The sequence below is a fragment of the Bufo gargarizans genome, chromosome 4 (genome assembly GCF_014858855.1).
Source record: "Bufo gargarizans isolate SCDJY-AF-19 chromosome 4, ASM1485885v1, whole genome shotgun sequence".
In the NCBI taxonomy this organism is placed as follows: Eukaryota; Metazoa; Chordata; class Amphibia; order Anura; family Bufonidae; genus Bufo; species Bufo gargarizans.
In genome coordinates, this window is record NC_058083.1 from 435,842,004 (window position 1) to 436,271,064 (window position 429,061).

At 44.4% G+C, this 429,061-nt stretch overlaps 4 protein-coding genes across 4 annotated transcripts; 3 read left to right on the forward strand and 1 right to left on the reverse strand.

Moving 5' to 3' along the window:
- Positions 1-25,498: 25,498 nt before the first annotated feature.
- Positions 25,499-34,689, forward strand: NAA20 (N-alpha-acetyltransferase 20, NatB catalytic subunit). The gene is made up of 6 exons (XM_044290264.1): positions 25,499-25,632; positions 27,404-27,428; positions 27,551-27,641; positions 29,350-29,485; positions 29,558-29,703; positions 32,148-34,689. Exons 1-6 carry the CDS (start codon positions 25,580-25,582, stop codon positions 32,231-32,233), a joined length of 537 nt encoding a protein of 178 aa, XP_044146199.1. The 5' UTR covers positions 25,499-25,579; the 3' UTR covers positions 32,234-34,689.
- Positions 34,690-58,295: 23,606 nt separating this feature from the next.
- CRNKL1 (crooked neck pre-mRNA splicing factor 1) lies at positions 58,296-99,087 on the reverse strand. Its single transcript, XM_044290135.1, has 14 exons — positions 98,954-99,087; positions 91,493-91,645; positions 89,714-89,805; positions 86,931-87,089; positions 86,688-86,854; positions 84,685-84,863; positions 80,947-81,117; positions 80,653-80,844; positions 78,825-78,884; positions 68,425-68,505; positions 65,022-65,261; positions 63,080-63,181; positions 61,129-61,377; positions 58,296-58,619 (listed from the first exon to the last, which is right to left on the reverse strand). Exons 1-14 carry the CDS (start codon positions 98,999-99,001, stop codon positions 58,434-58,436), a joined length of 2,079 nt encoding a protein of 692 aa, XP_044146070.1. The 5' UTR covers positions 99,002-99,087; the 3' UTR covers positions 58,296-58,433.
- Positions 99,088-99,347: 260 nt separating this feature from the next.
- CFAP61 (cilia and flagella associated protein 61) lies at positions 99,348-390,871 on the forward strand. The gene is made up of 27 exons (XM_044291895.1): positions 99,348-99,415; positions 102,815-102,973; positions 105,661-105,814; positions 108,483-108,559; positions 111,384-111,451; positions 116,439-116,559; positions 123,605-123,737; positions 137,726-137,879; positions 162,127-162,221; positions 162,962-163,045; positions 165,044-165,231; positions 166,208-166,247; positions 174,872-175,011; positions 180,772-180,898; positions 183,165-183,242; positions 187,687-187,893; positions 191,231-191,365; positions 214,659-214,786; positions 258,552-258,644; positions 268,480-268,648; positions 281,977-282,151; positions 302,617-302,909; positions 304,586-304,913; positions 307,358-307,449; positions 312,753-312,958; positions 369,269-369,359; positions 390,627-390,871. The coding sequence occupies exons 2-27, from the start codon at positions 102,831-102,833 to the stop codon at positions 390,825-390,827; spliced, it is 3,720 nt and encodes a 1,239-aa protein (XP_044147830.1). The 5' UTR covers positions 99,348-99,415; positions 102,815-102,830; the 3' UTR covers positions 390,828-390,871.
- Positions 390,872-409,685: 18,814 nt separating this feature from the next.
- INSM1 (INSM transcriptional repressor 1) lies at positions 409,686-412,313 on the forward strand. Its single transcript, XM_044291744.1, has one exon. The coding sequence runs from the start codon at positions 409,736-409,738 to the stop codon at positions 410,990-410,992; it is 1,257 nt and encodes a 418-aa protein (XP_044147679.1). The 5' UTR covers positions 409,686-409,735; the 3' UTR covers positions 410,993-412,313.
- Positions 412,314-429,061: the final 16,748 nt, after the last annotated feature.

Here is a 429,061-nt window from a genome sequence, read left to right on the forward strand (position 1 = left end):
CACCCCTCCAATCTATCCTCAACTCTGCTGTGTGACTAATCCACCTCTCACCCTGTAACTCCTCTGCCCATCCCTTCACTGGCTCCCCATTGCCGAGTGAATTCAGTTCAAAATACTAACAAATACAGTACATACAAGGCTGTCCACAACCAGTCCCCTCTTTACATCTCTGAGCTACTTTCCCGATACATCCCCACACGCAATCTCCGATCCTCAAGACCTCCTTCTCTCCTCTTATTATCTCCTTCCACAATCGCCTCCGATATTTCTCCTGTGAATCCCCCACACTCTGGAACTCGCTACCCCAACATATCAGCCCTACAGTGGAATCCTTCAAAAGAGACCTAAAAACCCACCTCTTCAGACAAGCCTACAACCAGTGACCCGGCTGCCTCTATACCGCTATGACCAGCTTTACCCTCCCCTACTGTGTCCTTCTCCCATACCATGTAGATTGTAAACCCTCACAGTCAGGGCCCTCTCTCCTTCTGTACCAGTTTGTAACTCGTCTTGTTCATGCTTAGTGCAATTGTCTGTATTATGTATGTATACCACTTTTCATATGTACAGCGCTATGGAATGAATGGCGCTTTAATAATAAAAAATAATAATAATGTGTCGTGCGACATTGATGTCGCGCAACAATTTTTCTAATGATAGGCTATGGTGTCGCACATGTGACATTCTGCAACACGACTGTCGCAGAAAAATCCATCTTGGATGGATTTTTTGCAACTGTCGTGTCGCAGTCGCAGCATGTAACATGTCGCAGTGCGACACCATAGCCTATCATTATAAAGATTGTTGAGACAAAATGTTGTGCGACACATGTCGTGTATCCCTAGCAGTAAAGGGGCAGGGCACTGTGGAGGTCACTGTTAAAGAGTCGGGGACTGTGGAGGTCACTGTTAAAGAGGCGTTCACTGTGGATGTTACTGTTAAGGGGGCAGGCTGCTGTGGAGGTCACTGTTAAGGGGGCAGGAGTCACTATTACAGGGGCAACTGCTGTGGAGGTCACTGTTAGGGCAGCGGGATACTGTGGAGGTCACTGTCAAGGGAGTGGGGTGCTGTGAAACTCACTGTTAAAGGGGCAGGCTGCTGTGGATGTCCCATTTTTAAGTGGCAGGGCACTGTGGGGGGGTCAATGTTAAGGGGTGGGGGACTGTGGAGTTCACTGTTCAAGGGGCGGGGTGCTGTAGAGGTCACTGTTATGGGGGATACTATCGATATCTTTTAACGACACAGAAACATTAAATGAAATATACCCGTGCAAAGCCGTGTATAGTGTATATATAAAAAAGTTATATAAAAGGGGTCGCACTGAGTTTTGGGTATAGTGTGGCTGTGCCTGCGACTGTCACCGCTGGCCCTGGGAGAGATCTTAGAAGTTCATATAGACGGAAGACTCAGGAGTCTATCTGACAGATCTCTCTTGTTTTCATTGTTGCTGACAGGTTTCCACCCCTTCGCAGATGCTGCTCATTATCAGTGAGGTGGCTCTTTATATGTTCCGCCTCTCACTTGTTTCCCTGCAGCTGATAGCTCTTCTGTGGAGTGCTCTGCTTGTGTGGTGGTTCTCCTGTTCCAGTTACATTTCAAGCTAAGTCCTTTACCTTTTCTTGGTGTGTCTGTCCTGACTAGGCCTAAGGGAGACACTAGCTCCTTCAGTTTGGAAGGAGCCGGTTGCCTCTTTCCCTGTTCCCTAAGCTGAGGGTTTGGTGCAGTGTTTCAGCAGTCTCAGGTTCCTGTGCATGTGCATTTCTACCATTGAGATTTGCACATGTTGTTAGCAACTTAGGTCAGAGTATCAGGGAATGCTAGGAGGTGACCTCTTTATTCCCTAGGTTTGGGGCCTAGTCTGTTGTTGTTTAGTTGTGGTTCCCTTTGGTTGTCTTTCCTTCCCCGTACTTTCTGTGACAGCGACCAACCAGTGTTCGAGTACCAGTTGGTGGAATCATTGATCAGGCATCTGCAACATACTGCAAAAGAACTTGTCCTAGACACAGGATCTCTCCAGCATACAGCCACACATAGTGGGTCCACTACAGAAAATTCTCAGCGTATGTGGCTAAAATCTGCATTGCCAAAATCCACACCAAGTCTGCACCAGACAAGGTGTGGTGAGTTACGTTCAGATGCTCTTGCAGAAAATGGGTGCAGTGTATGAATTTGTGAAAAATTCTGCTGCCAATTAAATATAGCAAATCTTCCAAAAGCAAATCCACTTCGGAATATCCACAGCGTTTATGCCATGTGTGGCCATACCCTTAAAGGGGTTGTTCCAGACTTAGGCTACTTTTACACTAGCGTTGTTTGAATCCGGCAGGCAGTATGCAAAGTGATATCCCTTTTTTCCGGATTCCTCTCAACCGGTATAATCCGGATTAACAGCTCCGGTAATTACATTTTTTCAAAGATCAAAGGCAAAACCAGCTCCTCCAATATCCCGGAAAAACCGGATCCGGCGATGCAGCAATTTCCGGAACACTTGGTACCAGATCCGGCATTAATACATCTCTATGGAAATTAATGCCGGATCCGGCAAGTGCGGTATTGTTCTGGGACTTTGGCCGGAAAAAAATACTGCAGCATGCTGCGGTATTTTGTCCGGTCAAATACCGTAAAAGGGACGGAACGGAAGACATCCTGATGCATACTGAACAGATTGCTTTCCATTCAGAATGCATTAGGACAAAACTGATGCGTTTTTTTACGGTATTGAGACCCTTTACCGGATTTAAATACCGGAAAAGAATAATGCTAGTGTGAAAGTACCCTTAGAAGATCAGCAGGGGCCTCAGCATGATGTAAACATTTATTTAAGAAAAGACTCACCTGGTCAGAGTGTTCCAGTTCCAGTACCACGACTGTTGTCACCACCACCTCCAGCCCCCGCCACTGAGCAGTCATATGCCGTAACTACACAACTGAAGCCATTGATGAAAGGCACTGGCTATGTACAGTACATATTATACATATGTATGGTCTGATGGGGACAGGGAGTGTGGCAGGAATGGGAGCCACAGTGCTGAAACCAGGACTCAGGAGTCTTTATTTTTACACCATGCCCAGCCCCTGGAAATTTTTGCTCAGTCTCCGACAACCCCTTTAAACGTTGGATTGATAACATCTATATCCATAATGCCATCCAGTGTTTGACTGTGAATCCTCCCTCTACCACCATCAGCTTCATAGATATTTCTACTTCTGAGAGCTTAGTGCAGTATAGAATAAAATCATAGAAAATATTCTTCTTGACTTTTGTTTTGTACCAGACATGGTGGGTTAGGTATATCAGAAACTACTGTATATGAAATAGCATGGGGCAGTGGGCTTGTTCAATTATCTGTGTCATGCTACACTGTATACATGTATCACAGACCCTTTCCATGGCACAAGGAAGAAGGAATGGATGTGCTGGGAGTCTTCTCTCTACTGTCTCCCTCCCACTTCTCTTCTATGGGTACCTCCTGAATCTCACCCAAACCCCCCCCCCCCCCCCATTCCAGGCCTAGGTTCTATCTCATAAATACTCTACTGAAATTCCGCAATTACCCTGATGACAATTTACCTTTAGACCTGGCCACATGCCACCAGTTTTTGGAAGTCCCTATTTTCCAGAAGGTTTAAACAGATCATCAATCTGCTATTGGGCTAATTCTCCTTTCACAACCAACAGCCACCTTACTTTGAGTTTGTCTCAACCAAAACTATATGGAAAAGTGTTTTTTTTCCCCAGAAGCTGGATAGTTTCTATCACTCCTTGTCAACCAAAGCGCAACTTCATAGAAAGTTCCCTTTTTTTTTTTAAACTTTGCATCTCATACTGTCTCTCTAAACTGAAGGTGGAGGCGACTAAGGTCTACACACACATTAATCTTCTATTTCCGGATACAAGCAGGAAAAGAGGTATAAGGTTCTATCTAGATAGTATAAACTCCAGACTTGCTTCATAAAATACATAAAATACTTCTTAACTTTTTGATTTATGTTGTAGGTGTTGCAACTAGGGAGAGACACAGGTTCATATATGTTAGGAACCCCTGGAAATCTAGATCCTATGGAAGAAGGTGTTCTCCTTATACTCATATTTTCTCTAAGATTTCAAGACAATTCTAAAATATCTTAAACATTTAGACATTTTCTAGTGCAGCATCTCATACCATAGCCACTTATACTGGACCTCCTCCTAGGAGCGCCTTTTTTAAAAGTCTCAACCATATGATAAGAATGGAAGAACTAGCTGCAGTCAAGACTGACAAACTCCCACCATCCTTCATTCTTCAAGGAGTCGGATGGGTTCAGGTCCAGGAAAACTGAAATATGAAGTAACTGTGCACACTGGGGGGCTGACATTCCATATGTGCAACCGCACAGTTTCCTGAATAGATAGCCCACATAAAGGAATGTAATGTGCAGGCACCAGAAGTAAAGCACACAGCGCCTGTACCAGATTTGGATCTGCATCGCTTTGACATCAGGAGGGGAAGCCATTGGGAGGTTAGGGGAGAAGCAGAAAATGGGGAAGGGTGATGGATTTGGGCACTTTCAAACAGAAAGCCTGCTCTGCTGGGCACTTGGGAGCCGTTTTCAAAAGGAATAAATGTGATTTTACTGGAGATTGAGTTAACACACAAATGACAGAAAGCAGGGGTTATACACAGATCTCATAGGGCCCCTGTCACAACCAGACAGCTGAGAAGCTCTGACAGAGACCTTTCAGAACCTCCCCCTTGAGTTTCTTTGTTGTGGTATTCAGTTCCTCATCTCGTTAGCCTCTCTCAGCTGTCATGTGTTGGACTAATTGCTTCCCTTTAAATTCCTCCCCAGAATGCTTTTCTGGGCGGCCTATACTTCTTCCTGGAGTGTGTGTGCGCATGCTGATCTTGTTCTCCTGTCTGCTACAAAGTTAAGGTTTGAACATTTATCTGTTATTTTCTGTTTGCTGGATCCCAGGTGACCCTGACTCCCTCCGTATCTTGTGTAGGGAGCCGGTGGTCGTGTCCCCTCACTATTGTAGGGTGCTCAGGGGTTATATAGTCAAGGTACGTGGATATGCAAACTTCCACCATTCGGATCTTTGCATAGGCTGAGCAGCCAGGGAAAGTGCCAGGTCTTCTGCAGGGGTCTCCCTTTGGTTCCTTAGCTCTTGGATCCAGCGAGTCATTTATGCATGTTGCTTTGCCTTGTTTCCTGTACACCGTCCGTGACATTATAGGCCGCCAGAACCGTCTCAAGCATGGATCCGGTTTCACTTTTGGCTGAACGCTTCCAGGGTCTTTCATTGGAGGTAGCTGATCTCCGTAAGACTTTTTCTCAGCTTCAAGTGACCGGTTCAGCTTGCGTTCATGGAGTTTGTTCTGAGCCTAAGATCTCGCTCCCGGATACGTTTTCCGGGGGTAGTGAGAATTTTGTGCGTTTTAGAGAGGCTTGCAAACTCCATTTTCGCCTTCTTCCCCATTTCTCTGGTGATGAGGAACGGAGGGTGGGGATCAGGGCCGGCCTTTGGGGTGTGCGGGCTGTGCGGCCGCACAGGGCGCCATAGCAACAGGGGCGCCGGGCGGCCGACAGCCCGCAATGTAATATGGGCAGGCGAGGCGGCACTTATGTTTTCCCACGGGGCGGGCGGGCGGGCCCCCGCCCCCTCCCCCTCCCCTGTATTCAGCAGGGGGCGCACGTTGCGGTTTTAAAAAAAAAAAACTTCGGGCGGCGGGCGGCGCCCCTCATTCTGCGCCGCCTGAGTGGCTGAGGCTCTGCCTGCGCCTGCTGTGTGCTGTTAGTGTAGCGTGGCCGAGCTCTGTTCGATCCGCGGTACAGGAGCTTTTGTTTCCTGTACCCGGCCGGACTGACAGGAAGTGCTCACTTAGTGTGCACTTCCTGTCAGTCCGGCCGGGTACAGGAAACAAATGCTCCTGTACCGCGGATCAAACAGAGCTCGGCCACGCTACACTAGAGGTGGAAAAGAGAGTGGGAGGGGGGAGGAAATAATGAGAGTGATGGGGGGGGGGGAGAGGAAATAATGAGAGTGATGGGGGGGGGGAGAAAAATAATGAGAGTGATGGGGGGGGGGGGGGAGAAAAATAATGAGAGTGATGGGGGGGGGGGGGAGAAAAATAATGAGAGTGATGGGGGGGGGGAGAAAAATAATGAGAGTGATGGGGGGGGGGAGAAAAATAATGAGAGTGATGGGGGGGGGGGGAGACATAATGAGAGTGATGGGGGGGGGGAGACATAATGAGAGTGATGGGGGGGGGGAGACATAATGAGAGTGATGGGGGGGGGGAGAAATAATGAGAGTGATGGGGGGGGGAGAAATAATGAGAGTGATGGGGGGGGAGAAATAATGAGAGTGATGGGGGGGGGAGAAATAATGAGAGTGATGGGGGGGGGGGAGAAATAATGAGAGTGATGGGGGGGGAGAAATAATGAGAGTGATGGGGGGGAGAAATAATGAGAGTGATGGGGGGGAGAAATAATGAGAGTGATGGGGGGAATAATGAGAGTGATGGCGGGGGGGGGGGAGAAATAATGAGAGTGATGGGGGGGGGGAGAAATAATGAGAGTGATGGGGGGGGGGAAATAATGAGAGTGATGGCGGGGGGGGGGGAAATAATGAGAGTGATGGCGGGGGGGGGGGGAAATAATGAGAGTGATTGGGGGGGGAATAATGAGAGTGATGGCGGGGGGGGGGGGGAATAATGAGAGTGACAATGGAGTCCCCAGAGCCAGACTGCAGCCAGAGTCCAGATCATCTTATTGTCCTGGTGGTAAGTAGACAATGCAATATGTTTATTATTTAATTGTTTAGTTATTAATACTACATTGGAAACTAATTTTCTCAGCTGGACACCGGCCGACATGCGCTGGGGGCCTCACCAGCGGTTAGGGTAGGGAAAAAGCACTGGCCCGTACGTACATTTTTCCCTTCCCTAACCGCTGGTGAGGCTCCCGGTGCATGCGCAGTGTCGGCCGGTGTTCAGCTGAAAACATCCATCCGATCACTGCGAATTGGCCCATAGTTTTTCCCTACCCTAACCGCCGGCGAGGCTCCTGGCGCATGCGCTGCTGTGAAATTTCCCTAACCTGTCGTTGTGCGCCTGCGCGATGCTGCACACCTCCTCACGTCATGTCCGGTGCGACCGGAAGTGACGAGGGTAGGGAAATCTCACGAACTAGGGAAGTATAACATTACACCGGCCTTTGGGGTGTAAGGGCTGGTAACTACTTGGTTGGATAGTCAGCCAGCCTATGCCATGATGCCAGCAACAAGCAGTTTTTTATTTTTTTTTGGGGGGGGGGGGGGGGGGCGCCACAAGGTTAGCTCGCACAGGGCGCCTGAACACCTAAGGCCGGCCCTGGTGGGGATCATTATATCGCTGCTCAGGGGTAACGCTCAGTCCTGGGCCTTTTCGCTGCCGGAGGGGGCACGGCCCCTCCGTTCAGTGGATGAATTCTTTTTAGCCCTGGGTCAGATATATGATGATCCGGATCGTATTGCTCTGGCGGAGTCTAGACTACGTCTATTATGCCAGGGTAAACAATCCGCAGAAATATACTGCTCAGAATTTCGGAGATGGGCAGCTGATACTGGTTGGAATGATGCTGCACTCCGAAGTCAATTTTGCCATGGTCTTTCAGAGGGATTGAAAGATGCATTTGCCTTTCATGAAAGGCCTATTTCTTTGGACTCTGCTATGTCTCAGGCCGTTCGTATTGACAGGCGTCTTAGAGAGAGAGGAGAGATCTCTCCTTCCTGTCATACTCGGTCCCAGGACTGTGCAGCGGTCCCATTCTGTGCGCAGGGGTCTCAGTCGCTGTCAGCCCCTTCTGAGCAGGAGCCCATGCAGCTGGGGTTGATTGCTTCTGACAATAGAAGATTCAGCCCGCATGGGAGGGTTTGTTTTTGTTGTGGAGGTATTAATCATTTGGCAAATATTTGTCCCTCTAGGAGATTCAGGCAGTTCTCTGGGAATAATAAAGAAACAAAGAGGAAAAAATCTTTTAAAAATGTTCCGTCTGTTACTATTGGCAGGGTTGAAGCGGAAATTGAAGGTTTTCCGTTTGCTTGTAGTTCCCGTTTTGTCCTGCCTGCTAGGGTGGCGCTAGAGAGCAAGAGCATTTTTTGTGAGATTTTTGTGGATAGTGGAGCAGCGGTCAATCTCATTGATAGTCAATTCACAATAGCTCATGGTTTCCAGGTGTGCACTTTGGGAAAGGATATTCCGGTTTTTGCGATTGATTCCACTCCACTTTCTCAGAAATCATTAAAGGGCATAGTTCACAATATCCGTTTAATTGTGAGTGATGCTCATGTTGAGGATGTGTCATGTTTCGTCCTTAGCGGTTTGCCTACCCCTCTAGTGTTGGGGCTACCCTGGCTCACTAAACATAACCCCACCATTGATTGGCAAGCGAGGCAAATAAATGGTTGGAGTGACTTTTGCAGAGAGAATTGCCTCATGACATCTGTTTCTGAGGTTGCTACTAAGACTGTACCATCTTTTCTCTCTGAATTTTCGGATGTCTTCTCTGAGAGTGGAGTTCAGGATTTGCCCCCGCACAGGGAGTACGATTGCCCTATTAATCTCATCCCAGACGCCAAGCTGCCTAAATCTCGTTTATACAATCTTTCCCAACCTGAGAGGATCGCTATGCGTGCTTATATCTCTGAGAGTCTGAGAAAAGGACACATACGACCCTCGAAGTCACCTGTTGCCGCTGTTTTTTTCTTTGTTAAGAAAAAAGATGGTTCTTTAAGACCTTGTCTGGATTTCAGGGAGCTGAACAGTATCACAATTCGTGACCCTTATCTGCTTCCTCTGATCCCGGACCTGTTTAACCAGGTTGTTGGGGCTAAAGTCTTTTCCAAATTAGATCTAAGAGGGGCATACAACCTGGTCAGGGTCAGAGAAGGGGACGAATGGAAGACGGCCTTCAATACACCTGAGGGCCATTTTGAAAATTTGGTTATGCCTTTTGGTTTGATGAATGCCCCAGCCGTTTTTCAGCATTTCGTGAACAGAATTTTTTATCATTTGATGGGAAAATTTGTATTGGTGTATTTGGATGACATTTTGATTTTTTCTCCCGATTTCAAAACTCATAAGGAACATTTACGTCAGGTCTTGCTCATCCTGCGGGAGAATAAATTATATGCGAAACTGGAAAAATGTGTGTTTGCGGTTCCAGAAATTCAATTTCTGGGGTTTCTTCTCTCCGCTTCTGGTTTTCGCATGGACCCCGAGAAGGTCCGCGCTGTGCTTGAGTGGGAGCTTCCTGAGAATCAGAAGGCGCTGATGCGCTTTTTGGGCTTTGCCAATTATTACAGGAAGTTCATTTTGAATTATTCTTCTATTGTTAAACCACTCACTGATATGACCAAAAAGGGGGTAGATTTTTCTTCTTGGTCAGTAGAGGCGCGTAAGGCTTTTTCTGATATCAAGGAGAGTTTTGCTTCCGCTCCCATCTTGGTGCAACCTGATGTTTCTTTACCCTTCATAGTTGAGGTTGATGCTTCTGAGGTGGGTGTGGGGGCGGTCTTGTCTCAGGGTTCCTCTCCTGCCAATTGGCGACCGTGTGCCTTTTTCTCAAGAAAACTCTCCTCCGCAGAGAGAAATTACGATGTGGGAGATAGGGAATTGTTGGCCATCAAGTTGGCTTTTGAGGAATGGCGCCATTGGCTAGAGGGAGCCAGACACCCTATTACCGTATTTACTGACCATAAAAATCTGGCCTACTTGGAGTCAGCCAAGCGTCTGAACCCGAGACAGGCCAGATGGTCTTTGTTCTTTTCTAGGTTTAATTTTGTTGTCACGTTCCGCCCTGGAGTTAAGAATGTGAAGGCAGATGCCCTGTCACGTTGTTTTCCGGGAGGCGGGAATTTTGAAGACCCGGGTCCCATTTTGGCTGAAGGTGTGGTGGTCTCTGCTCTTTTTCCTGAATTGGAGGCAGAGGTGCAGGCAGCCCAGTCAGAGGCTCCTGATCTTTGTCCTCCTGGGAGGTTGTTTGTGCCTCTCGCTTTAAGACACAAGATTTTTAAAGAACACCACGATACGGTCCTTGCTGAGCACCCGGGGGTAAGAGCCACACTGGATCTCATCGCTCGGAGATTCTGGTGGCCTGCGCTTCGTAAGTCGGTTGAGGGTTTTGTGGCAGCCTGCGAGACTTGCGCTCGTGCCAAAGTCCCTCATTCACGGCCATCAGGTCCTCTCCTTCCCTTACCCATTCCTTCCCGTCCTTGGACACATCTGTCCATGGACTTCATAACGGACCTGCCTCGTTCCTCGGGGAAGACTGTGATTCTGGTGGTGGTGGACCGTTTTAGCAAAATGGTGCATTTCATCCTTTTCCTGGTTTGCCCAATGCTAAGACGCTGGCGCAGGCATTTATTGATCACATTGTCAAATTGCACGGTATTCCTTCAGACATAGTCTCTGATAGGGGCACGCAGTTTGTTTCCAGATTCTGGAAGGCTTTCTGTTCTCGCTTGGGTTTCGGTTGTCATTCTCTTCTGCTTTCCACCCGCAGTCGAATGGCCAGACAGAGCGCGTCAATCAGAATCTGGAGACATATCTGCGCTGTTTTGTGGCGGAGAATCAAGAGGATTGGTGTTCTTTTTTGTCCCTTGCTGAGTTTGCTTTAAATAACCGTCGTCAGGAGTCCTCTGATAAGTCACCATTTTTTGGTGCATATGGGTTTCATCCGCAGTTTGGGACTTTCTCGGGAGAGGGGTCTTCTGGTTTACCTGATGAGGACAGATTCTCCTCGTCTTTGTCATCTATTTGGCAAAAGATTCAGGATAATCTAAAGAGCATGAGTGAGAGATATAAGCGTGTGGCAGATAAGAGACGTGTGCTTGGTCCGGACCTGAATGTTGGTGATCTGGTGTGGTTGTCTACCAAGAATATCAAATTGAAGGTTCCCTCCTGGAAGTTGGGTCCTAGGTTTATTGGGCCTTACAAAATCCTGTCTGTCATCAATCCTGTTGCATACCGTCTTGATCTTCCTCAGACTTGGAAGATCCATAATGTTTTTCATACGTTCTTATTGAAACCTTATGTTCAACCCATTGTACCCTCGCCTTTGCCTCCTCCTCCGATTATGGTTGATGGGAATCTTGAATTTCAGGTCTCTAGGATTGTGGATTCTCGTCTTGTCCGCGGTTCTCTTCAGTACCTTGTTCATTGGGAGGGGTATGGTCCTGAGGAGAGGATGTGGGTCCCAGTGACGGACATTAAGGCCTCTCGTCTCATCAGGGCTTTCCATAGGTCCCATCCTGAGAAGGTGGGTTCTGAGTGTCCGGAGTCCACTCGTAGAGGGAGGGGTACTGTCACAACCAGACAGCTGAGAAGCTCTGACAGAGGCCTTTCAGAACCTCCCCCTTGAGTTTCTTTGTTGTGGTATTCAGTTCCTCATCTCGTTAGCCTCTCTCAGCTGTCATGTGTTGGACTAATTGCTTCCCTTTAAATTCCTCCCCAGAATGCTTTTCTGGGCGGCCTATACTTCTTCCTGGAGTGTGTGTGCATGCTGATCTTGTTCTCCTGTCTGCTACAAAGTTAAGGTTTGAACATTTATCTGTTATTTTCTGTTTGCTGGATCCCAGGTGACCCTGACTCCCTCCGTATCTTGTGTAGGGAGCCGGTGGTCGTGTCCCCTCACTATTGTAGGGTGCTCAGGGGTTATATAGTCAAGGTACGTGGATATGCAAACTTCCACCATTCGGATCTTTGCATAGGCTGAGCAGCCAGGGAAAGTGCCAGGTCTTCTGCAGGGGTCTCCCTTTGGTTCCTTAGCTCTTGGATCCAGCGAGTCATTTATGCATGTTGCTTTGCCTTGTTTCCTGTACACCGTCCGTGACAGCCCCATTGCAAAACTTAGTATGGGCCCCAACCAGTATCCTATACGAATGCGACAATCACTTTTAGCTAACGCAAAGTGCAATGCCCCTCATGTCTGACTAATTTAGTTTTTTTATTATGTGGGAGAAACTTTACTAAAACAATTGTAATTTAAAAAAAAAGTCTCCCTGCACCTCAACCACTTTATTTGGCTTCTATTTCAGAAAAAGTGGAACAGGTACTTCACAAATATAGCACTTACCATATTTCTCAATGTATTAACACCAGACAACTGCCAAAAATACATGAATAAATCTCCTACTTCCCTTCTATCATACAGTTGTCTACCTGCCACCACTAGGGGGAGCTCAGTGCACAGGAATGTATACAGTTAATGTAAGCTAAAATAATCATCTCTTTGCACTGTGCTCCCCCTAGTGGTGGCTGTATGAAAATGCTGTGATTTTATATTGCGAAGAGAAAGGAGGTCAGCGCCGACCCCCCTCCCCCGGGCCCCATAGCAGTTGCGGTGTCTGCCTCCATTGGAGGTACGCCACTAACATAATGGTATGTTTACAATGCTTACAAAAGGTTCTGACTGTTATTTCCGATAGTTATACTAGTGAAAAAAAAGTGACAGACTCCCTTTGAAGCAGCTCTGTCACCAAGATCAACCCTATTATGTGTCTTTTTTCTGTAGGTGAAGGCGTTCCGGAGAAATGTACACTTTTCTTTTTATGCAAATGAGGCATTGGAGATATTTGGCTTTCGGGTGAAATTTATGGAAAACTTAAAAAGTTCACGCTACGGTGATATTATATCATGAAAGTAGGTCATGTAGAAGCATGCAATGGTGATATCCTCATCTCAAAAAATGTATTGAAACAAAATCCAACAAACAATGGTGGGTATTCCCCCACAAAAAAATGTCAATGTCTCAATAATATGTCATGTGGCCTTGAGCATCAATTACAGCTTGACAACGTTTAATGCTGTTCGCAAGTCGATTTATTGTCTCATGAGGCATGGCATCCCACTCTTCTTGAAGGGCAGCCCTCAGGTCATTGAGGTTCTGGGGTACAGAGTTACAAGTCTCTACAGGGCGACTCAGCTGATCCTATAGGTTTTCAATGAGATTCAGGCCTGGAGAAAGTGCAGGCCACTCCATTTGAGGTACCTCAGTCTCCAGCAGCAGTTCCCTAATGATGTGACCTCGATCAGCTGGTGCATTGTCGTCCATGAAGATGAAATAAGGCCTTTGTTGTTCATGCAGAGGCACAATGACTGGATTAATGATTATATTCAAGTAGTATGGGCTTGTTACTGTACTATTCACAAAGTGTAGGGCAGTTCTGTAATGACTAGACACACCTGCCCACACACTAATGCCACCACCACCAAAGGCTCGTCTGGTAACAACAGTGGCTGATGCATAGTGCTCTCCTTGACATCTCCAACATCGTTGGTGGCCATAAATTCAGTGTGAATCAACTTTTATCAGTGAACAGCACTGAGGCCCACTATCACGGTCCATCATATGACAGAGGTGAGAAGATCTGAGAGACTGGCGGCACGTAAGGTTATCTGACAGTCTCTCTGTTCTCACCTTGCAGTGTTGTTGTTTAGTAATTAACACCTCTCGTCAGGTGCAGCTCGTGGTCATTACTGAGGCTCTATTTAGTTCTTACTCTCACTGCTTACCATATTGATATTTCCTGCTTGGTGTTGGTTGAGCTGGAGTGTTGTTCCATTGGATCTCCTGCTCCTTCATTCTTCATTAAGATAAGTGCATTCTGTTTCGCATTTTGTTGTTCGCTTGTGTGTGTTGTTTTCTAGGCCTCACAGAGACTCTGGTTTCTTCATCTGGGAAGGAATCAGTTGTCTCATTCCCTGGCACCTAGGGCTTCCAGGGTCTCCAGGGCAAGGTTCCGATGTATGAGTATTTCCACCTTCTGGGTCTACTCATACTGGCAGGAGAGGTCTAGGGATTCCTAGGAGGTCACCATCCCTCTTCCTTAGCTTTGAGGCCTAGACTCTGGTCTATTCCCTTCTGTGTGTATTCTAGTGTTTTCCCTCCCCATTACGTGTGACACCCACTGGTCCCTTGTAGACACTCCCTGCCCCATGCAAGACAATGACGCCTGTGCCTAGTGGTGTGGTCAGGTACCCTTGCAGGTCGTCTAGCATGCAGACCACGCTGATTCGGTTTCGAATGGTCTGATGTGACACTTGGGTGCCTCTCACCTTCCTTAAATGTGCCTGGAGTTGTGTGGCATTCATCATCCGGTTCCGCAGGGCATTGTTCACAATGAAGCGGTCATCAGTGTGGGATGTGGCCAAAGGATGTCCACTTCTATGCCTTTCTGTGACTCTTCCAGTCTCTCTGCATCATTGTTGCAACCTGATGATGACACTCTGTGACACTCTAAGCTCAGTTGCCACTACCGTATGAGAAAGTACTGCTTGAAGCCTCGCAATAGCAAGGTACTGTTTATTGGGCGAAATTTATTGGGCGATTCATAAATCAAACACCTGTTGTGAATTTTGCTGTTAAGCACCTTGGTTAGAGAACAGCAAGTTGTGCAAAAAGTACTGAAACAGTTGGACATGTGCATTTATAAGTTTAGAGAAGGTCACATTAAGTTCACCTGTAAACGTTCAGGAAAACTCGCACCATTTCGCAAGCAATTGCAGTCAGTTTTGTCTGCGATTTGTGTTCAGTTATTCATTTTTTATCACGCGGGTGAAATGCGCATTGATGCGTTTTTCACTCGCGTGATAAAAAACGGAAAGTTTACAAACAACATCTCTTAGCAACCATCAGTGAAAACGCATCGCATCTGCACTTGCTTGCGGATGCAATGCGTTTTTCACGCAGCCCTATTCACTTCTATGGGGCCAGCATTGAACATAGAACATGCTGCGTTTTTCACGCAACACACAAGTGATGCAACGACGCGCATGTTGACATGAATGGGTCTGGATTCCATGGGGGCGCAATGCTCGTGTGAAAGGGGCCTTAGACTGCATTTTTGGTTCATCCTAAAATTTCACCTACAAGCCAAATCTCCATAACTTTTTGTGAGTAGTGTAGCAGTGTTTTAGGGCTCATTAACATGACTGTGATCAGTTTGACATCCACTACAAGATGGTCAGTGTTTCATCAGTGAAGACTCCATGTTTGGTCTGTGTGTCCTTTTTTCCCCTCTGTTTGTTGTCTGTATGTCATAGACACTGATAGGAGATGCTCTGGAGACCAGTTTTCAGCCTATACAATACAAGGGGGAAAAAAAGATCAAACACAGATGGCATCCGTGTTATGTCTGTGGTTTAGGCCTCATGCACATGACCGTTGTGTGCATCCGTGGCCGTTGTGCCGTTTTTTTTCACGGACCCATTGACTTTCAATGGGTCCGTGGAAAAATCGGAAAATGCACCGTTTGGCAGCCGCATCCGTGATCCGTGTTTCCTGGCCGTGAAAAAAATATGACTTGTCCAATTTTTTTTTACGCCCAACGGTTCACGGACCCATTCAAGTCAATGGGTCCGTGAAAAATAACAGATGCACACAAGATTGGCATCCGTGTCCATGATCCGTGTCCGTGTCATTTCAATGGCAAACTTGACTTAGATTGACTTAGACAGACAAGGATAGTACTGTTCTATCAGGGGACAGCTGTTCCGTTCCGCAAAATGCGGAATGCATACGGATGTCATCCGTATTTTTTGCGGAATCTTTTTTGTGGACCGCAAAATACATACGGTCCTGTGCATGAGCCCTACGGTTATATGCACTACTTTGGTCCGTGATGCGGACCAAAAACACTCATTAAAGTCTATGGTTCCGTGAAAAATCACTGATACAACACGGATGGTATATTGTTGCGTCAAATGGACACGAAAATGTGAACGAGGCCCCACAATATTTTTTTATGTTATATCTGCATTTGATACCTGGTATGTGGTATATTTTCACTGTAGTGCAGTTAAGTAGTCTACTGCCATTATATTTATGCCATAACTGCACTACAGGGAGTGCAGAATTATTAGGCAAGTTGTATTTTTGAGGATTAATTTTATTATTGAACAACAACCATGTTCTCAATGAACCCAAAAAACTAATTTATATCAAAGCTGAATATTTTTGGAAGTAGTTTTTAGTTTGTTTTTAGTTTTAGCTATTTTAGGGGGATATCTGTGTGTGCAGGTGACTATTACTGTGCATAATTATTAGGCAACTTAACAAAAAACAAATATATACCCATTTCAATTATTTATTTTTACCAGTGAAACCAATATAACATCTCAACATTCACAAATATACATTTCTGACATTCAAAAACAAAACAAAAACAAATCAGTGACCAATATAGCCACCTTTCTTTTCAAGGACACTCAAAAGCCTGCGATCCATGGATTCTGTCAGTGTTTTGATCTGTTCACCATCAACATTGCGTGCAGCAGCAACCACAGCCTCCCAGACACTGTTCAGAGAAGTGTACTGTTTTCCCTCCTTGTAAATCTTACATTTGATGATGGACCACAGGTTCTCAATGGGGTTCAGATCAGGTGAACAAGGAGGCCATGTCATTAGATTTTCTTCTTTTATACCCTTTCTTGCCAGCCACGCTGTGGAGTACTTGGACGCGTGTGATGGAGCATTGTCCTGCATGAAAATCATGTTTTTCTTGAAGGATGCAGACTTCTTCCTGTACCACTGCTTGAAGAAGGTGTCTTCCAGAAACTGGCAGTAGGACTGGGAGTTGAGCTTGACTCCATCCTCAACCCAAAAAGGCCCCAAAAGCTCATCTTTGATGATACCAGCCCAAACCAGTACTCCACCTCCACCTTGCTGGCGTCTGAGTCGGACTGGTGCTCTCTGCCCTTTACCAATCCAGCCACGGGCCCATCCATCTGGCCCATCAAGACTCCCTCTCATTTCATCAGTCCATAAAACCTTAAAAAAATCAGTCTTGAGATATTTCTTGGCCCAGTCTTGACGTTTCAGCTCGTGTGTCTTGTTCAGTGGTGGTCGTCTTTCAGCCTTTCTTACCTTGGCCATGTCTGTGAGTATTGCACACCTTGTGCTTTTGGGCACTCCAGTGATGTTGCAGCTCTGAAATATGGCCAAACTGGTGGCAAGTGGCATCTTGGCAGCTGCACGCTTGACTTTTCTCAGTTCATGGGCAGTTATTTTGCGCCTTGGTTTTTCCACACGCTTCTTGCGACCCTGTTGACTATTTTGAATGAAACGCTTGATTGTTCGATGATCACGCTTCAGAAGCTTTGCAATTTTAAGAGTGCTGCATCCCTCTGCAAGATATCTCACTATTTTTGACTTTTCTGAGCCTGTCAAGTCCTTCTTTTGACCCATTTTGCCAAAGGAAAGGAAGTTGCCTAATAATTATGCACACCTGATATAGGGTGTTGATGTCATTAGACCACACCCCTTCTCATTACAGAGATGCACATCACCTAATATGCTTAATTGGTAGTAGGCTTTCGAGCCTATACAGCTTGGAGTAAGACAACATGCATAAAGAGGATGATGTGGTCAAAATACTCATTTGCCTAATAATTCTGCACTTCCTGTAGTTACCACCTATTGTATGTGTACTCCAGGTTTGTCATTCATTTTTTTAATTTCCAGTTTTTATAATTCTATAGTATACTATAGATATACATTAATAAAGTACATTATTAGTCTTTTAATTCCTTTGGCCAGATGAACTCTATCTCGCTGATGGGTGGTTTGTTTGCACTGAGTCCAACCAGTCACTGGCGTGGTAATATCGGGAAGCATTTATTCATATATCACCACTTTATGTGCCTCCATATCTGTGTATCTGTTAGGCCCCTTTCACAAAGGCGAGAATTCCGTGCGGGTGCGATGCGTGAGGTGAACGCATTGCACACACACTGAATCCAGACCTATTCACTTCAATGGGGCTGTGCACATGAGCGGTGATTTTCACGCATCACTTGTGCGTTGCGTGAAAATCGCATCAAGCTCTATATTGCAACGCAGGCCCCATAGAAGTGAATGGGGCTGCGGGAAAATCGCACGCATCCGCAAGCAAGTGCGGATGCGGTGCGATTTTCACGCACGTTTGCTAGGAGACGATCGGGATGGGGACCCGATCTTTATTATTTTCCCTTATAACATGGTTATAAGGGAAAATAATAGCATTCTTAATACAGAATGCATAGTACAACAGTGATGGAGGGGTTAAAATAAAAAACAATTAATAAACTCACCATAATCCACTTGAACGCTCAGCCTGGCATGTCTTCTTTCTTTTTTGATGAAAAGGACCTGTGGTGACATCACTGCGCTCATCACATGGTCCATCACCATGGTGATGGATCATGTGATGAGCGCAGTGACGTCATCAAAGGTCATTTAGCCAGGTCCTGAAGAAAGTAAAAAGAAGAGGAGATCCGCTACGCGACCAAGTGGATGGGGTGAGTGAATTTGTTTATTATTATTTTTTTTAAATCAGATCATTTTTATTGTAATAAAATACAACGATGTAACATTGTTATAAATATAAGCGTATCATGTCCCATATTTTGACATATAAATTAATACCACTGATGATTATGATACAGCAGGCAACCATACAATGACAGTGTAACCGCAACATACCCTTCTTACCCAACCCCCCCCCACCCCACCCCCCCAACTCCCACTTCAGCACTCAATGGACTTCGCCTATTTTTTTCAGTTCTAGACCTCCAACGCCCCCACAATTTTCAATTTTTTTTACCTCAGAATGATGGTTTAACTCCATCCCAAGGTAACGCGGTTGTCCCGCAGAAAAGAGCCTGTCCACGCCAGGCAGAACATCCTCGTGCGTGGAAGTCGGCCAGGACCCTGCCTGAGCCAGAGTCTGATTCCGAAAGGGAATCCCTTGAGGAGGCATTTGACGAGTCGGCATATGACTCAAACGGAGATTTGGCCGATGTCAGGGTAGTCCAGTCGCCTTTAGGGGCTTTATCGGCTTCAGCTACTCCATTAGAGGAGCAGACTGTTCAGGGGGACCTACTGATGGATAATTTGGGAGAACCTCTCTTTAACCCCGAGGAGCTCCATCATCCCCGTTCCGCTGAATGGCTCCCTGCTACTCACGTGGCACAGTATTTGGAGTCCAAGATACGTGCTCCTTTAACCAAGGAGTCTCGTAATAAATTACGTGCGGAATGCCCGCGACCTTTAATCCCACATAAGGTGTGCGAGACGCCCACAGTGGACCCCAAAATGGTCCAGTTTCTCGCCAAGACAGGGTTTAACCCAAAAAAGGGATTGGATTCTGCCCTTAGGGCCGTCCAAGATAAACTCCAGGACCTTACTGGCCCTCTTACAAGGATCTTTGATATGGCGGAGTCCGCCAAAGCCGAAGGCAGGCAGGTAGATCCAGTGGAGTTAGGTGGCTGGATCCAGAGGGCGATTTGTTTGACGGGAAATGTCAACACTTCCCTGGCCATAGAGAGACGCAAGGCCATATTGATGAAAATAGAGCCTAAGCTTTCCAATCTGGCCCTCTCTGAAGCGGGCAAAGAGGCTCAGGGCCTATTATTCGGAGAATCCTTTATTAAGGAATTAGGGAAGTATGTCGGCGCGTTTACGGCGTTAGACAAAGCCCAAACTTCCATGCGGAAAGTCTTTACCCATCGTTTTTCTGGACGGGCCGGCAGCTCCAGGGGCCGTCTGGCCGGCCGCTCCAATTTCCACTCCCGTGGCGCGGGAAGAGGCTCCTATAATAACCGGTCCTCCATTCAGGATCAGCGGTACCAGCCGTCATTTTTCCCGTCCAGAGGCTTCCCGGGACGATCTAGAGGATTCCGTGGAACTCACAATTCCAGACGACCAGTGGGTAAGTCCCGATCTTCTACCTCTGTTGCCTTCTTTGACAAATGTTGTTGGGGGCAGACTCCGTTTCTTTTTCCAAGCTTGGTTAAAGATCTACCTCAGACCCCTGGGTCCTGGATACCGTCAGGGGCTTTGTGATAGAACTAACAGATGTTCCGTCACGCCTGCCTCCCACCCACCCGTTTCGTCTATCCAGACCGGCCTTTCGTCAGCTCCATACAGAGCTGATGGTATTGTCCCACAAGGGGGCGATAGAGCGCACGCCGGCACTCTCCGGAGGCGTTGTCAGCAACGTCTTCCTGGTGCAAAAGAAAGGGGGTCAGATGCGCCCCGTCATCAATTTGAGACCACTAAACTCTATCGTGAGGTATCGTCACTTCAAGATGGAGGGCATCCATCTGTTACGGGACATGCTGTTGCCCGGCGACTTGATGGTCAAATTAGACCTCAAGGACGCGTACCTGACTGTCCCGATATCTCCGGTTTCCAGGGATCTGCTCCGCTTCAAGTGGGGAGACGAGATGTGGCGATTTACTTGCCTACCTTTCGGCCTCTCCTCCGCCCCGTGGTGTTTCACCAAGGTGATGAGACCGGTGGTGGCCTGGCTCTGCAGCAGAGGAGTCCGCATGATAGTCTATTTAGACGACATTCTCATAATGGCCCAATGTCGCTCTATGCTTCGCAGACACCTCTCCATGGCTGTCACCCTTCTGTCAGATCTAGGATTCATTGTCAATCAGGAGAAGTCCTGCCTGATTCCCTCCACTTCAATGGAGTTCCTGGGGTTCAGTGTAGATTCGGTTGCCCTTACGCTCAGCTTGCCCCTCACCAAAGTGCGCAGCATCCGCAAGGAGCTTCGCCATGCCTTGCTTCGTCCATTTTTGTCCCTTCGCCATCTGGCTCGGTTGATTGGCCTTCTAGCCTCCTCCATTCAAGCGGTGTTCCCGGCCCCCTTACATTATCGGGCCCTTCAACGGCTCAAGATCGCCCACCTTCACTCGGGTGCCTCCTATGCCGACACCATTTCCTTAGACAGGGAAACGAAGGACGAATTGCAGTGGTGGATCCAGAATCTCTCGATCTGGAACGGCAAGGCGATCTTTGGGCCTCAGCCCGACCTGATCATAGAATCAGACGCCAGCCTACACGGTTGGGGGGCACACTGCAATGGAGTGTCCACAGGGGGTCCTTGGTCTCCAGAGGAGTCCCGCCTCCATATCAATGGCCTGGAATTGTTAGCGGGTTCACTAGCAATTCGCAGTTTCGCCAACGGCGTTGTCACTACTTGTATCAGACTGCGGATGGACAACGTCTCCGCGGTTCGATATGTCAACGGTATGGGCGGGACGCGTTCATCAGTATTAACTTACCTGGCGAAGGATTTCTGGGAGTTTTGCCTCTCCAGAGGCATTATGGTGGTGGCGGAGCATCTTCCGGGTCTCCACAACGTGTTGGCGGACTGGAGTTCGCGTTACATTAGGGATTCCAGCGATTGGAAGTTGGATGGAACGGTGTTCCAGGCTTTGTCATCTCGTTGGGGTCTTCCATGTGTAGACCTGTTTGCCTCCAGGTTGAACGCTCAGGTTCCCAAGTTCTTCAGTTGGCGGCCGGACCCTCTCGCAGAGGCAGTGGACGCGTTCCTGCAGTCTTGGGAGGGGGCTCTAATGTATGCCTTCCCTCCGTTTGCCCTCATTCCACGGGTGCTGCTTCAGGTACGGCGTCAGTCTGCGGAGGTGATCCTGGTACTTCCTCTGTGGAGGTCTCAGTCTTGGTTCCCCCTACTGCTGGACCTGTTGATCGATTTTCCTCTTCTCCTTCCAGATGTTCCGTCTCTCCTTCTGGACCCGGCGGGGGACCCTCATCCTCTCTTGCAGTTGGGTACCCTTCGGCTTCTCGCATGCAGGGTCTCAGGGTCTCCGGTGAAATGTCAGAGGTTTCAGGAACAACTGCTTTCCTATTGGAGAGCGCGTGGGCCCCGGGAACCCGACGTGCTTATAGAGCCGCTTGGGACTCTTGGGCGAGTTGGAGCAGAGCACGCAATGTGGATCCCGTTCGAGCGCCTGTGAGCTCAATTCTATCCTTTTTATCCTCGCTCTACGATGCCGGTAAGGCCTATCGTACTATCAACTTGTACAGGTCGGCTATATCTTCTCAACACAAGGGTTTTGAGGGTTGCCCAGCGGGTCAACACCCCCTCGTGTGTCGGTTGTTACGCGGTTCTCGTCTTTCCCGTCCCCCACAGGCCTAGATTCTCGGCTACCTGGGATGTGTGTGTGGTTTTAAATTTTCTTTCCGGGTGGTCGTCTAATTCCCAGTTGTCCCTCCGCCAGCTGTCCGCTAAACTGGCCACATTGTTTTGTTTGATCTCTTGTAAGAGAGTTTCGGACGTGCGAGCTTTAGATGTGGACGCTCGTTTGTTTGCTCCAGAGGGCGTACACTTTAATATCTCTAGACGGATGAAGACTAATATCCGCTCGGTGAGATATCCTTATTTTCCGCACTCGCCTCAGCTTTGCCCTGTGGCCTGCTTGCGGGAATATGAGTCTCGCACTTCTGCGTTACGTTCTCCTGAGTTTCCCCATTTGTTTGTGTCGTTTCGCAGGCCTCATGCCCCGGTCACCAGTGTTACCCTCTCGCGCTGGGTGAAGTGGATTCTGGGTCTGGCTGGGATTGACACGAGTATTTTTACGGCTCATTCGGTTCGCGGTGCATCGGCTACATCTATGACGGTGGCAGGCGCCCGCCTTGAGGATGTCATGAGACTGGCAGACTGGTCTAGAGTCTCCACATTTCGGGAGTTTTATTTCCGCCCTCAGGCGCACGTTTTTGAGACTGTGATTTCTCAACTTTAAACTTGCAATATGAGCCTCCGTGTCTTGTTATAAAATTACATGATTTTCCTATTCTATGACGTAAAGTCATGATTTTATTAAAGACACGGAGGCGAGTATTGCCCTCCCTTTTTTCCCACCCCGGGTTTGAGATGTCTGGATTACTATTGTATTGCATGGTATTGTGTATGACATGTGTAATGTGTTTGGTGACTATGTCTCTTGACTACATTTTTTCTAGCATCTAGTTGCTTTTTATCCCATTTGTTTCCGTTCTTAGGTTGAGACGAGCGTACGCTGGGAGGTGTTCATCCTTGTTCCTGTTCGAGTTGATTGGCGTCACTGGTCGTGGCAGTTTTATCTCGTTGAGAAGGTTTTTCAAGAGTCGTGTCTTCGGTCCGGATCCAGGTCGGAGTTCCAGTTTCAGTGAGCTTCGTGGTGTTGCAGTCGAGCAAAGAAAGAGGAGGATTCCAGAGGGTTGCGCCCTTATATACTGGAATGTGGGGGTGGGACCGGTTGCTATGGTTTTTTCTTCATGATTGTACTGTTCATTCTTTGCTGCTATGGTGGACAGTAAAGAGAGTTAATGCAATACTCGCCTCCGTGTCTTTAATAAAATCATGACTTTACGTCATAGAATAGGAAAATCATGTAATTAGGCACCGCCAGACCCCCTGCCTCTTTTGAATACTGCAAGGTCTCCAATTTAATTCTAGATTGGCCTTTTTTCCATATCAGGTCCCTAAATATAGAATTGATTTTCCGAAATCTATCAAGTGGTATCCATGTCGGGGCATTGTGTAGTATATACAATAATTGGGGCATCATAACCATCTTGATCAGATTAACCCTACCTATCACTGATAAAAACTGTTTGCACCAAGTCTTGGAGCGAATCCTGAACTTTGTCAGCACCGGAGACAGATTTAGCTCCTCAAAGTCCGTCAGTGTGGGTGATATGTTAATCCCTACATATTTAATAGTTTTAACACAGGGGATATTGTTTAATGTAGCTACTGACGAGGATACCTGTCCATCTAAGAACATAAGAGCCGATTTGTGCCAATTTATAGTCAGGCCTGATAACCCTCCAAAGCGACCAAGCAGTGACATAGTCTCGGCCAGGGATGTCGACGTGTCTCCCAGAAACAACAAGGTGTCATCAGCATACATGGCCACCTTATTGTGAACAGGACCATATTTAAATCCCACTATCGCCTGTGAACACCTGAATTTGTTTATTATTTTTAACCCCTCAATAGACATTGTACTATGCATTCTGCATTAAGAATGCTATTATTTTCCCTTGTAAACATGTTGGGGTAAAAATAATAAACAAATTTAACTCACCTCATCCACTTGGTCGTGTAGCGGATCTCCTCTTCTTTCTTCACGACCTGGCAAAAGGACCTGTGATGAGCGCAGTGACGTCATCAAATGATCCATCACATGGTCCATCACCATGGTGATGGATCATGTGATGAGCGCCGTGACGTCATCAAAGGTCCTTTTCCCCCCAGGCCATCAAAGAAGAAGAAAGAAGACGAGCCGGGCTGCGCAGACAAGTGGATGAGGTGAGTTAAATTATATATATATATATATATTATATTTATTTATTTTTTTAACCCCTCCAGCCCTATTGTACTATGCATTCTGTATTAAGAATGCTATTATTTTCCCTTATAACCATGTTATAAGGGAAAATAATAATGATCGGGTCTCCATCCCGATCGTCACCTAGCAACCGTGCGTGAAAATCGCACCGCATCCGCACTTGCTTGCGGATACTTGAGATTTTCACGCTGCCCCATTCACTTCTGTGGGGCCTGCGTTGCATGGAAAACGAACAAAATAGAGCATGCTGCGATTTTCAGGCAACGCACAAGTAATGCGTGAAAATCACCGCTCATGTGCACAGCCCCATAGAAATCAATAGGTCTGGATTCAGTGCGGGTGCTATGCGTTCACTTCACACATTGCACCCGTGCAGAAAACTTGCCCGTGTGAAAGAGGCCTTAGTGTTTCCTGTACATTTACGCTGGGTTCAGACCTGAGCGTACTTGAACGTACACTCTGTATGTGCGATTGTACGGGCGTTTGCAATCGCGCATACAGAGACAAGCGAACGCCCATTGTCACGCGTTCCCGCTGAAGTCTATGTACGGGAACGCGCGACAAGTCGCCCCAAAGAAGCTCCTGTACTTCTTGGGGCGTTGGGCGTTTTACAGCGTGATCGTACGCGCTGTAAAACTCTCAGGTGAGAACCATTCCCATAGGGAATCATTGGTTCTTGCCTGTTGAGCGTTTTACAGCGCGTAGGAACGCGCTGTAAAACGCTCAGGTCTGAACCCAGCCTGAGGGCAAATTTCGGACAGAATCTTAAAAGCAAAAACTCTTAGGGGGAGATTTATCAAACTGGTGTAAAGTAAAACCGGCTTAGCTGCCCATAGCAACCAATCGGATTTCCCCTTTGATTTTTCGCAGCTTCTTTGGAAAATGAAATGTGGAATCTGATTGGTTGCTGTTGCCCATAGCAACCAATCATAGCAAAGATTTCATTTTTCAAAAGCACTACAAGAAATGAAAGCTGTGCTGTGATTGGTCGCTAAGGGCAACAAAGGCAGATTTTCTTTTAGATAGTTCCCTAACTCCTACAGTCAAAAGCCTTCAGGAAGGCGGCAGACATTTGTGGAATGCCACTTGTCACAGCTGTACGACTATCAGCTCCCTCTAGGACATATAGACAGTGACTATAAATGGGAACGTGCTGGCAGCTGCACTGACAAGTGACAACTGCAGGCTGGTGATAAGAATAGTCAGCCAGCTGCTACCGATTGGTCATAACTCATTAAGCCCCGCCCAACTACTGATGCACGCCCCTCACGTCGCCAAGACGACCCATAGTCCACCCAACCAGTATCCTGCATGGCAGCCGAGTGTATTGCCAGTGCTCTGACGTCACTTCCGAGCACGCTTTCGTTCCGCGTTTGCCCGACTTCCGCCAGTGCTGCCCGGCTAGCTGCTGGTCCAGAGGGAGGATGACCTCGCTCAGAGCCTTCACCTGTGATGACCTCTTTCGGTTCAACAACATGTGAGACAAGGGGCGGGAGTGCACCTGATATTTAGGGGTGTCTTTTCTCTGGGCTCCTTATATGACTCTAAGTGCAAGTTTCCATAGGCCTGTAGGACTGGTGTCTGGGAGGGAAAGTCTATTACAAGTCCAGGCTGAGTACATATACAGAAGAGTCTGTAGGGCAGGATTTAAAGGGGTGTCTCACCATGGCCTCTCCATTTTGGATGGCAGCCGGTTTGTCTACCTGAGGTGCACTGACCGCGTGTACACCGCCGTCTCCTGCACACTCTACAGGCAGCTGTTTGGGGTGTGGCCTTTTATTTCACAGGGGACTATTGGTTTATGGAGGTTGATGAGATGTATGGGGCTCAGTGATGACGGGTCAAATGGATCTTGTGTATCAAAGCTGGCTGCTACCCGTAGCAAGCAATCAGAGCTAAGCTTTCATTCCTTAAAGGGTTTGTCCATAATTGCATTTATAAAAAAATATACCACCCCTCTCTGCCAGACTTGTGAAGGGAAGCGTACTTACCTGCTGCCAACTCGGTCCCTGGCTGTCTTTACTGCACTTCGGTCCTGGCATGAATTGGGTAGTCACATGCGCCGGCCCGTTAAAGCCAGTGACTGTTCTCTGCAGTCGTCATGTGCTGCTTGGGGACCTGTCACCGCTGAGGCCAATCATTAACTGCTGCAGCGCACATCACCCCCATCTGTACCGGAAGTTTACATGTGAGGACCTCGGAGGACAGAAGGGGCTGGAACTGAGCAGAGGGCAGCAGGTAAGTATGTTTCACTTCAAAAAGGCAATCCTGGACAACCCCTTTAACTCTGGAAAAAGAAGCTGTGATTGGTTACTAGTGGCAACAAAGACCCTTTCTTTTAGACCCAGTGATAACTCTGTCCCCGTATCGGAGGATGGTTGAGGACATCAGTTGTAGTGAAGAACAAGCGATTTATAGTTCGGCATCCACCGGATGCGTTTTTTGGAGATGACGCTGATGTTCAGCTGTGGTCTTACAAACCAGACACTACAACTGGTTAATTCTTAAAGGGGTATTCCCTTCTCAGAGATAGGGGCAGGTCCCAGAGGTAGAACCCACACCTATCTCCAAAGTGAAGGAGAGCACACAGCGCAAGCGCGGCCACCTCTCCATTCACCACTATGGAACTGCTGAGAATAGCCGAGTGCGCTAAACTATATTCAGAACTCCCATAGCGGTGAAAGGAGAGGTGGCCGCGCTTGCGCTGTTTGTCCTCCTTCACTTTGGAGATAGGTGTGGTTTCTGCCCCCACCCTGTGATATGCCATCAGTCTCTGAGATGGGCCCCATTAGTGTGTTGTGCACAACCTAGTGTAGCTCCCGATTCTTCGCTAACAGATAATATCGGGTGAATTGTATTATTTTTCCACATGATTTATCTTTTTAATTCTTCCAGTAGATAACCGCCATGAATAATGATGGGCTGTCGGCCCTGTGTACACATGACAGTAATGGGAGGATGTCCTGCCGCACGCAGGGCGACTTCTGATCCATATGTTTTATGTGTTGTCGATTGCTGTTCGTTTTGTGCAAAAAAAATTAGACTCCCAACGCTAATATGTTCCGTATCATCAGAAGCTCAGGCTGTGTCTCACCCCTTCCCTGTACTTCAACCAATAATGGCCAAACTGAAAGGCGTAAATAGGGTAAAAACATGTCTGCAAATGAGCTAAATCTGCTCAGATGAGATTGCGGTATTGTGTGCGGCCCTGTCAAGCACTTTATAATATGTGGACTCTTCTTTTCCAGAAATTTGGATCCTCTCACAGAAACTGTATCCTTTTTGAATATTTTTTTCAACCCACCCAAATTCTTCATATGAAGGGACATTGTCCCAGTGATGACAATAATGTCACCTACTCTTATTGGTTCATATCTCCTTAACAGAAGCGGTAGTATGGGATCCCTTTTTACTTACAGTACCTGGCACACTGGCCCGAATACTTCATTGTTGCCGAGGCGCCTGGTGGAGAACTTATGGGTTACAGTAAGTATGTCTCTGGAACTCCCATAGAAATGAATGGAGCGGCCACACACATGTGCGACCGGCCGCTTTGGTGCAGCTCCTCCAGGGTTACCTTAGGTCTCTGTGCTGCCTCTCCTGGGGATCATCAAAGATTTGGATATTTTTTTTTAACCTAACCCTGACTTGTACTTCTCAACAACATTGTCCCTTACTTGTTTGGAGAGTTCCTTGGTCTTCATGGGGTTTTCAAAAAAAGGTGTGTATATGTAATGACAGATCATGTGACACTTAGATTGCACACAGGTGGACATCATTTCACTAATTATGTGACTTCTAAGGCTGGGTTCACACCTGAGCGTTTTACAGCGCGTTCCTACGCGCTGTAAAACGCTCAACAAGGAGAAACCAATGATTCCCTATGGGAATGGTTCACACTTGGGCGTTTTACAGCGCGTACGATCGCGCTGTAAAACGCCCGACGCTCCAAAAAGTACATGAGCGACTTTTGGGGCGTTTGTGGCCATAGGACACTGTAGTGAATCACACAAACGCGCGTCAAACGCACGTTTACTATTACAAAAACGCGCATAAAAATGCGCGTCAAAAACGCGCGTAAAACGCGCGTTTGCGCAACGCTCAAGTGTGAACCCAGCCTAAAGGAAATTGGTTGCACCAGAGCTTTTTATGGGCTTCCTAACAAAGGGGGTGAATATATACGCATATGGCAATTTTCTGTTTTTTATTTCTAAACAATAGTTTTATTTATATATTTTTCCCATTTCACTTTACCAACGTAGACTATTGTGTTCTGATCATCACATAAAATTCTGATTAACAAAACATTGAACTTAAGGCTGTAATGTAACAAAACACGAAAAAAGTCAATACTTTTGCAAGGCACTGTATGTCAGTGTGGTCGGTCCAGGGTAGCCGTTTGGCTTCGACAAGAGCAAATGTCACAATGCAGATCTTCTTAATGTTGCTTCAAGTGGCTGTGTTGCTATAGTGAATACAAACGGGAAGACGGGCATCCCTCTCATGTACTTCTGTGAAGGGGAAATATATCGGAGAGGAGGCCATTAGCCCTGATTTTAGCTCTAGGATAGAATAAAGTAATTTGATTCTTGAAATAAACCCCATTCTCTATTCTGATCAAGATATTAAGGTAGACCAAAGGTTTGGCCTTTCAATACTCCTATGAAACTAATTGGCCGCTTCCTAGGACGTGACAGTTTTGAAATACTGTTTATGTGAGGAGGTTTTAAGAGGCTGTCCAACCTATATGAAAAATTAACACGCAAGAGTGTTGTGCAAAATAAAATAAAAAAACCTCACCTTTTAGAAAGTCCCCCTGTTCCAGCACCACTGCTTCTGTCCCCGCCAGACCAGTGATAACGTCCCGTCTGTGTGACATGAACACGAGACACAAATCGCAGATCCTGGCCGTGTACATGCCACCAATTTTTTTAAGCTACTGTAGAAATGTCCTGTAGGACATGTTCTAAATTGTTTGCATGGCAGCGGAATGGACATACGGATGGGGATAGCATTCCACATCTTTTGCTGCCCCATTGAAATGAATAGGTCGGCACCCGATCCACAAAAAATGTGGATCGGATGTGGACCTAAGATATGGTTGTGTGCATGAGCCCTTAGTCTGTAGTGTGTCCCATGAGCTGTTTGAAGACCACATTATTCTCTGAAAGTAATCATATTCATTTTGCTGCAGTAATGGGGAAAGCTGAAGGATCTGTGGCCAGAGAGGAGTGGCATGGCCACGTCACAGCACTTTCTGTGGCTCCTGAATTCCGGCGTCTTGGTTTAGCTGCTAAACTCATGGAGCTCCTGGAAGAAATATCTGAAAGGTGACGACTCTTCTGTGTACAGCACATACTGGCTTTTATACTATGTACTAATACCTGCTTCCTCGTATTCAGGAAAGGAGGGTTCTTTGTGGATCTTTTCGTCAGAGTGTCCAATCAGGTTGCAGTTAACATGTACAGACAGCTGGGTTACAGTGTGTACAGGACCGTGATCGAGTATTATTCAGCCAGCAATGGGGAGCCGGATGAGGACGCCTATGGTAAGTGTTGAATACAAACTGATGTTCCCTGTAAGCAGCTACTTCAGGTTGGGGGTGTGGACGTCATGTTGCTTACAGTGTACCCCAAGTGTACTCTCCCAACCGATCGGACATTGATCGCGGACAGATGCAGCTGCACTCAGTACAGTTGCTCAGGTAACCATATGATGCCCAGAAAGTATTGGGCAGGGGTTCATATAATTAGAATAGGACCTATGCGTGATACTAACCAGGCATCAAATGGTTGTTTCAGCAGCTGTCCCTCCCCATGCTCAATGTCAGATTGGGTTAGAGAATATTGATGGAGGTACACTTTAAAGGGGTTGTCCAGGTTCATAGCTGAACCCGGACATATCCCCTTCTTCACCCAGGCAGTGAGATGAGCATCGCAGCATACATTCATGCTCCGGTGCCCTCCCTTGCCCTGCGCTGAACCGCCCAGGACAAGGGCTTTTTATGGAGATCCAGTGACGTACCGGACTCTCCATAGGATAAGCTAGGCGGAGGCTTTCGCCTAGCAGTGTTCCCGGTGATGTCACCAGCACTAAGGGGTGGGTTTTAGTTCTGCCCTAGCCTATAAAATGGCTAGAGTCCGCCCATTAGTGCCGGTGACATTCCCAGCAACACTGCTAGGTGGAAGCCTCCGCCTAGCAGTGTAAAAATATCAACAAAAATGGCCTTGCCCTGCGGGATACAGCGCAGTGCAAGGGAGAGCATCGGAGCTAGAGATGAGCGAATTTCCGGTTATGAAATTCGTTTGCGATTCGTTTACTGGATAAAAGGTGAAATGCGTTATGGATTCCGTTACCATGGACCATAACGCAATTCTATAACGGAATGCCTTTAGAGGCATTCCATTATTCATTCTGTCATAATAGAAGTCTATGGGCTGCATAACGGAAACGGGACGGAGCCGTTATGCAGGCCATAGACTTCTATTATGACGGAATGCCTCCAAAGCAGTGATGGCTAACCTTGGCACTCCAGCTGTGGTAATACTACAACTCCCAAGATGCCCCCCTTGCTTGGCTGCTCTCAGAACTCTGTAGAAATAAATGGAGCATGCTGGGAGTCGTAGTTTCACCACAGCTGGAGTGCCAAGGTTAGCCATCACTGCTCTAAAGGCATTCCGTTATGCATTCCGTCATAGAATTGCGTTATCGTCTGTGGTAACGGAATCCATAACACAATTCACCTTTTAACAGTGAACGAAGCGTGAATGAATTTCTTGCTCCAATGCTCATCTCAGAGGGGCTATCTGGGTGAAGAAGGGAATATGTCCGGGTTCAGCTCTGAACCCGGACAACCCCTTTAATGGAATTGCTGATATCTTCAGGTTATCTCCCCTACGGTCACTACTTGATGTAAAACTCCACTTACAATTTGTGGCATTAGACATGTAAGTCATATTTTATAATTCCCACAGACAAACATTAGCCTTCCAGCTGGTTATCCTGAAGAATTTAAAGGGGTTTTCTGTCTGCAGATTTGTACCTATGACAGTGGCTGACCTGTTATATGTGCGCTTGTCAGCTGAGGGCATCTGTGTTGGTCCCAGGTTTATACGTGCCCGCATTGCTCAGAAAATAATGTTTTAATATATGCAAATGAGCCTCTAAGAGCAACGGGGGCGTTTCTGTTACTCCTAGAGGCTCTTCTATCTCTGCAACTGCCGCACCTTCTGCACTTTGACAGATTCAGGCACGTTGGGCCCTGTCAATCAAAGAGGAAAGGCCTTGTGACTGATAGATGTGAAGACACGGGCCAAGGAAGAGGCTGGAGCACTCACCTGCGCACTGCAGCCACTTCCACTCTGCTGTGCAGGGAGCTGCAGCTGGTCCTATCCACTCCAATGGGGACCAATATGCAGGGGGGAAACGAGTGAAGGAGGATGGTGCATCCCCTTCATTCTTAGGATTGCTGTGGATGCCAGAGGTTGTACCCTCACCGATCATGAAGTGACGACATATTCTAGCAATAATGTAAATATATTCCGAATCTTATAGGAACTGTTCTAGCTGTGATGGGAGGATCGTCTCTGCATGGAGATCAGTGCCACCACAAAATACAGGGTTTATCTAGTTCTGCCCTTGAACTTTATATCTTATCATTTATCTTCCATATTCCAGATATACAATTATGTATCTGGACAATAATACATTAGGAACTTATTAGCCACCCCTCAGTGTAGTGTCTGTGATGCAGTAGTAATTTCTGGGCACCCTATAAAAGGTCCATCACTTTCTGCCATATATAAAAATAGACAGCAGCAATAAGACGTTGTACTACTGGCTCCTATCCACTGTCTGGGCACCGGGTGCTTGGGATATAAATGTAAGAAGTCTTCTGGTTGGGCTGGATCATGTGTTAAGTTTACTTTATCTGTAGTGTGTGATTTCGGTCATTCTTGTAGGGTAACATAATACCTTGTGCTTTCTTTGCAGACATGAGAAAGGCACTTTCCAGAGACACAGAGAAGAAGTCAATCATACCGCTGCCGCACCCAGTCAGGCCGGAGGACATTGAATAACCTTAGCTATGGTTCTTGGGCAAAGTAGTCTTGATCAGATTTGCATATTCTGTATATTTAGCACAATACTAAATTTAGTCCTGTAGGATTTAAGCAAACTGCTAGGAATATTTTATGCCATGTTCTCCAAAACCATGTCATTACACTTTTTATGGACATGTGCACGGTAAAGCTGGCCATACACTTTAGATAGATGTAGGCTGAACACTCGTTCGGTCAATAGCTATCTCTTCTGACCCTGACTACCCTATACATGCACGCTTGGCTGAGGCTGCGTGTATTGTGAATGGGGAGAAAGCCGCTGCCAGGCACCCCTTGAAGTCACTTATCTCCCCAGAGAACAAAAAATTTTAGAATGTGGTCATTCATCACGTTCTATCCTACTTTTCCCAGACATCTGCTGTCTGGGGATAAGACGCCTCCATAAACATTAGGGGATGACCCAGTCCCACTGAAATTGGCAGTTCTCTTCTCTTAAAGGGGTTGTCTCATCTTAGATATTGTCAGATAGGTGCAGAACAGGACCCAAGTGAGCGGAGACAAGCCGCCCTCATTTAATTTCAATGGCACTGCCGACTGCTGTCTCTAGCAGTCTTATAGAAGTTCATGGAGCGGTGGCTGCACTTGCTTAATGCACTCTCCATTCACTTCCATGGGATCTGCCAAAATAGCAGAGCTCGCTCACTCAGCCACATTGAGAATTCTATTAGAAACTAATGGAGAGCACGTTGCGCATGCGCGGTGAGGTCTTCTTCACTTCGGGGGCCTGTTCTGGAGATAGTTGCAGATCTCTGAGGTGGGACCTGCACGTAGCTGACTCCTAGTGATATGCCATCAAAGTCTGATATGATACCACCCCTTCCATCTTTATTCTGGTTTTGATCTGTTGTCAGTTATGTCCTACTTGTGATATTTTGGTTTATCACCCGACTAACCACAGATTATTAGTTAAGAACTTTTATACTGTCAGACTTGTCCCCCTAGCTAAGAATCATCATTTTCTCTCCTCTCCCCACCAGTTCTGATAGTAGATTTATCTATAACTCACAGACAGATTTATGACTCTGGAACAGATCCCATTAGAGGAAAGCATGAACTATTCCATTAGCGACATGCTATTCTGCTGCAAGGCCGAACCAAGACCTCACTTAGGTTCTTCTCTGCGGTTTTAAAGTTTGTGATAAAGCTTTTTTCTTTAAATCTGATTTATTGTATGAAAGGTGTTTTTAAAGAGAACCTGTCACTCGGGAACCTTCTGGTGCAATCTAGTTAAATATTAGTATAAGGAATAACTGATCAGTAGGTGTCTGCTGGTTCCCCCTTTGATCCCAAGAACTCTTTCCACCCACCCGGATGGAGCAGCAAGTCAAGCTTGCGCCATTAATTCTGTGGGACTGCCGGAGACAACAGAGTACAGCGCTCTGCTCTTTTCGGTAGTCCCATAGATCAGGGATGCTCAACCTGCGGCCCTCCAGCAAAACTACAACTCTCAGCATGCCTGGACAGCCTACAGCTATTAGGGCATGCTGGGAGTTGTCGTTTAGCAACAGCTGGAGGGCCATAGGTTGAGCATCCCTGCCATAGATAATGAAGGGAGCGAGAGGGTGCATGCCGACCTGACGCTTCAAGATGGGGGATCTGGCCTCCATTCCTAGAATTGGTGGAGGTCACAGCAGTCTGACCCCCTATCCTGTGTATAGGGAATACTTTTAAAACGTAGCATAGCTCCTTTAAAGGGGTTTTCCATTCTTCCAGGGAGCGCTGTTCCAACACACAGGAAGTAGCTCAAAATATTTGCTCAGTCAATCACTGGCCTCAGTGGGGACCCACTTTCCAAATTTTTTGTCTGTGTCTAGCCGGAGTGAAATGGACGGCAGGAGGGGATTGGTGAGGTAACGCTTTTTTTTTTCCTATTTAAAAAAAAAATGTCCCACCTGGAAACACTATTTAAAGGGGATGACCAGGATTAGAAAAAAGTTGCCTCTGGTATTGCAGTCCAGACACAGCCAGTGGTGGAGCAGTGCTGTGTTGGGGAGACGAGAAGATACATTGGTTTTAGTAGCAGCAGGAGTCATGGGATTATTACTGCATCATGTAACTCAGTGACAGATCCTCTTTAATGTAGAGCAAATCATTGCTCCTAAAACCTCCGTATACAAACAGTTTGTACTGTGAATCTGTATAGTTTACCTCGGCCATTATCTAGTTATTACCGACAGCTCCACAGACCTGCTGCACTCATAGGGAGCCTGTCAGTATTAATATAGCCGGGACTTTGCCCAAGAACCTTCTGTGTGTGTGTGTGTGTATGTATATATATATATATATTGCTCCAGTCTGCCAGGCAGCTGTAATAATGTGCTGCGATATGCTCCGCGTCTAGGAGCTAATGATGCTGTAAAAAGCTGATCTGAACAATGGATGGAATAAAATGTGCTGCTGTTCTAGAGACTATAGTGAACGTGTGTGATCATTTCTAGGGGTGACACTAGGAAAATGAAGGATTTCTACAATTTGTTAAAAAAACCTTGGGCAGTTATTACCTTTTATCTTTACGGGGGGGCAGCTTGGATTATTTCTCGGCATTCTGGAAAGTATAACTAGACAAGTGTTTAGAATGAAAGCACTTTTTATCTTGTATTAAGGCAGCTGGTGGATGGATGGTGTCCATGTTCTGGCTTTTCTTTTTTTTTTTTTTTCCCCCCAGACCCAGTGACTTGAGATTGAAAACTAGAACAAAATTGTGCATGCTACCCAGTTGTCTGACCAGATTAATGGTCCATGGAGAAAATTAAACCAGTAAAATGGCCCATTAAAGGGAATCTGTTTCCTGCTTCCACTGTAGTTAACCAATGCAGTGTAGCTCTGTCTACCTTCTTTAAAACGATACTTTTGTCAGGGTTATCCATATTTCGGAAATCATGGGTGGAGTTGAAAGAAGATAGTGACATTGCTGGGGAAGGACAGATTGGAAAGCGCAAGGAGAAGTTCTGGGAACAAATGAAAAGGCGGACTTGGGCACTTAAAGGAGGCAGGCTTGGGCTCCTTGAACAGTTGTTGATCCCCACTGGGCACTTTGAGGCTTGTTAGCATACCAAAGAAAGTTTTGGTTAAATACAGTAGAGGTAGGTGACATTCTGTTTAATAGGTGAGGTTTTCAGTCCATGTACTGTCCATTCTACACTCGGACAGCAAACAGATGTGAGAATCGCTTGTCTCAATGAGCCCAGAGCTGCATTCACATTTCTGCAGTAGTCAGAGCCATGAGCGGATTGGCCTTAGACCCTACAGTGAAAATTCCTGGTGGGCCGATGCCCAGGGGGCCACTTAATCCCTTTTCATGGCCGTCAGCAGGTATATAAAGATCTGATGTTCTCAGCATTAATAAACGTGGAAGCATCAGGTACTTGGACAGAGTTTCAGACAGCACACCACAAGACATTTTCAATGCAATTCGTGTTTTATTCAGCCGGACTTTACATAATTTTGGAAAGCAACGTTTCGGGCTTTACATATTGTGCCCTTCTACATGTAAGTGAAAATGTAAAACATCCATTAGATATGCAATAGAGGTGCTAGTGAGCATACATCTGATAAGCATAAAGAGAAAACATTCAAAAAAGCCAAGTCTAAGAGAGAAAGCAACAGACCAGGCCATAACATGTAGAAAAACATGCATAGTATTAGGGTCCATTCACACGTCCGTTATAACACTCCGTTTCCGTTCCGATTTAAATCGGAACGTTTTTTCGGATCCATGTATTTCATTTGCCTCTGCAAAAATGCAGACACCAATCATAGTGCTGTCCTAATCACAGAATCTGTTCCGTTTTCCTATTTTCGAGTATGAGGATCCTGAAAAAAAAATTAAGCTTGTCCTACTTTCTGTCCGTTTTTCGGGTCCGTTGTCCATTCAAGTCAGTGGATCCGCATAAATGCGTATGACATGCACAAAACCATCCGATTTTGCGGATCCGTTGACAGGAAAATGGATGGAAAAAAAAACTGAATAACGGAAACACGGAACAGATTCGGAAGCACTTTAGTAAAAAAACGGAAGGTTGTACTAAAAAACGGATCTGGAAAAAAAAGGAACATTTATCTGGAAAGTTAAAAATACTGACGTGTGAATGGACCATTAAAAGCATGCATTCTACCAGAAACGGGCTCACATGGGGCGCTTCAATAAGCGATAAAATAAAGAACAGGATGGACTGAATTGGCGTTCAATAATAGTGGAGATTCACCATAACAATATACAGCAATAGTAACGATTCAGTACATAAAGTGAACAGAGGAAGCAAGCCTTCTTACCTATATCTCATAAGCTGTGAGTATGGAGCCGGCATATCCGCCATGATGGCGATCAGTGTATAAATGCTAATGTGAGGTGCGCTATCGGTTTGCGCTAATTAATGGGCAGAGAATACCAAATGGTGTTGGTCTTGCCATTGGTCATTTACGCAGTCACTCACAACAGTTCATTTAGTGGTGCAATTGCGCACTAGAGCGGAGTATTGCGTGAGGACGAGAAGGCGGCGCTGGCAATAGACATAACAGGAGGTGGTCACCAATAGTCCTTGGCGCATGCGCAGATGCAGCTACACATCAAAGTGGCCATATTGGAGAGGGGCACATTGCGGTCAGCACCAACAGTAATGAGCGCGGACGCATGCATACGTCAGGGTGGCCCTATTGGAAAAGGGAAAATGCCCTACCGGTGGGAGCATCAGGTACTTATGTACCTGGCCAACGGCTGCAGGTGCCCTCCTGAATTCAACTGTATCACCGTCCTCAGGACGATCATACAGTTTCATACTATGGGGCGGGCGGCAGTATATTGTGCTGCACTGTGGTATTTGGTTCTGCTGAGGTAGTATGTTGTGCTGCACTGTGGTATTTGGTTCTGCTGAGGTAGTATGTTGTGCTGCACTGTGGTATTTGGTTCTGCTGAGGCAGTATGTTGTGCTGCACTGTGGTATTTGGTTCTGCTGGGGCGGTATATTGTGCTGCACTGTGGTATTTGGTTCCGCTGGGGCGGTATTTTGTCCTGCACTACAGTATTTCTGGCCCCGCCTACTTCTGTTGTCCTGCCTTCTGTCAATTTGGACCTGCCTAATACATGGGGCCACTTTTATTTATTTATTTTATTTAGGGCCACTTTAAGTTCCCAGTCTGCCCCCGGTCAGAGCATAAATTGCCCAGCAATCCACGTTGGCTCAATTTTCTGCCAAAAGCTTTACTCCCCCTTATACATTTGTGGTTTATTTGTAAACTACAGTCAATCAGTAGGGAAATGCCCGACTGCTATGTAGAAGCTCAACTAAACTTGGTAATGTGTCTGTTAAAAATAGATGCCGTGGTTTTACATTAGCTACTTCACTTTTCTTATAGTGTCCAAAAGAGACCATCTCTCACTACCCTTTACCATCCAAGAATACATGTCTACAATATGGCCATCTGGGTGTTCGACCTCACACTTCAGCTGAGGACACACATTTTGGAGAGCCTCGTTGGAAGACTGGGACCTCCCCAAATATTACATAGTCAGCCTTTCATCTGAATCACTGCTGTGAAATATTACATTTGCTTTGTATGGCATCTCATGGCAAAATCGGCTGTTTGCCAGGTTTTGTCGGGAGCCAGACCCAGGACCCAAATTCTCTTTGGTGACGCAGCCACTTTAAAACATACCTCCAGCTACTATAAAAAATGTCACTGTTCCAAATTCCCTAACACTAAAGCTATCATTGTCTGTCATAACAAAGGTACAATGGAAGGCATCTCGGTCGCCAGTCATCTTTACCTACTTACTCATTTGCCACTCCTCTCACACTGCAGACTACTTAAAGTATTACTATGCAGTGAATATGGCTTTTAAAAAAAATGTTATGCATTATACATGAAATAAAAATATTATTAGTTTTTATGTACCTTACATTTTTCTTTATGATAGCTCTTACTCCTATGACAGAAATGACGCTCCACCTTCTCCTGCAGTCTGAGTGGGCCACCTGCTTAATAGCAGACGACCAGGTCTGGTCTGCGAAACGCAGGTCGTGTATCGGCTGCATCTCCTGGACCGACTACGGATCCCTTCACCCGGAGCGCATAGTGATTTATGATGCAGTCTGATCACTGGTCTATTGTGCCGTGCTCACATCATCAGATAGAAACTGACTGTATCTTAAACAACGATTATGCCGTCATTTCGGGCAAGGGAAGCCACAAGATACGGACGAGACATGACCTGTGTTTTCTTGGACCGATCGCAGTCGTGTGAATTAACCCTAATGAAGCTAAAAAAGGGTGAAAATTACACTGGGGAGAGCAGTGTTTTTTTTGCAGTAATGGTGTGCATTAATACAGATTTTAGATTTTTTGGGGGGGATAACCCATTTAATTTAACAGTGCCCATTCTGTCGTGATCACAGAACTTAAACGGTCACTACCATTTCAACAAAATTTGCATGAATCAATAGTACAGGTGAATATAAGAAAGTTTGAAATACATCATATCAGAGTAAGGGTGGGTTCACATCTGCGTTCTGGATTCCGTTATAGAATGGTTATAACGGAATACTTTAGAGGCATTCCGTTTCAATCCATCTTAATAGAAGTCTATGGGGAATCATAACGGATCCGTCTGGGTCCCGTTATGCAAGACGAAAAACAAAGGACTTTTTTCTCCGTTCTGCATAACGGAAACCAGACGGATCCGTTATACTTCCCCATAGACTACTATTAAGACGGAAAGCAAAACGGAATGCCTTCTAAGTACTTCTGTTTTGCATTCCGTCATAATACAAGTCTATGGGCAGCATAACGGTTCCGTCCTTCCGTCTTATGGATTCTGTTATTTTCCGTTATAACCATTTTAAAACGGAAATCCTTAACAGAATCCGGAACGCAGATGTGAACCCACCCTAAAATGCCTTTTTCTCTTTCTAGCAGCTCCCTCCCCTCTCCATATACTTCTATCTGTACAATGTGTGTGTCTCGCCGCACTTCTTCTCTCCTCTTCTGTAGACGGCGTGTATGTGAGCTGACGGCTATCTTGTCTCTCGGTACGGCTTCAGCAGAGAATGTTAGTTTTTTATACTCACCAGTACTCAGTTTGATGAAACAGTGGCCACTTTTTTCTTTATAGATACACAAGCTGCTTATAAGTTGCTGATTGGATAAGCTACATTATCAGTTAGGTTTGGGTCCCCATAATGCAAACATTCTGCAGCTCACTAGTCGCTTCCTAAATTCTGTCCATTATGTACAGTATATCAACCGCATGCCCTCGTCCATTTGAATAAGTAACATTGCCTGTACATCCATATTGCTTCTTTCTTATTCTTCTTTCTGTATTAACAGGGTGTCTAAGGCTCTATCTTGATGTCTGTTCAGGGCTTGAATTGGGAGATGTAGAAATTGATATATGTAGGTGCTGAGGAAGTCATGATTATAAGATCACCCTACTGTTACATTGCATTGAACGACCCCAGGGACACATTTAAGCAAATATGTGAAAGTGAGTGGAAAAATTTAGTTTTTAGACTTCTCTGACATTCTCGCCACTTTTCTGAACCGTAGCCAGGCAGGGGTGGGAGCTCTGTGGCCCGACTCATTTAAAGAGGCTTTGTCAACAAGATCAACCCTGTTAAGCCAGTCACACTGCCTGGTAGGGCTAATCATGCTTAGTAATACTATACCTTTCTTTTGTCTGTATGCTAAACAGCTACAGAGAAATTATTTTAATTAATGTGCAAAAGAGCAGGTTGGAGCACCAGGGAACGGGCTAAATCCTTAATACAATGCTTTTGTAACACCCTCTGTGCCCTGCACACTTCCCCTTGTTTGACAGGGCTAGACATCAGCATGGTGAGGGCAGAGCTATGTTCTAGCACAGGCATCCTCAAACTGCGGCCCTCCAGCTGTTGCAAAACTACAACTCCCAGCATTCCCGAACAGCCTACAGGTATCAGCCTACAGCAGGGCATTGTGGGAGTTGTAGTTTTACAACAGCTGGAGGGCCGCAGTTTGAGGATGCCTGTTCTAGCATGTAGGTAGTGTATATGATATGTACTATAACCTTACCATAATTAGAAGTGAAATTTCTATGTTTAGAAATCTAATATACATATTACTGCTTTATTCGCATGCACAATATATCATTCTTAAGAAACAAGTAATATGTATTCGCTTTCTAGGTATAGATAAACAATTGTTCTCTATGTGGTAAGGCTATAGCTTGGTGTTAAGCGGTCAGGGTTGCATGTAGAGATCCTAACGTCAAGTCTCAGTAGAGATTTATGTTTTTTTCTGTTATTGTTTTCTTTCTGATTTAACCCATAGTAAAATGCTATATCCTTACTTTATTCACAATAGTGTTTTTTATTTTTAGAATCCTAAAACATATTACTGGTGTAATCACAGGCACAATATCTCATATATATATAAAAAATTAGTTTCTGTCCGTCTATTCTTTATGCGCGACCAAACGACTAGACCGATCTTCACCAAATTTGGCATACTTTTTTTTTCCCAGGGAGGTTTGAGTACCGTCCCAAGAATTTAGAAGAAAGGACTGTAATATTCTTGTATGGCTTTGTGCCCAACGGACTGCGGTTATAGAGGACATTAGGTGACCTAACACGGTCATGATGTTCCTGATTGTGGATTTTTTTAGTCTGCAAAATTGAGGGACCAGTTGATCTATGATTTGTTGTTTCTCCTCCGGAAGAAAGCACATCTGAAGACTTTAATCTAGAAGGACCCGTAGAAATATCTTCCTGCGAGAAGGGATGAAGTCTGATTTCTTGTGGTTTATCACCCACCGCAAGAAAAGGAAGGTCTGTTTTACCGGATCTAGGTGAAGCAGAAGTTCGTCTTCTGTTCTGGCTGCTACTAGAAAATTGTCCAAATAGGGAATTATGAGTATTCCCTGCAGATGTAAATATCCTGTTACTTCCGAGATTATTTTGGAGAATAACCATAGGGCCGAGGATAGCCCGAAGGGCAGGGCCTGGAATTGGAAATGATGAAGGTAATTTCTTATGTAGACCGGAATTCTAAGTTTTTTTTTATGCTTCTTGAGTATTGGCACATGGTAATATGCATCCTGTAGATCCATTGTTACCATATAACAATCCTGAGGGAGGATATTTACGGTCTAATTGATGGTCTCCATCTTGAATTTTTTGTATGTCAGGTACCTGTTTAGTTTCTTCAAGTTTATTATGAGTCTGAATGACACGTCTGGTTTCATGATTGAAAACACTGGAGAGTAAAATCCTTCTTTTTCCTGATGTTCTGGAACCGGGATCAAAACCTGTTTCTGGAGAAGTAGTATCTCGGATTCCAAGGACTGTTGCTTTTCCAAGAGAGGTATTGGCTGATTGATTACATAAAGATTTCCCGCATGGGAAATTAACTCTAGGCTGAATCCCTGCTGAAAGGAGTTTAAAATCCACGGGGAGGTGTCTATCCTTTTCCATTCCGAAACCAAATTTTTCAATCTTGCTCAGACGGGGCTTCTGGCATCATTGGGAGGATTTTGTCGGGTTTTCTGGGTTAAAGTGAAACCCTTTTCCTCTACCTTTAGAGGATTGACATTTCTCTGAGTAGTTTTTTTCTTTTGATCTGCCTTTTGCCGGTTTCTTTGATTTCAAAAGGACCGTCTTTGTTGAAAAAAGCGATTCTCTGTTGGGAATCCTTTTTTTTCTGTCAGACACTTTCTCCAGGATGTCGTCCAGAACCGACCCAAAGAGACGATCTCCTTTACAGGGTATAGAACATAGACGATTTTTTGAGGATGTATCTCCTGACCAGGAACGAAGCCAGACGGTCATTCTTGCCGCATTACAAATTACAGCTGATCTGGCAGATAACTTCACTAAATCAGTGGAGCCATCGGCAAGGAAGCTTGTTGCTTGTTTTAATGTTGGTAGGGAAGCTAAGATCTCTTCCCTAGGTGTTCCGGCTGCTAGATGATTTTCCAATTGGTCCAGCCAGGCTGCCAACAATCTAGCCATGCAGGTGGAGGAAATACTGGGCCTTCGCATTGCGGTATTTGTTTCCCACGACTTCTTGAGAATGCTCTCACAATTCTTATCCATGGGGTCGTGTAACAAACCCATATCCTTGAATGGGAGGGAGGTTTTCTTAGAGATGCATGCTACTGGAGCGTCCACTTTGGAAGTTTTATTCCATAGTGCCGCATTAGAGTCCACAAATGGGTATTTTTTCCTAAAGGAGTTTGTAACAGGGTTTCTCCTCTCTGGGTCTTTCCATTCTCTAGAGCAGGCATCCTCAAACTGCAGCCCTCCAGCTGTTGTAAAACTACAACTCCCACAATGCCCTCCTGTAGGCTGTTCGGGCATGCTGGGAGTTGTAGTTTTGCAACAGCTGGAGGGCCGCAGTTTGAGGGTGCCTGCTCTAGAGATTAGATCCCTAATACTGCCGTTTACAGGGAAAACACGTCTCCTTTTCTCTACCAGACCCTGAAACATCTGGTCTTGAACCGACCAGCTTTCTTTAGGGTTTTCTATATCCATTGTTTGTCTTATTGTTTTTAGAAGACTCTGATTCCTCTGGCAGAAATAATGGTTTCCCATATCCATCTTCTGAGGATTCAGAGCTGCCCTAAAATACTTCCCCTTCATCAAAATCAGATTTGCAAAAAGGGGGCTGTGGGTTTTTTGAGAGATGTACGCCTGTGGGGAAGAGGGCGGTAACCTTGACTCCACCGCCGCTTTCACTTTCTCTCTGATGATGCTTTGCATAGATTTAATGAGGGAGGGAGACTCTTCAGATACAATTTTCTGAGTACATTTTCCACATAGAGATTTCTTGGACTTAGAGGTAAATGTCTTTTTGCAAATAGGACATTTTTTCCGTCCAGAATCTCCCGATGTCTTGGTAGTGGAGGTTTCTATGTTCTAAAAAAACTAAAAAAGGAGATTTTTTTTATAACTTACCAGTTAAATCTCTTTCTCGCTCTTCCTTGGGGGACACAGACCTTGGGTATAGCTCAGCTCCCTAGGAGGCGTGACACTAAGTAAAACTGTTAAGCCCCTCCTCCATCAGCTATACCCTCAGCCTGGAGATAGAGGCTACCAGTTGCGTGTCCAAGTAGTGAGAGGATAACAACCAACAACGTAAACAACAGCCAGCAACCCAACGGGGCGCCAGACCATAACCCTAAAACCAAAACACAGAAGGGTGGGTGCTGTGTCCCCCAAGGAAGAGCGAGAAAGAGATTTAACTGGTAAGTTATACAAAAATCTCCTTTTCTCGCCCATTTTCCTTGGGGGACACAGACCTTGGGACGTTCAAGAGCAGTCCAAGAAGGGAGGGACCACAACCCAAGGCGGAACACCACCTGAGCATCAGGAAACCGCAGCCTGCAAGACCAGGCGGCCCAAAGCAGCATCCGCTGATGCATGCGTATGCACTCTATAGAACCTGGTGAAAGTGTGCAGAGAGGACCAAGTGGCTGCTTTGCACAACTGCTCAGCCGAGGCCCGATGCCTCTGCGCCCAGGAAGCTCCGACTGCTCTGGTGGAATGAGCAGTGACGCCGAAAGGCGGAGCCCTGCCCTTGGCCCGATAAGCCTCAGACACCGCCAGTTTAATGAAACGGGCAATGGCCACCTTGGAGACCGCCAAACCCTTGCGCGAACCCTCCGGAACCACAAACAGGGAATCCGTGCGCCGAAAGGATCCGGTGACCTCCAAGTAAATCCTCAACGCCCTGACCACATCCAGACGGTACAGTTCCCGTTCTCTGGGGTGGGAAGGAGAGGGACAGAGCGACGGAAGGACGATGTCCTCATTGATGTGAAAGGCGGAGACCACCTTTGGCAGGAAGGTCGGGACAGGCCGAAGCACAACCTTATCCTGGTGGAAGATCAGGAAAGGTTCGGAGCAAGAAAGAGCCGCTAACTCCGACACCCGTCGGAGAGACGTGATGGCCACAAGAAAGATGACCTTGCAGGACAGAAGGCGAAGGGAGACCTCCCGCAAAGGCTCGAAGGGGGCAGATTGGAGCGCCGAGAGCACCACATTCAGGTCCCAGGAAGGAACCGGAGGGCGGTACGGCGGAACAGAGTGAGCCACCCCTTGCAAAAAGGTCTTAATCGGCCCTAGAGGGGCCAAGGGACGCTGGAGAAGAATAGACAGCGCCGAAATCTGTCCCTTCAGAGAACTGAGGCCCAGCCCCAGGTCCAGACCCGACTGGAGGAAGGACAGGATCGTGGGAAGAGAAAACCGGAGAGGTGGGACGCTCCGGGACTCACAAAACCCCAGATAGGACCTCCAAACCCGATAGTAGATTCTAGAGGACACGGGCTTACGAGCACGGATCATGGTGCGGACTACGTCCGCGGAGAAACCCCGTCGCGTTAAGACGGCGGTCTCAACAGCCACGCCGTCAAACGTAGCGAGCCTAAATGCTCGTGGAAGATCGGACCCTGAGAGAGAAGGTCTTCCCTGGAGGGCAGTGGCCACGGTGCGTCTGCCAACAGCAACATTAGGTCGGCGTACCAGGACCGACGGGGCCAATCCGGGGCGATTAGAATCGCGGGAACGCCCTCTGCCGCGATCCTCCGAAGAACCCGTGGCAGGAGGGGGAGAGGAGGAAAGACGTACAGAAGGGAGGATTCGCGCCACGGAAGGACGAGCGCGTCGGCGCCGTATGCCTGCGGGTCCCGTGCCCTGGCCAGGTATAGGGGAACCTTGTGATTGAATTTGGAAGCCATGAGGTCCACGTCGGGGCGACCCCAGCGAAGACAAAGGGCCTCGAACACCTCTGGGTGCAGAGACCATTCTCCCGGGTCGATGGTGGACCGGCTGAGGAAATCCGCCGCCCAGTTGTCTACCCCCGGGATGTAAATTGCAGACAAGGCTGGCACGTGCGTCTCCGCCCAGAGGAGAATGAGGGACACCTCTTGCATCGCCGCAGCGCTGCGGGTGCCTCCCTGATGGTTTATGTACGCCACAGCCGTGGCATTGTCCGATTGGATCCGAACAGGGTGGCCCCTCAGTAGATGGGTCCAGTGTCTGAGGGACAAAAGAACCGCCCTCAGTTCCAGAATGTTGATTGGAAGTCTGGACTCCGATAGAGACCAAACGCCCTGGACGGATCGGGGAGGGAAAACCCCCCCCCACCCCCGTAAGCTGGCATCGGTGGTAATCACCAGCCAGTTCAGTGGAAGGAAGGACCTCCCCCTCAGAGGGATATGCAACCACCAGCTGAGGGAAGCCCGAGCCAGGGGAGGCAGAAGGAAGGTCCTGTCCAGACTCCTCTGTGATTTGTCCCAGGCCGACAGAATCGCCCTCTGAAAGGTGCGGGATCGGAACTGTGCGAACGGCACCGCTTCGAAACAGGCAACCATCTTTCCCAGCAACCGCATGCTGGATCTGAGGGAAGGACGGTGATGACGGAGAAGACTGCGAACCGACCCGCGAAGGGCCAGACGCTTGTCCGACGGAAGGCGGACCTCCGCCAGTTCCCTATCCAGGAGCATCCCCAGGAAGATCAGCCGTCTGGAGGGGGTAAGGGAAGACTTGGGGTGGTTGATAATCCAACCAAAACGCGTCAGGGTCTCCAGAGTGAGATCCACACTGCCGGATGCCTGAGAAAAGGAGGGTGCCTTGACCAAGATGTCGTCCAAGTATGGAAGAAGAAAAACACTTCTTGAACGTAGAAGAGCCAAGACAGGGGCCAGGACCTTGGTGAACACCCGAGGAGCCGTTGCCAGACCAAAGGGAAGGGCGACGAATTGGAAGTGATCGTCCCCCACCGTGAAGCGCAGGAAGCGGTGATGACATGGAGCAACCGGAACGTGGAGGTATGCATCCTGAACGTCGATTGAGGCCATGAAATCCCCCTTTTCCAGGGAGGCCACTGCGGACCGGAGAGACTCCATCCGGAATCTCTGCAGACGGAGAAACCGGTTCAGGCGCTTTAGGTCCAAGATCGGCCGCACCGAGCCTTCCTTCTTGGGGACCACAAAGAGGTTCGAATAGAACCCCCTGAACCTTTCCGTCGGAGGCACAGGGGCGACGACACCCTTGTCTATTAGCGAGCGAATGGCCGCGAGAAAGGCGGCCGCTCGTACGGGATCCCGCGGAGGACGGGACCGGAAGAAACGGTCTGGCGGAATGGACGCAAATTCGATCTTGTACCCGCAAGATACAATCTTGAGCGCCCATGCGTCTGAGATGTGGGCCCGCCAAACGTTCCTGAACAGGAGAAGGCGGCCCCCCACCCGGGTGGGTGGGGGCGCACCTTCAGGCAGAGGGCTGCTGGCCTGTGGAAGCCCGCGCAGGCTGGGCCTTGCGCCAGGTAGGTTGCGCCCGAAAAAACTGCTTCTTGCGTCTATCCTGGGCTGGGCCAGAGGAAGAAGAACCGGCCGCGGGTCTAGACCCGGTGGGCTTACGAAAGGACCGAAACCGGGACGAACCAGCGCGACCACGGGGGGCGCCCTTTGGCCTGGACTGGGGGAGGGGAGTACTCTTCCCACCCGTGGCCTCTGATATAAGTTCGTCCAGACGGGTCCCGAACAAGCGGGAACCCGCCCAAACCTTCAGCCAGAGTTCCCTCCTGACAGAAACTGCCAGGGCCGAGGAACGGGCAATGAGGGCACCCGCATCAAGGGAGGCCTCACAGATAAATTTTCCGGCCTGGATAATTAGCTGGGCTAAGGAACGGAGGTCCTGAACAGGGACGTCCGACCCTAACTCCTGCTCCAGTTGCAAACCCCATTCAGAGACCGCTTTACCAACCCAGGCGGAGGCAAAGACCGGTCTAAGGGCCGAACCAGAGGCAGTGAATATGGCCTTAGAGAGGGATTCCGTACGACGGTCCTCAGCAGACTGGAGGGAAGATCCGTCCTGTACAGGAATAGCAGTGCTCTTGGACAGGCGAGCCACGGGAGGATCAACCTTGGGCGGGGATGTCCACGTGGTCACAGAATCCGCTGGAAAGGGATAGCAAATGTCCAGCTTTTTAAGTGTAATAAAGCGGACGTTAGGCCGAGTCCAAGCCTTGGATACCACAGAAGAAAAATCGGCATGTATGGGAAAAACCTTGGAGGCCTGTCTGGGCCGGAGAAAGGACACGCCGGCCTGCTCAGAGCTGGGGGGGTCATCGTGTATCTGAAAGGTATCGCGGATGCTAGTGATAAGATGCCCCACCGCGGATGACAATTTTGACGGAAGCTCTGAGTCCATGTCCACGTCCGAATCCGCCAGTTCTCACTCAGAAGGCGTATCCCTTTGAGAGGATAGACTTGACTGAGCTCACACGCATGGCGGAGAGAGCGAAACATCAGGAGAAGATGTGCGCTCAACCCTTGGACGTTTCTGAGTATGCCGGGCCCTGGAAGATTCACTGGGAGGCAGGGAATCAGTGGGGGCGGCAGAAACGGAATTCCCAGCGGGCGCGACAGGGATTTCGGCAGCCTGCGGGAGAGGCGGTCTATCCACGAGACGGCCCACTACGTGCGTAAGGCTCTCCACCGCCTGAGACAGAGACCTAGTTCAGTCAGGGGGTTCAGAGACAACGGGGGGCGCAGCGGGAAGCGGGCCCTGCACCGGGGCCTGACATGCAAGGCAATGCGGCTCAGATTGCCCACGCAGAAAAAGTTCCTTGCAGGCAGTACAGGCATGGTACCAGGGTTTGGGGGCACCCGTGGGATCTGACATGCTGAAAGTGGTCGTACCCTGATACAGAGACCACAAGGGGTTGCAGCAGCTATGACCAGGAGGGTTAGGAGAGGGTTAACTGTCCTACCAGTGCCTCAGAAGAACGTCAGGAGTGAAGTCCAGATCAACAGCTGCAGAAGGCAGCAACAGCAGAGAGCATGCGTCCCAGAAAAGCGATCAATGCACCAGGAGTCTCCCACGTGGCTCAGCTTCCAGACCGGAGTGAGGAAGCGCGGCAAAAACCTCAGCAGAGGCGCGGGAAGAAGCTCCGCCCCCTACACGCTTGAATGTCTCCTGTGAAGGAGAACGTAACTCCGTCCCCAATGACGCACGCGCGAAAAGAGCGCGCCCCCTGCTGCCGAGACTCTCAGGCTTATGCAGGAGCGTGAAGAAACAAACTCCCCCTTTGCCGTAGAATAAGGCCCGCAGGCCCAAGCGCGCGGCGATATGCAGGTGGGTGACCTCACCGAGCCTTCCTCCGTCACCATGTCCCTCGCCCCGCCGAGCCCGAACCGCCGATGTCGGGCCTAAGCCCCGCCCCCCCCCATCACGGCACGGAGCGGCGGGGAGGGAGAGGGATGTCCACGTCAGGAGAGTAATCCGGGCCCTATAGACAGCGTGGGGGGACAATCAGCTATTGGGGAGCGGAAGCAGCCGCAGATGGGGAGATTACAGAGCGCTCAAATGACGACCACGGGTGCCCCCCCAAACCCAGTGCAAATAGGGACAGGATATGGGCTGGAAAAGCCATCTTACCTGTCTTCACCCTCAGTTCCTTCCAGCAGGGTCGCCCCTTCAGCCACTGGCACGCAGTGGCAGGAAGCTGGAAGAGGGGCTTGGCGTGCGGGCGACCCCCTAGCTGGCGGGATGTAGGGGAGCCAGTGCTGCCCAGATCCTCCTATTGCTTCTGTGGGGGAGGCAGCAGTGCAAATAAGTTGGCACTGGCGCAGCTCAACCCCGGGAGAGCAGAGAGGTCCAATGCGTCTCTGGTATCCCTAGGAAAAACAAAAATAAAATATTAGAGAAAAAATTAAAACAACAAGGAGAAAACAGCCCTGCAGTAGCAGGGGTGTCTTGCCTCCTTGGACACTAAGCTAAAACTGGTAGCCTCTATCTCCAGGCTGAGGGTATAGCTGATGGAGGAGGGGCTTAACAGTTTTACTTAGTGTCACGCCTCCTAGGGAGCTGAGCTATACCCAAGGTCTGTGTCCCCCAAGGAAAATGGGCGAGAAATTCAAATTTGGGCTTGTAATCTATTATCTCTTTTACCTCCACCACCAAAACACCCCTATAGTGTCCTACTGAGGATGACATAATTATTCAAGCCATGCACAATATAGCAGGTGAAGAGGCACTTCTTTTTTTTTTTTTTACTTTTCCATTGACATATGAGGGGTTGTTTTTTTTTTTTGCAAGACAAGTTGCACTTTTCAGTGGCACCATCTAGTGTTCCATATCATGTATTGCAAAACTATAACAATTATTTGTTTGGGTTTCATTTTTATGGCATTCATAAAACTTTGTTTCAATACTGTACGGAGAGAATGCTCCATACAGTATTAGGCTACTTTCACATTAGCGTTAATATTTTCCGGTATTGAGATGCGTCATAGGGTTTCAATATCAGAAAAAAATTGCTTCCGTTTTGTCCCCTGTTTCAATACTGTACAGAGCTCCTGCTCCATACAGTATTGAAACAAAGTTTAATGCGAATCGACTTTGTATGTTTCATCCGAAGTGGATACGCTCATCCCTAGTGTTCAGTATGACATGATGACCTCATTCTGTGGCAGCACAAATTAATATTGTATTTATGTTATACTACTTTTCAAAACTTTTTTTTCCCATATCATCACCATGACGGCCACAAGGAGATTGACCCATGACCTCTGTGGGGGCAGGAAACAGAGAAGAGGTTAAATTGCCCCCTCCCACCACCACACCTCAGTGTTCCTGTCCCCACTGTGGCCAGGGTCAGAGAAGAGTCTCCCTGCGGCGGCAGGGAGATGAAGATAGGATTCTGCTTTATTATTTTTTCGTTACCTCCAGGGGCCTCCTGGTTACCTGAGGCTCATCGGAGCTCCCCCAGTCCGCCGGCGGCCGCGTGCTCATGCTGGGCTGGGGGGTATCGGGAGGACTCGCTCTGGCTGGTCTGGAGCCTGCTCCCGGGCCGCAATTCTCCTCCTCCTCCTCCCCCGTGGGTCGGGCTGGTAGCGGCCGGCGTGTGCGCACGCCGACGTCGGTGACGTCACTTCCGGGTTCGCCGCAACCCGGAAGTAAAAGCGCAGGAGCAGAGCAGTTTGAATAAAAGGCGGGAGCTGCCATAAGGACGCTGATCTGAGGTCTGTGAGTATTGCAGCTGCAATTTTACCTTACAGAATGTCAGGTCCTGAGGTACAAACTGTTATGGAGCTGGATGCTCCCCCTCTGCCTCCTGTAAGTATCCCTCTGGGGATCCGCTTGTCTTATGGCACGATATTCTCGCCAAGCCTTATTTTCTGATACCGCTATTTCCATATCTGTTTCAGGCTAAAGAAGCGCAAAAAAAGCTTAAAAAACCTCCTCGCTGCATCTCTTGTGCAAGGAAATTGCCTGACGATTATGGAAAGAAGCTTTGTAAAGCATGTATTTCTGATGTAATCCAGGAGGAACAGTCGTCCCTTATGGAAAATATCAGATCGGTGGTTCAGGAAGAAATTCGGGCCGCTAGAGTTGCTCAGTCTGATCCCCAGGACGAGCCTTCTCGCAAGCGTCCGCGTTCCAGGATTTTTTCTTCAGGATCCGAGGACGCAGGCGATAAAGCTTCTACCTCCACGCAGTGGGAGGATGATCCATCTCTCTCTGAAGGGGAGGTATATGAAAATAATAGGAAATTTTATTTTTCCTCGGAGGAGATGAATGACTTGTTAAAAGCAGTCAGAGCAACAATGGGGATTGAAGAGACCCCTAGGTCCGTTTCTATTCAGGACGAAATGTTTGGGGGACTCAAGGTGAAAAAATCCCGGGTCTTCCCCATAAACGAACACATTAGACAAATGATTCTGGAGGAATGGTCAGAACCTGAGAAACGATTGGGGATTTCCAAAGAGTTTAAAAATCGATTATTATTCGACCCCTCTCAGTCTAAACTGTTCGACGGGACCCCTAAAGTTGACGTGCAGGTGGCTAAGGTTAACAAAAAAACTGCCCTGCCGTTTGAAGATGCTGCCCAATTGAAGGACACCATGGAGCGAAAAGCAGATGCCCTTTTAAGGAAAGCCTGGGAGGCCTCCATGTTTAACATCAAGACCAACATTGCGGCAACATCGGTAGCCAGGTCTATGTACCTGTGGTTAGGGGAACTTGAGAACCACCTAAGCAGGAAGACCTCCAGGGAAGAGATCCTGCAGTCCATACCGCTACTCAAATCAGCTACAGGCTTCCTGGCAGATGCATCTGCTGAGTCTATCAGATTCTGTGCTAGGGAGGCAGGGTTGTCCAATGCGGCTCGTCGGACTTTGTGGATGAAGTCCTGGTCGGGCGACAGAATCTCTAAGCTAAAACTGATATCCATCCCCTTTTCAGGAGAATATGTATTCGGGCCGGTCCTAGACGAGATACTTGAGAAGGCAGCCGACAAGAAAAAGGGATTCCCAGAGGAAAGGTCCTTTAGGAAGAATCAGTCCTTTCGGTCCTACGGCGGACAGAATAAATCTGTTAGAGGGAAAGGCAAGTCAGGCCGCTGGTCTTATCCCAAAGGGGGTAGAGGAAGGGGCTTCCTTCTCAAGCCCCAGTCCAAATCTGAGGACAAACAATGACGCCGTTGTAGGGGGGAGACTGAAGGATTTCCTGGGTCCATGGTCATTAACATCAAGAAATCCCTGGGCCCTGGACATCATTCAGCAAGGTTACAGGATCGAGTTCACCTCTCTCCCTCCTGCAAGATTCGTCATCACGAGGTTGCCTACCAGACTCTCCAACCTGAATATCTTTCAAGGAGTCCAGGACTTGGTGAAGAAGGGTGCTGTAATCCCGGTCCCCGCATCTCAGAGGGGTCAGGGGTACTATTCAACCCTATTCTTAGTAAGGAAAAAGGAAGGAGACTTCCGGACCATCATAAACTTAAAACAACTGAACAAGTTTATTCTTTACAGGAAGTTCAAGATGGAGTCTCTCAGATCCTTAGTGCCGTTGATAAAGCTAGGGGCATTTATGTGCTCGATCGACCTGAAAGATGCCTATCTGCACGTCCCCATTCACCCAGATCACCAGAGGTTTCTGAGGTTTGCTGTCCTAGACCCTTCCAATCGGATTCGTCATTTCCAGTTTATAGCACTGCCCTTTGGGATTTCAGCCGCTCCAAGGCTCTTCACCAAGCTTGTGGTAGAGATGATAGCCCCTCTCAGACAGGAGGGATTAAATATAGTGCCATATCTGGACGATTTCCTAGTCATAGCGGACTCAAAAGATCTCCTGCTGTCGGACCTGGAAGTATTTCTGTCCCGCCTATCTCAACTAGGTTGGATAGTGAACGAACCCAAGTCAATGTTAATTCCATCCCAGAAGGTGAGATTTCTGGGAGTTACCCTGGACTCTGTAACCCAGTCAACCTTTCTTCCACAGAGCAAAATCCAGTCCCTGATAAACAAGGTGAGACACTTCCAACGGGGGAAAAAATGCTCAGTGAGGGAAGCAATGAGCCTAATCGGCCTCCTAACCTCCTGTATACCCTCGGTCGAGTGGGCACAGGCTCACTGCCGTGTGATTCAGACCTGGCTTTTGTCCCACTGGAACAAAAAGGGTTCTCTGGACTCCAAGCTCCCAATCCCAGGATTAGTAAAGAAGTCCCTCTCATGGTGGACGAAGGAGAAGAATCTGTCCCAGGGAGTCCCTTGGATCAGATCACCGTCGATTACCGTCTTCACGGACGCCAGCCAATCCGGTTGGGGAGCAAAAATCGACAGAACCTATTTCCAAGGAACATGGAAGCGTCTAATATCTGCTCAGTCTTCAAATTTCAGGGAGCTGTATGCAGTAAGAGAAGCCCTTCTAGCCGCCAAGCAATTAATACGAAATCAGCACGTGAAGGTCCTATCGGACAACGTGACTGTGGTCTCCTACCTAAAACACCAGGGGGGTACTCGATCAAGGAGACTCCAGAGTATCTCAGAGGAGATCTTCTCCTTTGCAGAAAAGGAACTAAAGTCCATCTCAGCAATGCACCTGAAGGGATCCCTGAATGTAGAAGCAGACTTTTTGAGCAGACAGGTAATAGATCACACAGAGTGGGCACTGAACCCAGAGGTCTTCAATATGCTAACCCGAAGATGGGGGCTTCCTACTATAGACCTGTTTGCATCAAGGAGAAATACGAAGGTGCAAACATTCTGCTCCCTAAATGCTGGGGACCATCCCTGGAGAGTAGACGCCTTCTCCCTAAAATGGTGCTGGGATCTAGGGTACGCATTCCCTCCATTGCCGCTCATCCCGAGGGTCATTCAGAAAATTCAGGAGGGGAGAACCACGGTGATACTGATCGCTCCGTTCTGGCCCAAGAGGAGTTGGTTCACCCCTCTATTAAAGCTAGCAATAGACGAACCAGTGAGACTCCCACTCAGGGGGGACATCCTATACCAGGGTCCTTTGCTACATCCTCATCCGGAGTTCCTGAAGCTCACGGCTTGGATCCTGAGGTCTCCCTCTTAAGGTCTCAGGGCCTGTCAGACCAGGTTATAGCCACCCTGAGATGTTCTAGGAAAAAGGTCACTTCAGCGATATACCTGAAGATCTGGAAGAGATTCTGTTCATGGTCAGGCGAGGAAAATCCAAATTCTGTGGGGCCCAGTATCCAGAAAATTCTGGAATTTCTACAAAGGGGCCTGGACATGGGCCTTTCTCCATCCACTTTAAAGGTTCAAGTTTCGGCTTTGAGCGCCTTCTTTGATTCCGACCTGGCAGACCATAGATGGATCAAACGATTCATTAGAGCTGCACGTAGACTGAGACCCACACTTAGGTCCCGCAGCCCAACCTGGGACTTAAATTTAGTTCTCAACAATCTTATGTGTTCCCCATTTGAGCCGTTGGAGGATTGTTCAATCAAGTTGCTTTCATTCAAGACTGCCTTTCTTATAGCAATTACCTCTGCCAAGAGACTGGGAGAGATTCAGGCTCTCTCCATTAGGGAACCATACCTTACCATCACTGAGGATAAGATTGTGCTTAAACTAGACCCAGGTTTCCTGCCAAAGGTGGCCTCAGACCGCAACAGAGGCCAGGAGATCCTACTCCCATCCTTCTTCAACAATCCCAAGGATCAGGAAGAAGAGCAATTCCATTTCCTTGACGTTAGGCGTGCAGTTATTAGATACTTGGAAGCCACTAGGGACTTCAGGAAGTCTGACAGTCTGCTTGTCCAATTTGCTGGAAGGAATAAGGGATCCAGGGCCTCAAAATCCTCCATTGCAAGATGGATTAAGGACACTATTACCTTATGTTATAAGAACCAGAATCTGGACCCTCCTTCCAATATTAGAGCCCACTCTACCAGAGCGGTATCTACTACCTTCGCTGAAAGAGCAGGGGCCTCCCTGGACGATATATGCAGGGCCGCCTCCTGGTCTAGTATTCACACATTTGTGAAACATTACCGTTTGGACTTGTCTGGAACCTCTGGCCTCTCCTTTGGTCAGAAGGTTCTCCAGGCGGTTGCCCCCACCCATAAAAAATAATTTTATAACTCTCCTTGTGGCCGTCATGGTGATGATATGGGAAAACCGGAATTAGACTTACCGGTAATTCAGTTTCCATGAAATCACCATGACGGCCCATACATTCCCTCCCATTCTTTTGTTGATATTTTGTTTTCACCGGTATTTTTCTGGTATGGTGTAATACTGGGAAATACTAGGACACTTCTGGCACTTGATATCTTTGGAACACTGAGGTGTGGTGGTGGGAGGGGGCAATTTAACCTCTTCTCTGTTTCCTGCCCCCACAGAGGTCATGGGTCAATCTCCTTGTGGCCGTCATGGTGATTTCATGGAAACTGAATTACCGGTAAGTCTAATTCCGTTTTTTTTTTAAACACTTCATTAATTTTTGGGGGAACATGCAACTTGATGTTGAGCTTCAAGAGGTAGTCACCTGAAATGGTCTTCCAACAGTCTTGAAGGAGTTCCCAGAGATGCTTAGCACTTGTTGGCCCTTTTGCATTCACTCTGCGGTCCAGCTCACCCCAAACCATCTTGATTGGGTTCAGGTCTGGTGACTGTGGAGGTCAGGTCATGTGGTGCAGCACCCCATCACTCTCCTTCATGGTCAAATAGCCCTTACACAGCCTGGAGGTATGTTTGGGGTCATTGTCCTAATAATGACCCCAAAATAAACGATGGTCCAACTAAACGCAAACCGGATGGAATAGCATGCCGCTGCAAGATGCTGTGGTAGCCATGCTGGTTCAGTATGCCTTCAATTTTGAATAAATCCCCAACAGTGTCACCAGCAAAGCACCCCCACACCTCCTCCTCCATGCTTCACGGTGGGAACCAGGCATGTAGAGTCTATCCGTCACCTTTTCTGCATCGCACAAAGACACGGTGGTTGGAACCAAAGAGCCCAAATTTGGACTCATCAGACCAAAGCACAGATTTCCACTGGTCTAATGTCCATTCCTTGTGTTCTTTAGCCCAAACAAGTCTCTTCTGCTTGTTGCCTGTCCTTAGCAGTGGTTTCCTAGCAGATATTCTACCATGAAGGCCTGATTCACACCATCTCCTTATAACAGTTGTTCTAGAGATGTGTCTGCTGCTAGAACTCTGTGTGGCATTGACCCGGTCTCTAATCTGAGCTGCTGTTAACCTGCGATTTCTGAGGCTGGTGACTCGGATGAACTTATCCTCCGCAGCAGAGGTGACTCTTGGTCTTCCTTTCCTGGGGCGATCCGCATGTGAGCCAGTTTCTTTGTAGCGCTTGATGGTTTTTGTGACTGCACTTGGCGACACTTTCAAAGTTTTCCCAATTTTTCGGACTGACTAACCTTCATTTCTTAAAGTAATGATAGCCACTCGTTTTTCTTTACTTGGCTGCTTTTTTCTTGCCATAATACAAATTCTAACAGTCTATTCAGTAGGACTATCAGCTGTGTATCCACCTGACTTCTCCACAACGCAACTGATGGCCCCAACCCCATTTATAAGGCAATAAATCCCACTTAAACCTGACAGGGCACACCTGTGAAGTGAAAACCATTTCAGGTGACTACCTCTTGAAGCTCATCAAGAGAATGCCAAGAGTGTGCAAAGCAGTAATCAAAGCAAAAGGGGGCTACTTTGAAGAACCTAGAATATGACATATCTTCAGTTGTTTCACACTTTTTTGTTATGTATATAATTCCACATGTGTCAATTCATAGTTTTGATGCCTTCAGTGTGAATCTACAATTTTCATAGTCATGAAAATAAAGAAAACTCTTTGAATGAGAAGGTGTGTCCAAACTTTTGGTCTGTACTGTATATATATTTTTTTTAACATGTGGTTGCTTGTATGGTGATTTTACCAGCATTGTATTACACCCTGTCAGAACAGTGTTAACATGACAGGCCTGTGGGCCCTTGGAAGCCAGGACTACCACTTAGAACCCCACAATTGCATTACAGAGGCAGAGGACAGAAGGAGCCTCCTCCCTCTGACTAAGGGCTTGTTCACACGAACGTGTTCTGCCCGTTGCTGTACTGCGGACCGCATTTGCGGATCCGCAATACATGGGCACCGTTCCGTGTGCATTCCGCATCACGGATGCGGACCCATTCACTTCAATGGCTCCGCAAATCCGGACATGCGGAACGGAAGCAGGTAACGGAACACTACGGAGTGCTTCCTCGGGTTCCGTTCCGTGCCTCCGCACCGCAAAAAGATAGAACATGCTCTATCTTTTTGCGGAACGGAGGGATCGCAGACACATTCAAGTGAATGGTTCCACGATCCCAATGCGGCTGCCCCATGGAATTTGCGATCCACAGCACGGGCTTCACACGATATTTGAAGGGTTAAACAGTAAGGATAAAAATGTTACAAAAAAATAAAATATATATATAATTTTATTTTTTTATTTAAAAAAAAAAATTGTAACATTTTTACAAAAAATATATTATATATATATATATATATATATATATATATATATATAAAAAATATATATTTTTTCTAGTGTTCAAAGTAGAGCAATACCAATCCCTTTTATTTTTGTGATTATTTTACACTTTTTAAAGGGATATCAGAAAGAGGTAGTTTTTTAATGCATTTTTCACAAAAAAAACTGTTTAAAAAATGTTGGGCCGTTATTCATTTTGGAAGTACTGTAGCAGTCAAAACTAATAACTAACCCCTGTCAGGTTACTGCTGCTGTGAGGAGATGAAGTGTAGAGCGGGATCTAGGTATGATGATGATAGGTGCAGAAGTGGGATAACTGTACCAGATCTCAACTGTTCTCTTGATACGCCTAGATAAAGATGCCCACAGAAGAGAATTGCATCGACTAGTGAAATCTGTGATGTTCTAATTGAGTCACACATCATTGGTCTGATGTGCTAGGAAGCTAAAGAGCTAAGACAGCAAGTGGAATACATGGACTGCCTTCAAAAAACCATTCACCCATTCTTTAAAGAAAATAAATGACATAAAATATTTATACTAGCGTTAAAATCTAGAAAAAAAACTTTGCTTGGCCGGAAATAGGCCAAATTCCATTATAGTCAATGGGCTCCGGCAGGGAAAGCCAGTATCCCGCTATGCCGGACACGATGAGTTTTGGCAGACCGTTCCTGTTCTGGAACAGCCTGCCGGAAGATTTTAATGCTGGTGTGAAACTAGCCTTCTAGGTTAATATGTGATTAATACACTGAGGAAAGTGACCCCCTTCCTCTAACCACTTAGGGTCGCTTCACACGAGCGGATGCCGTGCGTGGCATCCGCTCCGTGAAAGAGTGCCAAGACCCGCTGCAGACTGCAGAGGCACGGAGCAGTAACATGACTGTTAATGCTCCGTGCCTCTCTGTGATCTCTTTACTACGAAATCACAGTGACGTGTGAAGCGACCCTTACATGCAGCTTTTGCTATTGACTGCAGCATCCAAGAGGTTAAACTGTCAGGGTTGGCATCATAATGGACACAGGCCCTTATGCAGGTCTAATGGGCTCCTGCTGATGCTGCGCAGTAGCAGTGCCTTCAAGATCAGAGCACGAACCAGATTTTGCTTATGACATATTTCAGTCATAGCATAGAGAAGGGGTTAATTACTAATGAGAGTTCCTTAAATGAACATTCCTTGAAGTTGCTTCCCAGTGAAGGAACACGTGCAGAGAAATCTCACTTATAAACTCATTATTTTAAATGTTTTATTTTCACATAGGAGGCCTGGACTGCTCAATAACAAATATTCTGGTCTGAGATATGTACAAGGAGATATAAAGGGCAGTAAAAAAAACAAACAAAAGCAGCAATATCCTACACATCCGTGTGTCAGGAAGCGCTCTCATCAATGTCTTTATCAGGATCTTGTCCATCATCATCGTCATTATCATCATCATCTTCGTTTTTCTGCTGCTTCTTCCAGAGTTTGGCCATGGCAAGCAGTTTAAGATTAGGTTGATTAGCTGCATCTTCAGGAAATATGTAGTCATAGTATTCCTCCCATCCAGCGTCAGACTAGAAAAATTAATACATCACAGTCACAAATGTAAGTTGGTAACAGTAGGTTTTATTCATAGGTCTGGGGTCTGTTCACACCATAGTACGAGCTGGACATAATAGGCGAGCGTTGGGCCAGTGCGCCTCCATATACCTTGTTTGGAAACTGTTGTAGACCAGGTTTTGTAATACAAGGTCATTCCGCAAAAATATGTGCACTTTTTAGAACTACAGGAATTAATGACGTGTATATAAAACTATGGAGATTTTCCTGATATTTATATGCACCAAACATGGTGTGAACAGAGCCTTACCCCTTTTAAATGGGCAGATACACAGGATAATAATCAGGAATAACTGCTGCATTCATAAACGATCGATCGCCCTACAAACAAGCGTTTTGGACATTTGTACGGACCAATTATAGGGCGATAAATATTCGCTTTGTTTTATGAATATTCGTTTCCGATAAATATCCAAATAATCTGCCAATGTATATGAGCCTAAAGAGCTATGAATACCTTAGGGGGAATTTTTTTTTATTTTTTTATTTTTAGTACTGCATTCTACTTATTTTAGGCTACAAATCATTTTTTCCAATTGGTCAAAACTTTTCATCCCTTCTCTTTGTACAGATGTCCTGTTCACAGCGAGTCCTGCCAGAGAGAATCCCTGATGGCTCATGTGTGGCCCTCATCACTGAGCTCCTGGCTGCTCATAAGCACACATTTAAAGGGAGTCCGTCACCAAAGTTTCACAGATTACACTATCCACAATGTCCCGTAGAATGTAGACCAAGCATGCTAGCTATACCTTTGTCCTTTCTATCGTCTCTGTAGTGAATGTCCTGGAAAAGCACTTTAAGTTGTATGGAAAATGGCTCTAAAGTGCCCAGGGGAGCAGACTTTCATTTTCAAATTTCCCAAGCCCGACGCTCATCCACGTGCTACGTCACCCCTCCCCCCCATGCTGCAAACGTTTCCCCTCCACCAATGTGACGTAGATGCAGTTCTTCCCTGCTGCTTGCTCCTCTCGTAAGCTGTGCCTGGTATCCTCCTCCATTTCCTCATGCCAGGGAGATTCCTCTGCAAATCTCGTGCAGGCGCCATGCACTGTGCTTTCATCACCTGTGTAGAACATGCCTCAGAGAATTGTACTGCACATGACCCAGAAGCGCAGCACACGCCAACTGCGCGAGACTTGCTGAGGCATCACCCTGACGTCGAGGGTGAGGATGATGGGTGCAGCTTACGGAAGGAGCAAGCAGCAGGGAATCGCTGCATCAGAGTGATGCTTGTGAAGAGGGGAGAAACCTCTGCAGCTTGGGGGAGATACACAGCATGGGGATGGGCAGTGGCCTTGGGCCCTTCAAAAACAAAGTCTGCCCCTGTTACTATGAAAATGCAATGTAAGCTACAGGCAGCACGTTATAGAGCAGGAGGAGCTGAGCAGATTGATATCTAGCTTTATTGGAAAAGATTAGGTATAAATTGTATTTCATTCTTTTAAATTCCTGCTCCTTCTGAGCTTTGAAGTCCAGGAGTTGGTCCTATCAGTGATTGACAGCCTTCCTCTATGGCTGTGTATACAGAGATAGCTGTCAATCACTTTAAAGTCCAGAATGAGTAGGAATTTACATGAGTAAAGTATAACATATACTGAATCTTTCCCATAAAACTATTCATCAATCTGCTCAGCTGATCCTGCTTTATAACAGAAGTTCAGAGATAAGAGTTACACATGAGCGGTCATCTGATGGAAAGTCACAGTCTGCAAGCAGATTGGAATTTAACACTAGCACAAAAATTACTGACTTTTTTTTTTTAAATAAAGACCAATTGAAAAAATGATTTTTTTAGACCAAAATGAGTAAAATGTAAGAAAAGCCCCCCTGTAGGTGTTCATAGTATTTAAAGGGAATCTGTCACCAGCGACCTCCCTATCCAATTGTTTCCATAGACACGTAACTGTGCGTCACGTGATTAAAATTCAGTTTTTCCTTTGTCAATGCTCCGTTACAGAGTTATGATACTTTTTCTAAATATGCAAGTTACGTTTTTGGTGCAATGAGGGCATCACTATTGTTCTTGTTGTACCCAAGCTCCACTCCCTTCTGTGGCCGGCCTCTTCCTGGCTGCTTTAATTGATGGCACCAAGAAGTAGCAAAGCAGCCATGGAGGGGCTGACCACAGAAATGAGTGGAGCTTGGAGCAACAAGAGCAATGGTGATGCCTTCATTGCACCAAAGGCTTAATTTGCATATTATGAAAAGTATCATAACTCAGGAACGGAGCCTCGAATCAGCAAAAGAAAAACTGCGTTTTAATCAGGTGAACCACAGCTATGTGTCTATGCAAATAGCTTGATAGGGAGATTGCTGGTGACAGAATCACTTTAACAAAATGGTCTATCATGTTGTATGGTTATGATGCTAATATAGAAGATCAATGGTGGTATGGTAATGGCCATTAGCAGTAATGATATCACAGAGAATAACAACAGATTTATGAGCGGCTGTAAGTCTTACCCCATCTTCAGCTTGGAGTTTTCTTCTTTTCTTAACTCTCTCGGGCATGAGCTTAGCCACCCTCTGCTGTGTGGATTCACTTCCAACCTCCTGTTCAAAGCTCATCCAGGACTCTAGGAGCATCAGCCTTTCTTCCTTCTCCTCACAATTCCTCAGCGTCTTATTCGCTTCCTCGTAGATCTGTCTACATTTCATTAATGTGTCACTGCCCCCAGTGGTGAGCTCAAACTGAGCAAAGCTTATCCAGACCTGGAAGGCAAAAGTAGGGGTCCGTTTAATGGGGGGATACAGAAGTTCAGAGCTTGAACACATTACCTTCATCTCTCTCTCTCTCTCTCTCTCTCTCTCTCTATACATACACATATATATACACACACACACACACACACACCATCTGGAAAGCATGATTACATTTATCCCCTTTTTGAACGACGTCGTAAGGTTACATGAATCTGCTGCATAATCCACTATAATAATGGTAATTATAAATTACCATTATGTAAAAATATAAAATTCTGTTTTAATGGCCTTAAAATGCGTGCTTAGCTTTGTCTTGTGCAAAGTTTTTTTTTATATTTCTTCAAGTAACTTGCTGCCTTGTGAGCTTACAGGTGTGACAGACAGGGCCTGCAGGACGTAGAGCTCCGCTGCTAAGGTACAGGAATCATGGCCTAATTTAAAGAGAATCTGTCACACAACGAGAGGTTGAGCAGATCGATATATTGTGTCATGGGAATATATTCACTTGTCATTTATTCATTAAAATCTCTGCTCTTTCTCGGCTCAGTAGCCAAGTGGGAGGTCTTATCAGTGACCGACAGCGATCTCTGTACAGACGCTTCTACATCATCATATCAAACACCTCCATTTGGCTACCAAGCTCCGAAAGAGCAGAGATTGTAATGAACAAATGACAAGCTTTACTGAATAACACTATACTATATATCCATCTGCTCAGCTCCTCACTACTACTATTGTGCTTACTGACCCCTGTCAAAACCAGAATTCTCAGATTTGCTTAAAGTTGCTCCAATTGACCTCAATGGGTCTGTGGTCCACATTTTGCAGTCAAGTATAGGACATGTTCTATCTTTTCGTAAAATGGACATGCGGATCATCTACAGGTGAAACTCGAAAAATTTGAATATTGTGCAAAAGTCTATTTATTTAATTAATGCAAATTAAAAGGAATTGCATTAATGCAGCTTAAAATCAGAATTTTATGAAAAGGTTCAATATTCTAGGTTTAAAGTGTCACACTCCAGTCAGCTAATGAATCCATATCCCCTGAGCAAAGGGGACCTGAGATTGTGACTTTGGGGTTTCATAAACTATGAGCCATAATCATCCAAATTATAACAAATAAAGGCTTGAAATATCTCACTTTGCATGTAATGAGTCTCTCATATATTAGTTTCACCTTTTAAGTTGCATTACTCAAATAAATGAACTTTGCACGATATTCTACTTTTTTGAGGTTTACCTGTATGTGCTTTCTGCATCCATATGTCTGTTCCATGAACAGACTGAATATGTCCACAAAATGCAGACCACAGACCCATTTAAGGCAACGGGTCCACCAAAAGAGCAGACAGCACACCAAAAAAGCAGGCCGCACACGACGCATCGTAAAAACGGACATGGTTGTGCGCATGAGACCTTCCTGCAAGATCACTGTGGGGAGAAGTTTAAAGGGAGTGGAGGTGAAGTGCTGCACTCGGCTGTCTCCATCAGTCCCAAAGATGATGAATGGAGCAGCGGCATAGATATTTGACATTCAAAGTTCTCCGCAACTGTGCAGTGAAAAGCAACAAAGGGCTCAGATCCCCGCTTTAGTGATGGTGGATAGCTGTTACATTAGGGGTTTTCATTATACACTAAAACTACAGCGCAGATGTGAACAGAGACAAAGGACTTTTGTCATTATGACTGTACGCATAGCCCTTAATACCTTGACATGCTGTGTTCTCTGCAGAAGTCTCCTATACAGATTTCTTGTCTTCTCAAATTCTTCTTGTTCTATTTCAAAATCAATATAAGATTTCCAGAGAACCTGCACGTGAAATAATCAGGGTTATGGGCAATATGCAAACATGAAACTGACTTCAGATTTAATCTATTCTTACACAGTGATAATCTTCAGCAGGATCAACCAGATTAAACCTGGCATACTGCCTGGTGGAGTTGATCTGCTGATAAAAATTATACCTCTCGTTAAAATCCGTGGCCGTCCAGGAGAATTTATATATTAAAAGGGTTGTCTCACTTCAGCAGATGTCATTTATCATGTAAATAACATGAATATAAGATGCTTACTAATGTATTGTGATTGTCCATATTGCCTCCTTTGCTGGCTTGATTGCGATATCACATTATACATGGCTCACATCCAGGGGTTATGACCCCCCTGCAATCCAGCAGCAGCGGCCGTGCTTGGACATTATAGGAAAAAGCGCTGGCCGGGAACGTGGGAGTGCGTGTAGGCTTCTTCTCCTATAGTGTGCAAGCACGTCCACTGCTGCTGGATCATAGGGTGGCCATAACTAGGGATGAGTGAAGAGTGAATCGACTTCACATGAAACATCCGAAGTCGATCTACATAAAAAAACTTTGTTTGAATACTGTACGGAGCAAGCTCTCCGTACAGTAGTAGAATGTATTGGCTCAGATGAGGCAAAGTTATTACATTGCGAAGTCTCGCGAGACTTCGGGTAATAACTTCAAAAATTAATTTCTACTGTTAAAAACCTTTTCCCGAACTAGGTTCGGTTCCAAGGGGTACATTGGAACCAAACCAGAGTTTCGGGAAAAGGTTTTTAACAGAAAATAATTTATACTACAGCTGAGCTGTGGTGCTCCAAAGCGCAACCCCATGGTGCACTGAAGCATAATGAATAAATATCCTCAACACAATAACACGGATTTTAACAAAAGATATATGGTTTTGGCCAGCAGGATCAACCCCATTAATCCAGTAACCCTGGATTAATAAATTGATCCTGTTAATGGATGCTCTTTAATGAGCTTGTAAACTCTGTAATCTCTTCATTTTGGGTCATTGTGGGTTCTTTATTATGTAACCAATAGTAGATAATAATTTTGTCTCCCCCATGTAAAGGGCCATGTGCCAAGTTTTGAAGTTATCCGCTATCCACAGGATCGAGGACAAATAATTGAGAGGGTGAAATCCACAGCCATTTCCGTGGGGAAATCTGCAGCAGACTTTTCCTCTGTATTGTGTCATGTGTGTCCTATTGAAAGCAATAGAAGAAATCCCTGAGCAATCTGCAAGATAGGGCTACATTCACAAGGCTATGTGTTTTGTGGTCCGCACAGAAGACAAAAAAAAAAAAAAAAAGATGACGTCCGTATGGCATCCGTTTTTTTTTTTTTCATGGATCCATTGTAACAATGCTTGTGTCTGCAAAACAGACTAGAATAGGACATGTTCTATTTTTTTTTTTTTTTGCGGGGCTACGGAATGGACATACGGATGCGGACAGCACACAGCGTGCTATCCGCATCTTTTAAGGACCTATTGAAATGAATAGGTTCTCATCCAATCAAAAAAAAATTTTTTTTTACGGAAACAAAATACGTTAGTGTAAATGTGGCCTAAAAGGTATGACATAGATGTAAAAGTCAGGTCTGCACAAAGAAATGTGCATTTAAAAAAAAACCTTCAACATGTAGATGGGGATGGGACAATCCCAGAGACCTGTATGGTACCGCACTGTGTGAAGCTAGCCTATTAGGGGCTCTTAATATCCAATGATAATGTAAGAAAGTCTGTTTCTCATGGCAACCAATCAGATCACATCTTCAGTATGAGTCAAGTGGCTTCCTCAGAGCTCTTTAGCTCATATGTAAAGCAAATAAGGAAAGGGACTTACTTCAGGCATATCAAGTCGTGGCTGTCCGATAGCCAATTCATACACAGCGCAGGCTCTTTCAATGTCACCCAGAATGGTCTCCAGTTCTGCAAACTTAATCCATGTGGTACAATTTTCTGGAGCAAATTCCAGAAACTTCTCATACAGTTTCCTACATCGGTCAAATTCTCGAAGCTGCAGCTCTAGCTCTATGTAACCCTTAAATAGCTTGTGCTTGGGACATTTTCCAATAGAGGTGCCCTAGATAAAGGAAATTGTAAGTGTGGTCACTGATACGTCGGACACATATTAGATACAGAATGCAAAGTGAGTAACAAGGAACACCACATGCCAACAATCTGGGTCATGCTCCACTTGAACCCTGCACTAATTAGAACATGGCATAAGTTAGGCCTCATGCACACGACAGTATTGCTTTTTCAGTGTTTTGCGGCCCGTTTTTTACGGATCTGTTGTTCCGTTTTTTGTTTCCGTTTCCTTTCCGTTTTTCCGTATGCCATATACAGTATACAGTAATTACATAGTAAAAATTGGGCTGGGCATAACATTTTCAATAGATGGTTCAGAAAAAATGGAACGGATACGGAAGACATACGGATGCATTTCCGTATGTGTTCCGTTTTTTTTGCGGACCCATTGACTTGAATGGAGCCAAGCACCGTGATTTGCGGACAAGAATAGGACATGTTCTATCTTTTCACGGCACGGAAATACTGAAATACTGAAACGGAATGCACACTGAGACACTTCAGTATTTTTTGCTGAACCATTCCATACTGAACTACAAAAACGGCCAGTATACTGAACGCAAAATACTGTCGTGTGCATGAGCCCTTATGCTGATATTCATTTAAAAACTTGATTTTTGTACTTACCGTAAAATCTGTTTCTCTTCTGTTCATTGGGGGCATTGACCATGGGTATAGCTGTTGCCGCTAGGAAGCGACACTAAGCACAAAAAGTATAAGCTCCTCCCCTTCAGCTATACCCTTCCTACAGGGACTAAGCTAAATCAGTTCGTGCAAAAGCAGTAGGAGAAGCAAAACAAACAAAATGGATAAACACTACGGATAAACCCAGAACCACACAGGCCTGAAAAGGCCCCTAAACAAAAAGAATGGGTGAGAGCTGTGTCCCCCAATTAACGGAAGAGAAACTGATTTTACGGTAAGAACAAAAATCTAGTTTTCTCATCCGTATCATCGGGGGACACAGGCTTGACAATGGGACGTTACAGAGCGTGACGTAATAGAGCAGTCCCCAAGGGTTGGCATAACAAGCAACCCTCCCGTCAATCAGAGAACCGCCGTCTGCAAAACTCTACGCCCCAGAGAAGCGCCAGCAGACGCAAAGGCGTGCCATTTGTAAAACTTGGAAGTAGTATGCAAAGACGACCAGGTAGCCGCCTTGCACACCTGAAGGGCCGAAGCCCCGTGGATGCACCACCCAAGAGGCCCCCACTGCCCGAGCCAAATGAGCAGTCACCCGGAAGGTTGGGGCCCGGCCATTTACGCGGTACGCTTCCACAATTAATCCATCTTCGATGCTGCCAGCCCTTGTCTCTGCCCCTCTGGAATCATGAACAGGGAATCCGTCCACCTGAAAAAAGCCGTTTGGGACAGATAGATTCGAACGGCTCGTACCAAATCATCCAGGGTATAGAGCGACCTCTCCCGAGGAGGAGACGGGCCCGGACAAAATGAAGGGAGAATAATCTCCTCATTTAGATGGAATGCAGAAAAGTCAGAACCGTCGAAAGTGAAGCCAAATTCCGCTGAAAAAGAATGGATGGAGCCGACACTTGCCCTTTGAGGGAGCTGAGATCCAGCCCCAAGTTCATGCCCGACTGCAGGAAAGCCAAGAGTCGCGGCAAAGAGAACCGAACGAGAGGCAGCTGATGCCGCTCACACCAACTAAAGTAGGACTTCCAGGTCCGGCGTTAGATTCTGGAAGACAACGGCTTCCTGGCCCGAATCATGGTCTGGACCACCGCATCCGAAAAACCCAGAGCCTTCAGTACAGCAGCTTCAACAGCCTAAATTCGGGTGAAAGATCGGCTCCTGCGACAGAAGGTCCCCCCGAAGAGGAAGACGCCAGAGTTTGTCGGCGAGAAGGGCGACCAGAGACGCGTGCCACACCCGGCGCGGCCAATCTGGGGCCACGAGAATGACGGCAGTCCCTCTGACCTGATCTTCCGGAGGAGACGCGGAATGAGGGGAAGAGGCGGAAACACGTAAGGAAACATGAACCGACTCCACGAAATTACCAGCGCCGCGCACGCCAGAGCCAAAGGGTCCCTGGACCGCTCAACAAAGTCCTTTTACTGACCTGTCCAGCATCTTCTGCTCCCCTGGCTTCAGCCGGATCACCACCTTGGACTCTACACCGGGACAGAGGGGACTTGCGGTGGACGGCTGTGGTGATCCGAACGCTGGCGAGGAAACAGAGGCTTTGTGGGAAACTCTAGTCCTGCTTTGCTTCTGGAGAACGGAAAGGAACAGGGGGCTTGGAGGACCCCCTGGACTCCAGTCTCCTGGATGGGAGTGCGGGCAGTTTTAAGGACTGCCTAAAACTCCAGCTAGAAAAAAAAAAATCCATGGCTGTAGCAGCACACGCAGGGGGGCGTAGAACCGCAAATGGAAGGGTCATATGCTCCTTGGGGGTCACGTCATCCTTATTCATGCCAAAAGTTGACAAGCAGAGACCAGAGAGCCTGCCACACATGGCCCTTCTCTTTACTTTCTCTAGCTGTAGTCATTACATACTTTCTTGTGCCCTCTTATAATAAACAGAGTGCTACTCAATATCTATTTAAGGTGAAGCAAAGAGAGTGTCACGTAAGAGCTGGTCTTATATATCTGGGACTATACATGGGAAATATGCTGCAGCCTAACAAAAAAAATTTAAAAAATCCTTCAGCAGTTGTCTTGTGCCTCCTGGCTATATTAACAAAAGAAACGGAGGAAAGACCTCTTAAAACCACTTGTAAATAACAGGAATGTGATTTCTTCTCTACCTACCTACACATATTTTCTCTTTTTAATAGAAAGACCCAAAAAATATATACAACATATATATATAAAAAAAATATAAACATGTATACCGCTAAGTTTTTCTAAGTTTAGGTCATTCGTATATACATCTCGGAAAACCCCTTTCATTATAGTAGAAATGAAAAATTCTACAACTGCACCCCAGGGACGAGCCCTGCAGAGCTGGAACATGTGGAACTGTGGCAGGTGAGTAAAGCTTTATTTATAAACCCCTCTGGTCTCCTGAAGGTTTGGAAAATTTCCAGACAATCCCATTGAACCCCTTTCAACCATTATATCAGATAATTACGCCTTCAGCAGGAAAAACAAGTGCAATAAGATTTATGACAGTTACCGGTAGTTAAACTTACCAAGGCTTTTCGTGCAAATTGAAGATTCTTCTGTCTGATTTCAAACTTTGCATACATTAGCCAGATTTTTGCAAAAGTGAACTGAAAAAAACAAATTTTTATTTTTGCATTTTTTAAATCAATGAAAAACATTTTATTTTTTTTTCAAATGGAATCCTATGAGTGGCGGGCGGGAGCATATACTACCAAGAGAAGACACAGCGCAGTGTATACAGAGCCTACAGTCGTATACAGCCTGATCTTAGAAGGCGCTGGTTTCTCCTTGTGAAGAACCAGCCGGTGTAGGAAATATGCTATGCAAAGTACTCAAATTAGCTCTGTCCAGAAGGAAGAAAATAAATATTAGACCCACTGTCTGCAAACTTCAAATCAAATACATCATCTAGTCAAGTTTAAAGGCTCTTTAAGAGGACCCCGCAGCTCTCCTGTCGTGTCTAGCATTCCTCATAAAATAACCATTATGGAGCATCGTATAGCTACAGTGGGATGCGAAAGTTTGGGCAACCTTGTTAATCGTCATGATTTTCCTGTATAAATCGTTGGTTGTTACGATAAAAAATGTCAGTTAAATATATCATATAGGAGACACACACAGTGATATTTGAGAAGTGAAAACGAGATTTTTGTATAACTTACCAGTAAAATCTCTTTCTCGCTCTTTCCTTGGGGGACACAGAAGACCTTGGGTATAGCTCATCTCCCTAGGAGGCGTGACACTAAGTAAGAACTGTTAGCCCCTCCTCCACAGCTATACCCTCAGCCTGGAGAGAGAGACTGTCAGTTGCGTGTCCAAGTAGTGAAAACAAGGCAAAGTCCAAAAGTGGAACCAACAAGCCAACTACCCAACGGGTAAAACAAACCCGGAAACCGTGCAGAGAAGAACAAAGAATGGGTGGGTGCTGTGTCCCCCAAGGAAAGAGCGAGAAAGAGATTTTACTGGTAAGTTATACAAAAATCTCGTTTTCTCGCCCAGTTTCCTTGGGGGACACAGAAGACCTTGGGACGTTCAATAGCAGTCCAAGAGGGGAGGGACCACAGCACCAAGGCGAAGCACCCGAAGGCATCAAGAAACCGCCGCCTGCAGACCAGGCGGCCCAAGGCAGCAGACGCTGAAGCCCGAGTACGCACCCTGTAGAACCTGGTAAGGTGTGCAAGGAAGAAGTGACCGCCTTGCACAAATGCATGGCCGAAGCCTAATGCCTCTGACCCAGGAGGAACCGACAGCTCTGGTGAAATGAACGGTGACACCAAAAGCAGAACCCTGCCCTTGGTGCGGCAACCACAGCAATAGCCACTCTGAGAAAGAGGAGGAAAGCCACCCTGGATGCCGTCAACCCTTCGCGCGGACCTCCTGGAACCCAAGAGGCCGAACGTAGACAAGAGTCGGAGATCTCCAAGTAAAAAACTGCAAGGTCCAAACAACGTCCAAACCGGTGAAGTGTCCATTCCCGGGGGTGGGAAGGGGAGGACGACTGCCTCGACGAAATGAAAGACAAACACCACCTTCAGAAGGAAGGAAGAGACGGAATGGAGAACAGCCCTGTCCTGGGGAAAGACAAAAGGCTCGGAACAAGAAGGGCCGCCACTCAGGCACCCGCCAGAGACACGATGGCTACAGAAACACAACCGTACAGGACAGAAGGAGTAGAGAGAACCACTGTAACGGCTCCAAGCGAAAGATTGGAGCGCCAAGAGCCCAGTATGTAGGTCCCAGGGCGGTACCGGAGGGCAGCACAAAGGAACCCAAGAGCCGCTCCACGGAAGAAGGTCCAGACAGGCCCAGAGGGCCGGGGAACGCTGAAAGAAGAAGGGCAGCGCTGACACCTGATACTTCAAGCGACAGAGTCCCAGTCCCAGTTCCAGGCCGGACTGGAGAAAAACAGAACCATGGAGAGAGAAAGGAAGAGCGGGGGAACGCCCAGCTTCCCACAGAACCCCAGGTAAAAACCTAAGTCCTCCAACAGATCCTGGACGAAACACGGCCAGGAGCGAACACTAGCGAGCCCACTAGAGTCGCCTGGGCAAGAGGGTGAAAACCCAATGATCAGGCGCAGACCAGTAACACGGGTAGAACTGGTCCCGCCGGCCCCCGAGCAAGTTGTCCCGGATCCACCCTGAGTGGGGGAGCAGAAGGACAAACGGACAGGAACCGAAGGGTCCGTCCAGCAACCGCCAGATGCCAGGACAAGACAGGCTAAAACCCAAGCCGATGCAGTCACCACAGGAAGACGGACTACAGTCCCGGTGTGGGAGATCTGAAGACAATCTTGGCAAAAGGCAGTCCTCCCAAGCTACCGAGAAGGTAAGTCCATAGCAGAAACATTGCCTAGAATTGAAAACAAAAAAACAAAAACGCAATCTGCACCCAGCGGGAGGACAGAACGCCGTAGACCCGGTAACTAGGTACACAGCTAGTACAACCAGTGTGGACAAGGGGGACTCAAAGGGAACACCAGTACCATCCACATGAACAACCACGCTCTCCCCCGAGGGAAAGGCAGTGAAGGAACAGCCTCTGAAGCGCGGCCGGAACAGAAGCCACATCGGAGTGATCTGTACCGAGTGGGAGCCAAACCGACCGGCGAGAAAAGGCGGTCGAGACAGAGGCCGGCATAGGAGTGGGCAACAGAGAAGCCATAGAACAGCTCAAAAGCAGCACACCGCTACACTGAGACACCCGGTCCACCGCCTTGAATACCCTGAAGAACTCAAGGCGGAGGTCCTCCGGACCTGGGTAGGCGAGCACCCAAGAGAAGTTGGGTGACCTTCCCAAGAAGAGCAGCCCGAACCTGGTAGCAGATCAGACTGAAGCACCGAGGGCGCCAACCGGAAAGAATCATACCACACTGCACCCGAAGAGGAGGAAAAGGTACTAGGCGAGGGGACCGTAGTCCTGCCAGAGCCAACATAAAATGCGAAGGGCGCTGCAGACAGCACTCTCGACCATGTGACCACTAGCGCAGGGAAACAATGCCGCAGAAGGACGAATGGGTACGTATCTAGGAACCACGAACACTCCCCGGGCGGAAGGGCCAACGAAATGAGTGAGTACCACCCAGCTCGGTGCAGTAGCGAGCAGCAGAGCCCGTCTACTTAAATATAAGGTATTCATCTGTTGCTTATTGGACAACACCTTAGGCTCACACAGGTGGACAGAATGATCTCCTTAGAGAATAGTGCAAGGCTTGCTGCAAACACCGTCTCCCAAGAGAAAAAGTATGTCGCAGGGGGAAAGGAGGCATACGTACGAGTAGCCCCGTAAGCAGTGAGAAGGCTAACCCACCTACGGGACGAGAAGGCATACACGGCCCAAACAACGCACAAGAACGTCCGCTCACTGCAAAAATATCACTCAGCGAAGAAGGCCAGCCACAGAGTCCCACAGTATCTACGGAAGTGCAACTGAAAAGGAGTTATGCACAAGACTAGTAAGGTATGCGATAGAACGCAAACTGACCTCCTCGAAAGGGGGGGACATGTACCTGGCAAACTGCAGTCAGCAAGAGTGCAAGGGCCCGCCCCAAAAAGGGGGTGATGCCCAAGGTCGTAACTACGTCAGAGAAGTAGGGCATACCCTACTTCGCCCAGAAGGGCGCCATGCACATGGCCACACAGTATCCAGCAGGAACGCAGGAGGTCCACCTAGTGAAAGGGGGGTCATGCACAGGGCTATCCTAGCATTAAGTGAGTGTGCAACAATTCACCCAACACCGAAATTTTGTGAGAGTGCAACTACTCCACCAATGAAGGGGGAACATGAGCAAGTCCAGCACAGCACATACAAGGACAGCCTTGAATCCCGTGAGCGTGCAAAATTCCGCCCATGGAATGAGGGGTGGTCACGCACAAGGCCAGCACCGCATCCAATGGGAACACAAGCGTTCCACCCATGTTAGAAGGCCATGCTCAAGGCCAGCAATGTATCCGGTGAGAGTGTAGTATGCCGCCCAGAACACGAAGGGTGGGGGGGGGGGCCATGCACATGGCCAGCATCGCATTCAGGGAGAGTGCGAGCAGCCGGTGAAAATGTGCGTATGTCACCTAAAGGAGGCATGCCCATGGCCGGCAGCGAATCCAGTGAGAGTGCGTACACCGCCCACGGAAGAGGGGTCATGCATATGGCCGGCAGTGGATCCAGAGAGAGTGCAAGCACCCCGCCATGCATAGGGTTCATGCACCTGGCCAACAACGTACCGGCGAGAGAACAACCACCGACCGAGGGAGTGTATGTATGCCGCCACCAGGGAAGGAGGCATGCCCAAGGCCGGCAGTGAATCCAATGAGAGTGCATCATACCGCCTATGGAAGGTGGTCATGCACATGGCTGGCAGTGAATCCAGTGAGAGTGCCGAATGCCGTCCACAGAAGGGAGTCATGCCTATGGCAGGCAGCGAATCCAGAGACAGTGCGGCGTTCCGCCTAAGGAAGGGGGTCGTGCACATGGCCAGCACCGAATCCGATGAGAGTGCAATATTCCGCCTAAGAAGGGGGTCATGCACATGATCGGCAACGAATCCAGTGAGAGTGTAGCGTTCCGCCTATGGAAGGGGTCACGCACATGGCCGGCAACGAATTGCCGTGTTCCACCTATGGAAGGTGGTCGTGCACATGGCCAGCACCGTATCCGGAGAAACTGCAGTAGGCCGCCAATGAAAGGGCGATCATGCACAAGGCCAACCCGCAGTTAAGGAGAGTGCAGTATCCCGCCAGGAGGGGGGTCCTGCACATGGCAGGCACCCTACAGAAAAGGCCGCATGCACTGACCAGCGCCGTAGCGCGGAGAGGGCAAAAAAAACCACCTAGAAGGGGAAATGACCCTGGTAGCGCCGCAGCCGGGGAGCGCGACACCATGCCACCTATGGAAGGGGGGCATGTATACAGGCAGCACTCTGAGATGAGGCTGCAGTGTCCTGCGCAGCCCACAAGTCATATTAATAAATAATTTAATTTCTTTTTTTTTTTTTTTTTTTTTTGTTTAATTTATTTATTATAACCCAGCCTCACTGAGGCAGAAAGCCACACAGGCCCATCGGAAGCCGGCCTGTACCCAAGGGGTTAACAGGGATCCGGCCTGGGGGCGGCACTGCGATCCTCTGGGGGCGGGGGAACCTCCAGGCGGGAAGATTCGCGCCCGGAGAAGTTCCAGCCCCCTCCAACAGAGGCCCGAATTATGCGGCCTAGCAGGCCGTGAAGCCGGGGTCTAAATTTTTAGCGGCGCCCGGCTGACCGGGGCCGCACAGTATTTAAAGTACTGGCCGGGCCTACGGAGCGGCACATACCGGCCGCGGGTGCCCACCCCGCGGGCCGGAAGAGCTGGGGACCCGGATAGAGTGGGATCGCTGCCGCGAAGTGTCGCCCAGGAGGGGAACAACATTTTGCGGCGCCCGGCCGACCGGAATGTTCCGACGGTCGGCCGGGGGCTGTTGAGGCATAGCGCTCATTTGTAGGCCGCGGTGCCCACCCGCTGTCGGAAGCGATGACCCGGCAGCCATTTCACCCCTGGAGCGGGCCCTTGGCCTAGAACAGCGCTCCATATGGCCGGCAGCCACAACCACCTTGCCCTTGGACCGGTGCCCGTGATGGGTCAGGGGCAGCAAGGCGCGGGCCCTCTGGCCCTGAAGCAGTGGCCGGTAAGAGGGAGGGGGACCCTGAGACCGGGTCTGTGAGGGTGGGAGGCCTGCATAACCCCTACGTCAGGGGCAGCTAGGTGCGAACCTCTGCAGCTCCCCAGGCATTCTTCTTGTCAGGGAGAAGGGTGCCAATGTCCTATGGAGGGGAGGAGAGGGAGCAGAATGTCGCCCTGTGGCAGCCAGGGGCCAGCCTAGGACTAGCAGGGACAAAAGGGTCCAGAGGCCCTGTCAGTATGGGGGTCAGGCACGCAGGAGACCGGGGTGGGGGGGTGGACGTAGGGCTGGAGAAGCCAATCTCTCACCACAGCCGTCTTCACCCTCGGTCCGTTCCAGCAGGGTCGCCCCTTCAGCTACTGGCACCGTAGTGGCAGGACGCTGGAAGAGGGACTTGGCGTGCGGGCGACCCTTGCGCTGGCGGGATGTAGGGGAGCTGGGCTGCCCTGATCCACCTTGCCTTCTGTGGGGGAGGCAGCAGTGCGGATGACCGGCACTGGCGCAGCTCGACCCCGGGAGAAACAGAGAGGTCTAGTGCGTCTCTGTTGTCCCTGATGTTCTGGAACAAAAAGAAAAGAAAAAAGTAAAAATCTAAAATTAAAACAAGGAGAAAACAGCCCTGCAGAGCAGGGAGTGTCTTGCCTCCTTGGACACTAAGCTAAAAACTGACAGTCTCTCTCTCCAGGCTGAGGGTATAGCTGTGGAGGAGGGGCTAACAGTTCTTACTTAGTGTCACGCCTCCTAGGGAGATGAGCTATACCCAAGGTCTTCTGTGTCCCCCAAGGAAACTGGGCGAGAAATTAAGTTTATTGGATTTACAGAAAGTGTGCTATAATTGTTTAAACAAAATTAGGCAGGTGCATAAATTTGGGCACTGTTGTCATTTTATTGATTCAAAAACCTTTAGAACTAATTATTGGAACTCAAATTGGCTTGGTAAGCTCAGTGACCCCTGACCTACATACACAGGTGAATCCAATTATGAGAAAGAGTATTTAAGGGGGTCAATTGTAAGTTTCCCTCCTCTTTTAAATTTTCTCTGAAGAGTAGCAACATGGGGGCCTCAAAACAACTCTCAAATGATCTGAAGACAAAGATGGTTCACCATCATGGTTTAGGAGAAGGATACAGAAAGCTGTCTCAGAGATTTCAGCTGTCTGTTTCCACAGTTAGGAACATATTGAGGAAATGGAAGACCACAGGCTCAGATCAAGTTAAGGCTCGAAGTGGCAGACCAAGAAAAATCTCGGAAAGACAGAAGCGACGAATGGTGAGAACAGTCAGAGTCAACCCACAGACCAGCACCAAAGACCTACAACATCATCTTGCTGCAGATGGAGTCACTGTGCATCATTCAACCATTCAGCACACTTTACACAAGGAGATGCTGTATGCGAGAGTGATGCAGAGGAAGCCTTTTCTCCACCCACAGCACAAAAAGTGCCGCTTGAGGTGGGCTAAAGCACATTTGCACAAGCCAGCTTCATTTTGGAATAAGGTGCTGTGGACTGATGAAACTAAAATTGAGTTATTTGGCCATAACAAGGGGCGTTATGCATGGAGGAAAAAGAACTCAGCATTCCAAGAAAAACACCTGCTACCTACAGTAAAATATGGTGGTGGTTCCATCATGCTGTGGGGCTGTGTGGCCAGTGCAGGGACTGGGAATCTTGTCAAAGTTGAGGGACGCATGGATTCCACTCAGTATCAGCAGATTCTGGAGACCAATGTCCAGGAATCAGTGACAAAGCTGAAGCTGCGCCGGGGCTGGATCTTTCAACAAGACAACGACCCTAAACACTGCTCAAAATCCACTAAGGCATTTATGCAGAGGAACAAGTACAACGTTCTGGAATGGCCATCTCAGTCCCCAGACCTGAATATAATTGAAAATCTGTGGTGTTACTTAAAGAGAGCTGTCCATGCTCGGAAGCCATCAAACCTGAATGAACTAAAGATGTTTTGTAAAAAGGAATGGTCCAAAATACCTTCGACCAGAATCCAGACTCTCATTGGAACCTACAGGAAGCGTTTAGAGGCTGTAATTTCTGCAAAAGGAGGATCTAGTAAATATTGATTTCATTTATTTTTTGTGGTGCCCAAATTTATGCACCTGCCTAATTTTGTTTAAACAATTATAGCACACTTTCTGTAAATCCAATAAACTTCATTTCACTTCTCAAATATCACTGTGTGTGTCTCCTATATGATATATTTAACTGACATTTTTTATCGTAACAACCAACGATATATACAGGAAAATCATGACAATTAACAAGGTTGCCCAAACTTTCGCATCCCACTGTATGTGTTGTGCTGATCCTCTGTTACTTCTGCTAGAAATAAATTAAAGGCAATGGTTACCTTATAAAGGATTTGAGGTGTAGAAATTTGCTGAGGGAAGGAAGGGCAATGCACGGAGCAGGGAGGGGGCTTGTGGGGATCAATGCATTGTCTGATTTGTACACCTAATTTAAATACAAAAGTAATAATAAAAATGGTCTGACAAAAGAAAAAAGAAATTAAAGGGGTTGTTCACTCTTAGGGGGTCTTTCTGGGAGACCCCCCAGCATGACCAGACCTGCAGAGGGAATCATAGTTACCTCATCCCTACAGCTGGGTTCTGGCTCCTTCGATCCTGCACCACCTAGTCAGATTGCCAGTCTCAGCGCATCAACACCTTGTTTGAAGCAGGTCACCTGGCCACTGCGTAACGTGACCCAGTGACATGATGCATGGGGACACGTCACTGATGCGGGCAGTCATTGGCTGGAGCAGCCATATGAACTGACAAACTGGATGCTGATATGGGGAGACTAGCCATGCTGGGAAGTCCGACAGAAAGGGGGGGGGGGGGGGGGGGGGTACTATTCTCCTTGTCAAAGCAGTGGAGAAATTATAGAGGAACAGCACAATGCAGTCCTAACAAAAGATGGTCCAGAATTATTTTTGATAAAACATATCAGGACATGGAACAGGTCTGTGTTGACCCTGGGTTCAGACCTGAGCGTTTCTGAGACGCGCGTATTTGTCGCGCGTTTTTTGCAATAGTAAACGCGCGTTTGTGTGATTGACTGCAGTGTTGTCCAATGAGTCTATGGGCCAAAACGCGCGACAAACGCCCCAAAAAAAGCTGAAGAACTTGTTTATGCGTCGGGCGTTTTACAGCGCGTTCAAACGAGCTGTAAAACGCTCAAGTGTGAACCAGGGCCATAGGGAAGCATTGGTTTTTACGTGTTGAGCGTTTTACAGCGCGTTTGAACGCGCTGTAAAACGCTCAGGTGTGAACTTAGGGTAAAGGGAGTCTGTCATCTGCAAAATTAGTTTAAAAGTAAACATACCACCACAAACAGAAGGTGTCCTCAAATATCAATATACCCCTCTTGTTAAAACCCAGTTCTCTAATCGTGAGAAATGCTTCTTTTTATATGCAGTTTTCGGTGCACCGTGGGCAGAGCCGCTCAATTCTGTGCACTTGGCTTCCCCCGTGTCATCACCACTGGCTTTGAAATCTCAGGGACTGCCTATCAAACAAGAAGTGGAGGAGCTGGACGGCGTTCTGATGGAGCGAAGGTGCAACAAACCAAAAATCCCCACCCACAGATCTCCGAAAACCTGCTTAATAAAAAAAAAAAAAAAAGGAGACATTTCTCAGGATTCAAAGACCAGATTTTCACAAGAAATGTCTATTTATGTTTCGGGGCACCTACACTACATGGTGGTATGCTTCCCATCAAACTGATTCTGGAGGAGACGGACTCCCATTAAAGGGAACCTGTCACCCAAAAATCGCCTATTAAGCTGTTTACAGTACCTTATAGTGCTGTATAGTCGTTTCCTGATGCACTTTTTGTTAGTTTTGCAGCATGTATGCTCAGTCAGAAATCGATGTTATATTCAGCTGCTGCCCCGTGCTTCAAGTCAGGCTTGAAGTCACGGGGGCAGCGGCCTCGGCGTCTTACATGGCCCTCTCCCCGCCCCCTGCCTCTGTGACTGACAGCCGAAATCCGATTCCGGGACCGCGCTCAACGGCCGCATGCGCAGTAAAGGGCGGCAGGAGCGCGGTCCCGGCTGCCGCGCGTACTACGCGCCGTCTTACTTTCGCCGCACTGCGCATGCGCCCGACATCCTGTATCAAACGCGCCCGCGCCCAGATGCCGGGCGCGGGCGCGTTTGATACAGGATGTCGGGCGCATGCGCAGTGCGGCGAAAGTAAGACGGCGCGTAGTACGCGCGGCAGCCGGGACCGCGCTCCTGCCGCCCTTTACTGCGCATGCGGCCGTTGAGCGCGGTCCCGGAATCGGATTTCGGCTGTCAGTCACAGAGGCAGGGGGCGGGGAGAGGGCCATGTAAGACGCCGAGGCCGCTGCCCCCGTGACTTCAAGCCTGACTTGAAGCACGGGGCAGCAGCTGAATATAACATCGATTTCTGACTGAGCATACATGCTGCAAAACTAACAAAAAGTGCATCAGGAAACGACTATACAGCACTATAAGGTACTGTAAACAGCTTAATAGGCGATTTTTGGGTGACAGGTTCCCTTTAATGGCTCAGAGCAATAACCTACAGGGTGGCTACCTGCAGGGGGCACTAGAGACGCAGTTGTCTTCCTTCTGTAGGAGAGTCCATTTGCATACACTGAATGTAGGAATACCAGTATGTGCAGTATACAGTATATACCCGCATATACACATGGCGACAAATCTCACCTCCAAACTAAACCACTAGTAGTTCACTTTGACTCCACAAGAACAGTAATAATCAACTTCCATTACCTTTTTGTGAGGTACTAGCTCTAAGCAAGCCTGGTATACTTGTCTGGTCCTTTCCGGATCCTGTAAATCAGAAACAAGATGGTTGAACTCATGACAGATATAAAGGGAGATTTACCATGTGGGCAAATTCAAAATCAGGTTGACAGGAGTCTGCATTGCCGTAATTGGCACCAAATGTTGCATGACAGTTGCTAAACTTGGTGCATTTACAAGTCTTGTGCGGGAAGATGCTCTTAAACATAAAATGTGTCGGCAGATAAGAACCATTTGGCCCATCTAGTCTGCCCAATATACTGAATACTATGAATAGCCCCTGGCCCTATCTTATATGAAGGATGGCCTTATGCCTATCCCATGCATGCTTAAACTCCTCCACTGTATTTGCAGCTACCACTTCTGCAGGAAGGCTATTCCATGCATCCACTACTCTCTCAGTAAAGTAATACTTCCTGATATTACTATTAAACCTTTGCCCCTGTAATTTAAAACTATGTCCTCTTGTAGCAGTTTTTCTTCTTTTAAATATTCTCTCCTCTTTTACCTTGTGGATTCCCTTTATGTATTTAGAAGTTTCTATCATATCCCCTCTGTCTCTTCTTTCTTCCAAGCTATACATGTTAAGGTCCTTTAATCTTTCCTGGTAAGTTTTCTCCTGCAATCCATGTACTAGTTTAGTAGCTCTTCTCTGAACTCTCTCCAAAGTATCAATATCCTTCTGGAGATATGGTCTCCAGTACTGAGCACAATACTCCAAATGAGGTCTCACTAGTGCTCTGTAGAGCGGCATGAGCACCTCCCTCTTTCTACTGGTAATGCCTCTCCCTATACACCCAAGCATTCTGCTGGCATTTCCTGCTGCTCTGTGACATTGTCTGCCTACCTTTAAGTCTTCTGAAATAATGACCCCTAAATCCCTTTCCTCAGATACTGAGGTTAGGACTGTATCACTGATCACTGATTTTATATTCTGCTCTTGGGTTTTTACGCCCCAGGTGCATTATCTTGCACTTATCAACATCAAATTTTAGTTGCCAGATTTTTGACCATTCCTCTAGTTTTCCTGAATCCTTTCCCATTTGGTGTATCCCTCCAGGAACATCAACCCTGTTACAAATCGTGTCATCAGCAAAAAGACACACCTTACCATCGAGGCCCTCTGCAAATTCGCTGATAAAGATATTAAACAATAAGGGTCCCAGAACAGATCCCTGAGGTACCCCACTGGTAACAAGACCTTGGTCTGAATATACTCCATTGACTACAGCCACTGGTGCAGTATGTAGAATTGTGGGTGGACAGTAGTACTGTAAGGTATTGTAGCTGATGTGTTGAATATAATTCCACATGTAGTGTTTGTATACTTAATACCTTTTGATAGTTATGTGTACTGTAGTATACTGATACTTTACTGTGGTTATATATTTTATGCAACATACTGTCTTAGATTTGTGTACAGTAAAAGTATTTTCTTTATAACGTTGTGTCGTGGCTTAGCGCAAACAAATAAGGAAAGGTAAGAGTTATACCAATGAAAAAAAAGGAAAACTAGGCAACCCCTAGTGACCCTTAAAGATAAGCGGAATTATTAACATTGGATAAAAATATTTGCACATTATTATTCACTGATTAATATTCAGCATTGGTATTAATAATTAGTAGCTCTTTTACGATGGACTAACCATGCCAACTTTCCCACCCACTTCTCAAATCGGGAGCGAGTGGTGTAAGCATGTCATAAACTCTATGTGCAAATAAGCCTAAAAAGTCAGAAATCTGGAGTGCAGGGCCTCCCCATAGTCTCCCAGGTAACGGGTGGCTTTCTACATACCTTCGCCTCCAGCTCCTCATACAAGGCATAATTTATCCATAAATAGATATATCTCTTCCAGTGCCTCTTCTCTTTAGTGGGTGGAATATTGGCAATGGCCCGTTCATATACTTCTCGGACTGTGTCTGCATCGGCATCGCTTTCCATCAATCGCAAGTAGTCAAACCAGGCATCATAGTTATGGGGATTGGCCTTAAAAGGAAAATAATTGATTTATTAGGCAAGGTAATGGAAACAAGAGGAGTCTCACGACATGAAATATGAGGGCACTGGAAAGAAGATGCGACTACTTACTTTGACTTCTTCCTCATACTGAAACCTCCTCTTATTCACAATGATATCTTCAATTCCTCGCCGGTCACCATACTTCTTCTCAAATACAGTATAGTTTTTGAACAGGTCTTGGGCTTGCTGTTTCGGGATTCTGTCCAGGGCATATTTGTATATGACACGTACCCTTTCTGACTGCATAACACAGTAGGAAGAAAATATACAAATTGAAACAAACAGAAATAGACTAAATGGACTATTACAAGTGCAAACCAGTGTCAACTATCTTTATCACAAAGTGATGGGCTTTTGTGACATTTATTATAATGTTTTTTTAATGTATTTTACTCACTTATATAGCACTGACATATTCTGCAGAGCTTTACAGACATTAGCATCAATTGGTGTCCCCAGTGGAGCGCACTATCAGTATATCCTGGAGTGTGGGAGATGAAACCCACGCAAACACGGGGAGAACATACAAACTCCATGCTGATGTTGTCCTTGGTCGCATTGGAACCTAGTACCCCAGCGCTGCAAGGCACCAGTGCCAACCAGTGAGCCACCGTGCTGCCCCGCATATGCAGTATACATAAGGCTGGCAGTGATCGATGAGTTTACATTATCTACTAGAGAAGTGCAGAAGACTGCGATATAAAACTCTCGCTATCCATTACAAAACGTGTTAAGCCTTATCCAGTGTCTCTGCAATATGCATGATGGCAGTAGCACCAAGGCAGACCCTGCTTTCATCACTGAACACTGTTGCCATTGATGGCCACCAATAGTTCACAGGAGAGCACCCAATGTCATCAGGCATAGTGCAGAAACACTAGGTGTCAAGTTGTGGGGCGTTACCATCTGGGATTTGTGAAGGGACCACTGGCCAGTCTTCGGTATGTCCAGGATATTGTGGACCAGTCCTACTGCCTTTTTTAATGGGGTGCGCCAACAAGAAAACACCTTCCCACACTCTGCCAGCTGTATACAACATATGCTTCATGATATCCAGCAGCTCCCCTGGCACACTCCATCACCAGATCTCTCCCCTATTGAGAATGTCTGGGACTGGATGGGGCGACAGATCTCCCATGCACAGCAGCTGACAACCATCTTGGCTGATGCACGGATCCACCATCTGTATGACCGTTACTATGTGAGAGTGGCAGGCTGCATCACAGCAACGGGAGATGCCACCCAGTATTAATGCGACCCTGCCTCAACATACACCCTGCTGCAGAACCCAACATAAAGGGAGCACCACCTTAGTAGTGTGGTCATTGAGCAAGCACCACTAGCAGTTTACACTTTGTCAGTCTCAGCTCAATAGCATTAGGTTTTCCAGATGTTCTTTTTTCATGTAATAATAACTATAAGGGTCCATTCAGACGTCCGTAGTGCATTGCGGATCTGCAATACACCTGGCCGGCACCCCCACAGAAATGCCTATTCTTTTTCCGGGCTGCTCATCAATTGGTCCAAGTCAGCACTAATGCCACTATGGAACTCTGACTGGCCCGATGTCTGTCATAACCTTAAGATAGTGGACCATTTTAAATATTTGGGGGTTTATATTACTAGAGAGCCGAGGGAGGCCTACACTAAAAATATTGCCCCGTTAGAATCTGTCTTCTCGGGTAAATTCAAAATTTGGAGAACACTTCCTATATCTATCATGGGAAGAATCAATTTGATAAAAATGATCCTTTTACCTAAGGGGCTATACTTGCTGGAGCATGCTTGTACTCCAATACCTCGGAGCTTTTTTGATCGTCTTCACTTATTAATGGGTCAGTTCATTTGGGGCAGGGCTAGACATAAACTCGGCTTAAACACTCTGCAGCGCTCTAAATTACAGGGTGGTGCAGCGCTACCAGACTTCCATTTATACTTTCTTGCAGGCCAGCTGAGATTTTTGGCTAACTGGGTGGATGGGAAGCCCCTACTGAACATGGAATATTACTTGCAACAATATTTGGAACTGTCAAATCTATGGCCAGTGCTGGAAGGAGCCGAGTCTGAACTGCTACAGATCCATAGGTTGGCACATCAGGTCTGGAGGGATGCCAAATTGCGTTAATACCAGGATTGGCCAGATGATATCCCCTTATGGGATAATTCATTATTCCCGCACTTGCAGTCTATAGAAGGCACTCACACTTGGGTGTCTGCAGGTATAACTGTGCTGCAAGACTTGTATAAGGATGGCATTCTCTATTCCTTCTCCCAAATTCAAGAGAAATTTGGGTTGGAGCGTACTCAATTCTTTAGATATCTGCAGATCAGACACGCCTTACAAGAACAATTTAGGGACCGGAACAGGGTCATTTCCTCCTATCCTTTGATCGGAGTCATAAAATCGCAGGGACCAAAGGGCATAATATCAGCTCTGTATACTTACCTGCTGGGTTTACGGATGTCCTCACAGCCCATACTGGCTGAGACTAGATGGAAAGGGAACATTCCCCATCTTACTGCAGAGGAATGGACGGATGCACTGGAGGCTGTGACTCATGTGTCACCCTCGGTTAATAATAGACTCATCCAACTGTTTATGCTGCACCGTAGTTACTTGACTCCTACCAGGCTGCATAAGATGGGGAGGATGTCCCAGCCGGACTGTCTTAGATGTGCTCACAATAATGCCGACTTCTGGCATATGATGTGGGAATGTGGCCATATCAGATCATACTGGCGTGATGTAGTTGCAATTTTATCATCCCTAGGAATGGGCCCTATACCTCTATGTCCCAAGGTTTGTCTGCTGGGTATTTTGGATAATGATGGGTGGACTCACTATAATAAAATACTCCTGAGCGAATCCCTTTTTATGGCCCGCAAAGTGATTGCCATTAAGTGGATGGCAGAGGAATATCCTACAGTTGGCATATGGAAGAAACTAGTAAACCAGATCATACCTTTTGAAAAAGTACTTTATGTGAATAGAAAATGTCCTGAGAAATTTCAAAAAGTGTGGGGTTTGTGGTGTGATTCTAACCTGACTACCTCGCCTGGTTCTGCAGTCTCTGTGGATTCTTGAAATGTTATGCTAGTGAATGTTACGCGCTTCTCCTGAGTCTCATAGCTTGAACTTTTTATCGCGAATGTATGCATGTCTTGTATAGCGAGTTTAGTGCAAATAATTCCGGTATACTGTATTTTATTGTACTTATGTCAGAAATAGTCGATGTACTTGTCGCTGTATACTGCATGCGAAATACTTTGTATGCATATGTCTGTACCATGTAAGTGCCTTGTTACTCTTTTTCAATAAAACGAGTTAAAAAAAAAAAAAAAATGCCTATTCTTGTCCGCATATTGTGGAAAAGAATAGGACATGCTCTATTTTCTTGCGGATCGAAAGTTCGGGGCCGCGCTCCGGAAATGCGCATGTGAAGAGCACATAGTGTGCTCTCTGCATCTCTCCCGGCCCCAGAGAACAAATGGGTCTGCACCCGTTCCGGATAATTGCAGAACGGATGCGGACCTATTCTACAGATGTGTGAATGGAGCCTAACAATGATAACAATTCTTCAGAGTTCATGTGAACTGACACGCTGCCACCTTGTGGACAAAAGTAATATTACATTTACAGTCTCATTAAAACAAAACAAAAAACTGCAGTGCATCGAGGCTGTATGGCTCCATGCTAAAGGTCTGTAACCAGTGTGCACGAGCCTATAGACTGTTTATATACAATTCAAGCGTGAACAGAAAATTGAGAAAATGCAACTGGGAAAAGTATAAAATCAATGAACTCACCTCTTTTTGATTCTCCTCAAATTTAGCAAAAGCTACGTACAGATTCTCATCCATGTGATACTCTCCAAAAAACTCCACTGCACGCTCAAAAACCTTCCTCGCATGAGCTATGTAACCATGCTTTTCCTCAAACCGGGCGTACTTGATCCAGTTCTTTACATCAGGGTGTACAACGACAAGTGCACGTGTGTTAAGGAAAATCATGTTCCAGGGCGCTTGTGCAACAATTCTGCCGCAAGCTGCGTCTTTCTTTTTGACACAAATCAATTTAGACAACATTTATTATTGATTGGCACCAAAAGCGTCTACACAAGGCGACGTGGTTAGGTGTAAATACGTCAGATTTATTTAAAGCATGCCCAAGTTTTTTGGCACCAAAAACGGTGTGAAGTTAGACCAGTCTTCAGCTGATACAAGGGATAGAAAGTGTCTAACTTCATTTAAGATGCGCCAAATCCATCACACAGATGTGCGCAAGACATTTGGTGCATTGTCACTGCCTGTCTATTAGACAGCATTAGTAAATGTGCCCCACAGTCTTCCCTACCTGCAGCAGTCTCAAAACTAAAAAGAAACACCAACACTCAAATTCACGACCCAGCGCATGGTTCAAGAAATGTTGCATTTCCTTAGCTTAAACTGGTAAGGCTTGGTTCACATCGCCGTTTCATTTTCCGTTCAGTAAGAAAAACAGGGGTGGGGGGGGGGGGGAACAAAACAGAAAAAATAAATAAAAATAATAATAATAATAATAATAATAATAATATTCCTGAGCATCTGGAATGCCCATTTTGCATTCGTTTTAGCCATTTCCAGGAGCGGCATGTTTGCTCCAAGTGCCCAGGCTCAACCCCCCCTCCCCCCGGGCCTTACTCATGCCCAACTCCTCCCCTGTATCCTCCGGCCAGCCCTGTATACTTGTAACATCATTCTTTTCCTGCAGCCGAAATTCGGTGCCTTTGTGGGCATGTCCAATAGGTACTAGGTGGGAACCACAAGTATCTCTGGAATGTCCCCCCACCCCCCACCCCACATGGATGCGGCGGGTCAGAGGTAGTCAGAACTACAGAAACAGCTTAGCCATTCTATGATAGGAAAAGACTATAAAAGGGGTATTCCCACCATTTTGCATTTGAAAGGTCTGTGTGAAATAATGCACATTTGTAAGGCTTCGTTCACATCTCCATGTAGAGTTCTGGCAGCCTGCTCTAATCACAGGATCCAGAGTTGCCAGATCTTCTACTTCAACGCCAGATCCTCATTGATCGCAATGATTTCCGGCAGTGACCCAAACAATTTCCGGCATAAATGCTGGGTTTCGGCTGGACAAAAACGATAGCATGCAAAGGTTTTGTGCCCAGCAGACAGATGGCATTTACGCCAGATCAGGCTGCTGATCTCCGAATCTCAGCCTAGGTAGCAATAATTTCAGACATTACCAATGTAACAAGCCAGAAAACCACTTAGGCTGGGTTCACACTTGAGCGTTGCGCAAACGCGCGTTTTAGACGCGCATTTTTATGCGCGTTTTTGTAATAGTAAACGCGCGTTTGACGCGCGTTTGTGTGATTCACTACAGTGTCCTATGGCCACAAACGCCCCAAAAGTCGCTCATGTACTTTTTGGAGCGTCGGGCGTTTTACAGCGCGATCGTACGCGCTGCAAAACGCCCAAGTGTGAACCATTCCCATAGGGAATCATTGGTTTCTCCTTGTTGAGCGTTTTACAGCGCGTAGGAACGCGCTGTAAAACGCTCAGGTGTGAACCCAGCCTTAGGGTTCCCGACCGTAAGTCTAAGACTGCAGGTATATGACAGCCTATTATACAGCTGGAAAGAAAAACATAAGAAAGGGGTATACTTAGATGCCTGCCTTGCAAGTGAGAATACCTGACAACCGGACTATCCTCACAAAGCGCCTCGTCTTTTTCAGTTGGGTATCAGGCATGGTACACACTGGTCGTGTGATCTATACAGTGAGAACTTTTAGCAATGGAAAGGATATAGCTTTCATATATGGCGCGTGCTCTGTCAACCTCCTTGTACCGCAGCTCAAAATTGATGTAGGAATGCCAAGCTTGTTCTTCAGGCTGCCACTCCATCCAGCGTTCAAACACCTGCCTTGTGCCCGCCACATTGCCCAGCATCTCCTCCATGTAGGTGTACTTGTACCTTTAAAATGAACCATGAAATGTAGTATACGGACGAACCATGTCACTAACCTGAGTACCATTAGCTTCTTGCTTACCAGAACTGGTTGACTCTAGGAAGGATGGTGATGGCTCTATCCCAGATGTTACGTGCATGGTTAACCTGGCGATTCTTCATCTCCATCTCTGCGTACTTGAGCCATAATGTAATATTCCTGTGATCCACATCTAAGGCTCGTTCGTATATAGATCGGGCTCTGTAGAAACAAAATAACAGTAATCCTCTACAGACAGAGAAAATACAGAAAAAACACCCTACAAACATCGTAGGAGACATGGCTAAATACTGACCAGCGTTACCACTGCAAATGTGAACGATATACGATCAAGTCACTTACTACACAGGGGGTCGCCCGTTTCTCCCTGCATCCACAATAACTACAGACAGCATAAAGGGAAATGGGTATCTGACAGAGGGGGGACATGGAAAATACAGTAACACAAGCATCCGATATGAATAACCCTACTCACAATGTAGCTACCAGTCAAATACACTGCAGGGACTGCTACAGGAGAAGCGTGGTGGCCATCTACCTGCTTCTCTCCTGAAGGCACACATGGTTTTGGTCCTGGTTACAGATATTGATGATCTCTCCTCAGGATAGGTGGTCAATGTCAGATCGGTGGGGACCTAACACTCCGCCCAATCAACTGTTTCAGGTATATATATATATATATATATATATATATATATATATATATATATATATATATATATATTTATAGTGCCATCTATCTATCCCCACTAGAGGTCGCAGTCGCACTACATTTTTTCCCAAAGAGTTAAAATACTCCTCTTAGCATTTTTGAGGAGTATTTTTTAGCCGAGGAGGAGTACGAAAGTTAAGTAATTAAAATAAATAATACGTAAGCCTACACAATGTTAAGGGCTTGTTAACATCAGTGTTGGAGGCTCCGTTCGTAGCCTCTGTCGCAGAAGCACTTTTTTTTGTCCGGTAAAAAGACAGGATCCCAAACAGAAACTGAATGGACTCCATTACAGTCACCAGAGTCCGTTCAGCTCCGTTCATCTCAGTTATGTGCTGACACTTTTGTCATTTTCTTTACTCTGTTCCTATCAGGCTCCATTCACACATCCGCAATTCCATTCCGCATTTTGCGGAACGGAATTGCGGACCCATTCATTTCTATGGGCCCGCACGACTTGCGGCCCAGATCCGGAATTGCGGACCCATTCATTTCTATGGGGCCGCACGACGTGCGGCCCCGATCCGGAATTGCGGACCCGCACTTCCAGGTCCGCAATTCCGATCCTGAAAAAAATAGAACACGTTCTATTCTTGTCCGCAATAGCGGACAAGAATAGGCATATTCTCTTAGTGCCAGCAATGTGCGGTCCGCAAAATGCGGAACGCACATTGCTGCTGTCCGTGTTTTGCGGATGCACAAAACACACACGGATGTGTGAATGGACCCTAATGGAGCAGAGCAACAGAAATAAACAGAAATGGTATTTATGCAGGGGAACCATTCAGCCCCCTCCAACATACAAACCCATGTAAAATAACATATCAGCCCTCCCGTCAGTGTCTCCAACATACAGTCCCATGTAAATAGTCCGTCTCCCCTTCCGCCAGGCTAAGGTTAATAAGCCCCTGGGAGGGGTTTGGGGTGAATGCAAAGCAGGGAATTATAGCCAAGTGATAAAGTACAGTCTCATGCACAATATAGTGTATGACTTTTCTGTACTTTATCACCTGGCTATCATTGCCTGCGCTAGGCACTGAAGGCACCCTGTCCAATATTCGCTAATGCCCATTGCCCACCAGCAGGCTGCTTAACCCACCACCACTCTGCTAGAAGTATCAGTAAAGATCGCAGTGCCACAGCCCGCACAAACTGACCAATCAACAGCTTCCTTACAAATAAGAAAGCCCCTTACTGTACAGAGCTTTGCTATTGGATATTTCGGGCACCAGCGGTATCGCTGTACTTCCTGTGCCCTTTATAGAGAGTAAAATGGCCTGTATAGGTGGCTATGACGCTGGTACAGGGGTTATTGCGACCCATGAGACATACTATTACTTATGTTATAGTAGAGCTGCCGCAGCAGCCCCGATTGGAAACACCCCTGACAAGTGACAACTATGGCCTGTTTCACACTTGTAATGTTATTTTCCAGTATTGAGATCCGGCGGAGGATCTTAATACCGGAAGAAAAACATTTCAGTTTAGTGCTCATGCATTCTGAATGGAAAGAGATCCGTTCAGGATGCATCAGGATGTCTTCCGTTCGGTCATAAAAACTGAAAAAATAAAAATAAACGGATCTGTCACCCTTTGACTTTCAATGTATTTAATGACGGATTAATTTTTTTCCGTTTTAATTTCACAAGTAGCCTAATCAAAATGGATCAGTTTAATTCTGGTATTGAGCCGGATCGCAATACGGAAATTAACAACGCAAGTGTGAAAGTGGCCTATCATCATGGTCACGTGTTCGTCACCCCAGTGATCACGTGGATTCCAGGACTGATGAAGGGAGGGACAGCACCTACTTCTGCTCTCACCGCAATCACACGCTCATAAAAGCGATTTGTTTACAGCGAACACAAAGGCAAAAACTGTACATTTTTCCACGTTCTCGTGGGTGCCAGATAGGTACCTGACCCACAAATGCTCAATCTCCCTTGTAGATGATATTCTAGATCACCACTCACTGGAATGAGTGCCATTAAAGACTGCTAGCAGTAAAAAGGGATATCGGCCGTCATTAAGGGACAGTTGGGGGACTCCCTTACTCTAAATGGCCGCCTGAGCTCAGGGGACCCTCACCACTGACACAAAGCTGTGCTCTTACCTTTGAACCTCCTTTAGACTTTCCTCCCATTGTGCATACTTTATCCAGTTACTGATAACAGTTCTGTTTTTCCTTATGTTATCTTCAAAGGCCTGAAAATGAATATATTAGAAAAATCTAATCTGCTGCATCAGATCCTGCAAAAAAGAACGACTGCTGCTTTATAGTCGTGGGAATAATCTGCACCATCGGCTTTATGAAATATCAGCAGCGGGGACACCTACAGATCTCTAAAACCACAAATGACTATTGGACGCCTCAGGAGTTTAATGAAACCAGAGGTACACTTAAAGGGGTTATGCCATATCGCTAAGATATGCCCCCATTGTCTGATAGGTGCGGGTCCCATCTCTGGGACCCACACCTACAAGGAGAACAGAGCCGGGGAGAGTTGTGGCTGGAGGACCCCGGATTTCCCATTGAAGTGAGTAGGAGCACACCGCTCATGCGCGGCCACCGCTGCCATTCATTTCTATGGGGCTGACGGAAATAGCCGAGCCAGCGCTCAGCTATTTTCAGTTGCTCCATGGAAATGAATGGAGGGCAGCTGCACATGCGCCGTTGTCAACTTTCTCCGCTCCGTTCTCCTTGTAGGTGCGGGTCCCAGAGGTGGGACCTGCACCTATCAGACAATGGGGGCATATCCTAGCGATATGCCCCCGTTGTCTAAGATGGGATAACCCCTTCAAAGCAGTTGTCTCATCTCCCTCTTACCTCTTTAGCAGTGCCAGATCACCTTGCTTCCTGTCTCCCCTGTGGACGTTAACCTTTTATTTGAGGCACTGTGGTGATGTCATAGTGCTGCTTACCTGTACATGCGCACTTCTGATGCACAACAGTTACATATAGATAACAGTGCCTAAAAGGAAGTGTACCGGAGGCCTGATAAGGTTTTGACGCTGGGCAGCTGCTCTCGCTCTGCACCCCTGGAGTGAACAGCTCCAGGGCTATTGTGTATGCCCTGGAGCTCTCCGACTGAGATTTGTGGCACTGCAAGGCAGTGGCCGAATCGGGAGCTACAGCCCTTGCGCAATTATGAGCACTCCCTTCTTCCCGGCCACTAGATTAGCAACACCCCCGCCGCTCCTGAGGATAGGTCATCAGTATAGCTAAAGCGGGTTTAAATATGCAACTGTATCCTTCTCACACTGCAGCTCTGTTCGGTCTGGCTGGCTGCTGTGTATAGCACAAGCTCACCAGGAAGCCAGTGCAGGCCGAGATGAAACCAAGCCGCGAATGCTTGCAAATCATTTCCACGGATTTCAATGAGAAAACCGCTTGTTAATTTACTCAGCGTTTTTTTTTTTGTTTGTTTTTTTACCGGCTTCCTTTCTTAAAAAAAAAAAAAAAAAAAAAGAATAGAATGGTTAAAAACTAGTCACTGTGCAGGAAAGGAAGGCGAGCAGGTGCTGGTCACACAGAGGCAAAAGGGGATGTGCTCTTTATACATCTGAGCGAGTGTCTGGTATTTACTGACATATGGTGCCACATGGGCAAGGACCTACATAAAGGATCAAGATTTAGGGGGTATTCCATACGCCATCACTCTATGAGTGGTGGGGGCCGAGCGCAGGGATCCACATGGATTCTGAGAATAGAAGGGAAGCAGCACTGATTTAGCACCACATAGTCTTCTGATTTCTCTCTCCTCATCACCTGCCTGTGCAGGAAACTGCATCATGGGCCCATGTATTAGAATGGGGCAGCAATGACCAGCGGAGGCAGGGGTGACACGGTAAAATCCCCCTTATGCCTTTCTAGCTTCCACACAGTACTTACCTTTCTCTTCCTTAACTTGTAGTCCTTGAGTTCCTCTCCATCTGTGATCTTCTGCTTGGGAGGCGGTGGCAGTAACTCGAGTTCTCGCTCCTTGGCTTCTCTCAGCAGCTGCTCAGCTGTTATCTGCACTTCAGCCGGAGCTTTATTTTTTACCTATGAAGAGAACTGAAGTGTCAGCGGCATCATATATACAAAGGGAGCCAACCTCATATCACTAGGTCACCTGGTTGTCTTAGGTCAGATTCAGACCAGCATGAAACATGCTCCGTGTGGGAGCGAGAATTCCCGTAGTCAACTCTGCTCCCTTGACCACATGGCATTACAATGATTTATAATGCTGCGTGTTCCTGCCTGACCTCTGCTCTAAGGATCTGACTCACATAACGCCATCAGTACAAATGATTACAGTTGAGGACTGGCAGGGACACACAGAATTATAACTCATTATAGGGCTCATGCACACCACGGATACCTGCTGTGCGCGTCCCCCATTTTGCAAAACGGATTGCCCAATGCCATATTAGAACAGTCCTATCCTGACAAGAATAGGACACGTTCTATATCTTTGCGGGGCTGCGGAGCAGACATACAGACGCGGGCAGCACACAGAGTTTTGTGGCACCGTTGAAGTGAATAGGAGTGCGTCACCTGCATTAGACCCCGCACAGTGGCACCCAGCAGTTATTACTGCCAGGAGGACTACAAGTAGCAGCTCAGGTTCCAAATGATCATTCTACAAACATCTATGAAAACCGTGTAGTGTAAACATGATGCTGCTATAGACGTCTGTGGGCGCCCCCTGGTGCCCAGTACCAAAATTCTGCAGAAAGTTAACTCCATGACACCTTTCGGAGACGCACAATATCTGTGGGGACAGTAAGGCTACTTTCACACTAGCGTTCATAGGTCCGTTCGTGAGCTCCGTTTGAAGGAGCTCACGAGCGGACCCGAACGCCTCCGTCCAGCCCTGATGCAGTCTGAATGGAGCGGATCCGCTCAGACTGCATCAGTCTGGCGGCGTTCAGCCTCCGCTACGCTCGCCTCCGCACGGACAGGCGGACAGCTGAACGCTGCTTGCAGCGTTCAGCTGTCCGCCTGGCCGTGCGGAGGCGAGCGGATCCGTTCAGACTTACAATGTAAGTCAATGGGAACGGATCCGCTTGAAGATGTCACCATATGGCTCAATCTTCAAGCGGATCCGTCCCCCATTGACTTTACATTGAAAGTCTGAACGGATCCGCTCAGGCTACTTTCACACTTAGAATTTTTTCTAAGTTATTAATGCAGACGGATCCGTACTGAACGCTAGTGTGAAAGTAGCCTAAGACTGTCACATGGATCTTGACATCTTATCGGATTCAGGAGATCAGTAGTCTCTGGGCTCACTTCTGTTGCAATTTGTTGCTCACGACGACAGAATAGCTGCAGCACTATTCTGGGGACGGGGGGCTTCTTCCCACGGTCCCAGACACTAGAATGCATTTTTCCTATATTGTGCAAGCACAGCCTGCGCTGCTGGATTACAGGTGGTTGTAACCCCTCAAAACAAGCAGTGTATAATGTGATGGAAAAATGAATCCAGCCAGCAAAGGAAGCAATATGGACAATCACAATACATTAGTAAGTGCCTTGTGTTAACTTTCTCTACAAGATAAGTACCACTTGCTGAAGTGAGAGAATCTCTAGAGCAGGCATCCTCAAACTGCGGCCCTCCAGCTGTTGTAAAACTACAACTCCCACAATGCCCTGCTGTAGGCTGATACCTGTAGGCTGTTCAGGCATACTGGGAGTTGTAGTTTTGCAACAGCTGGAGGGCTGCAGTTTGAGGATGCCTGCTCTACAGTGTTTGTAGGGCACTTTATCATTTCCTAACGGCCCTCTTGTAACATCTGCATTGAAACCACCCTTAAAGGGGTTGTCCCAAGATGACAACTTATGCCCTATCTACAGGGCAGGGGATGTGTCTGGCCTCTGGGGTCCCCTCTGATAAAGGGATCGGGGGCTCATACTCCTCACCTGAATGGAGCAGCAGACACGCAGACCTATAGAGCTGTAAGGAGGGGCAGCGTACATACGTGACCGCCGCGCCATTCAAACTGGGGAGCACGGGCCCCATTCTCGTGACCGTCAGGAGCCCCAGCTGTCAGGTAACCACCGATTAGACACTTATCAGGTTAGGCTACTTTCACACTTGCAGCAGAGGATTCCGGAAGGCAGTTACGTCGCCGGAACTGCCAGCCGGATCCGGCAACCCGAACGCAAACGGATGCATTTGTCAGACGGATCCATCTGACAAATGCATTGAAATACCGGATCCGTCTCTCCGGTGTAATCCGGAAAAATGGATCCAGTATTTATTTTTCACAGATTTAAAGGTCTGCGCATGCGCAGACAGGAAGACCGGATCCATCAATACGGCACTAATACATTTCAATGGAAATTAATGCCGGATCCGGCATTCAGGCAAGTGTTCAGGATTTTTGGCCGGAGAGAAAACGACAGCCTGCTGCGGTATTTTCTCCGTCCAAAAAGCGTAAAAGGGACTGAACTGATGTATCCTGAACGGATTGCTCTCCATTCAGAATTTATTAGGATAAAACTGATCAGTTCTTTTCCGAAACTGAGCCCCTAGGAAGGAACTCATTGCCGGAAAAGAAAAACTCTAGTGTGAAAGTACCCTAAGGATAAACAGTCTTCATGGGTCAGTCCCTGGAAAATGACAACCTCACTGATCGGCGACCTCCAAATCAGTACCCCCCCCCCCCCCCCAAGCTAAAACATTTAGCATCTCCTGATATGAGGAGAGGTCAGGACCAGTGGCGTCGCCAGGGGGGGGCCAGAGGGGGCCACGGCCCCCCCTACATCAGGCTGTGCCCCCCAATGTGCCCCCCCAACTAAAATGCCCCCCTCCCAAGTGAGCCGCCGCCGCACTGCTGCAGCCGGGCTGTGCACAGGGAGATGAGCGCTTCCATTGCGCTCATCTCCATTGTAATCTGCCTGTGCCAGCGGAGGTGCAGGGGAGGGAGAGGTGTGTCCCTTCCCCTTCCTCTGATAGGCTGCAGGCCTAGTGCCTGCAGCCTATCAGAGGCCGGCACAGGCAGCGCGATGACGTCATCGCGCTGCCTGAGCCATATAGAGCGGGACACAGACCGGAAGAGGCTGCATCGCATCGCTGACATGGAGGTAAGTATACTTTTTTTTTTTTTTGTGTGTGTGGTTTTTTAACAATATTGTTACAGGCACAATATGGGGGGCTCTTGTTACAGGCACAATAAGGGGGGCTCTTGTTACAGGCACGTGATGGGGGGCTCTTGTTACAGGCACGTGATGGGGGGCTCTTGTTACAGGCACGTGATGGGGGGCTCTTGTTACAGGCACGTGATGGGGGGCTCTTGTTACAGGCACGTGATGGGGGGCTCTTGTTACAGGCACGTGATGGGGGGCTCTTGTTACAGGCACGTGATGGGGGGCTCTTGTTACAGGCACGTGATGGGGGGCTCTTGTTACAGGCACGTGATGGGGGGCTCTTGTTACAGGCACGTGATGGGGGGCTCTTGTTACAGGCACGTGATGGGGGGCTCTTGTTACAGGCACGTGATGGGGGGCTCTTGTTACAGGCACGTGATGGGGGGCTCTTGTTACAGGCACGTGATGGGGGGCTCTTGTTACAGGCACGTGATGGGGGGCTCTTGTTACAGGCACGTGATGGGGGGCTCTTGTTACAGGCACGTGATGGGGGGCTCTTGTTACAGGCACGTGATGGGGGGCTCTTGTTACAGGCACGTGATGGGGGGCTCTTGTTACAGGCACGTGATGGGGGGCTCTTGTTACAGGCACGTGATGGGGGGCTCTTGTTACAGGCACGTGATGGGGGGCTCTTGTTACAGGCACGTGATGGGGGGCTCTTGTTACAGGCACGTGATGGGGGGCTCTTGTTACAGGCACGTGATGGGGGGCTCTTGTTACAGGCACGTGATGGGGGGCTCTTGTTACAGGCACGTGATGGGGGGCTCTTGTTACAGGCACGTGATGGGGGGCTCTTGTTACAGGCACGTGATGGGGGGCTCTTGTTACAGGCACGTGATGGGGGGCTCTTGTTACAGGCACGTGATGGGGGGCTCTTGTTACAGGCACGTGATGGGGGGCTCTTGTTACAGGCACGTGATGGGGGGCTCTTGTTACAGGCACGTGATGGGGGGCTCTTGTTACAGGCACGTGATGGGGGGCTCTTGTTACAGGCACGTGATGGGGGGCTCTTGTTACAGGCACGTGATGGGGGGCTCTTGTTACAGGCACGTGATGGGGGGCTCTTGTTACAGGCACGTGATGGGGGGCTCTTGTTACAGGCACGTGATGGGGGGCTCTTGTTACAGGCACGTGATGGGGGGCTCTTGTTACAGGCACGTGATGGGGGGCTCTTGTTACAGGCACGTGATGGGGGGCTCTTGTTACAGGCACGTGATGGGGGGCTCTTGTTACAGGCACGTGATGGGGGGCTCTTGTTACAGGCACGTGATGGGGGGCTCTTGTTACAGGCACGTGATGGGGGGCTCTTGTTACAGGCACGTGATGGGGGGCTCTTGTTACAGGCACGTGATGGGGGGCTCTTGTTACAGGCACGTGATGGGGGGCTCTTGTTACAGGCACGTGATGGGGGGCTCTTGTTACAGGCACGTGATGGGGGGCTCTTGTTACAGGCACGTGATGGGGGGCTCTTGTTACAGGCACGTGATGGGGGGCTCTTGTTACAGGCACGTGATGGGGGGCTCTTGTTACAGGCACGTGATGGGGGGCTCTTGTTACAGGCACGTGATGGGGGGCTCTTGTTACAGGCACGTGATGGGGGGCTCTTGTTACAGGCACGTGATGGGGGGCTCTTGTTACAGGCACGTGATGGGGGGCTCTTGTTACAGGCACGTGATGGGGGGCTCTTGTTACAGGCACGTGATGGGGGGCTCTTGTTACAGGCACGTGATGGGGGGCTCTTGTTACAGGCACGTGATGGGGGGCTCTTGTTACAGGCACGTGATGGGGGGCTCTTGTTACAGGCACGTGATGGGGGGCTCTTGTTACAGGCACGTGATGGGGGGCTCTTGTTACAGGCACGTGATGGGGGGCTCTTGTTACAGGCACGTGATGGGGGGCTCTTGTTACAGGCACATGATGGGGGGCTCTTGTTACTGGCACATGATGGGGGGCTCTTGTTACTGGCACATTGGGGGGGCTCTTGTTACTGGCACGTTATTGGTGGGCACTATAGGGGCATCTACTGAGGCCACAAAGAAGGGGTATTTTATATGGGGGGCTCTGTACAGTACAATTTTATACTGGGACACATGGTGGGTACTATGGGGAAGGGGGAGAGGAGTACTATGGAGTCATCTACGGGGGGGAATAAGAAGGGGAATTTTATACTTGCAAATTATGGGGGCACATTAGCTCAATTGGGGGCATTACAAGGGGGTATTTTTTGCAATGTCACATTATAAGGAGAATTATTTCTACTGGGGGGACATTATGGTGGGCTTTATTACTCCCCCATGGTATGACCCCCTAGTAGCAGCACCAGCCTCTCCCTGCTCCGCGACCCCTCTGCCTCTTCTCCAAATCCTTATTATGAAATCTCTCTCATTAGGATAAAGCACAACATCAGCTCTGCCGAGCCCCCGGCCAAAGTGTGGAAGTGGCGTCCGAGATCCCCAAGGGCCAAACCAAGTAACTGTGAGTGTTCATGTGAAATATGTTTTATATTATACACATATAGCCTACACTGTGCCACACAATATACAGTATACCGTTACACTGTGCCCCACAATATACAGTATACCGCTACACTGTGCCCCACAATATACAGTATACCGCTACACTGTGCCCCACAATATACAGTATACCGCTACACTGTGCTACACAATATACAGTATACCGCTACACTGTGCCCCACAATATACAGTATACCGCTACACTGTGTAGTCTGTTCTATAAGCACCCTTGTTCTGTGGCGGCGGACAGAAAACAATCTGGAAGTGCCCCTCCCGAGACCAGGTTCTGGATCCGCCACAGTTTAGAAATGTCAAATGTACCCTCCTGTGAGAGACGGGGAGGGAGATCTGTGGATGACACTGTTAGGGCTGTTTCACACGAGCGGATGCCGTGCGTGGCATCCGCTCCGTGAAAGAGTGCCAAGACCCGATGCAGACTACAGAGGCACGGAGCATTAACATGACTGATAATGCTCCGTGCCTCTCTGTGACCTCTTTACTACGAAATCACAGTTGTCACTGTGATTTCGTAGTAAAGAGATCACAGAGAGGCACGGAGCATTATCAGTCATGTTAATGCTCCGTGCCTCTGTAGTCTGCATCGGGTCTTGGCACTCTTTCACGGAGCGGATGCCACGCACGGCATCCGCTCGTGTGAAACAGCCCTTATAGAGGGGGAAATGGGGATGACACTGTCATGGGGTGGATCTGTGGATGACACATATAGCATAAGATGGTATATACGGTATGTGGCATCCACAGATTTCCCCCCCCCCCCCCCCATAGCAGTGTCATCCACAGATCCCCCTCCCTATAAAAGTGTCATCCACAGGCAGCTAGGACATGTTGAAATCTGAGTGATTTTTTTTTTTTTAAACCACAGACAGCAGGACTTTTCTTCCCTGTTGCGGTTTTAGGTATTGGGTAAAGTATCGCAGCATTTCTAAGCATACTTGTGTAAATGTATCGTTGTTATAGCTGCCCCCCCTACTTTTGTCCTGGCCCCCAGTGTGCCCCCCCAAAATTTGAAAGCTAGAGACGCCACTGGTCAGGACTAGTGTTGAGCGAACTTGTGTTTTAAGTTCGGCATCTAAAGTTTGGGTTATTGAAGAATCGCGTTATGGACTCCGCTACTACAGACCATAACTTGGTCCGTGGTAGCGGAATCCATAACACGATTCTTCGATAACCCAAACTTTAGATGCCGAACTTAAAAGTTCGCTCAACACCAGTCAGGACATGCTGGGAGTTATAGTCTCACTGCAGGATGGCGGTCAAGCCTCACACATCACGAGGCTGGCACTATTAACACATTCACTGCCAATGAATAAGAGAGATTATTTTGGTCAGGAAGGTCCATGGCCGGCAGCTGCAGAGGCCGATCACTATACAAATCTAGGAGAATAAAGCCCAAACAGATAAGTCTGGTACTCTGTCAGAAGAGACAAGGGGGCAATGGGGAGTCAGTTCAGATTCTCAAATATAACTATGGAAAACCTTTAAACAAATGGTTTTCACTCAACGTCCTAGGTTTAAAAGGTGTTAGTGTGAAGGTGCAGGTCAATGAGGACCCTGCCTAACCTGTGCCTGTTTATGGGCATATTCACACTAGACGATCTGCGTCTGCGTCTTCCCCAGTAGCGGTCTCAGTACTATAACAGTACACTACGCCCCGCTCCTTCCAGCAGCTCCCTGTACAGACCTTGGCCACCTTAGGGATCCGCTGCTTCCCGGCCGCCGTAGAAGCCATGGTGCCCCCCGTTCAAAACACCCCACAGCAGACCGAACCTCCGAGCGCACACGGAAACCTCACGCACGTACGTGCACCCGGACGCGCTGACGTCAGAGCGTACTACAGCGCCTGCCAATCGGAGTCTTCTCGACACTAGAGGCAAAAGAGATTGCTGCAATGATTGTACCTCATGTAAGCTTATGTCTCCGAGAAAATGGCTGCCATTCCTGTGCTGGGGTCTCCCCATAGCGTTACACTGGACTACGGCCATGTTCTTGGAGACCAAATCAGAGACAGGCTAATAGAAGGATTTGAAGCTGCTGACGTTAGGCCCCCTCAGTTTCCATAGCAACCAGACAGCGCGTCCTTCCCAGCATTGATAGGAATTGGATCTGCGAATAACATTGCTTCGGTTTCTTGGCGGCTGAAGAGGTAAATATGAGAACACACTGCCAGGCTATACTTTGTGCCATTCGGCTGTTGAGATGCTGGGATTTGTTGTTCTTTGATGTTATATGACGGAATCATGTGACAGTATGTGACACTGTGGAGTAACAAATGACACAAAATCATACATTTAAAAAAAGGGAAAAGGCAGTGATTTTCAGATTGGGGTGAGACTGCTGGAAATGGAAACATATAGCAGCAAGAAGTACATCCTGGCATTGGTCGGTACCATGCACCATACTGAGCAGGTGTACCGGTGTGACGTCATCAGTGCCTGGATAGCAAGGATAGCAGCAGTGGGGCCCATCTCCATATGAAGGTAAAGCACAACTAGCTGTAGAAGGGCTGTAGAAACCGGAATGGGACATCATTGCAAATCATTGCATCCCCCCTTCTGCTGCTTCCTTGTTTGTGGCATGACTGCATTATCCCCCTATGTGACATCACTGCATTATCCCTGTATGTGACATCATTGCATTATCCCTCTATGTGACATCACTGCATTATCTCTCTATGTGACATCACTGCATTATCCCTTTATGTGACATCACTGCATTATCCCTTTATGTGACATCACTGCATTATCCCTTTATGTGACATCACTGCATTATCCCCCTATGTGACATCACTGCATTATCCCCCTATGTGACATCACTGCATTATCCCTGTATGTGTCATCACTGCATTATCCCTGTATGTGTCATCACTGCATTATCCCCCTATGTGACATCACTGCATTATCCCTGTATGTGACATCATTGCATTATCCCTCTATGTGACATCACTGCATTATCTCTCTATGTGACATCACTGCATTATCCCTTTATGTGACATCACTGCATTATCCCTTTATGTGACATCACTGCATTATCCCTTTATGTGACATCACTGCATTATCCCCCTATGTGACATCACTGCATTATCCCCCTATGTGACATCACTGCATTATCCCTGTATGTGTCATCACTGCATTATCCCTGTATGTGTCATCACTGCATTATCCCCCTATGTGACATCACTGCATTATCCCTGTATGTGACATGATTGCATTATCCCCCTATGTGACATCACTGCATTACCCCTGTATGTGACATCATTGCATTATCCCTCTATGTGACATCACTGCATTATCCCCCTATGTGACATGACTGCATTATCCCTCTATGTGACATCACTGCATTATCCCTTTATGTGACATCATTGCATTATCCCTCTATGTGAAATCACTGCATTATCCCTTTATGTGACATCACTGCATTATCCCTCTATGTGACATCACTGCATTATCCCTTTATGTGACATCATTGCATTATCCCTCTATGTGACATCACTGCATTATCCCTTTATGTGACATCACTGCATTATCCCTTTATGTGACATCATTGCATTATCCCCCTATGTGACATCACTGCATTATCCCCCTATGTGACATCACTGCATTATCCCCCTATGTGACATCACTGCATTATCCCTGTATGTGACATCATTGCATTATCCCTCTATGTGACATCACTGCATTATCCCTCTATGTGACTTCACTGCATTATCCCTGTATGTGACATCACTGCATTATCCCTGTATGTGACATCACTGCATTATCCCTGTATGTGACATCACTGCATTATCCCTCTATGTGACATCACTGCATTATCCCTTTATGTGACATCATTGCATTATCCCTCTATGTGACATCACTGCATTATCCCTTTATGTGACATCACTGCATTATCCCTTTATGTGACATCACTGCATTATCCCTTTATGTGACATCACTGCATTATCCCCCTATGTGACATCACTGCATTATCCCTTTATGTGACATCACTGCATTATCCCCCTATGTGACATCACTGCATTATCCCCGTATGTGTCATCACTGCATTATCCCTGTATGTTACTTCACTACATTATCCCTGTATGTGACTTCACTGCATTATTCCTGTATGTGACATCACTGCATTATCCCTATATGTGACATCATTGCATTAGCCCTCTATGTGACATCACTACATTATCCCTGTATGTGACTTCACTGCATTATTCCTGTATGTGACATCACTGCATTATCCCTGTATGTGACTTCACTGCATTATCCCTGTATGTGACTTCACTGCATTATTCCTGTATGTGACTTCACTGCATTATCCCTGTATGTGACATCATTGCATTATCCCTCTATGTGACATCACTACATTATCCCTGTATGTGACTTCACTGCATTATTCCTGTATGTGACATCACTGCATTATCCCTGTATGTGACTTCACTACATTATCCCTGTATGTGACTTCACTGCATTATTCCTGTATGTGACATCACTGCATTATCCCTGTATGTGACTTCACTGCATTATCCCTGTATGTGACATCACTGCATTATCCCTGTATGTGACATCACTGCATTATCCCTATATGATGTGACATCATTGCATTATCCCTCTATGTGACATCACTACATTATCCCTGTATGTGACTTCACTGCATTATTCCTGTATGTGACATCACTGCATTATCCCTGTATGTGACTTCACTGCATTATCCCTGTATGTGACATCACTGCATTATCCCTGTATGTGACATCATTGCATTATCCCTCTATGTGACATCACTGCATTATCCCTGTATGTGACATCATTGCATTATCCCTCTATGTGACATCACTGCATTATCCCTCTATGTGACATTACTTTATGCATTATCCCTCTATGTGACATCACTGCATTATCCCTCTATGTGACATCACTGCATTATCCCTCTATGTGACATCACTTTATGCATTATCTTTAAAATGTTGCACCACTCTTTGTGTGATTCCTCCGCTGGAACATCATTGTGACATTACCATGTGTATTATCTCTGTGCTCGGATAACATTGTGTGTAGCAAACATATGACATCACTGTACGCTTGAATCCTGTACTATGACATCATTGTGTGAATTAACAAGACCAGGAGAAAAATAAGCAAATACCAAGCTGTCCTCAAAAGGGAGTTCAATTATTATTATTTTAAACATAAAACCATATCGAAGCCTAGTATAATGAGTTTCAAAGTTGGGCCGCCTTCTTCATGAAAGGTGCTCCAACTAAGTCCTGAGTAAAGGGTCTGAATACTTACGTCAATGCAAGATTTTGGTTTTTCCTTTTCAATAAATAAGCAAAGATTTCTAACATAATGTTCTCACTTTCTCATTATGGGCTACTGAGTGCGGAGTTATGGGGAAAAATGTAAACTTTTTTTTTTGCACAAGGCCATAAAATAACTAAATGTGAAAGGGTGTAAGAACTGTCTGAATGCACTGTGTGCTGCCCCTTTAATTCCATCTACAATACTTCACAGTCCTACTTTCATCATGTTCCTCTCATGCTTTTCGTTACATTTTGCAGCATTCACCCCTCCATAATGACTGTTCTGACCTCAGAAAGCGGTACAACAGAAGTAGTGACCGTCCGGAGGACTGAGTCTCTTGATGTCCATGGCATCTCCGAGCTCAAAACTGTCTTCACTCAGCGAGTCTTTGGAAATGTGAACGTTATATACTTACTGTAAGTACAAATATTAGGCTGATTTATATCCTCCTCCTTTTATCGCCTTCTCATCTCTCTTAAGCAGTTCTAGACAATTTTGCTTTGATGTAATTATTTCCATATAATACAACTGGACAACCCCTGTCTATATGCTCTGTTAAAGGGGTTCCCCAGAATCGATGGCCTATCCTCAGGATAGATCATCAATATCTGATTGGTGGGGTCTGCACCTCTGCCGATCAGCTGTTCCGGGAAGTGGAAATACTCAGCTCCGTTCACTGTGCAGTGGATGGAATCGGTTACTGCAGCACTGCTTCATGTGAACCAGCTCCATCCATTATAAAATGGACACAGCTATGTGGTTCCGGGGTCTATTTCCAGTATCGGAGCTCTTCTGGAACAGCTGATTGGCAGGGGTGCTGGGTGTCGGACTCCAGCCGACTAGATATTGATGGCCGATCCTGAGGATACACCATCAATATAATAATCCTTGAAAACTCCTTTAAGGTGCATGTTTGCAGAGGGAGTCTCTAATAGCCAAGGTGTAAAGTTTCACGCTTCGTTTTGGGAAGGAAACACCACACCAAGCATAGGACGGAAGGGGGGAACAGGGAATCAGGCCTGAGAACTAGGGAAGGAAAATGGGCACCTCCTAGTGAAAACCCTAATCAAAATCCTGACTGACTACCAGTATGAACAGACCCCAAAGATAGGTGAGTTCATACGCAGGAATACCTAGAGTCCTATCAAGCCCTATAGGACCCTGGTACTAATGGCAGGGACGAGACTATCTGTTCCTCTAAAAGGAAGGATGAACAGGAGTCTCCTACAGGCCTAATACAAACAATAGGGAAATGCAACACACCAAACCCAAACAAAATACAAAAGGGAAAGGAAAGACTTAACTTCAAAGGAGCAATGGAAGCACCAGGAACTCAGCCGAGATCCAACCACAACTATGCAAAGGTCCAAACAGAACAGAAGCTATAAACCGCACAGCATTGTGGGAGAAGTAACTATAAATAGAGAAGGTTAAATGACCCTACTAGCCACATCTGAGGAAAGAAGGTGTGGCAAGCACCTGAAACAACACAGAAGTCATTTGATCCAAACGGAAAACATGTCAGATCAAACCATGCGTTTCCAGTCTTACTGATCTCCTGCCACCTGTTGCCGGAACGTCCATGACACAAAGCTGCCCATTCACTAAATATGTGGTCATCAACCATTTCCTGCAGTATCGGCAGATCATTGGCTTCCTTTTTAGCAGATAGCTCGCTGCCACCAGACGTCAACTACACAGCCAGCGAGATACGGTATGGTCACTGGTTACCAAGGTGTGAGTTATGCCGTCACTGAGGAGCAGGTAAGGTCAGCTTGGTACAGTGTTCTCAGACTCCTCCTGTCCACAGGGGCACAGAGAGTCAACAAGCTGAGGGAGCCTTTTTTACTGCCCCAGTGAAACAGCGCTGTCTCAGCCCGGGACGACTGCCACCAGCTTCTCGTTTGATATAAGCCCGGTCCGCTAACGGGATTTTATAGGGTGAGAAACCAACCCGCAGTAGCGTATAACTAGGCCGAAACACGGACGTGGGGATTCGTGATCGAGATACCAAAACAGCACAAGATTAAATTATATATTTAATTGCCTTAAGAGCTCACTAGACATCAGACAATATACACAGAAAATATATACAGTGGTCTGAGTGATAAATACAGATGGCGTGGTACAACAGGGTTAAGCAGAAAAAAAGTCAGTTTACCAGATGGATGAGGCCTTTGGGTGGTGATGAATAATGGGTTTCTGTAAGGCCTGGCTGTAGTCACATGGGAGGCAGTGATGTCAGCCGTTTCCAGGTCCCTTCCAAACACGTATGCAGCTTGACCCCCTTCAGAAGAAAAGACCTGCCCGCTTGCTGGCTCAAACCTTTTGACCTGTAGCCGGCCCCTGCCGGCCTCTGGGAGGGGTCTACTCCCCCTCTGCTAGGGCTGGCAGCAAATGAGCCACAAAACCAATTAGGGTTCATGGCTCCAGATTAGAATGTCGCAAGGAGGTGGTTCTGGGACCAATTGGTGTGCCTGGGTTCCGGCTACCAGTAGAGTACAAGCATGGTACCATTATTTGTTTTTTGTGGGGAGATATGTATATCTCCCCTCCCTAGCATCCCACCACCAAACATTTACCGCGGGCCTGTTCATCGTGGCCACAGGGACACAAATATGTATCTGGTTTATGTCTGTGATGGACGGGCGATTCATAATTCCTTATGAATCGCCGGTTCCAGGATCAGTACTATTTGAATGGAGGTGAGAAATTGTAAGCAAAGGTAGCCTGCTAGAAGTTCTCTGCCATTTGGCTGGGCTTTGAAGCAGGGCCCCCCTGTGGAGTTCACTACCTCTGCTATCTGACAGCAGATGGCTGGTGTGGGAACATGGCTGACAGTAAATAATAATCCATATTCCTAACAGGCAAAATGTGGAGAATGTACACTTCTATGTTACATCATTGGAAAGTTTCAGCTTGTAGAAGCATTTACAATAGTAACAGAACCGTGGGGGATGAATAGTTATGCATTTCCATTTGAATATTCATTAAATATGGGGGATTTTACTATAGCATATATTGTAGGTATCATTGTGCATTATTTGTATGTGGTTTTATAAAGATTATTGGATAACATGAAAAAGGGTCTATTTTTCTTCAGTGAAAAGTCCAACCTGGCTGTGACCATCAGTGACGAGAAGAACAGCGTCCTTGCTCATGCGGCTTTTCTGGACTATCCGAGCTGGGATGTCACAGACCAAGTAAATTGGGAAGATTGGGTGTATGGAAACTTTGAAGAGACTGACAAATGCACAGTGAGTATAATCGTAGAACTATCAAAAGGCTTGTCCAAGCCACAGATAACGATGACCTCCACTCAGGATGTCAGACTGCTGGGGGGCTAATATGCGGCACCCACACCGATCCGCTGCTTCAGGCACTGTACAATACAGTGTACAGAGCGGAAGTAGAAGTTTCTGGAGCTGACGTGCTGGAGCTCAGCTGACTTTCACTGGACTAGGAGCTGAGCTCCAGTAGTCCGACACAGCAACTACACAGTGTAGTGTTTGCCTCCAGCTCCATATTCTGTATAGTTTCAGGCTACAGCAGCTGTCTGAAACTTATGATCAGTGGGTGTGCAGGGAGTCGGACCCCCAGCAATATGATGCTGATGACCTATCCTTAGGATAAGTCATGAATATGTAAGTCCTGGAAAACTCCTTTGAAGGCAATGTTCACCTTTGGAGGCAATTTTGTTTAATTATTGCATTTACTCATTTTTGACTAAGAATCATTTTTTTATTGGCCTTTATTAAAATATTGAGCTGTTCTGTCACAAAGGGTTAACTGTTTTTCTAGCTGTGTGACTGGTACTTTCACTTTATGCCTGTCTTCTAATAAACGTTATCTCTAAACTACTGAGAGATCACTTCTCACTTATCAGTAAGAAAAGAACTGAACTATGAGTGTTTATAATGTCAGAGAGCAGAGATAAGGAGTCCGTCTGCTCCTGGTCTGACTGAAAAGACCAAAAATCCAAAGGGTGCTACAGAGCATGTCAGCTTTGTATAGAAAAAAAGACACCATATTTTTAATAAAGACCAATTTAAAAAAAAATGTTTAGCTTAAAATGAGTACAATTTAATAATAAAACAAATTGCCCCCAAAGGTGTACGTAGCCTTTAAATGCTGTGTAACATGCAGGGGGAGATTTATCATGAGGAGAATTTTTTAAGTCAGTCTGCATTGCCGTAGTTTGCACAAAATTTTTCAATTTGTTGTTTGTTTGATAAATTTGGTGCATCTTGGAGTCTAACACTTCTAGCTTGAGATTTTACTAAAGATTGAGACATTTTAAAAAGTTGAAGATAAATTTGGCTTAAAGCGGTTGTCTTACTTCAACAAATGTAATTTACCATGTAGAGAAAGTTAATACAGGGCAATTACTAGTGTATTGTGATTGTCCATATTGTCTACTTTGCTGGCTGGATTCATTTTTCCATAACATTATACACTGCTCATTTCCATGGTTATGACCACCCTGCAATCCAGCAGCAGTGGTCATGCTTGCACACTATAGGAAAAAGCACTAGCCTATGTGCACTCCCGCGGTCTCGGCCACCAGAGAGGCAGGCGCCTTTTACCATAGTATACAAGCACGGCCACCGCTGCTGGACTGCAAGGTCGTAACCATGGATACGAGCAGTGTATATTGTGATGGAAAAATGAATCCAGCCAGCAAAGGAGGCAATATGGACAGTCACAATACATTAGTAAGTGCCTTGTATTAACTTTCTCTACTTGATAAAAAATGCAAACCGAAAATACGTTTGTGTGCATGAATCCTAAGTGTGTGTACATATGTACATAGCTCTCAGTCAATAAATGCTATTTACTAAAGTGAGACACCCCCTTTAACATTAGAGAGATCAGTTACTGTCCCTCACCTGACATTTACAATACATGTGATACTACAAATTAAAGGGAGTCTGCCAGTATGAGCAGACCACCAATAGTCTTAGCTCATCTGAAGAAAACACTGTTTTTCATTTTGAAATCCTTTGTGCTGCAGAAAATGAAGTTTTAGGCTACTTTTACACTAGCGTTCGGGGTTCCGTTTGAAGGCTCTCACAAGCGGCCCCGAACGCATCCGTACGGCCCCAATGCATTCTGAGTGGATGCGGATCCGCTCAGAATGCCTCAGTCTGGCACCGTTTGGCCTTCGCTCAGCAGGCGGACACCCGAACGCTGCTTGCAGCGTTCGGGTGTCCGCCTGGCCGTGCAGAGCCAAACGGATCCGTCCAGACTTACAATGTAAGTCAATGGGGACGGATCCGTTTGAAGTTGACACAGTATGGCTCAAATTTCAAACGGATCCGTCCCCCATTGACTTTCAATGTAAAGTCTGGACGGATCCATCTGACTAACTTTCACACTTAGAATTTTTTCTGAAATATAATGCAGACGGATCCGTTCTGAACGGATCCCATCGTCTGCATTATAGGAGCGGATCCGTTTGTGCAGACACCAGACGGATCCACTCCGAACGCAAGTGTGAAAGTAGCCTTAAACGTTATGTAAATGAATAGTTCTGGGCTTTAAGGGCCTTCCCGCTGCCCTAATTGAATGCAGGATTCACTCCTTCACCTTTCTAGCTACTCCCTATGACCGTTAGTAGACAAGGCCAGACATTAGATAAGTTGTGTTGCCTGAAGGGCTCCATCTTCTCACGCAAGTGCCGTGCAATTGCACATGCGCAGTACAGCCCAGGTAGAGTCTGATGATGTCTGCCTCCACCCGAAATTGACGGGACATCCCTCATGCATTTTGCAAACATACTGCACCTCTTCCCTTTTCTAAACGTGCCTTTCAGTGTTTTTACGTTTTTTTTTTTTTTTTGCTCAAGCAATATCATAAAAGAATCATATACAGCAGCCATGTCTGTCACCCTCTTATTGTGATAATTCCTTTTCTATATTTCAGCCCCTGAACACTTTATTTCTACATCTCTTTGTTTCAAAAGATGAATTTTCAGTACAGAGCGTCAAAGAGATCATGAGGTGAGACAGACTCTTTATTACTTGTCAGGGTTTTCGCTTAAAGTGGGCCTCCGGTTCAAGATAAAGAAAATTCATGGGATCAGAGAGAGCTTCCCCGTAGTGATTGAATTAGAGTATCACACATTACACTGATAATTGCAATCAGTGATGGCCAGCGAACACATGCGGGCTGCCATCTTGACTCACCCGTCCGCCAATGCACAGGTAAGCCCTTACCCGTGCCTGTGCCACGAGCCGGTCTGAAACAAATGCGGTCACCGGGGGCAGGCAGTTCCGAGAACAGCCCGATGAAGGCCCCCGGCGGCTGTGTATGCCACTCCTGATTTCTAGCACAGTGGTACAGGGCATGCTCTTGCCTGCGCCCCTTAGTCTTGTAATGCGTTCTTCATGACTTGTCAGTCTATACAGAAAAAGCACGGGTGAACAGCACTCCTAAGTAAAAATGCTGCGGGTGCTCGTCTCCAAGGGAGGTGGTAAAATAATAACAACTTGTAGATGTCCAAAAAATAAAAAAATGGAGACAGCACGTCCAAATAGGTGAATTTTAATTCCAGATGCAACGTTTCGGCTTGGTGATAGCCTTTGTCAAGCATGACATGCTTGACAAAGGCTATCACCAAGCCGAAACGTTGCATCTGGAATTAAAATTCACCTTTTTGGACGTGCTGTCTCCATTTTTTTATTGTTTTATTTTTTGGACATCTACAAGTTGTCAGTCTATACGTCCTGTAATGGGTGTGAAATGCAGAACAGAAAAGATTCAGCCGTGGAAAGAAGCGTGGCAAAGCAATGGATGCAACATCCTCTTATGTTAAGCAGCATTTTTCAGCCTCTCAATTTCAAGACGTTTTATACTCAGTCACCATTACAAGTGATAACCCTTGTAAGATCTGTCAACAGCAGTACAAGAGCATTGCTCTATTGAGAAGTATTGTCTGTCAACCAGGAAGGATTACACGGGTTGTAGCAGAGATTTCCAGCCTCCTCCTTTTCCGTGCTCTCCATGTGGATGCACTCAGCAGAGTCCGCTGTGCCGCGCCTGCGAGGCCTTGGGGAGAGGAACATCTGTTGTGATGTTTGCTTTTGCGTTGCGTTTAGAGCACTTCTCCCTATTATTTATTAAACTGCCTTTTATTGTTACGTTTAGTCTTCTTGGAAAAAGCAAACATTTGCCAGTATCATTTTTATAGAAATGGCTCCCACTCGTTAACGACACAGGAGCAGCCATTAAAGGGTTTTCTCAGTTCAGCAAATGGCATTTATCATGTAGAGAAAGTTGATACAAGCCACTTACTAATGTATTGTGATTGCCCATATTGCCTTCTTTGCTGGCTGGATTTATTTTTCCATCACATTATACATTGCTTGTTTCCATGGTTACGACCACCCTGCGATCCATCAGCGGTGGCTGTGCTTGCACATTACAGGAAAAAGCACCAGCCTATGTGCGCTACCACAGTCCCGGCCAACACAGAGGCCAGCGCTTTTTCCTATAATATGCAAGCACGGCCACCACAAATGGATTGCAGGATGGTCGTAACCATGGAAACAAGCAGTGTATAATGTGATGGAAAAATGAATCCAGCCAGCAAAGGAAGCAAAATGGACAATGACAATACATTAGTAAGTGCCTTGTATTAATGCCACTTGCTGAAGTGAGACAACCCCTTTAAGGATAACTCCTGCATTCCCGGATTTACTCATGATGCCGTGATTTAAGCTAATGGAACAAATATGGTGCATTACTAGTACTATAATACTACAGTATATTTCTCATGCAGAGTGACATAGGGAAAATGTGCGCCAGCAGCTACCCTGGCCATAATGGGGGTCATTCATCGAACTGGTGTAAAGTAGAACTGGCTTAGTTGCCCATAGCAACCAATCAGATTCCCCCTTTCATTTTTGACAGCTCCTTTGAAAAATGAACGGTGGAGTCTGATTGGCTGCTATGGGCAACTAAGCCAGTTCTACTTTACACCAGTCTGATAAATCTCCGTCAGTATCTGGAGTTTGCTACAGCTGAGCCTATGACATTGAGCTGATTGCCCGGGTTGCTGCATTTATAAAAAGAGGGTTGTACAGATGGCACCTATAGGATACCACCACACCATGCTAGCAAAGTGGGAGATTTTCAGAAATCATATCCACCTGCTGCGGCGAGACCTGCAGTGTAAACCGACCTTTGCTGTGGGGTGTCAGTCTGCAGCTCGTCAGTTTATGGAGAAGGGGGTGAGCCACCAGCTCCTCTCATTTATCATTTTCTACCCCTGTTTTAGGCATAGAAAATGTTCTCAATCTACGCCAGGAAAGAAGGGGTTATTAAGACATGCATTCAAAATGCCGTAAATTACCCCCGATAAGTATGCCTTCTATGAGCAAAACTTTGCGCCAATTCTGGCTTTAGTCTTCCATGCCACTTCTGGACAAAATGATGAATTCTTGAGGTCCAGACCAAAAACTGGCATATACTGATGTATAAATGTAGGCCATAGCCCTATTTCTACGGATTTATACCATAATCCGCAAAGGGAACGCGGCCGTCCACGAGTCATATGTCATTCACACAAACACTCCGACCTTTCTGAAGCCTGAGACCTCATGGAGACTGAATGTGGCACAGGTTTTCTGTATAATATATGACATAATACTCTTTCATACCTATATACAGTTTATATCCCTAGAAGTTTGCATAGGTTTTGTAGTGCGGGGCCACTGGGCACTCCAGGGGCCACCTGCCAGCCTCCTGCACATTCTGTTACTGGCATTGTTTTGGGTTACTTACAAGTTCTAATACTTTGTTACTTTGGTGTTTTTTTCACAGGGCTGTGTTTAATGCGGTTGCAGATCTCCATTTTATATGTCTCGTCACTCCACACAAAGTTGCTTTGAGTAAGTTATATTATTAGTAGATTTAAGTGTTTTTAAAGCGGTTTTCCTATACTTTTATTTTCTACTATCCAACACCCAACAACCCCTCACTTAGCTGTTCAGAGGTAGCTCTGGCTCTGGGAATTGCGCTGGAAGAAAATGGAGCTTGTTACTTCAGTGCTGCTTTCATTGAAGTGAATGGGGGTCATTTACTAAGGGCTCATGCACACGAACGTATTTTCTTAACGCTTCCGTTCTGTTTTTTTTGGGGCTGTAGAAAATACTGAAGTTACTCCGCGTGCATTCAGTTTCCGTTTGTCCGCATGGCCGTTCCGCTAAAAAGTAGTGCATGTCCTATTATTGTCCGCAAATCACAGTCCGAGGCCCCATTCAAGTCAATGGGTCTGCAAAAAATACGGAACGCACACAGAACATATCCGTATTTCATCCGTATTTTGCGAATCCATACTGTAGAAATACTATGCCCAGCCCATATTGCTCATTTGTTTGGTGATTAACTGCCTCCGGACCGCCTAACGCAGGATCGCGTTCCGGAGGCGGCTCACTCAGGCACAGTCACGCATCTACGCGTCATCTCGCGAGACGCGAGATTTCCTGTGAACGCGCGCACACAGGTGCGCGCGTTCACAGGAACTGCAGGTAAGCGAGTGGATCTACAGTCTGCCAGCGGCGATCGTTTCGCTGGCACGCTGTAGATGCGATTTTTTTAACCCCTAACAGGTATATTAGACGCTGTTTTAATAACAGCGTCTAATATACCTGCTACCTGGTCCTCTGGTGGTCCCTTTTGCTTGGATCGACCACCAGAGGACACAGGCAGCTCTGTAATAAGTAGCACCAAGCACCACACTACACTACACCCCCCCGTCACTTATTAACCCCTGATCACCCATATAGACTCCCTGATCACCCCCCTGTCATTGTTCACCCCCCTGTCATTGATCACCCCCCTGTCATTGATCACCCCCCTGTAAGGCTCCATTCAGACGTCCGTATGTGTTTTGCGGATCCACGGATCCATGGATCGGATCCGCAAAACACATATGGACGTCTGAATGGAGCCTTACAGGGGGGGTGATCAATGACAGGGGGGTGATCACCCCATATAGACTCCCTGATCACCCCCCTGTCATTGATCACCCCCCTGTTATTGATCAGCCCCCTGTAAGGCTCCATTCAGACATCCGTATGTGTTTTACGGATCCACGGATCCATGGATCGGATCCGCAAAACACATACGGACCTCTGAATGGAGCCTTACAGGGGGGGTGATCACCCGATATAGACTCCCTGATCACCCCCCTGTCATTGATCACCCCCCTGTAAGGCTCCATTCAGACGTCTGTATGTGTTTGCGGATCCAATCCGTGGATCCGCATAACACATACGGACCTCTGAATGGAGCCTTACAGGGGGGTCATCAATGACAGGGGGGTGATCAGGGGGTCTATATGGGGTGATGACCCCCCCTCATTGATCACCCCCCTGTAAGGCTCCATTCAGACGTCTGTATGTGTTTTGCGGATCCGATACAGACTCCCTGATCACCCCCCTGTCATTGATCACCCCCCTGTAAGGCTCCATTCAGACATTTTTTGGGTACAAGTTAGCGGAAATATTTTTTTTTTGTTTTTTTTGTTTTTCTTACAAAGTCTCATATTCCACTAACTTGTGACAAAAAATAAAATCTCACATGGACGCACCATACCCCTCACGGAATCCAAATGCATAAATTTTTTTAGACATTTATATTCCAGACTTCTTCTCACGCTTTAGGGCCCCTAAACTGCCAGGGCAGTATAAATACCCCACATGTGACCCCATTTGATTGAACTTTGTGTCCCAAGTTAGCGGAAAGGGAGACTTTGTGAGAAAAAAAATTCCGCTAACTTGTGCCAAAAAAAAAAAAAAATCTCGCTATGCCCCTCATTGAATACCTTGGGGTGTCTTCTTTCCAAAATGGGGTCACATGTGGGGTATTTATACTGCCCTGGCATTTTAGGGGCCCGAAAGCGTGAGAAGAAGTCTGGGATCAAAATGTCTAAAAATACCCTCCTAAAAGGAATTTGGGCCCCTTTGCGCATCTAGGCTGCAAAAAAGTGTCACACATGTGGTATCGCCGTACTCAGGAGAAGTTGGGCAATGTGTTTTGGGGTGCTTGCTGGGTGAGATAAATATCTCTCTATAATGACAACTTTGTATAAAAAATTTGGAAAAGTTGACTTTTAGAGAGATATTTCTCTCACCCAGCATGGGTATATGTAAAAATACACCCCAAAACACATTGCCCTACTTCTTCCGAGTACGGAGATACCACACGTGTGACACTTTTTTGCAGCATAGGTGGGCAAAGGGGCCCACATTCTAAAGAGCACCTTTAGGATTTCACAGGGCATTTTTTACGCATTTGGATTTCAAACTACTTACCACACATTAGGGCCCCTAAAATGCCAGGGCAGTATAACTACCCCACAAGTGACCCCATTTTGGAAAGAAGACACCCCAAGGTATTTCATGAGGGGCATGGCGAGTTCCTAGAATTTTTTATTTTTTGTCACAAGTTAGCGGAAAATGATGATTTTTTTTATTAATTTTTTTTCTTACAAAGTCTCATATTCCACTAACTTGTGACAAAAAAATAAAAACTTCCATGAACTCACTATGCCCATCACGAAATACCTTGGGGTGTCTCCTTTCCAAAATGGGGTCACTGTGCATTCCGTTTCCGTATGTCCATATTTCCGTTCCGCAAAAAAATAGAACATGTCCTATTATTGTCTGCATATCGGACAAGGATAGGATTGTTCTATTAAGTGCCAGGTGTTCCGATCCGCCAAATACGGAATGCACATGGATGTCAACCGTATTTTTTGCGGATCCATTTATTGCGGACTGCAAAATACATACGGTCGTGTGCATGAACCCTAAAAGTCAGTTCCACTTGCCTGAACAGGGTAGTTATGGCAGGAAGAACACAGATTTCTGCGAGCCTTATTCTGATGAAAATTATTTAAATAGCTGAAATGACATAATCTGCCGCTTGTGAAGGCGCTGTTAGGATCTGTACTAGATAAGCAATAAAATTGATTTAGGCTGGGTTCACACGTGCATTGCGGGAACATGCGCGATTTTCCCCTGCGAGTGAAAAGCGTTTTGCAGGCGCGTGAGAAAAATCGGCATGTTTGGTACCCAGACCCGAAACAAATGCGGGCAAGAAAATGCATTTTCTATGAGAGTGACGGCGATGTGCGGTCTGCAAAATGCGGAGCGCACATTACCGGTGTCTGTGTTTTGCGGATCCGCAATTTGCGAATCTTCAAAACATATACGGACGTGTGAATGGACCCTAAGGGCACACGAGCGTAAGGGCTAAGTGCCTGTACTGCGGACCGTAAACAGTTGGTCCACAATACACTAGCCGTGTCCACGCGCTTCAAGTGGGCTTTCAAGTCCGTGCCTCCGCATCTCGTAAAGATAGAACATGTTCTATCTTTGGCCGTAACTTGCGGATAGCGGACCCATTCAAATCAATGGGCCGCATCTGCAAATAGAGTGAACACAGCATGGACATGAGCCCTAAATGAAACTGAGCTGCACAAAGGCCATGTGATAAATGGATATGACGTCACTGGCGGAGGAATAGTGAGCGCCATGGCCCCTTCAAACAACTAATCGTCGAAGCTGTGAAATGCCCACCAATCAGATATTTGAGGACCTATTCTGAGGACAAGGCTACTTTCACACTGGCGTTTTGGCTTTCCGTTTGTGAGATCCATTCAGGGCTCTCACAAGCGGTCCAAAACGGATCAGTTTTGCCCTAATGCATTCTGAATGGAAAAGGATCCGTTCTGACTCCATTCCGCTCTGGAGGCTGCTTGCAGTGTTTTAGTGCCTGTCTAATGAAACTGAGCCAAACGGATCCGTCCTGAAACGCAATGTAAGTCAATAGGGACGGATCCGTTTTCTATGACACAATCTGGCACAATAGAAAACGGATCCGTCCTCCATTCACTTTCAATGGTGTTCAAGACGGATCCATATTGGCTATGTTAAAGATAATACAAACGGATCCGCTCTGAACGGATGTAGACGGTTGTGTTATCTGAACGGATCCGTCTGTGCAGATCCACCACAGATCCGCACCAAACGCGAGTGTGAAAGTAGCCTAAGTCATGAATATAGAAAACCCTTTATTACTTGACACATTAAAGGGGACTTGTTATCTCTCCTGATGTCGCTGTTTTAGTAAATAGCCTTTGAAATGACAATGCGAAAATAACCATCATGTGGCATTCCTCTGTTATTCCACCTGATAATGTATTACTAAATTGACAACTGAATGTTACCATTCTCCTTGTCAGTGAGTTGTGTCCTACACACTCTGAGGCCTCGTTCACATTTCTGCGCCCGTTTGAAATCCTTAAAAAAATCTGTCCGTTTTTCATGAGTCCCTGAAGAATCCATGTTTGGCCATGTGTCCGTTTTTTACCCCCTATGTGTCATTCATACTCCACGGATGCTGCACAGCTGAAAATCATTTCCAGAGCATCTCCAGTGAAAAAACTGACGCAACATGGATGACATAGACTTCAATTGGCGTGTTTGGTCTGCAAGGTAGTGCAGGTCTCCGTGATTTTTTCCACTGACCTACGGTCAGTAAACATAATACTTATGTGTGAACAGACACATTGAAATCAATGGGTACGTGGAAAATGCGGACAGCATACATCCGTGAAAAACGGGAAACGCGAACGAGGCCTTACAATCATTGCTGGCATTGCGGGGGGACACCCTATTGACAAGGAGAATGGTAAAGGGCCATTTATCAATTCATACATTTTCAGATGGAATAGGAAAGGGTTGGTACAAGGCAGCGTTCTTAGAAAAATGCTCCAGAATCCTTATATTTTGGGGAAATACAAGTTGCTGAGTGTTTGCTATCACTTACAGTTTATTTTAATCTTCTTTTGTATTTTAATCTTCCCAGCTCCTGCCTTAGCATCTGTATTTGAACCTGTCGGGACCATTCCAGGGTCACAAGCTACTGAGAAATTGTACATTTGTCACAGACACAGGCACTGTCCCCAACTCCATATCCGGACAGCTAGGTATCTTATATATATTTTTTGAGGGGTGGGGGGTAGTTGAGTTCTACCTTTTTGGCAGTTTTAGGTAAAAAGCCCAAACCTTCGAACCATGAGTTCCTCTGGGCTTCTAAATATCTTAAGGGGAATGTGTCATCAGAAAATGACCTACTGTTTAAATCACATTTTCATGTTAAACATACTTTTTAAGAATTTCAGGTGATGTTTTTTTTAATTGTCCATGTGAATATCTATCTATATAAAAAAAAAAAAAAAAATCCTGAAGTTTTCGCACTGGCCCCTAAGCTTAATAACAGGCACCACAGTTATTTGCTTATCATTACAGGCAGAATTACAGTAAGAGATATCACCTATATATACAGATAACACAGGATTCATTTTCTGCTCCCTCCTGAAATCTGCACAGGTCACCGAGCATGTCTAGAAAACTCTCCCATATGTCAGTGAGTCAGCTCCTGCCCACTGTGTTCCTGGCCCATGTGGCTGCTGTAAAGCATATCTCTGCTGTTAACAACGGCTTGGATAAGATGGCAGACCCCATAATCATGTTCAGGAAATAGAATGCAAACATCTGCAATCAGAAAACAAAAGCAGATTAGGAAAAAAAGTTTATTTTTCAGTATCTGGTTTTAACTGGTAGAAACAAATTTCGGTGATAGTTTCCATTTAACCCCTTCAGGACATTTGCTGTCCATGTATGGCGGAAGTCCCTGTCTTTAAGGCTACTTTCACACTAGCGTTCGTCGGTCCGCTCGTGAGCTCCGTTTGAAGGGGCTCACGAGCGGACCCGAACGCAGCCGTCCAGCCCTGATGCAGTCTGAATGGAGCGGATCCGCTCAGACTGCATCAGTCTGGCGGCGTTCAGCCTCCGCTCCGCTCGCCTCCGCACGGACAGGCGGACAGCTGAACGCTGCTTGCAGCGTTCGGGTGTCCGCCTGGCCGTGCGGAGGCGTCCGGATCCGTGCGGATCCGTCCAGACTTACAATGTAAGTCAATGGGGACGGATCCGTTTGAAGATGCCACAATGTGGCTCAATCTTCAAGCGGATCCGTCCCCCATTGACTTTACATTGAAAGTCTGGACGGATCCGTCCGAGGCTATTTTCACACTTAGCTTTTTTTTTGCCATTTTAATGCAGACGGATCCGTTCTGAACGGAGCCTCCGTCTGCATTATTATGAGCGGATCCGTTCAGAACGGATCCGCCCGAACGCTAGTGTGAAAGTAGCCTAAATATGGCGCCTGCTCAAAAAATGCAAAAAGCATCGTAGCAACCAGGTTTCTGCTGTTATACGTAGCTCAGACCCGAGGCTAATGTCTACGATTGGTGATAATGCTGATTGCAGACATTCAACCACTCAGATACAATGGTCAAAAGTGACCATGGCATCTGAGCAGTGAAAATGTGGGAACCACGTGCTCCCGTGCCAGTAACAGCCTCTCTCAGCTGAGATCGGGGAAGTCGTTACATTGCAGTGATAGCTCAGAGCCTGCTTGAGGATCTGATGCCTATCGCTGGTATATTCTAATACAGGCCTAAGTTCAAATCACCCAAAATTAGAATTAAAATAAATAAACAATGAAAAAAATGAAAAAAAATAATCATAGGCATTGCCACGTCTGAAAACATCTGTAGTATTAAATTATAAAAATATTTATCCCAATGATGTAACGGGAAGCAAATGTAAAATAGCCAATTCACCATTTTTTGTCACTTTATTCAAAAATTTAATAAAAATTATGAAAAAGTCCTACCCCAAAATGGTATCACTGAAAAGTACACATTGACCTGCAAAAAACAAGCCCTCACACAGATTAAATATAAAATAGTTATGGGGGTCAGAATATGGTGATAAAAAGAATATGGTGATAAAAAAGAATAGGGTGCTAAAATCTGGCAATAAATAATTTTTTGGGCAAAATATATATATTTTTTCAGTATTAAAACACAATAAAAACTATATTGTGTTGTATTGTTGTAAATGTACTGACCCAGATAATAAAAGGCACAGGTCAGTTTTACTTCATAGGGAATGACATAAAAACTAAACCTGTAAAACTGTGGCAGAATTGTGTTTTTTTTTCCCTTTCCACCCCATTTGGAATATTTTTCCAGCTTCTCACTACATTGTATGCAATATTAAATGATGCTGTTATAAAGTACAACTTGTCCCACACAATACAAGCTCTCATACAGCTCCGTGAACGAAACGGTAAAAAAGTTGTGGCTCTGGGGAAACAGGGAGTAAAAAATGAAAATGCAAAAACTGAAAATTGCCTGGTCCTGAAGAGGTTCACGTGGGGGGAAGGGGGTATTTACTAAGACTGTTTCATATGCCATGGAGGCACAGGCCTCATTAAAATCAGTTGCTTAGTTTGTTTAGCTCTCATGTCCGCCTTCCCTTTCATTGTGGTGTGCTCTGATATTTACTGCACACTGATTGTCTAATTTAATCTGTGCTCAATAAAAATGAGATAAAAACAGGGCTGGCCACTTGGCTGAGCTGTCATTTGGCTGGAGTACTAATTTATGTTGCCCTTTGCTCTAGATTGACATTTATGTGTACATATACCTGTGTATATCCCCTTGAGTACACGTAGTATACTAGTTTGCCTGCCCACATGTAAAGCTATAGGTAAGTCCACATTTTCTGGCCAGATGCAGCAGCCAGTGGAAACATGAGAAGTTGATGGGCACAGCCAGTTTATTTGGCTTATCCTAAGGCCTCATGCACACGAACGTATTTTCATTCCGTGTCCGTTTCCGGATTTTTTTGTGGACCGTATACGGAACCATTCATTTCAATGGGTCCGCAAAACGGACGGTACTCCGTGTACATTCAGTTTCCGTATGTCCGTATTTACGTTCTGCAAAAAAATAGAACATGTACTATTATTGTTTGCATTACGGACAAGGATAGGACTGTTCTATTAGGGGCCAGCTGTTCTTTTCCGCAAAATACGTAATGCACGCGGACGTCATCCGTATTTTTTGCGGATCCTTTTTTGCGGACCGCAAAATACATATGGTCGTGTGCATGAGGCCTAAGGTTTAGGTCAGACAGTCAGGTTTTCTGATGCAGTTTTGGAAGCCAAACCAGGAGTCTCTTTATATGATCTACCCCTGATTTTGTCTTCCAAAACTGCTTCAGAAAACTTGACCGTGTGGCCGTAGCCTAAAACCACAATAGAGATTAAAGCCTTTTATAATAAAGACCTTAGGCCTACTTCACATACAGTATATCAGGCTCAGTTTTCCTCCAGCGTGGTGTAGAAAAAGCTGGAGGTTAACTAAACCTAGAACTGATGTCATCGTTTTCTATGGGATTGTTCATATTCATCTGATGCCTCAGTCATGATGCCGAATGTAAATTAGCTCAGAACCAAAAAATACTGCAGGCTTCTATTTTCTGCCTGTAGACCTGTGCACTAAGGGCACTATACGTACAGTGCCTTCAACTCCTTGAACTTTTCCACAGGTCAGGGATAACGTTGTGGAGAAGTGTAAGGCTGAGTTCACACGAGCGTGACAGATTTGGTCCGGATGCGTTCAGGGTGCGTTCAGTTAAACTCGCACCATTTTGCAAGCAAGTTCAGTCAGTTTTGGCTGCAATTGCGTTTAGTTGTTCAGTTTTTTCCGCGCGGATGCAATGCGTTTTGATGCATTTTTCACACGCGTGATAAAAAACTGAATGTTTACAAACAACATCTCCTAGCAACCATCAGTGAAAAACGCATTGCATCCGCACTTGCTTGCAGATGCAATGCGTTATTAACGCAGCCCCATTCACTTCTATGGAGCCAGGGCTGCGTTAAAAACGCAGAATATAGAACATGCTGCGATTTTAAAGCATTGCAGAAGTGATGCATGAAAAAAAATGCTCATGTGCACAGCCCCATTGAAATGAATGGGTCAGGATTCAGTGCAGGTGCAATGCGTTCACCTACTGCATTGCACCCGCGCGGAAATCTCGCCCGTGTGAACTCAGCCTAAAGAAGGGTTAGGTATAAAAAAAAAAAATCCCAAGCTCTGAACATCTCACAGAGCAATGTTCAATCCATCATCCAAAAATGTAAGGTATATGGCACATCTGTAAACCTACCAAGACATGGCCGTCCACCTAAACTCACAGCCCAGACAAGGAGAGCACTATTAGAGAAGCAGCCAAGAGGCCCATGGTCACTCTGGAGGAGCTGCAGAGGGCAACTTAAATGGGTCTGTGATCCGTCCGCACTGCAAAAAAAATAGAATGGGTTCACTGCAAGTGAATGGGTCCGCATCCGTGATGCGGGGAGCACACGGCCGGTGCCCACATATTGCAGACCCGCTGATTGCAGCGTGTGCATAAGGCCTAAATAGGAAGATGGATGGAGCTAAATTAAGGGTAATTCTGGAGTAAAACTTGTTAGAGGCTGCAAAAGACTTGAGACTGGGGCGGAGGTTCACCTTCCAGCAGGACAACAACCCTAAACAGACAGCCAGAGCTATAATGGAAAGGTTTAGATCAAAGCATATTCATGTGTTAGAATGGCCCAATCGAAGTCCAGACCTAAATCCCATTTACAATTAGTGGCAAGACTTAAAAATTGCTGTTCACAGACACTCTCCATCCAATCTGACTGAGCTTGAACTATTTTGCAAAAAAGAATGGACAAAAATGTCAGTTTCTAGATGTGCAAAGCTGGTAGAGACATACCCCAAAAGACTACAAATGCACGCCACAATTTCCAGATTTTTATTTATAAGGAATATTGAAAACCATGTATCATTATCTTTTCACTTCACATATTCTTGCTACTTTGCGTTGGTCTATCACATAAATTCCCAATAAAATACATTTTAGTTTCTGGGTGTAAGGTGAAAAAATGTGAAAAAGTTCAAGAGGTATGAAACTGAATATAACCAAGCCAGTATCTCATCTGCTGACAGCTGTTTCGAGGTGATTGCCCCTTGTCAGTGCAGAGCAGAGAGAATGGACTTAGGCCTCATGCACACGGCTGCGTTCCGCGGCCGAGAGCGGTCCGTGGTAACACGGCCTGGATTCCTGTTGAGAGCAGGCGCGCACGGCGTCATTGGTTGCTATGACGCTGTGCGCTTCATGCCGCCGCCGCTGCACTACAGTAATACACTCGTATAGTGAGAGGCCTTTGTCAGTATCCTGGGAGTACTATTTCTCCTTGTTCCCAGAGGAGAATTGCAGGGCCTACAAGACTCTTTATGCCTGCTAGACGTCCTCTGCAAGGAGAAGTAGTACCCCCTGAATCAGTAATATGAAGTACCGTAAATTATCTGTGTGAAAAAAAAATGTGCATGGCCTCTCCAGTACAGACTATATACTATTGTATGTTTTATACTTTTATAAGTTACAGAATTTGTTTTGCGAGGTTTTCACCACATGAGGGTGCTGTGGTCCTTTAATAAGTCCTGTCTACACCGCATTCCCTAGAAGAGAAGCAAACCAGTACATTTCTGATAGAAGAATATCATAGATATTACAATTGAGTTTATTAGAGTCGTCATACTAAGTATTAATGACATGTTTATATAGTCAGAACTAAGGGACATCATGTTTCATGTTTTCTAAAATAAAAGTCTTTTAAAAAAAATAAAAAATTTAGCCCTGGGTAAAAACAATGATTTTATTGTATTTATTGATTTTTGTTTTTTGTTTTATTGATTTAGTTCTCTCTTCTTTGGTAATACAATAAAAAAGGAACACCAAAAATTAAAGAGTCAATTCTAGAGTCAATCCACCGCGTGTCCACTGGTTCCGGTATTTGGGAATGCCAGTAGCAGAATTTCTGTTGTCCAGCACAATTCAATGCTGACCCCTGAAACATTTAGCAAAAAAAAAAATCAGGGCTACACATGTCTGGACTTACCAGTATTGTATGCCACTTTGGCATGAAAAAGTTGCAAACTGTGTGTTTTGTCGCTGCCTTCGCCACTTTCCCCAAAAAAGGGGGCATGGCAAGGGAGGGGGCATGGTCAGCGATCCCGCCACATTTATCTTATTTTGCGGCAGTTCAGGCACACGGACTGACGAAGGCTGCACTTATTTTATGATGAGGCGTACACTGCTAGTCTATGATAAATCAGACTCTGTATGTTCTCCTTGTTTAAAGCCTCATGCACACGACCGTTGTTTTGGTCCGCATCTGAGCCACTGTTTTTGCGACTTGGATGCGGACCCATTCACTTCAATGGGGCCACAAAAGATGCGGACAGCACTCCGTGTGCTGTCCGCATCCGTTGCTCCATTCCGTGGTCCGCAAAAAAAATATAACCTGTCCTATTCTTGTCCGCGTTTTGCAGACAAGAATAGGGAGTTATATTAATGGCTGTCTGTGCCATTCCGCTAATTGCGGAACGCACATGGACGCTATCCGTGTTTTGCGGATCCGCAATTTGCAGACCGCAAAACACGCAACGGTCGTGTGCATGAGACCTTATTCTGTTTTTCTCTCACAATCCAGAGACATGCTGGAGGAAACCGGACAACCCTCGGGATCGACCTGCAATAAAACTGGCAGACCCCGCTCGCTGCTGCTCTGGTTCTCCTGGCTAGGGTATGTTTGTCTGGCTGTAACATCACGTCAACAACATGTGCCCGCTGCTGCCAGTCATCGGCCTCAGCGATGCACCTGAGGAGGTCAGTGATTGACCAGTCACCGTGACGTCGCCACTGCAAGTGGGTAAGGAGAACCAAAGCAGTGGTGTGAGATCTGTCAGGTAAGTACTTACCAGTTCTTTATTGAAGGCGGATCTCGAGGGTTGTCCAGTTTCCTCCTGAAACAGGACAACCCCTTTGGAATTTTTAGCCCCAGTGGGGACAAGTATCATGTGAATGATGACAATCTCTCTACAGCGCTGCGGAATATGTTGGTGCTATAGAGAAATGTATAATAATAAATTATGGTTATATAATGCAGATCCCAAATATTTAGTCCCTGCTATGACTAGTTCCTCTAAGTTTTGCAGGCTACACATTATATCCTGCTGTGATCTGTACACGCTGATGATTCACATTACCATTCTGCTTTCTCAGGGTAGAAGATCATGACGACCTTATACCAATTTTTATGCGCCACAATGATACCCTGAAAGCCACTTACGGAGAATACTTCCTGGCAGAACTTATCAAGGCGCAGGATGAGCACAACCATGCCGTTGTCTGTGAGGTTCGTGAGCTTTGTTCTAGGATATTTTATCCATATTGACTGCGGTAGGATGCGCAAATTTCTTACTATTCCAAATCCAGTGATTCAAGGACATGAATTAAAAGACAAATGTGGTTCATGTGCCTCCGTGTGACAGTAAATCGATATTACATGTTGTATACTGGTGGTAAATCAGAACCTTCATTTCAGTCCAATATACATTAATTATTGGTACAAATCATGTCCGCCACTCCATTCAGCTCTGGGACTGCTGGAGATAGCCGAGTACAGGCGCTCACCTGCCTCTGGCAGCCCGATAGAACTGAATAGAGCAGCAGCAGCACGCATGTGTGATCGTCATATCAGTAAAACGGGGGAAAACGATCCCCCGTTCTCATTATCAAGGGGGTCCCAGATTCAGGATCCCCGCCGAAGAGACACTTATCCACTATCCTGTAGACAGGGAATACGTTGGGACCTCTTTAATAAGAGTGGTTCTCCAGTTGCTCCTCTATTAGTTTAAATTGTAGTACTATAAAGAATAACTTGGCACCACTAGGGTAGGGTGGTGTATAGTGAACTAATCAGGTATCCCATACATTATGAAAGAAATTGCCAAACATTGTAAAATATATATATATCATAATCAGTAAAGGGATTGTCCCTCCTCTGTAAATATTATATTTATTATATAGATTATTCAAAATTGACAACATTTTCTATTAGCATGCATTAAAAAATTATCAATTGAATAGTTGTTACATTTACTTATATTAAATGGCGCCACCTGGTGTTTTAAGTGTATATCAATGTGCATGTCCAGCTACTGAGCTGAGTTATTCTCAGCACTTCTTGTCCTCATTCCTATTTTCAGTGTAGTCATCCTCTTTTCACTGAACAGTAGCATATACAAATTGTTTCTATGCTGCTTGTCAGGGAAGGACCAAGTCCTGACACTACAGAATACAGCAAAGGGGAGAAGACTGCGCCTGAGGATTCATTTTTGATCAAGCCAGTACTCTTTCTTTTCACTGCTCCATATTTACAATTAGTGTCTGATTATCTGAAGGGGAACTTAGTAGGGGTTATATTTACAGCTGCCAGAGGTGGAAGGAAACTGACTGGGAAACTTATCGAAGACTAGATTTGCATGTGCCAGAGGGGGGAGAACACTGACTAAGAAACTAATTGAGGACTATTAGGGGGACATTTATTAAACAGAAATACGTGTTAATTAGGCGTATTTCTGGTGTAGATTGCGGCATAAAGCTCCTTTGCGCCGCAATCTGTGATTTCTCCTACCTCATGCCAGGTCTAAAAAATCTGGGTGTAGGTGTAGAAAATAGGAAGCTGTCTTACATTTAGAAGAGGCACCGAATCCGCCAAAGTTATATAAAGGCCGGTGTCTCTTCATAACTACGGCAGATCCACCATCAGATATAGGTAAATGTGCCCCTATATTTTTATATGCCAGAGGTGGGAGGAAACTGACTAAGAAACTTATTGAGGACTATATTTGTATATGCCAGAGTTGGAAGGAAACTGAGTAGGGATTTACTGGGAATACTCTTTATAGCTACCAGAGGGGTGGTGATATAGCTACCAGACTGAATGGTGGTGATATGCATAGAGTTATGAACAAAAGATAACATAGAAATTGTTCATGTGACTGCCAAGCTGTCTGCTCATATTATCAGAAGTACTAAGGGGGACACAGATATGTAAAAAATGCTGAAAATGTATTCTTTAGGGGAGCAAAAGGTGCAGAATAGTTTAAAATAGTGTGTAATACCCTTTTAAGACCTTTTGATATGAACTTAATTTATGGAATAACCCCTGTAACCTGTCGCTATCCAGCTGAAGAGCTGTAGAAGGAATTCTGTATACCTCCATTCGGAACCTGTATGGAGAAATAACACCGCTATTATGAGTCCATACTCTGAGGGGAGTCATTTTTATCCCTATTAATCAGCTTGTAGCCCTTGAGTGGGGAACACAATGCTGAATGTCCTAAACAGTCTGTACTCTACTGAAAGAATGTAACTCCTCCTGGTCTTGTACTTGACCATTGACTTTGAGTAATATACTGGAGGTGCACCCGTCCATATTACAGTTTAGATTGCAGTCCTCCTGCTATGGCCGCCTTTCTTCTCAGAGCTGGCTATGCACTTGTGACTTAGGCCTCATGCACATGGCCGTTGTGCTGCCGTAATATGCGGTACCCAATCCACGGGCAACGTCCGTGCGGCGGCCGGGACGGATTGAGACCCATTCAACTTGAATGGTCCGTGATCTGTCCGCACCGCAAAAAAATAGAACAAGTTCTATTTTTTGGCGGTGCAGAGGCACGGACAGAAACCCCACGGAAGCGTAGTGCTTCCGTGGGGTTCTGTGCCTCCGTTCTGCACCGCAGCTCCGGATTGCGGACCCAAGTGAATCCGTGATGCCTGCATATTGTGGACCCACTGTTTGCGGGCCGCAATACGGCCACGGCCGGGCAGCAGCCGCGTGCATGAGGCTTTAACCATATGTGCTAATTATAACTGACAATGAACCATTAGTGTAATAACCTACTGCAAACAGCAACATAATAAATAATGGATTCGAGTCACCAGCCTCCAGAACTGGAAGAGACAGACATTTCAGGAGGTGGATTCTCACCAGCGCTGCTGTTGTTTGGATAGAGAAGCCCATGTCAGCCAAATATGATGCCAGCTTTCCCTGCCCGGCCTAAGCTGGCAAGTCTTCTTATCACATATGGTAGATGGATTGGTTAATCAACCTCTGCTGAGCATTGGCCCCCGAATTACAGGGCAGCAGCGCCTGAGCTTTTGTTCAGTCCCTGAAATAGGACAAAGCAATTAGTCCGTGTTCAGCAGAGGAGAGGAGGAAAGTTAACGCGCTTGTGTTGGATTTTCTGCTAAAAATCCAGCTGTACACCCATTTATAAAGGACCTCTCCCCTATCCTGACGTGTGTTTTTAGTAACTACGTAAGTTACTAAGTAAAAGGCATAATTTCTTCTCTCTCTCTTTTGTGCCGTTTCTCTATTATTCCTACAGGAAATGTAAGTATAAATTGCCAGCAGTCTGCAGTAAAGGTCCATCTGAGTGTTACCAGTAAGGCTGGGTTCACACCTGAGCGTTTTACAGCGCGTTCCTACGCGCTGTAAAACGCTCAACAAGGAGAAACCAATGATTCCCTATGGGAATGGTTCACACTTGGGCGTTTTACAGCGCGTACGATCGCGCTGTAAAACGCCCGACGCTCCAAAAAGTACATGAGCGACTTTTGGGGCGTTTGTGGCCATAGGACACTGTAGTGAATCACACAAACGCGCGTCAAACGCGCGTTTACTATTACAAAAACGCGCATAAAAATGCGCGTCAAAAACGCGCGTAAAACGCGCGTTTGCGCAACGCTCAAGTGTGAACCCAGCCTTAGGGGTGCGTCCCTGTACAGTCCAATACTATCCAGTCAGTGCTGCCTGTGTCAGACTGTGCAGAGACACATCCCCTAACTAGTTACACACCGTAGGATCTATTGCAGACTGCTGGCAATTTTTTCATAAACTTCTAGTAGGAATAATACAGGAATGGCACAATAACCAAAGATGCTCCAGAAATGTTATTGCGTGGAGAATGCAGGTAGTTACTAAAACAGACACTTCAGATGAGGCGACAGGTCATCTGTATGGGGTTGACTGGTTTCATGAAGAAAATGGAAAACACTTGGAACATTCCTGAAATAAAAAAAAAATAGACCATTAGGCCTCATGCACACAAAATATTGTTTTTTGCGTCCGCAAATTGTGCGTCCGCCCCCCAAAAAACGGATGAGGCATCTGTTTTTTGGGGAGGATCAATTTTTTTCCCACAGACCCCTTGTAATAAATGCCTATCCTTGTCCGCAAATGTGAAAAAAGTAGGACATGCACAATTTTTTTTTGCTGAAGGGAAACACGGACAACGGATGCGGAACGGAAGCGGATGAACTATCAGCATTTTTTTCCTGACCCATTGAAATGAATGGGTCCCCATCCTATCAGCAAAAAAACGGAATGGAGGCCGAGAAAAACAACTGTCGTGTGCATGAGGCCCTACTTAGGCTAGTTGCAGACTAGTGTCAGAGATCCGTCAGTCTAGAAACAGGAAACAGCCTGCCGAATCTCTGCGCATTCCCCTGCATGCAGCAGTTTTCTTCCAGCTGATTCTCAGCATATTTGCCGGAATGCGGCCAGATCTCTGCCGATCCCCATTAAAGTGAATGCCGGAACAGCCTGCCTGACCTCTGACGCTAGTCCGTAACTAGCCTTACCTAAAAGATCCTGGCCAGGTTCTGTTGACCTGGATGCAGCGGTGTACTGTTTGAGGCCAGTGATTGGCTGCAGTGGTCACATGTTGATGCAAGGTCACCACTGCTGCTGCTGAAACTGGACAATCCCTTTTAAAGCTAATGTTACATCTGACTGCTGATGTAAAATACAGCACATTGTAAAATACACAAAAAACGTGTGAACGTATTTCATGATCAGCCTAAAGGCTATGGACACCTTCAGGGCACTTTTTTATTGCACTGATTGCATTTTACTCATTTTAGGCTAAAATATTTTTTTAATTGTGTGTAGCTCTTATTTATTATCCCCTGACCTCATAAACACTTATTATAGCTATATCAAACTGATAAGAATATGGCTTAAATAAGTATTTATGAGGTCAGGAGATCAGAGATAAGGCTTCACTGTGAAGTGATACTCTGCAAACAGACTGATTTTTTTTAACCCTTGTATCTCAAAAACGGCTTTTTTAATAAAAAAAATTTGAAACCATTATTTTAGCCCAATTGTGTAAAGGCTATTGACTACTTTAGGACAGTTTAAAAAAAAAAATTATTGCATTATACTCATTTTGGGATAAAATCATGTTTTTCATTTGGTCTTTTGGACCATGCCTGACATCACACAAAGTGGCTACAGGTTTATATTAGGGTAAAACACTGCAGATTTGCACCATGGGTTTTTGTGCTGCAAAAATATAAACATTTTACAGCAGCAAATGGTGTAAGATTAAAAAAAATGGCATCCACACAAAAAAGGAAAAATCTGCATCTGACCTGCATTATGGATTTTAAATCGAGAGCGTGTCAGTCTATGCTGCAGATTTACACCGTGTTTGTTGTGCACCTCCATGAAGTGCCACCGTCTCTCCCCGAGTAACAATGCACATAATATGCCATAGGGTTGAATCCGTCTGCCATTTACTAATTGTAAAACAATGGTACCATGCGGTACATGTTACTTATTGGATGCCTTTGTATTGTATTGCAAATCTTACTCAATTACACTTTCCGTCACCCGTTAAACAATATATGCCACTCCAACATCAAGCTCTTACGTGGTTGGAATCTACACATATAGGCTCTATTCTGTGGTCAGACCGCGCCCCTATCTATTGTTCTCTACAACTCCCCTTTCTATGCAAAACCGAGTGGACGTGGAAGCTTAATGAGTCTCTCCTACTTGACCCAGTGTGTGCCGCCGATGTGTCTCAAACCATCACTGATTTTCTGGCTGACCACTCAGTAGATGCCACCCCCTTGCCCATGCAATGGGAGGCTCTTAAATGTTTTCTACGGGGCATTCTTGTCAAACATGGGACCCGTATCAAGAGGGAGAAGGCTCATACTCTTTCTATTGCTAGGGTTGCCACCCGTACGGGAATGACCCGGACAGTCCAGGTTTGTAATCCTGTGCCCGGGTACAAGCCTTTCTCAGACCCGGGCACAGCGATCAGCTGGGAGTGATGCGATGCTAGCTGACTTCAGACACGCCCACCCTCCCTCCCTTCTGTTTGGGTTTGGCTTTAAGAAAAGGTGGCAACCCTATCTATCGCCCTACAGAAGGTCCCCTCTCTGGAACTGGCCCACAAGAGAGCACTCACTTAATCTATTCAACAGGATCTTCAAGATGCTCGCTTGAAAGCCAAGCGTTTACTGGAGCTCTCATATCAAAAAATGATTTAGACTTGCCGTAGCAAATTCTATGTGTTTGGCAATAAAAGTGGGCGCTTGCTGGCCAGGGCCCTTAGGAGTCAAATGGCCTCTTCTTATATCCCGGTCATTAAAACCTCACATGGTCCTCCAGTGCATACCACTCCAGATATTGTATCCACCTTCCATTCTTTTTACTCTGCTCTGTATTCTTTGCCGGCCCCATTCGAGCCGAGGGACTTGCCCCTGTCATGTGCCGCACAGTTGACGGCAGAGCAATCTGCTAGCCTCGAGGCTCCCTTCACTGTCAAAGAGCTTCAGGATGTACTTAAATCACTTCCTGGGGGTAAGAGCTTGGGTCCGGATAGGTTTGCGGTAGGGTTTTACAAGGTATTTTCAGAAAACTTAACTCCTTTCCTTCTTCGGGTCTTTAACATGGTGTCGTATGGGCTTCCCTGTCCAGCACAGTCTACTGAAGCTCACATAGCGGTCATCCCCAAACCTGATAAAGATCCCCAAGTATGTGTGAGTTATCGCCCGATTTCTCTTTTAAGTGTTGATCTTAAAATAAAAATTCCAGCAAATGCCAATGTCAAAGGTCCTATAGCTGAGTTATCAAATCCAAAAGCAAATTTCCAGCAAAAAAATATATAAAAATATATATCAATTTAATTGGTTATAATTTTTTTGCTGGAAATTTAATCTTAAAATATATGCAAAACTTTTGGCGAATCGCCTGAAGGTCTTCCTACCATCTCTCATTCACTCAGACCAGGTGTGGTTTGTGCCAGGGAGGGAGGCCAGGGACAACACCCTCAAGACACTGGACATTACCCATTATGCTAAGACTCACAATATATCCCTCATGGTCTCGTCTCTTGATGCAGAGAAGGCCTTTGATCGTATTTTGTGGCCTTCTTTACGCTCTACACTTGCACACATTGGACTAGGACCCTGGTTCACATCCAAAATACTCAGCTTATATCAAACACCGTCGGCGAGAATAAAAATTAATGGAACTCTTTATGCTCTTCTGTGGTGTAATTGACGCTTGTATTATTACTTGAACGATAACTGATAATAATCTGGCTATTAAATGACTACTGTTTAGGCGCTATTACACCCTGTATGTGATATTGTAACTCTACTTTTTCGAGATAATCAATAAAAACTTTGTGATTAAAAATTTTTTATGGAACTCTTTACCCCTCCTTTCCCATCCACAATGGCACCTGCCAAGGCTGCCCATTATCTCCCTTACTATATGTTCTGGTCATGGAACATCTATTGCCTGCGATCCGTGATAATCCTGATATTAAGGGCATCCATATAGCAAATCAGGAGTATAAGTGTGCTGCCTTTGCGGATGACCTATTAGTATATATTACCAATCCCCTTATCTCTCTTCCATGTCTGCAGGCGGAATTGGCTCGTTTTGAGGCATGGTCTAACTTCAAGATCAATATGTCCAAATCTCATGCCCTGAATATCTCCCTAGGACCAGACTTAGTTGCTTCACTTAAAGCCTCCTTCCCTTTTTCCTGGCCTACTAGAGGCATTACTTACTTAGGGATTAAAATACTGTTTTGTCACACCTGTTTAGAGATAATTTTGCCCCACTTCTGGCTCAATTCCAAAAAGATCTAGACTCCTGGCATCGGAAAGACTTTTCATGGTTTGGACGGATTAGTATATAAAAAATGACTCTTTTGCCCAAACTGCTTTACCTCCTGCAGACCATCCCCATCCGGATCCCCCCCTCCTTCTGGACCCAGAATCGCAGATGTTTCCTGAAATTTGTATAATCCCCTGGTAAGCCACGAATACGCTGGGAAGTTTTGACTTGCACCAAGGATGCAGGTGGGGTTGGTCTCCCGGACTGTAGGCTATATTACCACTGTACGGCTTATGCCCGGCTTCTGGACATGTTTTGTCTTACTCCCCAGAAAGCGTGGGTTAATACAGCGAGGGACTTGTCACCCTGCGCGTTGACTGCTCTCCCCTGGCTGTGGAATGTTTTAAGGACTCTACGACCCTCTCTTTCTTTCTCTTACTTCTAATCATACATTTGCAACACTAGGGGCCATTGGCTCAGAATCTTCTCTCATAGACCCTCGGGGACCCTTTACCCCCATTACTGACCATCCCCCTATTCAGGCTTTCCCCACGTGTGCCCCTGAGAAAGGTGGGCCCCAGTCCACCAGCACAGAATCTCAAATAATATATACAATATCAATATAAAAAACTGGGTAGATTATTCAGTTTATTATTATAGACGCATCCGAAGGTTAAGATGGCCTCTAGGAATAAAGGCAGGCCAGACAGTATCCTCTCTTCCTTGGGGCCCATCTTTTGAAGTTGTTGCAGAAACCCCCTGTGTGGGCAGATAATATTTGCATGTTGCTGTACAGTGGGCCCCCAGAATGAATATTACTGGTGGACCTTAAGCATCCCATTCCGACACTGCCCCTATTCCCCCCAGGATCTTCCTCTGCCCCCTTTCTCACAGGCACCACAATCTCGCCTCTTCGTTTCTGCCAGGTTCTCTCGGGGGCTTCCCTGAAACCCCTGGTCTCTATACTAGGTGATACACCCTCCACACATAGGTACATCTTTGAATATCTCCAACTACAACATTTCTATACCTCTATGCGTGTTTCTCATAATCTTACCAGGAATTTGATAGTCTTTGAGCAAGCCTGTCTGGGCCCTTCAGCTGCGTTCCGAGACATTTTCTTTATGTATAAACTACTTCTAAAGCAAAGATCTTCCTCACCCCCTCCGTTCTGTGCAGAATGGGAACGGGATTTAGGTATTCAATTGACCTCTTCTCAGTGGCTTAGATGTTACATCTTTTCACACAAGACACTGTTAGCCACAAGAGCACAGGAAACCTGTTATAAGATCCTGTCCCGGTGGTACAGGGTACCGACATTGCTATATAAATGGTTCCCCTCAGTCACAGGTAGGTGTTGGAGGTGTGGGGTATCAGAAGCTACACTGTTGCGCATCTGGTGCCAATGCCTGGCCCTACGTGAGTTCTGTGACTCTGTCCAAAATAACAGATTTTCCGATGCCGAACATGCCAAAATCTTTTCTCCTATATGTATTCGAGCTCACCATCCCTGCATATAAAAACTCACTTCTCAAATATCTCATTCAAGCGGCGAAGTCAGTGATTCCTCACTTTTTTTTTTTACGTTTTATCAGGTTCCATATTCTTCTTGATTGTAATGTCTTGTTTAGATACAGCTCTGTCCCACTAATATGAAGAGGAGAGGCGCACTTACAGTACTGATTTCTGATTTGTGGTTTCAGATTGTTCTTACCTATGCTTGTAACAATACCTCAGTATGCTCATGCAGAATCTTGTCTCTAATTGAAATGCTCGTTGCGCACAAGTTATAATATCGATTTATGATGTCTTTTTACGACTTCAGCTTTGTTTAAAGGGAACCTGTCACCGTGATTTTGTGTATAGAGCTGAGAACATGGGCTGCTAGATGGCCGCTAGCACATTCACAATACCCAGTCCCCTTGGCTCTGTGTGCTTTTATTGTGTAAAAAAACCTGATTTGATCCATATGCAAATTAACCTGAGAGGAGTCCAGCGTGAAGGAGCCCAGCACTGCCCTGCATCCTCCATATCTCCTCCTTGCTCCCCGACGTCAGAAAGCTAGAGCGCCGTACTCTCGCGATGCACAAGCTAGCGCATGCGCAGTGTCCTCATAGTGTATCTTTCCTGTGCTGGCATCAGCTTCAGGGAAGGAACTGTGCATGAGGTAGCTTGCGCATTGTGAGATTACGGTGCTCTAGCTTTCTGACGTCGGGGAGCAAGGAGGAGATTCGGAGGATGCGGGGCAGTGCTGGGCTCCTTTATGCTGGACTCATCTCAGGGACTGGACTCATCTCAGGTTAATTTACATATGTATCAAATCAGTTTTTTTACACAATAAAAGCACACAGAGCTATGGAGACTGGGTGCTGCGGATGTGCTAGCGGCCATCTAGCAGCCCATGTCTTCAGCTCTATGCACAAAATCCCGGTGACAGGTTCCCTTTAACTACTGTTTTGTATTGCAACTCTAGATGCTTAAGTAAGTTTTGCATCATTTTATTCTCTGTACAATTTGCACTTCCAAAAATTGTATAAAATCCAATAAACGCCTTAATTATAAAAAAAATTAAAAAATATGCTATTGATGAATGCCAAAAGCACACTGCTGTACACTTTTGGCATACTGTATGTCTGATCCATTTTAGGCTGTCACCATACCCTCCGAACATGGAATATGGTATCCCTTACATGGTATCATAGTATTCCTACATTACTCCTCAGCAGCTGATTTATGGTTCCATTTTCCAGGTGTATATTTTCAAAATACTGTAAAGGCCTCTTGAACACAGACATATGTATTTTGCGGTCCGCAAAAATTGCGGATGACATCCATGTGCATTCCGTATTTTGCAGAACGGAACATCTGGCACCTAATAGAACAGTTCTATCCTTGTCCGTAATGCGGACAATAATAGGATATGTTCTATTTTTTGCAGAACGGAGATACGGAAATGGAATGCACACGGAGTACCTTCCGTTTTTTTGCGGACCCATTGAAACGGAAAATACAGTCGTGTGCAAGAGGCCTAAAGGGGTTTTCTAGGACATACTAATTGATGACCTATCCTTAGGATAGTATATCAATATCAAATCGATGGAGGTCCAACTACCAGCACCTCCACTAGTCAGCTGTCCTCACAAGCCCTGGCGCTGGAACCAGGCACTGGAAATACACATTTCTGTCCACTGTGTAATGGCTGTACCTTTCTAGTGCAATGCTGCTACAGCGCCATACACTGTTTAGCAGCCATACCTGATTACTGCAGCATTTCTTCCTTTCACTTGAGGCCTCAGTAACCAGGCACAGCCACTACAGAATAGACAGAGCTGTAGTAGTGCTTCAGTAACCAGGCACTGCCACTACACAATAGACAGAGCTGTAGTAGTGCTTCAGTAACCAGCCACAGCCACTACACATTAGACAGAGCTGTAACAGCGATGAACTAACCAGGCATGGTCACTACACCGTGGAAAGAGCTGTAGCAGCGTGGAAGTAACCTGGTACGGCCACTACACAATAGACAGTGATGTAGCAGTAACCAGGCACTGCCACTACACAATAGACAGTGATGTAGCAGTAACCAGGCACTGCCACTACACAATAGACAGAGCTGTAGTAGTGCTTCAGTAACCAGGCACTGCCACTACACAGCAGAAAGAGCTGTAGCAGCGTGGAAGTAACCTGGTACGGCCACTACACAATAGACAGTGATGTAGCAGTGATACAGTAACCAGGAACGGCCACTACATAGTAGACAGAGCTGTAGCAGTGATGCAGTAACCTGGCACGGCCAGTACATAGTAGACAGAGCTGTAGCAGTACTGTAGTAACCAGGCGCGGCCAGTACATAGTAGACAGAGCTGTAGCAGTGATGCAGTAACCAGGCACGGCCAGTACATAGTAGACAGCTGTAGCAGTGATGCAGTAACCAGGCACGGCCAGTACATAGTAGACAGATGTAGCAGTGATGCAGTAACCAGGCACGGCCAGTACATAGTAGACAGAGCTGTAGCAGTGATGCAGTAACCAGGCACGGCCAGTACATAGTAAACAGATGTAGCAGTGATGCAGTAATCAGGCACGGTCACTACATAGTAGACAGAGCTGTAGCAGTGATGCAGTAACCAGGCACGGCCAGTACATAGTAGACAGAGGTGTAGCAGCGATGCAGTAACCAGGCACGGCCAGTACATAGTAGACAGAGCTGTAGCAGTGATGCAGTAACCAGGCACGGTCACTACATAGTAGACAGAGCTGTAGCAGTGATGCAGTAACCAGGCACGGTCGCTACATAGTAGACAGAGCTGTAGCAGTGATGCAGTAACCAGGCACGGCCATTACATAGTAGACAGATGTAGCAGTGATGCAGTAACCAGGCACGGCCAGTACATAGTAAAACAGAGGTGTAGCAGCGATGCAGTACCCAGGCACGGCCAGTACATAGTAGACAGAGCTGTAGCAGTGATGCAGTAACCAGGCACGGCCAGTACATAGTAGACAGATGTAGCAGTGATGCAGTAACCAGGCACGGTCACTACATAGTAGACAGAGCTGTAGCAGTGATGCAGTAACCAGGCACGGCCAGTACATAGTAGAGAGAGCTGTAGCAGTGATGCAGTAACCAGGCACGGTCACTACATAGTAGACAGAGCTGTTGCAGTGATGCAGTAACCAGGCACGGACATTACATAGTATACAGAGCTGTAGCAGGGATGCAGTAACCAGGCACGGACACTACATAGTAGACAGAGCTGTAGCTGTGATGCAGTAACCAGGCACGGACATTACATAGTATACAGAGCTGTAGCAGTGATGCAGTAACCAGGCACGGTCACTACATAGTGGACAGATGGAGCAGTGATGCAGTAACCAGACACGGCCACTACATAGTAGACAGAGCTGTTGCAGTGATGCAGTAACCAGGCACGGACATTACATAGTATACAGTGATGTAGCAGTGATGCAGTAACCAGGCACGGCCACTACATAGTAGACAGAGCTGTAGCAGGGATGCAGTAACCAGGCACGGCCAGTACATAGTAGACAGAGCTATAGCAGTACTGCAGTAACCAGGCACGGCCAGTACATAGTAGACAGAGCTGTAGCAGGGATGCAGTAACCAGGCACGGCCAGTACATAGTAGACAGAGCTGTTGCAGTGATGCAGTAACCAGGCACGGTCACTACATAGTAGACAGAGCTGTTGCAGTGATGCAGTAACCAGGCACGGACATTACATAGTAGACAGAGCTGTAGCAGTGATGCAGTAACCAGGCACGGTCAGTACATAGTAGACAAAGCTGTAGCAGTGATGCAGTAACCAGGCACGGACACTACATAGTAGACAGAGCTGTAGCAGGGATGCAGTAACCAGGCACGGCCAGTACATAGTAGACAGAGCTGTAGCAGTGATGCAGTAACCAGGCACGGTCACTACATAGTAGACAGAGCTGTGGCAGTGATGCAGTAACCAGGCACGGACATTACATAGTAGACAGAGCTGTAGCAGTGATGCAGTAACCAGGCACGGTAACTACACAGTAGACAGAGCTGTAGCAGGTATGCAGTAACCAGGCACGGCCAGTACATAGTAGACAGAGCTGTTGCAGTGATGCAGTAACCAGGCACGGTCACTACATAGTAGACAGAGCTGTTGCAGTGATGCAGTAACTAGGCACGGACATTACATAGTAGACAGAGCTGTAGCAGTGATGCAGTAACCAGGCACGGTGACTACATAGTAAACAGAGCTGTAGCAGTGATGCAGTAACCAGGCACGGCCAGTACATAGTAAACAGAGCTGTAGCAGTGATGCAGTAACCAGGCACGGCCACTACATAGTAGACAGAGCTGTAGCAGGGATGCAGTAACCAGGCACGGCCAGTACATAGTAGACAGAGCTGTAGCAGTACTGTAGTAACCAGGCACGGCCAGTACATAGTAGACAGAGCTGTAGCAGTGATGCAGTAACCAGGCACGGTCACTACATAGTAGACAGAGCTGTGGCAGTGATGCAGTAACCAGGCACGGACATTACATAGTAGACAGAGCTGTAGCAGTGATGCAGTAACCAGGCACGGTCACTACACAGTAGACAGAGCTGTAGCAGGTATGCAGTAACCAGGCACGGCCAGTACACAGTAGACAGAGCTGTAGCAGTGATGCAGTAACCAGGCACGGCCAGTACATAGTAAACAGAGCTGTGTAGTTTTTTTGCCCTAGCTCAAGCTGATCGGCCTGGGTGCCAGGAGTTGGACCCCTTCCGTGCTGACATTAATGATCTATCCTAAGGATAGATTATTGATATGTAAATCCTGGAAGACCCCTATAAACCCTTCAGCTACGGAAACCCCTCACCCTAATGATGTTCCTGAAGACTGTTTTCCATGTTGTCTCTCTGTATAGGACCGAGGCTGCGCTGTGGGTTTTATGAGTGTATGCTCTGAGGTCAATGTCCAGCTGCTGCAAGATTCTTTTGATCTGGGGCCCTTCCATGGTTTGTGTAAACCTCATCCGGATGATGTTCTGCAGACAACAGAGGAAACAGCTTCTGAAAAAGGTAACAACCCAGAAGTTAGTCTTCACAGACATCAGGGAGGTTTATGTAAAATGCAGCCAATCACAGCACATCTTTCATCTTTCACTATCACAATAATAAATGAAAGCTGTACTGATTGGTTACTATGAGCAACAACATTTTTTTATTTATTTTTACACAGTTTTTATAAGCATCTCCTAGAGTTTTAATTTCACCTAAAATACCACGCTGATTTCTAAATACCTTATATGACATGCCTGATGTTCTAAAATGCCGAGCAGTTATCCTCCTTTGGGCAGTCTTTTCCTGTACGTGTTCTTCCTTTCTGAGCAAGGAGCCGTTCTAGCTGCAGCTGATCCATTGAGTAAATGGATCATGGAAACAAAATACATTTCTGTGCATGAGCCCTTATACTAAGGCCTCATTCACACGACCGTATGGCTTTTTAAGTGTTTTGCGGTCCGTTTTTTTGTTTCCGTTGTGTTTCCATTTCTGTTCAGTTTTTCCGTATAGCATATACAGTAAACGGTAATTACATAGAAAAAATTGTTCTCGGCATAACATTTTCAGTAGATGGTTCTGCAAAAAGGGAATGGATACAGAAGACATACGAAGTACATTCCGTATGTGTTCCGTTTTTTTTGCTGACCCATTGACTTGAATGAAGCCACGGAACGTGATTTGCGGGCAATAATACGACATGTTCTATCTTTCAACGGAACGGAAATACGGAAATACGGAAACGCAATGCATACGGATCTATATTCCGTTTTTTTTTTTGCGGAACCTTTAAAATGAATGGTTCCGTATACGGACTGTATACGGAATGCAAAAAAACTGTCCGTAAACGAAAAAAAAAACGGTCACGTGAAAGAGGCCTAAGGCTAGTTTCTCACTAGCACTAATCTGTTCCGGTAGAGGGACAGACTGCCGGAGTTTATTGCATCCGGCATAGTCGGAGGACAGCCACGCCTCATTGACTATAATGGTACCCGACAGGGATCCAGCCTATTTCCGGCATTAGTGCCGAGATTCAGCCAGACAAATACAGCTGCAAGCGGTATTGAAGGTGCCACGCAACCATTAAGAATTTAGACCCCCTATACAGTGCAGTTTTCGTTAGTTAAATATCAGGCAGTTGTGGCCTAATTGGCCGTGCGGTTCTTGACCAGAGCTGGCTGCGACCCGACCAGATCACGACCACTCCGTGTATTCATACCTTGAGGAGTCATCTCGTTCCTACACTACACGTAGGGATAAATTTATCAAAACTGGTGTAAAGGAAAGCTGGCTTCGGCCTAGTTCACACTTCAGTTATTTGGTCAGTTATTTCCATCAGTTATTGTGAGGCCAAACTAATAGTGGAGCCTACTCAGAAATAAGGTATATTGGAAAAATGTCCTCCTGTCCTGTGTTTTTGACCCGCACCTGGTTTGGGCTCAAAATAATTGATGGAAAAAACTGACCAAATAACTGAGGTGTGACCTAGGCCTTAGTTGCCCAGAGCAACCAGTCAGAGTCCACCTTTCATTCTTCAGAGCTTCTTTTGAAAATGAAAGGTGGAATCTGATTGGTTGCTATGGGCAACTAAGCCAGTCTTCACTACAAAAACTCTCTGTGATATCGCAGTCTATAGGAATGAATTGAGTAGCTTGTAATCTGCACAAATTTCCTCCAGTCAAAAATGTGCTAACATTTTTTCTATTGGCTGCATGCTGAGTTTTACCTGTTTCTCCCTGGAGTAAAATGAAAATCGCTTGCTAATCTCTTGAAAATTGTGTTTAAAGGTTTTGAAAAAAAAAAAGCGTACGTGTGACCCTAGCCTTGGGGTTGGGATTGACACGGTTTTCAATTTGGCAGTGCAATAAACTGCTGGCAGGATTCACACATTGTGCACACACTCTGGCTGTGGTGTCCAGCCATGCAAGTGCAACTGTGCCAACATGCAGTTTAGGTCTCCTGCACACGAACGCACGAACACCCACCGTGGGGCAGCCGCAGAGGATCGCAGACCCATTCACTTTAATGGGTCCGCGATCCGGCCGTTCCGCAAAAAGATAGATCATGTTCTATCTTTTCGCGGAACGGAAGTACGGGACAAAACCCCACGGAATCACTCCGTAGTGCTTCTGTAGGGTTCAGTTCCGTGCTTCCGTGCCGTACCATTCCGCATTTCCGGATTTTCGGACCCATTGAAGTGAATGTGTCCGTATCCGTGATGCGGAATGCACAGCGAATGGTGCCCGTGTATTGCGGATCCGCAAATGCAGTCCGCAATACGGCCACGGAGCGCACCTGTTCGTGTGCAAGAGGCCTTATGCTGTGTCTGCAACATGTGAACCCTGCCGGTAAATTCACACAAAGTGGTTGAGGTGCAGTTATAGGGAACCTGTCACCATGAAAATGCAATGTAAGCTATTGGCAGCATGTGATAGAGCAGGAGGAGCTGAGCAGATATATAGTTTCGTGCAAAAAGATTCAGTACAACTTGCCATTTATACATTTAAAACTCTGCACATTCTGGGCTTTGAAGTCCAGGATTCGGTCCGATCAGTGATTGACAGCGATCTCTGTATACACAGCCATAGAGGAAAGCCTGTCAATCACTGATAGGACCGACTCCTGGACTTCAAAGTCCAGAATGAGTCAAGATTTAATTTTATAAATGGCAAGTTGTACTGAATCTTTTTGCACGAAACTATATATCTGCTCAGCTCCTCCTGCTCTATCACATGCTGCCAATAGCTTACATTGCATTTTCATGGTGACAGGTTATCTTTAAAACTACATCAAAACTACATTAGATCGTTGACATGCTGTCTTGCCGTGGTTTGCAGTTGTGGCTTTTAGAGGGAAAGGACATATTTACCTGTAAAAATCTCGACCATATTGAAAACACAGCAAAAACGCATGTTATGCTTCCATCTTTCTTCAGCACCATCCTCTGTTCTGCTGGTCCAGTCCTCCTGCCGCTGGAGCCATGTATGGCCTGTGGCTGCTGCAGCCAATCACTGTCCTCAGTGGTCTACCCCTTTAACTTGGCTTACTAATTTCTATGAAGATGGGAGGAAGAAGTCAACAAAAATCCAACACAATCTGTTTCCTTCCCTAAGGGCTCTTTCACAGGAGCGGATCCCATGCGTGAAAGAGAGCCAAGCCCCGTTCCGAACAGCAGAGACGCGGAGCAGTAACATGACTGATAATGCTCCGGGCCTCTGTGACCTTTTTACTACAAAATCACAGTAGTAGTAAAAAGATCACAGAGGCCCGGAGCATTATCAGTCATGTTACTGCTCCGCGTCTCTGCTGTCCGGAACGGGGCTTGGCTCTCTTTTACGCAGTGGATTTCACGCATGGGATCCACTCGTGTGAAAGAGCTCTAAGCGCAGACATCCATCTTGTAAAAAGGCAGATAGTGGGTGCATCTGTCACCCATTGACTTTAATGAGTTAAAAAGAAAAAAAAAACTTCATAAAAAGACAGAAAAGGTGAGGATTTACGCAGACTTATACATTTTTGCATCAGTTTGACACCCTTAGAAATGAATAGTATCTGTTTATATGAAGGAGAACAGCAGTGTACACAAGCCTACGACTTCACGTGTGAATTGGGTGAAATAGCTTCTTAGCGTCTACAGAATTGTGAATTGGTCTGGTCTTCTTTGACATTTTGTCATATTTTTTTTACATCAAACCAAGGCAGTGCCGCCTTCCATCAGCCAGAGCGTCTACACCCAGGCCCAGCTGCACACCACTAGTGCTTCAGTATCCATGCCAGTTCTAATCACCCATTTCCACCAGGCACCATCTGCCCAACATCAGTGCTACATAAACTCTGCCAGCCAAGTCCTCCAGCTTTCTCCTTCTCTTTCCAAGCCAGGGACCTTCTAAAATTTCTCACTGGAAATTAGTAGTAACATTGACAGGCTGTCGGAAAACATTGGAACAGGCTAACGCATTTCAGTCACTGCTGAGGGCGTTTCAGCTCTATCATTGGAGCTAGTACACCTGTTTTAGAAATTCAATGGGGGAGATTTATCAAAGACAGCCCTTTTACGCCGGTCTTTGAAATCTCCTGCACTGCCGGAGGATGTGCCTAATGTAAGGTGCAAGCCTTGTCATATATTGGGCGAATCCTTTGGCAGTCCTTGCACTAGAATGAAATCTATCTCCGAGCTGCCATAGATTTCTGTCACCATTTGCACCTGAAAACAGGCGCAAATAAAGATAAATGTTGCGAACCCGCTGGTCCGCCCTTACTACTCCGCCTTTTTTCAGAAAGTGGCGAGGGCAGCTCAGACACTCCACTTGCAACAAAATTTGCTGCAAGTAGCATTCAAAAAGTCTCAAACACAAGGTTTGAAACTTTTTTACACCAAAAAAGCGACACAGGGAAATGATAAATCTCCCCCAATATTCTGTTCTGTCTAGCACCATAGGTAGAATTTACAGTTCTGTTAATCTGTAGGTACAATCTTAGGCATCCTGCACACAAACGTGTGCGCCCCGTGGCCGTGCTGCAACCCGCAAATTGTGGGATGCAATGCACGAACACTGACTGTGGGGCAGCCGCAGCAGATCGCGGACCCATTCACTTTAATAGGTCCGCCATCCGCCCGTTCCGCAAAAAGATAGGACATGTTCTATCTTTTCGCGGAATGGAAGTACGGGACGAAACCCCACGGAAGCACTCCGTAGTGCTTCCGTGGGTTTCCGTTCCGCACCATTCCGCATCTCCGGATTTGCGGACCCATTGAAGTGAATGGGTCTGCATCCGTGATGCGGAATGCCCACCGAACGGCGCCCCGTGTATTGCAGATCCGAAAATGTGCACACCACCAAACGGCGCACACCACTTCTCCTACTTCTCTTTAGGGCTCATGCGCACGACCGTATGTATTTTGAGGTCCGCAAAATACTGATCTGTAAAAAAAATATGGATTACATCTGTGTGACGTCTGTGTTGCATCCAATCTGCAAAGGCTATTTTCGCATCTGCGCTTTCCCTTTCAGCTATTGAGATCCGTAATAGGATCTCAATACCGGAGAAAAACACTTCAGTTTTGTCCCCATTCATTATCAATGGGGAGAAAACTGAACGAAACGGAGTGCGCCAAAGTGCATTTTGTTCCGTTCGGTTGTGTCCCCATTGTGGATAGAATAATGCTGAAAGCAGCGTTTCTCTATCAGCGATGTGGTGCGGAGCAAGATGGATCCGTCCTGACACACAATGTAAGTCAATGGAGACAGGTCCGTTTTCTCTGACACAATAGAAAACTGATCCGCCCACCATTGACTTACAATGGTTTTAGAGACGGATTCGTATTGGCCATTTTAGAGATAATACTTGATCCATTCATAACGGATGCATGCGGTTGTATTATTATGACGGAAGCGTTTTTGCTGATCCGTGACGGATCCAGCAAAAACGCTGGTGTGAAAGTAGCCTAAGTCAATGATCATCTATTCTTTATTGCAGGTATATCCAAAGTATTGTCCAATTCGTTCCTGAAACCAGACAACCCTTTCAGTCTGGCTGCCTGCCACTAGGTCTCTCTATTGCGGAGACCAAAACTATAATGATGTAGGGCGGAATTTACTAAGACTGGCGTTTCTGTGCAAAATGTGTTGGAGTAAGGACTCATGCACACGACCGTATGTATTTTGCGGTCCGCAAAAAACATCCGCAAAAAAAAAAAGGATGACGTCCGTGTGCATTACGTATTTTGCGGAACGGTACAGCTGGCCCCTAATAGAACAGTCCTTTCCTTGTCCGTAATGCGGACAATAATAGGACATGTTCTATTTTTTTGCGGAACAGAAATACGGACATACGAAAACGGAATGTACACTTCCGTTTTTTTTTGAGGACCCATTAAAATGAATGGTTCCGTATATGGTCCACACAAAAAAAAAAAACTGAATGAAAATGGAAAGAAAAAAAGTTTGTGTGCATGAGGCCTAAGATGGGACAAATTAGGAGGCAGAGCTGGATTTCCAGGTTTACTGGTAAAAAAGGGAGGGAGAAATCCCCCCATAATGTTTCTGATATACTAACACTAGTTTATCTAATAGCGAAATTAAAAATAATATATATATATATTACAATCTACTGGCATGAGGAAGAAGTTATGCTTTCGTTAATGACGGGTAAAAAATCACATTGGTAATGTGCCATTCACCGAGGAAGGGGGTTAGGCGCATAATTTGTATTTACAATGTGGGGTGCCAATTATGGAAACTCTTGAGCACAACCCTTTCTCACTCAGTTGTTCCTTAAACCATGAAGCACAATAGGCCAACAGCTGCAAACTAGCTACAGAGAACCTCCTGTGTTAAAGCCCATTTCGGGCTCTTTGTTTCACAGTGCATCTAAAAAGGATAAAACAATCGCACAACAGTATAGTAGTCATTCTGACCGCAAAGGATGGATTCTCCTGCTATCTCACGATACAAATATTTCTCATTAGGCATACATATATTATCAACTCATTGATTGGATTGGGGTGTAGTAAGTGTAATAATGTGGTCATTTGATCAAAATTCATTATTTTTCATGAAACAAAAGGGGACACACAAAGTGCTGCTGGCGGTGAGGATGAAAGTGTAGGCTGTAGTTACCGCTAGTTTTACAAACAAACCCGTAACAAAAATATATCATACGGTGGCATGCAGCATATAGAAATGTCATCACGTGGAGGTATGGAAACATCCATAGGATAACTGAATTGCTATTTTTAAGGATTTTACCTGCAAGGATCTAGTAGAATGTTGTAAGGAGAAGTATCCTGGAGTATATCATTATACTTAAAAGAGTTTTCCAAGATTTTTTTTTACTGATGTATGTGATTGGTGGGAGTCTGAACCCGGGACCCCTGCCGATCAACAGTTTTGAGAAGGCAGCGGCGCTCCTCTGAGTGCCGCTGCCTTCTCGCAGCTTACCAAGCACAGTGCCATATGTTGTATAGGGGCTGTGCTTGGTATTGCAGCTCAGCCCCATTCACTTAAATGGGGCTGAGCTGCTTTTAGGCCACGTGATTGATGAACATGTCATCAATGGCTAAAGAAAAGCAGAGAGAAGGCAACGGTGATCAAAATCTGTTGGGCGGGTGTCCCAGGTGTCTGACCCCCACCGATCAGATGCTGATGACCTATCCAGAGGGGAAAAAAATTAATCTCGGAAAGCCCCTTTAAAAGTGAATGGGCCTGGGGTGCAATACCAAGCGCAGCCACTATGTACGGCACTGTGCATGGTAAGCTGTGAGGAGACTGCAGTGCTGCAGCCTCTTCAGATAGTTGATCGACAGGGTTGCAGGGAGTTGGGTCCCCGCGTATCAGATATTGACGTCTTATCCTTAGGATAGGTTAACTCTTATGATAAGTTGGTTATAGGCAGAGAAGTAAAAAAAAAATTCTAATACTTTTTGGGTCAAAGTCTGTTAAAAATGTGTATTTTTTGGCTAAAATAATTTTTGGAATTGAGTTTTATTGAACATTTTCATCTGGCTTCTATGAATTACAGTACATAGCAAGCTGCAGAATGACATTCACAGTACTATTTACAGTCAAGTTGATCAACTTGGATTTGATCATAATTCAGGTTAAATGGTCACTCAGAACACAAGGGCGGCTGGAGACTGAGCTGCCAGACAAGCTGTTTGCTGGATTTGTTGCTGAATAGCATTCTACAGCTTGCTAGGTACTGTGATAAGTAGAAGCTGCAGAATACAAATGGATGAACATTTTTAATGAAACCAAATCACAAAAGTGTTTTTTTTGCCACAAATACACGCATTTCAGTAAAACCAAAATATGTCCCTAAAGGTGTCCATAGCCAGCAGGACACTTAAAGTCGCTTTAAATGTGATATCATGGCTGAAGTGCTATATTTAGCACTGATATCTTTTATTCACTAGGATTGCACCAGTAGCTACCAACAAAATCCTGGTGGTAGTCACAGATGTCACTATGAGTATCAGATACCACTTCCATCCTAAACATTAGCCTCAGTCTCTGCTTACCAGTGCCATTCTGAAGCGGTAACCCCCATCAGGAGAACCACGGGAGAACTCATCAAATTCAACCCAAGCAAAAATAGTATAGAAAAGTACAAAAAAAGTTTTATTTCATTACATAAACAAGTTAGTAGTGCTACATACTATTTTCTATTTTATTTCAATTTGTAAAGAATAGGTGATTACATTTTTTTGTTTTATTTTTCTGTTGGCACAAAATTGAAGTCAACTTATAGGGGAGAATTTATTATTCCCTGTGCCACTTTTCTTGATTAAAAAAAGTTGCAAGCCCTGAGTTTGTGACCTTTTAATGCCACCCACTTGCGACAAATTTTTGTCACAAGTAGCGTTTCTACACCTCCCTTGCCAGCTTCCCAAAAAGGCGACGTGATGAGGGTGGTGAGGAGGTGTGGCCAGCAGGTCCACCACATTTATTTTCATTTATTCTAGTTTTCTGGCGTAAATCTCCAAGCTGCTAGATTTGTGTTTAGACGTGTGGACTGCCGGAGATGCACCTAATTTATGATGAGAGAAGGTAATAAACTAGTCGCATCTTCCGGCAGCACAGGGGACATTATCGACTGGTGTAAAACGCTGGTCTACAAAAAATCTCCACCATGGACTTTAACACTTTAAATCTTGTTATTTGCTCGCCTGGTAACCCCTGATGCCATTTAGCAAGTGTAATACAAGGATAATATGCTGTTACCAGCTATCATTACGGACTCAGCATTCCCACCTCTGCTCTTTTTGGTCTTCACCTCTTTCTTTCACGTGGGTACTTTGGGTTCTTATCAGAAATATGTAAATGGTCAAAATGGTGGCAATAGTGGAAGAACGAGAACTGTTGTGGTGCACTGCTGGATCGGGTGTTTACTGGACTACTGTTAGATGGCAGCAGCGAGATATAGTCCTAGGTTAACACCACATCAAGTAGTGCTCCGCTGCCGCCTAAAGGGAGGGGTCCTGCAACATACCAGGGCATGTAAAGAAGACCTGTCACCTCTCCTGTCACCTGTAATAACAATTCTGAAGAATCTATTATTATGACTCTATGATCTGTCATTCCTATATTATTCCTGCCAAAAGTTATGAATGAATTGCTAACTGTTTGGAATGAAGAATCACATGGGTGTTACCAGTTGAGGGTGTGTTCCTGCACAGTCGGCAGCACTGATTGTTTAGTGTCAGACTGTGCAGGAACTTCTAAAAGAAATAATAAAGGAATGGCACATCATAGAGTCATAAGAATAGATGCTCCAGAATTGTTATTACATGGGGAAATTCAAGTAGTTAGTAAAACAGACATATCAGGAGAGGAGACAGGTCCTCTTTAAGTCTTTCACTCTGGTCCTTCAAATGCAAGATATCAAAATGGCTGCATGTGACTGGGCTGCAGAGGAAGACATCACATCCTGCTATAGGCTGAAGCTGCACCTAACAGACTTCCTGCTCTGCCCGCCTTCTGCACAGAACACCAGTAAGGCTGGGAGCTCCCTTCTCATGGATGGACACAAGAAGATACAGTGTACCGCTCAGAGAGGTAAGTCTGTTTAGTTATTTTTTATCTGATCGGGTCTGATATTGGGGTAAGATATGGGGATATGATCTGTGGTCTCATATTGGGGTCTGATATTGGGGTCTCATATGGGGGCCGGATATTGAGGTTTGATCTGAGGTCTGATATGGAAGTCTCATCTGAGGTCTGATATGGGAGTCTGATCTGAGGTCTGATAATGGGGGTCTGATGTGAAGTCTTTTATGGGGGGTCTGATCTAAGGACTAATGAAGATTGGGGGTCTAATTTGGGGGTCTGAGGAAAAAACCCTGGTGTGTCTTATAAAGCAAATAATACAGTAATCATTGTTTATTCTTATTATTTGCATGATTCAGTCCATCATCTAAGAGGAACTTGTGGTGAAAATAATTTAAAGGGGTTGTCTCATGAACACAGCGCTATCAGATTTAGGTCCCATGCTCACAACTGTACACAACTTGTCCATGTCCTATTCTTGTCCATTATGCGGACAAGAATAACTATTTTTAACATAGGGCGGAACGGGAAAATGCAGGACACACAAGGATGGTATCCATGTTTTGTGAATCCGCATGAGACCTGTACTGTATTATAATTTATGCCAGTTTTCTGGCACAAATGATGACTGAAATCTACACCAGCTACGAATTGGCATAGATTTCATTCTAGGTGCATGGACTGCCAGTGGATGCGCTTAAAGGCTGTGGATGCCTTTGGGCAATTTTTATTTTTTATTATTGTGTTGTACTCCTTTTGAGCTAAAAATCATTTTTCCAATTGGTCTTTATAAAAAAGTTTCAGCCCCTTTTTCTGTACAGACTTGAGATTCTCTAGTACCGGGCTCTGTGTTTATACTGTTTCCCGTCAGGCTCCTTATCTCTGTTCTCCTGATGTCATAAATACTCATTATAGCTCAATTCCTATGTTACTGATAAGAATATGGCTTAAAGGGAACCGGTCACCAGTTTTATGGTGTCCTAACTAAGGGCAACATAAATAAGTGACTGATTCTCTTGGCAAAATGCTGGGTCACTTTCTTTAATTGACCCAGTCAATCTGCCAACATCTTGTATTGAAAAGCTCCAGCTCATAATGATGAGTCCTGAATATTGGAGTGGCTATATCTCTGAATTAAAAAACGCTGGACTCACTGACATCACGCTGGACTCAAATCAGCTCATTAGCATGCGGCATGTGGCATCTTTGTGTGTATATTATGAGGTAACCATCTGTCACACCAGTAAGTGAATACATCTAAGGCACTTTTTAGTAGTTAATGATTGTATATAATTAGTTTGATTATAATCAAATATCCACATGACAGGTTCCCTTTAAATAGAGTGTTTATCAGCCGTTAGTAGTTCAAAGAGAAGGGGTATACATAGCCGGCAGATAACGGCTCAAAGTGAAAGTGAAAGTAAGATGTTCACAGGTAGTTAACCCTTTATGACAAAAACAGCTGAAATTTTTTATTGATAACAAATTGAAAGAATGATTTTTAGCCGAAAATGAGTAGAATGCAATCATTAAAAAAATTGCCCCCAATGGTATTCTAGCCTTTAATTTATGATGAGGTGTGTGCTTCCTCAAAATTTAAACATGTCTTCTGGCGGTGCAGGTGGATATCAAGACCAGTGTAGAAAGTGCTGGTCTTGATAAATGACCCTAGTGTTTTTGTCAACTTTTCATATGACTACCGGAATTATTTGTGTCAGTTTAGAGACTTTCACACAACTTTGGTAAATTTCATGCCATTTTCAATAAAAAAAACCTTTGGCACAAAAACATTTTTAGTTTTCTTGCAGGCACACTTTTTTCAGTGTTTAAACACTTGTAAGAAACACCATAAAAGCGCCTTTTGGAAGTATTTTTGGTGGCGTTTTTGTCATATTTGTAACATACATTTTTTATGAAGTTAAGAGACAATTGCCACAATTTATAGAATTTACACAGGTTGGGTAAATTTTGTGCCTTTTTCACTGAAAAACGTCTGGCTCAAAGACACTTTTTAGGACTTCTTTACACACAATTTTGTGTTTTCTTCCCCCAGATTTTAAAAAGCACTGTGCTTTTCAAACATATTTTAGGTAGCATTTTTATTGGACCATATTTGTAACATGCATTTTTTATGGAGTTTTTCAATTCCTGTAGAAAAGCCTATGGGGAAAAAAACACCAGAGTTTTAACGGGATAAAATATGTCGTAAAAGCTGAGCCGCATTGTGAGGTTTCATTCAGCGTCACAAAATTTCCCTTCTACAGGGTGTTTTATGCTAATATGGTGTTTCGTTTGTGAGTTCAAGTCTGCAATAATCACTGTATGTATTTTCCCACCCAGTGGCTTCTCTTCCTTAATCTTTGCACTGTCCACAGGTAGTTATTGTTTTCCTCTTACAAATCCATGTTGAACAACAACAAGTAATAATTAGGCAGAAATCAATTGTAAGTATACTTTCGATATGCCATTTATGTCAGGAGATAATTACAGTTATTTGGAGGTTACTCTATGTGGGGTCAGGAATTAGGCGCTCGAGAACTGTGATTTCTAACTACTGAAAAGATTTTTTCTCTAGGTAACACACTGAGCTTTGTGGCCCTGCTGTTTTTTTTTTTCTCTCTCAAATCCTAATGTCTTTTCTGTTTCCCAAACAGCTTTTAAATCTGTGATTATTGAATTTAGAAGTGCACATGTTTTCATCTGAAGTTGCTGATGCATTCTACTTAAGAAAATCTCCGAGCCTAGAGGAGATATATCGGTTAATAATGTTATTAATACAATTCGCATTCCAATCATTTTTCTTAGGATATATATATATATATATATATATATATATATATATATATTATTCAGATTTAAATATGAGATAAATTAAGAAAAAGTGAATGTAAATCGAATTTTGGTCTCATCTCTTAATAGGCTCCTAAACCAGTTCAAAGGTGAAAGTGGTGGGTTTGTCGAAAAGTTTGCTAAGGTGCATGGGGGCCTTTAGATAAACTCATCTTTTCACCAGCTATCCTCCCTTATATAAGCTGCAGTTGCCTTTAGTTCGCTCCACCGTACAGTCCGCCAAAACAGACCTGCAATCCCTTTAAAGGGGTCCCAGCTGCTTCTTAATTAATGTTCCTGCTCAGTGCTCACAAATGTCTGTGGGCTCTAACCATTACATTGATATGGCTGCCAACTTAATGTTGCACTGCAGCATTTGCTACCCCATTAATCCCAGCTTCCAGTGTGTGTGTGTGTGTGTGTGTGTGTGAGTAGCCATTGATCCCCATAGGCTCCTGCTCTCCCTAATCAAGGGCCAGCTTTTCTTGGGAGAACTAGAGACAAATGTGAAGGACATAAGACAAAAGAACATGTTAACTAGGGGTCAAATACTAGCCTTACCGCTGGTAATAACGTGATCCAGTTGACTGCCAACAATTCTTTTTCAGACAATTAGACCATGTACTTACATAACATATTTAAAGTATTATACTGTATATACAGTACTGTGCAAAGGTGGGTATGGGCAGGGATGTAGAGTCGGAGTTGACACTAGTTTTTGGTGGAGTCCAAAAAAATGTTCGTACTCTGGCTTAAAATAAAATATATGTTAATAATGTGTAATTCATTTATTAACTTTCATATACATTTAGAAAAGTTTAAAAATGAAAATCATATATCATAATCAATCTTAGTCCCTTATTTATCAAAAACAGTGATAAGCTGTGTGTTCTAGTGGTGATAGAGAGTCAGTTCTCACTTCATGTGTGTTCTCTCCTGTCACTATTTTATGAATAATGATAAGCTGGGTGTTCTGGTGGTGATAAAAAAAAAACAGTTCTCACCTCTCCTGTGTTCTCCCCCCCCCCCCCCATACTATAATCTGTGGTAAGCAGGGTGTTCTAGCAGTGATAGATAATCAGTCCTCACGTCTCCTGTCGCTTATACTAAAAAGAAAAAGTGATATGCAGGGTGTTCTAGTTGTTTTATTGAAAATTAGTTCTCACCTGTCCTGTGTTCTCTCCTGTTCCTTATACTATAAACAGTGATAAGCAGGATGTTCTAGTGGTGATAGAAAGTTAGTTCTCACCTCTCCTGTGTCGTCGTCGTCCCCCCCCCCCCTTATACTATAATCTGTGGTAAGCAAGGTGTTCTAGCAGTGATAGATAATCAGTTCTCATGTCTCCTGTCGCTTATACTAAAAAGAAAAAGTGATAAGCAGGATGTTCTAGTGGTGATAGAAAATTAGTTCTCACCTCTTCTGTGTTCTCTCCTGTTCCTTATACTATAAACAGTAATAAGCAGGGTGTTCTAGTCAGGGCCGGCCTTTGGGGTGTGCGGGCTGTGCGGCCGCACAGGGCGCCATAGCAACAGGGGCGCCGGGCGGCCGACAGCCCGCAATGTAATATGGGCAGGCGAGGCGGCACTTATGTTTTCCCACGGGGCGGGCGGGCCCCCGCCCCCTCCATCTCCCCCTCCCCTGTATTCAGCAGGGGGCGCACGTTGCGGTTTAAAAAAAAAAAACTTCGGGCGGCGGGCGGCTGGCGGCTGGCGGCGCCCCTCATTCTGCGCCGCCTGAGTGGCTGAGCCTGCCTGCGCCTGCTGTGTGCTGTTAGTGTAGCGTGGCCGAGCTCTGTTCGATCCGCGGTACAGGAGCTTTTGTTTCCTGTACCCGGCCGGACTGACAGGAAGTGCTCACTTAGTGTGCACTTCCTGTCAGTCCGGCCGGGTACAGGAAACAAATGCTCCTGTACCGCGGATCGAACAGAGCTCGGCCACGCTACACTAGAGGTGGAAATGAGAGTGATGGGGGGGGGGGGGGGGAGAAATAATGAGAGTGATGGGGGGGGGGAGAAATAATGAGAGTGATGGGGGGGGAGAAATAATGAGAGTGATGGGGGGGGGGGAGAAACAATGAGAGTTGATGGGGGGGGGGGAGAAATAATGAGAGTGATGGGGGGTGGGAGAAATAATGAGAGTGATGGGGGGGGGGGAGAAATAATGAGAGTGATGGGGGGTGAGAAATAATGAAGTGATGGGGGGGGGAGAAATAATGAGAGTGATGGGGGGGGGGAGAAATAATGAGAGGGATGGGGGGGAGAACATAATGAGAGTGATGGGTGGTGGGAGAATAATGAGAGTGATGGGGGGGAGAGAAAATAAGGAAGGAGGGGGGGGGGAACTATGAGAGTGATGGGGGGGGAGAAATAATGAGAGTGTGGGGGGGGTATGAAATAATGAAGAGTTGATGGGGGGGGGAGAAATAATGAGAGTGATGGGGGGAGAATAATGAGAGTGATGGGGGGGGGGAATAATGAGAGTGAGGGGGGTGGGAGAATAATGAGAGTGAGGGGGGGGGGAGAATAATGAGAGTGATGGGGGGGGAGAATAATGAGAGTGATGGGGGGGGAGAATAATGAGAGTGATGGGGGGGGAGAATAATGAGAGTGATGGGGGGGAAAATAATGAGAGTGATGGGGGGAGAATAATGAGAGTAATGGGGGGGGAATAATGAGAGTGACAATGGAGTCCCCAGAGCCAGACTGCAGCCAGAGTCCAGATCATCTTATTGTCCTGGTGGTAAGTAGACAATGCAATATGTTTATTATTTAATTGTTTAGTTATTAATACTACATTGGAAACTAATTTTCTCAGCTGGACACCGGCCGACATGCGCTGGGAGCCTCACCAGCGGTTAGGGTAGGGAAAAAGCACTGGCCCGTACGTAAATTTTTCCCTTCCCTAACCGCTGGTGAGGCTCCCGGTGCATGCGCAGTGTCGGCCGGTGTTCAGCTGAAAACATCCATCCGATCACTGCGCATTGGCCCATAGTTTTTCCCTACCCTAACCGCCGGCGAGGCTCCGGGCGCATGCGCTGCTGTGAAATTTCCCTAACCTGTCGTTGTGCGCCTGCGCGATGCTGCACACCTCCTCACGTCATGTCCGGTGCGACCGGAAGTGACGAGGGTAGGGAAATCTCACGAACTAGGGAAGTATAACATTACACCGGCCTTTGGGGTGTGAGGGCTGGTAACTACTTGGTTGGATAGTCAGCCAGCCTATGCCATGATGCCAGCAACAAGCATTTTATTTTTTTTTATTTTTGGGGGGGGGGGGGGGGCGCGCCACAAGGTTAGCTCGCACAGGGCGCCTGAACACCTAAGGCCGGCCCTGGTTCTAGTGGTAATAGAAAATACTTCTTGCCTCTCCTATTTTTCTCCTGTTCCTTATACTAGGTATCTTCATGTTGTTCCAATGCCTGAAACTGTGCTGCACATGCTCAGTAGTTAGTTCCTCCACTAAAGACCAGCAAAGGAAGTTCACCACTAGTCATACCTGGGGAAGGACAGCATTAAAGGTTTTGTCTGGGAATAAGTAACCACAGCCTGCCTCTGCTATTGAAGGAATCATACTTACCTACTCCCTGCCGGTCCTTTGTGCCGGCTCCCATATGTCCATCTTCTGGTATGCAGTTTGTTTACTTCATCCCCTGCATGGGCATGATCATCTGCTACGATGCAGCCAATGACTGGCTTTAGGGGTGATGTGTCTCTTGTGGACACCAGTCATTGGCTGCAGTGGAGTAGATGATCATACCGGGAAAAAATAAACAAGTCCTGGGCCGAGAGATAGACACATGGAATCCAGTGCGTATGATCGGAGCTGCAGGGACCAAGTAAGTATAATTCTTACCATAATGGAGACAGGCTACAGGCACCTGTGAAAAGATGTTTATTCCTAGACAACTATCACGGTGGGGGGGAACCGGGGGGCGGAGCTATATACATCCATTATTGTATCCACCCATACACACTATTTAAGGCACACTGGGATATGGTCACTCACTGCTTGATAAAGACCAACTGAGGTCGAAACGTCGCTGTATACTGGCTGCTTGAGTGAATAAATCACCACTATTTTCATTATTTACCGGCGAGTGCTGCGGATTATTGAATTGTCTGGATGAGTTGGGACCCCCAGCCAGGATCCCTATCTGCGCGCACCATTTGGCTTGTAAGCCATTTCCTGGTCAGTACCCAAATGAGTGGGATGAGTAGTGCTGCCAACCCCTGAATTTTCTACACACTATACAGGACACAGTACAAGCAACCACACCCAGGTATCCAGCGCACCAGTTACTGCCTGGACCCCCATGCAAACAGGACGCATGGCGGCCCCAGGAAGAGCAGAAGAACGTGTCAAGGCAAACAACACCGAGACTGTGACAACAACCCTTTCATGGCAGCACTGAATATAGCAGCTACACTTCTTACATGCCGCTTTTACTCCCATTTAGACTTGCACATGATTCTTTGCATTTCCAGGACATGCTTATAGAGCTTTTCTAAGTTTTTCTTGGGACAAATTCATAGATTTCTTATAATTATTAAGTGTTTTCCAGTTATTAAATGCACAGTGCATTGCATAATTACTTAGGAATGTAGAACATTTTAGGAATTTCAGAAATTGTATTCCAGTAAATATGGTTTAAGTTCCATCTAAGTTGCCTGATTACTTACATGAAAGTAAGAAACAGCCTGTTGTTACCTTTTTACTGCCGTAAATTTGTCTATTACTAAATTATTGGTTATTTATGAAGGAGTCGGAGTTAGAGTCTGAGTGTATTAAAATGCAGGAGTTGGAGTCAGAACTTTGACTTACCGACTCCATAGCCCTGGGTGTTCGAAAAACGCTGCAAAGTAAGAGCGCTTTCAAAAATAGGAATGTTAAAAGTTTATTTTTATCAATTAACAAAATGCTAGGTAAATCAAATCAATATTTGGTGTGACCACTCTTTGGGTTTGAAACAACATCAGTTCTCCTAGGTATACTTGCACAGTTTTTAGAGGAACTTGGTAGGGAGGTTGTTCTAAACATTTTGAAGAACTAACCACAGATCTTCTGTGGCTGTAGGCTTGCTCCAATCCTTCTGTCTCTTCATGTAAACCCAGGCAGACTTGATGATGTTGAGATCAGGGCTCTGTGGGAGCCATATCGTCACTTCCAGGAATTCTTGATCTTCTTTATGCTGAAGATAGTTCTTAATGACATTGGCTGTATGTTTGGAGTCGTTGTCCTGCTCCAAAATAAATTTTAACTATTAATACTTCTAATTTTGAAAGCATTCTCACTTTTTTCTACACCTGCCTAAACCTTTTGCACAGTACTGTACATTTAAAGGTATAACTGGAAGCTCCAGTGATACTGTCCTCACCCAGTTCCAACATTGGATTCCAGCTAGTGTGTCTCCAGCCAGCCACCAGATGCCTCTTCCTCTGTTGTTTATTCTACTCCAATGTCTGCTGCAGCCCTGCTGTTCAAGTTGCTCCTCTCCTGCTCTGGTTGCATGGTGGCGTCAAGTTATCAAGACAGCAAGCACTGAAAGATGACTTCAGGTTTTCAGCCTAATTTAGGGAGAAGCTGGCTTGGTGATTAACCACCTCCCGTCCGCACATTGCAGGGCAACCCTTAGAGAAGGCAGGGACAGTTCCCAGGTGTCCCTGCCTTCTAGATCGCTGTGTACACAACGCTCACCGAGCGCTGTGTATACAGAGCAGGAAGCACTATGCGCTTCCTGTTCCGGCTCGGTGGTCATGTGACCGCCGCGGCCGGAAAGTGCAGTAGCTGTCGGGTCTTTCACAGATCTCGAACAGCCCTGCTCTGAGGCTGTACAGCATTGTATTGCGCCGTACAGCCTCTCTGGGGGGGGAGGGGGGGGGGTGTATTTCCCCTGTAACTGTAGCTACTATGTCAGCCCCAGTTACAGGAGAAATCAATAGTGGGAAAAAAAAAAAAAGGGAAGTTAAATGTCCCCCAGAGGTCTTGTATGACCTTATGGGGGACACAAAGTGTAAAAAAAAAAAAAAGTGTTAAAATAAAAAAATGAAAAAAAGCTTTCACATGTAAAAAAAAAAAGTTCCCCAAGTAAGGAATACATTATTTTTTTTAAATAGAAAAAAATAAAAAAAAACATAGTTGGTATTGCCACGTCCGTGACGGTCGGCTCTATAAATATATCGGATGATCCACCCAGTCCGATAAGCACTATAAAAAAAAAAACTGTGTAAAAAAAAAAAAAGCAATTTTTGTCACCTTACATCACAAAAAGTGCAACACGAAGTGATCAAAAAGGCTTATGTCCCACAAAATAGTAGCAATAAAACCATCACCTTATTCTGCAAAAAATGAGCCCCTACATAGGAAAATCGCTCAAAAAAATAAAATAAACTATAGCTCTCAGAACATGGAGACACTAAAACATCATTTTTTTTATTAAAAAAATGCTTTTATTGTGTTAAAGTGAAATAAAAATAAAAAAAGTATACATATTAGGTATCACCGCATCTGTAACAACCAGCTCTATAAAAATATCACATGACCGAACCCCTCGGGTGAACACCGTAAAAATAAAAAAATAAAAACTGTGTAAAAAAAAAAGCTATTTTTGTCACTTTACATCACAAAAAGTACAACACCAAGTGATCAAAAAGGCGTATGTCCCACAAAATGGTACCAATAAACCCGTCACTTCATCCCGCAAAAAATTAGCCCCTACATAAACAAATCATTTAAAGAATAAAAAAAAACTATAGCTCTTAGAACATGGACACATTAAAACATAATTTTATGTTTCAAAAATGCTATTATTGTGTAAAACTTAAATAAGTAAGAAAAAGTATACATATTAGGTATCGCCACGTCCGTAACTATCTGCTCTTTGAAAATGTCACATGACCTAACCCCTCAGGTGAACGCTGTAAAAATAAATAAATAAAAACTGTGCTAAAACAACCAATTTTTTGGTCACCTTGCCCCATAAAGTGTTATAATGAATGATCAAAAAATCATATGTACCCGATAATAGTACCAATAAAACTGGCACCTTATCCCCTAGTTTCCAAAATAGGGTCACTTTTTGGGAGTTACTACTGTAAGGGTGCATCAGGGGGGCTTTAAATGGGACATGGCATCTAAAAACCAGTTCAGCAAATTCTGCCTTTCAAAAACCATGTGGCGCTCCTTTTCTTCTGCGCCCTGCTGTGTGCCCATTCAGCAGTTTACGACCACATGTGGGGTGTTTCTGTAAACCGCAGAATCTGGGTAATAAATATAAAATTTTGTTTGGCTGTTAACCCTCAATGTGACATTTGGCTGTTAACCCTCAATGTGACATTTTAAAATTTGATCTCCATTTTCCTTTAATTCTTGTGGAACGACTAGGGTTAACAAAGTTTGTAAAATCAGTTTTAGGTAACTTGAGGGGTGTAGTTTCTACAATGAGGTATCCACTATGTAAGCCCCACAAAGTGACTTCAGACCTGAACTGGTCCTTAAAAAGTGGGTTTTGGCAATTTCCTTAAAAATATTAAGAATTGCTTCTAAATTTCTAAGCCTTCTAAAGTCCTAAAAAAATAAAATGACATTTCCAAAATGATGCCAACATAAAGTAGACATATGGGGAATGTTAAGTAATAAATATTTTATGAGATATCACTTTCTGTATTAAAAGCAGAGAAATATAAAAAAAATTAAAATTGTGAATTTTGCTAAGTTTTTGATAAATTTGGGATTTTTTCATAAATAAAAGTGAAATATATTGACTCAAATTTATGACTATCATAAGTTACAATGTGTCACGACAAAACAATCTCTGAATGGCTTGGATAAGTAAAAGCGTTCCAAAGTTATTACCACATAAATTGAGATATGTCAGATTTTCAAATTAGGCCTGGTCAGGAAGGGGGCAAATGGCCTGGATGTGAAGTGGTTAAGATATCTAGTTTCATGACTCTTGTTTGTGTGTATTGGTATTGCGTTTGACTTGACCTTGGCCTTGCACCTGACTACGCTCCTTCCTTGCCTTTTGGATTGTCTGTCCGGTACCTGTTTTTCTACTCCTGATTCCAACTTATGGCTATCTCCTGACTACGTTCCTGGTTCATTCTCTGGCTTGTCGAAGTCTAATTGATCTCCAGGTGATGACCCTCGGCTCGTTCCTGACTGTGTCATTTCACTACCGCTGCCAATCCGTTACTATTCTGGGGACCATGACCTGGGAATACCCCTGTAAAAAAGTTCATACCTCCTTGTGGGTGTTAAGGGGTAAACCAGGGGATTCCATAGACTTTGCACTTTACCGAAGCCTGCATAAAATTGATTACGGATTTCTTCAGGCACTAAGTGGGAGCATACTGTTACCACCGCATCCTCTATATCTACACCTCTGAATACATTCCAGCCTTTGTAGTAAAAAAAGGGCTATTTTGAGGCAACCTTTCTAATTAGTGCTATTTTCCACATTGTCATACACTTCCATCCAGCTTAACGCAGGCTGAAACTGATGGATTCTGCTGTGAGTGCCCATACTGCTTTCCGTCATCTCATATGGGTTTACCTTTGTAGAAACACACAGGACAACTGTGTACACAGCAAGCTGGCGAGATAAAGGACACGAGTGACATATTCCTGAAATGTGCGTCCTGCTCTTGTTAAATTGAACAATAGGACAGCTTGCGTGTCACTCAGTCCTTTTATTACTGCCTTCAACATGGACGGGGACTGATAAGCTCATCTGTAGATCCGCATGTGTCTACACTGTGTAATACACGAGGCAGCCTTTATATCCTCCTGTAGTGGAAACTACAGCAGCTGCTCTTTTTTTTGTTCCAAATGACTATATTGAGATTGGTTTACACAGGCAGTAAACCAAATATTGCAACATATATTCAGATCCAACAGAATTTTTTTTTTTTTTTTTACATTCATTTTTATTGAATTGTCCATAACAACATATGAGCAAGTAGATCCGACTGAACACAATGTATCGTGGATCAACATGACATAAAATAGGAACTTCAAATACCCTTTATTTCGAGCACGATGTTTTATGACAGATGCAGCAAGAAAATGCAGCGTCAAGTAAAAATCTTTCTGACGAGTAATGGGAATTTTCAAAGGTCTGCTTTCTACGGGCTTCAGAATGCATGAAAATGTTTCTTTTAATTGGGAACTTCAATAGCTTTGCCCTTACGTCTGTGTCTTTTAGTAATAGATATATTCTTAAGAAGAATCAAAGGAAAAGAGTATCGCTGACTGAAACCCATTTTTTAACTTCTCATTTACATTTTGAAAACGGAGTCTTGCTGTGGGAGCTTATTCCTACTAGATAACTACCAATGGTGCAACATTAACATTTTTTATTTTTTTTTGTAAATGATGATTTTTTCTTAAAGCGATTTTCCCACAAGCAAGTAGTAGACCACTTGTGGTCTACTAAAATCTCCTAGTGATCACGAAAAAAATTGGTCTTGGAATCCCATGGGAGACTGGAGTGGTGGTGCACATGCGTAACCACTGCTCCTTTCAGTTCTCCGGGACTGTAGAGTACAGAGCTCAGCTATATCTGTCCGTTTGATAGAAGTGAATGGAACGGTGGTTACGCATCATAAGGGACACCAGGACATCCGTTTTTGTGATCAGCTGAAGTCCCAGGGGTTGAACCCTCAGTAATCAGACCCTTATCCGCTATCTTATGGATCGGGGATAAGTGTTGTTATAGGAAAACCCCTTTAAGTGTCATTGATCCCTAGTTATCACTCATACTCTCTATACCATATTCCAATCACATATATATGTATACTATTATGTTTTGGTAACTTTTTATCCTATTTTTAATGTTTTGGCCTTCTGTTATTAACCATACAGTGCATTTTTCTTTTTTTTTTTGCAGTAATGCTGTGTATTTATTGCAGCTGAGAAAAATGGGATACATGATAAATGAAAATTTAGGAAGTCAAATCATTTAAGTGACAGGCCTTCATCACTCATGATATTGTTTATTTAGTGCGCTATGACTATACTTCTTTAAGTTGGATCTACAGCATGAAACTTTGATGCCCCATTGGTTGCAGTGGGTGCCATGTAATGCTTCATTTACCTTGCAGTGCAATGAACACTTATAGAGGTTGTCCCATGAATCACTATCAAAAGTTTTAAAGTAATTTGCTGTGTTTCTATGATAAAAAAAATATAAAATGTAAAACGCTGGTCTTAATAAATGACCCCCTTAATCTGCATAGCCTTAAAGAGGTTGTGTTACTTCAGCAAATCGCATTTATTATGTAGAAAAAGTTAATACAAGCCACTTACTAATGTATTGTGATTATCCATATTGCTTCCTTTGCTGGCTGGATTGATTTTTCCATTACATTACACACTGCTCGTTTCCATGGTTACGACCACCCTGCAATCCATTAGCGGTGGTCGTGCTCGCACGCTATAAGAAAAAGCCCCAGTGCAATATGCATAATAAGTTACAGGTTTAAAGAAGGTTCAGGAGGGAAGTGTTCTCAGTAAGAAGCTAAGCACAAGAATAAGCGGACACCATCTAAAGTTAGCAATGTCAGGAAATATTATTGTGTCTTAAGCTTGGTACAGACTCCAAGCAGATGTGGTTGGGAAATGTATAGTAAGTGAATTTACCTGGGATAAACACGTCTGTCCTAAGAAATAATATAAGGGCAGACTAGATGGACCAGGTAGTCTTTTTCTCATGTCAATCTTCTAGAATTCTATTACTCTAAATGTTCTTCTGGCTGTCAGCTCAGTGGGTGTGTCCTTTCTGCTGCAGCTTCCCCCCTATCACAGCTTGGTGGGTGTGTCCTTTCTGCTGCAGCTTCCTCCCTATCATAGCTCAGTGGGTGTGTCCTTTCTGCTGCAGCTTCCTCCCTATCACAGCTCAGTGGGTATGTCATTTCTGCTGCAGCTTCCTCCCTATCACAGCTCAGTGGGTGTGTCTTTTCTGCTGCAGCTTCCTCCCTATCACAGCTCAGTGAGCATGTCCTTTCCGCATCCGTGATCCGTGTTTCCTGGCCGTGAAAAAAATACGACCTGTCCTATTTTTTTTTCACGGCCAACGGTTCATGGACCCATTCAAGTCAATGGGTCCGTGAAAAATCACGGATGCACACAAGATTTTCATCCGCGTCCGTGATCCGTGTCCGTGATCCGTGTCCGTTTTCTCCTATCATTTCAATGGCAAACTTGACTTAGATTTTTTTAACATTTTTCATGTCCGTGGATCCTCCAAAAAAACAAGGAAGACCCACGGACGAAAAAATGGTCACGGATCACGGACCTACGGACCCCGTTTTTGCGGACCTTAAAAAAAACGGTCATGTGCATGAGGCCTAACTGTCACAGCTTCTAACACAATGCTAATAGGTGGAGCGGAACATGTGCGACCACCTCAACGGTGGACAGAGAAATAAGGAAAAAAGCAAACCGTGTGTGGCACTATGCAGATTTTATTGAATAACTTTGTGTCTATACATGCTATTGCAAAAATATTCAGATGCAGGTAACAGTTCGAAAAAACTTAGAATATTTTTCATGAGACAACTCCTTTATAGGCCATCAAAAAATACACAAGTCTATGAATGCACTCTGATCTATATTTACTACAAGAACTGTGGGAGCAGTCTAATAGCTCACAGGCCTAATATCTTTGATAAATGTCATTATCCTTGTTTGTAGTGGCAAGATTGCACTTAGTCTGGGCAATCTGCATCTTTTGATGGCTTCCAGAATCTCAGCTTCTTCTCTTTTCAAACACAACAGCCGCACTAATGAATATCTGAAAGTAATCGTATAATACGTCTTTAATTAATTAGCCTTAAGTCATTACCAGTTGCTTCTAGGCGTTTGATGTAAACATTATGACTGTCTTCCAGGAGATATAATGCTAAGCAGACAAACAAGTCAAAGGTCAGGATCCAAATTATCCCAGCTGTCAGACGTCATAAGTGTTCAGGAGACAGATGAGAAGGTACGGTACATAACACTTTAATTAATAGGTCTCGTTTTGAAATCTGTGTCTGCTGCATTATTGTCATCTTCGTTAGATGTTGCCGAGTGTATGAAATAGGGAGATGAGGAGTATTTACTTATGTTTGTGCTCTTTCATGTGATAATTGTGTAAGCTCTCTTAAAGGCACTCCGTCACCTCAGTCCAGGCCTATTATCTGCAGTAATGCATGAACGCGGAGTTCACATCAGTAAGATTTATCCCCATACTCACTGGGTTCCACCGGCAGAGTGAGGCATAGAGAGGACTCTTGAGCGCGCACTCATAAATGGAGAGGACTCCAGGACTAGTCTTCTCATTGCATGGCACTACTGATTTGCGGGTACACAGTGGGGAAACCGGAGTAAATGTACAGATACAAATTAGTCATCTGAGCTGAGTAGTATGGATACATTATTGTAGGTATTAAGGCTGGTCCAAGAAGATAGGTTCCCTTTAGGGTAGTCATACACTTTCAATATCTGTAGGCTGAAAGAGACAGCTAATCCTAAGGGACTCGCCATACACATGCACGCCTAAATTGTGTGTTTTCAACAGAGAGGAAATAAGCTGGCCATATACAGTAGATAAATGTCACCTAAACCCAATGGCTCATCCGGTTGACCATCTTATGTATATTGGGATCTCCTAACTCTCGTCCAACAGCAGATGGAACTTCAGACCGCCACACATGTCCGTATATTTATTTTTGTCCTTTTCAGGTTGATCTAAACCAGGAGCCTGGAATAACATTGAATTCTGAAACCAATACAACAGAGACTGTCCAAGGACAGAATGAATTCCAGGTATGGGTTACTGGTGGAAATAATGCTTTATTATAGGAAACCCATGGAAATAGTACATGACTTTAGTACAGAAATACCATTCTTTTGTGTGTGATATAAGAGGAATAAATGTGTATACGGTTTGAGTATTAAAGAAGCACTCCAGGATTTATTTTTCTACCTCTAGTGCAAGATAAGCCATTATTAAAGAATAAGATATAGGCTCCTGTGTATGCCTTGTGTATACCTGTTTTATTTGATGTGCAACTTGTGGGTTGGCAGCCATATTAATTCCATCTTCCTCCCCTACATTTGCCATCATGCCTGGCATTGTAGAGTCAGAGGGGACAGAGTGTCATCACAGTGAACTTCTGTATAAGGGAAGCAAATAACAGATCAGTAACACAGTATTTCTGTCCCCCCCGCCCCCACTGCAGGGTCTCCATGTTTTCCTATGTGATGCAGCTTGAGCCTGTCTGCCCTCTTTGCCCTGTTATCTCTGCCCTGTCAGCTCTCACATACAGGAGGCAGACAGACGAGTATGAAGCTAATTCTCATAGAACAACACTGGAGAGTCAGTACACACAGATAGTACAGACAGGCAGTGTGAGTCAGGAGGCAGCTAATCACTGTACACACATACCTACTAAATATCTGCACTCCTGTTCCATTAGATTGGGGAAACATTATATCGCCAACAGAATACAGGGATATACAAAGGGAGAGGAGTGGCCTGAGAGACGTCGGGAGGGATTTGATTGTTGATGATGTCATCCTGTAGCCACATGGTAGAGACTGAGTCCTGTTTACACATTAGATCAGATTTGAGATCACATGACCAGGTTCCCATAATGAAAAGGCTAAAAATGTGTGGATGCAACTAAGTTAGGATGTTACAAAGTAGCCTGCTAGAATACTGATGGTGAGTCAGCAATATACATGTAAAATAAATAACAAAAATGGAGTACTTCTTTAAAACTGTGCATGCCATACTCATGTGCAAGTCCATGTTAGGGGTCTGTTTTTAACAGAGCCACAATAGGATGGCCATAGAGGGGCATAATTCCGACAAAAAAGTGTGCGTAGACTGGCCCACCGGGCAACAGGTGAATCACCCAGACAAAGTTGGGCTCCCAGGAAAGCATCTCAAACAGCCTATATCCATTTAAAAACTGGGCAGATTATTTAGCAAACTACCTAGGTCATTATTATAGAGGCATCAGGTGACTAAGATGACTTCTAGGTACAAAGGCAGGCCAAACAGTATTGTCTCTATTGTCTTTCCCCTGGGCCCAAACTTCTCAATCATCTTGTGCATCTTATTTCTGACTGCCGCTATGTGGACAGGTAGTATTTGCATGTAGCTCTACAGTGGGCCCCAGAATAAATTTTACTGGTTGACCCTAGGCACCCCAGTCCGACGCTCCATTCAGCCCTGCCAATCTCGCTCCTGTGCCACTGCTCCGAGTAGCGTCACAATCACAGAGACTCTACTAGAGCAGCAACTGCGCATGGGCTGCTACACTTTCGGGTTGCGTGAACAGTCCAGTTCCAGGCTCTGCTCCTGCACTGCTACTCGGAGCAGCGGAATAGTCAGGGCCGGGCAAGATGTCAATCAAACGGCAGATCTGCTCTTCTTTCCCTCTGAGGTAAAGAACTCTTGAAGATGACTCAATTTATTTGAATCGATTTACTCATCCCTGTAAGTGACCATTTAACAGTTCTACTAACAGTCAGGTCAAGTCCCATTCCGAGGTAGTGGACAGCTAAATGTTGTGAAATAGAGGTAGTTGTCACTGTAAAAGTAGAATTTCCTAAACCATTTCTTAAACCTTTAGCATTTTACCACATTACTGCATATTGTTTTCCCCAGTATGTGTCTCTTCTCATGCACCCTTAGTTCTATACTGAGTTTATTGGATACCTGGAAAGTACAACCCTAGAACTTGACTGCACAATTGTTGTAGTGGCTGCTGATGCAAGATGTTGTGTGTATTAGCTTTCTCATTCCCTTGCCAGTCATTGCAGCAGAAAGGCACACTGAGCAGAGCTTCTAGTACAGATGATGCCATCAGAGGTGTGAATTGCAAGACCCCAGAGACACCAAGCACAGAAGAAGCGAGGCAGCCCTTCCGCCCTGTGTACAAAGGAGATGTCACTGCCTTCTGCATACAGATGTTTTGCATTGATGAAAAGCATGAAACAAGGCAAGTGTACAAGTTTAAAAGTTAGGACTTAAAGGGGTTTTTCCAGGAGTACAGTATTGGTGACTTCCCCTCAAGATAGGTCATCTATATCTGATTTGTGGGGGTCTGCCTCCCTAAACCACCACAGATAAGGTGTGTGGGGAGACCATGGTTCTCCGGTGATCGCTACAACCTCTTCCTAGACCAGTGACGTCACGTTCATCCTTCACATGGTGCAGCTCAGCCTTATCCGGGCTGCAATAGAAAGCACAGCCACCATGCAATGTACAGTGCTGTGCTTGGTATGCTGCAAGGGGGCCGCAGGTCTCACCGGAGCACCACAACCTCTTCAAACACCTGATCGGTAGTGGGCCAGGAGACCAACCCCCACTGATGACCTCTCCTAAGCATAGGTCATCAATATCTAGAATCTGGACAACCCATTTAATTAAATATATTCAGTAAATGTATCCTGTCCTCAAGTAATCCCAGACTTTTCTAGATAGTCATAAATGTTTTCCAACTTAAAGAGGTTCTCCGGGCTCTCTTATATTGATGACCTATCTTCAGGATAGATCATCAATATCAGATCGGCGGCTTTCCGGCACCCCCTCTGATCAGCTATATGATCAGCTACTGCCTCCTGTCTCTTTTCCTGCTCGCTGCTGTCTATGGCAAAGCAGCGGTGAACAGGAAGAGAGAAGGGAAAGAGAGAGAACGTGCACACTGTGCGCCGTCTCCTCATACAGCTGATCGGCAGGAATGCCGGTTGTCGAACCCCCGCTGATCTGATATTGATGACCTATCCTGAGGTTAGGTCATCAATATAAGAGAGCCGGGAGAACCCCTTTAAGCTATAGAGACTTAGAAGCAGAATTTTCTGTAACTATTTATTTAAATAATTAATGTTTCTACGCTCATACCCAAATGGGTACCAAGTGTTGACTTTTTGTACCCTGTACTAAGCTCTTTTTATTCAGTCTTTTTCTTTTAACAGGTCCATTGATTTTTTGAGTCACGTCTTTGGTCTGTTTCCTGTAAGTATATTTAATCAGTTATTCCAAACTACTAAAATGAACACATCAGTTTATTTTTGATAAAATGTCTGGAAAGCAGAGTTTGCTTTGGAGCCCATGAATTTCAAGGGACACTTCTGGTGACCTGGGTGTAGCTTGTCAGTGAGTTGTAGAACTATTACAAGCTAGATGCAAAGGCCTCCTTTACACGTGATTTTATGGGTATGTGTAAGGTAAGGAAACGAAAAGTCATCACTAAAAAAAACAGGGAAATCTGGGGAGGAATTTATAAAAACTGGCATTTTATACGATTATAAAAAGTGGAGAGTCTCTTGAAAAGGGAATCTGTCATTGGTTTAATGTAGTATCTATCTGAGAGCGCCATTATGTAGTATCTATCTGAGAGCGCCATTATGTAGTATCTATCTGAGAGCGCCATTATGTAGTATCTATCTGAGAGTGTCATTATGTAGTATCTATCTAAGAGCACCATTATGTAGTATCTATCTGAGAGCGCCATTATGTAGTATCTATCTGAGAGCGCCATTATGTAGTATCTATCTGAAAGCGCCATTATGTAGTATCTATCTAAGAGCACCATTATGTAGTATCTATCTGAGAGCGCCATTATGTAGTATCTATCTGAGAGCGCCATTATGTAGTATCTATCTGAGAGCGCCATTATGTAGTATCTATCTGAGAGCGCCATTATGTAGTATATATCTGAGAGCGCCATTATGTAGTATGTATCTGAGAGTGCCATTATGTAGTATCTATCTGTGAGCGCCATTATGTAGTATCTATCTGAGAGCGCCATTATGTAGTATGTATCTGAGAGTGCCATTATGTAGTATCTATCTGTGAGCGCCATTATGTAGTATCTATCTGAGAGCGCCATTATGTAGTATCTATCCGAAAGCGCCATTATGTAGTATCTATCTGAGAGTGTCATTATGTAGTATCTGAGAGTGCCATTATGTAGTATCTGAGAGTGCCATTATGTAGTATCTATCTGAAAGCGCCATTATGTAGTATCTATCTGAGAGTGCCATTATGTAGTATCTGAGAGCGCCATTATGTAGTATCTATCTGAAAGCGCCGTTATGTAGTATCTGAGAGCGCCATCATTACTAAAATGAACACATCAGTTTATTTTTGATAAAATGTCTGGAAAGCAGAGTTTGCTTTGGAGCCCATGAATTTCAAGGGACACTTCTGGTGACCTGGGTGTAGCTTGTCAGTGAGTTGTAGAACTATTACAAGCTAGATGCAAAGGCCTCCTTTACACGTGATTTTATGGGTATGTGTAAGGTAAGGAAACGAAAAGTCATCACTAAAAAAAACAGGGAAATCTGGGGAGGAATTTATAAAAACTGGCATTTTATACGATTATAAAAAGTGGAGAGTCTCTTGAAAAGGGAATCTGTCATTGGTTTAATGTAGTATCTATCTGAGAGCGCCATTATGTAGTATCTATCTGAGAGCGCCATTATGTAGTATCTATCTGAGAGCGCCATTATGTAGTATCTATCTGAGAGAGTCATTATGTAGTATCTATCTAAGAGCACCATTATGTAGTATCTATCTGAGAGCGCCATTATGTAGTATCTATCTGAGAGCGCCATTATGTAGTATCTATCTGAAAGCGCCATTATGTAGTATCTATCTAAGAGCACCATTATGTAGTATCTATCTGAGAGCGCCATTATGTAGTATCTATCTGAGAGCGCCATTATGTAGTATCTATCTGAGAGCGCCATTATGTAGTATCTATCTGAGAGAGCCATTATGTAGTATCTATCTAAGAGCGCCATTATGTAGTATCTATCTAAGAGCGCCATTATGTAGTATCTATCTGAGAGAGCCATTATGAAGTATCTATCTGAGAGCGCCATTATGTAGTATGTATCTGAGAGCGCCATTATGTAGTATCTATCTGTGAGCGCCATTATGTAGTATCTATCTGTGAGCGCCATTATGTAGTATCTATCTGTGAGCGTAATTATGTGGTATCTATCTGAGAGCGCCATTATGTAGTATCTATCTGAGAGCGCCATTATGTAGTATCTATCTGAGAGCGCCATTATGTAGTATCTATTTGAGAGCGCCATTATGTAGTATCTATCTGAGAGCGTCATTATGTAGTATCTATCTGAGAGCGCCATTATGTAGTATCTATCTAAGAGCGCCATTATGTAGTATCTATCTGAGAGCGCCATTATGTAGTATCTATCTGAGAGCGCCATTATGTAGTATCTATCTAAGAGCGCCATTATGTAGTATATATCTGAGAGCGCCATTATGTAGTATGTATCTGAGAGTGCCATTATGTAGTATCTATCTGTGAGCGCCATTATGTAGTATCTATCTGAGAGCGCCATTATGTAGTATGTATCTGAGAGTGCCATTATGTAGTATCTATCTGTGAGCGCCATTATGTAGTATCTATCTGAGAGCGCCATTATGTAGTATCTATCCGAAAGCGCCATTATGTAGTATCTATCTGAGAGTGTCATTATGTAGTATCTGAGAGTGCCATTATGTAGTATCTGAGAGTGCCATTATGTAGTATCTATCTGAAAGCGCCATTATGTAGTATCTATCTGAGAGTGCCATTATGTAGTATCTGAGAGCGCCATTATGTAGTATCTATCTGAAAGCGCCGTTATGTAGTATCTGAGAGCGCCATTATGTAGAATCTATCTGAGAGCGCCATTATGTAGAATCTGAGAGCGCCATTATGTAGTGTCTATCTGAGGGCGCCATAAACTCATGACATGGACCCTGAGCAAAACTCTGGGTCAATTACTTGAATTGAATTATATCAAAATCTGTATTAAGCAGATCAAAACAGTACACGTGCCAAGGCCAGTTTCAGACAGGCGGCAGGGCAATTCAGCAGACTGTATCGGCAGAGGAACAGGTTGCCAGAGTTCTCCAGATCTGCCTAGCCGGATTCTGCCATTCACCGCCGGAGCCCATTGACTAATGCTAAAACTGTGCCATTTTGCCCTGTGTGAATCCTGCATGTTTAGCAGCACATTCAGATGTGCTAGTAGTAGTGCTGCAGGGTGTGCTACTACCATAGTAACCAAACAGAGGCAAAAAAAGTATGTGAGGGTGGGTTCACATCACGTTTTTGTCATATGTTTAACGTACGCAAAAAAAAAAGTTGAGGGTTAACGGATGCCTCTGACTGATGCCATACTGTGGCACCTGTCCCCATAGATTTCGATTGTAAGAAAAAACGTATATGTTAACGTATACAATTTTTTGCTGGACTTTGCAGGATGGAAAAACGTGGTACACTACACTTTACCATCCTGCCCAAAAATGTATACATTAGAGTATGGTGACGGATGCCACAGTATGGCATCAGTCTGAGGCATCCATTAAGGTATACCTTTTTTGTGTAAGTTAAACGTATTACAAAAATGTGATGTTAAGCCACCCTTAGTGAAAATGTTAGCTAATTCCCAAGCGCGATCCTTCAGCTGATAGGAAGGAGGATCATTGATGGAGGAGCTAAAAAAAAAAAAAGTGATTTCCTTAACTTAAAGTATAACCCCCACAAAAATGTTTATTTTCTGACCTCCTAGAAAGGTACATGGTGTAATCTGTAGTGAATGTAATCTTCTTATCTTATGGCTGTATTTGTAAGCTATCTCCTCCCTCCTGATCCTCAGCTGTGTCATGTGACCAACTCTCTGATCTCCAGCTGACACAGGACAGGAAGTCAGTTACTTCTCTAGTCATTCCTATGAAACTGACATTGAGGGTCCCATAGGAATACATAGATAAACAGACTTCCTGTCCACACATAAGATGCACAGCTGAGTATCAGAAGGGAGGTTATAACTCACAAATACAGACATTGGTAAGAAGATTACATTTACATCATGTACTTTTCTAACAGGTCAGAGAATAATTTTTTTTACATGAGGTTCTTCTTTAAGTTCTGATTATGAGCGCTGCTAGATCAAACAAGGGTAAGTCCTCCCACAAAACCAGACAATATATTCTCTTGATCCGCGCTACGACAGGAACAAACACCCTTCACTCTTCTGTGTGAGCAATCATCTGGAGATGTTTCTTCTGACAATCCTCCAATGTTGATTTACACTCAAAGAAAACAAAAAGTCTCCAATAGTGCAATATTGTCTGGAGAATAATGGCTGCAAATGCAGAATTCTGCTTACAAAATCCACGATCAAGCAATGGTATATCAGCAGCCTCCACACCAGACTCCGCTTCTGACGCCTCTTGACTTCATGCTGATCTTGGACTACATCTCCTCCCAGCTTCAGACAGAACTCCTTCCTCTGGAGTATGCTCCTCTCGGCTTGTAGAATGTCAGGCCGCCTATGGTGTAGCACCACAAACCTATAACTGCTTAAAACACATTATTGTGCTTCCAAAATGGTCATAAAAACGCACACTTCAATAAAAAACCTTCACCGCTCGACCCAGGTTTCGCCTTCGCTTCCTCAGAGGCTTCAGCATTCACCCATCATGCCACAATTGTTACAGCACCATGATTGATGAAATTTACTGTAGTGAACAATGATCGCTGACAATTTAAAAAAAAATGTACCCTAGTCAATTAACGCTACAATCTGTAAATAATCCATTTTGTGGAAACTTGCTGTAACTATGCCTCTGGGCAGATGTTCGTGATCTATAGTAATATATACTGTAATATAATAGATTGTAACTGTTTACTTGGACGGATAATGAGCAGGTATAATTATAAGTGCCCAGTGTACTTGTGATAAGAGACATGCAGACTCTCCAAGCAATTGAAATGAAACCATTATAATACTCAATAAATAACCAATATTAATAAATGTGATATTGGCAATCATTCCTTAAAACCAGACTATTATTAGGGATCTCAGATAAGATCCTTTTATTGGTAATAGATTGTCCCCATGGTACCACTACTTCTCTATATGGAAACCTAGAATTAGGACTGACGTTCTGGTAATGAATGTTCTGGAGATTCATCACATGGCTGGGAAAGCAGCTATCTGGGAACTTGGCCTGAGGCTAGCCATTTTATTAGATGTAGACTGTGCTTGGACAGATGGTGTCTGTATCTTTTAATACAAACTCTGTAGATGCACTGCTCTGAAGAACCTCTTTAGGTGATTTTTCTTTTTATTCACTTATTTCCATTACATGTAACAGAGATAGAAACCTTTTGTGAGGATTTCTACTTGGTGCCTGAAGACATCACTTCTGTCCATGTGCTCTGTGGTCTTTGATTTATATGAGGAGTTGGCGACTGCCTGTTTTACTATATGCCTCATTCTGGAGCATCTTTTTGTAGCACTTTGCGTTGTGCCAATTTTCTGTTACCCCTCCTAGAAGTTGAATAAGTTAAAGAAGCACTCCCACAAAAATGTTTATTCACTGGCCCATTAGACAGGTTCTTGATATCCATTCTAGTGAAGGAAATTAACTGTAACTGGTGACTGTAATTGTGAGTTATCTACTGATCTTCACCTGTGTCATGTGACCGACTCTCTAACTGATGCACGTGTCTTACTTGTGGACAGGAAGTCAGTTTTTCTATTTGTTCATATGAGGGAACTGACTTCCTGTCTACACATAAGATGCCGTGTTAGTTGATGAGTGGATAACACAAATACATGCCTTGGTCAAAAAAAAAACTACCTTCATTACAATTTACATCATGTACCTTTCTTACAGGCCAGAGAATGCAAATATTTGTGGGAGTGCTTCTTTAACAACTGGGTGTTACCAGTTGGTGCTGTGTCCCACCAAAGTCTGACTCTATCAGACCAGTGCACCCTGTCGACAAAGAGAATACTTCATTCATAGAAAGCAAAAACAAATGGTGGCTTTTCATATATTCTATCTGCTAATTCTGAGTTAACAGAGGGGGAACCTCATCTCTTGGCCAGAGAGGAGAGCAGTTACAAAGAGAGTCTCTCCCTCTGGAGGACCTGGGTCAGAATACATCGCCAGATTTCACAATACATAGTTCAAACATTAATAAATAGATATTTTAGACCTGGTGTGGCTGGTGTGTTCTTACTTTGAAGATCCATACCAGAATGGCTGTATAATCTTTTTTCCTGATATTAAAATGAGCAGTTAGTGAAAATGTATACATGAGTTAATCTCAATCTCCCGCCATGTACCCTGATCGCCAAGCACCTCTATGTGAACCTCCTCCCCTGCTGCCCAAGTCTCACATTGCTCAGTACAAGCTGTCACTTGTCAATTAGACATGATGGGCGGAGGATGACTTTAAAGGGGTTTTCTCATCTAAACATTGGCGGCCTATTGCTAGGATATGCCAAAAATGTCAGATAGGTGCAGGTCCTACCAGTGGGATCCACTCCTATCTCAAAGACGAGGCCACTAAAGTGAAGGGGGAGCAGACGTGCATGCATGGCCACCCTTTATTCACGGGTAAGTTCTGAAAATTACCAATTGCTGCTTCAGCGATTTCATAGAGGTAAAAGTGAGAGGTGGCCATGCTTGTAAGGCTTACTGTCCATTCTCTGTCAGGAGACCTCAGAAAATAGCTGAGCATGCTTGCTTGGCTGTTTTCAGAAGTCTCGTAGCAGTGAATGGAGAGCACACCGCGCAAGTGTGGACACCTCTCCAACCACCGCTGAGACAGACAGTAATAGCCAAGAAAACACTTGTCAGAACTCCTATAGCAGTGAATGGAGGAAGGCCATGCACACATGGTGCACTCTCTTTCACTTCAGAGACACCGCTTTCGAGACAGGAGCAGGTCCCTCGCTTGTGGCATATCCTAGTGATGCGCCACAAATGTTTAGATGGGAATACCCCTTTAACTCATGAATACATTTGGACTCTCTCAATCTGGACTCATAAAATAATGAAAACTTTCAAAAATGATTTAAAATCCATTCTGACATGGATCTTCAAAGTAGGTATACCGGCCCCATCAGGTCTAAGAGATATATTTAACAATGTATGTAGTGTTTTTTGTGAAACCTAGTGACAGATCCTTTTTAATTTCCTCTGGAAGTGCTACAGTAACACTGAACACTTATTTCCAGGTTTCCCCAAAGACAGCATTGGGAAACTCTGTGATCAGATTCTTGTTAAGGTAGACAAATAGGGACTACTGTAGAGAACCTCTTCTGAGTTAAAGCTTGTGCCCCGTAGCTTATTCTGCAGTTAGTAAGGGGTTGTCTCATCTCAGACAATGAGGGATATCACTAGGACATGCCCCCATTGTCTGATAGGTGTGGGTCCCACCACTGGGACCCGCACCTATATCAAGAACGGAGCCCTGAAAGTGGTGGAGGGTGCACTGCGCATGCGCAGCTGCCCTCCATTCATTGTCTATGGGGCTGTCGAAAATAGCCGAGCTGGCTCGGCTATTTTGTGAGGCCCATAGAAGTGAATCAGAGCAGTGGCTGCACAAGCGCGGTGCGCTCCCATTCACTTCTATGGGGAGAGGGCTTGGTGGTGGCCACACCGGAGTCCTCCAGCCTCCACTTTGCGGGGCTCCATGCCTGATATAGGTGCGGGTCTCAGCGGTGGAACCCACACCTATAAGACAATGGGGGCATATCCTAGCGATATGCCCCTATTGTCTGAGATGAGACAACCTCTTTAAGGTTAAGGCCCCCATGCACATTAGTTTACTGTCTGCAGAACCCACTGAGAACAGCGAGTTTGGCTTAGGCCTCTTTCACACGGGCGTGTGTGCCCCGTGGTTGTGCATGTGGCCTGCAAAATGCGGGCCGCAATGCACGAGCACAGTCCGTGGGGCCGCCGCAGCGAATCGCGGACCCATTCACTTGAATGGGTCCGCGATCCTTCCGTTCCGCAAAAAGATAGGACATGTTCTATCTTTTTGTGGAACGAAAGTATGGGACGAAACCCCACGGAAGCACTCTGTAGTGTTTCCGTAGGGTTCCGTTCCGCACCATTCCACATCTCCGGATTTGCGGACCCATTGAAGTGAATGGGTCTGCATCCATGATGCGGAATGCCCACGGAACGGCACCCATGTATTGCGGTCCGCAATATGGCAACGGGGCTTACACGCCCGTGTGAAAGAGGCCTTACAGTGTATTGTATCGGAGTGCTCCTACCATCATCTGAGAAGGATCGGGAAAGCTGAATATTTTTGCCTGATTCTTTTGTCCTCCTGGGAGCGGCTTTCTCATCTCTCCCAATTGACAACACATAGACTCTCACCCGAAAGTGTGTGTACATAGGGGAATCAGGAAAGATGGGTCGGCCAACGCTCTTGCATGTGTATGGCCAGCTTAAGTGTGACAGTCCTATGTATACTTCTGCGCCAAAACAAATACTTAGAATACATAAAAGTTATGCAGGAATAAATTATTTCCACATGACAAGAGCAGTAAATGAGAAAAACAATCACTAGAATTAGAGATACAGCAGTATTAATGTAGCTAAAATATTGTCGCTCATGTAATGCTATGGTATTGCTTATTTATAAGGTCCCTCTGCCAGCCTGCTCCCTCTCTAGTGCATGAAGTAATTCCAGCCTAATACTGTGATCTCTGATGCGTAAAACATTTTAATTAATTAGTATTTATTCCCAGTTGTATGATATGCATGGATTCCAGTAATGTGTTTGTGTTTTATTGTTCAAGGATAAAGAGTTCTGCATCATCACCGTTCCTCACCTCACCCCTGAATTCCCCCTGCTTCAGAGCTTTGTGAGAGCCGTGCCTCTGAGTACATGCACTTTGCCTCAGGAGCTTTATATTTTCCACCGTGCTGGCTTGATCAAGTAAGTGGAAAATCAACCTCAGCAATCTCTGCTCGTCGTTTTTTTTTTTTTTTTTTTTTTTTACATCTGCGTGAAAATAGGATCACATGCGCATAGCATTAATACAGAAAGGGAAAGCAGCCCTAATTAATAAAATATATCACATCCAATGGTAAGAGAACAATGCCAGTAAGAATTACCAGGTCGCTGGAAAAAATGAGGCTCTATTGTGTAACATTTCAATAGTGCAAGAAAAACGAGCCATGCACATAGGTCAGCGTATACTCATTATCAGGAAAGTGGAAGAATAGTTGTAAGGAGCCAATGTAGTACAAGCCAAGTGAAGGAGAACACAAAGAGAGGACACGTGCACAAGCGGGCAGCGAAGAATAGAAGGAAGGGGATTAAAAAGGTTGAGGAGGGCTAGGTCTGATTCAGAAGCCCTTCTGATTTATGTGTGCAGATAATAGACATCTTTGTGGACATCTTTTTTTTTTTTGCACAAACATGCATTCAAATGAGTCTGGGTCATAGACAAGAATAATGCATGCCATGGTCCATGCTGAAAAGTGGACATGTTGGTTGAACCATTGACTTTGACTTTAACGGGGTCAGTGTGCAGTCCCTTGTGAACACGGATAGCACCTAGATGTAAAATACGTCCGTTTCAGTGTGGCCTAAAAAGGAGTAGATGGGGTTTAAAGAGGTTTTCTGCATCACCATGTCTAACATCTAGCACCTCCACTACTCAGCTGTTACCAAAAATCTCCCCATTCAAGTGAATAGGAGCTAAGCTGTTTTACATTGTGTGGGCACTACACAGATGCGGTACTTCCGGCTTTGTTCTCTGTGTTAGTTCTGACCATTGGCGGTTGCTGTGAACAGCTGATTGGTGGGGGTGCCAGGTGTTAGACCCCATTAATCTGATATTGATGACGGCTCATCAGTATTTATAACACAGAAAATCCATTTAAGGTATTTTCTCTAACAGTGATTCAACAGGATACAAATTCTCCATCCGCATCAGGTTATAATGCCGTTTTCTTTCCACAAGCACTGAGCCCATCACATGGTAGTATTCTAATAGCCCTTATGGATGACCAAAATTTTACACTCCATTTAGTTCTTATTCATATTCGTGTACCAACAATGCCTGTGTCACAATGCTCCTTGCTGTAGTGTGATTTATGGCAGGGCCAATATTAATTGTATTCCCCCACACAATAACTGTGCTTCTTTTTATAATCATAACTGTGGATTTCTCTAAAGTTTATTTCAGTCATATTAGTATTACCTGTTTCACCTGCACAGCTAAACACATTTCTCTCAGAAGCAGTGGGTGTCTCCCCTCTGCCAGTACTGTATGCAGTGACTTCACTTCCCTTACTTCCCACTATGTTTGTTTTCTTCTAGTGAGCTCAGAAAGCTGGATAAGGGGGGATAAATCAAAATGACAGAAAGGCAGGAGGCTCCTGTGATGTTCAGAGTCTGTGTAGAAGCAGTTGTTTTATCAGGCTCAGGAGCTCAGCTAGCTCTGACATGCCCTCATTTCCTGTGAGCCGTCTTCCGAGTCTCTGTTACCAGGGACAGAGCTTGCCTGACAACAGGCAGTGGACTATAAAGTCAGTGGAAGTGAGACTGACTTTATTTTTATTTTTTATTCAGGCATATGTTTTAAATGAAGTGGTTTAGAAATTTGCTAATTACACTATTCTCTATTAAGGGCTCATGCACACACAACGTATTTTTTTGACAATTTTTATTTGTTTGCTGCCCGTATGCAGAACCATTCATTTCAATGGGGCTGCAAAAATAAAACAGAAATGACTGTTTATTCCGCAAAAATATGTCCTATTCTTGTCTGTTTTGCGGACAAGGACAGGACAGGCATTGTTACAATGGATCCGCCTAAAATACGGATGTAACCCAGATGTCACACAGATGTCATCCGTTTTTTGCAGACCGCAAAACATACGGTCGTGTGCATGAGCCCTAAATAAAATGTAATTGTGTGAAAGTACATGACTCTTTAACAACCCTGTAAACTGCCTATGCATAAGCCATCTAAATTCCCCAAATCTTTGAACATGCATGGAACACATTATATAGGACACATTGCACAGCGGGAGGCTGAGAGCGCCATTGTGGAGGCTCAAACTGAGAGGGAACCACTCCTCTTAGACCCCCTACTTATCAGATAGGGATGACCTATCCCAGTGATATGATGGGATTTACTGACTCATTATATAGTATCCAGTAATCTCCAAACAATTATAGATATCCTTTCATTGACAATGTACAAATCACCTTCTGTAAGGAAAGGATAGTAAAATCACTAAATAAATAAATAAATCCTCATTGCAACTGTTCATATAGGGATGATGCAGGCTTATTATAATCCCACACAAAGCTGATAATTAAAGATGATAATTAGTCTCATTAGTGGTTTTCACTCCATGCATAATATGAATGTTGCATTGTAGAAGTGTTTAATTTGATATCAATGCAATTGTATTCTACTTGGATCATACATTACAAATGACCTCAGAAGATTTGTATTTACTTAACCATTTTGTGTATCATTTACTAGCAAACAATTTAATTATGCGTCTATAATAAAACAGCCTGACGATGATATATTTGTACTCTTTTTTTAATTTATATATATATATATATATATATATATATATATATAAAAAACAGTGTGATTGAATACTATATTTGTATGCAGAAAGTGCATGCAAAATAGTAATGAAGTTAATCAAATGGCTAATAGAATCCAGACATCCATCAGAGCCTTGGGACTAAGCTTTAATTAATGAGCATAGATCCTAGAGATAAGAACTCCGAGCTTAATTAATATGATGTCTTCTGATCGTTGCATCTCTGGTGCTGTCTCGGAGAAGATAAAATATACATGTTTAGTCCACAGTAGATGATCACATGCATATGTATAATAGATGATGGGTGTTTGTATTCAACACTTTATGGTAGGTCATTTTTTCATTATTTTATGTAAAAACCAGTCTACTATGATGTATGACATAGTCCTGTATTAAAGTTTTAGGCAGGAGTGGAAAAGCGTAAGAACTGTTAATGGTTTATTTTTATCAATTAGCAAAATGCTAAGTGAGTGAACAAAAGAGAAATCTACATCCAATCAGTATTTGGTGTGACCAACCCTTGCCTTCAAAACAGCATCAGTTCTTCTAGGTACACTTGCACTCCTCTGCAGGGAGGTTGTTCCTAATATCTTGGAAAACTAACCACAGATCTTTTCTGGATGTAGGCTTGCTCAAATCCTTCTGTTACCTTATGTAATTCCAGACAGACTCGATGAGATCAGGGCTCTGTGGGGGCCACATCATCACTTCCAGGACTCCTTGTTCTTCTTTATGCTGATGATAGTTTTTAATGGTTGTATGTTAGGGTCATGTCCTGCTGCAGAGTAAATTTGGAGCTAAGCAGATGCCTCCCTGATGGTATAGCATGATGGATACCACCTCTCTAACTCATATACTCTTTTCTGGAGTGCCAAACAGGGGTCAAGGGACCCATTGCCCTTAGATATGAAGACCCAGAGTTAGCAGTGGATAATTCGTACTTGTCTGTCTCTGCTCCTAAATTATGTGCCTCTTCTCTCTGACGTAGAAGCTACATGTGAGCAGCCACACACACACACACACACACATACAGTTACAAAGCAGATGTAGATCCATTGTCACTTGAACAGATTTGGCTTGGGGTTACTCCTAAGGGTGTTGTCTAAGTGCCCCCCCCCCCCCCTGGTCCTCACCCTTTAAAGGGGTTCTCCAGGTTGTTGATATTGATGACCTATCCTCAGCATGATACCAAGCACAGCCACTATACAATGTATGGCGCTCTGCGTGGTAAGCTGCGAGAAGGCAGCAGCACTCACTGGAGCACCAGTGACTTCTCAAACAGCTGATCCATGGGGGTACCAGGTGTTGGATACTGTCGGTGTCAGATACTGATGAGCTATCCTGGAGATTTCCCCCCTGCATGTATGAGAGAGAGAGAGAGAGAGATACGTATATATCAACAATGGGGCATATACATATATATATACAGTCCTGATCAAAAGTTTAAGACCACTTGAAAAATGGCAAAAAATCATATTCAGCATGGCTGGATCTTAACAAGGTTCCAAGTAGAGCTTCAACATGCAACAAGAAGAAATGGGAGTGAGACAAAACCTTTTTTGAGCATTCAATTTAATGAAAACAACGAATAAACTGAAACAGGCTGTTTTTCAGCTGATCAAAAGTTTAGGACCACACCTCCAAAAAAAAAACAAAAAAAAACCCCAAAACAGAAATCCAACTTCCAAACATGAACTCAGTAATGAGTAGCTCCGCTGTTATTGTTGACCACTTCAAATATTCGTTTCGGTATGCTTGATGCAAGCGTTTCCATGAGGTGAGTGGGAACCTTTCTCCAAGCGGTGGAGACCGCCGCACGAAGGCCATCTACTGTCTGGAACTGTTGTCCATTTTTGTAAACTTCCCTTGCCATCCATCCCCAAAGGTTCTCAATTGGATTTAGATCAGGGGAACACGCAGGATGGGCCAAAAGAGTGATGTTATTCTCCTGGAAGAAGTCCCCTGTCCTGCGGGCATTGTGTACTGTAGCATTGTCCTGTTGAAAAATCCAGTCGTTACCACACAGACGAGGGCCCTCAGTCATGAGGAATGCTCTCTGCAACATCTGGACATAGCCAGCGGCCGTGTGACGCCCCTGCACTTCCAGAAGCTCAATTTTTCCACTGAAGGAAAAAGCACCCCAGACCATTATGGTGCCCCCTCCACTGTGGCACGTAGAAAACATCTCAGGTGGGATCTGGGTTAAATTTTTTCTCATCAGAGAATAAAACTTTCTTCCACCTTTGAATGTCCCATGTTTGGTGCTCACTTGCAAAGTCCAAACGAGCAGTTCTGTGGCGTTCAAGGAGACAAGGTCTTTGAAGACGTTTTTTGTTTTTTAAGCCCTTCAGTCTCAGATGAAGGGGGCACAATGTGGGCATAACTGCTGTGAGGGGGAAAAATGAAGGCATAACCACTGTGAGGGGCACAATGTTTTAAGTCATGGGGGTGGGATATGCCAGAGAAAAGACCCGCCCTGGGTGCCACTGCCAAACACCTTAGGCACGCCACTGCTTTTTACATTCCAATTTGGCAGGTATGTGCCCTGGCCCCCGCCTTATATCAAAGAGTGCCCTCACTGACCTGTTGTTGCAAAGACAAATAGTTATTTTTTTTAAAAGGTTTTAATTTTTGTAAGTGGGGGCCCATAAAAAAATTGCTGTGGGGCCCACTCAGTTCTAGCTACGCCCCTGCAGGAGGATAAAAGTTTAAGCATAGTAATTACTTTACAAAAGCATCTAGTAAAATCCGTGATCTTATTGGAACCCGCTCTTTGTATTCTGATAAGGCATGGAAATGTGGGATTGTTCATTATCCCAGTGCCATGCTATACAGTGTTCCCCTGAGATCTAAACCAGACTGTGTGCATAAGTACTAAAAAGCCAGAGGGATTAATGTGCTAATGGTATTGTAGCTGTATTTCCACCGGCTTCTCTGTGTTACTTCCTGCCTCCGAATAATGGTCCTGAAAGAACAGCTCCTGTGGGTCTTTGCATTGAACATTTTATGTTTACCAGCTCCCGCTTCATAATAGGCTGCATAAGTACATTTAATCTGCTATTAAATTTCATGCCGTCGTAAACGAGTCATTTACATGTGTGTATTACCTTTCTTTCAGCTTATTACAGGTGAGGGCAGCAAAGTCCAGTGATGTGCCGGCGGTAGAAAATCTCATAGAAAGCCTACATCTCCGTAAAAGTATATTAGATGACCTAAAAGTCTACAATGAAGCTCGAAGGGATGCTGTGAGTGAACTCATTCAGAAAGTGTATGAAATTGATTAACCCATCCCAAAACTTGTCTGCCATGTATGACATTGGTAACAATAACGATAGATGGATTGTTTCGATTGTTGCTGTAAACAAGGGGACAATTATTGAAAAGAAACCAAACATTTGAAGGACATATTCATTGTTCCGGCCTGAAGATTTTGAAAGTTTAAGTAGATCATAAACTACAAATTATTCTAAGTTAGCAGTTGGCTTTAGACATTAGATGGAAATATCACAAAACTGCACAATGCTGAGAAAATATTAGCAACTAGCAGAAGGACCCGGCTTCGCACGGGTATATTTAATCTATTTACTTTAAAGGGAGTCTTTCACGCAGATTCACCCTATTAACCTAATAACAGTGCTATGTCCACGGCATCCCCCCTATTAAAACGGTGCTTACCGTTTGTTCCTTGCTAGCATCGTTGTGGAGAAAAACACTTTTAATCCTCATGCAAATGAGTCTGGGAAGGTGCCCAGAGGCGGCGTTACAGCGGCCGGTGCCCAGGCCCCTGGGTCTTTTCATACGAAGCCACTCCCCCTCCGCCGCGTCTGCCCGCCCTTAGTCTCTGTTCTAACCTCCCTCCTCCCGTCCATAATCCCGCGCATGCCTCGATGAACGCGATATCGGCGCATGCGCATTTAATGAGCACTGTCGGGCCGGGGCATCGCAGTTTAGCGTGCGCATGCGCGGCATTACTGACGGGAGGAGAGAGGTTAGAACAGAGACTAAGGGTGGGCAGACGCGGCGGAGGGGGAGTGCCTTCGTATGAAAATGACCCAGGGGCCTGGGCACCGGCCAGTGTAACGCTGCCCCTGGGCACCTTCACAGACTCATTTGCATGCGGATTAAAAGTGTTTTTCTCCACAACGATGCTAGCAAGGAACAAACGGTAAGCACCATTTTAATAGGAGGGATGCCGTGGACATAACACTGTTATTAGGTTAATAGGGTGAATCTGCGTGAAAGACTCCCTTTAATGTTTGTGTGTGTAGTTAAAAGATATCGACAGTGTCCACTATAACAGTGACCTCCTCAGGGGCCTGCCCCTTTAACAGTGACCTCCACAGAGTTCTGCCCCCTTAACAGTAACATCCACCGTGCCCTCCCCTTTAACAGTGGCCGCCCCTTTATTAGTGACCTCCACAGTATCCCGTCTCCTTAAGGTCTCCTACACACAAACGTGTGCGCCCCGTGGCCGTGCTGCGGCCTGCAAAATTGCGGCCTGCAATGCACAAACACTGACCGTGGGACAGCGGCAGCGGATCGCGGCCGTGCCCGTGTATTGTGGATCTGCAAATGCGGTCCGCAATATGGCAACGGGTAGCACACGTGCAGGAGGCCTAACAGTGATTTCCACAACACCCAGTCCCCTTAACAGTGGCCTCTACAGCAATGTGCCCCTTAACACTGACCTCCATAGCAGACCGTCCCCTTAACTGTGCCCTCCCCAGCAGCCTGCTGTGGCCAGAGGACATATTTCATGCTGGACAGTACGGCTTTCAGACTCCCTGTCCCTGACGCAGGGATGTCCTTTTGAACAGCTCACTCTCAGGCAGCAGCACTGTGCTGTCTGAGTGTGAGCTGCAGGGAGCAATTCACCCTCCCTCCCACCCCTGCAGCTGACAGAAGTTGATTTTTAGCATAATTTTTTCCATCCCCGGAGTGGGAGGGGGCATGACCTAATCGGGGGCTTGGCTTAGCAGGACCTGGGGGCGGGGTTTTAAGTCCGTCTTATGTTCCCTTAACTCCGCTCCCTTAACAGTGTCATGCACAGTGCCCTGCCCCATTAAAGCTGACCTACAGCAGTGAAAAAAAATAGCTGGGTTGTTATGGAAACCTGGTGTAAAACTGTGTGTATGTGGAGACTAAGGGCCTGCAAGCTTCTATTGGCTGATAAGGGTCATGTGACCAGGCTTCTATTGGCTAATGCATTTTTTGGGGAATATCTCAGGAACGGTACATGCTAGAGAACTGAGACCCGGTCTAAAACCTTCCCAGACACCTGGAGTACCTGTGTGCCACATTTGGTGATTGTAAATGCAACAGTGCAGATTCCTTTAGAGGACATACATACACACATACACTCAGCTTTATATATTAGATATCGGAAAATCATTGAGACATGTCTACTGCATTCATACCTGCCCAATGTGGAAAGGCTATGGGGTATATATATTATAAAACTGTATTGGTGGATAACATTGTAATTCCTGCTCTCCATGTAACTTATTTCAGGATGGGACACCTGTGCAGGCGTTTGTTGTGGAAGCAGCTGACCAGATCGTGGGCATTGCTATCTTCAGAAATGAAGCGGTACGTTCCTTTATGGTGATCTTATACTTTTCTATGCACTTGACGCTTCTGGTGTTGTGAGGACCCTCAAGCTACAGTGTAACCTCTGCAAAAGACCACGTATTTCAGAAGACCCTTCCTTTATCTAGACCAGGTTTCCTGTTCAGATTTTCCATTCCATCATATACTTTGCATGCTGGGCATCTTCTTTAAGAAAGCCACTCCTCTAGGATGCAATTTTGGGTGGTCTCTTCAAAGAAGTTTCACTGTGTGTATATTTATAGGTATTTATATCATGAATAAAAGTGGGACAGAGCAAAGTTAGTCCGGCCAATTATGATAAATCTGTATGTGAGGACATTCCCCTATTGAATGTCACGGCTGAGGATGGGGGAACCCTCAGCCGTGCGATGTTACATGCATGTGGCAGCTGCTTGGCCAGGACAACAGAATTAGGGAGTAGGTCACCTCCTAATGCGTCCCTAACCTCTGACCCTGACTCCTAGCTGTATGCGTCGACCCAGATGGTAGGAGGGCTCATACTCAAGAACCTCGGATCCCTACTAACCCTCCGCAGATCGCTGAGCTAGGAGCGGAGTAGACAGCCTGTTCCTCCTGGATGCTGAGAAACAGGAGTCTCAACTGGCCAAAGTGCAAGGAAGGGGAAACATTTACAGACATATGGATATGGCAGGTGAACTACTCTAGTTCCAAACCTACCTGCCACAGCCTTGCTGACTGGATCGCGTGCTCACAAGCTGATGTCCACACCAAACATAAATGGACACAGCACACACACATAAACACACAGGAACCCAGATTCATAGCTGCAGAAAGAATAAAGACCAACATAAAGCATAACATCACCACATGTTTTTATGACCGCAAGGGTGGCCCTCACTGGAGAGATGGTATAAGGATACCAGGAGGATGACTCCAGCAACATGCCTGGAGTACCCCTCAGACTTCTGAACCAGAGGAAGTTAAAAAGCCCAAGTGGCCACACCCACACAGACACACACACTGGAACACACTGGAAAGGGAATTAACCCTTCCAGGACCAGACAGGGTAGTGAAGCCACTTAAAGGGAAAGTACACACATACAGAAACCTTGTGCACAACAAACAGGGAAAGTGCACACCATACAAACTAAAGGCACACCTACAAAGAGAGGTTGCCAGGTGCAACCGCATGCACTTCACAGCAAGCTGCCTCGCAACAGCTCAGGCTGCTATACTGCGACTATGATCATGTTGCCAGCGGCAACCACACCTGAGGCAAGAAACTAGCAGCCCTCACCATGTGGTTGACAAGAAAACCAAACCACAGGCAACCGGATGCGGGTCCAGGAGTCACGACCATGACCATGGTCATGACATTGAAGCATTCTCCAGCATTCTTAGTTGGTAGATAATTAGAAGAGGGTTTTTTCCCACAAAAATATTCTACAGTTTTCAAACCAGAACCTGAATATTTTTGTAATGGCAAATAATTAAAATTTAGTATAGCCACAACGTTATTCAATAAAATGTCTCTGTGTAGCACCACCTGCTGGTTTTTTCCCCTTATTTTTCTGTGCACCTTGCAGAGGTGGTCGCACATGCTCAGTTCCATCCTTCTGCCACCAGCATAATATCTTCTGTTAGAAGCTGTTACCAAAAAAAGGTGATGAGCTGTGATAGGGAGAGAGTTGCAGCAAAAAGGACACACTCTCTGAGAAAGGACTCATGCCCTGAGCTGCCAGCTTGAAATAAATCTAGCAGGGTAACTGGAGCAATGGGTAGAGCTCTGGATTCATGTGAGGTACAGGGCTGGTTCTAGAAAGATCAGCCCCATAGAGTTGAATGGACCATTTTTCGTAGATACATGTCTGATACGCCAATCACATGGTGGAGAACAGGCCTCCATTCTAGTGATTGTCGGGGTCCCCTCCTGAACAGACATTTATCCCCTGTGGATCCACACTTGATTTTGGCTTCAAGAACTGCATAAAAAAACTAAAGTCTGTACAGCACCCGAAGTCTAAAAATGGAATTGCCCAATGAGCTCCTCAAAGAGAATCTGTCACCCCAATTTTGGACTATTATCTACAGTAATCCATGCGTAGTCCTACCTGTGCACACATATGCAACATGTATACCTGTCTACAGATATAATAATGTGTACCTGTGCACAGATATAATAATGTGTACCTGTGCACACTGTGACACAATGAGAGGTTTCGTCTGGGAAAACAGGAATTTTCCTCCCAGCATGTGCTGCTGGGCTGATGTACAGCCAGATGAGGTCAAATACCGGACCTAATGCATGTGCACCTGTGCGCACATATAATGCATGTGTACCTGTGCGCACATATAATGCATGTGTACCTGTGCGCAGATATAATGCATGTATACCTGTGCGCACATATAATGCATGTGTACCTGTGCGCACATATAATGCATGTGTACCTGTGCGCAGATATAATGCATGTGCACCTGTGCGCACATATACTGCATGTGTACCTGTGCGCACATATAATGCATGTGTACCTGTGCGCAGATATAATGCATGTGCACCTGTGCGCACATATACTGCATGTGTACCTGTGTGCAGATATAATGCATGTGTACCTGTGCGCAGATATAATGCATGTGCACCTGTGCGCACATATACTGCATGTGTACCTGTGCGCAGATATAATGCATGTGCACCTGTGTGCACATATACTGCATGTGTACCTGTGTGCAGATATAATGCATGTGTACCTGTGCGCAGATATAATGCATGTGCACCTGTGCGCACATATACTGCATGTGTACCTGTGTGCAGATATAATGCATGTGTACCTGTGCGCATATATAAAGCATGTGCACCTGTGCGCACATATACTGCATGTGTACCTGCGCAGATATAATGCATGTGTACCTGTGCGCACATATAATGCATGTGCACCTGTGCGCACATATAATGCATGTGCACCTGTGCGCACACATACTGCATGTGTACCTGTGCGCAGATATAATGCATGTGTACCTGTGCGCACATATACTGCATGTGTACCTGTGTGCAGATATAATGCATGTGTACCTGTGCGCAGATATAATGCATGTATACCTGTGCGCACATATAATGCATGTGTACCTGTGCGCACATATAATGCATGTGTACCTGTGCGCAGATATAATGCATGTGCACCTGTGCGCACATATACTGCATGTGTACCTGTGCGCACATATAATGCATGTGTACCTGTGCGCAGATATAATGCATGTGCACCTGTGCGCACATATACTGCATGTGTACCTGTGTGCAGATATAATGCATGTGTACCTGTGCGCATATATAAAGCATGTGCACCTGTGCGCACATATACTGCATGTGTACCTGCGCAGATATAATGCATGTGTACCTGTGCGCACATATAATGCATGTGCACCTGTGCGCACATATAATGCATGTGCACCTGTGCGCACACATACTGCATGTGTACCTGTGCGCAGATATAATGCATGTGTACCTGTGCGCACATATACTGCATGTGTACCTGTGTGCAGATATAATGCATGTGTACCTGTGCGCAGATATAATGCATGTGTACCTGTGCGCAGATATAATGCATGTGCACCTGTGCGCAGATATAATGCATGTGTACCTGTGCGCAGATATAATGCATGTGTACCTGTGCGCAGATATAATGCATGTGTACCTGTGCGCAGATATAATGCATGTGTACCTGTGCGCAGATATAATGCATGTGCACCTATGCGCACATATACTGCATGTGTACCTGTGTGCAGTTGTAATGCATGTGTACCTGTGCGCAGATATAATGCATGTGTACCTGTGCGCACATATACTGCATGTGTACCTGTGTGCAGATATACTGCATGTGCACCTATGCGCACATATACTGCATGTGTACCTGTGCGCAGATGTAATGCATGTGCACCTATGCGCACATATACTGCATGTGTACCTGTGTGCAGATATAATGCATCTGTACCTGTTTGCATATATAATGCATGTGTACCTGTGTGCAGATATAATGCATGTGCACCTGTGCGCAGATATACTGCATGTGCACCTGTGCGCACATATACTGCATGTGTACCTGTGTGCAGATGTAATGCATGTGTACCTGTGCGCACATATACTGCATGTGTACCTGTGTGCAGATGTAATGCATGTGTACCTGTGCGCAGATGTAATGCATGTGTACCTGTGCGCAGATAAAATGCATGTGTACCACTGTGCAGTCATACTGCTTGTGTGCAAATATACTGCATGTGTACCTGTGCGCACATATAATGCATGTGTACCTGTGCGCATATATAATGCATGTGCACCTGTGCGCACATATACTGCATGTGTACCTGTGTGCAGATATAATGCATGTGTACCTCTGTATGGTTATAATACAAGTCTACCTGTGTGCAGATATACTATCTGTGTTTCATGTTCACTGTTTTTATTGCTTTGCAGGACATTGAGTACATTCGATCCCACTATAACATTGAAGATTTTATCTACTTCAGTCATCATCAGCGGGATGAGCACGGACATCTCCATCATTATGCTCTCAGCCCCATATTTAAGCACTACAGCAGGCATTTCCTGAAAGAGATTCTCCGTTTATCCCACAAGTCCTCTCTATATTATCCTGTATACCCATCATATGACAAAGATCAGGTAACCTGCTGTGTATAATTAGAAAATTCTCTGTAATTGGTTTTAAAATGAATTATTTGAAGTTAAAGGGCTGTCCGACTACCAAAGCAGTTTTACTTATGTCCCCGAAAGTGCTTAGCCTTAAGACAAAAAGCTACTTACCTGTTCGCCAGTTCCAGCTTAAAGGGTCTTGTCCAAAAGCTTCTAGTCACCTATGGACTGAAAATGTAAAGTCTTGTCCATCTTCACTGGTCTCTGCAGTAACATTTTGGACCAGTAAGGCCTCTTTCACACGACCGTTTTTTTTTTCCGTTTTGCGGGCCGTTTTTTGCGGTCCGTATACGGTCCGTATACGGAACCATTCATTTCAATGGTTCCGCAAAAAAAACGGAATGTGTTCCGTATGCATTCCGTTTCCGTATTTCCGTTTTTCCGTTCCGTTGAAAGATAGAACATGTCCTATATTTGGCCGCAAATCACGTTCCGTGACTCCATTAAAGTCTATGGGTCCGCAAAAAAACGGAATGCATACGGAAATGCATCCGTATGTCTTCCGTATCCGTTCCGTTTTTTGCGGAACCATCTATTGAAAATGTTATGCCCAGCCCAATTTTTTATATGAAATTACTGTATACTGTATTTGCCATACGGAAAAACGGAACGGAACAACGGAACGGAAACGGAACCACAACGGAAGCAAAAAACGGAACAACGGATCCGTGAAAAACGGACCGCAAAACACTGAAATGGACATACTGTCGTGTGAAAGAGGCCTAAGTGAGTAGTTATGTGAAAAACTACTGAAAATAATTAAAGGGAACCTCTCCTGACATGTCTGTTTTAGAAACTAGTTTCATTCTCCACGTAATACCAATTCTGGAGCATCTATTCTTATTACTCTATATGTTGTGCCATCCCTGTATTATTCCTTTTAGAAGTTTGCAAATAAATTGCCAGCAGTCTACAGTAAAGGTACTGCTGGGTGTTACCAGCAGCTGGTGTGTCTGACTCCATCCAATCAGTGCTGCTGGGGTCAGACTGTGCAGGGACACACACCCAGCTGTACCTTTACTGCAAGCTGCTGACAATTCATTCATAACTTCTAGCAGGAATAATAAAGGAATGGCACAGCATAGAGCCATAAGAATAGATGCCTCAGAATTGGTATTATGCAAGTAGTTACTAAGACAGACATGTCGGGCGAGGTGAAAGATCCTTTTAAGTACTATGTATAGAGGATTTTTACATAGTAGTCAAGCTTTGTGTACTGGAATACCCCTTCCTGAATGTCCTTGCAGAGTTAGGAGCTGCACTCTAATCACCACTGCAGCTTTTAGCCCCTCCCCCGAAAACCATAAACTGTATATCCCCCCCCCCCCGCCCTCCCTACATCAAAACAAGCATTATGGAAAGGGGATATACAGTAAGTTAAAAAATATTTAGCTGCACTTTGTGCTATTAAAAATAAGAAAATTTAATTTTCTCCCTTTTTTTATTTTACATCTTCTTGGTTAGAAAAAGTAAAAACCAAAAAATAAAAATGACCTAATCACTTGTATCACTTAAAAAAGGTGCAAAAACAATGACATAACCGAATAGAAAAAAATGGCTTTAAAGATGCATGAACTAAAAAAAAATGTGTCTGGTTAGGTAAATGGCCCGGTCTTGAACTGGTTTAAGCATTTTCAGAGTCTATAAACAATGGGAAAACACATTACCTCCACATAAATCGGCTACATGAAGAGCAGCATAGGGTGGACTGTGAATTGCCACGGAGTAGGTTGGCGCTATACAAATAATGATTATTATTAGGATTGAGCTTGTAATGATGGGAGTAAGTTTAGTGTAAGAGCTCAATGCTAAGGGAGGAGATTTATCAAAAACAGTGTAATGGAAGACTGGCTTAGTCGCCCATAGCAATCAATCAGATTCCACTTTTCATTTTTCAGAGCTCCTTTGGAAAATGAAAGGTGGAATCTGAATGATTGCTATGGGCAACTAAGCCAGTTTTCCTTAACATCCTATTCTGATAAATCTCCTCCCAAACAAGTGGCTTGGTTTATGGCATTTTGCTGCACCAGTGTTTTTCCCAGAAGCGCGTTCTCTCACTACCAATCACAAAGGAGCTCCCTCCATTTGTGCTTACAAATCCACTACTAGAAATAAGAAGTAAGACTGTGTGATCTATCCAGTCAGTAACATCCTTTAAAAGAAGGAATCACTGTAGATCTATCATTTTATACATCTCGCCCTTAAAGTTCATCTGTCAGCAGATTTGTACCCATGAAACTGGCTGACCTGTTACATGTGCGCTTGGCAGCTGAGGGCATCTGTGTCGGTCCCATGTTCATATGTGCCCGCATAGCTGAAAAGTATGAAGTTTTAATATATGCAAATGAACCTCTAGGAGCAACGGGGGCGTTACCATTACACCTAGAGGCTCCGCTCTCTCTGCAACTGCAGCGCGCTCTGCACTTTGATTGACAGGACCAGGAAGTGTATACATCATCACACTTGGCCCTGTAGTGGAGTGGAGAGGACGTGGCAGTTGCAGAGAGAGGGGAGCCTCTAGATCAGGGATGCTTAACCTGTGGCCCTCCTGCTGTTGTAAAACTACAACTCCCACGATGCCCTTCTGTGGGATGATAACTGTAGGCTGTCAGGAAATGATGGGAGTTATGCAACAGCTGGAGGGCCGCAGGTTGAGCATGCCTGCTTTTGATGTAATGGCATTCTTAGAGGCTCATTTGCATATAATAAAACTTAATTTTTCTCAGCAATGCGGACACATATGAACATGGGACCAACACAGATGCCCTCAGCTGCCAAGTGCACATGGAACAGGTCAGCCAGTTTCATAGCTACAAATCTGCTGACAGATGCCCTTTTAGGGCGAGATGTATGAAATGATAGATCTGTAGTGATTCCTTTTTTTAAAGGATGTTACTGACTGGATAGATCACACAGTCTTACTTCTTATTTCTAGTAGTGGATTTGTAAGCACAAGATGCTTCGCAATAAGCAGAACAAAAATGGAGGGAGCTCCTTTGTGATTGGTAGTGAGAGAACGCGCTTCTGGGAAAAACACTGGTGCAGCAAAATGCCATAAACCAAGCCACTTGTTTATCTGTCATTCCCACAGAGATGGTAATGTAATTACTCCCATAATTATCTTCATTAGTGGTGGGTATTATGTCAGACTCATTCCACCGCTCTAGCACTATGTTTATTTGCTATTATTTTTCTCTAACCCCCGCTTTCAATTTGCCAAGTCTGTTAAGAATTTTCCGTTTGTTAAACATCTGCGAGGCACGGAGCTGACATTCTCCTCACTGAAATGAAGATGGTTGTCTTTCAGTTTAAGATTCCCTGCGCCCATTCACTGACATCTGCCCTTCATTACATGGTTCCCGTGCGACCAAGACGACAGATTGTCTACCCTCTGGAAAAGCTTGGCATAAACGCTCCATCAAAGCAGGTCTCCAAGGATCAGGTGGGTAACAGAAGCCACAGCAGGCAACAGGCTCCATGCCAGGCTCTACAAGGTTTGGCAGATGGCATGGAATTGCTGTCTTAGTATGAATAGGTTGCGTCTTAATTACACAGATCTGGTGGTTTCATACCCTTACAGGATAGGCCATGTCCCAAGGTTTAAATGTAAGCATCCAGAATATAGATATAAATTACATATCTAACGTAGGTCAGAACCTGAGACAAACAAACTCTACCCTAAATCTAACAAGTAATAATAGTAATAAAAAGGACATATCTTCTTGTTGCTTGGCCTATCAGTGCCCACAATTGGACAATGTGAATTTCCCTTGATGAATTAAAGCTTATGTTTAACTAAAAGTCTATGGACACCAATGGGGACACTTTATTTTATTTTATTGCATTTTAGTCATTTTGGGCTGAAAACAATTATTTTTGATTGGTCGAAAAGAACACAGTTTTCCCCTGTGGTGCATCTTCAATCTAGTTGTCTCCCTGCTTGAAGACAAAACCAAAGAGAATGCAATAAAAAATAAAATTGCCCAAAAGTGTTGAGTTGGTATAAAAATACATTCCATTACGTGTTCTGCACTGAAGCTGACTTACAGCCTATATTATAGTGCATAGATAAATACAATTGTCCCAGTAAATTACCCAAAAAAGCAATAAAAGCGTACCTTCTAATAAATGCTTCTATGTCGTATCCTCAGAAAAGACCAATCCTGTAGCCAGATGCAAATACCAGATAAATTCTTCCAACATGAGGAGAACATCACATAGTTGGATAGATCATGGGATGTAGTGTTCCTGAAAAGATTGGAGTAGACTGTTATTTCGTCTGAATTTATACCACCCTGATATAGCTGGCCATGCCCACATCCATCCTCAGGATAGGTTATCAATATCTGATAAGTGGGGGTCCGACTCCCGCCACCCCTGTGGATGAGTTGTCTAAAAGGTTTCTGAGACAATGCACAATGTAACCTTGAAGAGTAAGTAGCACTAGTTATGAGCGTTGCCTCCTCTTCAAACAGCTGATTGGCAGGGGATCTGGGAGTCGGACCCCCACTTATCAGATATTGATAACATATCCTGAAGATGGGTGATCAATACTACTGGCTCCACAACTCCTTTAAACTGGCCATGCACATTAGATGTCGGCCGAACCTACTGATTTGGGCAGGACTGGACGACCATCTAATGTGTGTAGAGACCTCCCAACTCTCTCCAGATGGCAGATGTTGGGGGAGATAAGGATCTGGCAACTGCCCGATCCTTTTGTTCTCTCGGAGAACTGCATAGCAAGTATGTGGAGATCGAGAGGGATAGCTGGCAGCAGAATGAGCTATCTTATGCGTATGGCCAGCCTTACCTTCACAATGTAAATACTTTGGCGCACCATAAAAATTCAGAAATCAAGAAGGATGTTGTAAAGGTATTGGACTGTGGTGTAACAGTGGGGTGTGTGTATTGTACCATCCTCAAGGAAAAATCTATAGCTTTTCTGGGATTTTTTTTTAAATGTGTCAACCCCAGCAGGACGTCACGTGCACTGCTGCTACCAATGACTGGCCTCAGCGGTGATGTGTCCTCAAATGTTCAGTCACTCCTGGGTCACATGCCGCTATGGAGCACTTCATCACTGGGGCCAGTCATTGGCTGCAGTGATACATGTGTGGATGTTGATAGACAGGGGACAGAAGTGCAGTGCAGACACCCCAAGAACCAAGTTACTGGAACTGAGCAATGGGGAGCATGAAAGTATGTTTCTGTTCACAGGTCCCGCCGGCTGGGGGTGGGATTTAAAAATAAAATCCAGACAACCCTTTTAAAATAAATGTGGAGGAGGATTGCGCTGCAGGAGAAAAATCTTCTTGTAAATATAAGTTCCTTATGGAAATCCTAAACCATTGGGATCACAGACCAACTTTGCAACCTTCACTGGTATGGAAATCTGTGGTATAGAAAACGCACTATGGTGTAGCGAGTTCAGACATCAAACGCACCATGTGAACAGGATATACTCACAAGATTCCAGATGGGTGAGTGCCCGTAGAGATCTAGACGATGTTTCCTATAGGGCTCTGCTAGAAAGAAAACACTATGGTGCAGTAGAAAAGGACACGGTGCACGCCTGCAGGACAAATGTACTTACAGAACTTCTCTGGAAAAATGCAAAAGGGATCCTGACAGAGTCTTCACAAGCGGCCGGGCAGATCGAACGGACAGAGGTCCAGAGACGTCAGCATAGGATTTTTCAATCGACCGATTGAATGCTCCCTTGCCTGGATGGTGACGAACCACAGCCTTCAGAACGCTCTCAATAGAGGAATCGCATGTATAATACACACCAAAGGGTCAGATGAAAAATATTTTTTAATATACTAGATAAAAACAAAAATTACAGCATGAACTGCATATAAAATATCTAAAAAGCCCGACCCGGGTTTTGCAATGCTGCTTCGTCTGGGGCATTGATTGGTAACAGGATACCGCTGAGTTTTAAATTAGCAGAAACACCTCCCCCATCCCACATCATTGGATTAATAGAAGGGACATATAACACACATAAAAACAGATTAAAACTGAACAAATAAAATACAGCAAAAAAACAGAAACTGATAGGATGGCGAAAATAAATAAATGCGAAAAATACACCTTTACAAATACATTTAAAATAAGCATTTAAAATAAGCAAGCATTAACGTCGCACTCAATGTTTAACCCTTGCGGTTGGATGGTGCCCAAAAGGAACATCCATTCCACCTCTTTTTTATTTATCAAGGCAATATAATCCCCTCCCCGAATTGGGTTATGTACCAATTCTAATCCAAAAAACCGCAAACCTTTGGGGTTTTTATTATGATGGATCTTAAAATGCAATGAGACACTATGTGTCTCAAGACCTTTTTTGATATTGCGGATATGCTCCTGCACCCGAGTTTTTAAACTCCTTGTGGTTCTGCCAACGTATTGGAGCCCACAAGGGCATTCCAACAGATAGATTATACCAACATTGTTGCAGGAAAACCGGCCTCTAATTTTCAAAGTCGTATCTTTGGTTCTTTTAATTACAACAGTGTCTACAGATCTCGCTCGGTCTTTTAAATTGCGGTTTTTACATGGCAGACAGAAGCCGCACCATGTGAACCTGCCTTTATTAGTACTAGTAGGATTACTAGTTCACATGGTGCGGCTTCTGTCTGCCATGTAAAAACCGCAATTTAAAAGACCGAGCGAGATCTGTAGACACTGTTGTAATTAAAAGAACCAAAGATACGACTTTGAAAATTAGAGGCCGGTTTTCCTGCAACAATGTTGGTATAATCTATCTGTTGGAATGCCCTTGTGGGCTCCAATACGTTGGCAGAACCACAAGGAGTTTAAAAACTCGGGTGCAGGAGCACATCCGCAATATCAAAAAAGGTCTTGAGACACATAGTGTCTCATTGCATTTTAAGATCCATCATAATAAAGACCCCAAAGGTTTGCGGTTTTTTGGATTAGAATTGGTACATAACCCAATTCGGGGAGGGGATTATATTGCCTTGATAAATAAAAAAGAGGTGGAATGGATGTTCCTTTTGGGCACCATCCAACCGCAAGGGTTAAACATTGAGTGCGACGTTAATGCTTGCTTATTTTAAATGCTTATTTTAAATGTATTTGTAAAGGTGTATTTTTCGCATTTATTTATTTTCGCCATCCTATCAGTTTCTGTTTTTTTGCTGTATTTTATTTGTTCAGTTTTAATCTGTTTTTATGTGTGTTATATGCCCCTTCTATTAATCCAATGATGTGGGATGGGGGAGGTGTTTCTGCTAATTTAAAACTCAGCGGTATCCTGTTACCAATCAATGCCCCAGACGAAGCAGCATTGCGAAACCCGGGTCGGGCTTTTTAGATATTTTATATGCAGTTCATGCTGTAATTTTTGTTTTTATCCAGTATATTAAAAAATATTTTTCATCTGACCCTTTGGTGTGTATTATACATGCGATTCCTCTATTGAGAGCGTTCTGAAGGCTGTGGTTCGTCACCATCCAGGCAAGGGAGCATTCAATCGGTCGATTGAAAAATCCTATGCTGACGTCTCTGGACCTCTGTCCGTTCGATCTGCCCGGCCGCTTGTGAAGACTCTGTCAGGATCCCTTTTGCATTTTTCCAGAGAAGTTCTGTAAGTACATTTGTCCTGCAGGCGTGCACCGTGTCCTTTTCTACTGCACCATAGTGTTTTCTTTCTAGCAGAGCCCTATAGGAAACATCGTCTAGATCTCTACGGGCACTCACCCATCTGGAATCTTGTGAGTATATCCTGTTCACATGGTGCGTTTGATGTCTGAACTCGCTACACCATAGTGCGTTTTCTATACCACAGATTTCCATACCAGTGAAGGTTGCAAAGTTGGTCTGTGATCCCAATGGTTTAGGATTTCCATAAGGAACTTATATTTACAAGAAGATTTTTCTCCTGCAGCGCAATCCTCCTCCACATTTATCTACATAGCGGACTTTTCCCACATCGTCTTTTGGATTTGCAGCGCTAGAGAGAACAAGTATTTCAAACGGAGACTCATATCTTTTTATCTCTTGAACCCTTTTAAAATGTTTATAAACTGATGAGTAACTTTTTGAGTGGCACGACTGTTACTTCTATACTTATGCCTAAAGCTAAAGAACCGGTTTTCTGTTACTTGTGATTAGTGCATTGTGGGAACTCAGATGGCAGTAGAGTCACATGTCTGACAAGCAAGTGTAACTAAACCGCTGTCTGTCTCCAAGGTCAAGTGCAGCTATAGTATATACTGTATATATAATTGGAGTGAAAAACATAAACTCAGTACAAAAACAGCAAAGTATTGGAAAAGTTGCAGAGCTTTTGTATGCCGACAAACAAATATTGTTGAATTATGTTTTAATAATGTAGATTAGTGTCGAAAAAACTGCCAATCACAATTGAACATGATGAGCCTAGAAAATATTCCCTGTGCGGTTGTCTTTAGAAAGATGTTGTTTGCAAATTTACTGGAAGATCAAATGCTCACAGTAGTGTCATTGTATTATGGCATCAGCAAAATTGTGAACTTGGGTGTATTCTGATCTAGTCTTTGCGTTCCCAAACTATATTTGTAGTCATTTATTATAATTTTTTTTGGTGAAGTAATGGAATCCTTGTTTGGAAAGGAAATAATCAATTCTCAGCCTGTTTACGTCTTCACCATCCTCGCCATCTGGTTGTGTGCCGCAATCCATCTGCTCATAGTAATTATGTAATTATTGATACAAGAGAAGAATAGGTGAAATCATTATGTAGAATAACTGACCTGTTTTCACAGCTTATTTTTCTTTCCTCCTGTTTTCTTTTTCACATGGAGACAGCCGGCTGGGAACACAGTCACACATGACTTTTCTAGGTGATGTTTATATTTGCGTTGCAAATGGAAACCATAATGCAGTTCTGGGTCAACCACACGGTGGCCACTGGTGGCCACCAGGAGACTCCACAGACATATAATGAGATTCGTTAGTTTATGCTGCAGAGCTGCATGCTGCATTGTACCACTCTTGTAGGAATCTGACAGTGTGATTTATATACAGCTTCCAAATCATAATTCTATGACAAAGACTTAGGGGGACATTTATCAGGACCGGTGTTCTCTGAGCAGATGGAGGATGTACGAAATTTATGAAGAGGGGCACGCCTCTCATAGATTTGTCGCATCTTCCAGCAGGCCGTGTGACAGACTAAAATCTATGGAAGCCTCCTAGCTGCTGTAGATTTCTGTCTTTATTCGTTCCAGAAAATGTGCTGGCCCTGCTGCGCTGCTCATTCCCCGCCTTACCCCCGCCACTCCCTTTTTCGTCACTTTAGAAAAGTGATGTGAAGGGCCAAAGGGCCTATGTGGAGTAAAAACCTTGATATGCCTGGCTTAGACGTTTCCTCAGTCAAATTTTGTGTTTCTCAGGTCAAGATGTAAACGTTTGAAAACTTTAAATATTAATATTACTGTATGCAAACCTTGGCCTCTATGGCTAATCCCATTCATCACGATTGCTACCAAACCCATCAGGACATATCCCAATGTGAAGTCACTGAAAAGCACCATTCCAAAAACCTAAAATGTAAGTTTTCTCTTAGTACGCGCAATATTTCATCTGTAATGCAGCAGCTTGTGCTCCAGAGCATCTCTCTGGTTTTATGAATTTGTGGAGATCATGGATTAGGGTTGACAACTGTCCAGAAATTCCAGGCAGCCTGTAAAATTAGGGATTTTTTTTCCATTGTATGTAAAAATTAAATAGATGGGACCATCAAGTAGCACTTCCACAAAAAAATGTTATTTTCTGACCTGTTAGAAAGGTACATGATGTATACTGTAGTGAAGGTAATTTTCTTACCGATGTCTGAGTTATAACCTCCCTTCTGATCCTCAGCTGTGTCATGTGACTAGCACTCTGATTTCCAACTGACACAGGACAGGAAGTCAGTTATTTCTCTATTCATTCCTAAGAGACTGACTTTGAGACTACATAGGAATACATAGAGAAACTGACTTCATGTCCACACATAAGATACTGTGTTATTTGGAAATCAGAATGTTGGTCACATGACACAACTGAGGATCAGAAGGGAGGTTATAACTCACAAATACAGACATCGGTAAGAAAATTACCTTCACTACAGTTTACATCATTTACCTTTCTAACAGGTTAGAGAATAAATATTTTTGTGGGAGTGCTACTTTAATGCTGGTGGTACGTGAGCATTTGGAGCTCACAGTAAATATTGGTAATATCAGTATACTGAGCTACAGATGTGTATCACTTATCATCTGTGACATTCATTATGGTTTTCCAATTTGTCTGTAAAACATTTTTGGCCGTTCATGATTTTTAGATATGTTGTCCAGAGATAAGAAAAATTCAGTTTGGCAACACTGATGGAGATTTCTTTAGTCACCAGGTCTGCCAAACTTCAGTATATACAAGTGTACACAAATGTGACCTTGTTGTCTTCTCTACTGGAAGATATGAAGTCTTGCAATGGACTCATATTGGTTGCTGTAGGTGACAGGTCCAGTTAGCACACTTTTGTGTCTTGGGGTGCTGCTATTTTATATGTAGCCGTCAAGTAAGGGTTGAAACAGTTGCCGCCCCCCTTCTCTGGCACCACAAAACATATGTTAAAGCAGATGATTGGTGTATGAGATCAGTCTACTTCACTGACTCTTCCAAAACAGTGTCTCCATCCTCGGCCTTGTCACAATGAAGCACAAAAAAAAAGGCAAAATCTGCCATGTATTTGATGGCTAAAACCCCTCAGGTTTCTGCCATGGGTTTTCAGTTTAAATGTGGTGGATCCATCAGCAGTTTAGCCCCATTCAGTGAAGCTTCCAGCGGCATCTGTCCGGACACTGTGGCAATTCTGGCAATAATCCACAGGTGCATGAAAGGCAGCATAGCTTCCCATTGAAAACAATGGGAGGTGGACTCCAGGTAGCTTTTTGGCATGGGGTCTGCACAAAATGTGCCTGCAAAAGACTGGATGCAGCCTGAGGATCTGTTCACATCAGAGCAATATGGAAGAGGAGTATCTGATGTATGCCACTGTGTAGCCATGCACTGGTATATATTGTCTATTAGCCACAATGTTAAAAAAAAGTATACCTACAGTCATGTGAAAAAATTAGGACACCCTTTGAAAGCATGTGGTTTTTTGTAACATTTTTAATAAAAGGTTATTTCATCTCCGTTTCAACAATACAGAGAGATTAAAGTAATCCAACTAAACAAAGAAAACTGAAGAAAAGTCTTTTCAAGATCTTCTGTAAATGTCATTCTACAAAAATGCCTATTCTAACTGAGGAAAAAGATAGGACACCCTTGCCCCTAATAGCGAGTGTTACCTCCTTTGGCTGAAATAACTGCAGTGAGACGGTTCTTGTAGCCATCTACCAGTCTTCGACATCGGTCTGAGGAAATTTTACCCCACTCCTCAATGCAGAACTTTTTCAGCTGTGAGATGTTTGAGGGGTTTCTTGCACGTACAGCCCTTTTCAAGTCACCCCACAGCATCTCAATGGGATTCAAATCTGGACTTTGACTTGGCCATTCCAGGACTCTCCATTTCTTCTTTTTCAGCCAATCTTTGGTTGATTTACTAGTATGTTTTGGGTCATTGTCATGTTGCATGGTCCAGTTCCGCTTCAGCTTTAATTTTCTAACTGATGGTCTCACATGTTCTTCAAGCACCTTCTGATACACAGTAGAATTCATCGTGGATTCTATGATGGTGAGCTGACCAGGTCCTGCTGCAGCAAAGCAGCCCCAAACCATGACACTTCCACCTCCATGCTTCACAGTTGGTATGAGGTTCTTTTCTTGGAATGCTGTGTTTGGTTTACGCCAAACATGTCCTCTGCTGTTGTGTCCAAATAATTCAATTTTGGACTCATCTGTCCAAAGAACATTATTCCAGAAGTCCTGGTCTTTGTCAACTTTATCTCTGGCAAATGTCAGTCTGGCCTCGATGTTTCTCTTAGAAAGCAAAGGTTTCCTCCTTGCACACCTCCCATGCAAGTTAAACTTGTACAGTCTCTTTCTGATTGTAGAGGCATGTACTTCTACATCAACAGTAGCCAGAGCCTGCTGTAGTTCTCGAGATTACACTTTAGGGTTTTTGGAGACCGCTTTTAGCATCTTGCGGTCTGCTCTTGGGGTGAACTTGCTGGGGCGACCAGTCCTGGGCATGTTGGCAGTTGTTTTGAAAGCCCTCCACTTGTAGACTATCTTCCGGACAGTGGAATGGCTGATTTCAAAATCTTTTGAGATCTTTTTAAATCCCTTCCCAGACTCATAGGCTGCTACAATCTTTTTTCTGAAGTCCTCTGACAGCTCTTTTGCTCTCACCATGGTGCTCACTCTCACTTCAACAGTCAGGAGCACACCAAACTAAATGTCTGAGGTTTAAATAGGGCAAGCCTCATTCAACATGCAGAGTAACGATCTACTAATTATGTGCACCTGGTGTGATATACCTGTGTGAGATCTGAGCCAATTTAAGAGGGAATACATGTGAGGGTGTCCTATCTTTTTCCTCAGTTAGAATAGGCATTTTTGTAGAATGACATTTACAGAAGATCTTGAAAAGACTTTTCTTCAGTTTTCTTTGTTTAGTTGGATTACTTTAATCTCTCTGTATTGTTGAAACGGAGATGAAATAACCTTTTATTAAAAATGTTACAAAAAACCACATGCTTTCAAAGGGTGTCCTAATTTTTTCACATGACTGTATATACAGGTAAGTGTGTTTTTATTTCCTATTGCACACTGTATAGACTGTGCACTTTCCTATACAGTAAAAAAAAAACTGATGGAAGACAATCTCTTGGCCTTTGTCAGTAAATGGAGCCTGTAACTAGGTGCAGTATACAGTATAGAGTGAGAACTGGTGATCTCCATCTTGGCCTTGTGATCCTAAATTATTACTCCAGGCCTCTTCCTGTGCCCTGTAGATAATGCATGGCTAACATCATACATTCATCCATCTATCTTGATGCAGATGTACTGTACAGCAAGTGGGAAGAATTCCAAATTCCCCATACTGAGTATTAGCTAACTCCCAAATTTGGCAGGGAGCAGGAGGCTTTGTAAAATGGAAAAAAAAAAAAAACTCAAAACCATTCCCCTTCACTTCAATGGGAGCAGAGCTGCAGTTACCAGATCCGTCCACTACACAATGGATGTAGCTGTGTAGTTTCGTCGATGACTTTCGATTCTGGAGCTACAAGGTAACACCTTATTTGTGGGGTTGCGGGGTGTTGGACCCTGACCAATCTGATATCTAAATCTTGGTCAACTCCATTAAAAAAATTTTTTCCTGGTAATACAATATTGATGACCTGTCCTCAGAATAGAATATCAGTTTGGGAAGGGGGGGTCCGATTCCCAGGAAGAGGCCGCAGCACTTCAATTAGCATTGTGGCCTCCTCACAGCATTGCAAGCACAGCTCAGTACACTGTATAACATCTATGCTTGATATTGCAGCCCAGGCCCACTTTCTTAAATGTGCCTGTTCTGCTCATAGGCCATGTGAGTGAAGAACATGACGTCACTGGCCTAGGAAGAGGCCGCAGGGCTCACCGGAGCAGTGTAACCTCTTGAAACCAGCTGATTGGGGGGGGGGGGGGGTGCCAGGAGTAAGAACCCTATTGATAAGATATTATAGGGTCATCAATATTGTACTTCCAGAAAAACCCCTTTAACACAACAAAAGTCACTAAAAAGTCAGGTTAAACTTTTCTGGAACTGTATATTTGTATATTTCATGAATTAGAAGTGTCCAGTAAGGCTGCTGGCAAATTCAAAAAAAGAAGAGAAGTTGTGTCTGTCCTGTATACGTTCTCTCCTCTTATGATCCACTGCTGATTTTGGCTTCAAAAATTAGATTTTGATATATTTGGCAGAGTTATCCTTTAGAACGTTCCTTTGATAAAAGACATGGGGCAGGTTCTCTTTAAATCATAGCCATAGACTGGAAAAGCTTTTATAGCGCAGTCCTATGTACTAAGCCTGTGTCACACACAACAGAATACTTCAACTGTCGAGCTGTGGCTTGATGGCCTTTTTAATTGTTCCCCAAGCCGTCTCGCGCTCATCTGCTTATTTAGCAGCTCCATTTTACCCTCATTAAATCTTCTTGCTGTCTTTTATTGATGAAATGCAATTCTTTCTTTTTATGCATTCAGATGGCTACTTGTTAACTAGTCCGAGGCAGCTGAAAAGACTGTCTTGTTCTTTCTGCACAATGATCATTCAGCCTTTCCATAAATGCCATTAACACCTGTATGCTGCTGACATCTTGCTTTTGAGGCAAGGTAGGTCATCTTCCTTTTGATTTTCGCAAATGTGCAGAAGTGACAAACATTGGGGACATTCCTGCTAACAATGCCATCTGCTGCCTGCCATCATTGGGTAATAGTCAAGCTCTCAAATGAGATGTAATGGGAAAAACACAGGAAACCTGCTGACTTTTGCTCTGAGGACATTTACTGTCAGCCAGCACTTTCCATGTAATGTGTTTGCAGTGAAGATCTGTGCCATAAATTCACTGCTTTGACTTGGGAAGTGAAAGCATGATGAACCCCGATCTTATTTCATGCATTCAGCTTGTTAATCAGTAATTCTGTTCTACCATCATTAAGCTCAGAAATGAAGGACCAGACCTGGGACCTTTATAGCCTACCATATGGAGATGCAAGAGGAAATATCAAAGATTCTGCACTAAAATAATCATTTACAGCAGGGATGTCCAACCTGCGGCCCTCCAGATGTTGCAAAACTACAATTCCCAGTATGACAGCCTACAGCATCCCTGATTTAAAGGGAACCTCTCACTATGAAAATGTAAAACAATCCAAAGGCAGCATGTTATAGAGCTGAAGGAGCTGAGCAGATTAACATATAGTTTTATGGGAAAAAATTCAGTAAAACTTCATTTAAATCTCTATTAATTCTAGGCTTTAAAGTCACAGAGGCGGTCCTATCAGTGATTGACAGCTATCTCTGTATACACAGCCAGAGAGGGAAGGCTGTCAATCACTGATAGGACCGCCTCCCTGACTTCAAAGCTGGTGCAAGCACAGATATAAATGTATAAATTATTAGTTTTAATGAATATTTTCCCATAAAACTAGATATCAATCTGCTCAGCTGCTCCTGCTCTATAACATGCTGCCTTCAGCTCAGGCACCATGTTCCGCACTAAGAGTTCCCTTTAATGGTCACCTAAATTTAGATTCAATCGTTCCTTTGTACATACACTAGTGCTTTTTGGCTTTGTAGTGACATCGGACATTGCACAATGTGCTCCCAAGTCCAGTTGATATATTTTAAAATACTTTTATTTAAAGGGGTTGTCTGGGATTTTTATATTGATGGCCTATCCTCAAGTCAAGTGTCATCACCAGAAGAGTAGTCAGGATGCGATAGCCCAGAAGACAAGATGAAACTTTAGTCAGGAGTAGAACAGCCAGTACCAGATGAACTATCCAAAGTGCAAAGAAGGAGCAATTTCCAGCAAAAAGACTGAGTCAAACAGAGTCAGACTGAGTCATGGTCAAATGGGAGTCTAGATCAGATTCACAACACATTGGAACAGGAGGCAGGCAGAGATTATTACTTATAAGGGTTTTCCCATGGCGCCGTTTCATACTTACCTGCTGCCAGCGTGCCATTCACTTCCTGGATTCTGGCTGGGGGCGGGCTTCATCTTGATTGACGTGTTCTCCTGGCCGGGCCGCACGCTGGACTGAATGCGCACGCCGCTGAGCATGCGCCATGGTGACTTATCCCTGGCCAGTATAGTAAAGAGCTGGCGCGCGGCTCTGTACTATTCTGGCCAGGAAGAAGTCACCATGGCGCATGCAGGACAGTGAGCGGCTCGGCCGGGAGAAAAGGCCACAAGGATTCTGGAGAAGAGCGGTGGCCGTAATCAGGGGAGACCGAATGACAACAATGAGGTAAGTGGGGATGAATTTTCTCCTAAAGGGTGGGAATTGGTTAATCAAATATATTTACAAAAATGAGCACTGTCAAATGATTAACAGATAAGGGCTCCTTCACACTTGCGGCAGGACGGATCCGGCAGGCTGGTCTCCCTGTAGGATCCGTCCTTCCGCTGTTTCGCCGAGCCGCTGGACCGCCGCTCCGTCCCCATTGACTATAATGGGGACGGGGGCTGAGCTCCGGCGCAGCACTGCGAAAGCTGCCGGACTAAAAAGTCCTGCATGTCCGACTTTTTAGTCCGGCGGCTTTCGCCGCGCACCGCCGTGCTGCGCCGGAGCTCAGCCCCCGTCCCCATTATAGTCAATGGGGACGGAGCGGCGGTCCGGCGGCTCGGCGAAACAGCGGAAGGACAGATCCGACAGGGAGACCAGCCTGCCGGATCTGTCCTGCCGCAAGTGTGAAGGAGCCCTAACAGTGATCATTATGATGGGAATACCCCTTTAATATGCAGGCAATAAATGGCAGGTTGATTCCCCTTTAAATAGGTCACCAGGCCTGATGACATAAGCGAGCTCCATTTTTCCCAGCAACCTGACACCACTGGCTGGGGTATGCAGGCAACGTGTGGCCAGATCTTGCAAGGCAGTTGCTGAAGCCGCAACCAGAGGAGGAGGCGTCCAATATGCTATCACACGGTTGCGGCCACATCCCTGGAGCTGGACGCCACTAATGTGATGGTTGGTTGATTAGGGTAGTTCTAGAAGAGAAGTAAATAGTTCTTGGTGACTGATACCAGATAGACAACATTTTTATCAAACTTGATGGATGTGGTTAAATTAAGGCTTCCAGTTATTAGTCCAGTTAACAATAACTAAACTGCATTTCCAGTGTAATGGTAGATGATTACTGATTTCCTTCTGTTTGGTCCCCAAAGCTATTTACATTGTACTTGAAGCCCTCAAAGGCATCTGTATCTTCATTCTGTAGTCCATGTGGAACATTTGTTCAAACCTTATGCAATATTGATGAGTTGACATAGCGCTGGGCCTTATGGCTTGGAAAACAAGCCCAGACAGCATCTGATAAATACCTCCACGTTATGGCTTTTTGTTTAATTACCCGACACACCGACCAGCAGATATCTTCATATCATGATTGATAAGTAGTACTCCATATGTTTTCCCACTAATGCATGGTCACGTTGTATAATGTCAGCTTTTACATCAATTTACTTATCAAGAAACCTGTTTCTAGGTCTGATGAAAGAAAGTCTGTTACTATGTGCATGTCGTAGGAGTCATTTATCTTCTTAAACCCTGAGCGTGTTAACGGTTGAGATGCCCAACTGTTACTGAGGTAATTGCTGCAACACATATTGTTCAGCTGGAAACCGTAAGCCTTCCCCATGGATAATATATGCAGAAACCTCTTAGACCTTACCCTGATTTATAGACACCCATGAGATAAACGAGTCTTCATTATAAAGAATGTTGTTTATATGCTTATTAACTCACAGTTATGAGATTTTCTCTCCCAGTATAATTTACATTGTAAAACTGTGAGGCAAAAGCGGATTGTCAGGCTAATGTTTAATTGTAGTTATTGATGCAGCGAATTCTACCCTTCATACAAGTGCTAGGTAAATTAACATCTTCATGTAGGGTAGGTGCCCTGAAACATTACTATACCTTTCTTGTGAATTTCCATTATAAGGCTCATTCAGGTGGACGTAGTGTTTTGTGGTCCGCAAAACACGGATACCGCCCCTATGCGTTCTGCATTTGGTTGACCGCACATGGCTGGCCCTATGATAGAAATGATTATTCTTGTCTTCGATTGCAGACAAGAATAGGACATGTTCTATCTTTCTTGTGGGGCCGCGGAACAGAACTACGGATGCGGACAGCACACGGTGTGCTGTCCGCAACTTTTGTGGCCCCATTGAAATGGTATAAGTGTAGAATTCTGCTCAAGGTTACCCGTACACTGTAAAGTCACCTAAATGTCTGACACTTGTCTGGCAGGTCTGCATGTAACTCTGTAAGGTGCACACGAAATGGGGGAGTTTGTTGTCAGTGACAGCTGGACTCCCCATTGAGAAGGCAGAGATGGTTTGTTACTGCCTGTGCCTTCCTGTTCTCCATATACATGGTGCTCAATGATTCTATACAGATTAGAAAGCAGCCATGCCTCTTCCTCCTTTCCTCCCAGTGACCATGTGATTGCCGGTTGCCAGCTAACTGCAGGAGCTGCTAGGTCTTATCACCCCCAGATTAGCTCTGCAGTTAGTTTCTAAAGGCTGTTCTTGCCTGAATGGGGCTAAAATGTCAACAAAAATAATGGGGCTAAAATAATGTAATATGTTAAAAACGTACCCCCGTGAAATGTCTTCTACGATCTCATGAGGAGCACAATGTGTAAAATAATAAATAGAGACAAAGCCCCTTTTCTGCTTGCCATAAATTATTTATTCACAATATTAAAATTACTTTAAAAGAATGGGGGCACAATTTGAAAAATTATTTTAGTTGCACTTGCATTGTAATAAATTTTTCTTTTTAAGTATCAAATAAAAACATACAATTATTCCACGTTCTCTTTCTTTTTACATTTTCCCAGGTATAAAAACAAAAAAATACTTTAAAAAAAATGACAAAAATAAAGCCTCAACTATCACTGAAAGAATAATGCAACCACTTTTAAATAGCCGCATGAAAAAAAAAATGTTACTTTCAAAGTTGCATGTACTGAAAAAACTAAATAAAAAAATAAATGTGTCTGGCCATGAATAGGGAATATATTCCTAATATAAAAATGACTGTAAAAGATTTCAAAATTTGAATTTTTTTAGTTGCACCACTGTTATCTATTTTAAAAAAATTACAAAAGTATTAAAAAAAATGACTATTTTTTCACTTTTTTTTCTTTTTACACCTTCCTGGGTATAAAAACAAAAAATACTAAATTAAAAATTACATAAAAATTAAAGCCTCATGTGTCCCCGAAAGAAAGATGCAACAACTATATAACCTTACAAAAACAAAATATTGTTTTCAAAGTAACGTGAGGTAAAAAAAAGGTGGTCATGAACAGAGAAAATGACCCAGTCTCAAATTGGTTTAGGACCATCAGTGCCCCAATTTTATTCCAGCCCTTGTTTTCTGTTTCAAGTATACACCCACTTTCATTCAGTTTGAGCAGGGAGTAAATTCTGAAGCCCATTATAATTATTTATGACTTGTCACTTCATCATAAATCACCTTACGTGATGAGCATATGTCAAACTGGCCGATATACTTACCTCTTAGTATATTACGCTTTCCATGTAGCCTAGTTTAAAGAGTTAAAGGTACCTTTTGTGGCCACTGGATGTCAGAATTCTTCTGGACAAAGCTTAGATTAAAACAGGGCATGTGCTTACTGTAGAGGAGAAGAAAATATATTTGGCTGATATTTCAAACAAAAATGTGGACATTATTTCTGTATAAGATAGGAATCAATCTGCTTTATATTCTTTTTTTAGTTCTTTTATTTTGAGGATTTATGCAGAATATTTACTAATTTTTAATGGTGGTCCTAAGAAAAGATTTTAACATTGTGCCCTAGAAATATTTCAGAGTCTTAATACTTAAAATCAACAATGGATTATAATTTTATAAACTGAATGTAATCTGTATCAAGTGGTAGAAGGATAAACGGAAAGCAAACCACTTTCTAAAATGACATGCAGGATTTATGTCTACTCTTTTAAATGAGCCGTAATTCTTTCCTTCTTTGTTTTCGGATTTATCTTTATAAATAAAGTACAGGGCGACTATTTCATTTGATACATTTTGGTATGAAGGATAGTATAGAAAAATGTCTGTGTGAAAGACACTTGTATGTGGTTGTGAAAACTAGGGGGGAATGTATAATTGTAGGTGTGTTTGAGGCTAATTTTTAGACTGGAGCTGCTTTGCACACCTACGCCAGGTTTTTGGAAATTGCACTCGGTTTTATTTAATATTGGCGCAAGTGTGATGTGGTTTTGCCACTGTCAATAAAAGTGCACCATGGGGTTGCCTCATGTGGAGATGTGACTTTATATAAAGTCGCACATCATAAATGAGACATAAAAGTGTTCTTATCTGTAATTCCGACCAACTTTTCAATCCATTTCTGCAAGTCGCAAAATTTTACACAAAATTTTGCATGTGGCATCGCTTACAACATTTTTACGCCACAAAACTGGTGTCCTAGATTTGATAAATTTCCCTGGTAGGGCAACTGTCCATGGCTGCCGCTGCCCTGCTCTCCTCTGTGGACACGGATGCTGCACTACTCACCGTGTTGCTGCCTCCATGCTTCTATCTAGTGCTCCAGCCTCTGTCCCTTCAGGGCAGGCATCCTCAAACTGCGGCCCTCCAGCTGTTGTGAAACTACAACTCCCACAATGCCCTGCTGTAGGCTGATATCTGTACGCTGTTCGGGCATGCTGGGAGTTGTAGTTTTGCAACAGCTGGAGGGCCGCAGTTTGAGGATGCCTGCTTTAGGGGCACATGTGCTGACCTCTAGCCTTTTAAAGGGCCAATGTTATCGGGTATTTAACCACTTCAGCCCCGCTAGCTGAAACCCCCTTCATGACCAGAGCACTTTTTACACTTCGGCACTACACTACTTTCACCGTTTATCGCTCGGTCATGCAACTTACCACCCAAATGAATTTTACCTCCTTTTCTTCTCACTAATAGAGCTTTCATTTGGTGGTATTTTATTGCTGCTGACATTTTAACTTTTTTTGTTATTAATCGAAATGTAACGATTTTTTTGCAAAAAAATGACATTTTTCACTTTCAGCTGTAAAGTTTTGCAAAAAAACGACATCCATATATAAATTTTTCGCAAAATTTATAGTTCTACATGTCTTTGATAAAAAAAAAATGTTTGGGCAAAAAAAAAAAAAATGGTTTGGGTAAAAGTTATAGCGTTTACAAACTATGGTACAAAAATGTGAATTTCTGCTTTTTGAAGCAGCTCTGACTTTCTGAGCACCTGTCATGTTTCCTGAGGTTCTACAATGCACAGACAGTAGAAAAACCCCACAAATGACCCCATTTCGGAAAGTAGACACCCTAAGGTATTCGCTGATGGGCATAGTGAGTTCATAGAACTTTTTATTTTTTGTCACAAGTTAGCGGAAAATGATGATGATTTTTTATTTTTATTTTTTTCTTACAAAGTCTCATATTCCACTAACTTGCGACAAAAAATAAAAAATTCTAGGAACTCGCCATGCCCCTCACGAAATACCTTGGGGTGTCTTCTTTCCAAAATGGGGTCACTTGTGGGGTAGTTATACTGCCCTGGCAATTTAGGGGCCCAAATGTGTGAGAAGAACTCAATCAAAACAGCGGAAGGACTGCAATCAAAATGTGTAAAAAATGACCGGTGAAATCCGAAAGGTGCACTTTGGAATATGTGCCCCTTTGCCCACCTTGGCTGCAAAAAAGTGTCACACATCTGGTATCGCCGTACTCAGGAGAAGTTGGGGAATGTGTTTTGGGGTGTCATTTTACATATACCCATGCTGGGTGAGAGAAATATCTTGGCAAAAGACAACTTTTCCAATTTTTTTATACAAAGTTGGCATTTGACCAAGATATTTTTCTCACCCAGCATGGGTATATGTAAAATGACACCCCAAAACACATTCCCCAACTTCTCCTGAGTACGGCGATACCAGATGTGTGACACTTTTTTGCAGCCAAGGTGGGCAAAGGGGCACATATTCCAAAGTGCACCTTTCGGATTTCGCAGGCCATTTTTTACACATTTTGATTGCAAGGTACTTCTCACACATTTGGGCCCCTAAATTGCCAGGGCAGTATAACTACGCCACAAGTGACCCCATTTTGGAAAGAAGACACCCCAAGGTATTCCGTGAGGGGCACGGCGAGTTCCTAGAATTTTTTATTTTTTGTCGCAAGTTAGTGGAATATGAGACTTTGTAAGGAAAAAAGAAAAATCATCATTTTCCGCTAACTTGTGACAAAAAATAAAAAATTCTAGGAACTCGCCGTGCCCTTCACGGAATACCTTGGGGTGTCTTCTTTCCAAAATGGGGTCACTTGTGGCGTAGTTATACTGCCCTGGCAATTTAGGGGCCCAAATGTGTGAGAAGTACCTTGCAATCAAAATCTGTAAAAAATGGCCTGTGAAATCCGAAAGGTGCTCTTTGGAATATGTGCCCCTTTGCCCACCTTGGCTGCAAAAAAGTGTCACACATCTGGTATCGCCGTACTCAGGAGAAGTTGGGCAATGTGTTTTGGGGTGTCATTTTACATATAACCATGCTGGGTGAGAGAAATATCTTGGCAAAAGATAACTTTTCCCATTTTTTTATACAAAGTTGGCATTTGACCAAGATATTTTTCTCACCCAGCATGGGTATATGTAAAATGACACCCCAAAACACATTCCCCAACTTCTCCTGAGTACGGCGATACCACATGTGTGACACTTTTTTGCAGCCTAGATGCGCAAAGGTGCCCAAATTCCTTTTAGGAGGGCATTTTTAGACATTTGGATCCCAGACTTCTTCTCACACTTTCGGGCCCCTAAAAAGCCAGAGCAGTATAAATACCCCACATGTGACCCCACTTTGGAAAGAAGACACCCCAAGGTATTCAATTAGGGGCCTGGCGAGTTCATAGAATTTTTTATTTTTTTGCATAAGTTAGCGGATATTGATTTTTTTTGTTTTTTTCTCACAAAGTCTCACTTTCCGCTAACTTAGGACAAAAATTTCAATCTTTCATGGACTCGCCATGCCCCACACGGAATACCTTGGGGTATCTTCTTTCCGAAATGGGGTCACATGTGGGGTATTTATACTGCCCTGGCTTTTTAGGGGCCCTAAAGCGTGAGAAGAAGTCTGGAATATAAATGTCTAAAAATGTTTACGCATTTGGATTCCGTGAGGGGTATGGCGAGTTCATGTGAGATTTTATTTTTTGACACAAGTTAGTGGAATATGAGACTTTGTAAGAAAAAACAAAAACAAAAACAAACAAAAAATTTCCGCTAACTTGGGCCAAAAAAATGTCTGAATGGAGCCTTACAGGGGGGGGGGGGGGGGTGATCAATGACAGGGGGGTAATCACCCATATAGACTCCCGGATCACCCCCCTGTCATTGATCACCCCCCTGGTAAGGCTCCATTCAGACGTCCGTATGATTTTTACGGATCCATGGATCGGATCCGCAAAACACATGCGGACGTCTGAATGGAGCCTTACAGGGGGGTGATCAATGACAGGGGGGTGATCACCCATATAGACTCCCTGATCACCCCCCTGTCATTGATCACCCCCCTGTAAGGCTCCATTCAGACGTCCGTATGATTTTTACGGATCCATGGATACATGGATCGGATCCGCAAAACACATGCGGACGTCTGAATGGAGCCTTACAGGGGAGTTATCAATGACAGGGGGTGATCAGGGTGATCACCCCCCTGTCACTGATCACCCCCCCTGTAAGGCTCCATTCAGACGTCCGTATGATTTTTACGGATCCATGGATACATGGATCGGATCCGCAAAACACATGCGGACGTCTGAATGGAGCCTTACAGGGGGGTTATCAATGACAGGCGGGTGATCACCCATATAGACTCCCTGATCACCCCCCTGTCACTGATCACCCCCCCTGTAAGGCTCCATTCAGACGTCCGTATGATTTTTACGGATCCATGGATACATGGATCGGATCCGCAAAACACATGCGGACGTCTGAATGGAGCCTTACAGGGGGGTTATCAATGACAGGGGGTGATCAGGGTGATCACCCCCCTGTCACTGATCACCCCCCCTGTAAGGCTCCATTCAGACGTTCGTATGATTTTTACGGATCCATGGATACATGGATCGGATCCGCAAAACACATGCGGACGTCTGAATGGAGCCTTACAGAGGAGTTATCAATGACAGGGGGTGATCAGGGTGATCACCCCCCTGTCACTGATCACCCCCCCTGTAAGGCTCCATTAAGACGTCCTTATGATTTTTACGGATCCATGGATACATGGATCGGATCCGCAAAACACATGCGGACGTCTGAATGGAGCCTTACAGGGGGGTGATCAATGACAGGCGGGTGATCAATGACAGGGGGTGATCAGGGAGTGTATATGGGTGATCACCCGCCTGTCATTGATCACCCCCCTGTAAGGCTCCATTCAGACGTCCGCATGTGTTTTGCGGATCCGATCCATGTATCCATGGATCCGTAAAAATCATGCGGACGTCTGAATGGAGCCTTACAGGGGGGTGATCAATGACAGGGGGTGATCACCCATATACACTCCCTGATCACCCCCTGTCATTGATCACCCGCCTGTCATTGATCACCCCCCCCTGTAAGGCTCCATTCAGACGTCCGCATGTGTTTTGCGGATCCGATCCATGTATCCGTGGATCCGTAAAAATCACGCCTGACAGGGGGGTGATCAATGACAGGGGGGTGATCAATGACAGGGGGGTGATCAGGGAGTTTATATGGGGTGATCATGGGTGATCAGGGGTTTATAAGGGGTTAATAAGTGACGGGGGTGGGGGGTGTAGTGTAGTGTGGTGTTTGGTGCGACTGTACTGAGCTACCTGAGTCCTCTGGTGGTCGATCCTAACAAAAGGGACCACCAGAGGACCAGGTAGCAGGTATATTAGACGCTGTTATCAAAACAGCGTCTAATATACCTGTTAGGGGTTAAAAAATTCGGATCTCCAGCCTGCCAGCGAGCGATCGCCGCTGGCAGGCTGGAGATCCACTCGCTTACCTTCCGTTCCTGTGAGCGCGCGCGCCTGTGTGCGCGCGTTCACAGGAAATCCCGGCCCTCGCGAGATGACGCGTATATGCGTCGTTGAGCGCAGGGCTGCCGCCTCCGGACCGCACATCTGCGTTAGGCGGTCCGGAGGCGGTTAAAGGGGTTGTCCTGCGAAAAATATTCTACACTTTTCAAACCAGCACCTGGATCTCAATACTTTTGTAATTGCATGTAATTAAAAATTTTGTACAGTCAGTGAGTTATTCAATAAAATGTATCTGTATAGTGCCACTTAATTAGTTATTTCTTTGACCAGCTTATTGAGGTGGCCGCACATGCTCAGTTTCATCATTCAGCTGCCTCCTGAGTTGTGATAGGGAGAGCAGAAACACGCCCCCTTAGCTCCAGCAGAAAAGACACGCCCCTTGAGCTGTCGGCTTGCTATAAATTTAGCAGAGAAATGAATAGGGAGATCTCTGGATCCATGTGAGGTACAGGGCTGGTTCTAACTTTGTTAGAAATAGATTGTGATATACTATGTGATGTCAGATTTTCACTGTTTACAGTATTCATTGGATAACCCGTTTAAGGTGCCCTCTCCAGGAAGAGAGTACCTGAGCGTTATGGTTCCCTGGTGACCAGCACAGGTGTTGAAGTCTAGCGCTTCTATGTTTCTCCTGCGTTTTGCCTGCCTTTATCCTGCATTGGTCCCTTACTGTTCTTCAGCCCTGCACCCGCCCTGCCTGCATGTATCCTGCCTGCAAACCTTAGTGACTGTTCAGACTGCTCCTGCAGTTTTCCTGTGTTTCCTGAGCTTCCGGTGCTTCCCTAGTGGGTCAGCTGCCAAACACACTGAGACTATCCCAGGAGGTAGCATTCTGGTTGCCCCCACATCATAGTCCAAATCCCTGTACAGCAGTTAAAAGGTGAATACCAAGGGAGTGCCAGAATAACGCCCTTAGAGTTAACCCAAATTAAAACCGGTTGGTTATTGCAGTGGGTGCACTCTCACTAATCCGTAACAATCCCCCTATGTATTATCAATGTATTAACCCCAATTTTGTTGCATAAAGATGCATTGAAAGATACTTTGGCCCCCTTTTTTTACAAAAGTGGCAGAAGACTGGCAATCCATGCACACCCTGTTGAGGAATATGGAAATGATGCACTCAAGAAAATACTGAAGTACAGCTCTGATGATGCACCAGTATAGATAACCCTCTTCTTATTTATTTTGTTATAGAAAAATGCTATCAAGACAGGTCCTCCTGTGCTCATAAATATGATGAACAAAAGTCAAATAACCAAATAATATATCAGGCGGTAGATCCGCCAAAGTTATGAAGAGGAGCCGGCCTCTACATGACTTCGGCGCATCCAACGCCAGTCTGAAAGTAAGACGGCTTCCTAGGTGGCTTAAATTTAGACAATTTTCATAGAACATTATGAATGAGATGGGCCTGCCAGCCCGTCCTCTTTCCTGCCCACTTTTTTAAAACTGCCATGAGCAGGGAAAAGTCGCAGATTGCAGTACTACTAACCATTGCGCTGTAATATGCTCATAAAATACGCCTAAGGGTCCATTCACACGTCCGCAAAATGGGTCCGCATCCGTTCCGCGTGCGGACCTATTCATTTTCAATGGGCTGGAATGTGCTGTCCGCATCCGCATTTGCGGATCCGCATCAGAATTTGCAGATCTGCACTTCAGTATTCGTGCTTCCGTTTCCGCAAAAAAAAAAAAATAGAACATGTCCTATTCTTGTCCGCAATTGCGGACAAGATTAGGCATTTTCTATCATAGTGCCGGCGATGTGCGGTCTGCAAATTGCGGAATGCACATTGCTAGTGTCTGTGTTTTGCGGATCCGCAAAACATTACGGACGTGTGAATGGATCCTAATATAATCATATTTCATGATAAAAATGACCCCATGAGTGCTTATACTGTTTATTCAGTCTCCTGTTTTCTTCTCTTCTACAGCCGCCCTATGCATTGTACCACATCAATCGGAAGCTTACCTTGGAGCCAAAAGCAACCATCAATGCCCGTATTGTAGTAGTGGGCGCATCTGATGTCGGAATATCTTTCCTTGAAACGCTTGTGTTTTGGTAAGGTTACCTTTTCCCACATTTTTGCACAAGGAGTAATGTCAGCTCTGAGAAGCATGTTCGCCATGTCAGAGGAGGTATCTCATCCGAGACAACACCATTTAAAATGAGGCCACCGTTAATCCATTAAGTCAGGGGATGCCAAACCACCGATGCATCACCCTGGCGGCAACCACTATATAAGAAATGTGGGACTACTTGGCAACCATTCAGATGAATGGCCATCCAAGTAGTACAATGAGGCCTCAAATTTGGCAGAACCCAGGGAACCTACTGGGGACACAATGAAATACATGCCTGTTCCAACCAAGTACATGGCGACATGTGGGTAGATGCAACACATAGTACTATATCCTAGGTCCCTAGGACTATCTCATGTCATGGTGTATATTGACAACCCATTGGTGTAGATCCCCTTTCCTCTTATAGTACTGCACCAGTATATCTTCTGCTTGTCACATTGTGAATACCATGTATAGTTCAGTTGCAGAATGTGGTGGGATAGTCTGTGTATGAGAGTTTTCTCCCCCACCTTTTTTTTATATGTCCCTTTTCAAGGAGTTTTTGAGAACATTTATTTAGTTGACTTTTGAGTGGATTTGAGGAACAATGTATTATTTCTAGGTTCCTGCATCTATCGAACAGTATCCTAAAATTATTTTGTGCCGTGCAAAAGCCCATATTTTATAGGATCATGATGTGACATAAGTGCACTTCTGTATCCTCAGATTGAGTGACTTTCTCTCAATTTGGACAGTTTTACCATTAAAGGGCTTCTGTCACCCCACTAAACCTTTTTTTTTTGGCTTAGTTATAATCCCTACACTGCGATTTATGCCTACATAATCTAATTAATCATTTTGGTCCTGTAGATTTTGTTTAAAACATGCTTTTAAAATATGCAAATTACCTTGCTACCAGCAAGTAGGGCAGCTACTTGCTGGTAGCGTCCGCATCCTCCGATCCTAAAGGCGCCCCCTCCGCATTGTGATTGACAGGGCCAGCGAACGGGATCGTTCTCTGCTTGCCCTGCCTGTTTGCATTTAAAATCTGGTGCCTGCGCCGTGGCCGTACCTGTCTTCAATCGGCGCAGGCGCGCTGAGAGGCGGCCGATCACTCGGCTGCTCCATCCTCAATGCGCTTGCGCTGATGACGTCAAATCTACACCTGGCGCAGGCGCATTGAGGATGGAGCGGCCAAGCGAGCGGCCGCCTCTCAGTGCGCCTGCGCCGATTGAAGACAGGTACGGCCGCGGCGCAGGCGCCAGATTTTGAATGCAAACAGGCAGGGCCAGCAGAGAACGATTCCGTTCCCTGGCCCTGTCAATCACAATGCGGAGGGGGCGTCTTTAGGATCGGAGGATGCGGCTGCTACCAGCAAGTAGCCGCCCTACTTGCTGGTAGCAAGGTAATTTGCATATTTTAAAAGCATGTTTTAAACAAAATCTACTGGACCAAAATGATTAATTAGATTGCAGTGTAGGGATTATAAGTAAGCAAAAAAAAAAAAAAAAAGTTTAGTGGGGTGACAGAAGCCCTTTAAAGGGATTGTCCGGTGGGATATTTTTTAGTTAAGAAGCAAAATGGTAAAAAAATAATAATAGAAGCTTTACTCGCCTCACTGATGCTGTTCCAATGCTTCCCAGGTCCCTGGCATTCTCCATTGCCTGGTCCTTGCTCGACAAACAGGAAATGGCTGGAGATGCCAGCTCAACCAGTCCCTGACTAGGGCGGATCAGCACTGCGGCCAGTGATTGGCTGAGCGGGCATCTCCTATCTTTTCCTGTGTGTTGAGCATGGACAAGGAAGTGGAGACCAGCAGGGATCGAGTGAGAGTTGGAGCTTTGGAGGTGAGGGATCAGTGTGGAGAATAATTTTTATTTTTTCCCAGAATAAAAAAAATTATATCCCAGTTTAATACTGTAATATCATTTCAACAATCCTTATACTTTTCACCTATGTCATTGATGTACTGCAAAATTAATCATGAAATGAAATACTATGAAAACATTTACAATCAATTGATATAATTTTGCAGGCGCTATTGTTGTAGATTTCAAAGGTTTCTTTCATTGAAAACGCTATGATTGATGCAATTTTGCCTTTAATCCCTTAAAGAGAAAGTAATTTTATAATTTTTTTACATAATTATTTAAAATTGTTTGTATCCATGGATACGCAAGCAAATTGTCTTTTGAGGGCATTTTACATGGAACAGTTTATCACCGTATTTTTTGTATGGCCCATTTATATATTTGTATAGGTTAATCATGTCCCCCCCCCCCCCCCCCCCCCTTAGACGTCTCTTCTCAAGACTAAATAAATTCAATTCTTTTAATCTATCTTCATAACTAAGACCCTCCATGTCCCTTTATCAGTTTAGTCGCTCTCCTCTGTCCTTTTTCCAGCTGCAGTGCGTCCTTTCTATGGACTGGTGCCTAGAACTGAACTGCATATTCCAGATGAGGCTGCACCAACTGATTAAGGCTCCATTCAGATGTCCGTAGTACACTGCGGATCCGCAATACACCCGACCGGCACCCCCATAGAAATGCCTATTCTTGTCCGCAATTGCAGACAAGAATAGGACATGCTCTATTTTCTTGCGGAACAGAAGATCGGGGCCGCACTCTGGAAATGCGGATGCGGAGAGCACAGTGTGCTCTCCGCATCCATTCCGTCCCCATAGAGAATGAATGGGTCCGCACCCGTTCCGCAATTTGCAGAACGGATGCGTTCCTACTATACGGACGTGTGAATGGAGCCTTACTGATTAATTAACTGTAGGGCATGAAAAGCTTTTCAACCAAATTTAAATTCCACATTAAACATGGCGTACTTTATTGATTAGAAATGTGCATAGTAGTAGTTTAATATTGAGTAAGTACCTTATTTTTCGCCTGATAAGACGCATCGGTCCATAAGACGCACCTAGGTTTTAGAGGAGGACAATAAGAAAAAATATATTTTTCATTAGACCTCTGGTCAGACCACCAATCAGACCCCTAATGTTAATCAGACCTCAGCTGACAGTCCCAGTAAGACCACCAATGACCTCAAATCACCCAAAGACCTCAAATATCAGACCCCCAATCAGACCTCAGCTTAGAACCAAATGTGAATGACCCCCAATCAGACTTCAGATAAGAGCCCCATGTATCTCATCAGCCCCCCCATATGCCACTCACCAGCCCACAGCCACGTTATATCAGCCTCATATGGAATAAAATAAAAAAGCACTTACCTTTCCTGCTCCGGACACCGCTGCTCCTCTCCTCCAGTGCGATCCTCTTCATCCTGCCGCCGGCTGTGCTGTGAACTGGCGCGCACAGCGTGAGGTCACAGAGTGCACTCACGCTGTGCGCAGACACTGCACAGCCAACAGTCGAGGACTAGGAAATGGTGAGTACAGAGCCTTCACCGCTTCCTGGTCCTCTGGTACTATGGGGCAAAAAATACGGTAGATCCTTATGCATTCTTAAAGTGGTTATCAGGTCATTTCTTTTAGTCTTTTTGTTATTTGTGTAATTTTTGCATCTTTTTTCTGTGATCCATGGGGATTTATTTTATTTTTGTGTTAGGTCCATTAAAGAAAAATGTCCAAAAAATGTTGATCGCGCTGCCTTCTGAGGGCAAAGTTCCGATCCCAGACCCTTCTTTCCAATGCTTAGGTTATTCCACCTTGTAGCCAAACAACCGGTTACCAGAGGCTAGGCGCACTCACGTCCATCTGCACCCTAGAGGGAAGTATAAGTGCAAATAGTGAATTTACACAAGGTGATATCGCAATCAGCAGGTTTTATTATTCTTACAAAAGGTCTTAAAATCTCAGTCATAAAAACTGATCTTTTTTCATCACAAATCCACCCTTGGATTTGCTACACACATATTGCTCTGTAACTTAAATACTTATCAATTCCTACTAAACTTGGTACACATATCACGTACCCGTATTTTTCGACCTATAAGACGCACCAGCCTATAGGACGCACCTAGTTTTTTTAGGAGGAAAATAAGAAAAAAATTATTTTTAACCAAAAGGTGTGCTTTTGGTGGGTTTTGAATTAATAGTGGTCTGTGCATGACACTATTATGGGGGATCTGTGGATGACGCACTGTCATGTGGGGGATTTGTGGATGGCACTATTATAGGGGACCTGTGGGTGGCACTGTTATGGGGGGATCTGTGGATGTCACTGTTATGGGGGATCTGTGGATGGCAGTGTTATGGGGGATCTGTGGATGGTACTGCTATGGGGTGGGAGGTCTGTGTATGGCATTGTTATGGGGTGGGGATCTGTGGATGGCATTGTTATGGGGTGGGGGATCTGTGGATGGCACTATTATGGGGGGGGGGATCTGTGGATGACACTGCTATATATCATCCACAGATCCCCCTCATAACAGTGTCGCCCAATACACCGGCCCTCTGCTCACCGCAGTATTTATAAATATTAATCCTTATCCTGTTATTAAGTTTAACTAACGCTGCGCTCTCCCCTGTATCCGTACAGCACTTACAAACAAGCTTCCATAGCAGGCAGAGCGGACAGCAGCAGTAACGTCACTCACTAACGTTGCGCGCCTGCTCCGCCTGCTTCATTCATAAAGTGGGAGGAGCAGGCGCTCGACGTCAGTGAGTGACGTTACTGCTGCCGCCCGCTCTGCCTGCTATGGAAGCTTGTTCATAAGTGCTGTACGGATACAGGGGAACAGGGGAGAGCGCAGTGTTAGTTAAACTTAATAACAGGATAAGGATTAATGTTTATGAATACTGCGGTGAGCGGCGGGGCCCGGTGAGTACAGTGACTGCAACGGGCCCCGCCCCTAGTTCCGGACTCCAGCCCCTCCTCTCTCCCGGCTCATACATCGCAGTCTGCGATGCTGCAGCATCGCAGACTGCGATGTAAAATGGAAGCATTCGCCCCATAAGACGCAGGGGCATTTCCCCCCCACTTTTGGGGGGGGGGGGGGAGTGCGTCTTATGGGGTGAAAAATACGGTACTATCTGGGAAAGAATACTGTGGAGGTAACATGCCAGTACACAATGAGTTTCTGTCTGTCCCGATGTCTGTCTGTTCTTTATGCGCGACCAAACGACTGGACCAATCTTAACCAAATTTGGCACACAGGTACATCAGGTGTCCGTGAAGGTTTTAGACCGGGTATCAGCTCTATAGAAAGTTCCGTTCCACAGATATTCCCAAGAAATGACTTGGATCAGCCAATACAAGCCTGCAAGTCTTTTTCTTCAAATCCAAACTGCCAAACACACGGTCACAGTCAACTTCCATTACCTTTTTGTGAGGTATTAGCTCTAAGCAAGCCTGGTATACTTGTCTGGTCCTTTCCGGATCCTGTAAAAAACAAGATGGTTGAACTCATGACAGAGATATAAAGGGAGATTAACCATGTGGGCAATTTCAAAAATCAGTTTTACAGGAGTCTGCATTGCCGTATTTTGTGCCAAGTTTATCAAATGTTGCATGACAGTTGCTAAATTTGGTGCATTTATAAGTTTTACACCTCTGTCTTGAGATGTTGCTCCACTTACACCACCCTTCAACTGGAGTGAGATTGTGATAATTTCTACGACTTTTAAAAAAGTCGCAGTTGATCAATCTGGCTTATCAGCTCGACAGGTGTAAAGGGAAATGTAGTTTATGTGTCAATATAGGCACATGTGTGTATCGGTGTGTATATACAGTACAGACCAAAAGTTTGTACACACCTTCTCATTCAAAGAGTTTTCTTTATTTTCATGACTATGAAAATTGTAGATTCACACTGAAGGCATCAAAACTATGAATTAACACATGTGGAATTATATACATAATAAAAAAAGTGTGAAACAACTGAAAATATGTAATATTCTAGGTTCTTCAAGGGTAGCCACCTTTTGCTTTGATTACTGCTTTGCACACTCTTGGCATTCTCTTGATAAGCTTCAAAAGGTAGTCACCTGAAATGGTCTTCCAACAGTCTTGAAGGAGTTCCCAGAGATTGGCACTTGTTGGCCCTTTTGCCTTCACTCTGCGGTCCAGCTCACCACAAACCATCTCGATTGGGTTCAGGTCCGGTGACTGTGGAGGCCAGGTCATCTGGCGCAGCACCCCATCACTCTCCTTCATGGTCAAATAGCCCTTACACAGCCTGGAGGTGTGTTTGGGGTCAATGTCCTGTTGAAAAATAAATGATGGTCCAACTAAACGCACACCGGATGGAATAGCATGCCGCTGAAAGATGCTGTGGTAGCCATGCTGGTTCAGTATGCCTTCAATTTTGAATAAATCCCCAACAGTGTCACCAGCAAAGCACCCCCACACCATCACACCTCCTCCTCCATGCTTCATGGTGGGAACCAGGCATGTAGAGTCCATCCGTTCACCTTTTCTGCGTCGCACAAAGACACGGTGGTTGGAACCAAAGATCTCAAATTTGGACTCATCAGACCAAAGCACAGTTTTCCACTGGTCTAATGTCCATTCATTGTGTTCTTTAGCCCAAACAAGTCTCTTCTGCTTGTTGCCTGTCCTTAGCAGTGGTTTCCTAGCAGATATTCTACCATGAAGGCCTGATTCACACAGTCTCCTCTTAACAGTTGTTCTAGAGATGTGTCTGCTGCTAGAACTCTGTGTGGCATTGACCCGGTCTCTAATCTGAGCTGCTGTTAACCTGCGATTTCTGAGGCTGGTGACTTGGATGAATTTATCCTCTGCAGCAGAGGTGACACTTGGTCTTACTTTCCTGGGGCGGTCCGCATGTGAGCCAGTTTCTTTGTAGTGCTTGATACACAGCTCAGCAGACAGTATCACACATGATAGGATTAGATACACAGCTCAGAAGACAGTATCACACAGGATAGGATTTGATACACAGCTCAGCAGACAGTATCACACAGGATAGGATTTGATACACAGCTCAGCAGACAGTATCACACAGGATAGGATTTGATACACAGCTCAGCAGACAGTATCACACAGGATCGGATTAGATACACAGCTCAGCACACAGTATCACACAGGATAGGATTAGATACAGAGCTCAGCAGGCAGTAGCACACAGGATAGGATTAGATACACAGCTTAGCAGACAGTGGTACTGTAGAGGTCACTGTTATGGGGGATACTGTCTATCTTTTAACGATACACACAAACATTAAATAAAATAGATTAAATATACCCGTGCAAAGCCGGGTCCTTTTGCTAGTATAAAATAAATTATATGTGTCTTAATATGTATTCTGCGGATTTACATAAATGTTATATGCCCTATGGATCATTTCTGGATCTCAGGATTTCAAGGAAGGGAAGCGTGAAAATGTGAAAATCGCAGCCTGCTCTATATTCTGCGTTTTTAACGCAACGCAGGCCCCATAGAAGTGAATGGGGCCGCGTGAAAATTGCAAGCATCCGCAAGCAAGTGCGGATGTGGTGCGATTTTCACGCATGGTTGCTAGGTGACGATCGTATTATTTTTTCCTTATAACATGGTTATAAGGGAAAATAATAGCATTCTGAATACAGAATGCAAAGTAAAATAGTGATGGAGAGGTTAAGGTTAAAAATTAACTCACTGAGTCCACTTGATCGCGTAGTTGCGGATCTCTGTCTTCTTCTGTAATATTGAGCTGCCGGCTAAGGACCTGTGGTGACGTCACATCACATGATCCAATCACATGGTCCCTCACCATGGTGATGAACCATGTGATTGGACCATGTGATGAACACAGTGACGTCATCAAAGATCCTATTCCTGTGCACAGCAAAGAAGAAGACAGAAAAGATGCCGGCTGCGCAATCAAGTGGATTAAGGTGAGTTAAAAAAAAAAAATATATTTTTTAACCCCTCCAGCCCTATTGTACTAAGCATTCTGTATTAAGAATGCTATTATTTTCCCTTATAACCATGTTATAAGGGAAAATAATACAATCTACAGAATACCTAACTCAAATCCGAACTTCTGTGAAGTTGGGTACCAAACATGCAAAATGCATTACAATGTTTTTCACTCGCACGGAAAAATCGCGCATGTTCCCGCAACGCACTCGCAACTTTTTCCCACAACGCCCGTGTGAAAGGGGCCTTAGTCTTCTCGGCAGGTGGAACGCAGGTGGAACGCATATGTTTTCCACTGGCGGAGTGATCACTCGCAACGACTTCCGGCCTGTGTGTGGAACACATATGCGTCCCATAGCGGCGTTTTTTCATATTATCAGTGGGCTTTGAAGGTAATTAATACAGCATTTATCTGTGCTGCTTCTTTATGTTCAGACAAGATGGAGCAGATACTTTTGATAGAAACCTTATCATATTTAAATATATCTTTTGATTATTAGATTTTTTTCATTATCACAGGAAGTGATGGGGAGGAGTTTAAGGGGACTTTCCGTATTTAAGGCGCCATATCTTGAACTTAGTATAGACACCTTGCATCAAGTAGCCCATATCTGAGCTTTCAGCTTCTTGACCATGTACCCCTCATCATGGGGTGTTAGTTTTTTCTGAGGTGACATTTTAGCTGTCGGTGAAAATCCTCATATCTAGAATTTTTGTCCCTGAGGAACTCGTTTTTTACTAGGGAAACACAGCGTCGGGACTTAATAATCGCTAACTTTGGGACAACATTCGGCTAACAGGGTCTGGACAGATATCAAGAAAGGGTTTAGCCACCGAGAGGTGTGGTCGCCCCTTCCAAGGCTGGTGCTCTGCCTGTAGGCCATGAAAGTCCCAGAAATATTGTAGGGACAGTAATGTTGGTCCCAAAACCCCAAAAACGCAAATACAACTATCAGGATAGGAATATCATCAAACCGTAAGAAGGACGAATCTAGTCCCGCCTCGTGATAATCTGTCCCTACTCTGATGTGATTGCGGTGAACTATCAAGATATTTAATTATTAATGAGTTATGTAATAATAGGGGCTTTTGAATTTTTTTAACGCTGAAATAAAAGTTATATTTTAACTAAAAGTGTAATTACAACATTCATGAAAAAATTTCGACATTTTGCAAACCTGGATCTGGATACTTCTCTAATTGTATTTAATTAAAAATCTAGTATAGCCACTGAATAATTCAGTAAAATGTATAGCGCCACCTGCTGTTTGTTCTTTTCTTTATTTCTCTGTCCACTTCAGTAACTTTTCCAAGGTGGTCGCACATGCTCAGTTCCATTCATCAGCTGGCACCAACCCTTCTGTTAGAAGCTGTAGCAGATACTGGTAGGCAGATTCAGCAGTAAACAGGACATGCCCCCTTAGAGTACTTTCACACTAGCGGCAGGACGGATCTGACAGGCTGTTCACCCTGTTGGATCCGTTCTGCCGCCATTTCGCTGTGCCGCTCTGTCCCCATTGATTATAATGAGGACGGGGGCAGAGCTCCGGCGCAGCACGGCAGTGCACAGCGAAAGGCCGCCGGACTAAAAATACTGTATGTCCAACTTTTTAGTCCGACGGCCTCTCGCCGTGCACTGCCGTGCTGCGCCGGAGCTCCTGCCCCGTCCCTATTATAGTCAATGGGGACGGAGCGGCAGCCCGGCGGCATGGCGACATGACGGATCCGACAGGCTGAAAAGCCTGTTGGATCCGTCCTGCCACTAGGGTGAAAATAACCTAAGGCCTCATGCACACGACCGTGCCGTTTTTGGCGGTCCGCAAACCGCGGAAAAAAAAAAAAACAGAAGCCGTCTGTGTTGCCTTCCGCAATTTGTGGAACGGGTGCCGGCAATATAAACGGAACGGGTGCGGACAAGAATAGGACATGTTATATTTTTTTAGCGGGGCTGCGGAACGGAGCCACGGATGCGGACAGCACACGGAGTGCTGTCTGCTTCTTTTGCCAAAACGGCAGCTCGGATGCGGACCCAAACAACGGTCGTGTGCATGAGGCCTAAGCTACCAGCTTGAAATAAATCTTGCAGAGCAAAGTGAGCAATGAATGGGTGAATCTCTGGATCCATGGGAGGTACAGGGCTGGTTCTAGCTTTGTTAGAAAGAGATTGTCATGTACTGTATGATGCCAGATTATTATTTTTTTTAACATTAATCTTATGTTATCGTTTTATAAAGTTTAGTTTTATATATTTGGCAGTGAAATGTAACTACGGTTCATCCCCCGCACATTACTGCATACCACCACAGAAGAGCCATATCCAAACACGTTCTATTGTATCCTAAGAAAAGCCATATCTGAAATCCATTTTGTAAGTGACATTTCACATGCCACATTTTTAAAATGACCTCAGCTAATTGGAGTGATGTTCTTAACAAGCGCTCAAATCCTTTTGACTCTGCAGCATCTTGTCCGTGCCTCCCTCCAGCAGTGGGTTTTAATCCTTCCCTTTGTATACAGGTGGAAGTAATGTAATTGCTTCTTGATAAGGGTAAATATCCTTTGTAATCCGTGATTGAAAATATCTTTTTAATCCGTCCGGTACTGGAAGTAAGTTTCAAAGAGATGGAGAAATGTAATGTAAATACTACAGAGATAAGGGAAATTACATAAACCCCGAACAGAAATAAAGTGACGTGTCTGTCTATGGATTATGGAATCCGATTTGCCATTCATATGCAGAAGGGATTATTGGCACTGCGGTCTGCTGATATCGTTGAAATGAGGCCATGGCTCTTTGAAAGACGCATTTTAATATTGGTCTTCCTTGCCCATTTGATCATTGTCATTGCTATGTCATTGTGCTTTTACTGTGGCCTTATAATATAATTTTAGATCAGTATTTTTTCCGCTAAGCCACTAAGAAATGTGTAGAAATTAATTAAGAAAACTCTTTTTTTTTCAATTACAGGGCATCTGTCAGCAGATTTGTACCTATGACACTGGCTGACCTGTTACATGTGCACTTGGCGGCTGAGGGCATCTGTGTTGGTCCCATGTTCATATGTGTCCGCATTGCTGATAAAAATGATGTTTTAATGTATGCAAATGAGCCTCTAGGAGCAATGGGGGCGTTGCCATTACACCTAGAGGCTCAGCTCTCTCTGCAATTACCGCACTGTCTGCAATTTCATTGACACCTGCCTGACATTGTCAAAGTGCAGAGGGTGTGGTTGTTGCAGGGAGATCAGAGCCTCTAGGTGTATTGACAACGCCCCCGTTGCTCCTAGATGCTCATTTGCATATATTAAAACAACCATTTTTCTCAGTAATGCGGGCACATATGAACATGGGACCAACACAGATGCCTTCAGCTGCCAAGCGAACGTGTAACAGGTCTCATAGGTACAAATCTGCTGACAGATGTCCTTTAAAGGGGATTTCCACCCAAAAAGCAAAAATTGATACACACTTCAGATTTAAAAGTTATATCATTGATCATGGTTGTCTTTTTTTTTTTTTGCTATATTGCCATTTTTGTGAAAATACCTACAGGTCTGTGCCTTAAGACATATGATGGAAAATCCAGCGGAAAATTCCGCTGCAGTTTTTGTTGCATTTCTGCCGCAAACAAATTAATGAACAAACACAAAAGACCGCATGTGTTACGTTTTTTTGCAGCGGAAAAGCCAGCAGATTTCACCCTCTGCATTGGAAAGGGCGAAATCCGCTGTATAAATTGACATGATGCGGATTTCAGACCCGAAGGTTTTCTGCTGCGTTTTTTTTTTTTCACAGCCTGTAGATCAGAATTCAGAGAACTTCATCCACTTTGCTGGTACTGTACAACTCTGCGGATTTGCCGCACGTAAATCCGCAGCTAATCAGTCACGTGTGACCCCGTCCTCAAATGGGTTTTCTGAAAGTAGAATATTGATGACCTCTCCTCAGGATAGCACCATTGTCCCTTATGATTACCCATCAGGAATGCAGCAGACTATCCCACTGATGGATCCACATTCAGCGCTCAGTAAACTCAAAAAATTCCGTGGACGTCAGCATTTCACTCAATGGTTCCTTATATTCAATCAATCAAAAAATGTACATAAAAATGCAAAGTTTTGACTACAAAAAGACTATGATGTAGCCTAAAAGTTGTGAGTTGTGGGTTGATGTCCATGGAATTTTTTGACTTTCCTCAGAATAGGTAATCAATATCTGATCAGTGGAATCTGACTCCGGAACCCCTGCTGGGGAGCACTGCGGCCCCTTCCTAGGCCAGTAATGTCATGTTCATTGGTCACATGACCTATGTGCAGCTCAATCCCATTTAAGTGAATGGGCCTGGGCTGCAATACCAAGCACAGCTGCTATACAAAGTACGGCGCTGTGCTTGGTATGCTGTGGTCTCTTCAGACAGCTGATTAGTGGTGGTCCTAGGTGTCAGACCCCCACCGACCAGATATTGATGACCTATCCTGAGGATAAGTCATCAATATTCTATTCCCAGAAAACCCCTTTTAAACGAGCTTTTCAGAAACTGATGGTAAAACTGTCACTTTATTAATAATTCATCATCCTGACACAATGACGACGTGTAATCAGTTTCTGAAAAGTTTTTTTCAAATGAGACAACCATATTTTTTGCAAAAATGGCTTCTGCAACAAAACAGAAAAATGCCAATATCTCTGTAAGCCAATAAAATATATGAATCTGTCTTAACTTCCATTTTATTGTTATACAGATAATTGTAAGTAAATTTTAAGTTTTAGGGAAAGTTAGAAGCATGTACCTTTTTAAAAAGCAGTGGGTTGTACAGTTTACCCCTTTTAGGCCTCTTTCACGTGTGCGCCGCGTTGCCGTATTGCGGACCGCATTTGCGGATCCGCAATACATGGGTGCCGTTCTGTGGGCATTCCGCATCACGGATGTGGACCCATTCACTTCAATGGGTCTGCAAATCCGGAGATGCGGAACGGAAGAACGGAACCCTACGGAAGCACTACAGAGTGCTTCCATGGGGTTTCGTCCCGTACTTCCGTTCCTCAAAAAGATAGAACAGAGGCCTTAACCAATAGACAATTATAAGCCAACCTTACCAAAGCTGGATGTGTCATTCTTAAAAGGGTTTTCGAGGCTCCTGATATTAATGAGCTATCCTCAGGCACACCCGCTGGTCAGTTGTTCCCTGCTTTGAGCTGCAGTAACCCGGCACGTCCACTCCACCTTGAACGGAGCTGTGCTTCCTGTTCTATCCTAGTTCCAGCACCAGAGGCTGCAGGGAAAAGCTGATAGTGGGGTGCGAGGTGGTGACCCTTACTGATTGGATATTAATGACCTATCCTCAGTCTAGGTCATCAATATCAGGAGCCTGGAAAACCCCTTTAAGATACATGCTGACTATTTTAGTAACATGGTCAGATAATTGTGGAAGCGTTCTCACAAATGAACTTGAGAGATTTCATACATATTATCCATATAATACTTGGCTGTGAGCTATATATATATATTATTAATTTAGTCAGACTTGGAAGGGTGGACTACGTACAAACATTAGAGGTATTCCAATATCCAATCTGTGGGGTTCTGACATCTGTGATAAAGACAATGGGGGAGGTTTATCAAAACTGGAGTAAAAGAAAACTGGCTTAGTTGCCCAGAGCAACCAGTCATATTCTACCTTTCATTTTTCAAAGGGCCTCTGAAAAATGAAAGGTGGAATCTGATTGGTTGCTTTGGACAACTAAGTTAGTTTTCCTTTACACCGGTTTTGATAAATCTTCCCCAATGAGTGACAATATGTTGTTATAGTTGTTTTATTTTCCATGCGCTAGTTATCAACATTAGACTAGAATGTGGGAGTCTGTCAGCAGTTTTGACAATGCAGAACTGATGACAGCACTAAGTGTGAGAGTGTGTGTGTGGGAAGGGGGGGGGAGCAGTACAAGTATACCCTTTGTAGAGATTTTATTACCAAGAGTAGTGTGAATATGAACGTTTATTGTGCTGAATTCTGCTCCAGCATGTGCCCTAGAGATGGGGCTTCGCTATGAGTGCTGCCAGCTTTCACAGCTTCTCTGAGAACCTCTCCTGTGTGGCAGCTGTATGGTCTCCTGACTGGATGCTAGAGTTGTCACTCAGAGCACAGGCACAACTGTGCTCCGAGTAGTTCACAGTAAGGCCTCATAGACACGGCCGTTGTTTTGGTCCGCATCCGAGCCGCCGTTTTGGTGGCTTAGATGCGGACCCATTCACTTAAATGGGGCCGCAAGAGATGCGGACAGCACTCCATGTGCTGTCAGCATCCATTGCTCCATTCCGCCCAAAAAATATAACATGTCCTATTCTTGTCCGCGCTTTGCGGACAAGAATAGGCAGTTATATGTAAAGGCTGTCCGTGCTGTTCCGCAAGTTGCGAAACGCGCACGGACGCCATCCGTGTTTTGTGTATCCGCGATTTGCGGACCACAAAACACACCACAGTCGTGTGCATGCGGCCTAAAGCCCAGCCCTGGCACTTGCAGGAGCAGAATCTGGCAGAATAAAGAAAAATCACCAAAATATATTGCAGTTTTTGCGCTGACCACTAAGATTCATAATATACTGACACTTCCTGTTCTGTAACGATCACTTTTTGGCAGTCATCTCATTATCATCACAAGCAGAATTACAATAACAAATAACAACTCTGTATGAAAAACACAGGATCCCCCATTCACAATAGGTGGTCACAGCTGATCTACTCCCCCTCCCTGCACAATGAACTATATAAGCAGGTCGTGAACATTCTCTCATAGATGTCAATGGGTCATCTGTCCATTGTGCCCATGGTCCATATGGATGCTGTAAAGGATATCTCTAAATGATCTTAACAGTAGCTCAAGCATGATGGCTGCCCCATAATCATGTACAGAAAATAGAATAAAAATATCCACAATCATTAAATAAAAACAGATTAAGAAAAAATAATATATTCCACTATCGATTTTAATTGGTAATAAGTATAGGTGATACATTCCCTTTAGGCATGTAAGTCTTTTCCTTTGTAAATTCATATACAGTTGAAGTGTCTGATATGAAATGAGCGCTGATTTAGTTTTCTTCACCTGTTCCCTGGAGAGTTCCACTTTTCCTCTGTTCATGTATTTCAGTCTGCCATTGCAATTACAGCTGCCAGGACACCAATAAATAGTATTGATTCCATCATCCTATGATATGTAGTACAACCTCTAACTAACCTCGGGAAGGAGTGAAACTAATAGGCTTTTCAATTACTAACTGTTGGTTTTCTAAATCGATTAGGGGAATGGTCTTTAGTAAATTGAAGCATTTTAAAGAAACATTACACGTATAATGATAACGTATGTCTTAGATCAAAACTATACATGCTGTAGCCTTAACCTTAAAGGATAACTGTCATATTTTCATAAAACAATCAATTTTAGCATATGTTACTGCTGCAGCAGCATTATGCATAAAGCAATCTTCAGTTTCTTCACTTACCACTGTTTTCCTTGAGTTTTCCCCTTAGTTACAGCAGTTTTGAATTATAAGGATCTTTTCAGGATGGCTCCTCTGCCAGTTCTCTGAGGCCAAAACTGCTTTCCCTTAGGTCACATACAAACTTGCTGTAGCCAGCAGCTTCCTGCCAGCCAATCAGATTGGATTACTGAGAGACACGCCTCCTCACTCTGAAGCCTAATGCAGGCATGCAGTGTGAAGGACCGCCCCTCAGTCTTCTGTTTATACTAAAAGGAAGACAGACGAGCCCTAGCAACGGTCTTTTAAGGGAGCAGTGGAAAGGGACAGAGGACATTAATGAAAGCTGTTATTATAAGGTAATTACAGATCTTTTGGCAATCATTGACAGACTAACTCAGGTATACATGCCTAGCTCTAAAAAACTAGCAAATAAATAAAAATATGACAGTTATCCTGTAAAGGGGTTATCTGACTCCTTGTAACTGATTACCTATCCTCTGGATAGTTCAACAACATCTGATTGGTGGGGGTCAGACGTCCTGAACCCTTGCCAATCAGCTGTTTGCGAAGGTCTTGATGCTCCTTACCCTAAGCTAGTGATGTCATGACATACGGTCACGTGGCCTGGGCGCAGCTCTAAAGTAAATGGGGCTAAGCTGTCCCTCCCCACTGTAACGCGACTGCCACTGCCACCAATGAAAAGATTAAGGGGAGGGTGCTGTGAGGCTGCCGCTGGCCACCAGTGAATATAATACTGAGTGTGGCACCTGAGGGGTTAATTTACAGGGTTCGGCAGGATCGCTGTTCTGTCATTGAGGCCTAGTGCCGGCTGTGTGATATAGCCGACACCTGCGGAGTACTTTTGTATTTAGTATTTGGATTTAGGGGTTAATTATATTCATTGGTGGTGCAGAGGCCACAGGGCCCCCCACCGTAAGGGCTCATTCAAACAGCCATATGCTGTCCCTAAAAATGTGGATCGTTTTTTTTGCGGACAGTTCCGTATGTCCGCAAAAAACTAATGGCATTCCTTCCATAGTTTTGTCCTAATGCATTCTGAATGGAAAGCAAGCCGTTCAGTATGCATCAGGATGTTTCTGTTCCCTCCCTTGTACAGTATTTTTTCCGGCCAGAATCCTGCAGTTGCCGGCATTAATTTCCATAGAGATGTATTAATGCCGGATCCGGTACCAAGTGTTGTGGAAATTGCTGCATCGCCAGATCCGGTTTTACGGTCTGCACATGCGCCGGGATATAGGAGGAGCTAGATTCGCTTTTGATCTTTGAATACCAGATCCATGATTCTGGATATGATGGTTCCGGTATATCCCCGGATCCCCCCAAAAAAGCTATCCGTTTGTATACGGCTTGCCAGATCCGGCAGGCAGTTCCGTTGCCGGAACTGCCTGCCTCATTCTAACAACGCTAGTGTGAAAGTACCCTTATGGTATTGAAATCGAATTAAAATTTTGGTATCGTAACAACCCTAATCCAGTGCATAGGTCATCAGTTACAAAGAGATGGATAACCCCTTTTAAACCACTGACACATGAAGTGAATAACATTGATTGTCTTGTTTCAATGGAACCTGTCAAGGGGTGGAATATATTAGGCAAGTGAAGTCAGTTTTGAAGTTTATGTGTTGGAAGTAGGAAAAAAAAGGCAATGTAATGATCTCAGCAAGGGCTAAGTTGCAATAGCTAGACATTTCGGTCAGGGCATCTCCAAAACAGCAGTTTATGTGGGCTGTTCCTGGTGTGCAGTGTACCTTCCAAAAATGGACCAAGGAAGGACAACTGTTGAATTAGTGACGGCCATGCTAGCATATGCAAAGCAAAGCCTAGCCTGTCTGGTCCAAGACACAAGAGAGCTACTGCTGCACAAATTGCTGAAAAAGGTAATGTGGGTTATTATAGAAAAGTGTCAGGATACACATGGTGAGTACAGGGCTGTGGAGCCGCAGACTGCTCACAGTACCCATACTCACACCTCTACACTGCCAAAGGCACCTACAATGGGCATGTGAGTATCAGAGCTGGACTATGGAAGAAGGTGGCCTGGTCTGATCAAATTTTCTTCTGTGTCATGTCGAAGGCCATGTGGGTCACTTAGCTGGGGAAGATATGACCTTGGGAGGTGCAGTGGGACGAAGAAAAGCTGTTGGAGGCCGTGTTCTGCTGGGAAACATTGGGTCCTGGCCATCATGTTGATGTTACTTTGACACTACCGTACCAACACTTTGTACCAACCAAGTAAACCCTTTATTGGCAGAAGTATTCCATAATGGCAGTGGCCTCTTTCAGCAGGATCTTTTTCCATGTCAAGATGCTCAAGTATCTATTAATGTAAGAAAGATGCCAAGTAGTGACAACGACTCATGATAGAGCCACCCACAATTTCCAGGATGCAGGATGGCAGGTTTACAAACAACAGCGCCATTTATATCTAGTGCACTGCCTGGAGCACCTTCAGACGCCAGCATCAGTCATGCGCTGACACTCAGGGTGACTATACTGGAGTGTGTACTGTACTTAAATTGGCCCTGGAAAAAAAGTGGCCCCATGTTATTGGTGGGTTCAGATTCAAACAAGGCTGTACAATCTGAATAGGCAAGGACAACAGAAGTAGGTGGAACCAGCAATGTCCTATTGCTGCACAAAATACTGCCCCAGCAGAACCAAATACCACAGTGCAGCACAAAATACAGCCAATGCAGTTGAATTCCGGAAGGTACTGTGGGGTTACGCTCTGGTAGATAGGGTAAGCGGGTGCAGTACAGAGGCAAAATACAAGTTCTTAACTCAAAACTTCAGTGTTTATTCACACTTGCTGCAATTGCATAAAACAGCATGTAACATTGCAGTATTGGTGTTAATTCACACACAATGGAAAGTTCATATAACACAAGTCACCTTGCTGGCAGTTCTGCCTCCAGTAGTCCACAGCAGGCTTTAGGGGGCCTGTTTCCCCAGTGTACGGCTCTCAGCCCTCCAGCACGGCACAAAGCCTCAGATCCCAAAAACAGAGACATCTCTGCTGAGCCCAGCTGCCTATTTAACCCCTTAAGGGCATAGGACGTACCGGTACGCCCTATTTCCCGAGTCCTTAAGGACCAAGGACGTACCGGTCCGTCCAAACTTTAAAATCGGCATTCCGGCGCCCCAGGGGTTAATCTGAACAGGATGCCGGCTGAAATCATTCAGCCGGCATCCTGTCACAACGCCAGGGGGGGTATCAGCCGGCATCCTGTCACAACGCCCCCCCCCCCCGTGTCGGCGATCGCAGCAAACCACAGGTCAATTCAGACCTGCGGTTTGCTGCGCTTTTTTTGCAGTCAGGGACCGCGGGGATCAGAAACTTCAGAGTGCCTGAAATCAAGATTTCACCTCCCCCCTGCACCCCTGCACGATTTGATGGCGGCGGGTGGTGCAGGGGGGGTGTCGCAGGCAGTGGGGGCGTTGCGGGAGGCGGGCGGTGCGGCAGGCGGGATCGCGATCCCCCGCCCGCCTCCCATTGAATAATCGTTGGTGTACAGTGGGTATACCAGGGTGCCAGCACATTGCTGGCACCCTGGTATAAACGGCTGACATCGTTGATGCGATGTCAGCCGTTTAACCCTTTCCATACAGCGGTCCGTACGGACCGCTGTATGGAAAAGGTTAACAGCGCAGGGAGCTCCCTCCCTCTCCGATCGGGGGGGCTGCTGTGCCTTTGCAGCCCCCCAATGGAGAGGGAGAGAGCCCCCAGGCAGCCCCCCGAAGCCCCGTCCTCACCCTTCCCCGTCTGCGAAGTTGTGGCAGACGGGGAAGGTTCCCATGGCAACAGGACGTCTGCTCAGGCGTCCTGCTGTCCATGGTGCTGAACAGATCTGTGCTGAAAGCATAGATCTGTTCAGTGTAAGTAAAATACAGTACAGAAACCTATATAGGTTCTGTACTGTATTTTACAGACATCAGACCCACTGGATCTTCAAGAACCAAGTGGGTCTGGGTCAAAAAAAATTAAAAATAAGTGAAAAAAGTTAAGATTAAAAAAAAACATTTATCACTGAATAAAAAATAAAAAAATACACTACACATATTAGGTATCGCCGCGTCTGTAACGATCTGATCTATAAAACGGTCATGTTACTTTCCCCGCACGGTGAACGCCATAAAAATAAAAAAATAAAAACTATGAGAAAATTGAAATTTTGCCCACCTTACTTCCCAAAAAAGGTAATAAAAGTGATCAAAAAAGTCGCATGTACGCCAAAATAGTACCAATCAAACCATCATCTCATCCCGCAAAAAATAAGACCCTACTCAAGATAATCGCCCAAAAACTGAAAAAAACTATGGCTCTTAGACTATGGAAACACTAAAACATGATTATTTTTTTTTGTTTCAAAAATAAAATAATTGTGTAAAACTTACATAAATAAAAATAAAGTATACATATTGGGTATCGCCGCGTCCGTATCGACCAGCTCTATAAAAATATCACATGACCTAACCCCTCAGGTGACCACCGTAAAAAAAAAAAAAAAAAAACGTGTAAAAAAAGCAATTTTTTGCCATCTTACGTCACAAAAAGTGTAATAGCAAGCGATCAAAAAGTCATATGCACCCTACTCAAGATAATCGCCCAAAAACTTAAAAAACTATGGCTCTTAGACTATGGAGACACTAAACAATTTTTTGGTTTTAAAAATGAAGTTATTGTATAAAACTTACATAAATAAAAAAATTGTATACATATTAGGTATCGCTGCGTCCGTGACAACCTGCTCTATAAAATTACCACATGATCTAACCTGTAAGATGAATGTTGTAAATAACAAAAAAAAACGTGCCAAAAAAGCTATTTCTTGTTACCTTGCCGCACAAAAAGTGTAATATAGAGCAACCAAAAATCATATGTACCCTAAACTAGTACCAACAATACTGCCACCCTATTCCGTACTTTCTAAAATGGGGTCACTTTTTGGGAGTTTCTACACTAGGGGTGCATCAGGGGGGCTTCAAATGGGACATGGTGTCAAAAAAACTGTCCAGCAAAATCTGCCTTCCAAAAACCGTATGGCATTCCTTTCCTTCTGCGCCCTGCTGTGTGCCCGTACAGCAGTTTACGACCACATATGGGGTGTTTCTGTAAACTACAGAATCAGGGCCATAAATAATGAGTTTTGTTTGGCTGTTAACCCTTGCTTTGTAACTGGAAAAAAAATATTAAAATGGAGAATCTGCCAAAAAAGAGATACAATTTCAAAATTTCACTATTTTCCATTAAATCTTGTGCAACACCTAAAGGGTTAACAAAGTTTGTAAAACCAGTTTTGAATACCTTGAGGGGTGTAGTTTCTTAGATGGGGTCACTTTTATGGAGTTTCTACTCTAGGGGTGCATCAGGGGGGCTTCAAATGGGAAATGGTGTCAAAAAAACTGTCCAGCAAAATCTGGCTTCCAAAAACCATACGGCGCACCTTTCACTCTACGCCCCGCTGTGTGGCCGTACAGTAGTTTACGGCCACATATGGGGTGTTTCTGTAAACAGCAGAGTCAGGACAATAAGATACAGTCTTGTTTGGCTGTTAACCCTTGCTTTGTTAGTGGAAAAAATGGGTTAAAATGGAAAATTAGGCAAAAAAATGAAATTCTCAAATTTCATCCCCATTTGCCAATAACTCTTGTGCAACACCTAAAGGGTTAACGAAGTTTGTAAAATCAGTTTTGAATACCTTGAGGGGTGTAGTTTATAGAATGGGGTCATTTTTGGGCGGTTTCTATTATGTAAGCCTCGCAAAGTGACTTCAGAGCTGTAGTGGTCCCTAAAAATTGGGTTTTTGTAAATTTCTGAAAAATTTCAAGATTTGCTTCTGTAACATCCCCAAAAAAATAAAATATCATTCCCAAAAAAATTCAAACATGAAGTAGACATATGGGGAATGTTAAGTCATCACAATTTTTGGGGGTATTACTATGTATTACAGAAGTAGAGAAACTGAAACTTCGAAATTTGCTAATTTTTCCAAATTAATTTTTTGGACTTTATTTTACCAGTGTCATGAAGTACAATATGTGACGAAAAACAATCTCAGAATGGCCTGGATAAGTCAAAGTGTTTTAAAGTTATCAGCACTTAAAGTGACACTGGTCAGATTTGCAAAAAATGGCCTGGTCCTTAAGGTGAAAATGAGCCCGGTCCTTAAGGGGTTAAGGACAGCCAGGTGCTGCCAAAACCCAGACCAGCACTTTAACTCTGGTCCGGTATTTGACCTCACCTAGCTGGAAACCAGCCCAGCCGCACATGCTGGGAGGAAAATACCTGCCTTGCCAGACACAACCCCTCACTGTGTCACAGTATCTGATGCTCCTACATTAATTAATGCTGATCGTTATGTACCTGTTTGGTGGCCATGAGGAAAGTTTAGGTGGTCCCACCGGGCACTGGCCCACCAGGAAATATCCCTGTATGGTCTATGGCCAGTCCGCCCCTGCCTCGAGTTTATTTCCTATTGGAAAGTAAAAAAAAACAAAAAACCTGCTGCTGGCCAGGCCTAAAAGACAATACAAAGGGTTCTCCTTCGTATTTTCATTTCTGCATTTAATAAGAACCTGTAACCACTCCTGACATGCCTGTTTTAAAGAGGTTCTCTCACTTCAGCAAATGGAATTTATCATGTAGAGAAAGTTAATACAAGCCACACACTAATGTATTGTCTGGTTACCACCCCTTTGTACCCTTACTGCAGACTGCTAGCAATTAATTCATAATTTCTAGTAGAAATAATAAAGGAATGGCACAACATAGAGACATAAGAATAGATGCTGCAGAGTTGTTAGGGTACTTTCACACTACCGTTACTCTTTTACGTTATTGAAATCCGGTAAAGGGTCTCAATACCGGAAAAAAACGCATCAGTTTTGTCCTAATGCATTCTGAATGGAAAGCAATCCGTTCAGTATGCATCAGGATGTCTTCCGTTCCGTCCCTTGTACGGTATTTGACCGAACAAAATACAGCAGCATGCTGCGGTATTTTTTCCGGCCAAAATCATGGAACAATACCGAACTTAATTTCCATAGACATGTATTAATGCCGGATCCGGTACCAAGTGTTTTCCGGAAATTGCCACATCGTCGGATCCGGCTTTCTGGTCTGCTCATGCGCTGGGCTTTTGATCCTTGAAATTTTTTTAATACCGGATCCCTTATTCCAGATGATACCGGATGAGAAGGACCCAGTATATCACCGGATCCATCTAACGGATCCGGAAAAACAGCTATCCGTTTGTACACGGCTTTCCGGATCCGGCAGGCAGTTCCGTTGCCGGAACTGCATGCCGGATTCTAACAACGCTAGTGTGAAAGTACCCTTATTACATGGGGAATGCATAAAGCTATTAAAGGGGTTGTCTCACTTCAGCAAGTTGCATTTATCATGTAGAGAAAGTTATTACAAGGCACTTACTAATGTATTGTGATTGTCCATATTGCTTCCTTTGCTGTCTGGATTCATTTTCCCAGCACATTATACATTGCTCGTTTCCATGGTTATGACCATTCTGCAATCCAGCAATGGTGGCTGTGCTTGTACAATATAGGATAAAGCACTAGCCTATCTGCACTCCCACAGTCCCGGCCACCAGAGAGGCCAGCGCTTTTTCATATACTGTGCAAGCACGACCACTACTAATGATTTTCAGGGTGGTCGTAACCATGGAAACCAGTAGTGTATAATGTGATGGAAAAATGAACCAGACCAGCAAAGGAAGCAATAAGGACAATCACAATACATTAGTAAGTGACTTGTAATAACATTCTCTACATGATAAATGTCACCTACTGAAGTGAGACAACGCCTTTAATGTACCCTTACTGCAGACTGCTAGCAATTCATTCATAACTTCTAGTAGAAATAATAAAGGAATGACACAACATAGAGCCATAAGAATAGATGCCCCAGAATTGTTATTACATGGGGGATGCATGAAGCTATTAATACAGGCATGTCAGGAGAGGTGAAAGGTCCTCTTTAAAAAAAAAAACATAAGGATGGCCCTTCCACTTTGAGAAATGTAAGCAGGGGCGTAACGATGTGGGCCTGGCGGGATGGGGGGGTCCGCAGCCCCGCAGGTGCTTTTAATAGCCAGTCGGGCTCGGGGACTCTCTGTTCAGTTTATTTTAATAATGCCTACAGTGCGGCTGGCCAGCTGCGCTACCTGCGCAGTGCGCACATTAAAGGGGCACTGACAGGCCCAATAAGCATATTTAGGTATATATATCACAGTACAGGTCTTCTAAAGTGTATTAAAATCATCTAAGTATCCCCCCTGTCCACCTTATAAATACAGTAAACCGAAGTTTTATAACCTGGGTGAAGCGTCTTCAATCTGCCCAAGGGGCGGCGTTTCATCTCCACTTGCGCCCAGCCAGCCGCCCCCAACTGCCGTTTTGAAGCGCCGCCCAGCTCATCAATATTCACTTTGCTGGGCGGCTACTACTGTCCCCGACTTCACAAGATCCGGCGCATGCCCCTATCGGAGGCCGATGCCCATAGGATTGTATTGGGCATGCGCCGCTTCTTGTGCAGTCGGGGACAGTAGTAGCCGCTCAACGAAGTGAATATTGATGAGCTGGGCGGCGCTTCAAAACGGCAGTTGGGGGCGGCTGGCTGGGCGCAAGTGGAGATGAAACGCCGCCCCTTGGGTAGATTGAAGACGCTTCACCCAGGTTATAAAACTTCGGTTTACTGTATTTATAAGGTGGGCAGGGGGGATACTTAGATGATTTTAACACACTTTAGAAGACCTGTACTGTGATATATATACCTAAATATGCTTATTGTGCCTGTCAGTGTCCCTTTAAATAACCCATACCAACCTATCCACACCCTCTCTGGCACTGCGCCACCAGCTGTGACAGCGCGCGACCCAGCACTGAGGTCACAGGTCTCGCGGGATGACGGAATAACGGGGCGCCGCATAGGATATGACGGGATTGTGCTGACAGATAGTGATGAAAGAACATTGTCCGGGACGATTCGCAAACGCGCGTCCGTTCGCGATCAAATGTTCGCGAACTGCGCGTTCGCATCGCGCCCATTGACTTTAATAGCAGGCGAACCTGAAAAACCTTCATGTCATATTTGCAGCCACCAAATACAAACTATGAGTGCACAAATAGTCCCACAACATGGACAGTGGGGGGATCATTGGCAAAAATTTCCCCAAAAAATATGTATTTTAATCGGGCCATTTTTATGCGTCTTAAAGAGAAACTCTCAAATATGTGCCCTGCTGGAGCCTAGTTTTTTTATTTCCTATCGGTTTGATGTATACAAATGTGCAGCACTCCACGTTTTTGTATCCTACAGAGTCCATTTAAAAAAATGCATATGTTAAAGTAATTTCTTTTTCTACCAGGGAACTGTATGGTGAACAGACGCCACTGTACAGCATCAGTCTGAGGCATCTGTTAACGCATACATTTTTGGTATGCATTAAATGGATGGCAAAAATGGGATGTGAACCCAGCCCTAGTGTCAGAATAAGCACCAGTACAAAGCCGAGCAGCGGGGCGGAGAGGGGAGGCCGCCATGTACTGACAGAGCGCTACCTGGTCCTGGTGGTCAGTGATGAGGTCTGTGTTTCCCAAGAATAATTTTCTACTGGGAAATACAGGACACAGTATAATACACTAGAATCTATATAATATAAAGATATTAGCCCTACCCCTGAATAATAATACAATTAGGTGGTCATTTATTATATAGAAATACGTCTATGTTAGGCGTATTTCTGACACATATTGTGGTGCAAAGGTCCTTAGCACCGCAATCTGCATATTTTTCCCGCTCATGCCAGGTATAAAAAAGGATGGCGTGGGTAGGGAAAGGGATACAGTTATGGCCATCCAGTTATTGGCCATACATTGACTGGATAACACCTCTGTACAGTGACCGGATAACACCGCCATACTGTGACCGGATAAAAGGGTATAAGAGGGCACAGTACAGGGAATGACTAGGGGCACTGCACAGGGTGTGATAGAAGGGCACAATGCAGGGTATAAGGGGGCACAGTACGGGGTTGGGGGCACAGTCACATGACCCTGTGACACTAGAAGGTCCTTATGGTGAATGCGGTTCATACGCCACCATAATGAGAGGCAGAGGAGTGAGACAGGGGTGTGATTATGTGGCTAGAGATAAAAAGTTTAACTGTCGGCCAGTACAGGCCCCAAAAATTAGCCAATAGGCATTACCTGACAGCAAAAAACTTTGACTTCTGTGACTGGAGGTATATTAAGCGGTCACAGGATAAAAATGTAATTGTCGGCCAGTACAGGCCCCAAAAATTAGCCAATAGGCATTCACCTGACAGCAAAGAACTTTGGATTCTGTGGCTGGAGGTACATTAGGCGGTCACCAGGGGCATTGCTAGGGTCTGAAAACATCCGGGGCACAAGCCCACTGTATTGAAATTGCACATTAAAGGCATGCTTAAAGAGGTGTTCTGGTTTACGTAAATGAAGTGCAGTATTGCAGACTGCAGTCGTTATATAATGCAGCATTCGGTAACTTTCCAATATCTGTTATGTTTAATTTCCTCACCAGTGCAGAAATCATTGCTTGGTCTTTTTAATATTGATGGTAGTCGACCCTAGGGCCACCCCACAGATCATCCCCCTTGTACTTTTTCCGCTGATACGCTACTTGCGGGCTGCGCAGGCATAAGTTCAGTCATTTTGGGTGCGCTATCCCATCCTGTGGCACGTGATCCCACGAGACCCGTGACCTCCCGCGGCAGGAGGCCCCAAAAATTAGGCAATGGGGATTCACCTGACAGCAAAGAAATTTGGATTCCGTGGCTGGAGGTGCATTAGGCGGTCACAGGATAAATATGTAACTGTCGGACAGTACAGGCCCCAGAAATTAGACATTCACCTGACATAAAAGGCCTTTTATGCCGCTGTATATACATAAGTGCAGGACCATTCTTTGTTCTTGTGGTGGCGGATATGTGTGGGCTGGCATGAGGAAATTTAATTGCACGTAGTCATCACAGGTGTTGAATTCCTCCGAGATCCATGCCTCATTCATTTTTAGAAATGTGAGGTAGTCCACACTGTCGTGAGCTAGGCGAGTGCGCTTATCGGTCACGATCCCCCCTGCTGCGCTGAATGTCCTGTCGGACAGGACACTCGACGAGGGGCAAGCCAAGAGTTCCATGGAAAATTGTGCCAGCTCTGGCCACAGGTCCAGCCTGCACACCCAGTAGTCAAGGGGTTTCTTGCTTTTCAGAGCATCCACATCGGTTGTTAGCCTGATGCAGTCGGACACCTGTCGGTCTAGGCGTTCCCTGAGGCTGGATCCGGAGGGTGGCTGTCAATGGGTTGTCTGCAAGAATTGATCTCATATCCGAAGTGACCAACACAACTTCAAACCGCCCTCTTTTTGCAGATGCGGTAGGATTGGTAACCGAATCCCGTTTCGCTGTGGGTGAAAATTCCTCTGCCAATGCCTGCAACAGCAGAATGCAGCATCTCTCACAGCAAGGCCTGGAAATGCTGCATTCTGACAGCCCTCTGTGATACTGGTAACTTGTCCACCATTTTGTGTTTGTACCGAGGGTCTAAGTACGTTGCCACCCAGTACAGGTCCTTGACCTTTATGCTTTTTATACGGGGGTCCCTCTTCAAACACTGGAGCATGAAGGCCCCCATTTGCACTAAATTGGAAGCAGTGGAGCGCCCTGGCTCCTGCTCATAGCACAGGAGAATGTCACTCTCGGTCTTCTCCCTCCAGCCATGGACAACACCAGGGATCCCTGAAAAGTTTAAAGCCTGCTCTTCTTACTCCTCCTCCTCCTCCTCCCCCCAGCCACCATCCTCCTCTGACTCCTCTTCAGACTCCTGCTGACTTGTCTCAGATGGAGTAGCCCCCCTGGGAATTCATTCAGCATTGCGACTTCCTCCTCTTCCAGCTCCTGCTCTTCGACAGCTTGATCAATGACACAACGCATTGCACGCTCCAGAAAGAAGGCGTAAGGTACAATGTCACTGATGGCGCCCTGACTGCGACTGACCAGTTTGGTGATCTCATCAAATGATAACAGAAGTCTGCATGCATCGCGCATGCGCAGCCACTGGCGCAGTGAAAAAAAACAAGCTCCCCAGAACCTGTCCTGCCACATAGTTCGTACAGGTAGTCGTTAATGGCACGTTTCTGCTGGAGCAGCCTATCAAGCATATACAAGGTGGAGTTCCAGCGTGTTGGGCAGTCACAAATCAGACGTCTGACGGGCAAAAGGTGTCGCTGCTGAATGTCAGCAAGGCGAGCCATGGCCGTGTAGGATCTTCTAAAATGGCCAGAGATTTTCCTGGCCTGCCGCAAGACGTCCTGGACCCCGGGATTTTTGGCAATGAATTGCTGAACGACTAAGTTCAGGACGTGTGCCATTTTTCCCTGTTTCAGCTCGCTTAGCAGATTGGCACCGTTTTCGCACACCTGTCAAATTGAGCGGGGTTGTGACCGCAGAGCTGAAAGGAGTGCAGGACCGTTGTGGCTCTTGGCTTCCAGGCACAACAGCCACAGCACAGCAACGTCTGTTGGCACGTCTATTTGACGTGCCAGATCGGGTTCTGTTATAGGGTTGGGGGAGTGTCCATGTGCTGAAACGTATCAATTAGCTGTCCTGTCCCACCTGATGGATGTGTCATGGGTCAAAGTTCAGCGCTATGTAAAAAAATATGGAGTGTGCGAATATCGCCATATGTTTGCACGTTTGGCGAATTGTGAACTAGCAAAGTTCGCCACGAGACGACCGTAGGGTGAACCGCAAGGCCATCTCTACTGACAGACGGCCGGAACAGAGCAGAGTAGGTAAGAATTTTATTTATTTATTTATGTATGCGCGCGCACGTCGCACTTAAATTCAGAAAGGGGAGCCCTCGCCAGCCATGTGAGGGCAGGCCCACTGGCAGCAAATCTTTCATTATCATGAAATATATACAGAGAGGGGCAAAATGATGAAATATATACAGAGGGGGCAAAATGATGAAATATATACAGAGGGGGCAAAATGATGAAATATATACAGAGGGGGCAAAAAATTAAATATATACAGAGAGGGGCAAAATTATGAAATATATACAGAGAGGGGCAAAATTATGAAATATATACAGAGAGGGGCAAAATGATGAAATATATACAGAGGGGGCAAAATGATGAAAGATATACAGAGGGGGCAAAATGATTAAATATATACAGAGGGGGCAAAATGATTAAATATATACAGAGAGGGGCAAAATGATTAAATATATACAGAGAGGGCAAAATGATTAAATATATACAGAGAGGGGCAAAATGATGAAATATATACAGAGAGGGGCAAAATGATGAAATATATACAGAGGGGGCAAAATGATTAAAGATATACAGAGGGGGCAAAATGATGAAATATATACAGAGGGGGCAAAATGATTAAATATATACAGAGAGGGGCAAAATGATTAAATATATACAGAGGGGGCAAAATGATTAAATATATACAGAGAGGGGCAAAATGATGAAATATATACAGAGAGGGGCAAAATGATGAAATATGTACAGAGAGGGGCAAAGAACACCTACCCCTTCTATTTAATATTGTACTACAACGCATTCAAAACTATAGTGGGGGGGGGGGGGCAATTTAATGTTTGCCCTGGGGCCCATAGAACTCTAGTTACACCACTGAATGTAAGCTAATACCAGCATGGAAAATGTCTACAGATCCATTGCAAGCTGAGCCCACATCATGACGCTGTCATAACTTCTGTTATCTGAAGGCGCACGACCCAATATCCTGCACATCTGTCCTTCCTGGCATTCAGCAGCATGACACTTGCTGTTTAATTAGGCATTTTATCTTTACCTTCGGCCTCTTTCACACTACAGTATGTTGAATTCAGTGTTTTGCGTTCCGTTTTTCACGGATCCGTTGTTCCGTTTTTTGCTTCCGTTGTGGTTCCGTTTCCGTTCCGTTGTTCCGTTCCGTTTTTCCGTATGGCAAATACAGTATACAGTAATTTCATATTAAAAATTGGGCTGGGCATAACATTTTCAATAGATGGTTCCGCAAAAAACGGAACGGATACGGAAGACATACGGATGCATTTCCGTATGTGTTCCGTTTTTTTTGCGGACCCATTGACTTGAATGGAGCCACGGACTGTGATTTGCGGCCAAATATAGGACATGTTCTATCTTTTCAACGGAACGGAAAAACGGAAATACGGAAACGGAATGCATACGGAACACATTCCGTTTTTTTGCGGAACCATTGAAATGAATGGTTCCGTATACGGACCGTATACGGAACGCAAAAAACGGACCGTATACGGAACGCAAAAAACTGTAGTGTGAAAGAGGCCTTCGTCTGAGGACATCTGAACCCTTCCAGCTCTGCCTGCCACTAATTAGCGGACTAATTAAATAGTTACTCGCCGATCACAAAGCTTACCTGGAATAAAGGCATTTTGGGGCCCATCCTTGTGGCCTCCGTTGCAGGCTGATAAGGGCGAGCGTGTCCCTATTGTGTGAATTGTATTGTAGAGGAGGCTGGGGGGACGGTGACATTGTTGCAGTTTAGCATTTGTTCTTCGGGCCATTAATCTCTCATCGCTCGTGAATAGCGCGCACATCACTTGTGGAGATTGATTGGAGGAATTCTCTCTATTGTTAATGGTGGTGGAGGCTATCAATGGCAGATAACAGTTTTACATTAGTTAAACCCCTTCTTATTGATCCCGGCATATGTAAACATTCATGCATAAATCTATGTCTCCCTGCTGTTCGGCAAGCGCTTGCCCTATTCTCTTACGTTACTGCTGCTCCTGTGTTTGTATTGTTTGCCGTCTGTATTGATATGTCATTCACAGGCTCCATAAAGCAATTGCATGGCCTCATTTCCGAAGGCAGATCACTAAAAGGTTTTTAAAGAGCACCTGTCAGCAGGATTAACCCTAATACACCAAGCATACTGCTGGTGGGGTCAGTCCTGCTGCTTAAAATGTGAAAATCGTCTATGGCGTTCCTGAGGGAAAAAAATACATTTAGGCTGGGTTCAGACCTGAGCGTTTTACAGCGCGTACGATCTCGCTGTAAAACGCTCAACAGGCAAGAACCAATGCTTCCCTATGGGAATGGTTCTCACCTGAGCGTTTTACAGCGCGTACGATCGCGCTGTAAAACGCCCGACGCCCCAAGAAGTACAGGAGCTTCTTTGGGGCGTCTTGTCGCGCGTTCCCGTACATAGACTTCAGCGGGAACGCGCGACAATGGGCGTTCGCTTGTCTCTGTATGCGCGATTGCAAACGCCCGTACAATCGCGCATACAGAGCGTACGTTCAAGGGGCTTCAACGCACCAAGGGGTCAGCATCTACGCCCCGCCCCTGGGTGCACTGAAGACCTCGTTTGCGTAAAGAACGAAAGCAAGTTTTCTTGGGAACGTCGCAGCTGATTTTCACAAGGCAGGTGTCATTTTAATCTGAATGGTCAACCCTATCCGCAGGGTCAGCGCAACCTTACTATGCCTGCTTTAACAGGGTTGATCCTGCTGACAGGTGCTTTTTAATTATAATTGTATGTTTTTATAGGAGTAAGCATAGTCCTGCATGCCTTAGCATTCTCTATAACCTATTCTTTACTGCCTGATAGGGTGGTTTAGGACTCATGCAGACGACCATATCTTGGGTCCATGTCTAATCCTCACTTTCTGCAGATCGCACATGCAGCCATTCTTTTTTATAGAGCTACAAAAGATAGGCCCAGCATACAGATGTCATCTGCGTGCTGTCCGCCTGTATGCCGCCATTCTGCAAATATAACTTTTTTCATTTTCGGCCTTTTTGTGGACAAGAATAGGCATTTCTATAATAGGGACTGAGGAAACTGCGGGATGCACACAGCCGGTATGTGTATTTTGTGTATCTGCAGACCGCAAAACAACATTGGCCGTGTACATGAGGCCTTAGAAGAACGCCAGTCATCTGTATTGCACTACTACAAGTCTACGATGTTTAACAGAACGTGTGGCAAAATTAGCACAGATTTGTGCTACTGTAATGCAGCAGCATTTGAGAGAAAAGAGACTTTTGGCAATGAAGACTTCAGTGCACTGAGTGGCGAGGCCAGCAATGGAAAGCTGAGGAGCTAAGGTGAACCAAAGCCCTCATTTTCATAAAGAAAAGTATTTTTCTCAAGAATGATGCAACTTTTTTTTTACAAGACGTATCATTTTAATCAGCAGGATCAACTCTACCAAGCAGTACTGGACCACAGAGATGGCAGTTGCCCCTAGGTTATGGTGCCTCTGACAGGTTTTAGATTTTGCTGTGGGGTCGAGGAGCTTCAAGTAAAGCTTCTTTCACATCGATAATATTAGGTCCCATTGACTAGAATGGAGTCAGGTGGAGATCCGGCAAATATGGGCCGGGCGCAAAAAAACACACAGAAAAAAAAGAATGAAACAGATGAAAATTAAAATGATATGGGGTTCATAAAATAATGGATGCTGCTGATTAGAAGAATGGACTTTTGAGCTGGCCCTTTACCTCTCCCAAGGATAGACGTGAGATATCTGAGTAGGTTTACCTTTGAGGCCCATGCACACGAACATATTTTTTTTCCATGTCCTTTCCGTTTTTTTGCGGACTGTATGCAGAACCATTCATTTCAATGGGTCCGCAAAAAAAACGGAAGTTACTCTGTGTGCATTTCATATGTCTGTTCCGCCAAAAAATAGAACATGTCTTATTCTTGTCCGCATTATGGACAAGGATAGGACTGTTCTATTAGAGGCCAGCTGTTCCGTTCCGCAAAATACGGAAAGCACACGGACGTCATCCGTATTTTTTGCAGATCCGTGTTTTTTAGACCTCAAATTACATATGCTTGTGTGCATGAGCCTTTAATCCCCACACATTAATCATGGCCAATGAGTCAGACGACATCATCTCGATGGAGTATTAGCTGTCAGTAATTATTAGGGGTTTTAGGCTACATTCACACGACCGTATGTGTTTTGCGGTCCGCAAATTGCAGATTCGCCCAAAAAAACGGATGACGTCCGTATGGCATCCGTTTTTTTTTTTTGCAGGTCCATTGTAACATTGCCTATCCTTGTCTGCAAAACAGACAAGAATAGGATGTTCTATTTTTTTTTTTTAGGGGCTACGGAACGGACATACGGATGCGGCCAGCACACGGAGTGCTATCCGCATATTTTGCGGACCCATTGAATTGAACGGGTCTGCATCTTAGCCGCAAAAAAATAAATAAACGGAACGGACACGGAAACAAAATACGTTCATGTGGATGTAGCCTTATCGTGTGTCTAGAATCATGATTCCATGTAATATATGTTAGATGACTGTATCCTATCATTTTATGATGTTTGATTATTTGAATAACTATTCTATTATAGTGTGACAATGAAAATGTAAAATATTACAACCGTGTCATTCTAATTTCATCTATTGTGAGTCATTTATTATCTTGCTAACCCCCACAGATTGATATGACTCAACCCTGATGTGTGTGGGCAAGTGGCAAATGACAGATATTAAAAGGTCTTTTTTTTCTTGTATCATTTATAATAATACATGGCGGGTAGAGGTTACTTTTAAGGAGCACCGACTCTACACTATAACGACAGTATTTTGCTTTCCGTATACGGACTGTATTTTGATTCCATATATGGTCCGTATACGGAACCATTCATTTCAATGGGTCCGCAAAAGATGTCCACAAATATGAAAGTATTTTCACACCTTTAAGGTAAACGTGGTAATATAATGATCATGAAGGCAGATACTATACGGTATAATAATCAGTGACTACAGAGGATGGCTGTCTATGTATTTTTCTTAGTGCTGGCTGCTTTTTAGCTTAGCTCCGTTAGGGCAGAGCTGTGGGTGCAGTTTAGCTATGGTGTCTACACGGAGCCTGAAGAAGTCACACCGTCTCTCATCATTGGCACCACTCTCAGCCTCCTGTGTACTGTCACATCCTCACCATGAAGTCTAATAAAGAAAGGTTTAATTAGTATAAAGTACAGGTAACTAAACTGAGAAAAAGTCTGCAATTGTTCATCCCCATAAATAATCACTCTTTCTGGGCAGCAGATCCATGGTTATGCAGCGATCCCTGGAGGAGCACAGAGGATGAGAGTGGTAGTGGCTCTGGCTGTGACTTTGTCATTCATGGCGGCTGCCCTTACAGTGAAAGGAGGGGGCGCCGCTTCTTCCCGCGGGGCACACCCTTTTTCTTGGGCTCCTGGCTGATGGTAGTTGTGTGTCTTTGATGTTTCAATGGGTGCAAGGCATGTAGAGTGCAATGGCCGGCGTATGGTCTAAGAGCCAGACAGAATAAATGTTTCTCCTTGCTATAGTGCAAAATAGGAGTTGTAGTACATCCAATTGTGGCAGACACATCTCCAACTGTACACAGTGCAATTCTTAGATATCGGTGTATGGATTTAGGGTACGTTCACACTTGAGTTGTGAGGATCCGGCAGGCAGTTCCGTCGCCGGAACTTCCTGCCGGATCTGGAAATCCATATGCAAACGGATATCATTTGTAGATGGATCTGGGTGCGGATCCGTCTGACAAATGCATTGAAATACCGGATCCGTCTCTGCGGTGTCATCTGGAAAAACGGATCCGGTATTTATTATTTTCAAAGGTCTGTGCATACGCGGACCTGAAGACCGGATCCGTCAATGCGGCAATTTTAATGCTGGATCCGGCACTAATACATTTCAATGGAAATGAATGCAGGATCCGGCATTCCGGCAAGTGTTCCGGAATTTTGGATGAAAAAAATACTGCAGCATGCTGCGGTATTTTCTCAGGCCAAATACCGTAAGAGGGACTGAACTGGATGCATCCTGAACGGAATGCTCTCCATTCAGAATGCATTAGGGTAAAACTGATCAGTTCTTTTCCAGGATAGAGCCCCTAGGACGGAACTCAATATGGGAAAAGAATGACGCTAGTGTGAAAGAACCCTTAGGTAAGGATGGGAGTTATGGCCCTCTTTCCTCTCTTGCTAACGTCTCTCTCAGTAGAATCTAGGGCTGGCCACAGTACGTAGCATAGTCTGACTGTAGTAGCAGGTTACCGCGCTGACGCCAATACTGGACCGTCCAGATTCTAACTTCTCCTTTTTGTGATTTGTGGCAAATTCGCAAAGTACAATATCGCCCACAGACGCAAATGCATGCAGTGCTGGGCAGGTGGGATACCGTACCACAACTGCCAGCGCACCTTTACAGTAATCTCTCTCCACTTGCTCCTATGGTTACAGTGGCATTGGTTATGATACCAAATCTAATACTGTTCACCCTGTTCACTAATAAACCAGCTAGTATTATTGCACGCATTATTACATTCCACATTTCTCATTAGCTGCGTACTTCATTGCATTGACAGTATCACACGGATTGATTTTCCCTGCCATCATGAGGTCAATAAATGCTTACACTGAAGAGGTACCATTAATTATCCTATAAGAACCTTTTTAATTACTGTATTCTTAGAAATGTATAATGGGCTGTTCATGAAATTAGAACCAGTGAGAATAAAATCAATAACCATGTAAACAATAAGTGTTTTTAACAATTACCCAAGTGAGCATCGCCGGATTTAATTGGTTTTAAAGCAACATCAGCCTGATGGGCCTGTATCTTAGGTTCAGAGCAACCTCATTGACCGAGATTTAGCCTAATATTATGTGTACATTAACTTGTAAGAATCTTTTTATTTCTTCTCTGTTATCTGACCATTACTGGTATTGAAAGTGGCAACATTTAGAACCAAACTTTTAAAGATAACACTGATTATTAGTGTGATTAATGTATTTGGCCATTATTTCATTAAAGGGGTTGTACAGGCGGTATATATTGATGATCCATCTTCAGGATAGGTCATCAATAGCTGATCGGCGGAGGGCCGTCACCCGGCACCCCAGCCGATCAGGTGTTTGAAGAGGAGACGGCGCTCCATGCATATGAGGTTTTTCAGCAATGCCTTAGCATTGAGCTACAGTCCTGATCAAAAGTTTAAGACCACTTGAAGAATGGCAAAAAATAATATTTAGCATGGCTGGATCTTAACAAGGTTCCAAGTAGAGCTTCAACATGCAACAAGAAGAAATGAGAGTGAGACAAAACATTTTTTGAGCATTAAATTTAATGAAAAGAACGAATAAACTAAAACAGGCTGTTTTTCAGCTGATCAAAAGTTTAGGACTACATGCCTTTAAAAGGCCAAATCTGTGCAAAGCTGTGGATTCATTGTCCTTTTCTGTCAGGTGGCAAAGGTAAAAAAACTCTCCCTTTTTGAACATGGTCGGGTTGTTGAACTGCATAAGCAGGGTCTCTCACAGGGCGCCATGGCTGCTGAGGTGGGACGCAGTAAGACAGTCATTTGGAATTTCTTAAATGATCCTGAGGGTTATGGAACAAAAAAGTCAAGTGGAAGACCTAAAAAAAATGTCATCAGCACTGAGCCGGAGGATCCAATTGGCTGTCCGTCAAGACACTGGACGATCCTCGGCCCAAATTAAGGCCCTTACTGGTGCTGACTGCAGCCCCATAACCATCAGACGGCATCTGAGACTGAAGGGCTTGAAAAACAAAAAACGTCTTCAAAGACCTCGTCTCCTTGAACGCCACAGAACTGCTCGTTTGGACTTTGCAAGAGAGCACGAAACATGGGACATTCAAAGATGGAAGAAAGTTTTATTCTCTGATGAGAATTTTTTTTACCTTGATGGTTTCCAACGTTACTGGCATGACAAGCAGATCCCACCTGAGATGTTTTCTACGCGCCACAGTGGAGGGGGCGCCATAATGGTCTGGGGTGCTTTTTCCTTCAGTGGAACAACGGATCTTCAGAAAGTGCAGGGGCGTCAAATGGCCGCTGGCTATGTCCAGATGTTGCAGAGAGCATTCCTCATGATTGAGGGACCTCGTCTGTGTGGTAACGACTGGGTTTTTTAAACAGGACAACGCTAAAGTACACAATGCCCGCAGGACAAGGGCCTTCTTCCAGGAGAACAACATCACTCTTTTGGCCCATCCTACTTGTTCCTCTGATCTAAATCCAATTGAGAACCTTTGGGGATGGATGGCAAGGGAAGTTTACAAAAATGGACAACAGTTCCAGACAGTAGATGGCCTTCGTGCGGCCGTCTTCACCACTTGGAGAAATGTTCCCACTCACCTCATGGAAACGCTTGCATCAAGCATGCCGAAACGAATTTTTGAAGTGATAAACAATAACGGCGGAGCTACTCATTACTGAGTTCATGTTTGGAAGTTGGATTTCTGTTTTGGGGGGGTTTAGTATTTTTTTTGAGGTGTGGTCCTAAACTTTTCATCAGCTGAAAAACAGCTTGTTTCAGTTTATTCGTTGTTTTCATTAGATTGAATGCTCAAAAAATGTTTGGGCTCACTCCCATTTCTTCTTGTTGCATGTTGAAGCTCTACTTGGAACCTTGTTAAGATCCAGCCATGCTAAATATGATTTTTTGCCATTTTTCAAGTGGTCTTAAACTTTTGATCAGGACTGTATATAGCCCAGTGGTTAAGGTTCTTGCCTTTAATGTGGATGGTTGTGAGTTCAAATCCCCACAGAGACATGTCTAAAATAGATTTATATATGCAGGGTATCCCTAAGCATAATGACCATGCCTAGGAATACCCCTTTTTATGTTCAGAACATTGACTCCATATATATCCAGAAAATGGCAGGGCAGCACTCCTCACTTCAAGTGATACAAATGATTCAGGTGCCAGCATTTTCCCCTGGGTCCTGGGGTCCAAACACAATCCAAATAAATGTAACGCTGGGCAATTTCCCAGGGCCCCAATCCTTTAAGCCCCTGCTTCAGTCTGCAGAAGGTTGAACAGTCAGGACTTATTCCCCAGCTTAGGAGTCAAGTTGGCTTGATAATGGCTCTGTGAGAGAGCTGAAACGTTGCCTGTATCAACATGTGTTGAATAAATTTTGTATTTTTTCACTTTTTATCTAAGGAGTGCTGCGTTACATTTATTTGGAATATATATATATATATATATACAGGTCCTTCTCAAAAAATTAGCATATTGTGATAAAGTTCATTATTTTCTGTAATGTACTGATAAACATTAGACTTTCATATATTTTAGATTCATTACACACCAACTGAAGTAGTTCAAGCCTTTTATTGTTTTAATATTGATGATTTTGGCATACAGCTCATGAAAACCCAAAATTCCTATCTCAAAAAATTAGCATATCATGAAAAGGTTCTCTAAACGAGCTATTAACCTAATCATCTGAATCAACTAATTAACTCTAAACACCTGCAAAAGATTCCTGAGGCTTTTAAAAACTCCCAGCCTGGTTCATTACTCAAAACCGCAATCATGGGTAAGACTGCCGACCTGACTGCTGTCCAGAAGGCCATCATTGACACCCTCAAGCAAGAGGGTAAGACACAGAAAGAAATTTCTGAACGAATAGGCTGTTCCCAGAGTGCTGTATCAAGGCACCTCAGTGGGAAGTCTGTGGGAAGGAAAAAGTGTGGCAGAAAACGCTGCACAACGAGAAGAGGTGACCGGACCCTGAGGAAGATTGTGGAGAAGGACCGATTCCAGACCTTGGGGGACTTGCGGAAGCAGTGGACTGAGTCTGGAGTAGAAACATCCAGAGCCACTGTGTACAGGCGTGTGCAGGAAATGGGCTACAGGTCCCGCATTCCCCAGGTCAAGCCACTTTTGAACCAGAAACAGCGGCAGAAGCGCCTGACCTGGGCTACAGAGAAGCAGCACTGGACTGTTGCATGTCATTCGGAAATCAAGGTGCCAGAGTCTGGAGGAAGACTGGGGAGAGGGAAATGCCAAAATGCCTGAAGTCCAGTGTCAAGTACCCACAGTCAGTGATGGTCTGGGGTGCCATGTCAGCTGCTGGTGTTGGTCCACTGTGTTTTATCAAGGGCAGGGTCAATGCAGCTAGCCATCAGGAGATTTTGGAGCACTTCATGCTTCCATCTGCTGAAAAGCTTTATGGAGATGAAGATTTCATTTTTCAGCATGACCTGGCACCTGCTCACAGTGCCAAAACCACTGGTAAATGGTTTACTGACCATGGTATTACTGTGCTCAATTGGCCTGCCAACTCTCCTGACCTGAACCCCATAGAGAATCTGTGGGATATTGGGAAGAGAAAGTTGAGAGACGCAAGACCCAACACTCTGGATGAGCTGAAGGCCGCTATCGAAGCATCCTGGGCCTCCATAACACCTCAGCAGTGCCACAGGCTGATTGCCTCCATGCCACGCCGCTATCGAAGCAGTCATTTCTGCAAAAGGATTCCCGACCAAGTATTGAGTGCATAACTGAACATAATTATTTAAAGGTTGACTTTTTTTGTATTAAAAACACTTTTCTTTTATTGGTCGGATGAAATATGCTAATTTTTTTAGATAGGAAATTTGGGTTTTCATGAGCTGTATGCCAAAATCATCAATATTAAAACAATAAAAGGCTTGAACTACTTCAGTTGGTGTGTAATGAATCTAAAATATATGAAAGTCTAATGTTTATCAGTACATTACAGAAAACAATGAACTTTATCACAATATGCTAATTTTTTGAGAAGGACCTGTATATATATATATAGTCAGAGCAGGGACTCCTAAGCTGGGGAATACGTCCTGACTGTTCAACCTTCTGCAGACTGAAGCAGGGGCTTAAAGGATTGGGGCCCTGGGAAATTGCCCAGTTTTCCCCCCTAACACCAGCCCTGGTTGTAACCTTTGGTCAGCCATCATGAAAGAGCCATAAGGCATCAGTCCTAACCACTGAGCCAATGTGCTAGATAAGGGTACTTTTACACTTGCGGCAAAGGATTCTTCTGCCTGCCGGATCCGTCAAAACGTATGCAAACTGATGGCAGGATCCGTCTGACAAATGCTTTGAAATGCCGGATCCGTCTCTCCAGTGTCATCCGGAAAAACGGATCCGGCATTTATTTTTTTTCCCATTTTTGCGGTCTGAACATGCGCAGACCCCAAAATATGGATCCGTTTTGCCGGAACACTCGGGGCCATATCCAGCATTAATGTATTTCAATGGGAAAAAATGCCGGCAAGTGTTCCGAAATTTTGGACGGAGAGAAAACTGCAGCATGCTGCGGTATTATCTCCGTCCTGAAAAGGCAAAAAGACTCAAGTGAATGGGTCCGCGATCCGCTGCGGCTGCCCCACGGACTGTGTTCGTACATTGAGGCACGCAAAATGCAGCACGACCACGGGGTGTACACGTTCGTGTGCAGGGGGCCTTAGACAGTAGCCTAGAGGGGACATTTTTGCATTCCGAACAAACACATGTATCTGCATGAAGTTTTCTGTTTGACATTAATCTGGTAAGGATGTCATGTGACTTTTAGGGATCACTTATTTTTTCCACTGCCCTATGAATTTTCCGTCGCCATCTGTATTGTCTACTTTATGGCAGTGGATTCATTATCATGGAAAAAGTACAATGGTAATTCAGAGCATGAATTCATAAACTCATTTGCTTGCTTTTATCTAGAATGCTATGTCAAGTAGACATATTGTGTTGCTTTGTATTGATCAACACTACATAAAATAACCCACGACGGATGATTGGCTTCTGATTGCATTGGCTGGCACTAGTCTGATTGCATTAACACAGATGAAAGTCACTTCTCAGGTCTTCATGCGGTGATGTAGTCAACATTGCTTCAGAGACAGAGCATATTGTAGAACTAATCAGCTTTCGATTGTATAGTAATGGCACATTTTTATGTATCGGTAATTTCTGTAAATGAATGAAAATTCATTGAAAAAATACAGATCTTGTTAATGCTCTCATTTACAGCCACTAGATTAAGGAATTGCACTATGAATAATTCAGTGATATAATATAATCGTAATTATGAGCTGGAGCAATTATGATGGTAGGCCTCAACACTTCAGGTGCATAAAAGTTCCTTCCCTGACAAATACAAGTTCTGATTCAGGCAGTCTGTATTTTGTGCATGCAGCATTCCCAAGGACTGCCACTATGGCCATCAGCCTATGGCGCACAGAATACCAACCTGTATAGCTTATGTACAGCTTTGCAACACATTTTCTATTCTCCATTGAGTCTAAAATAAAAAATCAAACAACTTTGCAGATTATAAATATTACCATATTTATGTATACATACTTGATAAAAGATAACGGTTATACTCCTGCCGTGTTAATCCAGAATAAGGCTCCATTCACACGTCTGTACTGTGTTTTGCGGATCCACAGGGGCTCAATACTGGAAAAAAAAACAATCAGTTTTATCCTAATGCATTCTGAATGGAGAGCAATCTGTTCAGGATGCATCAGTTCAGTCCCTCTTAAGTTTTTTGGGACGGAGAAAATACTGCAGCATGCTGCGGTTTTCTCTCCGGCCAACAATACTGATCACTTGCCGGAATGCCGGATCCGGCATTAATTTACATTGAAGTGTATTAGTGCCGGATCCGGCATTAAGTGTTCCGGCAAAATGGATCCGGCTTTCCGGTCTGCACATTCCGGCTTTCCGGTCTGCACATGCGCAGACCTTTAAAAATTAATACCGGATCCGTTTTTCCAGGTGACACCGGAGAGACGGATCCGGTATTTCAATGCATTTGTCAGACGGATCCGTCTGACAAATGCCATCCGTTTGCGTCCGGACTGCCAGATCTGCGACAGAACTGCCTGCCGGAATCCTGTGCCGCAAGTGTGAAAGTACCCTTAGCTAATTATTTTAATTGGGTAATCCAGGCTTTGCGTCTTCTGTATTAGGAAGAGATTTACATTAAACAAAATGTATTTGCTTTAAAATCTAATAAAACACTGATACAGATGTAAAATAAATGAGTCCCAATTAAACACTAGCATTCCCAATAATCAAATATCATATTAACCACCACTCTGCCAACCTACTAAATTACTGCAAATCAGTGAGTATATAAACAGCATTAAGCAATAAAACTGTCATCTTTATTAGTTCATGGGGACTCTTAAAGAGGACGGTTATCCCCTCCTGACATCTGCTTTAGTAACTACTTGCATCTATTCTTATGACTCTATGCTATGCCATTCCTTTATTATTCCTGTTAGAAGTTATGGGCAAATTACTAGCAGTTTGCAATGAAGGTCCAGAAGGGTGTTACCAGTTGGGGAGGGGGTGTCCCTGCACAGTTTAACACTATCCAATCAGTACTGCCAGTGGCAGGCTTGCCCCCCCCCCCCCCCCAACTGGTAACACCCATTTGGACTTTCCTTGCACACTGCTATTAATTCATTCATAACATCTAACATCTACTTTAGCAACTATTTGCATCTATCCTTTTTTTTATTGTTTTTTTGTTTTATTGGGAAAGACATTTCCATTTCAGTACAATCAAAGGAAATAGAAGATAATGCATAGGATTGAAGTGGATATTCATGGCTATCCAACATCCAGTATACTGATGTTACAATCACTTGTCTGTCTCTGGGTTCGCATCACGTTTTATGCCTCTGTTTGACGTATACAAAAACACAACACACCACGTTCTTGTATCCTACAGAGTAAAAAAAATATATTTTTTACAATGTTAAAAAAAAAATTATACTTTTAAAAAATATATAATGGAACTGTATGGTGAACGAATGTCACGGTATGGCATCAGTCTGAGGCATCTGTGTAACATATACTTTTTGGGATATGTTAAACGGATAGTAAAAACGTGATTTGAACCTAGCCATACCCATTTTTTTGCATCTATTCTTATGACTCTATGTTATGACATTCCTTTATATTATTCCTGTTGGATATCAGTTTGCAGTGAAGGTCCAGATAGGTGCTACCAGTTGGGGGTGTGTCTTCGCTATCCGATCATACTGTGCAGGCTCCCCCCTCCCCAACTGGTAACACCCATCTGGACCTTCATTGCACACTGCTATTTATTCATTCATAACTTCTAGCAGGAATAATAAATCAACAGCACAACATAAAGTCATAAGAATGGTTGCTCTAGAATTGTTATTACATGAGGAATGGATGTACTTAGTAAAAGGGAAATGTCAGGTCCTCTTTAATGGGACCCATTCTGGACCTGGAACTGCTTGTATGGACCCTCCGTCTGGAGCACTGTACATGAGAGGACTCCGAATGACTGTTAATTGGGTCGCTCTCTGCCAAGAGAACTGGCTTTGTTAAAGGGTTTTTCTGGGTTCTAGATTTTGATGACCTAGGATAGAGCATCCATATAAAAGTACCGGAAAGGCCCCTTTATCGGGGGCACCCAGGTGGTCATTGTGTGGACATGACCCGTAACTTGAGGTTTGTATTCTGCCACATCCAAACCTGTGCTTAAAAGTTGGCAACCATGCCTAAAGGCTAAATCGGAAAAGAGATATATACAGCAAATAAAACGTTACCATCCCCACGGGCAGCGGCCCCTCTTTATTGGGATATTGTTGTAATTGTACGGTTTTGCCTGTTACTGTGGCTCAGAGCAATCTGACATTTTTGGAGTTAATTTCACAGTTGAGGGGGCGATGATATAATGACTCTATAAATAATCCATGTTTTATGATGGTAAGGAAATCTCACGGGGCAAATAGTAAAACAAAGTGCTGCGCGGTACGGGTTACAATGTATTCATGGCTTACTCAGACGTGTCAGAGTCTCAGAGGCATCAAATGAAACTGCCGGACCCTGATGCGAAATCTGTACCTGGGCCCTCCAGCTATCTTCCTGCTCTTATACTGCTCCTGTATGGCAGAGGAGCCCCTGCGACTGAACCTTGGCACCCCTATAGAGGTGGCTCTGCTGGCTCTGGCTGAAGAGCTCTTCACCTCTGCTACTAGAATACTCTATAAGGCATCACTCACATGTCCGTTTGATGTCTGTAAAAGTCCATGTTTCATCTGTGAAGAATCCGTGTTTGGTCTGTGTCCATTTTTTGCCCAAGTATTAAATTTCGATGGTCAGTGGAAAACGGACCAAACACGGAAGCCATCCTTGTTGTGTCAGTGATTTTTCACAGTCTCGGATCTCTTGCCATGGCTTTTTCAGTATTTTGCATTCCGAAAAAAAAACGGATCTGCAAAAAATACAGTGTGCATTCCATTTTTTGAAAATTGAAAAACTACTGATATGTGAAGAGACACAATAAAATCAATGGGTCCATGTGGAAAAGGCAGACAGCACACATTAGTGAAAAACGGAAATGTGAACGAGGTCTAACTTGTAGATCAGAAGGGGTGTGACCAATAAGACCCCCATAGTCCTTGGGGCTAAGATGCCGCCCCTCCTCCCAAGCCTTAGTTGCGCTGAGGACTAGAGCTGCAGTCCTATAGCGTTACATGACTCTCTCCATTTTTCTTTGCAGCCCACATCTAAAGTTCAACAACATCACCTTGATTTCCACCCACGGCCTTCCAGGAAATACCAGTTGTACAGACCAATCATTTCTTTCCAGCAGGTGAGTGTGATACAAATTCTTAGGCCTCTTTCACACGTGCGTCACGTTTTGGCTTAGGATGCGTCCCGGGTGCATTGCAGCAAACCCACGCGAGAAGGTACGCAATTTCAGTCAGTTTTGACTGCGATTGTGTTCCGTTGTTCAGTTTTTATCGCGTGGATGCAATGTGTTTTGCACGAGCGTGATAAAAAACTGAATGTGATACCCCACCCGAACTTCTTCACTGAAGTTCAGGTTTGGGTTCAAGGGAAAATCATAGCATTCTTGATACAGAATGCATAGTACAATAGTGCTGGAGGGGTTAAAAAAAATAATAATAATAATTTAACTTACCTTAATCCACTTGTTCGGCAGCCCAGTGTTCCACCAGCGGTTAGGGTAGGGAAAAAGCACTGGCCCGTAATTTTTCCCTTCCCTAACCGCTGGTGAGGCTCCCAGCGCATGCGCAGTGTCGGCCAGTGTCCAGCTAACTCTGCTGTGAAATTTCCCTACCCCCTCGTTGTGTGCCTGCGTGGCGCGGCACACCTCCTGACGTCATGTCCGGTGCGGCCGGAAGTGATGAGGGTAGGGAAATCTCACGAGGTAGGGAAATATAACGGAACACCGGCTTCTCTTCTTCTTGGCTGTGCAGGAGGAAAAGGACCTGCGGTGACGTCACGGTGCTCATCACATGGTCCGACACATGATCCATCACTATGGTGCTGGATCATGTGATGGGCCATGTGATGAGCACCGTGACGTCATCAAAGGTCCTTTACCCAGGTCCTGAAAAAAGAAGAAAGAAGAAAAGCCGGGCTGTGCAAACAAGTCGATTAAGGTGAGTTAAATTATTATTATTATTTTTTTTACCCCTTCAGCCCTATTTTACTAAGCATTCTGTATTAAGAATGCTATTATTTTCCCTCATAACCATGTTATAAGGGAAAATAATACAAGCTACACAACACCTAACCCAAACCTGAACTTCAGTGAAGAAGTTCGGGCCCGGGTACCACACTCAGTTTTTTATAACGCGCGTGCACCCACGCAATAAAAACTGAACAATGGAACGCAATCGCAGTCAAAACTGACTGAAATTGCGTACCTACTCGCGCAGGTTTGCCGCAATGCACCTGGGACGCATCCGGAGCCAAAGCGTAACGCCTGTGTGAAAGAGGCCTTAGACTTGTCTTATGTACTTCACTTAATTTTCTGTAATAGTTCTTATTCTTAGATTTTTTTATAAATATGTTTTTAAACTTCCTTGGTGGCCATTATGGAGCTACATTCCTATATAGCTGTGTGGGGTTTATGGCAACTGCAATGAATTGAAGTTAAAGGGGTTGTACAGGTTTAGGGCTCATGCATACAAACGTGTGCCAGCTATGCCCATATTGCGGCCTGTGAATAGCAACGGCCATGTGCGCACCATATCACAGATGAATGGTCTGCCATCCGGACGCTATGGAGTGGAAGGCCACGGATTGTACAATCTTAGAAAAGCATGGCTGCTGTCTTCCACAAACAGCACTACACCTGTCCACAGGTTGTGTGTGGAATTGCAGCTCAGCCTAAGGACTCATGCACACGACCATATGTATTTTGCGGTCTGCGAAACACTGATTTTCAAAAAATACTAATGAAGTCCGTGTGACATCCGCATTGCATCCATTTTTTTCGGGCATCCATTGAGACAATGCCTGTCCTTGTCCACAAAATAGGCCATGCGGACATATGGAAGCAGAATGCACACAGAGTCATTTCCATTTTTTTTTGCAGACCCATTGAAGTAAATGGTTTTGCATACAGGCCACAAAAAAACGGAATGGACATGGGAAGGGGATGGACATAGGAATACAGTCGTGTGCATGAGCCATAATGCGCTTCAATGGATCTGAGCTGCAATACCAGATACAACCGATGGACAGGTGTAGCACTTTAAAAAACAGGCACGGTTTTCTAATCCTGGACAACCCCTTTAACTGTCAGAGCAATTTCTTGAGTAAGGCCTTTTTTTTCGTTTCCGTTATTTTTTTTTTGTACTCCGTATGCCTTCCGTTTCTGTATTTCAGTTCCGTTCAAAGATAGAACATGTCCTATTATTGTCCGCAAATCACATTCCGTGGCTCCATTCAAGTCAATGGTTCCACAAAAAAACGGAATGCATACGGAATCTGTATGTCTTCCGTATCCGTTCCGTAGCCATTCCGTTTTTTGCGGAAACATCGATTGAAAATCTTATGCCCAGCCCAATTTTTTTATGTACTTACTGTTTAAACATTATTGTATGCTTCCGTTTCCGTTACGCAAAAAATGGATCACAAGCGGAAACAAAACGGAAAAATGGAACGGAAGTAGAAACACTACTAAAACAAAAACCGGAAAAACGGATCTGTGAAAAATAGACTGCAAAATACTGAAAAAGCCATACGGTCATGTGTAGGAAGCCTAATATAGACTCCGGTAAGTGTTACGGTCCATTCACACATCTATGTGTGTTTTGTGGAGCCGCAAAACACGGACATCGGCAATGTGCATTCCGCATTTGGCGGTCCGCACATCGCTGGTACTATAATAGAATATGCCTAATCTTGTCCGCAATTGTCCTCCGGACAAGAATAGGGCATGTTCTATTTTTTTCGGGAACGGAAATGCGGACCCGGAAGTGTGGGTCCGCATTTCCAGATCCGGGCAGCACATCATGCGGCCCCATAGAAATGAATGGGTCCGCAATTCCGTTCCGCAAAATGCGGAACAGAATTGCGGACGTGTGGATGGACCCTTAGTGTGCATTCACACGACCGTATAAATGGATCCTCATCTGTTCCGCAAATTTGTGTGCTGTCCCCATCTGTTGTTTCGTTCTGTGGCCCCGCAAAAAACATAGAGCATGTCCTATTCTTGTCCACAATCACGGACAAGCTTAGGCATTCTCTATATAGCGCTAGCCATGTGCGGTCCGCAAAATGCAGAATGCACACGGCCGTTATCCGTGTTACGGTCGTGTGAATGCTGTATAGTCCCTTTCCCCGGAGATCATGGAAATGCATACAGAGTCTTTCCTATAAGAGCAGTTTTCCTGCAGTACCATAAAGCTGGAGCGGATTTACGGACAGACTGAGAGACGCTTCCTGTTAAAGGCTATGGACACATCTGTCTGCAGACCCTCTATCCAGAAGTTAAGCTAAGCTCAAAGCTAAAAAGGAAAAAAAAGAATGAAATAAAAAGAAATAATGGTAAACCAAATGGGATGTGAGGTTAGATTAGTTTCATTAGAGAGCAGAGATGGCCTGCGGAGAGCGCTGTCAGAGAGCTCGGGATGGGGTTCTACAGCTGGCTGTGCAGTGAAATATATGCAAGCTACTGAAGACAAGCTAAATTATAATTCCACCCAATGATAAAAATGTTTTTAGCACAAAATACATGCAATTCAATAAAACAGAATCAATGCAGAGGTGTTCATAGCTTCTAAACATGTCTGCAAGAAATCCCCTGTTAGAGCCGGTACAAGGCCTTGTAGGACAAAATTACCTTTCACTTAGGGCTCATGCACACGAACGCATTTTATTTCCGTGTCCGTTCCGTATTTTTGCGGGCCGTATGCGGAACCATTCACTTTAATTGGTCCGCAAAAAAAAAACGTAATTTATTGAGTGTGAATTCTGTATGTCCATATTTCTGTTCTGCATTACGGACAAGGATAGTACTGTTCTATGAAGGGCCAGCTGTTCCATTCCGCAAAATACGGAATTCACACGGACGTCGTCCATATTTTTTGCGAATCCATATTTTGAGGACTGCAAAATACATACGGTGGTGTGCATGAGCCCTCAGTGATACGTTACTTCATTCTGGAGAAAAATTACTTTTATTTAATATGCAAATGAGCAGTTAAGTGCACTAGGGGTGGGCACGAGCCACTCTGCGCACGCTTCCTCTACTAGCACCTCCCTCTCCTTCTTGATAGGGCTGCATAGTCATCACGCCTGGCATTGTCAATTGTGTCGCAGTGTGGTAGGGCTGCCATAGGAATGAATGCGGCTGTAACATGTTTGCTGCGACCGCGTCACACGAATCGCAAAAGTGTCACAGTCGCAGCTAATGTGCGAGTTTTGCTCTGACCCCATTTATTCCTATGGAAGCCCTGCTACATTGAGATCTTTGGTCGTGCAAAAGCTGTCCGGGCCAAAATCGCCATGGAGCCGAATTTTGTGCCAAAGATCATTTTACATTGTGTTTTTTTTTTCACAGTGTGTGGATGAGATGTTTGGTACGGTATAACATTGAATTCAGAATATATGCGTCCCATGCGGCCATACGCTAAGGATGCGGGGATACGTGGTGTATACACTGCAGGCTTTCCTCTGGAAGATCTGCAGCACTGTACAGATGACAGATTTATAGATTGAAGCACATCTACACGCTGTGTAAAATATCCACAGTGTAAAGGGGCCCTCACACGTGGCGGGAAAATTCTGACAGAAAAGCCGCAGGTGCGGCCGCACAGACCTGTCACTTACCAGTAGGAGAAGCTCCCGGCCGGTCACAGACAGCGCAGCAGCCAGCAGGTAAGTATGATGCTTCTACTATTGCTAAGTAACCATGGCAACCAGGACTTCAGTAGCATCCTGGTTGCCATGGTTACCGACCGGAGCCCCAGCGATTAAACTGGGACCCCGATCGGAACTCCGCTGCCACCAATGATCGGCGGGGGGGCACCAATGTTATTAATACAATAGAGGGAGGGGGGGGCCACACTGGCCACCAATGATATTCAAACTGGGGAGGGAGGGGGGTCTGCCCCCTGCTGCCTGGCAGCCTTGATCTCTTACAGGGGGCTATGATACGCACAATTAACCCCTTCAGGTGCGGCACCTGAGGGGTTAATTGTGCTGATCACAGCTCCCTGTAAGAGATCGGGTGCTGCCAGGCAGCAGGGGGCAGTCATGTACACAGTTTGTAGTATATTCTAACTAGAAGCGTCCCCATCACCACGGGAACGCCTCTGTGTTAGAATATACTGTCGGATATGAGTTTTCACGATGTAACTCAAATCCGATGGTATATTCTAACATAGAGGCGTTCCCATGGTGATGGGGACGCTTCAAGTTAAAATATACTATCGGATTGGAGAAAACTCCGATCCGATGGTATAAAAGGGACTCCTGACTTTACATTGAAAGTCAATGGGGACGGATCCGTTTGCAATTGCACCATATTGTGTCAACTTCAAACGGATCCGTCCCTATTGACTTGCATTGTAATTCAGGATGGATCCATTTGGCTCTGCACGGCCAGACGGACACCAAAACGAAATTTTTTTCATGTCCGTGGATCCTCCAAAAATCAAGGAAGACCCACGGACGAAAAAAAGGTCACGGATCACGGACCAACGGAACCCCGTTTTGCGGACAGTGAAAAAATACTGTCGTGTGCATGAGGCCTTATGGTGCTGATTTTGTAGTGAATTTCCTGTATGAGAATCTCTCTAATCAATTCAATGGGAAACTGGAAAATCTGTGCGAATTTTGTTGCAGATTGTTTTACGCTGATTTCTCTGCAGTGTTTTCCTCTGCAGAATCAATTTCTTATTGAATTGATTGGAGTGACTCTCATACAGGAAATCCGGAACACAACATTAACCCCTTTACGCATTATGACGTACCTGTACGTCAAACTGTGTGAAGGGACGTATGGAGCCTCTGCAGGGGGCATGCTCCATTCACGACGGGTGCTGGCTGTATCATACAGCCGGCACCCGCCCGCACTGACAGGTAGCGCCGATCGTGCTGCCACCGTCATTTAACCCCTCAGTTGCCACAATCAATGCTGATTGCGGCATCTGTGAGTGAAGGCAATTCCCTCTGACTTTCGATTGGAGCCCCCGCAGTAACATCGCGGGGCTCCGATCAGTTGCCATGGCAGCCTGGATGCATTAAGCATAGTTAAGAATGGACAGTGTGAAAATCCTATTCACCCTAATAGAGATCTATTAGGGTCTATTAAAATATATAAAAAAATAATAATTATGTACGGTGACTGCCAACACAGAAAAAACTAAATGAAAAACACAAGATTCGCCTTTTTTTTTTCATCTTGCCCCCCAAAAAAATTTAATAACAGTGATCAAAAAGACGTACATACCAGAAAAATGGTACCAATAAAAAATAAAGTTCGTTACGCAAAAAACAAGCCCTCATACAGCCCCGTAGACCGAAATATAAAAAGGTTATGGCTGTCAGAATATGGCAATGCAAAAAAAAAAAAGTTTTTCAAATGTTTTTTTTTTTTTAAGTAGTAAAAGAAAAAACTTATACAAGTTTGGTATTGCTACATTCATATTGAGCCGCAGAATAAGGATGTCAGGTCATTTTTAGCGCACAGTGAACGTTGTGATGCCAAAATCCCAAAAACCTTGGCAGAATTCTTTCTTTTTTTTTCAATTTTGCCACTCAAATTTTTTTTTTTCCCTTTTTCCAATACAAGATATGGTACATTCAATAGTGGCAATAAAAATGCATCTTGTCCCGCAAAAAAAAATGCCCTCATATAGGTATGTGAAAGGAAAAATAACAAAGTTAGAGCTCATGCACACGACAGTATTTTGCGTTCAGTATACTGGCCGTTTTTTTAGTTCAGTATGCGGTACATATACTCAACCAGTCATTTCAATGGTTCAGAAAAAATAAATAAAGTGTCTCCGTGTGCATTTCGTTTTAGTATTTCTGTACGGTGAAAAGATAGAACATGTCCTATTCTTGTCCGCAAATCACGGTGCTCAAGTCAATGGGTCCGCCAAAAAATAGGGAAATGCATCCGTATGTCTTCCCTATCCGTTCCGTTTTTGCGGAACCATGTATTGAAAATGTTATGCCCAGCCCAATTTTTTCTATGTGATTACTGTATATTGCATACGGAAAAACGAAAAAGGAAACGGAAACACAACAACAGATCAGTAAAAAACGGACCGCAAAACACTGAAAAAGCCATACGGTCGTGTGCATGAGCCCTTATGGTTATTGGAACGTGGGGAGGAAAAATGTAGGCCTCAACCATAAGGGGTTAATTACACTGCGGAATGTAAATTCTGCAAAGGAACACACCGCAGGGATAGATAGTTTTCCGCCCCTTAGGATAACATGGGGGAAGTCTTGATGTTGCGGATTTTCCTCCACGTGTGAGGAGGGCGCCCTGAATTGACTTAGGCCTCATGCACACGACCGTTGTGTGCATCCGTGGCCGTTGTGCCGTTTTCCGTTTTTTTTCACGGACCCATTGACTTTCAATGGGTCCGTGGAAAAATCGGAAAATGCACCGTTTGGCAGCCGCATCCGTGAGCCGTGTTTCCTGGCCGTGAAAAAAATATGACCTGTCCTATTTTTTTCACGGCCAACGGTTCACGGGCCCATTCAAGTCAATGGGTCCGTGAAAGAACACGGATGCACACAAGATTGGCATCCGTGTCCGTGATCCGTGGCCGTAGGTTGCTTTCATACAGACGGATCCGAAGATCCGTCTGCATAAAAGCTTTTTCTGATCTAAGTTTTCACTTCGTGAAAACTCATTTCCGACAGTATATTCTAACACAGAAGCGTTCCCATGGTGATGGGACGCTTCTAGTTAGAATACACTGCAAACTTTGTACAAGACTGCCCCCTGCTGCCTGGCAGCACCCGATCTCTTACAGGGGGATATGATAGTACAATTAACCCCATCATATCCCCCTGTAAGAGATCAGGGCTGCCAGGCAGCAGGGGGCAGACCCCCCCCCCCTCCCCAGTTTGAATATCATTGTGCGGCCCCCCCCCCCCTGTTGTTAACTCGTTGGTGGCCAGTGTGCGCACCCCCCTCCCTCCCTCCCTCTATTGTTTTAATACATTGGGGCCAGTGTGCGCGCCCACCCAACCCCCCCTCCCTCTATTGTTTTAATACATTGGGGCCAGTGTGCGCACCCCCCCCAACCCCCCCCCCCCCCCTCCCTCCCTCTATTGTAATCATCATCGGTGGCAGCGGAGTAGAAGATTTTCATACTTACCTGGCTGCTGGCTGCTGCGATGTCTGCGTCCGGCCGGGAGCTCCTCCTACTGGTAAGTGACAGCAATGCGCCGCACAGACCTGTCACTTACCAGTAGGAGGAGCTCCCGGCCGGACACAGAGATCGCAGCAGCCAGCAGCCAGGTAAAGTATGAAAATCTTCTACTCCGCTGCCACCGATGATGATTACAATAGAGGGAGGGAGGGGGGGGGGGGGTTGGGGGGGTGCGCACACTGGCCCCAATGTATTAAAACAATAGAGGGAGGGAGGGGGGGTTGGGGGGGCCCGCGCACACTGGCCCCAATGTATTAAAACAATAGAGGGAGGGAGGGGGGGTTGGGGGGCGCGCGCACACTGGCCCCAATGTATTAAAACAATAGAGGGAGGGAGGGGGGTGCGCACACTGGCCACCAACGAGTTAACAACAGGGGAGGGGGGGCCCACTGGCCACCAATGAGTTAAAAACAGGGGGGGGGGGGGGGTCTGCCCCCTGCTGCCTGGCAGCACCTGCCAGGCAGCAGGGGACAGTCATGTACACAGTTTTTTTGTATATTCTAACCTGAAGCGTCTCCATCACCATGGGAACGCCTCTGTGTTAGAATATACTGTCGGAAATGAGTTTCACGATGTAGCTCATATCCGACAGTATATTCTAACATAGAGGCGTTCCCATGGTGATGGGGACGCTACAAGTTAAAATATACCATCGGATTGGAGAAAACTCCAATCCGATGGTATAACAGAACTCCAGACTTTACATTGAAAGTCAATGGGGACGGATCCGTTTGAAATGGCACCATATTGTGTCAACATCAAACGGATCCGTCCCCATTGACTTGCATTGTAATTCAGGACGGATCCGTTTGGCTCCGCACGGCCAGGCGGACACCAAAATGACTTTTTTTTCATGTCCGTGGATCCTCCAAAAATCAAGGAAGACCCACGGACGGAAAAACGGTCACGGATCACGGACCAACGGAACCCCGTTTTGCGGACCGTGAAAAAAAACGTCCGTGTGCATGAGGCCTTACAGTGGAGACGGTACGTCATTATGCTGTGGATTTCAGCTTTTGCAAACCAGTCCTGTATGGAGATTTACTGGAAGCCTTCCATGGTGTGGAGCCTTATTGGCAATGCTCTGTGCCAAGAGATTTTCTTGGGAGATACCGCAACACATAGGGTGAAATCCGTGCTAAATCTGCACGTAAGAGCAGGTTCGCGTCACGTTTTTCCCATCCGTTAAACACATGCCTCAGACAGTAACATCCGTTCACCAGGGTTTGATTGTAAAAAAAAAAACTTGTACCTTTTTTTTACTGGAAGCAAAAACGTAGTGTGCTGCATTTTTGTATCCTTTTTTTTTTCTAACGTATACGGAAAACGGAGGCATAAAACGTGATGTGAACCCACACATGCAGATTTTGCTGCAGATTTGTTGCGGATTTTGCTGCGGAAACATGTTAAAATCGGCTGCGGAAATACTGCCCAGTGTGGTCGTGCCCAAATGGGGCTTGGTAGTTATCTTGGCGGATAATGCTTAGTTAATGTCAGCTTTGGGGAAAACCCAAAAGAACCAGAAGGCATCAGAGCCAATGCTGGCTGTCTCCACCGACGAGGTACTGGCCGCTGCCGTTTTCTTGCATGGATGTCAGCTATTCAACAGCGTTCTGAATGATAAATAATCTCTTGCTATAGGCTTTTGGAAAGCTGACAGACAACGGACTTAAACCACTGGAGGCTCTCCACCAACCCGCCAGATGTCTAATTAATGCCTGCTGTCAGCTGCTAAAATGTCACTTACGTTTTTTTTTCTTTTCTCAGCCACTGTTATAATGATAAAGATTATGCACTGATGTCACTTCGATCCTGGGTTAATGTTGTGGTTGGTAAAATGACTGGCGTAGACAGAGCTGCCAAGTTTGTGATTGTTTCCAATGATAGAAAAGTACCATATGACCATCTAATTCTTTGCACTGGGCAGCAGTACCAGGTAAGCCATCGCATTGGATTCTGCTGATGTACGCCGTTAACCCGCAAATGTATTTCACTCTCAAACATTCGTCTGTGCAATAAAACGTCGCCTTTCACATTTTGCATTCTATCTGTCAATGTGAGACTGAAAAGAAGGGCGGCAGTGAGCGGATGCCAGTCCGTTATCTGGTGCCAAGTGTTGTGCTGTATTTAGAGTTGCTGGGCACGTGCTGTTATCCTGATGTCTATTTGTGTGGATTTACATATGTTTGATTTCAGTTTTGCATCGGGAGTGTTACAAATCCTTGAAACATTGTCCTCTTGGAGTGCGCGTTACGCCAGAAAACGTACAAAGTCTGCATTTAAAATCTTAAATATTAGGAGCGTTTTTTCTTTAGGGTACGGCCACGCGGTCAGGTTTCCTGATGCAGTTTTGGAAGTCTTGGGGCAGCACGGTGGCTCAGTGGTTAGAACTGAGTCCTAGGTTTGAATCCGAGCAAGGGCAACATCTGCATGGAGTTTGTATGTTCTTCCCGTGTTTGCGTGGGTTTCCTCCAGGTGCTCCGGTTTCCTCTCACACTCCAGGATATACTGAGAGGGACCTTAGATTGTGAGCCCCAGGGCCCATCTACCGGTCAGGATTTCCTTAGTATTGGGCGGCTGATATAATTAGTGTCCATCCATCAGGATTTACCACAGGTATTCATTCTGTGGGATACGCCTAAATCCTGACCGGCAAGTGGGTCCTGAGGGCTGGAGTTGGGGGAACCCTGCTTTAGGCTACATGCACATTAGGGTGTTTTATTTTTCTACATATGTGATTTTCATATGACTTTGCTTACGCCCTGAGTCTCAGTGATGTAAAAGATATATATGCCAAATTTCAAGAAGATTAGATAATATTTAGGGGTTGCACACATTGATCACTTTTATTACTACTCTCAGTCCTGTACCTCGGAGGTTGGTCTAAAAACGACTTCAGTTTCAGGATCCTATCGGCTCTGCATAAAGCAAGGTGGATGGCAAAGACAATATATGCACTTAAAGTTGTCCTCTTCACTAAACAGTTGAATATCCCTCAACGAGAATTGAAAGGAATGAAACGGGTTGCACATTTTGTCAGCCTCATATATGTTCGCTTTTTGCACGAGCCGATTGTAAGTCGATGGGCTCCAAAGAATGATTTGGATATGTCTACAGCTTCTAAGCATTTACCCAGATGCAGACGTAAAAAAAAGTGCCCTCACCTTTGGTATCTGTCAGAAACAAACGTAGGGTTGGCTTTTTTGGAGGAACGTATTACTCAGGCTGTTAAGGAAAATATAACAAAAAAATTTAGAAACCAAAGCTGCAAAGAAAAAGGAAATGAAACGAGTAGAGTGTAAAAACCTAGTTTTTGAAAGAAAAGACCTGAGCCATTTAGTTACTAATAAAACAAAGACGTTCTTTGAATTGTTTGGGATCCATGACGTGACAGAAGACTGCAGTGATTCTCTAAGGAGCCATGCGAACGCTCTTAGGCCTCTTTCACACGGGCGAGTATTCCGCGCGGGTGCAATGCGTGACGGGAACGCATTGCATCCGCACTGAATCCGGACCCATTCCGTTCTATCGGGCTGTGCACACGAGTGGTGATTTTCACGCATCACTTGTGCGTTGCGTGAAAATCACAGCATGTTCTATATTCTGCGTTTTTCACCATAGAAGTAAATGGGGCTGCGTGAAAATCGCAAGCATGCACAAGCAAGTGCGGATGCGGTGCGATTTTCACGCACGGTTGCTAGGAGACGATCGGGATGTGGACCCGATCATTATTATTTTACCTTATAACATGGTTATAAGGGAAAATAATAGCATTCTGAATACAGAATGCATAGTACAATAGCGCTGAAGGGGTTAAAAAAATAATAATAATATAACTCACCTTAAAGGGACACTGACAGGCCCAATAAGCATATTTAGGTATATATATATATATATATATATGACAGTACAGGTCTTATTAAGTGTATTAAAATAATCTGCTGAAGATGAGACGGAGGCCGATGCCCATAGGATTGTATTGGGCATGCGCCGGATCTTGTGACGTCGGGGACAGTAGTAGCCGCCCAGCGAAGTGAATATTGATGAGCTGGGCGGCGCTTCAAAACGGCAGTTGGGGGCGGCTGGCTGGGCGCAAGTGGAGAGGAAACGCCGCCCCTTGGGCAGATTGAAGATGCTTCAAGCAGGTTTTAAAACTTTAGTTTTCTGTATTTATAAGGTGGGCAGGGGGGATACTTAGATGATTTTAATACACTTTATAAGACCTGTACTGTGATATATATACCCAAATATGCTTATTGGGCCTGTCAGTGTCCCTTTAATCCACTTGTTTGCGCAGCCCGGCTTCTCTTCTGTCTTCTTTGCTGTGCACAGGAAAAGGACCTTTGATGACGTCACTGCGCTCATCACATGGTCCGTCACATGATCCATTACCAGGGTAAAAGATCATGTGATGGACAATGTGATGAGCGCAGTGACGTCATCAAAGGTCCTATTCCTCAAAGAAGAAGACAGAAGAGAAGCCGGGCTGCGCGATCAAGTGAATTAACCATGTTATAAGGGAAAATAATAAAATCGACACAACACCTAACCCAAACCCGAACTTCTGTGAAGAAGTCCGGGTTCGGGTCTGGGTACCAAACATGCCGATTTTTCTCACGTGCGTGCAAAATGCATTACAATGTTTTGCACCCGCGCTGAAAAAACACAAACATGGACCGCAATCGCAGTGAAAACTGACTTGTTTTAGTGTCAAAGTCGCACCATTTTCCCTGAACTCATCCGGCCCCAATCTGCAACGCCCGTGTGAAAGAGGCCTTAAGGTGGTCAATTTACCGCAGAAAGAGGAATTGCTCTGATAAAAAAGTCAGGGACGAACAACAAAAACAATTCTTGTTGAGGGTAGTCGAGCACCACAGAAAAATCGTCACCAAGCTAAGAAAAGAAGGGATTGCATCGTTCAAAGTTGATTAATATAATACATGTTTTGCCTGTCATACTACCTATTAATCCTAGTGTCTAGTTTTAATATTATTTTAAGTTTGGGATTTCTAGTTTTCCCAATAAAAGTAATTAACATTGAAAATTTTTATTTTTTGCCTACTTTTACAAAACTGATCAAAGTGTGTAACCTCTAAATATTATCCAATCTTCTTGAAATTTGGCATATATATCTTTTACATCACTGAGACTAGGGGCGTAAGCAAAGTCTGCAAAAATTTTACATTTTATTTTTTTCCATTACAAAATGAAACACCATAATGCACATAAACGTATTTTCTTTCCGTGTCCGTTCCATTTTTTTCAGATAGGATGTGGACCTCTGGGGGGCAGAGGAGGGCCAGAGGGTCTGGACTGCTGGACCAGACGCAGTAGCAGAGCAGCAGCGGGCATGGAGCCTGACTGTTGGAACCATCACCGATCAACAGAACAGGATGACAAAAGTCTATGGCACTGACAAAAACATCAGTGTAAGGCCTCATGCACACGACCGTTGTTTTGGTCCGCATCCGAGCCGCAGTATTTGTGGCTTGGATGCGGACCTATTCACTTCAATAGGGCCGCAAAAGATGCGGACAGCACTCCGTGTGCTGTCCGCATCCGTTTCTCCGTTCCCTTCAAAAAACATATAACCTGTCCTATTCTTGTTCGTTTTGCGGACAAGAATAGCCAGTTATATCAATGGCTGTCCGTGCTGTTCCCCAATTGCAGAAATCACACAGATGCCATCCATGTTTTGCGGATCCGCAATTTGCAGACCGCGAAACACACAACAGTTGTGTGCATGAGGCCTGAGTGAATTGATGATACTTGCTTCAGGCTGGAGTACTCCTTTAAAAGCCCTTCTGACTGATGAGAAGACAGTTGGAGGACCCTGGTACAGATTTTACATTGTGGCCTAGGAGCTCGAAGTTACGCCTCTGGAGAGGAGAATGTGGCAATTGCTAATCAACAGGTCATCAGTCTCGAAATCCTGGAAGACCCGAATTCAGTACCATCAGCTATTAGTGAGAGAGGAGAGAAGCTGCAGGGAACATCTGGTTCTGGAGGATCAATCATGCATATTGATTTCCTTGGAAATTGTGTAATGCTGGTTTCCTCCTGTGGTGAGGCTGCAGGCGACCTGACCCTGGTACCAGGTTCCTGCACAATCGCAACTGATAGCTGAGGGTCCTATCAGCAGGACACCCTTAGTCTATTGAGCTTTGCACAAAACAAAAAGGAATTTTACAAAGCAGACAACCTATTTAAATGTCCCTTCAGTTCATTACAAATTTAAATGGATTATCCAACTTCTGGGGGAAAAAAAGGTGTAAAAACAGCTGCAGAAAAAAAACGGACGGGGCTTTTTTTCCCCCAGCTTTCCTAAGCTGATGCTCTAGTAGTACGGAACGTGACTGCTGTGGCTGCTTGTTGGCTACGGTGGTTACATGCAGACCGCTTGTAAGCAAAGACCAGAGGGACCACCAGAATGGCAGCACTATCATTAGATTATTTTGTATGTTGGATAATTTCTGCAGCCAATCACTGGCATCAATAGTGTACAGAACTTAACTGCTGAGGCCAGTGATTGGCTGCAGTGGTGACGTGATATTACTGGACTTTACTGCTGCAACCAGGAAAACAAACATCAGCACTGAGGACCACAGCATGACACTGGAAGTAGCGGAGTGTTTTTTTATTTCTTTTTTTACTGCTGCTGCCTAAGTTTTTGTTTAAGTGTACATAGTTTCTTTCTATCTCCCAGTAGCGTAGCTATAGTGGAAGCAAGGGAAGCGGCTGCTACGGCGCCTGAACTCAGAAGAAGATGACTAAAAGATTGTATTGTCAGGGCCCCCTCAACAGTATTATACTATGACATTATATGCCGTGTATACGTGTAGTAAACGGTCGGAGCGGCTGCTGGGCCTGGGCTGAGAGAGCGATCTTGACTAGGCACAGGAGATGGGGGCTGCATGGGAGGAGGGGGTTGTGAAAAAGTGGCCGGGAAGGCGGGGGGTGGGGGCGCTCATTCAAAAATGTTATGTGGGGACCAGTCGGTTCTAGTTACACCCCTGCTGTCTCCTATTTTCTCCGGAGGGCTTTATCACTGCTTCACCTGTCGATTAGCCTTGGTGAAGCTTGATGTTTGGACAGGCAAATGAAATACATCGCTCTGAAAAGAAAAACCCGTATTCTGTAAATGAAAAAAAAAAAAAAGATTGCAGGTCTACCTGGTGCGACAGATTGAATAAACACTGATATGGTTTGCTAGCAACCAAAGTTGCTAAAACAATGTATTTGATAGCACGTATCGCGCTTATTGACCCATTATGTTTGTGTACAGGAGGCTTTTACTGCCTGCAGACATCTGGACTTTTGTGAGGATGGAACGGCAAGCATGTTTTTCACATAATATAACTTAAATAATTGCGTAACAACATGTACGGTCACAGAGTGTATCTCAGGATTGTTGTTTTTGCTTTGGCTTTTGTTATGACTTAATGCATAGCTATGAATGCAAGCCCGGTATCCGCATGCTACACATTAGATGCCCTAACATTCCTTAAATACGCCGTGATGTAGCCACCATGTATTACCAGCACTGTTCACATTCTGTTTTCCAGCTTCCGATGTTTTCTTTACAAGTACTTCATCTATTAGATACATTTTTATGGTTTTTCATTTCCATACTATTTTAGAATTTGTTTTTTACGTTTATTTTGCTACCAAAAATCGCCAAAAACAAGCAGTTATCAGTTTTTCCAGTTTGCATCAACATCCTTTAAAACAGTGATGCCCAACCATTTTTCGTCTGAGGGCCGCACTAGACTTGGTATAAATTTTGTGGGCCGGAACCAGGTAGCTTTGCCAGAAAGAAATGCAAATGCTGTGAGGGGGCACGTGTGAGCATTACTACTGTGAAGAGGGCACATATCAGGGCATAACTACTGTGAAGAGGGCAAATATCTGGTCATAACTACTGTGAGGGGGCACATATCTTGGCATTATTACTGTGAGGGGGCACATATCTGGGCATAACTACTGTAAGGGGGCATGTGTGAGCATTACTACTGTGAAGAGGGCACATATCTTGGCATTATTACTGTGAGGGGGCATGTGATGTATACATGTGTGTAATGTATGTGATGATCACACACTGCACTACATACATTCCACACATGTATACATCACATACTGCGCTGTCACCTTCTTCTGCAGGTCTACCCTGATGTCTGGTCTTTAGGCTTCAGTCAGATCCTCCACCGCCATGCTTGCTCCGTGTGCCCGACACAACCAGGAGCTGGCCCCTCCTCCTTTCATATCCCACCGGCTTCTCCTACAGCAGGGCGCTCTATCGCTCCAGTATTCGCTCAATCTTACTAATCAGGGGCGTAGCTAGAAATGACTGGGCCCCATAGCAAAAAAATGTATGGACCCCCCCTCCCGGATCTCCCACCCCCACATACGTATCGGACCTCCCACCCCTTCCAGAGCTCCCACCCAAACACCCCTCCAGGACCTCCCACCCCAACTACCCCACACCCCTCCCTAGATCCCCCTCAGTGTCATCCACAGATCCCCCCTCTCAGTGTCATCCACAGATCCCCCCCACTCAGTGTCATCCACATCCCCCCCCCCTCAGTGTCATCCACATCCCCCCCCCTCAGGGTCATCCACAGATCCCCCCCCCCTCAGTGTCATCCACAGATCCCCCCCTCAGTGTCATCCACAGATCCCCCCCCCTCAGTGTCATCCACAGATCCCCCCCCTCAGTGTCATCCACAGATCCCCCCCCCCCTCAGTGTCATCCACAGATCCCCCCCCCTCAGTGTCATCCACAGATCCCCCCCAGTGTCATCCACAGATCCCACCCCTCAGTGTCATCCACAGATCCCCTCCCCTTAGTGTCATCCACAGATCCCCTCCCCTTAGTGTCATCCACAGATCCCCTCCCTCAGTGTCATCCACAGATCCCCCCCTCAGTGTCATCCACAGATCCCCCCCCTCAGTGTCATCCACAGATCCCCCCCCTCAGTGTCATCCACAGATCCCCCCCCCTCAGTGTCATCCACAGATCCCCCCCCTCAGTGTCATCCACAGATCCCCCCCCCTCAGTGTCATCCACAGATCCCCCCCCTCAGTGTCATCCACAGATCCCCCCCCTCAGTGTCATCCACAGATCCCCCCCCCTCAGTGTCATCCACAGATATCCCTCTTAGTGTCATCCACAGATCTCCTCCCCCACCCAGAGCGGCTTCCTAGCTAATAAATATGAATTGAAGAGAAGCGCCGTAATCTCGCACAGGCACATTGGCAGAGGCTAGGAAGACGGTGCATGCGCACTTCGAGGCCTCTGTGAGATTACGGCGCTTCTCTTCAATTTCACAGAGGCAAGTGCAGTGAATAAATTAGCTAGGAGGCGGTGCTGGGCGGGGAGATTGCAGGCGCAGGCAGCATCGCTTTGCTGCCTGTGCCGTTCGCAGCGCACCTTGCGCTGATAAAGTCCTGTTACTGCACGGGCCGCATGACACGGCTTTGCGGGCCGTAGGTTGGACATCACTGCTTTAAAACAATCATTTGTGAAAGCAGCTGTAATTTTGTAATGTATTTCTTTTACCTTTACTGCGGCTGTTTTCCGTTCTGGGCTGTGATATTATGTCCGTCAGTATGTCAAAGCTGTAACTAGCTGCGTGGGAGCTATAAACTAGCTGGGTGTTAGGGGAGTGTCTATGTAACTAGCAGGGTGTTAGGGGAGTGTCTATGTAACTAGCAGGGTGTTAGGGGAGTGTCTATGTAACTAGCTGGGTGGAAGGAGTTATAAACTAGCTGGGTGTTAGGGGAGTGTCTATGTAACTAGCAGGGTGTTAGGGGAGTGTCTATGTAACTAGCAGGGTGTTAGGGGAGTGTCTATGTAACTAGCTGGGTGGGAGGAGCTATAAACTAGCTGGCTGTTGGGGGAGTGTCTATGTAACTAGCTGGGTGGGAGGAGCTATAAACTAGCTGGCTGTTGGGGGAGTGTCTATGTAACTAGGTAAATAGTAAACGGTGTAAGCGAGCCACACACTATGGCATCAATTGAATATATTTATTGGTTATAGATAAAATCCAATATCTCATAAAAATTCAATAACACATAAAATAGATTAGCACATAAAATGAATAGCACATAAAATTCCTTGCAATTGGTTGGCCGACCCTGAATGACGGCAAGTATCAAAACCACAGTATGAGTATATAGCAATATCAGCAATAGATGATTGAATGTTTCAATAGCAGCAGACAATTATAATCAAAGTGCCTTCAAATAGTGGTCTGCAAACTGGTTACATAGAATAGTGCAAAAGGTGCAATTAATTGTTAGAAAAGTCCCTTTAAGATTTGTTTCAACAAGTGTCCAACAAAAACTTGTGTACGGTGTATGACCCCTTGGTCATTTAGTTAATATAACACTTCAAAAATATAATACTTCAAAGAATAATACTTCAAAAATAGTGATGGAATTGTGTCAAAATAGAACACCCGATGGTTAGCTGCACGTTGATCCTAAGATGTTTTTATTTCCTTCTGTGTCTATTGGAAATAACCGCTTATAGTAAATCGTCCCAATCAGTGTATCATCCAAATAATGGATCTCACAGTGCATCCAGTGTGATTGAGAATCGAATGTAACACTGGTACGATATGCAAATGGTCTGTGACCTCTTGTTTGGTGGTGCGCTTACATGAGAGGTCTATATCATCCACACAGCACTTTCCTTTATGTATTCCAAGTAGTCTCAAATGATTAGGAGAGATCACTCTTACCTCCTGTCGGTCTTATTCGGAAATACTGTTCGTATAATACTCCAGGTGGTGAACTGGAGACGCCACAACGCCCCCACGCCTCACTCCTCGTGTTCTCCAATGATCGCACAAAGTATCGCAATGTGATGAGTGAGACTTTCGTTCAGTAAGCACATTCGCTTTGGCAGTAAATCGATTCAGTTTTCGAGTGTATCCAATATTCGGATCATACGAACTTTCAAGTTTGCATGGCCATGCATATAGAGTTTATTCCAGCGGAGGTATTTGTCGAAGTGTCCAATATACCAGACGCGTTTCGTGATAATTCGACATCCCTTTCCCAGTGGTCATATCCTGTCTATGTAACTAGCTGGATGGGAGGAACTATAAACTAGCTGGATGTTAGGGGAGTGTCTATGTAACTAGCGGGGGAGGAGCTATAAACTAGCTGGGTGTTAGGGGAGTGTCTATGTAACTAGCTGGGTGGGAGGGGCTATAAACTAGCTGAGTGTTCTTAGGGGCAGTGATAGGGGAGTTTCTATGTAACTAGCAGGGGAGGAGCTATAAACTAGCTGAGTGTTCTTAGGGGCAGTGAAAGGGGAGTTTCTATGTAACTAGCAGGGGAGGAGCTATAAACTAGCTGGGAGTTTTTAGTGGCAGTGATAGGGGAGTGTCTAAAGTAGCTGGGAGTTGTTGGGGGCAGTGATAGGGGAGTGTCTATTTAACTGGGTGGAGGGAGAGGAGCTATAAACTAGCTGGGTGTTCTTAGGGGCAGTAATAGAGGAGCTATAAAGTAGCTGGCAGTTGTTAGGGGCTGTGATAGGTAGTGTCTACGTAACTAGCAGGTGGAGGAGCTATAAACTAGCTGGGCGTTGTTAGGGGCAGTGATAGGTAGTGTCTACGTAACTAGCTGGGTGGGAGGAGCTATAAAGTAGCTGGGCGTTGTAAGGGGCAGTGATAGGGGAGTGTCTACGTAACTAGCGGGTGGAGGAGCTATAAACTAGCTGGGAGTTGTTGGGGTCAGTGCTGGAGCTCTGGCAGAGAAAGGAGAAGTGCATCATGGGTTTTGTTGGATATAGAACAGGAAGTGCTACATACAGGATGTGACCAAACCAGAGGGATTTGTTTACCTGGTGAAAACGGGTCAGGAGAGGCCGAATAAAAAAAAAAAAAAAGGACAGGGAAGATGTACATGAGGTGAGAGACTATGAGCACATATGCTAAAAAACATAGTAATCCCAGAATACCACTTTAAGGAAACTCTCTATGTCCCTCAATATTTCTGCATAATTCCATTGTAATGGTGCAATATGTACTTGATGTCCTGAGGGCTGAGAACTACCTCAGACCAAAGAGGTGACAGAAAGTTGTCAGAAATTGGAAAAACCCCTTTAAAGGGGTTGTCCAAGTTATATTTATTGATGACCTATCCTCAGGATAGGTTATCAATATCAGATCGGTGGGGGTCCGACACCCGGCACCCCCTCCGATCAGCTGTTTGAAGAGAAGGCGTGCGCGGTGTCAGCGCTGCCTCCTCTTCACTGTTTACCTTCTAGCCGTTGCATCTGCAGTGGTGAGCAGGTGTAATTATACCTAAGCCGTCCCATTCATTTCCCACCCAAGCCGTCGCTGGGGCTCCGATCGGTAACCATGGCAACCAGGACGCTACTGCAGTCCTGGTTGCCATGGTTACTTAGTAGTAGTAGAAGCATCATACTTACCTGCTGGCTCCTGCGATGTCTGTGTCCGGCCGGGAGCTCCTCCTACTGGTAAGTGACAGGTCTGTGCGGCGCATTGCTTAATGATCTGTCACTTACCAGTAGGAGGAGCTCCCGGCCGGTCACAGACAGCGCAGCAGCCAGCAGGTAAGTATGATGCTTCTACTATTGCTAAGTAACCATGGCAACCAGGACTGCAGTAGCGTCCTGGTTGCCATGGTTACCGATCGGAGCCCCAGCGATTAAACTGGGACTCCGATCGGAACTCCGCTGCCACCAATGATCGGGGAGGGGGGAGGGGAGGCCGCACACTGTGCCACCAACGTATTAATACAATAGAGGGAGGAAGGGGGGGGGGCTTTGGGGGGCGCACACTGTGCCACCAATGTTATTAATACAATAGAGGGAGGGGGCCGAACTGGCCACCAATGAAATTTAAACTGGGGAGGGAGGGGGGTCTGCCCCCTGCTGCCTGGCAGCCCCGGATCTCTTACAGGGGGCTATGATATGTACAATTAACCCCTTCAGGTGCAGCACCTGAGGGGTTAATTGTGCGGATCACGGCCCCCTGTAAGAGATCGGGTGCTGCCAGGCAGCAGGGGGCAGTCATGTACACAGTTCGTAGAGAAGGGTATGCACCGCAATTGAAAAAAACACAGCTAAAAAAATATACATGTGTGTACTTCATTTCATAATTCTCATAAACTTAGAGGTGATGTTTTCTAAAAAAAAAAAAAAATGCTGCAAAAACAGTAGGCAAAAAACCCCATAAAAATCTATGAAATTCTGCAACTCCAAAAAGATATATTGGTAAGCAGACCATTAACATTATTTGGAAGAGTTGACTACTTTAGGCTGCCTGCACACGGATTACGTGGATTCTTGTGCGGAAAAAACAGTGTAATACAGTACCAGCAAAGTGTATGAGAGTTCAGAAATATCATGCATACTTTGCTTTTTCGTTCCATGCCAATCTGCTGGGCAGATTTTGAAATCCGCAGCATGTCAATTCTCTGTGCAGTTCTTTTGCTTGCATTTCGCCCTTTTCAATACAAGTGTGAGATCTGCGGCAAAAACACATCAAATCCTAAACAACAACCGCAAGTAACACGTGCGGTTTTTGTGCAGATTTAGTGCAGAAATGCACAGAAATCCACATGGAAATTTGTACAGATTTTCTGTTTATAAACTTGCATCTGTGTAAAGCCTTAGGCCTATTTCACACGGGCGTCCTGGATTTGCTCCGGATGCATCGCATGTGCATTGTGGTAAACCCGCGTGAGTGCGTACGCAATTTCAGTCAGTTTTGACTGCGATTGCGTTGTTCAGTTTTTTATCGCGCGAGTGCAATGCTTTTTTCACGCGCGTGATAAGAAACTGGTTGTTGTACCCAAATCCGAACCCGGACTTCTTCACTGAAGTTCGGGTTTGGGTTAGGTGTTCTGTAGATTTTATTATTTTCCATTATAACATGGTTATAAGGGGAAATAATAGCATTCTTCATACAGAATGCTTACTAAAATGTGGATTGAGGGGTTGAAAAATAAAATAAATGAAATCACCTCATCCACTTGATCGAACAGCTGACATAGTCTTCTTTCTTCTTCTTGCAGGACCTGCAAAAGGTCCTGCGCTGACGTCATCGCGCTCACTACGTCATCAATGGTCCTTTTGCAGGTTCTGAAAGAAGACTATTCCGTTCCGTAGTTCTGCAAAAAAATCTCCGTATGGTTTCCGTATACGATACGTTGTTAGCGGATTGCAAATGGAAACATACAATTTTTAATCATTAATGTAATGTACAGTAATGTATTTTAACAGTATACACATGGGCAAAGTGGGCATGGATCTGCAAAAAACGGATGACATACTGATGTGTTCCGTATGCATTCCGTATTTTTTCCGGACCCATTGACTTGAATGAAGCCATGGATTGTTATTTCCGGGCAATAATAGGACAAGTTCTATCTTTCAGCGGAACGGAAATACGGAAACGGAATGCATGCGAAGTACATTCAGGTTTTTTTGCGGAGCCAACGAAATGAATGGTTCTGCATACGGACCGCAAACGGAATCCTCAAAAACGAAACGTGGCTCCAGTTAAGTCAATGGGTCCGCAAAAAATACGGAATGCATACGGAACACATCCGTATGTCATCTGTTTTTTGCGGATCCATGCCCACTTTGCCCATGTATATACTGTTAAAATACATTACTGTACATTACATTAATGATTAAAAATGTTGTTTCTGTTTGCGATCCACAAACAACGGATTGCGTGCGGAAACCATACAGAGATTTTTTTGGGCGGAACTACGGAATGGAAACGGAAACGCAACGGAAACAAAAAACTGAACAACGGATCCGTGAAAAACGGACCGCAAAATACTGAAAAAGCCATACGGTTGTGTGCAAGAGGCCTAAGGGGTCATGCACACGGCCGTTGCCCTGCCATTCCATGCATTGGGGACCACAATTTGCGGTTCCCAATGCACGGCTGCCACAGAAGGATCCTGACCCATTCAACTTGAATGGGTCCGTGATCTGTCTGCACCGCAAAGAAATAGAACAAGTTCTATTTTTTTGCGAGGCATGGAGAGAATCCCGCGGAAGCACTCCGTAGTGGTCCCGTGCCTCCGTTCCGCACTGCACCTTTTGGATTGCAGACCCATTCAAGTGATCTGGTGCAAAAACGGCCGGGGAACGTATATTGCGGACCGGCAATACAGGCACGGTCGGCACATGGTCGTGTGCATGAGCCCCAATGTGTAACCTTCTACATTTCTAGGTCACTTATTCTTTTTTCCATGCATGCACGTAGGTCCCTTGCCCCAGTGGAGTTGATATTGCGGAGCTTTTAACAAACCAAGACGTCCCAGACTGCTCCAAGAAGGTCTATACGGGGAAAATTCCTTCAAATGTATTTACCCTACACGATGGTGAAGACTGCTCAGCAGCGATGACCTGGCTGAAAGACAATGTACTAAACCAAAAAGGTAAGAAAGAACTCGAGTCTATTCTCTTTTTCCGCCGCGCTGCATTTCCAGTGCATACCATTCTTTTTGCATCTTCAGTGTATAATTAGCATCTAATTAATTGAGACAAAATGTTTCATTTGTCAGGCCTTGTTTTTTACTCCATTCAAGGCGCGCGGATATTTTAAAGGGGGGAGTAATCAGCATATGTACTAAAAGGAGAGGAAGGCTTGATGCTGTTTAATTATATATAATTACTGTGCAACAAAAAAATGGAAAGTCCTGAAAGCAATGTATGTCTAAACTCATTAACTAATTAAAAAATAATTTGATTAACAAGTGCGCTTTGCAATTATGTGAAAAAATATGTATCATTATGATCTCTAAAAAGCTCTGTGAGGGGAAAAGATGCCTAATTTGAAAATCATTTCCAAAAACATTTAAAATCATTTTTCTAATGTCTTTTTTGGCTTGGAGTCATTTATACTAATAAGGGACAAACAGTCTTTTCGGATTCATTGTTTACTTGAAATTGTCTTCAAGTTGCTCTTTTTCGTCACCTGCTTAATTAGGATTTTCAGCCTCGTACGCCTTCTAAATGAATAAGTAGTTCTCATTTATGGCAGGAAAGGCGCACAGTGTCTTATATGTAGACCATTCACCGTGTGTAATACAGAACATTCTAAAACAGAAAGTGGCTATTGGTGGGCTGGCCGTGCCCGTGCTGTGGACCGCAAATTGCGGTCCGCAATGCACGGGCACCGACCGTGGGAATGCTGCATGCGGATCACGACCCCGTTCTATTGAATGGGGTCCGCGATCCGTCCGGCACGCAAAAAAGATAGGACAAGCTCTATCTTTTTTGCGGAACGGAAGCACGAAACCCCACGAAAGCACTTCGTAGTGAATGGGTCCACATCCGTGATGCGGAATGCATATGCAGGCCACAATACGACCACAGGGGACACAGGGACATGTCCATAAAGCCTAAAGGGAATGTGTCATCCAAAAATGACCAATTGGTTAAATCATGTTTTTATTTTGAACATATATTTGTTTATATTTTTTCATTTTATTTTCTATTTGTATTTAATAAAATGTATGTATATATCATGGAATTTTCGCACTGGCCACTAGTTCTAATAGGTCATGATTTCCTGTTCTGTACATGTAACTTTTCAGTAGCCATCTCATTATCACAACAGGCAGGATTACAATGACAGGTAACCTAATATATCTGTCTGTCTATCTATCTTTATATCTCATATCTCTCTATATCTATTTATCTATCTATCGATCGACATATTATCTATCTGTCTGTTTGTCTGACTATCTATCTATAATACAAAAAATAAGGAAGCACTCCAAATGTGGTGAATCAATCCACTATTCACAATAGGTGATATCACAGCTTATCTTATCCCTCCTGACCTCTGCTTGGGTCACAGAGCATGTCTAGAAAAATCTTCCATAGAAGTCAATGGGGTCCACTCCAGTCTATTGTGTCTATAGCTTATGTAGCAGCTCTCAAAGGACAGGAAGCATTGACATGTTTTAGTCCTAGTGGCCAGTGGGAAAATTGCAGGAATATATAGAATTTATTTAAATATAAATAGTAACATGGAAAAATACAAAAGAAAATCACCCAAAATTATAAATAAGCATTTTTAACATAAAAATTTGATTTAAACAGTAGATAATTTTTTTCTGATGTCACATTCTCTTAAAAGGTGTATGAGAAAAAAAGCAAAAATGGCCGCTTTCTTCATAATCTTCCTGTCCCTAGGATCTCTAGTATTTCAGCTTGGCTGCCTTTACTTGAACGGGGCTGAGCCGCAGTCAAGGCTGTGCTGTTTTTTAGAAGGAAGCAGCAATGTTTTTCTGATCTTGTGAACCCCTTTAGATAGCACGTGTCAACAGGATCAAGCCTATTAAACCTGCCTGTTGGGTTGATCCTGCTGACTGAAATGATAGCTGCCAAAATCCTCTCGGCTTCCGCTCCGCCCCCACCCCTATAGCTACGCCACTGGTGCAGGCGCAGCTGCAGGACCGGGTCGGGATCCCTGCTTCTCACCGGTCCTGCGAACCGCCTGTAATTTTAACAAACGGTTCGGCAGAACCGGAGAGAACCCCTTTAGATAGCACGTGTCAACAGGATCAAGCCTATTAAACCTGCCTGTTGGGTTGATCCTGCTGACTGAAATGATAGCTGCCAAAATACAGTTGGCTACGCCACTGGTGCAGGCGCAGCTGCAGGACCGGGTCGGGATCCCTGCTTCTCACCGGTCCTGCGAACCGCCTCTAATTTTAACAAACGGTTCGGCAGAACCGGAGTGAACCCCTTTAGATAGCACGTGTCAACAGGATCAAGCCTATTAAACCTGCCTGTTGGGTTGATCCTGCTGACTGAAATGATAGCTGCCAAAATACAGTTGGCAGCTATCCCAGGTAAATAGAGGGTCATTTTATATAGTTACCATTATTTTATGTTAAGGAGCCTTACTTGTATTATGCAGGTGCATTTTTCTTGGTACATTATTCATGTATATGTATGATAGACATGAAGTGGAATCAAAGGGGTTTCCCGGGAGGACAGTATTGATGACCTACCTCAGGATAGGTCATTATTATCTGGTCGGTGGGATTCGAACACCCAGTACCGCCACAGGTCAGCTGATCAGAGCACTGTGGCCAGGGGTGGGATTCAAATTTTTAACAACAGGTTCCCTACTCAGCGGTGGATACGCAGCGCGTCACGAGTCATGACACATATTTACATACACCATATATATGCAACACAGTCACGACATATTTACATACACCATATATACACTACACACAAATACACTATATATACACTACACACATACCACTCAACTTTTAAAAAGCCTTAGGCCCCCTCTTTGTTATTACTGTAATGGCCCCCTCTTTATTATTATTATAATGGCCCACTCTTTTTTATTAATATAATGGCCCCCTCTTTATTATTAATATAATGGCCCCCTCTTTGTTATTACTGTAACGGCCCCCTCTTTGTTATTACTGTAACGGCCCCCTCTTTGTTATTACTGTAACGGCCCCCTCTTTGTTATTACTGTAACGGCCCCCTCTTTATTATTATTATAATGGCCCACTCTTTATTTTTAATGTAATGGCCCCCACTTTATTATTAATATAATGGCCCCCACTTTATTATTAATATAATGGCCCCCTCTTTATTATTAATATAATGGCCCCCACTTTATTATTAATATAATGGCCCCCACTTTATTATTAATATAATGGCCCCCTCTTTATTATTAATATAATGGCCCCCTCTTTATTATTAATATAATGGCCCCCTCTTTATTATTAATATAATGGCCCCCTCTTTATTATTAATATAATGGCCCCCACTTTAATAACAAAGAGGGGGCCATTACATTAATAACAAAGAGGGGGCCATTACATTAATAATAAAGAGGGGGCCATTATATTAATAATAAAGAGGGGGCCATTACATAGTGGAGTACCGCTTAAAAAAGCTGCTCTTACTCTGTGGGCAAAATAGATGTGTTTCCCTGTGTGTGGCCACCTTAAATATTGTCATCAACCCCATCCATAACTCTTGTTTGGCTAAAAGAATCTAAACATTGGGTCAGGATGAGGGGAAGGTGGAGTAGGCACCTGCTTAGGAGAAATAATTAATACTTACCTCTCTCTCCTTCACAGCTTGTGGCATCCTGGTACAGGCGGTCACCAATGCCTCGCTCACTGTGCCTTCCCGCGCCGCGTCATCGCGTCATCTCGCGAGATCCGCCGCAGGAGGTCACAGTGAGGTACGTGACTAAGTCCTGCGTCGCACCTCAACTGAAGCCGCTCCCCCGGCCCCTCCTCACTTCGTCTGCCCAGCTGCCCTGCACAGTGCGCGTCACACAGGGCCTCTCCTCTCGGCTTCCGCTCCGCCCCCACCCCTATAGCTACGCCACTGGTGCAGGCGCAGCTGCAGGACCGGGTCGGGATCCCTGCTTCTCACCGGTCCTGCGAACCGCCTGTAATTTTAACAAACGGTTCGGCAGATCCCATGCCTGACTGTGGCCTTTTCACAGCTTACCAAGCACAGCATCTTGCATTGTATAGCGGCTGCACTTGGTATTGCAGCCTAGGCTCCTTCACTTGAATGAGACTGAGCTGAACCTAGGCCATGTTACTGATGAAGGTCACATCACTGGCCATCAAACAGCAGATTGGCGGGTTGCCAGCATCGGACCCACACCAATCAGATATCAATGACCACCTTTCAGTAACCCCCTTTAAAGGGGTTTTCTGCATTGTTTTTCAACTGCCAGAAGTCTGTTAAAATATTTAAAAAAACATACCTTGCCTTCCCGATCACCACCTTCCAGTGCCGTTGGTCTGTCCCCTCTACCAGGCTACAGCAGTGACTAATTGAATTGGCTGCAGAAGCGATCTCCTGTATACTGCTGCAGCCAATCACTGGCCTCAGCAAAACCACTGAGGACAGCAGCATCTTAAGTAGAGTCTTGGCAGAATAACCACCAGTTATGCACAGGGGCGGACTGGCCATAGACCATACAGGGAAACTTCCTGGTGCGTCGATAACCAGGGGATTGGCCTAGCCCTCCTCATTGGCCCCAGGCAGGTACATAATGTTCTGATTCTCTCAGTATTAATTACTGCTGGGAGCTTCAGGTACTTATGCACCTGGCCAACGGCCACAGGTACCCTCCAAAACTCAACTGTATCACCATCCTCAGGACGTTCATACAGTTGAATACTGTGACTAGTGCAGCAGTATTTTGTGCTGCACTATGGCATTTGGTTTTGCTGAAGGAATATTTTGTGCTGCACTGTGGTATTTGGTTCTGCCGGGGTGGTATTTTGTGCTGCACTATGGTATTGCTGGTCTCACCTACTTCTGTTGTCCCTGCCTATTTGTGTTGCCCTGTCTTCTGTCAATTTGGACCCACCTACAACATGGGTCCACTTTTAGGTTTTTTTTCCAGGGCCACTTTAATTTCCAAGTCCACCCCTGGTTATGCAAGATGAGTTCAAGACTCCACTAGCTACGCCAGACTGGCACAGGTCATCACACCTAGGTTGATCTTATAGAGGAATAACATCAAGAAATACTACATTTGAATAATGTTACATGCCAATAAAATACTGCCATAAACTGGGGCATTTCGTCTTTGGAGAAGATCTGGGGAACCACAGTAGACAGCCAGATACCAGAAGACACACCAAGGACTCTTCACATTTTCAGTTTTAATCCTTTTAACCTTTTTGTTGTTGGTATATTTCTTTACTCCTAGTCAGTTAATCCTCTGGTCATCACCTCCATAAATCTGTACAACATTGTTCATTAAAGAAAGCCTGTTAAGGCTATGGTGGAGTAAGTGACCTATCTCTCTGAGGACCCAACACAAACAGCTACCTTTTTCAAACAGTGCAAGTAAATCTCTTTTTATGAAATTGTATCGATCATTTTCCTTTGGTACAATGACCTATATTTGCTGTGAAGCTTGTGGCTTTCGCTTTTATATATCTAACAGACTTTCTTCTTACTACGTATCCAACTTCTCTCTTGGATCTCTTCCTGCCTCAATATTTGGTCCCCCTTCTCCATCTACACTTTTGACCAGGGTTGTAGCTGTAGGGGACCAGAGGTGAGGTCGTACTGGGCACTGGTGCCTTAGGAACCCAATACCGCATTTATAAGAAGACACTAGGAATAGAAATGGCAAATGGTGGGGGACCCTCTAACAGATTTAGCATTGGGGTCCAGAAGTAAGTTACACATTTGGCTAAGACTTTAGCCAGTTGATCAACTCTTTGGGTTTTTAATATTACCCATGTGCATATGACATCCATATCTCAGTTCACTTCTGTACCTGACTATCTAAGTGCCATTTCCTCCTTGATGACCTCTTGTTCCTAAACATGGAGAAGACTGGGTTTGTCATCTTTCGCCCATGACAATCTAGGCCCACACCTACAAGTTTTTTTTTTTTTTACATTGGCCATTGCATGGAGCAATGATTGGGGATGTATGGTTCATTCCCGATGACTGCCCAAGGATTGAGCTGCAGTAGAGCCGTCTTTATATGCTGCAGTCATGATGTATGGGCAGTGTCAGACTGGGAACCCTAGGGCCCTCCAGTGGAAGTGACTTTGGGGCCCACCCTACAAATATTGCTAGTTCATTGTTAGGCCTTTATGACACAGCAATTTTACACAGAATTCCAGGACACATAACTTTTTAAATAGTAAAACCGCTATCATTACATGGCTTTTTTATTGCATGAACAGTGCAGTATAAATAACATTATTAAAAAGATTTGTATAGATTATTTCATATTTTATTTATTTTGTAACTGTAAAAGCATGTTTTGTGGAGAAAGAGTAATGTTTATGTCTTCGTATTCCAAGAGCCATAACCTTATTTTCCTAGCTGTGTAGCTGAATGAGGGCTTGTTTTTTTTGCAACATGAGTTGCAGTTTTTGTTACCACCATTTTGAGGTACATATAAGTTATTTTTGTAAAGGTAAAGCCGTGCAACATATCCATATGTTATATACACTAAATTATCTATATTATCCTAAGCTGCTGCTTAGATATGCTAACCGAACTAAGCTCAGCAATAAGATACAGTATGCTCAGATATGGTAACAGGAATAAGCTTTAAACAAAGATATGGCGGAAGAGCCAAGTACTTAGACCCAGTAATAGAACCAAGCTCAGGACTAACATACAATATCTGAACCAAGCTGAGCACTAAGAAATGCTACCAGAACCATGCACAGAACTATTATACACTAACAGATGGCATCATAACTAAGCTTTGTACTTGGATAAGTCAACAGAACCAAGCTCTGTGCATAAATACGATAACAGAACTAAGCTCTATGCCTAGATACAGTAACAGAACCAAGCTCTGTGCCTAGAGACGGTAACAGAACCAAGCTCTGTGCCTAGATACAGTAACAGAACCAAGCTCTGTGCCTAGATACAGTAACAGAACCGAGCTCTGTGCCTAGAGACGGTAACAGAACCAAGCTCTGTGCCTAGATACAGTAACAGAACCGAGCTCTGTGCCTAGAGACGGTAACAGAACCGAGCTCTGTGCCTAGAGACGGTAACAGAACCGAGCTCTGTGCCTAGAGACGGTAACAGAACCGAGCTCTGTGCCTAGAGACGGTAACAGAACCGAGCTCTGTGCCTAGATACAATAACAGAACCGAGCACTGTGCCAGATACAATAACAAAACCAAGCTCTGTGCCTAGAGACGGTAACAGAACCAAGCTCTGTGCCTAGATACAGTAACAGAACCGAGCTCTGTGCCTAGATACAATAACAGAACCGAGCTCTGTGCCTAGATACAGTAACAGAACCGAGCTCTGTGCCTAGATACAGTAACAGAACCAAGCTCTGTGCCTAGATACAATAACAGAACCAAGCTCTGTGCCTAGATACAGTAACAGAACCGAGCTCTGTGCCTAGATACAGTAACAGAACCAAGCTCTGTGCCTAGATACAATAACAGAACCAAGCTCTGTGCCTAGATACAGTAACAGAACCGAGCTCTGTGCCTAGATACAATAACAGAACCGAGCTCTGTGCCTAGATACAGTAACAGAACCAAGCTCTGTGCCTAGAGACGGTAACAGAACCGAGCTCTGTGCCTAGACACAATAACAGAACCAAGCTCTGTGCCTAGATACAATAACAGAACCAAGCTCTGTGCCTAGATACAATAACAGAACCAAGCTCTGTGCCTAGATACAGTAACAGAACCAAGCTCTGTGCCTAGATACAGTAACAGAACCAAGCTCTGTGCCTAGATACAGTAACAGAACCAAGCTCTGTGCCTAGATACAATAACAGAACCAAGCTCTGTGCCTAGATACAGTAACAGAACCAAGCTCTGTGCCTAGATACAGTACCAGAACCAAGCTCTGTGCCTAGATACAGTAACAGAACCAAGCTCTGTGCCTAGATACAGTAACAGAACCGAGCTCTGTGCCTAGATACAGTAACAAAACCGAGCTCTGTGCCTAGATACAATAACAGAACCAAGCTCTGTGCCTAGATGCAATAACAGAACCAAGCTCTGTGCCTAGATACAGTAACAGAACCAAGCTCTGTGACTAGATACAATAACCGAACCAAGCTCTGTGCCTAGAGACGGTAACAGAACCAAGCTCTGTGCCTAGATACGATAACAGAACCGAGCTCTGTGCCTAGAGACAGTAACAGAACCGAGCTCTGTGCCTAGATACAGTAACAGAACCGAGCTCTGTGCCTAGATACGATAACAGAACCAAGCTCTGTGCCTAGATACAATAACAGAACCGAGCTCTGTGCCTAGATACAGTAACAGAACAAAGCTCTGTGCCTAGATACGGTAACAGAACCGAGCTCTGTACCTAGATACAGTAACAGAACAAAGCTCTGTGCCTAGATACAATAACAGAACCGAGCTCTGTGCCTAGAGACAGTAACAGAACCAAGCTCTGTGCCTAGATACAGTAACAGAACCGAGCTCTGTGCCTAGATACGGTAACAGAACCGAGCTCTGTGCCTAGATACAGTAACAGAACCGAGCTCTGTGCCTAGATACAGTAACAGAACAAAGCTCTGTGCCTAGATACAGTAACAGAACCGAGCACTGTGCCAGATACAATAACAGAACCGAGCTCTGTGCCTAGATACAGTAACAGAACCGAGCACTGTGCCAGATACAATAACAGAACCGAGCTCTGTGCCTAGAGACGGTAACAGAACCGAGCTCTGTGCCTAGATACAGTAACAGAACAAAGCTCTGTGCCTAGATACAGTAACAGAACCGAGCACTGTGCCAGATACAATAACAGAACCGAGCTCTGTGCCTAGAGACGGTAACAGAACCGAGCTCTGTGCCTAGATACAGTAACAGAACAAAGCTCTGTGCCTAGATACAGTAACAGAACAAAGCTCTGTGCCTAGATACGGTAACAGAACCGAGCTCTGTGCCTAGATACAGTAACAGAACAAAGCTCTGTGCCTAGATACAGTAACAGAACAAAGCTCTGTGCCTAGATACGGTAACAGAACCGAGCTCTGTGCCTAGATACAGTAACAGAACAAAGCTCTGTGCCTAGATACAGTAACAGAACAAAGCTCTGTGCCTAGATACGATAACAGAACCGAGCTCTGTGCCTAGAGACAGTAACAGAACCGAGCTCTGTGCCTAGATACAGTAACAGAACCGAGCTCTGTGCCTAGATACAGTAACAGAACCGAGCTCTGTGCATAGATACAATAACAGAACCAAGCTCTGTGCATAGATACAGTAACAGAACCGAGCTCTGTGCCTAGAGACGGTAACAGAACCAAGCTCTGTGCCTAGAGACAGTAACAGAACCAAGCTCTGTGCCTAGATACAGTAACAGAACCGAGCTCTGTGCCTAGATACGATAACAGAACCAAGCTCTGTGCCTAGATACAGTAACAGAACCAAGCTCTGTGCCTAGATACAGTAACAGAACCAAGCTCTGTGCCTAGATACGATAACAGAACCGAGCTCTGTGCCTAGATACAGTAACAGAACCGAGCTCTGTGCCTAGATACAGTAACAGAACCAAGCTCTGTGCTGAGAGACGGTAACAGAACTGAGCTCTGTGCCTAGAGACGGTAACAGAACCAAGCTGTGTGCCTAGATACAGTAACAGAACCAAGCTCTGTGCCTAGATACGATAACAGAACCAAGCTCTGTGCCTAGAGACAGTAACAGAACCGAGCTCTGTGCCTAGAGACAGTAAGGACCAAGCCTCTGCATACAGTAATGGAACCGAGCTCTATGCCTAGAGACGGTAACAGAACCGAGCTCTGTGCCTAGATACAGTAAGGACCAAGCCTCTGCATACAGTAATGGAACCGAGCTCTGTGCCTAGATACAGTAACAGAACAAAGCTCATTTAGATAAAACAACAGAAGTCAGTCTTAAATCTGTACACAACCAACCAGCACATGTGTTCTATTACACTGCATGCAACTGCCACCGAAATGTCTCATTTTGATGGGAAATTTGTCAGCTGTTCCATGCAACTCTTATGCAGTTTTGTTTCTTATGAAATCAGTAAGTTGCAGCTTCTGTCTATCCCCAAAATACATTCCCTTTTACTTCACATTTGGGAGATTGCTTCTCTCCCCCTCAGTCAGCCACAGGGAGCCATGTCTGCGGCTCTACTGACTGACTGGGGGTGAGAAAAGCCTCAGTCAGTTACTGCAGCTCACGCTCAGATAGCGCAGTGCTGCTGTCTGAGCGTGAGCTACTGAAAGGGTGGACATCCCTGTGTCCGTCCAGGCCATGCGCCGGACGGAGAACAGGGAACCAGAAAACCGGACTGTGAAGACACGAGTCGGGCCCCTCCACGCAGCTCATTGACTGCCACCTGCCTGCAGCTCAAGGAAAAAATTTTAGTGACAGTGAGCTTTCAAGCATGAAGGCTCACTTACAGTGAAGAATTCCCCGCCTCCCCGGTGGGCCAGTCCGAGCCGGTGTATGGGTATGAATAATCGCTACTGCCACAAGTTATGAAGGCATTGCCAACAGTCTGCAGTAAAGGTCTATCTGGGTATTACCAGTTGGGTGGGTGTCCTGGCACCGTCTGACACTGACAGCACTGTTTGGATAATGTCAGACTGGGCAGGGACACACCCCAACTGGTAACACCCAGCTAGACCTTTATTGCTGACTGTTGGCAATTCATTATCTTCAGTCGGAATTATAGATGATTGGCACAACGTGTAGTTATAGTTCTGTGAAGATATCATAGATGCTAAAGTTACTAAAACTGACTTTATCAGGAGAGGTGCAGGTCCACCTTAAAGGGGTTATGCTATGATGGATGTAAAAAAATGAAAATCAGACATAGTATAGTACATGACAATACCTTTTTAACAAGGCTAGAACCAGCCCTGTAACTTACATGGGTCCAGAGATCTCCATATTCATTGCTCCAATTGCTCTGCTAGATTATCTCAGGGGGGGGGGGGTGTCCTTTCTGCTGCATCTCTCTCCCTGTAACTGCCACAGCTTCTAACAGAACATATGGCCGGTGGTAGTTAAAGATTTAAACTGAGCACGCTCGACCAGCTCAGTGAGATGGACAAAAAAATAAGGAAAAGAACAAACAGCAGGTGGCGCTGTACAGATACATTTTATTGAATAGCTCACTGGCTATAATAAATAATTACATGCATTTAAAAAAGTATTCAGATCCAGGTGCTGGTTTGAAAAATGTAGAATATGTTTCATGACACAACCCCTTTAAGTATCATTTTGCTATTCGATAAATGTCTTGCCCACTTTGTAAACTGTATGTCATAAAACATTTTCAAATTTTATTCTCTGATTCAAATTTAGGGAATGGATGTACTTCTAGTAATGATTAAAGAGGACCGGTAACCACTTCTGATAAGTCTGTTTTAGTAAATACTTTTCTTCATGAGCAAAAAATTCGGGAGCATCTTTCACTTAAAATATGTGTTGTTCCAATCCTCTGTCCTCTTAGAAATGTTTGAGTATATTGACAACTGGGTGTTACTATTCCCCTGTCAGATAGGTGTGTTCCTGCAGTCTGCAGTTGGCAGCATTGCTTGGACAGTGACAGACTATGTAGGCACACACCCTTAACTGGTAATACCCAGTTATCAAGCAGGCGAGTCCACGTCATATCACTGCTGTCTGCAGAGACCCATGCTAAAGAAATGGGTGAGTATATTGTGTTTTTAGTTTTGCTTTTCAGCCATTGTGGAGGTTTTAGTAAATCTCGGACAACCCCTGTAATCTTCTAGGACAGTGATGGTGAACCTTTTTAAGACCGAGTGCCCAAACTACAACCCAAAATCCACTTATTTATCGTAAAGTGCCAACACAGCAATTTACCCTGAATACTACAGTCCAATATAGTATATCTTCCATGTACTTTATCATTTAGCTATAATAGCCTGCCTACATTCAATGCGCTGCCAGTGCCGTTCATAGTGTTCTCTGCACTGATGAATGGCAGGAGAAGTCTAAGGCATATTGGTACACCATAGACTTTTTCCAGGGTGTGGGTGCCCACAGAAAGGGCTCTGAGTGCCACCTCAGGCACCCGTGCCATAGGTTCGCCAACACTGTTCTAGGAGGAATAAGAGAGAAATGGCACAGCGTACAGTTGTAGGAAGAGAGGCTCAGGCATTTATATTTCACGGGCAATACAGTTATTAGCTAAAACTCACATCTAGAGAACTGACAGGTCCTCTTTAAAGGAAATGTCATCAGAAAATGACTTATTGTTTAAATCGCTTTTTTATGTTTAACATATTTTTACAGAATTTTTTATGATGTTATTTTAAATTTTCCATGTCAATATCTATATTTAAACAAAAAAACATAAAATCCTACAGCTTTCGCACTGGTCACTAAGCCTAATAATAGGTGCCACTTCTTGGTTCATATAGATCACTGTACTGCAGTTATCTGCTTATCTGTCATTCTAATCTTGCCTGTAATGGTATCACCTCCTGTGTATAGATAAGACCGGATCCATTGTTCACAGTAGGCGATTGTCAGAGCGTATCTATTCTTTCCTTGTACAATGGCCTCTGCACAGGGCACAGAGCATGCCTAGAAAACTCTGCCATAGAAGTTACTGAGAAGGAAATGTGTTGCCAAAAATGTAAATGTTAAAACCGGATAGCAACACAAATCATTTTTTTTCAAATCTCTTTTTTTTTTATGATTGCAATTTTTTTTCCCCATGTGCCGAACATGATTATGGGGGCGGCCATCTTGCCTGAGCTGTCCTTAACAGCATTTAGAAAGCATTAAGAAAATTGCTTTACAGCAGCCCCATGGGCCGTAGACACGATGGTCAGGAGGGGACCTCATTCTATGGCAGAGTTTTCTAGGCATGCTCTGTGCCCTGTGCAGAGGTAATCGTACAATGAAAGAACAGATAAGCTCTGACAATCACCTGCTGTGAATGGTGGATCCTGTCTTATCTATACACAGAGGTGATATCAGTACAGGTAGGATTAGAATGGCAGATAAGCAAGTAACTGTAGTAAAGTAATTTGTACAGACCAAGAAGTGGTGCCTAGACTTAGGCAACTTTCACATCTGAGATTTTGTATTCTGGTGTTGAGATCCAGAGATAAAGGGTTCCATTTTGTCACCATGCATTCTGAATGGAGAAAAATCTATTCAGGATTCTTCAGTATCAGTTGTTTAGTTTTGAACACTGGACACTGGTCTACGAAACGGGACAAACCGGATCCGGCACCAAAACCAATGTAAGTCAATGGTGCCGGAGCAATTTTTTTCAGTTCCGTCACCCATTGACTTACAATGATTTTAATGCCAGATCCGGTTTGTTCCGTCTCGATTTAATACAACCGCATCCTAACTGAACAAATGCATCCTGGTGCATTACATCAAACTGAACCGTTTTGTGCCGGTTTTGAGATCCTCTGCCGGATCTTGAAATCGGAATACAAAACCAAGTAGCCTTAGTGGTCAGTGCAAAAATTGTAGGATTTTATGGTTTTTGTTTAAATATAGATATTGGCATGGGAAATTTAAAACATCAAAAATGTATTAAAAACATGTTAAAATGATAATACAATAAAAACATGATGTAAACAATCTCATTTTCTGATGACACATTCCCTATTGAAGCTGCCGTGTGCTGATTTTTAATGACTCCGACAATTGTCAGTGTGTGAATATGGTGCACATTCCAGAAATGACTGACCCTAATGAATGTATATTCTTTGGATCAGTTCCAGGTATCCTGACACTCTCCATATTGGTTAATCATAATCAAGCCACTTGAACGTTAATTAATGGCTAAATATTTTGCTTGGCTTTGGCATAAAAGCCGTCGAACACATGGTTTGCATATTCTGATCATACACTTTGTCTTGGTGTTACAATGTCATGCGGCTGTTATGTAGCCCTGAGCAGTATTAGGCCATCGGGGTTTATGTGCTTCCTCTCTCTTCACCATTCATTGCTTTCTCTTCTTTGTTCTCAGTTGCTTCATCCGTTTACTTAGGGCTCATGCACACGACCGTATGTATTTTGCGGTCCGCAAAAAATACGGATGACGTCTGTTTGCATTCCGTATTTTGCAGAACAGAACAGCTGGCCCCTAATAGAACAGTCCTATCCTTGTCTGTAATGCGGACAATAATAGGACATGTTCTATTTTTCTGCAGAACGGAAATACAAACCTACAGAAACGGAATGCACATGGAGTAAATTCCGTTTTTTTTTTTTTGTTTGTTTGTTTTTTTTGCGGACCCATTGAAATGAAAAAAAAAAAAAAAAAGAAAAGAAACAGACACGGAAAGAAAATATGTTTGTGTGCATGAGCCCTTAAAGGGGTTCTCCAAGAGTATAAAATGTCCCCTCATGTGCCCGGCACCCCATATGGAATATATTTACCCCGCTCCCGGCACCGCTCCTGGTCCCTGCACCACCGTTGCCAATGGCAAGCGGGGACCAGGGGTGCCCGGCACATGAGGGGACATTTTATACTCTTGGAGAACCCCTTTTAACCCTTTCTCATGTCCAGTCTTTCCCCCTACGGGTCTATTCACACGTCCGCAACTGTTTTGCGGTCTGCAAATTGCGGATCTGCAAAACACAGACACTGGCCATATGCGTTCCGTATTTTGCACTAGGATAGAAATGCCTATTCTTGTCCGTGATTGCAGACAAGAGTAGGACATGTTCTATTTTTTGTGGGGCCGCGGACGGAAGTGCGGATGCGGACACTACACAGTGTGCTGTCCGCATCTTTTGCGCCTCCATTGAAATCAATAGGTCTGGAACCATTCCGCAAAATTGCAGAACAGATGCTGACCCGTTTCTGCGGACGTGTGACTGGACCCTTATCCTCATATTAGGAATGCACCCCACATCTCCACTTTTATATTATCTCAACCTGTTTTCATTCCTTGTTTTATGGAGGATTCTGACCGTGGTTGATTTTCCTCTCCTTCTTCCTTACATTCCCTATAATTCCTTCTCAGCCCTCTATCCACTATTTTCTTTGGCTTCCTAGTTTTAACCATCTCTATTCTTTATTAGTCATTTCCACTGGTTTATTGATTTGTCTCTTGTTATTTGTAGTCTTCTCAGCTTTCCTTAGGCTCTCTTCAAATGATGTCTTCTGCAGGAAGAATTTGGCACAAACTGCGTGCTAAAAGCCAGCTGGCGGCCACGTGGAGTCCGCCTTCTATTGTTTTCTATTGGAGATGGCGGTTTATACCTGCGACTGCGCCAAGAAAGGAGATGTCTTAGCACCATCGTAGCTCTAAACCACAGGGGCATGAATGGAAGCATGACCCCCCATTGAAACCAATGGGAGGCAGATTCTGTTTGGCGCTAGCAACTTTTGGGCACATAATCCGCGCCTAATTCTGCTTTCAAAAACAGCCCCTTAGCCTGGATTCACACATGCAGGTTTTTTGTGCAGCTTTTATTTATTTTTATTTTTTTAGCCCAAGCCAGGAGTGGATACAAAAAACATTTGAAGCATTGATGTTATATGCAAAGATACGCCATGAATGCTTGTTAGATGGGGGAATCCACCTTTGGGACTCCCATCAGTTGCATCATTGTATTGTCTTCAATGCTTGCTGTTTGCTTGGCTCTTTCTATAACTCCCATAGACCGCACCGATGCCACATGCAAGCTATTGGTTTTCACCATAAAAAGTTGGACCTCCCCACCTATCAGGCGTTTATGGCATGTTCTGTGGAAGTTATGCATAACTAATTTGCATGTAGTCTATGCAGCAGCCTATTTGGGCATTTACAATCTTCTTGACTACATGTGTGTAATACACACAGCAGATTTTTTTTGGGAAACATTTCAGCGACTGTCCCATTGATCTAAAAGATGGTTGTAGAAATTGTAGAAATAAAGGCTGATTTTCAGTTGCAGAAATTTCTGCAACAAATCTAATGTGTGTGACTTTCCCCTTAAAGGGGTTGTGCAGTTTTTAGATGTTGATGACCCACCAAGCAACTGTTTGCTGCAACCACTAGTGCCAAACACATAACAGTGGTCAGAGACCGAAGCAGAAAGCCCCATCCACTGTGTGGTGGCAGTGCTGGTGTACTGCTGTTCTGCTCCCATTCAAGTGAATGGGGACTGAGCTGCAGTACGCCAGCACTGCCACTACAGATTGGATGGAGCCGTCTGCCTCCGGAGGATAGGTCATCATTATCTAAAAGCTGGACAGTCTCTTTAATGCTTGGTTATTTCATATCACCAGTGTTTCTAAGATCTACTTTAGTGAAGGGTTCTGGAAAATTTCTGTACATTGCAAACAGCATTAAAGAATCACTGTACTTTCACACAATTTCATTTAATTGAGAATGGTGTAATTAGCGAATTTCTAAATCACTTGATTTAAAAAATCTGCCTGCATCCACCTGAAGAAAAAAGCTGTAAAGTCATGGCCACTAGGGGTCTCACTTCCATCTAAGCAGCAGTCCACTGCCTGTTATCAGGCAAGATACATCCCTGGTCACAGAAACAGAAGATGGCAGAGAGGAAGCGGTGGCATGTCAGGACTAGCTGAGATCCTGAGCCTGATGAAAAAACTGCTTCAACACAGATTCTGAACATCAAAGGAACCTCCTGCTTTTCTCTAAGTGTGATTTTCCCCTCCTTATCTGTGAGCTTTGGAGATTAAAACAAATCTAGGTGGAAGTAAGGGAGACCCCTACTGCTTCTGAGTGAAATGCATCTAGCTGTGCAGCTGAAACAGGAAGTAATATGGCTGAAAAAGACTTTAGTCCCAAAAAGATATATTCCTTCACAAATATGATTGTACAAAGAGACAGCCATTATGCAAACTTCTTTTTTTCTTAAACTCAGGTACGCTTTAAGTTTAACTCATTTGCTTTTGACAATACCAGATACTCGGTAATCTCATGTTTTATCTGAAATAATGTCAGGTGTTTCATTTTACATTGATTGAACAAGTAGCGAAAAAACAGGCTTGTTCTATTAATCTACTGTAAATATTTTATATTCACAGGAAATATTTAATATTTTTTATGATTAAAATTGCAATAATCCAGCTTTAAAAAGGGGAAAGTAGAAAGTTTGACTTTACTGCAATAAATCAGGGTCATTTTTCTAATTAGTAGCTGCCTAGTAATTTTCCACAATTCCACATTGCTTAACTGCTTAGGAAGTAGATTGCTGGATGTAATAAAAAGTATTTTTTTTTATTAATCCATTCTCCGGCATGCTTTGTGACACCTGTAATTTTTATCTAGATCTTGAGATTAAAAATGTTAATAATCTTTTTGTCTTCAGCTGTCAGGAAGCCTGCCAATATTAGAAAGCAAGCGCTTTCCTAACCATGTCCCACTTATTATAATATTAGCTTCTGTTTAGCACTCATTTCACAGCTGCTTAATTATACTGTGTATATAGCATTAATTATAGTATTTATTCATCTGTGTGGTCTCTAATTTGTAATTTCTCCATAAGCACAGTGTACTCAAGAATCCCCCTCAACTTGAGAAAAATAGGAAATTGAATATTATAAATAAAAAATTCTCACTTGTGTACTGATTCTAAGGGACAGATTTATCATTAGCTCAAGTTAGAATAATGGAGTGAAAAAATTGCAAATTTTTGCGCAATCGCTTAAACTGCGCAAAGATTTGCGACTTTTATTGGCTCTGCACTTTGCTCGGCAGTTTTCTGAACGTGGGCGTGTTTTCTTATGTAAATTAATCTCTAGACAGATTTACTATTGCGACAATTTAAAAAGTCTCCAACATGGGCAAAATCACTCCAGCGTGGACCATGATTATCTTATGCCACTTTTTAAAAGAACATGCGACTTTTTTTGTAAAGACGTGCAACTTTTTTTAAGCCGCTTACTGACGGATAAACTGCTATCGTCAAAGCACATTTATCACAGTCTTAAAAGGCCGATCATAAATCTGACTTGGCTAAAACTGACTTTAGCCATATGTGAAAGTGGAGTGAGCTGTCAGAGTCATGATAAATCTGGCCCTAAGTGTTCAGCTATATAAGCTACAACCATGCCTGAGATATTAGACGACAGGGGTGTGTGAGACTGCAGCAGGATCCACATACAGCTCACCTCTAATTGCTGGGCCATATCTGTTTCAAATAGCATGTAGAAGTGCAGCCCTGCAAGTACAGGTGTAGCCTGGCAATTAGCAGTGACCACCTGTGGATCCCACTGCCAGGATCAAATCATGTTAAATCTGCAACATGTCAATTTATGTTGCCGATTTCTACCATGGATTTCACTAACTGCAATGCAGGGAATGTAATCTGCGGCAAATCCACAGTGAACTCTGTAGCACCATTTGGTGTGGATTTCCAGCTGATACACTCTGAATTTTCTGCAGCATGATGATTTGTGCCACATGTGGTCATTGCCAACCACCGATTGACTGTGTACTGTATGTCTAGGCGGTCGGCAAGCATCTCTGCAAAGACGTTTTATTACATCCTTTAAGAAGTCTCCAGCTGAGGGAGTGGGGAGCCCGCTGTCAATGACAGCAAGGCTCCCCGTAGAGAAGGCAGGGCTGTTCTTTTACCATCCCTGCTTCCCAATTGCCGTGTATACAGCTCTCAATGTGATGACACTGTTGTGAGCCAATTGAATGCGCAAGCTGCTGGGTCTTAGCAGACTAAGATCAATTCTTCAGTGAAGATGTACAGTGATGTATAACTCTCTGAGAGCTGTATCCCCCCCCCCCCCCCCACACACACTATGTCAGCCCCAGTTACAAAAGAAATCAACAATAAAAAAAATTAATGTTAAATGTCCCCCAAAAGTCTTGTATGACCTTATGGGGCCACAAAGTGTAAAAAAAAAAAAAAAAGAAACATTTTTTTTATAAGACAAAAACAAATAACGCACATCACGCTGCATCTTCAAGCTTTGCCCCCTGGCAACCATAACCTATACTATTCCGTATATCAAAGTGATCGTCACAGAAAGGGGACATAATAAAAAAAATATTAATTGTTGCACATTGTGCTATTAAAAAGAAAAGGACAAATATTTTTTTTTTCCTTTCTTTACATTTTCATGGCTATAAAAAAGAAAAGCAAAAGAAATACTAAAATAAAAATGACCGAAAAAGATGCAAAAACAGGAAAAATGCAATGTGATAAAAAACTGAAACTGAGTCTGGTCAGGAAGGGGGGTAAATGGCCCCGTCTATAAATGGTTCAAGAGGTTTTCCTGGATTACACTGGTTTTTAACAGATATGCTCATGTAGTTGCTTACCTCATGTACATCTCATGTGCTTTTTCCATCCTGTATGTAGCGCTTCTCTTCCTGTTGCTGTAGCCAACCAAACTCATACTGCACTTCTCCTTGCTCTGCCACACCTCCAGCACCACCCCTAACAAAGCCCTGCTACTTTATAGCTCCTCCCACCCAGCTAGTTACATAGACATTCCCCTATCACTGCCCCTAACAACACCCAGCTACTTTATAGCTCCTCCCACCAGCTAGTTACATAGACACTCCCCTATCACCGCCCCTAACAACGCCCTGCTACTTTATAGCTCCTCCCACCCAGCTAGTTACATAGACACTCCCCTATCACTGACACGCCCATGGCCATATCATCACAGGACATGAGAACGAGCTGCATGGACATGGTCATGTGACCATAGCCCAGAGCGGAAGATAGGAGCAATAAATGTAAAAGAAACATATAAAAAAATGACATCTACCTTCATAAATGTATTATTTTAAAGTATGTTGATGCAAATCGGAAAATCGTTTTAACCATTGTGTATGGAGTCTTTGGAGCAAGATGGCTATATTAATTTTACCAACCATATTTTTGACCAGAAGCTTTGGAAGGAGCGACATGATTACATGGAGCACACAATAACTAATTGGGGGTGACATATTCAACAAAAAGAGAAAAGCATGGATCGCACATCCACTAATTTAAGGTGCATTCACAATGCCCGTGGTAGCATCAAATCTAAATGGCATGCTAGGGCTACTTACCGCTCCTCATTGTAATCGGTATGCACTTGTTTTGTTGTCCTCATATAGAGATGCAAGCAAACCTATTAAAATGATCTTTTCTTCTGCACAATCCATTTAAATCTATGTTCTTTTTAAGCAGGATAGTTCTTATTAGTTTTGAAATTGCCAAATGCTCTTCATCTGAGCTGAGCACACTCTACTTTTGTGGGATGTTTTGTTCGGATTCCTCTGTAGATTTTCTAGTTTGGAGTTGCCAGGCAACGCTGCTTGCCGCAGGCATCAAATATATAATAGGGTCACAGAGAGCAAATCTGTACCATATAAAATCTGCTACACCAATAGGCTCTCTCTTTTCTATGCAGCAATATTTTGTGTTGTTTTTATTTCTACTTTTTTATATATATATTTTTTTTTTAGGCAATGTGATTGTATATGGGAGCACGCTTGATAGTTACACCACAGTTGCTACCCTCATGTCGTTGGGAATTGGAGGCTCTCGAATCCATTTTGTACAGCCTCCACTTACGTCAAATGTCACTTGCTTTAACAATTACGCCATCGAAGAAGCCGTCCAGAAAGGGTTATCGGCAGCTGGTGTGACAACCTACTACAACTGTAAGCTGGCACGGTGGAATGATGGTGAAGATCCAGAACCTATATGTTGTGCATCATTCACTACTGATTCAAAACCACTGAAGCTATTATGCGTAGTGAGTACAAAGAGCATATTCTGTAATGTAATGAGAAATGTATCAAATAGGTTGACCTGTGTATATGTAAAGCTCTTAAAATGGACACCTATAGACCGACGTGGCTTAATGAGTCACTGTATAAAATTTAATTTAATAGATAATGGTGTAATTAGCAAATTTCTCAATCACTTCATTGAAAAATCTGCCTGCATCCACCTGAAAAAAAGCTGTAAAGTCATATCCACTAGGGGTCTCACTTCCAACTAACTTGCAGTCCACTGCCTGTTGTTAGGCTAGATCTGACCCTAGTAACAGAGACATAGAAGATGGATGAGAGGAAGTGGGGGCATGTCAGAGCCAGCTGAGCTCCTTAGCCTGATACAGGAACTGCTTCTACACTGCTTCTGAATTCACAGGAGCCTCTTGCTTTTCTGTAAGTGTGATCTCACCCCTCCTTATCAGCTTTATGAGCACCCTAGAAGAAAATAAACATAAAAAAAGGGAAGTGAAGTCTCTGCCTACAGTACTGGCAGATTCCACAGAAGGGAGACACCCCCTGCTTGTGAGAGAGATGCATCTAGCGGTACAAGTGAAACAGGGAATAATATGGCTGAGGAAGACCCCAAAAGACCTGCTCCTTCACAATTATGATTCTACAAGCCAATATGCAAACTTTTTTTTTTTTTTTTTAACTCGGGTATGCTTTAAGAGAAGACTTGGAAGATCTGAGGGCTTATTTGCATGACCATATTTCTCCTTTCTTTTGTTTTAAAAATGAACAGCACATGGGACCTATACGAGTCAGCTGGGCTGCTCAAACACCCTTTTTTTTTTTTTTTTTTTACAGATTATGTTCCCAAACCGAGAAACTCATTGCTTTTCCTATGACTTCCCCTTTCAAGTTATGTGGGCAAAATAAAAAAACAGAATTCACATCCGTGTGCTATTTTTATGCAGATAGAAAATCTGATGAGGTCATGTTAATAAGGCATTACAAATAAGGATACTGATTGGTTTGGCCAAGTGCAACCATGCTTACTCCATGTAACCAATCTAATCAATAGGTTTGAACTGAGATCTCATGGCTCTCAAACTGTTGTCTGACCAGCTGGTATATCTTCCTCCTCTATTAACTTGCACACTATGTTTATTTCACTGGGGAGAGTAGAATACGCATCTGCCAGACACCTCGGATAGTGACTTATCATCCAGGTGAATATAGGAGTAGGCTTGATAATATCTGTCATGTGTATGTTGTACATTAGGCTAAAGGCTATGTACACCTTCAAAAAATATACATACACAAATCACTGCAAAAAATGCACCAAAATGATAATGTGTATCATTTTGGTGCATTTTTTGCAGTGATTTGTGTATTTATATTTTTTCATCTGCACAATGTATCATTTTGTGTAAGATGTTCTTGTGGTGCATGCGGTCTGCCCCGGCATCCTCCATTGTACGTATTTTTTGCTGGGGATTGCAGTTGTGTGCGGATCGCATGTGGAGGAATTGTTCCCCCGGTTATAGACACGCTACAGTGTCTGGGTTTGGAGCATTTTCACCCGTTTAGGCCACTTTTTTCAGTGAGTTCAAGTATGAAGAATACAGATCACATAGTCTATGAGCATTGAACTAACCAGTAATAACTGTGTGTGTATTCAGTTTGCTCATATATTATTTTTGTCTTGTAGGCATTCTTTAATTTTTTGGGGAAGACAGTGGACTATGATGCATTTAAGGCCATTAACAGTGCATGCCTGGTGTATGATGGAAGGCTGGTTATTGATACTGCCTTTCACACAAATGATTCCTCTATAAGGGCAGCAGGACCACTGACCAAGTACTCCAATAGATATTATGCTAATGAGTGGTCTCACAGCTACTTCAGCTCCAAGGAGATCGGCGTTCAGCTGGCTGCTACCATGCTGACTCTTTTTGACCCGACACTTGAACCTATGAGAGAACCATCTCAGGAGTGTGACAGACTCATCCCAATCTATAAAGGACCTACCATTCAAGGTGAGTGCTTAGCTATTACATTATGTTCTATTACAATGTGTCCGTTGTTGTATCTCTCTTTTGGCTTTAAAAAGTCACAAGATTTTTTTTGCAAAAAGGGTCGTGACGAGAGCGGGACAAATTTATCTTCACTTAAACCAGTTTTCTGGACTACTGGAGGATTCTCCTGCGCCTCGTCATAAATGTGGTGCTTCCTCCAGTGCAGGGGATATCAAGACCGATGCAGAAACTGCCTGTCTTGTTAAATCTGCCTCTTTATGGCCAAAAATATGCGGCCCACCCCTGCTAATTATTGAGTGGAGGTATTTGAGCTCCATGGTTATGGAATGGGATGTCCAACAAGTCACATAGGTGTCATGGTTGAGTCTCTTCCATTAACCCCAAGCAGGAAGATTTTAGCGCAAATTGCTGTACAGCACTTTGATTATGTGGGTTCAGGAGCTGAGCCTGTACCATCAGCAGTGGATGTAAGCTATAACAATGGTGTCATGGCTCGGAATGGAGATAACTCTGATCCCAGCTATTGAACCCCTTAGATGCCATGGTCCATAGCCCATGACAGCATTTAAGGGATTAGAAAGAGGGATCCTCACCCCCCATCCAGCGTTGCTGATGGTATTTTTGTGGCACCCAAGAGACTAATGAAGGCTCTGCCATCTTGGTACACCTATTGGGCACTAGCTGATATAGTTTCTGTCAGTGTTACACTGGCAGACATAATGCAGTACAATACAGACGTATTGCATTATATCATACGATCACTTAAGTGATTGCCTGTTCTGGTCCCCTAGTGGTCCATATATGTAAAATCAAATCACAAGAAAATGTTGAAAAATACTAAAACTGATGCATTGTTTATCCTGCATGCTGGCAAAAAAAGTGCAAAAAGCAATGCCAAGATTTCTAAAAATGGAATGAAAAATAGTCAAAAAGTTGTATATTCCCCAAATCTACAGCTTGAGAAATACAAATGAAGAGCCGTCACACAGCCCCGTTAATGGAAAAACATTTTTTTTCTTAACTTTTTTTTGTTGTGTAAAAGTAGTAAAACATAAAAAACCTGCACAATTTTGGCATCACTGTAAAGTGTGCAGACCCACAGATTAAGGCCTCTTGCACACAACCGTATGTCTTTTTCTGTACTTTGCAGTCCGTTTTTAACGAATCCGTTGTTCCGTTTTTTGTTTCCCTTGTGTTTCCGTTCCGTTTTCCATTCTATAGTTCCGCAAAAAATCTCTGTATGGTTTCTGTATGCGATCCATTTTTTGCGAATCGCAAACGGAAAGATAAAATTTGTAATCATTACTGTGATGTACAGTAATGTTTCTAAACAGTAAACATGTGGGCAAAGTGGGCATGGATCCGCAAAAAAACGGATGACATACGAATGTGTTCCGTATGCATTCCGTATTTTCTGCGGACCCATTGACTTGAATGGAGCCATGGATCGTTATTTGCGGGCAATAATAGGACAAGTTCTATCTTTTAGCGGAACGGATATACGGAAATATGAAAACGAAATGCATACGGAGTACATTCAGGTTTTTTTTGCGGAACCATTGAAATAAATGGTTCTGCATACGGACCGCAAACGGAACCCGCAAAAACGGAAAAAAGAAACGTTCCTGTGCAAGAGGCCTAAGGGTTACATGTTAATTATACTTCATAGTGACTGGTGCAACATGTAGGATGTATAAAAAAAAAGTGACAGAATGGCATAGAACCACATTATTAGTATCAGCTCTACCGCATTAACTATAATCCATCCTTCAACCCCAGTCTTGCAGGCCTGCCCCTAGACATAGGCCTTTTGAGCCTATTGGAAATGGGCCCAGGGAAGGCACGGTGAGTTTGATTCCCTCAGCACACTCTTTCAGCAGGGTCACCAGCACTCTGTAGCCACATAGACTGTCACAGACAATGATGTTTGGTATGGTGGAGAATCAGATCACCACCATGACTGCTCTGTTCTAGCTCAGGATCACTACTGCTTAGTGTATACAGTAGGTAAATACTGATAGTATATTGGGGGCTGAAGATAATGTCCTTCATTAAAGGAGTTTTATTGGAGTAGATTATTGATGACCTATCCTCAGGATAGGTCGTCAATATCTGATCTGTGGTGGTCCAACACACAGCACCCCTACTCATCAGCTTTTTGAAGAGGCTGCATCATGTGTGCTGCAGCCTCCCCAGAGCATACCAAGGACATTGCATAGCAGCTGTGCTTGATATTGCAGCCCCTGCCAATTTACTTGAATGGGACTGAGCTGTGCATAGGCTATGGGACCAAAGAATGGGACACCACTGACCTAGGAAGTGGCTGCCGCTGCCTCATCAAACAGCTGATCGGCAAGGGTGCCGGGAATAGGACTCTCAAAGATCAGACATTGAAGACAATTCACCTATACTTCTAGAATGTGTTTGTTTCTGCCTTATTTTAGGTGGTCTTCTTCCTGGTGGTTATTACTATTTACATGTCGCCAAACCTGCAATCCCATCTCCTTTACAAGCTCAGATGGCACAGCCAAATTATGTAAGTCAAATATTTTTATAGATTTAAAGTAAGAATGCAATAAGTATGTTGTAAGGTTTCAGCTACTGTGTGATTGTGTCTTTTTGGTTTAACCCCTTAGTGACCACCCATACGTGTTTTTACAGCGATAACTAAGGGGCCTTAGGCTGGGCCGCCATGCAACGGGGAGCGGGGACCCGGCTCTCGCATGAGAGCCGCAGCCCTGCTCTAACACCCTGGACCGGCAGGAGTACCAATCCGGGCTGTTTAACACTTTACATGCCTCAGGCAATGGCGCCCACTGCATGTAAAGTGCTGACAGAGGGAGAGGACTCCCTCTGTCTCCCATCAGCACCCCGCAAATGTGATCGCGGGGTGCCGATTTGTGTGAAGGCAACCTGGGGCCTGATGTAGGCCCCAGACCAGCCTTCAGTAATTTCCAGCAGGCTGCGCTATTCAGAGCCTGCTGAAATGGGATAGTGCATTGCATTTTAAAAGCCATCGAAAAGCTGTTTGATATAGTCCCCTTGTGGGACTATTAAGTGGTAAGAAAAGTAAAGAAAATTTCATTTTTTTTTTTTTTAAATCCCATAAGAAAATTACGCTTTTTTTTTTCCATTGAAAATACTCTTTTCAATGAAAAAAATAGCAGAAAAAATTATCTTCCCCATATGTTTGGTATTGCCGCGTCCGTAATGACCCAGACTACATAAATATCATGTAAATTATCCCCTACGGTGAACACCGTAAAAAAAAAAAAAAAAAAATTTATTCTTAGTTGCCACCGAAAAAACGTAATAACAAGCGATCAAAAAGTGCCATTTACTCCAAAAGTATACCAATAAAAAAAAAAAGTCGTCCCGCAAAAATCAAGCACTCACACAACTCCATATAAAGAAAAATAAAGTTATGGGTCTTGGGAAGCGACAATGCAAAAACATTTTTTTTCTTTTAAAAAAAGGGGTTTTATTGCAAAAAAGTTGTAAAATGTAAAAAAATATATGTATTTGGTATCACTGTAATCATACTGACCCAGAGAATAAAGATATTTTACCGAAAATTGAACGCCGTAAAATGTATAACTTAAAAACGCAGTGGAAGTATTGCTGTTTGTCCCATCTCACTCCCAGAAAGAGTTAATGAAAATTAATCAGAAAGTTTTGTGTACCCCAAAATGGCGCCATTAAGCACTACAACCTGTCCCCGCCCTCCTCACAGCTAACGTTATTTCCACTTTAAAAGTCCAGTACTTATGTATCCGGTGTCACGCTCTAGTGTGGGAGGGAAATCCCACACCAAACATAGGAGGGAAAGGGGAAAGGAAATGTAACGGAATGCCTGGCACCCCGACCGGGTACCTCCGTTGATAGATGCTCCTAGTTCTTTCCAAGGACTCCAAGCACTCCACCTGACACCGTACGCACTGCAGTCCCACGAACCGCCGCAGCTTGGTTGGGGTCTCACCATCCTCCACCCACGCTGGACCCAAGACCGGGCTTCAGCTTCCAGTGGGGGAACCTCTCCTACATCCAGAGAGCAGGAACCTTGACCCAGCTCTTACAAGAGCTTATACTCAGGGGAGTATTGTGATATAGCAATCCCCAAGAGTGTAGTTATCGCATTCCCCAAACATGAGCCAAAACTTCATGAAGGTATAAAAGCAGCCCCACTTTATTGAGGGCTACCCGCCCGTATTTATGCAAGTCCCCATCTGGAGACACGCCCCTAGGGGACCAGAAGGAAGACTGTGACACAGGACAGATATGTAGCAATTCAGGATACACAGACACAACACATCCCCACAATGCATCATGGTTTCCTCCTCTCTGCCCTGGAGACACCCGAGGAGCAATTCAATTATCTCTCAGGACAAAGGGAAATCGTCAATACACATGTGGGGACAACAGGACAGAAATCACCATTTAAACACACAATGTCACACCCTTACAGTAAACACAGACATTTAACATATCCCCAGATAGAAGTCTAAGTGCATATTATTAGGTGAATGGCACTCAGACTAAACGAATACAATAAAATTAGCTATCTGGGTACCCTCACATAACAAAATACAATTCCAAAGACAGATTTAAGCTGTGTGGCCGGTCTGTCTTCTCCTTTAAAGTTAGTATGGGCCATAATCCTGAGGCAAGAGGCTGATAAACAGGCCTCTCCAAAACCCAGTGGCGAGGTTGGTTTCGCCACAGGAAATAAGGCCTAAAAAACTAGGAAAGGAAGGTGGACACCTCCTAGTGAAAACCCTAATCAAAGCCCTGACTGACTACCAGTATGAACAGACCCCAGAGGTAGGTGAGTTCATACACAGGAATACCTAAAGTCCTATCTAACCCTAAAGGACCCTGGTACTAATGAGAGGAATGAGACATCCTGTTTTTCCAAAAGGAAGGATGAACGGGAGTCTCCCTGAGGCCTAATACAAAACAACAAGGAAATGCAACACACAGAAAAGCCAAAAGGGAAAGGTAACACTTAACTTCCAAGAAGCTATGGCAGCACCAGGAACTCAGCCGAGATCCAAACACCAGTTATCCACAGGTTCAACTGAAGCTATAAACCGCACAGCAGTGTGCGAAAGTTAAATAGCAACACCTGGAGGTTAAAGGGGTCATCCCATCATAATGATCACTGTTAAATCTGTTAATGATTTGACAGTGATCGTTTTTGTAAATATGTTGAAAAATTGGATTGGCTCACCCTCTAAAAATTATGGAATGGGTGCTCCCCCTAAAAGATATCCCCAATCTTCTAGGTATATAAATTGACTAAATGATTAAGAGGGGCACACCTGCATCTAAAAATAAATCACATGGAGCTGCAGCCAATACGTTTATGTACTATTTATTTGCACCAAATAATAATAATTAAAACAGATGAGGTACCTCAATATTATACAATATATTCACTTAAAACCATAAAAATTGATAACCATCTGTAAGGGCTTGATGTTGAATATAATAAAATGTCACTAGTTGTTAGTTACTATGCAGTAAGGGATCGTGGTTGTTTGATTTTGTATACAGTCTTTGATACAAATTCCAATGCGCAGGATTTGGTTTGGTGCGCAATGTCTCTGCTGATAATAAGTAGGTAAATAGCAACTATGACTGGTATTTTACGAATATGTATACAGTCTCGTTCTTTTGGTTAGTCATCTTCACAGCATATACCGGATAGTGTGCTGTTAAATCTTACTGTGTGTGAACACCCTACTCACTGTTCTGAAGCGATGGGGTGACCGATCACTCGTGCTAAGCGTGGCGTCCCACGTGTTGTAGCATAGGTGATTTTAATTCCGGTCCGCTCCTTTGTATGGTGGAGCAGAGTACCGTAGCAAGGAAGAAAACTGTCCGTTTAGATGCCGGGGTTATCTATTACCTTAGACCCCGGCGTCTAAACGGACAGTTTTCTTCCTTGCTACGGTACTCTGCTCCACCATACAAAGGAGCGGACCGGAATTGAAATCACCTATGCTACAACACGTGGGACGCCACGCTTAGCACGAGTGATTGGTCACCCCATCGCTTCAGAACAGTGAGTAGGGTGTTCACACACAGTAAGATTTAACAGCACACTATCCGGTATATGCTGTCAAGATAACTAACCAAAAGAACGAGACTGTATACATATTCGTAAAATACCAGTCATAGTTGCTATTTACCTACTTATTATCAGCAGAGACATTGCGCACCAAACCAAATCCTGCGCATTGGAATTTGTATCAAAGACTGTATACAAAATCAAACAACCACGATCCCTTACTGCATAGTAACTAACAACTAGTGACATTTTATTATATTCAACATCAAGCCCTTACAGATGGTTATAAATTTTTATGGTTTTAAGTGAATATATTGTATAATATTGAGGTACCTCATCTGTTTTAATTATTATTATTTGGTGCAAATAAATAGTACATAAACGTATTGGCTGCAGCTCCATGTGATTTTTAGATGCAGGTGTGCCCCTCTTAATCATTTAGTCAATTTTTGTAAATATATTTGATTAACCCATTCACACCGTTTAGGAGAAAATTCATCCCCACTTACCTCATTGTTGTCATTCGGTCCTACCTGGTTACGGCCACCGCTCTTCTCCGGAATCCCAGTGGCCGCGCTTGCGCAGAAAACTCCTTTTCTCCCGGCCGGGCCGCTCGCTGTCCTGTGACTTCTTCCTGGCCAGAATAGTACAGAGCCGCGAACGCACACGCCGGCTCTGTATTATACTGGCCAGGAATAAGTCACCATGGCGCATGCGCGGCGGCTTGAGCTTTCAGTCCAGCGCGCAGCCCAGCCGGGAGAAGACTTCAATCAAGATGAAGCCCTTCCCAGCCAGAATCCAGGAAGTAAACGGCGCTCTGGCAGCAGTTAAGTATGAAAATGCAAAGTGGGATAACTCCTTTATGGCTGTGGCCAGTACCAGAAACAACAGACGCCTTTTGATCCACAAGGTAAACATGTCAAATCAAACCACGTGTTGTCAGTCTCAAAGATCTCCTGCCACTCACTGTCCCGGGGACGTCCGTATGTCTCGGTATGTCGGTGACACCCGGGCAGCAACCACAGATGTCCTCAGATGGCTTCCTGCACCATCACAAAGGGGAAGCTTTTAGGGGGGTATTTTGTGCTACACTGTGGTATTTGGTTCTGCTGGGGTGGTATTTTGTACTTCACTGTGGTATTTGGTTCTGCAGGGTGGTATTGTGTGCTGCATTATGGTATTGTTGACCCCACCTAGTTTAGTTGTCCCTGCCTACTTGTGTTGGCCCTGCCTTCTGTCAATTTGGAACCTCCTACAACATGGGGCCACTAATTTTTTCCAGGGCCATTTTAATTTCCCAGTCTGCCCCTGAGGCTGCTATTTTTTTTGATGAAGCCATGATCATTATAAGGGATTATACTAGAAAACAGCTGATTTTGTTGTGGAAATATATGATTCCTGGGCGTCTGTGAATGGAGGTTCATGAAGGCAGAGATCTGTGTCCACCCGGATGAAAGGAGTGGTGGCCAGGCTTGTGCCCTCTATTCATTCTCTATAAAACTGCTGGAGATTGGCTGAGGTATCTCCACCAGTCCTATGGAGATGAATGGAGCGGTAACACACAAGCACAAGACTCCCTATTCTGTGGATAGGGAGAAGGGCAGAACTCCTATAAGCATAATGGCTCAGATTTACTAATCCTATAGTTGAGGTAAGCCTAACCGGCTGTCTAGACCGGCACCAGATTTATCACAGCGCCTCAGGCATTTTATGAGCATCAAACTGTACATGTAACAATCCAATACCTTTCTACAATGACATTTCAGGGACAAGAAATCATAACTGGCAAAGCAATTAATGGAGATTACTTCCGGCTGCACATCAACCAGTACAGTATGGTGGAAGCTATAACCTGTTTATCTCTGAAGCCTTTTCCTGTATCCAATCTCATATGTCTCTACGGACAGCACGAACGGCTTCTGAACAACCTGTGCTCTCGTTTTAAAGAAGGACTCATCCAAGACCTCTACAGGTAAGACACTAAACTATGCTACATTATTCATACCTTTATAATACCATACATGCCGTCATACACCACTTTCCACATGCGTACATGGATGCAAACATTATAGCCAGCTTACAGATGTGGTGCCGAGTCTTGGAGTTACTTCTGCAAGTCCACCTCTCCAGCTCTGATTGATACCATCAAGTTCATCGAAGGTGCCTCTAAAATGTTGTGCATGCACAGTAGCTCCTTGCTTGTGCTGACATGCGCAGTGAGCTGAGGTGTATACACCTTGGCTTCAGAAACTCACTATGCATTTGCCAGAAACAGCGCAGGTGACGGAGACACCGTAGCATCGCAGGCAACAGACCCATCCACCTGTGTAAGTGTAACACAGTCCTTCTGTCAGGATAAGCAAGGGGAATTAGGAGCTACTGCCATGTGCAAGGCATTCAGTGGTGCCGGCGATGACGTGGATGTCAGTCAGACCTGGAGGGTGGACTTGTAGTGGTGACTCCATGATTTGGCAATTACAAGGAGATGCCCCAGTGGGTATAATATTGGATTCTCACATTATGGATTACCATATCCACTGGGACTTCGTATTTTTCCTTCATCGTTAGGTGAAGGGTTATGCATGTTGGAAAAAGGATGTTGCTGACCCGAAACGCGTCACATATATGTATCTGATGTGGCAATAAACCAAGAAGCATCACTACAACTACAGTGAGTGCCGGTCTATTTTCTTCACTATTCCACGGGGCGCTCTCACTAGACGAGAGCACCACACAGCACATCTGAAGTGCCAACTGACAATACACAGTATGCCTGTTGGATACTGTCACTACTCTATATGGTTTATGGTCCAAGTGGATTCCCGAACTTTGCAACTATGCATCCAGCGTATAACCTATTGTTTGCATTAACTCTTCAGTGTGCTGCATGCTTCTTTTTTTTTAGGCAACAACTATATAGATTGCAGTGATATTCCTCATAATAAGGCCGAATGCACACGGCCGTGTTTCACGTCCGTGAGCGGTCCGTGGAACCACGGGCTGGATTCCTGCTGAGAGCAGGAGCGCACGGCGCCATTGGTTGCTATGACGCCGTGCGCTCCCTGCTGCCGCCGCAATACAGTGATACACTGGTATGATCTATACCAGTGTATTACTGTACTGTGGCGGCAGCAGGGAGCGCACGGCATCATAGCAACCAATGATGCCGTGCGCTCCTACTCTCAGCAGGAATCCAGCCCGTCGTTCCACGGACCGCTCACAGCCGTGAAAAACGGCCGTGTGCATTTGTCCTAAGGCTACATGCACACAACTGTTCCGTTTTTTGCGGTCCGCAGATCCGCAAAAAACGGAAGCCGCTCGTGTGGCTTCCGCAATTTGCCCCAGGTGTCTTGAGTTTTATCCTAGTGGCAACCCCCAGTGAAGTGAGTTAACTGGAGTTTTACTCTGGATTGTTTTTAGCCTAACATTTAATAGAGTACGTGTCTTAAGTTCTTTTTACATTATTATTGTGGTTCTAATCTGAACATTTGGCACCTTAAATACTGAGTATTTTTTACTACCACCACTATCACTGTATCTCTTTGTACTTTGTTGGGGATAAACCACTCTACCCGAACTATTGTCAATCCTGTCACCTGGGCTACCACAAATTATTCTCCTATGGTTGCGTAGAGAGTGGCGCTTTCACTTTTGTTTATTTTTGCATTGTTCCATCCTACAAGCTTGGTAGTCCGTAAGCGCCGTTTGTGACGTTTATTTCCTGACTCTCAAGTTTTTCAATTTCAATTATCTTTACCTGATCACCAAGTGTATAGCTGTGCTAACACTATCTCCAGCTGCCTTGTCCACCTTCCCGCAACCCTCCTGCTTTATCTCTTTTACTCTTCTAATTTCCTTCCGCTACCATCACCTTTGGCGCCTATGGTTTAACACTACCCTCGTGATTCTATAGACCCAGGTAGCATTTGTTAACCTCCTCCTCTTTTTTCTTTCTTTTTTTTTTTACGTATCCACTGTACTCCACTAGTGACAGTGACCCAAGCAGAGTGCGTACTGTTAATAACCACCCTCTGTTTTCTATCACTTACTTACCCACATACAGACGTTTTCTCCCAGTCCGAGCATTCTCATTTTGTATACTAACCTTTTATGTGGTACAGTATCAAATGCTTTGGAGAGGTCAAGATATATGACATCCATTGACTCACCATGATCAAGTCTAGAACTTATCTCCTCATTGAAAATTAGTTTGACATGACTGATCCCTCAGTGTTATTCGCTTATTTTCATTGAGATATTCAAGGAGAGCATCTCTTAGAAAACCTTCAAACAATTTACCCACAACAGATGTTAAACCTCCCGACCTATAGCTTTTGGGATTTTTGACCTCTTTTTGAATATTGGAACCACATTTGCTAAATGCTAATCCTGTGGAAAGCTCCTTGTCATTATAGAGCCCTTAAATATCACAAATAAGGGTCTGCCTATGACATTACTTAATTATTTTAGGATGTAAGGGTGTATGCCATCTGGTTCCGGCGATTTGTCTATTTATCTGTTTAATACGCCACTACAATTCTTCCTGGGTCAAATAGGCCACCTTTAATGGGGAGTTTGTTTGATACTGTCACTACTCTTTATGGTTTATGGTCCAAATGGATTCACGGACTTTGCAGCTCTGCATCCAGCTTATAACCTACTGTTTGCATTAACTCTTCAGTGTGCTTTCTCTTTAGGCAACAATTATATATATTGCAATGATATTCCTCATAATAAATACTGGAACTCAGAACCTGACAATCCTCATTATAAGGCCTCATGCACACGACTGTTGTTGTGTTCCGTTCCGCAAAATGGGGTTCTGTTGTTCCGTGATCCGTTTTTGTTTCAGTGTGTCTTCCTTTATTTTTGGAGGATCACCAGACATGAAGCAAAGTAAAAAAAAGTCTAAGTCAAGTTTGCCATGCAAATAATAGGAAAAAAACTGACACGGATGTGTGGACGCGGATGACAATCTTGTGTGCCTCCGCATTTTTTCACGGACCCATTGACTTGAATGGGTCCGCGAACCGTTTTCCGTGAAAAAAATCACGAAAAACGGAACAACGGACACGGAATGAAACAACGGTCGTGTGCATGAGGCCTAAGTCAATGACAACGCTACAACTGCTCCTAAGGTAGTTTTTAGTCTAGGCTCGTGTGGAACATCTATTGTGTGGCCTAAATATGGCTTTCTTGGTGCACAGGAGACAAAGTAGAAAATATTGAACTATTTCCATGAGTATCTATACCGACCATCAGATGAGATACAATAGAAGATGGTGACATTTCCTTTGCTGCTTTGATACCTGCTTCTATGAAAAGGTTTCTTTAGATGCATCGATTTGTTGTTTGAGCTAAAAAAAGAAAGCAGAAATATGAAGTAATTTTACTTTCCATTTTGTCCTGCATACCTCATTGATAAAAGCATCCAGTGCATGGCGGAGAAGAGCCAGAGCATCCCTCTGCATTCATAATCATGTGCATTCCTGGGCACTTCCAAGTATGCATAAAAAAATCTTTCACTGGGTAAATTGGGTTGACTTGACTTTGCTCTGTTTTACCAGGTAGGTTTACACCGCAAATGTTTGCTTGCGTTGCTGTATATGGTGTATCTGGTGAGCCGGAAACAAAAGAGTAATAAGCTCTTGTTGAAGAACTCTATGTGCACCTTTGCAACCACATCTTTATTGCCCCAATGGGCCATTTTTTCCACTGCCTCATTTGCTAAAAGTTGTTTCTTTAGAGGGTAGAGTCCTGACCAAGTCTTCAACAGGGCCCCCTCTTGCCCTGGGCCCCATAGGAGTCGCATAGTCTGCCACTATGGTAGTTACGCCCCATGGTTCAGTGGTTCCTCAAGTTAGGGTACTTTCACACTAGCGGCAGGGTACTCTGGCAGGCTGTTCCGACGAGTGAACAGCCTGTCGGATCCATCTTGCCGCTGGTTCACGTGTGCCCCCGGAGTGCCGCTCTATCCCCATTGACTATAATGGGGCGGGAGCAGAGTCCCGGCGGCAGCACGGCAGCACTCGCTGAGAGGCAGCCAGACTGCAGTACTTTTAGTCCGTCTGCCTCTCGGCGTGCGCTGCCGCCGGAACTCCGCCCCCGTCCCCATTACTGTCAATGGGTACGAAGCGGCAGTCCGGGGGCACACGTGAACTAGCGGCAGGACGGATCCGACAGACTGTTCATCCGCAAGAACAGCCTGCTGGAGTCCCCTGTCGCTAGTGTGAAACTAGCCTTAAAATATTAATTATTAATAAATAAAGATTTAAGACAAATAAGCAGATAACTAAGACAGATAAAAAAAATCCTTAAAAATAACAGTCAGGAATAGCTACTAACTAGCAACAAATATAGGTATTTTACCAGAGAAGTGACCTTGATTGGTTGGATCTGAGTCTAAGGCCCCTTTCACACGGGCGACTATTCCGCGCGGATGCGATGCGTGAGTTGAACGTATTGCACCCGCACTGAATCCAGGACCCATTCATTTCTATGGGGCTGTGCACATGAGCGGTGATTTTCACGCATCACTTGTGCGTTGAGTGAAAATCGCAGCATGCTCTATATTGTCCGATTTTCACGCGACGCAGGCCCCATAGAAGTGAATGGGGTGCATGAAAATCGCATAGCATCCGCAAGCAAGTACTGATGCGGTGCGATTTTCACACACGGGTGCTAGGAGACGAACATGGTTATAAGGGAAAATAATAGCATTCTGAATACAGAATGCATAGTAAACTAGCGCTGGAAGGGTTAAAATTTTTATTTTATTTAACTCACCTTAGTCCACTTGATCGTGGCCCGGCATCTCTCCTTTGTTGAATAGGACCTGTGGTGAGCATTAATGACAGGACCTTTGATGACGTCACTCCGGTCATCACATGGTACGTCACATGATCTTTTACCATGGTGACGTACCATGTGATGACCGGAGTGACGTCATCAAAGGTCCTGTAATTAATGCTCACCACAGGTCCTAGTCAACAAAGGAGAGATGCCGGGCCGCGATCAAGTGGACTAAGGTGAGTTAAATAATTTTTTATTTATTTTTAACCCTTCCAGCGCTAGTTTACTAGCCATCTGTATTCAGAATGCTATTATTTTCCCTTATAACCATGTTATAAGGGAAAAATAATACAATCTACAGAACACTGATCCCAAGCCCGAACTTCTGTGAAGAAGTTCAGGTCTTGGTACCAAACATGCGCGATTTTTCTCACGCGAGTGCAAAACGCATGACAATGTTTTGCACTCGCGCAGAAAAATCGCGCATTTTCCCGCAACGCACATGCCTCTTATCCAGGCCGAAAATATGACGCCCGTGTGAAAGAGGCCTAAGGCATTGTATGTTGAGTCTAGTTGCAACTTACGATGGACCAGAACAGACCATTGTATGTTGAAAATATTGTATCCTGAAGCCATTGTATCTTGAGGGATCACTCTACTGTGCTTTGTTGCCATCATTGACTCTGTATATAGAAACAAAAAGTGGCACAAAAACATATGTGTAGAAAACTTACCTAGGCATAGAGATCTTATATTTTTAGAAAACATGAAGTTTGCATGTTTTCCCTGTCTTTGTATGGATTTCTTCCGGGTACTCCAGTTTCCACCCAAACACCAAAAAGTGATACTGAGAGGCTAGATTGGGAGTTCCCCTGGGGATACTGAGTGACATGAATGTCTGTAAAGATCTGAGAATTTTGTTTACCTCTATATAAGCGAGAGAGAACCTATATACTGGTATTGATCCATTTATATTCATGTTACCACATGCCTAAAGCCTTCTTATGGTGCAGATGAACTGTCGCTTTAAAGCTTCATAGATTCTACACGAGCCATGTTGGGCCGGGAAAGGCTCTATCAACTAAAATGGGGTCTGGACTCTGGAGCTAAGTGGCATAAGGCAGAAGAAAACACTTTGAAATCATTTTATGTTTCTAAGAAATCTTTAACAAAGAGCTAGAAAAAAAGAGAAGACTTTTTTTTTTTTTTTGTCCAAGACTGTCTTTTGTGGTCACCAGTGTCATCATGCCGAACCTCCCTAGGACAAGGATTGTAAGTGCTACTTACAAGTCAATAGCTAGACGTGATAACATGCATTACCCAGCTACTCATGTACTCGTCTCTCTTGGCAGTCAAGCACGCTGACCTTCTGGGAAGCAGTAATGCTTCAAAGCATTTTGAAACAAACACTACCATGAGCGGGAGGAGAAAGATGAAAGGAGCTCCAGAGATATTCATTTGAAATATTAATAAATAGGTGACATTGTACTACTGTCATACTACAGCGTAGTGCTCCGCTATAAGGAGGAATGCTTTGTGATATATGTTTCAGTAGACATTAGCTCTTATAACATTAGAAATAAGTATGAATGGAGAGGGGAGCACTCAAAAGAAAAGAGCTGATACACTATGTATTATATAAAACCAGGTTTTATCCATGAGTGGTGATTGATGAAAATACCTTTCCAGTGTTCATACATGCATTAGGGAAGACAACAATGTAGTAGCATTTTTATAGCAGTGTGTATGTATTGTGGCAGGCGCAGCACTATGAAGTGCCTTTTGCACTGTGGCATTAGAAGAATTTTGGTATCTCTGACTTTTAGTCTAACCAGACTGTCTATTACTCTGTAATTCCTCTAGCGCCGTTCTATGGAAACAGTAGGTTTAAAGAGCACACCAAATGCTTGAAATAACTTCTTTATTAACTTTAACTTTTCTTCATATAGCACTGCCGCCTCCGCAGCAGATAGTCCATGTACATAACACGTGTTGAAAAGATATCACAAAATGGCGGTATGATTAAGATGGTGGTTCAACTGTTCAATCTTGTCATTCAACATACAATGGTGGATATATTTCTCTCTTCAGTATCTGTACTCTCTCTTTAAGTTATTTAAGCACTTTGTGATCTCTTTGAGAGGTATATCTGAGGTCTAACTAATAGTTCTACTTACAGTATACAGTTAGCAGTGACTATTTGCAGATTTGTTGAGTATGATCTGGTATGGTTGTATGCAATTTGGATTGCAATATGGAATCTGAATTCTTGCAATTGTATGCTTGCAGTTTGTAGCTTGCAATTTGCTATTTGTATGGTTGCAATTGGTGGAACTGTAAGTAAACACATATATATCTAGTCCAGTATACAGTTCTAAACACAATACTAACAATATGAACATTATATAACTGTTTTACCTACCTATTTTGGCCTCTTGTTCCCATAAAACTCAGCTCTCAGTGGAGTGAATGTCTCTTCAGCTCCTGTCTCTGGTGAATAATGATTCTAGCAGCAGGAGCTGGGGGAATTCCCGGACAGGCTGTGTGAGAAGCTGGCTGTGATTGGTCTAGACTTCTGCCCAGAAAAAACAGATTAACACTATACTTTCTTTTGTTTCTGCTGTGTCACTGAGCTTAACTTTCATTACAAAATGAATCATAAATGCATATTATCTTTTTCTGCTTCTGTGAACACAAAATATAACAGTTATATGACATCCAAAACATGATGTCACAGTAAATAACGCTGCTTTTGTCTTTAACACATAAACATAGGAACTGTATTAAGGCTATTGGAAGGTCTAGCTGTATACACATATAAGGTATACTAGCAACCTAGGACAAGTCTTAGCTGGCCAGCTACATGTACGTGTGTGTGTGTGTGTGTGTGTGTATATATATATATATATATATATATATATTGTAGGAAGGTGCAAGGGTCCGTCATTGATGGAAGGTATGTGTCACCGAGGTTCCTGGCCTTGGTGAGGTAAGAGCCAGTAGTTTAAGTGTCAGCGGCAGCTACTGCTGATTGACACTGCTGTTTAGTATGGCTGCAAAGCCGATCCGGCACGGCTCTTGCTAAAGTAGCCAAAGTGCTGGGTCGGTGACTTCTCCCCACGCTCCAGGCCAGGTCTGGATTTGGGATATAAAAGCACAGGAAGCACTGTCAGGTGGTGTGGATTATCCTCCATCTGACAGGGAAACTGTGGAGTCTCTGTGTTTTGAGATCTAAGGATGTGTGCCATGCTAAAGGGCTAAGAGCCGCATTGCTGGGAAGCAGGCCCCTAAAGCATGTTGTGGACTGCTGCTGACAAAACAAGGTGAATGTTTTTTTGTTCTGTGGACTTGTCATGGTGTGAATGAACACTAAGACGACGAACTAAGACGATCATTTTGTTTGTGTGAATAAACACTGAACTGTTTAAGTTAAAGACTTTGTTTTTGCCTCTGTACTGCGTCCGCTAATCTGCCTACCAGAGCAAATCCCCACCAATGGTTGGTGGATGCAGGCAAACGGAGTGAGGCAGGCCTGAAAGCCGAAAAGTTTTAGTTTTTCCCGTGCACCAGTGTATGTCCTATATTAAGCCGGCAAGGTTACGACCCGTGTCCCCTGACAAAATGGAGGCGGACGTGAAAGCCCTAGTTTAGGCCAACTTGCAGCAGCGGGAGGCTAACAAGCAGCAGCAGGAAACTAACCAGCTGCTATTACAGCATGTGATGGCGTTGCAAGCGGCAGAAGTGGCCCAGAATGTCCACGATGCCCGTAAAGCTGTCCGTGCGTCGATCACTAAGATGACCCCCTCGGATGACGTCTAGACCTATCTGGCGGTATTCGAAAAGGTGGCCGTGAGAGAAAAGTTACCCCAAGACCAGTAGGCTGAGGTCGTCGCTCAGTTCCTGGCATCTGGACACCAGCAAGTGTTTTTTGATCTACCCGATGATCAAGCGGCCGACTACCCGACCGTAAAAGGTGAGATCCTGGTAAGACTGGGGGTGAATGTATTGTTCCGGGCCCAGCGGGTGCATCAGTGGGAATTTAACCTGGCTGAACCCGCTAGACTGCTGTATTATGACCTGCTACACCGGTTTAAAAAGTGGCTGCAGGCTGACTTACTGACTCCCACTGCTATGCTGAACCGTCTGTTGGCGGATGTGTTCTGGAGGGCTTTGCCGTACCCCCTTCAGCACTGGATTGGCCAGGTGTCTCCTGGTAATGCCTTAGAGATGGTCGACCTGGTGGAGCGCTATGAGGCCACCAGAAATCTACAGGGGGTTCTTTTGGGAGGTGGCCAGTCAAACCCCGGAAATCTCCACCCCAGACCCGGCGGCTGGTGGCAGCAAATTCCGCACGGGACGTACCCCCTGCAGACCCAGCCCCGGGGGTCTACTAGCGGTGTCAGGAGCCTGGACACATAAGGGCCAACCCATGGATACCAACTATGGCTACCATTGTATGCCAAGAAGCTGTGTGCCACAGGTACCTCCGAGACTATAGACCAGGGCTGGCCAACCTGCAGCTCTCCAGCTGTTGCAAAACTACAACTCCCAGCATGCCCAGTCTGCCTACAGCTATCAGCCTGCAGCAGGGAATAGTGGGAGTTGTAGTTTTACAACAGCTGGAGAGCCACAGGTTGGCCATCCCTGTGCCAGGTGGAAGTGAGAGATACCCTGGCAGTGGCACTGCTGGATTCATGGAGCCTGGTGTCCCTGGTAAGAGCTGCCCTGGTGCACTTAAAGGACTATCCCACAGCCCTGGTCTCTCTATCAATGGTGACTGGCAGGTGAACTCACCTGTTGCCACAATATTATAGTATAAACTAATAATTGGGAGAGACTTCCCCGGTTCACTGTGGCCTGAGGCGAGAGTCACCAATACACATGAGACAGGGATAACCCTAGCAGAGTGGCCCGGCTCAGGGGGGACACCAGAACCCTGGGAACCTGAGACCGAAGGGCCAGTGGTAGGGGTGACCGCCACTTTGGTGGAAGAGGGGGAGACAACCCCGCTACGTGTGATGGTGGTAGACGTGGAGGACTTGCCACCGGGTCCGGATTTGGCAGACCTCAACAGCTCTGGAGATAATTTTTGGTACAGCACAGCGCCAGGACCCGACTCTTTCTCGAGCCTGGGAAAATGTTTTAGTAGTTGAGGGTGAGCCACAACAACCGGTGGCCGAGTCTATGTTCCGAACCTTTTGTGGATCAACAGGAGATGCTGTACCGGGTAAATCCAGTATTGCAAGTCTTGCCCAACCTGCCAGATAACCAGCCCAAGCCACATTTCCGCTGACAAGGTGAATGTTTTTTGTTCTGTGGACTTGTCATGGTTTGAATAAACACTGAACTGTTTCATTTAAAGACTTTGTTTTTGCCTCTCTACTGCGTCCGCTAATCTGCCTACCAGAGCAAATCCCCACTATATATATACTGTATATACAGTTGCAAGAAAAAGTATGTGAACCCTTTGGAATTATATGGATTTCTGCACAAATTGGTTATAAAATGTGATCTGATCTTAATCTAAGTCACAACAATAGACAATCACAGTCTGCTTAAACTCATAACAAAGAATTAAATGTTACCATGTTTTTATTGAACACGCCATGTAAACATTAACATTGGAAAAAGTATGTGAACCCCTAGACTAATGACATCTCCAAGAGCTAATTGGAGTGAGGTGTCAGCCAACTGGAGTCCAATCAATGAGATGAGATTGGAGGTGTTGGTTACAGCTGCCCTGCCCTATAAAAAACACACACCAGTTCTGGGTTTGCTTTTCACAAGAAGCATTGCCTGATGTGAATGATGCCTCGCACAAAAGAGCTCTCAGAAGACCTACGATTAAGAATTGTTGACTTGCATAAAGCTGGAAAGGGTTATAAAAGTATCTCTAAAAGCCTTGCTGTTCATCACTCCACGGTAAGACAAATTGTCTATAAATGGAGAAAGTTCAGCACTGCTGCTACTCTCCCTAGGAGTGGCTGTTCTGTAAAGATGACTGCAAGAGCACAGCGCGCACTGTTCAATGAGGTAAAGAAGAATCCTAGAGTGTCAGCTAAAGACTTACAAAAGTCTCTGGCATATGCTAACATCCCTGTTAGTGAATCTACGACACGCAAAACACTAAACAAGAATGGATTTCATGGGAGGATACCACAGAAGAAGCCACTGCTGTCCAAAAAAAACATTGCTGCACGTTTACAGTTTGCACAAGAGCACCTGGATGTTCCTTAGCAGTACTGGCAAAATATTCTGTGGACAGATGAAACCGAAGTTGAGTTGTTTGGAAGAAACACACAACACTATGTGTAGAGAAAAAGAGGCACATCACACCAACATCAAAACCTCATCCCAACTGTGAAGTATGGTGGTGGGGGCATTATGGTTTGGGGCTGCTTTGCTGCGCCAGGGCCTGGACGGATTGCTATCATCGAAGGAAAAATGAATTTCCAAGTTTATCAAGACATTTTGCAGGAGAACTTAAGGCCATCTGTCCACCAGCTGAAGCTCAACAAAAGAAAATACACCTTCTGGAGTGGCCCAGTCAGAGTCCTGACCTCAACCCGATTTAGCTGCTGTGGCATGACCTCAAGAAAGCGATTCACACCAGACATCCCAAGAATATTGCTGAACTGAAACAGTTCTGTAAAGAGGCATGGACAAGAATTACTCCTGACTATTGTGCACGTCTGATCTGCAACTACAAGAAACGTTTGGTTGAAGTTATTGCTGCCAAAGGAAGTTTAACCAGTTATTAAATCCAAGGGCTGAATGTTTACATGGTGTGTTCAATAAAAACATGGTAACATTATTTGTGTGGTATTAGTTCAAGCAGACTGTGATTGTCTATTGTTGTGACTTAGATGAAGATCAGATCACATTTTATGACCAATTTGTGCCGAAATCCATATAATTCCAAAGGGTTCACATTTTTTCTTGTAACTGTGTGTGTGTGTGTGTGTATATATATATACAGTACAGACCAAAAGTTTGGACACACCTTCTCATTCAAAGAGTTTTCTTTATTTTCATGACTATGAAAATTGTAGATTCACACTGAAGGCATCAAAACTATGAATTAACACATGTGGAATTATATACATAACAAAAAAATGTGAAACAACTGAAAATATGTCATATTCTAGGTTCTTCAAAGTAGCCACCTTTTGCTTTGATTGCTGCTTTGCACACTCTTGGCATTCTCTTGATGAGCTTCAAGAGGTAGTCACCTGAAATGGTCTTCCAACAGTCTTGAAGGAGTTCCCAGAGATGCTTAGCACTTGTTGGCCCTTTTGCCTTCACTCTGCGGTCCAACTCACCCCAAACCATCTCAATTGGGTTCAGGTACGTTGCTGTCTAGACATGGGTGAATAAAATACCCCTTTTTTTCACGGATGTCTGTGTGCTGCCTTGGATTTTCTTTACATATATCTAGCTGGATCAAATCCGTGATCCGTTTCAAGGAATTGCACCGCCTTTGAATTTGTGTGCTGCTTATCAATTTTTCTATACATACACATATATATATATATATATATATATATATATATATATTATATTCTTATCTATATCTATGTCCTTTAAACAAATGCTCTATGGTACAGTTATATTAAAGGGAATCTGTCACCATTTTTATGGTGTCCCAACTAAAGGCAACATAAATTAGTGACAGATCTACTTGGCAAAATACTGGGTCACTTTCTTTAGTTAACCAAGCCATTTTGCCAAAATCTTGTATTGCTCCAGCGCATGCCAATGAATCCCCATATTCATGAGCTCATGGCTGCCCCGCTCACCTGCTGCTGATTCATATGGAAATATGTCAATCAGAGGCAGGTGGGCGGGGAGAGCCGCAAGCTCATGAATATGGGGACTCATTGGCATGTGCTGGAGCTGTTAGGAATTAAAAGAGAAGGCAGCTGAAAACTGGTGACTGATTCCCTTTAAAGGGCATCTGTCAGCAGATTTGTACCTATTACACTGGCTGACCTGTTCCATGTGCGCTGGGCAGCTGAAAACATCTATGTTGGTCTCATGTTCATATGTGCCTGCATTACTGAGAAAAATGAAATTTTATATACGCAAATGAGGCTCTACTTTCTCTGAAACTGCTGTGCCTTCTCTACTTTCACGTCTTCGCTACTAGTAAACTGAAAACATGGCGCCCGCTCGCACGTGCAGCACGCTTTATTAAGCCGATTCCTGTCATTAAAGCCTTTAGATGCCATTAAGTGAGATCAAGGCATCTAAAGGGTGAAAAACCCGGAAGCGCAAGCTTCTTACCGGCATAGTCTGCAGCCAGTGAGGATGCCGGTAATTGATTTAAATGATTGTTCTGAATTTTTTTTTTTTTTATTGGATTTTGTAGGCTCAAATGCGAGCTTCAAACTCATTAAAACGTTAAAAAAAAAATTTTAAATTTAAAAATATAAGTTTAAATCTCCACCCTATCCATTAAAAAAAAAAAAAAAAATACATGAATAACAAAAAGTATAAACATCATGTGTATCACCGGGACAGAAAACGCCCATACTATTAAAATATAAAAATGTTTTTCCAATACGGCCAATTTGCCATTTTTTTATCGCTTCTCTTACCTAAAAATTTTTTATAAACTGTGATCAGTCACACACACTCCAAAATGTTATCAATAAAAACTACAGATTTTCCCGAAAAAAAATTGCCCCCACACAGCTCAGTAGATAGAACTATAAAAAAGGTATGAGGGTCAGAATATGGTGATGTAATAAAAAACCTCAAAGTTTATTTTTTATTTTTTTGCACTATTTAGACATTAAAAACCTATACATACTGTTGAAACCAGAAGTTCACATACGCTATATAAAAATACACATACCGCATTTTTCGCCCTATAAGAAGCACCAGCCCATAAGACGCACCTAGGTTTTTGAGGAGGAAAATAAGATAAAAAAATGTTTTAACCAAAAGGTGTGCTTTTGGTGGGTTTTGAATTAATGGTGGTCTGTGCATGACACTATTATGGGGGATCTGTGGATGACGCACTGTTATGGGGGGATCTGTGGATGGCACTGTTATGGGGGATCTGTGGATGGCACTGTTATGGGGGGGTGATCTGTGGATGGCACTGCTATATATGAGTCACCCACAGATCCCCCACCCCATAACAGTGCCATTCACATATCTCCTAACTTAAAATAGTGGCATGCACAGATGCCCTCATATACCATAGCTAAACCTGTGGGAGGGGAAGGAAGGAGGGGCCTGTGTCGTGCAAATGCTGCGGGGCCGGTGCGGTCACTGTACTCCGGCCCCACCGCTCAATCACTTCCTTAATGCCTAAACATTTTATAATAATAGCTTTAATTGACGTTCCGATCCCCTGCCCCATCTGTACTACTGTACTTACTAAATGTCCTGTAGCAGGCAGAGCATGGCGGCCGGCCTGAACTCACTGATGCCACGTGACGTGCCTGCGCCGACTACTTTATGAATGAAGTAGGCGGCGCAGGCACGTGACATCAGTGAGTTCCTGCCTGCTACAGGACATTTAGTAACTTCAACTATTTGTTAATACAGAGGAGGAGATATCTAAGGGCCTTCTTACATGATCCGATAGAGTGGGCAATGCTCGGGAATAGGGATGAGTGAACCCGAACTTTAAAGGTTCGGGTTCGGGGTTTGGGTGGTGTAGGAATTCCATTATGGATTACGTTATAATATTCGTAGACTGAATGTAAAACAGAAGCCTTTAAGAGGCATTCCATTTTGATCTGTCATAATAGAAGTCTATGGGTAAGCATAACGGATCCGCCTGGTTTCCGTTATGCAGGACTTTGTTTTCAGTTAGTTTACAGCAGCAGTGTCTATATTTCCTCCAATGATGCACACTGGAAGTGCAGCATGGGTTAGTGGGTGTAGAGGGGAAGGCCATGTTCACATACTAAGGATTCTGTGAAAGGGGTTGTCTGAGATAATGAAATCTTCCCCATAGCCAGGATTTGTGTCTAACATATTAGAAGCAGCCTTGCAACTGAACACAGAACCAAGGAAGGGTTTAACCATTGCATAGCTGTCAGAATGAGGTGAGGTTCAGTGAAGCAAATCAGAATTCTGTACATTCACCGGTGGAGTGGTCTCCTTTTCAGGATCCTCATCTCTTGGCCAGAGTGGACAGTACTTACAAGGAGCATCTCTTGGTCTGGAGGACCTGCCCTGTCCTTCTTCACACAGATAACCCAGTGATTCCAGTGGACACTGTGTAATGCTTAAATTCTTCTAAGGTGGCACCGCAGGGAAAACTGAAACACTTGGGGTACTTTCACACACTGGAAGGTTTGGTTACAGAAATGTCTGTGACTGCAAATCAGTTCCATACATCTAAATGGGGCTTGGAGAAATTCATGTACTTCCACCATAACAACTCCATTCAAATGAATGAAACTGATTTTCAGTCACAGACATTTCTACAAGATCTGCACAGATGAAGCGTCCTTACTTCCTTAGCTTTCCCTACAAATAATTGTCGATTGCTGGAGCTTCCAGCAGTGGGACATTTTATGATCAGCTTATTGTAAAGGCACCTGTTTACCAAGTACAGATTATCGTATGCAGACTTTACATTTTGTTTAAAATTCATAAACTAAATTCTTAGGAAAGTAGCCATAATACACAAAAGTAAATGTAGTAAATATTGTAATACCGAAAGATCACATCTTTGAGAAGACCAGCCCTAGACCAATTTTTTTTTACTGAGTTTCAGTTCCTATGTATACATTGTCTGTTAGCCACGATGTTTGAGTAGACCATCCTTTGAAGACCATCCTTTGAGTAGGACCATATCTACTGGAGGTTACAGGTTATAGATAAAATGTCAGTTCAAAAAGTTCCGTTTTACTTTTTATGAAGGCAAAGAGAGGATTTATGAAACCCTGCACTCCAAATCTATGGCTTTAAAAAGCTGCAAATTAGGGCTTTGTGACTTTTTGGCATTAAAAATACAGAAGTGTTAGACTGGGTGACATTGGCGGCAACACAGAACGCAAAACTGACTTAAAAAATTCCCCTCTTGGTAAATCTCTAAATTATTTCTAACAAACTATATTACATCAGGCAGCATAATGAAAACAATGGTAGAGTAACTCTGATCCAGAACACCTCAGCGCTGGTGGATTTGGCCACCACACAGTTCATGGAATTGCGTGGGGATCAAGAGATTACGGGGACCCCCTGCTTTCCTCTGTAGCAGCACCACTTTCAACTGTATCCATGTCCTCAGGATGCAGATATAGTTTGATACAGTGGTGGAACAGGGAGCTGACAGCCATTCACCCGGACAGAGCAGAGCAGATTTGCAGTGAGAGATCTGCACCGTTCATCATGGGAACTTGAACTAGGTAAGTATTCATTTTGGAGACACTAAAGTGGCACTATATTATGCTGGGGGTACATAAGGGAGTATTATACTGGGTTTGGGGCATATAAGGAGAATCATATCATCTGAGGGACACATAAGGAGGCACTTTACTATTGAGGGTCCCATAAATGGTCACTATATTAGCGGTGAAAGAGCATAGCAGTGTGACAAGGCTCCTCAGACATAACTTTGCTTGGGGGCCCAGAAATGCCAAATCTGCCCCTGCACAAACAGTGATTAGGTGATGATCCAAGTGCTTAATGCATGCTAAGCTGTTTACAGAGCAGGGGTGTAGGTGGGAGGCTTCCGAAGTGATTGATTTTCCCTGTAAAACCTACTGCTGATGTCATTTGTCATTTAGTTTGAAATGTGTATTCATGTTTCAGGTTGTGATAGAACAAAAGCATTGCTCCCTTTATACTATTCTTCTATTGAATCGTTAGCGCAGTGCAGAACTTTGCACATAAAAGAAAACTGGATCACTTAAATATACAATTGATGAATGTGTGTAATACCTAATTATTTCCATGAATGCTAAAATTCATTTTGGTAAACAGTATGAATGAAGGCGCAAAGAGAAAAGTTTAGTGTTGAAGTCTATCATTTCCACAAAGCGTTGCTGCATAGGGGCGCCTCCCCCTAGGGCCCTTTAAGATGCGACCCAGATGTAGGAAATGGCGAGTGGTATAGTGAGGCCCTTTACATGTGTCACGGTGCTCCTACCTGGATACGTCTGGACACCAGGCTTTGGCTCTGAAGCAATAAAGAGGGGGAATAATTGAGAGATTTGAAGGAAATAATTTAAGTCCAGACCTTGTATGACATTAAATGGCAGCTTTACTTTGCATCAACGTTCTCTAAAATGGTTTACAGGCTTTGTTTTGGTCCCAGCAGGCTTTAGCATTAAACTGGTTGGTAGGTTTCTTCAATAACTCTGCTTGCTTTCTCTCTCTGCTGTACTGATAGGCTTGCTTAATACTCTGCTTCTTCTTTATGCTGCACTTCACTTTGTAGTCCGACTCTTAAGTTATACCAGAGAATTTTCCTCCTGGCTCCTGAGGCTTCAAGCTTTGGCTTCCATGACCAGCAGAGCTGAGGGTGCTCTGGCTGACTTGGGCATGTCCAGGAGAGACATGCCCTGCACACCTTCCCCCAAGCAGGGGATAAGCAGACTGACTCTCACTGCTCCCCACCCTTCCTGCCCACTGCTCCACACAGGGGGGTTAGAATGGAATGGAAAGCTCCATTCTTCCTAACTGTAGCTCTGCCATGTTTGCTGCCACCTGCTGGTGAACCAGGCACATTACATGTTAACATAACAGTAACATTAGAAATAGGAATGCACAGTGTAGTGGACCTAAAATAAATACAAAAGATGACATGAGGTTAGACCAATAAAGACAGTAGCGGAGTGAAGCAGTAGCGGGGTGAACCACTCTGGGGCATTACATTGCCACTGAATAAAAAAATGTATATCTGCAAAGAGCCATAAGACGAGGAACAGGGACTTGGTGGAACGTTCCCCCTTCCCCCTCCAGACTGCTATGGTAGAAAAACTTCAGTGAAAATAGCTACATTTTGGAGAAAGCTACATTTTCAGTGGCAGTATTGCACCATTTTTATCAATGACCTAAAGCAGGGTTTCTGAACTCCGGTCCTCAGGACCCACCTACCAGTCAAGTTTTCAGGATTTTCTTAGTATTGAGAAGGTGATATAATTAGTGTCCATGTATCAGGACTTACCACAGGTATTCTCTGTGGTATATTCTCAAATATTGACCGCTAGGTGGGTTCCAAGGACCGGAGTTGAGAAACCCTGACCCAAAGGATCATGATGTTGCAGTGGTGGTGGTGCATCCAGCCACTATTTAAAGTGAAACTGAAGGCCAGTTTTCATAACTGGTAAAATGGACTTACGTTTAAAATGTCCAGCCATTCCAGACTTCACTGCTGCTGCTCTGGTCCATGCTAAAACTGTCGTGATCAAGTGCCATCAAGTTCATTGTGCATGTGATTACTGCAGACAGTCACTGGCCTTTTGTACATGTGTACATTAATGTATTGTGACCACTGAGACCAGCGATTGGCAGCAACAGTCATGTGAACAATGGATGTATCAATTTTTAACGGCCATTAAAAATGTAATCATTTCATAGGCTTTTTTTTTATCCTAACCCATGCAGTGCACTCAGTATATATTATGTCCCCCCACAGAGCCCTCAGTATATATAATGCCCCTCTGTAGCGCCTCCTAAATATATAATGGCCTCTTTAGTACCCTCAATATCTATAATAGCCTTATAGTGCTCCCAGTGTCCTCATAGTGTCCCCTGTATATACAGAATGTCCTCATAGTGCCCGCTGTATAATTGTCCTCATTGTGCCCCCTGTATATATGTTCTCATAGTGGCCATAATAATGTTTCCCATTAATGTACAATAATGACAGTAATGCCCCCACACGACCACGACCCCCATTAGTGCCAACAAATTAATAAAATAAAAAAACAACCATACTTACCTCATTCACTTGCACACACAGGGACACTCACTCCTCACTGGAGGCACCCGGACCTGACGCTCACAGCCTCATGTGATGTAACCACGCTGTGTGCAGTGGGTCCTTCTGCCTCTAGTAAGGAGCAAGTGTCTCATGCGCGTGCGAGTGGATGAGGCGAGTATATATATTTTAACCCCTGAATGGAGCAGGGTGTACATATTTATTATGTACAAGCCATTAAAAATGTGCCCATTGAATAGCCCCTTAGACACTGACTCTAAAAAAAACTGCTGTCAGACACTGTCGAGTGAATGTGTCCTTAGGGTGTGTAGCAGAAGTTGTCAAAACAGCACCCTCTCTGACATAACTGAAGCTACTGCATTTGGACCATGAAAAGGGGGAATTATCTGGAAGGTCGAAAGGGGTTTGCAGAATAGGATGCACAAAGTTACCATGCCATTGTTTTTTATATAGGCACCCTGTGTCTCTCCTGTACTAAAGGTTATACCAAACTTGACTCTTCACTTTATCTCAAATGGAGGTCTTTCATGGTGGACCCACCTTTGTAACCCCACTAAAGTCATTTTTTTTTGGGGGGGAGGGGCTAGTTAAATTCCTTATACTGCGATATATAAAAATATAATGGTCTTACTTACTTTCCTTCAGCAGTTTCTTCTAAAAACGAACTTTTATAATATGTAAATTAGGTCTCTACCAGTAAGTAGGGTGTCTACTTGCTGGTAGCCGCTGCAAAAAAACACCCCCCTCGTCCTGTTGATTGACAGGGCCAGCCGCGATCCCCTCCTCCGGCCGGCTGTCAGCATTTCAAAAATCGCGCGCCTGTGTTCATTTGGCGTAGGTGCTCTGAGATGAAGAGGCTTGCCTCCTCAGCTCTCCCTCAGTGCACCTGCTCCGATGACATCACCGAAAGAGAAGACGTCATTGGCGCAGGCGCACTGAAGGAGTGCTGAGGAGGCGAGCCTCCTCATCTCAGAGCGCCTGCGCCAAATGAACACAGGCGCGCGATTTTTGAAATGCTGACAGGGCCGGCCGGAGGAGGAGATCGCGGCTGGCCCTGTCAATCAACAGGACGAGGAGGCAGTTTTTTGCGGCGGCTACCAGCAAATAGACGCCCTACTGTCACCGCCAGACATCTGAGAAGCTCTGACAGACGTTCTTCAGAACCTCCTGCTTGAGGTTCTTTTGTTTTGTTTTCATTTTGTCATCTCGTTTTCCTCTCTCAGCTGTCATCTAGTTGCACTGATTGCATCCCTTTAAATCCCCTCCCATACTGCATCACTTTGCGGTTTATACAACTTCCTGGAGTGTGTACATGTTGGATGCTACAACTGATGCTTCTACAGATAAGTCTGTTCATTCATTTGTGTTTTCCTGTTTGCTTGATCCTAGGTGACCCTGACTCCCTCCGTATTAAGTGTAGGGAGCCGGTGGTCGTGTCCCCTCACTATTATAGGGTGTTCAGGTGTCATACAGTCGAGGCACGAGGGCATGCAATTTTCTATCATGGACATCTTTGCATGGGCTGAGAAGACGGAGAGTTTCAGGGCTTAAATAGGGGTCACCCTTTTGTTCTTTAGTTTCGGATCAAGCCAGTCGGATCCTTATTTGTAACTTCTTGTTTTCTGTTACACCATCCGTGACACCTACTTGCTGGTAGAGACGTAATTTACATATTATAAAAGTTTGTTTTTAGAAGAAACTGCTGAAGGAAAGTAAGACCATTATATTTTCATATATCGCAGTATAAGGAATTTAACTAGCCCCCCCCAAAAAAAATACTTTAGTGGGGTGACAGAAGCCCTTTAAATATACCTTACTAGGGCAAATAACGAGGGTTGTTTGTTGAAGACATCCTTTTTTTTTTAGTAAATGCATAGTGTATTTTTCCCCTTCATTCTATTTAGCTTTTTTGATGTCTTGTCTTTTGTTAGCCAGAACTTCATAACATCAGACATGTGATGATATTGCTTGTATGCGAAGTACATCAGGCCATTTAGCTCTTTCACAACCATCATTTTTATACTATGCGATATTCATTAGCTTCCATTTGTAATCCTATAGCAAAATAGATAATTGTAGCAGAAAATAACATTTCAGTTGTATTGAAAAGAACATTGTCTACCGAAAGAATGAAGCTTATATTCAAGGGAAGTAATTGAGGCAGGATTCAGATATGAAATGGGCCTATCTGTACTCTTCAATCCGTGCCACTTGTGCTCACATTAACTGCTCATCCTCTTAGCGCGCCGCTCACCTATGGAGGAATCACTTCATGGCTCGTATTTGCAGGCAAGCCTCGGCACAGCTAATGCTTTAACCCCACCGGCCTTTTCACTTAGACCCAATTTATATGGGCCATTGTTTGCATCAGGCTAAAAGTGATTAAATAATTATTGCAATTTTAATGAGATGCCAAGATGAAATTGCATGTGTAATGAGATAATTATAATAAATGCCAAACCAATAATAGGTAATAGAGACATTAGGGCAGAAGAATGAGTACAGATCTTGTATACTGAGGTTTAGTTTTTTTTTTCCGGAGGACTGGGTAAAAGATATGAATCTGTTTAACAAAAAGATTTTACACAATAATAATTACCAATCAGATTATGCTAAATGTGACATGCATGATGAATATGAAATGAGCGCGGTCTGAAAAGTACACTGCGGGGGGAAAAAACCTTGCTGCTTCTGGAATGTACCAGGGATAAATAGGTTCACATTTACATGAAAGCTGTATCATTTTGTTCTTATTGTTCAAACCCTTCTAATAGTTTTTTTTTTTCCTAAGAGAAGACTGGGGAATGGGAACGGCTACAGTATTGACTGAGTAGTTGAGTGGGACTAATGCAGCTCTGTACAGTGCGCAGTCTAATTAGAGGTAAATAGGCGCGCTTTTTGTGAGGCCAGCAGCAGAATAGCAAAGGAGGAGTATATGAAGGCAAACAAGAGATCTAGCATGTCTCCTTTGTACCGGAATTAAATGGCTACCACACTTCAATCTCCTAATTCCATCTCTTGGAAGTAAAATCAATAAAAATCGCTTGACAACTTAAGACAATTTCAGTAGGTTTTCTGATCATTCCCTCTCGATATTGCAGAAGAGAAAGCAGACTTTATGGCTAATGTTGATAGGCGACAAGCTTGCTAATATAAAAATAAATGAGCAGAATTAAAAGAAAAATAGGGAATTAGGATCTATCATTTAAAGCATATACGGTAATAATAATAGGAAAAATAAAAATGTTTTAAAAGCAATTTACATTAATTTCTTTACTTGCCCCCTTTATTACCTATTTACCCTATGACTGGTTTCCAATTTTTTTGCAAAATATAAGACAGTGGGAACCTGACTGGAAATTGTATTTGGTGAACTTTTTGGCCTGAATGCCCAGAGCAAAATCGTTAATTTCTAACGATAATTTGTTTTCCCTTAGTCCTAACAGCAGCACAGATGGGGTTAACTGCCCCTGTGGACTGGTAGGACCGGCGGAATTTTAATGAGCCCAAGAACCAATAAACGATCTTCAGCTCCCTGAAAGGGAGGAGATCACCCCCCAGCCCACCGTGTCTTTAACAAGTATGATGTAAGTTAGGGAGGGATATTTGTGTGCTGCTGTTAGGACTAAGGGAAAACAAATTATCGTTAGAAATTAACGATTCCCTTACGTCCTACCAGCAGCACAGATGGGGAGATAGCAAGATAAAACCCCTAGGGAGGGTCCTCATGCCTGGCAGAAGTAAGAACTGTCTGCCCGAAAGCCGAAAACTCTGCCATCCTAGCATCTATCCTATAATGGGAGATGAAGGTTGACTCAGAGCTCCAGGAGGCCGCCTTACAGATCAACTCTAAGGGGAGAAGGCTTCTTTCCGCAACCGAGGTGGAGACCGCCCTAGTAGAATGGGCTCTCACAAACTCGGGAGGATCTAAGGTTTGGGAGACAAAAGCTTCCTTAATGGCCTCCTTGATCCAGCGACTAATGGTGGCTTTAGACGCTTTACGGCCTTTAGACTTACCGGCAAACAGGATAAGGAGATTCTCATCTATCCTGAACTCTCTGGATCTATCCACATAGATCTGGAGGCATCTAGAAATATCCAGCGGATCTCTAGCTGGAGTATCAGAGGAGGAGGCTGTAAACAAAACTGGTAAGGAGATTACCTGGTTGATATTTTGAAAATTAGGCACCTTAGGTCTGAAGTATGGTAAAAACTTCAGGAGTACTCTGTCCTGTAAGAAAATAATATATGGATGAATTGCAGAGAAAGCCTGCAATTCAGAGACTCTTTTGGCTGAGGCTATAGCCAGAAGAAAGACCATCTTTAGAGTTAAATATTTGAAATCAACCTCCTCCAAAGGCTCGAAGGGGGGAGATGCTAGACCCCTGAGCACTACTGAAAGATCCCACTGGGGAATGGGTTTCAGTATAGTAGGCTTTAGTCTTTCCGCTCCCTTCAAGAAGCGTCTGATGAGTGGGTCCCGAGAGTATGGCCTGTTGAGACAGGCCGAGATGGCACACATTTGTACCTTCAAGGTATCTGGAGATAGGCCTCTATCTAATCCGTCCTGAAGGAAATGTAGTATCGCAGGAAGGGGCGGATCTGCAGACGCCACCTGTTTGGAATCACACCATGCCACGAAGATTCTCATGATCCTGGAGTAGGCCTTGTTTGTAGACTCTGCTCGGGAATGCGACAAAGTTCTCAGGACCGACTCGGAAAGCCCTTCTATGTTGGGAAGGGGCTGATCAACCTCCAGGCTGTCAGGTTGAACCTGTGCAGATCTGGGCAGAGGTGAGTGTCCCACGACACCAGGGTCTGCTCCGGGGGGAGTCTCCAGTATTGTCCCCGACTCATCTGAATGAGCTGGGTAAACCAGGATCTTTTGGGCCAAAACGGTATGATGCCAGGAGAAAACTGAAAAGAAGAGGGGAGGGGGACACCCCGCTCCCCGCTGTCCCCAGGTATAGCAAATCGCCGCGATCCGCCTGAAAATAAAGGCAAAAAAGAGAGCCATGTAAAAAAACGGGGCGATCCTTTACATTAGAAAGAAAAAAAGGAGCCCCTAACTCTCAGCTCCAAAAAGGAGCGATACGCCAGTCCAACCTGTCCAAAGGACAGAAAAAAACACGGTGGGCTGGGGGGTGATCTCCTCCCTTTCAGGGAGCTGAAGATCGTTTATTGGTTCTTGGGCTCATTAAAATTCCGCCGGTCCTACCAGTCCACAGGGGCAGTTAACCCCATCTGTGCTGCTGGTAGGACGTAAGGGAATCTGGCCTGTTGGAACGACGAAATGTAAAGTTGATTTTTTTATTTTATTATTTTATTTATGATTGATTCATTGTTCTTAATTTTAATTTTGTAATTTGCCCATTTATTTCTTTTTTATATATATACCGAAATATTTTTATTATTTTTTTTAATTTTGTAATCTCATGATTTCTTTCTTTCTTTTTTTTTATATATATTCTGTATTCTGTTTTCACTGTTGTAATTTGTGTATTCACATAGTGAAGCAGAATAATTAATTACATGCAGTTTTCTCATAATGCAGTGTTAGTGTGGCTCCCTGTGTGACCATCCCACACCATGTAAATTCACCCATTGTGCAGCTGGTTTCATTTGATCCTGTCAAGTGCCTTTATAACACATAAAAACTAAATCCCTATTTTAGTTCTAGTGTATCTGTCTGTTCCTTCCTTATCTGGTATGTAGGGTCTTGTGTGCAAAGCAGCCATGAACAAGTTCAAGGGGGTTGTCCAGCCATGAAAGTATATTAAAAAAAAGTTTGTAATGTTCTAAAATTACTAAAGAAGTCATAGTCCTCTTACCATTCCCATGCTGTTGCGATTCAGACTCTTCTCGATCCTTCCTATTCTTACTCCTATGGAATTGTGACCATTGCAGCCAGTCACTGGCTGTAGCTGGCCACCCATGGGGTCAGTAATTGACTGTGTCAAGAGGGCAGGCAGGAAGTAGAGACCAGCAGAGGACCCAGAAAGCATTACAAGTGGAGTAGCAATTAAAAACATTTTTTTGGGATCTCCCTAGACAGCTGGTGCTAGCTTTCTGGATATGGGTTCATTATTGAGTTGAGTGTATAATCTGTAGGCAGTAACCTTCTAATCTCACTCTTGAGGCTGCAGGCAGCCAGAAAGGTATGCGGATGTCTGTATGAGGAAAATGGTGGTCCAGCCGTCATAAACATACATTAATTATCACAAAATTAATTTACAAAATTGTGTTTTAGAAAGGATAGTCACCTGAAGTAAGATGGTTTAGATCAAGGACATGGAATATATAAAAGAGATGTTTTAGGAGAGACATTTATGGCATAGTGCTAGGAAATGCCTTCAGCCTCTGGTTTGCTGCAGTCTGATCACTTTACTGCCAGTGATTTCTATTAAGAAGTGGTGGCAGTGCTGGGAAACAGTGGCCAATACTCTTACACATAGTTGGCCAATGACTATATTTGGGTGACCATGATAGGGCATGTTGTCATATCCAGAGGAGAAAGAAAATTGCACTGTTCTCAGAGCTACAGAGACTAGGATTCATTGACAGCATGCAACCAGAGTGATTTCAATAGTGTTGAATACTTATATTTACTTACATTGGTCAATTTGTAGCCTTCTCTGTTGTCCTAAAAGTATTTTTACCACCTTCAACCTCTTTCCTGTATATCCTGTATCACAGTCAGTCTTATTGTGGTCCAGTAACATATGGCAGTGTAATTCTTGGCTATATGCTCACCGCTAGTGGTCTTTTAAAAGCATTGTCTGAGACTTAACAAGCCGCCAATGTCTTCCTTCAATCCCAAATTAGGTTTTGCAGTGACAATTTTCTAATAATCGTAAAGTCTTTTGTTCATATTTAAAAGCATTCAAAATGTGCTGGAAAAAAAAAGACCTAAACCATAAAGAGGTCAAAATTTCCATAAAAGCTACCAACACATTAGAAAGAAAAAGATACTTCTCTTGTGTGTTTAATGCAGTGTAACCTTGAATAATATCTAAAGAACCATGAATTATCCTCCTCTGATCTATGGTATATAAATTAGAGAGCAAGTATTAATCAGAAGATCAAGGCTTATGATGACACTATTAACCACGAGATTTAAGCAGCATTTGGCTCTGGGATTTGTAAATGGCAATAAAAGTCACATCATTTAATAAGCGGAGTATATTATGGGAGCAATAAAAATAAATGATTTGCTCCAAGAGCGGCCAGGTTCTGTTGTGCTTGATGCATTCAGTGTGGACCAGCGAGCATATGGTGGTGTAGAAAGCCACTATGAAAACTCATCAGTGATTTTCTGTAGACGAACCTTATTGAATATATTAATATCTGTATATCAATTATTAAGCGTTTATCAAGATCTCAGCTTGCTGTTTATGAAAGGAATCATTCTTGTTGTTTTGAAACTCCAAACCTGTCCTGATGATCAGCTGCTCACTTAAAGGGGTTCTCTGAGACCAGGAAAGGGTGCAAGAAAGTATCACCTATCACAGGTGCTCCAGGGTCCAGCACCGAGTTGCCTCTGCTTTTGGTCCCTACTGGACAGGAAATGTTACTGCTGACTGGCCTGCAGCATTGATATGCATGTAGATGGCATGTCACATGTTTGGGCACCACTGATGCCATTGATTGGCCAGCAGCAGTAATGCACATGTGGACTGTACGTCACATGGAGGAGAAGGAAGCTCAGTGCTGGAGAAAGTGACCCCTTTGTATTGGGATGAACTATAGTTATTACTGTAGTTTGTCCCCATGCTGTTTAATTGTTTGTCAGAAGCTGACAAACAATGAATTTATCTGCCGCATAAATGATCAGATCACTTGAGAAATGAGCATTGTTGGAAATGAGCATTCTTAGGAATTATCATTCACAATAAATAGTCTTATAATCTACTACCCATGTAATAAGGCTCTTTTTCACCTCATTATAAATTACTGCCTTAAAGAGGTTGGCCACTTTCTGGTTACTGTTGATCAATGTGTATGTAAGATGTCTATATAGCACTTACTAATATAGTCTTTGGTGAAATTCTGTACCATTTCCACTATTTTATAAGGTATTCTCCCGTGTTTGTCAAGTCTTTTGTGCTGTCCGCACAGAGGTTCTGTCAAATGGCTGCTGATGTAGGGTCATAGCTGTGTTAATGGAAAAGTGAATTAGAAAAGAATACAAAACAATTGTACATAAATAAGATTAAGATGAAAGATGGAAATAATATATGTGTGGGCAACTGCCAACTTGTCCAGACCAGGGCACCCAGCAGGTTTATCCCTAGAGCAGAAAGAAAGATGCTGAGAGAAGTCTCTAAAAACCCTGGAATTACTAGACCTGCAGGTGGATCTCACCAATGTTGATGTCAAAGTGCATGAGTCTACCATCAAGAGAGAGGCTACTGTAAATAATTTAGATCTAAACACGAGGTTTGCTGGGAGGAAATCTTTGCTGTGGAACATCAGGGCTTGTGATGAGCGAAGTATTGGAAAATGTGATTCAGCTGCTTCAGCGAATAAAAAAATAATAATTTGCTTTGTGGCGACTTACGAAGAGCATTTCTTTATAAATAGTGTGTGCATTGACCGGAAATGGAGATTGCGCCACCCCTCCCTTTCCCCCGTGTTGTACCCCTCAGATGGCGCAGTCATCACTGATCGTGGCATCAGACATCAATATTACAGTGTAAAAATGTTTACAAAAATGTATCAAATCATGCTTACCCTCATACATTGGATCGCAAAGAGCCAGCCAACGCCATCTTTATTGTAGATCCAGTACAAAATTTCATGCGGCTCGTGATTACGTGACGTGATATTTTTTTTCTTTTTTTACTGGCATTCAGGGAAAATTGATTCGTTCCCATGAAGCATGAGGAAATTCGGCTTCGCGGCAAATTGAATTGTCCCTGAAATTCGGATCGAAGTCCATTTCGTGGACTTCGATTCGATCAACACTAATCAGGGCAAGACTGGTAAAAACCAAGAACAGGGCTTCCCTAGAAGAACCTGATACCAGCTATAAAGTCCCCACAGTACCAGAGGATGCTTGAGGATAATGTAAGACCATCTACCAAAATATTGAAGCTTATCTGAAATTGGACCCTAAACATGCCAGTAAATCCACCAAGTAGTGACTGGAAAATAAGTGTTTTTGAATGGCCAAGTCCAAACCTGGCTCTAAATCCCATTGAGATGCTGAGGGGTGGATTGAATTGGCATATGTGCTGAACACCCCTCATACATTGTAAAAGTAAATAATTGAGAAGTGGAAAAGAATTTCTTCCTGTCCATGTCAGACACTGGTACGGCTAGTGGAGGTTGTTTCTTCAGATTGGACCATACCGAGCATTAGATTTTGGGACTTCAGTAAATGTTTTATAAATGATTACACAGTGAATTTGTTACCGTTAGTTTTATCATTTTTGAATGAAGACCATATATAGTGCACAGATGGTAAAAAAATAAAAATAAGGGTTGTTTTTACATCTTCACATGACCATATATAAAGGAAGTAGTGTGACGCCCAAAACTTTTTGACATGGAGTTTTTGAGTCAAGTAACATTTTTTTCACAAAGTCAGGTCTTTGAACATGTAGCTCATGAACACAAAGAAAAAGCTGTGACATTATTAATGTTTTGTGAAGTTTCTTTAAAGGTCAAAGACCATAATTTGTACATCACTGCACATTAGTCTATGTGGCTAATGCTATTTTAAAATAAATGCCCTAAACATCTCTAGTGCTAAGATTACAGGAGGCAAAATCTCTTCACTATGGGTTGCACATAAATGATGTCTGATGAAGAGATGTATAATGAAAAAGTGCCCAAAAGCTGCTCCAGAGAGTATTAAGGTCCATCATCCTAAACACCAGAGAAGAACACATAGCACAGCAACTTGGGAGGTAACAAATAGCAGACATTTTCAAGATAACATAATGCAATAAAAATGACTCTAATCCAAGAGTAAGACATTACAAAACCACACTGCAAAAGTAATGTTCTGAATGTTCTTGTATGATGATTACAGCAAGATAAGTGTCAAAAAAGGAATATTTTAGGTAATTTCCGGAATACATCATGCTGCTCCATAGTATATTGTTTTAATTGCTGTGCTCATTTCCAGCTTGGAATTTAACATATTGTATATTTAGTGTAAATGTATTTCAACCTGTACTCAACAGATGAAAAAATATTCTCAAAACTACCGTATATAGGTGTTAATGTAAGGCTGTGCTCGCAGCTGCATTAAAAGCTCTGTTAGGAACCACTGTCGCAGATGCTGTAAAAAAAAATACAAAAAACTGCAAAAAATAGCTGAGCATGCTGTTCTACTTTTTGGGTAAAATACTGGAAACCATGACAGAAACCCAACGAACCCCACTGGGGTCTGTTGGATGTCATTGGTGTCCATCATGTGATGGATCGGGCACTGTCTTTATTTTCATTTTTCTCTTCCTATAACAAAACAAAATAAACTAAAAAATAATAGCGCAAACACAGCTTGAGGCCATTTTCACTCTTCTACAGTACTGTATGCAAAAGTTGTATGCAAGTGTGGAGAATACGGCAAAGTAAGAATTCTTTCAAAAATAGAAGTGTTAATAGTTTATTTTTATCTATTAACAAAATGTAAAGTGAATGAACAAAAGAGAAATCTATATTGAATCAATATTTGATGTGACCTTTACCTTCAAAACAGCATCAATTCTAGGTACACTTGCACACAGTTTTTGGAGCAACTCGGCAGGGAGGTTGGTCCAAACATCTTGGATAACTAACCACAGATCCTCTAAGGATGTAGGCTTGCTCAAGTCCTTCTGTCATTTTAGCTAATCCAGTATAAACTTGATGTTGAGATCAGGGCCCTATGGGGGCCCCTTGTTTTTCTTTACACTGAAGATGGTTCTTAATAATATTGGCTGCAAGTTAAGGATCATTTTCCTGCTGCCAAATACATTTGGAGACAGTCAGACGCCTCCCTGATGGTATTGCATGATGTATCTGCCTGTATTTCTCAGCATTAGGCCTAGTTCACACAAACGTTTTTTTTTACGAGTGTACGGGCCGTTTTTTTGTGTTCCGTATACGGAACCATTCATTTCAATGGTTCCGCAAAATAAAACGGAATGTGCTCCGTATGCATTCCGTTTCCGTATTTCCGTTTTTCCGTTCTGTTGAAAGATAGAACATGTCCTATATTTGGCCGCAAATCACGTTCCGTGGCTCCATTCAAGTCAATGGGTCCGCAAAAAAAAAGAACACATACGGAAATGCATCCGTATGTCTTCTGTATCCGTTCCGTTTTTTCTGAACCATCTATTGAAAATGTTATGCCCAGCCCAATTTTTTCTATGTAATTACTGTATACTGTACATGGCATACGGAAAAACGGAAAGGAAACGGAAACACAACGGAACTCAAAAACGGAACAACGGATCCGTGAAAAACAGACCGCAAAAAACCATAAAAGCCATACGTTCGTGTAAACTAGGCCTTAAGGACACCATTAATCCTGACCAAATCCCCAACTCTATTTGCTGAAAACTTGGTAGAGCAGATATCTACCAATGCCATTAGCTCATAACTGGCAGAAACCAGTGGGGCCTAGGTACACCCATCTACTGTTCGGAGAAAGCTGATCAGAAGTGGTCTTCAAGCAAGAATTGTGCACAAAAAGTCATAGTTTTGGTGTGGAAACCAGGCCAAGCAACTCAGCTGTTCATGAAAACATAGAAACTGGGGTGCAGAAAAAATGCAGCGGGTGCTCTCGACTGATAGCTCAAAATTTGAACTATTTGGCAGTTTGCCAAAGGGCTAGAGAATGGCATAATAATGAGAATGGCATAATAATGGAGGAGGTTCCTTTCAAGTATAGGGTTCCTTTTCAGCCCAATAGAAGTAGTAAAACATGAAATGTGTATAAATGTGGTATTGCTGTAATCATACTGACTACAGAGTAAGGTCATTGTGTCAATTTAGCACACAGTGAACATAAAACCCAAATGGAAGATTTTTATTTTTTTGCCATTTTGCCCTACAGAGACTTTTTCTCACTATTCAGTACATGATATGGTAAATAGAAAACAGAAAAGTAAAAACTTTATGGTCCTTGTACAGTGGAAAGGTAAAAAAAGGCAAAACAAAAAATGGCTGGGTCTTCGAAAAAAGTGTTGTAATAATGTTTTCTACATCTGTATGTCAACTTTAAATATGGCGCCCACTCGCACAGGCACCCAGGGTTATGTATGCGATCAATGATAACGGCAAGCACATACATTTAACCCCTCAGATGCCGTGGTCAAATGTGACTGTGCCGTGCACTAGCTCCCCCTAGTTAGGATTTGGGGAGCTGGATGTAGTGTGCGGCAGCCTCCGACCTCCTGAGTGAAACAAGGCTGCCACACTAAGGCTCCATAAGAACTTAGGGGGTCATTTATTATCCTGAAATACGTCTATATTGGGTGTATGTCAGGTGCAGATTGCTGCACAACGGTCACACCAGATCTAAAAAAAAAGTGAGTGTGGCATGGGCAGAGACGGGCCAGTTTTAGGTGTAGAAAATGGTCTAAATGTAAGCCAGTTAGGAAGCTGCCTTACATTCAAGTTATGTAGAGGCCAGCGTCTCTTAATAACTTCGGCAGATCCACTGCCAGATATAGGGGTTATTAAGACCGTCTAAATTAGTGTAATTCTTATACACTTTAATGCTAATGCATTGGAGTCTATGAGAGAAGCAATCTAATAAAATTTAAATCGTTACCCTTTTCCGCAAAATAAAAATAAAAATACATAACTAATTAAAAAATAAACATCACAGGAAAACAAAAACTCAAAATGGCCAATTCGCAGTTTTTTTTTTATTGTTTTGCTTCCCACAAACAATTTAATAAAAAAAATCACAAAGTCATACACGCTCCAAAATGGTATCAATAAAAAGATTGCCCCGCAAAAAATGAGCCCTCATAAAGCTTTGTACAGATAAAAAAAAAAAAGGTACGGGGGTAAGAATATGGTGATGCGAAGAAAAAAAATAGTTTTTTACAAAGGCGGAATTGTGTGTTTTAATTTTTATTTTTTTATTTGTTTACTATTCCACCCAATAAAAATAAAAAATCCTACTTCCCCACTACATTGTATGCAATCGTAAATGGTGCCATTAGAAAGTACAGCTTGTCCCACAAAAAACAAGCCCTCTTACAGCTATGTGAGATGGAAAACTAAAAATATTTTGGCTCTGGGAAGGCTGGGAGTAAAAAAAACTTGAAAATCGCCTGGTCGTTAAGAGGTTAATGTGACGTCGAAAATAAGAATTAACTGAATTGTTAGGACCATTGGTGGAAATAAAGTAAAAGTGACTGCAGTTTAAAAGGCCAGAACAACAAGTTAGGACCTTTCATTTGAGGTAATTGCAAGGCAGATCGAAAAAAAATGAAACCTGACACCTTGTGCTTTGTGTGAGATGCGAGTTAGTGCGGAAGGACCAAATGAGCTGCTGATAAGGCGAGCACAGTAACCATGACTTCAGCATGGAGCAGGTTTATATAACGTCCAATAAATGGCATTTCTGCAAAATGCTCAAATAAAACGTAATGCCTCCTTGCTAGAAATCAAACAAGAATTCCAAAGGGCAGCCGATAAAATCTAACTTCCATTCGATTAAAGGACGGGGGCTAGAATCACATTAAGTCATTAGAATAAACATGGCAGGGAGAGACAGCTAACAAACGAAATAAAAGGATGCAGAAGGAACAGGTGTCTCTGAGAACAACAACGTGATGTCAGATGACACAGGCGAGATTCGGAGCAAGATAAAAAGGAAGAAATAGCAGCATGCTCGGGAATGGAAATTACCCATAAATACTGTCTTCTAATTTCTTTCTCCAAAGCCAGCAAGAAAATACATTATTTCTTTGAAGCAAAGTTGCTGAATAATACACACGTAATACAGAATCATACATTAGACATAGTTATAGGCGTAAATGCATTTAGCACACACAGAATTGCTATTTTCCTTTCACATTGTATTATGCAATTTTGGTTTCACCCACACAGCAAGCAAAATCCCCAATACTAGCAGTTACTACTTCTTCAACATCTTTGGATAAGGCCTCATGCACACGACAGTATTTTTTCACGGTCCGCAAAAACGGGGTCCGTAGGTCCGTGATCCGTGACCGTTTTTTCGTCAGTGGGTCTTCCTTGATTTTGGTGTCGTTTTGGTGTCCGCCTGGCCGTGCGGAGCCAAACGGATCCGTCCTGAATTACAATGCAAGTCAATGGGGACGGATCCGTTTGACGTTGACACAATATGGTGCAATTTCAAACGGATCCGTCCCCATTGACTTTCAATGTAAAGTCAGGAGTCACTTTTATACCATCGGATCAGAGTTTTCTCCAATCCGATGGTATATTTTAACTTGAAGCATCCCCATCACCATGGGAACGCCTCTATGTTAGAATATACTGTTGGATATGAGTTAGATCGTGAAAACTCATTTCCGACAGTATATTCTAACACAGAGGCGTTCCCATGGTGATGGGGACGCTTCTAGTTAGAATATACTACAAACTGTGTACATGACTGCCCCCTGCTGCCTGGCAGCACCCGATCTCTTACAGGGGGCCGTGATCAGCACAATTAACCCCTCAGGTGCCACACCTGAAGGGGTTAATTGTACGTATCATATCCCCCTGTAAGAGATCAGGGCTGCCAGGCAGCAGGGGGCAGACCCCCCCCCCTCCCCAGTTTGAATATCATTGGTGGCCAGTGCGGCCTCCCCCCCTCCCTCCCTCTATTGTAATAATAGGTTGGTGGCACAGTGTGCGGCCCCCCACCCCCCTTCCTCCCTCTATTGTAATAATTCGTTGGTGGCACATTGTGCGCCCCCCCTTCCTCCCTCTATTGTAATAATTCGTTGGTGGCACAGTGTGCGCCCCCCCCGTCCCCCCTTCCTTCCTCTATTGTAATAATTCGTTGGTGGCACAGTGTGCGCCCCCCATCGGACCCCCTTCCCTCTATAGCATTAACAACATTAGTGGCCAGTGTGCGGCCTCCCATCTCCCCCCCCCCCCCGATCATTGGTGGCAGCGGAGTTCTGATCGGAGTCCCAGTTTAATCGCTGGGGCTCCGATCGGTAACCATGGCAACCAGGACGCTACTGCAGCCCTGGTTTCCATGGTTACTTAGCAATAATACAATAGTGGAAGCATCATACTTACCTGCTGGCTGCTGCGATGTCTGTGTCCGGCCTACTTACCAGTAGGTGGAGCTCCCGGCCGGACACGAACATTGCAGCAGCCAGCAGGTAAGTATGATGCTTCTACTATTGCTAAGTAACCATGGCAACCAGGACTGCAGTAGCGTCCTGGTTGCCATGGTTACCGATCGGAGCCCCAGCAATTAAACTGGGACTCCGATCGGAACTCCGCTGCCACCAATGATCGGGGGGGGGAGAGGGGAGGCCGCACCCTGGCCACCAATGTTGTTAATGCTATAGAGGGATAGAGGGAGGGGGGGGCCAATGGGGGGCGCACACTGTGCCACCAACGAATTATTACAATAGAGGGAGAAAGGGGGGCGGCACTGGCCACCAATGAAATTTAAACTCGGGAGAGAGGGGGTCTGCCCCCTGCTGCCTGGCAGCCCCGGATCTCTTATAGGGGGCTATGATACGCACAATTAACCCCTTCAGGTGCGGCACCTGAGGGGTTAATTGTGCGGATCACAGCCCCCTGTAAGAGATCGGGTGCTGCCAGGCAGCAGGGGGCAGTCTTGTACACAGTTTGTAGTGTATTCTAACTAGAAGCGTCCCCGTCCCCATAACGCCTCTGTGTTAGAATATACTGTCGGATATGAGTTTTCACGAAGTGAAAACTTAGATCTGAAAAAGCTTTTATGCAGACGGATCTTCAGATCCGTCTGTATGAAAGTAACCTACGGCCACGGATCACGGACATGGATGCCAATCTTGTGTGCATCCGTGTTTTTTCACGGACCCATTGACTTGAATGGGTCCGTGAACCGTTGTCCGTCCAAAAAATAGGACAGGTCATATTTTTTTGACGGACAGGATACACGGATCACAGATGCGGCTGCAAAACGGTGCATTTTCCGATTTTTCCACGGACCCATTGAAAGTCAATGAGTCCGCGAAAAAAAAATGGAAAACGGCACAACGACCACGGATGCACACAACGGTCGTGTGCATGAGGCCTAATGTGTATAACAGTATTGGTCTACAAGAATGCAGCCACTGTATAAAGATTAGAATTAAAGGGAAAGTCCACCTAAGCAACCAATTTGTTGTATTTTATTCTTCATTTGAATATTCATCTGTAAAGTTGCTTCATGGTTACACCCCTACCACCTAGGGTAAGAAAATTACAACAGTAGCAATAATAATAGCCAGTTACTTTTGTTTTGTACATGAACCCTATGAATTTGTAAAGCCCTGCGGAATATGGTGGCACTATATAAATACATTATTATTTATTAATAATTAAAGGTATGTATGATAGCACCACATATCAGAAAACCCAAATTATAGCAAAAAGCCACCATCTTGTTATTCCCCATAAAACGTTCTTGCCCATGATTGGGTCCCCCAACCTTTAGGCTCCATATCACGTGCTATTACTGCCATGGCTATTGGTACGGTCGTGCTCCCTTGCGACTATCTTCTGATAGAGTCAATCTCCATTGAAGGAAATTTTAAGATATAGAAACTGCTGATTATATGTGCTGTCTGTTTCCATATCTCCCAGTGACAAAAAAAGGCTATGAACACCTTTGGGGGAATTTTTTTAATGAATGCATTTTACAAATTTTGAGCTTAAAATCATTTTTTCAATTGGTGTTTATTAAAAATGTTTAGCCGTTTCTGACATACAAGGGTTAAAAAGTCTGTTTGCAAACGGTGACTTTGTTTTCTTTGAATCCTGTAATCTGACGGCTCATGTAGAGCTATGATCTCTTGACCTTATACACACTCATTATAGCTCAATTGTTTTCAAACTGATAAGAATATGGTTTAACTAAGGTTATGAGGTGAGAAGATCAGAGATAAGCGCTCTACATGAGCCGTCAGATGACAGGATTCAAAGAAAACAGAAAGTCACAGCTTGCAAATAAACCATTTCTTTAACTCTTGTATCTCAGAAATTACTAAGCATTTTTATTTAAGAACAATTGAAAAAAATATCTTAGCCCAAAATGAGTAAAATACAATCATAAAAAAATTCCCTTGAAGTTGTAAATAGCCTTTAACCAGTTCCAGACTGCCCATAGACTATAATGCAGATAGGAAGCAAAATGTGACCACGGGGGCTGAGAGACTGAAGGAACTGCCAGGTTGTATAGCACTGAACCACCTCTATGTCAGCTCCAGTTACAGGAGAAATCAGCATTTAAAAAAAAAAAGTAATGCATGACCTTATGGGGCACACAAAGTGTAGAATAAATAAAAATAAGTTTTATAAAAAAAAGTTTAGATATAAAAAGCACCCTTTTCCCCTAATCAAGTAATTAAAAAAAAATTGAAAAATAAAAAAAATACTGATATTTGGTATTGCCGCATCCGTAACGACCGGCTCTATGAAAATATCTCATGATCACCTCACCTCCCAAAAACTATATCAAACGATCAAAAAGTGGTATTTACCCCAAAATGGTACCAATGAAAACATCCTCATGACACAAAAATTAGCCCTCACACAAGACCATAGCCAGAAAATGTTTTAAGAAATATGGATCTAAGAAATTGCGACTCAAAAACATGATTTTTTTAAAAATGCTGTTATTGTCTAAAACTGTAAAAGAAAATAGATATATGTGGTAACAAATAAAAATATCACATAATCTATCCCATCAGGTGAACGCTGTAAAAAAATATATACAAATTACTCCGAAACAACTTTTTTGTCACCTCACCGCCCAAAAAACATATCAAGTCATCAAAAATTCTTCTGTGCCCCAGAATGGTATTGATAAAGTACAGTCTGTCCTGTAAATGGCCCTCAGACATCTACACTGACCAAAAATATAAACGCAACACTTTCGGTTTCTCTCCCATTTTGCATGAGCTGAACTCAAAGATCTGAAACATTTTCTACATACACAATAGACCATTACTCTCAAATATTGTTCACAAATCTGTCTAAATCTGTGTTAGTGAGTAGTGATGAGCGTCAGGGGCCAGATTCGTATTTGATATTTCATAATTTTTTTATACCTGTACAGTTGTTTCACTTCGGCATACTCCTCCCTGGGAATGCCTGGGGGTTAGAATATACCATCAGATCTGAGTTTTCACAATCTCACTCAGATCGTGAAAACTCAGATCCGATGGTATATTCTAACCTCCAGGCGTTCCCATGGTGATGGGGACACTTGTCGGGGAGGAGTATGCCGAAGTGAAACAACTTTACAGGTAGAAAAAAATGAATATTCGAAAAAACAAATGTATAGCACTATATCGAATATATATATATTTTTTGAATATTCGTCTTTTTTTTTTATCCTGTACAGTTGTTCTGGCATACTCCTCCCCAACAAGCGTCCCTATCACCATGGGAATGCCTGGTGGTTAGAATTTACCATCGGATCTAAGTTTTTTCACGATCTGAGTGAGAAACTCTGATCCGATGTTATATTCTAACCCCCCAAGCGTTCCCATGGTGATGCTTGTCGGGAAGGCGTATACAAATATAATGAGGCAGTAAGAAGCCCAGAGGGGCGTTATTTTTATTCAAATGGTGCCCAGGATCGCCCTTGAATGCCCAGGTCCGTCCCCCTACAGAGCCCAAGCACGCCTCATGCAGTGCAACACATCTTCGTCACATAGAGTTGATCAGGTTGTTGATTGTGGCCTGTGGAATGTTGGTCCACTCCTCTTCATTAGCTGTGCGAAGTTGCAGAATATTTGCAGGAACTGGAACATGCTGTCGTATACGCCGATCCAGAGCATCCCAAACATGTTAAATGGGTGACATGTTCGGTGAGAATGCTGGCCATGAAAGAACTGGGATGTTTTCACCTTCCAGGAATTGTGTACAGATCCTTGCAATATGGGGCCGTGCATTATCATGCTGCAACATGAGGTCATGGTTGTGGATGAATGGCACAACAATGGGCCTCAGGATCTCTTCACGGTATCTCTGTGCATTCAAAATGCCATCAACAAAATGCACCTGTGTTCGTTGTCCATAACATACTCCTACCTATACCAAAACCCCACCACCACCATGGGCCACTCGATCCACAACGTTGATGTCAGCAAACCGCTCACCCACATGACGCCACACGCGCTGTCTGCCGTCTACCCTGAACAGTGAAAACCATGAATCATCCGTGAACAGAATGCCTCTCCAACGTGCTAGACGCCATCGAATGGGAGCATTTGCCCACTCAAGTCTGTTATGACTAACTGCAGTCAGGTTCAGACCCTGATGAGGATGACGAGCAGGCAGATGAGCTTCCCTGAGACGGTTTCTGACAGTTTGTGCAGAAATTCTTTGGTTATGCAAACCGATTGTTGCTGCAGCTGTCCGAGTGGCTGATCTCCGATGATCATGGAGGTGAACATGCTGGATGTGGAGGTCCTGGGCTGGTGTGGTTGGTGTGGTTACACGTGGTCTGCGTTTGTGAGGTCGGTTGGATGTACAGTCGTGGCCAAAAGTTTTGAGAATGACACAAATATTCGTTTTCACAAAGTTTGCTGCTAAACTGCTTTTAGATATTTGTTTCAGTTGTTTCTGTGATGTAGTGAAATATAATTACACGCACTTTATATGTTTCGACAATTACATGACATTTATGCAAAGAGTCAGTATTTGCAGTGTTGGCCCTTCTTTTTCAGGACCTCTGCAATTCGACTGGGCATGCTCTCAATCAACTTCTGGGCCAATTCCTGACTGATAGCAACCAATTCTTTCATAATCACTTCTTGGAGTTTGTCAGAATTAGTGGGTTTTTGTTTGTCCACCCGCCTCTTGAGGGTTGACCACAAGATCTCAATGAGATTAAGATCTGGGGAGTTTCCAGGCCATGGACCCAAAATGGCAACGTTTTGGTCCCCGAGCCACTTAGTTATCACTTTTGCCCTATGGCACGGTGCTCCATCGTGCTGGAAAATGCATTGGTCTTCACCAAACTGGATTGTTGGAAGAAGTTGCTGTTGGAGGGTGTTTTGGTACCATTCTTTATTCATGGCTGTGTTTTTGGGCAAAATTGTGAGTGAGCCCACTCCCTTGGATGAGAAGCAACCCCACACATGAATGGTCTCAGGATGCTTTACTGTTGGCATGACACAGGACTGATGGTAGCACTCACCTTTTCTTCTCCGGACAAGCCTTTTTCCTGATGCCCCAAACAATCGGAAAGAGGCTTCATCGGAGAATATGACTTTGCCCCAGTCCTCAGCAGTCCATTCACCATATTTTCTGCAGAAGATCAATCATCAATCTGTCCCTGATTGGAGAGAAGTGGCTTCTTTGCTGCCCTTCTTGACTCCAGGCCATCTTCCAAAAGTCTTCGCCTCATTGTGCGTGCAGATGCGTTCACACCTGCCTGCTGCCATTCCTGAGCAAGCTCTGCACTGGTGGCACTCCAATCCCGCAGCTGAATCCTCTTTAGGAGACGATCCTGGCGCTTGCTGGACTTTCTTGGACGCCCTGAAGCCTTCTTAACAAGAATTGAACCTCTTTCCTTGAAGTTCTTGATGATCCTATAAATTGTTGATTGAGGTGCAATCTTAGTAGCCACAATATCCTTGCCTGTGAAGCCATTTTTATGCAACGCAATGATGGCTGCACGCGTTTCTTTGCAGGTCACCATGGTTAACAATGGAAGAACAATGATTTCAAGCATCACCCTCCTTTTAACAGGTCAAGTCTGCCATTTTAACCCAATCAGCCTGACATAATGATCTTCAGCCTTGTGCTCGTCAACATTCTCACCTGAGTTAACAAGACAATTACTGAAATGATCTCAGCAGGTCCTTTAATGACAGCAATGAAATGCAGTGGAAAGTTTTTTTTTTGGGGGGGGGGGGGAATTAAGTTAATTTTCATGGCAAAGAAGGACCACGCAATTCATCTGATCACTCTTCATAACATTCTGGAGTATATGCAAATTGCTATTATAAAAACTTAAGCAGCAACTTTTCCAATTTTCAATATTTATGTTATTCTCAAAACTTTTGGCCACGACTGTACTGCCAAATTCTCTGAAACGCCTTTGGAGACGGTTTATGGGAGAAAAATGAACATTCATTGCACGGACAACAGCTCTGGTAGACATTCCTGCAGCCAGCATGCCAATTGCAACCTCCTTCAAACGTTGCAACATCTGTGGCATTGTGCTGTGTGACCAAACTGCACATTTCAGAGTGTCCTTTTATTGTGGGAAGTCTAAGGCACCCCTGTGCAATATTCATGCTATCTAATAAGCATCTTGATATGCCACACCTGTGAGGTGGGATGGAATATCTCGCCAAAGGAGAAGTGCTCAATAACACAGATTTAGGCAGATTTGTGAACAATATTTGAGAATAATGGGTCTTTTCTGTATGTAGAAAATGTTTCAGATCTTTGAATTCAACTTATGCAAAATGGGAGCAAAACAAAAGTGTTGCCTTTGTATTTTTGGTCAGTGTATGTTGGCAGAAAAATCTAAATGTTTTACTATATAGCTAGTGTTTAGTGAAGCATTCGAAATGGAATTCGGTCCAAAATCTAGGAAAACTTTGCAATGAATCCGAATTTTCTTGCGCTTCGTGGTAATGAATCAGGCTTTCCTAAAAAGGCGGCTGCACATGTTACATAGCTAAACCAAGCGTAGAGGAGACAAGCTCGGGAATGCAAGATCACCCATAATTCTGTGCAGCCAGCCAATTCGCAGCCCTATAAAATCCTCATCCCACGCGATTACCGCCATTGAACTGTGAGCTGGGCATAGGGAGAGACATGACAAGCGCTCATGCACTAGGGACAGTGTCGCTGAAAATGATTAATAGAAGAATATTAGAGAGGGAGACTACAGGGAGATTACAGGGAAAGTGCAGGGAGACTTATGCTGCATCAGTTTGATAATTCAATGCCAATAAAATAGAAGCCTTTATTATTCCACTGCCAGCGTGCCAACAAATACCATCCAGTTTGCACCCCTTAGATAAACATCCTCATCTTTTGCTGGCTTTACTTCTTTCAAATCATCCATAGAAGAGTCACCAAGATGGTAAGTGAGGAGGATCTGGATGTTCCTGATGACATATTAAGATCGATATTAGATAATATATGAAAAATAGAAAGAGCAGATGGCAGAAGAAGGTGCATTAAAGGTGCTGCGTGGCAATTAACAATGAAGAGCAACTATACAGTGGGGTCTTCATTATTAAATGAAAGGCAGCTGCAGGCTAATTGGCTGCGTGGTTCTTAATCGCAGCATGGCCGCAACCTGCTCGCAGCATGGCCACTCTATGTGGCCATACCCTAAGGCAGAGTGGCCTGGGTATACCTTATTTCTAGCAATTCTTGACTAATTAATTCATAACAAATCAAATTTCTCGTCCAACTTTGTCGAAGCTGCCGAATTGAATTTTTCAAAACTTTGCTCATCTATTTATATGGCAATGCCAAATACAACCGATTTTTAATATAAAGTGATTTTTTGCAAATGAAGTAAAACATGAAAAAATTATATACATTTGGTATCATCATAATTGTATAAACCAGTAGAATAAAGTTATCAAATATATACCACATGGTGAACCTCATAAAAAATAAAAAACACTGACAGAATTACAATTCGTGTTTGCCTCACCTCCCCAAAAATTACATAAAAGCGATCAGAAAGCCAAATCTACCCCAAAATGGTGCAAATAAAAACTAGAGCTTGTTCCGCCAAAAAATGTAGCCCCCTAACAAGTCAGTCAACCAAAAAAAGTTATGACTTAAAAATCATTCCAGCAAATTCCATATTAGAAAATCCAGATGCCGCTCCTTCCCTTCTGAGCACTGGCATATCCCCAAACAGCAGATTACAGCCACATATGGAGTGTTGTTGTATTCAGGAGACACTGGGTAATAAATTGTTGTGTGATATTCTCCTTTTATCCCTTGTGAGAAATACAGTTTTGGCCTAAAGTACCATTTTCTTTTAAAAATTATAATCAAATTTTTCATTTTTATAGCCAAGTGTTATAAATAGAGATGAGCGAATTTAAAAAAAAAATTGATTCGGCCGGTTCACCTAATTTTCCCAAAAAAATTTGCTTTGATCCAAATTTATTTGCGGTGATCACGTTAAAAAAACAGCTATTTCCTGGGTGCAGAGAGCCTTTATAGTGGTGTAGAACGCTGTGCCTTGCAGTGACGCGCATAGGGAGTCTGCTGTGGTAGTGAAATAATACTGTCAGTCAGTATGACATGCAGATGACAGGCGTCACTATTAGAATCACTGCACACTTCATTTATTTGGGCATTCACTGGGCCAAAATTGACCAAATAACTCAAGTATGAACTGAGCCTTACAGGTCGATGTTAGCACCAAGAAGAAGCGCACTCCTTTTACACCGTCGTCAGCTGATTCCACATAGATGTCTACAGAACCTGTTCTATTAACCACCTCCCATCCGCACGTTGACTCTAAATGTCCGGGAGGTGGTTCTCTATTTCTGAATGGACGTTCCAGAACGTCCATTCAGAAACTGCAGCTGCACACCAATCGTGCAGCTGCTTATCGAGTTGCCCGCTGTCAGTGACAGCAGGGCAACCCAGAGAGAAGGCATACACAGCGCTCTCCCACAAAATGGGACCAATAAAACCGTCACCTCATCTCACAAAAAATTAGCCCCTACATAAGAAAATCTCTCAAAAAATAAAAAAAAACTATAGCTCTCAGAACATGGACACATTAAAACATAATTTTTTTGGTTTCAAAAATGCTATTATTGTGTTAAAGTAAAATAAATAAATAAAAGTATACATATTAGGTATTGCCGCGTCCATAACAACCAGCTCTATAAAAATGTCACTTGACCGAACCCCTCAGGTGAAAACTGTAAAAATAAATAAATAAAAACTGTGCTAAAACAACCAATTTTTTTGTCACCTTGCCCCATAAAGTGTTATAATGAATGATAAAAAAAATCATATGTACCCAAAAATAGTACCAATAAAACTGGCACCTAATCCCATAGTTTCCAAAATGGGATCACTTCTTGGGAGTTTCTACTGTAAGGGTGCATCAGGGGGGCTTCAAATGGGACATGGCATCTAACAACCATGTGGAGTTCCTTTTCTTTTGTGCCCTGCCGTGTGCCCATACAGCAGTTTATCACCCATCAATTTTCTCCATAAAGGCTGTTTCACAAAAAAAGTCACCAATGAATGGCTAATCTACATAATTCGGTTCACACTGAAGAAGGTCTACAATCACCCATCAATTTTCCCATATTCTTTTTCCTATTAATACACCACAAAAAAATAAATATAACAATCAAAATTCACCGCAGAACGGCTAATAGGCTAAATGGCTGTAGTACAATGGAACTTCATCGGTGAACGGCAAATATATTTTTTGGGCCACTAATACACACCAAAAAGGGCTGTAATTTTCTCACTTCAACACACAACGGCTAATAAGCCCTTTTTTCCCACTAATACATACCAAAAAGGGATTTGGAACATATCCGCAGAACGGCAAATATATATATTTGTTGCCACTAATACATGCCAAAAAGGGCTTTAGAACATATAACTGCACTGCTGAACAGCAAATAGGCCTTTATTTTTTTTTCACTTATACATGCCACAAAAGGTTTTAGAACATATAACTGCACCGCTATACAGCAAATATATTTTTCTTTTGTCACTAATACACGACAAAAAGGGCTTTAGAACATATAACTGCACCGCTGAATGGCAAATAGGCCCTTATTTTTTTCCACTTATACATGGCACAAAAGGCTTTAGAGCATATAACTGCACCGCTGAACTGCAAATATATTTCTCTTTTCCCACTAATACTCGACAAAAAGGGCTTCAAAACATATAACTGCACCGCTGAACGACAAATATATTTTACTTTTGCCACTAATCCACGGCAAAAAGGGCTTTAGAACATATAACTGCACCGCTGAACAGCAAATATATTTGACTTTTGTCACTAATACACGACAAAAAGGGCTTTAGAACATATAACTGCACCGCTGAACGGCAAATATATTTTTCTTTTTCCACTAATACATAACAAAAAGGGCTGTAATTTTAGCACTTCACCACACAACGGCTAATAAGCCCCTTTTTTCCATACTATACAAGCCAAAAAATATATATAACTGCGCCGCACAAGGGCAAATAAGACATAGAAATATTTCCTTGTAATAACCCCTGTTAATGGCTGTATCAAACAGCACTTTCACTCCAATAACAAGAACGGTTTGCTGGAATTACAGAGCTGTATAATGGCAATTTGGATCCGCAGTCAGTGCAACAAGGTGTCATAGGATTGTTCCTGTTACCCAGGCTGTAACCTCTTCTACTGAACCCTGTTCAGCATAAATGCTGTTGAATGATTCTTCCATAACCTTTCCCTACACCTTGAATAATCTTTCCCTGAACTTTTAAATAGTTTTTTTTTAGCATAGTTAAGTTTTTTTCTAGCACTGCCCCTAGTGCCTGCTGACGTCGCTCCCTGCACTAAGTACACTGGAAAATGGCAGAATCCAAGATGGCAGAGGCTATTTATAGGGCTGTGACATTACAGCGCTGACTGGCTGCTGATTGGCTGCATGCATGGCATTATGGGTGATCCCGCCTTCCCAGAGTTCCTTGCTCCATGTCCTCACACGTGCAGCAGCCATTTTAGGAAAAAATGTGATTCGTTACCACGAAGCGTGAGGAAATTCTATGTTATAAATTATATGAAATGCCTGTTGGGTCAAAGTGCTCACTACACCCTTTAAAAATTCCTTGGGTGGTGTGGTTTCCACTTTAGGGTACCTTAGGGTCTCTTAAAATGCAACATAGTGCCCAAAGACCATTCCAGCAAAATCTGCTCTCCAAAAACTATGGCGCAGTTGCCCATACATAATTAAATTGTCCCATCTACTTTTACAGGGGTTTTTACTAACATAGGTGTGTGAAATGCCAGTCTGTGAATGACCTCCATATGTTTTTTTTTTGTTTTAGTACATTTGCACAATAAAAGCATGTCACATTGAATAACTAATTTTTGTGTTTCCATATTTCACGTGGCATTTATTTTCCCATTGACATAGCTGTGTGAGGGCTTGTTCTTGAGGGATAAGTTGCATATTTTATTTGTACCTTTTTGGGGGGTGCATAAAATTGTTTAACCCTTCCAAGGCCAGACACATTTTTGTTTTTACTTCCCACTTCCAAGAGCCATAACTTTTTTACTTTTACATGGTCATATGGGGGCTTATTAGTTGCAGGGCAAGTTGTACTTTCTAATGGATTGTATGCATTGGAATTGGAAAATGTATTGAAAAGTTGGAAAAAATTCTAAATGGAGTGGAATTGGAAAAAAACCCACAAGTTTTGTATCTATGGCATTCATTGGGTGGTAAAATTGACATGCTACTTTTATTCAGCAGGCCAGTACAATTACAGCGATACCACATTTTTACAGTTTTATGTTTTAATGGTTTTAAAAATAAAGAAAGAGTAATTCAAAAAGAATTGTTCAGAATTATAGCTCTAGTATTCATAGCTGAGAGAACAGATTTATCTATACACTACACTACAATGTGAGCTCCACTGGTAAAACGACAGATATCTATGCGGTGGTCCAGTTTTGTTCTGACGCACACCAGCATATCCCTCAATATGGACTCCACTTTTCCAGTGATATGTTGTCTCAGGTCCTTCAGATTTTGTGGCTTGAGTGGCAGATACACTGAGTTCTTGATGTAGCCACACAGAAAGAAGTTGCAGGGTGTTAGATCTGGTTGGGTCATGGAGGCCAGCACAACATTGGTGAATCATTTATTCAGGTGCAGCTCATCCATTGTTTTAGTAGAGTTTCATTCTGCTATCAGCGAACATCCAACTGGAAATAAGGAGGAGCACCATCCTGCTGATACACTAGGTTTGGCAGATGTTCCTCTATCTATGGCATAAGCCATTCCTTTAACATTTCCCGGTAGGACAGGCCAGTGCCAGTATTCTCTGCTAAAAAGGAGCAACTGTAGACATTGTGCCTGCTCATTGCCCGATAAGGGCCCGTAGGTTTTCTGAGCCCAGATTATAACATTCTGGCAATTGACCTTCCTACTGAAGTTAAAGGTTGCCTCATGGCTGAACACTGGCAAGTCAGTGAATTTGTGCTGTTCCAATCAGCCCTGCAAGTTTTCGCAGAAGTCACCACGTTTCTGGCTGTTGTCTGGTGTCGGTTCCTGAAGAATTTGTAACCTGTATGGTTTACAACACAGATGTTTTTTGTAAATTACTCCATACCATGTATGTGACACTTGTAGTTTCACACTAGTCAGCCTAGTCAATTTTCTAGGACTATGTTCATACACGGCTCGAATCCTGTTCATTGTCCAAGTCCAGTACATAAACAGACAACGGTTCTGAATTGCTTCACCAAACGCGAAATGCAGTTCCTATGTGGAGCACATTTACCAAATTTATTCTGAAAATGTTACCGTTCTGTTACAACTGACCATCGTGGGATCTGTATGACTTTTTGATCACTTTTTATTCACTTTTTTGTGAGGCAAAGCAAGAAAAATATTGTGATTAGGGCATTTATTTTATTTTTTCTTTTACGGCGTTCATCTTACGGGATGAAAGCTTACCTTTTGATCAAGCATTTTCGTATGCGGCGATACTAATGATGTTTATATATTTTTATTTATTTTTACTTGTACTATGGAGAAAGGGGATGATATGAATTTCTAATTCTTTAGTTTTTTTTATGTTTTTAAAACCGTTTTCCGCTTTTTAACATTAGTTTTAGCCCTCTTAAGGGACTTAAATATGTGATCATTAGATCGCTTATATCATAGTTATATAGCTTATTTTAAAATCGCTGTGTTTCTACTGAGTCCTGCTAGGCAAGGCTCAATATAAACTTTGCTATGGCAGGCCTGGGAACCTTTACAAGGCTCCTGGCTGCCATAGCAATGCAGCTGTTCAGTCCTTCAGCTTCCATGGTCGCAATTGACCATGGCATCTGATGAATTAAATGTCTGTGATTGCCAGCGGGCTCCATGTTTAAAACTCCATTTCCTGATGTATATATACAGCGGGTCACGCAAAGGAGTTAATTAATGTGCACGGCAAAAGTGTGAAAACAATTTCAAGTTTAAACATGAAAAAACGAAAACAGCCTTTTATCTGACTACTGGATGAAAAATTCAGACACAACAGACTTATTTTCAGTTGCCTAATAAAATAATTTGTTGTTAAATTTTACCCAACGAATGATTGTTTTGGATCAAATGGGCTGTTTTAGTAAACTTCAAAGGTTATGTACACCTTTGGGGGCATTTTTGTATTATTGCATTCTACTCCTTTTGAGATAAAATCATTTTTTCAATAGTTTTCTATTATAAAATGTTGAGCCCTTTTCACTGTACAGCCCTGAGATTCTCTAGTAGCATACTGTTTATTTTCTCTCTGTTTTATCAGGCATCTGAGCTGATGGCTCCTTATCTCTGACTTTCTAAACACTCATTATAGCTCAATTCCTATCTTACTGATAAGAATGAGGCTTAAATAAGTGTTTATAAGTGTTCTTTGAGTAATTTACAGATAAGGGTTATTAGGGCACAAAGTTAAAGTAGGATTCTTACAGCTAGACAGTTAAACCTTTGTGACAGATTGGCTGAATATTTTTAATAAAGACCAATTAGCCTTTAAGTTTTGTATGGGATGCGTACCTCTGCTTATCGTATAGCATAAGATTACACCAGAGATCTTTCTTTTCTATAGCTCTTATGAGCTAACTGATATAAATCTTGACTTACTGGAAATCTACAATTTGTAAATGTGTAGCTTCCATAAAGTCCTGAATAAAAGCTCATTTACATGGGGTGATCCTGATAATTGCCTAGTGTAAGTGTTCGCTGATCGCATTTATCTGATGATCCCATCATTTATGCAGCACAAAAAATAATTTCTTCAGCAGCAGGTCGCCCTGTGTAAGCGGATGTACTGCCGAGATGCAATGAATATGTATGGGGACAAACAGTTGTAACGATCATTTATTCCCTTATAGACAGGCGCGATGATCGCGTCATGTAAATTAGCTAACGACTAATGAGCTAATGACTGGGAATAAACTTCCTAAAAACACTCCTTCCAGATATGCCTAGTAATATCTCCCATCTAAATGGATTTTAAGCATCGCTTATTTGCTCAGAACAATACTCTGCGGTTTCATGATACAGATACAAAGCCATTTTCCATTAAATGAATGTATTTGTTCTTTATGACATAATCGTAACTGAGCTATTAGTGCAGTGAACAGCAGCATAAACATGAAGTTCCTAGAAATGTGGGGCTTGTAATATAGTAATGGATGAAGAGATTAATAGAGAATATACAGAATGGGGTTAATTACATTCTCTCATTTGGCTACATTCAGCAGGGATTGTCTACCAAATGAGATTTTATTTCTAGCTCAGGTACAGACTAATTGACAGCACACCTGTCCCAGCACACCTGTCTGCTGCATGAGCCAACCTGCATACAGTGAGGAACACAAGTATTTGAAAACCCTGCGATTTTGCAAGTTCTCCCACTTAGAAATCATGGAGGGGTTTGAAATACACATTGTAAGTGCATTCCCACTCTGAGAGACAGAATAAAAATAAAAAAAATCAGGAAATCACATTGTATGAATTTTTAAAGAATGCATTTGTCTTGCACTGCTGAACATAAGTATTTGAACACCTGAGAAAATCAGTGTTAATATTTGGTACAGAAGCAATTAGTTGCAATTACAGAGGTCAAACGTTTCCTGTAGTTCTTGACCAGGTTTGCACACAATGCAACAGGGATTTTGGCCCACTCCTCCATACAGATCTCCTCTAGATCTGTCAGGTTTCGGGGCTGTCGCTGAGCAACACAGAGTTTCAGCTCCCTCCAAAGATGTTATATTGGATTTAGGTCTGGAGCCTGGCTAGGCCACTCCAGAACCTTGATATGCTTCTTATGGAGCCACTCCTTGGTTATCCTGGCTGTGTGTCATTGTCATGTTGGAAAACCCAGCCACGACCCGTCTTCAGTGCTCTGACTGAGGGAAGAAGGTTGTTGCTCAAAATCTCACAATAAATGGCCTCATTTATCCTCTCCTTAATACAATGCAGTCGTCCTGTCCCCTTCGCAGAAAAGCACCCCCAAAGCATGATGTTACCACCCCCATGCTTCACAGTAGGGATGGTGTTCTTAGGATGCAACTCATCCTTTTTCTCCAAATACGATGAGTGAAGTTTAGACCAAAAAGTTCTACTTTGGTCTCATCTGACCACATGACTTTCTCCCATGCCTCCTCTGGATCATCCAGATGGCCACTGGCATACTTCAGACGGGCCTTGACATGTGATGACTTGAGCAGGGGAACCTTCCGTGCAATGCATGCTTTGAAACCATGACAGCGTTCTACCGACAGTGGCCTTGGAAACTGTGGTCCCAGCTCTCTTCATGTCATTGACCGGCTTCTCCCTTGTAGTTCTGGGCTGATTCCTCACCTTTCTTATCATCCGTGATACCCCACGAGGTGAGATCTTGCATGGAGCCCCAGTCCAAGGGAGACTGACAGTCATCTTTAGCCTCTTCCATTTTCTAACAATTGCTCAGTTGATCTATTTTCACCAAGCTGCTTGGCAATTTCCCCATAGCTCTTTTCAGCCTTGTGGAGGTCCACAATTTTGTCTGTGGTGTCTTTTGTCAGCTCTTTAGTCTTGCCTATGGTAGTAGTTGGTGTCTGACTGACTGTGGGGTGAACAGGTGTCTTTAAAGAGCTCAGACAGGTGCTACTAAGTTAGATTAATGAGTGGAGTAGAGGTGGACTTTTGAAAGGCACAGTAACAGGTCTTTGAGAGCCAGAATTCTTGCTGTTTCTCAGGTGTTCAAATACTGATGCACAGCAGTGCAAGACAAATAAATTCTTTAAAAATCATAAAATGTGATTTCCAGAATTTTTTATTTTTATTGTGTCTCTCAGAGTGGGAATGCACCTACAATGTGAATTTCAGATCCCTCCATGATTTCTAAGTGGGAGAACTTGCAAAATCACAGGGTGTTCAAATACTTCTGTTTCTCACTGTATGAGGATCCATGGGTTGCTTGCCACCTGTAGTATATAAATTAGAGTGCAAGCAGAAGGAACCTAGATATGAGAAATCTGTATATACAGCAACTCAATAGTAGAGCGAAACAGCAGACAATTAAAATATCCCCTACCCCCATTCCCACACAAACCATCAGCAGAATACAAGACCCCTTTTAGGACAGCTTGTATCCTGTCTAAGGCAGAACAGTCACCGGTTGTTATATAATGGTCTGTTTTATGGTGTCTTCAGTTCCTGCTTGTTCTTGGGGCATTTTCCCTTCAGTTTTGTCTTCAGCAAGTGAAAATCATGCTCAATCGGATTCAGGTCAGGTGATTGACTTGGCCATTGCATAACATTCCACTTCTTTCCCTTAAGAAAATGCTTTGGGTCATTGTCCATCTGAACTGTGAAGTGCCGTCCAATGAGTTCTGAAGCATTTGGCTGAATATAAGCAGATAATATTGCCCGAAACACTTCAGAATTCATCCTGCTGCTTTTGTCAGCAGTCACATCATCAATAAATACAAGAGAACAAGTTCCATTGGCAGCCATACATGCCCACGCCATGACACTACCACCACCATGCTTCACTGACGAGGTGGTGTGCTTAGGATCATGAGCAGTTCCTTTCCTTCTCCATACTCTTCTCTTCCCATCACTCTGGTACAAGTTGATCTTGGTCTCATCTGTCCATAGGATGTTGTTCCAGAACTGTGAAGGCTTTTTTAGATGTCGTTTGGCAAACTCTAATCTGGCCTCCCTGTTTTTGAGGCTCACCAATGGTTTTTATATCTTCTGGTGAACCCTCTGTATTCACTCTGGTGAAGTCTTCTCTTGATTGTTGACTTTGACGCACATACACCTACCTCCTGGAGAGTGTTCTGGATCTGGCCAACTGTTGTGAAGGGTGTTTTCTTCACCAGGCAAAGAATTCTTCGGTCATCCACTACAGTTGTTTTCCGTGGTCTTCCGGGTCTTTTTGTGTTGCTGAGCTCACCAATGCATTCCTTCTTTTTAAGAATGTTCCAAACAGTTGTTTTGGCCATGCCTAATGTTTTTGCTATCTCTCTGATGGGTTTGTTTTTTGTTTTTTCAGCCAAATGATGGCTTGCTTTACTGATAGTAACAACTCTTTGGATCTCATCTTGAGAGTTGACATCAACAGATTCAAAATGCATATAGCACTCTTGAAATGAACTCTGAACCTTTTATCTGCTCATTGTAATTGGGATAATGAGGGAATAACACACACCTGGCCACGGAACAGCTGAGAAGGCAATTGTCCCATTACTTTTGGTCCCTTAACAAGTGGGAGGCACACATGCAAACTGTTGTAATTCCTACACCGTTCACCTGATTTGGATGCAAATACCCTCAAATTAAAGCTGACAGTCTGCAGTTAAAGAGGACCTTTAACCGATCCTGACATTGTGAACTAAGTATACAGACATGTAGAGCAGTGCCTGGGGATAATAGTAAGTGCAGTGAGATCCCCGGGCGCCGCTCTACATGTCTGTATACTTAGTTCACAGTGTAATAATCGGTGAAAGGTCCTCTTTAAAGCAGCATTTTTTCCAATTTAACACCACAACCCCAATCCCCCATCCCCCCCCCCCCCCACACACACACACACACACTTTCCATGTTTAAGTTATGGTAATATAAACAATGCCATTCAAAAAATACAACTTGTCCCACAAAAAAACAAGCTCTTATACCACAGAGATATTGAAAGAAGAAGCAGTATCCAAGCTTGACTTCTTTCATCAGGCGCACAGGATCCCCATTCGCCTGATCAGCGGAGGTCCCAGCGGTCAGACACCAGTCAGACACCTATAACCTATCCTGTGGTAACACAATGCTGTGTTCTACACAGATCTATAGATATAGACATGCATGGGCACATATTATATATTCACCACACATAATAGAGACAGCTGAACAAGCTTAATATGATTTGTTCACTTTAATATATTGTCCAGGATAATCTGTGTCTAGAAACCATATTAAGCCAAGAAGAGTTCGGTTTAATTCTATTTACTTAATTAGGAATAATTTAATCATTTATGGTGCAAAACCAGGGAATCATTTTATTGGGCTGCAGCTTAAAATATTAAGAACAGGTTTTACATACTTCTTTTTAATTAAAGGGCAGAACTATGGAAGATTAAAATGTTATTTATTCAGATGAAGTCATAGTATTTAACAAGCGCATTAACAGCTCTGTCCATACTGTACAAAGTAGTTATAAAAACTTCTTCCATGGTACATTGCAGAAAAGCATGATAAACTCGAAGGATCAAGGTTGGGGTCTAGTGTAGAGGGGGGTTAATAGCTTTGATTAGCTCCTATTAATCCTAGTGTGTCATCTGCTGAACATTAAAACAAACAGAAATGATGCATTTGGTCACCTCATTAAAGGAACCCCCATAAGTATGCATCCTGCTCTGTAGGGTCCCCCCATGCTTGTTCTGCTGGACTATTTTTGTAGGTATTTTTAGTTTTTACGCTTCATGATCATGATATTATACAAATAAATATACACAGATCTACAGCGCCCACACATTACAAGCACACACAGCACTGCTACACATATACACCCACACAGCACTGCTGCACAAATACACCCACACAGCACTGCTGCATACACACACAGCTTTGACACACACACAGGACATCAGCATGGAGTTTGTATGGTCACCCTGTTTTTGTGAGTTTTCTCCCACACACCCATTGGGTACAGCAAGTTATGATAACATCTGCTGAATATTTTGACGGTGTATAAGCGAGTAAAATATATAAAGTATTTTCTTTTGCAGCTGCTGCTTGACTTTGAGTACTGCTACTAAGGGTACTTTCACACTAGCGGCAGGACGGATCCGACAGGCTGTTCACCCTGTTGGATCCGTCCTGACGCTATTTCGGCGTGCCGCCGCTCCGTCCCAATTTACTATAATGGGGACAGGGCCGGAGCTCCGGCGCAGAACGGCAGTCTGCGGTGAGAGGCCGCCGGACTAAAAAGTCGGACATGCAGTACTTTTAGTCCTGCGGCCTTTCGCCTTGCTGCACCGGAGCTCCACCCCCGCGTTCCCATTATAGTCAATGGGGACGGAGCGGCGGTCCGGCAAAATAGCGGCAGGAAGGATCGGACAGGGTGAACAGCCTGTCGGATCCGTCCTGCCGCTAGTGTGAAAGTAGCCTAAGCTAAGTTGTAACCAGGATACCAAAGTCCTTCTCTTGTTCTGTTATCCTCATGTATAACATTTAATATAAATGCAGTAATGCTCGGAATTATTAAAAGTACATTAAAGGAGTTCACCCATAAAGAAAACTGCCCCTCGCCTTCAGCTTTATTATTTATTATTATTTATCGAGCACTTTTCTGGCATAAATGATACAGAAATCTACATCATAGATTTCTGTTTAGGCGCACGGTGTGCTGGAGATGGACCTATTTCATGACAAGACTTGTTCCTCATCATTAATTATTTGCATCTTCCAGCAGCGCAGGTGATATCGTAGACGGCGCAGAACACTGGTCTATAATAAATCTTCCCCTTAGTCTTCTTCTTTTGTTGTGTAGATATATGATTATACTCTATTTTCCCACATTACAGTACTTCCATGATGTTAAATGGGTTTTCTGGGTGTTTAATAATGCTGACCTATCCTCAGGATAGGTCATCAATATCTGATTGGTGGGGGTCCGACACCTGGAACCCCCACTGATCAGCTGTTTAAAGAGACTGCAGAGTTCTGGTGACTGCTGAGGCCTCTCCCAACACCAATGACATATTGAGCCTGGACTGCAATTCCAAGCATAGCCACTATACAATGTATGGCAATGTGCTTGGTATGCTGTGTAGAGTCTGCATAGCTCACTGGGAGTGCAGCCGCCTCTTCAGAAGCTGATTGGCAGGGGTGTCAGGTGCTGGCCCCCGCGGATCAGATATTGAAGGCCTATCCTTAGGATAAGCCATCAATATCACACTTCCAAAAACCTCCTATAAAGGGCTTATGCCATGATTGATGTACAAAATGAAAATCGGGCATCATACAGTACATGACAATACCTTTCTAACAAAGCTAGGACCAGCCCTGCACCTCACATGGATCCACAGATCTCCTTATTCATTGCTCCAATTGCTCTGCTAGATTTATGTCAGGCTGCAACTCAGAGCGAGTGTCCTTTCTGCAGCAGCTCTTTTCCTTTAAAGGGAATTTGTCACCTTGTTTTAGGTTATAGAGCTGCGGACATGCACGGCTAGATCGCCGCTAGCATGTCATCACTATACCTGTCCCATAAAGCGGTGTCCTTTTTATTGTGTTTAAAAAATTATTTTATAGATATGTAAATGAGCCTGGTAAGGTGCCCAAGGGGCTGTACTAACCTTCTTGGTGCCCAGCCACGACCCCCTGTGAATGAGCCCAGCACGGCCTGCGTCCTCCGAATCTCCTCCTAGCTCACAGTTAGATTGCTGTAATCGCGCGATGTGCGAGCTCACGCAGTTCCTTCCCTGAGGCTGATGCCAGCACAGGGAAGGAACACTATACCGTCACTGTGCATGCGTGAGCTCGCGCATCGCGAGATTACGGCAATCTAACTGTGAAGAAAGGAGGAGATTCGGAGGACGCAGGCGGTGCTGGGCTCCTTCACAGGGGGCGTGGCTGGGCACCAAGATTAGTACAGCCCCTTGGGCACCTTACCAGGCTCATTTACATATCTATAAAATAATTTTTTAAACACAATAAAGGGACACCGCTTTATGGGACAGGTATATTGTGGACATGCTAGCGGCGAGCTCTATAGGCTAAAACGAGGTGACAGAATCCCTTTAACCACCAGATTTTTAACAGAAGCCATGGCTGGTGACAGTTGAAGATTTAAACTGAGCACATGCAACCATCTCAGTGAGGTGGACAGGAAATAAGAGAGCGAACAAACAGCAGGTGGCGCTGTACAGATACATTTTATTGAATAACTCAATCGCTATACAAAATTTTTTGTTGTATCCAAATCCAAAAATATTCAGTCCCAGGTGCTGGTTTGAAAAAGGTAGAAAATGTTTTGTGGGACAATCCCATTTCCGCTAGATAACTTACTTCAGTCATCACTGTTACCTCCGTCTCTGTTGTTGGAGTTGTTAGGTTTCTTCAGGTTCTCATATAGATGGGAAAATTCTCCTGAGCCAACCTAAGTAACCTGAAGACTTGATGGAAATGTTATGCTATGTTTTGCATTATGTAACAGAAAAGGCTGAGGATGAGAGGCAGGAGATCTGTGCAGCAGAATTTGCTAATTCATATTCACCCAGCCATCCCCACAGAAGGGGTTATACTTATCCTCTTGCTAATTAGACCTCTTGTATATTTACATGGTCTCTAATAAATTCAGTTGTTTTATCTGTTAATTGAGAGTTTTGCATGTACAGAACTTGAAGGATGTTATTTGCAAGTAAATATCTTATGATTTACCAAATGGTAGTTGGGTTGTTTTTGAGGCGCCTACTGAATACTGATTTATCACTTTGTCATTTACATTGGAAAAAGACAAATAAATCTGCCTCATTATGACCAAAAAGTGGAAAGGATGATCCCTATGTGAGAGTTGTATCTCACACGGTTTTGCTATAACTGTCTGCATGACCATCAGACAGGACCTGTGGTTACAGAACTGGAACCCTCCATGTTTGTACATGAATTATCATACTTATATAATGGTTAGCTGGCACAAAACAAGAAAGTTGGGAATTAGAGAAGCAGTGCGGACGCTGTACGGCAACACTATGGTGGCCTGTTTTTTCTGTCGTGTATTAATCCGCAGACCTTAATGCTGAACAACATTTGTGTCATTGTCTACACAAATTTAATTTGTTTATGCACCAGTTCAGTTAATCCCACAATCTGCTTTTCTCAAATGAGACCGGATAATGGAGACATGGTCCCTCACAGGTCTTCAGGCTTTTAAATTCTGATAAAATCAGGATTCTTCACTGGGTCTTGCTACAGCTCTGAATTAAGCCACTTTAAATGTAATTACCAGAGCTGGCTGTACATCAGGAACATCCATTAAAAAAATTGATTGACCATGCTGTTATAGGGAGGCATTTTATGAACAAATGATCCTGATGGGCCCTGAGCTGTAAATTATGAAAGCAAAAAAAAAGGGGGGAAAAATCAGGTAAATACTTTATTAGCTGTTAATGAGAGGTTCACTGGATAACTCAATTTCTTCTTCTTTTGAAAACAGCTACTTCATGGAAGCGTGGTGCATGGCCATCTATCACGATCGCTTTATTGATTTCCAGCAAGAGGTGCGCGAAATCCTGGCGTCCAAGAAAGTAAGAAAAATCACTAATATCTCCTTTTCTCTAAGAGGCGCAACTTTGTCTTGGTGCTTCACAGCTCGTTAGGACAGGCCACTTTGTTCTGGATTATGTGAGCCTGCAGCAATATGTATTAGCCCGAGACTAATGTAATTATATATGGACTTTGCTGTGAGATGGATAAACTCACAGAGTGGATGTTTTTGATGTATTCCCTATAGCAGGAGATGCTGCAGAAGAGAAAATTCAACTTGCATGCAATTGTATATTGTTAGTCAGTGATTCTTAAAAATGTAATAACCAATGGAGCCCTAAAATAGCTAAAGACCTGTTGAAGAGCCTTCACCTTTAATAGATCCCATCCCTCTCCATAGCTGTTCAAGTAATCGCCTAATAATGATAATGGTGCCAAAGAATGCGCTGCATCGGTGTGTCCGTGACCCCATTCTTTCGCCATTTATCCTTATCACTATTAATTTGGGCCCTGTGTGCCTCCATAAGCCCTCATGGGCATAAATAGCCAATGTGATAATGGGAAATGAAATGGGGAAAATGAGCTCCTGTCTAGGGTAGATTTAGGTAGGGTTGTGTGAGCACCTCTCGGTATTACTAGTATTATGTGAATGTAGAGGATGGGCAAAGCAGGAAGTTCATGAGGTGCAATTTCAGCCAATACCTGCAGAGCAGGAAGTGATGTCAGAAAAGGGGTGTCATTTTGATTACTGTACAGACCAGTCAAATTCAGCCATTTTGTTATTTCCTTTGCTGATGACGGCTTATAATGTATAGAAGCTTGGAAACTTCCATTTAAGAGATTTGAGTGAACAAATGAATAACCCCAGTATGTTAAATTACCCATCTAGTTTCATTTCAGGAAAATTTGACAGGAATATCACATAGCCTGTGTTAAGAGAACAAGGGCATCTACAAGGTGCCCATAAAGTATGTATAACATGTGCACCTACTATACAACACCTAGACTAAGTTTGGGGGCTGCAAACTGTTATGGTGGCAATAAACATGTGGCTGCTGCATCGTGGTTCTTCTAATTGCTGACTAAAGGTGGCCATAGACATGAGATAGAAGTTGTTTGATGGTTGAACAGCAGTTCAACAAACAAACATCTGGTGAACGTTCCTGTCACAGACACGGCCATACACATTTACTCCATATTGGCCTTTATAGTTGTTCAAACTGGCCATACCCGTTCAATGAAACCTGGCGATGGACGAAAGATCTTTCTGGGAATGTTCTTTCAAAGAAAGATCTTTTGTACAAGAATCAATATCTTTCATCCAACTATCAGATGAAAATATTAAACATGGCCCACTTCTTTTCAAATGAAAATAAGTTTGTTTGTTAAATTTTAACCAACGAACATGCGTTTTGGTTGAAATCGTCCATTTAGATCAACTTTACACTAGTTTGTATGGCAACCTTAACAGTGCCAATTCCAAGTGTGGCCCTGCGAGCCACAGCTCATGCCGCACCTGTAATAGGACTCTTATGCTTTTAACCAGCTGAATTTATTTACCTGCTCTTCACATAAAGTTGTGTTGTACCGTGTACTAACCTCATGACGGATAGATTTTATAATATCATGTGATTAAATTATGGGCCATGCTCTTCTATAACATTTATATATGTTCCCAAATTATTTTCAAGCCAGTCTTTTGTTTTTTTTCAGTGGTGATGGACCTTTAAATATTCAGCAAGAACAGAGAATAAAAATCTAGAAAAATGGACCAATTTGGCACCCATTTGTCACAATAAAGCCTAGGGGTCATTAGTATAGAGTTACGTGTGCTTATTCCTAAATGGAAATCATCATTAAGCGGAGAGCTGTACGGCTTTTAGCAGTAATTAAGGTTTCTGAAATGTTTTCCAGTGTGAAAACGAAAATATGTCATCAGAGCCAATTGAAGACATTGCTGGCAGATTTAGGTGAAGTCGCATGATGATTTATTGCCGGAATGAATCCATTGCTACCTGTTGCACAGATGACAAGGTGATGGAGAAGGCTGTGGCCCGGTCCAAGAAGCATTAGCATTTTTAGAAGTTTGCCAGCTTCACATTGGCATGGCACTCTTTCCTGCATGAGAAACATAGCGGGCAGAGAATATCTTTTCTGCTTATAGCTAAACATCATGTCCATAGTGGTAGCAATCTAACTCAAAGGAATCAAAAAGGTGAATATTTTGGCAAAAAATCATACCCCATAAAGATAAAAATGCCATGACTGTCAGGGTGCTTTTTTTTCTTTAAAGAAATAATGTAGATTATATGCATAATTATTCGGATGTCAAAATACTGAAAATGTGCCAGGAATCCGACCATGCCGCCATGGACTGAAAAACATATAGAACAACTGGATTGAGATGGAGTAAAATTTAAAAACTCCCCTCTATTAGGAAGAGCAGGAGGCCTCTACAAAGATTGGCTGTATTACATAGTCACCCATACATTTTGATAGGTGCCATGTGACGTAAAATTTCTCATGCTTAGCTGATGGTTGCTCCCCTGGTGAGAACAGCTGAAACCTGATAAGGTCCTTGTTTAGAAACAGGGTTGTCCAGATGAGACAACCCCTCAACCCCTTTAAGTGGTTAACCCCAGCAAATTTTTGTGTGTGTGGGGAAGGGGGGCTACATTTTCATTTTACCGTCCCCACATTGAGTCATAAACCTGTACACACAGATATATATATAGTTTTATTTATATATATATATATTTTTTTTTGCAAAACTTTATTCATCTGATTTTTACTTTTATTTTAGTCCCTTTAAGAGAACTGAAACTGTGATTGTTCAATTGCTTGTACTATTCCCAGCAATACTTCTGTATGGCTGTGAATCACAATTTTATCGGCATTCTGTTACGCCCTGCCTGAGGGTGTAATAGGAGCCGTGATATGGCAGCATGAAGACCTTTAGAAAGCTCTTGGCTGCAACAGCAACTGATCAACAGCCTGCAAATATGTCACAGGGTTACTAATCGGAGGACAGAGAGAGGGCTATATCTAACTGTTCATATGCCACATTGTGGCATCTGAGGGCTTCAACATCTGGGATCAGTTATTATGAAGGCAGCTATGTAAACCTGCCATGTATGCAGTGGGCTTAGCTCAAGAGGGCTTTAGCAATTAATGACATACATGTACGTTCATTGGTTGCTATGTGGTTAAAGTGGCAATTTTTTTTCATTATGGTGAAAATATTTTAGTACTATTTCTTTACAGCGCTAGGGTTCTGGATTCAACTCGAGGGCAACATTGGCATGGATAAGGAATTTAAGATTGAGGATAGTGGGTGGTGACAATGTCTGTAAAGTGCTGTGGAACATATAACCAATAGAAATAAATGAACAAATAAAATATTTGTATATAGTTTAACTGGAGCGTTGGAGGTGCCACGCAGCTCAACTCAAATGGACCAGCAGACATGGTAGAACATGCCTGTTTGAGGTTATGTTTTTGCTGTTATTCATCAGTTGGGCATTCAATGCAGTATACCTTATGTGTCTGTAATATTTAAAGCACTGAAGTTAGTCATTGAGAATAGGAAATTACATAAATTAACAGAATTGTTCATCTTAACAGAAGCTAAAATTCACGTCTTTAATGTCAACCCGTTGGGAGTCTACAGTCTGTTCTATAATTTTCATTCACTTACAGACTATAGACCCCATTCATGGCTGGCTCTATCTGATAGAAGCTTAGGGCAAGTAGAATTTGACATTTTCCCTGGATCCCCTTCTGTATTTCCAAATCTCCTCTGCTGTAGTTTTCAGTTGGAGGTGTTAAAAGATATATATATATATATATATCATTTTATTTATCCCCAGATTAACCCGCTGAGCACTTGAATGTAAGTCTCAGATGCTGCAAACAGCATTGAAAGTGGCCTCTGAGGGGTGAAATGACCAGGGTGGCGCTATCACCATTCCCTGTCGTTGTGCCCGCTCCATAAAATGAATTAACAAAGTAAATGCCACTATGTTAAAGGGAGTCTGTCTCCATGAAATTCACTGTTAAACCAGACACATTGCCTTGTAGGGCTCGTTTAGCTGAATTTAATGATACAAATACACTCTGGAGAAAAAGTAAGTTTAATCCATATGCAAATGAGCAGTTAAGTGCACCGAGGGCAGGCCCATGCCAGTCTGTGCACCCTTCCTCCTTCTTCTTCCGTTACCCACTTCTTTCTGATTGACAGGGCCAGGCGAGGTTACTATGCAGAAATCTGACCCTGTCCAGCAGAAAGGAGGAGGAAGGGCCAGCAGAAGAAGCAAGGGTGCATAGAGTGGCTTGTGCCCGCAACTGCTCAGTTGCATATGGTACTTGCATAAGTACTCTTTCTCTAGAATGAAGTAATGGATCAATAAGTGAAAGGTATCTTTTCATTCACATGAGCTAGTTATTCAAGGCATTGTGCCTGGTTTAACAGTGACTTTACTGGTGGCAGACTCCCTTTTAAGATGGTGCAGTTCTGCCTCTGTAAAGACACGAGTATCCCCTCAGTCCACCCTCCCTCCTGCAATCAATCATCATCAAACTTATTAGAAAAGTCCCTATTAATGAGAGATAATAATTGGTGTTACTCTATAAAAGTCACCCTGATGGGTCATTGAGCCACAATTATCACGCATTCCATAAAGTCCATAAGAATGATTGTGGGCCCGTTGACTACCCCTCACTCTATCATTGCCATTGTCAACCATGACAACCTTTCTAACATATTATTATTCATGACACATGACTAATAATTTAGGAAAGATTAGGCTTAATTAATGTTGACAAGCCGTAACCAGTATATACATTAGGGTGTTGTTTGGATGGTGCCTGAAAGGTGCGGTCCCTTTGTGCGCAGTATGTGATTATGGGCCAGGAATGTAGTCCTTACTATCGGATAATATGGCAGTGGAGGTGCCCATGTGCACACACAAGAACGTCAGCTAATCCTCTCAGATAGCCACAGCCACCAAACACATTTATCTCCTGCTGTGAAGATGCTGGACCAGCTGCCTCCATGTCTGATGCCAGCTATTACCATCCTCTTGGTAGTACATGCGGATGTTCAGCTTGCTGCCTCCCTTGAGACACAGTCATTTTTACAGAGCAGCCAAGCATCCTTTATTAGAGGGATGGTGATCCCAAATCTCTACATTTGTAATGCAGGACTGAGCATTTGCTATCCGGAGAACAAAGATGAATAACACTTTGTCTCTCTGTCTCAGAAATGACTGCATCATCCCATTTATTTTTCCACGGAAAATGATGTTGTCTACAATAAGCCATCTTACTGTGGATACTTAGGGCACTAATCCAGTCACTTTTAATAGCGTGCAGTTTTCCCCCAGACAAGAGCACTGACTCCACGACATGTTAATGCATTTTTTTTCTCTCTCTCCAGATTTTTATATGATTCATTTACCGCTCTCTGGTGATTTAATCAGATTTAGTCAATTTTTATTGTATAGCAACACGATGATAAAATTCTGAAGCTACTGCAATAAAACATCAGTGAAAATTCCATGAACTGTCTTGATCCCAGCTACTCGGTCCACATCTCAATAAATCATTTCTTTGCTTTAAAAAAATATAAGATCGCACAGTATGAATCACAGCCCTGAGATCCAGCTTGGATCTTTTCTGTACACAGCCTAATGTTACATTAGACATTGAACCCATAGGGCACCTGCTGGAAGGTGAGTAGATGCACCATGCTGCACTAACAGGAGCATTTCCTAGAAAATCTTCATTTCCTTCTGTTTTATGTCAAAACCCATAATGCTTGTAGACAGTAATGCATTTTATGTCGCTGTTTCCTTGTCTTTCCCAAACAGTGCAGATTAAGGTTTCTCCTTTATGTTTTATCACAGATATGTTAAACATAGCCCCGGGCGTGCACACAGCCATCTCTATCCTGCTTCTCCTCTACTTTGACTTTCAATTAGGCGTATTCCGCTTGCTGCTCCCCGTAACCTTACTATTTATTTTGTGTATCTGTTATATGTTTGCTTTTTGAGGTTTGAAGGTTATACTTTCATTTTCATTCAAGTGTTTGTTAGCATTTGTTTTTTTTTGCTATTTTTTTTACAAAACAAATATGGTGTGAGCCTTTATGCAGAGTCAAGCCATTTTTTATTTTCTGAGATCTAGTGAAAATGTCTGCACTTTAAAAACTACCATCATTGATGGCAGGTATCACATTCTGATGAACAACGCATCTAGGGTTTCTACACTTTTTCCAATATGCTCGACAAGGGACGGGGCTTAGTAAAAAAGGGCAGGGCTTTGTGAGAAAGCGTGGGCCTTAGAAGTTCCATTTAGCACCAAAAGTCCACCACGATAGTAAAAATCTGTCTCAAAGTAGTATACAAGAAGAAAAAAATTGTTCCACCACTAGGAGCAAAACAGTAACAATGAGACCAAGATAAATTTATTTGGTTCAGAAGGTGTCAATTGTGTGTGGCGGCAACCAGGTGAGGAGTGCAAAGACAAGTGTGTCTTCCCTACAGTCAAGCATGGTGGTGTCATGGTTTGGGGCTGTATGACTGCTGCCGGCTGTAGGGTGCCCCTTCCTTCGGAAACTGGGCCGCAGGGCAGTATTCCAACATCAGAATCAGCTTTATTCGCCAAACACGACACAATCGATCGTGCTCAGAATTGGGTTTGGCACAGGTACAGGCATAGTGCTGGGGGGGGGGGGGGTTCTGCGATGGACACAGCAGGTGCGAGGGATCATGAGCGGGAGATGGGACGTGGTGAGTTTAGCAGTCTGACGGCCGTTAGGAAGAAAGTGTTCAGCCTCCTCGATGTCCTGGCAGGGATGGCCTGATACCTGCGGCCGGACTTTAGACGTCTGAAGAGATGATGGCCCGGATGGGACTGGTCAATGGATATTTTCAGAGCCCTGGAGCGCAGTCTGTCAGGGAAGATAGAGTCAAGGGGTGGTAGTGGCAGTCGGGTAGTTCTCTCCGCTGAGCTGATGACCCTTTGTAGTTTGCGCTTGTCACTGGCTGATGAGCCGTATTACCAAACCAGAAGAGAGGAGCACAGTACCGACTCGATGGTGCAGGAGTAGAAGGACTTCAGTAGGTCCTGTGCCATTCCGAACTTCTTCAGTTGTCGAAGTAGAGCCGCTGGTGAGCCTTCTTTATGATGGACGAGATGTTGACGACCCCAAAGATACCTCCAAGACGACCACTGCCTTGCTAAAGAAACTGAGGGTAAAGGACTGGCCAATCATGTCTCCAGACCTAAACCCTATTGAGCATCTGTGGGGCATCCTCAAACGGAGGGTGGAGGAGCGCAAGGTCTCTAACATCCACCAGCTCCATGATTTCACCATGGAGGAGTGGAAGAGGATTCCACTGGCAACCTGTGAATCTCCAGTGAACTCCATGCCGAAGAGAGTTAAGGCAGTGCTGGAAAATAATGGTGGCCACACACAATATTGATACTTTGGGCACAATTTGGCCATTTCACTTAGGGGTGTACTGGCTTTTGTTGCCAGCTGTTTAGACATTAATGGTGTTGAGTTATTTTGAGGGCCCACCAAATGTACACTGTTATACAAGCTATACACTGACTAATTTACATTGTATCAAAGTGTCATCTCTTCAGTGTTGTCCCATGAAAAGATATAATAAAATATTTACAAAAATGTGAGATACTGTATGTATCCTAGCTAGGGATGAGCGAACTCGAACTGTATAGTTCGGGTTCGTACCGAATTTTGGGGTGTCCGTGACACGGACCCGAACCCGGACATTTTCGTAAAAGTCCGGGTTCGGGTTCGGTGTTCGTCGCTTTCTTGGCGCTTTTGTGACGCTTTCTTGGCGCTTTTTGAAAGGCTGCAAAGCAGCCAATCAACAAGCGTCATACTACTTGCCCCAAGAGGCCATCACAGCCATGCCTACTATTGGCATGGCTGTGATTGGCCAGAGCACCATGTGACCCAGCCTCTATTTAAGCTGGAGTCACATAGCGCCGCCCGTCACTCTGCTCTGATTAGCGTAGGGAGAGGTTGCGGCTGCGACAGTAGGGCGAGATTAGGCAGATTAACTCCTCCAAAGGACTTGATTAACTGATCGATCTGCAGCTGTGGATCATTGAGCTGCTGATCCTCAATTGCTCACTGTTTTTAGGCTGCCCAGACCGTTTGTCAGTCACATTTTTCTGGGGTGATCGGCGGCCATTTTGTGTCTTGTGGTGCGCCAGCACAAGCTGCGACCAAGTGCATTTAACCCTCAATGGTGTGGTTGTTTTTTGGCTAAAGCCTACATCAGGGTGAAGCTGTCACACCAAGTGCATTTAACCAGCAATAGTCTGTTCATTTTTTGGCCATATACAAAATCAGGGGCAAGCTGCGCCTGTCACCAAGTGCATTTAACCCTCAATGGTGTGGTTGTTTTTTGGCTAAAGCCTACATCAGGGTGAAGCTGTCACACCAAGTGCATTTAACCAGCAATAGTCTGTTCATTTTTTGGCCATATACAAAATCAGGGGCAAGCTGCGCCTGTCACCAAGTGCATTTAACCCTCAATGGTGTGGTTGTTTTTTGGCTAAAGCCTACATCAGGGTGAAGCTGTCACACCAAGTGCATTTAACCAGCAATAGTCTGTTCATTTTTTGGCCATATACAAAATCAGGGGCAAGCTGCGCCTGTCACCAAGTGCATTTAACCCTCAATGGTGTGGTTGTTTTTTGGCTAAAGCCTACATCAGGGTGAAGCTGTCACACCAAGTGCATTTAACCAGCAATAGTCTGTTCATTTTTTGGCCATATACAAAATCAGGGGCAAGCTGCGCCTGTCACCAAGTGCATTTAACCCTCAATGGTGTGGTTGTTTTCTGGCTAAAGCCTACATCAGGGTGAAGCTGTCACACCAAGTGCATTTAACCAGCAATAGTCTGTTTATTTTTTGGCCATATACTACATCAGGGGCAAGCTGCGCCCGTCACCAAGTGCATTTAACCCTCAGTAGTGTGGTTGGTCAAGCTGTGACACCAAGTGCATTTAACCAGCAATAGTCTGTTCATTTTTTGGCCATATACTACATCAGGGGCAAGCTGCGCCCGTCACCAAGTGCATTTAACCAGCAATAGTGTGGTTATTTTTTGGCCATATCCCAGTCTAATTCTGTCACTAAATCCATACCGGTCACCCAGCGCCTAAATACTAGGCCTCAAATTTATATCCCGCTAAATCTCTCGTTACCGCTGTCCTGTTGTAGCTGGGAAAGTTATTTAGTGTCCGTCAAAGCACATTTTTTGTTCTGGGTTGAAGTACAATTCCCAATTTAGCAATTTCATAATTTAGTGGTTTCTGCTATATCAGAGCTATTTGAAATCTATCCCTAAAAGGGTATATAATATTCAAGGTGCACATTGGGTCATTCAGAATAACTTCACACACACCCGCTACTGTGTATTTCCAAGTCTAATTCTGTCACTAAACCCATACCTGTCACCCAGCGCCTAAATACTAGGCCTCAAATTTATATCCTGCTAAATCTCTCGTTACCGCTGTCCTGTTGTAGCTGGGAAAGTTATTTAGTGTCCGTCAAAGCACATTTTTTGTTCTGGGTTGAAGTACAATTCCCAATTTAGCAATTTCATAATTTAGTGGTTTCTGCTATATCAGAGCTATTTGAAATCTATCCCTAAAAGGGTATATAATATTCAAGGTGCACATTGGGTCATTCAGAATAACTTCACACACACCCGCTACTGTGTATTTCCAAGTCTAATTCTGTCACTAAACCCATACCTGTCACCCAGCGCCTAAATACTAGGCCTCAAATTTATATCCTGCTAAATCTCTCGTTACCGCTGTCCTGTTGTAGCTGGGAAAGTTATTTAGTGTCCGTCAAAGCACATTTTTTGTTCTGGGTTGAAATACAATTCCCAATTTAGCAATTTCATAATTTAGTGGTTTCTGCTATATCAGAGCTATTTGAAATCTATCCCTAAAAGGGTATATAATATTCAAGGTGCACATTGGGTCATTCAGAATAACTTCACACACACCCGCTACTGTGTATTTCCAAGTCTAATTCTGTCACTAAACCCATACCTGTCACCCAGCGCCTAAATACTAGGCCTCAAATTTATATCCTGCTAAATCTCTCGTTACCGCTGTCCTGTTGTAGCTGGGAAAGTTATTTAGTGTCCGTCAAAGCACATTTTTTGTTCTGGGTTGAAATACAATTCCCAATTTAGCAATTTCATAATTTAGTGGTTTCTGCTATATCAGAGCTATTTGAAATCTATCCCTAAAAGGGTATATAATATTCAAGGTGCACATTGGGTCATTCAGAATAACTTCACACACACCCGCTACTGTGTATTTCCAAGTCTAATTCTGTCACTAAACCCATACCTGTCACCCAGCGCCTAAATACTAGGCCTCAAATTTATATCCTGCTAAATCTCTCGTTACCGCTGTCCTGTTGTAGCTGGGAAAGTTATTTAGTGTCCGTCAAAGCACATTTTTTGTTCTGGGTTGAAATACAATTCCCAATTTAGCAATTTCATAATTTAGTGGTTTCTGCTATATCAGAGCTATTTGAAATCTATCCCTAAAAGGGTAGATCATATTGAAGGTGCACATAGGGTCATTCAGAATAACTTCACACACACCCGCTACTGTGTATTTCCAAGTCTAATTCTGTCACTAAACCCATACCTGTCACCCAGCGCCTAAATACTAGGCCTCAAATTTATATCCCGCTAAATCTCTCGTTACCGCTGTCCTGTTGTAGCTGGGAAAGTTATTTAGTGTCCGTCAAAGCACATTTTTTGTTCTGGGTTGAAGTACAATTCCCAATTTAGCAATTTCATAATTTAGTGGTTTCTGCTATATCAGAGCTATTTGAAATCTATCCCTAAAAGGGTATATAATATTCAAGGTGCACATTGGGTCATTCAGAATAACTTCACACACACCCGCTACTGTGTATTTCCAAGTCTAATTCTGTCACTAAACCCATACCTGTCACCCAGCGCCTAAATACTAGGCCTCAAATTTATATCCTGCTAAATCTCTCGTTACCGCTGTCCTGTTGTAGCTGGGAAAGTTATTTAGTGTCCGTCAAAGCACATTTTTTGTTCTGGGTTGAAGTACAATTCCCAATTTAGCAATTTCATAATTTAGTGGTTTCTGCTATATCAGAGCTATTTGAAATCTATCCCTAAAAGGGTATATAATATTCAAGGTGCACATTGGGTCATTCAGAATAACTTCACACACACCCGCTACTGTGTATTTCCAAGTCTAATTCTGTCACTAAACCCATACCTGTCACCCAGCGCCTAAATACTAGGCCTCAAATTTATATCCTGCTAAATCTCTCGTTACCGCTGTACTGTTGTTGCTGGGCAAGATATTTAGTGTCCGTCAAAGCACATTTTTTGTTCTGGGTTGAAATACAATTCCCAATTTAGCAATTTCATAATTTAGTGGTTCCTGCTATATCAGAGCTATTTGAAATCTATCCCAAAAAGGGTATATAATATTCAAGGTGCACATAGGGTCATTCAGAATAACTTCACACACACCCTCTACTGTGTATTTCCAAGTCTAATTCTGTCACTAAACCCATACCTGTCACCCAGCGCCTAAATACTAGGCCTCAAATTTATATCCTGCTAAATCTCTCGTTACCGCTGTACTGTTGTTGCTGGGCAAGATATTTAGTGTCCGTCAAAGCACATTTTTTGTTCTGGGTTGAAATACAATTCCCAATTTAGCAATTTCATAATTTAGTGGTTCCTGCTATATCAGAGCTATTTGAAATCTATCCCAAAAAGGGTATATAATATTCAAGGTGCACATAGGGTCATTCAGAATAACTTCACACACACGCTTCTGTGCATTTCCAAGTCTAATTCTGTCACTAAATCCATACCGGTCACCCAGCGCCTAAATACTAGGCCTCAAATTTATATCCCGCTGAATTTGAATACAATACATTGGGCCAAATAATATATTTGTTGTTGTGGTGAACCATAACAATGAGAAAAACATCTAGTAAGGGACGCGGACGTGGACATGGTCGTGGTGGTGTTAGTGGACCCTCTGGTGCTGGGAGAGGACGTGGCCGTTCTGCCACATCCACACGTCCTAGTGTACCAACTACCTCAGGTCCCAGTAGCCGCCAGAATTTACAGCGATATATGGTGGGGCCCAATGCCGTTCTAAGGATGGTAAGGCCTGAGCAGGTACAGGCATTAGTCAATTGGGTGGCCGACAGTGGATCCAGCACGTTCACATTATCTCCCACCCAGTCTTCTGCAGAAAGCGCACAGATGGCGCCTGAAAACCAACCCCATCAGTCTGTCACATCACCCCCATGCATACCAGGGAAACTGTCTCAGCCTCAAGTTATGCAGCAGTCTCTTATGCTGTTTGAAGACTCCGCTGGCAGGGTTTCCCAAGGGCATCCACCTAGCCCTTCCCCAGCGGTGAAAGACATAGAATGCACTGACGCACAACCACTTATGTTTCCTGATGATGAGGACATGGGAATACCACCTCAGCATGTCTCTGATGATGACGAAACACAGGTGCCAACTGCTGCGTCTTTCTGCAGTGTGCAGACTGAACAGGAGGTCAGGGATCAAGACTGGGTGGAAGACGATGCAGGGGACGATGAGGTCCTAGACCCCACATGGAATGAAGGTCGTGCCACTGACTTTCACAGTTCGGAGGAAGAGGCAGTGGTGAGACCGAGCCAACAGCGTAGCAAAAGAGGGAGCAGTGGGCAAAAGCAGAACACCTGCCGCCAAGAGACTCCGCCTGCTACTGACCGCCGCCATCTGGGACCGAGCACCCCAAAGGCAGCTTCAAGGAGTTCCCTGGCATGGCACTTCTTCAAACAATGTGCTGACGACAAGACCCGAGTGGTTTGCACGCTGTGCCATCAGAGCCTGAAGCGAGGCATTAACGTTCTGAACCTGAGCACAACCTGCATGACCAGGCACCTGCATGCAAAGCATGAACTGCAGTGGAGTAAACACCTTAAAACCAAGGAACGTCACTCAGGCTCCCCCTGCTACCTCTTCTGCTGCTGCCGCCTCGGCCTATTCTGCTGCTGCCGCCTCGGCCTCTTCCTCCGCCTCTGGAGGAACGTTGGCACCTGCCGCCCAGCAAACAGGGGATGTACCACCAACACCACCACCACCACCTCCGTCACCAAGCGTCTCAACCATGTCACACGCCAGCGTTCAGCTCTCCATCTCACAAACATTTGATAGAAAGCGTAAATTCCCACCTAGCCACCCTCGATCCCTGGCCCTGAATGCCAGCATTTCTAAACTACTGGCCTATGAAATGCTGTCATTTAGGCTGGTGGACACAGACAGCTTCAAACAGCTCATGTCGCTTGCTGTCCCACAGTATGTTGTTCCCAGCCGGCACTACTTCTCCAAGAGAGCCGTGCCTTCCCTGCACAACCAAGTATCCGATAAAATCAAGTGTGCACTGCGCAACGCCATCTGTAGCAAGGTCCACCTAACCACAGATACGTGGACCAGTAAGCACGGCCAGGGACGCTATATCTCCCTAACTGCACACTGGGTAAATGTAGTGGCAGCTGGGCCCCAGGCGGAGAGCTGTTTGGCGCACGTCCTTCCGCCGCCAAGGATCGCAGGGCAACATTCTTTGCCTCCTGTTGCCACCTCCTCCTTCTCGGCTTCCTCCTCCTCTTCTTCCACCTGCTCATCCAGTCAGCCACACACCTTCACCACCAACTTCAGCACAGCCCGGGGTAAACGTCAGCAGGCCATTCTGAAACTCATATGTTTGGGGGACAGGCCCCACACCGCACAGGAGTTGTGGCGGGGTATTGAACAACAGACCGACGAGTGGTTGCTGCCGGTGAGCCTCAAGCCCGGCCTGGTGGTGTGTGATAATGGGCGAAATCTCGTTGCAGCTCTGGGACTAGCCAATTTGACGCACATCCCTTGCTTGGCGCATGTGCTGAATTTGGTGGTGCAGAAGTTCATTCACAACTACCCCGACATGTCAGAGCTGCTGCATAAAGTGCGGGCCGTCTGTTCGCGCTTCCGGCGTTCACATCCTGCCGCTGCTCGCCTGTCTGCGCTACAGCGTAACTTCGGCCTTCCCGCTCACCGCCTCATATGCGACGTGCCCACCAGGTGGAACTCCACCTTGCACATGCTGGACAGACTGTGCGAGCAGCAGCAGGCCATAGTGGAGTTTCAGCTGCAGCACGCACGGGTCAGTCGCACTACAGAACAGCACCACTTCACCACCAATGACTGGGCCTCCATGCGAGACCTGTGTGCCCTGTTGCGCTGTTTCGAGTACTCCACCAACATGGCCAGTGGCGATGACACCGTTATCAGCGTTACAATACCACTTCTATGTCTCCTTGAGAAAACACTTAGGGCGATGATGGAAGAGGAGGTGGCCCAGGAGGAGGAGGAGGAGGAGGAGGAAGAGGGGTCATTTTTAGCACTTTCAGGCCAGTCTCTTCGAAGTGACTCAGAGGGAGGTTTTTGGCAACAGCAGAGGCCAGGTACAAATGTGGCCAGCCAGGGCCCACTACTGGAGGACGAGGATGAGGAGGAGGTGGAGGAGGATGAGGATGAAGCATGGTCACAGCGGGGTGGCACCCAACGCAGCTCGGGTCCATCACTGGTGCGTGGCTGGGGGGAAAGGCAGGACGATGACGATACGCCTCCCACAGAGGACAGCTTGTCCTTACCCCTGGGCAGCCTGGCACACATGAGCGACTACATGCTGCAGTGCCTGCGCAACGACAGCAGAGTTGCCCACATTTTAACCTGTGCGGACTACTGGGTTGCCACCCTGCTGGATCCACGCTACAAAGACAATGTGCCCACCTTACTTCCTGCACTGGAGCGTGATAGGAAGATGCGCGAGTACAAGCGCACGTTGGTAGACGCGCTACTGAGAGCATTCCCAAATGTCACAGGGGAACAAGTGGAAGCCCAAGGCCAAGGCAGAGGAGGAGCAAGAGGTCGCCAAGGCAGCTGTGTCACGGCCAGCTCCTCTGAGGGCAGGGTTAGCATGGCAGAGATGTGGAAAACTTTTGTCAACACGCCACAGCTAACTGCACCACCACCTGATACGCAACGTGTTAGCAGGAGGCAACATTTCACTAACATGGTGGAACAGTACGTGTGCACACCCCTCCACGTACTGACTGATGGTTCGGCCCCATTCAACTTCTGGGTCTCTAAATTGTCCACGTGGCCAGAGCTAGCCTTTTATGCCTTGGAGGTGCTGGCCTGCCCGGCAGCCAGCGTTTTGTCTGAACGTGTATTCAGCACGGCAGGGGGCGTCATTACAGACAAACGCAGCCGCCTGTCTACAGCCAATGTGGACAAGCTGACGTTCATAAAAATGAACCAGGCATGGATCCCACAGGACCTGTCCGTCCCTTGTCCAGATTAGACATTAACTACCTCCCCATAACCATATATTATTGGACTCCAGGGCACTTCCTCATTCAATCCTATTTTTATTTTCATTTTACCATTATATTGCAAGGCTACCCAAAGTTGAATGAACCTCTCCTCTGCCTGTGTGCTAGGCCTAAATATATGCCAATGGATTGTTGCAGTGGTGGCTGACGTGAAGCCTCATTCTCTGCTATGACATGCAGACTGATTCTCTGGTGACATGAAGCCAGATTGTCTGTTACGGGACCTCTCTCCTCTGCCTGGGTGCTGGGCCTGAATTTATGACAATGGACTGTTGCAGTGGTGGCTGACGTGAAGCCTGATTCTCTGCTATGACATGCAGACTGATTCTCTGCTGACATGAAGCCAGATCCTCTGTTACGGGACCTCTCTCCTCTGCCTGGGTGCTGGGCCTAAATTTATGAAAATGGACTGTTGCAGTGGTGGGTGACGTGAAGCCTCATTCTCTGCTATGACATGCAGACTGATTCTCTGCTGACATGAAGCCAGATTGTCTGTTACGGGACCTCTCTCCTCTGCCTGGGTGCTGGGCCTAAATATCTGACAATGGACTGTTGCATTGGTGGCTGACGTGAAGCCTGATTCTCTGCTATGATATGAAGACTGATTCTCTGCTGACATGAAGCCAGATTGTCTGTTACGGGACCTCTCTCCTCTGCCTGTGTGCTAGGCCTAAATATATGCCAATGGATTGTTGCAGTGGTGGCTGACGTGAAGCCTGATTCTCTGCTATGACATGCAGACTGATTCTCTGGTGACATGAAGCCAGATCCTCTGTTACGGGACCTCTCTCCTCTGCCTGGGTGCTGGGCCTAAATTTATGAAAATGGACTGTTGCAGTGGTGGGTGACGTGAAGCCTGATTCTCTGCTATGACATGCAGACTGATTCTCTGGTGACATGAAGCCAGATCCTCTGTTACGGGACCTCTCTCCTCTGCCTGGGTGCTGGGCCTAAATTTATGAAAATGGACTGTTGCAGTGGTGGGTGACGTGAAGCCTCATTCTCTGCTATGACATGCAGACTGATTCTCTGCTGACATGAAGCCAGATCGTCTGTTACGGGACCTCTCTCCTCTGCCTGGGTGCTGGGCCTAAATTTATGAAAATGGACTCTTACAGTGGTGGGTGACGTGAAGCCTGATTCTCTGCTATGACATGAAGACTGATTCTCTGCTGACATGAAGCCAGATCCTCTGTTACGGGACCTCTCTCCTCTGCCTGGGTGCTGGGCCTAAATATCTGACAATGGACTGTTGCATTGGTGGCTGACGTGAAGCCTGATTCTCTGCTATGATATGAAGACTGATTCTCTGCTGACATGAAGCCAGATTGTCTGTTACGGGACCTCTCTCCTCTGCCTGTGTGCTAGGCCTAAATATATGCCAATGGATTGTTGCAGTGGTGGCTGACGTGAAGCCTGATTCTCTGCTATGACATGCAGACTGATTCTCTGGTGACATGAAGCCAGATCCTCTGTTACGGGACCTCTCTCCTCTGCCTGGGTGCTGGGCCTAAATTTATGAAAATGGACTGTTGCAGTGGTGGGTGACGTGAAGCCTGATTCTCTGCTATGACATGCAGACTGATTCTCTGGTGACATGAAGCCAGATCCTCTGTTACGGGACCTCTCTCCTCTGCCTGGGTGCTGGGCCTAAATTTATGAAAATGGACTGTTGCAGTGGTGGGTGACGTGAAGCCTCATTCTCTGCTATGACATGCAGACTGATTCTCTGCTGACATGAAGCCAGATTGTCTGTTACGGGACCTCTCTCCTCTGCCTGGGTGCTGGGCCTGAATTTATGACAATGGACTGTTGCAGTGGTGGCTGACGTGAAGCCTGATTCTCTGCTATGATATGAAGACTGATTCTCTGCTGACATGAAGCCAGATTGTCTGTTACGGGACCTCTCTCCTCTGCCTGGGTGCCGGGGCCTAAATATCTGAGAATGGACTGTTCCAGTGGTGGGTAACGGGAAGCCAGATTCTCTGCTATGATATGAAGACTGATTCTCTGCTGACATGAAGCCAGATTGTCTGTTACGGGACCTCTCTCCTCTGCCTGGGTGCTGGGCCTAAATTTATGAAAATGGACTCTTACAGTGGTGGGTGACGTGAAGCCTGATTCTCTGCTATGACATGAAGACTGATTCTCTGCTGACATGAAGCCAGATTGTCTGTTACGGGACCTCTCTCCTCTGCCTGGGTGCCGGGGCCTAAATATCTGAGAATGGACTGTTCCAGTGGTGGGTGACGGGAAGCCAGATTCTCTGCTATGGAACCTCTCTCCAATTGATTTTGGTTAATTTTTATTTATTTAATTTTTATTTTAATTAATTTCCCTATCCACATTTGTTTGCAGGGGATTTACCTACATGTTGCTGCCTTTTGCAGCCCTCTAGCCCTTTCCTGGGCTGTTTTACAGCCGTTTTAGTGCCGAAAAGTTCGGGTCCCCATTGACTTCAATGGGGTTCGGGTTCGGGACGAAGTTCGGATCGGGTTCGGATCCCGAACCCGAACATTTCCGGGATGTTCGGCCGAACTTCTCGAACCCGAACATCCAGGTGTTCGCTCAACTCTAATCCTAGCCTCTATTGTCTTCACGGTTCTGCACACAGGGATCTAATGATAGATGGCATCAGAACCCTGTGTGCTGGACCCTGATGAGGGAGGCGGCATCTGAACTATGGGGTCTGATTGCAGCTGTGACTGCTATGACCCCTATAGTTATAAACTGGCAAGGCCTCTTCAAGGATATGTAGATTTGTTTTAAATAACTTATGGCACCAAATATACTATATGACATGGAACTTTAGCAAAGGTAGGGAGACACATTTGTCCTAAGAGTTTTTCAACTACAGTTCCCTCTTGTGGTGACATCTCTGCAAGGAAGTGGCTTGTTCGTCACATTTATTATCAGCAGACAAAGAAAGTTGTATTTTTCAACACATTTTTTGCACAACAGCAGAAGGTTCCCCAAGAGATTATTGATAAATGTGCCCCATTGATTTTAAGCTGTACTTGAGTGAAAACCCACATCAATGTCTATAGATGCGTCAATTTTGACGTAAATTTGTTTTCCCTTAGTCCAGGGATGTCAAACTCGTGGCCCTCCAGCTGTTGCAAAACTACAACTCCCATCATGCCTGGGCATACTACAGCTATCAGGGAATGATGGGAGTTGTAGTTTTGCAACATCTGGAGGGCCATGAGTTTGACATCCATGCCTTAGTCCTAACAGCAGCACAAGTGGGGTATTTGCTCCTGTGAAGCTGGTCAGGACAGGCAGAATTTTTAATGAACAAAATTTTTTTTGCCTAAGTATCCTAATTAGTAATTAACTAATTAAGCCCCTACCCCATATAACCCGGCCCCCAACTGGACGGGGTTGCTTTATAACAAGTAAATGATAAATCACACAAGGGGAGGGAAATTTGTGTGCTGCTGTTAGGACTAAGGGAAAACAAATTTACGTCAAAATTGACGCTTCCCTTTCGTCCTAACCAGCAGCACAAGTCGGGAAGTAGCAAGAAACCTCACCCAAATTGTGAGGGCTCCCTACTCCCCAATTAAAGATTATAATAACCATATTATAACGCTATGGATAACTATGGGAGACTCCAGTAAGGAGTCTAGCCTGTCCTGGAGTCCGAAGGACAATAAAAAAGCAACCCCGTCCAGTTGGGGGCCGGGTTATATGGGGTAGGGGATTAATTAGTTAATTACTAATTAGGATACTTAGGCAGAAATTTTTTTGTTCATTAAAAATTCCGCCTGTCCTGACCAGCTTCCCAGGGGCAAATACCCCACTTGTGCTGCTGGTTAGGACGAAAGGGAACATTAGGTGCTGCACAGTAGTAACCTAGCGCAATCACTCAGCAATTGTATGTAATGAACCTAAGGCCTTAGGCCTCTTTCACACGGGCATTGCGGGAAAAGGTGCGGGTGCGTTGCGGGAACATGCACGATTTTTCCGCGCGAGTGCAAAACATTGTAATGCGTTTTGCACGCACGTGAGAAAAATCGGCATGTTTGGTACCCAAACCCGAACTTCTTCACGGAAGTTCGGGCTTGGGATCGGTGTTCTGTAGATTGTATTATTTTCCCTTATAACATGGTTATAAGGGAAAATAATAGCATTCCAAATACAGAATGCATAGTACAATAGCGCGCTGGAGGGGTTAAAAAATAAATAAAAATTTTTACTCACCTTAATCCACTTGCTCGCGCAGCTCGGCTTCTCTTCTGTGCTGTGTACAGGAAAAGGACCTGTGGTGATGTCACTCTGGTCATCACATGATCCATCACAACTGTGCTGTGTTTTGCGGTCCGCAATTTGTTCACACACAGCGGTTTTCCTCCTGTGCAGAAACCACCTCCCATCCTTTTTATTGCGTGACCATGCTGCCACGTGTTTGCAGTTTACCTTCCACAACAGTGTTAGGCCCCCTGGACACGAACGTGTGCTCACTGTGGTCGTGCTGCGGCCCGCAAAATGTGGGCCGCAATGCACGAACACAGTCCGCGGGGCAGCCGCAGCGGATTGCGGACCCATTCACTTTAATGGGTCCGCGATCCGGCCGTTCCGCAAAAAGATAGGACATGTTCTATCTTTTTGCGGAACGGAAGTACGGGACGAAACCCAACGGAAGCACTCCGTAGTGATTCCGTAGGGTTCCGTTCCGTGCTTCCGTTCCGCATCTCCGGATTTGCAGACCCATTCAAGTGAATGTGTCCGCAACCGTGATGCGGAATGCCCACGGAACGGCACCTGTGTATTGCGGATCCGCAAATGCGGTCCGCAATACGGCAACAGGAAGCACAGGGGGCCTTAAGGAAGGTGTTGGGATCCCCAGCAATCAGCTGTAATGTGTTGGGGAACCGAGCTGCCACCACAGGAGAAATTAAGCATTACAGGTTTATGTTTACCCTGCCCATACAGCTCTGCTTTAGTTTCACTAGGGGAGACAATAATAGTCTCACAATATCTCTCAAGTAAGGGCTTGTTCACACAACTGTGCTGTGTTTTGCGGTCCGCAATTTGCGGAACAGATGGCCCATTATAGAAATGCCTATTCTTGTCCGCAAAATGGACAAGAATAGGACATGATTTATAATTTTTGCAGGACTGCGGAACGGAGCAACTGATGCGGACAGCACACAGAGTGCTATCCGCATCTTTTGCGGCCCCATTGAAGTAAATGAGTCCGCACCTGAGCCGCAAAAAATGCGGCTTGGATGCAGAACCAAACCACGGTTGTGTGAATGAGCCATAAGGGTTCATGCACACAAAAGTATTTTATTTCCGTTTTTTTGTGGACCGTATGCGGAACTATTCATTTCAATGGGTCCGCAAAAAAAAAGTTTAACCGTGTGTATTCTGTTTCCGTATGTTTGTATTTCCATTCTGCAAAAAAATAGAACGCATTACAGACAAGGATAGTACTGTTCTATTAGGGGCCAGCTGTTCCGTTCCCCAAAATACGGCATGCACACGGATGTCATCTGTATTTTTTGCGGACCGCAAAGTACATACGGTCGTGTGCATAGGGCCTAAAGCTGAGATAGGCTAATGGAAGTTAAAGGGTGCAGGATGCAACCTGTGTGTGCTAGCAGTCAGTGAGGGTCTCCACACCCAGACCCCCAGTAATATTATCTACTGACATGTTTAGTTTTTTTACTTTGTCAGAAAATGGTGGCCTGTTATTTTTTCCTAGGATGCTGATACTCTGCTTTATATAAGCTACTCACACTTGTATCACATGTTTGATGATGTGTAATGAAAGTGACACTTGTCTTTCTAGGTGCAGGACCAGCCTTCCATGAAGGAATTAGTTCAGAAGGTCACAGATGATGAACTCAACCTTGCGGAAACCCCCAAAAAATACCTGAGACGCGTACTTGAGCAAAGTGGATACAAAAATGACATGGAGAAGCGAATCCTGAACTACCTTAATTACAACAGCAACCACTTGTCCATGTTTGCAAGGCCTGGGATTGTATAGGTCTTAATTTAATAGCTATGAACATCTGGATTTATTTCTGCTTTACCCAAGTGATTCACTACTACACGATACACAGTGCATTCTGCATCTCAACCTGCAGGGGGAGCTGCTGTCTACTCTCCACTGTCTACTATAACATAAATAAATATACCTTTCAATTGTTTTTTTTTTGTTTTCTTTTGCTTTTTGTTTTTGTCTTCCCATTATATGGTATGTCAAATAAAATCTGAAAACAGAACGCCCCCGGGCATGGTCAGACAAGTGTAATGAATATGATTACTCAAACAGGTGCAGGTCTCATTTGCACAACCCTTCATTCTTGTACCATTTAATAACCATGATGGCCATCCGATGTTTTTTTTTTTTGTTTTTTTTTAAGACATATGCATTAAACATGCAGAGAGGAATTACATTGATAGCAATGAGGAACTGTTTAGATAATCTGCAGTATGCATATATTTATAAGGGCGGCACAACAACTTGCTTAGTCCTTGCTATGTCGTGTTCTTGGAGATTTAAGGCCTCTTTCAAATAACCGTTTTGTTTTCCATTCTCCTGATCTGTCAGAAGAACAGAAAAAAACGGATCCTTTATTTTGAGCATCCCTGGCACTCATTTTGCATCCATTTGTGTCAGTTCCATCAGTGATCCGTTATTTTTGACGGGGGAAAAAGCACCGGATGCAGGACTTTTTCTCCCATCAAAAATTAATAATAAATAAAACGGATCTCTGATGGAACTAATTAAAATTTAGCACAATGGATGCTCAAAATAAAGGATCTATTTTTGTATTTTTTTTCTGCTCTTTTGACGGATCAGGAGAACAGAAAACAAAACTGTGATGTGAACGAAGCCTAAGAAATGAATTGTAGCAGTCACCCAGGTTGTCTGTAGTCTGGCACATCTCCAGCTGCTGCACAAAAACATTCCTACCAATGTCCCAATGCTAATTTGCTCTTCACTTGATGAACCTACCATGGTCTATCAGGTGATTCCCTCCTGTTGGTACATCTGCCGGATTAGCAGGAATTAACATAAAGCTCTCAGACTATTAAAGTACAGTATAGTGATTACTTACCTTCTCAGGATGAGACAAGATCTCTGCTCATCTACATGGTCAGTACCTGCTTGCACCGGCAGGGCTTCTGTCCACAAAGGCGTAATGACCAGGGCAGGAAACAGAGTTATATTTAAACTTTGCAGAAATAAGGATTTACTGGATTACTGGGAGGGAGAAGGTGACAGAGACTGAGCTGTGTAAATGAGCTGGAAGGTTTTTCTCCAGTATATATGTGTCTTCAGATGACCTGACTGCCAGGCTTTCCAAACAGATCTAATTGTCCAAGGAATGATTGTCTCTACACTGGTTTTTACTCAGAAGATAAAAAAAAAACACAATTACACAGAGAGGTGAAGAAAGACATCAGTGTAAACAGACTGGAGACCAGCAAAAATCAATAGACAGCTCTGCCAACTAGGGCAGCATCGTAGCGGTGTCTACAGACTGGCATTCATCTCCTCAGGATTCCAATATGCTACGTGCAATCCTTACAATATACAGTCAACAGATATTAAACATCAAGGAGCTCTGATGTCTACAAATGTAAAACCTTAGGATGCTCAAGGGAGTGCATCATCAGAAAACCGCCTATTGTTTAAATGATGTGTTTGTTTTTGTTTTTTTAGAATGTTTGGAAAGTTTCATGTCACTATCTATATTTTTTTTAAAAAATGTATATAAATCTGCAATGTTCTCTCTGAACATAAGGTCTAATAATAGGTCATGATTTCCTGTTCTGTGCAGGCGACTTCAGTATAACCATTGTCAGTACAGGCAGAATTACAATGACAACACCTCTGTAGAGATCCAGCATTCACAATAGGTGATATCACAGATTCTCAGCTCCCTCCTGACCTCTGCATAGGTCACAGTGCGAAATCTCCCATAGAAGTCAATGGGGTGAGCTCCTGTCCATTATGTCTGTGGCCAATGTAGCTCCTGTCAGACAGGAAGTCTTAACATATTTTAGGCCTAGTGGCCAATGTTAAAACTGCAGGATTTTATATATATATATATATATATATATATAGACAGATGGTGACATGGAAAATTAAAATAAAAAAATTACCAAAAATTCTTAAAAATGTGTTTAACATTAAAATGTGATTTAAACAATTGTTCATTTTCTGATGACACATTCCCTTTAATAATACGTGATAGGTCAGGTTCACACAATGATGTTTGATGCAGGAAACACGCTCAGTGCGATGGCTGCATTTCCCAGACTGAACACAGATCCTCTGATAGGTAACCAATGCTTGATCGATGGAGTTCCAATACCTTCTCCCCCCACTGAGGAGCTCTTTGAGGAGGCGGCTCTCCAGTGAGCACCACAGCTTCCTTGCACCTTACCAAGCACAGCACTATCCATTGTATAGCAGCTGTGCTTGGTATCACATCTCAGCCCCAATCACTTGAATGTGACTGAGCTGCACCTAGGCCATGTGCCCAATGAACATGACGTCACAGGCCTAGGAAGAGGCCGCATTAACACAAACGGAGCAGAGCTGATGCTCAAAATAACCCGTTCAAACAAATGGGGATTAACCCACATCATTTTTCTGTTCCTCTGACGGAACTCAGCCTAACGTCTGCATTCTGAGAAGTGCTTTTCCTAGAACAGATGTGAAGTCCGATGTGACTTTGGAGAAGAGTCTGAACCCTAAAAATTGGGAAATAGCGAGACAGTAAACTAATAAGGCATGCCAGGACAATGAGAAGCATTGAGCATGCAGAACATCAGTGTTTCTCGTTGTCCTGGCATGCCTTATTAGTTTACTGTCTCGCTATTTCCCAATTTTTAGGGTTCAGACTCTTCTCCAGAGTCACATCGGACTTCACATCTGTGGAAATCTGTTCTGTCAGAGGAACAGAAAAAAACAAAGTTCAAGCTGTGACAGAGCCGTCACACAATAGACCCCAACAACTCCAAACAGAACCTATTGACTTATAATGATGCCTACTGGTTTCCACCATGGTATCTCTCATTTCACTGAAAAGAAACAGCACACTTTTATATCCAGCAAATATTACAGAATCTGCGATGGAGGCTCAGACACAGATGTGAACAGGCCGGCTGCTGCTTACAGACCTTAGTATGACCTTCTTACTGTATATGCGGCTTGTGTGCCAGGTCAGCTCGCTTCATGAATACCCTGCACTCTAAACAATGTCTTCAGTGCATTCTTAGGGTATGTTCATAGGACGGATTTTGAAAATCACCTATACCAGGGATGCCCAACCTGCGGCCCTTCAGCTGTTGCAAAACTACAACTCCCGGCATGCCCGGACAGCCTACAGCAGTGAATGATGGGAGTTGTAGTTGTACAACAGTTGGAGAGCCGCAGGTTGAGCATCCCTGGCCTACACAATTCAGCACTGAATCCAAGCGTGTTTTTCTTTCAGCGTGTTTTTGATGCATTTATTTATTTTTTTGCTATTGGATGTTTACTGCAATACAAAACTGCATTTTCAGCTTGTGGTTTTTGGTGGAGATCTATGCCAAAAAAAACACGTAGAAAAGGCACTGACACACATGGAGAGTTTTTTAATGCTTCCTATCCATTTCGTTGGGAGATTCAGTGAGGAGTCTGCCCCTAGATAAGGCATGCAGCTTCTTTTTTGCCTTGTATATAAAACAGAAAGAGCTGCTTCTCATTGATATTAATGGGAGGCTGTGTTCAATTTTTTCAGCAAATTTTGGAGTCGGAAAAGCACCAAAAAACTCAGCATGAGCTGGCCCCTAGTACACAAATGACAGCATTCTTCTTGTAGCATTTACTACTAGTAGTACAGAGCTGCAGTTATAATATTCTTTAACAAGCTGACGTGCATGGTGCAGGTGTCTCCAAATGATTTATAGGTATACACACATCGGATAGGACACTACTTTGATGTAAAATCCACACAAAAATGGTGCAAATGGATTGATAAATGTGAGTTGTTATTTATACCAATCCTTTATCGCCTTGGCTTCAGTTTACTGCCTATCATAAATATCTTCTCTCTCTTGTGGTAGAAAAAAAAAGTGTTAATGAATGTGGGCAGTACTTATCTGTGACAGAGCTCTGTAGATGAATATACATTCTAAGGCCTCCTGCACACGACCGTTTTTAACCCCCGTTTACTGGCCGTTTTTGCGTTCCGTATATGGTCCATATACAGAACCATTCATTTCAATGGTTCCGCAAAAAAAACTGAATGTACTCCGTATGCATTCCGTTTCCGTTCCATTGAAAGATAGAACATGTCCTATTATTGCCCGCAAATCACGTTCCGTGGCTCCATTCAAGTCAATGGGTCTGCAAAAAAAAACGGAACACATACGAAAATGCATCTGTATGTCTTCCGTATCCGTTCAGTTTTTTTGCGGAACCATCTATTGAAAATGTTATGCCCAGCCCAATTTTTCTATGTAATTCCTGTATACTGTATATGCCATACGGAAAAACGGAACAGAAATGGAAACACAACGGAAACAAAAAACGGAACAACAGATCCGTGAAAAACGGACTGCAAAACACTGAAAAAGCCATAACACAGGGGACACTGGTGGTGATGTTCTTCAGATGCTTGACACATTCTCCAAGCAAAAGGGCAGCATCGCTGAGGTCTTCTGTAAAAGCATCTGTATCATGGCAATGGAGGTGGGTGAATGCAAAGAAGTGCATATTGACACCTATGGGTATCAGAGAAGATGGGAACAGATTTAGAACAAGCTGAGCACTTACTGTACTCAGTGCTCCTAGTATCTGCACCGCCTGGAAACCTCTGCTATAGAAAGGTGGCAGCTTTATTACTTTATACTCTGGTTATATTACTCATGCAGTGATGCTTTGTGCACCTGTATCTAATAAAGACATTGAACATAGAATGGACTCATTGGCAGCTTAAATTTACACAAGAAGTGGGAATTATAAAATAAAAACTGGAGAAGACGTCTAAAAATACAATAGAAACAATTTTCTCATCAACTTTTGGAGCCTTTTTGAAAGAAAAAATATTTATTTACTCCTGTTTGTTCAGTGGTTATTATTATTTCTCTTACTACATACTGTAGCAGCATGTCCCTACCAGGGTTCCTTGTTAGCTGACTGGGGTTTCCCAGAAGACTAAGGCCTCTTGCACACGACCGTGTGTCCCCCGTAGCCGTATTGAGGCCTGCATAACCGCAATACACGGGACACTGGCCGTGTGCATTCCACATCACGGATGCGGACCCATTCACTTGAATGGGTCCGCAAAATCCGGAGATGCTGTGCGAAACAGAACAGAAGCACTACGGAGTGCTTTCGTGGGGTTCCGTTCCGTGCTTCCGTTCTGCAAAAAGATAGAACTTTCGGACGATCCGCATGCAGTCAGGGCCCGTGCATTGCGAACCGCAATTTGCCCAAGGCCTCTTTCACATTTCCATTTTTCACTGATGTGTGCTGTCCGCATTTTCCACGGACAGCACACACACCCACTAATTTAAATGTGCCTGTTGACATTTCAGTATTTTTTTTTTACTGACCATGGGCCAGTAAAAAAATCACGGAGACATGCGCTACTTTGTTCTGTGATGCAGACCAAGCACGCCCATAGAAGTCTATGGGTCCGTGAAAATCATATATGGCATCTGTGGTGCGTCCGTGTACATGCAATCTACAATGCCTAAAAAACTAAGGCCGTGAACAAGGTCTATGTTGGACCGAAACATTGGCTAGTGACTATTTATGCGGATAGATTAAAATAATGAACTAAAAATAATGAAATAAATAAGAAATCATTACAAAGTGAATTACGGATGACACGCTGATGGTAAAAAAAGGACACACGGACCAACCACGGACATCTTCACGGATGAAACACGTACTCTTTTTTTCTCGGAGGTGCCACTGACACAGAAATGTGGACGAGGCCTGATGCAGCTGCTACTTTTGGGGTATGTACACATGGAGCAGTTATGCTGTGTATTTTCCATCTGGAGTTTGCAGGTGGATAATCTGCATTGCATTACAGTAGCAAAAAGTGGACAATATTTAACCAAAACGTCACATGCTGAGAAAACAATAAGTATGGAATCCGTGCGGAAATTGACCTGCACTGCATATGGTGAAATCCACTGCAAATCTGCATATAAGGGCTCATGCACACGAACGTATATTCTTTCCATGTGCATTCCGTTTCCGTATGTCCGCTCTGCAAAAATATAGACCGTCCTATTATTGTCATCATACAGGATATGACTGTTCTATTATTGCCAAGCTGTTCCTTTCCACCAACTGCGGAATGCACACGGACGTCATCTGTATTTTTTACAGATCAATGTTTTGCGGACCGCAAAATACATACGGTCGTGTGCATGAGCCCTAACTCAGATTTTGACTGCTCAGTAAACATGCTGTATGGATGTAGTCTTACAGTAGGAGTGCCAAACTGATTTCAGTCTCCTTAATATTTGGCATGTGGACTGACAGTTTTTGGCCTGAGTATAAACCTCTGGAATACTTTAGCTCAGGGGTGCAAACATTTTCTGGGTGGGGGCCACATTGTCAGACTGAACCAACGTCAAGGGCTGAAAATAAAATCTAAAGGGGTATAAACAACTGAAATACTGTATTTATGGCATATCGAACATACAGTATATGCTATTGTGTAGTTACGCTTCCAGGACTCCCATCTAATGGGAGAATACATGAAAAATACAGGTGTACAGCCACAAGACATACAGTCAGGTCCCTAAATATTGGGACATCGACCAAATCTAACATTTTTGGCTCTATACACCACCACAATGGATTTGAAATAAAACAAACAAGATGTGCTTTAACGGCAGACTGTCAGCTTTAATTTGAGGGCATTTACATCCAAATCAGGTGAACGGTGTAGGAATTACAACAGTTTGTGTATGTGCCTCACACTTGTTAGGGGACCAAAAGTAATGGGACAGAATAATAATCATAAATAAAACTTTCACTTTTTAATACTTGGTTGCAAATCCTTTGCAGTCAATTACAGCCTGAAGTCTGGAAAGCTTAGACATCACCAGGCGCTTGGTTTTATCCCTGGTGATGCCTTCTCTTTATTGTTAACTTTGACGCACATACACCTACCTCCTGGAGAGTGTTTTTGATCTGGCCAACTGTTGTGAAGGGTGTTTTCTTCACCAGAGAAAGAATTCTTCCACAGTGGTTTTCCGTGGTCTTCTGGGTCTTTGGGTGTCACTTAGCTCCTGTGCGTTCCTTCTTTTTAAGAATGTTCCAAACAGGTGTTTTGGCCACGCCTAATGTTTTTGCTATCTGTCCAATGGGTTTGTTTTGTTTTTTTGGCCTAATGATCGCTTACTTCACTGATAGTGACAACTCTTTGGATCTCATCTTGAGAGTTGACAGCAACAGATTCCAAATTCAAATAGCACACTTGAAATGAACTCTGGACCTTTTATCTGCTCATTGTAATTGGGATAATGAGGGAATAACACACACCTGGCCATGGAACAGCTGAGAAGCCAACTGTCCCATTACTTTTGGTCCCTTAACAAGTGGGAGGCACATATGCAAACTGTTGTAATTCCTACACAGTTCACCTGATTTGGATGTAAATATCTTTAACAGTCTGCAGTTAAAGCCCATATTGTTTGTTTTCAAATCCATTGTGGTGGTGTATAGAGCCAAAAATGTTAGAATTGTGTCAATGTCCCAATATTTATGGACCTCACTGTAGACATACAAGTTTGTTACTAGATGGTTGGGGGCCGCACAGAATGGTATCAAGGGCCGCATGTGGCCCCTGGGCCCCAGGTTGTGCACACCTGCTTTAGCTGTTCTTACTCAATGCTTCTTTCTGGTAATCTGATGGGGTTCCTCTATGATAATAAGGTTTGGGAATGACTGCTATGGAGCGTTAGAATGAAATCGACATTTTTTTAAATTAGATTTGTTTTCATATCAGTGAAGTCTTTATCAGAAAGTTATATGCTATAGAGAATTACTCTTCTCAAGTAGGACCAAATCATATAAACCTGGTTCCAAGACAGCAAACAGATTGTGACCTACAGCCATCTGCCAGAATGAATACATTGTATTTTTCTCGTTTCCAGTGTTGAAATGTCCAACCACTTTGTCTAAGTATATAGATAGCAGGGAAAAATACACAACTGGATTGTTCCCCGGGATAGTCAGACAATTGCTGCACCTGAGGTGTGCACATAGCTGGGAGTCAGGGGCCGGGGATGTGTAAGGAAGGAGATGTTGATTTTCGCTCTGGTTGCCTGAGAGAAGAATGATGATAAAGCTGGATAAAGTATACATGGCTTAAGGGAGCGTGTATAGTATGAAGGTGGTGGGGGTGGAGAGGGCTAACCTGCAGCTGTATGCTAATCGGGAGAAAAATCCACGGCCTCTAACATTAAACAAGCAGGCACTAGGAGCACACATCACTGAACAAACATAGTGTACTCGGAAGGGGCAAAAATAAAATAATACCAATGTACAAACAGCCAGCAAAACCAGGAAGAATGGAGAAGACAAGGGGACCGAGTCACCAGCCATTGTGTGTCTGCATGTGGCTATTTCCATAGTGACTGAGTAGCGAGTAAAGGATCTAAATCGTGAAGACTCAACAACCTGTTCTGTCCCCAAAAACAATCAATGTGTCACCGCCACACACCTCCCCTCCGCTTGTATTGTTCTCCACATTGCCTTTTAAAGCGCTGGACGTGGCGAGTGACTTTCGATTCTTCCCAAGTAAGATCATTGTATCTTTCATCCGCTGTTATGCTCGTAATTTGCTCCCGGTTTCGCCCGTCTAACAGATTGAGCTGCTCTTAAAATGGTTTTCTATTAAACAACAAACTTTGTGCAGGGAACAAAGAGTAAATTACCGGCCTGATCCATTTCCCCTGAATGTCAGTGCCGTATGAAGTAATGATGATTGGTCGCACTATTATACTTCTCCAAGAAAATCTTCCTGTAACTAGTAGGTGTTAACCATTGGGTAGCCCCGAGACCTTAACAAAAGGCCTGGCTTCGCATTTTGCTGGAAGGTTTGAACGGAGGCAACAGATTGCAATGTGTATTGTTCAGCAAATTCCTAATGTATTTACCCCCTTTCAGTTTTGGCCCTCATTGCTTTTTTTTTATTCATTCCCTCTTCCACTGTCTGTCCCTATTAATTTCCCTTTCTCCCTTTTCCCAGTTCATTCCATTCTATTATGAATGTAATTATTTAAACGGGAGATCTATTGCAGCTTTATGCTAATGACCCGAACAAAGGAAAGGGGTCTGGGGAGGGGAGTAAGGTGAATAGGCAAAAGAAATGAAACTGGAGGGAGGGGTAGGCAAGAGTGCCAGGGGTTGACCATGTGTGAGTGTATGATTATGTGAGGCTCTGTTGTGTGTGCTACAGGAGGAGAAAATATAACTCACCCAATACAGCAGCGAGTGTTACAATTTGGGAATGAGGGTTGATGACTTCTTCTTGGTGTTGGATCTTTCTTGCACATCTAGATGAAAATGACTTAAATCTTACTATCTATAGCACTTACTCGGTTACATGGCATCCGTCATTTTCTAGGCATGTGGATGGCTTTTTCATATGCAAAGCTTTTTTGGTATTCAAAAAATAAAGTTAAGCAACTGCAAAAGTAAAATGTGTAATGAAGATTAATAGTGATCCCAGCCTCGGATGTGAGTTTGCACATGTCTAACTCATGTCCAGAAATGGCACTTTAAATTAATAATATACCGCCATGCACAGCTTGGATACATAGCATTGAGTATGTAGATGGGGTTAATACAAGAAAATACACATAAAATTAGATTCCTATAGGTGGGACAATGTGTCGAATATGTCAGATAAAGACCAGGCCCTGATTAGTTCTATGAAATACTCTACCTTTATACACATTTAACAAGTGTTAGAAAGGCTAAAGCTAGCCACACATGTAACCACCTAAGTTCATACAGGAATGAAATGACATACGGTTATTCCTCCTCTATGTGCTTTGGTTTAGGCTACTTTCACATCTGCGTTTTTGCATCGTTTTTCTGTCCGGTATGAGAACGCAACCAAACAGAACGGAATGCATTCTGGTGCACTCCGTTCCGTTTTGTCCCCATTGACAATGATGGGCAGAGGCACAAGAGCGTTTAATTCGCATGTGCCAGCCCGTACATCTAGCCGACCTTTTGCCACTGCCCATAATGGGGAATGAAGTGCGCAGGTGCGGCGAATCTTGTGAACGGCGCTGGATTTCTGAAGAACCTAGGGTGGGCCAGAGGGGTAAAGGGGAGGGGTTTCATACGAAAAGCGACGAGGGGCCTGGGCACCGCCCGCTTGCACACCGACCCTGGGTACCTTCAGAACCTAATTTACATATTGAATAAAGGTGTTTGTTAGCGAAAATAGGCGACGGACAGCTATACGGTAAGTAGCATTCACATATGGGGACTATAATGCAGATCATGGGGTTAGTGTTCTATAATGGTCATGTTAGGTGAAAGACTCCCTTTAAGGTTCTGTGATGAGAAACCGATACCCAATACTTAAGGCAGGTTTACACGGGTCGAACTAAAGCTGATTGTTGGGAAGGAAGTGTTCCTTCCTGACAGTCGGCTGCTCGTTCAGTGAAGAGACCTCTGCGTTCTCCCTCACAGTATGAGGAGGAGGGACGGCTATTGCGATCGCTCGTCCTCATACAGAATCATTGGGTAGCAGATCGCTGTTTAGACACCACGATTTGCTACCCAGATACTATAATTGATGTGGCTGCATGAACAACAGGATCACCCGATGAACGAGCATTTTGCTTGTTCCTCGGGTGATCGGCGGCACATTTAGACGGGCAGATTGTTGAGAACGAGTGTTTGCAGGGACGTTATCGGGCCGTGTAAATCCATCTTTACTTCAGCTGCGAATATTGTAACGCACATACAAAGTATTGCAAGGTGACAATGACACCCTCTTTTATCTCTATGGTTATGGTCACACAGTCAGTCTCGATGCAGTTATGGAAACAAAAACCCCAGAAGTGAATTCCAAAAAAGTGCCAAAGTCTTTTTATGATCTGCACCTGATTTTGGCTTCCAAAAACCGCATCTGGAAACCTGATCATGTAGCTGATCCCTAAGATGCAACAGCCACTAGTTTCTCCAAACACAAAGCCCTCAGCACTAACTTCCCCGGGGTCAAACACTACACAAACAGCCCATTCTTCATGCTCAGTGTGATAATGGAGGCACGGAGCCTCTGAAGGCAGCACACTCCTATTAACAGAATCAGAAATAAAACAAAGGCACAGAAGGAGAATGAGCCGTCAGCGTGCTATTGATTACAACTGCAAAATACACCAGCAGACAAAAAGCAGGGCAGGCAGCAGAATGTGGCAGCATTCACACACATGCATCTCAGAGTTAGATTACATCTACCAGGTCAAATTGCTGTGCAGACACTTCTCTCTGCTCATTTCACAAATGCTAACTTACATAATAATATGTAATAGCCGGGAATTTAGCTGATCACAGAAGCTGCGGGACTTGAAGAGCGGCGAAAACAGCCATTTCTGTGTCCTGCTATCTGAAATCACATTCATTATCTAAAATCCCATTTCTAGCCGCGTTTATCTGGGGTTTCTCTCGTAGGCATGCAGGGTGATAGGGGAGCGGTCTCCGTGTCACCGCGTGCATCTACTGTCACTGGAAATATTGTCCCTGTGTTATATCCCAACACACGCATCACCTATCGGGGAAACTGCTGGTTTCATTTTACAACAAAAACGAAATACCGTTGACTAATATTGGGCGCAGAATTGGTCACATCTAATGTAAAGTGTCTGCAGTGAATATCCAGGGATCAACTAAATATATGCCTATGTAAAACAGTAGATATCATGGGGGTAAGATTTATCCGTTATTATACGGCGTGTCTGTAATATCATGATATGTAATAAAGCAATGCACAAACAGAATAAAAAGCATATCAACAGTGCGTGCGACATCTATAAGCAGGTATACTCGGCATTGTGGGCTTCACACGGTGATGCCTAAACGGGATTGTATAACGCAATGATGCCACTGACTGTGCCGTACTTTTGTCTGGGAAAAAAAAAACCATAAAATGCTTAAAAGTGGGAATTGATTTCTTCATTCCAGAACACTGACAGGCCCATGCCGTAAGACTGTGAATCGATAGTACCAGTTAATATACAAATCATCAGACGGCGCGGTGGCTTTCTACAATTCTCTGCCTGTGATGACTGCTCTGCAGTTAAATATACCCTTGGGAACGTGAATTTCCTGCAGTTTACGATGGTAATTTGCAAGGTCCTGATGTTTACAGTGCTGATGCGTCCATTTTTTTTTTTTAAAGGAAAATACAAAGTACCAACCTTATGATGAAGTCAAACAAACAAAAAGTAACTAAAATATGTAAATATATCTAAATATAATAAATGTCACCTCTGAGACCCATACATGTACATGATAACCATTTCCAGCACAGCATGCCTGTATGTCACTGAGGATGTCCATTGAAAACAGTGGATGACTACCGGTTTCTTTGGGTGCCATGCAATACTGAGGTACCCCTAGAGATCGCAAGGGGTCTCCAACAGGGAACATGTAATAGAAAAAGAGATTGAGCTGACCACCCATTGCATGCAGAAATCTACGAGCCTGACTGTACACACACAGACTTCTGACCAATCAGACTGGTGTTTTCTGGCCGCACACATTACATAGCTGTGGATGCTGTACCACCAAGACCAGTGGTGGCAAACCTATGGCACAGGTGCCAGAGGCGGCACTCAGAGCTCACTCCCTGGAAAAAGTCTATGGTGTTCCAATATGCCTTAGACTTTCCCTACCATTTATCAGCGCAGGGCGCACTATGAACAGCACAGGCAGCGCACTGAATGTAGGCAGGGTGTTATAGCTACATGATAAAGTACATGGAAGATATACTATACTGGACTGTAGTATTCAGGGTAAATTGCCGTGTTGGCATTTTGCGATAAATAAGTGGGTTTTGGGTTGCAGTTTGGGCGCTCGGTCTTGGTCACTGGCCTATACCCTACATGTACACGCTCAGCCGAGCATGCATGTGTTCTCAGTAGTGATAGGCTGCTGCCAGATATCATGCCTGAACCTGCCTGGGAAGCCCCACAGAAATAGAAGGCACGTCCATAATCAATCTGATGTGTATGGGCAGCAGAGATGATGGAATTGGTCTAAGTTGCCATATGCACCCAGATTCTCTCCTTCCTCATCTGTTATCATTGTCCTAAAATAAACCTTTCCCTCACACCTATGGAGTATCTTCTCAGATGCGTCAGGTAAAGCCCCTATTAGGCCCCATGCACACAATTGTATTTTTGATCCATATTCAATCCGCATTCTTTGTGGATCTGATGCGGACCTATTCATTTCAATGGGGCCACAATAAATGCGGACCACACATCGTTTGCTGTCTGCATTCGTATTGTCTGCTGTCTCACAAAAAAGATAGAACCTGTCCTATTCTTGTCCATTTTGCGGACAACAATGGGCATTTTTAGGGTGGGATGTGCGGAACAGGAAAATGCAGGACTCACACCGCTGGTATCAGTTTTTTGTGGATAGGGTCGTGTGTATGAGGCCTTAAGGGCACTTTACATAGGCTGAGATCATCGCTAATGAGGATCGCTGATTCATCGGGTAATAGATCATTTGTGCGGACACAAAAAAACATTGTTCGCTGGCAGCAGATTGTGCTGTGTAAACGCACTCTGCTGCCGGCAAACAACGAGTCAGGATGGGGGATGAGCGACGGCATTAGTGATTGCTCCTCCCTATACTGTGGAGTAGATCGCTGAATGTAAATGCACCCATCATCTCCACTGACGAGCAGGTGATTGTTGAGAAGGAACTCTTTCTTCCCAATTTTTATACTGCAGATAATTAAGCAAATTATAGGGAACAAGTGTTCATAGGAATGATCGTTCCCCATAGTTGGCTCATGTACTTGAGCGTAATGCCACCTTTAGTTTTCTGGCAGATGAGACAGGTTTCAATTAGATTCACTGACCGTTTACACACGCCAATTTATATGGATACTGGTCTGATTGGACAGATATTGTACAGACATCTGTATGTGTAAAGCCTTTATCATACAGAAATGTAGCAGTCCCAGGTGACTGTATAGGTCTGGTCAGTATGGAGGATGCATCTAATCTCTGCATGTTGTGCCCCTGCAGGGCTCTCTGTTTGCCTGCAGCTACAGTACAATGCTCCACGGCATCATCTGCCTCAGCAGACACAATGCAGACCGGAGCCCGTCAAACCAGGTCAGCCCTCTCTAGCCAGGAAGAAATGTAGATGACCTTCTGAGATCCAAATAATCGAATGCCTGCCCCATGTGACCTGACCGCCGTTCTGAGGACTGCTTTATAACATTTAGGCGCACGTTGTTCTAGGTATACACCGCATGTGATAAATGAGCCTGCAATAAGGCCATAAAGAGCGCCCCTGCTGCATTGTGTGGAGCTGATAGATGGATGGAGATGTGATGACCACAATCTGGGTGGCTTTGTCAGATAAGAGCGGTGACTTTGTGTCCTGCTATACATGGCTTTTTGTTTGTGGGTGTTGGAGAGACAGTTGGTCAGAGGGGGCCGGGTCCCACCCTGCTCACCCCCTCCCTTCTTCCAGGCACGTGTCTCCAAATACAGCAGATTGGCCACAATACCCCCTTCAATAGAAAGAGGTTAATTTCCTATAGCCAGAGGTGAAAGGGGCAAGGGTCTACACACACACACTTTATTTACAGCGCCTGCCCATTAACTGTCTGTACTGCCTACACTGACGGCCTGTAGTGATAGCCTGCACTTAACTCTATAATGACTGACTGAGAAATAAGGTCATAAGAAGTGACACTTCTTCCCCTGTCTATGTGGATGAGGCACAGTATGTGTGTGGTCACAGCCAGTCTTCTTCTGGATTTACAAGTCAAAACTAAGGCTACTTTCACACTAGTGGTTTTCTTTTCCGGTGCTGAGTTCCGTCACAGGGGCTCTATACCGGAAAAGAACTGATCAGGCATATCCCCATGCATTCTGAATGGAGAGCAATCCGTTCAGGATGCATCAGGATGTCTTCAGTTCAGTTGTTTTGACTGATCAGGCAAAAGAGAAAACCGTAGCATGCTACGGTTTTATCTCCGGCCAAAAAAACTGAAGACTTGCCTGAACGCCGGATACAGCATTTTTTTCCATAGGAATGTATTAGTGCAGGATCCGGCATTCAAAATACCGGAATGCCGGATCCGTCCTTCCGGTCTGCGCATGCGCAACCTTTAAAAATGAGAAAAAAAATTAATACCGGATCCGTTTTGCCTGATGACACCGGAAAAACGGATCCGGTATTGAAATGCATTTTTCTGACTGATCAGGCATTTTTCTGACTGATCAGGATTCTGATCAGTCAGAAAAATGACATGCGTTTGCATACAGTTTGCCTGATCAGGCAGGCGGTTCAGGCAACCGAACTGCCTGCCAGAATCTAACAACGCAAGTGTGAAAGTACCCTAAATAAAGACAAAACTAGTATCTCAGCTACCGGCAGGTTATGCTCCAGAAGTACTCATGATCAATACTCACACTGCCGATCAGCAGCTGACTGCCCAGTATACTGTGACTGTGCCCGCCGCACGTACACACCGCTGCAAATCCCATGCAAACTACCTAAAAGCAAGGGGAGTAGCTATAGGGGGTGCTGAGGTAGCAGTCGCTATCGGGCCAAAGACTCTTGCGGTGCATAGGAAGACACCGGGACCATGCTGTTCAAGTTACACCTCTGGCTGGAGGGAAGAGGTTAGGTCAAGAATTTGTTGGGGGGGGGGGGGGGGGGGGGGTAGTGTACCGTTTCAATTTTTTGCCTCAGGCAGCAGGAAGGCTATATGCTTCCCTGCCCCTGGCCACAAAGCACTGAGGGAAGGGGGGCCCAAACTGAACTCTTGCACCGGGGCCCATGAGCCTTTAGCTACGCCCCTGCCTAAAAGAATGGCAATCTATAAGGAATAAGGGGTAATACCATCAGCTTGGGGCCCCAAAGTGAATGGAGGGCACACTGTGTAAGCGAGGTGCCCTCTCCATTCACCTCTATAGCAGTGAATGGAGAACAAGTCACAGAAGTGCAGCCACCCATCCGAATATTTTTAAAAGTCCCACAGAGGTGAATGGCGGATGGCTGCGCATGTGTGGCTTGCTCTCCCTTCATTCAGAGCCCCATTCTGGAGACAGGAGCAGGTCCCACCTGCACCTATATGACATATATTCTATCGATAAGCCATAAATGTCCCAGATAGGAATACCCCTTTAATAAACAGGGGTGATTATATGCTACACCGATACTTATGGCGATGATGATATAGCCATGTACAGAAGTCTGAACCTACATGTATAGTAACGCTTATATTCTCACTAATAGGAGGACAACAAATTACTCAATATTAAAGGGGTTCTCCAAGATTTTTTATATTAATGACTTATCTTCAGGATAGGTCATTAATAGCAGATAGGCAGGGCTCCGACTCCCGGCCCACCTGATGATCAGCTGTTTGAAGAGGCTGCTGCACTCATGGACCACTGTGGCCTCTTCCTAGACCAGTGATGCCACGGTCATCAGTCACGTGGCCTAGGAGCAGCTCAGTCCTATTCAAGTGAGTAGAGCTGAGCTGCAATACCAGGCACAGCCACTAGACGTATACGACGCTGTGCATGGACTGCCGCCTCAAACCGCTGATCTGATACTGATGAGCTATCCTCGGAGAACCCCTTTAGTGATACACCACATGTTACAGTCACATAAACGGTCAGCACTTTCAGCGACCTATGGGCAGGATACTGCGGTACATACATGTAATCAGCTGTGTGACGGGGCAGAAGTGTCGCTGAAATGTGACCAGGTATGAGGACAGTGACCAGGTATGTGACGGCACCATGGAGGAGGCAGGGGCTGGCCCGTTTTCTATGAAACGCTGTATGAACTGCGCACTATTTGCTCTGCAGAGATGTCATTCATAGACGATGTCACCGCTCATGCAGTCAGAACCCGTCACAGACATTCATGTACTGCCGGAGACTCCTCCAAGACTTCAGAAAGAAATGAGAGAAACATTAGATAGACAGATAGAGCCAAGATGCGAAGATGAGGCGGCACTCCACCACCCATCCGCCACGTTTGGAGTACCGCCTACTGTCCCAGAGGGATGACATCCGAACATCACCTTATAGACGGTGCCGCTAGTTGTTTTTGCTTTAAATAGACAGATAGGTGAGTGATCGATGATAGATATAGATAGGAGATAAATGGGTAAGATAGTAGAGCGCACTCAGGAGTAAGGCTACTCTCACATCAGTGAAAGTGTGTATATGAAAGTCCAGCTCACCCTTAATCTGATCCGCGTGCACGGAACGAATCAAGTAGATTCCACAGTTCAAACGATAAGAAGGAAGAGTTCCAGCACTTGTATGTAGTTTCCTTGCGATATCTTTATTTTCCAAAAACAGCTTCACAAATAAGGACCAATTCACACACTCCTGCACAGTGGACGCGTTTCGAACTTTGGCGTTCTTAGTCGTAACCTGTTCGAAACGCGTCCACTGTGCAGGAGTGTGTGAATTGGTCCTTATTTGTGAAGCTGTTTTTGGAAAATAAAGATATCGCAAGGAAACTACATACAAGTGCTGGAACTCTTCCTTCTTATAATGTGAAAGTAGCCTTAGCACTGGGGTCTGGGGGTCCTGCTGACAAGGACATCATCTGTACGGAGTCCGTATGTGCTCCCTGTATTTGTATGGACTTCCACACTCCGTAGACATACTGAAAGGGAACTTAGATTGTGAGCTCTGTTGGCGACGGCAATAATGATAGTGTCTGTAGAGTGCTTTAGAAGTGAGCAACATACATAAGAAAAAATAGACATGTAGATAATAGAGAGATATATAACAGATAGAGAGATAATAGATAGAGAGATGATAGATAGATAATAGATAGAGAGATGATAGATAGATAATAGATAGAGATAATAGAGAGATAGATATGAGATAGAGAGATAGATGATAGATATATAACAGATAGAGAGATAATAGAGATAGATAGATAGATAGATAGATAATAGAGAGATATGAGATAGAGAGATAATAGATAGATAGATAATAGATAGATAGATAATAGATAGAGAGAGATAGGAGATAGATAGATAATAGAGAGATATGAGATAGAGAGATAATAGATAGATAGATAATAGATAGATAGATAACAGATAGAAGCTGACATTCTTGCCCGGGTGTCTCCTCCATTATTCCCCGTTCATACAGGGCACAGCAGGTGCAGGACCCCGGACAGCAGTTTCGCCCTCAGCTGGGGTGTACATGAGGCCCGTTATCCGCGTCCTGCTCGCGGGGTCAGCACCGGACACGTCCCCTCCACTTCCAGGTATAGACAGCAGCAGGAGTGTCAGGCGGGGGCTGTGCACAGGGGGTAGGGTCGCCCTCTCCCCCTCCACATTTAGGCACGTGTGGCCGGGCATTGAGAGGCAGCCAGGCGTGAGGGCGGGCGGGGCCGGGCGTGTGCCGCCACAGCCGGAGGGGAGGGGCGGGGCTCAGGTACATCTGCCGCTCGCGCCTGTCCCCGCCCCCCGCAGCACTTGAGCCGCCGGGCCCGGCCTGGGATTGGCTGCGGCGCTGACAGCTCGGCGTGCGCTCAGGAACATCGCCGCTTATAAAGAGGAGGCGACCCCGGGGCTGAGGATCCACAGATCGGCTCGTACAGCACCTCGGACAGAGCCAGAGCAGCACCTCGGACAGTGCCCGTTACCTCCGCCCGCAGACATGCCCAAAGGCTTCCTGGTGAAGAGGAGCAGAAAGTCCCCACCCGTGTCCTACAGGGTCCGGGACGAAGATGAGGAGCGCGGGCAGTGGATGATGTTCCCCGTTGTGTCCGGGCAGAGGCCGGAGCTGTGCACGGCCACCGGAGGATCTGCAGCCCCAGCCAGTCCTGACCGAGCCGCCCTGGCGCCCCCCTGCTGCCCCCGGCCGCCTCCAGCCGGTCAGTACGGGAACCCCGACTCTGTGCAGCAGTCCCTGTCCAGCCCGACCCGCCCGGTGAGCCGGGAGTACCTGGACCGCAGCTTCAGTCTGGGCTCCCCGGTGTCCGCGGAGTCCTTCCCGGCTCTGGTGACTTCCATGGAGCCGCTGCTGTACCCGCCCACCGACCTAAAGATGAGCTCCTCGGGCAGCCTGCCGCCCGCCTCCTCCGCCTCCTCCGGGGCGCTCCTGAAGCGTCCAGCCGAGCCGCACAGCAAGCTCAGCGGCCACCACAAGCCGCCCGCCGCCAAGAAGACCAAAGCCATCCGGAAGCTGACGTTCGAGGACGAGGTGACCACGTCCCCGGTGCTGGGGCTGAAGATCAAGGAGGGTCCGGTGGATCCGCCCCGCAGCTCCGGCCACAAGCCGCTGGGGGAGTTCATCTGCCAGCTGTGCAAGGAGGAGTACAGCGACCCGTTCTCCCTGGCGCAGCACAAGTGTTCCCGCATCGTGCGGGTGGAGTACCGCTGCCCCGAGTGCGACAAGGTGTTCAGCTGCCCCGCCAACCTGGCCTCCCACCGCCGCTGGCACAAGCCCCGGCCCCCCGCGGCTCCCAGCGCCCCCGCCAAAGACGAGCCCCTCAGCGACCGGGACACCCCCAGCCCCGGGGCCTCAGAGTCCGGCTCCGAGGACGGGCTGTACGAGTGCCCGCAGTGCGCCAAGAAGTTCCGGCGCCAGGCCTACCTGCGGAAGCACCTGCTGTGCCACACCGCCGAGGAGCTGCTCTACCCGGAGGACAGGCGAGCCAAGAGCCCGGGGCCCATCAACCTGAGCGGCAGCTCCGAGTGCCACTCGTGCCCGGTGTGCGGGGAGACCTTCCCGGGCAAGAGCAGCCAGGAGCGCCACATCCGCCTGCTGCACTCGTCCCAGCTGTTCCCCTGTAAGTACTGCCCCGCCACCTTCTACAGCTCGCCCGGCCTCACCCGGCACATCAACAAGTGCCACCCGTCCGAGAACCGCCAGGTCATCCTGCTGCAGGTGCCCGTGCGCCCGGCCTGCTGACCAGCCAAAGACTAGTGTGGGGAGGAGAGGCCTGGTGGGCACTGAGAGGGCATGGTAAGGGACTGCCAGCAGGAGTGCCCTCTCATCCCAGGATCTGCCAAACAATGGCCTCTGACCACTGTGGCCTGAAGAGAACTGTGCCTTTCCTGACACCAACCCCATGCTGCCACCCTCCTCTAGCCTAGGAGGGGGGGCACTGCCACCCTGCACCTGGACTGACCTGCTGCCAAAACCAGAAGCAGCCATATGAGTGCATTACATGTGGTTATTGTGCTTTAAAGCAAGATAGGGCAGAGGGTAGACTGTACCAATGACCGTGCCCACCTGGCAAGGGAGGCAGCATCTCTATACCAAAGCAATAATGTTCTCCAGAGACCACCACTGAGGAATGAGACAGCACTACCCGTGGAGGCAATGCAGCCCCCCCATGCCACCCCAGGGTGGAATCTTTGCACTGTCCTAGAGCTTGGCATTGCCCCTCCAGCCTTAACAGGGGTAACATTATTGCTTTCCGGCCGTGCCGCCTCCCGCTCAGTCACTAGTGATGCAAACCTGTGATAGTGTTGTCTCTCTGTGTCTGCCATGGCACCGGGCCTGGCACGGGAATGTGAGTGTAACTGTTCTGTAGTCTGTTCTGTTGTAGGATGACGCCACACAAGGTCATGGTGTTCTTGGTGTGTGCATATCTCATGCCGTGTAGGGTGGGCGCCTTCTTTCCTTGCCAGCTTTGCCCACTCTCCTGTAGAAAAGGGTCTCCTGTAAATGTCGGCCCCTGTCCGCGTTCCTGTCTGGAGTCCACATCCACTGCCTTTGATTCACAGCCTGTCCCCGACCATGACGATTAGCTTTATAACGGCTGGTGAACGCCCCCAGATCTGATCTTAGGGGGGGCCCTTGATTTTAGTCTTTAGCCACAAATGCCTTGTCTCCTAACTTTGTAGAAGAGACGATGAACTGCCTTGTATGATAGAGAGGCCACGCCAGTGCCCACTGCCGCCTGCCGGCCGTCTCCACCCCTGTCCAAATGTATATGTTAATTTTATGATGAATTATGTTTATTTATTCCTTTATTTATTGCTGTGACCATTAGCGCAGTCTTCTGCGCCTGACATTCCCCATCGTCACCGCTCGCTTTTATTTATTTGTCTTTTTGGCTGGAGGGCTCGCGCCTTTCTACATTCCTAATCGATGGCTGTTTCCATTCATTGTGCTTTAAGGGGCAGACGGCTCTGTTAAACGGATAGCTCTTAATTGTCTAGAAGCAATCTCTTTTCTACATACATTATTTTCTTATCTGCTAGCTATTTATAGAGAGCTTCGATAGAACTGTTTCCACCGTGTAACTATTTGCTATTCAAATAAAATATTTTCAAATTCAAACGGAACTTTGCGACTTGTGTTTTTACTCCACCTAAACCTCGTGGTATAGAATGTAACCCCCTCCAGAAGACCACCTCTAGGAGGAGACCACCTACAGCCTAGGCCAGATTATTCTGGCATGGGTTTTTATAGCCTACGTCTAATGACCCTCGGTTTTTAGAGGTGGTTTCCTCAAAGAGGTTTCACTTGTCCAGGTTGTCCACCACCATGAACAGGAGGGAAAGGACTTCTACAGTAGCGTTGGTTTTCTCTTACAATTATTCTTTTCTTTTTATTATTATTTTCAGTCAGTTTAGACTTTTTTTTAATTTGCTCTGAGATGTAAATATGTCTTTATAATATATACAACTATTAGAGTTTTATTGAAATATTTTTCAGATTTACTTATATTTTCTTATTAGCTTTTTCAACCTTTTAAAAGTATTAGGTCTGGATTGTCACATTTTTTTTTTCCAAGATAATTTAGAAGAAGGCGATTCATTTTTATCTTACCTTTCACATAAATCAGAGCTTAATCTTCTACATTACATTATTCTACATTCTACAGTGTTTTTTAGGCTTTACAATTAGATAACCTGTTTCTAGGAAATGTTCCACTTGGGTAAGTTACAGGTAAGTTGCAAGAGAACTCATTAGTTTTTGAGATTTAATGCTAGGGTCTTAGTAGAAGATGTACACAATTAGGGGGTAGGACAATCAGTGCCAGCCTTCCTGTATTCTTCACTAGAGGGACAGGTTGCCTGATGACACTTCTGGGAATAGTGTTCTATGATGGAAAAGCATCAGACATGGAAGGCTTGAGTAAGCTCTAGTGTATGGCCACATGTTCAGGTTTTTTTATGCCAAATCAGGAGTGGATCATAAAAGATGAGAAGTAAGTAGTGTATGTCCTTAAAACGTTCTCTCCTTTTATGATCTACACTTCAAAAACAGCATCAAGAAACCTGAACGTGTGGTAGCAGCATTAGGGTCCACACTGAGTAGTCCCTCTACTACACTTGCTTATAGGTGGCTTTTATTGTCTTGTACCTCTATAGGCTTAGGTATTGTGTCCAAACTGACAAGAACATCATGACTGATACCCATTTATTGGACGCACATAAATATAAGCACAAGTGTTACAGATGATGAATACCCATGTGTTTGGTTTCAATCTAATATTATCTATCTATCTAAAGAAAAAAGAGCAGAACTGTTAGGAAACAGCAATGAAGTGGATGCAGATCCTCAGGATAAAGCAATCAATGTTTCAGACATAAGATCCCAAAAAGTGAGGACTTTATTCATCCCATGTATGACGCTTCAGTCCATATAACTTCTCTGTGCTTAAGGTAGGTCCATTTTACATGGACTGAAACAGAGCATATTGCCTAAATAAAGTCCTCACTTTTTTGGAGTTCTGCCTACCTATCTATCTTCACTGTGCTTTCATTCTATATAAGCAGAGGAGATGGGACATCATGTAAACTTATTGGCACTTGTCCCAGGGACTGTGGTCTAATACCATGAGGTCGCACACATATACTAGATATGTACAAATGCCTTTCTAGTAACGTGACACATACATAGACACATTACACAGGTATTAATGTGTATATACGTGTTGACCTCTGTCAGGTTGTTGGATTACAGGAAAGTGACTTCTAACATTGACCTTTTGGGGGTTAATTGGTAGATTTCTTTTAAATCCGACAAATGTGCAATATTTAAGAGGTTTTCCAAAGCACAGAACATGTTCTGATGTCCTCATACACTTTACTGGTACTGTAACACAGAGAGGATTTCTGCAGCAGCAAATCATCAGCGTATTTCCCATGTGTGAACATAGCCAAACATCTCCCCATGAGCATGCACGCACAGTAACTGTCTAGCAATGGGCCAAGAGGCTGAGCTTCCATGCCGTGCCTGTCATACAGTTCCACCATGTTGGTTCTCCTTTGTGTAGAACATTATTATTGTCCATCCCATGTTTGCTGCTCAAGTCAAAATTCTGTGTAGCAATAAAGGTAGCAGTGGCTACACCTAGTGAGTGGATACAAATATGGTGCTCACTCCGCAACCCATCCCAAGTTACCAAGGAAAATATTTATATGGAGGCCATATCTCCAGAAGGATATAGATACTCTAGAGAGAGTTCAGAGAAGAGCTACTAAACTAGTACATGGATTGCAGGATAAAACTTACCAGGAAAGGTTAAAGGACCTTAACATGTATAGCTTGGAAGAAAGATGAGACAGAGGGGATATGATAGAAACTTTTAAATACATAAAGGGAATCAACTCGGTAAAGGAGGAGAGAATATTTAAAAGAAGAAAAACTACCACAAGAGGACACAGTTTTAAATTAGAGGGGCAAAGGTTTAAAAGTAATATAAGGAAGTATTACTTTACTGAGAGAGTAGTGGATGCATGGAATAGCCTTCCTGCAGAAGTGGTAGCTGCAAATACAGTGGAGGAGTTTAAGCATGCATGGGATAGGCATAAGGCCATCCTTCATATAAGATAGGGCCAGGGGCTATTCATAGGATTCAGATATATTGGGCAGACTAGATGGGCCAAATGGTTCTTATCTGCCGACACATTCTATGTTTCTATATAAAAAGTGTTAGTGGAGGGCACAGAAAATATCTGGTTCAATGTGGACTTGATCAAATAAAATGCTTTTTATTAAATATGCAACCCTAAAGTATATAAATGTATCATAAATAATAAACTCTACTGCACATTTCATAAAATAGATATCAATCCAGATATATATAAAAACTCATATGTAATCAAACACAAAACCGCTCTCAGATCAATCTATCCAATGATGGTAAGAATCACATATCATATATGGAGAAAATGCTTTAGTAGTTTTGGCGAATGCCACAAAAGTTCATCTTTCCATGCAGTTAACTGTAAAAGTTGTGAAAACACGTGCCACTGCACTTATGGTGGTATAGAGAACCGTTCATGTAAAGCAGTGTATCCGAAAGATATGTCCTGCTCAACGGCTCCACACCTCATACAAGATACCAGAAAAAAGGCATTTATTCTCCTTTATTGGATTTATTGGAGAATAAATGCCTTTTTTCTGGTATCTTGTATGAGGTGTGGAGCCGTTGAGCAGGACATATCTTTCGGATACGCTGCTTTACATGAACGGTTCTCTATACCACCATAAGTGCAGTGGCACGTGTTTTCACAACTTTTACAGTTAACTGCATGGAAAGATGAACTTTTGTGGCATTCGCCAAAACTACTAAAGCATTTTCTCCATATATGATATGTGATTCTTACCATCATTGGATAGATTGATCTGAGAGCGGTTTTGTGTTTGATTACATATGAGTTTTTATATATATCTGGATTGATATCTATTTTATGAAATGTGCAGTAGATTTTATTATTTATAGAAAAGAAGACCGAGCACTCCTAAGATATTTGGTTGCTAGTATTTATTATATTATAATTAAAGAGAAGGATAAAATACATTGAAACACATTAAAATAACCTTTCTACCGTTATGTTGCAAGCAGCAATCAAGACATAAAATCTCAACGTATTGTTGCTAATGTTTGGCAGAGACCAGTCACTCAAGGGTTATCTCTTCAAATGCTTTCAGTACACTTGCGTTTTTCCGGATCCGGCGTGTAATTCCGACAAGTGGAGTACACGCTGGATCCAGACAACGCAAGTGTGAAAGAGGCCTTACTGGTGTTGGAGGCTTCTCATATCCAGGTAGAAGCCTCTGCCGTCTATCGAAACTTACTCCGGGTTTTCTTGTTGAGGTCGGGTGGATCCCTCGTTTGCAGCTGTGGGTCACCTGTTGGCAGCTTGATTACTGCACGCGATCCTGCTTGTTCGAATCCAGCTGAAGCATCCCAACCTTCCGGGCAGAAGTTTCAGAACGGCACAGGATTGCAAATCGGCTCAGAGTTGTTCCTTAGTAAGATCGATGTGGTGCACTCACATATACTTGGGGAAGGGGGGGGGGAGGGTCACACCAGACGCGTTTCGGGGCTGGAGTGTCCCCTTCCTCAGTGGTTATCTGAGGAAGGAGACACTCTAGCCCCGAAACGCGTCTGGTCTGACCCAACCCAAGTATATGTGAGTGCACCACATCGATCTTAATAGGGGCATGGCCTGAATGGGCTTTGCACCTCATGGTGCCATTGAGACATATGAGGCTGGTGGGTTTTGGTTTCTCCCCCCCCCCCCCCTTCATTTTGGTTTTCTGTCGTGTGGTGTATGTGTTTATTTCTCCTCAGGTGAAGTAAGCCAGCTGGATACCGGGCAGCTTCAGGATTGGTCAGTTTAGCTGAAGGGTCAGTGTTTGTCATTGGTTAATCTGTTGCTGTCCGGGTGCTGGGCCTTGTTCTATTTTTATCTAGGAGCTGGATTGGTTGACGGTGCGGTCTGGCGGGAAGTCTACCTATTTAAGAAGGTGTCGTACCTGTGGAGATCAGTCGCCGTGTCAAGAAGAAGAGAAGAGGCTTGTCCCGCCCGCCCTCCCTGCATTTTGTCGCGGTCTTTGTTTCATTTTAGGGGGGTTAGTCGCTCAGAATTCTGGGTGGACTTAAATTATTTCAGTATATGGACTTTAATATTATTCAATATGGTTTTTATTGGTTTAAAGTGGTTGAGTTATGTAACCCCCAAGAATTTAATAAAGACTGCGGCCTTTTCATCCATCCTGAAGTTTGTGTTTTATTATTAACTATTAATGGGTGTTGAATATGGCACCATACTAAGGAACAACTCTGAGCCGATTTGCAATCCTGTGCCGTTCTGAAACTTCTGCCCTGAAGGTTGGGATGCTTCAGCTGGATTCGAACAAGCAGGATCGCGTGCAGTAATCAAACTGCCAACAGGTGACCCACAGCTGCAAGGGATCCATCCGACCGCAACAAGGAAACCGGGAGTAAGTTCCGATAGACGGCAGAGGCTTCTACCTGGATATGAGAAGCCTCCAACACCGGTAAGAGTGTTCCTTAATCTAAAGTCGGCATCTAATGCTGACCAAAAGCGGGACGCCGCTGGGCCAGCTACATAGCAGGATATTACCTATGACTATTGCACCTTTCCACCAATAGCGGTATATCACTACCTTATATGGGAACAAGCATCAGATAATTTTGAACTCTGCTACATCCTGACACTATCTCGATCTATTTGGGTTAGCGAACTTTTACCTAGTATTCACCACCACAATATTGGCAAGACTGTGACATTTTAATTGTTATATTGTGTTCTTCCACTGCCATAAGTGCTATATTTCCAATATCACGGATCCACCTTACATGATTATTGTATCTAAGGTTTAGGCAGTGAGTCAGAGATAACCCTTGAGTGACTGGTCTCTGCCAAACATTAGCAACAATACGTTGAGATTTTATGTCTTGATTGCTGCTTGCAACATAACGGTAGAAAGGTTATTTTAATGTGTTTCAATGTATTTTATCCTTCTCTTTAATTATAATATAATAAATACTAGCAACCAAATATCTTAGGAGTGCTCGGTCTTCTTTTCTATATTTCCTATCTCTATTTGAGCAGTGGGGTGACGCTGCGGGACTGAGAGCACCCTCTTTTGGTGTACCAACCACCCTGTGAATCCTACTAATATATTACTATTAGATTTTATTATTTATGATATATTTTGTATACTTAAGGGTTGCATATTTAATAAAAGCATTTTATTTGATCAAGTCCACATTGAACCAGATATTTTGTGTGCCCTCCACTAACACTTCTTATACAAGTCAAAATTATGTTGCTGTTTGCATTACTACAGTTTAGTTTACGGTCAGCTAGGAGCAGGGGGCATCAATGACTTTCCTATGAGATCCTAGGAATTCTAGTTTGGTTTTGGTAATGTTAGGCATTAGCTTGTGCTCATCAGGTAACTTTTAATGGTACTTTGTGTGCCAATATTATAAAAAAAACCCAGAAGGTACGCACAGCGGCACAACTAAAGGCTGACGGGTCCCAGTGTAAAAGTTCAGCTTGGGCCCACCTGCACAACTTCTCCTGCTCATCAGCTGCAGCCCGTTTGTACCTTTTTTGTAGCATCACTGGGTCTCTTAAAGTAGGGGTGCACAACCTGTGGCCCAGGGGTCATGTGTGGCCCCCTAACCATGTACACAAAGAAAAGCATGTATTAATATTTATTAAAGCACCATTCATTCCATGGCGCTGTGCATATGATAAAGGGGTGTACATACATACATTAAACAGACAATTGCAATGAGCATTAACAGAAGGAGAGGGGGTCCTGCGAGGCCTTACCATCTACAAGTAGGTTTCATGTCAAAGAGAATAGAAGTTGCACAAAGCTCAGGAGCAGGGTCAGGCAAGTACTAATGGGGGGCACTGTCTATCCATCTCTGGGACCCTTATATATTAGGAGAATGAGGGTCCATTTGGCACTCTGGAAAGAGTATATGACTTAGGGTACTTTCACACTAGCGTTATTCTTTTCCGGTATTGAAATCCGGTAAAGGGTCTCAATACCGGAAAAAAGCATCAGTTTTGTCCTAATGCATTCTGAATGGAAAGCAATCCGTTCAGTATGCATCAGGATGTCTTCCGTTCCGTCCCTTTTACGACAAAATCTCGGAACACTACCGCACTTGCCGGATGCAGCATTAATTTCCATAGAGGTGTATTAATGCCAGATCTGGTACCAAGTGTTCAGGAAATTGCCACGTTGCCAGATCTGGTTTTCCGGTCTGCGCATGCGCCGGGACATAGGAGAAGCTATTTTTGATCTTTGAAAAAAATTTAATACCTGATCCGTTATTTCGGATGAGACGGATCTGGCATATCACCGGATCCAGAAAAAAACATATTTCCGTTTGCAAACGGTTTGCCGGATCTGGCAGGCAGTTCCGTTGCTGGAACTCTTTGCCGGATCTGAACAATGCTAGTGTGAAAGTACCCTTAGAGGTGGACATCTATCCATGTGGCCCTCTTCATTGTAGTTTATGGGAGTTGGAAAATGCTGAACTGTTCCCACAATACCCATAATGTACGATGGAAGGAGCCACTCTTATGCCTCTTCTCCTAATCTCTGGAGTGTCAACAGGTGAGTGTCCTGGAAACGGAACCTGCACCTATCAGATATTTATGGCACATACTTATATGCCATAAATGTCTCTGATGGTCATACCTCTAAGTTTTAGGCTAAGAGAACATGGCAACATTTGTCACACAGTATGAAAATTGTGCTGTTGCATTGCATGGACTCGCAATATGGAGCTTACATCAATATCAGAATCTCAGAAAACCCCTTTAAAGAAGTTCAAGTGGAGACTGGATGCCTTTCTTGAATGTTATAATATCAGAAGTTGTAGTTATCAGATTTCTGGAGATGCTGATCTATCACTAGTGATGGATGAACATCTGCCGGGACGGTTAGCGATCGCGATCAAATGTTCGAAAAACCGCAAATTTGTGGCGGGTCCCATTCATTTTAATGGCAGGCGAACCTGAAAAACCTTTAGCTTATATTTGCAGCCAAGAAATAATTACTAGAAGTGCACAAATAGTCCCACAACATGGACAGTGACATACCAGATGTATTATTCGAATTTGCGATCTCCATTCATTATTTTTTTCAATGCGAAATATCAGCAATATAATTATAGCGTATGCGCATGCGCAAATGCACTATAAAGAAGGTATATTGGTATATAACACCCCGCTTCAATCTGTTTTTGGGGGGGGCGACTGGTATATCCCACCAGTAGAAATGATTTGTTCCAATAACGCTTGTCCCTCTATATACCTGCAGTATCGCAGCAGAACCGCACACAACTGCACTATAATATACTTTCTTTTCTTTTTTGTATTATTAATATTTCTTGTGCTGCCCATTGTGTTGGATTGTCAATGCAACCCTCTTCTCCCACTCTTCACACACTGATAGCAACACCGCAGGAGAAATGCTAGCACAGGCTTCCAGTATCCGTAGTTTTTAGATGCTGTACATCTCGTATCTTCACAGCATATGCTTACATAACAAGGTCAGTAAACCTGTGACATCAGCAAAGGGGGGGGGGGGGCTTTTTGGTTGTGTTATAACTTTTTTTTTTGCATACATCAGTATGTGATTATACAAAACTTTATAATGTATTTCATTAGGGGAAAGTGACATCTGTCTCACCTTCCAGCAGCCTTCAGTCCCCCTTTCTAAATTAACTGAGGGGACTCAGGGTGCGTCCTCCTCCACCACCACCACCCACACACTGTCAATAAGTGGCCTTCAGTCCGTTTAGAGGGGCCAGAGCCCTTAATCAGTTTAGTGATGTGGAGTACTCCCTTATTAAATATCGGTGCCTGTTGGGAGTCCAAGGGAGGTGTAAATATAAGTAGTGGAGAGGAACCCTTAGGCCTTTTGTCAACTATGTTTTTTGAAAATGCCCACTGATGGAAGGACGCAACCCATCCATCAGCATCTTCTATTGAAATGCACAGCATCCACACTAGTTTCCTTCACATCCATGACCTGCACCAGCGCAGATAAAAGCTAGATGGGACATTAGGGCACAGAGATACTCTATTTCACAGTTGCTGAGGTAACCACACCACATGCAGAAGTATCATGAACAAGTCCTAATAATAAGAATAGGACATGTGCGCGATTATCTCTCAGGGCCAAATGCAACTCTTGGAGTACAACAGGTTGTGGTCCACTGCTGTAAGCTAGGAGAAGGGAGGATCACATTGCAGTATCTCTGCCTCATTCTGTGTGCGAGACTGCATGAGATGGGTGTCAAGGAGGGAGCTAAGGCTTCAACCATAAGAGATGCAAATATTGCAGTCAGTTCTGTTCCCTAGTGTCTGGGGGGGGAGGGGGGGCATGCTACATAAGGTCATATCAGCTTTGTGATATTACTGGTAATTATCCCTGTACTGCTGTCCTGTGACATCACTGTATGATGACATCACTTGTGATATACTACGGGAATGATTACTGTACCACCACATAACCCTGTCTTTAAATATTCGGATCCTGTACTGTGAAATCATTATATCCCCGTGTTGTGACATCAATGTCTTTATGATCCCGGTGCAGAGATGTAACCGTTTATGATCTCTGCACTGTGACATCGCTGTGTTTACATTAGCAGGATTGTGACATCACTCTGTATTATCTCTGTGGTAGGAAATCATATGACATCACTGTATGCATTGTCATATTTCATATGCACTGACATCAGTTCTTCTGTCACATAAGGATTACAGTACTTTAAATGGTAGGTATAGGTGATGGGTCCTGTTACCGATTTTGCATCAGGACCCTGGAACTTCAAGTTAAGTATCTGGAGGTATAGTGGCTCACTGGTCACAGTACCCAGCACTCTGACGTCATACCAGAAAAATACCCTGACCATTCTGGTAGTTAGAGATAGAAAATAAAAATGCCCAGAAATGATAGAGACCAAAAACATGCAGGTCAGATACATTCCTGGCATATGGGACATTAGGGCACAAGGATATTCTACTGTAGATCTAATCGCCATCTACAGGTGCCAATCTGGGAAACAGTAGGCAGGTATGCTTAAAGTCAGTTTGGAAATAACAATGGCTAGGTAAGCAGCATTTAATAAAGTATTTCATGGTTTAGATCTCCATAAAAGGGTGAGTATTTGTGCAAATATCTGATTTATTCTATACTGGTTTTTAGATACAGAATTTCTGCTCACATCCAGAACTCAACTTGGAAGTCAGTTTGTTTTCTGTTCTGCAGAGCAATGCAGATTAAACTACCAAGGTCGGCTAGCATATCATCAGAATCATCAATGGATACAGAGAAATCAAAATCAGAAAGAAAAGGAAATTGAATTATCTTCAAGGTTGGGCAGCACGGTAGATCATTCATTAGATTTGCCATCTATTAGTCTGGAGTTCAACTCCGACCAAGGGCAACATCGGCATGGAGTTTATATGGTCACCCTGTGCTTGCGTGGGTGTCCTCCTGTTCCTCCCACACTTCAAAAACAGATACTTTCACATGTGTGGTGTGCAATAAAAGCAAAATGACATAGAGCCATATTGAACCGAGATTGATATCAAGCCCTGTATACTACTGCTAGAGGGTACTCAAAACAGTAAGCTTCTAAGCCCACACCCTGATAGCTGCACTTAGGAAAAATCCTATCATTTAACACTGTGCTGTGGATTTGGAGCTCTGTATCAGAAGATGGAGATATGAAGATAAATGTAAAAATTTAAGGGGGTTCTCCAGGATTTGCATATTGATGACTTATCCTCAGGATAGTTCATCAACATGTGATTGGTAAGGGTCAGATTCCCGACATCCCCGCCAATCAGCTGTTTGAACGCTGCTGCCTCCTCGCATGTTACCAGCGCCGTACTTTATATAGAGGCTGTGCTTGGTATTGCGGCTCAGCCCCATTCATTTGAATAGGGTTAAGTTGTGCCTAGGCCATGTGACGGAAGAACGTGATGTTACTGGCCTAGGAAAAGGCCACAGGGCCTCTTCAAACTGCTGACTAACTTGTGTGCTGGGAGTCAGACCCCCCATCAATCGGATATAGAAATAGAAGTGTTCTAAAATATGAAATCAACTGGACTGGGAGCACATTGTGCAATGTCTGACGTCACTAAAAAGCCCAAAAAGCACTAGTGTAAGTATATATTCTTACATAAATTTAGGTGACCATTAAATGATTGCTTTAGAGCAGTATCTTTTATATTCCTTAAACTAGATGGCCTAGGAAGAGGCCCATGCACTCATTGAGTATGGCGGCCTCTTCATACATTTGATCGGTGCCCTGCGATCTCATATTGGCCTATCACGAGAATAGGCCAGCAATATATACAGTCGTGGCCAAAAGTTTTGAGAATGACACAAATATTCGTTTTCACAAAGTTTGCTGCTAAACTGCTTTTAGATCTTTGTTTCAGTTGTTTCTGTGATGTAGTGAAATATAATTACACGCACTTCATACGTTTCAAAGGCTTTTATTGACAATTACATGACATTTATGGAAAGAGTCAGTATTTGCAGTGTTGGCCCTTCTTTTTCAGGACCTCTGCAATTCGACTGGGCATGCTCTCAATCAACTTCTGGGCCAATTCCTGACTGATAGCAACCCATTCTTTCATAATCACTTCTTGGAGTTTGTCAGAATTAGTGGGTTTTTGTTTGTCCACCCGCCTCTTGAGGATTGACCAAAAGTTCTCAATGGGATTAAGATCTGGGGAGTTTCCAGGCCATGGACCCAAAATGTCAACGTTTTGTTCCCTGAGCCACTTAGTTATCACTTTTGCCTTATGGCACGGTGCTCCATCGTGCTGGAAAATGCATTGTTCTTCACCAAACTGTTGTTGGATTGTTGGAAGAAGTTGCTGTTGGAGGGTGTTTTGGTACCATTCTTTATTCATGCCTGTGTTTTTGGGCAAAATTGTGAGTGAGCCCACTCCCTTGGATGAGAAGCAACCCCACACATGAATGGTCTCAGGATGCTTTACTGTTGGCATGACACAGGACTGATGGTAGTGCTCACCTTTTCTTCTCCGGACAAGCCTTTTTCCTGATGCCCCAAACAATCGGAAAGAGGCTTCATCGGAGAATATGACTTTGCCCCAGTCCTCAGCAGTCCATTCACCATATTTTCTGCAGAAGATCAATCTGTCCCTGATGTTATTTTTGGAGAGAAGTGGCTTCTTTGCTGCCCTTCTTGACACCAGGCCATCTTCCAAAAGTCTTCGCCTCACTGTGCATGCAGATGCGCTCACACCTGCCTGCTGCCATTCCTGAGCAAGCTCTGCACCTGGTGGCACTCCGATCCCGCAGCTGAGTCCTCTTTAGGAGACGATCCTGGCGCTTGCTGGACTTTCTTGGATGCCCTGAAGCCTTCTTAACAAGAATTGAACCTCTTTCCTTGAAGTTCTTGATGATCCTATAAATTGTTGATTGAGGTGCAATCTTAGTAGCCACAATATCCTTGCCTGTGAAGCCATTTTTATGCAACGCAATGATGGCTGCACGCGTTTCTTTGCAGGTCACCATGGTTAACAATGGAAGAACAATGATTTCAAGCATAACCCTCCTTTTAACAGGTCAAGTCTGCCATTTTAACCCAATCAGCCTGACCTAATGATCTCCAGCCTTGTGCTCGTCAACATTCTCACCTGAGTTAACAAGACGATTACTGAAATGATCTCAGCAGGTCCTTTAATGACAGCAATGAAATGCAGTGGAAAGGTTTTTTTGGGATTAAGTTAATTTTCATGGCAAAGAAGGACTATGCAATTCATTTGATCACTCTTCATAACATTCTGGAGTATATGCAAATTGCCATTATAAAAACTTAAGCAGCAACTTTTCCAATATTTATGTAATTCTCAAAACTTTTGGCCACGACTGTACATCCAGAAGAACCACTTTAATCAACAATGAATGTTGGATCTAAAAATGTGAATATTCATTTTAAGGGCAAACTGGCATTTTCTAGCATTGCCTTGCTCTAGAGCTGGGTATAGAGGTAAATGAAAAATGGGAATCCTGGCATGTACAAGTCATCCCTGTTAATACTAGAACATAGTGGCTCTTTGTTTCTAGATTCTACAAAAGAAGCCCAGCCATTCAACCAAGTCCTACTCTTCAGAGGAGTCACACTAAAGCTGGACTGCACTGGGAATAGGCTTTTTGTATATCAGATCTCTATAAAAGACTATTTGCTTTAGGAGCTCGAAGAAAGGTCTTGCAGACTGACAAACAGCATATTCAGTTGTTTTGTTTGTCTTTATGATATTCACTGAATCTTGAAGGGGTCAGCTATTAAAGTCTCTTGCCAAGATGTGTAGCCTCTAGACAAACAAATAATAATCTGACTGACGCTTCTACTAGATCAATTTAAGCAAAACAGCAAAGGGAGGAGTGGGTTTGGGAAGACTGAATGATCACGTAAAGCTGAGGGAATTTCAATGAAAACCAAGACATTCTTACAACTAAGGCCTCTTTCACACTTGCGTTGTCCGGATCTGGCGTGTACTCCACTTGCCGGAATTACACACCGGATCCGGAAAAACGCAAGTGTACTGAAAGCATTTGAAGACGGATCAGTCTTCAAAATGCTTTCAGTGTTATTATGGCATCCAGGATGCTATTACAGTCCTGGTTGCCATAGTAGGAGCGGGGAGCGGCATACTTACAGTCCGTGCGGCTCCCGGGGCGCTCCAGAGTGACGTCAGAGCGCCCCATGCGCATGGATGACGTGCCATGTGATCACATGATCCATGCACTTGGGGCGCCCTGACGTCACTCTGGAGCGACCCGGGAGCCGCACTGATGGTAAGTATACTGCTCCCCACTACACTTTACCATGGCTGCCAGGACTTTAGCGTCCCGGCAGCCATGGTAACCATTGAGAAAAAGCTAAACGTCGCATCCGGCAATGCGCCGAAACGACGTTTAGCTTAAGGCCGGATCCGGATCAATGCCTTTCAATGGGCATTCATTCCGGATCCGGCCTTGCGGCAAGTCTTCAGGATTTTTGGCCGGAGCAAAAAGCGCAGCATGCTGCGGTATTTTCTCAGGCGAAAAAACGTTCCGTTCCGGAACTGAAGACATCCTGATGCATCCTGAACGGATTTCACTCCATTCAGAATGCATTAGGATAAAACTGATCCAGATTCTTCCAGCATAGAGCCCCGACAACGGAACTCTATGCCGGAAGAAAAGAACGCAAGTGTGAAAGAGCCCTAAGTGTACTTTCACACTAGCGTTATTCTTTTCCGGCGCTGAGTTCCATCCTAGGGGCTCAAATTCGGAAAAGAACTGATCAGTTTTATCCTAATGCATTCTGAATGGAGAGTAATCCGTTCAGGATGCATCAGGATGTCTTCAGGTCAGTCTTTTTGACTGATCAGGCTTTTCAGAAAACTGTAGCATGTTGTATTTTTACCTCCGGCCAAAAATCCTGAACAATTTGACCGAACGCCGGATCCGGCATTTTTCTCATTGACTTACATTAATGCCGTATCCGGCGCTGTGTGTTCCGTCAAACCGGATACGGCTTTTGCATGTTAAACCCCAAAAATATGCAAAAAAAGTTAAAGTCCATAAATGGCAGATCCTTTTTTTCCAAAGCAGTTTTTTAATTGTGATCAGAATCCTGATCAGGATTCAAATGTAATCCGTTTTCACACGTTTTTCCGGATCCGATGGGCAGTTCCGGTGACGGAATTGCCCGCCGGATTCAAACAATGCTAGCGTGAAAGTACCGTAAAGATATTTCTATATCTTGATCCCATGACGTGTGAAGACTATCTAATCTATCATTCTACACACATTGATATATAGCTATACATAGATTCTGACATTTAAAATTACTGACGGTGAATAACATTGATTATCTTGTTACAATGGTATCTATCCAGGGGTGATATATATTAGACAGCACGTGAACAGTCAGTTCTTGAAGCTGTTCAAAACAGGAAAAATGGACAAAAATAAGGTTCTGAGCGACTTGGTCATGTTAGGGTACTTTCACACTTGCGGCAGAGTGATCCAGCAAGCAGTTCCGTCGCCAGAACTGGCTCCCGGATCCGGCAATCTGCATGCAAACGGAAAGCATTTGTAGATGGATCCGGATCAGTCTTACAAATGCATTGCAAGAACGAATCCATCTCTCCGTTTGTCATCTGGAGACCGAAAGGACGGATCCGGCATTGCAGTATTTTGAATGCCGGATCTGGCACTAATACATTCCTATGGATAAAATTCAGGCAAGTGTTCAGTCTTTTTGGCTGGAGATAAAACCGCAGCATGCTGCGGTATTATCTCCATCCTGAAAAGTCAAAAAGACTTAACTGAAGACATCCTGAGGCATCCTGAACAGATTGCTCTCCATTCAGAATGCATGGGGATAAAACTAATCAGTTATTTTCCGGTATAAAGCCCCAGGACGGAACACTATGCCGGAAAAGAAAAATGTTAGTGTGTGTGAAAGTACCCTTAGAGTAGCTTCCTCTACTCAAAATTAAGTTGTTGAGGATCAAGCGATTCACCGGCATCAAGCACACACAGAGTTGGTGTACAATAGAGTCCGGGTTCCCCTTTCTGTGTTTATTCATACATAAAGACAAAAACACAAAACCAATCATATGTTTAAGGTATAGGACACTGACCAGATATTTATGGTATAGAACACTGATCAATCAGATTAGAAGAAAAGGTGCATGATAGCAGGTTATGGTGGAATGTGTGGACAGGGGCTGCCTGCCCTTAGCCCCTGGCAACCTAAACAAGTCTTGTAAGCTCACCACCCCCTGTATTGAAATGTCCTTAAGAAGTTTGGAAACATTTGTTTAAAGACAAGGTTAAAGACATAATTTTTTTTTACAAACTCTTAAGTCCCAAAAAGAACCTCATGGAGCTACCACCTCCCTATTGGGGGAGGTTCTTCATGAGTAGAGAGCAATAGGGAGACATTCAGTCCAGGATTTTCTATTATCTGCCATTGCCTTCTGAATCTTGAGCTTCAGTGTGCTGTTCAATATCTCCATCATATCACTACTTTGTGGATGATATAAGGTGTGTGAGCCTCTTCTGTCTCCAATGCTTCTAGTATGTCCTGTCCTACTGATGGGAAGTGTGTACCTCTATAACTTTGTATGATTTAAGGAACCCCATACCTACATACCAGCAGAGGAGCTTCTTGGACACAGTCCTTGCAGTCGCCTTGATGACAGGCCATGCTTCTGGCCACCCTGAGAAGAAAGACACACAGACTAGCACAAACTCATCCTGTCCCACCTTTAACGCTCACAAATGTGTGCTACTTTCCTATTTAGCAGCTCTCATCTCACAGCGTTGTTATATGCAGTCCGTCTCCTCTCTGATATATACAAGAGACAGTAGAGCACTGGGAGGAGGAGCACAGCCCTGAGTGCTGGGGAGAGCACTGGGAGGAGGAGCACGGCCCTGAGTGCTGGGGAGAGCACTGGGAGGAGGAGCACAGGCCTGAGTGCTGGGGAGAGCACTGGGAGGAGGAGCACAGCTCTGAGTGCTGGGGAGAGCAGTGGGAGGAGGAGCACAGCCCTGAGTGCTGGGGAGAGCACTGGGAGGAGGAGCACGGCCCTGAGTGCTGGGGAGAGCACTGGGAGGAGGAGCACAGCCCTGAGTGCTGGGGAGAGCACTGGGAGGAGGAGCACGGCCCTGAGTGCTGGGGAGAGCACTGGGAGGAGGAGCACAGGCCTGAGTGCTGGGGAGAGCACTGGGAGGAGGAGCACAGCTCTGAGTGCTGGGGAGAGCAGTGGGAGGAGGAGCACAGCCCTGAGTGCTGGGGAGAGCACTGGGAGGAGGAGCACGGCCCTGAGTGCTGGGGAGAGCACTGGGAGGAGGAGCACAGGCCTGAGTGCTGGGGAGAGCACTGGGAGGAGGAGCTCAGCCCTGAGTGCTGGGGAATGCACTGGGAGGAGGAGCACGGCCCTGAGTGCTGGGGAGAGCACTGGGAGGAGGAGCACAGGCCTGAGTGCTGGGGAGAGCACTGGGAGGAGGAGCACAGCCCTGAGTGCTGGGGAGAGCACTGGGAGGAGGAGCACAGGCCTGAGTGCTGGGGAGAGCACTGGGAGGAGGAGCACATGCCTGAGTGCTGGGGAGAGCACTGGGAGGAGGAGCACAGGCCTGAGTGCTGGGGCGAGCACTGGGAGGAGGAGCACAGGCCTG

Excerpts from the sequence above, each read along its gene's own strand:
- NAA20 (XM_044290264.1), top strand. The coding sequence starts at position 25,580 with ATGACCTCGCTCAGAGCCTTCACCTGTGATGACCTCTTTCGGTTCAAC. Across the intron at positions 25,633-27,403 it reads CTCTTTCGGTTCAACAACAT|AAATTTGGATCCTCTCACAG; the intron begins GTGAGACAAGGG and ends CTTCTTTTCCAG. Across the intron at positions 29,704-32,147 it reads GCCGGATGAGGACGCCTATG|ACATGAGAAAGGCACTTTCC; the intron begins GTAAGTGTTGAA and ends CTTTCTTTGCAG.
- CRNKL1 (XM_044290135.1), bottom strand. The coding sequence starts at position 99,001 with ATGGCTTCTACGGCGGCCGGGAAGCAGCGGATCCCTAAGGTGGCCAAG. Across the intron at positions 89,806-91,492 it reads ACAAGTTAAGGAAGAGAAAG|GCCTTTGAAGATAACATAAG; the intron begins GTAAGTACTGTG and ends ATTCATTTTCAG. Across the intron at positions 65,262-68,424 it reads AATTTGCACGAAAAGCCTTG|GGCACCTCTATTGGAAAATG; the intron begins GTAAGTTTAACT and ends TCCTTTATCTAG.
- CFAP61 (XM_044291895.1), top strand. The coding sequence starts at position 102,831 with ATGACTGTTCTGACCTCAGAAAGCGGTACAACAGAAGTAGTGACCGTC. Across the intron at positions 258,645-268,479 it reads CAATCATTTCTTTCCAGCAG|CCACTGTTATAATGATAAAG; the intron begins GTGAGTGTGATA and ends TTCTTTTCTCAG. Across the intron at positions 307,450-312,752 it reads AGATGGCACAGCCAAATTAT|GGACAAGAAATCATAACTGG; the intron begins GTAAGTCAAATA and ends ATGACATTTCAG.
- INSM1 (XM_044291744.1), top strand. The coding sequence starts at position 409,736 with ATGCCCAAAGGCTTCCTGGTGAAGAGGAGCAGAAAGTCCCCACCCGTG.